Source organism: Drosophila albomicans, chromosome 2R (assembly GCF_009650485.2).
Source record: "Drosophila albomicans strain 15112-1751.03 chromosome 2R, ASM965048v2, whole genome shotgun sequence".
NCBI classification, from domain to species: Eukaryota; Metazoa; Arthropoda; class Insecta; order Diptera; family Drosophilidae; genus Drosophila; species Drosophila albomicans.
The window spans coordinates 10,153,578-10,594,805 of record NC_047631.2 but is presented as its reverse complement, the minus strand read 5'-3'; the positions used below and the strand labels follow the sequence as shown (position 1 = coordinate 10,594,805).

The 441,228-nt window shown below is 38.7% G+C and overlaps 47 protein-coding genes and 3 long non-coding RNA genes across 62 annotated transcripts; 29 read left to right on the top strand and 21 right to left on the bottom strand.

Moving 5' to 3' along the window:
• The first annotated feature begins 17,305 nt into the window (after positions 1-17,305).
• Positions 17,306-19,311, top strand: LOC117574074 (succinate-semialdehyde dehydrogenase [NADP(+)] GabD). The gene is made up of 3 exons (XM_034257707.2): positions 17,306-17,456; positions 17,564-17,872; positions 17,927-19,311. Exons 2-3 carry the CDS (start codon positions 17,603-17,605, stop codon positions 19,160-19,162), a joined length of 1,506 nt encoding a protein of 501 aa, XP_034113598.1. The 5' UTR covers positions 17,306-17,456; positions 17,564-17,602; the 3' UTR covers positions 19,163-19,311.
• Positions 19,312-19,973: 662 nt separating this feature from the next.
• On the top strand, positions 19,974-24,129 carry LOC117574073 (nuclear protein localization protein 4 homolog). Of its 3 annotated transcripts, none has more exons than XM_034257704.2 (8): positions 19,974-20,126; positions 20,996-21,229; positions 21,292-21,458; positions 21,515-22,043; positions 22,114-22,312; positions 22,388-22,548; positions 23,253-23,668; positions 23,727-24,129. In XM_034257704.2, exons 1-8 carry the CDS (start codon positions 20,112-20,114, stop codon positions 23,881-23,883), a joined length of 1,878 nt encoding a protein of 625 aa, XP_034113595.1. In that variant the 5' UTR covers positions 19,974-20,111; the 3' UTR covers positions 23,884-24,129. The 3 variants fall into 3 exon arrangements, with proteins under 3 accessions (XP_034113595.1, XP_034113596.1, XP_034113594.1); XM_034257705.2 differs by lacking the exon at positions 19,974-20,126 and adding an exon at positions 20,169-20,293 and having other exon boundaries at positions 23,727-24,128; XM_034257703.2 differs by lacking the exon at positions 19,974-20,126 and adding an exon at positions 20,690-20,925.
• Positions 24,130-27,534: 3,405 nt separating this feature from the next.
• LOC117575463 (adenosylhomocysteinase-like 2) lies at positions 27,535-31,741 on the top strand. Of its 2 annotated transcripts, none has more exons than XM_034259677.2 (8): positions 27,535-28,042; positions 28,137-28,210; positions 29,222-29,291; positions 29,355-29,902; positions 30,423-30,529; positions 30,607-31,169; positions 31,236-31,356; positions 31,575-31,741. In XM_034259677.2, the coding sequence occupies exons 2-8, from the start codon at positions 28,160-28,162 to the stop codon at positions 31,579-31,581; spliced, it is 1,467 nt and encodes a 488-aa protein (XP_034115568.1). In that variant the 5' UTR covers positions 27,535-28,042; positions 28,137-28,159; the 3' UTR covers positions 31,582-31,741. The 2 variants fall into 2 exon arrangements, with proteins under 2 accessions (XP_034115568.1, XP_034115566.1); XM_034259675.2 differs by having other exon boundaries at positions 27,536-28,042; positions 29,343-29,902; positions 31,575-31,740.
• A 344-nt stretch (positions 31,742-32,085) lies between these two features.
• LOC117574899 (V-type proton ATPase subunit e) lies at positions 32,086-32,965 on the bottom strand. The gene has a single exon (XM_034258937.2). It carries the CDS (start codon positions 32,853-32,855, stop codon positions 32,586-32,588), a length of 270 nt encoding a protein of 89 aa, XP_034114828.1. The 5' UTR covers positions 32,856-32,965; the 3' UTR covers positions 32,086-32,585.
• Positions 32,966-88,865: 55,900 nt separating this feature from the next.
• LOC117575625 (homeobox protein abdominal-B) lies at positions 88,866-95,343 on the top strand. The gene is made up of 5 exons (XM_034259901.2): positions 88,866-91,095; positions 91,856-92,052; positions 92,221-92,428; positions 93,471-93,685; positions 93,748-95,343. Exons 1-5 carry the CDS (start codon positions 90,204-90,206, stop codon positions 93,937-93,939), a joined length of 1,704 nt encoding a protein of 567 aa, XP_034115792.2. The 5' UTR covers positions 88,866-90,203; the 3' UTR covers positions 93,940-95,343.
• A 7,018-nt stretch (positions 95,344-102,361) lies between these two features.
• LOC117575663 (uncharacterized) lies at positions 102,362-215,203 on the top strand. The gene is made up of 7 exons (XR_007955276.1): positions 102,362-103,453; positions 131,699-132,202; positions 142,960-143,025; positions 179,268-179,306; positions 193,409-193,491; positions 212,343-212,401; positions 214,050-215,203. It is a non-coding gene; the product is annotated as an uncharacterized LOC117575663 (long non-coding RNA).
• Positions 193,840-194,811, bottom strand: LOC127565881 (uncharacterized). Its single transcript, XM_052006705.1, has 2 exons — positions 194,714-194,811; positions 193,840-194,590 (listed from the first exon to the last, which is right to left on the bottom strand). Exons 1-2 carry the CDS (start codon positions 194,744-194,746, stop codon positions 194,321-194,323), a joined length of 303 nt encoding a protein of 100 aa, XP_051862665.1. The 5' UTR covers positions 194,747-194,811; the 3' UTR covers positions 193,840-194,320.
• A 2,593-nt stretch (positions 215,204-217,796) lies between the features above and the next one.
• LOC117575226 (homeobox protein abdominal-A) lies at positions 217,797-242,709 on the top strand. The gene is made up of 6 exons (XM_034259354.2): positions 217,797-219,458; positions 220,474-221,401; positions 222,629-222,879; positions 225,830-225,877; positions 240,368-240,591; positions 240,730-242,709. The coding sequence occupies exons 2-6, from the start codon at positions 220,671-220,673 to the stop codon at positions 241,120-241,122; spliced, it is 1,647 nt and encodes a 548-aa protein (XP_034115245.1). The 5' UTR covers positions 217,797-219,458; positions 220,474-220,670; the 3' UTR covers positions 241,123-242,709.
• A 12,129-nt stretch (positions 242,710-254,838) lies between these two features.
• On the bottom strand, positions 254,839-257,948 carry LOC117575568 (uncharacterized). Of its 2 annotated transcripts, XR_007955293.1 has the most exons (8): positions 257,934-257,948; positions 257,454-257,695; positions 256,898-257,393; positions 256,538-256,670; positions 256,352-256,450; positions 255,378-256,293; positions 255,181-255,293; positions 254,839-255,122 (listed from the first exon to the last, which is right to left on the bottom strand). It is a non-coding gene; the product is annotated as an uncharacterized LOC117575568 (long non-coding RNA). The 2 variants fall into 2 exon arrangements; XR_007955294.1 differs by lacking the exons at positions 255,378-256,293; positions 256,352-256,450.
• A 1,151-nt stretch (positions 257,949-259,099) lies between these two features.
• On the bottom strand, positions 259,100-260,033 carry LOC117575569 (uncharacterized). Its single transcript, XR_004572883.2, has 4 exons — positions 259,917-260,033; positions 259,729-259,837; positions 259,174-259,676; positions 259,100-259,114 (listed from the first exon to the last, which is right to left on the bottom strand). It is a non-coding gene; the product is annotated as an uncharacterized LOC117575569 (long non-coding RNA).
• Positions 260,034-260,236: 203 nt separating this feature from the next.
• Positions 260,237-261,304, top strand: LOC117573336 (putative tRNA (cytidine(32)/guanosine(34)-2'-O)-methyltransferase 2). The gene is made up of 2 exons (XM_034256445.2): positions 260,237-261,079; positions 261,137-261,304. Exons 1-2 carry the CDS (start codon positions 260,303-260,305, stop codon positions 261,302-261,304), a joined length of 945 nt encoding a protein of 314 aa, XP_034112336.1. The 5' UTR covers positions 260,237-260,302.
• LOC117573334 (transcription termination factor 5, mitochondrial) lies at positions 261,305-263,353 on the bottom strand. Its single transcript, XM_034256443.2, has 4 exons — positions 263,076-263,353; positions 262,030-263,014; positions 261,750-261,974; positions 261,305-261,693 (listed from the first exon to the last, which is right to left on the bottom strand). Exons 1-4 carry the CDS (start codon positions 263,248-263,250, stop codon positions 261,405-261,407), a joined length of 1,674 nt encoding a protein of 557 aa, XP_034112334.1. The 5' UTR covers positions 263,251-263,353; the 3' UTR covers positions 261,305-261,404.
• A 31-nt stretch (positions 263,354-263,384) lies between these two features.
• Positions 263,385-264,680, top strand: LOC117573337 (ribosome production factor 2 homolog). The gene is made up of 3 exons (XM_034256446.2): positions 263,385-263,550; positions 263,610-263,825; positions 263,884-264,680. The coding sequence occupies exons 1-3, from the start codon at positions 263,531-263,533 to the stop codon at positions 264,587-264,589; spliced, it is 942 nt and encodes a 313-aa protein (XP_034112337.1). The 5' UTR covers positions 263,385-263,530; the 3' UTR covers positions 264,590-264,680.
• Positions 264,681-264,722: 42 nt separating this feature from the next.
• LOC117573338 (uncharacterized) lies at positions 264,723-265,660 on the bottom strand. The gene has a single exon (XM_034256448.2). It carries the CDS (start codon positions 265,407-265,409, stop codon positions 264,723-264,725), a length of 687 nt encoding a protein of 228 aa, XP_034112339.1. The 5' UTR covers positions 265,410-265,660.
• A 72-nt stretch (positions 265,661-265,732) lies between these two features.
• On the top strand, positions 265,733-268,169 carry LOC117573333 (ralA-binding protein 1). 2 transcript variants are annotated; one of them, XM_034256442.2, is made up of 4 exons: positions 265,733-265,911; positions 266,015-266,150; positions 266,209-267,099; positions 267,297-268,169. In XM_034256442.2, exons 1-4 carry the CDS (start codon positions 265,815-265,817, stop codon positions 268,072-268,074), a joined length of 1,902 nt encoding a protein of 633 aa, XP_034112333.1. In that variant the 5' UTR covers positions 265,733-265,814; the 3' UTR covers positions 268,075-268,169. The 2 variants fall into 2 exon arrangements, with proteins under 2 accessions (XP_034112333.1, XP_034112332.1); XM_034256441.2 differs by having other exon boundaries at positions 266,206-267,099.
• Positions 268,170-268,305: 136 nt separating this feature from the next.
• Positions 268,306-270,931, top strand: LOC117573335 (malate dehydrogenase, mitochondrial). The gene is made up of 4 exons (XM_034256444.2): positions 268,306-268,472; positions 268,674-268,881; positions 269,878-270,074; positions 270,132-270,931. The coding sequence occupies exons 1-4, from the start codon at positions 268,407-268,409 to the stop codon at positions 270,669-270,671; spliced, it is 1,011 nt and encodes a 336-aa protein (XP_034112335.1). The 5' UTR covers positions 268,306-268,406; the 3' UTR covers positions 270,672-270,931.
• An 8,606-nt stretch (positions 270,932-279,537) lies between these two features.
• Positions 279,538-283,298, top strand: LOC117574683 (uncharacterized). The gene is made up of 2 exons (XM_034258589.2): positions 279,538-280,853; positions 281,751-283,298. Exons 1-2 carry the CDS (start codon positions 279,874-279,876, stop codon positions 282,883-282,885), a joined length of 2,115 nt encoding a protein of 704 aa, XP_034114480.1. The 5' UTR covers positions 279,538-279,873; the 3' UTR covers positions 282,886-283,298.
• Positions 283,299-283,368: 70 nt separating this feature from the next.
• LOC117574684 (ribosomal protein S6 kinase delta-1) lies at positions 283,369-286,347 on the bottom strand. The gene is made up of 4 exons (XM_034258590.1): positions 286,237-286,347; positions 286,022-286,177; positions 284,305-285,960; positions 283,369-283,967 (listed from the first exon to the last, which is right to left on the bottom strand). The coding sequence occupies exons 2-4, from the start codon at positions 286,115-286,117 to the stop codon at positions 283,746-283,748; spliced, it is 1,974 nt and encodes a 657-aa protein (XP_034114481.1). The 5' UTR covers positions 286,118-286,177; positions 286,237-286,347; the 3' UTR covers positions 283,369-283,745.
• A 672-nt stretch (positions 286,348-287,019) lies between these two features.
• LOC117574756 (14-3-3 protein epsilon) lies at positions 287,020-294,234 on the top strand. Its single transcript, XM_034258699.2, has 5 exons — positions 287,020-287,147; positions 287,361-287,666; positions 291,500-291,969; positions 292,037-292,217; positions 292,285-294,234. Exons 2-5 carry the CDS (start codon positions 287,603-287,605, stop codon positions 292,350-292,352), a joined length of 783 nt encoding a protein of 260 aa, XP_034114590.1. The 5' UTR covers positions 287,020-287,147; positions 287,361-287,602; the 3' UTR covers positions 292,353-294,234.
• A 1,745-nt stretch (positions 294,235-295,979) lies between these two features.
• Positions 295,980-296,364, top strand: LOC117575221 (uncharacterized). Its single transcript, XM_034259348.2, has 2 exons — positions 295,980-296,114; positions 296,172-296,364. Exons 1-2 carry the CDS (start codon positions 295,980-295,982, stop codon positions 296,304-296,306), a joined length of 270 nt encoding a protein of 89 aa, XP_034115239.1. The 3' UTR covers positions 296,307-296,364.
• On the bottom strand, positions 296,189-297,700 carry LOC117575220 (protein AAR2 homolog). The gene is made up of 2 exons (XM_034259346.2): positions 296,387-297,700; positions 296,189-296,323 (listed from the first exon to the last, which is right to left on the bottom strand). The coding sequence occupies exon 1, from the start codon at positions 297,515-297,517 to the stop codon at positions 296,387-296,389; it is 1,131 nt and encodes a 376-aa protein (XP_034115237.1). The 5' UTR covers positions 297,518-297,700; the 3' UTR covers positions 296,189-296,323.
• A 510-nt stretch (positions 297,701-298,210) lies between these two features.
• Positions 298,211-300,825, bottom strand: LOC117575711 (DNA-directed RNA polymerase II subunit Rpb4). Of its 2 annotated transcripts, XM_034260041.2 has the most exons (5): positions 300,596-300,825; positions 299,643-300,459; positions 299,111-299,571; positions 298,784-299,048; positions 298,616-298,710 (listed from the first exon to the last, which is right to left on the bottom strand). In XM_034260041.2, the coding sequence occupies exons 1-4, from the start codon at positions 300,657-300,659 to the stop codon at positions 298,813-298,815; spliced, it is 1,578 nt and encodes a 525-aa protein (XP_034115932.1). In that variant the 5' UTR covers positions 300,660-300,825; the 3' UTR covers positions 298,616-298,710; positions 298,784-298,812. The 2 variants fall into 2 exon arrangements, with proteins under 2 accessions (XP_034115934.1, XP_034115932.1); XM_034260043.2 differs by lacking the exons at positions 298,784-299,048; positions 299,111-299,571; positions 299,643-300,459 and adding an exon at positions 298,211-298,470 and having other exon boundaries at positions 298,530-298,710; positions 300,596-300,787.
• A 271-nt stretch (positions 300,826-301,096) lies between these two features.
• LOC117575312 (uncharacterized) lies at positions 301,097-301,810 on the top strand. Its single transcript, XM_034259466.2, has 2 exons — positions 301,097-301,413; positions 301,471-301,810. Exons 1-2 carry the CDS (start codon positions 301,202-301,204, stop codon positions 301,808-301,810), a joined length of 552 nt encoding a protein of 183 aa, XP_034115357.1. The 5' UTR covers positions 301,097-301,201.
• A 5-nt stretch (positions 301,811-301,815) lies between these two features.
• On the top strand, positions 301,816-303,596 carry LOC117575310 (trimethylguanosine synthase). Its single transcript, XM_034259464.2, has one exon. The coding sequence runs from the start codon at positions 301,816-301,818 to the stop codon at positions 303,193-303,195; it is 1,380 nt and encodes a 459-aa protein (XP_034115355.1). The 3' UTR covers positions 303,196-303,596.
• Positions 303,597-303,663: 67 nt separating this feature from the next.
• On the top strand, positions 303,664-304,740 carry LOC117575311 (trimethylguanosine synthase-like). Of its 2 annotated transcripts, none has more exons than XM_052007891.1 (2): positions 303,664-303,796; positions 303,863-304,740. In XM_052007891.1, exon 2 carries the CDS (start codon positions 303,911-303,913, stop codon positions 304,625-304,627), a length of 717 nt encoding a protein of 238 aa, XP_051863851.1. In that variant the 5' UTR covers positions 303,664-303,796; positions 303,863-303,910; the 3' UTR covers positions 304,628-304,740. The 2 variants fall into 2 exon arrangements, with proteins under 2 accessions (XP_051863851.1, XP_034115356.1); XM_034259465.2 differs by having other exon boundaries at positions 303,666-303,796; positions 303,903-304,740.
• Positions 304,741-317,904: 13,164 nt separating this feature from the next.
• On the top strand, positions 317,905-320,773 carry LOC117575215 (homeobox protein B-H2). The gene is made up of 2 exons (XM_034259341.2): positions 317,905-318,796; positions 320,183-320,773. The coding sequence occupies exons 1-2, from the start codon at positions 317,905-317,907 to the stop codon at positions 320,692-320,694; spliced, it is 1,404 nt and encodes a 467-aa protein (XP_034115232.1). The 3' UTR covers positions 320,695-320,773.
• Positions 320,738-324,023, bottom strand: LOC117575214 (vam6/Vps39-like protein). The gene is made up of 7 exons (XM_034259340.2): positions 323,803-324,023; positions 323,261-323,733; positions 322,979-323,204; positions 322,672-322,919; positions 321,734-322,614; positions 321,267-321,666; positions 320,738-321,188 (listed from the first exon to the last, which is right to left on the bottom strand). Exons 1-7 carry the CDS (start codon positions 323,870-323,872, stop codon positions 320,889-320,891), a joined length of 2,598 nt encoding a protein of 865 aa, XP_034115231.1. The 5' UTR covers positions 323,873-324,023; the 3' UTR covers positions 320,738-320,888.
• Positions 324,024-324,129: 106 nt separating this feature from the next.
• Positions 324,130-326,949, top strand: LOC117576744 (probable arginine--tRNA ligase, mitochondrial). Its single transcript, XM_034261777.2, has 4 exons — positions 324,130-324,287; positions 324,340-325,498; positions 325,560-325,926; positions 325,988-326,949. Exons 1-4 carry the CDS (start codon positions 324,252-324,254, stop codon positions 326,139-326,141), a joined length of 1,716 nt encoding a protein of 571 aa, XP_034117668.1. The 5' UTR covers positions 324,130-324,251; the 3' UTR covers positions 326,142-326,949.
• LOC117576745 (28S ribosomal protein S9, mitochondrial) lies at positions 326,170-339,370 on the bottom strand. The gene is made up of 7 exons (XM_034261778.2): positions 339,227-339,370; positions 338,918-339,136; positions 338,689-338,862; positions 338,539-338,624; positions 338,124-338,484; positions 326,402-326,564; positions 326,170-326,317 (listed from the first exon to the last, which is right to left on the bottom strand). Exons 1-7 carry the CDS (start codon positions 339,320-339,322, stop codon positions 326,226-326,228), a joined length of 1,191 nt encoding a protein of 396 aa, XP_034117669.1. The 5' UTR covers positions 339,323-339,370; the 3' UTR covers positions 326,170-326,225.
• Positions 328,724-338,041, top strand: LOC117576740 (transient receptor potential channel pyrexia). Of its 2 annotated transcripts, XM_034261771.2 has the most exons (4): positions 328,724-328,890; positions 331,543-331,971; positions 334,638-335,982; positions 336,051-338,041. In XM_034261771.2, the coding sequence occupies exons 2-4, from the start codon at positions 331,853-331,855 to the stop codon at positions 337,548-337,550; spliced, it is 2,964 nt and encodes a 987-aa protein (XP_034117662.1). In that variant the 5' UTR covers positions 328,724-328,890; positions 331,543-331,852; the 3' UTR covers positions 337,551-338,041. The 2 variants fall into 2 exon arrangements, with proteins under 2 accessions (XP_034117662.1, XP_034117663.1); XM_034261772.2 differs by lacking the exons at positions 328,724-328,890; positions 331,543-331,971 and adding an exon at positions 332,712-333,134.
• Positions 339,371-339,658: 288 nt separating the features above from the next.
• LOC117576742 (ER membrane protein complex subunit 1) lies at positions 339,659-343,688 on the bottom strand. Of its 2 annotated transcripts, XM_034261774.2 has the most exons (13): positions 343,425-343,688; positions 342,721-343,363; positions 342,513-342,659; positions 342,138-342,450; positions 342,044-342,064; positions 341,489-341,823; positions 341,222-341,416; positions 341,088-341,165; positions 340,830-341,031; positions 340,607-340,759; positions 340,373-340,543; positions 340,081-340,314; positions 339,659-340,016 (listed from the first exon to the last, which is right to left on the bottom strand). In XM_034261774.2, the coding sequence occupies exons 1-13, from the start codon at positions 343,529-343,531 to the stop codon at positions 339,856-339,858; spliced, it is 2,760 nt and encodes a 919-aa protein (XP_034117665.1). In that variant the 5' UTR covers positions 343,532-343,688; the 3' UTR covers positions 339,659-339,855. The 2 variants fall into 2 exon arrangements, with proteins under 2 accessions (XP_034117665.1, XP_034117666.1); XM_034261775.2 differs by lacking the exon at positions 342,044-342,064 and having other exon boundaries at positions 343,425-343,687.
• Positions 343,689-343,987: 299 nt separating this feature from the next.
• LOC117575460 (amidophosphoribosyltransferase) lies at positions 343,988-346,484 on the bottom strand. The gene is made up of 2 exons (XM_034259669.2): positions 346,374-346,484; positions 343,988-346,307 (listed from the first exon to the last, which is right to left on the bottom strand). Exon 2 carries the CDS (start codon positions 346,282-346,284, stop codon positions 344,641-344,643), a length of 1,644 nt encoding a protein of 547 aa, XP_034115560.1. The 5' UTR covers positions 346,285-346,307; positions 346,374-346,484; the 3' UTR covers positions 343,988-344,640.
• A 599-nt stretch (positions 346,485-347,083) lies between these two features.
• On the bottom strand, positions 347,084-348,133 carry LOC117575641 (putative riboflavin kinase). Of its 2 annotated transcripts, XM_034259920.2 has the most exons (3): positions 348,033-348,133; positions 347,730-347,965; positions 347,084-347,620 (listed from the first exon to the last, which is right to left on the bottom strand). In XM_034259920.2, exons 1-3 carry the CDS (start codon positions 348,044-348,046, stop codon positions 347,247-347,249), a joined length of 624 nt encoding a protein of 207 aa, XP_034115811.1. In that variant the 5' UTR covers positions 348,047-348,133; the 3' UTR covers positions 347,084-347,246. The 2 variants fall into 2 exon arrangements, with proteins under 2 accessions (XP_034115811.1, XP_034115812.1); XM_034259921.2 differs by having other exon boundaries at positions 347,730-348,086.
• A 97-nt stretch (positions 348,134-348,230) lies between these two features.
• Positions 348,231-350,018, top strand: LOC117575640 (zinc finger protein 235). The gene is made up of 3 exons (XM_034259919.2): positions 348,231-349,062; positions 349,128-349,634; positions 349,703-350,018. Exons 1-3 carry the CDS (start codon positions 348,485-348,487, stop codon positions 349,989-349,991), a joined length of 1,374 nt encoding a protein of 457 aa, XP_034115810.1. The 5' UTR covers positions 348,231-348,484; the 3' UTR covers positions 349,992-350,018.
• A 367-nt stretch (positions 350,019-350,385) lies between these two features.
• On the top strand, positions 350,386-351,517 carry LOC117575428 (39S ribosomal protein L19, mitochondrial). Its single transcript, XM_034259632.2, has 2 exons — positions 350,386-350,537; positions 350,595-351,517. The coding sequence occupies exons 1-2, from the start codon at positions 350,474-350,476 to the stop codon at positions 351,449-351,451; spliced, it is 921 nt and encodes a 306-aa protein (XP_034115523.1). The 5' UTR covers positions 350,386-350,473; the 3' UTR covers positions 351,452-351,517.
• LOC117575429 (protein unc-50 homolog) lies at positions 351,506-352,677 on the bottom strand. Its single transcript, XM_034259633.2, has 3 exons — positions 352,263-352,677; positions 351,843-352,202; positions 351,506-351,785 (listed from the first exon to the last, which is right to left on the bottom strand). Exons 1-3 carry the CDS (start codon positions 352,591-352,593, stop codon positions 351,649-351,651), a joined length of 828 nt encoding a protein of 275 aa, XP_034115524.1. The 5' UTR covers positions 352,594-352,677; the 3' UTR covers positions 351,506-351,648.
• A 15,545-nt stretch (positions 352,678-368,222) lies between these two features.
• LOC117575325 (protein hunchback) lies at positions 368,223-376,078 on the bottom strand. Its single transcript, XM_034259480.2, is given in 3 exon segments — positions 368,223-369,430; positions 369,433-371,333; positions 375,492-376,078. Coding segments are annotated over 2 exon segments (2,490 nt in total). The 5' UTR covers positions 371,309-371,333; positions 375,492-376,078; the 3' UTR covers positions 368,223-368,816.
• A 12,852-nt stretch (positions 376,079-388,930) lies between these two features.
• On the top strand, positions 388,931-390,928 carry LOC117574248 (sterol O-acyltransferase 1). The gene is given in 4 exon segments (XM_034257975.2): positions 388,931-389,721; positions 389,781-390,664; positions 390,666-390,693; positions 390,696-390,928. Coding segments are annotated over 4 exon segments (1,725 nt in total). The 5' UTR covers positions 388,931-389,033; the 3' UTR covers positions 390,821-390,928.
• On the bottom strand, positions 390,873-394,802 carry LOC117574251 (cyclin-dependent kinases regulatory subunit). The gene is made up of 3 exons (XM_034257980.2): positions 394,710-394,802; positions 391,353-391,588; positions 390,873-391,291 (listed from the first exon to the last, which is right to left on the bottom strand). The coding sequence occupies exons 2-3, from the start codon at positions 391,409-391,411 to the stop codon at positions 391,063-391,065; spliced, it is 288 nt and encodes a 95-aa protein (XP_034113871.1). The 5' UTR covers positions 391,412-391,588; positions 394,710-394,802; the 3' UTR covers positions 390,873-391,062.
• On the top strand, positions 391,922-396,171 carry LOC117574250 (uncharacterized). The gene is made up of 3 exons (XM_034257979.2): positions 391,922-392,986; positions 394,016-394,643; positions 396,023-396,171. Exons 1-2 carry the CDS (start codon positions 392,770-392,772, stop codon positions 394,207-394,209), a joined length of 411 nt encoding a protein of 136 aa, XP_034113870.1. The 5' UTR covers positions 391,922-392,769; the 3' UTR covers positions 394,210-394,643; positions 396,023-396,171.
• LOC117574249 (transmembrane protein 216) lies at positions 395,114-397,310 on the top strand. The gene is made up of 2 exons (XM_034257978.2): positions 395,114-395,900; positions 396,023-397,310. Exons 1-2 carry the CDS (start codon positions 395,645-395,647, stop codon positions 396,214-396,216), a joined length of 450 nt encoding a protein of 149 aa, XP_034113869.1. The 5' UTR covers positions 395,114-395,644; the 3' UTR covers positions 396,217-397,310.
• A 73-nt stretch (positions 397,311-397,383) lies between these two features.
• LOC117574049 (uncharacterized) lies at positions 397,384-398,654 on the top strand. Its single transcript, XM_034257650.2, has 2 exons — positions 397,384-397,549; positions 397,605-398,654. Exons 1-2 carry the CDS (start codon positions 397,528-397,530, stop codon positions 398,525-398,527), a joined length of 945 nt encoding a protein of 314 aa, XP_034113541.1. The 5' UTR covers positions 397,384-397,527; the 3' UTR covers positions 398,528-398,654.
• A 101-nt stretch (positions 398,655-398,755) lies between these two features.
• LOC127566192 (transcription factor Ouib) lies at positions 398,756-400,611 on the top strand. Of its 2 annotated transcripts, none has more exons than XM_052008064.1 (4): positions 398,756-398,955; positions 399,465-399,601; positions 399,682-399,927; positions 399,983-400,611. In XM_052008064.1, the coding sequence occupies exons 1-4, from the start codon at positions 398,836-398,838 to the stop codon at positions 400,095-400,097; spliced, it is 618 nt and encodes a 205-aa protein (XP_051864024.1). In that variant the 5' UTR covers positions 398,756-398,835; the 3' UTR covers positions 400,098-400,611. The 2 variants fall into 2 exon arrangements, with proteins under 2 accessions (XP_051864024.1, XP_051864023.1); XM_052008063.1 differs by having other exon boundaries at positions 399,012-399,601.
• A 146-nt stretch (positions 400,612-400,757) lies between these two features.
• LOC117573291 (transcription factor Ouib) lies at positions 400,758-402,259 on the top strand. The gene is made up of 4 exons (XM_034256394.2): positions 400,758-400,946; positions 401,002-401,546; positions 401,605-401,850; positions 401,912-402,259. Exons 1-4 carry the CDS (start codon positions 400,833-400,835, stop codon positions 402,123-402,125), a joined length of 1,119 nt encoding a protein of 372 aa, XP_034112285.2. The 5' UTR covers positions 400,758-400,832; the 3' UTR covers positions 402,126-402,259.
• Positions 402,254-404,019, bottom strand: LOC117573290 (transcription factor Ouib-like). The gene is made up of 4 exons (XM_034256392.2): positions 403,820-404,019; positions 403,050-403,765; positions 402,746-402,991; positions 402,254-402,689 (listed from the first exon to the last, which is right to left on the bottom strand). The coding sequence occupies exons 1-4, from the start codon at positions 403,931-403,933 to the stop codon at positions 402,578-402,580; spliced, it is 1,188 nt and encodes a 395-aa protein (XP_034112283.1). The 5' UTR covers positions 403,934-404,019; the 3' UTR covers positions 402,254-402,577.
• A 170-nt stretch (positions 404,020-404,189) lies between these two features.
• On the bottom strand, positions 404,190-406,364 carry LOC117574048 (transcription factor Ouib). 2 transcript variants are annotated; one of them, XM_034257649.2, is made up of 4 exons: positions 406,116-406,363; positions 405,283-406,025; positions 404,976-405,221; positions 404,190-404,465 (listed from the first exon to the last, which is right to left on the bottom strand). In XM_034257649.2, the coding sequence occupies exons 1-4, from the start codon at positions 406,254-406,256 to the stop codon at positions 404,291-404,293; spliced, it is 1,305 nt and encodes a 434-aa protein (XP_034113540.1). In that variant the 5' UTR covers positions 406,257-406,363; the 3' UTR covers positions 404,190-404,290. The 2 variants fall into 2 exon arrangements, with proteins under 2 accessions (XP_034113540.1, XP_051864022.1); XM_052008062.1 differs by having other exon boundaries at positions 404,411-404,499; positions 406,116-406,364.
• Positions 406,365-406,574: 210 nt separating this feature from the next.
• On the top strand, positions 406,575-410,497 carry LOC117573875 (VPS35 endosomal protein sorting factor-like). The gene is made up of 12 exons (XM_034257352.2): positions 406,575-406,657; positions 406,719-406,815; positions 406,875-406,997; positions 407,061-407,223; positions 407,280-407,935; positions 407,989-408,155; positions 408,218-408,500; positions 408,721-409,031; positions 409,097-409,440; positions 409,500-409,808; positions 409,867-410,135; positions 410,195-410,497. Exons 1-12 carry the CDS (start codon positions 406,641-406,643, stop codon positions 410,300-410,302), a joined length of 2,847 nt encoding a protein of 948 aa, XP_034113243.1. The 5' UTR covers positions 406,575-406,640; the 3' UTR covers positions 410,303-410,497.
• Positions 410,498-410,536: 39 nt separating this feature from the next.
• Positions 410,537-424,602, bottom strand: LOC117573876 (PP2C-like domain-containing protein CG9801). Its single transcript, XM_034257353.2, has 4 exons — positions 424,216-424,602; positions 413,235-413,531; positions 412,316-413,175; positions 410,537-412,255 (listed from the first exon to the last, which is right to left on the bottom strand). The coding sequence occupies exons 2-4, from the start codon at positions 413,372-413,374 to the stop codon at positions 410,997-410,999; spliced, it is 2,259 nt and encodes a 752-aa protein (XP_034113244.1). The 5' UTR covers positions 413,375-413,531; positions 424,216-424,602; the 3' UTR covers positions 410,537-410,996.
• A 497-nt stretch (positions 424,603-425,099) lies between these two features.
• LOC117574237 (protein NASP homolog) lies at positions 425,100-430,895 on the top strand. The gene is made up of 5 exons (XM_034257951.2): positions 425,100-425,264; positions 428,828-429,161; positions 429,228-429,841; positions 429,903-430,180; positions 430,238-430,895. The coding sequence occupies exons 2-5, from the start codon at positions 428,851-428,853 to the stop codon at positions 430,535-430,537; spliced, it is 1,503 nt and encodes a 500-aa protein (XP_034113842.1). The 5' UTR covers positions 425,100-425,264; positions 428,828-428,850; the 3' UTR covers positions 430,538-430,895.
• LOC117573278 (uncharacterized) lies at positions 426,231-432,959 on the bottom strand (the record flags this gene model as incomplete). The annotated part of the gene is made up of 4 exons (XM_034256365.2): positions 426,231-427,439; positions 427,496-427,633; positions 430,992-431,234; positions 431,609-432,959. Coding segments are annotated over 4 exons (2,013 nt in total), but the record flags the coding sequence as incomplete, so codon positions are not given.
• Positions 432,960-441,228: the final 8,269 nt, after the last annotated feature.

Genomic DNA, 441,228 nt, shown 5'->3' with positions numbered 1-441,228 from the left:
ATTCGATAGGCGTTGACGTGCTGCACTCGTTGTTGTCTACGCTTTTGTTTTTTTGTCTTCTAAGCCTGTTGCCTGTTGCTGCGTCTCTGCTGTGCTTTGCTGAGCCATAATTAAAGGGTTACGTCCATGGATGGCCAAGAGATGCCAATGCCAATCGGCATGAGAGAGCGAACTGCCAGTTTGCCAGTTGTTGTGAGTCGATATGCTACATCTGGATCTGGATGTGGATAGTGTGTGAGTGTGTGGCTGATATGCATAACGGTGTTTTAATATTAGTTGCTGCAAATAAGTGGGCAACTCTCCTGCCTGCAATGCGCACAAAACCATTTCCCATTCCCATATGCTGCACGTTCCCCTCTCTCGTCTGCACTGCATGGTCATTTCGATGATATTGTTATGGCATAATATACGAGCAATGCTCCAGCAAACAGACATTGTATATGCATCCATATATGTTCTGACTGGACATTGCAGTTTGAAATGCACTGGGCGTCAGTTTGGCAATTGTGTTGCTTGCAATCAATGCAAATGGCCAGCGATTAGAGAGTTGCCTGTTTTTATTGGCCTTGGCATCTGCTTCGTCTTCTTTCATATTCTTCTCTCTATTCCAAATTGGGCATACAATACCTAAACGCTGCAGCTAGAGAGCTTTGCGTGTGGGTTGCTTCAACTACATGAATTATATGATTTAAGCGATACCGTTTTAGAAATTAAAATTTCGCAATTGCTTGCCGTATTAATAATGCATCTGGTTTGTGTTAAGTTTAAACATTTGGAAGTCATTTCCTGTTACTTTTCGGTCTTGATAAGGAAAATGGAAAAGCCGACATTGAAAGCTTTGAGTTTTGAGGCAAAAGCTCACTAATTCTTGTACATACAACAAATTGAACTTGGTAACATTTCTGTAAAGTTCACAAAAAAAGAAAGTACACAGAAATTCTTAGATATTTGCATTTGAATTGTAACTGCAGGCAATTGCAACAAGTGCAACAAGCCTCGTTAGCAATAAAATTACTCAAAGATTGCAACGAGAACTCTTCGCAGGAGGGGGGCACAACTAAATGGCTAACAACTCAATTACTAGAGCCTGCTGAGACTCTAAAAAGTCAAGCAGCTTTGCTTAAAATGCAATTAATAGGCCTTCACACACAGACACACACACACACACACGGACGACACACACACACACATACTTGTTGCCAAGTCAGTAAGCAAATCATTAGCGGCAAAATTTGCGCCCAGTTATAATCCCGCAAGATACTCGTAGAATCCAAGTTCTCACACAAATTTCAGCCCGACAGATTTTTAAAAGAGATTCTTCTCTGATTCTGCTGCTGCTCGAGGCTTCTACAAAACGTGGCGTTAAATGTGTTCCAATTATGCTGTCTAAGTGTGTATGTGTGTGTGTGAGTGGAAGCTTTGGATGAAAAGATCTTTGAGGAATTTAAGCCTCAAATTTCGCGCAGGCGAAGAACAACAAATTTCAAAGAGCTAAGCAAATTTGGTGTGCGACGCTTATTATTAAGAAGGCTGCCCCATAGTTATGTGGGGCATTGTTGAGTCTGCACGTGTGTGTGTGTGTGTCTGTGTGTAGTGTTCGATAGCGCCAATTTGATATGCGGCTAAGGAGCAGCACCACAAATTAAGTTTCATAGGAAGCGGCAATGGAAAAAATGAAAGATGCGAAGCAAAAAAAAAAAGAAGCCAAGCTTTGCGTCTAAACTACCTGGGAAGCTGTTTTTGTTGTAGCTACCTCTTCCTACTGTCTTCCCTCTGCACTTCGCTCTACTGCGTCTGTTCTCTCCTCGCATTCAATTTGTGTGTTTTATGTGAGTGACGATCGTAAAGATAAAATTGGTTAAAACCATGCACGAAGAAAGTTCGTCAAGCCAATAAAAATACACCAAAATTTTATGAACCGAGAATGGAGAAGAACGGACAACAAGCACATTGTGGAAGTATCTGTAAATTACAATTTTACAAAACTGCAAAAGTGGAAAGCGCCAAATGCTTTTCGGTAGAGGAGAATCCCATATCATGCATATATATTGTATATAGAGAAACTGCTGAGGCTAAGCATATCTGAGAGAGTCGAGACCCGAACAAGCGAAATCAATATCCAATCATTAATCGTTAACTAATTCCATGAATTTTGGCAGACGGCCGGCACTCGGCGCTGGGCTGCTTCAAAAACAGCTTGGTTTCGTTCGGCTCCTTGTCAAGCACGGAGCCCCTTTTTGGCCCATTTACCAAGTTCCAAAAACGCAACCAGACATGCCACACTAAAGACATATATTTATGCTCCGAAAGCAACTCTTGGCGTATTTAGAACGGGCAAAAAAATACAACACCAACAACAACACGAAAAATATCAAGATAAAAATATTTTTCGACTGCCCTTTTTGGCGATCTTGCGGCAGCTGCTCTGCTCTGGACAGTGGCTCCTAAACCAGCGTGTGTATTTGTTGTTATCGGCACGACGTCTGCAGAGAGAAACAGAGAGAAGTAGCTCCAACTTCAACTTCAATTCCAAGATCGAGTCAAGTCCTCTATGGTCCTGGGGTTTCAATTCGATTCCAAGCTGCGTTTCGTTTTCGATTTCGTTGCCAACGACGACGGCGACGACGACCATGAAACAATTTTATATTTTTGCCCAGAAGATCAATAAAATTTTACCGACAACTGTATTTGGTTGGGTATGGCAGCCCCAAAATTAGTGGCCAAATTGTCGTGCAGAACGAGTTTCGGGTCACATTTTTGGTTACACACAGTAAGCGGAAAAAAGGGCAGCTCAACAAAATACAATAAAAAAAAATAAAAGGAAAAAATAATTTGAACTTCATAAATTCTTGGCTCGTCGCAAGGCGAAAAGTGTTGAAGTTGTGTCTAATTTATGTGAGACAGACAGCGATCTATATAAGCAATGGATCTGGATCACGTGGCCTGCCTAATAGAGATAGATGTGCGATAAGACGCACACAGCTCCAGTAGTTGTGGTTGGAAAACAAAATCTGTTTGGGGTTCTGTTTCAGTTTTCAGCTTAAAGTAGATAAGCTGTAGAGATATAGTTTGTCAAGCAACTGAGAAAGGGTTACAACGAAATCTGTAACGAAGACTGTGACAAATTCGTTTTGTAATTCTACAATGAATTTCGTTACAAAGGGTTTAACTGATCTTGGTGCATATATTTGGCAAGATATCGGTGCTATCTTTCGATATCCCATAATTAAGATTAGGTTATTAAAGCAACACTTGGCAACACTTTAAAGAAAGCCTCAAAGACAATTCCAGAGAAAAGCAAGAAGAACAAGAACTTAATGGTAACGCCGTGTGAGTTCCTCCTGGCGAACTCTTGCCGGTCTGTAACAAAGGTGCGCTGCAGAATTCTTGGAACTGTGAACCCAAAAAACAAAAACAAAATACAAAAACGCAACAAAAAGCTGTGTGGGTCCAATGGATGTTGAGTGGATGTGTGAGGTGGGGAAATGGGAATTGGAATAGTAGGAGGAGGCAAGCAGTCAGTCAGTCAGTCAGTTCCTTAACGGCGTCGTTGTTGCAATCACCATTGGCACTGCGGCACTAATGAATTTGTATGCAAACCACAGACATTTCATGTTTCCCTCATGTTTCAGTATTTGTGGCAATGATTTGGCACAAAAACAAAAGCGAACCTCAAAGAGGAACAACAACATCAACAATAAAGAAAAAAAATCAGTAACGGAAATGCGCGCAACACATAAAAAAAAGGATCAGCAACAACATTTTGTGAAATTAGTGCAAGCTTCCAAAAAGGTTTAATGCGAATATAAAAAGTGTATACATATACACTCTTATGTATTATGTGTGTTTCTTGATTTATTCAAAAGCAATAAAAATTATAATAATGAAGGCGCTGACATGGGAGCTCAGAAGCTGCGACGCAGAGCAAAACTGAGTGAAGTTGGCAACACACGTGATATGAGTGATGCTCTTTTTCTTTCTCGTTCTCTCTATTTTCTGGGCTGCCCTTTTGTTGCTTTGATTCTTGTTCATTTTTGCCTTGGCGCGCAAACCAACGCGTATAGCAATGTTGGGGGTGAGGATGAGTCACAATCCTCAAAAATACTTAAGCACAATGAACTACTCTTTGTACTTTTCGCTCAAATGAAATAAATGGTTGGCAACAGCCGACTGAACGCGACCCCTTCACCAACATTTCCCCATAGCAATAAGCTTTTTTGCGTCGTTAAAACTTCGCCCAGGGGTATTTTTCATACTCAGTGTCCCCCCTCCTACGTCATTTATTTATTGCGTCATAAGCTGCAAAATACAAAGCTTTCTGTGTCTATGAATGTCAAACTGCAAGCGTCAGTTGGCTGATGGTTGATGTGATGGTCAAACATAACATACGGAATTTGGACTTTGTACAGACTGCTGTAAAACGAATAACGTAAAGCGTTGAGAGAGACTCTCTCTCTCTCTCTCTAAGGCTAAGGCTGAGTTGGAGTTGCTGCTGCACCCAAACGTCAAACGGTTAAACATAAAAACTAACGGCAGTTTTATAACTCTAGCATAAGATTACCTTTTGAGTGCATAGTGTCTCTTCGTCTCCAACATCTCCTTTGCTTCTACGTTGTTCTTCATCACCGAAAAAAGAACTAACGAAACATAGCAACAACTTAGGAGCGACCGAAAAGCATTTCGGCGACGAAAATTTAACGGACGAGTGGGCGAAGAGTGTGCAGGCAAAAGACGAAGTCGTCGCAGGCGAAGGCGTTTTGCCAAGATCCCCGAAGATGATACACAAGCAATCAAAAGAAATGCAATGGCTGCTGCTGCTGCGTCGTCGTTTTTTCCTCCTCTTTTCCTTGTCGTGCTGCTGCACTTGCTGTTCGCTGGAGATTTGGCCTCGGCCTCAACGTGAGTTCAAGATCAAGAACAACAACAACGACGAGAGGCACATTTGCCGCACCCACCGGAATCGTAAACTGCAAGCTGCCTTTTTCGTAGCTGTAAACTTTGCACCAACTGCAACTGCAGTTGAGCCGACTCGAAATGTTGTTTTTGGCATATTTTTTGCATGTCTCTTTGCACTTAACACACAATTAGTTTTTGTATTTTTTTTTTTTTCGTCTTTACGTTCAGCGCACTTTGTCTTTGTCGCCTTACATTAAAAACGAGTGTAACACGAACACAAACAAACACAAAACACAAAGTCACACATAACTTCACAAACCTTAAAAGAGATAAAGTCGCGTTCGTTTCCAAAGTCAAACACGAGAGATCATTTTAAACCGCTAGGGCCGCGATGTGAGACAGAATTCCTTAAGAGTTCTTTTGCCACAACCGTCCTCGCTGATGGTGCGCGCGCAATTGATTCCTGCTTCAGCGACAACGTCGCTCGAAAGCGTCAGCCACAGTCTAACAAGAAGAAGAACTTCTGCTGCTTCTCTGCCTGCCTGCTTCTGCTGCTACTTCGAGCAGGCGGCAGCGACGCAAGCAGCAGGCTGGCTGCCAGGCGAAGGCAAAGATGCGACTACAAAAGCAGCGATAGCGATGGGCGCAAGCCGATGTGTCTTGACACGACGAAAAACGAGCACGAAGGCATGATGAAGCGAGGCTCAAATGCTTATTATGTGCTTGCTTATGAACGAAAGTCTTCATAAATTGTAATATTCATTTGTCGTTAACTAATTAAGTTCACGAAAACATGCGTGAATAACGATGCTGCTAAAGTTAGTCATGTATCGGCACGCTGTCATCTCTACTACAATGCATAATAACGGACATTTTTTTGTTGCTTTGCTTGCGCTCAGCGACAAAAGGCAGCAGGCATCAGCAGCAGAAGCAGCATTCGCTACAAACTACAAAGAGGAGCTCATCGATCTTGCGTTAGGAGTTTGCTTATAGCGCATGCGCCGAACTGAATATGCCCTACAATTGAGAGACGTTTTAAATAGAAGGTTGTAGAAAATTGTAGAAATCCCAGAAAAAAACAAGAACTACAGAGTAGTACATTTACAGTACATTAAAATACGTATTTATAACAGATGATGAAATTGCTGTTCCGATCACAGCGAAACCCTCAAATAAGCATTCCAACAGCAGACTGATCATTTTGGGTAAAAGTCTTGCCGCTTTTGTAGCTTTATAATGGCACCTCCGAGATTCCTTGAGTTGTCCCTAATGAATGACAAAGACATGCCCCCTTTCATATATTGCCCATGGCATTTGCGGTTCGTCCACAGCTCCAAAGAGCTGCAATCGGGGGGCATTTATTAGAGTTTTAAATAAAATATGAAAATAATTAGGTAAAATTTTAGTTATTAATGCGATGTAGCCTGCGGCAGAAAAAGTTGAAAAGTCGCAAAAGATGAACAAATACCAAGTGCCGTCGAATGGCAAAACCCGAATCCCGAAACCTGTGAGCGAATCCCCGAATCTGCCCTAAAGCCCGCAAGACAACTCCATTAGAGCGGCCCACATTTTGCGCTGAATTTGAGTTGAGCTGATGATGTTGGCAGGTGCTTTCCCAAGGCGCAGTTGCAACATCGATCGGTGGTCGGTGATCAGTACTCAAGGGTGCTGAATGAGGACGGAACTGCATGGCAAAAAAAAAAGGTAAAAATCATGTGGAAAGTTTTATTCCGATCAACAGGGCGCGTGGCTAGAAAGAGACACAGACAGAGGAGACAGCCCGCAGATCGCATACAACATGCAGGACAATCGATGACGCGTCGCACGAGGCAGAGGCAGTGGCAAGCGTCTGTGGCATAGTGGCAGCGACATGTGCCACCGCGTGGATTGCAGCGAACAGTGGATCGCTGGGGCAGTCAGAGCTGCAATTTAGCATAACTGCGCGAATGGCACAGGCATCATTAAACACATTAACAGACACAAACAAACATACACACAAGCAGACACATGGCTAAGAGCCGGGCGATGTCGATGGCAGGTGATGGCCAAGAGGCCGACAAACAGTTGCAGACCGAGCAACTGTGTGCAGGTTGACTGCATGCTTGACAAACTGACCAATTGACTGGCTGTCTGACTGCCTTGCTGACTAAATGACTGACTGACTGACTGATTTGTGCCACAGAGTCCCGGGCCATCATTCGGGCCAGGCGATCAGCTTGCGTTTGGCAACTGTACGCAGACGAACAGCCGGCGTTGGCTTTAATGAGTTTAACCCGTGCCTGCGGCTTTGTCTCTACTCCTCTACTCAGGGTTTGCTGCTTACGTGGCTGCCCCCATCTCCACTCCAGTTGACTGTGGCTGTTAATTGCAAAAGGATGCGCCACAGGATAACAGCTGCTACGAGTGGCACGACACGAAAATGCCAATTGATTTCGTGCCGCAAAGCTCAAAGTTGAAAGAAGCAACGCAGCTGTACCCTTTGTCTGATCCTGCCAATGCCCTACGACTGTGAGAGTGTGAGTGTGCCTCTGCATTTCTAATGAACCTCATTGTCTCGCTCAAAGAAAGCACAAGACACAGAGGAGAGGGACACACAAAGGTAAAGCAAAGCAAATGGAAAGAAGCGATCCCGCTGTGAAACTAGTTTGCCTCCTCTTTGAAAACCGGTAAGAGTTCTTTCTGCACCCATCGCCGGGGTTCAAGGCTTTCCCTTTGCCCCTGTTGCAGATTCATTGAAGCGTTGGAAATTATGTTTTGATTTTCCATATGCCATCAACGACCCAACAACCAACGACGACGAACAGCCCAAAGTCCTAACGAACCATGGCAAATTGTCTAATCTGCAAACTGTCTTCACACCTTTGACGAAGTAGCTGTAGCTCAACCAATTCCCTTCTTTGATGGGCTGCGTCTAAGGTTTTTTGCTTATCGGGTCTTTGAGCATGGGTAGCTATTACATTGTCGTTTACAAGCCACCACCCCATATCCTGCACCCATCAAATTGGCCATTACATGCCACACTAACAGTGCAAAGTACACACACCCAAACTGTTTTATTAATTGTTTGTAATTTGTTTATGTTTTCCAAGCAATTTATTTAGCTCACCCGAACAATTTTGAGGGTTAAATTCAAGACTTGAACATTTCGTGTAGAATGTGCTGGATGATGTGAGCAGATCAGTCAACTGGTGACCGAGGAAATATCAGAAAACCCTAGAAGTGCTCTTGTCGGACGATCTTGTTAAGCATTAGACTTCAATCAGAAAAACATTATTTGAATTCAATATGTTTATATATTCTAGGATTTCGAATATGGTTCTATAAAGGCAAATATAAATGTATCTTGACTCAATAAATATTTGATATTTGCGTATTGATCGTGACAAAATTTAATTATTATAATTATTAGGATTATGCAATAAAATTTGGATGATCACTACATACTTGAAGGATATTATAACTTAGTGCCTCTATGAAACGTACGAATCCGGCAGATGGAGGCATGCTCGAGGCCATAAAGTATATATATTATTGATCAGGGTCATGTCATGTCCGTCCGTCTGATCTCAGACTATAAGAAATATAGATATATTGTTTACGTTTGTTTTAAATTTTTGTCACGCCAACTTCCGCTTCTACAAATTGACAAATATCGAGTAACAAGCGTGATTTTGAAGTTAGAGGCGCTATTTTTGGCACATACAACTAGTTATTATTATTTTTATGATCTCTGATAATGTTGAGTTTAAATAACAACTGTAGAAATTATTTGAGAAACACTTTTTTTTGGGCAAAAACGCCAACTTACTAGGGGTTTTAGTTGCTTTGGCTGACAATCTGGTATATTCTGCACTCTATGGTATATTTTTAATTTTTCAATATACTCAAAATAACCTTGGATATAATTTTAGTATTTTTGCGATATATTAATCTGGTATATTTTAAAGTAAATACCGCACAATATTGCTCAAGCACACTCGACTGTAGCTTTTTTACTTGTTGGAATCGGGTTCAATCTGTCAATTGAACTGCGAGCAGTAGTTTGACCGATCTTGAACCGATCACAGCATCCCCGTCATACGTTCATATTTTTAATAAAGTTATAAATTTGATAAAAAAAAAAAAGCATAAACATGACATTGATCTACAGCGCCGTGGTGAATCAGACCGATCGTCAAGACCTTTTGTTTCTCACACAGCCACGAAGAGAGGGAAACGTACTTTCCGCACTCTGAGACAGTTTGCGTAAATTTCGGCAATTTTATAAACGAAAAAGCTACTTAAAGTGATCAGGGCAAGTTTATGATCACAAAAAAACATATCAAAACAAACAGAATCAGACAAGAACAACATGTGAACGATTGCAAATTACAAGCACAGATCCTCATTGAACGCAAGTCCAAAGCTGCACTTCGCTCTGCTTATTCACAGTCTTCCTGTCTGTTAGTATCTGACAATCAGTAGGACCTCACAGTCCACGTTTCTTTTATTTTTTGTATACTCTAACTAAGAGTGTTATTATAACAGCACGTATTTTATAATAATCAAAAGCAGTTCTACGAATTTGAGAAGGTAAATGAAAATATTTATTCGAATTAACAAAATATAAGAGGTTAAGAAAGGGTTTTATAAGCCATACTTAAGATTATTTACTAAAAGTATAAAAATAATGTTGTCTGTACAATAATGGTTTAATTGTTCTGTAGGACGAATTTCATATGCAGGTTTCTGGTAGTCAGAACAAACTCAACTAAATTATATCCATATAATCTTATCCAAACGATTATAAGATGAAGTGAATAATTTGGATGGTATAAAACCAATTCAAGATCATATACTAAAAGAGCTTAGTTGAAAACAAAAGTATAATCAAGAAGATCTAATGGTTACTTAAATGTTATCCGACGATCGCATGAACTGAATTAAATCTCAGATTATCCTTCTATATGGCTGAGTTGGCGTAATATATCAGCAAGGGTATCAGATCTTTGGGGCACCTCGTGAATGGTTGTAGTACTTGTTTTTGGGTCTCTTTTGCCCTGATGCTGGCAGCTGCTTCTTTTTGGTTTGTCGTCATTACGAAAAGGAAGCTAAAGACAAACGGATATGCGCTGCACATCAAGCAACTGTTTTTTGTTGTTTTTATTTTTTTGGTGGTTTTTGCTTTTGGGCTTTTCACTTCTTGGCGTAAAATAAATTGTGCGACAGGTGCGACGATGTCGACAACTGACTCTGACTCTGAAAATAAGTAAAAAAAAAACCTAAGGAAAGAAAAAAGTAAAGAAACAATAAGGTTGAGCAGAGAATCTGGAGAAGCACCAAAGCTTTGGGCCTTTATGTGTGGGAGCGAAGCTTTCAATCCTTTTCGATCTTTGATCTTACAGCTGCGCATAATTGCCAAGTCGCAAAGAGACTCACAGACTTTTGTCTCAGACCGTCGTGAATGCATTTACAAGACGCAGCTGTTACTTCCGCCTCAATGAGTTTTCGGCAACGTCTTTGGTTTTGGTTCAGTTCAGGAATTGATGATGTTGCTGCTGCTGCTGCTGCTGTTGTGGATGTGAATGTGGCTTACAATAAGCTGGCTACTTACAGGCAAGGCTCGTTGCTTGATCCTTTTCCCTTGATATATGTTCGTATTCGTGTCTGCTTATTTTTGTTCTAATGCTAATCCTGCAGACAGGAAAATCGGTTGTCTACCTGCGCTTGGACTCTGTTCTCGATCGATCGAGTTGAGTCGGCTGAGTGAGTTTCTCCTCTTTGAATTAATGTGCCGCATTAGCAGCCAACAGGTTTCTCTTTCTTCAGCAGATATCCTTTTTTTCTCGGGAAAACCCACACGCAGAGCAACGATCACGATTCATGCTTAGATGCTAGGGTTATATTCCATCGCGAGCTGCGCACGTAGTGAACCTAATATTGTCGAAATAACAGGTGTCGACTGATTAGTTTCGAGAGTTCTTTATGGGTATTACATTATTTGGTAGCAGACACGTATCAAATCGATGACGAATATTCGTTTACACGAACTGTGGATAGCACCTGTAAAACGATACCCATATCTTTAGTACAGTCAGAACAAGAACTGAACTAAACTGAACTCAACTGAACTGGACAGAAGATCAGAGGCAGATGTTTGCATATCGTACTGAGATCGCCACACAATTCTCTTTTAAAAGCAAATACACACTGGACGCACGATGGCCCCGCACCTGGTACACCGAACTGTCCTTCATATTTTGCATTTCGAAATGCAAACAGCAAAGACAGTAAACGGCAACTAAACGAAACCCAAACGAAACGAATCGAAGCGAAAGCAAAACAACATTTTCGGCACAATAGAATTTGTGGCAGGGACACAAAAGGCAGCAGCAGGATGCTACAAGGACTATGCAACGTTAGTTGAAAGTCCTGTGCCACACACACAAGAAATTACATGGCACAAAAACGTTTCCGTTGATTTATTATAATGCACAGTCTTTTGCTTGCAAATGATTGATCTCAAGCGCAGCGCAAATTTGCTTGCGGCTTAGCCTAAAAACAAAGACAAAGCAGCAAACCCAAGATGCAGCATGCGAAAAGATAGTATTCAGTACCAGTATTCAGGCACCGATTTATCTCGTTCATGTGATCTTGTGCCAGAGGATTATACAATCCATTTGCTTTGGACACTAGACTCTAAGATCGATTGCTCGATCTATCGATCCATCAGCTGCAAAGCGAATAAATTTGTTAGAATTCGGGGGGTGCAAATTGGGATGATAATGGTAATGGCTCTATTCGGATGAGAAAAAAAAATATTTAGAAAGAAACGGAGAGAGATAATCAAAGCTTCATTGATACTGCTTAAAACTTGATAGCGCATTAAATCGTCTGAAAGATAATTAAAAGTTTGGTTGAGCTCAATAAGACGCTGAAGCTAAGCTTAACTAGTTATTATTACGATAAGCGATGCCAGGGAGAGGGAAAGGCTTGGAAGTTCACTTGCAGTATTATGCAGAACAAATAATCTAAAGAATTTCTGAATATGCTCATCTTATATACTACTACGGCTTTTACTATTACAAAAGTCTAACTTAAGATTTTCAAAGTTTACTTATTCATTATTAGGAAACATTTCAAAATACAAACTCTAAAGATAAAATTCTCCTAAAATTTCCATTTAGGAAATCATTGTAATAATGTACAAGATCAGGTCTGTTTATAATCATTAACCAGTTACAACTTAAACTGGTGTGTTAATATCTCCGAGGGCGTCAATGAACTTGCGCAATGTAGATTCTTTCCACAATCTGAAGAACTGTACGAAGATCGCCGATCGACGTGTTGATCTTCGATAGCTGATCGAAAGATTGCCGATCACTGCCTGTTTGCACTGCGATCCCATGTTTGCTCAATAAAAACAAAAAGCTGCGAGAAATGTAACTGAAATTGTGTTTGCACTGACCTGCAGGCAAATCAAGCGAGGCGAAGTCGCTTTTTCAAGTTCAGGCAATGATCATGGCGAGGCGAAGCAGCATCCTCAAGGGCAGAACGGCAGAGGTTGCAGCAATGCACCAACAAAATAATAATAATAATAATAATACTCCAACAAAAAGGAAATGAGCAAAAAAATAATGCAAAAGAAATATTTGAAAGGCAACCAAAAATTAAGCAGACTGCGATTCGCTGCGATGCTGAAGCGAGGCTTTTGTTTTTGATTTAAAAACTTCCGGTTTTTATGTGCTTCTTCTTGCGATCGTAATTTGATATGTTTATGCGTTAAGAAATCGCATAAAGATTGCGAAAAAATTAAGACAAGAGGCAACAGCTGCCGATTTGGGCTTAATGATGATCCCAAGATTGCTTTCGACTTCGACTCTTTCTCTACTCCTCGATCAACTCGGAATCGGTTACACGTGTAAAACTTGTCTCCAGGCACCGTTACGATCGAACAATTAAACGGAAATGTCACAGGATCAGTCTCTTTGTTGCAATTGTATTGCCATTCATATGAGAAAAAATTAAAAATTATAATATGAATGCACTTTCGCCTAGGACTCAAATCACACACACATCACACATAATTATCATGGAGTTTCTGCGTCGTCTTCCCATCTCTCGCCTCTCAGGAAACCAGCGAGACACAAAGGCGCAATGCAAGTATGGTAAGTAAGCAAAGAAAAGGCCTACCCAAATCAAAAACCGACAATAACAAGGGCAAGAACAGCAAATGGCAAGAACATCGGCAAGGACCAACCAATAACAACAGAAAGAAGAAGAAGTTGACGACGATGAAGAAGCTGCGCACAAAATGCGAAAAACATATCGCAAGCAGCGTGAGAATCTCCGACGGCGCAATACCGAATTCCAACCCGAAACTAAACCTCGGCCCCTTTCCCATGGTATCCAAAATCCTTAGCATCCTTGACATCCCATGCCAAAAAACCAGGAGCCACCCCAATGCCATATGCGTTGTGCGAGATGAACCCAAATAAAATCTTTCCATTGGGGTTGCATAAATTATACATGCAAGTACTAGGAGTGTAATATTTAATCCAATGCGTAGTTCTCCCTGTTCTTTTTGCCTTGATTGCTTTTCAAAGAGTTTTACGCGCTTTTGAGCGATTTGGGTACAGTTTTTTATTGTATGTTTTTATTGGGAAAACTCAAGAAGTACACTGCAGTCACAGACCGAAAACAAATTATAATTTGTAGAAATAACTGTCGATAGTTTGGAGTTGCTTAAGATTAAATTTGCTGAGAGAGTGCCGAGAAATTATGACAAATATACTGTAACTTAGAGATGGGAAAATCTGTGAAATTGGAGCAAAGTTAAACTAAGATAAAATTTCAGCTTTAAACAGCTACTGGGATCTCTCAAGTGAAGTTAATAACATGCTTTATATTGAAACAGATTATTTTAATTTTTTTTCTCTAGATTTCAATTTCAAATGAATTTTAAAATCTATTAGATTTTATGCGTTTTATATTTTCAAAGTATTGTTATTTTGTCGACTGTAGTTTTATACATATTAAACGATTTAAGAAAATGAATCGTTAATTTATGCAAGAAACGAAATGATTAATGACAATATCAATAATTTAACCCTCTTATAAGAATTATCACAGCTCTTAAAAAATGATATTTTGTTCAGTGTACATAATTCGACTGTAGGACAATAAAACAACCCCACATCGAGCCCAGTTTAGAGATGAGTTACGCACTACAAACAATGCCGAACATGGCACAATAATTGTACCAAATTTCGACTTTGAAAGCGAATGCGCAGTTTTGGATTTCCGATTTCAATGGCAAAGATTATGCGTAGCAGAGATGAAAAAAAGGAAAAAATCAGAGCTAAAGAAGATGATAATCGGAAAGGAAACTCATATATACGCGGAGTATTGCTTGGCATGTGTGTGAGTGCGTAATTATTATTTTTTGTATTTGGTATTATTATGTATTTTCAATTGGGGTTGCGCGGTTTCAAACAACGGATACGCATCGTTATAACATAGGGTTGGACCTGGGCCAAGCTCAAGGACAACAAGAATAAGGAACCGTGGATAAGGAAAAGGGGCGACTGCATGCCAGAACATGTCGGGCAGGCACATCGAAAGTAGATCACAAACAATTGAAACTGCTTAGGGGAGGTTACAGAGGGAAGCGAGGGTATCCAGGGCAGGCCTAGATTATGAAATAATAATCAAGTTGGGTATACAAAAATAATAATAATGCCATAACCTTGAGGCAAGGTAAATAATAATTAAGCTAGCCAAACGATCCTCATACACACACACAGCCACACATACACACGTGTTGCTCGTCCTGGTAATCAACCTGGTTGGCAGGACCCGAAACGGGATAGTCGAAAATTCAGAGTCAGAGTCAAAGCAGCTGCATCTTGAGCAGCTGCTGCTGCCAGCAGCCTGCTAAGAAGCTCACCACGTGCCAAGGTGACTCAACAGACCTCTCAAAAAGAAGATTGGCGTTGGCAAAGCTATTATCCTGCGGCCGCTCCTGTCCGCCATTTTGTGCCTGTTGCTGCGGCGCTAAGCTTTGGCAGCTGCCAGCTACGATCACGCTACAATCTTGTTGCTGTTGATATTGTTGTTGTCATTTATCTGTGTTTAAAGCAGACAACCAGTTTTTGCGCCCTAAGCTTGCAGCAAGTCCTGCTGCCATTGTCCTTAAGAAAGCTACTCCACAATAACAACAGATGTTTCTCTTTTCTTTCTGTGCACTGGAGGAACGTGTTCCCAAACATGATTTATGGTTGATCTGTTGCCGCTGCTCTTACAGCTCCTTAGAGCATTGTTTGTCCATTGACCAGCTGCTGTCTGTTTTGGCCTGAACCCAAGTGAGTCTACTCTCTGAGTTTCCTCTCGAACCGGTCTCATGTCTCCTGCTTTGTGTCGTTTTTATGGCGTGTTATGATTTCGTATTACAATTAGCTAAACAAAAGGCGCATGCTGCCTTCTTTTTTCCTTTTCTTCATTTTTGTCGAGATCATTGTCTCTATCTCTATCTATAAAGACGACCCCATAAATTCCATGTGGCACATTAAAGTTGTCACAATTGTGCAGTTAAGTTGACAGTAAAATCTAACGAAATTGTGCACTGAGAACTTCATTAGTACGTGCTCTCTTTCTATCATTTACTGTCCCCTCTCCCTGATCTAGCTATCTTACTATTTATCTGGCATTTCGGCCATAATCATAAAAGTCATGCCAACATGCTTGGTGTATGGCTCGTACAACGCCTCCCGGCAGCACTTAAGACAAATAACTTACACACCTATCGACAGGCCAAGTCCAAGTACGAAGAGAGCCTCTGGCCAACCAGCAACCAGCTAGCAAACAACCTGCTACCAACAACTGCAACACAACTAACAAGAGGCAGGCAGCCTGCGAAGCGAGTCTTGTTGCTCCTTGTTTAGTTGACGCATTTTCAATTAGTTTTAAATCAGAACTAATTGAATTCATTTTTGCCCTCATCGCATCGCATAGCATCGCATCTAGGCAATCTTATCTTAACAGTTATGATGTCCAGTGCGCTCGCGCACTTGTTTTGGCATTCTCAGCCAAAATTTATTGACAAAAATTTGCAACACAGATTGCACAGGGAACGACAGAAAGGCAGAACACCTGAAGCTGCATGACCAGTAGCCTCCTCAACTAACTTAAAATAGAAATAAAAAGAAAATAGGAGATACCAAGTAGTCAGAACCTGCCATCGGCATATGTGAAATCTATGACCATACCATGTGCATAATAAATGGAGCACTTGGCGGCGGCGCATGCAAAAGCGACAGCTAAATGGCACACAAAAAGGTTAGCCAACAAAAAAATAACAACAATCCAAAGGCAGCGAAAGGCAGCAGCAGGCTTGCTGACCAGCTAATGCTAGTCAAGTTTTTTGTGCATGTGCGGAGTAAATGTGGCAGCAAGTGGCGCTGTCTACAAAACAACAAACAAAAATAATTTCCAACATGCTACTTTCTTTTGTTTCTTATAGTATTCAAACATCAACGGTCTATGGTGTTCACGTGACAGGAGCTGGCTGCTACAAGCCGTATGTAACGTTGAGTAGTCAAACTATAAAATTGGTAGCATTGGATAACAGATATATAACAGATATGGCGGTTAACAGTTATATTCGCTGTTACACTGTTAATTTACTTGCACAGGGCTGCGGTTAGTCACCATGAAAAATGCCGTTATTCCGTGCTATTCAATTTTTAAGAGAAATACGAGTTTTCGCAAATGTCTGATAAGAAGATGGAACACATTCGAATACAAAATACTTAATTATAATTATTGACAAACGCGAAAATAAACTGTTTAAAACGAGGCTCAGTTGCTCCCGCGTTTTTGAAAATACACAAGTTTTTAACTAAAGAGTGACCAGAGGACGCTTGTTCGGATTTCTTTATTTTGGTATGTACTCGGCGGTAAAACTAATGGTAACACCACGACACAGGTGTTAAATAAAAGACTTCCTAGTTAAGACAGCTCTTTATATTATGAGTCTGTTTTAATTAAAAATAATAATAATTTTAAATGTTAAATAAAAACTAAAAATTATTAAATCAAAACATTGATGTTGGCCATGAGAATTTAAAAAATCAATCTTATCTGCTACATATCTTGCAGAGCTATGAATAGCGCAGGTCAGCGGCGAGAGCGTCAAACCCGATGACGTCACAAACTGTTTTTGAAAAAACTTTTTATTTTTAAATTGTATCCTACAATTCTTCTGGGTAGTTTTGTTTTAGTTTTATACATAAATTGAAGCCATAATGTATGTGTAATTATATATTTTAAACATATTACACATTACCTATATATCAAGTAGTGACGTTACGGGCGTAGAGAGCAGGATGTGAAGTGCCTCTTTTTCTAACATCCCTTATTTATGTTATACTAGTTATACTGTTCGCTAATCAAAATCAATTGAATCCAATAAGAATACAACTTGCAGAGTTCATAACATTGCTGGAATGCTTGTTGTGGACAGCGCAACAGATAAGAATCGTTAAAGCTCTCCAGAAAAACATCTACTGTCAGTTAAGAAGGTAAGTGATAAAGATAATGCTATGATAAGACCGGCAGAAAATCACTCAACACTCTAATTTTACCGGCACAACAAAAAAATAATTGATTTGTTGCCAACTAAAAACAGGTTATTGGCGAGCAGCTGACCGCAAAATTAGAGTGCAAAATGTTTCGAAGGCTCAGTGTGTTACGAGTTAGCAAAATGCGCAGTATTTCAACGCTGCTGCAGTCGAAGGCTTTGGTCAACGGCAGCTGGATTGAGGCCAGCAGCAAAGACACATTTGCAGTATGTAATCCTGCTAATGGCGAAGTAATAGGCAAGGTACCCAACATGGGCGTGGAGGATGCACAACTGGCCATAAATGCGGCCAAACAGGCCTACGAGTCCAAGGAGTGGCGGTCCTTGACAGCCAAAGATCGTTCCAATCTCTTGAAGGTAAATATAAATAAGAAAGAATCCTGACGTTCACTTATTGCTAATCCTCTGCAGAAATGGCACAAGCTCATCGAGGCTAATACCCAAGAGATCGCAGAGATTATGACAGCCGAGTCCGGAAAACCCATTAACGAATCAAAAGGCGAAGTGCTTTATGGCAACGCCTTTGTCGAATGGTTCGCCGAGGAGGCACGTCGCATCTATGGAGAAGTGGTGCCCAGTGGAACTGCAAATCGCGAAGTGATTGTGATGAAACAACCCATTGGCGTGGCTGCCTTGATAACACCATGGAATTTCCCGCTGGCCATGATAACACGCAAAGCAGGTGCCGCCCTAGCCGCAGGCTGCACTGTCGTCGTCAAGCCATCCGAAGACACGCCATTGACTGCGTTGGCTGTGGCCAAGTTGGCCGAGGATGCTGGCATTCCAAAGGGTGTCATCAATGTGATTACTACTAACAAGGCGGCGCCAATTGGCGCACTCTTCTGTCAGAGTCCCGATGTGCGAGGCATTTCCTTCACTGGCTCCACGCAAGTAGGCAAGTTGTTGTTCAGGGACTCGGCACAAGGCATTAAACGTGTCTGCTTGGAGCTAGGTGGCAATGCGCCATTTATTGTCTTCGATTCGGCCAATGTGGAGAAGGCGGTGGATGGCGCTATGGCGTCCAAGTTTCGAAATTGCGGCCAGACTTGTGTCTCTGCGAATCGCTTCTTCGTGCAGGAAGGTGTCTATGACAAATTTGTGACGCTGTTGAAGCAGCGTGTGGAAGCGTTGAAGATTGGCGATGGCAAAAGCTGTGATGTGCAAATCGGACCATTAATTAACCAGATGCAGTTCGACAAGGTCAGCGGCTTTGTAGAAGATGCACGCACCAAGAAGGCCAACATCATTGTGGGCGGCAAGGGACTCTCGGATCTGGGTTCGTTATTCTATGCGCCCACCATTGTCACCGATGTGCCAGCCACGGCTCAACTGTACACCGAAGAAGTCTTTGGCCCCGTGGTGTCCATCATCAAGTTCAAGGACGAGGCAGAGGCGGTGCATAAAGCCAACGATACCCAACGTGGACTGGCGGGCTATTTCTACAGCGAGAATCTGCAGCAAGTTTTCCGTGTAGCAAAGCGTTTGGAAGTCGGCATGGTGGGTGTTAATGAGGGCATCATTTCGGCGCCAGAGGCACCGTTCGGCGGTGTCAAGGAGTCAGGTGTAGGACGCGAAGGATCGCATCATGGCATAGACGATTACGTGGACATCAAGTACATTTGCATGGGAAATCTAAAATACGATTGAATCTTATGAATTCCGAAACGTCAGGACAAGGCGTTGCTTTACTTCGCAGTCTTCCACTAGAGAAATGCTTGTTTGTTGTTTAAATCACGCGAGCCACAACTTTAAATGTATAAATTAATAAATGTGCACAAATTATAAATAGATAACAATGACAGATTGGTTTGTTTAATCGATGCTTGGTGCTGTAATCGAACGATTGTTAAAATGGGTTAACAGCGCTTGCATGTAGAAGCTAATAACATTGATATATTTATCTTAACGGACACTGACACTGGCGTTAAATAATTAAAAATAACTATTTTTTTTTTTAAAGGTATTCATTCATTTAAAACTAAAATTATTCAATATTTAAATAATAGTAAAATAACGAAGCTTGAAAATATATGTAACGATTGCAATTGCATTGAGCATAAGTGAGACCGTAACAGAGCAATAAATATACTTTTGGTAAACCGCACCATTTAACAATTTTCGCTTCATTTCCATTGGTATGCAAAAAATGGATTCGATTTTTAGCAGAAATTTGAAGAGGGAATGGCCTAAAAATGTTCTATATGAAGCCGGATTTTTTAAAAATAGAAAAACAGTTTAAAATAACGCGCTTTCTTATTTGTACAATCTTAATGGAAGTGTTACCAGGCTGCACGTACATTGGTATATTTTTAGATGAATTTCCTAAGTATATTTTAAGAAATGTTGCTTGTTATGGTCACACTTCCTCACAGTTGTTAAATAAAACAGAATTCGTTTTTAAGAAACAATAATTTAGAGTTCATCTGAAAGCAAAATTTAGTTTCTAATAATTTTATTAATATTATTCATTTGGCAGCTGAAAAAAACACCGATGTATTCCATCAGAAATCGATGATTTAAAAAATTATAAAAACATCGATAGTACCATCGATGTTTCTCCACCACCGCTGCTTCCTAGTGCAATTTTTTTGAAGCAATGTCTGATAAAATTGTAAGTTTTACCATTTTTTGGTTGTTAAATTAAAACAAATGAGTTGATTGTTACTTCAGTGTGTATTGTACATTTTGGCACAGTTTGTGTGATGTGTGATAGCTTGTTGCAGTTGCATTGATGATTGTGATAGTTTAAAACACCGGCATATAAAATTTTTTGCAATGGTTTGTTGTTGTTGCTGCCGCTACGGCAAAGTGATTTTTTTTGTTTTTAATACATATATTTTGTGTAACGTTATGTTTGTGATGAAAACTAAAGTGCATGGCCAATATTGGCTGCCATTTGATTTTTGTATCGTTGCCACAACGACGATAGAGGAGTGGAGAGAGAGCACAGACGACCCGAGAGACAGACAGACATACAAACAAAGGTACAATGACTTGTAGATTTTGCTGGTGACTGTTGTTTGAATGAATAAGGAGGAGGGTGGGGTGACGGCAACCATGAAGCGAATGATAGGAAGAGGGAAATGTGAGGGGGATATTCTGCTCTTTTGGCAAACGCCTAAGATGCATTTTTTTGCGAATTGCCAAAAAATGCTATTTCTCAGTTTGTTAGTCAAATGCTCGCCTGCATGGTGCACAGTTGGAAGAATCGCTCATCTCTTCAAGCCTTTTGGGCTACACCAAGTAGCTTCTAAAGCTACGCCTGCAACATCATCAGCAGCATCAATTAATATATAGACAACATCAACATGGCTTGTGCACCTTTATTGCTGGAAAACTTTATCTACAAGAAGCGCAACTTTGTGTACGCTTTTGTGCGCCATCGTCTCTTTGTGTTATGTAAACAATCGGTTGTGATCGATGCCAGTTTTGCAAACAACAATGCAGATCGCTAATTTGAATCTATTTCCTGTTTTTCAGTTAATACGCGTGCAGTCTGCAGAGGGCATCAAGCGAGTCGAGATCTCGCCAAAGTCAAATCTAAAGCAGTTCTATGATAGCGTTCAGAACGCGCTCAAAGTTGATGGATTTGGCCTTTTCTTGGAGCGCAATTTTGCTACAGAGCTGCAGGCCAGTGGCTCACAGCTGGTGGGCAGCACGCTCAAGCATGGCGACATGGTTTACTTAAAACAAATAGCGGGCACGTCATCACGAGTAAGTGAATCAACTGCCATTTTTATAAACCATTGACTAACTCTGTAAAATTCGTATTCTAGCGTGCTAGCACAACTGCAATGGAGACTGTGACTTTCAATGCAGCTGCCAAGCAGTCTATCGAAAAGATCAGTAATATTCGTCCCTCCAGCAATGTCATTGAAGATGAAGTCGATCAGCAGCTGTTCAAATCTGATGGCACCATCAAGCGTGATCGCGACACAAAGCTGTGAGAGTTATAAAGCATATAATATATAAGAGAGATAATAATATTTCCCCTTGCAGTTGTCATCACAATGCCAATGGGCGGTGTGTTCATTGCTCGCCACTGGAACCATACGATGAGAACTATCTAAAGGAGCACAATATCAAGCACTTGTCGTTTCACTCGTATCTGCGCAAGCAAACCTCTGGCATGGATCATGGCAAGTACTTTGTCTTCGACGACATCAATTGCCGCATCAAGCCTGGCTGTCGTGAGCATCCGCCGTGGCCCAAGGGCATTTGTTCCAAGTGTCAACCATCGGCTATCACACTAAATCGTCAGACTTATCGCCATGTGGACAACGTCATGTTTGAGAATACCAAAATCGTGGAGCGCTTCTTAAACTATTGGCGCACCACGGGCCATCAGCGTATGGGCTATTTATATGGCACCTATGAACAGCATACGGATGTCCCACTTGGCATTCGCGCCAAGGTGGCGGCTATTTATGAACCACCCCAAGAATCATCACGTGACTCGATTAATATATGTCCCGATGAGGGTGCCGATGATGTGGAGGCTGTCGCCAGCGCTTTGGGACTTAAAAAAGTAATTATTTGCTTACTAATACTTAGAGTTTACTTTTTACGCTTTAATATGCACATTTTATTGTACTCAGATTGGTTGGATATTTACTGATTTGATTACGAAAGATGCTACCGCTGGAACTGTGAAGCAGATTCGCGGCATTGAGACGCACTTCCTGACTGCCCAGGAGTGCATAACTGCGGGAGAACTGCAGAACCGACATCCCAACCCATGCAAATATGCCACAAATGGCAATTTTGGCTCCAAGTTTGTCACCATTTGTGTGACAGGTAAATACTACTGAACCGCCAACAGGCTAATCGACTAACAAGCTAAATGCATTGCTAATCTTCGTTTATTTTAAGGTGATTCTACCCATCAGGTGCACATGGAGGGTTATGCTGTGTCCGCACAATGTATGGCTTTGGTGCGGGATAATTGTCTGATACCTACGAAAGATGCTCCAGAATTGGGCTATGTACGTGAATCGACTGATAAACAATACGTGCCGGATGTATTTTACAAGGTAAGTTACTCATTCTTTTATATAATACACTATTAAATTTGTTTTGAATTCTAGACAGTATCTGATTTTAGGGACTTTCGAATTAGGTTTACTTATATTTCTGTTTTATATTTTAGATCATAAACAGATTATAAATAATTGAATCCAGTTATACTATACTATACTTGGGGCATTCCTAGTTTTAAGTATGATTGTATCTTTTCCAAGTAGTGATAATACCAATCCAAAATGTCACAATGTTGATTGTGTTCATTCATAGCCATTGCAAATATTTGAATCTGTAGTTGCAAAATATTATGCAGTTAATACTTTAATCACTTTTGGCTAATCTACTAACTAACTAATCTGCAAACGTACAATTCAATTCTAAAGATTATATAAAAATAATATTAATTTAGTTGTACATTTTGAGTATGTCTACAAGTGAATTAACAGATAGGCATTTGTCGCACCTTAGATGTACTTATTGGGCAAGCCAATTTGGTACTATCTCATTGAAATATTGACAGCTGATGGACTTTGTTGTAGTTTATAGTGTAGTCGTACAAAAGTTAGGTTACTGCAAAGATGAAAATCGATATGATGATATACAATTATCTACCAAACTAGTGCTTAAAATGTTCTATCCTGTGGTAAAGCCTAAAAGCGACAGGAAATATGAATTTGCATGTTTAAATTATTTATTTACTTATTCAAATTTGCAGGAGAAGGATCAATATGGTAATGAAGTTCAACGTTTGGCGCGTCCATTGCCGGTGGAATATTTGTTAGTGGATGTGCCAGCATCGACACCGTTGCAACCGCAATACACATTCACGGAGTACGACAAGCGCCAGGCATTCCCTATTGAGAATCGTTATATTGATGGACACCTGCAGGATTTCAATGCGCTGAGTAGTTATCTGTCAGCCTGGGCCAACGAGGAGTTTCTTGAGGCCATTTCAGACTTTCACTTGTTGATCTATCTGTATAAAATGGACATGCTACCATTGCGTCAACACATGGGACCCTTGCTGGAGGCTGTGCGCTCAAAGAATCCCAACAAGGCGGCCGATTTCAAAGGCGATGAAGTATGGAAATTGCTCGAATCACTTGTCCAAGCTAGCTCCAGTGGTAGTGGGTAAGTTGACAATATTATCTTGTGCATCTCGTTTTATTGACTAAAGATTGATTCACAGCGGAACGACCAGTTATCCAAGTGGCGCTGCGGCCAATGCTGGAAGTGCAGGTGCTGATCCCATGGATCTGGATGCCAACACCTGGACTTGCAATCACTGCACGTTCATCAATCGCGGCGAGTTGACCTCCTGCGAAATATGCTCGCTACCTAGATAAGGATAAATATTTTGTGCATGCATAGAAGTCAGAGCAACACTATGAAATTCTGGTGTTAATGAAACTAAAGATTCAATCATACTAACTATAGCAGGAGGCAGGAAGATATGGCGTGGCAACACAACTTCGTAGCATGCCGCGCGTTCTCTATAAATGTAACATTGTATAAGAGTTTTATAAAAAAAATTTAATTTATTTTTAAATAAATTTAAATTGTTGAGTATACTTCAAAACCGCAATTTGTAGTACGCTTTTTTTTACTTGTTTGCTTTCAGATTATAAAATTCCAATAAAACCGTCAAAATAGTATCCAACTTTTATTTATAGAGTTTGTATTAATACCAACTAAAGAATTGGTGTAGGATAAACAGGTCATATTCTTATAAGCGAAAAAACCATTGGGATGTAGGCTATTGGTATTTCTTATTAACATTTTAATAGAAAAATGTGCGCATTGTGGAAACTTTGCCGCAAAACCTTTATAGAAGACTAGTGTCGAACATAGGATGGAGTATTTGGTAATACCCTGTTGATTGATACCCTTACTACGCACTTACTTAATATATTTCAATTTTCAACTGTCCAAACTGACTGAAAAGAGAAATATGATGTTATAATTAGTCATACTCGACACTCTTGCATAGAAGAATTAATGTATAAATTATAGGGACACAAAATTCGATACAAAGCTAAACTACACTAAGAAAGATCAACTTGGTGACAGTTTAGCATAAACAAAAAACAAAACACAAAAATTTATTCAATTTACTCTGCATTAATATTAATAAAATTAAAAATGTATTTATTTTTAATCAGAAATCAAATTATTGTTATGAAATTTACAGTCGGTATTTTAGTCGATTATCTTATTTTTTGCCTATAGCTTTTATTGGACTTGTTAAAAACACCATTCAACTGGCTTCATTTGGAAAAGCTCATAAGTTTAAAAACCGGGAAAGTACCGAATATCAAATATAGATAAGCGAGGGCCAAATACAATTTGTATATATCAAATAATTAATCAATAGGTCAAATTTTACCTCTAATAATTCTCGACGCATTTAATTTGATTTTTAAATCAATGAAACATGATATCGATTTGAAGCTATTCAACAGATTAAAAGCACATGACGATATCTCAATTATGTCGAATTTTGGTTTTACCTTTTCGCAATATCTATTGCGGCTAATCTGGCGCGTCCCGAGACCCGGGTAGCATTCGTACGTTTCATTGATAAAATTAAAACATTTTTAGGTATTAAAAAGATGTAATCAATATTTTCATAGAGTGAGTTAAGTTTACTTTTGAATGACAAAAAAAAATTTCTTTCGAGTTACCTTTTTTAAAAGATTTGTTTATGTCTTCAAGCGTTTGTTTTTAAAGTTTATTTGTAATTTATGCGAACTAGGATGCAGAAGTAACATAATTATAGTTAGAAGTTACAGTTCAAGAAGTTTATTTCTTTTTAGGTAACGCCTTGAAATACATATGTAAATATTGAGATAAGATTTGAAATGTTAATGTATATTCTTCGCCCTTTTCGTGCAAAAGTAGAAGAAGGAACACGCAGTATAATTTTAATTAATATAAAACAATAAGTATCAATAAAAACAAGATAAATTCTAGTTTATTCGAGTAAGTTGAAATAAATGATAGATACTGTATAATTACATATGTTTAAAATTTAGTTTTAATTTATTTTTTATTATAGCGACCTTTTTCTGCGATACGCCGTATGTACTTTATACATTTTTACCAATGTTGTGCTTTCGTCTAGGAAAACATACTTAGAATTTCTTAATTTCATGTTTAATTTCTAAGTTTTTAAAAGCAAGGTGAAATGATGATTGCGTAACCTCACACTTAAGATGAACACTCCGCGAGACTTGCGATACTGAGGGATGAAAGCCAACAACGTTTACTACGTGTCGTTCCGCCATTTTAGCCAACAATGCCCAATGAATTTACTGCACAAAATTTAATTAGATGCCCATGTCCCTTTTAGCGTGTCCATAAAATGGAGGAAATTCAATAAAGAGCTCGAAATGAATCATCCACCAACAAGCAAAAGTCGGGGATGCTGTGCAGAGATTAAAAGACTGACACCAGCTCTGTGAGGGTTGAGGGCGTTGCAAAATGGAAATTTAAGGATGAGTCTCTTTATTGTTAAGCTGCCATGATTCAGTCTCTAATCATTTAATAACTCTTTATTGTGCACAATTCCAAGTAGCTAACTCAACTGTGTGGTACAACTCAGCATTAAACGTGATAAATGTTTATTATGCAGACTTCTGTTCGTATTTATATATTTAATGATTCTAGGAAAAAAAGATTAAATTCTTAGTTTAAAATTATAATTGTGTTTAGGGTTTACTGTAAGTTACTCGATTTAATGTTAATTGTATTTACAATTATTTTATATTCATATAATATATTGAACAATAAGTTTCATTTAAAGTCTAAAAATATTATACTTTTTTAATGTTAACTATAGGTTGTATTTACAATTATTTTATTATTTATATTCATATGTTAAACGATAAGTTTCACTTAAAATAATAAATATTAAAAAAATAATAAATAATTAAAAATCCAAGAAATTATTTGTTTTCGAGTATTTTAATCCAAAAGGATATTTTAAAATTATTTAAAACTATAATATCCGAGATGTAGATCAAAGCCTTGGTTATTAAAACTTTTGAATCAAATAATTGTTAATATTTAACTTGATAATCGTCAGACCTTTTGTAGTATATTTTCAAACTACATCCTTCCTAACATGATATACATTTTTTTCAATTAAGTTTAAGTTTTGTTTATGGAAAGGAAATGATATATTTGAATTGTTTAATAATATATCAAATCTGTTGGTTTTAAATGTTCTTTTCGTTTTCTAAAAAATCTCGTGTAATGATTAAAAAATTATGCAATTTTCACAATGAGCTAAAACAATAATATCATGACTAACAATAGGCTCTTGACATTTAAGCAATATATATTCTCAGTTAATTTCGTAGAGTTGATTGTATTTATAGGTAGTATCATCAGTTTATCATCATTTGATTCTACGTCAAACTGCCAATTCAATCTGAACAGTGCCCAGAGAGCCTTGATAAGCAGTTAGTTCGCAGTTTGCCGTTCGTTCGTTTTGCGATTTGCAGTTGTTGTTAACTATTTGCCATGTGGGTAACGCGGGTGGAAATGACTGTGGATTCGGTTTTAAAACTGAGAGCAATACGAGTAATACTTACTATGTGAATGACGTGAGAGAGAGATAAGAGTTCGCTCCAAATAAGATAAGGTGTCTTTTGCTGTTGCTGTTTTTACACTCGTACATCACGTGTGTGCAGTTTTAATACCATATATTTTTGGCTAATGGGTTGCTTTATACTAATAGATCTGATTTATTTTTTAATTAAGCTTAATAGATAAATTTGATGAAAATTAAATTTAAAATTACTTTCAGGTTAATGATAGACTGTTTTGTAATTAGCAGACTGTGGAATTATTTGCATTGCTAATTACAGATTTATTGTTTATAGGGTATGTTTTCGTCCAACATCCAATACAATATCGTTCTTTGTTTTATTCTTTATTTTTAAACGATCGCTGGCCTCTCCATAAACATAACCAGTACAACAAATTTGATGCGAATCAGTTCGTTGCTTGCGCCAGTCGAGAGCGCATCGAAGGCATCGGTCTCCACTCCAATATATTTCATTTCATTCCAAACTCGATCCGAAAAAGCAGAACAAGAACACAATAAAATAAGGTGACGCAGGCGGAGAAACGGAGACGTAAACGTAAGCGTAAAAGTTGTCGGAGACGGAGTGAAGTGCATTGAGAGCGGGCGAATAAAACAGCGAACTCAATTGAAAAAGCGACGCGTGAATATTTAGTGTTGGCTCGACTAAGCTTTAAGATCTAGTCAACAATCTGATCTCCGCTGAAACTGACGCGGTTCGAGCAAATCTCCAATCCGTTGAGCCGGTCTCATTGGTGCATAAAACTCAACACAATAAAAAAAACACAACAGAAAAAACGAAAACAAAAACAAAAGACAGCGAAACATATAAATAAATAAATACATTTACGAAGGTGATTGTTGACACACTTGAAACATTTGAAGCATAGAACCAGTTTTGATATTGTCGAAATGTGAGTCCCCCAAACAGCGAAGGTCGTTCTATGCAGCGATGTAAACTCGTATCACAGAGAATATAGTATTATTGATATTTCTCTTTTTAAATAGAACTTTTAGTGCCTGCCTTCATCATGGCTAAAATGCCAGAGACTACTTTTGCCGACCTGAGCTTGGCTGATAAGGTAAGAAATGTTTGACGACTTTTCAATGAGCAGGTGCATTTGTTCAAAAAAGGTGAACAAACTAATAAAAATATTTAAATTATTAACAGTAACAAGAGATTCAACACAAACACGATACAGAATACAATTTCTGACTTTGTATAATTCAATGCAAAATCTCTCTATGTCAAGTTCAAATTGTGTGGCAAAAAAAAAGTTAACAGTCGACTCAGCGATACCCTTATAAGTTATTTTTAACAACTGGGTTATTGTAATAAAACTCGTTATCATCTGTTGTACTGAGTATTTGCTTTCAAAAAAATATGTTACTGCTTGTAATTATTCATTTCGACAGCAAAACAAAATGATTTAATGTGGATATGATGACGTTACAAGCGTTGGCATAAAGTTCAAAGACTCTGTTTAGGGAATACATACAACTTGTCTTAGCGAATTGTCTATATAAACATTGAGCACGTGACGTCTTGGTATTCAGTAAAACAAAAAAACAAAACACAACAAAACAAAACAAAGTAAAGCAAACTTGCGAATCGATATAAAGCAGCAGTAGCTCTGCCAATTTACATACGACTTGACTATACATATGTACATATATAATATTATATGTTCATATATTGAACGTATTTGTATGCGAATGTTTATTGAAAAGTACACAATAGTTAGCAGATGGGTCAATGTGATACGCGATACAAATGCATAAAATACACATTTGCGGAATTCATTAATTTGCCCAGTTTACTTAGGTACAACATGCGCATGTGATTCTATCACAACGATCAGCGATCTACGATTTTCGATCCGTACTTGTTTTCTTTCTATTGTTGCCTTTGGCGTCAATTGGTTTGGCGAATTATCGCCGGTCCTCTAAACGATGTCAATTACCAGCTACAAGTCTCTTTGACCGATTGAAACTGGTGCAATCTGTATGAATAATTGAAATTGTAAATAATTTTCGAAATATTCTAGTTTAATAATATCACACATGTGTGTTTTGTTCTTTTGTTTGTGCAGACTTCTGTGAAGAAATCAAACTTAGAGGCGCGCCGATTCTCTGACGTTTCCACTTGTTCGTTTAGTTCGGGTGAGTCGTAATAATCTATAAATATTATTTGTGTACTAAATGCTTTTGCAGCTTGCTTCACAGGCAGTTCCGATGAGGACGAGGCTTCACCCAAAGATATCACACAGCGAAACTCCAATGGCAGCTCCGATTTTTGTGTCAAGAATATTGGAAAGGCCGGATTTGGTCGTCGAGAAATCGAAATCGCCGAACAGGAGATGCCGGGTATTATGACGTTGCGTAAACGCGCCATGGAGGATAAGCCGCTCAAGAATGCCAATATCGTGGGCTGCACCCACGTCAATGCTCAGACGGCGGTGCTCATTGAGACACTGCAGAAACTTGGCGCATCTGTGCGTTGGGCGGCATGCAACATCTACTCGACGCAGAACGCTGTGGCCGCTGCTCTTGCCGAGGCCGGAGTACCGATCTATGCGTGGCGTGGCGAGACTGAGGAAGAATTCTGGTGGTGCCTGGACAAGTGCATACACTCCGAGGGCTGGCAGCCAAACATGATCTTGGATGATGGCGGAGATGCAACACATTTGATGCTGAAAAAGTATCCAGACTACTTCAAGTCCATCAAGGGCATTGTCGAGGAGAGTTTAACAGGAGTACACAGGCTGTACCAGGTGAGTGATCCTTATTAATTTGCATATAACTTGTACAGAAATATTTATTTCTGTCATAACAAAATCAATCAATTATTTGAAAGCAAGATATGATTATAAAAATGGGTATGGCATTATAAAAAAAGGATATTTTTTAAGAAATCCAGGTTTTTAGTTTGAAAATGTGATTAGGATTATTTTTCAGGTGTATTCGTTACTCTCATATTACAATTCTTTTAATTCATAATTCTATTTATTCTAACACAAATTTTTATTAAATAGAATTTAATTTTTTTGAGGAAAAAATTACTTCTTCGAAATAATCCTTAATATTAATTTGTTTATATGCGACAAGCTGCATTCAGTTAGAATTTATTCAATAATAATCGATAGCTGATTATTATTTTTGTGCCGAAAAGATTGTTGTTTAATTTAACAACTGCTCAGTTAATCTGTATTGATCATTAACAATTTATAAAAATAAAACAAGATGATTACAATCTTGGTCATAAACTTATCGCAATATATTTTTACCTTTCAGATGTCCAAGGCGGGCAAACTTACCGTCCCGGCAATAAATGTGAATGACTCGGTGACCAAAAATAAATTTGACACCTACTACACTTGTCGCGACTCCATTCTAGACAGGTGAGAACCGACAAAGGAAATATTTATCTCGTAATATTCCGACTAATCTTTGTATTTTATACTTTCACTCTCAACAGCTTGAAGCGCACAACCGATATTATGTTTGGAGGTAAGCAGGTGGTCGTCTGCGGATATGGAGATGTTGGCAAGGGCTGTGCCCAAGCTCTGCGAGGACAGGGTTGCATTGTATACATCACCGAGGTGGATCCTATCTGTGCTCTGCAGGCGGCCATGGACGGTTATCGAGTGGTGCGATTGCCTGAAGTGATACGAAATGTCGATGTTGTGGTCACCGCCACGGGTAACAAGAATGTTGTCACTCGTGATCACATGAATCGCATGAAGAATGGCTGCATTGTTTGCAACATGGGACATTCGTGCTCCGAGATTGATGTGAGCAGTTTGCATACGCCTGAGTTGATTTGGGAGCGAGTGCGATCGCAGGTTGATCACATCATTTGGCCCGATGGCAAGATGATCATTCTGCTGGCAGAGGGACGATTGGTGAATCTCTCCTGTTCGACCATCTCATCATTTGTTGTCTCTGTCGCCTCGTCCACTCAGGCATTGGCTCTTATCGAACTGTATTCAGCGCCGGGTCGCTACAAGTCAGATGTTTACCTGCTGCCAAAGAAGATGGGTAAGTTTGCTACCACAACTGCTATAACGTGATTTTTATAGTAATGCTAATTTCAAATATAAATAGATGAATATGTTGCCAGTCTTCATCTGGCCACGTTTGATGCCCATCTCACAGAACTAACCGATGCCCAGGCCAAGTTCCTGGGCTTAAGCAAGGCTGGGCCTTTCAAAGCTAACTATTACAGGTAAGCTTTGTCTTTTGCTTCTGAAATATTTTTGCAAGTAAATTCAAACAGTTTTCATCATAAAAATTAATTTAGAAATCATTAAATTAAACAAAACAATATAATAATATATTACATTTTTTATTTATTAACATTAATTTAAATATAAATCTTCACATAATGTACAATAGTTTAATATGATTTTGTTTAACCATGCCTTTATCAATTGATTTTTACAGATATTAAACGGTATTGGAGCAATCGAACATCAATCTGGTGTGAAATTAAAATATTTATGTTTATTACATACACCTTTATTATTATGTCATTTATTTATACATGTTGTATTACCTTTTTATTGTGTTGCTTTTAATAAATATTTGAAAATAAAACTGCTCGAGAAACATCGATCGCATTACGAAAATATTACTTAAAAAAATAAACGAATTTTTACAGTAAAATACAATATGTTTGTTTATAAATAAAATTTAAAAGAAATTTAAGAAAATCTTTATGTTATCAATTTATTCGTTTTAATAAAACTGTGAATATTTATATATATCTTTCTAATATACGATTGTCGCGCCATAGAAAATAACCAGTTTCATAGCAGACAGCTAGTGACAAAAATAGATTGCAAATTCGGTTGGTGTCTCCGCTCGGCATAAATATATATGTTCGTACAATGACACATAGATGGCGCCAGTTTTCCACCCGTGATTCGAGTGAGTGCGAAAAACAATTGCCATAGCAATAAATTCAATTTAATGTTTGGCATTGATAATATAGTGTATAAAATAAAAACGTACAATTAACCATGCATTTACATTCATTAGTAATCGACATTTAACGAACAGGTTAATGTATTTCTCAAGCTGTTCTTCCGATAAACATTATTCGTTAATATATTGCTTAGGAATAAAAGTTATCTCTTTTATTGTTTATTGGCCAGATCCAGAGTGGAATACTATTGTGACAAGTTGCAATTAGCAGGAAGTATTCATATTTCACTCGAGTTCTTCCGTCGGAGACTAGAAACCATGCCTTAATTATTTGAAGCCTTTATATTCCACATTTCCTATATTATATTTTAATTTTTACTGGAGATTTTAAAAGTATAGAGACCATATAGACAATTGAACAATATGTCAAAGTCAAGTAGAGCTAAAATTATTTCAACAAAGCATTGTATTCCATTTTAAATAGATCTCAGCGATGGAGAATAATGACGACGTTTTCGGTCCATGGAGTTACTTATCTTCGTCGTCATTTATCACATAGGAATTCTCCCAGTAAGACATCATTCCGAAAATGATCCTTTGATCAACCCGTGGTCCAATGAGCGGATTCAACTGCATAAGGAACGTGGATACCCAGAGTAGCCAGCAGCAGACGGCGGTAAGAATAACACAACATCTGATGACACCTCGCTCCTTGCAACGTTTTGCAACCAAGCAACCAACTAAAGCGACAATGATCCAGAATGCGGTGAGCACTAAAAATGTTATCAGGGTTTTCATTTTCCTTTGAAAGCGAATTCAGTTTGGATCACCGCTTCAATTGAAAGTTTGACAGAGTACGCCATGTTCAAAAAAATATTATTATAGAAATCCAAAATCAAACTTTACTGGACAACAAACTCAATGGTTTTTTTTGGTTTTTGTTCTTAAACATATATATTTTTTTGGGGGGGTGCTTGAGCTCATAAAGTTTTATGATTACGCGAACATTTGCTCATTTTATTGCAGCCAGCGGAGGCTGCAGACGCACGAAGCGCACTGGAGCGCAAAGGTTATAAAAATGGAAATTGTATACATTTTGCCGAGTGCCAGGCATCAATAAAACTGCTGCCAATACGCGAGTGCTGGGAATGGGGTGGGGAAGGGAATTGCTATCACCCTGCTTTCGCATCCTGACTAAGCGCAAAAAATCCGTTTCCTGCTCTACGGGATCTAGAGCAGGACAAGGACCAGGACCCGTGCCATGTGGTGGCTGGAGTCCCCTGATGATGATGCCATAAGTGCCCAGGCGCGGGTCGTAAAATGGCGGCTGCGAATTTGGCATTGGGGTCGGAGAAGGAGAAGAGTCGGCTGTAATCGAGTTTTTCCAAAGTAGCAATAAATGTTTATGGCAACATCGAATTTTCCATTTTCTCGCCATAAGTATCAAGACGGCCGGTGCCGCTAAAACGCCTCAGTCCACCGTCCTTCCTCCCATTTGCCGATTTTCCACCCCCAGGCAAAAGGCAAAGGCAAAGGCATTGGCATTAGCCATTTCACGCTGGTCGAGTGCTTGCCGCGGCCATTTTGAATGCCATTTTGGATCTGTTCTCAACGGAAACTCATGAAAAATCCTTGCATGCAGTAGCTCGATCTGTTTGTTGGAGCTGACTGTAGTTCTAGTTACTCTATTTATGAGTACTATGTTGTGGCACCTCTTGGGTGTGGGATCGATATAGCATAGCCATAAATCACAGTTCTCATGGTCGAGCGACGTATGTATGCAATGTCTCATATACGAATGCGACTTCGAATGCGAGTATTGAACATGTTCGTTCGTCTCGCAAGCAAATGCAAATCAGGCGTAAAGTGTGATTTCGGCTTCAAAAAATGTTGCCGTTTGGCGTTTGCTGTCGTTGTTGTTGTTGTTGTCGGCGGCAAGAAAAGACAAAGACAACGCTCCCGATTCTAGGGCAACTCGACAGCTTGGTACCCAAGTCACTGGTGTATTTCCACATTTGTTTGGCATCGTTGAGTCAAAATATTTGTCTGTCAGAGACTGATTGATTTGTGGTAACCTGCAGACGGTGCGTGACTGACATTTGGCCAAATGCGACGTTTATTTGCCTTCGCAGGAAGTTGTCTGAAGAAGTCAACTGGCGGATGTTTGAAAGGATTCCAATTTGGGTTTTAGTATCATAAATGATAGAAGAAGGCAGTTGTCCTATCAACTGTAGATTGTAAGTTGTAATCACATTTAATCAATTGTCATCTTTCATATTACGATTATAAATAATATTTTAAACAAAATTATGTATACATTATTTAAAGTATAATGCTTCCAATTAAATGTGGTTGAGACTTATATTAATAGTGTAGATGATTAAAGAGGTTCTAAAAATAATATCCCTGTATAGATAAGTCTTTTAGAAATTTTCTCGTTGGCAATAAGTGTTTCAGTCAACATACATCTTAACTTAATAAATAAAATTTTACTTAAAAAAAAAGTCTTCTTTAATTAAAATATTCATAAAATGGTTCAATTAAATTTTGCTCCAAATACTTATACGTAAAAAATATATATGAGAAGTAAATATATAACAAAAAATGAGTTCTTTTCGGCACAATAAAACAATGGAATATTTGTAAGCTTATTTAAAACATAATACTGAAATGTTAAAGTCGGATATATATAAACTATATAAATAAAAATGTATATAGTACCAATGTTCCATATAGTTGATCAGCTGATATTGACTTTGACTGAGCTTCTTCCTGTTTTTTTTCGGCAGTCCTTGTTCTTTAGAGACCATAAACTCATTATATACTCTAAAGTTTATTCTAATGCCTCTAGAAAGCAATGGTATATTTATCCTACCAAAAAATATTAATTGAATATATTTTAGGTGCTATAACATATCAGTATAGAACTTCTACTTCTTAAGAATATTTTTACCAAATTTACAAAATAGGTCGAGATGTGCAAACCGACGGAAAAATAGAATTGCCGAAAGAAACTTCTAATAAATCAAATATTTGACAATAATAATTGGACATAAGATAATTTATAAAAATAAAAACAATTAAACAATGACAGTTTATATTATTTTTTGAGATTATATATTAATGAAAGTCGCAGTTGTTCTGACAAACACTCTCTAATCCTCAAAAATTCAGATTAGTGCTAAGACTTTGAGCCAGCACGCGTTGTTTGTTCCGTCAATTAGCGTTTTTAACACCATTCAAGGAAGTTCTCGGCGCGGCAACAACTTGGGCTACAACAACACAGTGCTTGCCACAGATATCGCGGGTAAACAGCGGTCCAGTCGTCGTTTTGGCTTTGTCATTGGCGCCCTCGCAACAACTCCAACCAGGTGCTGATCGGGTATGTAAGGCACAGACTGCATAGACTGAGGCTCCAGCGGAGCACTTGCTTGATGTTGGATGCAAACATCAACTCGACTGGCACCCGGCCTTTGTTGGTACATGGCAGGTCATGCTCATTGAAGCATCCCAAAGCGTGGCAGTCGAAGAACTAGTTAACAATTTGCTTCTGACACCAATGGCCTATTTATGTGTTAGAGTTTTAAACAGCTTTTGTTGTTGAAACTTCAAATTGAGGCAAGCACAAGTGATAATGTTAATGTTCCTTTTAATTGATTTAATATATTAAATTTGTTACAAACATTTACATTAAAATTAAGATAAAGTGTAGAAGGCATTCTAACCTTGTGCCTTTAGCAAATGTATGTAACAGGCAGAAGAAGTCATGTCCGACCCCATAAGATGTATATTCTTGATCAGTGTCAACAACCAGTGTTGCCAGAGTCGCTTTTTTTCCCGTCAAAACTGGCTTTTTTTCAAATGCCATTTGCTAGAAAAAAATTGCAAACAGCGGGCAGCGGGAATTCTGGCTTTTTTTTTTACTTTAATGCTTTTTTTTAGATTTTTTTTCTATTTGCCCAAAATTATGGAACAATATTTACTATAGCTGTTCTGTCAATGCTTGCCAACATTTTTAGTGACAAATCGATTGTATAGTGTTGTAAAGCAATCTCAAAGAACACGCCAATTTAAGAATTGGCGATAAGTCATAGCGTCTCTAAAGACAAAAGTGAATTGATCTTCAGTTCACTGTGTTTTGATTGTTTTAAAAAAACTGTCAAAAGACTTTAAACAAAAATAGCGGGACGACACGGGTGACAGTTACTGCAAATCTACAATCACCGCAAAACTCTCTGATTTGCGCGCCCATGCTTTGACCAAAAATCATAAAAGTGCCAAGTGCGGGTTAATGCAAACAAACCAAATAAATTTTGTAGCTTTGACGGTCAAGACAATGGAGCAAGAAGCAGTGCTATGTCTTTTTGTGGCCGAGCATACATTGTTGGCTCATTTGGATCATTTAGGAAACCTAGTTGTTAAATACTTTGAAGACGACAGCGCTATTCGTTTTTCTACTCGTTGTTTTCTACTTAAAATGAAAATACATTTTATTCTAAATCATGTATTTACAGTTATGGCTTGCGCAGACTTGAGAAATGCTGCTATAGATATAACCTTCCTAATAAATTCCTAAAAATTATGGGAACTGGATGAAAATATGACAATAAAAATGAGGAGAATCAGGATAGTTTTAATAAAATTCTCCAAATATGTACAGCTGCTGTACAAATTCTATACATATGTTTCAATATAACCGATTTCGTGCGCTCACCTTGTGACTATCAGAAAAAACATAGAGAATCCACTGAATTGAAAAATCAGCTTTTTTTACAGCTTTTTTTTCTAATTTTTCAGCTTTTGTGCATCGTTTCTTCCGTCAAAAACAGCTTGTCTTTCTCAACAAACTTTGGCAACACTGTCAACAACCGAGACGATAGAGCCTTATGTCAATTTGTCTGTATGAAACACTGGATCACACAGACTATAAGAGACAGAGTTATTATTTTTTTCTGGACGGCAATTGTAACTTTTGCACGCAGTTCATGTTTGTTTTATATTTTTGCCACGCCGACTTTCGCCACCGCAAATCAAAAAAAAAGCATATAGTAAGCGTAAATTTGAAGCTTACGATTTTTGGTATATTTGAGCATAACTATAGTATTTATTTATAATTTTCTGAGTTGTTTGCTATTAGATAAAAATTGTAGAAGTTATTTTAGTTTTTTTGTTGTTGACATTCTTGTATATTCCGTATTATATGGTATATTTTGAACGTAATAGTATATGGATTTACTAAATATAGACCTTACTTGTTTTCATTATTTGAGTTATAATTTCATTTGTTTAATATTTTCATCTATCTACCCGTAGGGTAGAAGTGTATTATAATTTTGTGCCTGCAGGTAACAGACAGAATGAGGCTTCTAAGACCAAATAAAGTTTATAGATCCTTGAGCTGACATTTCCTTATGTCCGTATGAACACCTAGATCTCAGAGACTATACGAAATATAAACAAAAATCGAATAACAAGCGTTATCTTGAAGCAAATGCGATTTTTGGTACAATAATAACAATAATAGTGTTTAAGATGTCTGAATTTTTGTTTGCACCAGACAAAAATGTTCGAAGTTATTGAAGAAACACTTTTGTATGGGAAAATTTGCCCACTTACTAGGAGCCTTAGTTCCTTTGCCTGACAATCTGGTATATTTTGCACTTTATGGCATATTTTGAGTGTAGTACTATACCAATACACCAAATATATCATTTGGCATATTTTTAGAATTTTGCGGTATATTATTTTGGTATATTTTAAGAATAATGACGAGCTGTTTTGCTTTCAATCACATCGACCCTCATTAACAATATTTAATTACATTGTCTTCAATATAAATTTGAATTGTAATAAAAAAAGTATAACATTAGTTTTCAAATTTCAATACTCCATGAAAATAAAATCAAAGATCATGGTAATTGTACAAATTACTTTCAGATGCGATGTACATAAGACTTTGAATTGAACGAAAATGTATTCAATGAAGTTGCATTATTATTTATTTATTTTTAACTACTCAAAAGTGAGTAAGTTGGAAAGAAATATCATGAAAATTTTGTTGATATATCTTAATACAAATTTGTATGAAATATTTCTTTCCATTCACTAGACCAAATCTGCCAATTTGCTTCACTGTTCCTTTTAAAGGTTAAAATGTTGCCAATTTCATGTCTTTTATTTCTCACTGTTATAATCAAATTGAAGTTAAAAATAGTGTGTTGAGTTGCATTCGAATCCAAAATTTCATAGCTCAACTACAACTTTCATTTTCATAGCTGCTGACCTCCAGCTGGATACAATTTGCACAGCGTAAATGGCAAGGAACTTGGGGATGTGAGTGTGTATAAGGATACGAAGACTGAGTTTGCGCACAATGCAAGGCAAATTGCGAATTGATTTTTGACGCAACCACCAAAGATAGAAAGGGCAAGGGAGTTGAAGCGAGACAAAGAAATAAGATATAGTATATATAGTCGGTGGTTGATATTTGCGACGTCGCGTGGGCGAATAAATTAATGTATCTGGAGCGAGTGAGCAACCCCCAAAATATTCAATACATCGAACTCAACGGCGATATCGACTTTGTCGGATGCCTTTCAGAGGTTCTGTGTCTGTGTATGTGTGTGTGTGTGTGTGTGGGTGTGAGGGTAAACAAGTTGGCGGGCATGCAAAAGATATATAGTCCCGGCCATATATCTAGGCTGTGTGCCCGCTTGTCCCCTACCCATTTATTTATTTATTTGTTTATCTGGTATTTACGAGCCCGTGTGCAATGTCTGGTGGAGCTCTAGCTTCGTCTTTGGCTTTGACTCTTGCTGCTCTGCCTGGGCTTGGTCCCTTGCCAATATACGCTCTCTGCTCTCGAATAGCAACTGCCAACTGTCGGCTAGTCGGTTCGTTACGGTCGCTTTGTTGCTGTTACTTATTGGTATTGGTTTGTGGCAATGTGGTAATGCTATTGGTATCACTTTTGCTCTAACTGTGACTCTGACTCTTGCCGTCTTTGCTGGCGTTGGCGTTGGCGTTGTCGTCGACATTGGAGTCGTCGTCGTCGTTGTCGTCGCAGTTGTCGGCGTCGGCGTCGTTTGGTTGCGCTTTGTTGGTGGTGTGGATGTGATTCGATTCCTGGAATCTAACAGCTATTCACACCCAGCAGAAAACTCGCACATCGCATTCACTGTTTGAGCGTTTTCCGATGACGTTCCGTTCCGTTCCGCACAGCGCTTAGCTCCAAGTCCAATTGCAAGTCCAACTGGAATTGGCCGATGCCGACGGAGTGCTCTTGCTTGAAAGTGTTAAAATAATAAACCAATATAGCAGTAACAATAACATCAATTATAATAACAATAAAAGCGACAACAACGCCAAAGCAAAAGCGAAATAAAATCAATAAAATAAAGACAAGTTTAACGTTCAACTCTCATAAATATTTAGCGCCAGTTTTCAAGCCCTTTCTCAACGCAACTCGGAAGCCGCTTTAAATTATAACCATCATAATAAACGAATACTTAAACGAATGCAAACACTAACACGAATACAAATACGAATACGCATTCGAGTGTTGTGAATATCGATGGCCACGCTAGCAGTTATCGCGTTGACATTTAACGCCTCGATTTCTGTAGCATTTGTTTATGGCCAATTGGTTAGTGGCGAATAGCCAATTACCAACAAACTGGCTACTGCCATTACGTTCAACCTGTAACCAATTCAATATTGCCGACGGCAAGTGACTTTAAAAAATAAAAATAAATAAATATGCTATTCTGTTAAGTGCTGCCTGTTTCTTCAATTGCCAATCGGATTGTCCACATTATTAATATTCCCAACTGGTAAGTTATGCCTTGCAATTTAAGCGATCTATTTATTACTTATCTGTAGCAGAAGATATTCCATTAATTTCTATCTGAAGCGCCTTAGTTTTCATGTGTCTAATTGACTACTTAACGTATCCTAAAACATCAAAAAGACCAGCAATTATAAGTAGTTAATAAATAATTATAGTTGACTTTGTCGCATTAAATTGTTTTCTGAGTTTTACAACAGAGAATTTCGTAAATTCTTTCAATTCAACTTAAGTTGCTATATAGAAAAATATCTGTGAAGAATAAAAAACAATGTATTGCGTTTAAAACTTAAAGACATGCTTTGCCTAATCTCTTAAGCTGTAAACCTAAAATTGTAGCTGATGAAATTGGAATATATTTTCAATTTTCCAGGTGCTCGTAAATTTCGAAATTTATTTAACTAGTAATAAAGCTACAGATGAATGGGCTTCACTGAATAATATCCTCTACCGATTTTCATTAAAACCATATTCTACAAATATACCGACAAATACTGCAATAAGCCGCAGGCTATTTTTGGTATATTGATGTAGTACGATATTTAAAATACACGATACATTACAAAAATATAACAGATTGTCAGCCAAAGTAATTAAGATCCGATTTTAGTAGACCTTTTCTACCATGCAAAAATATTTCTTAAATAAGTACACTACAAGTTATGCGATCGCAACAAATTAGGAAATTTTAGGAATTATAAATACTGTAATAATTATTGTATATACCACACATCATGCTTTTAAATTAAGTTTGTTATTCGATTCTTTTCGATTAAAGGTGGCGGTAGGGGCTTTATCTTGTATAGTCTTAGCAGTTCATGCGAATAGACAGAAGATATAATACCCCTTCTACCTTATGGGTAGCAGGTATAAAAATAAAATAAATTCAAAGAGTTACAGACTGTCATTTAAATTTCTGATAGATTTTTGCATTCTAGATTTCTGGATTGTCGAAGAGTCAATATGTAGACAAATTAAAGTAGGAGAATTTTAATTTATGGCAAACTCTGAAAATAATTGAGGTTTAAAATCTAAACATCTCACCGGAATTCGTTTGATTGTAATAAATGTAGAATTGAATACTACATTAAATTATTATTATTATTATATTATAACTTGATAATGCCATATGTGTATTGCTCCATATAAATTGATTAAGTCTGTATATATAAATTCACTATTTATTATATTTGAATACAGCTAATTTCTATGAACATTTTAACAAATTATATATTTTATATAACATATTTGTAATGATTTTAAAATGTTTATTTACATTGTTAGATTTGAAATTTAATTAACGAGCTGAAAATAAGTTTTATTCAGTTAATTTAAGCAGCTTTACTGGGTTACTAATAATTAACAAATTTGATGCTAGAGAACATCCGAATAGGCAAATAAAACTTTTCGATTTATTTATTCACTACAGTTGATTAAATGACGTAGTAATGATTTTTCAACTTTTCAATCAAACAATAAATTAGGATTTTTAAACAGAAACATTGGGCTTTCCCAAGACTTTAAGACTTAAAAAAAAAACATAGTTGAAGGCCGCAAGCTCATCTGCTCCATATGCGGACGTTAAATAGTTCCATTAAAAACACAATGTTATCTTTTGCAGTGGTTTATCGCTTTTTAAGTCGATGGCACTATTTGGACGTGCGTGATCCAATCCCAAGCAATCCTTCTGCTCTTCCCCAGCAAAGGGGAAAAACAACATTTCCTGTCTCCATTTCTACTTTATGCTTTATGGCCAGCGATAAAGTAGCGGGCGCGTTGTGCATTTTAAATGTTCCCACGGCATCATTCAGAGGGAAACAATTTAAGAGATCACGCACGGCCGTAATCATACACAACACAAACACACGCATACGCACACACTGATACAGATAATGGCAATGGCGGCACTTAAGGGCTGCTGTTGCCTAATCCGGTTCTGCAAAATGGAACCATGAGCTGGCAACCCTCATACTCATGCCCATTTATTCAGTTACACGCACACATACACATATATGCTATTAAAACAGTGTCTCCATCCACCATTCATAGTAAGCGAAATACATTCGCCGTTACAATGTTGTCGCTCACAGATAAGAGCATACGCAGGCCAGACCGGATGAGTGTTTGTGGGCGTGACTTGTGAGCACTGCAATGGCGCCGCAGGGTTGCCAGACAGTTTAAGTTTCTATGTGTTGAAGACCAAAGAAACATTGGAATTAATTGGCAGTCATAGCAGTGTTTTCGTTATCATTTTACAAATTTTCTATTAAGATTTTTTATTATTTAATTTTATAAGAAAAAACTTATTTAATATGCAGTTATTTAACACCTTTGACGGAGTGGGTCTGCCTAAAAAATATACCTAAATAAATACGTGGCTGGTTACACTTCATTTAGCATTTTGGTATATTTTAATATGCGTGTAAGAACGCGCGTCATTTAAGGCTGCGTATAACTTTCGTTTTTAATAAAATTTAGGCGATGTATAATTACTTTATTTTGACTTTCAAGAGCAATCCGCATACTGATCTGGCTAAAATAAAACCTTTCTTATACGTGGAATATTCTTAGTCTACTGAACATATTTCGAAACGCGGTTATTTATATAATCTCTTTAATCTGCAAAAAATTAATACTTATGTCTTAAATGTGTTTAAGTATGGATTCATAAAACACATACTCACGCAACATTTTTCTAGTGCAGAAATAAATAAATAGTATTTTATTACGATACTAAATCAGCATTGCCTTCTGTTAAACAGAAACTAACCCATTTAACATTGCTCGGTGCTAATGAACACTAGATGTCGCTGTTAATGCATAGAAAGCATGGCTTCCTTAACGATTTTCTACATTCGTCAAACGACGAAGGAGCTCCCGTAATGAATTGTTTTTGTACTTTTAAATGTGAACGACTTCGTTAAGTGTGGAGCAATTTTGGTTACATGAGGAGTAAAACTGTTATCTCAAGCGCGCTCTTCTGTTGCGAGCATTTTGCGCAGAGAGTATTTTATAAGAGCACTCTTATACACGCAATGCTCGTATAAGAAGGCGGAGCCTATTTCTGTAATGGCCGCCAGAAATCATAAATACGTACGTGCACTGAAAGAAATATAATTCATAGTTTTATATATTCCCTGACATAGAACGAATCTTTTCAAATCTTGAAATTAAATAATAATAAAAAAGATAATTTATAATTTTTTTAATAATATCCATATAAATTTATTTATAAATATTCTCTTCATTTTGAGGAATCAAATTTTCTGTATTTTTTGTTTGTTTGTTGATTTGTAATATGTGTGTAATACGTTTATGATTATCTAAATAGTATTCTGTTTATTTACAGTAGTGCGTGTTTTGACCATTTAATGATACTAAATTTCCAGTCCGTAATTTATCACAAATTAAATAACAATAACAATGCAATAATCATATATTACAAAACCAATTGTGGTGTCTGTGAATTTTATTTCGATCGGTTAATAAAAACCGAAATTGTAAAATAAACATTTCTCCGTTTCCTAGACTTGGGGCAACTCGATGATTATCATAAGCCAAATGTTTAGATTGATTTCTAACACTTCCAAAATGTTCTGTGTATAATGAACATATAAAATTTCGTAATAATTAAAAAAAATATTACTTAAAACTATGTTAAGTATGTATTTAGTTCATACTTTCCAAAAAGTCGCTTCAGAACTATGTTATGTGAAAAATCGTAAAAATTATTTCACACATTTCTTGGGAACACTCGAAAAAGTCTTTAAACATTTTGCTCGTCTGTGGAGAGGACTATTAGCTGATCTCAAAAATAGATGACTACAGATCATTTAGTGGCGACCTTGGCACACATATTGAGTTTCTCATCTGGACAGATGATACGCATTAAGTATGTGCGTGCAACATTGCGTCAGAAAGGATTTCGATATGGCAGAACAATTCTCGGCCGTCATCAGGTGCGTTACCTGTCCTTGAGCTATGTGTGCGGGGCGATTTCTAAACCCATTTGCGTATGTGAAAAGAGTTGAGTGTGGCCTCTGGAAGATTGCAATGTAAAAAGAGCCGTCGGTTCAAGGTCAGCGAGAGCGTTGCGTGATGGGTCAAGGCTCGATGAATCTGAATCGCCTACAGATCTCGGGATGCAAATCAGTGCGGTTTTTTGAGTTGAACTCAACATGTGCGTCCAGCAGATCGGTTAATCATTAAAAATGCAACTTCGACGAGCAGCTGTTAAATGCATTCGAATGGCAGTTTCAAGTTTAAGAAGCATTCCAAAAAGGACACTTCTCACAAATGCCGACGGTAATAAAAAGCACGGCGCGTGTGTTTGGCATTTAAGTGTCCAGTTTCTGCTCTGTCGATTGCAAAATCTAAGCGAAATTAGAGCGTCATCGTTGTCGTAAATCCAAATCGCCAGTTTGGCGGGGACCAGTCCTCTGTCTACGTGAATCCATAAAAGGACAAAGGCTAAGGCGAAGGTTTTGGCCACTGTTCCAAACTAAAAGAAGTGACGAGGACGGGGCAAAATGTCTAAGATTGTTTCTTACAATGTTGGAGCTGTCTTTTGTTCGCGAGTGCCAAAGAAATGCGTAGAAATAAAACAAAACAACGGACAACGAAGACTGAAAACAAAATGCGAATGCGAATGTGAATGGGAATGCGAAAACGACATCAACAACGGCAACGAAAAGAAGAGAATTTATTGCCAACGGAGTTTCCGAAAATGTCAATTTCATTTTTATGACATCAAATGTTTGGGAAGCTTATACGGATTGCTGTCACAAAGTGGATTTCGAGACTGTTCACTCATCCTGCTTACTTTGTCAAAGGTTTTTAAATAGCTCACCCAGATACGAAGCAGAAGCAGGGAAGAAAACATTCTTTTGATTAAATTGTTGTGAAAATTAAAGAAATTCCTTTTATTTTCGAGCAGTCAAATCAATTGCTCGACTGCAAGTTGTATGATAAGCTTACTTGTAAAAGACATTATAATAGCTTAAAGCAAAGTTGATACACCACTATAACTGAAACAGAAAAATATTTATAACTTGACGAGAATTTTGTAATATATTTCTTTCCTTAAAATTACGGTCGACTATGGACGTTAAAGGTTCGAAAAAATTGTTTGATTTTAATTAAAATTAATGGAAATTACTATGGCAGTAATTGCAAGTAAAATTCAATGTGTCAATTAGTAAATATTCAATATATTTCAGCCTGCCTTTCAATTATTTTTATCAACTTAAAATTCGTCTTTAACTTCATCTGCTTCTGAGTTGGTTAACAGTATTAGCGTCTTTTTTTGTTAGTTGAAAAATAATTAAATAATTTGAGGTCATATTTTTGTTCAGTATTACAATAAGCATTGTATTCTTACTCTTAAAATTTCAGACTTGAGTCCTAATATTTTAATTTCTAATCTTGAAAATTGAAATCATTTAAAAAGCATATGCATTTGTTGAGAATCAATCATTTCTCCTTTTAAGTGTATCATATTTAATTATATTTTAAAACGTTAAAGATCTAAAGAGATCTTTAGAATTCGAAACTAGTACATTATTTTTAGTACTCCAATAAGCAACTGCTAATAATAGACTTGCAAATTACTTAAGAAAATACCATAGCGATCAAATCCATGTATATTTTTAGTTTATGTTTTAACATCTTTATTCATTTTTGGAAATATTTGCATTTGCATGACTATTTCGTAAGTCTTAGTTGATTTCCTTAACTTGCCTTAAGTGCATTAAGTTAATCGAAAGCTTTATATGATGAGTAATTACTAGTTTATAGACGATGATAAAAGTAACACTTTGCGCTAGACCACGTTTGCTGCTCTAACAATCATCATCTGCGAGTTGAACTACATGCGAGTAACTTATATCGACATGCAAATGCAGTTCCACATGTTGCTCAGTCAAACTAACGAGTGAAGTAGTCGAAGGTGGCAGAGATCATAAAAAGTGACTAGATATCGTGCTGGGTCTTCTCTTTTGTTTGCTAAGCTGCCCCATTCCCATTCCCCCTTGGCCATTTACGGACTACATTTTAATGGCGGATCAATGGGATTTGTATAATGAGCCCGGGGTGGACGCCATAAAACGATGCCATACGCCATTTTCTTTTATCTCGACTTAAATGAGCCGAACTAAAGCCAAAAAAAGAGAAGAGCAGAGAAGAAACAAAAAAAACCTAACCCAAGTCCAAACCAAAAGTAAACCCAACCAAAACGAAACGATACACAAAAATGAAAAGAAATCTGATATCATTCAGAGTCCGTAAAAAAAGGGAACCCGCGTCTTTTATGTGCGACGCGGCAAGATTGTGAAGCAGATTTTACCCATTTTGGATACAGTTTTTTTTCTGTATATATTCTATTCTCTTGGTTGAGGTCCCAGGTTCCAGTCTCTGACTCAGTTGCAATCGCCATCCCAAAAAGGCAGAGCCCGGGACGCAGAAGACAGCCTCTGACCACCGAGAGGTTGCTGGCCTTTTGTTGCTGTACATTTTAACAAGTTTTATGGGATGTCATGTGTCAAATGGAAATGGGAATTTATGTGTTTGTAATTGAACGCGAGACGCGAGCTCTGCAGAGAGGCCAGCTTCAGAGACCGACAACAAATCTCAAATTCAAGTGCTGTCATGGCGGCCATTTTGGAGCCACAGAACACGAAGATATGCTGGTGGGAGTTTTAACATGAAATATTCTGTGTATACCTAATATGTTTCCATGTTCAGTGTTATTCTAGTTCATATGCAAATACTGTTTAATAAAGTAAGTAATTTGATTCACTTACTGTGCCACCTGTTTATGTAAATCGAAGTTCTCGTGCTGTTTGGCATTGATTTAAACGCTTTATGGCGTCTTTATGAAGTCAGTCATCAAGTAGAAGTTTATGTCTCAATTAGTAGGAACTGTCAATCATAAATTGCCCTGGCTGAATAGTCAGCACTGAACAGTCAGGCAAGCGAGGAGGCAACAATTTGGTTACATTCAAGGTTCATTCAGGTACCATAATAAAACTTGCAACCGAAACCCAAACGAAAGCTTGCGGCCCATTTGCCTAGTAGGGGTAATAAAAGGGCGCAGTCGAGGGGTGTCAATTGCCATTTGGCTGACGATGAGGAATGGAATGGAATATAACACCAGAACCAATGGGAGCAGTAGCAACTGGCTCGTTCGCGTTGACTGCGGCGACGATAAATGAGTCGACAACTTCTGCCGTTCAATAGTAAAAATTGTTATAGGCAATTAAACAAAATAATAAAAGTTTGCGGCGCTTCCAAAACTGTTTCAGCATCTTTTAAGCTGCTATTGATTTGTTTACCTTTATCATATTCACATCAATATCTTTGGCATTCACATGGCGTATACTCAATTTTTTGAAAGAAGAAGCGAATATTTGTGGGCGCTCCTTCCTTCCTTTTGGGCCGTCGCGACACGTCTTGGCCGCTTCCGCATCGTTGGGCATCGTCATTGTTGCCAGTCTCAATTTTTACGCTGATGAAGCCGATGAAGTTGTGCATCATTTTAATGGCCCTTGTGGCAAAAATGTCGTCGACGGAAATTACATTTTTCGGCAACATTAAAATGGGGCGCAGACAGCTGATGTCAAATGCATCCATCGACTTTGAGTTTCAGTTGAAGAATTTCTGCGCCATGCTCTCCAAAAACAAATTATAATAAAATCTTTGGCATTTTATGGGTTCTTTTCAACAACACAAAAAAAATATCATTTGCATACAAGATTTTATGATTTGTTGCATTAGAGAACAGGACAAAACAAAAAAAAAAAACACAAATGGATTCGTTTACAATTCTTGACTTTATTTAGAATTCACACGTTATACTGATTGCAAATTTATACAGTAAAGAGAAGCAAAGAATTGGGTCATTTATATATTTTTAAATTACATTTGAGCGACAAAAATATGCTTTAAATTTAAAAAGGTAATTTTAGTTTCAGTCCGAAATTTTTTAAGTTCTTTTCGACATTTCTTCAAAAACAATTAACTCAGCTTTATTCCATTTTTTGTATTCATTGACAGAAAAATCTTAATAATGCATTCGAATATTTAAAATTTTTCTTGATTCAGAGTTTGTAATATAATATTCTTTTAAATTTTTTTTTTATGTTTTCTAAATTTGCGCAAGATATTTTTGTTGATGAATTCGTTTTATGTACAAAATTCTACAATTGGATCAGAATGTTATATTTTGAAATATTGTTGAATGTTATATACATAAATTTCGACTCAAAACTTTTTAGTTAACTTATTATTTAAAATTAATTATAGCTTCCAAATTTCTCAGAAGCAATACCCGATTTTAATTTTAAACCTTGAGGCTGCTTTTAACTCTTAAATTGTTAGTTTAGTTTTCCAATTTGCCCAAGGGATACCAAATAAGTAAATATTTGTAACATTTCCTGTTCCAAATGCAAAGCTGTGGGACACACTTACCTAGTGCCACGAAGTAATGAATCAGTCCGTTAAGTGGAATGCAGTCAGGAATAGTGAAAGACAAAAGCCATGGATGAAATGCTGTCACTTGAACCGAGAAGTTCAAGGAAATTGCATTTGGAGTGCGGCGAAGGCAAAAGCTGCTTAATGGGCTGCGGTTGCGCTTCAAGTGGAGCGTTAAGCCATGATGTGCAGCAACGAGTGGAAGGTGGAGATGGAGATGGAGTCAGAGTTGGAGGTTTTTGTGGGATTTCAAATGCACTCAGCATTATTTGCAGATGTCCTTGTGTTGCGTGTTGGTTTAGCCAATTTGGCAGTTGAGTTGCGACTTCTCCGCACAGCACATGTGGTTACCACATTCTGTGTGTGTGTGTGTGAGTGTGTGTATCTGGGTGTGCACATAAATAAACACAAATGGCAAGCGAAGAAAATGAGAACCAAGCCTTGTGGCTGATTCGGCTTCGGCTTCTGCTGCTGCCAGCGCCAGCAGAGGCCATAAATTGCGGCTGTCACTGTCTTAATGGGGCGGCTGTCCTAAATTTATGCCACAATCAGCAGCAAGCAGCAAGCAGCAATGGCCAGTCTCTCTGGCCTCTATAGTCCACACCCTTCTGGGTGTCCTGACTGGCAGTTTGGCAGGCTGGCGCAACTAAAAGAAAAACAACGATAATTTATAAGTCGTAAAATGTTGGCCAGCTTCTAAGACGACGCGGCGCGGCACGGCGCATTGGGCGATGAAAATGCCACGATGAAAATGGAATGCGAAAATGTGTAGGACAATTTCCTAAATGTATCGCATTTGCCATGCGATTAGCAATCGACGTTTTGGTAGTCCAAGCACGAAACAGTAGCAGCAACGAAACCTTCCCTTCTAACCTCCACCCGAGGGAAAATGTCCGTTCAAGATGGCCGACTTGGCTGCGTCTCAAGGGTGGGAAGGAATGAAGGAGGTTTGTTTGCTCGCCGAGAAAAACAGCGAAATAATTGGCAACGACAATTTCGCCAAATTGCAAAATATTTTCAAGCTCACTGAATCGAATCGTAAATTATTGGCTCGTAATTCAATTCCGACAAGTCAAATCAAATGCAAACGTTTAACTATAACAACAAAAAAACACAAGCAATTATTTCTTCAGTAGAGCAAAATGTATTACGTATAAGCATTTTATTATTTTAATGAATGAACAACTATTTTTTTGAGTTGAATCATTGATTATGACTTTTGGTAATTATATTTAGAAAGGATAAACACAAGGTTGCTTATATTATGGTTGGAGCTTTAGCTTAAATTTGTACAATCTATATAGCAAAAATGTAAAATCTCTGCATATTTTGTTTTTACTGATTTATTTATGGTAAAATAACTTGTTTGTTAAATAAGCAAGTACTTCTTACTGTTTTTAAATCATCAAGAATTGCTCTTCTAATCTAGCATTTTTTGAAATTATCAAATCAAAAGTGTTCATAAATTGATTGCATATAAAATTTCAAAATTATTATTGACTTTTTTAACTTTTGTAATAATTTCAATTTAGATAAGAACAAAACTGTGGAAATTTTTAAATAATGTAAAACCAAATTATTGATAATATAAAATCACATACATAGTTTTAAAATACAATCAAATTATAAACAAAATTATGTATTAAACAATTAAGAAATTCATCGGAATATTAAATATTGTGTACACAAATTTGATAATCAGGATTATCTTAGTATAGTACTTTTCCCTTCTCAAGTATTTTATAACAATTTTAAAATCATTTACTTATTAGATATGTAAAGGCATTGCCTATTAGGCAAGTAAAAATCAAATATAATCAATATAACTATAATATAATAAAGTACCACATACGTTTGAAATTAATAGTAAAGCCACTCAAATTTGTTAAACATAAAAATTGTAAGTCAGTTGAGGACCTTTTCATTCTCAAATATTTTGGTACACTTGTCAAATAATTTCTACAATAGTTACCAATACATATAATTAAGTATTCTAAAATAAGTTTTAAATTATTCATTCACTTGACATTAGTTTCAAATGCACATAAATCAATATATTTATAAGAAAATTTTTGATGTTGTGCATTTAATATATTATATTTTAGTTATAAATGAATGTTTGCCGCGTTCTATGTTTGAATAGCTGCCTATATTTAAGCTACTCAATTCAAGCACATATTTCTGAGAGTTAAGTAATGATAAACTTTTGGGGGGTCGGTGGGGTCAGACGATGTCACGCGGGGTATTGATGAGTAGGGTCGTTGCACGTACACGCACAAAGCGTCCGCTTATCTTCATGGTGAATGCAACCTCAGACGAATTCGAATATTCATTTTTGTTTTGTCCGATGGACAAACGCTGCGGGCCTTCCAATGAATAGGGGCTGACAGAAAGAAAGAAAGAGAAAGAGTGAGAGAGGGAGCAAGAGGAGCAGGGAACAGACTCTGCTGTCGTTGTCGTTGACGTTAGCACAGGAAATCACGAACGAGAAGCGAACTGAGCGAGAGCGAGAGGCGAACGAACCGAAAGCCAAGAGATTTCAACTCGCAAAGTGGTGATTTCGAATTTGGCTTACACATACCAATGCACTCGCTGTTCTCTGCATGTGTGAGTGTGCGCGTCTCTGTATGTGTGTGTGTGTGTATGTGTCTATACCTCTTTAATGTTGTTGTTCTGGTTTTGGCGCTTGGCGTTTTTTACGGTGCGCCGCCCGAGTATTTACCACTTTACAATGGAGTTTTAGTACCCGCGAGTCGTCATTGTCGTCGTCATCATCGCCGCATAAAGTCGAAATTAAAACCGCGGAGTGTCAGCCATAAACCGATAGAATCTCAACTCAATCTTAGCCCAGATATAATCAGCAGCAGCAATCGCAGTTTACCGATTCCACCAATTCAATAATTTAATTGTTCGCATAATCCAAAAACCGAGCATTAAAAACCAATCAAACCACAGATATCCAGATATCCAGGAGGCACGCCAACAGTGCAACACTTTGTGTATTACGTGCAACACTTATGACTGAGGTGCAGTGCCAAAAGTGTGTTATTATTATCCACAATTAAATACTTTAATAAAATGAAGAAATTCCGTTGGCGAAATTCAGGTGTCTCACTTTAAGGAAACAACTTAAAACATTCCCCGAGGTATGTAACACACTCAAATAAAAATAGATTTTATGTTCTAATATAAATATATACAATAATTAAAATTGAGAAATACATACATTATTTTTTTAGGATTGTTATTTGATCAATTATTTCTTGTAATAACGTCAGTTATATTTCTTTAAATACGTTGGCTGTAAAGTGTATTTTGCAAGCTATTTAACATTCGTGATATAGTTAAATATAATATTATATATAGTTTATGTGTGAACAGTCTAATGGATGTTAGCCAGGCAACTGCTAAGTTAAAGTATTTTTGTATTTTTATTTTCATTTTTTTAAGCAAAAAATTCGTATAGAGTTTGTTAGTTTAATAAGCAGCACATATTGACTTATTTATGCGGATATAATTTAATGTGTTTTGTTAATACTCATTTCCGAGAAATCAATAAAGGTACATATTGTCTTAAAACTGGATATTTTTTAAAACAAGTTTCATTTTTTATGTGCTCAGACTAATTAAAAATAAAATTCTGCAGAAGTTAAACTGAAATACACATTTAAGGGAGTTTAAAAATAATTTGATTTTAAGTTATGAAAATTTAAAGAAGCGCTAACATTCTGAGCAATAACAAATTACAATTATTTTACTTATTACAATAGATTCTTTTTAACACGTTTGATTAATTTTAAATTTCTAATTTGCGACATTATGAAAATGATGACTTTACTAGAGATTTATACATCGTTTGTAGTTCAGAATATAAATGATTTGAATTTCTGTTTAACCCGCTACCCATAGGGTAAAAGGGTATTATGACATTTATTCCAGGCAGAAGTTATTTAAGAAAAACTTCTCTGCTTTGGATGACAATCTGGTATATTTTGTACTCTATGATGGCACTATATATATACATAAAGTATAACAAGTACACTCTTTGGAATATATTTTTAAATTTTTCGGTATCTTAATTTGTAGATCTATGTATGGGTCGCGAGTATTTCACAGTTAAGCACACTCGACTGCAGATTTGTTACTTGTTAGTCTTTGTCGTTATATTCATAATTAAATATGTAACACTGATTAAAAAAAAACTATTATATCGCAGGAAATTAAATTTTTATTAATAACTTGATATATAATCTACATGTCAGACATAAATAAGAAATAATTAACATTTTCTTCCAATTAACTAAAAAATGATTGTTTTGCCGTTCTAACATTTATAATTTGGAGGCCATGAGCACTCTAAACATTCAAAAAGCATGGCTAGCCTACAACAAAAACATTAGACAATGTTTAATATAAAATACACGAATATTTTTATGTGATTTATATTTGTTAATATATATACATACACATAAATATTTATTTACAAATTTATATTCCCTTTCGTTAAGAAAACATTTTTAGTTGATGAGAATTTGTTTTATATTTTAATCGTCAGCTTGTTCAATTTATTTATGGCTACTTTTATAGCTCTTACAATATTTTGTAGCAGTAGTTTCAAAGTTAAAATGATTTTAAATTTTAACTTTGAAACTACTGCTACTACAATTTAAATTGAAATTATGATTATTCTAAAAATAATTGATGCTAAATATAGTTTTGCTGCTGCTTGAACATTCACTACTCATTAAAATTTTCTATTGTTTTTGTTTATACTCAAATAAGAAAATGTTCAGCTATTTGATGACTTATTCAGTAGATATTTCAATGGATATTTTGGGTAGAACACATTTATTTATTGCTACGACAAAATTAGCATTTTAACCCCTTTAAAATACTATTTCTGGATGGTCAACGATCATTTTGTTGTAAACAATGTTGCACGCTGTTGTTTTAGTTCTTTTTATGGGCGCAATAATTCGTTGAATGTAATTTAATTTATCGGCAAACACATTGCAAGAGTGTGGAAATGATGGCAATAATAAATACAATAATTTTGATTGCCCCAAACGTTTGATCAATTACTGCCACACGCCGTTGTTATGTCTGCTAATTAGGCAGGACAAACGGCGTTTGGCTAATTACAATTGGGCCCAATTGGCCGAACTGGCTTTCTGGCTCTCTGGCTGTTGCCGACCGATCTGTTGGGCTCGCACCATTTACGACTATCTCAATGAAATTAATGCATAATTACAGCAATAAAACAATAAAATTATGAAGCTCTGGCCACCGTCGACTGAAAAAGACAGACAACAGCCAGAAAGAGACACAGAGAGCGAGAGAATGAGAGGGCAGACAGGCAATGGCCATAAATATTTACAGCCAAGCAAACACTTGCTCAAATTAAGTACTCGTTAAATGGAAATTGAATAGCGGGCGGCTGCCGGAGCAAGCATGACCGGACTGTCGGATAGCCGGACACTCAACCACGGGGAGCTCGCAAATTGATAAAAAGATAAATTGAATCATAAAGCGGGTCGTGGATATGGTTGCATATCGCAGACATAATGGAGTCCAGCGACTGACCATCCGGAAGCTTTTAATTGGCATGGAAATAATGTAAACTGATTCGCAGTTGGACATCGATTGTTTCTATGCTAAGCTTCAGTTCTCTGGTTATTTGATTGTCCGGCATTCTGTTTGCTTATTTAATGGAAATTATCAAGCATTGAAAAGGCAGCAGCCTGTCTCAGAGTTTGGCAGCAGCTGTGACTACGTTTTATGGCTCGAAAACATGAGCCGCAATGCGCAGTTTCCTTGCCCGGCCAAAAATCCCCGATCCGAAGAAGCTCTGACGTCCCTGCTCGGGCGCAGTCATTTCGTATGATTAACTTTCGGATTTTGTAAAATTATAATGGGTCTCTGATGTCGGACGAGATGCGGATGCGAGTGTGTAGAGAGTCCGGGATGTGGTGGATAAGCATGCCTTTTGCTTTTGCAAATGGCGTCGTTCATCCCCCCGGGCTCCACTTGCAAAAAGAATTAAGCTCTTAAAATATCCAACACACAAATGCAATGCAAGCTTCTCCCTCCCCCTCTTTCTCTCTCCCTTTGGGGACTTCTGAGCTGAGGCTGATGCTTCCGTTCTTGCCTGGGCTTCCGTGTTGGGTCGTGTCGTTTGCCAGCAGAAGGGAAGCTCGTAAAAAGGGGGAAATATCCATTAAATTTGCAACCCCCAAAAATGCTCTGGCAACAACACACAAAAACCATCTACACAATTCATGTGGGGAAGGCGGACCAGAGAATCTGCATTAGCATGCTATGAGAATTAAGTTGCCCATCAGCGCAGACACACGTGTGTTTTATATGTGTGCGTTTCTAAGGTGTGTATACCGCTGTGAATACATGTTATTTATAAGGCAAACGACACCCAGACTCATCCATCCCCAAAATTCCTATGAATGGCGTCTGAACTGTCAGGTTATCAGCATGAATTTCCATTGAAATGGTTCGTTGTTTGCTCTCTTCATTTAATTAAATGAACTTTGTGCTGTCTTTTGTAGATATGCATTATTTCCGAATTTAATAATTTATGTGCTTACAGCAGCGATAGACACAATAGCATCTTCTGTTGCTCCATATAATGACTATGAAATGTGCAAATATTGAAGATAAACCTCTATGAATAAAACTAGCATTACATAGAAACTTTCACTCATCAAATTTTCTTTAGGTCCTTCACCTTATTTTATATACATTTTTTCAGAAGGTTTGCGAAATCGATAAAATATATAATAATTCAGTTTTTCTAATATTATTAATAATGATATTAAGAGTTTTTAAATGTAACTAAGCTTCACCTTTCTATAAATTAAAAGTTTATTGTCTATTAATGTGAATATTACCTCATCAATTTTATGCTTATGTTTGTGGAAGCTTTCTAATTGGCAATATCGTTATTAAACTTGATAGTGTCTCAAAGAAGTATTGAGCTCATTTCAAAGGTATAAAGAAGAGAATATATCTTCTCTTTGTATGATATTTTAAAATATTTCTTAATGAGAATTTTAAAGAACTTGAATTCGAATCATGTATTCAAATTTGTGCTGATAAAAGTACTTATGAATCAGAAAAGTTGTTCATAAAGAACTAAAACAACGAAGACTTGTCGAATGGTGTGATGTTTGAAAGTAATATGTGTAATTGTTAGCAATTATAATGATTTTTATTATTCTATTAATTGTAAAGCGCTAATTATATTAATTGTAATAATGGCAAATGGCAATCTGTAGATTGACTTTGATGGAAATTAATTTTAAAGCTGCATTTAATGTGCACTTCGCAAGCAAACTGATTAGAGATTTGCTGCAAGAGCGAGTGAAAGGAAATATTCGTAGTGCATAAGCGAATAAACAGAAAATGGATACGGGACAAACATGAAGCAAGGCGAGGAAAGGCAAGAAAAGGCACAAAACAACACAAAACGAGGGAGCAATAAAATGGCTGCGAATGAGAATGGAAGACAAGGGAGAGCAGCAGGCGAGTGGCGAGCGCAGGGGCAGTTTTTTTTTTCTTATTTTCTTCTCTTGCTTTTGTTGTGATACCCAGAAGCAGGAGATAGCGATGCCAAGCGCAACAACAGATACAGACAAACATATACACAGAGTTTGTGGTATGTGTTGGTGGCGAGAGAGAGCGAAGGTAGAGACGCGAGCGAGATGGCAGCCTGCGGGAGAGTGAGCGAGCCAGCGAGAGGGGCGGTCAGAGTGCCGAAAATGAATTGACGACGACGACGACGACGACCGCAAAGAGCCAACCGAGGCAGCGACAACGACAACGGCAGCGACAAAAGCAACAACGAGAACGAGAACGACAACAGCGGCAGCAGCAGCGAAAGACGAAACTAAGACACAGACAGAGAACGATATAGCGTCATAGAGAGAGAGAAGAAAAGAGCGCGATAGAAAAAGAGAGAGAGAGAGCCACATGAGTGAGAGAGCGAGAGCGGCAAAATGAAACGGAGGCGCAGCAGCAAACGGAAAACACATTTTCCAGCCTCGTCGACTTTTTACAACGAATTTTATGGCATTTGGTCATAAACTTCTTGTTAGTGTAGAGCGGATCGCAGCGCGTGAGAACCGAGTGAGCGAGCACACCAGAAATCGAATGCAACCAACAACAATAATAAAAATCACAACAATAAGAACAAGACTAGGACTAAGCGCAAAAATACGCCAACACCATTTTTGCGTTCCGATTCTATACGATACGATAACTTATAGGCCATATCAAATACATCATTAATTAATACGAGTATCAGTGCCGGGAAAGTGTTCTATCAAGTGCCTCGACGCGACGTGAAAATGCATGAAAATTGTTGCCGGGACAAGCGAAATGCTCCAACGTGGGCAGCTTCCCGCATTCTTTAACCGCAAACTGCGCAACCACACATAAAGTTCGCACAACTTTAACTTCGATTCAGCTGCTGCTGCTGTGACGTCACGTAGGTAAGCTTAAATCTTTGCAAAGTGCTGCAATTGCAATTGACGTTAATTGGCAATTATGAATGAGCCAGCCAGCGATGTGTCCAATTGGCCAATTTGAATCATTAAGCGAACGATGTGTCCTCGCCCGGGTCCTTGGTCTGTCTTGGCTTATGGCTTGTTGGTTAGGCAAGGTTACCTACAGCGAAGCGATGCTGCCGCTTTAGGTGCTAACTTTAACGCTTCAAGGTTGCTGCTATTTAATGGGTTCACGTCGCAGCCATTTGCCATTTACCATTTGCCACTCGCTGTTGGCATTGCCCGTTGCCATTCCATTACAACCATTACGACAATATTCCAACAATCCGAGCAGACGTATGCATGACTGCTATTATGCAATTGCCGTGGCTGCAGCTGCGACTGCCTTTGACTTCAAATGAAACACATTTAACTCAATGATCTAGGAGAAGAAAATTAATGTGTTCCTAATAAGCAAACTATTCAACTGCTTTAAAGCAAAGATTTTGAGAACACATTTTCTTAACAATTTTGTGAACACTTACTAATTAATAATATTTTAATGCAATATAGTTTTAAAATACTAAATTGCTACTTTTTACATTTGTGAATAATGTTTAATGTGTTCTTAAAAGGGAAACTATTTGGTCACACATTTTCTTAGCTATTATATAAATATTTACTAAACTTATGTCTCTTTTGGGTAATATAGTTTTCATAAAAGCCATTCCTTCAAATTTTAGAAGAGTATTTTTTATGGATATTCATTTTAAGGTATAGAAAGTAATCTAACCTTCAGTAATTTGTGATTGTGTAATCTTTTCAGTTATAAAAGCTTTACTTCTTTGAAGATTAAATGGATTTAAACGCTCACACCGCCATTATATTTTAAAACCTTGAGGATTTTTAGTGAATCGTTAAACAAAGTCTTTTTGCTCAAAATTTAATGAAAATTATTTTATTTTATTTTGTAATGCAATTTTTTTTTCTGAAAATTTATTTATTTTATTTACCATTTATGATACTGATCATTTATATAGTGACTTTTAAATTTGTAATGGTAATTTACAAATGAGAAATGTTAGATTTGTTCTTGAGATTTGCTTACAATCGCATTTAAAACATTAATTTTAAATCCCCATGAAGTGTTTTTTTCGGGTAATATTTGAAAACAGAAATTTAAATCACATTTAAAGCAGTTGAGATTAATTCTTGTAAAACTTCTTAGTCAGATTTCGATCTAAGTTTAAGCAATTAGCCTAGATAATTTTCATATCATACAATCGCTTCATTGAATTTATTTTCTTGAAAGCCATTTAACCATCTTGACAAACTCATGCAGCAGAATGTTATATGAGGTCAATATACTCGCACTCACACACTTTACACACACACCTTAGCATCGTGCACACTTCGTTACCGATCAGGTGTTAATTGCACAACGTCGCGCCAAGGACTCTGTCCTTTTTCCTGTGTCCGTTTTATGATGGAATCTCCTCAATTGAGCGTTGATGGCGCACTTAATGGCACGAGCACTCGATGAAGGAAGAGCTTGCTCTGTTTGTGCGCTTGAATGGATTTATTAGCGGCACTAAAGTCATTAGCGCCAGTCATCGACATCCAGAACAGGAGCAGGACTGGGACATCTATGTAGTATGTATGTCGTCATCAATGCATTGCGTGCCTTGGCTGGGAGCTCGCACTTCGCACCTCGCACTTGCTCCAGCTCCAGCTCCATCTGCAGCTCACAGTCCTGTGTAATTGCGGCTATAATTTCATAAATTCACTCGCGGTTGGTTTACGGTCTAGCTATAGCAAGAGCGTTGAAGTGGGAGCTGAGGCTGGCCACAATAAATTCTGATTGCAGTTGCATGAGTTCATTAACGCGCACTCAAGCTCTAAAGTTGCTTTTTTCTTTTCTCCATCACCTGCTGCATGGCTCAGTCAATGGGCAGGGCTTGTGCTCTGCTCAGCGCTGCTCTGCTGTGTTGTGTGTGTATCTTTTTTCATGCGACATGCGTACTGCCATCATTCGCCGACGGTGGTGGTTGGCCAATGCCACGAGGCGGCGGCCATTATGCCTTCGGCAGCCATTGCGTCTGTGCGTGTGTACACTGTGAGAAATTTTATTCAACACATTTACTTATTGTATCTATTCAATAAATTCTTTTGTACTCATGGATTTAGAATATACATTTATGTTTATTTTAAAACATATTAAATAATTTAAACTAAAGAAAAATTCACATCACTTTCACTAAATAAATTTAACACAAATCTACAACAATATGCTCAATTTCAACTGAACAACTAATCATAAAATTCCTAAACGAAAAGTCCAGGTAGCAAAGTAGTTTTGTGTCAAACCTCGCTCGTTAGCAACGCTGGTTATAAAAGACAGTTATTTAGTTCGCTTCTTCCCCGCTAGGCACGACGACAGTTTGACAGTTTGGGTTTGTGTACAGGCTGTCGCTGTAGTGCTTAGTGCGCAAACTCGACGACAGAGCGCGCTTTAAAATATACGTAAACAGCACAGCAACGGCAGCCAAAAGCGACACATAAAACTGGGTTTATTTCATTACTTGAACAATCGGCAAATGTAAAATGAAGAAGGTGAATGAAAAATGAACGGATATACAGTTTGAAATGTATATATGAATATATGTACATCCTTTTGTGCATAAATGTCGTACAGTAATGAATGCGACATTTTTGCTTTACTGTTTGCTTGTATTATAAAACACATCAATTTTATTTAGAGCACTTGTCGGATCGCCGACTATAATTAATTTGCCCATATATATCAAATCAAATCGCTTATATTATTTTATGTAGATCCGTTAGTACCGATAGATGTCGTTTTGCAGATTAAAAATAATTTTATTGCGTCATTAGCATTGTTGTGGCAACAGTTAATAATAGTGAACGAATTTATTGTATTAAATGTTTATCATCAGCTCTTTTCATTCATAGTGCGCCAGATTTAAGGCATTTGAATTAGGCGAGAGAATAATGGCTGGGATTATCTGCATTTTTGGTTATTTTTGAACTGAAACTAAATGACTTTTTAAGAGTAGTTTTAGTGTGGGAAGATATTGATAGATTTTAAATTTCTAGATTGTTATTTTAATTTGTTGAAGTAGAGTTGGCATGAAACATTGTTGGCAATAACTGTATATTAAGTAGAAGCTATACCAAAAAGAAATATAAATGGAAAATGTTCAAAATTTTGTCTAGAGACAACCCTGTTGTCTATGTTATATTCCGGCTGCCATAATTTTCCCCTTTTCTCTCTCCTCTCTTGCTGTTGCTTTTGTCTACAAATAAGTTCAACTGCAATTGCTAGCGAGTTCCCATTTCTCAGTTCAGTTCTCAGGGGACATCTCTTTGAAATTGTATTTGTATCTGATTCATTTTCTGTGCCGAGTTGGACTTCTGCTGTCGCTGCTGTTGCTCTTGTCGTTGTTATTGTGTTACTAACGCTGACTCCACAGCGGTTTCCACAGATGTCTGCGCCATTGCCCAAAGGAAGGAAGCCAGAAATTACTCAAGCATGTGCAAGTCGAACAGAAGGCAGAGTCTCGGAACAGAGCTTGCCAAGGGCAAACGCGCGTTGAGCACATGAAAAGTTCTTCCGAGAACAAACGAGTAGAATCAGCAGTAGCAGCAGCAGCAGCAGCGTTGCGAACATTTTCATTTCATTTCCATTTCCCGCAAATTGAATTCTTAGAGGAACAAACAAAAAATATGCCATCTCAAGTTGCCCTGTTGCCATGTTGCTGTTCAAGCTGAAGTTGCTACAACTTGTCCGCCGGCTGTTTCGTGGAATCGCCGATTGCTGATTGCTCCACATTTGGCCAGCAGTTGTCTGACTTCCGCTGTGTCTACATATGGAATCATATCTCAGCTGCTTTCCATTTCTAGCTCCAGCTCCATCTGCGCTTCGAAGGCGACACACCTCTCATTTCCTTAAGTACTTATTGACAGCCGCAGCTGTTGGCTATAGCTTCTAATAAATATTAAATTCAAGCAGAGTCACACTTGCATTGACGCTTGATTGATAAAAGTATATTTAATATCTCACAACTTCGTGTTTATAAATTATAAATGAGCTAGTTACATATTACATTTTTTAAAGCTAGTTTTTATTTTATTAATTAAATGGAAAAGGATTCTGACTTAGATTATTATTATTATTCATTCCGTTTAATTGAAAATAAATTATTATTACGTCGCATCATTATAGTTATATAGTTACATTATATAGCAAATAGTAAATGTTAAATTGACTAAAGTTTTCTTCAATGGCCACAGTTGCTAGCACTCCCCTCTTTTAGTTATTATATTATTTTGTATAATAATTAACATATAAATAAATAAATAATTCACTTATTTTTAAAATTGTTCCAGTTTATGCTTTTATTATAAATATTCCGTCAGAGAATTACCCATATATGTATTTCGAAATTAAATTTGAAAGTTGAAAGCAAAATAACTGTGACATTTGAAATCGATTTTTAAGCTCAATCTCTTCAACTTATTATACTAAAAAACTTATGTAATATATCGGCAAGCTTATACATATGAATGTATGTATGTATACATTTTTATATACGTTTCGTGTATATAGAGTGGCAAAGTTGTTACTGCGATTTTCAACTTGGCATCTTGATCTCAATGGCGCCCACAAAAATACAAAAAAAAAAAAAAAACAAAAATGAAGCAAACAACAAACTTTACTTTGCTTAGCTTCTACCCCAGCGAATAGAAACGCCAAAGCGAAGTTGTAGATAAAGATGAGGAGGCAAGACAAAACAAACTTATGGAGAAGCGTCTCCAAACACATTCCACGTGCACGCTGGGATTAGTTGGGAGCCAATTTATTTTATGTCCTGAGGCACAAACATAATCATGTCTAATTTTGTTTACTTTCAAAAATGTGCGTGCGTGAGTGTATCCATGTGACGAGCAAAGGGACTGAGAGATAGCCAGGGGAAGGGGAGTGGAAGTGGGGGAAATGGTGTGTCTACACGCGTGGGTGACTTGTATGTGAACGCTCTTTGTTCTTGTACTGACAACGACAACAGCAACAGCAACAGCAACAGCAACAGCAACAACAACGACGACGACGTCGACAACGTTCATTAACTAAATTTAGAGTGCGACGGCTGTTTTGCGGCCATGGAAGGCGGCAAAGGCGGCAATGAGCAGCCCAGCACCCCAGCAGGAAATTACATATTTACATGGCGGCAGAGGAATAAGGGGAAGAAGGGGGAGGGAGGATGACAGCAGGCAACAAGTTACGCAATCGAATGAGGCAGCGCGAAATCACAAATGGCAAAAACGGTGGAATGGCGACGAATCGAGGTTGAAATCGGGGTGAGAAGGTCCTCTTTGGTCCTTGGGCCATTTCGCACTTTAACCCACTCCCACTCCCACTTCCACTTCCTCCCCCTTTGGTTGAGGGTGCGGCAGCAGCTGCGCAGGGTGGCAAGCTGCGGGGGTGGCGCGTGAGGCTTGTTGTTATTTTAAAATTGCGTGCTGTTGGGCTTTAAAGGTTGCCTCCTTTAGTTGCGTGCTGAAGTGATTACGAGGCTGGGGATGTGGCCAACGAAATGTAGGGAAAGGAGTGGGGGGATGCGATGCTTTGTGTCCCAGTTTGCTTTGCGTTGGTTGGCAACCCTTTTTGGGAGGCCGCATTCTTGAGCAGTGGCAAAATGAAAATGAAATTGTATTTCGTTGAAATAGGAATGCAATAATTTTTGGGAAACAAAAGTTGTTGTCGTCGTCCTCCTCATGCTGCTGCTGCTGATGCTGCTCACAAAATGGCGGCAATTAAAATGTTTAATGAAATTTGGCAAAACGCCGTTTTGTTGCGGAATGTTCCAAAAGGCTTTGAGATATTTTAATTATCTTGGCGTTTGTTTTACGGCCACTCTCCGGCAACTACAAGTATGCCAGCCTGCTGTCGTGTTTGTCTTTCTGTCTCTCCGTTTGTTGCGCTGTCTATCGATCTGTCTGTTGGGCAATTGCATTGGGAGGTCTCTGAGACTTCAAATACGCAATCATGGCCTCATTCATATGCATGCAACCACAAGATTCGCAAGCCTAGAGCTGCTGCTGCTGTTGCTGCCTCCAGCTGGGGCAGGTTGGCACTGCGGTTTCGTTTTTGTTGATGCCAGGCTGCGATGGCAATTGTAGTCGTGAAATCGGATTGCGTGTAGCAATAAATCTGTGATTTTAATGCGCGTTATTAAACTGCAAGCAGTTGCACTCCCCAGTCTCCCCTTCCCTCTACCCATCCCTCTCTTTGTCCCTCCACCCTAGCCAGAGAGCGAGGCCAATAAAATGCAATTAATATGTTCCAGCAACCTGCAACAAAGTTTGAAGCCGCCGCGAAATGAGTTTCGCAGTTTTCGAAGCTCGCACAAACCACGGCACGCCAACGAGGAGCTACCAATAACAACAGCGTACCACGACGACCACGATTGTCATCATCATCAGCTCCGTCTCAGACTTAAGCCGTGAGCTGGTGCAGCGGCGACCCTTTGTCTTCGCGACTCCATTTTGCACAGTTCGATTAAAGCCCGAGCTCGGAATTTGCATTGTAAATTTTGTGATATTATGCCCGATAATGGACGCGATGGACGCTTACCGCTGACCGCTTCTTACCTGTTCCCCCCCTTTCCGTTTCCCCACACTCCACACAACACACCCTGTAAATTGAGAAGCCTTGCGGCTTGGCTTAGAGCAACTTGTGGTTCGTTATCGTTTGGCGCAAACAAGTCACGTCGCCTAATTTATGCGACGGCGACTGCAAAAAAAAGAAAACAAAAAAAATGTTAAAATATTCGAAAAACGTGTCTTTCGATTTTTAATGGCACCGCATAAATTTGAGCATTAAGTCTCGTAATAACTTCATTACACGAACTATAATTTTTGCGCGCGGAAAACAAAGCCACGAAATGTCAACTTTGCATTCGAGTTTGCCAAAAATAAAAGCGACACAAAAGAAACGACACGAACATGGATATAGTTCATTCATAGAATTATTCCTATTCATTGAAATGCTGATAGAACGAAGAGACAGAAAGAGTTTGCTTTCAACAGTTTGGTATAGAGATTTTATTTCGAATTCTTATTCACATCTAAAACACTGATTTATTGGCCATCTAACAAACAAATTATTCAATTTAAACTTTTCGTTAAAATAGAAAAATATTTGCGACTAGTGATTAGGAGTTCATTCATCGAGATATCATAGATATTTTAACAAAATATTTAGTAAATGTGCTTTGAAAAATATTCATTATATTATTAATGGCATATTATAACAAATTATGAAAAGATTAAGCAAGACCATTTTGAATTATACTAATGCAATGCAACACAAATATTCTTAAAACTAAGGGAGTGTTTTGTCCATAAATAATCAAAATAAATTTAATTGTATGCACAAATATCAAAATAGAAAATGGTTTCTAATTTAGTTGAAACGCCGACGGCTTCCATTTTGAAAATAAATTACTACCATATCATTTGCCACACAATCTTTGTATTTATTTTGCTCTAATTTAATTTGCATAATGTATTTGGCTTTGATTTGCATAATGTTATAAAACTGTCACAGTAACAAGCGACCTAAAATATGTGTGCTTTGGATTTTGCATTTACATTGTATAAAATTGACTTATCGATCTACTTGGACATGATTCTAATTAAGACCAGTTGGCAATATCATTTGAGTGCTCAAGGGTAAATCTTATTAATGAAGGTTTTTTTCTTTGGTAGCCTATTTAAAAATAGGCAAATATACTTCACGTGGGCTGAGTGTGATTTGCTATTGAAAATTGTTGAAAATAGTGTGAATAAATGTAGTACGAAATTAATATAAAATTCGTAATTTTCTCATGTGCAAATGTTGTAAGGGTGTGTAATAGTTTAAAGAAAATTAATCAACTTATAAATTACTTTTAAAGAAACCGCAACTCAAGTTTTGCTACAGTCAAATTTGGAAAAATTTTAAAAACGGAAAATGTAGTGAGAAATTAATAAAAAATTCGATTTTTTTTTTCAATCAATATATAGCAATAGTTTTCCAAAAAAAAACCTTCATCTTATAAATTCCATTTTGATAAACAATTGCAACAAATGTAATTTAATATTTGTTTGCTAAGGATATATCAAGTAAATGTGTTTATGCACTTTCATAAATAAATAAAGCTTCTTGTACAAATATAAATTTAATATTTATAAATAGCTGAGTACAGTTGTGAGTTAACTAAACTCACACTCGCTTTGGAACGAAATAGTAATTTCCTCTACCTAATCCAACTGCTGCCATTTTCCCCGCCTGCCTCTCTGTGTGCCCCTTTCGTCATTCTACATAAATCCTGGCTCAGCGGTTGCCACAAATCTCATTTCGTATGCAACATCAGCCGCTGCATGGGGCATGAGGCAAGCGAGCGTTGCGGAGCGAAGGAGGCGGGGTTATGCTTCTCTTGCTCTTACTGTTTCTGTTTCAGTTTCTGGATTCGGTTTCTGGTTCTGGTTCTCGGCGGCAGCTGGGGCCTTTTGGGGTCGACACAACGGCGACAATACCGAGGTGTTGATAGAATAACACAGGGCGTGAATTTTTAGTCGAAATATTACCAACACACTCGCATACATACGTGAATGTGTGTGAATGTGGCACGTATCCAAGTCGAGGCTTATACATATTTAAGCCCCATAAAGAAAATATCAAATGGCTGCATCCCTTTCGCTCGCTTAAGCTTTTGCAGGGTGGAGAGAACGCCACTGAGATAAATGCACATATTAAATTTGAAACGTATTTGGAATTTTTGATCAGGTCGCGCCGAAGCGAGCAAAGCAACTTTAGCCTGATTCATTGTTGGAATCGACTTCGACTTTGAGTTCGAGTTTGTGTTTGTGTTTGGTTTGGTGGTTGGAACACGTCACTGGCGGCATATGGTGGCCATGTCCATGATGTCGCTTGTCTGCTGTCTGTTGTCCATTGTGCATGGGGTTAAATTGCTCGAACCGAAAGCCATTTTTCATGTGCGGCCAGAGTACTCGTAATTCTGCCAGAGTTGCCATTCTCGCTGCCATTGCCGACGGCATTGCTCACGATTGTCGCTGTGCTCGTTTCTGTTTCTGTTTTTGTGTTTTTCTGCTTGCTTTTTGGGATTTTTTTGGGGCGGGCAGCTCACGTCTTGGCAGCTTCTCGATTCGTTTTGCTGGCTCTGCGCCTTGATTGCCCAGCTCCCGATCTCCCCTTTGTTCTCCGTCCCCTTGTAGCGGGCAGCAGCAGCAGCAGCAGCTCTCAACCCACTCAAAGGCAATCGACATCGCCGCTGGAACTTCAACTCATCTCAAATGCGCGCCTCTTATCCGATCCATTATTTCGATGGATTTATAGGCATGAAGGTTGGCTTCTTCTTCTCCTTCTTCTTCTTCATTCACTTCTCCCCCGTTCCCCATCTCCTGCCACTCCTCCTGCTGTTTCTACACGTATTCTTCGTCTGCTTCTACCTATCTTTTTTGTTATTTTTTCTTTCGGTTCGCTCAATTTTTATGCCTTTCATGTGAGTTGTTTTTTTTTTATATTTTTTGTTATCTTTTCTTAGTTAGACCTCTTATTCTATGCGTGTGTGTGTGTATGTGAGAGCATTTCAACTTTGCCTCTGGTATGGTTTCCATTTGCTGTTCAAATTATGGCTAACAGCATTCCGAGGATCAGTGGCTTTTAAATCGAACTGTTCTTCAACGAGCTTCGAGCAATGCATTTCAATTGAGAGAGCTTCTCCTTTCACCGTTACAGGCAATCCAGTTGCAATCTCTTTTATGATAGCTATAATACAAGTATGTGAAAATCAAATCAATTTTCAAACTTGCACAAAGAAGGTATTTCAGCGCATCATTAGTATAGTTAGTATAAATTTTTCACAATTAACAAATGAATTTCTTGATATTTAATGCAATACAACATTTTTGCAGATATAGAGAAAACTATTAAAAATCTGTTAATTAAATGTGATGTCGAATTTCTGGTGTAAGCGAAAGTATTTCAAGGATTTAGAAAGCATAGACAATTTATTAAATGCTAATGGAATTGAAAACTATAAACCGAATTCCCCACTCACAAATTAGACAAAATGATTGCGAATTAATAACCTATTTTTATCAATGTCAAGAATAACTCGCAGAAAACAGAAGAAAGACATTCCTCTATGAATATTACGCATCTATGTATAAATATTTTTGTTTGAAACATTTAGAAAGGCAATTAAAAATATTTAAAATTTTGGAATTATTCCATTAAATCTAGAAGAAGCCATGTAAGTTTTACATAGGAAGATTCGATGCTATGAACTTATTTAATTCTTGGTAAAAAGTACAAATGAATTATATGTTATATATATATTATGCGTATGATGTTTAGAATATTGTAGAATATTAATTAATGTTTTGATTTCTAACTTCTTTAAATTTTGATTTCATCGTTAAATTAGTCTGACAACAAACCAACAATATTTTAGAGAATTCGCTTTTACTTTGTGTGTTTAAGCATAGTAAATTGTGCATTATGCACCTTGAGTTTGTGAATATATATTAAGATTTCACACTTGCTTTCTCATTCTCAGACACGTTCCAACTCATATCAGGCTGAGGGTTGTAGAAAGTTGTTATATTTTTCGGTTGAAAATGAGTTGAAGCAAAAGGCAGAACGGGCATATTTTTAGAAAGTTACATAAGCGAACCGAAAACACAAACAATCCTTTTGTATATATGTATGTACACAAAATATAACTCGTAGTTGAAGACTCAACCCTCGTCGGGCAGTTGTGACAGACTGGCAATAGCAATTCCCAATCCCAATTCCAATCTATGCCACCCTCAATGCGTTTGCTCTAATTTCATTGTTCACGGTCTCTTCGTCCTTTGTTTGAGTTTTGAATACGCCGCTTTCCATATTTCGAGGCAAGAGACAGGAGGCAAGAGGCATAGGCAACAGACGAAAGGGTTTTGTGTCCATAAATCAGTTGGGCATCGGTATCGGCAACGGCATCTCGACATCGACATCGTCATTGGCATCGCAATATGCGTAAATGCAATAAAATCATAAAATGAATTGTGTAAGGCAGAAAAGGATGACGGATGAAGAAGCAGCAGCGGCAGCAGCGGGAGAAGGCAAAACGGATGCTAAATGGAAAATTTGAATCTCGCCTCGAGCAACAAGCAAAAGGGACAAGACGGGTGACGGGTGCGGGAGACGGGAGCAGGATGGCGATTTCAGGCTATACGGCCGACTGGCTTTTATGGCCCCGTCGCGTTAACTGGACGCAAATAGAGCTCGACAGGAGCTGTGACTGGAACTGAGCTAAGGAGCAATGGGAGTGTGACATTCTTGTTTGTTATTTGTATTTTGTACATATTTTGATTTGAAGCGCGTGCAGGTCATGCTCTAATTTAAATGCTACAGCCAGAGATACTCGATACAGATACAGATACAACTGCAGCTACAGATACATTTACAGATACATCTGGATGTTACAGAGTTGTGCTTGCAACAGCCAAAGAATCATAAAATGTGTTTTTTTTTTAAATTCCAGACTTTGCTCTCTTCGTCTCTTCTCAACTGTTAATGGATGCTGGTACAGCCATAAGATTGGTGTTTAGGTCTTTAGATGCATATGTAAATTGAACGTATGCAAATGCGCATTAGCTTCCAGCCAGTGCTGTTTTTTCTTCTTTCTTTTTTGGGCTCGTCCATGGAGTCAGATCGACCCGCAGCGCATTCCAAGTGCCCTATAAAAGTGTCACATTTTATATGGCCCGCTCGATGTTTTCGATGTCGTTGCTGGACAATGATGCCAGGCCCCTGATTAGGCCACGAAATCGTGGAGAAATAACCTAATGAGCATACAAAATAATCCATACTTCGTATTGTAAATTTGAAAATGATTTTTGAATGCAGTCGACGCAATTGTGAGGTGAACAAACTGCTGGAAAATATGTGGAAGAAAACGTTTACAATAAAATTCCTTTTGGCTCATTCGCATCGTTTCGCTTTCGCATTGATTGTTTATTTTTTCAACAACTTTGCCATAAACAAATGCGCCGCATTATTTACAAATGCTGAGCTTTCTGTTGATGCAGTTCCTGCTCTTATTTTTGGCAATACGCAGAGCATTTCCCTCTTTTTTTACTGCATTCGCAGTTCATCAGATGTGTATCAGCCTCAACTAGATGTGTAAATAAATTGTAATCGAGTTGAACTTGAGAGCAGAATCTGCATGTTTAAATGCTTTCGATAATACAGGGTGCTTCGATCGGTCGCCGTTTTGCTGCTGTTGCTGCTGCTGCCACTGAGCGCAATAAATCCAGAAACCATAATCGGGATTTATGGATGTTGTTGTTGCTGATGTTCATAATGTTGTTGGGCTGGTGTCGGCGGTGCTTCAAACATTTTTATGATGTCTCTGCAGCATTTATGAGCGCTATATGCCAGGAAAGGGAAAGAGAAAGAGAAAGAGAGAACGGGACGCGTGTTTGCTCGAGGTAGAACAGCCACCGATATTACGCGCCGGGCATAAAATCGGAATAATTTGCAACAGGTGATAATTGTTTTACAATATGTTTGTTGCCCCGTCTACCAGTGCTTGAGATTGAGAAATGAGTGTAAGAGGCAAACAACGAGTTTCATTGATATGAATATGTTTGAATCCTCATCATTTTGATATGAACAAGTGTGGAATGTGAAAGCAGCACAGCAGCAATTGAACACCAATAATTATGTTATGTAAAAATAGCATTTGTATAATGTGGGAAAAGTTTGTCTTTTGATAGATTGCCGATTGATTGACTGAATGATTGATGTTTTGTTGCGTTTATTTTTACCTTAAAGGCGGCCGCAACTGGCAGCTGGCAGGCAATTAAAATAAAAACTTTTTATGATTTGTTGTGATTTTTGCAATTGGCATTTTTACGAGAGCTTGTGAGCTACCTGGCATTGTGGCCACAATGGAGAACGATTGGAACGGGAGAGACGCTCATTGCTATGCAATATTAGTGCGGATTTTATTGTTTTCAAATTAATTTTACTATTGTTAATAGTTCTCTTTGCCGTTTGTCGTCGATGGAAGGTGTCATAACTCACGTAATAAACGCCACCCAGTTTTCTCGGCTTTTGTCACACAAAGTTCTTCGAGTACGACTACGACTTCGACTTTGGCCGTTGGCTTACTGTGCGTCTGTCCCATAAACCACACCGCAACGGCAACTGAGGAACAAGAACAAGAAGAAGAATGAGAACGACAGCGGGCGTTGCTATCTTGGGCCTGTCCCATAATTCACTCGCTCAAACACACTTGAATGGCCTGGCACTCGTAAAAACGGGCGAGCGAGAAAAGAGTTTTACAATCGTTTAAAAACTCGTCAAAAAATTAGGCCTTAAAATATTGTACGATTTGCGTTTTGGCGTTTGCCGTTTGCTGTCGACGAGCTAGCCACATCACAGTGGCATCAGTGGCTGCGGCACTGGGACTGCATCAATATACATTCATCGCCCACACGCACACCGCAGGACCCACACACACACACCCGTACGCACTCCCACACACCCGCACCAATAAAGACTGCCGCGTCCCCGCTTGGCTCCCAGTTCGCTGCTCCAGTGTCTGTGTAGTCGCTTTTATGAGCCTACAAAATATTTTTATATTAGCAATAATTTCACTAGACACACGGATGGCATCGACTCTCGAGCAAAGAAGGGGCGGTGGGGGCGACTGCTGGCTAGGCCTGCACGGCACTTAATGTGCACAAACAAAAGCAACAGCAACAAAAGTGACTTTGATTTGTTGAACATTTTAAGCGTCGTTTGCGCGTTGCTTTGTTTTGGCCGTGTTGCCGTTGCTTTGACATTTTATTAGTGATTCATCGCCGGCATCAACAAAAGCATGCCAAACAATTAAAAAGCGCTTATTTTTATTATCTATTTCTATAATTTCGCACAGTGCTCATGCATTCCTTACACTTGTTTTTTTTTTTTTGGGTTTTTTTTGGTTTTTTGTTTTTATTTCCTCAGTCATTTCACTCAGTTTCAGAGTTTTTGTTTTTTTTTTTTTTTTGCTGCTGCTGCTTCTTATTCTTCTACCTCCATTTGAAGTGGGCAGTTCCATGCTGCTGAGTCGGTCGGCCATTGGTCTTGCGTCTCGCTCTCGCCAATGGCGTCTGGCACATAGCAGTGCGATCATGCGATCGTTGCCTCGCTCTCACACATGTCCCTCAGCGGCAACAGAGCAGAGCAGCAACACAGCAAACAGCATGCTGCTGCTCTGCGTGTTTGTCGACTGTGGTGAGTTTCGTTTGGTTATGTGTTGAGTTTTGTGTCACTGCGCTAACAGAGCGACGCCAACAGCGGTGCAGCCATTGTATGATATTTTTTGTTGTTTTCATGCAGCAGCTGCACTTTTCACATATGTACTACGTGCATCGAATGCACTAATTTATGAAAACACAAAGAACATGTTATTGTTAATATATGCATTTTTGGAAATTCAACATGCCTTTTGAGGTACTGAGAAGAAGAAAACGATAATGATGTCGAGCAACACATCACTTTGATGCTATTGATAGGATATGTAGCAACACTTGTTCGACGCTGTTTTAATGTTTCAATATTTTACCTTTTGTGCCGCTTTATAGAGCCTCCGACTGAGTCACTTAGCCAGAGCCTGATAGCTATCGTCTGAGGTGCGGTTTAATGACGTTGCGCTTTTAGCAGCTCAATGCACAATTTTGCTGGCGCCTTAATCGCCACACAATTAAATTTATTAGCTCGTTTGAAATTAAATGCAAAAGCTCAGCATGACATCTGAGCGTTCGAGTCAAAAGAAAAAAATAATTAAAATAATATTAACAATTAAGACAATTACAATTACTCGGCAGTAGCAAGAGCAATAGCAATAGCAATAGCAGCAGCATCAACAGAGCAGAAAGCATTTGCCAAATCCAACTTCACTTTAGTGCTTACCCTCACTTTAACCTTTACCCCGCACACAGACAAACGCACACAGACTCAAACTTATATGGCAAGTCGAGGCTAGCAAAGTGAACAAAAACAACATCAAGCGTTTTTCAACTGTTTTTGCTTGAAGTTTTTTTTTTTTTTTGTTGGTTGCAAATCTCACATAGCTTTCGAAATGACAGTCGCACACAGACACACACACACAGTCGTAGCGCATGTGGAACTGGTGTCGAGGCCGCCTAGATGTCGGCGTCTCTGCTGGCTGCGTGGCAAGCAGCGCGTTCCCGTTCAACGTGCTGCGGCTGCTGCTGCTGCTTTTGCTTTTGCTGCTCCTCGCTCCGCAAAAAGTTAATGGACCGTGCATGTTTTTCCCTCAGCCGTGGCGCTTAACATTATTTATGATGGATGGAAAATTACTATTTTTCTTTCTTCATTTCAACTTCCTTTTGCAGCGCGCTTTCAGTTCACCGCCATTGGCCGCCGTCGCAGTTGCTGTTGCCGCCTTTGTTGCCATTGTTGCTACAGTTGCATATTTCAAATATTTTCTCAAGTTCTGCTCGCATTCTTGTTCCCTTCCCCATTCCACAGCTGATGCAGTCACATTTCAGTTCTTTCAGCTGTCTGTTTGTTTAACCATTTTGTAATTTAGTCGGCCATTAAATGTGACAGCTTCATCGCCATTTCAGTCGATAACTGCATTTGTCTAATTGCCGTTCATTGTCAGCAGCCATGCGACATGACTTTCCGCTAATCTTGCGGCTTAATTAATCAATCAACCAATAGCCAATGGACAATGAACAGCCACAACACTTGCAGCAATTTAGCAGTTGCGATTGTGAGGGAAGCGAAATTCACTTTGGGGTTGCTCTGGAGTTACATTATTGATTTTATCAGTATTTGAAGTACGATCGTCATTCTCTTTTTCGCTTTCTCTACTTTATTTGTATATTCTTGTTTTATTATTTTTAATCAACTTTAAATGACAAAGGGTTTGCTATATTGACGTTTGTTGTTTTAAAGTCGAATTTGTTAGATGAGGTCATCATTAAGATGCAAACAAAAATTTCGCTTGTCCAGGTAAATTGTTTAACAAAAATTTTAAATTTATACATCTACAAGCATAAATACATTTATCATAAAGAGGAGAAATACTTTGATTTTGTTAGCCTTAAGAAACGAAGTACAAGAAGGCAAGAAAAATAATTAAATAATTTATCTTTTCTCTATAACTTTAACTCGAAACCTTGTTTTTTTATCTGTGAATGGAAGAATATATTTTCTTAGTCACTTCAAGACAATCTTGTCAATATATACACATTTTTTGGGTAGAAGAGAAGAAATATATTCTATTGGTATCTTTTTATTAAAAACTTTTCTCTGGTTTATAGCTCTTGAAATTAGAATAGATCTTATTTAATGTACTTTAAATTTATACTTCGTTATTCAACTTTAAATAAGGATCATATTATCATAGCTATATATATATATAAGTTCAGATTCCATAAAAACATAAGAAGCAAAAAATATTTTGTTTTTCTCAGGTATATTTCTCTTTAAGTTGCAAATTCATTGAATGCTGTTTTGAGTTTTTTTCAGAATAGAAGAAATATAATTAGGCCACTTTCAAATTTGTATTTTGTGCGTCTGCTTCAATTCAAGACTAAGGTTTTTATATACTCGGATCTGAAGAGGAGGAATATATTTTGCTTCCATTTTGAACTTCAACTTCATTTGAAGCTCGTCTAAGTTCTTTGAGCTTGAACGTGATTTGCCAGTCGAGGTAATTTGGCCAACAGCCAACTACTTACCAGCAAGTTGTGTGGCAATTGTTAAACTACTGTCTGGTTTTTGTTTTTTAGAAGGGGGGGAGGAAGCCCCTCCGAGTGTGACCAGTTCTAATGAAATCTGCAGAGAGAAGAGAAGAGCTGAGAGAGGAAAAGGGGAAGACGAGGGCAAGGGTCGACTGCTACTGTGTGTATGCTGTGCGTGTGTGTGTGTGCTGTTCAGTTTTTGCTGTTTCTTTAATAAAAATAATTACTCGCATTTTTTGTTGTTGCTGCTGCCGTTGCTTCTTTGCTTTTGCTTTGTTTGCCGCTGAAAGCCGCAAATTTGAAGCGTTTTATGGCCGCGTTTCGTTTCGTGTTTGTACATTTGCCCGCGAGCCACACTCCCCCCTTCCAACACCCCCCTTTGGTCGCTGTTGTCGGCCATTTTCGAGTCGAGCGCTTTTCCCACTCGCCATTTGGCCATTCGACGAGTGGCCAGCAAACGCGGTCGCCGCTCGTTTCGCCGGCTTGGCCGCCAGATTGCAATCTAAATAGCGTTTTTTCTTTCTTTTTTCCAACGTTTTCATAACTTTTGCCGCCGCCGCGGCAGTTTTCAATTTATGAAACACGCTTATTACTCGACCCCCCTCCGCCGCCCCCTTTTTTTTGTGAAGTTGGCAGCCCGCTCGAGTTGCGTCGCTTGCGTCAGTCAGGTAACAAAGCAGCCGCAATCAGCCCCAAGGCCGTGCTCCGAGGATCAGCAGCAGCGGCAGCGGGAGGGGCGGGGTTCAGTGCTTAGTGCTCAGTGCTCAGTGTTAATCCACGTATGTTCGAGTACGAATACAACTACGAATGCGACTACGAATATTCGTTTATTCGCTGGTTCGTTCATGGCCAGCCAGAGTCGTAGCTATAGACAGTCAGTTAGTGCCTCTCTCTCTCTCTAGCGCTCGGTCTTCCCTTTCTCGCTACCCAAATTACATACACAACACTTTGGCAAGATTTTTCTAAACATTATTATTTTTTTTTCTCTCGCCTCGGCTGTTGTTAATTGCACAGGTTGTTGCTGTTGCTGCTGGCGGGGTTTTTAATTGTGTTTTCCAGGTTTTTAATTAAAGCTTAACTTGATTTTCAGTTAAGTTGCAATTTTAGAGCTGCTTTTTTTGCACTTGACTCGCAAACAGGGTTTGATTGGCAACCTCAGCGCTGCTGTCAGTCCAAACGAGTTTGCAAACAAATAAGGATGCCAACAACAACGACAACAACAACAACAGCCACAGCAACAATTGCTCACTTTTAACGATTTCTGTCGAGATTCATGTTGTGCCACAGCGACGACTTGAAAACTGGCTGAGCAGATAGCGAAACTACCTATTCCTATTTCCATTTATGTTAGATATCTCGCCGGCCTTCTAAAGCCGTGACTTACTTCCACATGAACATTAAACAAAAAGCAAAAAAAGACTAAAAACATAACCTAGGCAGTTCACACACTCAATCAGCAAAATGGCGAAATTAAAATTGTTCTTATGACAGCCATTAAACTTGTTAAAAGATTCTGATATGCAATGCATTTATTTTAAATGAAAAATACTTGTAATTTATTTATTTAAAATTTAAATTCATAGTATTTATCTTGTACATTTGAAGCTGCCTTTCGACAACATCTATGTGAACACTTGTCTTTCAATCAGTTACAACATACGAACTAAGTTAAAAAACTGCCATTAATTTTTTTTAAATGTGTTTTTTTAAATGAAAACCATATTTACTAAATTATTAAATAACTAACCAATTCTCAAATAATTATTTACTTAATTAGTGAGAATGTTTTGCTAGTTGGCCCCACAACTGCTGCTCAATACGAAAGTTAAGCAGAAAAAGATGTTTTCACATTAATTTGTACCTCGTTTATAAAAAATAATACAAATTTTCGAAATTTTATATTCTTAATCTTGATGTCGAAATTTGTATTATTTGTGTTCCTTAACAAATTATTATAATTATTATAGTGTATTTGTTTCCATCATTTCTCTTTACATTTCAATTGAAATATTTTAATTACTTTATTGTATTTTACATTATTTGTAAGCTACAATTTTAATAGAATATTTGCCATATAAAAGAGCTCGACATAAGCTATAGAATTGTAACTTTCAATAGGATATCTGTCTTCGAGCAGTCTGTACAATGCATTCTTTTAGTTGTGACCCAGAATGTTGGCAATTTCAAGCAACGTCTGCTGCCATTTGTGACAATGATGCTGGCTGAAAAGGGGCCAAGGAAGCAAAGGAAAAACAGCGAAAAATTTAACGAATTCTCGAACTTTTTTGTACATAAAATGTGATATATATGTATATAGTAAACTGAGTGTATATGGCCCTAAGTGAGTGTGCTGAGTAAATGCGTATTTATTTTTGACTGCGAAATACATTTCAAAAAGTATGTTCTAATTAAAATAAGATAAAAGGAAACACAAAAATATGTACTATATATTTATGAACTTTGTCGGCGTGCTTTAGACAAAGTTGAGATGAACCGCATTTCCATTTCCATTCGCATTCTTCCATTTCCATTTCCATTGCGACTTCCATTTCCACTCCGCCTTCGCATTGCCAAGATCGCGAGATCGCGAAGATCGTGCGCTCGTATTTGAATCTACACTTGTTCGCTCTCTGCCAAATGCCCTGTCTCTGTCCCTGGCCCTCCTCTCTGGCCCTCTGCATGACTCTGTCTCAGTCTCTGCCTCGACCCTCCTTGCCCCCTCTGGTTGCTCCCTCTTTGCTGGCCGTCCATCAGTTGGGGGTAATAAAAACCAAAATAATACTATGTAAAAATGTTTTGTGTGTTTCTCCGCCTGTTGTTGGTCCCCCTCGCTCCCCCCTTTGTTGTCCCTCTTCTATCTGCTTGGATCGCTCATGAGATCTTTGCCAGAAGTTGACGTGAGAGCTGAGCTGGCTCCGTTGCTGCCTCTCTGGTCTTTGGCTCGTTGTGTGTCGTTGCTCTCTCTCTGTCTTTCTCTGTGTCTCTCTCTCTCTCGCTCTTGCTCTCTGGGTCTGTCGTTCGCGGCATTCGCGTTCGCATTCGGTTCGCCAGTTTTCGGTTTTCGTTTCGTTTCAGTTCAGTTTTTGTCTAAACAACAAAATATTGAATTTAATTTTTTTAGTGTTAGTTGCTCTCTAACAATTTCGGAGTCGTTATCTCGCATGCGCGTCGCGGATTTTGATTTGATTTTCCATTCCATTTTGGAATTCATTTTGTTTCGGCCCCTGCCTAGGCGCCAGTGAACCACTGTGCGAGTGTATGTGTGTGCTTTGTGTGTGTATCTGTGTTAATCCCTCATCGGATATCAATCTTGAATCTGCAAACTTCAACTCGATCGCATTCGCGATCCACAATTGCCAGTTCCAGCTGCGAGGACGACGCCCTCAACGTGCGCGGGGAGAGAAGGGGAAAATCGATCGCGTGCATCCATAAATTATGTCGGACAATTTAATATCGATAGACGGAGGAATTATTATCGCGTGGCCGGGTCACTTTGACCGCTGCTGATGGCAATAAAAAAAGTATTCTGAATTTCAAATTTTAAGTTGTTTAAAAGTTCATCAAACGATACAACAACAATACAATACTACTTAATAAAAATAATAATAATAATCGTAATACAGCCTCAAGAATATTTACGACGCCTAAAATCGGGCTTATTTGTGTTCTCTCTCTCTCTGTGTGTGTGTGTGTTTTCTTTTCAAAATTTTAACGAGTGCCTCGCATTTTAATAAACATTTCTCAGGCAGCTCGTAATTTGTATTGATTTGTTCATAATTATCGAGCCACATTATCAGCGCCATCGACTTTTGTGACTCGGTGAGTGCCATTTAGATGGGAAACTTCTATTCCAAATGATAATTAATCGTATACGTATTATATAAGCAAAGACATTCATCATTTTTGTGGTTATGTGATGGCCACAAACACACATAAATAAATACATATATTATGTGTTATTTGTGCTTATCTATTTCCAATCTGAAGTGCGACACTCAAAAGATTCCTCTTCTCGCTGTTGCGTAACGGTTTCATATTTAATTTCTAAGAAGTAAATAAATTATGCATTTCAGAAATAAGTTGCATTTTTCGCAAAGAAATATAATTATATACATATATGACAACTAAATTGATATACTTTACTTTAAAATAATAAATTGCATTGTAATTATACTTTATTGCACACTTTAAAATGTATTATTCATACTCGACTATATTTTTTTACTACTTAATACATTATTAATCTAATCTTTACTATTGCATTTACTTAGCGTTTATGCCGCTTTTTATGTTTTATATAACACTCAATAAACATTAAAACTGATTTAATAATTCAAACATTTTTTTGATATGAAATATTCATGAATAGTTTTAATGCTTAGTGTTCTAAACAGCTTAATCATATTAAAAACACAGCTGGCGGTGTTTATGCATTTGCAAAATTAAAAGTAGCATAGATTTTTATTTTTAATAATAATAATAATTTAGTTATCCCACAAAAGCGAAATTGGGATAACACGTTAAGCCGTTTTTTCATCGAAAAAGTTTTTAATGCAGCTGTAATTGAATTTATTTATTCATTATTCATTAACTTTAAAATTGTCTTCAATCTACACAAATTAATGAATTCAAATTTCTCTTTCCTTGCAGTTCACTTAAATTAAAAGAAGCGCAATAACTTTGAGGACAAATTCGACAACTTTTAGGTAAGTTTTACTACAAAATGTAGTTGTCATTTTGGCAATTGTTCCATATGGAAATGATGAGCGCATTTGAATTGCTAAAATCCCTTAAGCAGTAGCACTAAGTAGGCGGAAAAAAGGATGGGAGAGTCCGGTTAAGGACATGGCTGGCTGGCAGTCGAGCTACTCGAATTACCTTTTTGATTTTTATGGCCAAAACAATTCGATTGCAAGCAGCAGCAGCAGTCAGTGTCGAGGGAACATTATTGTAACATAAAGTGGCCGCCAGCTCTCTGCTTGTTTGTGCCTCCTTCATGCCCCCAAGAACCGTTATAGCTACAGCAACAACAACAGCAACAGCAGCAACAACAGCGTGCAGGGTGTTAAAATGTCCGGCCGGCGAGTCGGGGCGGTATTAAAAATGGCAATAAATAAAGTAAAGTACGGCGAGTACATGATTTCCCTGTTAAGATGCCACACACATACACACACACACATACATACAGTGTAAGGACGCGAGTGAGAATGACATTGGAGGGGGCGTGGCGTGGCTGGTTGGGGGCAGTGTCCAAGCGGGCCAATTGTGGTAAATCGGAAGTTAAAGACGGCAATAAAATGACGCAATAAAAATCTATGAATGACACATTAAATCAATTGCCAAAAATCACAAAAGCGCTCGACACAAAAAAACAACAACAACAGCAACAACAACGAGAAGTGAGTAGATTTTCCTGAGGGGTGCAAGCTCCTTTCCTTGCCTCCTGCCCCCTTGATTGATATGCCACTTGGGTGGCAGTCAATCATGAATTCATTTCAAAAAGTTTAAGTGAATTTTTATGGCCATGAGAAATTGAACAAACTGGGCTAATTGCCAATCCGGTCGCTAGCCTCAAATGATTTCTTTTTGGTCCAAAAGTGATCGGAGCCGATACCAAAACAGATGGCACTGTCAGGTGCATCATCATCATCATCAGTTTGGTCAGCGATTAAGCGATGCATTTCAAAATCTTGACATTTACAACTATATTCCCATTGTGTGATGCCGACTTGTTTCCACGCTCGCCGACATCAGAGGACAGTGGATAGACGGGACTGGGACGGGGATGGGAAGAGAGCACAACCTGCCCGCGGGCTTGTAGCTTGTAGTTGTCGAAAATGTTTACGACTTTCGCCAGAACAAAGGGAAAATCGTGCGCGACAAGAGGCAAAAAAAAAAACACGAAAAAGAAAAGCAGCCAAGTTCCACTTATGAAGCCATAAAAATGGACGACACACACTCACAAAAACTAAAAAAAAAACAGGCAGCCACTTGGCCAACTATAGTTGTTAGCCGTTTTCTTATCGCTTGCCTTTAATCGAGGCCAGGAATCGTCATTGCCTAGTTGCTCCTGCGGGCAGCCATCGCAGCTGACGATCGTCAGATCAGCAGCAGCAGCAGCAGTAACAACAACAACAACTGTATAGGGGCAGGACTTGCTTAACTGCTGACCTCTGACCCCTGACAGCAGCAGGTGAGAGCCGCTTTCACTAGGAAACGAAGGGAGGCCATTTTTGATGACTTCATTCGTTTCTTTTTCGGTTGTTGTTTTTTTTCAGTTTCCTTTACCTTTCTCTCCAGCAAGTGGAATGCGATGCCCGCCTGTCTCTCTCCGTCCGTCCCTCTGTCTGTCTGAAGCATGTGCATCCGTCAGATACAACACGAATCCGCTGGCCCCGGACTGTGTGTATAAAACTCGTAAAATATGTGCACGTCAACGCGCTTCGTGCTGCCTTTTGTGCAGCCATTATTAAATTTCTGATTGTGGCTTTCTACTCGCATGTCTCCAACGGACCGTCAGACAGACAGATGGACAGACAGACAGACGGACGGACAGACAGACAGACCGGTTGGACTTGTTATCTCGAGCCCGCCTCGTCGCTGAGCTAATCGAGTTCGCTGCGACTTGGAATTCTTCTCAGTCTAACAATCTACAGTGGTTGCATGTGCATTTGACAGTATTAACAAGTAAGACTGCGGTATTTTCATTTAAATATACTAAGTTTATACACCGAAAAAATTCAGAAATATACCGAAATGCATATCTAATCTTTTGATATAACAATTTTGTCACAAATTTTAGCTCTCTACCTCTTATAATCTATGAGATCTCGGACAGACGGTAGGGCAAGCCTTCTTCTATCTGTTACATGCACTTCCCTATTGGGATATACGGGTATACAAATATATTATAGTGCATTTTAAGTGTAATTTGTTCCACTGTACTTCATTATCAACATGCACCCTAATGAAAATTAGCTTGAGGTCCTCCATTACCAGCTTACTCAGCTGAAATTCCACGAATCGACTGGAATAAGAACGAAGAGGGGAAAAGTCGTGTCGGGAGACGATTCCAGGCATATCACGTAGCGCATTGCACATGCAGAAGATGTGGCATGTTTGGAGACATCATAATAAAATGTTAAATTTATAATTCAATTAATAATGTCAACGTCTCGATGGTTTTTAATCGAAAATGGAAATCACGCAGGAATGCTGCAAAGTATCGATACGAAATTCACTTAAATTGTGAAAAGTTTTGTGGCGTGTATCTAACATATAGATACGAAATCTATACACAAGCAGAGAGTCACGGGTGTGCCCAATGGGGCGAGGGGGTACCAGGGGGAAGCACAGAGTAAATTGAGAACTCATTGAGCGCAGGCAACGACCCAAGAGGGATCGATATTATACCAACAACAAGCACAAGAACAGCCAGCAAAACAGGCAAAAACAGTCAGTTCTTCAGTCACTCAGTCTGTCTTTCAGTCAGTCAGTTCTGCACCCCGCAGCCATGTTGGGGTTGTGCCTGTGTGTGTATGTATGTGTGTGTGTATCTATGTCGTAGCGACAACGTCAGCAAAAGTGTTTGCCGAATACCGTCGGCTGGCTGCTCGGCGAAAACAGCTCGACAGCTTTTTGCTGGGGTTGCTTCAGAGTTGGCTATGCCATGTTTTTCTTCATTTTTTTTTGTTCGTTTTTCCCCCCACATTTTCCATTTTACTGAAATCTTTGAATGCTTTTGACTTTGCTTATCGCGACTGCCGTTCGCTCGCTCGCTTGCTTGCTTGCTCGCTCATTGGGGGTTGCTACTCGTATCCAGCAGCGTCGCCGTCGTCGTTGTTGGCGTCATCAGCAGTGGCAGGGAAAAGGGGGAGGCAGGGGACGATGACGAGGGTTGCCAATGGCCTCAGCGAAACTGAAATTAACCTTTAGGGAGACGGTCACGGAGAGCAGAGCAGGAGCAAAGGGGGGAAAATACGTTGGATGGATGGATGGAGATGGGACACACGCTATTTGAATAAATATTTTGCTGACTTTGGCTGTTGTTGTGGCAGCCATGTTGCCACTGCGTGTATGTGTGGGTGTCTAACTTGGCCCCGTTGTGCAAGTGTGTGTGTGTGTGAGTTTGCTATTTGGCTATGTAACTACTCTATGTGTAAATTATGCTTATGTAAATGAGGCATTCGCTTTGTGCTTGCCTCTTTAAGAGGCAGGCCAAGTCCCCCAGGGTTTCAGCTCACCAGAACCGTCCAGAACAAAGTAAAAGCAACAAAGTTTCCATCCCCCCTGCTGTGCAAGATAACAGAATGCCAAGAAAGTTGAGATGCCAAGAAAGAGAGAGAATGAGAGAGAGAGAGAGAGAGAGAGAGAGCAAGACTAGAGCTAACAACAAAATGGGAAAATAGAAAACAAAATAGAGGCAAAAAAAAAAACAAAATTGATGATTTCACTTATTTTTTTTTGCTTTTGGCAAAATGAGTTTTATATCTGCCACCAGCTTAGCGGATTGAAGGCTTTACATGAGAAAAACTTTAAACTTTAAAAATGAAATAGCAGAGAATTTCACTAAAATAAACTGTGGATATACTGATTAATTTGCCAATAAGAAATTCATCTTAAACCGCTTCAACTCACTTTTATCGCTCAAAGATATAGATGAGACCATCTGACTAACGACTTCATAACTCACTGCAGCTCGAAATGAAACTGGTGGCCAATTTAATGCCCATAAATGTGGAATTAACACCTTGTTGGTCGCTCTGTCTGAAGCAGAGCAATTAACACCTTGGCGCAATGGTCATAAAGCGCAAACCAAATATCAACATGGAAATTGTAAATCAAATAGCCAAAAAAAAGCAGAAACACATTACATAAATCATTTGATTGCTCATTAAGGCTGCTTGCAGTTATCGATAACAATACTATCGATAGTAGTATACTAATATTGTAAGCGTAGTGTGTGGGAATTGAAAAACTGCAAAACCAAAAAATCGATTATCAATAACTGCGTGAGAACCTTCAGTATTTGTTGTTGTGGCTTCTGTTGTTGTTGTTGATAGCGATTTGTATGCCAATAGATGCTAAAAGAGCTGCCCATAAAAGTGACTCGCGGCAGCGACTCGCATGTGTTTCAAGTTCAACAGACCTCGGCATATTTATGACTCTCCATTTGGCCAATTGGCCAGAGAGACAAAGAGCCAGTGCACAGAATATGAATAGAACACACAGAGCACAACACCGAGAAGACCGAGAACATTGGCCAACCCGATGTGACTACAAATGTGTCAATTTTTATGGCCGCGACTGTTGTCTGTTCCTTTCCCTTCCCCCTCCCCCCTTCCACTTCTTCGCTTCTCAGCTCCAAAACGACGTCCTCGACTGTCTGTCGACGTGTGGCGTATAATGAAATATTTAATATGGCCGAAGGTCGTTGGAGATCATTGCGAAAGATGAATGATTCGCTGAACGATTAAACCTCTCGGATTACCATACTGCATTATATATAAAGTAGTGTTAATTTGAATTGTTAAATGATTTAAGTATCGTAAAAGTGGACGAAAAGTGTTGCTTTCATTTAAGGGCTGTTTACTTTTATTTTCATTCTCATTCCTGGTTTTATTGCAATATATAATAAAATCTACATACAATTAGAACTTGCCACATGCAACTCGCAACTGGCAACACACTCATACATGCACACGGGGGCACAATTCGAAAGAGTTGTTCTCTGTCATCGCACCCTGACGTTGCCTTTTGAGGCACCCTGTTTGCGTCTGTTTGCTTGTCGTAAAACGCTTTGCTGGCAATAAAAGCAGTTAACTAGCTAGATTTATTGTACTAAAATATTGTTTAAGTACACAGTAAACAAGAGAGCAGCAGCTACAACAACAATTACAAACAGATAGAGAGACAGAGCGAGAGAGAGAGAGAAACACGGCACTTTCTCAGGTGCTTTAACAGGGTCTCTAATTGCCCAATTGAGGCGCTTACTGTCTGTCCAGCAGTATTAAAAAGAATCATCAACAAGTTTTATTGTAACACATCGTAAAGAATATTTCCATATCATTATAAATAAGTTTATATAACTTTACAGTTTATTGGCCAAGCGTTTAACGAACGCACTAATCACTATTTGATTGTTCCACATTTCACTTTCGCTACTATAATAACATATGTAGTATTATTTTTATTGGCATTTTATATGAATTATTTCGCGAGTGCATAAACTGCAATATACTCATTAGTTTACAAGTGTGTTAGTGTAAAGTAATTGAGCTGAAATCTTCTGCAATTTAAATTCAATTTAGATCTTTCTTAGATGGAATAATATAATATTCTATATAATACAAAAATCTTTGTTACTTTGTTGAGTTAGAAATCAAGTAGTTTATTTGGTTATCAGCAACAAAATAAATGATGAACCCTAATCGTTAAAATGTTGCTATTTATAAATATATAAATAGGAAAATAACTGCTGATGATATATAAAAAATTTTGCTTCAATCTTGAAAAATTCTTCTAACAATTATTCTTTTAAAATTGTCAAAAATTTCAAATATATTATTACTTGAAGCTGCCAAAAATTTCTTACTGGCCATTAAACAACCCGCATATCGAATATTTGTAGTTTGCTATCTGAATTGAGGCATCGACAGCGATTACATGTTGTTGCAACAATTACAATGCCACACTCAAATACGAGTATTTAGTGCATTGTGTTTGAGCATCATAAATTTGTCCAGGAGACAAGTCAACAATACAGAAAAGGAGGAAACTGAAATTGAGACTGAGAATCGTTGAATTGTTTCAAGGGGCTGTGTTCATGTTCAGACAGTCTGACAAATATGCGACTTCTGAGAGACAGCAACACATGCTCCAGAAATGCATCCCAATGATGACGACGATGATTCCAATTTCAATGGATTTCTCCTTCTACGAGTTCCACAAAATGTCTTGCATCGATATTCCATATTTGTCTGCTTTTCTCTCTCTGCCATGTTCTCTTTCAATTCTGTCATCCCTGGTTGCGCAGTCTGTTCTCATTCTTCTCTTCTTCTTGTTCTAAATATGGACTGCATGTGTGTGTGTATGAGTACAGACTATATAAGAGTCTCTATTATAGCAGAGTTTCTTTTGGCTGTTTTTTCTTACGAATAGCCATGTTTGAGAGGCCCGTTTCGAACACGTTTTCATTTTAATAAAAAAACAGGAATGAAGAAACTTGTTCGATCTTGATGTGGCGGCTCCTTAAGACCGGATCACGAACAGAAGAAAAACCACAAGATTTTTCATCCACGCCAATGAAATGCGATGAGTTTCCGTGCTTAGTTGGAATCTCCCTTTTGAGCTCATATCTCGATTCTTCTTCTCTTTACATGGAAAACAATTTAAGCCAAAAGGGTTCTGGGAATAAAGAAATTCAAGGCAATTAAAAGTTCTCAGCAACAGCCAGAGCAATGTCATTTGGCTCTGGGACAGAAAGACAAACAAAACAGACTGTGAGCCGTCTCATAATTAGCTGGGAGAAAGATCGTTAAATTAAAGGGACCACAAGAGAGGAGGGAGTGAGGGATGGATGCTGAGGTGGAGCCAGGCGAGGTGCGGCAATGAGTTGTGCTGTGTCTAATTGGATAACACAAAATTTAATTTAATTCGTTCGCAGCATCGCAAAGACTTCCAGTCGTAGACCACCAAAAAAAAAACCCGATTTCTGTGCTTGTATTTTATTTTTTTTATGGATGGCCGAGAGCCAATGAACTTTTCTCTCACCATAGATAACTGTCTACGGGAATTCTTGTGGTTTGTCTGCTGCCGTTTCTGTTTGTAGCTGCTTCTTCTTCATATTGCATGTGAATTTATTTCAAATGATCATACTCGTTTCTGTTTATAGTTGTCTGAGTTTTTTAGTCGGACTGGGTCCACACACATAATGAAGCCATAAGACGCCATTGCGGCAATAAACCCATTTGAATATTAATTTTGTTAATTAACTTATTCAAATTTGAGCATCGTTAAATATGGAAGAAACTCTTTTTCAATGGCCCCTCTGTCTTCATTCTGTTTCTTCTCATTTTTTGTTCGTTTCCATATTTTGTTCCCCCTCAAATAGTGAAGTGAAGGGATCGGGAATGAGAGGTTTCATTGTTTGTTGACAAATAATTACACGTTCACAGTTGAAACTGAGTGAAAAATGTGCGTTTTAAGTTTGCAGGATATCTTGAAAAGTTTTCTATATTATTACAAGACAGAAAGAATAAATACTAATATGATTTATTATATAAAAGAATGTTATTTCGTGGGATTTAAAGTAAAAAGACATGAAGAAAGTGTAAATGAACAAAATCCATTATGATTCTTTAAGATTTTTAAACATAAAACGTTCCTAACTTAAGGTATCATGACTTCATTTCAAAATGAAAATTATCATATTTATCGATTTTAATTGATCTCCTAAGACTATTTCGAATTTTACTGAAGTTTCCCCTAATCACTGAGAACAAATTTCATTGAAGACTTGTTGTTAATTTTCAAGTAAAATTATTACTTAATTTGAAAAATATTTGAAGTATTAGTCGATAAATTAAATTGATCGCTGCATTTTAAATTTCATTTCCTCAGTGTGACATATTTAAATAAAGCCATTTGCATACATTTTAAAGGAGGCAAATGGTCGAATGGTTTTTATGAGGCAATCGGAACTGGGAATGGCGTTGAAAATGTCTTCAACTAGCGATCGTGGCATGCTTGAGTAGATTTATGTCTGAGTGTGTGTGAAAGTACAAATAGATTTGACTTTGACCCTGACACCGCCAAAGGCAATGTCAAAGGCAAACTCAGAGTCGGAGTCAGAGTCATAGTCGGAGTTGAAGTCAGAGGGAACCGGGAAGTGGAATTGGAAGTTGAAGTTGAAGTGTGAGCCAGAGCTATTGCACAATGCAAATGCGAAACGAGGAAACTAATTTTACGACGTGTTTGACGGCTGTCTTACTGGCTGTTTCCCAGTCATCCATCCGTCCCTCCGTCTTTCTGTCTGCCCGTCACTCACTTGGTATTTGCCTAGCGCGGCGCTCACTTCCGCACTCCGGGGCATCTCTACAACCACATTGCACACTTCACACACTGCACCCTGTAAACGCGGCGCTCTGCTCTCTGCACCCTGGTTGGCTGTCTGGGCCGAATGCATTATTACCTGCGCGGTGTCAAATGCAAACAAGACGTTTGCGCCAGCCATAAACTCACAAGATGACTTCTCCTTTTGGACGGCTCGTCTCAGCTCTCAGGTCGGGCAAGGACGGATGATGCCGCCTTAACCCTTAAGTGTGCGCTGTCCAAAATGGCCATAATGCGGCGCCTTGGCATTTATCACCTATGTATTTCTCAACTCTAAACTTTCTTTTACAGCCCAAAGACACATTGAACTCGAGGATCTTGAGTTTCGGCATCAATTGAAGCTGAGCCAACGGCAACTACACAAATCTCAGCAGTGGCGTCCAGCCAAACCCAAATCGTTGCGCCGATAGCGGCGAATATATCTCCCTCCAGCATCAGTTCCCAGCCACCAGGTAAGTTCTCTCTTTCTCTTTCTCTTCAAGATTAGTAGAATAACTTGTACATAAAATAGAAATATAAATACGTAGTATGAATAAGATTAAGTTATGTTAATGCTTAGCACCCTTCTTGAAAAGGGTTGTGTGGGAAATTCGTTTGCTCTTTTATGATTTGTCAACATTTTCTGCCATCTTGTAATGGGAAAATTGTCGTAAAACGATCATAATTGCCCGTTGCAGCGTTAAATTCGACATTCTGCAGCGAATGGAACAAAATGAGACCCGCAGACCTTTCTCCTAGACGTTGAGTAAGGGTAGCTGAGGCACTGAGACACACTGAAAGGCAATTTCCGAATTGTCTCAATTTGTCTACTATCATTATGATTATTATTACTTATTTCTTATTGTGTGTGTGTGTGTAGTTGTATTTGTTTAGCTCATTCTGATTAATTAACGCCTGGAAAGGGGTCAATTTAATATGCTTTTTCGCGCTGCGTGTGCGACTTGAAGTCGCCCCAAATGAATTTAATATTGTTTCTCGTTGGGAAGGGTGGCCCACAAGTAGCAAACTGTAATTCGGTAAAAGAAAGAAACAAAAACATCGCATGCCGCCAACGACAATGTCGTAGCAACCTCCCAAGTCCCTTTCCAAACAAAATCTCGGCCATAGATGGCGCTGCGGTGCGCGAGAGTTAAATACATATTCAAATCAGCCCCAAACAAACAGCAAACGTCTAGAAACGAACTTTGTTGTTGCTGTCAATGCACACAGACGACTGTACGTGTGAGCACGAGCACAGTAGTGGGAGCCAGGGAGAGAGCGAGAGCGTGTAGTTGAAAAGAGCGAACAAAGGCTAAGCACATATACACTGTGTAAGTGTCGCGTGTATGTGTGTGTGTATACGTGTGCTGGCATGCATTCGTCCCTTGGTCCGTGCACCTGCTAAATCTCTACCAACTGATTAATATCGAAATTGTTTTACTCTCTCTACGTACAAAGGAAAAATATGTAAAAAAAAATTGTTGGCAGGGTCTTTTTAGTAAGTGGACTTTAGTGCTCTCTGGCTCTCTTTCTCTTTAAGCTCTACAGGCCATGGGGATACACGTACACGCTGTGTGTGTACACATATACGTATTGACTGCGTCTCCACATGCAGACACACACGCACACTGTGCGTGTGCATAACGCGCGCCGCAAAGAGAGAGCGCACAAGCAACAACACAAGAACAACAACCACCACCACGAACAGAACAGAATAACAGCTACTCTCAGCAGGCGCATGCGCGAGCGAGGCTCTCTTTCGTTGGGCGCACACGGATAGAAGGCGCCGCGCTGTCAGGCACACGTATTGAATGCCTTTTGTTCACATCTTGACTTCGACTGACTCTTGCCGTCGTCTGTCGCCTGTCCACGATGTCGTCTTGTTTGTGTGAGAGTGAGAGTCGAAAACAAGACTCCACCGCTTTTGCTGCTGCCTCTGCTGCTGCTGCTGTTGTTGCTGCTGTCGCTGTCGCTGCTGCTGCTGTTGGTGCTGTTGGTGCTGCCTCTGGTTGTCGCCGTTTTTGCTTGCTGGCGTTGTCAGTGTAGATTTGTGCTTCGCTCAGTACGGTTGGAAGGCGTGCGGGCGTCCGTCTGTCTCTCAATATCAACGGCAAACAACAAAAACGACTAACAGAGTATCGCAAGCAGCAGCAGCAACTGCAACATCGACGAACGTAAATGAGAACAAGAACTTTAGTTTGACTTAAACGGATTCGTTTTCCATTCTGCTTGGAGTATTGTGTCCGTGCAGTTCGATATTATATTATTGGCAACTTTATAAAAACAAGACTAAAATAATTATTTGCAATATAATAATAATTATTCGCGGTGAACAAAAATCAAAGAATATGTGAATATGCCTGAGGAATGGCAACATTTTGTTAACTGTTGCGGGCGACGAGTTTAATTGTTTGTTTTGATCGTAAAATCAAATTTTATGACCAGCAAACATAAAAAGCAAAAAAAAAAAAAAAAAAAAACAGCAGCGGCAGCAACAACAGCAGCGACGAAAATAATAATAATAAAAATCTACAACAACAGCAACAATAACTCGCTCTCACGCACTGAAAATTTCACGCGCCATTTGTGCCGGCATTAAACTATAAATATAATAATAACAAATATTAAAAATTACAAATGAAAAATAAATGCAATAAAATAGTGCAAGTTCTCAAAACTGAAATCATCTGATTTTTTGAACATCTGAAACACCGTAATCACCCTGTGCTCGTGTCTCTTTGACTGACTGTTGATCAAAAGCATTGGCCCCATCAACTACATCGAACAAACTGTGGGTGGCATTTAATTCGCGCTCTCTTCGTCCCATTCTTCAACCTCTTCGACAACGGACAGTGCTCTCTGTCGCTCTCTCTCACCCTCGAACGAGCTCTGTACGTGTGTGCGTGCATGTGTGAGTGCCAGTCAGCTTGTGTACGTGCGTGCGTGTTTACGTACGTGTGTGTGTGTGCGTGAGCTAACCATCGACTGGTTGAATAATAAAAAAAATAAAAATAAAAAAAAACGTTTTCATATGACTGCAAATAAAAATCAAACTAAAGCGCAGCAGCAAACGGCAGTAAACATTGCAATATAATTGACTCGAATTAAGTGCAATTAACATTAATCAGTTGACTGCAACTGAGTGAGCACAAAAAAAAGGAACCGGAGAAGGAGAAAGTTAAAAGGAGCCAACTGGGATTGTGGACTTGGACCGCTTCCCTGCTTGGTGTGTGCTCTCCTCAGAGTGCACAAGTGTGTGTTGGAATTGGTGTGTGTGGCGCGCAGTGTGCCTTTCGTTCCCGCCGTTTGACTGAAAGGCATTCAAAATAACCGTAAATATTCCACCCCTTCCCCAAACCCCAACCATCCCGCTGGCGTGCGCTCTCTACGACCCCCACGATGTCTCGGCAGTCGGGTCGCACGCCGCTGCCGGGGCTTGGTGGGGGCCACATCACACACATCCCCATCCCCATCCCCACCCACACCCCCACCCACATCCCACCTCGACGAGCAGTGCGGCGGCGGCGGCTCTGCAGCAACACCACCAGCAGCAGCAGCAGCAACAGCAACAGCAGCTGCAACAACAGCAGCAGCAGCAACAGCAACAACAACTGCAGCAACAGTCCGCTCAGCAACTGCAACAACAGTCCGCTCAGCAACTGCAACAACAGTCCGCGCAGCATCTGCAGCAACTGCATCATCATCCGCACCACCATCACCACCTGCCTCAGCCTCAGCCACTGCATCATCACCTGCAACACACGGTCGTCTCATCCGCCTCAGTTGCGTTGTCCACGCCAACATCGGTGTTGCAGCAGCAGCAGCAACAGCAACAACAGCAGCAGCAACAGACGACGCCCACAACACATTCCACACCCACACATGCGGTCATGTATGAGGATCCCCCACCTGTGCCAATTGTGCCCGTGCAGCAGCAACAGACGTCACTCCAGCATCTGCCCCCGCCACAGCAGCAGCAGCAACAACAACAACAACAGCAGCAGCAGCAACAACAACAGCTGGCAACAGCGCCAGTTGGCGGAGCCCTTAGTCCCACAGACTCCAACTGGACCCGCCACACAGCAGCCCCAGCATCTCACGTCCCCTCATCATCAGCAGCAGCAACAGCAACAGCAGCAGCAACAGACGCCCAACAGCGTCTCGAGTGGCGCCTCCTCAAATCTCCAACAACAGCAGCAACAAAATTCGGTGGTTTCGTCTGGCCAAAGTCAAATTGTGGCGCCGACAACGGCGAGTGTTTCTCCCTCCAGTGTCAGTTCTCAGCAAGCAGGTGAGCAATGGCTTCATTCTTGGTTTCCAATTGGAACAGTCCCTGTCTGCAACACGTGATCCTGCTGAAGACTCTTATTGTTCCCTTGAATAAGCAATAAGATTACTCTTTCGCAATGCGTTTCAATAGTTTCGATAGTTTTAAAAATAATTTCGTGGGGAAATATTTCTAAATATATACTTTCAATATTTTGATAATGCTTTTAAGTATAAGAAATATTTTATTATAAATATTTAAAATACAAAAATGTATTTATTCTTAATAACCAGATTAAAGTAAAAAAGTAATTTAAAATAAAAAAAATGCGTTAAATAATTAAATCAAATAAGGTACAAAATATCGTAGTATATTTAAACTATAATAAGATTTTTATTTATATTTTTTGTCATAGTTTGCAAAATGTTTATTTCTAGCATCAGAAATATTTCATTCAATAAATTACCATGCTAATTAGTAAATTACTTTTAAAAAAATATAATTAATTTTTTGGAGTATTATTTAATTATTTAACTTTTTATGAAATAGTTTAGTATCTATAATATCTTAAATAACTTAGAAGTATTTTATTTATTTAAGATTCCTTAATGTTGGATGTAGTTTAGTATAATAAGATACTATCTTAATTAATTTTCCCTTAAATCAGATTATATGAATAAGCTCAGATTACTTTTAGAAGATAATTACTTTAGATAGACTCAAATTATACAGCGCAACCTCAATACCTTAACTCAACCTTTTTTTAATTTGATTCCACCCCCAGACATGTCCATCTCATTAGCGCCAATACATATACCCGCGATCAGGCCCGGCTTCGAGGCGGATGCCACGACGCCAGTTAAGCGACATGCGCATCCGTGGCCATATGAAAACGAGTTCAACCAGTACCATGCCTCGCCATACTATCTCGACCGGGATCGCAAGCCCATGTTCTACGGCTACCCAGAGACCCAGTTTCAGGTGAGTGTGCGAGGCCAACACAACAACAACAACGAAAACAACAACGAAAACAACAACGTTGCCTCCGTCTCAAATTGCGAGTCAGGCGTCTCGTAAACAACTCAATGTCAACCCTCAACTTACCCCTCTCTCTCTTTTTCGCTCTGTCTCTCCTCTTGTACTCTACAGCCAGCATATTGGCCCAACTACCGTGATCAGCCGAGCTCCGCAGCAGCGGCGGCCTACATGAGCGCCACCGACGAGCGCCATGCATCAGTCAGCGCAGCAGCAGCGGCGCGACAATCGGTGGAGGGCACCTCGCAGTCCAGTTATGAGACGCCCACCTACTCCTCCCCAGGCGGACTGCGCGCCTTCCCCGAGCCCTACTCGAGCACAGGTAAATATTCTAGGCATATCTAACAACTAGTATGTTATTTTGTATTTGTAAACACAGTTAGCTGGCAACTCGAAATGCAAATTGCAAATTTGCGACAGTTGTTGTTGCGACGTCAAGTTTGCCGTTTAATTAGCGTATTGCCAAATGCCTCATAAATTCACAACGGCGACATTTGACCGAGGTTATGCTCCTTCCTGTCAACGAGGGAGTGTCCTCCTCCACGACGACAACAATTTAAATCTGTTCAAAGTTATTATTACTATCAGTTGAAAATTTAATTTTAAACTTGCAATCACATGACAGTCTTGGGTTGAGTAAAATGTTAAAAAATTGATGCTTAGCATAAACAAAATATAATTAGACAGCATAAAGTTAGGTTAAAATACACAACATGAGATGCTCTTTATTTGATTTTATCTTATTTCATATTGAGTTGTTCAGTTGTGATTTATTCATTTAGGCTTGAGTTAATTTTATCTTCATTAAACAGCTTAGTTATATAATTTTTACTATTTTATGACAAACAACGAGTATAGCAGAAATATTTACAATTTAGATTACATACTAATATAAACTATTAAATACGTACTTGATGGATTTCTCAATTTAGAATGAAGTCATGTTTAATTATTGTGATCTCAGAAATGACATTAATGCTAAGAAGGTTATGTCTATATATTCAGTATTATAATATAATATTATTTGATTATATTATATAAGGAAGAAAGCATATAAAGTGCGGACACATTAATATCTAACTATTAAATAGCATTATGTTTAAAATCGTTTAAAGTGTGGTGTATTTTTATAGTAGTTCAAATACATGGGACAGACCTACGAAAAAAGTGTACTGGCGCCATCTAGAGTTCATATTATATGTGCATATGTTTTGAGTTTCGCCATGAAGTATGAAGTATGAAGGCTAAGGCATTTATTCTTTGGTGTTTAATTTAAATTTGTTATGTTGATCAGGGTCCTTCATTAAATTTTTTACAAATTTTCTAAATTCTAATTCCTTAAATTATTATTGATTTTTGTGTAGGAACTTCAGGAGGTCTGTCGGTTGGGGCCGTAGGACCGATGACACCGACGAATGCGATGCACGAATGGACCGGACAGGTGTCGGTGCGAAAAAAGCGCAAGCCGTATTCCAAGTTCCAGACCCTTGAGCTGGAGAAGGAGTTTCTATTTAATGCGTATGTGTCCAAACAGAAGCGCTGGGAGTTGGCCCGCAATCTGCAGTTGACAGAGCGTCAGGTAAGTGGACCAAAGATAAATGTTTGGGCAATGAGTTAACCATAAAGTACATTTATGTGCAGGTTAAGATCTGGTTTCAAAATCGTCGCATGAAGAACAAGAAGAACTCACAGCGACAGGCCACACAGCAGAACAACAACAACAACTCCAGCAGCAATCACAACCACGCCCAGGCGGCACAGCAGCATCACAACAACCATCACCTGAACTTGGGTCTTAGCATGGGTCATCATGCCACCAAAATGCACCAGTGACCTTTGGACAACAGCAGCGCCGGCGCCATGGGCTTTGCTACCTACTAGCAGTTAGCCAACCCCAATCCCAATTCCAATGCGAATCCCAATCCCAATCCAAATCAGAATTCAATAAAAAACGAAATGATTATGGACTTTCCATGCTAGTTGCGAGATCGATCAATTGAGTACGGACAGAGTACAAAATCCAGATGTGTACTATATGTTATAACCCAGCGGATTGGTTGGGAGATTGGGAATTCGATATGGAAGTGGATGGGGATGGAAAAAAAACTAAAGGAAATTGCGTTGGCGTCGCTGTTTTCAAAGCTAAATTCGTTGGCAGATCATGCCGAACAAGGGGAGTTGAAGTCTACGTTTAATGAAATGCAGTTAATTAATAAGCCAGTTCTTAAAATATCTATAAACAATTACAAATGTAAATCGCCCAGTTAAATTGATGCTTGGCAAATGGCAAATGGCATAAGGCAAATGATCAGAGAATCCCAAAATTACAAAATGAGAAAGATGAAAAAATAAATAAGAAAATTGAAAATATGAATGAAATGAGACGCAGAATGAATATAGTATATGTATGTATTTGTATTTGTATTTCTCTCAACGCTCTAATAATTAAATACGCATTAATTAATAATAACAATTTCAACTATGAATAATATATGCATATACAAAATACATTGTACTACCCCTAATAATAATAACAATACAACAACAACAACAACAGCAACAACAATTCGAGTAGTAGATTCTAATTGTAAGTGCAGTTCGTACATCAAATGCAATTGTAGGCCACAACAGACAACAACAAATTGTTTAACAATTTCCACACACAGACACACACACACTCAAACACTTTTACACTTAACAGAGACACAGCGCCGCACTTTTAGCATAAATTTTGTCAAATATTGTTCGTTGTGTCGTGTTTTTAGATAAATTTTAAGTTCCTGTATATAAACTAAGACGTAAAATCGGAAAAAGAAGAGAAAAACGTAATTAAACACAATTAGCGAAACCGTCTGAAACTTATTTTGGTTTTGTGAACATAAACAAAATTAATATAATCGAAATCGAAAAACTAAATACTAAAAAGAAAGAAAAAACAAATCGAATAACATATGAGAATACAAAAATTAGAAATGCGAAATGTCAAATTCGATCTTATAAAATGTAAGTTTTTTGATGTGTGTGCATGTTTACTCCATAGTTAAAGGCGCTTTCGATCTAAACAAAAAAACAAAAACAAAAATTGAAACATAAATAATTAATGAATAATTATGAATAATTGCACGTAAATTAAAACTAAAGGGAACGCTAAAGAAAAATGGGGAATACATTGCAATTGAAATATGAATAAGAAACAAAAAAAAAAACAGAAAACAGAATTGAACATTGAGAGAAGAAGTTGAGCGAGAAGTTATTTACGATACATACCTTAAAGCTACTTACATCACTTATATATAGCATATATATGTATATATATGGTATACATATATACAATACACGTACATATGCATACACATATTGCCCATGTGTGTCTGACTCTGCTTAATCCTGATATTACATCTAAGTTCAGTTATGTTGTGTAATTATCGAATTTTTGTTGATGTTTTGCTTCATACATTATACTTGTACACAAATACTATACCTACCTATACACACACACTTACATATTATTAATATTATGATTATTATTTAGATTATGATTACCATTAATATTATGAATTATGAAATGATTTCGCCAATTGCTTTATCCTAGTTCTTGTATTATTATTATTTCACACCATTTTCATAAGTTGTAGTCTAAAGTCGGTTATGTTTATGCTTATGTTCAATTATATGCATATATATATCTATATATGTATATATACATAGATTGTTTAGTAAATTTTTATGTAGCATTAGCAATTCTCTTTTTTAAAAAGTTAATTATTGTGAATAAAATATATGAAATTTGCAAAAAATATGTGCAAAAACTATACACAATTCAAATCAAGTAACGAGTTACTCTCCCTTCTCCTTCTCCTCCTCCACCCAACTTTTGTTACTCATTTGCTCATTTATCCAATCTACACATGTATTCATAATATACAAAAAATATCCACATTATACTCACGTAGTAGATTTCATTCATTTCAATTATTTAATTAACTATTTCTTCCGTTCGATTTATTTATTGAGTTCGATTTTGTTTGGTAAGTACCGTCGCGTTGCGGGGATTCCCCGCAGAGGCAACCTGAGGGACCTCTCAGCATCGAATTTATTCATAGACATCCATAGAGAGTATGAATATTCATAGTGTTTATTGGCACACACAAAAACACACACACACATACTTACACATCACATATGTATTCGCAATCACATTCAAAAAGTAATAATAAAAAAACGTATGAAACTTATCGAAATCAGATTATCGGAAATTAGTTCGGTTTACAATTTTAATCAATAATTTGTTACGCTATCTCTGAGTTGTTCTTATAAACTAATTTGGCTTTTTATTGTAATGTAATACAGTGCTTAAAACAAATTAAAACTAGATTAAAATAGTCCTGTTTTCGAATATGTCATAAGGTTAAATAAATTATTATGTAACTGTGATGTCTTCGAGTTTCATTCACACCAAATTCACTTTAGGGCACATCAAAATATATCTCTAGTCATTAAAGAAAATTTAAATGAATGTAAGTAGATTGTTGTTTGATCACTGGTAATGTATTGTTCGATGGGATAATAATGATTGACTTAGATTAAGTAAGTATTTACGTGAACACAGATTCGTAACCAAGCTGATTTTACCCTTTTTTCTGTAGGTAGGGACTTCTGAGTCCTTCCGCGTGATTCTGAAGATCGATATTAAACCTCAAATATTGCAGTTCCATACTGATACAGCCTTCACTGTCTGTCTAACTGCCTGTCAGTTCATATGAGTAAAAACTACTGTATATATGATCAGGGCCAGATTTACATTTAATTACGAATAGTTATCAATTAACATATGTATATATACGGTTGCAATTTTTTAGGCGCCTTTTATTTGTATCTAATGAGACGTTGAGAAAGCGCATTTCGGTAAATATATTAAATATATATTGAAAATATAATATTATTGGGCTGTAACTGAAAGGTATCATCAACTTTCGGAACCTCTGAATTTCTTTCGATATCCCTTGTTGTCATAAACAATGGGGCATTAGATTTTTTTTTAAATCTTACTTTGCGCTACACGGATCTTAACATTTTTAAATGGCTTTTCGTCGTGACCTCATACACTTGCAATGTGTACTTTCAGCTCGGACTTAGTTACATTGTAAATAGCGACTTTGTTCTGCAAGGATGCGGCAATATCCACGATATCTTAAGCTGAAAATCTTGTTGTTGTTTTGCAGTCGGTTCTTGGTTACTTTGATTACTCAATATACCAGCCTTGGGTATATTTTAGTATAATTATTTAGTATATTTTAAAAATACTATTGCAGAGGTACTATTGCAGAGGAGTGCATTCATCTGTATTGACAATGGTAGAGGTGTATTAACTTTGCGACTCTCATATCAAGAGTGCGATTCATCACTGTATTGTTTATTATTTCGCCTGCCTTCTATTGATATATATAAAGTTTCATCCTGAAACTGTAACTGTAAATGACAATTTAAATAAAACAAAAAATTAATTATTTAGTCTTTGACACGATATTCTGGAGTCGTTGTTTTCAATATTTTAAAAATATCAACATTGTTGTCCAAGTCAGCATATCCAGGAAGATTAATCAAAAGCTGCCCCTTAATATTCAAATTCTTTAGAGTCGTATTATTTACATAATATAATCCTGCTAGCTTCACGCACTTCCAATTCAAGCAAATTCATAATTCGTTTGTACCTAAAGGATGGTGAGTATAAAGTCTAAATCCTCCATTTAAAAACTTACTAACAAATAATGCTAAAATAGAGGACTCTCTTTTTCTCTCTTTCTTGAGAAAAACTCCATTTTATTTCATGTGTTGTAAGAAAAGTAATATAGTACACATAAAGACAAAATGTTCTGTGACCAGTCGAAAGTTATTGTGAGTTATTTGGCGTAAGACACAACAGAAATAATAAGCTAGCGCAATTTTATTGCCACGTATTTAACGTATTGTTGTTTTCGCTGAAACTTTGACACAAATTCTATATACTCAAATTTTTTCGAAAAAAGTTTTTTTTTATTTAAAACAAATTTCAATGCGCTTAAATTAATTTTGTATGCTGTATCGATGATTTTTGTATTGAGATGGCAATGAATGACTATTGAAGACAATCCAATTCAAAATTATAATTGATTGATACTATGTACCGTATAACTTCATTTTGTAAATTAATTGTTCTAGATATTAAACCTACTACCAATATAATAAAATTCAACTGTAATTTAAAATTACAATACATGTCCGTGACCGTCTGTCCGTCCGTCCGTATGAATCACTGGATCTCAGAGACTATAAGAGATAGAGCTATAAAGCTTCGACAGCATTTGTTATGTTTGCACGCAGATCAAGTTTGTTTCAAATTTTTGCCACGCCCACTTCCGCCCCCGCAAATCAAATAATCGAATAATAAGCGTAATTTTAAAGCTAAAGTTGCGAATTTTGGTATATACAATAATTACTATAGTAGTTATGACTCCTGATTTAATTGCGATCAGATAAAAATTGTCGAAGTTATTAAAGAAATACTTTTCTATGGGCAAAAACGCCTACTTACTAGGGGTCTTAGTTGCTTTGGCTGACAATCTGGTATATTGAGCCGTCTATGGTATATTTTGAATGGTGTACTATATCGATATACCAAACATACCATTTGGTATATTTTAGTATTTCCGGTATATTTTGAAAATAATACCGCAATATTTTGCCTTTATTAAAATTGGGTAGAGGGTAACTTTTCTTTCGACTGTAACTTTCTTACTTGTTTTTTTTTTAATTTTGGATATATAATGTAAAAATCGAGTCAATAGGGTTGCAAACTTAATTTCACGACGTATGCAGACGTCGTGTTTATAAATATATGTAAATATTTAACATTTTGCATCGACCCGATATTTATGTAAGTACATATGTACATGACTACATACCCGCATGTAGTTGAAGCTTTTCGTCTGGTCGTCGTCTCCACTGAACTCATTCGATACTCTCATATAACGAATTGAGACGGGGCTGGAAAATGCGCGCAGAAAAGGCAAATGTTATAAAATGCACCCTGCTATGTAAACATTGGCATTTCCCCTCTGCGAAAGGTTCAAAGATTGTGAGGTAAAGTGTTTCGCTTTGGCCTGGCTTAATGCGTTTTTTATGTTATGTACAAGAGAGGAACGCTTTCATCCATCGAACGATGCGTCGCTTTGGTTCATTTCGTTGGGTTGAAACTGTTGGGTTGCTTCGACTTTCGAGCCCAATGATATTTACAACCACGATTCGGTAAAAAGTTTAAACTATCACTAAACGATGGCGCAATTTCTATAAGCACATGTGCGATAAATTTTTTCTTAGTTTTAAAAGCATCCCAAAACAGTTTAATTGAAACCAAATATAAATGGAGAACCCTTTTTTCTAAAGTATCTTTTGGATCGTCAAAATTGCCATTGTAGATCTTTTTTTTTGCACAGTGTCTTTTTATTTACATCCCTTAGCTGCAGTGATTGCCAAATCGATATTGTAGACTTTAATTAAAAAAGGTTGGAATAGACGCAATCGAGTTCAAAAGTGGTTGAGTATATTTTTGGTTAAATCGCATAGCCTTATGAGAGTTTTGAATAACTATTTCTTTAAGTCGTTCTCTTGGCTTTCACTTTAGATACTATTTAATTTAAAGTGAATAATACGAAAAACTTGTTGGCAATATAATTTGTCGCCGCAAACATTTTAATCTTTTGACCATTTAAATGAAACTTATATTTACTTTACCTCATTTCAAACTATATGATGCTTTAGCAATTACTTCCATTTATTCATGTAAACAATTCCAAATTAAAATTTTTATTCAGTATTTTTTTAAAACCGTTACAATGTAACTCAAAAAAAATATACATTCGTAAAATCCAATTTGGAATCCTTGAATATGATAAGCTATAGTTTCTCAAAAGTATGAATTTTCCTTCATGAAAGTGGCATTAATTTTAATTTTCTTTGAATAGGTATTTAACACAAAAGCAATCTGTCAATATATTTTATTTATTTGTTATTCTTTATGTCGAATTAAAAAAGTTTGTAAAAAAAGCTGCAAAGCTTACAACATTTTTTTTCTAAAGCTTAAAAGAAATCTAGTTTTTCTTTATCTTTCCAAATATTTTATACAAATAAATACTTTGTTTTTAATTTTGTTGTATTATGTAATAGTTCTTTCCAAATAATTTATTCAAATCAATATTATGTTTATGCATCAAATTTTGTATAAAGTTTTATTCAAATCAATATTTTTACAAAATTAATATAAGAAAATAATTTTGAAAAATGAAATATATTTAAAAAAAAAATAAATGGAATATTCTAAACTCCTAATTGATTTTTTAATTTTATTAAGTTAACCACGACCCGGATTGAAATATATTTGTTATATTGAAAAATCTTTGTTGAATCGAAATAGTTTTATTTTTTTTTTAATTTTAATAAAACTTTTTCGTACGGCTTTTTTGACTGATTTGCTCGTATGAAAAAGTAATCTTATAAAATGTATAAAATCTAATATTAAAATTTAAAATTTATATTAGAGGTTTCAATATTATCAACTAAAAACATTACTAAAATACGAAGAATATTTCTTATTAGATAGACGCTTATCCGCCTGAGTAAAAATAAACTATTGTTGTTTGTTGTCTGTCGCTATCCTCATTCAAAGAGCGAGTATCTTGCTAATTATCATAGGACATAAGTTAGTTCCCCACTCTTTCAGAATAAGTACGAAAAAGGTCGCAAAGTGGTTTTCATTTGTCTGTTGCTGATAAGATTACTTTCAAAGAAACAATATGGGAGCGGGGCAAAGGCAGAGCAGAGGGGCTGTTGTAATGAAAGTAACAAATGCAGAGAAATATGTAGCTAATTCAATACAATTCGACGTGGTAATCAAATGATAAACGTGTGATAGATGCTGGCAGGCAGTCACGAGCTGAACCCCAAAATGCCATCTAAAAACAACATGTAAGATTTCCCTTTTCGGTGGTTGTAGTGGATGCGGTGGTGGTGGTGGTGATGATGGTGGAGATGGTGAGGATGGTGAATACGGACAGATTGCTGGCTAGCGAAGGCTTGGCTCTGAACAGAATGCAGAAAGAATAACAATCAAATGATTATAGCAACACGAACAACAACAACAACCACTGAGATGCGAAACTGGAATTCAAAATTGACTCGTCGCTGATGCCGATGCCAAAGTTGATGTCGATGTCGTCAGCGTCAGCATCAGCATCAGACACAGATATACATATGTATTTATGTATGTGTGTGTGTCAAGTATACAGAGAGCTGTGTGGTGGAAGTTGACGCGACGCCGCGTGGACTTGTTTCGCACATAAAGATACAAATGTATCTACGGCAGACAGCAAATGGCGTATATAAAATGATTGGACATGTGTCTGCGTATGCGTGTGTATGTGTGTGTATTCGTGCATGGCTGGCAATGGCTGTGAGAGCACACTTCGGTGGTTGTTTTGTTATCTCTGCGTGTGTGCGCAAGCGAGAGCGAGAGCAAGAGCAAGTAAGAGAGAGAAGACTGCAGGTTTTTATTGCCAGTCGCCTTGCCTTTTCTGCTGCTGCCGTAGCTGTTGTTGTTGTTGTTGTTGCTGCTTGTGCTCCTCTGGCTTTTCATCTTTTCACTGGGCCTGGTGCTGGTGCCATGTGTTTTGGCTCCCAGCTCATGTTCAGTCGCATTCACATTCACATTCCCAGTCTCGTTCTCATTCTCATTTTCATTTCGTTTGCGTTCTCCAACTCGCTACGCGTCTTCTCTCTGCTCTGTCCTTTTTGGCGTTCTCGCAAGCGTAAGTGTTGCTGCGGGTTTATGACCTTTTTTTTGTGCTGTTGTTGTCAGGCGTTCTCCTTGTCATCGTCATCGCACATCTCGCACACACACACACTCATACACTCACAGAGACAGCGGCATGTAAAACATACAGGCTCTCAACCACCGCCGCCAAAGCGACACCTTTTTCCCCTGCGCGGAACGCGTCCGTTCCTCTGTCTGTATCTGATTGCCGTTGCCGTTGCTGCTGCTGCTCTTGCTTTTGCTTTTCGCTGTTGGTGTTACTGTAACTGCTGCCTCTGCCGTTGCTGCTGCCTGGCAATATTCTCACTCTCATTCAACGTCTCTGTTGCTTTTCGCTTCTTGTCGTTCTTTCGTGCGCCGACCGCGCTGCCGTCGCTGCTGCTGTTGCCTCTGCCTCTGCCTCTGCATCGGTCTCTGTCTCTTTTCGTTCTCGGTCTCGGTCTCTGTATCGGCCTCAGCTTCGTTCTCGTTCTCGGCCTCGGTCTCGGTCTCCGTCTCGGCAGCCGCCACTGACTTGTGTCAAACTGAACAGCAAATATTATTTTTTGGACACTTTGCTATCAGGTCGACGTCGCGTCAACCAGACGTCCTGCTCCATTCGCCATCCAGCGATTGATATCGTCTCAGCATACAACCGGGCGGTCTCCCAGACGGACACTGGCTCAAAGGAAAGATGCACAAACTACAAACTGCAGCTGTGGGTTTTTGGTTATCCATTGTTCCACACTGATGTGTCGCATTTGAAGTCCGACAACTGCGAGACACAGAGGCCAGAGAGATCCGCCATTGTCTCCGTTCAACTGGCGAGTGATTCCAATTGTGAATAATTGAAATTGGCCGAAAGAAAGGCAAAGAAACGACAAAATAACAAAAATAAATGAACAAAGCAAAACAAAATGCCGAGCAAAGATGAAGAAGGAACTGGCTGTAAATCAACTGGAGCCGGTTCGTGTGCTGCCCAAAATAACAGAATTAATTATAATAATGACAAAGCAAGAACAACAACTGCGAACAAGGAGCCACCGCTCCATTGCCTCTCTCCCTTCGGTCTGTCTCTCCCAACCAATTGTGAATACTCATGTGAACATGAATGTGAATGTAAATGTGAATATGAATTACATTTTCGCGTGTGCTTTTCGGGCCTACAACATTTGTGTGTGCTTCGTGTGCTGTGCGTTGTGCTTTTCGCTTTGTGGTCTGTGGTCTGTGGCCCGCGGTCGCCGCTGGTCTCTCTTCGATGGCCAACGCGGGACCCCGGATGGGAGCCCGGTATCCGGGGACCATCTTGTCCACTTTTGCCGGTTTCGCGGTTCGTTCGTTGCTCGTCGCTTCCTCTCTGCTTGGCTGGGCGTAAATTCAATTAAAGTGATTTGTTGCCACAATTTTTGACATTCGGGACATAAATAGTGGCTCTGATTAATGGCACAAAACTTCTCGTGTAAACAAAGTCAAAGTCTGAGTCTGAGACGTCACAACGAACGCGGTTCGAAAACACTCTTATTGGTGAGTAGAAAAAACAGCCGACGGCTAAATATTCATCAGAAAGTGTTTAGCACATTTTTTGATTAGATTTAAGTTTTAAAATAATAAATTCTTAGAATCAAATGAATTTCCTTACATTTTAAAATTTATAAATTTAATTTGAATTACAAATTATTAACAATTTGGGCTTATATATCACGTATACGCATCAGTTGAAGTATTGGCATTATCCAAATTATTTTATTTAACATTCTATAATGATGCTGTTCAAGTCATATAATATAATTTAGTATTCAAAAGGCAACGCCTCCGATACATATATTGCCTGTATTTTTGACAGTTGAGTTGGCGCCACGCCAATTGAAACATCATTAGCAAATCACTGTGGGAAATAAAGCTGTTTTGTGATTTTCAAGTTTTATAATTTACAATATGTTAACTAAAATCAAATGATTATATTCGACATGATTTGCAGGGTTTTTTCTCATTCTTTGTACCATTAAGTTAATTGTGATTTTATGCTTTAAAATTTCGCTTAACGATTAGGAAAGTTGCTGGTGAATGTGCTAAATAGTTCGAGCTTTATTTGAGGCACCGTTTTAAAAGTTTACTTAGAACAAAAATCAAATTTTTCAATGTCGTCGAAATTTAAATTTCAAGGAAGTTAGATAAATAGATGACAAAAATATATAAAATACATTTGATAAATAAGCACTTGATTGATTTGGACTGAACTATAATATAAATACACTAGTATTTATGGGAATATTTCGTTTTGGACGTTGTTTAGTAGACGACGTATTAATTAATTAGTTTTTCATTATTGTAAAGAAAACGCAAATAATACAATAACATTTCTATATGCGTTTCTCAAAAACCGAATCAGTTATCAATCTGCTGCGTGCTTTACGAAAACATATGTATGTATATGTTATAATACTATATAAAATATCAGACGTAGCTCGTTGTTCCGAATAAGATAATTTACACTTGAGTTAACTAATCTAGATCAAATAACAAGTTTGTAAAATAAAACTCTTTTTACTGGAATTGTTAATATTCCTGAGAATCAGATTGAAACAATTAGATGCCATATTAAACGAGCACAATTTTGAAATCAGCATGAACATGAGAGAGGCAACCGGTTTTTCTCTGCAACTAGCAAGAAAGCAGAGTTTCGTATCGATACAGAATGCAAAATGCATTTCCGACTACTTTCCATAACAAAAGAATAAAGCAAAACAAACTGTGAATGTCGAGCAGGTACGACTGACCAGACACTGAGCAAAAGGGTTACACACTCTTAAGATTTATGGCACTGCGAACTGAGTGACGACCTTTGCAAGTGACGCAAAACGCGGTCGGTTTTCAGGTCTTCTGCAGTTTTCGGCCTAATGAGGGTCCAGTTTCGGTCTGAAAACGGATTGAGATCCGGCGAAAGCGTGAAGACGAGAGCATTTATGACCACATCATAAAGTCTACACACGGCAGCCAGAGAGAGTCTCAAAATATTTTGATTGGAACAAAGGAGTAGACAAGACAAAACAAGACCACAGCGAACACCCACAGCTGGAGATCCAATTTACGCAAAAGCGAAAAGAAAAGAAGGGCTAACAAATGCTAAAATTCATCCCGCTTGATGGAATTATGTAACATATGTGTAGTACATCTGTTTCCATACTCGGCAAATTGAACACCCAATGAATACAGAAAGAGCTAATTGATGACGTGTGGAACTGCATGTCTGTGTCACAGTTTAATTGGCTCTCCACCCACTAGTGTTTTCCCCCATTTTCCCCTCTTCTTACTGCCGCAGCAAATGGCGACAAATGTCAATGGGCGAGAACATAAGTATGAAATGTATTTATATCCACATAAGAGAATGTGTATACATAACATACATAAGTATGCCCAGACATATTACGAGTTAGAGTATCATGACGACTACAGACAAGTGTCGTAGCCACCGCCGCCAACATTCATTGAAATTCAAAGCCAGCTCACCCACGCACGGTCGAGTATCAGTTCCAGGGAACAGAGCAGAGGAGCGGCTTAAAAATAATGTAATTTATTCTGACACTTTCATAAAAAGAATCCAAAACTCTGGGCAACAAAGCAAGACATTATCGCCGCATAATTAATGCCACATGTTGCAGTGTAACGCCATAGAGTCGAGACTTGACTCGGCTCGACTCGACTCGAGTTAACTAAAAGGAAAATGGCTGGGGAAATGAGGAGCGCCCTGAACGCGACAGTGGGACATTAAAATTTCCAGGCGTCTTCGACTCGATGTCTTGGAGTTGCTGTCGCCTGTCGTCTGTCGTCTGCCGTTGTCGGCACCGAGAAATATCATAAAGCCATTCGAATTTTAATTGCCTTGCTAGAGCGTCGGCCCCAGGAGTCATTTCCATATTGAGCGCTTCTCATTTGAATAAATTTATCAAAATGGTAATCAGCGACGGAAAACGCGCGCTCTCGACCCAACCCATTTACAATACAATCTCATTCCCCCCAGCTTCAGCTTCAGCTTTACCTTCAACTCCAACTTCAATTCCAACGTCAATTTCATTCCATCCCCATGCGATTCGATTACCAACCCATTCCATACTCTGCTTCACTTCCACGATGTCTTTTTTGTCTTTCTTGCTTTGTCTTCCACATTCGCCGGCATGGCGCATGCGTCGCTCTGACTGCGCGACGGCAGAGGCCATTATAAAATGGGCGGAGCTAAGGTTGTCGCAGTCAAGGGTTCAACTCACAAGCTGGTGTGGTGAGTTTCGTTTCCCCGACCACAGCGACTCCTGCGCTGTCTCAAACGAGGTGAATATTATCCGCTCGCACATACAGAATTTGTTTAGAGGTGCAGAGTGCGTGTAACACAGTCGAATTTGTTCGCATTAATGTTTTTACTTGTAATCTAGACAGTTAATAGACATTTAGGTGGAAGGAATATATCTCCCCATATTACTAAATCATTAAATTTGCTTCATCATTTGAGGATAAATTTCAATTGATTTAAGTTATTTTAATTAATTAATTTTTAATATATATTTGGTTAGAAACTATGAACACAATCGGAAAATTCATAAATATGCGAATTATAGTTTTATCGTGATATGTTTCTTGTGCACTTACTTTGGTTATTCTACTTGTATATTCCTGATACGTAGAAAATAATTTCTGTATTGTTTTATTCTGGAGTAGCTGAAGATTTAAAATACTTAAATTATTATATTTACAATTTCAATACACTTACTTATGTTGTTATAAATTCTTAAATGCATAATAAATTAAAGAAATTTCAAACATATTCACTAATTAGCTAGCTGTTTTGTATAACATTTTACCATTTAAAAATATTAAAAAGCATTTCGAAATTTCAAAAATGTTACAAAACGGATATTATTTCTGCGATGACAGTAATACTCCATTAAGTAATGAAAGTCAATATTTAAAATGCATCTCACAAATAATAGTCATTAGATTTAAATTTGATAATATATTTTTTACTTTTTTAAAACTAATATTCAAAAATGATAGTAAAGTAGAAAGTAAAAAGTGGTATGAAGTTAAAACAACAAAACTAAATAATTTTTCTAAATTATATTTAAGGTAACTACCGTTTGCGACAAGAGTCTGTAAAATTAATATTATACATCTGTAATTTAATTGTTAATGAAAGTAAAATTGAGTTGTATAATTTTTAAGTATTAACTTTCTGAATAACTTAAAAATGAACACTCATCAAAATAGTTATAATTGTAAAATATGTCGGATAGAAGTTCTACATAGATTCCTTCCTTACCAATCATATAGTTTAACTTGTTTTATTCCGAACTTCTTCTTCAAAATTTACGTAAATAGGAATAATTCATAAAATGTATATTGGTGAACCAACAGAAAAGAATATAGCTGAGTCACAATTACAGATTTACCTTTTTAGAGGGATGTTATGAACCTAAGCACAGATCGTTTTTTACAAAACAGATAAATTCAACCCTGGTAGATGTTTATGAGAAAAATATCGATACATTTAATTTATCGTCTATTGATTTTTAACACTGAAAAGAATTTTTAGGAAACCGATATAAATTTATATTCGATCAATATTTTCGACCAATCTTAAGACAGCCTAATAACAATTTAACAAATTCAATAATAATTTTCGATTATTGTCTGCAAGTTCAAGCGTACAAATCTTTTCAATAACAACTGTAAAATGAAAACTGGTCGGATAAATGAGAGCAAAGATTAAAAATACAGATCAAGTAATAGGAAAATTAACTAAAATTATTAAACATATTCAGAGTTTTCAGAATTAGGAATCATTCTATGATTTAGGCAAGTTCAGCACAATTCTAGCCGGTTCACACACCCCCACTTGCAGCGACCTCTGGTGTTGCAGGTTTCGTCGTAGATTGCGCTCATTGAATTGTAGATGGCGCCGCAATCATGTGAACCAACACAAACGCAAGCAGAAACTCGCTCAGTTCTCGCTCTCTTCACTCTCTGCTGCTCTTCGCTCGCACCAACACAGACGCAACCATTGAGAATTGCGCTTGTATTAGTGCTTCTGATTTGAATGTATTGGTGTTGCTAGCTGGTGTTGCCGTCGTCGCGTCGACTGCGGCGTGTGCGTGGGATTCTGAATGGAACCATTTTATCGGTTGGAATTAGAATTCCGAGACAGTTCAAAATGTATTTCAGATATGTATTTTGGCTAAAGTGGATTCTGGATTTAGAATGGCCTAAAGACAACATATAGTATACATGCTATACATTCGAATGCGTGTACAGAGCATGTTCGAACATGTTTGTGGAATGGGCTTTGAACTGTGTTAAGATTAGAAAAGCGTGTATTTAATTAGCCTTTCTTTCAACTTGACATAATTTATCGAAACGAAATCCATTTTATGAATTCGTATATGTTCCAAGTTGATTTATGGCCAGCATAAAAAGAAAACTAATAGGAAAATGGGAAAATTAATGTGTGTGCTTCATGAAAAAGCGAGCACGTGCGTTGAACTAACGAATGGAAACTAAAATCAAAATGAAATATGTTCGATGTCAGGAAGTCGAAATGATTAACCAAGTTGTCAACTGTCGCATAAAACAAAAAAAAATTAAATTCATATAAAATACAAAAGATGCAACAGATTCCATACTCTAAAGAAGACATCAGGCCCAGCCCAAAAGTCAAGTACTTCATAAATTTCAACAGCAACGAGTCTAGAATATTTAAACAAAAACCAAAAAAGAAAAAAAAAACGAACCCAACTGATTAAAAATACAAATGCTCGATGGGTCTCAAGTACTACACTTGGCACTTGGCTGCAATTGAAAATTCGAAATGGAAAACAGAAAACGAAAGAAATTGAATTGAAAATCTAAAATGGTATCCAAGTACGCCATGTTGCGTTGCATGTGTGGCATGGCATAATCATATTCGATCAATGCGATACAAATGGCTGCAAGTACTCAAGTGCAAGGGATTTCATAAGGACCCTCGTCAGGGTGCCTGTCAAAATAATCGAGGGGGGAAGTCGTAAATTGCAGCACAAACTAATTGCACAAACTATAAAAATAATTGAATACCATCAGATTGATATTTTCAATTGTCAAAATATATGTACATATATTTATTGAACTGGAACCGATCAGTCGCTTCTCCATTTTGGGCAGAAGTGCCAAATGTGCGGTCGTTATGAATTTACGCTGCTCCAAACAAAAGCTGATTCGCTAATTAAGACACTCTAAAATCATTAACTTATGGAATCAAAGTAACAGTGGAGCAGAAACTTGATGAAAAGTAGTAGAAATTTATTCGGAAAGAATATAAAATAAATGTGAAATATTTTTTTACCAGTTTCACTTTATTTAAATTCATTTAAACTACAACTAATTTTTGCTATTTTTAATTCATTTAATTTCGATTTATATAAGTTGCTACCATCGAATTTATCATAGAGCATAATGAACTTGTTCCACAGTGTTTGGTTTTTGGTACTGTGTCCGGCAAAAGGGCAAAACTTGTTTTGGAACATAAATTAACGTTGATTTACACACATTTTATCAGCGCGAGTTGAATGACAGCTAAATGTATTTCTTACACAAATTATTGAAGACATTAAAATCGAGAGAGAGAGAGATAGAGATTGAGACAGCAAGAGAGAGACATGTGCGATGGCTACTAGGATGATCCTGCAGCTGTTAATCGCAATCGTATTTTATTGGCCGTCGCTATGCGTTGCTTTTGTTGTTGCTGTTGCTGTGATTCGCATTATGGGACTGCTGACCTGAAAGCCATTACGCATTAACTGTCCCACATCCGGCGAAGAAGTCGTCCCATCATCGGAGTGCTTTCAACCTAATAACACCAATAAAAGCAGCTTCCAAACAACAAGGGCTACCCCATCACAAACATCACCCATCATCAGCCCATCGCAATTCGGCAGCGAAGAAGAAGACACTGCAAATGACTTTTTGTGCAAAAATTATATATTTGAGAGCTTGACTGGCGCCCGGCGAATATGATTTTATTGCCATGCGACGGTCATTGCTCCAGGGGCAAATCGGGGTTGCCATCGAGGTCAGGGCGTGGCAAGAGGCAAGTGGCAAGTGCCAAGTAGCAAGTAGCAAGTCACGCCCCATTCCACTTCATTACAATTCATTTTGCAAATGTAAAAAAGTTGAAATAAGCTAAAAGCTGAATTGCGTACTGAGCAAAAAGCAGAAAAAAAAAACAGAAACTAGATATCTTCGAAATGATTGTATGAATGTAACATATGACCCTCGAGCAGTCAGTGCTCTAAAGCTCTCTCTCTCTCTCTCTCTCTATCTAGAGTGGGTGCTGCTCCAAGTGGCGCCTTGCCCACGTCCTCTTCTACTTCTTGGCACTTGTGCCACGTCGCCGCCTCTTACAATAGTTCGCTTTGCCTCAAATTGCCCCCCGGCCTCCATGGCGGACAGAGCCAAGTAATGGCATGAAATGGCCTTTTTCCATTATCCAAATGGAAAACTTACACAAACAGCGAAGACAAATGGAAACAAGCCGTGGAAAATAAAGAAACCGAAAAGGAAATTTACTCGTGCGCGTCATTGCCATTTGCCATTGCCATCGCCATCGCCATTGCCATCGCCATCGTCGTTGCCATTGCTTTATCAGCCAGAAATTTCGCACAAATCGAGGCGCACTAAAAGCCAACGAGCCACAAGCTGCTTCTTACCTCGCTCTCTTTCATTCCCTCCTCTGAGGACAACGCAATTGCTAAGAAAATTAAATGCTTCAATTTCCTTAACTTATTAATTAGAACTAGTGCAGGCCAAGAGCCGGAAAATAAAATGTTTTTATGACTCGATTTCCTTTTCCGCACAAAACTCACGACCTTTTTCTAAGTATTATTAATGTTAGTTACGTTTTGTCTGCGGAACGTACAATTATCATAATTATCATGTCAACTTACTTGTTAACTAATGAGAAAGTTCAAGGCAATCAACTTCAAGTTTCAATTTCGTTACAATATTCGTTAATATATTTAATGCAATTTGCAAATGCATATTTTGTGATTAATTTAAATACAACTTCGTAAATATGTTTGTATTTGTATTCTTTAGCATAGCAAAAACAAAAAGTTTTTTCAATTTACTAGTTATTTATTATTATAAGAACATTTAAAAATGATGTTATATCATATTTATTCATTAAATGAAAAGAAGAATATAATCTTAAATTATATTTGTAGTAATGTTCTTTGATATTTAGATCATATGAAGCTCATATTGTATATCTGAGCAATATACAAATCTTGTATTAATTGCCGAAATCTTTGTATATAAATATGCGCTCATAAAATATTTATTACTTAAGTGAGAACCTCTTTAAAACAGTCACTCAATTAAATTTCACATCAATTTCTAGACATTTTATACACAATTTAAGGTGTTAACTTTCAATTAATTTTGCCAAGCATTAAAAAATACAGTCATGTCAACTGTTATTCAACAGTGAATCAAACTGCAAAATACGACAAAAAAAGGCTTCGGCATTAGTTGAGTCGGACTTAAAAGGAATGCACAGCCGATTGAAGAAGGCGACGCACAATAAAAACGTGTGTAAATAAAAGAAATGCAAAAGAAAGCGAATGTCTTGTTTGTTGCTCAAAAATGGGAACGCTCGAACACTGTGTGGCTGTGGCCTAATGGTTCAAGGTCGTCGAGACAACAATAATGATGATTTAATGGCATCATAAATAATTTTATGGCTTTTAACTCGCAGCAAACGAAACGCACCAAACGGAATCCGATGCGAATCGAGCACACAACAATGATCGAGCCCTCGCTTTGACCATTTTGGTCAGCAAAAGTTTAAATTTTTAATCTATAATACTTATAATATATTTATATAGAGGTCTTATAAAAGAGATCCCCTCTGAAGTTGAAGTAGAAGTTGTTGTCGCTGATCGTCTCATAAGTTAGCGTTCTTTATGGCTCATTCAAGGGGAATGGCAACGAGAGAGGGAAAAGGGAACCGATAAGGTGACCAATGCCAATGGGAATAGCAATCGCATTGCCATTGGCATTGGCATTGGGAATAGCAATCGGAGAGGAGCGACGACGTTGGTTGAAATTAAATTCAAAGTTTATCTGAGAAACTTGTTAATTTCAAAATGGCATTAACAAACATGTTGACAGTATCTTTCGGATATGCGTGTGTGGGTAGCTTTATGGCATGCCACATGTCACATGCCACATGGGCCGCAAAGGGTTCACATTGTGTCGTCGCCAACAAAAGCTGACGAGGCACACACACAATTATGGGGGGTCGCTGAGCAAACAGAGATTATTCAAACAATGGAATCAGCAAAAAAAAAATAACGAAAAAGAATTCTAGTCAAGTCTTTGCCAGATGGGGCGTGGCAATGTGGCAATGCGGCAACGCTGCTAACTGCGCCAACTGCGGCAGCAGCGACGACTTAATTAAATCGAGAGAAGCGCGGCACCAGCTCGGGGAGGAGTGAGAAGGGGGACAGTCAAGGGGTTGCTGTGTGCTGTGTGTGTGTTAATCGCTGTCATTAAAAGAATATTGTCAGGCGCTGAAAACAAAAAGCTGCCTCGAGCTCTCGAGCACCTGTCGACCCAATGCGCAAATGACAGGCTTCTCAGCTTCGGGTTTGTCATCGCCGGTAGGAGATGTCAATGAATATTTAATAAGGCCTGAGCTTCACTTTTCAGCTCAACTTTGAGAATTTCCAAATTAAGCGCACCCCGTTTAGCTGTACAGTGGATGAAAATTGCAAAGGCAGCAGGCAGATTGTGACGTATGTATGTATAATTAAATGCAGTTGTTTGTAAAGATATTAACTGTTTTTTTGTTTTTTTCTTTATTTTTTTTTTAAATTCATCAGCTCACATACAATTAAAATCATACGATTATTTTCAATTTTGAAGTTATAAATAATTTAGTATTTATTTTTATTTCAATTACACCATTTGAAATATCATAATATATATTATATTCGCAATAAATTCAATGCTTGTTGACAAATGTTAATATAAATCTTACTAACATTTGTTATACATATTTATGTTGTACCGACAACATAACAAAATAATTTCACACCATAATACATATGTGATGTGAACTAGAATTGAATAACGAAAACGTTTTACTGTATTTTATTTATTCTATTTTCTATTCTAAATTTTTTACATTTTTAAGTATTTATATTTAAATAAGTATTTATTTTAAAGATTTATATTAAATAATTCTTAATTTTTTTTTACTGCTATTTTTCTTCTTATTTTGAACATTTATTGCTATATTGATATTTAATATTTGTTATGTGTGTAAATTTAAATGTATTATAATCTTTAAAAAAAAACAGAAAATTTGTATTTATATTTGGCATATTTAAAAAGATCCCATCGTCTAGTTAAACTGCAATGGATGTACATACATACCTCATTGCGACCTTTATATGATATTTAAGGTTTTATTATTGCTGTCCCGAGCCTTGTCATTTTGCGCTGTGACAGACTCACACACACACACTAATGTGTGCATATGAATATAGATGTATGTACATTTATTCATATGCAGCATTACCATTCGGGCTTGTGGACACTTTCACCTGCCCCGTCAGCAAATCCCACACGCATGCAGCATTGCGGCTGACGAAGTGGAGACGACTCATGAAACTTTGTTAGAAGCCGTCGCCGGTGGCGCGTTTACGACTTATTAAGTTGGATAAACGTTTACGATATGAAAATGAGTAGAAATCTTGTGTGGTTAATTAAAAAAGAAAACAGAGAAAGAAGAAGCAGCCAACAGAATCAGAATCAGAGGAATGAGGAGTTGACATGCCGCGTGCCCTGATGCCAATTTGGCCTTAAAGTATCGTAACCAAAAACCAAAAACTCCGTCTACCAACTGTATTAATAAAATGCTGTGAAATGTAACACACACAAGTCATACGACAGAGATGGCAAGACAAAGAGAGAAAGAGAGAGGGAGAGAATTAAGCTGCGAGTGGGAAAAAAGTGCAGCGATTTATGTGGCACGAGTTTGGGCTTGTTAATTGTTTTATGATGCGACCATAAATCTGAGCGCACACCTACGCACACAATGCCACACAAAACTGAGGCGCAACATACGGCGGGCTGGTCGTAAATTACGCCGGGACACGCATTACGGCAAATAGGCAAATGCGCCTCAAGGCCCCCGTTGTACATCATTCAGCAATTTGTGTGCTCCTTCGCTCTCCTTCGTTCATCCACACAGTCAACTCCCCCCCTTCCTCTCTCTTGCCGCACAATCAACATGCCACATCTTTGGATTTGTATAAAATTAGAATTAGATCGTCGAACTATATATGCTATGCTGGCATCCTGCATCAATCGTCGCTGCACACCTCCAGCTTTTCTAGACTCCAAGAGCCACGCCCTAGACACACACACACGTACACAGTCCTCGCATGCGTTGTGCAACTGAGCTGGCTGTGTATCTATCCAATATCCATCAGATACACCGACGGCAAAGAACAGCTCGCCTTCGCATGGCCGCTGCTTTGGCTCGGCAGCCATCAATGCCTCAGTTCAGGGGAGGGAGAACGGAGAGTGGAGAGATACAACAACAACAACAACAAGCAAAGCAGTCGCACCACCAAATTTAGCTCTACTTTTAGTTACAGATGCGAGTCAGCTGCTGCTTTAGGGGTGGGTTTCTGCAGCTACGAAATACACTGAAAAAGGTTTATTATAAAATTTTGAAATTAAGCTCTAAATTGAGAAATAAATATTTTTAGCTTGAAATTAATATTTTTAGCTTGAATTATTAAATGAACATTATCATCTGAAATATATTTACTATGTTATATATGTATTACAAATGGAGTATCTCTATATTTTTGATAATTAAATATTTTTCTCTCAAATTTTTAAGTAAATATTTATTTTTTAATAATGTATTAAGTCTCAATAGATTTTACTCATTCGATCTGTCTTCCTCTCTCATTAATCAATTGTTTTGCACATACTCCAATTACATAAAACAAATACAACTTAAATGTTTAGTTTCGTTTACGTTAGATCAAGTTATTTTCAGCAAATAATAGATCCCATAACATATATAAATTCTTAAGATCAAATTCATACTCAACTTTCGTTCTCGCAGTGTTTTGTTCTCAACGTTATTTATTTGACAGAACACATAAAATGTGAAAATTAGTCTAATAATATAATCATCTTTATAGGCAAATCAATCAATCTATAAGCGAGAAACATGCATAAATGGTTTCCAATTTAGTTGCGACTTGTTTCTAATATCAATTCATTTGATTTTAAGTTTTAGCTTTGCAATTATGCACGCGGATTTAACTAAAATAAATGCGCAGGTTGCTCTTCTAATTTTTGGGAATTTGCTAGCTGAATCGGGATGATTTTAGACGGGGCAACTTTGGGAATTACTTACGGTTAATAAACGCGCACTTTTAGTTACGGCCGGAATGCTGTCGGTCCAAACTTTTCTCATTTAACTTTTAGCCCAAAAATAACCACAACGAAGTATCTGCTCTGTTTTTTTTGTTCTTCTTTTTTTTTGTATTTTTTATGTACTGCTGATGGGCATTAGAGGAGCTGGGGGAGGGGATGCGGACTAGACCCATCGGAGCAGACAACTATGTGCCTGAAAGTATCTTTCAGCTGCCAGTTTGCGCTTTGGTTCTTCGTCTTTGGGATCTGTTTAATTTGGTTGCTTTCGTTGTCGTTGTTGTTGTTCGTCTTCATCTTCTTCTTTATGATGTTGTTGTTGCTGATGTTGGTATTGTATGTCATGAATATTTCATGAAATTCGCATAACACGATGTTGCCCGAGTCAATGCCGCATTCAAGCGAATAGAAGGTCTTATGCTCTACTCACTTGGCAGCGACGTTAACATGGATTGAAGCGGAGCACGTTTTATTATTTTATAAATTTGTGGTTATTTTGTTAAATAATTTCTTCTACCTTTTAAATTTAAATATGTATTTTTTAACTTTTATTAAATAACATATAGTAATTTCACTTTTATAATTTGCAAACATTTAAAATTATTTTTTGATACAACATTTATTTATATTTCTTTGTATTTATATTAATTTGTATAATTTTAGATGCATAGTATACCATTCATTGCAAATAATTTTATAAACCCAATTCAAAGTAATATATTTAAAAAATTTAGATAATTCTTAAACGTTTCTTTATCGAACAACTTTTACACAAACCAAAATTATAGTGTATTCAGAATACTACGTTCCCAACTGACTAAAATATATTTGAAAATTGGCACTTTGCTTGAGTTTTCTTGACTTGCTTCGGGCCTTTGGGCTTTTGCTGAGTCCTGCCTTCTGTGTGTGCGGGTTTTCCCATTGAATTTTTTTTTATTTATAAAAGTTTTTTCTTGTAGCTGAATTTTTGATGAGCATTGTTATCAAAGTAACTTTTTGTAGTCTGTCCTTGTTGTTTTCGCGTTCGCATTGTACCAGCAAAAAGGCAAAAAGCAAAAAAAGAAAACAGAAAAGAAACAGCGAAAAATGTTCAATTTGGACCCAAGGCGGGGCACATGCCGAGTGGCCATATTATACTGACTAAATGAGATTACCTGCTGCCTGCTGGTTTCGCCCGCTGTAAATCCTATGGACTTAATTTTTGCGTTCGCACCTATGCCTTCGTCATTTGAACTCTGTTCTCTGGCCTCCGCCCTCTGTACGCTGTCATTTTTCAACTGGCTAGAATATTTTAAACTTTACACTTTGTCTGGCACGACATTTCAATTAAGTTGGCCCCCGACTTTGCCTTCCTTCTTTCCTGTCTCCGTTTCAGTCTCCGGGGCATAAAGCGAGAGCTAAATTTGCTCACGTCGCAGCTTCGTTGAATTTTTATGCTTGGACTTTTGGCTTTGATTCCAAAATGGTCGCTCGCCTGCTGCAGCCATCGCATCGCATCTAATCTTGCATCTAATAAGCATTTTCAATCAACTTTTATGCTTGCGTTGTAAAACGTAATCGACCTTAGAGCTCCTCCTCGCTCCTCCCCGACTCCTTTCTCGTTCAGTCTAGCGTGGCAGCTAAACCTCATGCATACGTCGCACAATAACTTAATCCGTAAATTTTATTTTAAAAAATCCGTAAAATCGTTCACAGGATTTCACGTGCGCCACTGCATCATAAATTGAAACCCAACCCCAAGTCCCTTTCCATTCCATCTCGAACAAACTCACACACTAGTCACTTGTGTGCTGCGAGTACCTTGAACTGGAGTAGGACTATGATTGCTGGAATAAGGAGTAGGTAGAAGTTGAAGCTGTATGAAGTATGTGGCTCTTTGAACAGCCATTCGCCGGTAAATGAAGCCGGCATGAGGTCGACTTTTGTTCCGCCCAATCAATGGGCGTGCATTCTGAGTGAAATTCCTTCAATTTTCGACGCACATTGGGCCACAAGCAGTTAGCACGATTACGCATTTCCCATACGTTAACGAACATTTTAGAACTTTAATAAACTATTAAATGAATATTAATTTTCCTGCGAATTTTCAGATTACGTTATTTGGTAAATGATTTACAATATGTTTAAAGAAACATTTCCTCAAAATTTCCATCAATTTGATTTTAAATCTTATAAAATAATCAGCTTTATTGCTCTGCATTATATTTGCTCAAACAATTTGATATCGTCATTCAGATTGCTTTTTAGGATTGCAGTAAGTAGTCCGAGTAGTTGGCGAGCTTCACTTTACAAAATATACATTATAAGATGATAATTTAAACTAAAAATAATAATTTTTTTATTATTTCAAATCTAACATAAACCTATATCACAATAGTTTATCTTAAAGTTTTACTTATTTTCTATTGATTTAATTTCTCTAATATCAAACTTTTCTTTTGCTTCGAATATTTTTTCACTTTGCTACATTTTGATAGATTCTTAAAATGAAATTCTTATTTAATTTTGTTAATTTTGCGTTTTCGTTAACTCTGTTCCACTGTGCCACTTGGCGTTAAGATTTAAAATTTATTGAATTACCATTGGCAGCCACAAATTTACTGCTCGAGCAACCTGAGCTGTTCGTCAGGGTTTCGGCAATACTGATTATGCTGATATGCCACGCCCCCGCCCACGTGCACGCCCAAATTCCCAGGCTCCCTTTTGCCCCTGGAGGCCAGCCAAAAAGGGCAAAAATGCGCTGCGTCAACAGAAAAGCAGACTGGGAGCTGTGAGCGAGCTACACGTACGAGTATTTTTAAAAATCGCCACAGCCATTTTGTTGCCTTTTATCCCTTTCACGAATTTGATGCGTTTCATTTGATTATTTGCGTGCGTGCTGGGAGCGAGTGAAAGGCGACGGCATCGGCGACGGAGAAAACAAAATCCATTTTCCCTGGCTGGCTCCAAGGCAGCGAAGCATCACAGCATCATCATCGAGGCAGTCCATCCACTTGAGAGAGAGAAATAGCTGTTGCTGCTCCGCTTCGCATCGTTGCTCGTAATAACACGCTTTGATAACTTTCATGGGCCTGCCATGGGCCGCCTACCGAATTGCTCCTGATCCCCCATTTCCCGTTCCCGTTCTCGTTCCCACTCGTTGTGAATGCTTCTGTGTGGCTCCATCAAAATGCTGCGTCTCGTCTGGGTCTCATCGAGAAGGCTGGCGGATTGGCTTCGTTAAACTTTATTTTGAATTTATACTCTGGTAGATTTTGTGCGTCAACTTCAATTTGAAATTCTAGGTTGTCGTCTGCTTATCCTTTCACCCAAAATCCATTTTGCTTGGTTAATGGACATGAAAATTAAACCCCCCACTCTCTGAACACCTCCATTTTGTTATTGTAAGAGTCTGCAGATTTAAGATGAAGTCTGATTGCCAAATAATGAGACCGAGCGAGAGTGGCATAAATATTTATTAAAATTCAAATTGCAATCGAGTTGCGCATTCAATTTGCCATTTGCAGCTGTGCCAAATGCAAATTCTTCCTCCGAGGGCGGTCGAATTCGCCAAAAAGGAGCTGCCAACTAAAACCGAACACAACCATTTTTGCCGGGGGAACTAAACGAGCATACAATTACCATATAATCGGATATTTATTAGCACTGCATGCGACAATTGTGCCTTTCCCCCCTCGTCTGCGGCCCCTTTCAGCCTCCAGATGCCACAACTTGCCTCAGTTGCGGTTTATGGCCGCGCTTTTGCGATTTTTATGGTTTTATAATGCACGCCGCTGATTATCGCGCATGATATGCGAATTAAATTTTTACAATTTGCCAAATGCAAACACACACATACATATATACAGAGACAGCAGTGTGTGTGAGTAGGGAGCGAGCTCATTGGCGCTGAGTGCTGTTCGACCTGTCGCCTTAACTGCCTTTAGCTATCCATTTTGATGAGGTTGTCGAGTCGGTGAATCGAGTCAGAGTTCTCATTCTCTCTCTCTCTCTTTCTCTCTTCTGCTAAATGAATTTCAATAATGATTCAATTTTAATTTGAATGCTCGACTGCATTCGGCAGCTCCGATCCGATCCGAGTCGTCCCCTCTTAATGGAGCTTAAATGCAATCGGCAAAGCGATTGCGCATAAGCGCTCTATTACGAAGTCATTCGGTTATTTGGTTGCCTTTTTCGTTAATTACATGGCTTCGTCACACGAACTGAATATCTCTATAAGAATTGGAGTATTCGATTCTAATTTCAATTTATTCAAAAGTTATTAATAAATTATATGAAATTTAATCGGGTAAATATAATATTCACATTTTATTTGGAATTAATTAAGAATTTCTTAAGGATTTATTTGAAATTGACTTTAAATTTGTTCCGAATTTATTATGTATATATTTGGAAATCGTTGACGTAATAATCACAAATATTAATATATAAAATTATTTGAGAAATTATGAAGAGTAAGTTAAGTCGAAGAATTTGTGTAAAATTCATTACAGATTTAATTCAAATTATTTTTTTTTTATATGAAATAAATTTAAATTAATTTTCGGAGTTTTCTAAAGTTGTTAATAATTTCGTGAGAATATTATAAGAATTTATATAATAACCTTGGAATTTATTGATCGTTTATTCAGAAATTATAAAGAAATTTTTTTATAATATATATTTAACAAGTTATTTGAAAATATTTGAGAATTTTCAAAAGAGTTTATTAAGAATTTATTGGGAACTTCTTTAAAATTTAATTAAAGGTGTTATCGATTTATTTGAAAAATTGAATAAGTTAAAAGTTTATCAAGGAAATATTTAAAGATTAATTGCAATTAAGTGGTCATTTATGTAGAGTTCATTAAGGATTTATTTTTAATTTATTAAAATTTGGTAAGAATTTTTTAAGAATTCCTTTTAAGCTGTTCAAAGTTAAAGCCGTGTTTTAGAATACTTTAATTTCCGGTGGCAGCTGGCCATAAGGGCGCCTTGATGGCCAATTATGAGGGACAAGACAAAGGAAACTTTACAACCTTTGATGGTCGCGTCTCGCGGCATCACATTGCCACATCCGACTATAATAATGTTTGTTCTGTTATGGGATATGTTATAGATATATACTTGTATGACGAATTCCATATTCAGCGCACACAGCACAGCACCAGAGTTTTCAATATGTGTGTGCGGACTTTTTGCTGTTTTTCAATTTCAATCGAAGTGGAAGGAAGCATCGCACTGCGAACGTGTCCCGTGCATTTTATTGATGGGAAACAGAATCCAAGTGGAAGTTATGGCTATGTGGCTATGGCTGTGCCTAGCTGGGGGGGAGGCGGGCGTGATCCCAGCCGGAATCGGACTGCCTGCCACTCACATGTGTATAACGAATGCGAATGCGCATTCATACTTATGTATGTATATACCAAGTATCTACATAAATTTAAAATTCTGTTTTCAGTTCTCAGTTGGCAGTTCCCAGTTCGCAAGTCTGCGTCTGGGAGAAATACATTTGCCACCGCTTTCCTCCTTTATTCCGACGCAATGCAAATGGCGAAGCGTAAAAACAGAAATAAATGAGCAAATCGAAAGAATAAGCAGAAGCAAAAGCAGAAGCAGTGTCAGTGCTGAAAATATTGTTATTGCTCATGCGACATGCATAAGAAGTAAGCAAAAACTGAACAGAACACACTCGAGACCCGAAACTGAACCAAACCCAAACAAGACGAACCGAACTAAAACAAGTGAGAACTCTAAGAAAGAGTGTGCTCGACTGTGAGATACTCGCTACACACATTGAATAAAAGCAAAATAAGACGGTTATAGTTTGAAATAAACCAAATTAATATACTGCAAAATGCTAAATAATATACCAAAAGCTATTTTTGGTATATCGTTGCAGTGTATATACCATAGAGTACAAATTATACCAGATTGACAGCTAAAGCTTCCAAAACCCTTAGAAAGTAGGCGTTTTCCACATTACATTTTTTATCTGATTGCAACCAAACTTTCAGGAATCATATTGAATATACTATAGTTATTATTTTATGTACCAAATTATTTTAATTTACACTTGTTATTCGGCTTTTGGCAAATTGGGAGGCGGAAACTTAACAAGTGCTGTCGAAAAAGATTTTATCTCTATCTCTAATAGTATCTGAGATCTAGGTGTATAGTACTTTCAAAGTTCGGACAGACGGACATGGCTATATCGTTTCGGGTGTTGACGCTGATCAAGAATATATATACTTTTTAGGTTCGGATGTGCCTTCTTCTGCATGCTACATACATTTCCTACCGGCACAAAATTATAATACCATTCTACACTATGGGTAGCGGGTATAAAAAATGCTCGAAACTGCGAGAGATGCGTGCAAGGATTATCTGTTTCATCACTCTTACAGTGGTGCTGAAATAATGCCAATTTAGATCATACGAGTATGCATCGCATAATATTATATTTGGAAGCAATTTATATTCTTTGCAATGAGCAAAATTTTAATTGAACATTTAATGAATGAAAATAATATGAAATTCTAATTCTTTTATTATGGAATTTCGGGATTGGAAATGTAAAGTATTTTGACAACACTTCGAAGCTATTTCGGGATAATTATTCCGGATAAATTTACTTTAATTTTGCTCAACTTTATTTATATACTCTTCATCTAATTATAGTGCTACTTTCATAATGGCTTCGACTTTAATTTGGCAACTTGCAATAAACTAAACACAAATATAATTAGTTTCAAGTTATATCTGGCTGAAACGTAATGAAAAATCGTATGTTAATTGGTAAATGCTTGATGCTCTTCATATGCTACCTAAGCAAATAGGTTTGGGGCAACGGTGCGCGTGGTGGCTGGAACCACCTGGAACTGAGCTGAGCTAGGGGAATGAATGGCTGCTATGAGCATTTTGAGAGTTCGTCACATGCAAACAACGACAATAACATGCTGGCCCCGTGGTGTGGGTGGTTTTTGCTGGATTGGTGTATGACTGGATTGGGATTCTGTCTGGACTGTGGATGGGGCACGTCCAACAGCGACGACAGCAGCCTCATGTCAACAGCAACAACCACAGCAACAACAACCAGAGCAACGACAACAACAACGATAGCGTCAGCGTCTTTCTGGTCGTTGGCAAATGTTGGAAAAACAAATTTTTATACTTGTTTTTGCCCGGGTTTATATTTGTGTTTTATTTTTCGTAGCGCTGCAAAATATGCGACTCTGTGTGGGATGTGGGATGTCGTTGCCGTTGTCGTTGTCGTTCTCGCACTGTGGACAGTGGTAGAGACATGGGAGGGGCGGGGCTGATAGTGCGGCTGTCGAGCGATGCTGTCGTTTGGCATGCTCGGAGATATTCCGAGATATTAGTCATAAAACGAGCACACACAAATATATAAATTCATTTGAGCGTGCAGCTTCCCATCCCCAACCTCTTCGCTGCCAAACAACCACCCAACCATTGCCCTCCTCCATTCCCGGCACACACCTCAGTTGCAGAGTTATGAAGATGGCGGCCAGGTCGTGCCGTTTTTATATGAGCTCCACACAGCGTCCGTCTCTCGTCCGTATCCTCATCCTCAGCCGCATCCTCATCCTCATCCACATCCGCGACCATGAAACTGGAAACCTAATTTTCTAGGGTAATCCCTGGCAGCAAAAGCTGAGGCACTCCAGCAGGGGATGAGGATTGGTCCGCCACATGCAAACATAAATTATGCAGATCCTGCAAACGTGCTTAGATGACATTTTTCCAGAGGTGATGCGACCATAAAGGTAATACTTCTCCGCCCCCTCTCTAAAAATATATGAGAGCAGGTTGTTGAGGTTGTGAGGCACGATAAAGATGCCACCACATATGATGTATCTACGTGGCAGCATGTAAAATTGTTGCTGCCCGTTTATGTAACTCCACCACGATTACAAACATGCCAAAAACATCCCAACTTGGCCAGCAACTGCATAAAAAGTTTCTGGCTGAAATAGCAAAATGGCTAAGATCCAATCCCAGTCCAGTCGCCAGTTGCCAGTTTCCAGTTGGCAGCTCTAGCTTTGTCGTCCAGCGTCGTGCAGCGTCAACGTCGTGTCCAGCCATTTGGCTTATCCTTGATGAAACTAATCCCAACTTCGCCATTTTTATATGCATGTACTTCTGTGCACAGCACACAAAAACTTTTGGCCAATCTTTTTACGACTTCATTTGCCAGTTGCCAGTTGGTAGTTGACAGTCCAACAGCATGAGATGGAGATGGAGATGGATCTGGATGTGGTTGGGGATGGAGGAGAAGCACGAAAAGTAATAAGTCACCAAGTCACGACAATGCCACGTTCTCAACGTCATCTAAGTCCCTCAAACCCTCCGCTCTTTTTCTCTCTCCCTTTTTCTCGCTCACTCCCTTTCTCTATGTTGCTTTCACTCTACTTCCATCTCTCTCTTTCATTCGTGTTTCCTATCTCTGCAAGGCATTTGCTGCGTCCTGTTTGCCTTTTGCTTGCACTGTGCAGCAATAGAAAGAACTGAAATGAAACAGAAAATATGAATTTATAATTCACAAATATTAACAAGAAGTAGAAGAAAAAACATTTCCAATATTTACAGGGATTGCGCAAATTTCTTTATTAATATAATTTGCGAACTCTTGAAATTGCAAATAATAAAAAAACCAGGAAACCTTAACCATTCTCCTTTATATAATACTGAAATATGATTTTTGATCTGTTTTGTTTTTACGTGTATAATTAAAGCTATTATTGCTTCTTTACTAACAATTTTAAATTCTAAAGTGTCGTAAAGTATTAGAAGACAATATAGATTAATTAAATAAAATCACGAATTTAATGAGTAATAAAATATATTGAAATAATTCTTAATTTGAGGAAATTACTTGATTATGAATTGAGCCAATAAAAGTTCATATTATAATTGTTCAAAATAATATGAAAGGGATAATAATTGGTTATTACCAATGTATTTCGGCAATTTCTTTAATAAACTCCGATAACCCATTAACATTAATCTTTTAAATGATATTCTAAAGATTGATACGGAAACGCGACTTCTTATGTTGTGCAGTGTTGGAAGCCAAGTTTCTCGGTTGCAGCGGCAAAATGATTTCATTCGAGCTCCACCTTAATTTAACTAAACTTTTTTATATGCGCTTAGCCAACTGGCGCCTCCAGCCCTCAGTTGCAACCCCAGTTGCAGTCACAGTCCCCAACAACCAGGTCCAACAACAGCGACAACTGCAACAACAACTTCTAGAGCTACAGTCATGGCTCCTGCTACAGTTGCAATTTCGCGCTGGTTGCATTTCAAGTTTTGTAGCCGCGGCGTTTAAGGCGAGGACAACGACAAGGGGCAGGACAAGAGGGAGGAGGTAAACTGAAACTGGAGGAGTGGCAGCCATCGTAAAATAACAAAGATCGCTGTCCGCGCTGCTGGAGCCAAACGAAATTTTGCTTCGTTTCGCGTTATTGGGCAAAGCCATTCCAAGTGCCAAGGAAGCGTAGCGAAATGCTAGCCAAAAAAAAAAAGTCAAGGAACTTTAAGGCTGAGTGCACTGCAAAAAAATAATGCAAGCTTGACTCGTGTGTAATTCTTTATATACATTAAATATCTAAAGCACAGTCGAGGGAATGCGAGAATCGTAGAGAGAGAGATCTTGTGGTGGCAAAAATGTGTCGTAATTTCTGATTAAATTGTCAGCAACTTTTGTCGGCAATCATAAAATGAGTGAGCCGGAAAAGTTTTGTGTTTTTGTTAGCGTGAAGCATTTAAGAGTTCTTTAATTGATGTTCCCTCGACCCACACCCAAACCCACACACACATTTGGCTCTGTGTATTTACATACTCTTCGGCGCTCTTTGGCCTTTTTGGCACTCGTATCGTAAAGTTTTCTTATGTGAGTTTCTAGTTTTGGCGAAACATCAAGGATCCTTCGAGATGAGATGAAATGAAAACCAACAAAAAAGTTCCCAAAAACTATTTGGCAATAAAACGAACCTGCCCAACAGAGCGAAATGATTGCAGCAAGTGTCCCAGATAAAGCTTAGCCAACATCCATCTTCAGGTTCAGGTTCAGACAATAATTAAGCCTACTACTCGACTAGAAGCCCAGAAGTACAGGCTGTTGCAAATGTCGAGGTGCGAGACAATTGTCATGACAGCAGCTGGCGCTTCTTGCAATTGAATGTGTTTTTGCATAAATTGTAAATGGAAATCTTGTCAAAGTATTTGAAATGGAAATGCCAAGCGAACGATTTCCTTTTCTAATTGAACTCGCTTACTCAATAGGGTTGGATGTGGATGCCATAAAAACGTTGCTCCATGTTGTTATTGGCCGCATAGCATCGCATCACATCGCATCGCACAAACAACAAAATCCCCCAGCGCGTGGTGTGCAGTAAATAAATTGAAACGAATTCAATTGGCAGCGGAATGTTTACAAGCCCAGAAAGCAATGGGCATGGAATGAGGAACGCGAGCCAAAGACAAGCGAAAAACACACACAAATAAAATAAACAGACAGCCAAAGACAACACGAGTTGTGGCCATGGAAGGAGCAGGCTTGGAGCAAGCTATTGACAAACGAAAGATAAACAAATTGAAAAAGTCATGGCATCCATCCATCAACCTTCCACTCGTCCAGCAACTTCTTCAGTTATCAATGACCGTCATTGGCGCCCTGGCCACACTCTTCCTCTCGCCCTCTCTCCCTCCTCGACCTTCTCCTCCTCCACTGTGTCCTCGCAACTGTCATTGGCGTAATAAGCTGTTTGTTTTAACGGCGCTCGACTCTCAACGAACTCGCTCGCTTCGACGCATAAACAAAAATAATGACAACCTCCGTCTGTCCGCCTGTCTTTAACGGACATTCGGACAGCGGACTCAGCACAGCAAACAGCACAACAGCACAACATCATAACCGTCGACTTCATAAATTCGACTTGCGTATTTATTTATAATAATTTATTTCAATAACAACGCCAGCCATTCATCTCCAGCTCCAGCTCCATCTGTGGCCCCCTCTTCACTCTATTTATTGCTGTTGCTGTTCTTGTTGTTGTTTTCTCGTTTTTCCACTGTGACTTCATCTTACATTTCAAATATTTGTACAGTTTTCGTTGTTGTCGCTGAGGGACTGCATAAATAGTCGAATATCAATTTATGCGTTTCTGTATTGGGAAATGGGAAAATTCGAGTATCTGGGGCCCGGCATAATTTAACATTTTTTTCGGTTTTGCTGCGGAATGTCTTTTCTTTTTGTTAAGGGGAAAGTGTTTTTCTGACTTTTGTTTGGTTCGTCTAACAACGGCACTTCAATACAGAAAACTCTACTAAGTGGTTTGAAAGAGCTAAGCACACCTAAAAGTGCCACACTATCATATAATGGAATAACTATAATTTATGTATTATAGCTAAAATTAGCATTTGATTCTGATTTTTAAGAATTACTAAAATAGATTCGAATATTTTGTATTGCAAAGTTTCCTTCGTTTTAAATAATTATTAACGTTTATCTGAAATCTAGTAAAATTTCATATTTACATGTAAGAATTAGTAAATGCGACTAGATAAAAGACATAAGATGAAACAAGTTAATAAAATTATTATTAAATATATCTTCTGTTCATATATCATTGAATTTAACTTAATTTTATTCTATGTAAATAATATCGAAATGTAAAATTGAGTTAGACTCAAACCTGGGCAATATGTCATTGAATATTTTATACATTTTCATACTCAGTCGAATAAATATTTCGCATGCTTCTCCCTGAATGTCTAGAATCTGCGTAAATTTCTAAAAATTTTAAATAAAATTGCAGTTAATTCTGAACAATTTATTATTGAATGTTTCAAACATTTTCTTAGTAAGCGAATAAATATAGTCCTTGTTTCTGATGCTCTCTGATAATCTAAAATCTTGATGGTGATACAAACTCGTGTGTATTAACTGAAGTGCATGTCGTTAATGGGATTTAGTTGAGTAGAAATATTCAGAAATTCCACCACAATAAGGCAGACTGAGAACAACAAAGTTGTTTTCATGGCGAATTTGCAAACAGTTCCCAGGCCTTTGGGGAAACCTTTTTGGCTTCCAGCTTTTTAGCTCATGCAATTTTTTCATTTCAAACGCGAAATGAAAATGAAAATTCTTGCAGAATAGCTGGAAGAAGAAGCAACCCTACCCACACAGATTTTGCCCTTTTCCCCAAACTTAACGTTGCTTCGTGTTTTTGTGCAAGTCATTTACAGAATAGAATTCTTGATTAAATTGGAGTACATTTCGTGTTTCCTCACCCATCCCCTGGCAATGGCGATGGCAATGGCAACGGCAGCTTACGAGCACGACGACGACGGCTTTGCTCTGCCAACTTCTCATTTACCTAGCAGCGCGATGGCTTCTCAGGTGGGCGGGTCTCGAATCGAGCATATAAAACTGAGAACGGCGAAACGTTGGAGGCGAGGCGAGGGATGCGGCAAGGCGTTTGAAGAATATTTGCTGCATATTCAAGCGGCCTCCACTCCCCCTCCTCACTTCACTCGCAGCTTTGCCTTTCCCTTCACTGCTCAGAAAACTCGTCAGCGAAATCCAGGAGCGAACCTTTTCCTACCTGAATTTGCTGAAACATGCGAAACTTATTTTGCAAGTTTTATGTCGACGAGCAGCAAGTAGCAGCAGCAGCTTTTATTTTTTCCTTGTACATTTTCCTCCTTATTCGTTGCTGTTTTTTTCAGTTTTCACATTTTGCTCTTTGGCTTAAATTACACTTACACTGAGCGAAAGAACTAAGCTGCTTATATAGAAAACGTAGAAAATTCGCTGCAATTGTTTTCACTCTGCTATTTAAATATATTAATACATTACTTAACTCTCTAGGATGTAACTTTAATTCGGTTTCAATGGGATTTCGCTCAGTGTAGACGCGTGCATAAAATCGCCAGCATGAAAACTTAGAAAGCTCTCGCGTTCCTTTCACAGCAGAGAAATCCACGCCTTTGGCTTGTAGCTCTTCGTACACAGGTTGCATGGCAAGATGCCATCGCCATTTGGTTGACTGGCAAACCGTCGAGTGACGACGTCGTGGATGTTTTTGGGGATATGGATGTGAATGTGTATGGAGTTGGGGATTGGGATGGGGATGGGGATGGGGGTGAGGTTGAGGTGATGGCAAGTCGAGTATAAAATAGTATTTCTAACCATCCTTGGAGCATATAACGGGCGTGGCAACGACAGAGACACAGCGACGGAGCAACTGACGGCTTAGCGCATTCCAATTCTCATTTCATGGATTAGTTGAAGGCTTAAGTCGAAGGCGCGAAAGCGAAGCAATGCCGGAGAAACGGGTTTATCAGCCTGACAACAGTGCACATAACTCAACGGCGTTATGACAACGCAGATACAGATTCATTTGCAGCTACAGATTCAGATACATTTCGAGTTCACTTACAGATACAGATGCATTCAGAGATAGGCTGGCAACTGTGTAAAACAAACACTCAATGCCGACAATAAAAAGCAGGACTAATAATGGCTTCGAGCGAGTTACGCGGCTGGAGGACTGCGCACCAAATACGCAGCGGGAATGACCTCGATGCGTGGCAGGAGGCAAGAGGCAGACAGCTAAAGGCAGCCACAGAGGCAGCGTCACAATGCCCGTTTGTTCTGGTCATTAATAGTTTTATTGACCGCAGTCGGCGAGCAATCCTTTTTCTGAGACATTAGAGGTCGCTCCAGTTATGGATATGAACATGAAATATTATATTTGAATCACATACTCATACACAATCAGTCGAAGGTCATTTGACGGCACTCAATTTTTATCAGACTGCTCTCGTTTTCATGTGAAACATGCCCTTGTTTATTGTGTGTTGTGTTTTTTATGAAAGCCTTGAGAGCAATCTGAAATATAATTGCCGTCACAACATTTAATAGTTTCGAATGCATAGCGAAGCGTCTACGAAATTCAAACTCTTTCGTTGTAATGTCCTTGTCAAGATTGGCCACAGCAGCTGGAATGCTTCGTGCCCAGGCGTAGGCGTTTTTATGCTGAACATGCTTGAACTTCGAACTCATCATCATAAAACAAGGCAGCGACAACTACTCACGCGCCCTCCCAAAAGCGATGGAGCATGGAGTTGGAGGGGGCCAACTAAATTAGTGCAATTCAACACGAGCCTAACCCCATCCATTTCGTCTACCGATAATGCATAGCAATGAAGTAGAAAATCCCGAAAAGCTCTCTGAGGCAAAGTCATCACTTACTGTTGCCGTAGATGGGGAGAGAGAAAGAGACTGAATGACATACGAAGATGGGCACGGATTAATGGCCGGCAACTGAGATGCCAACGAAACGGAAAACTAATTCCGTCGTTTGTGAGTTAAATGGCAAAAGCACAGCCGATTCATGGCTGGAGGTGACCCCAAACAATAACACTTGACAGTGGGAACATGCAAGAAAATATAAATGATTATTTTAAACACATTCAAATTATTTATAGAAAAGTTTATATATAAGATTACGTTCTCTAAGTAATACAACAAATTTTAACATTATATAACTTCAATATTAGTTCCATTCTCATATATTTGTACCACTGTGCAACTGAGCGTTGACTGTGGACACGTTCTTGCTACTGGGACGGCCATTTGACGCTAAGATAAACGATTTCCAATAAAAATACGGCAGTGCCCCGTGCGCCGGAAATTCTATGCCTCCTGCTTTTGCCAGGCTTTGTTTGGATTTCTATGAATCCAGCCATTGCCATTGCTGATGCCGATCCCGTTCTCGTTCTTGTTCTCGTTTTTGTTGTTGTTCTAGTTGCTGTTGGACAACAGCGGGGCCGCGATGTTATCAGGTTCAATTGTTGCCATACCGCTTCACATCCTGGCTCGCAATCGGTTTGGAGCCCCAAACATTGACGAATGGATACATGGATGGATGCTTGGAAGGCGGATGGCAGAGGTGGCGCTCGATGGGGCATTAAATTGTATTAAAATGCGCAACGCAACATACACAACGCACGCACGCCTCCATCCATCCTCCATCCCTTAGACTTAGAGTGCTCCCAGGCGGCTGCTGAGCCTTGACTGCTTTGACTTTGCCTAAACGACGGAATTTATTTGTAGCCGCTCCTCCACCGGTGTGTGCTATGTGCCTTGTGCCTTGTGCCGAGGCTCTATCGTAGGTGGTATCCCAGCCCCAAATGGTATTTTATTTATTTTTATTGGCAAATGTCAACGAGGCGTTTCTGCTTTTGTTCAACAGCATCAAAAGAAACAGCAAAAGCAAAAGCAACAGCAAACGCAGATATCTCGGAAAATGAGTTTGTTTTTGGGGGATTGTGTTAGTATATCAAATGTAAATCGAATTGGAAGTTTTTCATTGGTTTCAAATTTATGGTCATTTCACGGAAATAGTTTACTTAATGCGACGATGTTGTGTTTTATTATAAATTCGATTTCTGAATTCTAAATTAAAACGCATATTTCAGTATTTTTTGTTGTTGGTGGACAAAGTGGTTTACTTACAGTTGAGAATAAATCTTATAAAATATCGTAAAATAAAGCCACATAGAACTTAAGAAAATGTTGAACTTGAACCGATATTACATGCTTAAGCAAAAGTATGAAAATGTCGTGGTTTTTCTTCTATTCAGTAATTGTTTATCACAAGCTGGGCATATTTAAGAAATTAATGTAGATATTAAGCAAGTAGATATTAAGACAGTTAAAACAATCGCGATGGGCTTATAATAATTTAATACATAACGAAGTTAGTCAAACTCAACTACTAAGCTGTAATTTATAAGGCGATTCATTTTTATCGCAACTCAAAAATATGTTAAGCTGCTTTGCGATTTATTTAAAATCATGCAAATTGCAATATGCTCTGAAATATTGCCACCTTGAACGAATTTAATGTGGAATTCGTTGAAATCCGACGCAAAAACTGAATTTCTCGATATAAAGAAACCAAATATTGTTGTTGATGGCAAAACTAAATCAAATATTTAAATACATAAAATAGATGCATAGCATAACTATATCGAAAGTTAAGCAATATATTAAACTATATTTTTTCATTTAAAAGTACATATTACCAAAATAAATTTCATTTACATATATAAATATTTTCTTGTGAAGAATATTTACAATTTTAAACGGACTTTTAATAATTTTTATAAACTCTAAAAAGTAAAAAACTATTATGATTAATTACATTATATAAATTGAATAGTTTCAATAGTTTTTAGTAATATCAAGTAAATATATTTCATTTGCAGCTATACAAAATGCCGTCGGCTGAAACCAATGGCAGACAACCAGAAAACCTCCATGCGGAATATGTATGTGAGCAAATGCGTGCTGTGAATGAGAGAGCGCCGACGCTAACAAATGGAATGGAATGACAGAAGAGAGCGCGTTGTCATGGCAACGGCAGCGGCAGCCATCTTGGATGTGAGAGAGAGCGGCCATGCTGCGGCCATGCTGCTGGCGTGCTACCGACACTCACCTGCGACGGCGGCTGTTGTGAAGTTCTGTGACGTGACTGAAATATCGGAACAAAGAGCCGCAGCAGCAAACAGGCCAACGTTGTTTGTGCTTGTGCGGCAATTTTCTGCCTGCTTGCCAGCCTGTCAGCAATGCCGCAGTAACGGCGGTCACGGCGACCGTTGAACGAGTGCGCCTGCGTTGTGCCCGGACCGCGACCTCGACTGGCGCAGGGATGGAATGGATTGAAGCAGAGCTAGCAGCAGCAGCAGAGGCAGCGAAGCGACGTCGTCGAGGTAAGTGAAGGAATGCCACTGCTTTGGGGTTGAAATTAATATTGAGAGGCAGAAGGAGATAGCAAATCCTAGCACTGAGGGTGGATAGCGAATACTCGAACCACTTTGTTCTTGTCCTGGCTAAGTTCCAAGTAGAAAACACTTCAACGCCAATAAGATTTATAATTTATTTCGCCACTTAGCAGCAAAAACAACGACAATTAAAAATACATCTTCTTCTATATACATAGCACATTTAACATTCATTCATTTATTAAAAATTTACAAAATTAATATTTCTTTGCAAAATCGAAAACATGTATTTTTGAAACGCACAACTCGAAATTGTTTAAATCTGAACGCGTTGCTGTCAATTCGAGAGTGCTCTCACCAATACATTCACAGCGGTGACCTCTGCGTTAGTATTAGTGCCGCGCTCTTCGCAGTCTTATTGTCAATGTGTGCGTGAGCGCTCTCTTAAGTTGCTTGCTCTTAAGAGAGTCAACTTGCATTAGTATTGGTGTCTCGCTCTTTGCCGGCTCTCTCATTGCGCGTTCTCTCTTGTTGTCGCTCTTTGAATTGCGCTCTTTACCCAGATTGCACCTGTTCAAGTTCATGGGACTCTCTTAGCAACACGCTGTTTGTTTGTTTGGCTCATTTTTGATAGCGTCGCATTGTTTTGGTTTTCATGCGCTCGCTCTTCGCCCTCCTCTGCTCTGCGGCCTGTGCTCTGCGCTCTTGTGTGTGGCAGCTGCTGCCATTTGCTTATTGGACGTACTTAGATGGTCTGACTAAGGGCATTTCTCACACCACCACTCGATGCCGACAGCCAATGCAACTTCTATTCCCAATGAGAAAACCGTGGCGCAGCTTGAAATCTTGTTAGAATTTATGAGAATCTCAAAGTCCTGCGCAAGTTCCTGAGCTTTGGGTTGATGCAATTTCCTTTTTTTACGATTTGCTCGCATTCATTGCATTCTTTTCGGTTCGGTTCGCTTCGCTTTCACAACTTTTTGCCATCGCCAGCATCCCTCCCCGTCTCGAAGGGACTTTTGTTGCGATGGAAAATATAATGCGCTTTTCCTTTTTCCACTTGGCAACAATGTTGGCCACCCGATGCAATTTTTGCAATGCTGCTGCTGTGTGGGCGATTGGGTGTACAGCAGCAACAATGCCCCAATGGCTGCTGGCAATGCTGATAAGAATGATTGGTGCAATTGCAAGCACAACAACAACAACAATAACAGAAACAGCAACAACGTCGACGAAGACGACGACGACAACGATAGCAACATTGCTGGCAGCAATAAGCAAAGAGCATCCGCTTTACTATTCCAACGGTAACCGAATCTAATTGGATTCTGGCTTACAATGGTTTGAGTCTTCACTAGGGTTCATATCTAGTAAAACCTTTTGAGTTATCAACTTCTAGCTGCGATCCGCAACGAAACACAAAGAGAAGGGTCTGCTCTCAATTATAACTGATAAGTTGCCCTTACTCTTCTCTATCATCTCTCTGCTCATTCGTCGCAGCTTCACCTTCGCGTGCCACAGCATAAAATCTGAATACTTGCGAGGTTTACACATGTTTATATGTAAATTTATACACCTACATACATATATATATTTAGTTTGTTATTGAAACAAAAATCAGCGTTTAGAGTTTCGAATTTGGTTTCTTTGTTTATTGTTTACTTTTGCTCATCTGAATATTTGAATCCATTCATAAGTTACACTTACGCCTGTTTAACTGGAATATTGCCTTAAGATTGCTTAATAAATAATTAAACATTTTTATTTAATTTGATTATTATTCTCTTTATTTTTAATATTGTCGATTTGAGTAAATGCCTAAATACACTTAAAAGTCGTTTAACAATCGTCGAGTGGGCCATAAAACATGGCCAGGAAAGGGAAAAAGTTAAGTATGTGCAAAATGCGATAAATAAACACAAGACAAGAAGAACTTAAGACTAAAATCAAACTGTAAATTGGCGCAAAATATTGCGAGTAAAGACATAAATCCCGACAGTGCTAAGCTACCGTAAGAACAGCAGCGGATGACTTCTATATTCACTTCCCGAGGACTGGCCAGGCAGTCAGCAAGCAGGCTGGCTGGGATTTGAATCTCAACTGAACGGACGTCATAATCGTTTCAGTGACAAAGCATAAAATTTGAGTTTTACGATTTAACTGGGCCATAAAGCTGCCAATTAGTGTCAGTGGCCAAGACGTACACGAAGACGCAGAAGGACAAAACGGGCGAAAAGCATTGCCCATTGGTTGCTGGCTGTTGGCCATTGCATTCAGATTTCAGATTGAGAATGGAAATGGAAATGTGGCTTAGGCAGTCCAAAAACCAAAAAAATCAACATAAAGTGGCATGAGTGAGAAGTGCATTTAATTGTTTTATGATAATTTTGACAGGTCATTAAATGTATTGAGGCCCACAAACGAAAATTCCAGTAGCCATCGCTCAACTTGGGCTCGTTATGACTTGACATTGCGTTTTCCGTTCACCATTCACCGTTCTCCATTCTCCGTTCTCAGTTCAAGTGACTTTTTAAGGAGCTGCCTAATATACGACTTTTCCGACACACGCAATCAGCACGAGCCCCAAACATGACCCATTCCATTCCAATACGCTGACTCAATCCCCATCCTCGTCCCCATCTCCAGTCGCAGTCGCAGTTCAAGTCCAACAGCAGCGAGTCATAAAACTGATGACAATTTCGTTTTATTTTTTTATGACAAAACGTCGACGGCTTCGCCTGCGGTCTTCACTGTACAGGTGCGTCCGCATTCGCGTCCGGGCGGGGCTAGCGTTGAGGGGAGGGGCGGGCGGACAAGCAAATATGTCTGCTGCTGTTCTTGAATAATTTTTATTGTTGTAAATCACAATGTCAATTGCTGCACAGTGGGCTTAGATATCAAAAAAAGCATGCAAAATATATTGCGATTAAAAAGCAATTTATTCAAAGGAAAAAAATTATCTTCATAAATAACTTGCGATTAATACATTCAAAATGAAATTAGTTGCTTGAATTCGCTATCTTGCGTTTGGTATGCAAAACTTAATTGGCCTTCACTGCCTATCAAGGTGCTTGGCCAACTCCAATTGCCATTTGCATGGCTAATTGAATTGCAATTGCAATCGATTGAACACGCCGACTATGCGACTACGCGACTTCGCGATTTTGCAAGTTATCGTCTTGGCTTCCATCGAATCGATTTGAGCCGTGGCCAATTGGCATTGGCATTGGCCAAGCTAATGGGTAGGCACAGTTAGTTGCAGTTCCACAATGTTTATTTGAGAACGTATCTTGATCAGAGTTGTGTGTGTGCTTCAGCCACTTGAGCTGCAACTTCAACTTCAATCGCAACGACGACTTTGACTGGCAACTCGTGCGCTGTTGGAATAAATAAAATGGCCAGCAAAGGAAGGCATCGATGTGACTGAGCAGCAACAATTCATTCCAAAACAAACAAACAAAACGCAACAAACAGAAGCCCAACAATGGCTTCAAGCCCAAAGCCCAAAGGTGAAGCAGAGTCTCCAAGTGAAGTGAAGTGAAGTGAGTAAACAAAAATGAAGAATGTCCGCTGATTGATATTATCCACTCCCCGACAACAACAAAAACAACAACAACACAACCACAACACACACACAACTCACGCACTGACTGCAGACAGGCAGAATGGGAATCGAGAATGGATTTCCATTTAGCATTTCCGTTGCGGCCATATTTCATTTGCGCTGTCAACATGACTTACTCCGAGTCCCCACTGAGATCTGAGACTTTAAAACTGACAGCGGAGATCCGAGTAGATATTTATCATGATCCGCAGAAGTATATATTTATTCAGTCAGATAGTTGCAACTTACCACAAGAAAAACAATTATTAATTGGTTTATAAAGTATGTAAATGAAACGCTTATTCAGTTGATTAAGCTAGAAGTAAAAGCAGTCGATTTCACTTAGATAATATAATACTAAGCTTTCTTTCTTTCAAATAATTAAGAGTATTCACTCGAATTTATAAAATATAATTCTGATACAATAATATTTTGTATTTTATAAACAGATAAGTTTGATTTAATTTAATTCTCACTTAATATTATATTAGTCTTATTAAATTTTATAATATTGAATTCTAATACATTTAAATTTGTATTATTATATATGCTCACTTTATAGTCATTGAATTTTCTTCACTCTTACTTTCAAGAGTACCTATCTATCTAGCAGTTGTATTTATTGCTTTACTTATTGAGGCCACCTACTTAAGTTGACTTTATAATAGTCTATTAATATACTTAATTGATTTTACACAAATTTGTTCTTATTAGTTTCTACTTCTTTATAGAAGTGACGCATATTTTATTTTATATATTTTTGTGTCAGACTTGCATTTAATATTTAAAGTTTTCATATTCAACTCAGATCTAACTACAGGATGTCTGCCAGACCCATTTAATATTATTCTTCCTGCACTTCCATGTAAAAGCAATATCAATTTATTTTATTTGCACATTACAAATACGCAATCTTTACCAATATACCCGCCGTCAGTTTGGTTTTCTACAGAGTATGCACTGCATTGGCTATGATGAGCTCTGCATTTTATAGCTTGGCAACTGCCAGTTCATCTTCTGCTTCTTGCTTCTTACCCGTTGTTCTGCGACTGTCTCCTTGCTCCTTTTACCGTTGTCAACTGCAGCAGCAGCAGCGCCTGCAATTTGCTAAATAATTCGCTTTTCTCTCTTGAATTTTTCCCATTTTCAAACTGAAATGAAAAGAAAACAGCAGCAGCAGCAGCAGTTGAAGAAGATGAAAAGAGCAAATGGGAAAAAGCAAATTATTTAATTTAGTTGAAAGCTTTTGAAGTTCGCCGTATCTTTTGGCTGTTTCTCGCTGCATTCTCTGAGATAAAATTAAATATTTTCACAAAAATGAAGAAGAAAACAACGAGACGGCGGAACGAAAAAATGGGCAACTTGAAATATATGTGACGCGACCCGCAGACATTATGTATATCTATCTTTCTACTATATATGTATGCATGTGTATCTATGGAGGAATGTGGAATGTGTGTATGTGTATGTGTGTAGAGAAATGTCTAAAAGCGATTTACTTTAGTTTCCATTTCGGTTTCTGGCTTTTTGCCTCATTCGGTGCCTTGTTGTTATTGTAGTTGTAGCTGTTGTTGTTGGTTTTCCTTTTCGGATTTTTATTTTCGTTGATTTCGTCGAGTTTCCATTTCGCTCATTGCCAGCCAGCAGCAGAAACACAACAAAAGCGAAGCAAAGCTATCATCACCATTCCATTATCATCATGGGCATGTTCCATTGTTGTTTCCTTGTTGTTTTTGCCAATTTCAGCCATCCAGCCCTTCCTCTCTGTCTCCCACAATTCTCAGCTGTATGTATGTATTGAGGCACGTACTTGAGCATATATAGTATGCACATACATAGCCATAGTATACCCTATAAGTTGATACTACGAGCAACTTCTCATTCATTCTTGGCTCGTACTTGACTCGTTCGCATTTTCGTTTCGCATCATAATTTTACGCACAACAACAATAGCAACAACGACACCGAAAATCACGTTCCTTGAATTCCACTTGTCGCAAATACTGTAGCACAAAACTGAAAGTCACAGCACAAGATTCCTTGTGAGTGCCAATCACTTCAGCTTCAGTTTCAGCTTCGACGTGCGAACATCGAACCCAACCACCCAGAACGCCCCACACATTGAGTCCAACAAAACAGTCTATAGTCGCTCTTAAGTTGCGCACTTTTCAAATGCTCAAATGTACTGTAAACAAAGCACGCGCCACAATAATGACACAAGGGAGATAATGGTCCACCTGGCACCTGGCAGATTTCTCTACGGTTTTCACATCAGCTGCTTACGGCTGAAAAGTAACTGCAGTTATCTTTGCTTGAAACTTGTACGAATCGTATTCAAAATAAGTTTTGTTTGGCAACTATTGAGTAATAAAAATTATTATTCCCAGTATTGATATTAATAATTGCTAAAATTAATCATAAACCACTAAATAAAGCCATATCAATGAGCGTCTGGTGTCTAATGCTCAGACGCTATAAAGTTAGTGCTATATGACTACACTCTTTGAATGCTAAATAAAGCCCTTCCATATACTCATATGTATAATATGCCTTTTAAATGCCCATATCAATTATTCATTGCTGTTATTCAACGTACCAGGTATTCTGCAGTCGTGCAAACTCAATTCTAATCAAGTAGTGCTTACCGATTGATAATGTTCTAATAATTGTTTTATTAAGCAATTACTTCCCATCCGGATTAGCAGGTGTATCTAATACTTACCCTTAATCGACGGCATTTAAATGACCATAAACCATATGAATGTTTATTTATGTTATGTTTATAGTGCCGAGTAAAGGCTTCCCCAGTGTCAGTCTCGTGCCTCACTGTGTGTTGCTGTTTTTGCTGATGTTGTTGTTGGCAATAAATGCGGCAATAAAATGTGAATCAAAAGCGCGCATTCATTAATCGACATAGTAAATATTTTGACAAATTGGAGTGTGACGAGAGTAATGAATTTAAAGTGACATAAAGCTGCCATAACCAAAACAACAACAAACGCAACAACAAGAAATGCGAGCAATAAAGCTGCTTTATTATCTGTTGATGTCTGTTGTGCTGATAACATGGCCAAGACTGCCATGACGTTAACTGTTTTCTGTCAGATATTTGCATTAGTCTCTATTTCCCATATGAGCAGACTACTCGTGTTTGCAAGTGCAAACCAACTGATTTGAGACGCAAAGTTAAATCGAGAGAAAGTTATGACTGCCACGGCTAACTCTATAGGATAGAGCGGGAGAGCACGATTCAGTCAAATTAAAGCCGATGCTCAGCTGCTGAGGCCTGAACTGCTGCTTATCGCAGTGCATAAAAGCAAGTGAGGCAGCAATAACATTCACCCAAGTCTAGGATGCAGTTCAATGCAGTTGTCTCGCTCACACACACGTTAACACATTCCAGAGCTGCACTTAGATTTATTCTCATATTGGCAGCCATCACACAAACACGCACACACACACGCATACACATGCAGTTGCTGCGTTTGTTTTTGTTCACATTCAGATGCAAGGATCTAAGTTGCAATCTCATTTTTAACCTTTAAACGAGCACATGTGTGTACTCCAATATTCTAAAATACAGAATACTCGCACATGCGCACTTCCATTGTAAATAATAGTTGTATAGTAGTTTGCCTAGCTAACGGGGTGGCAGAAAGGAATGACACTCTCTCATTTTCTCTCTCTATCTCTTTAAGCCCAATTGCTGTTTGAGTAAATGTCCCTTGACCTGAAATTCAATTGCAGTTAGAGCACTTGCGTTTAAGATTAAAATTATTCCGAAACTAACATTAATTTACATAGCTTCATTAAGCAAAATATGTCCTGTAAATTAGTCGTTTGGAAATCATTTTATCCGCTCCATAATGTCATTATTCAGAGACGCAATTTGAGTAAAATCCCTACTTTAGTGTCTTAAGTTGCCGCATTTAAATAAAGTATTTATATTTCAGACGATAGAAGGCGAGGCACTGCGCTGCAATGCGAAACCCGTTTGCCTCGATGGGTCGCTTAAGCCGCTTTGCGAAAGTTGCAATTTATTTATGCATTTTAATATTATTGGCGAACTGCACCCAGCGGTGAGCCATTGCCTTATGCTTGCCAGTGAGCCAGTGAGACGCCATTGTTGTCTCCATCGTTGAGCTTTTGCAGTTTTATTTCGAATTAAATAATAAGGAATATCAAAAATATAAAAAAACGTTTGCGCGTTACAGCTAAAATGCATCCGCATTGGCCGACTACGATCTCCATCGACATCTGGTGCGTTGATCCGTCGCATTGAGTATCTATAAGTTTTACGATTGCAAAACTATTAGCTGGATCCAATCGCAGTGGATTGGGTCCATTCGTATAAAGACCATTTGGCAGACAGACGGTAGTCCATTTCACAAAACAAAGCGCAGAGACACGATGGCAGCTGGCGTTGGCAAATATTTGTGGTGTCGAGCAGCATGTGGCCCACAGACAGACGAAATACAGATCACAGATCACAGACATACTCGCTCTCTATTCCTTTCTCTGTTTAACCCGTTGCCTCGATGGCAAATTTCAGTTAGAACATTACACTTTTTATGGCTGTCACAAACGGCGGCTCCGCGCTCTTGTCACTTTCACTTTTCCCATTGCGACGTCAGCGAAACAGAAATGTTGTGGTTCTCGGAAAATTAGAGACGCTTCACATTTTTTTTGACAAAATTCTGTGTAGTTTTCTTCGTTTTGGTAATTGAATTTAGAGCGCAACAGACGCAAAAAGTAAACTCAAAGCCGTATCGAAATCTGAACCCTTTCCAAACCGCTGTGCGCCGCCAGAGTTTTACAAGGAGCAGTTCTACTTCCACAGCGGGTGACGATTTCAGGGCAGCAGGTACAAGATCTTAGAGAATCTTCACTACAGCACTTTCCATTTCTCATACGGATCGAAAACTGAGCTGTGACCCTCGTGCATTCATAAATAAGTCTATAAGGCAGAGTAAATACAACAAATCAACGCCAAGAGACCACAAGAAGTGGGGGATATTGGGAAACTTTTTCGTTGGCTGCTAATCTTCTGAAAATGGAAATTATTAATGGGAAAAAGTTTAGTGGTCTGGGGCAGCAAAGAACTTTTATGGCATTTCCATATCAGCAGATACACATCGAAGCAGATATAGCTACAGATACGATGGGGCAAAGATGAAATAAGTTCGACTCGTTGTCATGCTCGACGCTTTGCTCATTATGAAAATGTAACCAATTTGGCAGACAGACACAGACGCGAATGTGCTAAGTGCTCGAAGCAGGAGCAGAAGCTGAAGCAGGAGCAAGGAGCAGGGGTAGATAGTAGAGAGACTCAATCATGTACAGCTAGCTAGTGCGTGGAGTAGTGCGAGAGGAAAAGTGCTCCCTGGGCCGGTCTGGGGAATGCTTAACTAGAATTTATGCACACGAGCATATTCCATTGGGGAATTCGAGGCGACGGCGGCGGCCAGTACAATGAGGTTCTCTGTTTGTCTAATAAACAACAAGAGCAACACGAAGAACAACACAACTAAAAAGTTTGCCAAAAAGCAGCCGGAAAAAAGATACATATGGGAAAAAATGATGACGTCGTTGAATGTGTGCGGATGAATGTGGATGGTTGAATGTTTGGCTGGTTGGATGGTTGCTAGATGGATGCTGCTGGCAGCCTTGTACGCCGGGTGGGTGGTTGGACGACTGATAAACAAACAAATAGACAAACAAGCGACCACTCGACGACGACGACGACGACTACTGTATGCGAACGGGTGAGGAGTGAAAGTGGGGAGAAGGCGTTGGCAGTGACACTGAGGCAGGAGATGGAACTAGAGATGGAGTTGGAGGTGGACCTCGAGATGCGAAAGGGACAACATATGACCTATAAAAGTAACGCACAAGCAGTGTGCGAAGAGTGAAGTGAGCGGGGAGTTGGGGGAATTGTGGCAACGACGGAACGCGCATCGCGGCGACATAATCGAATGAACGGCAAGTAATGGACCGTACACATTGAGGCGGTAGACAACTGGACCCAATGGAATATGAATGCATCAGCGACGCACTCTGCCACATCCCACATAAATACTATACATATACGCCATGTATATTTACTCGCATATTTTGCCATGTTGTGCACGATCCCAGACCAACGAACAACTATAAATTTATTGTATTTTCGTTTTGCGCAAACAAGAAAGCGCACTTTTCGCTACAGCATTTTGTACAAAATTGAAATAAAATGATAAGCGTGAAATAATAATGAGGAGCGTGTTCCGGCATAAATCGGTTGGGATCTCTTCTCACATAGATTCAAATTCAATGGCGATTCTGGCGTCGGCCATGCGAGGTAATTGAATAAAGGGGTCCATTGTCGACTATACGCACATACATATATATTATGGTATGTGTGTGATACAAGGATTGGGCAAAGCAATTTGTGCCTTTCATTTAACTGTCTGTGACAAGTATCTCACATGCTCGACTCGGATGTCCATGCGAACAATAATATACATGTCCCTGGCAAATGATGCGAGAGATTCACTCTCGTAAACGCTTGTTAAATGGTTTGTTTTTCTTTTCTTTGCAAAAGAGTGACCATTGAAAAACATACAATTAAAGTTTTCAACGTAATACAATAAATAAATATTTAACTATCCATCAAAATTTTAGACTGCAAAATTCTATATAATTAAAAATTCAAGTCTTTATTTCAACATTTTAATGCGCTAAACTTAAAATGCACTAAATTTAAGCAAAAATTACTAATTCTTTTGTTTGAGATGTTCCAATCAAAACTAAAGAGAATTTCGACAAAATAAATTAAAAAATGCCAAAGAAACGTCTTATTTCCATGTTATTAATTTTTTAATGAGATACCTATAACAATTTGCAACGTCTTTTCATTCAAATATTTATATATAATATTAAACAAAAATTGACAGCTTTTTTATTATATTCTGTGATAATTTTCTTTTGAACTGTTACAATTTTACCGCATATGTAATTGAAGACATTTATTTAAAATAAATAATTAACATTTTACGAGTAATAAATTTAACAAATTATTGTAAGATGCTGTGGAAACAAGAACAGGAACACGAACAAGATTTTTAATTAATTTTTGTGTTTTCTCTTGCTTCGATTTCAGTTGGATTATTTTGGATTTTACAGTGACCCCCCGAAGTGAGATCTGAATGGTTGGCAGCTGTTGCAGGTGAGCGCTACATATATAAATATATAAGTTTTTGAGATGCGCATTTATATAAAACAATAAATGCGCCACATGTCAACTATCAATTTAAAAAAAAGCGACGCAGGTGCAACTCGAAACGAATCAGAAGCAGAGTTTTTTGTCCAGGTCGGGCTAAAAGTGGCCCTTAATACGGAGCACAATTCTCTTATGACGTTTACCATTTTTATTTGCCAACATGATTTTTGCTAAATTGCAATCCCGAGAACGCAATGGGAATGCGTGTGGCATATGAAATAGTTGCTTGGGTCCCCCAAATGTTGCCTTTTCTTTTTTTTGTTTGTACCTTTTGCCATTTATTTTTCATCCCGACCGAAATGCCGAATGTCGAATGCGGCTTCGATATGAAAAAGGCAAAAGTTGATCAAATAAATGGCGAAATTTCCATATTCCGGCGATAAGCGTCGAAACGTGCACTCGTATGTAGCTCAGGCTCAAAGATTTTCATCAATCGGGGATAGCCAACCGTCGACCTTTCTCATGCAGCCCCCATCCACTCTCTCTCTCCCTCTCTCTCCATCCGCAGCACAAGTAACAAGTTGTGCGAATCTCCCACTTGGGGTGGGTGCTCTACTCTAGGTTTGTACTCACGGCATGCTATTGCAGTGCCTAGAGAAACGAAGAGGGGGAAATAACTATGGCGGCAGGTACAACCCCCATCGCTTAGCTAAGTAAATGGGTTGGCTGACGAACGTGACTCGCAGTTGCCTCTGGTTCGATAACACGGGGCCCACGTCTCCGTCTCCGACTCCAACTCCAACTCCGACACTAACTCGAATTCCATGTCTGTGACTTTGGCTACGAATTGAAGCAATTGAACAATGGCAACCGTTTGGGTTCTGGGAGAGCAAATTGTTTGTTTCCTTAACTCTAGGCAGACAAATAAATATGATAATAAAGAAAATTGAAGAGCAAATAAATATTCGTCTTAAAAATTGGTCGAAAACATTTTTAAATTTTCTCAAAAATATATAAAATTTTAAAACTATTTAATTCTTGGTTGGATGAAACCATTTGAATAATGTCAACCGCTTGAGCTCTTGTCAAGTAAACTGTTTTCTTATCGTTTGAAATAAATATTTAAAAATATATAAATATCGTAGAAAGAATTGGTTTTTTATTCACAGATATTTTGAATGTCTATTTTTTATTGCGTATATATAATTTTTAATTTTTTTATGAAATGCATTTATTAATTTCAAAAATTTTGTATATCCATCTCATGGAAAACATTATTTTTTAAAATTTATTTTCTCTACCTCTTGAAAATGAATAATTTACGAAAATCGTTTTTAAATTCTAGTTTTAAATACTGTAATTCAAACGTATACCATATTTTATTCCCTTTCATTTTACTCACCTTCCAATTTGCTCCATTGTACCATTCTTTTTCGCCATTGAATTGCTGCCAAAGCCCGTCACGATTCCGAACTGGAGCAACTAATGAGGAATACATGTAATTACATGTGGTTACGCAATAACAGCACACACTGACTCGGCCCCGCTCATTGCTATTGGCATTGGCAATGCCATTGTCACACTGCTCTTCATCTCCATCTCCATCTTTGGCTCCAGCTCTTGCTCCAACTAAAGCTGAATCAATGCCCGGAGACAACCCCAGAAATTTAATAAACACGCAAGTGCACGGAAGTAAATTATCCCGTCAGTCAATTATGTATGTTGCCCCTTCTCCCCTTTGCTTCCCCCCTCACCCTTCGCCCACTCAAAGTTAGACGACTTGAGCTTTAGCTTCGACTTTGGCCTCCAGCCATCTCTCCCCTCTCATACCATATGTCTGACTGACGTCTTTGGAAGCCACATAAATACCTCGTTTATTTGCCTGCCAAGGCTTGCGTGTGTTTTGCACTACGAGTTCTTTCCTGCTCTTGTTGTTGTTTTCATTAAGCGTTTTCCACACCCGCTTCAATTGTTTGCTTTATTTGTGGTCGCAATTTGCCAGTATTTTTGCTTTTAATTAAACGTTCCCTCTTTGCCAGCAGACTTCAACTAAATTGAAATATGTCACACAAACTTCATAGTGCATATTGTTACCTGATAGTTAAATTAATGTCTCGGCTGAACATAACAATTAATTTAACTCAAGACAAACCAGTTCCATTTCAATTTAATTTATCTTAAAGTGGAATTTCTATTTTTTAATAAAAAATGTGATGATTTGAATTTAATTTAAAATGTTTTCGTTTCTGGGATAAATGGGTGATCAATGTGAGATCTAGTAAGTATTTTTTTTTACTGATAGCAATTGATTGTTACTATGTCTTATGCATTCACTTTTCTACTTTTTTTTATTTACATTTGTGGTCTAGTATACTGGTAAAATATACAATTCATTTCGCTTTCTTTGCCGTCTTCTATTTTTGGGTATTCCTTAGTTTTTTTGTTGCAATTTTTCAGTTCAAAGTAACCCGAAATTACTTGAAACAATTTTTGTTTACAATTTCATAATAATTTTTGTTTAAACGAATCGCAGAAAATGTTTCCGAATTTCGATCTGGAATCATCTGAGTATGTACAAACAAATATATGTATATATGTATATTCATATGTTCGAGTATCTTTAGCATCAGCCGGAGTCGAATGTGGGCGCGTAGATTGCTTATATGTTGCAGGGGGCGTGACGCAGGGGGAAGGTAGCTTCTGGCTTGCCACGTTGAATATCTGTTGAATAAATAACGAAATGACGTCTGGCTGAATACATGTGCATGCACATTGTATACTCTACGAGACTGTATAATACCTACATCATTCACTTGGCTAATCTACAAATTTAATACAGCAAATTATGTGGAAAGCATGAAAATGTTTGGGATATTCTTAGCAAAGTTATTAAGATTTTAAAAGTGATAATAGAATAAAATAAAACTTGTATAATTTTAATATTTTTTTTTTTATATTTTATTTAATGCTTTCAAATTTTTTCTTTAAAAATTATAGCTTAAGCGAATTTGTTATGTTCATGAGTATTTTTTTCTACCCACTCAGTGAGAATTTTAATCAGCTCCTCAAGCTGCCATTTGCGTAGCGAAGTTGAATTAATTTCACTAATTTCGCAGCGAAATTGGCATGAGCCGCTGCTGGCCCCACCTCCCGGGGGCACTTGAAGCGGCTAAATTACATTAGAGATGCGCAGTTAGAGGGCCGAGTTGGGCAGTTTCATCAGAGTTAGACAGACAATGAGAAGGGTTGCTCCCTCGTCCAAAAAACGGACTAAAGTTCATTAAGCGGCTGAAGGTGCTGCCGGCGATTGGCACACCTCAGTCAATCCTCCATGCCTCGAGCAGCTAATTTGCATAGCAAGTGGTCGAATTCGTGGATTTGTGAGGGAGTTGTTGTTAAAATGAAATATTAATTGCTTAAGGAAAATGGCAGGAAAACAAACAAAACAACACAGCTGTCTACAAATTTGTCTGCTCAACGCTGCAATTTGATTTATTTACATCTGAGTTTTGAAGGACGCGCTAATTAAAAATATAAGCCACAACAACAAAACAACTAAACAACAAAAACAAAACTGGAAACTCGAGCCTTGTGCTATCGTTAACGAAACTTGCGAGGGCCATAAACAGCTGTGCTGGGAAAAGAAACGGTCAGCAGTTAGTTTGGTCCTAGTGCTGACCTGGCTGGCGATGCCCATGACAATGTAACAACATCTAGATGCTAGACACAAAAATTGAATTTCAAATTCTAAGTGAAGCATCAACAACAACAACCACTGTGAACCACTGTATAAAGGTTCACGCTCTCTGTCTCTGTCTCTATTCCTTGCACGGGCAAAGAGGCGAGTGCACACTGTGCATCCTTTTCGCTCTTACGTGGAACACAACTCTCGTGCGCCGCGGCAAGCGGCGGCCATTGAAAGAGGCGACCAAACGGCATTTACCCCGCCTCCTGTCTTTGCCAGTGTCTCAACGAGCACAACACAACACAAAGCACACACCACCCCCCTCCCAGGCAGCCAGAATAGCTTTTGGTTTGGGGGACAGAGGTTCAAAAATCTGTTCATGCTTCTTGTTATTGTACCATATTCTGTTGCTGATGTTGTGGAATTTAATTTATATTCTAGGCCGAAAACACTGCGGCCGCCTGAGAATAAAACGAAATATTTCTCTCAGCTTGTGTGTGAGTACGGGAGTGTGCGTGTGTGTGTGCAACTGACTCACCATAGGGCACAAAACAAAAAACAACACAACACACAAAAAACAACAATAACAACAACAAAGTTATGGGTGTGTGTCGGCACATTTATTTACATTTTTTAATGCACACACAGAATATATAAACAAGTTCTATTTTATTTTTGAAAGCAAGTTATTATGTATTTTTAGGTGGGCAAAAACTTAAATTGAAACGCAAATTGAAACTGTTTTCATTTCTTAAATAATACTTTACCTTACTTTGCACAAAACAAGGCAGCGGTTAATCTTTCCCTGCCAAAAGATAAACACGCATAATCAAGTTTAACTTTAGAACTTACCTCGACGTCATCAAATATGAATGATGACCCTTGTTAAGGGTCCAATTAACTGGCATCGCTGCCATCTCATAATGTCTGGCCAAAAAAAAAAAAAAAAAAAACAGAGGGCAGATTCCAGATTGTGCATTCTGTTGAAAACAGAGGTCGTGCATTGAACCCAGTTTCGCGAATGGTCTGAAAGTCAAATGAGATGCACCCAATTGGCATAGGAATGGCCAATTGTAGAATATGGCGAAAACTTCGTGGCTCGTGAGGGCAGCGTAATAATTTTAAAAAATTTATACCAAGTACACTAGTCGTATCTCTCTAGTTGAGGACAGCAACTATTCACCCACACTCCGCCAACGAATAAGTAGAGATATCCTGACGCGCCCGTCCTGGCGTAACTCAAAATTGCGTGGCTTAGTGCGCACCACGAACTTTGGGGAGCAATCGTGGGTTTTATCATGGGGGATTTATGCCAAATGATGGCAGATTGCCAAGCTGCAACTACTACAAACTACAGTCGGGGGATGCGAATAGCTAGAAGAAGACAGACAGGCAGAGAGGAAGAGGCGCAAATGGGTGGGCGGGACAGACAAACAAGATATTCCTATTTTTTGTTTGTTTTATTTTTCTCATTTTTTCCGTTTGTTTCTTTTTTTTACAATTTGTTGTCAAGTAGAACGGCTAGAAAAAAGTTGAGCCAAGCATGAGAAAGATTGCACAGTGGAACAGAAAAAATTCTTATACTGCCTTGAATATATTTTCTGCATCATACGAACTATAATGCATTTGTAACCATTTCTGTAGTTTCAAACTTGTTTTGATTGTAATTAAATTTTAATTTTCGTGTATTCCACAATTTAATGCAAATACAATATTTTAGTATTGACATTAAAATATTAATTTATTCAACACTACGTAGAACAAATTTCGTTGAAATATTTAAAATATTTCGCTTGGTAAATATTAATTATATTTTATTCATATAATAAAATACCTGAAGTTCTATTTTCTGCTCTTGCGCCACTGTGATGGGCATAGGACCTGATGCTACCGTAAAGCCAATTTGCTGCGGTTCATCAATATGCCACGCCACACACACAGAGACACACACAAACACACATCGACATGCACATTCGGTTGGCTAACCAACTAAATGGCCAACCAGCCAGAGACAGAGTCAGAGTCGCGAACAGAGTCAGAGTCAGAGGAAGCAACTGAAGCTATTGGAGGCGCCTGTAGTTGGGCTTGCTTGCAGATTTACTTCAGTCGTTTGGGGTATATTTGGGATGCCGCCTCGGGCGGGCGGAAATGCGAAGGAACCAAGAGGCGACGAGGAGCTTAAGTGGCTACACGTACTTGCAAGTTCGACAGCCAGCGACTGCCTGACTGCTGCTGTTTGGAATGGAAAAAAAAAAATATGTGCATAAATTTAAAGAATCTCAATTTACTTGGTTCGTGTTCATTGGCGCGCCGGCTGCTTCAGCTCTCAATCCGCACTCCACATGCGACTCCAACTGTTCCGTCTCCTGCTCCGCGTCCTGTGATTTGTGAGCTCAATTATTGTACATTTTCTTCTTGGTTCTTCTTGGGGGCCGCGTCGCCTTCAGCAGTCTTCAGACTTCAGGCTTCATATCACCGGAGCGCGGTTGTTTTTTGTGGTTGTCACTTTGTTATTTATTCAGCGCCATGGCCCGCCCATTGACCGAGCTGTCAATTGTGGGCAAGGCTGCCTCAGCAACTGGGGCTGTTAATGAGTTCGTTCTCGTTCTCGGTCTCGCTCTCATTCCAGTTTCTTCGACTCAGTCTCATTCTCATTCTCAATCTCGTTCGCGTTTCCATTCGTGTCGTCTTCGTCGAGTTCGACTTCGAGTTGGCGGTCTCCGCATTTGGATGCTAATGAGTGCATGGCATCCAATAAATTTAGTTTGCCGGGCTTTGCTTTTATCGCACCACTTGCATAATTCACTCGCTGCAGGGCTGGAGAGTGGAGATGGAGCTGTAGCTGTAGCTGGCAACTGGGGTGTCGAAGATGGCTGAACCAACTGAAAGTCTTAAGAGCGCACAGAGGTCAATAGAAATTTATGGGTCGCCTTGTTAACACCACTGATTACAAATTGTTTGCGTCGCTGTCGCCTTGGAACTGCGCAATGGTCTTCCACCAAGGACATGAACCCAAAAACCGTGTCTCCATTAGTTGGCTCTAGTGTCTCGTGTCGGAAATAGCTCTAATGAGAGCTTGTTAGTTGTACACGTTTGTCTACTATTATGCAAATCGAAGAGTAGCTAGAGAATAGACTATTTACGAGTATGTTCAATTGAAGCGTGTTCTTTTTATTACTTTACCTTACTTTGGATAAGCTATCTCCTAGATTTAATGCTCATTAAAACTATTTCCAAGTTCCATGTTCTTGTCCTTTTATGGCAATTAATTGTGTTTCTTTATTAATAAAAAATACTTATACTTAGGATTGTAATTTAATGAAGTACAATATGTCTCAGCAATGGAATTTATATAGTTGATTACGTTGCTTACTTTACCTTTAACAAAGTAAAAATATTGAAACAAAATATACACATATTTTAAGGCAGCAATTTTAACAGTTTCTAATAATTTGATATACTCATGCTTGTTAAATGAGAATTAATGACCTTATGCAAATATAATTAATTTAGGCCTAAAAGAAAGCTGTCGGTAAGCAGGTGTTTATGTCTCAAATAGGGAGCCACTTAAGAATCCATTAAAAGTTTGATATAGTCCGACGATGAGTTTAGTTAATTGGATGACTCATTCATAATGAATAGTAAATGAGTGTTAATCACATGTATTTATCTAGTGAGAAATTGAAGTTCTTTTCATTAAGACATCGAAATTCATTCAGTGTTAACTTTTGAACTGAAAATAAATAATGGCTCAGTTCAATAGTGACTGCAATTATTTATTGAAGATCATAATGGAAACCAGTTGCAGTAGAACTGGTCGCAATCATTATAATGATAATAATGATATGTGTTTTACAGTCAGCGCTGCGCAAGCTGAAGCTGTTTGCTGCATTAGAGACAAGATTGTCGTCAGATAATTCTAACCAGATTATTCCACGCCGCTTGCCAATGAGATAATTGCACAAGCGAAGCCTAGCGGCAAAAATGGGAAACACAAGCTGTCAACCACGATGGCCTCTGAGCTGAGAGCTGTGTGCGTTGTGCATCCTTCCACTTCCATTTGCCTAGAGTCTAGACTCTTTGCAGATAAAAATGCTCTAGCAGTAGCTGCTGCATATATGCCCGCTAGATGTCGCCAGCTGCCGTCAGGGGCGAGCCGCTAATCGAAATTATCTGACATGGCAGGCGGCCATGTTGTATTTATCTGACTATCTACATGGCCGACACACACGCAGCGCCGCGCTGTGCGTCCTTTTCCCGCACATGCGCGCGACTCGCTTCGACTTCAGGCGTGGCAAAAACTCACCCGGCCAGCCAGTCTGCGCTGACGGCGCGACGTCGACGCCGACAGCGCTGACGACGTTGCTTGCACGCACACCATCGCACGCACCAATACACACACAAATGCCAAACGTTGAAGCAGCAGAAGCAGAACCAGCTCTGTTCTGCCAGCCCCCCTCCATGCCTCTTTTTCCATGGCCCCTGTGCAGCTGGCACGGCCATTGACCAAAGCGCGTGACTTCCATTATTTGTGGTTTCGTTGCCATGGAAACGATGCAAAGTCTGGGGCCCGGGAACGCTGCTCAGGCAGGCGCCCGGTTCACTGCATCATTCTCAATCTCGCTGCTCATGCACGCTGCGCACAAACAACGCAAATCTATCGCTGTTTGCGGATTAGACTTTGCTTCAACTATTTTCAACTGCAAAAAATATCGAAAACAATCAATAAAAAAATCAAATTACTATTTCAGACTATTGATTTAATAAGCCAGCAAGAGAGAGAAAGAGAGAAAGAGAGAAAGAGAGAGAGCTTCTTTTTCTCAGAGCGTTCTTTGCTTCAGCTCTAATCCAGCAATCAGTTCAGTTGCCGCCGGCACTTGGAGCCACTCACAATTATTAGAGAACGTCGCCTTCTTATGCGCGGCCCGAGTAGTCAGCGACATTTAAATAAATGGCCAATTAGTGGCCAAGCGCTAATTGCAAACTTGCTGTGGGGTCTTTCAGCTTTGGGCAGCCGCGAAACGCGAAACGGGAACCGAGACACTCTCATTTGAATTGATGTTGAGTCAATGTTGAGTCAATGACAACGAGTACCTCGGCTAATTGAGGCGACAATTGCTGGAACTCATGAATATGCTGCGAGTCTGTTATGTTGTCCCGGACTCAATGAATTATTCATTCATCTAAAATCGATCAAGAGTTCAAATACTATGTGTAGTATAATTAGCAGAAATTTCTAATTTGTTTTATTTAAATTGAAATGAATTTCTTCAGCACATATACTGTAAAAAATAGTCAATTGTTGTATTGTGTTCGTATAAATTGAACTGTGTTGCATGAATACTAATTGATATCGAAGGAAATATATATTTATTATTATCCTATACTTTGAATCCAATTTAATACTTCTACAATCAGATAAATTTCTTAGTTTTTGTTAATCTTTTAGTTCCGCCGAATTAAAATATATATTGTGGGTAAGACCAACTCATAATTTGGGATAAGAGTCGACTTAATTTGCATAAGTACTTATTTTAGTATTTAATTTAGTCATTGCATAAACTTGGCTTCTTTATATGCATGCGCACTTGCCATTTATCAACGGCCAACGGATATACGAGTGAGTGTGAATGTGAATATGTATTCGCATTCGTACTCGAAGAACTGCAATTCGTTGACAATTTATGCAAATACTCGTATTGCGACTCAACGAGTCCTGTAGGCTAAGATGAATATTTTAGTCACGTTAATTCATTTCACGTTTAATTCAGATATAAAGTTCCTAACTTATATCGCGCTCATAATGCACGCAAATTTATTGAGAAGTCAACCAGATGCGACTGAATCAGCCAGCAGCTCTCTTTCTCTCTCTTTAGAGCTCGGCGGGCAGGTGAGTCCATTAAGTGTTCGATTTATATTGATACGGTCGTGGTCGGTTCGCCCAGAGGTTGCTTTCGCATTCCGCCCGCTGATTTATGAACGTCCCATGGCGGGTGCGATTGGTGTCCCCTCATTTCGTTGCCATGATCCCTTCCTCCCCTCCTGCCTTCCCTCTGCATTTCCTGACACAGCGTGCAATGCGAGGGTATGCTGAGCTTGAGATTTACGGCCTGATAAATCAAAGTTTTGTCCTCGCCCATGTGCCACAGCTGCCACACACGGCGCCCCAGCTCCAACTGCGGCTCCAACTTCGACAGGCGGAAGCAATTAAGCGAGTGGCGTGGCAATGGATTTGGCCAGAAAGTTTTGTCAGGCGAAGCACAAGAAGTTGACGCAATATAAGACACGCAAATGACGGCGAGAAGAAGGTGGCAAATTTCATTAGATGTCGTCCTGCTGCACAAGCACTGACAACGGCACAAATCTGTTGGGGCCATAAAACAGAACTTTGCCAAAAATATTGGCCAACACTTTTGGCACCCGAAATTAAAAAGAGATCTCAAGCAGGCTGAGTCTGAAGACTGAGTAAACTTGTCGGCTTTAAAGCAAGCTTTAAGATGTACAACTTTGTTGTTGTTGACTGGGACCTTATTTTTGGCCGTTTCCATGCCATTACCCGGCCCCAAAGCAATTTGTAGTTTGTTTTTTTTTTTTTTTTGGCTGCGGGACAATCATCAAAATATGAAAGCAAACAGACAACAAAACAGGCCGTGCCAAATAGAATCATATTCGCTCTTGACTGGGCTTACTTGGAATTGTTTGCCTTCATTTCGTGTGTACATCAAGGTGTGTTGTGGCTTCACTTCCGCCTTCTCTACGTCTTCGAATTGCCAACTACACCGTGCTGCTTCTGTTGTGTGCCACATGCAACGATTGGCGTGGCATTTACCACGGCCAAAACATGTCAACAAGCGCTGGGGATTGAAATGCTTATTCTAACGAGCAGTCTTACCTTTTACCTTCTACCTCTTGCCTTCTACGAAATTGTAGTTTTAGTCTTGGCATTTTATTCTACACTGCGCCGAAAAATCAAGCTAATGCAGTCTACGTTATTCCACACAAGGCAAGCTTATTTCTCTAAGTGTGTTTTGCACTTGGAGTAAATGCAACGCTTGGCACTCAGAAGGAGGGTAGCAAAATACCATCCAGAGATTTGTAGAACCAACCCAGAGCCTCCGTAAAGCGGAACGTGGCCATTCTTCCGCATCGTTGCCTTATGCAGAAATAAACAAAAAAGTCAGAAGCTGGTCGTGGGTGTTTGTTTGGCTTAGTTGGCTTGTTGCAACTGCTGTGCAAATAATGGCAAAGAAAACGTTTTCCATGCGCCCAGACAGGAGGCAACGCTGCTTCACTCCATCTTGACTGGACACCTATGCTTGCTGCTGGAGCACGTCCACGGGGAGCTGTAAGCTGGGAGAGAGGGAACTTTAGAAGGCTGAAGGCAGCCAATTCGTCGACTGACTGCCACTTGAAACAGATTTACTTTTGGCAACTTATGGCTGCTGCCTTGGCAAGCTTTATGGCCAGAGCTTCAGGTCTGGCTGAGGTTCTAGTTCTGGCGAGGAATGTGGCCAACCCGACACGTTTGGTGCAGGCAAAAGTTTTCTCATTTTGACAGGATGCTCGCTCGTAACGAAAATTGTCGAGTTCGCCAAGCGCCGCTGGGACACGAGAACAGCAAATGGAAAAGGAAAATCGACAACAACAAAATGCTGCGAGAGAAAATTGGAACCGCATGCACTATGCGACATTTCTCATTAAAAGTTTTGGCGTTTGCTGTTGTTGTCGACCCAACAAGCGTTCTTATCGGCAGACAAAAGCCATCTTAATAATAGAACCCAAGCGGGTGGCGTAGAATCTGAAATTATATATAATAGCTGACGTCTTCCTTCTGACAAAGATTTTGTGAAACGCAGCAGCAGCAAACAGGTGTCAATGCACTTGCAAGCGCAATCTTCATAATTATAAACGTTCATTGGCGAAATGAATTTTTAATTTGCAGAAATGATTTAAATGCATAATAGAATGTTACGAACTTTAAATATAACTATATCAACATGCGTAAGTTAATATGCTTTATAAAAGTATGAGTTTATTTTAATTACATGAAATGCTTTTGAATTGATATTTTATACTTAAGCAGAAATGAAATACATGTATTTTTTATTTATATTCTAGCAGATTAAGCATAGCTGCTATAATATATAAATATAAATTTGGATATCCTTTGACTTGTAAAAACAATTGAAGATAAATTTTAATTGAACCAAATAATTCGTAAAACATTTTGTTAAAAATACAAGAATTTTTGGCCTGTTTTAACTTATCTGAGTATCCTTTGAAGCAAAAGCATACATTTTGCTAAAAGTGCGCGAAATAATTTAAGATATGTTTTAAATTTTCAGTACTTCATTAGCTTTCCTAAAATGTATATTATTTTAGCTCATTTAGCTCGGATGTTAAACATGCCTGTTCGTTAGCTAAGAAATTACTTTCTACAATTACAATTCAACTCTTCGTTAGCCTTGGCTCACAAATACGAAGACCCGGCACCTTGTCTGTAATTATTTACACTTTCCAAAAGCTAATTATGGGAATGTTCTCTGAGTTGGCAAGGAAATATGACTTAAAGTGCGAGTGTGAGTGTAAGAGTCGGAGAATATTAATGGGTTTCCAAGTCGTTGCAAAAAACAGCAGACCTTGAAAGCAAATTAGGCGCAACTTGCGAGCAATTATCGTTAGTTTTCCTCGATGTATTGCAAAGGGTTGAAAACGCAAGTCAAGAAGAAAGGCAAGGGTTGATGTTCCTCCTAACGTTGTTGTTTTTGTTAGAATGGATGAGCTCAATGTCAGTCAGCGGCCATCATAAAACAATAAAATGGCAAGCAACATAGGAGAAGGCACAAAAAAACCATAAGGAAGAAACTGCGAGGCTATCGAAAGAAAAGTGAAAACGAGGCAGGGCAAGCGGAAGGATTTGAGCTAAGACAACAACAATGAGACATACATACAACACACTTTCGCTTATCGTACATGTGACCATGGTGAGCTGGTCCGAGTTTAAGTCTACGCATTATGGCCGCACAGTGGGCCTATTGACAATTTGCGGCCAGCGGCCGATCACCAAAATGAGCCAGGGCTCGCATCATATACGAGAATATAACATACATACACACATACATATGTCTCTGGTCTGTCTGAAACTCTGGCTCTCGCTGGTGGACTGCTTTCCTTCCTCTTTATGATGCCGCTTTCCAGTTCGAAATTTTACGGTCTACGAGAGTTGGCAGTTGGCAGTAAAAAGTGAGAGTCATTAAAAATTTTTACTGCTTCTCAAGGTCGTCTGCGTGAGTTTTATGCTACTTTTTATGGCGCAGTCGTCGCTTCCACGTCACGAGGCCATTCAGCCATTCAGGCTGCGACTCTCGTTGACATCTGCCGGCTGCCTTTATCGTCAAGCATTGACTGACCCAATTTGTCTACTAGATACAACACCTAGATGGATGTAAGTAGTCATTAATAAGCTCATTCGAGTTTCTTGAACTTCACTTCCTATATCTATATCTATATCTATATCTATATCTATATCTATATCTATATCTATATCTATATCTATATCTATATCTATATCTATATCTATATCTATATCTATATCTATATCTATATCTATATCTATATCTATATCTATATCTATATCTATATCTATATCTATATCTATATCTATATCTATATCTATATATATCTATATCTATATCTATATCTATATCTATATCTATATCTATATCTATATCTATATCTATATCTATATCTATATCTATATCTATATCTATATCTATATCTATATCTATATCTATATCTATATCTATATCTATATCTATATCTATATCTATATCTATATCTATACTACTACTATGTATATCTCTACTTGCATTTTCACAATATGTATTGATAGTTTTCTCAGCGTATTTGGTAATTTTGTGCACGCTTCGGCAGCTGAGAATATTTTGATAAAAGTATCAAAGATATACGACAAAAATGCTTAGTAGCAAGTGCCGAAACAAGTAAATCCAATAACTACATGCTGAAACATTCATGAGCTCAAATTGAACACGTTCCAGCTTCACCAGTCGAGTTGAGCTCTAGCTTCGGGTGCAGTCTCAGCTCGATGCCGGCGAATTAAGTTCAATTGAGCTTACTGGCTGCTGCTGCTGCTGCTGCTACTGTTGAGAGAGGGAAAATGATGCTGGGGACCGGGTTGCAGTTATGGTCTGCTCCTTTGGGTCCTCTGTGTGTCCAAGAACGATGGTGAAGCGAGGCCAACGCACTTTGGCTGAGCTTCAATCACACACATCGCAATGCAAGCTTGAAAATTATCCACACCTTCTGCTGCTTACAGCAAATGGAGAACCGTCAAAGCATTTTGATTACAAGTATTTTAGTTTGCAGACGTTTTGTTCAGTTTCCCAACACGAAAAAACAACCAAAATTATATAAATGAAATACCAAGAAAGGGGGCAGCAAAAAGGGAGCGAAAAGTAACAAATTCCTCTGCCAATTTCACGTATTTGCAGATTGTGAAGGTATCAAGGGGAAGTGGAAAGAGGGCATTGGGAAACTTTGAAGTATGGAGAGAAAATGCTGCTGTCTGGATTTCCACAACTTGTGCATTTTGAATTCGTTCTTTTCGCATTTTGCACATTGCAAACCATTCAGAATAATTGAATCGAAAAATTGGTTCGCATCATAAAACCAACTCGTAGCTCAACATGCAACTGAATAACCAGAGGAGAGAGCTAACAAAATCTAATTTGATTTAAGTCACATTTGACCCTAAACAAAGCACAAATCTATCAACGAAACATAGTTCAAGTAGAGTTCATAAATATCATGATTAGATGTGCATTTAGCAACAAAGAATAAAACAATAAATAGTTTCAGATTTGTGGCAAGTGGCATGTAACACATAAACATACAATCGCAGCTGATTATAAAATATTAACATTACCCCAAAGTGTATATTACCATGTTTTAATTAAACATTTGAAATTGAAAATATTTCTTTATATTGTAATTATTCACAATATAATCGAATATTTTGAGACTTTCAACTATTGTAGACAATGATAAATTGTGTATAATATGAATTTAATAACAGCTTTCAAGTTATTATATTTTGTTTGTAAAATGTACAGTAAGATTTATAGTGTCTCTGCTCGATGGCCAGATCAATAATATTTTCTAATCTATTAAGTATAATATTTAAAATATTTTAATAATTAAGAGAAGGCAATAAGAAAACCATTTAAATAAGGAAGTTATAGGAAGGATAGTTTACCTTATAACACATGTGTAGGAATAGTAGTTCCGCTCTCAATGAGCAAAGAGACACAATGCCCACCCCAACTCGACCAGTTTTCAAGAGAAAAACGCCAGAAAGAGAGAAATGACACGCTCTTTGCTTCATTTTCGGCATGGAGCAGTGGCACAGGGTGACTCGTGTCGCCCAAAAGCAGCTGGTTTTGTTGTGTTTATTTTGGTTCGTTCAACTGGCAAATATCTATGGAAACAATATAGTCGAAATACCTGAATATATATTCATAGTTGTTGTCAGTCGTCTCTGGTGATGACGTCGAAGAATTAAATAAAAATCAATGGAATTAAATCAGTTTTAATTAGCAATTGGAAACCGTGTGCAGCTCATTTGCAATACACTTGAATCAGCTGGAAACGTTGACAAGCAATAAATTTTGGCTGGCGATGAGTTTATTAGCCAACAGTAACAGTGGCTGTGTCCTCCCCTCCCTCGCTCCCGTTCCCGTTCCCGCTGAGCGATGTCATGTCAGATTGGCTCATAAATAAGCAGCACATTGAGAAAAGACTAAAGGACTGACTGGAATATTGGCTGCTGCTGATGCTGTTGAATGTCTGATGGGCGACAAGCACTTAAGTCCCCATCTAGATTCGTCCATTTCTATGCTATTCTCGCTTATCGATGACGATGCCGATAACGCTGATGACGCGTCACTGATGCCAAAGCGATTATTACTTAGCGGCAAATTTCGTATGCAACCGATGGGCTGCTTCTACTTCTGTGTGTGTGTGTGTGTGTGTGTGTGTGTGTGTGTGTGTGTGTGAAGCCAGTGTGTGGGATGAAGCCAGAAGGTAAAAGGAGCCAAAACTAATGGAAGATTCGCGAGGATGTCACGAGCACGAGTTATGGTTAAGTGCACTTTTTTGGTGTTTTCCCCTCACGTCTTCGTTTTAGCTTCTAAATGCAAATTTTGTGTAATGAGCATCACAGTTGGGCGGGAGTTGGGCGCTTTCATTTTAGCCTAAAACTTGGCTAATGCCATCAGCCGACACCTTCCCCCTTCCCACTACCTTACTGCTGTTGCTGTTGCTGTTCTCGATGCGCTTCGTGAGGTTTGTGCAGAAAATTTAAATATCGTTTCGCTAGCATCTACTTATTTTCGGCAAAGCAACCACCCAAAAACCCAACTGGGAATCATGCAAACATCTACGAGTGTGTGAGTGTGAGTGTGTTGGTCGCTCTGTATAGTATGTGTATGTTTGTGGTACTTTTATTGGTGGTGGAAACGATTGCAACCACCAAAAGCAAGGCAACGCAAGGCAAGCTCGTCAGCCAAGCAGCCAGCACACGTTGCCCATCGTCGTTATTTGCACTTTGCCCTGCATCCACCTAGACGAGTCTCAAACTCTTTTCCCTCCCCTCTTGGCAAAGCGCCTTGCTGCGCCATTTGTTCAAATTTGAAGCGTTGCCCGTGGAGCTGCGTCTGAGCTTTGCGTCTGTTATTAATTTTGGCAGAACTCCACATCTCCTCGCTTCGTTTGGGGCCGTTTAGCTCCAATTGCGTCTTTGCATCGCTGTCTCTTTGTTGCTGGATTTTGGTTTGAGATGCGCTTCATTAATTAACTCAAATGGCCTCGACGAGCTTTGCACGTTACAACAATGAATTATTTATATAAAATTCGTCTGGCATTTTTTTTCCAACTAGCATTTTTTTCTATTTTCTTTGCTTTTTTCTGTTGTTTTTCATTCTCATCTTTGTTGCCACTGCTTCAATTTTAGTCATTTCGGGTGTCTGCGTGCTCGCAAATTTGTTGTCATTCTCATTCTCTACTTGCTTCACACTCTTGGACACTTTATTTGCTTGTCTGGCTGCCGGCCTCATTAGAAGGTGAAATGAAGTGCATTACGTTTAAACATTATTGGCCAGATTGTTATAGCGTATGTGATCCAGACGAAAATCTGGCTGAAACTGAACTCGATTTGACATGCAACGTATTGAGCGAGAAAATTGATGTAATTTCACACTTATACTTGTAAAGAAGTGGTTAAAGTAGCATTCATCTCGATTTCTATATTGTTATTATTAATTGAAGTTTCATAATTTGCAACTCAGCTAAGCAAATGAATTAAAAAATAAAAGCAAAAATATTTACATTTCCCTTAAAAAAAATCAACTGCAACTCAACCAAGCAAATTTAATAAGCAGAAATAAATGATTTGATTAAATGAGGCGATGGGTAAACTGCGTGACTGAAACCATTTTGCATTTTTCCTTCTTATATCTAGACTCAAGACTCTAGAGCTCATAATGGAAATGCATTATGAAATATGCATGCAAACTGTAAATTAAATTATATAATGGCTATCTTGTACCATTTTTTCTGAGACTCCTTCGTTCAGTACTCCGCCGTTTAATTCCCCCTTCCAAGTAATCTTTTTTTTCTACAAATTTGATGCGGACTTAAAATCTCAACTAGAACGAATTTCATGTAATTTTCCTATTTTCTTTTCTGCGGAAAATGTAAATATTTAAATGATGCTTTTTGTGAAAAAAATGTAGAAAGGGGTGGGTTGAAGGATAAGACTAATGGACTTATTGAGTCAAGCACCAGCTGCATTTGCATTTGTTAATGACAATGTCATTAACCAGCCTTATTATGAGGGAAAGCCAAAAGCGGAAACTGCCAAGCACAGAATGGGAATCCGTCCAGATCGTCTAATTGAATGTGTAGCTTATTTAACACTAAAAGTAAGGTAAATAATAAACAAGGACCCATGAATTTTATTTAGTGTGTTTATGAAAATTGCCAACAATCAGACAGAAACCATAATCGAGGAATGCAATTGAAGACGGCAGCTTTTACATAATGTCGACTGCTCCAAGCACACAGGCAAAAACACATACACAGCCATAAAATAAAATACACCCTATCAATATAAATGGCAATAACAACAAGACACAAAAGAAAACAACAGCAACAACAAAAAACAATGGCCAAAACACTCGTATGAATCACGTTTCGAGTCGAGTTGTTGTTGTAGCTCAGGAGCGGACAAGTTCCCGATTCAAAAGCGAGAGCCAAGAACGCAGAGCCACGAACAACAAAGGCAACGACTCGACTCAACGCGACATGTAAGAAAAATGTGTGTACAAATAATGCAGCCATTTTTGGATAACAATGGAAGTTAACAAAGCACACGGCAACAACAACAAATGTCAAAGTCAGGCAGGAATAAAAACAGAACAAACATGAGACCCAGCAAAGGTAGAGAATTCGTATTCGAATCCAAATCCAAATCGATTTAAACGTTCACTGACAGTGCCTCTACAGTGCCTCTGCCCCCCGCGCCCCTCATTCCTTCGGTTCAAGCAGCTTTGCGACATTTGTCAAAGGCCCAAAAATACCAGCACAAAACACACACACAAAAAACAACCAAAACGAAAACGAAAAGAAAGAAAAAAATGTCACATTCGAATTGAATTTAAATGAGTTTTGCGCTTGACTTTGCCCAAGAAGACACGCACACGATAGTGGGGCAACCCAGAGAGGCCTGAGGCCCAAGGCCTGGGGGACTGAGGACTGAGGACGGAGGACAGAATACAGAGGTCTGACGGCGGAACGAACAGAAACTAAAAACCCGAACTGAACTAGTACCATTAGAGAGACCTGCGATAAAACCCTCGAGATTGTGACGCAATGGAAAAGGCAAATTGGACCGAACCTCTACATACATCTGTATATAAATGTATATGCACGTCTGTATATATATTTGTTTTTTTTTTTTTAATATAAAGGCTATCGTACTATGGGAACAAGGCTCTGATTATTACGCAATTATTTTTGAATATTATTTTAAAAGTCATAGAAATTGTAATTTATATATTTTCAATCATCGAAAACTATAGTTTTGATTTAATATCTACAACTTTGATTTCATAAACAATGCTACAATACTCATCACTAGCTTAATTGTAGGCATATTATTAACTTTTAAGAATCATTCATTTTTTATCAACATGAGCGGGAACTTTTTAAAGGATCAAGCCATTTATTTTTATAGATTATAGTGACGATAACAAATGACACTACTAGCTTTGCAAAATAGTAAATCGAGTAATTAAATCAATATAATAATCTCCACATGCTGTCAAGGAAAGGGTAATATACCTTTATATTTCCTTACAAATTGAAATATTTTATTAGTAGCAATTATATGGGATTTAAATAGTAGTAGAGTAAGGTTGAGCTCATCGAATATGGCAGAACAGTTATAAAACCATTTATGACAATTTACATTGTTATTAAATTTCTAGTTTACAATTCAATTATTTAAATAAAATCTATGTGTAAGCAATTATTTTTCACATTGACTGACATCGATGAGAGTAAATCATTTGATTTGCTTTTGTTGCCCACTGTACGGTAGCATCAGGTTGGCAATCATATATTGTGAACTGCAAGTGTGTATTCTAGATTAGCATTTTAATCGATCGAATGACATGATCATTATAGCGACTTGTTTTTGGGATAGCCTTTCAGTGCGCTCTTCAACTCTTCGTTTCTCTCTCTCTCTTATTGACTTGTTTCTCTCTGTGTGTGTGGATGACACAGATCGTTTTAATTTAGTCCAATCAGTGCCAATAGAATTAATTACGAAACTTAGACGAACATTTCGACGACGCAATTATATTTCTCTGTTCAGCTTCATAAACAACTTGACACATACAACGTACTATATACGATATACAAAAGCTACACATGTACCATATATATTTATTTACATGTATTTATCCACATGGGTAGTCGCATATGGAGCGCAAGTAGGTCACGGACTTCGAGACGGACTGAGAGAATCAGTTTGCTGGCTCAATGCCTCCATTGGGGCGATGGAAGGTAGGCGGAGAGTGGGAGTGGAAAACTAGACTGGGGGCAGTAGGACAGTTGGACAAGTTATGCGTCGGCTCATTCCCAATGACACATCGCCGGGCACATTACGGACAAGATACTTATAAATAGCAAAGCATTCTCGTTGCCTCTCGTTGTGTGTATCTCTTGCACGGATGTGACTTCATTTATGGAATCCATACACAAATGGCCACATTCAAACTTCCTGATGACAGTGTCCTTCTCGTTGTCTCTGCTATGCCTTTGGAATACTTAAGCCTGGCCCTTTGGCCAATATGAACACAATCACAATGTCCCTTCCCATGTGTACCCGTATGTGCAGCGTATGCGAAAGTCGTTTAATTTCTCGCTACAGCAGCAAATGAGATCAAACGGGGGCAGCATTCAGATTTCACATTGTCCATAAAGTCTCCGCTGGGACTCATCTCCCAGCAGCTCAGATAAACGTAACAAATACATGCACACACGCAAATATGAATACCCTGTGCTCCGAAGTGCTCTAAAAGGGAGCGTATTGATTATTAGTTTATTTAATATTATTAAAGATTAGGGTTAGATCAAATTTATTCATTCTTCATTTTTATCAAAATATGGTAAACATTATTGCAAGAACTTTCTTTCTAACAAACAATTCATTTTATAATTTTAAATTGCTTTTAAAAGTTGGATTAACAACTACTTATTTTTGAGTCCAAGCATTTAAGAATCTTTAGCTTAAAAAGAGTACCTTCAACTCGACTATTTAACATAAATAATATCATGATTCACTTGACAAGATATTTAAAAATTGTTGCCAATGCTTATTAAAAATTAGTTAATAAATAAAGAATGTTATCGTAAAGTATCCAAATGAATATATTTTCAACTTTTAACTCAAAATCATTTAAGTTAGACAATATTTATTCATAATTCATAATTTTATTTTAATCATAATTCAATAAGTGCCCAAATTATATATTAATTTGAATTTTAAAATCTGATTAACAGCATACATAAAACTGAATTCAAACAATAGAGGAAACTTTATCTTCAACTAAGATGTAGGGACAATAAAGGGTATCTTTGACGCGACTATTTAAAATGAAGTGATGACTCACTTGATGAGATATTTCAAAATTTATTGACAATGTTTATGGCATATTATCTAATGATTATTTCCAAAGCAGTTACTTATAAAGTTGCCAAACGATTCTATACTCGATTCCTTAATTTTAAAAAACAGTTAGAAATGGAATTTAGTGTGCAATGTATCAATAATTAGTTCTTTGCAAATGTGCGCACGTTTTTTGCATTGAAATGGCAAACAGTTTGTGCTCCATCAATTATAAGTATGCAAAATGTATTGCTGTGAATGTTAAGGGGCAGGAGTGGAGGGAGGGACAGTTTTGTAGTGCGGCAAATGCGGTGGCAACACCTAAAATGAGCTAATAGCCGCCTTTATTGCCAAACGGCTATAATAAACAATTTGTTGAGCATTTAACGAATTTTACTGCTGCCAGCAGCAGGAATAACAAAGCTCAGGACGGTGAAGAGACGGAGGGGAGGGGAATGGAGAGCAACCATAAAAATGTTTATGATGGATTATGCTCACTCTGCCCCCAGAACAGAAGCGCGCACTCTCTCAGCCACTTGGTGTGTTTTATGGCACTTTCGATGTGGGACACGTTGAGGCAGGTTACGGCTTGTTGTACTTGTGGTTGAGTGGTTAAGTGGCTCAGCGGTTGGGGTTGTGGATGTGAATGTGAATGTGGTTGCGGCTGCGGTTGCGACTGTGATGGGGGCTGGTCATTGAGGCTGACGCCACAGTCAAATTGTCAATGTCAAGGTGAAAAGTGTAGCACATAAAATGGCCATAAAGGTGTTGCAGATTGCCAAGGCAATTGATTTGACTTTCGTGTTGAGAGCGGGGCAAGAGGAACAAGAGGAGCACGCACCGTAACGAGGGGATATTAAAATTTTACGGTCAACGGCAGACGCTCGCCAGACAGTCGAGAGATAGAGAAGGAGAGATGGAGACGGCAAGAAACCCACATGCGCTAGTAAAATAAAGCATTATTATGGCAACCATTAAGCGACGACCGGCACCCGGCAGCTGGCGACGACGTTAAGTGCCGCTCAAGACGTTGACGGAAGCTGACGGAAGCGGCCATAGACTCAGCTCACAACTGGGCTGTCCAAGTCAGACTTTCCGTTTGTCTGTCTGTTTCTTGTCAGTCGTAAAAGCGAAGCGCGCGAGTGACACGCGAGTCAAGTACACAACGTTACCCACTCACCCGCCATTGCCGCTTCCCCTCTTCCTGTCCCATTGTCAACATACATTCACTTAATAGAAGAGCAAAGTCTCTCTGCAACATTCTGCGGCTGCGTTTTTATGAATGAAAATGCGAATGTGTATGCGAATGCGAATGCGAATACGAATGCCTTTGGCATTGTTGTTGATTTCTTTTTTAGTAGCATTTTATTGGCTTTAATGTGAACATTATGCGCTACGCGAGACAACAAGAGTCAGCAGCAGAGTGTGCCAATGTTTATGCTTCCACTGATCAGTTGTGCTTAAAGTTTTCGACTTTCTGCTGCAGCAAAAAATGCGAAGAGCTGTGCCACATTAGATTGACAACTGATCTGTCTCTGGCTGGCCGTGCGACGTTGCCAACGGCCATTGTCATGGCGAATGATACAAAATGAGCTACCATAGTTGTTGGACTGCCATGTTTGGGGGTTTGTTGTCGCTGGCGATTAATAATTTATGCGGAAACACGTTTCCAGCGACCGCTTATCTGGTCTGTCGCTGTGCGTAGCGGGATGGTGTTGCTGTTGGGCTTATTAATTTGCATATTGGCCACGGTTAGTGTGGCTAGGCTAGAGACGGGTTAACCTGACTCGGCTCTGTCTTGGCTTGGATATCAGGGGCGTTTATATAAATATGAGTGATTTATTTGACAATTTTCGACAGCATTTATGCGGACGTGTCACGCATCCGAGATGAAGTCGTTTGCCTAGACCAACACCTAAACAAAGACCCAGGCTTTAATGAGATGTCGCATTCGTATCTCCCAAATTCGCTGTACAGTCAGCCACTTGCCAAGTTGGCGAGACTAGAAGTTGCAGCTAATCCTCTGGCAGACTGAGGAACTTTGGATTTGCGCCAGCTTATCTGCATAATGCCAGGCTCTCTAGCGTGTTTTGCATTTGCATTTCAAGTTTGCAGCCAAGTTTTAACTGCAGTTGAATAAACCCCTTGCAAAAGAAAGAATACAAAAATACATAAGAGCTGCTAAACGTAGTATAAGCAGCTGCTGCCAAATGGTTGCGACGCCAAAGTCAACGCCGACGGCAACCGCAACGGCGACGACGACAACGTCGACGCATTTCTATGCGCATGTGTCTAACATGCAAAGGGGGGATGAAACGCACACGCACACATGCACGCTTTCATATTACCGGCGTAAGATAAATGCGCCCATCAAACACACACACACATGCAAAGGCAGCTCGCCCATAATGGTTTGCGTGCGGCAGCCATGCTGGATTCGTGCGCAGTGTTGTCATCTCTTTTCTCCTGGCGTTTCACTCGCACTCTTGCACTAACACATGCATAACTTCGCCCTGCACATGTGTGCGTGCCCAATCCACACACACAATGCGACCTCTGTCGGCCGAGCAGGGAAGCTGTATGTGCGTTCGTCGTACGCCAGAGGGCGCTCATTGAAATGGTTTGGGTCTTAACTAAAATAACAGACTTCTGCAGAATTGGGCATTTTTCTCAAACGTTCGCTGCTCATAAATTATAGATATTAAAGCAAATACAAAAAAAATTGTATTTAAAGCAATCATACAAATGGTTATGTAATTTTAAATAAATTGTTTTTTGGGTTCATAGCATTTATGAAAAGTGTAAATATATTGGAGGAAATTCCTCTTTTCGACATTTAAATGGTTCCAGACGGCTTTTTGTTTTATTTCGAAAAAATTCAAACGCAGAGCTTTGTATTTTGGGCGTCGTTTATGTACACGAAGCTTTTGTCTGCTTTTGTATTTGTACATATGGCCGAACAACAGCAAAGGCAGCAATAACAAGAACAACAGCTGCCTTGGTTATATAAAACTCTTGGGGCTTGGTCCTGGCAAATTCAACATCCCTTGTGTGTTGCCGGCAAGATAAAAATCAATAGAAATTCTCGTATATAATGAAAAGAGCTGGCATATACAATATATACACGCTTATACATATATTTACCAGGCAGTTACATGGAATACACACCCACACACAAACACACATACACGTACATACTTAATGAGCAAATTTATGCGTTTTGCAAAGGATTATGGTGCAGAAAATTTCATTAATTTCATTTAATATTCGCAATAAAACGAGCGGCCCAATTTGCATATCAACTGCGTAACTTGAAATTAGCCTACGGCCAGAACAGAACTTTTAACTTTAAATCAATTTAAGTTTGTGGCTGTAAAGTAACTTGGCCGTGTTTGCCCAGCCTCGCCCAGAGTGTTTGTAACGCGTATTATGTTATATAAATAAATGTGATCTTAACGTTTTCAATTTTCTCATAAATTTCACACTTTACGCTCCATGGCTGTCAGGCGATTGCGATGGAGATGGCGTCGCAACGTCGTCGTCGGCCAGGTGAATCGGGGAGGAGCAATGACTTCAAGTGCCTTTTAATGGCTGCACTTTGGCTTATCGTACACTCCGCAAAAGGACAATTTCGCATTAGTTTCTTCATTTTGTACGTTGCGTTATCGCACTGAATGTATTTTTGTTCCTGAGTCAGACCATAAATTGACAGCTTATTTGTTATTCGTTAAGCTCAACAAATTAGCTAATTATATTTCATAAACATTACGCTTCGTTGTCTGTCTGACTTCGTGCGTTCAAAGTGTTCAATAAATTCTTTTAATTTGTACTTTCCCATACTTAAAAGTTGCCATTAAAATGCTTTAATTTGCGCTTTTGTCGCTTTTACAATGTGAAGTTCATTTGGTTCAAGTGTGTCGTTTATTTATTATAAATATGCATAAGCGTTCATATTGTAACAAAGTACAGACATTAACATTAAAGATGAGTAAAAATGTGCATAAAAAAGAGAATATTATTGGATAATATACATATATTTTTCTAAATATGTGTTCATATTTGTAAATAACTGGAATCATTAAATAAATTAATCGTATTTTTAACTACTTTATCTTATAATGCAAATTAAATTTCTATAACAGTAATAAAACTCTTGTATATTAAATTTAAACTGATGTATATTTAAATATTTATGTTAAATTTATTAAATACAACAGTATTTGAAAAATGTATAAGACTAAATTGATTTACTAAAAACCATAATTTAAACTATATTTACAACTTTTGTTGTGCTCAATAAAACACATGACAATTATATTCCTCGAATAATAATATTGATTTGATAATAACCACAACCTACAAGTTTTAACTTATATATTACATTTAATTTAAAATCATATTATTCAATTTAAATTCATTAATGCAATTAGTTAAAATCCGTTGCACAAATAGTAAAAAAGCCAATGAGAAAATTTTTGTCAATGCACATTTTATTATAAAATTAAACTTTAATCGGATTTAAAGGCAACTCTGGGAACGGAAACTAAACTCTAAAAATGTAAAATAAGAGGGAGTCGAAGATAAGCCTCTTCCCAGAGCAAAGACCCACTGAAATATCCATCGCATTCAAAATGAAACAAAAACAAATCGTTCAAGTTTTTATGGCTTAAAACTTTACGACTTTTCTATTGGCCAAACAATGCTTTTATTTTTGTCAACAAATCTCTGAGAACACATTCATCTATGACTATAGATTTTTATTTGGTTCTGATATAAACTAGCAATAGGTAAATTAATAGAAATATCTTAATAAATTCGCTGTCTGTATTTTGAATTTTATATTTTGCCGACGCCATTTGGTGATGTTTCGCCAGAAATTTTGTGTTCTCGAGTTGAATGAATTCGCCTCGTTGAGTCAGTTGAAGAAAAAAAAGATGTTCAAGTAAAGTGAATGCTTTAAGAATTTTAATTGGGTTGCCCACTTTTGCATCTTGAGAACGAAAAACAGACATTTTGTCTGCTGTTGAGATTCGAGTAAGCTGCGTCTTTGGGGCCTCAATTAAAGCATTTTAAAAATCACCAGGCATATTTTCATGGCCTGTCGAAGAAACGCATTAAAATGGGCGACGCGCCCTCCATTTCCACTCTCCGTTCCCCGTTCGCCGTTCTCAGTCCACTATTCTCCATTCTCAAACCCCTTTCCACATCTGATATCCATGTGCCCATCTTCTATGGCCCCAGCACTTGACTCTTGTTATAAGTACATCGGAGAACGATGTGGGACTCGACGTTTGTCTCTCGGCACCCATTGCCCGATTCCCAGTTCCCAGTTCTCAGTTCCCGATTGCCCGATCCCGATGGTGTTGTGGCCGCCATTGAAATTCAATGCGCAAACTTGCTGCATTTATCAGTTTCGGGCAGTTTCCTTGGATCGACAGGCATTATGGATGGTCGTATGTCTTTGCTGATACGCGTACTTGTATATGCCGCTCATATAGCACCATTTTTCATTTTCTCAATGTTTTCCGAAACAGTTTTATGTCTGTTTTTCATTCTCCTTCCCGAAAGACACTTCAAAATGAGCGATGTCTCTGATCTAATTGCAATTGCGCACACCAAACACCAAACACAAAACTTAAACCTAAACCCAAATCACAATTCAGACCTTGGCACTCGAGACTGAGACTCAAGTGCTATGGAACCTGAAAAGACAATTTCGATGGAAAACAAGTTTTCAATATTTGGAAATGCATTTCATGTCATGTCTCGAGCTGTTTTCATATTTTCAGCTCGTATATTATCAACCAAATTCCACATCAGTCACCATTGTAGTCCATGGTGACTTGACCCATGTCTTATCTTGCTTATTTCTTCACAACTCCAACCAAAAAAGGGCATTGGACATTGGGAAAACTCGAAATAAGTAAATAAATTACATGTTATACTCGAATGTCTGGTTGGTTGCTGCACCGCATCAGCCTTTTGTTTGGTGTTTTGTTTTATTTTTAATTTGGAATGCGGTAAATATTTATTCCATTTTCCCCGGGCGTCTTGGTTTTTTTCTTTTCGAGACTGCTCTCCACTCGTTTCTTATAATACAGTTTTTTACGATCCTGTATTAACACATGTTCCGTTAACGTTAACGCCTCCCCAGCTATGCGATCTTGTCTGCTCTATTGAGATCAGTCTTCTTTCCATATTAAATTATGCATTGCTTTTTAATTTTTTACCAGGCACTTTGCTTTGTTTCTCTCGATATATTCCCATCTTATCGAAGCATTTCGCTTATCGAGCGGCACTTTGGTCGTTATAGTAAATCAATCAAGGATTGCTAGAAGTGTCCAAATGAGAGACAATCTCAGAGTCGTAAAATTCACTTCATTTGGTATTCAAATGAGAGGGGAGAATTGTTCCACACAAAAAAGTTGTAGACTCGAGTTGAAGATTTTGTCTGGAAATTTTGTATAAATTTCAAATAAATATATAATAAATTAATGAATTATTATTAGTTAACTTTTGGATACAAAAAACAATTCACTGAGGTGAAATATATTTAATTTTTGTTCATTTCAATTAAAATTTATTTACTATGCTAACATCTAAATAAACGGCTTAGTATGGTTAGACAATACAATAAATACAAATTTCAGTTCTAGCATGGTTGACACACGTACGAAAAAATTGTTTTATTTTTATTTGATGATCTAAAATTTCACTTTCAAAATAATATGATTACTTATGCACTTTTGATAACTATATGAATAATAATTAAATGAATTTATTACATAATAATAATTATATTCTTGAAAAATTTCCTCTGATATAAATGTTGATGTTGATTATGCAAAACATAAAAATTGTAATATGTACACATTAGCTACAAAAAAGTCTATAGATGTTATTATTACAAATTTGATTTTCAATTTTAAAACAATTTAAACCAATCGTACAGCAAGAGTAACAACAGTATCATATATATATATATTACAATATTATTATATTACAATATTCATTATTGTATTAGTAAAGTAAGTTTGTATAGTATAGCATCGATATTCAATGTACTAACAATTTTGAAATTGATAAAAAGCAGTCATTAAAATTGTACAAATTTTATTTATAGTGTTTGGGTAATATAAAATTCAATTTCAAACCTAAGAAGAGGGCAGTTTCGGTTAAAATATCATAAATATTTTAATTTTATTATTTGTATATTCTTTTGTACTCTGGGAATTTTATTTGGTTCCCGCCCTCAGCTAAATAATTATAAGAACTTCCAAACAGATTTTGTCCTTTTGAAGAAAACGACAATAAAAAAATGTCAAAATAAATTATGTAGCGTCATTAAATGTCATGAAAATAAGAAAATAATACACAATTTGTGAATAGGTAAGCGGATAAAAAGAAGGGGAAGAGAAACTCCATTGCTATTGTTGCTTCAGTTGCGGTTTATTCGCAGAAAGCAGGAAAAGTAGAAAAATGAAATGCGGCAGGCTAAAGAAGGAGGAGCTGGGCAATTTCCATGGGAGTTACAACAAATGTGGCCATAACATGGATTAAATGGAACATTTACATGCCAGGAAGAGCAGAAGCGACCGCGACCCCAGAGCAAGACAAAAGCAACCCTTGACACAGCCCCATTGGAAACTGCGCACCTGAGAAGCAAGATGGAAAAACGGGTAGAGGGGAAGAGGGGTGGCTACTTGCAATTTTCAATATGGCTGCTGAGGAGAATTCAAATGGAATATTTTCAAATGGAATAAATACAACTATAAGCTAGAGTTTGGCAATAGAGTTTTGCCTTTCACCTTTTAACTTTCACTTTTCCATCGAACGGGGTTTTGATTTACGGTCATGCCCTTTGCAGGCACTTCACGGCCCAAAACGCTGTCAGTGTCTTCTCTTTTTATGATGCTGTCCCATGGAATTGCAACAATTGTCAACCCTTTGTGCCTGCAACCTGACCAACGACGAGGAAGAGACGATGTCGCCGTTTCAATTCCATTGAAAACGCAATAACCACGGAAAGGTTTCAGACGCGCTGAGCAGACAATGCGCCTCAGCTGCCTGTTTGGCAGCAGTTTAAAATCCATTTATGCCGCATATCATAAAAAAGACAAGCGGAGAGATATGCGCATCTTTTTTTTAGCAACAACAGCAGCAGCAGCAGCGTGAAATTTTTGTGTGTGTTTTGCGACAAGAATTTTACGCTCGAAAGGATTCTAGTAACCCGTTCCTCTTCCCGCTCCAACTCTCGCTCTCAGCTGGACACCTGCTGCTGTCCGAAAGAATCCTTTTTTGCTTGCCATACAGGTAAAACCCTCAACGACTTTCGCTTCAGCAAACTGATAGCAAAACCCGCAGCACTAGCAAAATGTAGCAAACTTTATTCGCTGGACAATTTACGATTCGTAATTAGATGTGCGGGCGTTCGAAGCGTGGTTCAATTGATGATGCCCTTCCAATTTAGCGCCAATGGGCAATTAGAGCGACCCTGTCACCGCGGAGGGCGACTCACTCTCTCTCTTTCTAATTACATTAAGTTTGCCCATACACGACTCTCCTGCTGACTTCCGAATGATTGCTATCACTAATACATAAGCGTTATGAGCCTTCGATTTTGTGGCCCAATCAACCATCTGCATATGCCACCAAACGAGCGGGGAGGGGGAGGCAACAGGCAAATTGATCAATTGGGTAACATTAAGCAGGCACTCTCACTCCATTTCCATATCCATCAAAGTTCACTCCTCCGTCTCCATCTCCATCTCCAGCGTTGCGACACAACTTGGGAGTTTCGTGTCAACTTGTAGTTGATTTCATCAATAAATAAGCCAGAGCAGGGACACGTTCTAACTAAAGTGCTGCTGTTGGCTCTGCAACTTCCGCACAGCGTTGCCAGATTGTCTAAATTGGGGACAGCCTAACTAGCTAAACTATAAAATTATCTTCGATTTAAAGATTTTTGCTACCTTTACATTTAAACCGACCACTCGGATATTACCCGATTAGACAAGCTATAAAACCACCTTGAATTTTAGTTGGGCATTATTTTAAAGTTCTCTGTTAAAAGTTAACTAAATTAAATTTATAAGTAACAACTTTTTCATTCGTTCTTTTTTATAGATTTCATACTTTTCCATTCTTTCATTAGATTGAAATCTTTTATTCCTTTTTTAAGGCAATTATTCTGTTCTTCAATTAGTTCTTAAGTAATCCTAACTAGTAAACTAACTTATAGTTACTTCGGCTGTATATTGACTAAGTTTAATTTGGAACATTTAACTGTTTAATTCTTTTTTCTTCTGGCAATATAAATGTTCTTTTTTTAATTAGAGTTTAAGCTTACGCTCTCTTACTTAACATATTTGAATAAATATGAATTTTGCTTTGTAAATAATAGAAATACAATTTCTTAGCTTTCTGCAATGCACGATTCGTAATTTTTAAAACATCAGGGATCGGCTTCAATATATTATTATTATTATTATATATTTAGTACTTTAGATATTCCTAAGCAACTTTTTTAAGACTTTAGCCGAAAACAGACAAATTGTAATTTAAAACTGAAAACTAATTATTTTGTTCTTTTCGTTAATTAGTTCTTAAGCTTTCACTCTCTCCAACTTCAATTTGCTTCACTTGGCCTTCAATCTGGCAACGCTTTTCTCTCCGCCCTTCCACTGGCAATAGTTGTCTCGTTTTGCTATCGTTGCTATCTGCCATCATCGTAAATTACACGAAAAGTATCTATCTTTAGTTGGGAATTGTGCAATTTTATTAAAATTCCAAAACCAACAGCAAAGCAGCAGTAACAAGAAACTTCATCCCAACTTCGACATGAATATACGATACGATAGATATATGTACTCTATATATATAGTTGTCTGTGTTTGTGTGTGGACATCCCCTGCTAGCGCCATATTGCACAAATTGTAGGTGTGTGTATGTTGAGGGGGTGTGTGGTTGTAGTTTCTGCTCGTCGTCGTCGTCGTCGTCATCGTCGTTGCTTTTATATAAACATGAGGCAAGATTAGATACAAATTACACCACAGCTTTCAAGGTGGGCGTCCTCTTCGTCCTGGCAATTTGCGCACCTTGCTCTGCTGCCGTGTTGCTGATGCTGCTACTACGTATCCATAAGAGACAAGCCCAAAAGTATCTGTAGTCCAACGGCAGCAAATGCAATAACAGCAAAAACTTTTTGCCCTGTGTCGGAGACAGGCAAATAGCATTGCTCTCGAGGCAGAGGCTTAAGGAACTCTTGTGTGGTGGCGCCTTGTGGTGGCATGCCTAATGGCGGCACAGCTCCCCAAAGTTGCAAGCGTATTTTATTTATTTATTTATTTCATAAATTTCCGTCAGCGATTATAAAATGTGCAGAGCGCAAGAGCGCAAAAAAAAAAAAAAAGAAACGCTGAAAAACTATGGCGAGGCCGTGGGGAATAACTCGCAGTTCCATCGTCCTCATCACCTCTTGCCCCATGTGGCGCTACTGGCAATTTCAACAAATAATTTATGTTTGCCAAATTCAAACTTTACTTATTTTCGCAAAGAGAGAAAAAAAAGTTTTGACGTTGCCCTTTCCTCGTGATTTGCCGCAAAGGGGCGCAAACTCAGGCGGAAAATTCCATTGGGCGGATGCGGATGCGGTTGTCCTCTGATGTCCTCTCCCCCACCCGCTCTCTCTCCCCCTCTCTCTCATTCTCGCTGCCCCCTCTATCGAGACTCATTCGGTGGCACGTTTGCAAAATGGCCCGATGCGTGTCTGGAATACATTTTCATATTTGCCAAAAAGAAATGAGAGCTAAGCAAAACTTTTTGGGCACGGCCTCCTCCTGTCAGCCTGTCAGCCCGTCAGCCTGACTGCTTGACTGCCGCCTGCCTCAACCACCTTGCCCCTGGACTCCCTTTGGTGCATTTGTACATATTGTCGGTGGTATTTTGACGCAAATTTATGTGAAATTGCTTGCCACAGCCACACAACGAAAGCGGCATTTTGTGTTTTCTAAAATTTAATGTAACTCTCTGTTTTGTTAGTTCTGTGTGTGAGTTGTGTGTGTGTTTGCTTACACCACCAAGCTCAAAATTAGCACACATACGAGCACAAGCACACTCCCCTTCCTCTCCCTCCCCCCTCTGCTCCTGTTTCCATTTCATTTGCTGGGTCAGCCCTCGTGAAGGGTTTAATGTTAATTGCGGCCTTTGTTTGGTTTTCAATTCGATTAAGTTAATGCCACAACGCCGTGTGGCAGCCACGCTTTCCGACCTGTCCAGCTCCAACTCGCATCCCAGCTCACCAGCTGCTCTCAATGTACTCGATGGCAATATTTAAATTCCTCTTTAACATTTGCGCAGTGTTAGATTTCACCTGTGATTGGAGCGGGGGAATCTTGCATATAAATGTTCTATTTATCTGTAAATACTGATATTAGATTGCACGCTTTTCATTCTCGATTTGCTTCAGGATATTCAATTTACTCTGATTATCAGAAGTCTGTTTTGAGTAGATCGAAGCTTGTTTAAAAACTGTTACCTAATACTCACAAAATTGTATTTTTTTCTTATTGGGGAACGAATATATTTTCTCTTTTATATATGCAAAAAGTTAGCAGTTTCGAAGATGTCTTGAAGTGATTCAAAATATGAAAATATTTCATTAAATTACATTAATTATATTCAACATGTATAGAATAATGGTGTATATTTTGTTAATATTAATTCTCTGTGTATAATATTTTATATATATTATTTTATATTAAAAATGTTGTTATGCTACACCACATTGTATGTCTTTTTAACTGGCGAGTAAAGACATTCATTCTTTTATATAGAAAACTACCACATATGGTTTCAATAGAAGAAATAAATGCCATATTTATATATACATATTTAGTATTTCAATGTTAAAATGATTAAAAATAAATTATATATCTGAGAATATTTCAAATTATTAAACTCATTATATTTAAAAATGATCTCGTATATTTTGTGATTAGTACATTGTTCTTGTTGCTTATTTATTTTTTTACCTATAAAAATTAGTTTCTTTTCTTTATTAAAAAAAATTGCATAGATTTAATAGAACAAATAAATGCTAAGGAAAGAAATTTAAAACCTGAGAATATTAAAATTTTAAAGTAGTTCCATTTATTGCATCCATTGATATTGCATCGACGAAATGTTTATTGTTATTCTAATAACTTTGTTAGAAAATGAAGACATAAGATTATATGTTAGAAACATTCACATATGTATATTTTGTATTGTTTAGCGATAAAGAGTTCGTTGAAATATTGAACTGTATTTCTAGCTTTGAATACATAAATAAATATAATATTGTTGACTGACATGCTTGAATATTTTTGGTGATTCAACTCTCAAATTAATATTTATAAAATCGCGTGGCTGCAAGCTGAAGGCAACTACTCAAGCTTTATACAATTTAATTCTTCTAACGTAACAATAATAAGATATAAATACAAATAGTGTATATAAAACACATTTGCATACTTTTTCTGTTGCTGTAACTTGAGTTTGTTTTCATTTGTTTCTTTCGAGCAACATAAACTGAAAAACAGTATTTAATTAAGGCAAAATCGAATTTCTCAGAGTGGAATAATATATGTTATATGTTAGAAATAAATACAAATTGAAAACGAGTTGATGGCTGCCATGCGGCAGGTAAAACAAGCGACAGGGCTCAACAAGAGCAGCAAGCAAGCAAGTAGGCAGCAACTAAAACAGAAAACTGTCAAATTAAGGATCGTAAAACGTCGATTGTATTGGCAATAATTTTGCGCATTAAACACACAAAGTTAATGCGGCTAAAGTTTTAGCTGCGCCTGACAGAAAAAACACAGAAACTTGGATGCAAGACAAGGTGGACGTTGTCAGCTGGCAAGGAGCAAGAGCAAAAACAAGAGAACTCCCAGCCGGCGCTCCTTAATGGAAGACTGTGAATGCTCGTAAACGCCACAAGTTGGATAAGGGCAGCGGGAACTCGAACAACTGGAGGGGGGAAAGGAGTGAGGAGCAGCGAGTGGCCAACGAGTGCACCGCTGAGCACTTAAATGATGCTATTTGTTTGTTTTTCTTTGTGCCACAATTGCCGTCTCAGTTGCACCAATGCTCCACAGCAAGCTCGATCTCGGCATGAGCTTGAGCATGTGCATCTGGCACACTTACCGCGCAATTAATGGCGCAATTAAATGTTTACTTTAGACGCTTTCAGTCGGCGCACACTAAATGGGGGAAAGAACTCGCTTCAAGCGAGGAATGGAGGGGGAATTGAAGATGGAGACTTGGCTCGACTCGCTTATCAATTGATGCCGTCGCTGCAGTTAAGCTCGTGTTGCAGTTGCCATTGCCTTTGCCGTTGCACTTGTTGCCAGCCATCTTGGCGTTGATCGAGACCGGCTCGAAAGTCGCACCCAAAAATATAAAAAAAAAATACTCAAGTTTCGAGCTAAGCGCCTTTGCGTAAATCATTCGTCAATTTGCATTAAAGTCCCGCGTTTTTAGGCCTTTTACATGCAAATCTAAAATGAAATGAATTTAATTTTGATCACAACTCCATTACCATTTCTTCACTGTGGTCCACATTGTTCACACTTCAGCCAAAGCGATCATTATCTAAAATTAGTTGGCGCACTACAAAGTTATTTCCAGATAAGAATCATATTTCTAGCATTTGAATTCTCAGTTTCTTGTTTGACAGGAATAACCAGTTAAACAGTTGGTCACAAAAGCAGGCTTATAATCGTTATTTAATCAGTTCATATAACATTTATTATTAATTAAACTCACTTCATAAAGCAAAAGTATTGCTTGCTCTGCTGCTTTGCTTTTCAATATTTCCTGCTTTTAAAATAGCTTCGATCGTTAAACAATTTGTTGCAATATTTAGCAAAGAGCCAGAAAATTGTGCGCTCATTAAAATATATTAATCCTTCCGCTTGCAACTGCAACTGCAACTTCAACTTCAACTACTCGTTACACATGTTTTTCTAACCATCTCGGAGTTGCAGGCGAGTGATGTATGCGGAACTCTCGCTTTCGCTTTAAGAGATCATAAAGCAGTTTTAATGACCGTTTCGCTCTGCTCGTCGCTGTTGTTATTTGCCTGTCCCGCAAATAGAGTGAAAATCTAAAATACTAAAAACAAACGTGGAAACGTGAAAAAAATTGCCCTGGGCGCTGTCGTCTGGCATAATTCATTACTGTGTTGCAGACTTTGCTTGCGGCGCTCGTCAAAGAGTTGCAATTATATACATTTTAATTGCTGGCGAAATGTTCAAGGAAAAAACGAAAGTGGTTGTGTCCCTGGCAAAAGAAGAGTTGACTTAATGGCCCTTAAAGAACCATTAAAGGTTGAATTATGATTTCGAGGTCGTCGAGGCCGAAAAGCGAGGCACTCTCGATTTTATATCCCACAACATGACGTGCGTCAAAGTGAAATGCTCTTCAAAATGTTACCCATATGTGGTGACCTGGGTGTAACTACTATGTATCTATCTGCCATATATGTATATATACATACATATATATATATAGAAGATATATTTGTCTGTGTCCATCATATATCATTCATGACACATCTACATCGAGCTGATGTCGTGTGTGACAGTCGCTCGTCAGCAGGAATTCAAAATGACGCCTGTCACTGGGCCCCTTATTTATTGCACTTGCATGAGTGAGACTCCGTCTCCGTCGCCGACTTTGAGTCTGACCACTCGCTTGTCGCCCTCAGGTCCACATTCCTCATTCACAGTCGGCAGGCAAATGCATTTAAATATTCAATTCCAATGTACTTTCTGTATGCGGACAATCGCAATCCAGGCTCTGTCTCTGTCTCTGTCTCAGGCTCAGACGTCTTCCCCAATCTTTTGTCTTCCATGCTAACGGCGCGTTTAGCATTTATGCATATATATCTTTCTCGACTTCGTGTTTCGTTTTTCTTTTTTTGTTTTGTTTAAATGAATTAACACGAGAGACAGAACAAAGAATGCATAAATTACTCCAACAGACTTGAGTGCCATGATTTTGGCTTCCACAGCAACGCCCTCACAACTCCCCCTGCCTCTTCTCTTTCGACTGCTTGTCTCAGATCGAATTCACTAAGAACAAAAATCAGTGTCTTTGAGTCATTGAAATTGAAGGCCTTTTTCTGCTCAATTGACTCGTCGTGCTCCTCCAATTTAGGAGTTCAATGCGCCTCAACTGCTGTCTCGACTTCAAATCAGACAGAGGATTTTACCAAATTGCTAATAAATATGTCTGACGATATGTTTTTCATTTCTCTCTTTGCAGATCCTCGAAATACTTTGTGCATGGATACCTTTTACAATTGTAAGTTACTGTAATCCGATATCTGCTATAAAATATTAATTTAATTATTCTATCACATTCGCCTTATCACTGCCAATCAAACAGAATATTTTGATCTGCATATATTATTACATCGTCTGTGTTGATCATTCATAAACTCATGCATTTTATTGAGATCGCTTCAAAGTGTGTAAGGCAGTGAACTTGAAATTTTCTAGGAACTCTGTTTGTTTATTTGTTGCCTAATATGCAAATCAGGCTCTTAAGTGAACAGTCGCTACATTGTTGTCGAATACTTGAGCCCAGAAATAATAAATATGCGCCCTCTGATACCCTAACACTTGGGTTGCGTGTTAAAGTTTATTTTTCTCGTAATGTATGTATTATTAAATCAGTAAGAGGGTATACACAAAGTGTTATCTCTGTGATAAAACTTTTGATATTTTCAAATTGTTGGCAAGGCATTTCAATATTAATTTGAAAAGATCAATATTTGAAGACTCTAATTGTCTAAATTGTACATTTAAAACAATCGAACGGATGAAAATATATGAATTTTCCTTAAATAATAATTCATAAAAACGCTAGAATGAAGAATTTTTGTTAGAAAACAAAAATTCTTTCGTGTCCTTCATGAATAAAAAAGTATCTCTGACTGTCAACTGTCAGTCTTTGGCAATTATCGCTGCGAATTTATAGTTGATTCTAAAAATATTTCTCTTTCCAATCGCGTGGTAAAGCAATTAATCATTATTTGCACAAATTACCCCAAGGGTCCAAGCTATGTAGGCAGCACTTAAAGGCTTTAGTGCTGTGAGGACCCAACCCATAGCGAATCTATTTTACGGGTCTGTGTTTCGACGAATCATGATTTTATTGCGGCAATCGTAAATCGTTGATTTTATAGTAAATCGATGGCCATTTAGGCGCATAAACGTCCCCTGCATATTAAATATATATTTAGGTGAGTGGAGCGCTTATACGCTATATATTTTTGGTGTATCTCCGATCTCCAATGGGAGACAGACAATGCCGAAGGTGATTTATTTGTTTTTAAAGACGTGTTTAGCGCACAGTTTCTTAATTGCCGGAATCGTAAAACTGACTACAGATCATCGTAAAAGCCATCTCAGCAATGTTGTGTCACTTTTTTCTGTTGCTACTCAGCTCTGGCTGCTGTCGAAGTTGGAGCATTTTGTGGAGAGCAGAGATTACATCGAAAGTTATTAGAAAATTTCTATTTATGTGTAGATACTTGGGTCTGAATAAAGACACTTTTGGGCTCAATGTCAATAATGGAATATGGAAAATAGATACGAAATGCCAAACACAATGTCCGGAGCAGACGCACAACACAGAGCATAGCAGAAGAGAAACCACCCCGGCGAAGCAGCAGCGAAACGAGAGCAACCAGCAAGAGCGAGAGCGAGAGCGAGCAGGAAACCAAAACTAGAATGCGTTGAATGGGCCTGAGGGAGTGAGAGAGGGAGAGAAAGAAGCAATGACAGCAGCAACAACAAGAATTTCAGCATTTCCAAAATCAAATATGGCCGAATTAAATGTTCTTGCTCTGCTCTTTGTGCGCTCCTTCGTCGACAGCCATTGTTGCCATGACAACCGGTTGCATGCTGCCGTCGACAAGGGGAAAAGGGACAGACAACAACGTAAATGCGAGAGACGAGACCGAAGCGTCGCATGTTCATAAATTCATTCGGCGTTGCTATTGTCGATGCTCTTCTTCTTCTCGTGGTTGTTTTGTTGCTGTTGTTGTCGTTGTCAAGTGAGTTTTTCGTTTCATTTCGTTATCTCTGGTCGCTGCTTTTGCCTGTTTCTCTTCCTCTCCGGCTACATGTAAAATGCGTTGATTGCTCCTCGCTTGCTCCCCTTCTTCCCATTTCAACATTTCCAATGCCAGCTGAGGTTCAATGGCTTCTCGACAACCGGCAAGATCGGAAAAACTGTCGCTTCACTTGTCGGTCGTCGTTATTTAGAGTTAATCATCTAAAAATGTAGCAAGCTACACCACGTGTCTTTAGTTAATGCCTATTTATAGTAAAACTTTGCCAGACAAACAAACTTTTGCTTAAATATTTATTACTATTAATATAAAATAAACAAATACTTATTTGTCTAGTCAATTATCAACTCTCAGTTTCTTGGCTATTAGTAATACTCGCATTTTATGTGCTGCGATTCTGATTAGAATGGAATTCCAACCCTTATCGTCGCATGTCAGATTGTGCGCAGTCCATCGAAGCAAACACATTGAACTGAAGTTGTGTCTCTTACGCAACAGATGGCGCTCGCCATGTTGCGACAACTGTCGCTTGAAGCGCTGCACATAACGAATTTCAAGCTATCAACTTACTATTGAACAATTATTTCTGTCTATTATATTACAATATATATTTATTTTTTAATACATTTTTATTAAAATTGTAAACCATAACGCTCGAGTTATTGTTTGCTTATATACCTTTTTCTTGTAGTTTCATATTGCAGTAAAACAAAATTAAAATTAAAATAAAAGGACCGGAATTTAGTATTTGAATCATAACCTGCACAGCACATGCGATAATAAATCTTTTCTATCAAGTAAAGAAAGTATTGAGCTTGAAGTCTCTACAAATTTTAAAACGATATTATTTACTTATTTTTTATGCGTATAAAAATACATTTCATGAAATAGTTTTGTCCATACGTTTAGCTAATATTGCCAGATGCTTTATAACCAACATAAAATGGCCATTTTCCATATTTAATAACTCCCCAAGCATGCTTTGCATGCAATGTTAATTAACTGGCACATCTTAAATAAAGGCAATTGACTTTTGGAATTAAATAAATTCCGCTTTAAGACAATAGAATAGCGCCTCTTCAAGTTTTTAATCTTTCTTTAATTTAAAACATCTCCAACAACTCATAATATATTCCAAAATATTTTAAATATTTTAAAATAAATCAAAAACATTCTGGCTTCAAATGATTTTTATATGCGTTTTATTTATTTTTATTTTTCTGTTTTGTATGAAATCAAAGTATCAGTTATCCACATCCACATATTAATCATCAGAGTGCGCATTGACATGCTCCAAGCAACTCAAATCAGCTGTTCGACCAAGCTCTTCATGTTCGGTTGTAACTCAACGTTTCCCCAGTCAGCGGGGCGTCCATCAAAAATGTCGCAGTGCAACAAGTGGCAAGTGACAGTGGCTGAAAAGTTTTTGTTCCCCAAAACAAATGAAATGAAGACACAAATATTTTTGAATTTTGTTTAACTTTTAATGCGAACGAGTTTATTTATTCAAAGTGAAACGGTTTACAGCAGATATGTATTAAAGTGTGTTAATGAAAGTGAACTCGTAAGTGCAGTGTAGTAATCAATTGTTTTTTTTTTATATATACATATATATTTTGACACATCCCGCGTTGATGGTGTTTCCTCGTGTTACGTATACTGAAGGTATACCGGATAGGATACACTCAGGATACATTCAGTATACGTATACGAAGTTGCACAGGTTCTACAACAGCTACAAACAAATCGTGAAGTGAAGATAATAAATATACCGTATCCTTAGCGAAAAACAAACACTGTGTGCTGCGGTGCGCGTGTGGACAGCTGCCGTTGTTGACCCGACGATTGCACGGCCGCAACTGAGTCGCCGGCAGGAAAAACTAACCGGCGACTACCCGTAATTGTCGTTTCCTTCTTCGTACCGGCTCGTGTCCGTGTCGTATCGTGCCGTGTCGTGTCGTGTTGTGCGTGAGAGACAAGAGACATAAGGCAACGCAACGAGAACGCAACGCTTCCGCCTTTTGCTCTGCCTGCCAGCCGGATGTCCTTTAATGCAGTTGGTGGTTGCTGACAGTAGCTCGACATTTACTGTGCCAAGAATCTAGCCAAAAAGATTTAGATAAACTCTGGCACTTGTCGCACAGCGAACGTGCTTCGCCTGCTCAGCATAACGGGGACTACGTCTTCTTGAAGTCATCTACAGGCGACATCCTAGTAACAGGTGAAAGAGAAGAGAGCAAAAGATTAACAATAATAAATTTACCAAGTTACTGCCTGACTACAGCTTTGCCTCTTGGTCGCTCCTTGGCTGCCAAGTTAGACGCAAACTAATGCTGCAACTATTTCGCCAATCGCGATAATCACCCTTTGTTGGCAGCAGGATAAAACAGCCGAGGGAGCCGCCTCACTCCTTGCCCCATCCCACACCAACTACGGCTCGGGTGCACGTCCTTCCATTTAATCCAAGAAGGCAAACACACACATACACACACACAAGCTGAGGAGCAAGTCCCTGGCTGGCAAACAAACAGCCAGCCAACCAGCCAAACTCTCTGGCAATCTAATGCCTAAGATAAAATTCAAAATTTATAATATTGCACAGTTTGCCCGATATAAAACGTAAACTTATGGCTCTCGAAGAGTACGTGCCATATTTTTCTATGTATATGTATGTGCCACACTCAGCTACTTCCACAATTGTATGTGTGTATGTGTGTGTGCGTGTCTCTCCATGTGTGTGTGTGTGTGCTTGTTTGGCTGTGCCCAACCCTTGCACGACAAAGAGTCACGAGCTCGTTATGCTTGTGAGATTTCATTTGTGTGTGCAGCCAGAAGGTCCAACCCCCAGGCACAATGGGTAAATCCCGTTAAAAACTGCTAACATTTCAGAGAAAAACCAATATCTATACCTATCTTTATCTATTAATGGTATTTAAGTAAAACTAATTTAAAAATGTTTTTATTTTATAAATTAAATGTATCTTTTTAATATTGAAACTACCTAAAATTTAGTTATAATTTTTTTAGTAATATATTTTTCTTAATAATAAATTCATTTCAGCATTGCTTAGAAATTCGAATTTTTAGCATTATTCAAAGTTTCGGCTTAGTTAATTATCTCCAAAGAAGAAAAAGATAAAATATTTGAAATTTGAAAATGTAGAAATGACCTCAAGAAAAATTAGAAATGCTTTAAGTATAATATATTGAGTGTTATAAAAGAACTGAACTTAGAAAAAATGTAATTAGCATTTGATTTAACAATAAATATATTTGATTATCTAAAACTATTTTGTTTTAATTTGAACAAAAGTCAAGTTACTTTTTCTATAATAAAGCAACAGCTGCCACTTGTAATATTGAGCAACGTTAAACATTTGTTTTGCCCCACTGTTTGTGGGCCTAGCCATGATTGTATTTTGCAAAGCGCACCACCGAACGCCACGTGGGTTAGACAATCTATTGGGGGTTGAGGGTTCGCTCTCTATGCTATGTGTGTGTGTGTGTGCGTCGCGAAAGTAGATGAGAAGGGACTCAAATGGAAGGGAAGGGGACAACACACAAAACGGCCGTTACAACCATAAATATCATTTTTTTATTGGCACAACCCTAAATGGCGGCATTTGGCAAAGCAAATTCCAATGCAAAACGCTCCTCCGGCAACGTGGAGTGAGAAAGGGGAGGCAGGAGATGAGGGGAAGTAACGACACGCGGACAAACGGACTGGCAAAATGGACATAGAGACAGCGACAAGACAGCGGCCGCATAACGAGCGCCAAGGGCGGTTTCATCCTGATCATGGGATTGGGATTGAGAATGCGAATGCGAATGGGATGGTGGAAAGGGGGCCGAGTGACGGACGGGCGGGTTGTCGTTGCCCACCTTTAAGAATGTGCGACAATTTGCAAACGCAACGATCCGTGTGGAGCAGTCAGTAAAATAACCAAATGGTAGACGATGGTTTGGGGATAGGAATGGGACGTAGAAGATGGAAAGATGGAATCCGAAAAATCTCTAGATGCTCAGAAATCGCATTGTACATTGAACGCAGAATACGTGACTTTATGGTGAATCGTTGCTCGGCCCAAGGTGCTAAATGCTGCTCATGAGTTGAGTTGAGTAGTTGATGCTGCAACATCGTTTGATATTTGCACGCTTCGTTTGCTAGCCCCATAGAGTAGAGCACAATTGAACTGAACTCAACTGAGCTAAAGTGAGCTGAAAAGGCGGGACTCGCAGACAGACAAAGACGTCATAAACGAAGGGAAACAATTGCTTGAAATTACAGACGCCATTGCGCCATTGTTGGCAGCAGACGCATAGCAAATCCCCCAGCTCTAGTTCCAGTTTCAACCCCAACCCCAAACCTTAGCTGGAGTTTCCCCAACCCTTAGCCCAGTTATATCTATACTCTCGCACTTTCTACATTCCCACCTGACTGTCTGTCTGTTCTGGACTCACTGAGCTGACGGCCTGCGCTTTCAGTTGATTGTTTCCTCGTGCCATAGCGGGGAAGGAGGAGGAAACAGCTCAACCGCAGCCACACCCAGAACACCCCACCCACCCATCACGCCCCCTCACACTTCTCCTTTAAACAGACCCACGCAGCAATTGTAAAATATCCCACACTTGATTCTGCATTTGTTACCTCAGTTCCTCTGTCTTTGGGGCGTAGTTTTCAAATGAGTTTTTCACTTTTTTTTTCTTTTTTTTTCTCTCTACTTTTGGCTTCTCAATTATTTTCAGCATCGAGACAACGCGCTCGCTTTTTTCGCTTTTTTTTCTTGTTATCACCCATTGGGGATTATGTCTCGAAAATTGAAGTTTAATTTAGTTTTTAAATTAGTTTCACCTTAAACTGACTTTGACTGCAAACAAAAAAGTTCACGCAAACAAATCGAATTTAAAAGTTCAGAAAAACTATAGCAAATTTTCGTTTGAATTTCCCTCGCTCTCCCTCAATGCTGACCCTAACTAATTTAGCATAATGAATAGCATTCATATCTAGATACGAGTGTCGCATTCGTATTCGTTTTCGTATTCAACCCGATAGCAAAAACTATTTGATATCAAGTGTAATTTAAATTTTAGAGCAAACGCAATGTGCTTGTGGTTCTAAGAAGCAAGAAGGATGGGGCAGAGAGGTGGCAGACGCTGGGCAATATTGCGTCAACGACTTGCAAACAAAATTAGAAAAGAAAACCCTAGCGGTGGGTAGCATATGCTGCTGAGTGCGCGCCGGCATCAAAATGACTACACAAACTTTTCAAATTAGATTTCACACCCAAAACTAAACACAAGACGGTGGTGGAGACGACAGCGTGAGATTGGAGTTGAGGATGAGGATGAGGCAACAGTCCAAGTGGCAGTCATGACACTTGCGCACAGAGTTTGCAATTGGGATTGGGATTGGGTTGGTTTCACTTCGGTGTCGGTGGCGTATGAGCAACATGCGACAGCTGTGCTAAACCTTCAAGTGGAAGCAACTACGAAATGGACACAATTAGTGTGCAATTTATGCGCCAAGGAGCAGCAGCAGAAGCTTCAACAGCAGCAGCAGCGGGTAGCAACAGCAGACAATGTGATTGTCTCTTGTCTGCGTTGCAATTTGAATGACCAAATTAGACGCCCCGTTTATGGGAGTCTCATACGTTTATGGGAGTCTCATAGCCACGCCTTCCATCGTCGCCTGCCCCATACCTGTTTCTCTTGCCGTCTGCGAGCAATTTTCCCATTTAGAGCAGAGCTGAGCTGAGCAGAGCGATGTGTGGGCAGCGGACACACAATTTGACAATACCCAAGGCAAGCTTTGAATATTGTCTGTCTGTCGCCTCTTTGTGCTTCGTGAAGCGCGTGGCATTAAATTTAATGCGCTGTGTGGTAGGCATGCATATGTGGCATTTGAGGCAGCAACAACCGCAGCAGCCACTGTCGCCCATAAATGTAAATTCTGCGGGACCTTCTTACAGCTTCATTATGGTGAAGCAACCACCACAAAAGCAGCATCGGCAGCAGCTACAGCACCACACACACATAAATCAATATGAACCTCGCTGTCGTTTGATAATTTGCGAATAATGCGAGACAGTCAGACAACCATATTGTGCACCAATCCATGCTCTATATATACACGTACATATATATATCACATATGTGTGATATGTGAGACTGACACTTCACGCCTGCATCTGCCACATAATGCGAATAAAATGGCAAATGTTAAATGTCCGAAGCGGCCCAACGTGTGAACGTCCCTCGAATTCGCCCCTGTGTTCTCCGTTCTCTGTTTCTGTTTCTGTCTCTTTCTCTTTTTGTTCGTTCGTCGTAGGTGCGAGAGTGCGTAATTATGCGTTCGCAGTCGTAAAACTTAACTTTACGACTGCACATCATGATTGGGCTGCTCCCTTCTCCTTCTACCCTCCATTCAGTGCTGTCTGCTGCCATTTGATTGATTTATACGTGTGTGAAAATCAAGTGAGGCCAGACTGCAGCTCGTAAAGCAAAACTAACTGCGTGTCTTAGAATTGCAATTGACTTGGCTTCGTTTCTATTGCCTTGGCTGCATAATATACAATACATATATATTCAAGAGTCGTACAAGAGTTGCGAGCAGCAGTTTTGCGCACTTTTAATGCGCATACGCCCCATTGGCCGTGTGAAAACTTGAAATGGGGGAGCGTATTCAATATGCAAAAGGTAATTCTATTTCAAGTCGGTGATTACAATAAAGTCAGGGAAAGTGGAATATAATAATATTGAAATATTAGTGTAAATTTCTAATTATTAATTATTTATTAATTATTTAATAGTTTAATTAGAAGAGTTGTAGAAAATTTACGTATTCTAATTAATATTTTCATTTCTGTGAGTTTTCCTTTTGTCTCATAAGAATATTCAATTGCATTATTACTAAAATGTTTATATAGATTATGTAGTAGCTTACCCAAATGTTATCGCATCATGGATTCTGCTAAAGAGAGTGAGAAATAAAATTCATAACAGCAAAGCATGCAAACAATGCATAGGAAAAATAACCTGCCTCAATAACAAATTTAAGCTGAAAAGCAAGCGGAAAACAAAATAGCAAAAGTCTAGGCTCGATAAGGAATACAGTGTAAATCAAATGAAAGCAGAAAAGAAATGTGCGAAAGTGGCGAAATGGCAAATGACGAATAATTGGCGTAATCATTGCTCAGTGTTCTTACAGCACTTTTGGAGCCGCAGACATTCATCGTAGCTTAGTGTTTATTGTTGTTGCCTTCGTTGCGGGTTTCCTGCACGCCCCGTTCGTTCGTTTGTCTGGCAGTCCGTCAATCACTCAGTCGCTCAGTCAGTCATTCAAAGCTCGTTGCCCGAAGTGCTTACTTATCATCCCAGACAGATGATGATGTCGCTCTTGCTTACTCAGTCACTCAAGTCTCTCCACAAACTGACGCTATCTCTGTCGCACCTCACGTAGGCTGTTTTTGGGGGCTCTTTTGTGCGTGCATTCGTATGCGAGTTTGTGTGTGTGACGTCGTTGCTAGCGAATTGGCGGTCGAAAGCAAAACAAACCATAAACGTGCGTAGCAAACGCGAAAGCGAAGCAAAGGCGAAAATGAAAACGAAAACAAGCGACGAAACGAAACGAAACGAGACACATACAGCAAAAATGTCAGGCAACATTTTTCGTCAAAGGGTCGACCTCGAACCCAGCCCCCCAATTGCCCCCTTTGCCCACAAGAGAGCCATAAGTCAATGTCAATGGCACGCAGACAGACAAACGAGGGAGCGAGAGTGAGAGAGCAGTAAGTCTGTGGGACTGTGCTTTGAAAGTGTTTCCATGTTTAATAAGACCTTGACATGCGACAGTCAACTGTCAACTGAAAATGAGCACAAATTTGTTATTTGGTGTTTATGGGCGGCGTTTAAAATAGACTTAGGAAAGGAGGGGTAGAGAGACCAAACGGATGCAGCTGAAAGAGAAGAAGAGGTAAAATTATTATATTTACGTTTCGTGAAAGTTTCAAATTAATTTTAATATTTTCGATATTCTTATCAGCTGTAGGTTGAAACAAGTTTCCAAGCAAGCACACACACACATACATACTCACACGCACACTGACACACTCTGCTGCAGTCACAAAATGCAAACCTGTTTTTCCTCTGCCACAGCGCATTTTTAGCGGTAAACAAAAAGCACGCCAAACTATAAATTTCGATAATTCACATTAAGATTGACACATAAAAATTTAAGAACTTAAGAACTCAAAATGTTTTAATTTAAATCCTCACACACACACGCACTTAATATGTATTGTTATCGATAACATTTTAATATAGTTTTTCTGTGTTTTATTTTTTTTTTTTTTGGTTGTAAAGTGAAGTACTTGAAGTTTATTTTTAGAATGCCGCAAAATATATTGTTGGGACGTTTATTTTTTTGGCGGATGTTTGCTTTTCAACGTTTTGCGTTCATTTGAAGCCGTCGCCCGACGATTTCTTGTGCGACGCTTGCTGCCGCTGCCTCTGCCGACGCGAACGACGCCACACCGACGTCGACAGCAGTTTTTGTGACTGCGACGCAAAGCGCACGCGGCGGCCTCTGTTTCTGTATCTGTGCGTATCTCATAGATATCGCCCCATGGCGTACACAGTCGAGAGTATCTGTGTGCCCTGTTCGCGTATCTGTGAGACATGCGAGTGTGTGTGTGTGTGTGTGTTTATACACACACATACTCTGACTATGCTAACAGCTCAACAAATGTCCCATGTGCGCTTGCTGCTGGTACTTTTTCTTTTGGGGCCTCAGCTGGCTGGGCAGTTACACTAACAGCCGTTTACAGTTACTACTTGGGTAATTTACTTGCATTGCAAATTCGAAATTGGGAAATTTCACACAAACTGGCGTTGTGTGTCGGCAGCGCAGTCGACGTATGGCTCGCCTCGCACACTGTTAAATTTCCCAACCACGTGCTTCGTTCGCATTGTTATTGCTTTTTCGCTTTTCGCTTTTGACTTTGTTTTGCTTTTGTTATTGTGCTTTCTGAGCAAAAAGAGCTTTTAGCTTTGCATTTTGCTTGCTATTCTCTAGTACATAACCTCGCCATTTACATTGCTTTTACTGTTGTTGTTGTTATTGTTGCTGTTTTTTTTTGCTTTGTTTTGTGCCAATCGCCGGCGCGTCTTCAATTCATTTATGAGGCTCTTTTAGGGCTGTCTGCGACCCATTTTGAGTTTGGTTTCTCTTGTTTGGTCTCGACCCCTGCTCCCCTTCCTCCCCCTTTCGTCATGCCTACATCTCGTTCTTATTGTTGTTGTTGCAATTAATGACCATTTGAATTATATTTGCGCTCGTAAAATTTACAAGAATTGTTTGCTGGCATTTCGTTTGCAGCCATCCTCTCAACGGCTTCTCCTTCTTCCTCCTCCTCCTCCTCTTCCTCCATTCTCCAACCTACACGAAATCCAGTTTCCCATTCATTTCGTACGTAGACAGCAGAAATTTTTACGACTTTTCTGCACAATGCGCAAATACTTCGACAATGGACCAACGCCCCAAACCTCCTCGCACTCCTCACCGACCCTCCACTCCTCGACTATCAACATTCCCAGGACCCAGGGACCAAAGCGACATTGGCACGGAACTGGTCAGGACGTGGCACCATTTACCGTCGCCCGCATGGGACATTTTATTGCAGGTCTCCTTTTTTGCCTTTGCTTTGCTTTTGCTTCATTCATTTAATAAATCGTTTGTTGATCATAAATTTTCGTATTCGACTTTTATTAAAATTTTGGAAAATAGTTTAGCTTTCTCTCGAAGTACAAAATATTTAATTATATAATTCATTAGTTAACAAGTCGAGTGCAAAAGTCTGACATAATAATAATGTTTAAGATAATATTTAATTCTATAAAGTGCAAAAGAGCATCATAAGTCTGCCAAATAATCTCCGCATTTTAGAAAATGTATTCAATGAATTTTTCTGAAATTTGAATGTTATTAATTTCATCATTCAAGATTGCTTTTATTGCATATATGGTATATGTATGTTGTCATTAAACAAATAAATAAAAATAAATTGAGCATACATTAAAAATACACTCTGTATTTCTATTATGCAAGCCAATGGTATAAAAAAGACTAGATAATATTATTATACTCAGATAATATTATATTCGTACTGAAATGTTTTATGACTAATCCTGCGCAAAAACATATCTATAGAACTGCATTTTTTGCAGTCTAACTAAATGATTTTCACATAAAGCGAAGGAAATTTACTTCGCTTGAATTTCTCTGTATGTGTGAGTGTGTGTGTGTTTGTGTGTGGCACCCCTCACCTGGTTGCACAGATAATGAACAACCCTTAGCTGCCTGCTTGCACCACCCTAACAAAACCAAGCCATTAACAAGCGCAACTGCAACTACGTGTGTGTGTGTGTGTGTTTGTGTTTGTGTTTGTGCATTATCTTCTTGGCTGTAAGTGTGAGTGTGTGTAGCTCGCTGCGCTTACCCCTAATTGCAATGCCATAAAAAACTGTAATTCAAACGAAGGACAACCACTGTGGCAAGCAGGAAAAGGGATGAGGAAAACTGCAGTCTCTAAATGATAGACTCTTGGCAATTGCCAGTTGCCAGTTGCCAGTTGTGGCCCGTTGCCATTGCATTCAGCAATGATTGCGATTACAGCGTGGCATTGTCGTTAGTCCAGACACTCTGCAGTCTCCCCCTATTCCCTATTCCACAGTTACTAGAAGACAACGAGCTTTGGCTATTAGCAGCAGCAACAGCAGCAGAAGAAACAGCATCAAATTATGCGAAAATACATTTTCACTTTTGGCATTCGGAGACATGCAGCAGGACATTTGCAGCAAGAGTGGAGTGAAGTGGATAGAAGGAATATGAATGCTTTGCTTGGATGCGTGTCGAGTGGATGCCAATGGAAATGGCAATGGGATTCGCAATGGGAATGACAGCAGCAGCTGCTTGCTGCAGTTATGTGCACATGCAATATGCATCCTGGGTCCTGGGTCCTCTGCATCCTGTGCTGACAGAGAGGATGCAAATTTCTTTGCACACGATATCGAAAATCTCAAGAAGTGCAGCCAATCAACTGGAAATTGGCAAGCGTCGAGTTAAGTGCCAACAGCAGCAGCATCTGGGCATCTACTCCCAACGCACCAAACGCTGAATTGATAACAGATACAGCAACAGCAACAGCAACAACAACAGCAAGAAAAAGCGACGGGCGATAAGCGTCGCAAGCAGCGCAAGCGGCCCGCGGCCTCGCGACTCTCGACTGCGTTGCTTTTGCTTTTGGAGCTGTGGCTGCCGGTGGGACAACAACGAAGCGTGGGCGTGCCCGGTTGGCGCTGTATTTCGAGTGTGCACTATAGTGCACCCTGTTGCGCCAACGGCATCGGCAACGTCGACAAAACTCAGCTAGTTGTACCGCAAAACGCACAAGCGACGAGCGAGACGGGGCGAGGCGACGGCGTGTGTGAGCAAACGAAACGAATGCCGAATGCTCGCAGCGGCCATTTTGGTGGGAGCGAGTGCGACATAGTCGCTGAGCACAGACAACAACAATACAACGAAGATGACGCTAACGCAAACGCCGACAGCCGACAGCAACAAAACGAAGTCGACGTCGGCAGCAGCTGCGACGCTGGCGGCGGCAGCCAACGCAACTGCAGCTGGTCAGCGGCCCTGTTCTTGGAGACTTTGCTTACTCCGGGATCCAGAATTTGTTTGTATGTGTGTGTGTGCTGGAATTTGACGGCTCTTGAGACTCTTGAGAATATGCCGCAGTTGTGCGGTATTTGCTATTTGCAAAGCTTGAGCGTAAAACTCTTGAGTGATGAGAAATTTCACTCATGCTTCGAGTCGAGTTGGAACTTCCCAAAAAAAACTTAAAGTCAACTGCAATCATATTACTAAAATTTTCGGACTGAAATTGAGGTTTCCCAGTTCCCACTCTTTTTTTTTGTAGTTGTGTATTATTAAAAATATCAACAACGAAATTGTGCGGCATTATCGTTTCAGCCACCTGACGACTTGGCAAATGGCATTCTCAATGGCTTGAAATGCCAACCAAATGCTGTGGCAGGCAAATTTACTTTAAACGCTTGTGGCAACATTAATTAAGAAAAGGGTTTAACGCAATTTGAACTATTAAATAAATAACAATTATTAAAGTGTCGGATGTGAAGATTAAAAACACACACTCGCACAATAATAATTTATGATCGAATTATATTATACAAACTATAATACTCTTTTATGCACAATTTGATAAGACAATGAACCTAATAAATGTTTTCAACTCTCTTCTCGTTTCAGCTTTTTTTAAACATTTTTTGTTCGTTTTCTAATGTGGATTTAGTCCATAAAAAATAGAAAAAAACACTTCAGCACGTCAAAGGGTTGGTATACAATTTCATATATATTTGTTTTTTTTTATTAACATTTGTATTAACATAAAAAATTTGTGACAACAACAGCAATGCGCATAAATCAAGAGGCATTTAAAATAAATTTGGTTTATGGGCGTTAAAAAAAAATACACGAATACAAGCGACCATCAAAACCATCAAAATCTGTTGTCTATTCAAATAAAAATCAGCATAAAATATAATTGCATAATGATTTAATCCCGGCCGACGGGTTTTGCGCATGAATCGATCATAATTTTACGACTCTCTGACACCGACAATTTGGTTTTTTGGTTATTTTTTGGTGGGCTTTCGTGAGTTCTCAAATGATTTCCCGCTTAATCGCTTTAAAAACCGATTAACATGGCCATAAAACATACGCCGTGCCGCATGGCAAATGGCCGAAAAGCTGCTCCGACGGCTCTTGGTTGGTTCTTGGCTCTCGGATTACTCTGACGTCTCCAATTCGCGGCAATTTCGAATTTTGTTTCCATTTTCGAGCTCCATTAAAAAAACGAATTCTTCAAAATTCATGCACACAAAATTTATGATCGAACGAATTTGAACTTGTTTTGCAGTTGCGACCATTTCTAATCCAATTAAAAAATGACCATCGCCTCCATTTTCAGTCGAGAGCGGGCGATCTTTAGACCATTTGTGTGATTCAGTGGGCTGTTATTAATTTACCGTCAAATTAATAAGTATTTGTTTTTGTTTTTTTTTCTGTTTCTGTTTTTTTCCTGCCACACAGAAATTGCACGATTTGTGTAATTCTCGGTGTGTTTTTGATTGTGTCGCAGCAGCAGCATTATGGATGGGACTATAAAATGCATTCATTATTGCCATTAGTCGACCGTAAATTGGCAAATGAATGTGACACGATATCGACCGCCACTCCGCTCCCTTTGGGACCCAAGTCTCCAACACGACACAAAAATTGGCGCGTCATTGGCGGAGCCGCGTGCATCGTCAAAGATCTGCGGTAACTGCCCCTTCGCCACGCCTGGTTGGCCAAGAACATTCTGACAGAGACGTTATTCCAGTTTTTAATCGACTCATTCCATTGCATGCAAAGGGAAGCGGTGCGACTCTGGTAGGAGAGGGGGGGCAAGGTGAGGTCACTTTAAACGCAATCTGATGGCGGGTAATTAATATATTGCATTAAATGCTCATAATAATGCCTGTTTTATTGCCAGAGAACAAGAGAACAAACCATATCTTTAACAGCTTTACTTCCATCCACCATTTTTGAGCAACACACAACAGATTGATTATCTATTGCTATGTTGAGGTTCAGTCAAACTCAATATATTTTCCTAGTTTGCTCTGAATTTGTTGTTGAAAATAAAAAAAGGTTTTAAATAACAAATAATTTGATAAATTAAAAAATACTTTAAATTTCAAATGTAATTTCTTATATCTCGAAGTATTTGGTAACTTAAAAATTTAACTTGCATCCTTTATTTTAAGCAATAGTTAGCAGATTGATTCACTATAAAAAGTGCCAGTCAGATACAATAACTTTACAACATAGACCAGCACAAAAAATAATGATTTCATTATATTATTCGGCTAGAGGTACATTTACTTGTCAGCTTAGGGAAAGTCGTTTAACATTCAAGGAAAGATTTCAAGCAACAAATTGTAACGTTACTTGTATTCTCTAATTTTTATTAACATCCAACATATTGATTATAACAAATTATCTTTTTTTTATGTTTGATAAACTTAATTAGTTTCTTTAAGATTTTGCATGCTGCAACACCCACATTAGATGCATTATCTTTCTAATGCTACAATTTCTTGAATTGCAAAATAAATGGTTTACTTACATACATATATCCTGCATTTTTGATTGCCAGTCACTATCAGTAGTTCAGCCAGATACCATATCAATTGCCTGCAAAAATAAATCAAATACAAATATACATACAAATATTTTTTGTGTACAAACATCAATAAAGAAGTAATATATTGTCCACAAATGCTCTAAAATTTCTTAACATAAAAAATGTACATTCTAATATTTAAATGGTCTAAAGTTTCAATAAGCTTCTTTTCAATAATTTACAGTACAACTCAATTGTTTAACAAGTTTGATTTAGCAGTGTATTAAAAATAGAATTATTCTCATTCTGACGTATTTAACCTGATATTTGGGAATTCAACCGCTCAGGAATGAAACCTGTTTGCTTTTTATACCCTTCAAATCAGAAATATAATGATATAGTACGCCATTCAACACTTGAGAGAAAAACGCGGCAAACAGTTGCCACTGCTTGCAGACTGTATGTTTTTTCCTCACTTTTTTTTAATTAAATTTAATGAATAATTTATTCGTACAAGTGTGATGACTATTGTTGACATGTCGCGCTCGCAGCTCGTGTAATCTTCGTGTATTCGCAATGGCCGCTTATCGTGAAATATAATGTGCTTTATTGTCACTTAAATACAGATTTAAATTATTTAATGACTTCATTTATTGCGGACCAGCTTCAAGCACTGGGGACACCTTGTGTTCCACATCATGTGCCGAGAGGGGGCAATTCAGCGACTGTCCAGCAGACTTGACAGCGACTGAAGCAATGATGCTGTGTGGTTTGTCTGCCTATCTCGGGCTCGGGGCCCCAGTTTCAATAACAATAACAATTTTAATAATAACAATAACTTATCAATGGCATTTGGCCCCCGCTCGTTGTTTATTAGGCGCAGTAATTACCAAACGATCGTCGATTATTGCGGAACTCAGAGTCGACCCTCGATTTAATGCTTAGAATCAAAAACCATGAATAGTCAAATTATGCGGGCGACAAAGTGTTTCATTAAAGCTTATATAAACATTATTTAATTAGATTTAAATTTTGAATTATTATAAAAAGTCTTTCGGAGGTCATTGACAGATTAAAACCCATTCTATCTGAATAGCTACAAAGTTAGGTAAATACTGAGATAATTATATTAGAATATACACGTTGCAATAGCATAAGCATAAGCAAATGTTTCAATGAACACAAAAATATTATTATCATTAGAAAATTTTCCAAAGCAATAAATTATATTCATAAATTAACTTCAAGGTTGCTAAAAATGAAAACTTTTCCATATGTTGTTTTATATTCTAGTGCTCAATTTTATTACAAATTAATCAAAAAAGATTAAATATATATAAAATCGGGCATTATCCATTTAAAATATAAAAAATGTTATATAGATAAAGAGTAGTCGATTTATATAATATTAATAGAGCTGAACACATTTTATATTGTTTTATATTTTAACATTAGCATTAGAAATACAAAATGAGAATAAATTGAATTAAATTTATTAACGAATGTAATTTTAGATTAATATTTTGTTGGTAGCAAAGCAATATTAAATTATTGAAGCATTTCTAATAATCGAATTTCCTATAATATAGTTTATCATTTGCTCGACATTTTGGGGCAGCATACATAAACATGATATTGTAAATAAACTCGCGATTCCCAAGTTCTTTAACAAATTTATTTAGCTGTCGTTTGAGTATGATATTTTCATATACTAATCGTCATCGTTAAGGGAAATTAATTAATTGGCGGAAAATAGACGATGCAATAATAAGTACGCAATTATCAACGAGAAGTGGGTGAAAGGGAATAACAATCTAACTGGGGGCTGATATTCTTTCTCTCTCTCACTCTCTATCTCTCTGACTTTCGTTCCCTTGCCCTACTTGAGAGCCCTCGAGTTGTGGAGCATTCGATGGATGACGATGATGACTGCCGCATGGCAGGCAAGTCTCATAAATTGCGCGCAAAACACGAACTTAGCTAGAAAATTGTTAGTTGAAGTGCGACAGAAATCGACAATTAAATAAATCGAAAGATGTCACAACGACAACAGCAGCAATAACAACGATAACGACTCGACTTGGTAACGACAACAACTTTGTATGAGGACATGAACATGCATTCGCATTCACATTTTGCATTTCGCTGTTTCGACTTTGGCTGTGTTTTTGCATTTGGAGTTGCGAGCCAGCTCTCTGCCAGCTTGATATGCACAACATTCATTTTGGACGACAGCCAATGTGGCAAGTGGCAAGTGGTAAGAGGCATGCAGGCATGCAGGCAGGATTCGGAAGGCAACTCCAAGGAAAAGGTCTGGTTGAGGGGGCGTTGGCGACTTGCGACTTAGTTTGTTAGCATTTCGCACGCATTCAACATAAATTAGCGAGATTTATGGCACAGTCGCTGTGCTTAGATTCGCTAGAAAAAGTCAAACTGGAAAGCGGGACTGGAAGAGGGGAATCGGGTGTGGAGGAGTAGCACAATGATATGGACATGATATGGCAAATCGATAATAAATTAGACTCTTTGGCGACACATTTCCTCCGCGCCTGCAGACACACCCAGAAAAGCGTTCGCTCTTTCTCTCATGAGAACTCTGTGTCTATATCTCTAACGCTCTCCCTCCCTCTCTCCCTCTCTTTGTCTCTCTCTCGCTCACACACTCAGTTAACTGTCTCGCTCGCTCACTGATTATGCGCGCGCTCATTTTGTAGTCGAAAAATCGATGGAATATGCAAAATATTGTTTGGGTATTTAGCTCCAGTTTCAGTTTCAGCTTCAGCTTCTGCCCAGCATCAACGTTAGCTAGAAATTTTTGGGATCCGCCTAAGTCAACAGACGACAATGCCAGATTGCCAGAAAGAGTAACAACAACAAAAACAACAATGACAACGATAGCAGCACCCCCCAAGGGTCCAACTCTTTGCCTTGCTTGGGGGACACAGCCAAGTGAATGTTAATTTCGAGTCAACTTTTTCTTTGTCTTTCGTTGCCGTTGCTGTTGCTGTTGCTGTTACTGTTTGTTCACTGGAATGAAATGCAAACGCTGAAGGGGCCAACAAGTTTTTCGTTTTTCGCTTTTTGTTTTTCCCATTGCCGTTCGAAGCAAACATAGCTGCGCTATCTGTATCTGAAAGATACAAAATAAAACAAAAACAAACTCTACACAAAAATCGAGGCTCCAACTTTCGGGTTTTCGTTTTCTGGTCTCGCGCTTGGCCTTAGTCAGATTTTAATCGCTGGAATTTGTTTCGGCCATCGACATTTATTTGACAGCCCAAACTCTGAGTGTGACACTTTAAAAAATGTTTATAAAATATATTATAAAATGAATATGCGATGGCCAGCCAGCCATCGTTTTCGTATCTAGTTCTTCGTTAACTGTATTTTGAGTGCTGCGTGTGGAAATCCAAAGCATAAACTTGTTTCTTTTTTTTACTTAAAAATAGCATTTCCAGCAGTCCAGTTTATCGCCTCGAATTAATATTACTTTAACTCTTTGCCTCGTCTTTAGCCTCGCCTCTTGAGGCAACAGAGATTTGCCAACGCATTGCCCCAAGTGGAACTGGCATTAAAGTATTGTATAGTTTTTGGCAGAACATTCGCTGTTCCATGCACTTGAGTCGCTTTTACGGGGTGCGCTCAGGCAAAGAAAGAAACCAATTGAATGCCATAAAACAAAATGTTTATATTGTATTTCTTTTGAAAGAGTCAAAAGTCAAATAGGAATCGGTTAAAGATCAACCTCCGTCTTCCTCCAGTGCCTGCAATTGGCAGTTGAGGGACGCTTCAAGCTGAGGGCAACTCTCTCAGCACTTGGTCTTAATTGAAATTTGAAATATGGTATTATGTGCGCGCCGTTCCAGCACACACAGTTCATAATCGATCCCCACAACTCGATTGTTGTTTATTGAAATAATTATTCAGCCGAGTGTAATGAGCAACTGGCTCAAGTGCCTCATTCCCCAAATGCGCCACACAAGGTAGTCGAGTTCACGTTCTCATGTGTGGCAGCCACATTGTATTTATTATTATCACAACTTCCATTAGTTAGTCTCAGCTTAACATCTATTCAAGTCGCATTTATAGTGGCGGCAATTAAATTGAGTATAAAACACGCCGTAAATAATAAGCATTCATTATGCATATACACCAAACATTAATTATGGAATTTCAATTAACTTTCTTTGACTCAAATAATTAAGACACACATTCCACTCAGCAAGGGGTCAAAACCTCACTTTCTTCTTTGACTTTGTATCTTCGAAAATTGTCTCGTAAAATTGCAGAATGAATTTTGTTGAACAAAAACTTAGTCATAAGTTTATCAGAGTCCCCGGAAATCGTTTGTATGTCAACATCTAATCTTTTACAGAATTGCTAATTAAATAAACACATTTGAAAGTCTGGCAAATGTCAAAAACATTCGAGTGCCAAAACAATTTTGTTGTGCATTTCACAATTAATGTGCGCAATTAGTTTTACAGTAAACTATATGTTTATATTTAGTGCACATTTAATGTTTTTAACATATGCACATTTCAATAAAAATCGCAGCTAATTTCATGGCATAGCAAAAAAAGTAATTGCTGTGACTTAAGCAACTGCCCGAACTATTCAAATAAATAAATTCGAAATGGAATGGAATATTTTAAAATAATTACGCTTTTATTTTTGTTGTTTTTTGAGCAACAAGTTGAATGTTAATTTAATTGTGTTTTTATTGATAGTAAAAGCATTTTATGCCGCATTCAAAGTGAATTATGAATGAATTGGCATGTGAGAGGACGCAGACATCGTCATAATCCATTTATAATGTCGTGGGCTTCATTATCATTATTATTAAAATTGTTGTTCTGCAGCCCGCTTTTTTTTTTTGGCCACACTCGACGTAGCACAGTGGGACAAGATAAACAGCCAGTAAACTTAATGGCAATCCAACTAGTAAAGTTGTAAGAATTCATCACGTATTAGTTGTCAACTACAGAACTAGAATTTTTTAATTTAATTATTATTTCATTACTGGCATTCTTCGTTTTATTTTTGAATATTTTCATTTATTTACTATATGGGCAATTCTCTGATGTCGAATGCGACATTTGTACGCATTCAAACTGAAAAAAAACATGGGCCAAGACATTATTTTAATTTTCTAAAAATGAAACTTATAGCTCTTGGTTAGCACTATAATTGGTGCTAAAATGGATTTTGGGCAATTGTTCGTTTTCAAGAAAATTGCAAAAATGTTGCTCATTCGCACGCGACAAAAACAGAAGTTACTTTTTCAAAATCCAGTTCAAGCGCCGATTTCAGCGAAACGTGATGAATGATTTTAATGCAATTAATTTTAATGCATTATGCATATATTTATCTAAATAGTGTATTTGGTTTGACTTAAAAATTAAGTTGTTTTTTTTTAAATTTAAATTTTAATCACTGTCGCACGCGCGACATGTCGCACGCGACATTTTTTCCATCATACTTTTTATGCTGTTTTTTTTTACTTTTTAAGTTCACTTGAAGCGCATATGAAGCATTTTCATAGTTTTTTAATATATTCAATATATATTTTATTTTCAACTGAAATTTCATACTTTAAAAAATAACTTTAATAAAGGTAAACAAAACGTAATATATTCATATCATGCACATTAGAAACATAATTACCTATCTTAAATTACATCATTAATGTCAAAACATTTTTTTTTATGAATATACTGTTCTAGTAGATTTCGTTTGTTGGCCATTTCAGCCAAACAAATTCATTTGGCTTATACCCGGTATACTGTGCACATTCATTCTATCATTGTTTATAATGACAAAGTCTCAATTGGCGCTTATGACATGAAATTTATATTGTTTTTTGCACATAAAAAGAGTATGCATCATCTACATTAAAAAAAAAAATAATTTAACGAAAAAAAAAAAAAAAAAATTTTTTTGTCATGTCGCACGCGACAAACTTTCAAAAATTCTTAAAAATTAAGTTGTGCTTATATTCATCCAAATTTTATTTTTTTATATTTTGGTAACAAAATATGTGTTTGGACACAATTTTGCATGCTCAATGGACAAAAACTTTAGATGCACTCATAACAAATGCTGTTTTTCACTGTCGCACGCGACAAAAATAGAAGCTGATTAGCTGAAAAGAAATTTACCGTTATTAGCTATTGCATAATTTCTTTTATATATTTGTATATTCCTTGGATATTAAACAAGATATTAAACTAAGGGTATCAATGCATACTGACTCCTTTTAAGGAAAGGAATCAAAACAAAACTTGCTGTAGAAATGTTCAAAACAGAACTTTTGCTCATCTTCGACTTTGCATTGAAATTTTTCAAAATGTGTTATGAGTAAATGGAAAAATCGTTTATATTAGTTAAATGTAATATTTTCCCTATAAACAAATGTGAAGAAAACATGCTTTTATAGAGTTTGAATTTTTTGGCGCCGGTTGCACTTTCTAGAGAATTGCCCATATTATAATACTACATTTTACATATTATAATATTACTTTATTTTTTTTAATATTATTACATTAACTATTCCATTACATTATTTAATTACTTTACTTTTCTGTTACTTTTTCCGTCAATTACCTAAAAATAATTAAATAAATAAATCATTTTACAAATTCTGCACCACTGTACAGCAGAATAAGAGGCCATAAAAATTTCACTTGACATTAATTGAATAACTATTCATTTTCTGTTTTGATTATCGCCCGTTTCGGAATGCGAATTACCAAAATTGCTAAATATGTAAATATTTTATATATACAAATTTATATTATTCAAATATGCAAATAAAAAACCTTCCATTTTTTGGAACAAATCGCATGTGATATATTACAAAAAAAATTCCAAATTTTATTGCAAAAAAAACAATAAATATTTGTGTTAAACTAACACTGTTAAGATCGTAAAACATAAAAACAACAATGAACTGAACATAAATATATTTAGCCATAAAATAATATGGAAATTATCGTATAAATTTCTGAAGATTTTTTGGTTTAGTTGGTTTCAAAATCTCTTTTAGAAAGGCACTAGATAAATAATGATGGAAATTTTAAAACTTTGTATTTCCTTAAATTTCTGCAAATTCGCATCGCAGTGCGAATGTTGCGCCTTGTTAAGGCTCAAGGACAACGACAGGATCTCGGAGAGGGGTAACAATAAGGGTTATGACTAAGCATTCACAGACAGTCACAGCATTAGCGTCAGGTCCTGTTGCGCTGCAAAGAGAGTGAGTCCTTGAGAGTTGCGTAATTATTACGCCGAAATGTGTTTTTTACGCCAGCTGCGCGAAAACTACCTGTTGGCCATTTAGCCTTTCACCTTTCATTAGATTTCGCAAGTTACCGGGAATATCCTTTCTTTACTAGTTTGCTAAACGATGTCCTTGAGAAGATTGTCGCATGACTAAATGGCCAAGATCAAGGTAAACTTGTTGCAGTCTGCGTGAAGACTGCAAATCGATAAATTAAAAAACTGTTAACTTGCCCAAGCATGCATTCGCCTCTTTCGACATTCGACATTCGCCATTTGGCATTCGACATTTAGCATTCAGCATTCAGCATTTGGCAGTTGGCAGACTCAAGGCGCAGCTTGTCAACGAAAGTGAAGCAGTTAAAGGCAGGAGTTGGCAAATGGCAAACGGGTGAAAGGAGAACACAGGAGTGAGCCCCGGTTGGCCATAAACTCGTCGAACAAAAGGTGAGCGGCGGTCGTAAAACGCGGCAACATGGTGTGACATTTTCCAGATACTACAACCACACACACACACACACTCACACCTATACTTCTACATACGTGCTGCATGTTGTTGCCACATCGCTGTCGGAGTCATTGCATCCATATTTTTGGTCTTGCGATAGTCGTGGGTAAAAGGGGTGTGAGTCGAGTGTCGAGCCAAAACAGAACCTCGCCGCGACTTTTGTTTTGCGATTTTATTGTTACGCCAAAGGATTTCCAAAACATTTTAGAAAAAAGCAAAAAAAAAATAGAATCCTACATTTTATGGCTCTGGGCAGTTTAACCCTTCAATGGACGTGATGGCGTGAAAACTGACAACTGAAACTGGAAACTGACATTGCTTGGACACATTTCGTGGTCCTGTTTTTGTCTGATTGTGATTTATGAGCACAAAAGTAGAAAAACCGGAACGCAAAAGTCGCAAAATGTCGTCACAACTCTTTTGGCCGTGTGAATTTTAAGCCAATAGAAATCTGTTGCGTCTTCACTTTGCAATTACTTGAATTTAACTCGCAGTTAAAGCATTAAGATTTGCATCTTAAAAAGCGCAAACAAGGCGCATATTAACACTGAGAGAAAAATGAAGTACTTTTATTCTTAAATCAAGAATTTGCAGTGTCAAAACTTTAACGCGACTGAAAATAAACAAGTGCGAAATTCCTAGTTTAAGAACATTCTTTAAATTGATTATTAAAATACGTTAAAATAATTTGAAATGCATTTTTTAAAACATATTCTTTAATTAAGAACTTTTATGCTTTAATTATATTTTAAAAAATTCTTAAATTTTATATAAGTTACAAGCTTTTTGGTTTGATTAATATTGATTGAATTTGATAATTTTGATTACAGCGCTTTGCTTTAGATACACATTATAGATAAGTCAAGAAAATGTATAACAATACTATTTAAATTCAAACAGAATATTTATTTGTGAGATAACTCAAAAAAGTCATTATGTCTGACTATCAATACTTTAATCTATAATTTCACATTTAGACCATTCAATATAAACTTTCAATGTATGACTATTATGTAGTCTAAATTTCAAAGTAAAATAAGTGTGAATAACACTTTCAAGATATTTATGTTTTAAACTAAGTGCCATTTTTCTTTTACTGCCCTTTTTCCGAGTGTAGTTTAGATGCGCTTAATCATTCTATTGATGTCTGCGTGTAATCTCATTGCATCGCCGCCACTCACGTTGTGTGTTTTTGTGTTGTGGCACGCGAAGTCGCGAGCAACAACAGACTGTGGTGGCAACTTTGGCACACTGCGACTTGGCCACTGTGCAATTTATTTTGTTATGTTAATCCCCCGCATAATTATGCTAAGAATTGGTGCACCGACTGTCTGAGTGCTCATCCTACGCCTCTCTGCCTTCTCCTCCGCTGTCTAGGCAGCCCGCTGTGCTTGTTGGCACTCGCATTCACTTTCGAAGAACTCGTAAATATTACTCAGCCGTGGTCGCAGTTCCGCCTCGCAGTTCAGCCTCGGCCAATGCCCGCTACTAGCCTGGACACTCAGACATTCAGACAGACTAAAAGACGGACACGCAATGTCCGACTGTGCGCATAATTGTTGTACATTCGCTTTTTAAAGTCGACCACGTCTTTCCCCCGCGGGGGCACTAAAACCCATTTTTAATGGCCACCGGCGATGTGATAAGGCCGCCAAGTTTATGGCTCCAGATAGCAAGTGTCAGCTCCATGTCACGTTAATTCGCCAGCATCGTCAGCCAAATTGTGTAACTCCCAAGCACAGTCAATGCCCAATCGAGCAATGAACCAATCGGCAATCGCCAGTCGCATCAAAGACTTTGATGCCATCTAAACTCCATTTGCTATTGCCATTAGTGGATCTTAAGCATGTTTTATGATTTCTTACAAAATATCAAGAGTAAGAGTCTTATTCAAGTTGCACACTTTGCTTTGTATATTATTCAATAAAATGCAGATCTATATTGACTTTGCTTCTTTAAAACGTTGCAGATGCTTAGACAAATTGACTGTAAATATGTAAATAAGAACAGATTTTTGTAAATATTAGATTAGATTAGATTTATAGAAAAGTGACCCGTAGTATACTTTTATCATATTTTACAAAATGTTAATTAAAATCCTCCAAAGAGATGCAACAGTCTTATTTCTGTAGTCCCTTATTTATGACAGATTTTTAGATTAAACGTGTTTTTTGATTTATCGTTTTTTTCCATGTAAAGCCATTTTAATATAAAATTCTTCTACCGGTAAAATAAACGATTTATTTAAACTGTTTCAGATTAAATATTTAAAAGAAACTTGAGCATTTACAAGTTTTATAGCAGGTTTAATAATAAGTATTAGCCATTAGTTTGTACTTAGCTGCTGCTAATATATAACTATTCCATTCCTTAACCTTTATGAAATACTAGAAAGTAAATGGCTTCAGATGGAATAAACTACTCTATTATAGAACTGTTATTAGTAAGCTCTCTCACGTTAAATAATGGTTTTGCTTAATCCCAAATTTGTTGCGTTAATCATTTCGAAAGAATGAATTAATCCCAATTAAATTGCTTTATAATTTATGATGACTTGTGAACCTTGAGAATATCGAGCTGAGAATTGAATTCAATGCGCGTTCCTTGAATTTTGTTCCCCAACAAACAATAATTCAGTCAATCGATAAATACATAAATCCTACACTGGGCCTTAATCCTACACTTGACATCAAAAACAAGGCATTAACTCTGAATGGCAGCCAAAAAAAAAAAAAAGGAAAAAGAGTTTTGCCCCTGGATGACCACACGATGAGTCAATGGCTCGAATCGAGTTGAGCCAAGCCTGGCCATTGCCCCATCTCCAGAGCTATTGAGATAGACACAAGGAAAACTAAAAAGGGAGCAGAGGAATGTGAGAGGTGAGAGGACAGATAGAGAGAGAGAGAGAGTGAAAGATGTGCGCACTATGAGAAAGAGGGATGAAATTTTGTTTGGCCAACTCTCGTTTGAATCTATTTATGAACACTGAGAGTGCTATGCGGCTGTTTTCCTATGCGGTTTTCTGTTATCACAGCCATTTCGTATCGCTTCTCTCGTTGAGGCCATTGTTGAAGCAATGCCGCCATGCGAAGCGATTCCATGCCATGCCATGCGATGCGATGCCGGCGCATTCAAAGTGGTTGATCCGGTTTACGGGCCCCTGGTTGGTGACTTGTTCACTGCTCTGCGCATCGCTTAATGCTCGACAAACTGCACGTTTGGGTGTCTTTTGGATGCCTCACTAGTTGCTCTTGACTTTAGCGTTGGCGTTTTCAGAAAAGTTCAGAGCTGAGAGTGCGAAAGGTCAAGCAAAGAGCTCACCTGAAGTTCCAACCGTCAATCGAGCATTGCATAACAAATGAAATGAAATCGAATTGCCCAAGCTGGACATCGTCTGATTATGCATGCGCACTCAGTTCAATCGAATTGATAACATTAAACCCAAAATGGGCCATACAATTTGTCAGCATGCAAATTAATTTCAACTCAGAATTTCAATTAACTCACATTTAACTCGACAATTAGACTGACAACACACTCAATTCAATTCTTTTATAATCTGTAGAAGACAGCAGACGCAGCACATCACCATAAAATGATTCTATGAGAAATGAAGAATCAGACAATTGCCCATTAATTGTGAATGTCTCTATTATAGTTTGCCCCGCCAACATTGGAAAATAGAATTTCAAAGATATAAATACTATGGCTAATAATAGTTAGAGGACATAAGTAAAAGTATTTGACATTTTGTTCTTTTCAACCATTTGATTGAATTGCAACATATTAGAAGAGATACGAAACCAATTAAAATTGATTTTTAAAGATGAAGCTAATAAAACTTACTAGCAAGGTGTCATTTTTAAATTTTAAGAGTAATTAAATTTCCACATAACAAATTTTTAAATACTAAATGAAAGGAAAATTAATGACTTTTATTTAAAGATATAAATATCAGAAAAGTATTAATAATCATCACAACAATATGCGAATTAAGATTTAAAAAAAAAATGCAATCAGATATAATGACTGTTATTTGTTAACTCGTATTTCTGTTAATGAATTTCGAATTCTTTTCTTTCCATCCATATTGAATAATTTATATTTAAAAATACTTATTGTGTGTATTAAATTATTGTAAAAAAAAGTTACAAATAATGTAGGGGTTTCATTGGCTTTATCTTCACATAGCCTTTAAACTAAATTCCGTGATTAATTTAATTCGTTGCAATTCAATCAAACAGTTTTAAAAAACAAAAACCATTATAACATTTTCTTCATTATGTGAGATTAACTCAAAGAATTGATTACATAAAGTTCCCTTCACATACATAAATGCAAATATATTCTACAAATGTAAATATTAGTTTGCTCTAATCATTTTCAATGTTTAACAATTAAAATACCAGTGCAGTGGAATTTCAAAGAAACAAAAATGTGGTAAATTGTTGAGGTTTGAATTGCAATTCAAGTTGCACCAATTAGAACTTCTCACATGTTAGATGTGGGAACAGCGTGTCGATCTCGGATTCCACCCACAAAATTGTCCCCCACAACAAGAAGAAGCGCCGGCGTGTGCGCATCTCAACTTGCCATGCCACACGAGGCAGCAAGCCAAACATGTTGCAAACTGATGCCGCGGCAAACGCCAGCAACTTGAGTTGTGCCATCCCCAGAGCAAGACGCGGTTTATGAGCCCATCAAATTGCGCCAGAGCAACAACAACAACTACAACAACGAATACTCACAAGTTTGCATCTAAGAAATTTTGTGTGATTCTCGCGGATTGGCCGCGTTGCTATGTGCTAGGGAGCTGTTGCTATTCGAGCTGGCGTTTGGCTTCAATGGGGCAGCGAGAAAATCTTTAAATTGTTGCAAATTGTATTTGATTGCTGGAAGCCAGCGAACACCGGACGTGCTATTTCAGAAGATGCGCGCCGCTCGTCTCAACTGTCGGAGAGCTGTCGGGGAACTTGGGGAGAAGACACACAAATCTTGAACGCAGTCGTGCCGCTGCATATGGGAATTAGTATCTGGGCATTCGTCCATTATATCGTTCGACACTTTAACGAGTTCAAATACAAATTACTCACGAGTGGCTTCGTCTACAGTCCGGGTCATTCAATGGACCTGCTTGTGTGCTTGTGAATGTTACGCAAACCATAATTAACAAACACTCGTCGAATCGTTGGCGAATTTTGTTTTACGAGCTGCGAGACTGAGCTTTGATTTATTTGCCCAAGTGGAATAGAGCTGCCAACTACCTTCGAGATGAACTCAGGTCAAGTCTGGCCAGGCACGTTTAGCTGTATTGAACGCGAGGCGGAGTCTCTCCCAGTGGAAAGTCGAAAGTCAGCGATAACTTAAACTTACTTACATGCTAACTATTGGGAAATGCTGACAGAATTATAGGAAATCCTTTCGACAAGTCACATAACTCCGGTCAGTCGTTAGTCGGACACATTGGCTGATATATGTCCGCGTCTAATGAAGTCGTCAGGTCGTTGTCACCAGACATATGCCATTTGTCCAGGTTGAAAACTATCGTTCTACGTGACTTCACTTACAAATTGCACCCAATGAGCACTGCACCCGTTCCGATCCGATCGACCACACTCACCCACCACACAACACTTCTAAGTCCGAATTCAGTCTGTGCACCTTGTCCACAATTGGCTTCCCAAAGGAATGCATTCAATGCTGCTGTTAAGGTGTTAATTGTGGGACTGCCGACCGAGCTGCTGAATCAATAATGTCGATGGCCACAAGTCCATAACTAAACAGCCATTTGGGGGGCCATAATAAGTATGCCTTCCACACATAACACAGGTTTATTTTTGACTCTTATTATACTAGTTCTAAGGCAAGCTGAATACCCATGTAACAAATGTTTAACGAAATCTATGTATCTTGAGAAAGATAAAGCTAACAATTTATTGCAGTTTTAGAAACTTTTCGAATTTCTATATATGCTTTCAATGATGTATTATTTATAATGTTTTAGTTAGCTAATTTGGCATAGAGTTTTGTTGCTTACAATTCCCTCCAAAGTTAAAATCACAATTACAATCTCATCTTACACATGATAAAACCAAATTTTTTAATTCTTATCCTATAATTTAGTCATGTTGTCTTATTGTTTTAGAGTTATACATCGTGGAGCAACAATACTAACAACAAAATATATAATGAGTATATCCGCAGAAAGTTGTTCAAAGGTTTAATTTTTCCTGAATTTGTATTTGATTAAAATGCGAAACTTCACTCATAATGTAAGCATCTGCTGAACATTTCGATTAACTTCTTCAATTTATACAATTTCAGTAAACAAATTTAGATTCATTTAGAATAACTTAATTTTGAGAGTTTTGAAATTAATTTGAATCAGTTTTAATTAAATGTAAAGTTTATACGACTAAAAGAAATGGTGCACGAACTTTAACCTCTTGACACAGACATAAGAGCGGATAATAAGATGTGAGATCAGCAGAATAATTTAATTATAACATCACAATTATTTTCCAACAGTGTTCTTTATTTTTAATGATTACAAAAACTTATAAATTGATTAGGATCTAAAATGAATAAAATTCTATTGATTACTCACAATAAATTGCGGATCGCTTCCGCTGTTGCGATCGTGTGCACACTCTATTAAAACTGACAGTTTGATCCTTCTGGCGATAGAGTCACACCTCCTTTGGCAACAACAACGGCAAATAAGTACATGTAACGCGCAATTCACACCAATGAAAAGTACAAAGGCCACTCCCATAAACCGGCAAAAACTACAACAACAGCAATAACGGAGATCGCAATTTATTGTCGTCTCTTTCCTATCGGGATATCGTTTATGATTTCGCAACGATGAGAAAGTCGTTTAATGGAAGTAGTGTGACTCCCTCACTTAGCAAGGACGCAGATGCCCTGCTTGACCACGCACTGCTTGTTTTGCGTGTAAAGAGCGTAGGGCAAAAACAAGTTAGCTGCATGTTGCGGCACTTGGTTCATAGATGGCGCTTCTCTCATCGACAAGCTGCTAATTGAAAAGCAACTGCAGGACATGACTTTTCTCTTTGTTGTTGGGTTAAAAAACAAAAACATAGGTATGCAAAATGGAGGTTTTTATTTCGTAATGATATCCGCTGCACTTATGCGGCCCATCCACATCATTATCGTCAGCATCATCCATGGATGGGAAACGTGTTAGCTATCAGCTATAGCATTAGAGGGACACAGCGAACGGGTCCGGATCCGGGTCCAGATCCAACTTCAACTGAATTGGGAGTGCGTGTATCCCCCCCTCGACACCACTTGGCCATATTTTACCGCTTTTAAGCAGCGCGTAAATACTCACGCTTACTGCAAGAGTCCATTAAACGCTCGTAAAAACTTTACGATTCCCAATATGAGATTCTCTTAATACGATTTTTTATGATATTGAAATCTCCTTTCTCCAGCCAGCCAGCGAGTCAACCAGCCCATCATCATTGCTGGCGTCTTGAGCAAGCAGCAAAACATCTGGGACCCAACAGCTTTTGAGTTTTTCGGCTGAGTTCGCCATGCACTTTGCTTAAATTCGCTTTTCCCAGCTGCTGAGGAAAAACTGAAAACCGCTTCAGGTATACTGTCCACCCTTGGCACATGCTGCAAAAGGGGGGGAAGAGTGGGGCGTGGCGTGCGTGTTTTAATGTCTTGTCGAGGCCTATAAAACACGCTCGTCACCGCGATGCGCAAATGATGTTTATGTCGAAAACGAAAACGAAACCGAAGCGGAAACAGCAACCATAGCCCAAACTCATATCGAGGATGGCCCACATGGGGCGTTTCTCTCAGTCCTCCGTCCTCCACCCACCTCTGCCCATTGCCCAGACATCGTGACGGCATTGAGCGAGAGCATTTCGAAGAAATTTCAACAATTTTAGCGTTTGTTGTTCTTGTGTGTGACCTTACAAGATCAAATGCGCTGTGCATTGTTTGGCGATAACCAATTCGGATAAATATCTTTCTCCACGATTTATATATGGGTCAGATAGTCAATACGCGCATTGGGGATAAAGATAGAGGCATCAAATGGGCTGTAAAATCTATTTCAACTATGTTAAATAAACAAAATGATTCATCTTTAAAGTTGCTAACAAAGTTCTTGACGACTACAAGTTGCCCTACAGACTAATCTGAAATACATTCATGCAATCGCTTGCACATCTAAACGTGTTGCAATTGAAATGCGCCAGATGGCGCCACTGCATAGCTGGGTTTAGTTTGCATTTAACTCAATTGGGTTTAAGGAATTCGTAAGTTTCGTCGTAAATCTACATAAAGTCGGCATACTTAGTACCATTATTTAAAAGAATAGTGTATATTTAATGCAATGTATACGTCATTGATTTATGTAGTTATTTGTTTATTACTCTAAGCGAAGCTAAAAATATAGCTTCATTCTGAAATTTAACAGGCTGCAGCAGCAATAATCGACTTAGAAATCTATGCAGAAGTGATGTTAATATATAATTATACATGCAAATGTTGATAATTATGTATCATATAATAAATTGGTTGTCAATATAAAGTAAAAGCAAATTGTCATATATAAAATTAAATTTATATTTAAATTAACTTATTAAATAATATGAAGAAAAATTAATGGTATATTTTTCTTATTATTTATAAAATATGTTTCCATAAAGATATGTATTTTTATCAGTGATGGGCCAATTAAAAATTTTAAATGTTCCGGATATTTAGAAAGAGAAGTACAATGCATAGCTTGCAAGGTGCAACTGTTTTTTTGCGGATTTTCTTATTACTTGCATTGTTTACTTGTCTTCTTCAAAAATGACTGAGAGTGAAAAGTAAATAAAATAAAAAGTAAAAATAACGAAATAATTAAATTGCATATTAATATAGAGATTTGACATAACATTTCATATAATTTTATATTATAACTATTTATGTTTATATATTTATTAAAATGTAGATTTTACTCTTTAACATATTACAGAACACTGTAGAAAAAGAGTTTAGGGTTGTCTATAAATTCACACACTTCTGTAGTACCTACCGTCTATCGTATTGGCTTGAGCATATCCTTAACTCAAGGACCAAATGCAGCATTGAGGGCGTTAATGATCAAATAAAACATATGAATAATAAACAAAAGAAAAGTGCGCGTTATACAGATGATATCTATCTATATGTCTGTGAATATCTATTTCTATTTACAGATGAATAACAAAAATCATTGGAAATTGAATTTGAAATGCGTCTGTCTATGTGTTGTGTGGTAAGTGGGTTTGTTAAGTACTCGGCATGCTCTTGAGTTTTACGACTGTTCTCTTACGCTTTTAATTAGATTTGTGATTTATAATTTTCATTTGCGTAATTTACAAAACGGTACATCATTAGTGCAATTAAAATGCAATAAACATGGCCGAGTCAAGGCAAGAACAGAGAGCGAAGAGATGAAAGAAGACGAGCAAACACTTTGCTGAATCGTACTCGTATAAATTTTATTAAGTCGTTTTGAGGAATGCGTCGAGTCGAGTGCACGCTTTCCGGGTAGAAAAGGCTGACACACAAACCCACATTTCCACCCAGCTGCTAGTCTCAGAGTAGAAGAGAGCGAGAGCGAGAGGGAGGGATGGGGAAATGGAAATGGGAATCATAAAACACAGCCATGTGCGACAACGTCGAAGGATTAAAAAATGATTGCGTGACAAGGCATTTTATAATCGTCAACCGAATCACTTAAAAACATTCATCCTGTCGATGCCAGAGTCGGAGACCGAGACGGCGTCGCTGGCGTTACCGAAGTGTGATCCGGATTGGGCTTAGGCGAACCGCAAGGGCCAAACAAGCCATAAACTGGCGCAATAAAAGTGTATCAAATTAAGGAATGAATTTCATGTGCAACAACAGAAGCGTCCGTTTGATGTCTTTTCTGTTTTTTTACAACTCTGACACGGTCAAAGAGTGTTTTTTAAATCTCATGCATTGCTGAGTGAAAGTGCTGCTCACTTCCACTCAATTGAGTCCGATTGCCAGTGCTGCCAATCGATGTTTGCACTCGAGTCGAGTCGAAATACTTTATGTTCCCTTTTACGACTCCGCACACAGCTTACTATCGCGTTTAACGATTCAACTCTCACTCAAATCTGAGTTATGTGCTTGCAAATAATAAGTGCATGACTTACTCGGTGCTGTAAAGTCAAAGACGCGACGTGTCTTTGTCTAGGTAATTTTTTCAGCAGTTAATCCAATTCCTTGCAACGTGATTAATCAGATGGGTATTATTATAATTTAAGAATGTGTGAAGCATATTAAATAGTTATAAAGAAATTAGTTTTGTTGAGAATTGCGTTTAGGTCCGTCTAGATGGAGTCTTATTTTGAACTTCTTCAATAATTTCAAACGTAAATTATGTTGATAGAGGTTTCTATGTCGTTATTTACTGGGTATTATAGCTATATCTTATAAACACAATACTTGATATGACTTTTGATTTGCTGCCAAGAAAATTTAATACTAGACGGGACTGACAAGTTTATACATAAGCGATATACTTAAATTTAATTTGTTTATTTATGTTACTGAGAAGCTTTTCCAGTGACTAAAATTTTAATTGAAACCTTTTTGAAATATAAAGAGTATTTTATATTCTCAAGGTATTTAATGCTTAAATACTCTATTTTAAAATGATTCAATGTTTCTCACAATATTACTATATTACTAATATTGTCTTGACTCTTTTTGAGCGGGCTGCTAAAATGTTCGACACAACAATTCCTTTGCTTATAAGTGAAGAAGTTTAATAGTTTTCATGTATATCGAAGATACTAAATTATTTTATTACTGTTCTCTTTGTTAATATTAATATAATTTCATTGCATGCTCCGCCTCAATCTTTTTGTTTCTGTTCTGTTTGCTTTTAGATGCAACCTGTCGCAGTCAACGCGGAGTTCGAGTGTCGAAGTCACTTTGCAGTCAGTTTAATGACTTTTATGTATTGTTCTGCGATTTGCCGTCATTACCAACACCTACACATGCACACAAAAACCGAGACACTCATGCACACTCATTCACACACACTCACTCACACACACGATTTACGATAGCAGACTTCTCTACATCTCCCGGACTTCAGGATCCCGTTCGAGTTCCAGCTGATGCCTCCGAATAGTGTTTTATTGTGATTTTGTTCATTTTTATTATTATTTGCTCATCTTCCCCTCTCCTTGTTCCCACTCTGTGTGTGTGTCTCTTTCTCGCACTCACCCAGTTTCAATTTTATTAGTTTATTACGGTTATTATCTTTTAATGACGCTCGCGAGCGCCGCCACCGACATTGCTCCAATCGCATTGTTGTTGTTTTGCTTTGTTGTTGTTTTATATCGCACTCGAGTAGTTGTGGCTGTTGTTGTTGTTGTTGCTCAGTTGTTCAGCAACAATAACGTGTGAAGTTGTTTTATTATTTGTTTTGATTATCAAAATGGCCGGTTTGCATTTTCCGGTCGTTGGTTGCTGCCCCTTCGCCCCTCCTGAATGGCCACCACTCTCATTCCCATTCCCATTCCCTGCAGGTGCCGTAAATCACAGCATGCCGGCAGTGCTCTGCACCCAAAGTGGCACTCATTCACAGCACTCACTTGCTACTCGTATACGAGTATGAACCATAAACGCAAACCAAAGTGTGGCAAAATGTTTAATTTGGAATTTATGAGCAATTAATTTTAAATACTTGCCAAAGGCAACCCCCTCTCTATCCCCCCTCCCAATCCTCCCAACCCCTCTCCACCGCTCCACTGCCATCAGGAACGTCGTAAAAAGGTGACTTGGCAGCGCGTTAAATTAATAGCTTATCGCTACATGATTGATCAATTATTCAATTTCTCAACAACAGCAAAAACAACAACAATATGCAATCATTTCGCAATTTCCTTTGAGATATTTATCGTACTGTTTATTGCATTTGTTTATACTTAATTTTTAGTTAATTAAGTTAACTCTGTGATTTAGCAATTAATTCAACACTTTCGCATATTTTGTAAACATTAAAATAACATTAAATTATACAAACATACTATGTATATACTTTTAAGATGGAAATTTATTTCAGCTATTACGAATTAAATTTGTTTAATTTTAATGTTGCAAATTAATTTTCTTTAAAATGTATGTGTTTGTGGAATATATGTAAATAAAGTCGGCTAAGGACATAAACATTTCAAAATCTCTTGAAATAAATTGAAAATTATTATTAATATAAATGTTTTACGTTTATTATTTGAAACTTGTGTAATTCAAGGTTCAAGGTGCCCTGTTCCTGAAGATTTACTGAAGAAGATCATTTAATACATTCAAATTTATGCGGCTTGAGCATCTATAACACAAGGAGTTATAATTAGAATTTTCTGAAATTAAGAGTATACTGAAAATATAAAAATTTGATATTTATAATAATTAGCAAAACAATAATAGACAAAAATGTTTGTTAGACATTTAGGAATTCAATGTGTCATATAAATATACACATTTCAAATGTATTATATATTCCTTTTAAACACAAATATTTTCTTCTTCAAATCAGAACTTATATTGGGCCAAATTATATAAAAGACAACGACTTTAGGACTTCACAATAAATTAGACAAAATTATAGTACCAAAAAAAAAGAAGAAAGAGTAAAACCTTCAAATATGTTTCGAAGTGTAACTATGCAATCTATTTAAAATCTATACCAATCTTTAAAATTCTTAAAATCTTTTATATCGATCAATAAATTATATCTATGAATATATCAACCTTTAACAAGTGTTTCATACATATGCTTCAGAAAACAGATAGTAAAAGTAAAAACCAAGTTCAAAGCACAATTTAGTTATTATCTTAGACAGTTTGGAAGTCAAAACTACAAACAAAAAAATGTATGGAGTAATTTCAAAACATTTTAAAGGAGATAGTGAATTTGAAGTAAAGTTTTCTGTAAAAGAAGCCATATTTATTTATCTAAAGTCAGCAAAATATCCAAAAGCTGAACCATATTTCGGGATTTATGTGTATAGTTGAGCTGAGTGGCAAGTTGTCGCATTGGGAGGCGATTAGGCTTTGTTCCCTTTGCCCACCATCTCCCGGCTGACAAACAATAGGCAAGTGGACAAGTTAAGCGATTGCGAATTCGTTACAATTCCGCATAAATTCTATGCAAACAAAAAAGTTCTCATCGAAAAAATGTCTTCTTGTTGTCCAATCGTAAATTTCAAATTTTTCATAAAAATGTCATAACAGCAATTCCAGCGACAACGGCAGAATACAGAACAGAAACAGCAACAACAGTGCCAACAATAGCAACAACATCGAAATGAACTGACTTTGACTGTGTCGGCGTTTTTCATCTCTCGAATTTATGGATTTTTCGTAATTTCGCTTAGGGGTAAAAACAACACTCTCAATACTTTCGAGGGTAAATCCGAAAAGAAGACACAAAGAGAGAGAGAGAGTGAGTTCGAAAGAGAAAAGGAGTGGGAGTGTAAATGGCACAGCCTTGTATAAATTGTAAGCTGGAAGGCTTGCGAATTTTTTTTATGTAGACAATAAAAAAGGGCGATAAAAATTTGTAGTGTCTAAATTTTGGACTAATTTGAATTAGAAAACATAGAAAGAAATATAAATCAAAACAATGACACCAATGGGCGCTCAAAGTGTCCAAAATTAGCTATATCAAAAAAAACCCACAAAAGTTTTACTTTATCACTTTTCTTGTCTTTTTTGGCGCGCTTTTGTCGCATGTGATAGAATAAGAATGTGTGAGTGAGAGAGTAAAGCGAGCACACCGCGCACAAGAAATACTTGGATATGTACGATATGTACATGAATAATACAAAATAATTTAAGCAACAATAACATTTTGCCAAACAAAGCATAAAACACTTAAAAAGGCGTTTCGCTCGCTCGTTCTCTCACTTTGCTCACTCTCTCATACACACTCACTCGCACGCGAAGAGTCAAAGCACTTGCACTCAAAGCGATAGTTTCGCTCATCTTCTTGTTGTTGCAGCAATTGCCGTAGCTATGTGTGTGTTGGTTAGTGTGGGCGCTTGGCGCATACGCATTCGCATTCTCACGTTATAAACATCAAAATTAAGCATCCATTGGGCGCGCACTAAAAAACCAGAAATCGTATAAGAAAATGCCACACACACAAAATTCACTCAAAAATAAAACGCACTCAAAGCGCGACGCGCTCTTGCACTCAGTTGCGCTCAGTTTGCTTTGCTATCTTCTCTGACTCAAAATGAACGGCCATCATGCCTCAGCACACAAACACACACACGTATACAGCCATGCTTACGCACACAAACAAAAAGAAGCAAGCAAGAGCAACTGCTGCTGCTGCAGACTGCTGCTGTTAACGTTTTATTGCGATCTAGTGAGTGCGAGCGAGACAAATAGCTGTGAGCTCCATGTTTCTTATTGCCATCGCTGCGCCGTCGACGTCGACAGAGACATGAGAATATTGACTGCATATTTGCGTGTGAATTCGCTCGTATGTGTGTGTGTGTGTGTGTGTGTTTGTGAGAGACTAAGCGTAGGGCTTGAAATGAATTGCTGACTGGGCGACGACGGCGGCGACACTGTCTCTGCGTGGCCAAAGCTGCGGCCTCAGCCTCGCATGGCTTTTGTATTGCGCCATAAACGTTTCGCTGCTCGTAACGCCACAACGGCCGACGCGGACACAACGCCAGCCATCACGCCAGCAGCAGCAACATACACAGACCCGCACCCACTCGCAGCCCGGCATCGAGACGGCGGCATCGAAAAACATTGGAGACACAACGATCCCAGCCCCAGCTCGCTAGTCAGCTAGTGAAAACCATCCAGCAGACAGACGAACAGAAATTGAGACCCAAACTCTCCACAAAACAACAAAAAAAAAACCTCGCAGTCGCCAACAAACGCTGCGCTGCGCTTCGATACGTCGCGCTGCTGCTCGCGCCGCTGCCAACGTCGGCAGCAAAAATTACCAATTACACGAAATTTTTATACTCTTTTAAAAATTTCGTTTTATTATAATATTTATTATCGTGGCGCGCAGTAGTGTCTGCGGAACAGCGCTCGCTCAGTTTAGCTCAGTTCAGCTTCACTTGACTTGTCTCTGCCGATCTCCGATTCGATTCGATACGATACGTTACGTTGCGTTGCGTTACGATTACGTTACTCGCCTCGCATTCACACTCGCAGTCGCGTTGAGAAATTCGCGTTCGCATTCGCTCTGTTTATTATTTTGTTGCATTCTTATTGTCGTTTAACTGTTGCCGCTTATTACGGGCTTTATAGTGCGGTTTATAGTGGCACGAAGCGCTCATAAAAATCGCCGTCAGCAGCCACCAAAAAAATCATCATAAGTATATTTACCACACACAAAACTTACACACACTCGACCAACAATCAAAATAGCAATCAATCAAGCAAAACTTCACACTAAAACTCCAGTAAAAAACAGTAAAAACACTAAAAACAGTTATCGCAGATCGTTAAAAAAGTGTGTGCGTGAACTGAGAAACCGACGACAAAACTAAGATAAACAATTACAAAACTGTCACAACAAATGAGTGCATATAAAAACACAAAAATTAGACAAGAGAAATTACGAATTAAAAAGCCATTAAATTAACGCACAATTCGATAGTTCACAGTTCTGCATTCTGAATTTGATGTGTTCTGTGTTTACCTGTGTGACTTCAGCTTTATAGCATTTAAAACAAAGTAATTAAAACCAATTCTCAGTGCAACAACACAACAACCAAAAAAACACACAGACAACTTGCCACACGCACTCGAAAGGTCGTAAAAGTCGGACAGAAAAAAACAAGAGAAGAAGACGTCGTGCGCCGGGACTTTCTACTAGAGAACGCCCACGCTTCTCGAGTTGTGAATCATCGCTAAGGAAATCCAAGGCAATAAAAATACATAACGCCCCAGTTGACCCGAGCTCGCAACTCGCAACTCGCATCCCGCCAAGTGGCAAAAGAGAGGCAAGTGCCAAGTGCCGTCGAAGCTATTAAAAATCGAGCGCCTATAAATCAAGCGACGGCAGTTCAACCGCGCCTCGTGCATTTTCCGTGTAATTGATGGCCGCAGTTTAATTACTTTTACAACAAATAAACGTCGCACTCAGCACACACAACAACAACAACAAGCCAAACCACACACATACACACACACATAAGGCAGCTGCAAAGTGCAACTTTTAACAAATTTCGTTGTGAATTCAAATTGCAAAACTTTCAACAAAACGCTTCACAACAGTTTCCATGTCAGCGATAAAATTCTAGGCTAAAAAGGTAAAAAACCGTTAACAATTTTAACGTTCAAATTTCAACAAAATATCTTGCATTATTCCCTTTATCGAATTGCACAAACATTTTAAAAGGGGATGGATACGTGGCACTCTCTCTTTATACTCTCTATCATAGTCTTTCTATGCTGCTAACACTCACTCTCCAATTTTGAACTATACTAACAATTTGCAATATAAAACTAATCCACATTCTTGTGCCCCGCCTATTTCTTATAGTATTTTACTAACCTTCATTTTTGGCATTGTGCAAAACATTTTCGATGCGTTCAGAATTATTTCCACGATTGTGAATATACCAGCGACAGCGTATTCTTTGTTTTCTAGACTTGTTTGTCTAGCTTCTATATCCCGAAAAAATAAGATTTATATCGCAATCGCATATATCCATTTGGATAATGTTCTTTTTATGAGTATTTTGAAAAATATTCGAAAATATTTGCCAACATATCCCACAGAGCTTACGACTGTCAGTGTTTTGTGTTCTCTTATTTGTGAGTGCATTTTAATTTGATTAATTCGAATATAATTTATTTAGTGAGAAAACGAAATTAGTTTCGACTGAAATTGCTAGAGACATTTGATTTATATATAAAGCATTTTATATGTGAAAATAAATGATAGAGAAAATACTTTCAGTTCAGCCGAACTCATTTAGAAATACACTCAAGTATGAGTCAGTCCTTTGTCGACCTTTGATGACCTGCTGATAATTGTGAATGCCCCTCCCATAAAGGTGTTCCAAGTCAGCTGACAGTCTGAGCAATCCTGCTAGGTAAACCAGAAACTGCAAGTTTGAGGAAGGAAAGAGAAAGCAGAAGGCATCAGAGAAAGATTGTTATCTTGTTGGCCATATGCTTATCTCACTCTAACCAACTGAACAGGCAATCCTACTCAGGATCATATTGAAATGATCGAGTGAATTCGAACCAAATTTGTTAAAGGGCAAAATCAAAAAAACACACATTGAAATTATCAAAGTCTTATCCAAAACAATTCAGATAAACGAGCTGCCACATCGCCAACCAAATTGAAATTAAAATCGAAATCGAACTCGACATCAGTATCGTCATCGACATCAAATTGAGCCAAGCATCATCTGCATCCATTTAAGAATAACCCACAAAAAAAAAGAAACATCAAATTCAATCAAAAACAGACTCCAAGGCAAATTCTCGGCTAGAGAAAAATATGTGCAATGTCAAAATTTGTTTTCGATAGTATGCTGCCAAAGTACCCACAGTTTCAGCCATTTATCAGTTCGCACTTAACCTCAACCTCCCCAAATTCGTCATCAGCAGCAGTTGCCGCCGCACTTGCCGCCGCCGCCGCCTCAGCATCCAACGCCGTCTCGTCGCCTGTGATCCATCCGGGCAACAGTGCCAACAGCAGTCTCAGCAGCCACAGCGGCCATCTGCAATCCTCGTCGCTGTCGCCAAGCTCCAGTGCACTGCAACTGGGCAGCCAATTGAGCCAACAGCACTTGAGTCAATCCTCCAACTCACCGGTCTCCTCCTCATCGCCCTCATCATCCACACAACATCAACAGCAGCAGCAACAGCAACAGCAGCAACAGCAGCAGCAACAGCAATCACAGTACTCATCACTATCCGCCGCACTGCATCTGCAGCAGCAGCAGCACATCAATAAGTTAGCCGCCGCCGCAGCTGCGGTCAGCTCGCAAGGATCCGTCTCTGGCCTTGGTGGTCATCAATCCCTGGGCCACGCCCATCAGCAGTTGCTGCTAACGCCTCCATCGGCGGGCAACTCACAGACCGGCGACAGCAGTAGCTCGCCTTCACCAGCGGCCAGTTCCCCATTTGCCATACCCACCAGCAAGATGTATCCATACGTGTCAAATCACCCCACCAGCCACGGTGGCCTCTCCGGCATGCCCGGCTTCTCAGGCCTCGAAGACAAATCCTGCAGGTGAGCATCATTTTATACTCATTCATTTTCTTATTCCGAAGTTGGGACTTTTGTGATTATTTACTACAATCAAAATTAGGTGGCAAAAAGAAATTTCTTAAAATTTTCTTTCAAATCACAAAATCAAATTTTATAAAAATAAACATAAAATCATAATAAAATATAATGCTTGAAATTGACATAAAATATAAATAAATATTCTCTAAAATTTATTGAATTGAACATAATAAAATATATTGCAAGTTTAAAATCAATCAAAATCAATTTCTAATGAGAACAAGTTAAATTAATATTCAGATTTTAATCCAATTAAATCCTTGAACTTTTCCTAATACTTCTTCAAAAAATAATTGATTTTCAATTTCAAATATAACATTATAGTATGCATTGAAATAAATATTGGACGTCGAACTTCAAATAGAAAGTAATTATATTAAAAGAGACTTGATTAAATTTGAATTATAAATTCAAAGTATATAATATATGATGTTAATATAATTACGTGCCAAATAAATACGAAGAATTTAGAAATATATATATTTCAAATTAAAAGTAATTTTAATACTACCACCTAAAAAAAATTCCGATTTAAAATTCAAAAATTTAATATTACTTTAATTGCATTCCAAATTTATTCAAATTATTTAAAATAATATTTAAACTTACAATTTGAAGTAATCAAAAAATAGAAAACATCACTCGTTAGGAAAGATTTTAATTTGAAAATAATCGCTGCAAAATTTAAAAATAATACAAAAATATAAGTAGGAACCGTACTTACATCATTATTCCTTCATTCAAAGCCCAAGAATGGCCATTGGTCAACCACAAATCCATGGGCAATGTGCTCTAATTATCGTTTCGGCCATTGGCCATTCATAGAGTGGCCATTAAGGTTTTTGTCCACTGAACAAATTAGGGCAGCGCTGCGGTGTTGCTGATGTTGCCAGCTGGGCAATTTGTTCATGCTGACCACAAGATTCGCACGCACATTAACCTTCCGCTGTGGCCATATGCAAATGGCTTCAACACACACAAACACACACAAAAACTAAAAGTCGCCGCGGGCGTAACGTGTATGGAATTAGTGCGCAATTAGAGGCAACAACTACTCGTTTACAACTGTGACTTGAGTCGCGCTCTGTGTGTGGCTCATTAGCATCTTTGACTTTGACTGTATGCTAATCGTCTCTCTCTCTCTCTCTCTCTCTCTCTTTCTTTCATCAGCAGGTACACAGACACCGTGATGAACAGCTATCAGTCGATGAGCGTACCTGCCTCGGCATCCGCCAGCTTTGCCCAATTCTATCAGCATGCGGCTGCCGCCTCGGCGGTATCGGCGGCCAGCGCAGGAGCCATTGGCGTCGACTCACTGGGCAATGCCTGCACACAGCCCGCATCCGGCGTGGTGCCCGGAGCCGGAGGTGCCGGCCAAGGTATTGCGGATCTGCCGCGCTATCCCTGGATGACGCTCACAGGTGAGTGAAGAGAGCAGCAGAAGATCGAATGGTTGTTGAATGGTTTTTAATGCTGCAATGCTGAGGCTAGCACATAAAAATTACTATTAAATTCTGCATAAATCAACGCCCGGCACAGCATGAGAGCCGCATCAGCGTGAGCATGAGCAGAAGAATGGCGGGGCAGCTATTTAATTTATACCTTTATGGCCATTCGGGCGTATAAACAATAGATAAACGCGCTCGTTCTGGGCCAATTCAAAATTCATAATGAACACTTTGTGGGGCATTTCCAAGTCGTTCGATTCGCATAAGTCTTCTGCCAAATACGAACTACAAGATTGTTTCTTTTGACGGCGACAGACAGACAGACGGACAGACAGCGAAGCAGACGAATGAATAGATGAACAGCTCGCTAAAAAGTGGCAACAGTAAATAAAAAAATGAAAATAGTTGAAAAATGTTTCTTCGTTTTGTTTCGTTTCGTTTTCTTCTTTTTGGTTTTCGTTTTGTTGAAGCGGCGCGTCGATTTGTAATTTAAATAGCTTCAAGGTTGCCACACACATCCAAACACACTGGCACACACACACACACTCGCACACTCTCAGAGCTACTTAGATGTGCCCCCGCGCATATTAAAAAAAAACTGACAATCACTCAGCGTCAGATACTCGCGGCCAAAGATACAGATACATTTTTTGGGTCTCTTTTTTGTTGGCTGACTTTTTTAAGTGTTGTGTTATTTTGTCAGTGGTTTTGTGGTGCTTCAGCTGATGTCTTCTTTTTTTTTTTACTTTAGTACAAACGTAGTACAATGCGAGTATGAGAATATAGCGAAATATTCGCCCACAAATTTATGTGGGTCAGTTTAATTTACGCGAACCTCGTTCTGCCAACGTCAACGCGCATTTTGCCTTGCCCCAAGCAGCTGATTTATTTGTTCATTTATTTATCGGTCTGCACTCGATTTTCCTTATAATATTGTGCGACTTTTCCAGGGGTTGAATGCCTTATGAATAATGACAATCATCAAATAAATAGATAGCAAATTCAAATGAGTTATCAACTCTTGAAGAAACGCAGCTGATTAAGGTGCAAATGCATTGCTAAATTATAGAAACGATAATTTTAAAAATAAGAAAGCTAATAAAGCATTTTACTGCAGATCAGATAGGCTACTTTAATCTTTTGTATAATCTTTTCATATTAAATATGCAAAAGAGTGTTAGAAGCTATGGATAAAGCAGACATTCTTTTGTTAGCTTATCTTATCTTGTATTTTAATTATGTTAGATTTCATAGCTGTTTAAGTTTTAGTAGGATTGAAAATTCGCAAAAGCAGACAAACGGTATTCGGGACAATGAAGTATTTTGCATATCTCTCGCTCGCAGCACAAGAGAACGATAAACTTGTCAACGAGATCATAGACGACGACTGGCTGCGATGAAAGTAAATATGAGCATGACGCCATTATGGCAGCCAAGTGCGCGACACATTGCCGCAGTCTTCCCTCCTTACCTTCCACCAACAATGCAAGTTGCGGGAGAGAAAGAGAGAGAGGGCAAGAGAGAGAGGAGTGCTGCTCGCTTGTGGCAATGTTGTTTGGGCCAGAATCGACGCGACGTCAAGACATGTTGCCTTGCTCCCCCTGCTCCCTCACCGCCTCCTGCCTCACTGCACTGCACTCAGCTCTGGCTTTCTCTCTGTCGCTCCTGTGTTGGCCAACTGCAGCCAGACACGTCAAGACCGAGTCAGAGACTGAGTCGAAGCCAAACCCGGACACGGCAACGGCAACGGCAACAGCAACGCTTTACAGCTGAATGCTTGCCAAATGCAATTTAACTAATGAATTTTAATATTTTACGCCAAGGCGTCTGAATGAATTTTCATTTTCACATCGTTGCACCAACATTGTGGCAACAACAGCAACAACAACAATGTGTGTTTTTTGGAGGGGCTGCCAGTTCTGTGCCTGATTATGCTGATAAGAAAGCGAAGAGGTTAAGTTTTCTTAATTATGTGGAAAAGCGAAGCAAAAGCAGCAAAAACTAAGAAATGCAGCAGGAAAATTGCAATTTGTAAACGCTGCACGTGCAACAGAGAGAGATGCATATAATTGAGAGTGAGTGAGGGAGATGGAAATGGTTGCATATACATATAAATTCAGCAATCATCAATGCGACAAAGTGTATACGCTTAGTTACTATATAACATTAACCCTAAAGCCGCGACTCTTCCCAGCGAATTTCTACATATTAGAGATTGTCTCTCAGTCCATCCGTCTGTCTGTCTGTCCCTCTGTCTGACTGTCTGCTCGTCTGTCCCATAAAATGCCAACAGCGACAGGGGCAAAATGCACAGAAATTTGTGTATTTTAATTAAAAACGCGCCGGAGCTAGAAACCGAGAAGCTTCATCTGCTTATTAATTAGGCGTCGCTTTGTCGCAGTCACAGTCGCAGTCGCAGCCATCGTTGTGGTCGTGGTCCACTTTGCTCCACTCTGTGTTCCAACTGTGGGCACTGGTCATTGGCCACTTTGTTGGTGGTCTCGTCTGAGCCTTGGAATTGAAGTTGAAGTCACAGTCAGAGTTGGAGTTGGAATTGTAACTGCAGTCGCTTCGCTCTTTTTTATGCATGGCGCTGACAACTAAGTCGCAAACGACTTGATTGAGTGGTTTGCACAAAGAAGCGCACAGAGACAAAGACAGCATCAAAGATAGAGACAGAGATAGCGAGCGAGCATTGAGTGAATGTTGAGGGTTATGCAAGCAGACATCAGTAAAAAAAAGAATGTCAATTAGCTGCTTGAGGAATGCAAAAATGGAAAGGAAATTAACCAAGTAATGTGTCATCCATGTGTAGTTAGCGTTCTTCCATCATGCTCAAGGCTAACTCCTTTATGGCCTGCACATTAAAAATTACAAAAAAAAAGTATTTATAAAAAACTAACGTTATTCTTTTCGCTTTCAGATTGGATGGGAAGTCCCTTTGAGCGTGTCGTTTGTGGCGATTTCAATGGTAAGTACCATTAAAGAACCCTTGAAGTTAATCACTCGAATGGCATTGGACAAATGGAAAATGGGAAATGGGTTATCCGGCAAATATGAAATTATGAAATGTGGCCAGACGTTTTTCATCATTTTTTTTTTACGCTGAAATGTCCTTGAACAGCATTTACCTGCTGCGACTTTCGCCAGCAGCTGAACCCTTGACATTCGTCACATGGCTCGCTCCTGCTGACTCTGGACTCGGACCTGTCATAAATTCTGCCTACAATTCATATTCTCTCCTTTCTTTGATTTGAGTCCTGTGACTTTTGGCTATCCGGCCAAAGACAATGGCCAACATCCGGCACAACTGGCAAGCCAGCCAACAATCAATTCGTGAAAGTTGCTTGGCAGCAAATCAAACTGAAATTTCGAGTCCATATGGCATGCGAGTCAAGTGTCGGGCAAGATCGTAAATCACTTTGATAGACTACCCGGCGCTCTCAGCGTATTTCAATTGCATGCAAAGCCCCCCTCAACAAAAATGTATCTGTATCTGTTTCTGTATCTATGTGTGCTGCCCATAACAAGCAAATGGCCGAAATGGAATTAAGCACGTAGCCAAATGCTCACTCGAGGCGCCAAATTTGTTGACCATAATCGTGAGTCGAGCTCAATTCGATTCGCTTTGCTTCGCTTCGCTTCACTTCGATTCGATTTGATTCCGATTGATCAATTCGATTGTCAGCTTTTGATCGCGAATCGTGGATCGTGTATCGTTCTCGTTTGTTATTATTGTTGTTGTCATCGTCGTTAAATTGCTTTTACGAGCGTTTTATGATCTATTTACGATTTTACGGATGGTCTTGCGCCTCGCATAACGATGGTCATCATTCCACTTCGACTACTGACTAGCGATCACCACCGCAACGATCGCTGTTTTATATGCCCGATAATGGCGTGTTGCTTATGCTCCCACCGATTGTTTCCAAACTCATTCTCTGCCCCAATGCTGACTGTTGACTGTTGACTGCTATGCAATTTCCCCCTTAATTACTTAGTTCAACGATTCATTGTCCATAAAAATGTAAGTAACTTAAGACCGTAGAACACACAGTGAACAACACAGAGCCATCAACAAACACGGGTAGCACCAGACAGAGCAACAGCTCCTCACGATCGCGCACAATGGGAATGGGAATGGGAATGGGAGTCATAAAAAGATTAACGACTGCGTTCGCCATTCGATTCGGTTAATGGGCGACACGTAACAATTTTGTTGCCTCGATTGCTTCAATTAGTTGAAATTAGTGTAACACTGCACTACACAAACAGTAAACAGCAAACCAAACCCGAAAACTATTTCAAATACTCATTTCGCGAATGCCAACCTATATTCGCAGCTGCCCTAAAAAAAATAATGACAAAAAACACATTTTTCTCAATATATATTAACTTAAAACAATCATTTCATAAAATGAATTGAAATATTTAAAAAAAAATAGAAAGTCTTCTCTTTTATTTTTTTGATAATTGAATTGGTAACATAATATTGGAACTTAACATTTTTAAATGTGATTTCAACTATTTAAACTAAATCAAATAAATAGATATCCCTAAATTTTTAAAATTAAATTTATAGATAATATATTTTAGCAACTTCTTAAATACATTTTTCTAAACGAATATTTACTTCTGTTAAAAAAGCATTTAATAAACTGTATTTAAATTTCAATTTAAATAATACATTACATTCATATGTATGTATATTCCAACAACTTTAAACCACTGTGCGACAATCGTAAATACTGCTGCTGCTGCTGTTTGTTGTTGTATGCTCTGGACGTCAACAGTTTCGCCCAGTGGTGCCATTAATTGGAATTAAATGCGCCTTAGACACATTCGACTTATGGCTTGGGCAGACGCCCACATTGCGCATACGCACCGTGTAGCCAAGCTCCTCTCACACACTCGGTGCTGATTGCAGCCCCTAGTCGTCTGTTGGCTGTGCCATGTAATTGCGAGCCGTTTAATTGGCGCTGCACAAACAAATCTGACCAGCTTCAGTTTGGCCCTTGGCTGGAATTGGAGTCGCCCCCGAAGTGAGTCGGAGTTAGGCTCTCATGAAAGTTGAGGGCCAAAGCCCCCGTTGCTTTTGGCTCTGTGTACGTGCCATGACTGTGATTTTTGCTTCACAGATCGTTTGACATGCGAGTTGGCAAAACTCTGCAACCACAGCTTCGCAGAGATCGTTGTGTTTGCTTTGTAAATAAATCATGCCACATCGAAGAGTTAGTTGGAGTCATTTTGCGCAATTTACAACACTCAGAGTCGCTGTTTGACAAGCAATTAACTCGCTGTTCTTGCATTCTCTAATTGAAATGGCAATCGTGTCGTAAATATGTAGAGTACAACGAGCTCAGACAGACAGAAATAAAATAAAATCAATTGACAAATATTCGAAAATTATTAAAGAAATAGTTTTAGCTACTTGCTTGCCTCAAATAGTTTTCACCTCACATCAATCAATTGTCAATATTATAGACTGGAATGCAAATTACTTGATCTTAATTAAACTTGTTACAAACACATTCCTCAGATCATATTAAAAGCTGATGTTCAATAGAATATGTCTGTTTCACTTAGTCAACCATCTCGTCTATCTTCAAACCTTGTTAATAGTTCGTTCTGTGCTGAACTTCGACCTTCAAGCATCAGACACTTTTGTTGATTCATTTGGGTTTGGCTTTTCACCTTCGTGGCAGCGATAGCGCTCGAATAGCGATGCGCTAAACAATAATATTCATTATTTTTATTAATTTAACATGCCATTATCATAACTCATGATAAGCGATCGAAGCATTGAATTAAACTGACAACAGTCACAATTCCATTTTTAGTCTATCTCAATCCGCGTCTCAGTTTCTCAGTTGCAGTCACAATGAGTTCGATTCAATTTCCAATTCAATTTCAATATCAATTTCAATTACTGTCGATCGCATGCACAATGTCATTGACAGCAGACGCGTCTCCGGGTCTGCAGCAGATGCAGTCTCGGATCTAGTTGGCGCAGCAGATAAACGCGGCCTCTGCGACCCCGGCAACCACTTAACGCCCAGTCCGGGTCGCCATCTCCCTCTCACTCTCTATCTGCTATCTCTCTCTCCGGTCTGTGCGGACGCTGCAAGGGTTAATTTATGAGGCGCGATAAGCGAATTCCATTTCGTTTTGGTTTTGTTTAATTTCCGATTTTCTGTTGTTATTTTCTTGTATTTACATTTGACTACCTCGCGCTCTCTCTATCTCTCTCTTTCTCTGCATTGCTATCTCCCTCTAGCTTGCCCCGTTGAGGGCGTGTCGTGGTGGAGAGCGGGGCGGGGTAAATGTGCGACACCGTGTTATCGGCACGTTTCGTGGCATATAGACTCTTTTTTTTTTTGTTGCCTTCTCCACGGCAACGGAAAATTCGAAATGACACGTTTGCGAGTTGCGATTGCAACACCAACGGGAATGATACCCCGTCCCCCTTGCCTGTGTCGCATCCGAGCCGAGCGGAGTTTTTAACTACCCTGTGTGTGGCTGTTAATCTGCGGTTTTAATGCCCAACTGGCGCAAATTGGCGAAAGGGTTTCGAACGCAGAACGCAGTGCACGGCTCGACAACAATTTTTCTCCCTCTCTCTCTTTTTTTGTGCGTCTCTCTATCTGTGAGTCTCTGCCTGAGGGGTCAAAGTGGCAGACAGACTGACTGGCGGGAGACTGGCGCTATACTCCATGCTCAATTCCAGCCCCATCGCCATGACAGACATGTAAATTTTGCAGACGAAATCAAATTAAAAGCGCACACGTTTCGCAGACAATCGTTCGCCCCTCTTTTGCTGCCTCTCTTTCTCACAACTCTCAGTAAAGTTTATTCCTTTTGCCGTGCCACAAAATCCTACACGTGAACTTTTGCGTTTTCATTAATTTTAATTTAGCAAAATTCGCATTTAACTTTTATTTCAACTTAGTTGTATTTAAGCAAATTGTTGTTAATGTCGTTCTCGTTGTTTTAGTTTCCATTTTGTGTGTTTGTGTTGAGCCGTTTTTCACGCCTCGCGTGCTACGCTGCATTTCCCAGTCATTTTCCGCATTCCGCACTCTGCGTGACTGTCTCCATTTCGTTTGTGGCTTTGTTTCTCTTCTTATTGTTGGTGTTGTTTTTGTTGTTGTTGTTGCTGTCATTAATTAGTGCAAGTAGTCGTTAATATTAATTTCATTGCGGAATTATACACGGCGGTTAATGCACTCTGCAATTGTTTTAGTTATACTACATATATTTAACATTAATCTGAAAAGATAAACTTTTATTATGTGTGCCCGAGCTGCGATTACGCCCATTATTCGCATTATCGTCATCGTTATCGTTAGCTATATGAGCCATTATACCTATTGTATTGTATGGTTGGATATATATGCGCATATGAACATTAATGAAAGAGCTCTTAATGGATTATTATAGTAGTAACTAATTGATCACAGCAGACGGCAAGCAGCGTATTCTCGCATTTAATAAGTGTGGCCACTTGAGAAAGCCATTTTAATTGGATCTTATTAAAAATTTGAAGAATTTTCTGAAGCTCATTCAATAAACAAAATCAAAGCAAATGACTTGCGACAGTAACAATAAAAACTTTTGCTTCCAACTAAATGATTTGTAAAATGTATTATTCTAATAATATTCATAAAATTGTTGCCAAGTAAACGATTTTTTTATTTAAAATTTAAAGAATTTTTTCAAACTCTTTAATAAACAAAATCATTGCAGAGGATTTGCGATAGAATTTATTGAATTGCTGTCAAATGAAAGATTTTTAAAGATTTAAAAATCTGTTTTGTATTTAATTATAATATACCGAAAAAAACGTTTGCTTGCAAGGGAAGTTAAATGAAAAACTATTTCTAAACGAAAAATATTATATAACTTATTTCAAGTATTTTTTTTTTTTTTCAAATTAAGTGCAGACAAATCGCTTCCAAGTCAAAGTTTTTTTCATTTAATCTTATTAAATGTATTAGAAATATTTTAAAATTCATACAAATAACATCGAAGAAACTATCTTTTATTTTTCTGCGTCACAAACTGGTTCGTTTAACCGGTTTATTCTTCATTGTTTATTCTTTTATTTTGTTTGTAATTGAAACTCGTTATTCCCATTTATTCTCACACACTTTCAATGGTGAAAATCTTTTGTCACTGCCAAGAACTGCTGCAACTTTCTTCTCGTCTTTAATGAAGCCATTCACATTATTTTTGACAGCACTGTCATAAATTAAATGCAGGATGTGAGCTTAAGGATCAGAGCACACAAAACCTGTCGCAGACACCATTTTATTAAATGGCTGCCCAACAATGGAATGAATGCAACATTCGGAATAGTCATTAATCAAATTGTGTCAGCTATAGAAAATGAGAAAATGGTTAAATTATCCAGACTGGAGTTCCAGCGTTGCTTGTGGTCTGCGGTTGAAGTCGAAGTCGGAGTCAAAGTCGAAGTCAAAATCAACTAGGCAACCAATCAGCCAGCTATCAATTGAGTGTATGTGTGCTTGTGTGGGTGAGTGTGCCTCAGGAGCACACAGGACCACACCTTAAACCCAATGTTAGACAGGAAAGACGCTGGCAATATGAAATTACGAGTATTGTGTGCGCCGCGGGAAGTCAGACCCTGAATATTGAAATTTCTATGCGGAGAGTGGAGAGTGGGGAATAAGAATGGGAATGGGAATGAGAATGGAGGCTAAGCATGAGTTATGTGCACGGCTAGGTAAATATAGAACCCGCAGCAAATGCGTCGATCGATCGATGCTTTTTATACGAATTTAAATGTCACGTTTGCCTAGTGACTCGACTCGATTTGACTCGACTACGACTCCGACTGTGTTGTGTCTCGCTCTCTCATGGAATGGCATTTTAATACGTCATCGTTTCGAAGCGAGGCCCACGCAACTTAAATTATGGCCGACATCTGCTCAAGTTGCTCGACGAAATAGAAATTCGAAATTCGTGTTTGTTTTTACCAAATGCCAAATGGAAGCAAACGACTGTTGACTCTCGATTTGAGACTCTCTTCACTGGAGGAGGAGGAGGGGTTAGAGTGTGTGTGTGTGTGTGTGCAGTGAGCGTATAACGCATTGGGGAAACAACAACTCGACAATCGAGTCTCAGTGCTCAGCTCTCAGTTCTCACTTGGCGCAATTTATATGTGTTTTCAATAAAAGTCGATATAATGTTGCCAAGGTTCATAGAACGCACCAAATGAACTTGGCAACACCAACAACAACGACAACGACAATGAAGGCAATCAATTTCAATTCAGTTTCTTCGCCTTTGCCGAAAGCCAATGAGGCGTCTAAAAGGGCAAGACGAGGCCAATTGCAGTTTTGATGCTGAACCTTTTTCTGCTTCTGTTTCTGTTTCTGCTTTTGGTTTTTCTCTTTTCTTTTTTCTGATTCTCATTGTAGCCAGACAAAAGCGCCAAAAAGTGTTGATGACCCGACCCGACCAAGCACACACACAACCAAATACACACACACAATCACACACGCACACAAAGAGCAAGACCACTTCATTGTCATCATTGAATTGCCGTTGAATTGTCGCGTCGATTCGCAGCGATTTTAATCGCAACTGGCGCGCATTAAACGCCTTTCATTTGCAATTAAATTGAGGCAAAAACACACACACAAACACACACAATCACACACAAATTCGCACACTCAACGAGTGATAGAGAGAGGGAAGGGGAACTGCGGTCAGTTTGGCGACGCGTGCCCCGGAAGCTGTGGCCAAAACGACGACAGCTGTCAAGCGCAGGCAAAAATCTTGCGGATTACCAATTCTAGACGCCTAATGCCATTTATAGGCCATCGTTACAAATGTTCCAGCTGCCCGAATCGCATCCGCTTGCCACTAACCCCACCTTCCCACATTCGCTCTCTCTCTCTCTGTCTGTTGCCTGCCCCAAATTAGTTCGCACTCCTCACTCCCTTTCATTCTCTCCTTCTCACTCTTCCAACGCCGCAACAAATTTATCGAAACTTTCAGAGCAACGTCGAGTCGCCCTCTGATTTTGCTTTGCCTCCTTCTTTCCTTTTTTCTTTTGCTCTTTCTCTGCGTTTTCTTCCGTTTTCCCTTTTAACTTCTGGCCATATATTTTTCACATTTATGGCGGGTATTTTGTCTTATCACACCCTCGTGTTTGCAGTGCGTGCAAAAAATTCCGACCTCGTCCTCGGCCACGTCTGTAACTCTCCTGCCTCCCACTCCCACTCCCCCTTGCTTCTTGTCCTGGCAGCGTCTGTGGCTCATTGCTGGCACTGAAAACATGAGACTCGCAACTAAATGGGAATGTGGTTGTGAGTGGGCATGTGGGTGGTGCCGGAGGCAGCCAAGCCACCCACGAGATTAAAAATGCCATAAAGACAGTAAGGGTGAATGGCTCTAATGGCTGCCATTGCGCTGCTCCTCTTGTTCTTGCTGCTGTTGTTGCCGTTTCTGTTGTCGTTATGCGTTGTTATCCTCTCTCTCTTTCACACTCTTGCTGTTGCCATGTTACTTCACTCACACACTCGCATACACACTGAAACACGTATTAGTGGCATTTTTCGGGCAATATTAGAAGCCGGAAAACAGCAGCAGCCCAACGAAGTGGAGGCATAGGTGATCATATCTGTATCATCGTGTAATGATAGTCCACCAACATATGCAGACAATTGCGATACTACGAAACACAACAGATAAATAGCAGACGAGATTTAGGTCCTCATAAAGCACATACATAAATAAAGTACATACTGCCATAGAACTCTCCAGTAATAAGATTTGCGATAGCATGATTTATTTATTTGGATATTTCAATATGATGAAAAGATTTTTTAAATATTAAATTTAATTTGCCACAATTTTAAATTTAATAACATAGTTGCATTATATTTTTATATAATATATTACAAATTATTATATACCTGTAGCTTGTTCTAATTTGTATTCTATTTTATACTACTACTGAACTAAATTGCTTCAAATTAAGAAAAAAGAAGAATTTAAAATCAATCAACAAAAGATTTAAAATGTAATAATATAGTTAAATATTATTATTAAATAAAATAAATTAATTAATACAGCTTTGTATATATTAGATTTTGTATAGATTTAGATTTTTAACATAATGAGATATCACTGTATAGAATTTTGATAGCTAGATGCGACTGTACAAAAAAAGAAAGTAGGTTTATTTTAGAATCAAATAAATGAACAAACAAAAATTTAAACTCAAAAGTAAAGTCAACGCAATCTGTTATTTGTTTAGTATTCTTTTCTTTATTTTAGTAATTTTAACATTCTAAAGCAAGCTAGTTAAAAAGAGCATTATTCTTAAATTTAGTATCTTAACTTCTTCTAATTTTTGAGTCAGTCTTACCATAAGCCCTGCTGCGAGTTCATAATCAACTAAAGAGGCTACCAGCAATTCTTTTCATATTCAAATTCCCTAACAACTACTTCCCTTTCGATAACTGCCCAAATACAAAGTTCAATTACCATTTCTGGACTCCATTTTGATGAACCAAACATTCTATAAAGAAAACTTCAATGGCACCCTTTACATTTAATGCTACACTTAATTCAAAGTGTACTTGGCTGAAATTAGACTGCAATGTCTTTGTCTCGACTAAATTTTCAATTTAATTTGTGTTTACATTAACTTAAGCTCTGCCCCTAATCCTAATCCCTTTCTACTGCCGCAATATCATGCTCAAAAAGAGCTCAAAGTGCCAGTTGAATGGGGCAAAAGCAACTGTAACAGGGAGCAATTCCAATAATGGCGCGAAATATTTGATGAGAATATATTAATCCCCCGAGGAACGAAAAACGAGGAACAAGGAACCGGCGCATAGTGCTGGAAAATATTTGCGGAAAAGCGGCAAAATCCAAATGCCGAACACACAGAACAGCAAGCAAAAAGATAGCGACGCCCTGCCATATATTTTCCAAGATTAAGCACACAATTAGCAATTTATGCTGCTGCCGTTGCTGTTGCTGTTGCTGGCACTTTGTTGGAATTGGGGCTGGAGTTGGAAATCGAGTGTGGGAGAGGGAAAGAGCGAGAGAGGGGGGCGTGGTTGGGCAGATAGCATTGCTAACGCAAAACAACAACATTGGCAACGCATTGCACATAAATTGCACAAAAAGCATCCCCGTCTCTGCGCCGCCTGTCGTTGCCAGGTTGTGCCAGGCACATCTTATAGCAATCACCCCTCGAACAGGCAGAAGAACAGCACAGTACCCCACAGCACACCTCCGCATCCTCCCTCTCTAGCTCTGTTTGTATCCTGGCGCAGTGAAAACAAAATGCCGCGCGCGTCTGATTAAATTTAAATAAATTTAATAAACATAAATTATTTGCAGTAGCTCTTTGCTACTGCCTCCTTCCCCTTCATTCTCATGTCATCCCCCAACACCCTCAACGCTTGTGCTTGGCAATTTAATGGCGGCGCTTAGCTACCTGCCCAGCACCACCAAAAACACATCCTTGCGTCGTCTGGCTTGAGTCCTCGCAGTCTGCTAAAAGCCGCACAAAAGGCGCCAGATGTTACCCAGAAGCGAGAACAACAACAACAACGACAACAACAAATGCCGGCAACTTGTCAGCCAGACTCGTAGCGGCTTTTCTTTGAAAGTTTAATTAGTCCTGGCGCGATGCTGCCTAGCTGCCAATGCCTCGCATTTGCATGTTTTGGATGTGAACGGATATGGATGTTCCCCAGGGAAGCCATTTTGTGTCGTGCATTCCACCAAAAGAACACTGCAATTTGCGCTAAATGCGCAAAAGATCGTCCCCACAACTCGACAAAACAATGCTAGAACACAGAGCACACACAGAGTTAGAGCACGAGGGAGCCAACTTGGAGCCATCTTGGAACCAAGGCGAATTGTTGAGGCATTCATATTTGTTTTTCTTTTCTTTTTTTTTTTGTCTGAACATTGTTCATTTTGTGCTTGTTGTCTAGTTGTGAGCATGTTAAATGCCTGCTGTTTGTTTATATATCTTTCAACATGCCATCCGGGAAGTTCGTTTCGAAATACTTATAAACAAATCAGCATAAAACATACGATAACCCGCCGCAGATACATTGCAGAGTGAAATTTCCAAAAAAAAAAGAAGAAAAAAACGAGAGAAAGGGAAGTAAAGGAAAGTGCAGACAAGTCCAAGTGAGAGACTAACATTCACAATGGTGGAAAACCCTTAACCACAAACAACATATTCTAACAATATCGTAGAAGACTCAAAAGGCGCCAGCTCAGCAAAATTTATATTCATAGGCGGCATGCCAAAGAAACTCTTCAAAAGTTAATTCCATAAACACACTTACTTTAAAACATTTTTCAATATTTTTCAATATTTTTCAAGTTTATTCAGACCAAATAAATCAGCAAACTTATGGGTAGACCCTAAACAAAATTAAGTAAAATGCAAAAGCAAATCACCCATAATTTATTTGAACTATTGTATCTCAACTTAAATCATCAGAGAGTAGAATCATTTTTAAATGATAAAAATGTAAATAATTCGAAATTACGAAAATTATGTAATTGAGCAAACCAAATTAGAAAGTTACTTAAATTAAATTTCCTCGAACTTGTCTATAAAATCAAATCATAAACAATCACTGAAGTTTAGGAATATTGCTATAATTAAAATGAAATAAATCATGTGTTTTAATTAAGACCAGAAAGCTTATTCACTAGAATGAAGTGTTACTAATTGCGCTTTCAATTGAAATATCGATGCAATCATCTCTGTAAATAATTATTGGAAAATTGTATTTCCCAGAGTCAATAGCATCATCTAGTAATTGTGTGAGTTATTTGCCTGGCAACACATGAGCACAGAAAAAAATTTCAACTTTGCCAAAAAGACAACAATTGGGCAATTATCGGGAATCCAGCTGCAAGGCGACAACGAAATCCAAATTTATGTGCGCCCAAACATGCAAATGCTTTGAATTAATTACAACAAGCAGAGCAAGCCACAAAGCAACAAAAGTAATAATGAAAAAATAAACAACAGTTAAAGCGACTTTAACACAATGAACAATGTTTCAAAGTTTGTGTCAAATGATATGTAAATTTGTTTATTATTTATCGAAACAAATAGCAAAAAAACGAAAATAATAGAAACAAAATGTTTGTTTATTGTACAACAATTTTGTGTCGCTCGATAAACAAACGAAACAGTTGATGTCGCCGTCCCCACGGACAACACTTTCAAATGCACAAGCAGACAAACAAACTCATAGATACATATACACATTTATGTGTGTGTATATAGATACAGATACTATTAGTAGTTACACAGAGGAACAACAACACTTTCAGCCATATGAAAACTATGACGCTTTTTTGTGTATGGCAAGCCTCGCTATTCCGTCGGTCTGTCTGCCCAGTCTACTCAAGTATCTGTGTGTTATTGTGTGTGTGTGTGTGTATCTTTATTGTACGCTTTGAATTGTTTTTATGATTTTAATGTCATCATAAGTTTCAGTCAGCTTTTTGTTCATATATGATTGAGGCTTGTTTATACGCGTCGCTGTTTATTGAACAATTACGTTTATTATTATGAATATTTTTAATTGTTAATTGTTAATTGTTAATGTCATTGTTATATAGTAGAACGACCCATTCAGAATGCTGACAGCGTCGTCTTGGGATACCTCTCCATACAAATTTTACCGCCTCTCTCTCCCTCTGTCTCTGCCAGTCTCTGCACCTTGGCCAATTGCTGTTTGGCCAACGCCAAGGCGTCTGGAATCGTTGCGTCTGTTTTGGCCACATTTGTTTACTCGCCGCATATTGGTTATTGGGTATTTGCCATTGGGCTGTGAACTGTGGCGCAGTGGGGCGCTGCATACATGTTAGTACTATAAGTCATTTCAGACGCCCCACTGGACCATGAATCACACATGGCACAACGTTTCGGTTGCTGTTCGGGCCAAGAACAGACGCGTCGTCAGTCAATTGCAACGGCAGTTTATGGTGCGCTAATTGATTTTTAATTGGAAAAATGAAAATTGATTTTGCACGGAATTGTGCAATGAACCGGTTTGTGAATCGAGCGGTTTAACTTGATTTCTAGTTACCACTAATTAAATGCACAATAAATTCGTTGCATTTTATCTGCGAAACGGGGATGTAACTCAGTCGAAGACACTGATTAAATGAAAATCAATTGCAAATTGATTTCAAAATTGCCAGAGAAGCGTGAGAAACACATATTGAGGAAATGCAACGATTTCAATAATTGCATAATGTAAATTTCATTATTATTGAAATCATTTCACATTAATAACAACTGTTGCAATTGCAATAACTATTGAATAAGAGAAGCAATAAATTTACAGCAAAATATATTTTAGTAGAGATCATTGACCCACAGATTTTCTCTAATAATACATATTACTACGCATCCTACTTTAGTTATACGCTTAAACTAAATGCTCTGGCGGGCACTCAATTCGATCGTTCAACTGCATTGAGTGCATTCGAGGGAGACGGTGACGTGTCGTCCATTGACGGCCATTACAGAAATCTGCCATCGAATAGAATGAAAAATCAATAAGTCTCGCACATTTCCAAGAGATTCACAGCTCAACGTTTGCTTGCCATTTGGCTCAAAGCATTTCGGTCTCTCTCTCACTCTCTGAAATTCCGGTTTCGCTTGACTTGCTCACCTCTGCGCCGACTCACCACACAGCACTCACCACCAAAACGGCAATGGCAACGGCGGCGTCGACGTCGACAGCGGACTCTCCCGAGTTTTGAGAGTTTTTTCGTCGTTGCCATGACAACGCTCCCGCTCCGTGCGTGTGAGAGTGAGTGAGTGCGATTGCGATTGAGAGACGAGTGTGAGTATGTCTACCTGTCGGACACAGTTTGCTGCGGCGGCCATATTGGATTCCAGCACTCCTGTGTGCGCAGTGTGGCTATCTCGCTTGCTCTCGTGCACTGTCATTGCGAGGCTCGTAAATCTCTTTTAGGGGCGCGTGTGTCCTGGGAGTCGTGATTTATGGGACGAATTGTAGCTGCTCATTGTAGCGTGTAAATAATTTAGATTAGTTTGGCATTTCTGGGTCCTGTCTGCTGCAGCTCCATTCCTTGCTGGGGGTTGATTAGAATTCAAGTCGTTGCGTCGTGGACAAAAGTTCCTCCACTCGAGAAACTTGAATGTTTTTTATGTCAATTTGTTGCCATACTATATGTATGTATGTACTACAAACAATCGAGCGATGCTACATAGACGATAAAATAATCGTTATATCATAAAAACTATTTAGCGAACAAAGTAACTAGAAGTTGTATCTGCTAAAAAGTTTGAAGAGCCGTAAAAAATAGCCGACGATGATTTACAACTGCAATGGAAATGCATTTAAATGCACCTTTCAAAATATTACGCAAAAATTGGTCCCTTGTTTTGTTGTCGGCAACTTGCAACTTGTCAAACCATAAAAAATGTACCTTTACCATCGAGAAAAAGTGGCAAACAGAAAAAAAAACGAAAGGTACTGTCATAAAACAGCGAGTGGGAAAAGTGAGGTCCGCCTTGTTTGGGTCTGCACAATTTGCAGATAGCAAAATTTTTGATTTCCGAAACATAAACACGAAGCGCATTCCCATTTCAACTAAGCGACACCGTCGCGCAAAAAATTTGCACAGGTAGCGTTGAAAATTGCTAAAAAAAAGAAAGAAGCGCACAAAAATATGAGAAATGAAAACAACAAAAAGTGAGACAGAAATGCACACCCCAGCGGGTGCTGCTGCTGCTGTTGATTTTGCTGCTGTCGGCCGCTGCTTCACCCTTTACATGCCGTGCAATCGCTATAGAAATCGGAATCAGTGTCCGGCCAGCCGGCGGTAGACCCCCAGGGAGCTGATGTCCTGCCGCGATTCGCCTCGCACTGTGTGGCGCTGTTTGCTCAACTTGCTTTTGGCTGTTGTTGTTGACGTCAGAGCGTTCGCCCGGTTAGACGGCAACTGTTTGTTTTGCTCATAATTTGCAACAGACATTTGGCATAGAGAGTGCATTCACATTCGCATTTGTACTCCCCCTTCCTTTTGTCAGCACCCTTTTTTGAGATTCACTTGGAGTTGTTGCTGTGCTCCTGGTTGGCGCACAATTAAACAATTGCCATGCCAGCAAAATTATTGTTGATGCTGTTGTCTCTGGTTAATGGCAGAACACAAATCAAGCGCCTTAACGCACACTCGGGTGGCTCCACAAAGATGCCGATGCCGATGCAGTCGATTCACATGTGTCGAGGCCATAAGGCGAGCCAAAAATTTCCATTTCTGTCTGTCTGACAGCATCTTCACAGCTCGTTAAGAGTTGCCAAAAACGGAACAACAACAACACGAAAAAAACTCTCCAATCTGTATGCGTGACAATCGTGACTAATGTCGGTATTCTTTCTCGTTTTTTTCGCAGGCCCCAATGGATGTCCGCGTCGTCGCGGTCGACAGACTTACACCCGCTTCCAGACACTGGAGCTGGAGAAGGAGTTCCACTTCAACCATTATTTGACGCGACGGCGGCGCATTGAAATCGCGCACGCACTATGTTTAACCGAACGCCAGATCAAGATCTGGTTCCAGAATCGACGCATGAAATTGAAGAAGGAACTGCGTGCGGTTAAAGAGATCAACGAGCAGGTAAGTTAAGGGGACTCCATCAATCCCATTTGCATATCGGATCGATTTGCATCTCAAATTATAAATTTAAAAAAAAACTTTTATTTGAACACTTTCTTAATGTGCCTTTCCTTTGTTTCGTTATCTCTAACGCTACAGGCGCGACGTGATCGTGAGGAGCAGGAGAAAATGAAGGCCCAGGAGACGATGAAATCCGCCCAGCAGAACAAGCAAGTGCAGCAGCAACAGCAGCAGCAGCAACAGCAACAACAGCAACAACAACAGCAGCAACAGCAGCACCAACAGCAGCAGCAACAACAACAGGATCATCATTCGATCATTGCACACAATCCGGGCCATTTGCATCACTCCGTTGTCGGTCAGAATGATCTCAAGCTTGGCCTGGGCATGGGAGCCGGTGTCGGCGTTGGCATTGGCTCCGGCATTGGCCCTGGGCTGGGCGCTGGTCTTGGTGGAAACCTGGGCATGATGAGTGCTCTCGATAAGAGCAATCATGATCTGCTCAAGGCGGTCAGTAAGGTCAATTCCTAAATTACCCAGTGGAAGCGTCCCTTAGCTATCATAATAATCATCACCGTCGCCATCGTCATCACCATCAAAAAATAAACAAATCACACAAAAATACAACCAGAACAACGCCACCACCAACCACCATCCACCAACCACCGTCGTCGTCGTAAACGTAAACGTAAACGTTATCGTAATCGCAAGCGCAATTGTAATCGTAATCGCAATTGCAATTGTAATCGTCATCGTCATCGTCGTCGCTTGATGCCTTGAGTTTGGCGTTTTTTCGTCTCTTCTGTGTAATGCAAAAAACAAAGCAAAACAAAACAAAAACAAAACAAAAGTTGATAACTTAAATACGTAAAGTTTTACATAGTAAATAGTTGTTTAAGTCTATTTCTAACATACACACACACACACACACACACATGCAAGATCAATAACTGTGCACAGTGGAACACAAGCGATTTGTTTGATCGAATTGTCGAACTGCAAGGCTTTAATTAACTTTATATTCTCATTCACTTAACTTTTCTTTAAGTTTTCCCCATTGCATTTCGATATTGAGCTAGAGTCTATTTGATAGACTCCACATTTGCCCCACTGTGCACAGCATAATAAATGATAAATAATGAATCTCTTGATCTACACACACACATACATATACATATAGAGAGTATAGCTATAATTGCTTAAGTAGTGCTATCGAGAGCCAAAATAGCTGAGTGGAAATAAGCGATATTTGATAGTCAAATAGTCGAAGAATAGTCAGATAGTCAGAGATAAACCCCGTGACTTTGCACACGCCCAGTGACAAATGGCAACGGAGTAAAATTGAAAAACAATTGAAACACAGAAAACTATTTGCGACTGCTGTAGGATTACTTACTTATATAGTATATATAGTATGAGTAGTATGGTATAGATACACGTTTAACTATGTTTACGATTATTATGGATATATATATATATACAAATATATACAGATATGATACCCATCTTATACTTATAGAGATATAGATCGTACATTGTACTCACATATTTATTGGAAATTTTTGTTTATGTTTTCAATCTCGAAAAAACTCTTCCAATGTTTTTGTTTACGATATATTGTGTTGTATGTTTTGCTGTCATTTGTTGTATGCCAATGCTTTTGAAATTTTTGCTTAGACGAATTATAAATTACAATAGTTCCGTCAATGCCATATTAATATTAACTTTAATACCAATTAAATGTAAATGCAAAAAAAAAACGAAAAAAGCGCAAAAAAATAAATAAATAATTGAAAAGAAAAAACCGAAAACATTTCCCTAATTAAAAGTTTAAGTGTAATGTAATATGAATATTGAATGGTATGCAACATACCCAAAAGCATAATCACGATTTCAAATACGTAATAATAATAATAATCTACAAATAATAATGATAACAACAATAACGTAAATGCAAACAGTTACAAAACAAAGGTCGTTTTGCCAGTGACTAAATTAAAAAGAAAGAATGGAAAAAAGAGGAATCCGCATTTGAGTGTGGATGAGGTGTTAATTGCTACAAAAATTGTAAACTGCGAAATACGTATTAGTTTAAGGTTGCAACAACAACAACAACAACAAACAACAAATAAAAACAAAAGCTGTTAAAATTACAACAGACAAGATAATAGAATAATGAATAAAGTAAAGAGATGAGTAACGACAAGAACCCCATATACGTAGAGTTTTATCTTCCCAAAATCGAAAGGATAAGAAAAAAAAAATGAAAAAAAGAAAATCAAATCAAATTTACATACTTAGCGTAAACAATGAGAGATGAGAATAACAAGTTGATTTAAACTAATGAACATAAAATAAAGTACATATATTTATTTATTATAAATGTAAATCGAAGCAAAGCAAAACTTACACACGCATATTTACAACTACAAAAGAAAAAAATTAAGTAAAAATCAAAATGAGAAAATACAAACGTAAACGATTAACGACAAATATATTGAATATTAAGCATATACAACTATGAAATTTTACAAATATTTATATATATATGTATATGTACGTGTATATGTATATATATAAATATGCATATGTGTATGTAGGTAACATTAAAAACAGAATCTCACATTTTGCTGTCTTTTGTCTGTCTCCAGTTGAAAATCGTCCTTGTTTCGAAGTAATATTTTTAATCGTCCCCTCATTGGTTTACGTGATATTATTAAATTAAATGCTTTACATTTCTTTTTGAATTTTGTTACTGTCAAACACTTTGCCTTTTGTTTTGTTTCTAAATCGATATCATTAATGTGTTTTGCGCAAATTACAATTATTGTTTCAGTTGAATGCAAAAGAAAAAAGTAAAATAATTTCTGTTAATTTTAGTTTAAGTTTAGTTTGTGACAAATTGTGTATTATATAATTTTATGCGATTTTCAAATGAATGCGAAAATAATTAAAAACAAAACCTTGAGTTTCATTTGTTTTATTTATTTGACGAATAATGCTGACATCAACATACACATAAACAAATAGTATAACACAAAGCCCATCCATGACATTGAGGGACCTGCAAGGGTCACAAAATCTATAACAAGAATTGATTAACAAAAGTTATATACGTAGAAGACAAGAACCTATTTACTAACAAGTACATAAAGTACACATACATACAAATATAAAATATATTCGATAAACAAAACGATAGAAACGATAGAAAAACAAACAAATGTCTTCACACCGACATATACGTAATTGAATGATATTCAAATCTTTATGAACGACTTACACTGAGAGAAATTTAAAGAGAGGCAGAGATAAAACGAGAGGTGGCGGGAGAGAGAGAGAGAGTGAAATGTGAAATGTGCAGCAACTCTTTGCCCCCCCAAATATTTGTAAATAAAATATGCAGTGGATTGCATCCCAGTTATAAGACGAAATAAAGCATTAACAATAAATATATAAAAACAACAATTACACATTAAAATGGTTCGCTGTGCAACATTTGATTGGACTTTTCCACGCATGAAAAGTGTCTGAACATTCGGAATGTGCCAGCAATTGAAGTGTGGATCTATATAACTATGGATCGATAGCATGCATTATGAGAAACCTAATCTTAAGCCAACAACAATGAAAATTAATAAATATATTAAAAAACTAAAAAATTGTATTCATAAATTTCATAATTTCGCAACGTCCGATTTTTCGCGTATTTACATCGAGACCACATATTTGTCGACCTTCATTTAAAACTTAACTGAATTCGATAGCAATGTTTTTTCTTTCCTAATTTAAAAGGTTATTTACTCTCTTCTGGGGATATTCTACTTTTACTATATGTTATTCATTTTATTTAAACGTTAATTTATTTATAATAATATCTCACAAAACTACTCTCAAAAGTAAAAAGACAATATAGCATTTTCTTTAAATGTTGAGGGTGAATAGAAAAATAGCTAATTCACATAAATCGATAAGCATATCTCTTTTGTTCAATTTTATTTAAAATCTATTACGGAACAAATCAATACAATTGGTTAATTTGATCATATAACTATTTACTATTTCATATTTGTAGATAAAACAATATTTATGGCTTTGAAATAAATAAGTTAGAATTCCTCTGATAAAAATTGACAATTTGGTTTCCAAAACCAATAAAGACTGGCTGAGCACAGTAATATGACTGGATGACTCTGCGTAGTATTTTCTCAACATCATCCCAATGATTGAATTTGAGTCGGGCAGCAATCTCGTAATGGCGCATAAATTAACACTGCCTAATGCAGATGTTGCGGATATTAATTAAGGGATATAGATTCCAATGGCGCGCAAGACACATGGGGTCGAGATGGCAAGGGGGAGAAAAGGAAAGGAGGTATTGCCAGATTTGCAATTTGCAACGTTTGCCACGTACAGACGAAATGTTGCAAAACGCCTTTAATTAAATTTAATTAATGCGGCAACAACTCAACGGATTATGATAATAAGAGCACACATAACGACGCCCTTTATGGGAGACACATGTGCACAACAAGCCGAGCAGCAGCAGCAGCAGCAGCAGCCAAGGACTCCCAATCGAGGACGAAAGGAGACAAGGAGGCAATAGAGACACAGGCTGAGGCTGAGGCTGGGGCTGAGGCTAGTCGCTGTCCCGTTTTTGGAGCAACGACAGCATAATGGCTGTGTCAACGAGCTGCTGTCGTTGCTGTTGTCGCTGCTGCGATGAACAGAAATGGAAGCGGAAACGGAAACGGAAGCACAAGCACGCAAATGGCTCATGTATGCAATAAAAGAAACTTTCGAAAACGTCAAAATGGCGTTCCGAAGATTGCCCCATTGATGATGAGCGGGCTGTCGAATGTGTGTTGGGCTGAACTTGCAAAGTGAAGTGGAATAGAGTAGAGTGAAGGGGGCACGAAGCGGAGGAGTCGAATCGAGGTAGTCGCTTGTCCTGTGCTGGGCGTGGACATTGTCATGCGAGGCACGTAGCTTGGCATAAGTTCACATTTGGATGCTGTTATTAGAAAAGTTTGTGCGATAAACTGGCCCCGAAGACGATCATCGATGCTATAAGGCAGCGTTTCAAATATTTTTTATATCACTACTACGTATAGTAAGTACAGACACACGATATGCATCAAACATTCATATGCATTCACTTTATTTATATATTTAAAAATTCATCTAGCAACTTAAAAACATTGGGTGTGGCAATAATATTAGCTGTGGATTTATTTCTACAAATCAATATAATTGTGGAACAATTTGCATAGAAATGAATTAATACATTATTTAACTATTTATTTCTTTAATAACAAATGAAATAAAATAAACACGTTTTCTATTAAATTAGAATAGATAGATAGATATGTAATACACTTAAGACAAATGTTTAAATTTTAGGCTAGAAATTTTTAGGAAATATAATCAACATTTTTAGGAATTCATTTATATTTTATTATTATTTAAATTGGCTCAGTTTTAGAAACAACCTGTTTATCTTAACATTATGAAAAGTACTTCCTCATTTTTTGACATTACTTTTACTTACTATTGGACTAATCTGACACAGTTATAAAATTATTTGCTACATTAATAATATAAATTGCATTTAAAAATCGAGTGGAGTCTTAGATAACTTATAAATTGTAATGCCAATTAAAAAGTTTGTGCATTTTGCAAAGCCATCACTTGATATATTTTAGTTCTATTTTTTTATATATTCGATATAACAGTAGAAACAAAAACAAGGACTAGAAGCCTTTTTTAAATCTTTTAATTTTGTTGGTTATACTATAGATTACTTATAATTGGTAAAGCAAATAAAAAAGTCTGCTCACATTTTTGTGCATTTTACAAGCACCCGATCATTGAGAATTCATTTGTTGGTCCTTCTCGATGCGCTGTTGGATGAATGTGCTGCATTGGATCAGCGTTAGTCAGCCGTGTAATTCTGATGCCAAATCGCACATAAACTATGACATTTTATGGCATTCAAATTAGTTCGCGGGTTGCGCTCAGCAACGAAAAAAAACAAGAATTACAATATTTTGACTTGCAAAGGGCACAAACAAAAGCCGCAAACGCGATGCGCTGATCCTACTTTAAATTCAGCTGATGTTTAGACTTTGCCTTCGCTGCCATTGCCGCTGCTGTTGCTGCTGTGGCATATGCGCGGTCTAATTACAACGCCGCACAGCTGTTGCCCTTGCCACGAATACTCCATCTCTCCTCGCTCCTGGTTGCGAGGAGCTGTATCCTTGGCTGGCAACAGCGTGGCAAAATGGTCGCGATGCTGGGCGAATGTAATATCTGGCAATTACAGAGCGCGTTTCGTTTAATTGAAACATAATTTTGCATAAATAAAACAAGGCATAAAACACCCTCTTCCAATGGTGCTCTCTCCCCCTCTCTCTTTCTCGCTCAGACACAGTCGCATCCCCCTCAACCTGGGCCGCCATTAATGCACAAAGGGTGTTTTAAACAATACACAGAAAAAAATGCAAACAAACACGCCTCATTCCAGTCTCTCTCTCCCTGTGCAATATGTGCGAATTAAGGGTCCCAATTGCAAACCTTGTCGCAGTTACCCATTTTCAGCAAATGACAACCTGTGCCCATGCCCATTGTTGTTGTCGTTGTCGTTGTTGATGCGTCGTGTGTATCTCACAGCTCATTGCGAATGCACAGGTTGATTTTATCCCCTGGCACTTTTTCATGTTTCCCTCACTCACATGTGTGTGTGTGCAGTCATAGACCTCTCTAGTCCAGAGTTCTTGCTCTCTTCTTTTTTTTTTTTTTGCACATGCCGCGCAACTACATCATAATTTATTAACAAAATGAAATGAGTTTTGCCTTTTTTCTCAGTTGGCCTGCGTAATATTTACTTCAAAGCCCATGGCGCACATTTTTCACATTTTCCACTTTTCAATATGTTTGAATGAAAAATGAAAAATTTGTAAAACAAATGAGAAATTATGAGCGCTTCGGTTCGACAACCCGATCGACTGGCATTAGTTTAATACTCAATTCCATTGCGCCCCCCTTTCGGGTCTTCGGACTGACATTAGCACTAAATTTCAACTAAGCGATCTTCAATATTATAATAATCCAGCTGGATGCCAACCGACAAATGTGCACCGCATTCAAATGAAACACAATCTTTTTAATATCCACAAGCCATTCCCCCACACAATCCCCATGCCATATCACGATTCCTGTCTCGCCTCAGTGAAAACCATTCGCCCACGTTTGACTTTGGCTACTTAGAAAACAAACCCACCCCTCAATCCGCCATAATCAAGGGGCGTAAAAGGGGGCGGTTAAACAGGAGCACAAGCAGGCGTTTAGGGCTGAAAAGACGCTGCGAAGGCAACATTGCAAATTTTTGTTGATTTAATAAAATTGCACCCATGAGACTAATTTATATGGAATGTTGGTAGTCGAAAAAGGCGCCGAATTGGTTTCAGCATCAGGTACAACGCTGCCTTCCTTGTTAGGCCTTGCACAGTGCTACGAATATTGCAAACATTACTTCGCTGACAATGGGAGAAGTATAGAAAAGAACACAACTTTCTGATAAATTATAGCTTATTATTAAAACTAGCCGAAATTAATATATACATATAATTCATATCAATGTCAATTATTTTTAATATCTGTACTATCAATGTACTGAATATTTTTAAGACAAGTATATTTCAGTTTCACAACTGGGCTCTAGTTTGGTTCATCGGGTAAAAGCTTTGTATTACGAGTAATATACTACTTTATTCGTTAAAGTCAGCTATCTTTCTTTTTAAATCAAAGTTTTCCAGATAAATTGTTGAATAAATATAGTTTGCTTTATTTGTTTTATATTTTATATATATAAATCTACGAAGAAACTTATAAGCGATTCTGACTATTTAAATTAAACAAATACAAATTATTCAAGTCAGTTCACGAACTTAAGAAGCATTGCTTTAATATACATTTTTTAAACTTGCAAGTATAAAATACAAATTAATATCATTTGAATAAATATAAAAAAATTAAATTTTAAGAATTTTTTATTGAAAACATAAGCATTTGATGCAAATCAAATTTAATATATTAAAATTTGAAAAAGGAAAGTATTTGTAATATTATTATTTTTTTTATTCTATTTGTTTTTGAGTAGTAAATTTAAGAAATATCTACTTTTATCGATAAAAAAGTTAAATATATTTTTTTCCTTATCAAAAATATTGTGAGCAGAAATTAAAATCATAAAATAAAATCTTAAAAATTTAAGATTATTTAAAATATATGTTTATGTGCAACTATAAGTTTCTTTTCTTTGAGATGCGAGTAAGCAAAACGTATAATATGTAAGTTTTTCCCAATCATGTTTTTGTATGCCACACCACTGTAAAAACAAAGGAAAAGGGAATACGAGTAGCACGAATTCGAAGGAAACGTTGGTTTGTCACTCGCAAGGCAGTTTCACGGTCGCCAGTTACAGTTTCGGAACTTCTGTTATCATTTCGAATTAAATTTGGCAACTTGAACATTGGCTTTGGAAGACTGAGGACCCTTGCACATGGCTGCTGGCAAACTCATCCCCAAAAATACAGCTCAGCACACGGCACCCTCCTAGTAGCTATCTCTGTGTGTTTGTGTATGTGAATGTGTGTTTCTGTTGAGCCCATTTGCTGATTTATATTGCATAATAACGTCGAGCTGAAAATTGCCTCGACTACGACTGCGACGATATCGCCATCTTGGCAATGTACCGAGGAGGTCGCAGTTCCTTGAAGGAGGTGCGCCATGTGAGGTGATTCAGGTCGGCGTATACTATTTGCCAGCCAATAAACATGATGAAGGCAATGCACCGACTTCTCCGTCTACGTCTACTGTACAACTGCCACTTGAGTCCGCCTTCCTTGTCAGACTTCGTCCAGTGCCAATTGTTTTGATCTGTGACAATTTACGAGGTTCCTTTCGGCGATTTCGGGCGAAAGTTGATGCCACATCTAATCGACAAGAGATGCTCGATAACCATTTGCTGATATATGCCTTTTGAGCACAGCCGCCTTCTACTTCTATGATGGCTGCCACTTGAACAGATGTCAGCGCGCAAATATTGTCGACTTTCGCACAATACAATAATATTTAATAAGGCATTCTTCACTGCTGCTCACACACAAAAACAGAGGAGAAATATACAAATATCTGAGACTTCGTCTGCTTCGACTGCGACTTCGGCTGCGATGCGTCTGTGGCCGTGACGTATCTGTCAGATTAAGGAAAGGTCATAAAGTGTGGTGAGCAGGGATGACACCCGGTCAAAGGGAAATAGAGAGAGAGCCACAGACAGAGCCAACTAACGTTGAGATACGGCCATTGTTTTGCCCTTTATGTAAGCATAGCAGTTGGCCATGCCCTTTGCCTTTGCTTTTGCCTTTTCCTTTACCTTTCCCTTACCCCCAACCACTTTGAATTTCTCTGTGCGCTGTCCTGCACAACCCGGTTATAATTTTAATCGTTTGTCTGTAGGCACTTTTCATTTTTGTACTCTTATTGTACTCTGATAAACTCTAGTCACATCTATTGCTTTCTGGCTTGTATTTCTGCCTTGGGCTACATCTCGATTTCATTTTGCAATTGAACAACATTTACGACTGTAAACAGACATAAAACTGTCTCCCTCTCTCTCGCTTTCCTTTTTCTCATTCTCATTTTCCCGTGTGGCGTTGACTATTCCAAGTGCAGCACTTTGAATTTGATCCTGCTGCCGCTGCAGCTTCTGTGCCCGATCATCTCTCAGCACCTTCGACAATTTCCGCTAGCCCAACGCTATTGCCATTACCATTGCCATTGCCATCGTCATCGTCGTCATCGCCAGCGACAGTTATGACTACGGACGGCACATAAAAGTGACTTTAACGGCAGTAAACAGTTCATAAAAACTTGCAACCACATGCTCCTAGAGGCCAAACGCTGCTGACGCGCGTCTCGTTTGCACTCAACTCTCATATTTGCCAAATGCCGCTATGGCGAAGGTTAGCTGTCCAAATTACTCTTTGTTAGAATTCGTCATCAATTGGTCCCAGTCTCATAAACACGTTTCGATTAGCCTTTAATTTACTATTGACTATTTCTTCATTTCTCTATTAGTAAGCGCATAATTGATGCTCAATTTGATTGCATTTTATTTCTATGGCAAACTAATGAAATTTGTTGTTTAGTTTTTGCTTGTTTATACCTCTAAGCAGACCCCAGAAAAAATAATTACTCACATGTTGAATGTAACTCCATTAAACTATGGGAATTGCCTTAAATAAATTTAATTCAATTATTAAACTAGAACCAAATGTACATAGCTGACAATTAAATTAAATTTTATGTATTTATAAAGAGCTGACTTACTAATTATAAAACTATAAACTTCAACCTGTGTCAGATGCGGCCTTCAAGAATAAAACTTAAAAATATGAAAAATCAAAATCAATTTAATATTTTAATTTTTATTTTTTTAAATGAAATACATACAAATATTTTTAGTCTGTTAACCCTTATGTGTAAATATGTCGATTATATACAAATACAACCAAAATATTATAATATGATATTAATATTTGTTCATTTCATTCACATTAGAAAACCGTAATTTAATATTATATAATATGTTTTCTACTACTAATAATGAGTAATCTACGGCATGTCGAAACTGAAATTATTTTTTTTACAAATATGAATAAAAGCTAGGCTATAAATTAAAGGACATCGATGGGATCTCTCTGAACACCTCCTCAACTGTTTATAAATATACATATAGTACGATATTCTCATACATAAATACTTCTCATAATTCCTCATAAAACTATCCGCGCTGTAAGTGAATTTGAAGCGCATTCCAAAAATTCCTCGCGATGAAAAAAATTCATTTTGTGAGATTGAGTTTCTTAAAAATTAATTTAAGTTTTTACGCAACAATAACTCAATCAAAGACAAATGCTTTTTATAGTAAGTTCCCCACGCATTTGCTGATAGAGTTAAATATTATTATTTTGGGGAATTGAAGACGACAGCGCACAAAGAAATAGCGTCAGCGGCAGGTGTCATATTAGTTGGAATATCAAGTCGATTAATCGCAGTGCATATTATTAAGATTGGAAAACAATCGCAGCTCTTTCTTATCGACACATTTCATGGCTAGCTCAGATTACTTAACCAAAAAAAAGTTTCAGAGAAAACGCTTTGCAATTTGAAAGACAATCGGCCCGCAGTAAAGTCTCTCTCTCTTCCACTCACTATCTTTTTGACTTGTAATCTTTCTCTCTCGCTCTTTTTCAACTGTCTTTGGGCAGCGGCCATTATGTGCACATTTTTATGTATCTGTGGGAAGGCACGCGGCTCAGTTCCATCTCCATCTGCATCTGCATCTCTCAGTTGGAGCTACGCTACCTGCGACTGCGTGCGTGTGATCCCAAAGATGCAATTTATCTTTTTTGTTGCCCGCTTTATGGGCCATAGCGTTCTTTGTGTTATTCTTATTAGCAATAACAACAACAATATCGAATGGGTATTCGATTTCCTTGTTGCATTCATTTTGTTCTCTTCGTTCGTTCTTTCTGGTTTCTGGTTCTGACTCCACGCGTTTTCCTCTTTTGGGGTTTTAATTTAAAATGGAATTGTGTGATTCTGAAGATACGAGACCGAGCAACTAAGCCCAAGCTGTCAGCCTGCGGCCTGTGACTGTGACTGTGGTTGGAACTGTGGCTTTGCCTTTGCCTTTGAAAAAACACAACTCCAACCACTCCAAAACTCTGCCTTCAGTCCACTCCAACGCTCTCCTGCTTGGCTTCGTCATGCAGCCGCGTTTCGCTCGAAATGGAACGAATGACTTTGTCTGTGATAATTTATGGCCGCAGCCCAAAACCAAAAACTTGCACCACAACTGAAACTCGAACCCAACTTTGCCTGTGTCTGCGGTCTCTTCCACGTCTCGCTCTATCTCTCTTTCTCTCTCTCTCTCCGTCTTTCCGTTTCTTTCTCTGTTTGAGCATTGAAACTTTTTTGCCATCATACCCCGCTCAACCCTAAAAGCAACATCCTGATGCTGCTGGTGCCATCATGACGTCCGTGCCTTTGTGGTCTCATATTACCACTGCCCCTTTGAGCCCGACTCTGGCTGACAATTGTCCCATCTTTCTCTTTCGCTTTTTGGCCAACTTGGAATTGTTCATGCTTTGGAATTCTGTTGTCAACTGTTTCCAGTGCACGTTACTCGGATTAATTAAAATTTTAAATCGCTTCGGTGTAACTGTTCTTTAGCCAGAACACAAATGAAACGGATCTACAAATAAACAGAAAGAATAAAGCGAACACAGTTCAGATTAAATTCAATTCAATTCCATATGCAAATGCCTGACATGTTAGCTTGATTATGTGTTAATCTCATTGGGGCCCCGTTTCCTCAGTCAGTGTCAGGCAGTGGCGAGGGGGGGAAAGAGACAGCGGTTTTATCGACCAAAACATGTCGTAGGCCCGACTTTATCGAAGCCATTAATTGCAACATAAATTTGTTTTATTTTAACATTTCGCATCGCCGTCTTTATCGAAGGCGCATTTAACTTATAAGTCGACGTTTAAAGAGAAACTGCCGAGAATCGGAGACAGCGCAAAACTTGTTTTTTGGAGACGCCCAGCTCCAGCAATAATACTAAATATATGTACTTACTTAGCCGCAATAACAGCAACAACAACAACAAGAACGCCAACGACAACAACATGAACAACCGTTGACGGCTTTTATTTCAGTCAAACCGCCAATTGAATCATTTTTATGAAGCCCATTCGAATCATTGAAATACTCACCCTACATCCAAAACTGTCATCTTGATTGGCCGTTTCTAACTTGGCTCACACAAACACACACACTTGCATACTTTTATAGAAAATTCGAAAAGCAAGCGGAAAATGAGACAAAATGTCGGTAGGCTCATTAGTTTTATCACGCCTGATAGGTTTAGGCCATAACATTGAGTAATGCGTTTCAATTTAAATGGCCAACTCAGCCACTTAATGGCCAACATTTGGTTACAACCCAAAGCGCAGGTCGCGACTAATGAGTCATATCTATGTACCCATATATAATCTTTCTTATGCAATATGTGGTCACTTGACCTCTATATAAAAATCAATATTCTCTGTTTCGGTCTCATTAAAGGCATTATACTAGGATGGCTAAAATCAAATAATAGTATTTAGAATTAAACATAAATTTGCTAAATATAACTACATACATTCCATATCCTTATTTACAATTTCTCTTTGTATAAAATTTAATTTAATTTAAAAGTGTTCAAGTAATTAAGAAACATTAATTTAAAAATCATAATATAAATTAAAATAATAAAAATGTTCATGAGCTTAACTCATGTTAAGTTTTGTTCTTTTGGGGTTGAACATTGGCTTCGGAAGACTAAGGCAAACTCATCCTCATCACAGCTCGGTACACAGCATCCTCCCAGTAGCTGTCTCTGTGTGTTTGGTTACCAATTATAAAGAATATATGTATAAGAATATAGTAAGTTTAATATTTTGCAGGTAAGTGTTGTTAGTTGACCAATAATGAAGAATATCGTAATCACATATTTCAGAGTAAGTTAACTTAAGGAAAGAATATCTGAAGGTGATCCAAATATTGACCCCAAATACTCAAATGACCTTGTTAAAGTAAAATCGGATCTGATATTCGCACTCTGACCATATTTGTATACAACTGGGGAAAGAAATCAATGGAAACGAGTTTAAGCTGAAACAAAGACAATTCAAAAATTTTTGTCGCCGACAGCAACTCAGTTAATGAGATTTTTTAATGAATATTAAATTAAATAAAATTATTGTCAACATCAAATTAAGTTGCAAATGTTGTGTATCTCATTTATATTTTACTCGTTTACAAAATTGTATTTAATTTATTTATGCAAATATTTATGGAAGTATACTTTGTTCATTAAATTATTCAATTAAAACTTGTCTATAGCACTGATCAATGGAGTTATTGCCGGTTTAAATGACGTATTAAGATTTCACAGATTAAATTGCGATCGTATTCTACAAACTTCTTACTTTACATTTCACAAATTTTAAAGTATACATTGATTCTCTTCCTAGGTGATGAAACAAAATTAAGATGAGCATTTTCGAATATTCCAATTCGACTATTTTTCATTCATTCACATTAAAATGTACATGAAAAAGCTACAATGCATAAAATGAGTTTTAAGATATTCCATTTAATTATACATTTATTAATTTACATAGGGGTTTTTTTCTTTGTAATACTAAATGTGGGATACCTAGATTTCGTTCTGAAGATATTAACAGCAAGGTCCACATCCCCCGCAGTACGGTCCGCAACCCCCATAGCATCCACCACAGGGACCACAATATGGTCCACAGCCGCCACAAGGCCCGTAACATGGTGAACAGCAAGATCCGCAGGGTCCGCAAGATCCACAGCACGAATAGCATGGATAACACATCTTGAATAAAGTGGACTATAAAATAGTTATGGTTAAAATCAAAATTATTAATTTTGTCTCATATTTACTTCACCTTTTGATTCTTCACAGAAATAGGTACTATTTGGGATCGTTCGCTTGTCTTTACTTCAAATTATCTCCCAATTTAACGTATGAATGTTATTTTGTTACAAAAAACAAATAAACCTAATGACGTTTCAGAAAATAATTAAAGTTATATTTTATAATACAATTTATGATTTTTTTCTTTCAATAAAGAAAAAACCTTACATTTGAGAGAAACCCCACAAAAAGTTCACAAAAAGGTTCAGATGTTTACTGGACAAGCCTTAAAATTGGAATGGACATTATTTGTATTTCTTCCAGCATCGTAGCTAAGTTTTATGAATTTTAATTTCATGGACTACTAAGATGCTTAGTTTTATTTTTTAACATTTAAATGCGTTTTTGATGAACATCACACCAGGAAGCAATGTTCTTTTACTGCTTAAAAAACTCAGTATTATTTCCTACATCACTCTAGTTAATCTGATAAGAACCGAGGAAAATCACGCAGACTATGTGCAGACCTACCTAAGTTAAATTTTATTGCTATTAGCTATTTTGTTATTTGTTTTGTAACGATTGAGTCTCCAAATTGTAGAGTACTCATCACTGGGTCCAAGCTTAAACCAACACTTAATTAGAGCAAAACACCTATCTGAATAACTATTACATATTGAAGTTTATATTCCATTTATTTTGACACTTTAAAATGTACTTTCTAAATAAACTCTTATGAACCAGGGAAAACCGCGCTCATATTTTATTGCTCTGGTATAATACACTCATATGCAGCCTATATGCAAATCTAACATACGTACGCTATATTTTATTGTTCTTAGCTAATATGATCACGGGGCCTAAAGTCAAACCATTTATTTTGACACTTTAAAATTTTATTTATATTGTTTTTGCGATACTAATTGAGGGACACCTAGATTTCGTTCTGAAGATACTAACAGCAAGGTCCACAGCCCCCGCAGCACGGTCCGCAACCCCCATAGCAAGGTCCACATCCACCACAGGGACCACAATATGGTCCACAGCCGCCACAAGGCCCGCAACATGGTGAAAAGCAAGATCCGCAGGGTCCGCAAGATCCACAGCACGAATAGCATGGATAACACATTTTGAATAAAGTGGACTATAAAATTGTTATGGTTAAGATCAAAATTATTAATTTTGTTTCATATTTACTTCACCTTGTGATTCTTCACAGAAATAGGTACTATTTGTCTTTACTTCAAATTATCTCCCAATTTAACTTATGAATGTTACTTTGTTACAAAAAACAAATAAACCTGATAAGATTCAAAAGATAATAAGAATTATATTTTATATTTTAAAATTAAATTTATGCTTTAAATTTAATGAAGAAAAAAACTTACATTTGAGAGAAGTCCCACAAAAAGTTCACAAAAAGGTTCAGATGTTTACTGGACAAGCCTAAAAATTGGAATGGACATTATTTGTATATCTTCCAGCATCGTAGCCCAGTTTTATGAATTTCAATTTCATAGACTACTAAGATGTTAAGTTTTATTTTTAAACATTTAAATGCGTTTTAGAAGAATTTCACACCAGGAAGCAATGTTCTTTTACTGCATAGAATTTGATATTAAGTGTATTTTCTACATCACTCTAACTGATCTAATGTAATACACTCCCATACGAACTCACTATGCAGATCTACATACGTTGCTCTGGTATAATACACTCATGTGCAGCCTATATGCAAATCTACGTACGTTATATTTTATTGTTCTTAGCAAATATGATCACGGGGTTCAAAGTCAAACCAATATTTAATTAGAGTTTATATTCCATTTATTTTGGCACTTTAAAATTTTATTTTTGTTTTTGCGATACTAATTGTGGGACACCTAGATTTCGTTCTGAAGATACTAACAGCAAGGTCCACAGCCCCCGCAGCACGGTCCGCAACCCCCATAGCAAGGGCCACAACCACCACAGGGACCACAATATGGTCCACAGCCGCCACAAGGTCCGCAACATGGTGAACAGCAAGATCCGCAGGGTCCGCAAGATCCACAGCACGAATAGCATGGATAACACATCTTGAAAGATTTCAACTGCAAAAGCAGTTATTATGAAAATAAAAAAGCTTGTACTTGACTTATAGTATCTCCACGGAAATAGGCACAATTTTGGATCGTTCGTCAATCTTATTTAAAAATAATTCTCAAATGAAATTTTCACTTTGTTACAAGAAAACAAATTAACCTGTAATTATTTCACAAATTAACAAGTTATATTTTATGCTTTTCAAAAAACAAGACTCACAATCGAGAGAAGTCCCACAAAAAGTTCACAAAAAGGTTCAGATGTTTACTGGACAAGTCTAAAAATTGGAATGAACATTATTTGTCCTAATTCTGACTTCGTAGCTATGTTTGAGAAATTTCAATTTCTTTGGCTACTGTGATTATTATAAATATGGCTGAGAAATGCGAGTACTTATGACATGCCAAAGCGTTTTGATTCACAAAGAATTAAAGAATTCACCAAAAGAGTCCGGCAGCTTGCTGTAAGTATGTATTATTATATATTATGTAAGCATATCATAAGTAGTGCAATCATAATAATAACGCTACAATCGTCAATAGCAAAAGTGAATAAATAAATAAAAAAAAAAATACTGAAGGTCATATATAGTAGATACTATTGCATTTACATGGAGTACAACCCCAAACTGGAAATACAAGTAATAACTTCTAAATTTTCTATCTGATCGCACCAACATTTTCACAAATTTGTATATACCAAAATTTAAGATTTTATCAATATGCGGCAAAAATTTAAAACAAAAGTTATATCATGTATAAGGAGGCATCTCCGACCCTATAAGGCATATACATATATTCTTGATCAGCCATAACAGCCAAGACGATTCAGCCATGTCCATCTCTTCGTCTGTCCATGTGAGATCTCAGAGTATATAAGAGATAGAGCTATAGCTATGTCTCGACAGCATTTGTTATGTTTGCACGCAGAGCAAGTGTGTTTCAAATATTTGCCACGCCCACTTCCGCTCCCGGAAATCGACGAAATCGAACAACAAGCGTATTTTAAAGGTAGAGTCGCGAAATTTTGGTATATAAAATAATAACTACACAATATAACTATTTGTGATTCCTGAAAATTTGGCTGCAATTAGATAAAAATTGTCGAAGAATACTTTTGTATGGACAAAAACGCCTACTTACTAGGGATTCTAGATGCTTTGGCTGACAATCTGGTATATGTTGCACTCTATATATAGTATATCTTAATTGTAATATCATACCAATATTGGTATACATATGTATATACTATTTAATACATTTCTTTAGTACAATATTTTTTATGGTATATTTTGGCATATTTTGAGAATAATACCGCAATTGCTTTCTTAATTATTTTTTATATACCGAGGCTATATATGTACTATATTTGTTTGTTATAGTTTACATTCAAAATACACCATAGAGTGCAAAATTTGTTTTTTGCCATAACATACAATTATTTCTATTTCCACTATACATATGTCTAGCGGGCGTAAAAAGTGGCAATTGTTTTAAGACCATTCCATTTAAATTTACAATTTAAAATTAACCATTTTATTTGCTGACTTATTATGGGAAATCCTAGATTTCGTTCTGAAGATTCTAACAGAAATTTCCACAGCCCCCCTAGCATGATCCTCACCCACCAACGTACAGTCCGCAGCCTCCACAAGGTCCGCAGTATGGTCCATAGCCTCCACAATATGGACCAGAGCATCCACGGGGTTCACAAGATCAACAGGACGAATAGCACATAATAAACTAATGACTTGCTTGAAAAAAATTACGAATTACTCTACTTTAAGTTTCTTCACGGAAATAGGTACAAGTGTTCGGAGCAGATTTAAAATCGTTTCCCAATAAAATATTCGTTATTTTGTTACTTAAAAACTAAAGAACCTGTCGCAAATCAAACAATCAAAATTATATTTTAATATTTTTATTTTTTAAATACTCACATTTAAGAGAAATCCCACAAAAAGTGGACAAGCTTTAGAATTCGACATCTTATTTGGCTCAAACGAAATTTTAATAATAATTTTGTTTATGTGAAGAAGCAATTATTTTAAAGTTATAAACGAATTATGAAACATAGATGGCGCTTCTACAACTATTTAGATTTTCATCAGTCTGCAAAGAGCCACCTATTGCTTATTGGAAAAAACAACAACAACAACTATTCAAGGCTTGTCCCATTTTATTGACATTTTGTAAATTCTACATAAATTAATTTAATGAAATAATTAATGTGGTGTACCTAAAATTCGTTCTGAAGATGCTAACAGCAAGGTCCACAGCCACCACAGCAAGGTCCACAACCACCACAGCAGGATCCACAGTAGGGACCACATCCACTGCGACAGGGACCACAATAAGATCCACAGCAAGATCCACAGGGTCCGCAAGGTCCACAGGATCCACAGCAGGAATAGCACGGATAGCACATTTTGATTGAAATGGACTGAAAAAAAAAATATTTTAGATTTGAAACAAAAAATATTTGCAGAATTTACTTTACTCTCAGTTTCTTCACAGAAATAGGTACAATTTGGGTTTGTTTATGCTTTGAATATAAGTTCCCGAAATATACTTGAAAATAGTTACATAGAAACTTCCTTAAACCTTTTTAACCATGAAAAATATATAAAAGAAAAAAATACATTATTAATAATTTTTATAAAAAAAAAAATTAACTACTTACATTCCCAAAAAATTCCACAAAAAGTACACCAAAAAATAAAGAGTTGTTTCCAGGACAAGCCTTTTAATATGAATGTCTAAAGCTAGTACTGTGGCTTCGTAATCACACAATATACTTTCAATTGCAAGTTCAATGTTTACTATGTTACGTTTTAAGTTGATTTCTTGGGTTTCAATAGCTTCTAAACGAATCATGATACAAGTTGTTTAAAATAACGCACCTTTTATGAGGATTCAAAAATATACCAATATTCTAGAAGAAATGTAGAAAGTCATGCGAGATCCATAATTTAGTATATTCGGCGTTAAACCGTACGAAGACATACGGTCACACGGGTTAACCGCACATGTGTAAACAAATAAACAAAAACACCAAACACCAAAAAAATGGGAAAGTCCTCAAAGGATAAACGTGATATTTTTTATCGTTTGGCCAAGGAGCAGGGCTGGCGAGCCCGAAGTGCCTTTAAACTGTTACAAGCCGACGAAACATTTAACTTACTCGATGGCGTTACGCGCGCCGTGGACTTGTGCGCTGCACCCGGAGGCTGGTCACAAGTGCTATCCAAAAAAATGTATGAGCCGCGAACAGCCGAGGAGCGTCAGCATGTCAAGATCATTGCAGTTGATATGCAGGGCATGGCACCCATTGATGGCGTTACTGAATTGCGTGCAGATATCACCAAAGAATCCACTGCCAATGCCATTATTGAGTTCTTTGGTGGACAAAAGGCGCAACTGGTGGTTAGTGATGGAGCACCCGACATTACAGGCAATCATGACTGGGATGGCTATATGCAGGCACAATTGCTGCTGTCTGCTCTCAGCATTTCAACCTACATCCTCGAAGAGGGTGGCTCATTCATGGGGAAAGTGTATCGAGCAGCAAATACTAGCGAAGTTTATCGGCAGTTAAAGCGCTTCTTTAAGGAGGCCTGTGTGTTTAAACCTTCGGCGTCACGTAACTCAAGCATTGAGGCGTTTGTGGTGTGCCGTCAATTCAAAATGCCCAAAGATCATGTGCCCTGCAATCTAATCACAGAATGGTACATAAGGCCGGAGCAAGCGTTAAAAGATATTACGGGCTTGAAGTATGGTCCAGTCGAGCATTTGCCATTTGTTGCTCATCAGTGTGAATATGATGCGGATCTCAGCTACGATTTGGTAAATATACGAATTACTATTAATGGTTATTTAGTATTATAAATATTTGTATTTTAGAATGAGAACTATGAGCATCATGAGGCTGTACAGAAACCTTTGACTGCAGCGTATCAGGCTGTTATAGAAAAAACACGCAACATGAGCATGAAGTACAATTCATATGTCGTGCGCCATGATGGTGAACCGTCTGCAGAACAGGAGAAAAACGATAAGAAGACCACGTAATTCAATGTTAATGGTAATTGTATATACATTCTTCTACTAATAAATTTCAAAATATCTAGAATATATTCAACAATTTAAGAAACTTATTGCTACTATTAGTTCATAGGTGAAACATGGACGCCTTCTCTGACGGTTTAACCCCATATTTATACACTTTGTTAAGACTTTCAGGAAAGTCGGGTAGCAGATTATTGAAATTCTCCACATGATGCGTATGTTGCTCTGTCCAAATTCCATCGCCGGTGAAATGAAACTCAGATTCAATTAAATACAAAATGAGTGTTAAAATCTCATTATTGTTCATTGCATGCATGTTGACGATTGGCAGATGCAGCTCCTCCAAAGCCTCTTTAACTTGTAGCAGCAACAATTTCTCCTCAATACGTTTGCTACAATATGGAAAATTAGATTGCTTTATCAGATAAGTTTCCCAAATGCAACTCACATGGGATATAGCAGCAGGTGTATGTTTTGAAAGATATCATCCAGACCGAATTTCTTGCTTTGCAAATATTCCAGGCATTGCTTCACTTGCAGCACAGGGATGTGACACCAGTTGGGATGACGCGACAACAGATTGCGCAGCAACTGCTCGTCTTTCTGCATAATGTTTCCCAAATATACGACAATATCACGTCCCTTGGTGCGATCTGAACCATCGCGAGCAAATCTACAAAAAAAGGAATCTTTAAGCAAAGTAACATTATAATGCTGAATTTACTTACTTGGCAAAGGCATCCGATCCGCAGGAAAGTATGTGCAATGAGGCGCATCGCACCTTAAGCTGATTCAAATAGTCCAAACGAAGACGCGCCTTGTTCTGATAGTGCACCAGCCGCATTATACGTGGATTGCTGCCCAAAACTTCAAACTGTTCGATTTGATTGATATCGCGTAGTCGCTCCAGCACTGTATCGGGTCCAAGTGTTAGCACTTCTAGACAACGCAGTACTGCATCCTCAGTGATACCAAACGCACGCACATGGTCCAAAGTTTGTTTAAGACTATCACAATTGGACATAAGGATCTTGGGACGACGATAACCAATGTCGCGTATATCAAGCCCATTGATTGTGGGTATCTCCTTTAAAATGCGACGTACATTGTCCGCATCCGCGTGTAAAAGAAAAGCATTCTTGCGAATCCGTTCGGCGGGAAATTTTAATACCGTGGTCAGCAACTCAATGGTATCCTGCACGGAATGGAAACTCTTGTGCCGCACACGGGAATAGACTCGCCACATTTTTTGCAGTTCTGTCTCATCCATTTGCATTCGTGCCTGCAAATATGTGTTGAGCAGTGATTGTCGCAGCTCCTTCAACGTGATGTTCTCACCAAAGTTAAGTGACATCTGGAAGTTAGTTGGCAGTCGGGCATCTGTAAAGCTGTCAGCTAGGCGCTGTGGCACATTCAAATCGTAGGGTAGCAAGCCATGTGCTTTCAGGAAACCGATGGACTTGTTAATGACTGTGATATATTTGAATAGTGTTTGAATAGTGATGTTGTGAAAACCGCATTCGTTAAGCACATTATGGCGATTAGACAATGTCGAGGCGCCATAGTAAATGATCATGGGTTTCATGACAATATCATCTACTGTGTATTTTAAGTATTTCAATGCATCGTATGAATTAAGTAGATCTTTTCGCTTAACTGTTTTCAGTTCAGGATGCTTTTCAAGCGCAGCTGCCCAAGTTCGATATGTGCTGCCTAAAAAGATGTGCATCGCCAATATTTACAACATTAATTTATATATATCTATATTGCTTACCCAATGTTCGCGCCAAGTAACTGGGATTTAAAGATTCTTCTACGGGCAGCTCCAATCCTTTTGACTTTGCTGGTTGTGCATTTTCTGGTTTCTTATTGTTTGGCTGCTTAACTGCTGCACAACTACGCGTAAATTGCACAAGGCGTTGCGCTTGGTTTTTACTATTTCGCAGCATAATTGTGTAAATGCAATAAATCGAACTTAATTCACATTTCTTAAAAACAAAAAATGAACATGCAACAGTTAATTAACACAAAATCGATTATTATTATAAACAGCTGTTATGCGGCTGTAATCGATTTATTTTGACAACAGCTGATGCAGACAACATTAAAGAAGCGCTGCCAACCTAAGCCAAGGCAGCGGCGGCATTTTAGCAGCAGTTGGCAGCATTGCTACGACGCTACACGTGCATTTTGAATAGCTGTGAAAACTAGAAAAATACATTTTTAAAAATGTCGCTTTTACGCATAAGGTAAATTATTATTATATATTATTTACTATGGATTTGATTTGACTCCTATTTATTCATAGAAAACCCAAAACTCGCAAAGGAAAGAAAGTTCTGCTGGCCCGCGAGCCACAGCTGATTGAAGCCGCACGCAGCATGTTGTTTGTGGATGGCCGCAAATGCGGTGGCAACGTCAGACTCTGCATGAAGGATCTGCAACAGCTAAAGAAACCACTTGTTAAGGTCTTGCACCGCAAGAACGATATCACTCCGTTCGACGATCCCTCTTCTCTGGAATTGTAAGTCAATAATTTTAAGTCATCTATAAGGATACCATAAAGTTCTCAAATCTTTTAGCTTGACAATGAAAAACGACACAGCGCTCTTCACCTTTGGTTCCACGTCTAAAAAACGCCCAGATAATATACTCATTGGACGGATCTTTGAGAACGAAGTGCTAGACATGTTCGAGCTGGGCATTAAGCGTTATCAAGCCATAGCCGAGTTCAAAAACGAAAAGATTGGCTCCTGTGTTAAGCCGTGCCTGGTGTTCAATGGTCCCAAATGGGCACAAACCGAGGAGTTGCGTCGCCTGCGCAATCTGTTCATCGACATGTTCCAACGCGAAAAGGTCGACTCCATTCGCCTGCAGGGCGTGGAGCATGTGCTCAGTTTCACCGTCACCGATGATATGAATGTGCTAATGCGTTCGTATAAGATCTTGTTGAAAAAATCGGGTCAAAAGACGCCACGCATTGAATTGGAAGAGATTGGACCATCTGCTGACTTCTCTATCCGTCGCACCAAGATTGCCTCAGAGGATTTGTACAAATTGTCACGCAAGCAGCCGAAGCAACTGAAGGTTACCAAAAAGAAGAACATCAGCACCGATGCTCTGGGCAACACGAAGGGTCGTGTGCATCTGGGCAAGCAGCAGACGGGTTCGATTCAGACGCGTCGCGTCAAAGCGCTGAAGAAGACGCCCGAAGAGAAGCGCAGTGATCGCCAAAAGAAGAAGGTGGCACTCAAAGCGGCTGCAGCTGAAGCTTTGGCAGCCGAGTAAAGAGAACAATAACAACTATAGATTTCTAGTTTAGTTTGATAGTTTGTAATAAATTGGTCCAGCTTAAAATACATAATATACATTTAGTTAAGATCTTGACTTAGCAAACTAGTTTAGCTTTAAATTATTATACTTAATGTATGGCGTCTACAATGTTTCGAATGCGACGTGACTTTGACTCGGCCAAGGCATCCTCCAGCGATCTGATCATGTGTAGCAAGCTGCTGACATCCGTCTGCACCAACAGATCCTTACGATGCCGCCGTTCATCTTCCTGCATGGCACTTAGCTCCCGCTCGCTACGTTCCGTCGTGTCGATCTCTAGCAGCTCTCGATTCTCGTTTTTTGGCTCCGTGTGCAAATACAGCTTCATGGTTATTACCACATTTGACTGCTGCAGCAGGCAACGGGATGCTGTACGCACCTCGAGGCGCCACTCTAGATTAACCAGGCGATAGGCTCGTATGTTGGCCGACTTAATAGAACCCTCCACAAAGCTGCGTTTGCTGTTCACAAACTGCTCGAGCACCTCCTGGACGTCCTCACCCAGTTCAGGCAATAGTTGGCGTATATTTGAGTGTTCGTTCGTATTTGTTGTTACATGAATTAGCAGTGAGATCAATGCCTCCACCGCATGTTGAACTGTGGCGCTCTCCACGCTGCCGGAACACTTTTTGGCCAGCAACTCGTAGCGCTCCAAGTTGGGTCCATTCACCAGATAATCGAATGCTGATTTACATAGTTCGACGACTTCGCTGGCCGGACGCTGCAGTAACGCCAAATGATCGCGTTCCTCTTGGCTAAGGCGCAACGTGGACATCTTAAACACAAATCCTTTTATTTAACGTAAATTATGAAAAACTCGATTCTTCTCACAACATGTAAACAAATCGGTTTTCTCCAGTTTTAAATTTGGTATGCAGCTCACGAGCAAAATGCAAATTGTAAATAATTATAAGGCTGTACTGTCTGTTGTCTTTCTTGCAAATATATTTAAATACTTTTGCCTTATTAATTGCATATTGAGCTCAATTCAGTCAGTTAATTATTTTATTCAGTTATTGCAGAGTACGATTTAGCTGCCCTCGATAGTATCGATATGATACGATTCGACAAGTAATAATCGATTGCAGCTCAGTTTTTTTTGCTTTGTTTATTGATTGTTGGGCGTGTAAACACATTGATTAGAATTATTTATTTATTGTAACAAGCTGCCGCGAACAGTATGGATTTCGATAGTCCAGAAGAAAAGGAATTTCCCGGTCTATACGCATCCGAAGCAGTCGACGCCAAGTCCAAAAAGAGCAAGGAGGAAAGTGATTGTAAGTTCTACAAAAACAAAATGTGGAATGCGTACAAACAAAATAAATACGCCGTAAACAAACGTAAATAAAATTATGTGTTGTTTGTCTTATACTTCGGTAGATAGCGAAGGCGATCACGAGAAACACAGCAAGAAGGATCTCATTGGACGACGAAAGGACAAGAAGGAGAAAGGCAAAGATCGCGGCTATGCGGCGCTAGAAGGTGAAAGTTCACCCGAAGAGGAGCTTGACACCAAGTGAGCAGAAATTAATTCCACAATTACGTCATTTTCTAATTTTTCATTAACTTAGAAGTCCCTCCAAGTCAAAGAAGTCCAAGACTTTCAAATTCACCAGCTCTAAAAGCAAAGAGAAACGTGAAAAGTCACGTGACAAGGAAAAGGAACCAAAAGCAACCGAGGATGAGCCGGTCCAGAAAGTAAAAGACAAGGATAAGGATAAAGACAAAGATAAGGAGAGACAGCACGAAGAGAAAGAGCACAAAAAGAAGGACAAGGAGCGTAAGGAGAAGGACAAAAAGGATAAGTCCGACAAGAAAGACAAAAAGGACAAGAAGAGCAAGCAAACACAACTCGAGGATGCCGCTGGTGTCGAAGAAGTTCTTGCCTTGGGGTATCCTATCTTCGGTGTCTCCGTCAGCTTGGCCACCGAACGCTCACGCTGTCACGATGGCATCGATCTGCCGCTTGTGGTGCGTGACTGCATCGATTTTCTGCAACAGAAGCAATCGTTGAAGTGTGAGCAAATCTACAAAGTAGAGCCCATCAAGACGCGTCTGCTGCACTACAAACGTCTGTACAATAATCGCGAGCACGATGCCACTGTGGATGAACTCAACATACCCACCGCCTGCAGTCTGCTGAAGTTGTTCTTCCGTGAACTGCCAGAGCCAGTATTGACCACCGATCTGGTGGCTCGCTTCGAGGAGGTTGCTTCGCATCCTAAAGTCACGGAGCAGCAGGCAGAGCTGCAGCAACTGCTGGAGCAACTGCCAAAATGCAATCGCACGCTCTTAGCCTGGATGATGCTGCACTTTGATGCGGTAATACAGCAGGAGCGTTACAACAAGCTAAATGCGCAATCGTTGGCCATGTTGCTCAGTCCGACACTGCAGATGTCGCATCGCTTAATGGTGGCTCTCTTGTGCCACTGTACGAATCTCTTTCCAGACGTCAAGCTGATAAAGTGAGTAAACAGCGGCAATGATTAGATTAAAACACTGCTTGTCACTTCAGTTTAAATCAGATCAAGTCGACAACATGAGTTTGGTGCCGCATAATCGTAAACGCTTCCCAAAATTTGTTCGCTTTCTACTCAGGCAACAATTACACCCCAATTGGATGTTGAATTTGTAGACTAAAGATTTACTTTTTCCCCAACAGATATGTACCTCCATTGACATCCACCAGTCCTGGGTTGCCGGACAAGCCCGAGGACATTCAGTTGGAGCTGCGCAAGCAAGACAGTCTTCTCTCTCAAATCCACAGCGAAATGAATGCGGGTTTCATTAGCAAGAAGCGCGAGGAACAGCTATGGGAGGTACAACGCATCATCACACAGTTAAAACGTAAACTGCGAAGCTGCGAAAAGAAACAGGAAAGGTCCATTGATGAACTGGATAGCAGCACCTCGGCACAAACGCCCGCTCAACCTGCACCCCCACCACAAATAGACACTGTTAGCGAGGATACCACCGACTCCAAGCCAGCACCGCCAACGCACATTACGCCCGCCGAAGAGCAGCTCGAGGAGCCTAGCTTCTCGGAATCGTCAGAGATTGACTATACAATCGACAAGCAGACAGGTTATTTGCTGCTGCCCAAGACAAGTGCACAACGGGATGAGCTGCTGCGACTGCAAATCGAATACGATGAGTTAATGAATTGGCAAAACGAGCTCAAAACTCGAATTTTAGCAGAACGCAACGAGGTCTTTCGCTTGAAACAGTTGTGTGAGCAGGAAATGCTTAAGCCATCAGTTGTAGGGGCCACAAGTCAGGAGCAGATGCCAGGTGATGGCGACTATGAACGTATCATTGAGCATTATACGCGAGAGAATGCGCTGCTCGAGCATAAAAAGCAAATGCTTGGCATGGAGCTAAAAGAGGAGCGACGTGCCTGCATTGCACTACAGGTTGAGCTACGTATGCAACAGTTTTAATTTATGCACTTTTCTCTATATTATAGTTATCTCTGTCTGTATGTCAAACGAACAAAATGAGTAAGAATTCCAAATATATAAGATATAAAGCTTCATTTCAAATGAAAACAAATGAACGCGCTTATCTGCGGTATACAAACGAGTTGGCAGCTCCGGTCACTGCTGCGAACAGCTGTTCGCGCAAAGCTTTTCACATTTAACCTTGCGTCAGGTTGGACGAGCGACAGAAAGCTTTTTGGCGATTTAGAGCTATTGGGATTTTGCAAGCTGCGCGGCCGCTTATTGTTTAGCGTATATCCATTTTTTAACCAAATTTATTAAAAATCAAAACAATGTTGAAGCAAGTGACCAAACAATTGGCGCTGCAGGGCGTGCGCAGCTTTTCGGTTGGCCAACAGGTAAGTTGTCAAGCACAAGAAACAAACAAAACCAATGCAATTTTCTAGCCGTCAAACAACTAGAAGTGTTTACGTAATGAGACAGCATTTGATTTCCCACTAATCAAATACTAAATGCAATTATAAGTTCCGAAATGAACTGCTATGCATTACTGTATTATAGCAATTTAATATATTAATTTATTTCTTTTTGCTTGACAGAACAACTACAAGGTGACCGTTTGCGGCGCCGCTGGTGGCATTGGACAGCCGCTGTCGCTGCTGCTCAAGCAGAATCCCTTGGTCACCGACCTCTCGCTCTACGATATTGTGCACACACCCGGCGTCGCTGCCGATTTGTCGCACATCGATACCAAGAGCAAGACTGCTGGTTTCATTGGCGCTGACCAGTTGGGCGATTCGCTCAAGGGTAAGTTCGCTAACCGGGAGGGGAAGAACCAGAAAGGGCTTTGCGAAGTGAGGTTAGGTTCGCTATCTAATGGAAAATTTCGAAAAACTTGTGCTCCGAAATAAATTAGAGAGTTTTGCATGTGATTTGCATAATATGATATGAGAAAATCTAATGTTAATTTTTAGCATATGTAGATTCCTTGTGCATTCTCATACATATATTATGTAGTAAAGCTGATAAGAATTTCTTTGCTTTAATGGGTATTTATGGGCTCATATAACTTACTTATAATCAGTGCAGCAAGTCTTATCATCAAGTAGCTGCTTCTGGGAGCATAATACAAAAGATCAAAGTCTTACGTCGACAAAGTCAACCGATAAGTATTATGCATCTTATTACGTTAATAATACCCGGCTAGTGGGGTATTATAAGCAAATGTTAGATGAAGAAACAAGTATCTCCAAATCTATGTATGTATGTACTTTGTTCTAAATTGTACGGTCTCGCTTGTTCTTGACCTTGCCCGCCTATGTTGTTCGACCTTCTATATGAATAACTATATCTCATATACTATCTATGGTAGAGCTTCCAAATTTTGAGATAATGCTGATAATTTACAAACGCAGTTGAAGTTAGTTTCAATGTTAAGCAAAACTTATTTCACTTTAGAATAAACAATATCAGTTCCTCTCTATCCACTCTCCACTTAATGGCTTTAAATGTCCCAAAAATGAAAATCGGGTATATCATAGCCGAGTCACCAAACTATTACTTTATTATTTGTTTTCTAATGAGCAATTAAATTCAGTAAGAATGGGAATCCAAAATAATTTGTTTATCTTAATAAATTGAAATGCATCCCAACTGTGGATAAATTCATATGAAAAAGATGATTATTAAAGATTGATTAAAGATATTGTACTCTAAGAAATTAATTTAAAGAAAAAGTTTATATATTAAAAAAGATACCAATAATCTTCGATTAATTGACTTATTATATTGTGTCTGCCACAGGCTCCGATGTCGTTGTCATCCCCGCCGGTGTGCCACGTAAACCTGGCATGACCCGTGATGATCTGTTCAATGTCAATGCTGGCATCATCAAGGACATTTCCAACTCCATTGCCAAGAACTGCCCCAAGGCTTTGGTGGCCATCATCACGAATCCCGTCAACACCTGTGTGCCCATTGCTGCCGAGGTTTTGAAGAAGGTAAGCCTACTTTTTAATAACCATAAATAAGACAACACACTAATTGTTAACTTATAGGCTGGCGTGTACGATCCCAAGCGTCTGTTTGGTGTTTCCACCTTGGATGTGGTGCGTGCTCGTGCTTTCATTGGTCATGCTCTTGGTGTCGATCCCCAGAGCGTGCAGATTCCCGTGATTGGCGGTCACTCCGGTGTCACCATTCTGCCAGTGCTGTCCCAGAGCCAGCCTCAGTTCAAGGGCAACCAGGAGACCATTGAGAAGCTGACCGTGCGAATTCAGGAAGCCGGCACTGAGGTCGTCAAGGCCAAGGCTGGCGCTGGTTCCGCCACTTTGTCGATGGCTTATGCTGGCGCCCGTTTCGCTGGCTCCCTGCTGAAGGGTCTCAACGGCGAAACGAACGTCATTGAGTGCTCTTATGTGCAGTCCAGCATTACTGAGGCTACCTTCTTCTCCACACCCTTGTTGTTGGGCAAGAATGGTCTGCAGGAGAACTTGGGTCTGCCCAAGCTGAACGACTACGAGAAGAAGCTGTTGGAGGCTGCCATTCCTGAGCTCAAGAAAAACATCCAGAAGGGCATCGATTTTGCCAACGCTTAAGCTGTATGAGATCACAGCTCTTCACTAGCCAAGTCAAGTCAACTCCTTCCCAAAAATTATAAGAAACCTGTTTCCATCATTAGACATCATCTTTCAGTTTTCATCACACCCAACATATTTCTATTGGTTGTTTACTTAGAAGAATCGTTCGTTTTAAGTTTAAAAGTGTACAATATTCGTCTGCCCAAAGATAATGCAGCCGGTAATGGAACCAGTTGATACTTAAAAACTAATAAATTACCAAATTAATACGAATATAATGTTGGCAAATGCATATTATTACGGAATAAAGTCGGGGAATATAAAGATTGTAATATCTCATACCTATTAAACGTATTAGAATCTTATCTAACACGTGTATTGCAAGGATAGCGGTTCATCTGCTTAATGCAGATTTTCAAATACACTGTGCAAAATTTTAAGCTGCTTGTCAGCTTTATATAAAACCGTTTGCATAAGAACTATGAAATGTTCTTTCGCAGTGTAGCCGGCACACAGTCATGGGGTTTGCTCTGACTGTGTGAGTGTGAGTTTTTTTTCCTGACGCTCATGTACACACTCATACATGTGCAATCAATTAAGCTTCGTTAAGATCAATTGAAAAACTTGCCCGCATGTCATCCATGCCGCCCGCTCTCTGTCTCTGCCTCCTCCTTGGGCACTATGTCTTTTTCGTTCATATGCACAAACTGTGCCTAGTGCGTACACATTTTGGAATTTCGAATCGTGTGCATATTCATGTTTATATACATACGTACTATATGACTTGTTTGTAGTTTTATGACTGACATGAGCAAAAGTCATCTAACAAATTTCTTTAAAATTAACTGAAGTATTTCCAAAGTATATTCTTTTTATGATACTTTCTTGTCTTCCATTTAGTGTATACCGTATACCTTTTTTAATATCTCTATATATCTGCCTTATACGTCTTCATTGTATTGCGTGTCGATCATGCATTTAGTTTGTTGATATGATCTATTAATACTAGCTTGATCGTTTTCAGTATTTGTTCGCACCTTCTTATGAAGTGAGCAAGTAAATATGAATATATGTTGCTAAGAAGTTATAATAATTCAATTTGGATGTTATCAAATTGGTTTTGAAGAACTTGAAATAGTTTTATTTGGTTGAAAAAGTGTTAATGAAGAAGATGTAAAAATTATTTTAATCACTAAAAATAGTTGATTCGGAGTTTTTTGAAAAATTATTTATTTCCATATTGTGGAAAAAATCAGAGAATTTATAGAAACTTAAGAAATCATAGTTAACTCATGAGGCTACTTAGCTTTACGAAATAATTGAAAATATTTTCAGCGAACTTAATTGCACTGTATCTCTGTTTACATTATCAAAAGGTTGTCTCTTAATTACAATATGTACATTATAATTATGCATACGTATCCTTTTGTGAACAAATATTATGCACTTAAGAAATGCGTTGTCACAGAATTTTGTGTGCGGAATGAAAGTTTTGGTTGTAAAATTTTGTAAGTTTTGATGTGGGTATTTTCATCTATAGAAAACAACAGTCAACAACAATGGTCTCATATTTTTAAAGATGTTTATATAGTTGATAAATTAATTCTGGTTTGATTTAAATTCAATTTTAAGGCAAGATAGGGATTTACAAATTTTCTGTATCTATTTTTCTTAAAAAGTGCATAACAGAAAAAAAAATTGTACGATTTCATTAAAATATTTATTTACAAAAAATGTTGTTTGTTGTTTTTTTAAATATAGTTTTTTAAATAAACTGTGCCACTAAAAAGCATCTTGTCAACATTATTCATATTATAAAGTAATGTTAAATGTGTTTCTCTATAGATTTTCTGAATGGACTTACGCAAAATTACCCAAAGAAATATTAATTTTTATTATTATTTTATTTATTGAAAAAAATCGAGAAAATTAAAAACGAAGAAATGCAAAAGTTAGTTTTGCAACTATCTGTTAAGACCATAATAAATTGTGAACTATTTAGCAGTAAATCGAGTGTTTCAAAGAATTCGAAATTGGAATTGAATTGCCAGGCGATGGCTTCAATCAAATCAATTAGATTACTATTAGACAATTTGATTTGTTCATTAAGCCACTGCCGGCGATTGACCCACTCCCAATAACTCGCTTCTATTTAGCCAGCAGCCCAAGCGGACAGACAAAATACTCGTACACACCCCCAACTTAATTATCGACGATCAAAAGGCAACGATAACAGCACCAAAACAATCAATTGATACAATTTCATTCATAAAATCTGATCAAAATGCAAGCAAAAATCACAGAGCAGAGCGAACGTGATGACGACGGCAACGACAACAACGCCGATGGCATCCATCTCTCTGTCTCCATCTCTGAGTGAACTGGGGACTGGTCAATTGCTGAGAGCGTTTTTAATGAAATAATGAGCAGGAGGAATCAATTTTCAAAAGCATACTACACAATCGGCTTGTGTACACAAAACAAATTCAATTTTTATTTTGCCGGCCGGCCGGCACATTTACAGTGTATTTATTTTGCTACTACAAGTAGTATTCGTATATTAAAACAAATTGGAATCCATGGATTTTGCAGCCCATGCTCCCAATGCCAGAGAAAGAGAGAGACTGTTTGTAAGCGACCTTGTACAATTTTATTTAATTACAAACAATTAAGCTTCACACAACGGACACAACGGGCCTGCCAAAAACAATGAGTGACGCCCACAAGAGCGAACGCGACTCGGAGCAAAAACAACAATTATTGAGTAATATCAGACAACAAAGATGATCGATTTATTACATTAAACAAAGTGCGTCTTACCTGTAATTTGTAATGATATACATATGTATGTTTGTTTCTTACCATAAATTTATAGTAAATCGTAGTTACAAAAAACACCTCAATATATAGTCTGATAACTATTGTCGTTGACACGTTAGATGAAATTATATTTTTTCTCAAAGATTGCTAGCGATGCAGTTTGCAATGTATATATATGAAAATATGAATTATTTTATAAAATGCAGTTTGCAATGTATATACAAGTATATTAAAATATTAATGATTGTTTAATAAACATACAATTATGTATGCATTTCGGAAAAATTTACACAGCGAAATGCTTGCAATGATCTTATTAAAAAAAGTTGTAGCAAATTCTTGTTTTTCGTATAAAATAAATGTTACATTAGTTTTACATTATTTGATTCAAGATAAGGTAAGGTGTAAAGGGCCAACGTCTTTTTGTCATTATTCTAATAAAGTTTTCTAATGATATATAATCTATCAAGTTCTGTTATCTAGCTTCGCATTTTGTTCGTCACGCACACTCGGCTTTAAATCCCGAAACCTTTTGACTTTATTATCTTGGCGATGATCGCGCCGTTTAAGTTATTAGCGACAGGGGTAAGCTCGATGCTCGAGGTTTTGTGCCCCGTGTCCATGTCCACGTTGGGCCGCATTAAATGGCGCCTTTGACTTAAATAAGTCACAATTGTCGGCAATTAATTTGAATTACGCGCGCTGTGTTGCGATTTTTGCGAATCGACAAGACTCCCAACACAACCAATTACAAGGGCCAGGCCCCAAAGCATCAAGCCAAGCAAAGTGGTTGTCATCTTCATATGTAGACTATATAGTAGAGCTATAGCCGCACTTGGTTCATGGTCTCTCTCTCTCTCTCTCTCTCTCTCTCTCTCTCTCACTCTGTATGTGCGACATTATAGTGATTGTGATTGGCTTTAATTTATTGGCGTGTTCTCACTTTCACTTTGATTGCATTAAGTTTTATCTCGTTTCATTTTGTTTTGTGATGACATCGAGATAGATTTGAAGACAACTCTATTCAATATATGTTAATTGCAATGGATTCCACTCGAATTTAAAAAATAAATCATTGATTATAATAGATGCTTCAGTAATATTAATTAAATTGTTACAAAATGTTGAATATTTTAAAATGGTTATGAAACGGTAAGATAAAGTATCAATTACATTATATATTAAAATATTTAGATCAAAAATTTTGCAATTGTTAAAAAAAGAGATCCTAAAAATTCAGTATATCCTACTATGTTTTTAGATATTTTTATTTTCTTACAATTAATTATGTAATTATCTATTTAAAAGATTTGCTTAAATACTTCCTCCAATTATTATTTTATTTTTGTAATAAAATTACAAATTATATAATTTTGGAAAAAAATTTATAAAATTAAACCTATATAATGACATTGAACGAATACCAAAATAATATACAAAATTTGCTTAAGAAATCTATATATTCCACATAAATAGTAATTATTTATTATATTCACGAAATTAAAAACTACTATTACTACGTAATAATTATAATCGAAAATGAATCAAAAGTTAAAAGCTAGGGCCCTACTAATATTATACTATCAAATTACCAATCGATGTTTATTAAATTGGTTCTCTCTCGAGCAAATCGGTTCAATCCCCAGAATCACAAGAAATCTTTCTGTGATGTGGAGGAAAGCAAAGTCAAGTGAAAGACTGTTGCCAAGACTGTTGCTTGGAAGGGGAGCACTGGCTTCGTTAATGAAAGTTTGGGTCAGAAGTCAGCTACACGTCGGCGCACATCCGTTTGCTATCGAGTACTTCTATATGGTAGTATGCCTAGTGTCTCATCATCATTATTATCATCATCATGTAAAGGGGGTAACAAGTGGTCAGTGGATGGCGGGCAGAAGCACAACTGGAACCCCAAAGTGCCATAGAGAATTAACGAAATATGAAAAACTATACATCTTTGTCATGTCAGGTCGCTGGAGGTCTGTGGGATATGGAGCGTGTGCTGGGGGGAGCGGGAAAGTGTCTGTGTCTGTGGATCTGCGATCTACGGAATACGGAATATGTACGTTCTACGATCTGTGCTCTGTGGTGACTTGGAGACATTGTCTCGTTCCGTGGGCTGTGGATTTCGAAATGTTTTTTTTTTTTGTTTTTTTGCTGTTGTTGCGAGCGGAGCGACGTGGTCGACAACAAATAGCGACAGCAGAAATGAAACTAAAGTACAAAAACTATTTGATATTTTATGCGGGATTTTAAATTGATCTTAACGAAGCTTAATTGAATGCAACTGTATTGGTGAACTGTTTTGCTCGACTCTGGACTCTGACACTACACAGTGTGTACTGGTGTGTGCGTGTGTGTGTGAGTGTGTGTACGCCATATTGGAATTTCGTTGTCACAGATCACAATCGCAAAGCGACGTCAAGTATGTGTATGGCTTTGTGTATGTACGTAGCGAAATGCATAACACAGTCAACTGTGTTTGTGTGTGTTTGTCTGTTTGTAAGTATCGTAATACAATGTGATAATATTCCACTGACGACTGAGAATGTTGAATACTGAATACTGAATACTGAATGCTGAATGATGATGCTGTGGAGTGACTGTCATTGAGTTCAAAACAAATGTGAACAAGTGCCACGATATTCACATGTTTTTGTCCCTCTCTCTCTCTCTGTCACTACACGCATATATACATATGTAGTATGTGTATACTTCTTAATGGTTATGGAAAAAAAATATGAAAGATACTCGCGATCGCAGTTGGCAGTCAACAAAAGCTTAGGAAGCCCACTTTGCTTTTTGTGTGACAAACTGTACCAAGTTTCGGTTCGCTTGAAGTACACACATCTAACAGACATGTCTACATACTAATATCGAATTGTAACATACTATATATACATATGTATATCAGCATCATTATTAGCGCTTGAATCTAAGAAAATCTACAATTTTAACAATTTTTATACCATATAACATATTTGTTATAGTTCATATCAAAATTTAAAAAATACGTAAATATGAATTTAATCCCTCCCATTATCTAGAGTATTTAATTTTATATATGCCATTATGGTTTTAACCTTTAAGTTGCTATATCAAAAATGTAAACTTAAAGTTTAATGAGTCAAATCCTTTTGATTGTGATCCTTAGCGAGTCCTCCGCTGCCTTCATTTTGTTAAGTAAAGAAATCCAGAGTGTGTTCTGTTTCATTAAAATAATCTATTTATGAAAAATTTATATTTTAGATGTCCTTTTCATTTCAATCAAGCAAAATTATAATATTTTTTATAAAGTAAACTCAAGTATATACTTTTAAGAAAATTTTAAAATCTTTTCTAAATTATTATTAAAATTATTTTAATTAGGTGATGTTTGAAGGTAATTCTAATTTCTAAATAAGTCAAAATTACTGTACAATTTTTGGTTAAATGTAAAAAGTTAGCAGTTAGCTGCGAGTCGATCCGCCAAGCAAATATATATTTCAATATATACCCAGAATTTTCGCCTACCGTGTAACGCCTAGCACAGATTTACCATATAAAAACCCTGCCTTTATTGTAAGTGCGTTGAGTTATGAGTTAATTAAGATTTAATCAGATATCTTAAGGTAGCAACACAGAATTGGCAAGGTCTTGTTCCAACATTGACTTCGTCCCCTTTTGCTCCTCACGACCGTAATTGACTCTTGATCTTTCTCAGATGGGTATCATATTTGACTTTTCTTAACCCACGAGGCAGCAGGACATTCCAGTCTGTCGTCTCTCAAATTCAATTTCATTTCCCATACAAGGATGGCCCCGCACCATAAGTGAAACAGTGCCCACATAATTGGCGCAATCGCAATGCAAAACGCTGTCTGATTATTCACACGCAACCCAAAAGAGTCGCGACTCGGGTCGATGGGTAGCATCATCATCATCACCATCATCAGCTCTATCGGGTAATATACGCGATGAATACTCGGTTTTTAGTTTTTATTTTTTTTTTTTTGGGGGGGTGCGTTCTTCACTCAACGCCGATCGCGTGCACATTTTCCATTCGCGTTTTCAATTCCGATTCCGTTTGTGTTTCTGTTTCCGTTGCCCGCATTTCGAGACCTGCAAAGACAATCGACATTGCCACATAGCGAGTCCAAAAGTATCAAATGGTTTGTGTGAGATTTTCATGCAGTTTGTGTGAAATTTGATGGGTTTTCTCTTGGTGCCGAAGCAATGGGAATTATTACTACTGATCCTTAAGAGTGATGCGAGTATCCTGGGAAGTTCAGGTTGAAGGTCAATGCGGGTTCAAAAGTAAGAATTGGGTGGTGTTGATGAATGGGCAAATATATATCTTGTGGGAATTTTGTTGAAGAAGTATAAAGCTGCGCTTGATGGCAACAATTTAAAGTCATGATCTTAAATTGACATCTTATTTTTCCTAATTTGAATATTATATGGAAAACTAAATGAAAGTCGGGTGAGGTCAAACACTTAATGACAGGTGGATCAAGTACAGCACAGATCGTAACTTATACAATATAATAATAAAAGTGTATACATTTATTGCTGACTTTTACTTTTTTATTATTATTTCACTGTCACTATTCAAATTCCATGTATAAAATCTTACGTAGAATCCGAACCCAACGATCCATAGCTTTGCACTAACAACTCTTAAGTGTCGAAGCTAATACCAGCATTTGGCCAAAAGGTCGCACACGCAAACGAGCGCGCGCCAATCCTTAGAGGGTGAAACTCAGATCCAGAGTGAGGGTGACACGCGCGCAACAAGAGAGGAACCCTCGAAGAAAAAGAAAAAGGTCGCGTGAACGTGCGCCGCGATCCTTGAAGTCGACTAATATTTTTTGTTTTAGTGGTGGGAAATTCCAATGTTCGCATTCGGACCCCTATTCGATCGTCTGACGTGTGATATTTCCAATTGGACTGGTGTTTATTATAAGGGATTCCATCTGACCAAAGCAAATCGACAGCGAAACATTTGTGGACATGCAGGCAGGTGACCGAAAACAATTGGACAATTAAAATAATAGAGTGCAAACGAGCTGACAAAATGCAGAACTGTTTTGTTTATGTAATAAATTTTGACCATAGTGCATTTGCAGAACAAATTTTCTTATTTGACTAAATGTTTTGGCAATATTATATTTATTAATATGTTCTGAATACTAATATTGCAGAAATAGTTCCAAATTAACTTTAGACACACACTGCTACAAAAAAAAACTTTTTTGTGAATTAATGCTTTTATTTTTTACTTTGAGAAATTAAAATGGTTATTTTTATACATATTTTTAATAATGACATTTAAGAGATAAATTTGTTATTCAGATCTTAGCAAATATGTTTGTTTGTTTATTTTTGCATTCTGCAGCTATACTGAGTGTATTCCATATTGTAAAGTATGTATAGAAATCAAAACATTTTCATAGTCTTCAATTATGTTAGCCAAACTGTATTTTAAATAAACTTTCCTACATTTAAAAATAATTATTGTTATCAATATTGGTGGAATTAAAATTTCTAAGTTTATCAGAGTTCAATTTCTGCAGGATATTTTATTTCGTTGAGAATATTGCACTTTTCCCAGGATATGCACAATATGCTGCTGTCTGTGGATCTGCTGGCAGCATTTGAGGCGGCATAAATTTACTAAGAGTGCCCGCTGCAGCGACGCTGTCAACAGCGAGGAGGCGATCAGATTCTCAGGGCAAAACAAAAACCACACCCCACTGCTGTGAAGGCACAAACGCAAGCAAAGACAAACCCAAAGGCAAAGGCAAAAACCAAAAACAAAAAGTCACACGCGCCAGCATAAAAACGAATACAAGTAAAGCAAACAAGCACATACACACACATACAAGAGCACAGAAGCAGTGTCGATGCATATGTCGTTGCCGTTTACTCATACAATCCTCGCTCTCGCTTCAACACAGCTTTGCTGCCGGTGGCAGCCATAGCTCAACGCTGATTGGTCGAAACGGGGCTGCGCGGCGTCGCTGCCAGCAAATTGGTATAAAAGGGCAATCATCGGCAGTTGTGGGCTCAATTAAGGCCACAGCCACAGACTCGAACGGTTCTACGCAGAGTGTTTGTGCAGCGAGCAGTGAGTTTTGCATAGTGAGTGTTGTGGTGCAGTCAACGATCAACAGGAGGAGCAGAGCGACAAACAAAAAATAATCAACGGCAAATGCTTTTGCGCGTGCGCCAAAAACTAAATGCAATTATCTCATTTACAACAATTAGTGCAAAAGCGACAATTGATTTTGATTTTGATTTCGGCATTTTGTGCGCACTTTGATTAAAATCAAACTAAATGGATTAACATAGAACCAAACAAATACGTGTAAAGTAAATTAATTCAAGTGTAAATATTGCGGAAGTGTTTTTGAGTGAAAAAATGGAACACGCAAGTTTCGATGATCAAATCTTTGGCGACTTTGGCAGTGGTCCTCTGAGTCCACTGGGCGCCAGCAAACCATTGCTGCCAACATCTACGTCAACTTTGACGCATAGCAGCCTGCATCCTGTGATGCTCGGTAGCGTTGTCCACGAACTCTGCAGCCAGCAACAGCAGCAGCAACGTTTGCCCGACTGCAACACCATTCTGCCCAATGGCGGCGGCTCAGGATCACCGAATTATGCACAAAAAATGGACTTTGGCAACAAGATGGGATGTTTCTCGCCCAGCCAAAAGTACGAGTACATAACAACGCCTCAAAAACTGGTCGATCAACAGCAGCAGCAGCATCATCAGCACTATGCGGTAACGCCGCCGCCTTCACATTCCCATGCCCACAACCACAATGGCATGTTGCAACACCACAAGCCACAGCAGCAACAGCAGCAGCAGCAGCTGGTGGGGATTATGAGTGACTATCATACGCTCAACGGCAAGCTGGACTATTCGCCCAAGGATCAATATGAGCCACAGCAGCAACAACAGCAGCAACAACAACATGTGCAGCTGCAACATCTTTACGGCGGCAGTCCGCATCATAGTCATGGCCATGCCCATGTGTTGTCCCACGAAGATGCCAGCAATGGCAATGGACTACTGGAAGCGACACCTTTGCTGCTCTCAAATAGCGCCACTGCCGCAGGAGGCAAGCATAAAAAACCCGATGAGTTGTGCGCCCAAATGGAGAATCCAAGTGCTGCAACAAATGGCATCGTCAATGGCAATAATTCCACCAATAATGGCAGCAACAGCAGCAACAATAGCAGTGCTAGCAATTCAACTACCACGGGCAACACTGTGGCAGGAGCAGCGGGCACAGGGGCAGCAGCTGCTGGTGGCATCGCAGGGACAGCGGCCAAGAAGGACAACAGCAACAAGAAGAAGGGAGATCCGAATGGCATTAAAAAGAAAAAAACGAGGTGAGCCATCATCATAATTTTATGCAATTAACTTAACGACGGGAAATCAATGAAATTATCTCACAATTTATATCCGCGCAACGGGGCGTATGTGTAATGCGCGCATATTAAAACCACAGGCGGTTTCATATGACAAAGCAGTGAAATTTACCCTTATTTGAAGTGGATTCATTGAGCAACAACTAAACTGAGTTTAGTTACTAAAGTGATCCAGTTATAGATCGTCCTGTCAAAAGAAACTTAACCTAATAAGAAATGTAAAGAAATATATCGAAATGCTTAAACAATTATTAGTTTCAAATTGCAATCATTAATTCCTTAATCTCATAAATTAATTTCAATCAATAAGAGATAAAAATAAATAAAATAGAAAAATCAGGTATAAAAATAAAATAAAATCAGATCGAAATGCGTAAGACAAATTACAGACTTTACTTTAATTGTTGAACAAAAGTTTAGAAAATCAGAAAATGTTGTATTTCCTTTTTTAAATACCTTATTATTAATAAAATAAATTTAAAATATTTAATCGAATGACAAAAAATAATGTATATTAATTAAATGAAAATTATGGTTGCAATCGTCTCAAATTTTAAATAATAATAATAAAATTTAAAATTATTGAAAAATAAAATTTATAAAGAAGTAGACATTTTTTTTAAATTACACAATTTAAACATAAAATTTATCGAACTTTTAAAAGGAATTTGAAAATGATTTAAAATTTTTTTAATTATCAATTTGAGAAGTCTATGAATTAAAACAGTTAATATTTAACATATTTACCTGAACATTGGTTTAATTTAATTTTAAGACCTAATACTTTATTCATTTGTATTACGAAGTATGATAAACATTTTTTGCTAACTTGCTCTTTTTATTTTTCTTCCCTTCCAGAACGACATTCACTGCTTATCAACTGGAGGAACTGGAGCGCGCTTTTGAGCGTGCTCCTTATCCAGATGTGTTTGCACGCGAAGAGCTGGCCATCAAGTTGAATCTGAGTGAATCCCGGGTGCAAGTTTGGTTCCAAAATCGTCGAGCCAAGTGGCGCAAGCACGAGCCACCTCGGAAGACGGGTTACATCAAGACGAACACTCCGCCAACAGCGGCATTGAACAGCACGCTGGCGCCACCTTTCGCCAGTTTTCCGCAGACGACAACAGTAACACCGCCGGGCAGCATGGACAGCTGGACCTCGTATCAGACGCCCTACGAGTTGAGTCCGCAGTTCGGACTTTTGTCGCCGGCCCCAAGTCCATATGGCACCTACTCTGGCCAATATGGCACCTATGTCCACGAGACGCAGCTCTTCTCGATGCGCCACTTTGACTACGGCAGTCCGCCACGCATTGAGATGAATGGCGGCGGCGGTGGTGCAGCGGGTGGCAGTGGAGGAGATGGCGGTGAGGCAACGGGCAATGGCTATCAGACAACGGATCTGCAGCAACTCGATGGCACTACAAGCACGCAGCAGCAGCTAGCCGATGGCACCATGGTTACAGTGCATCATCAACAGCTTAACAATGGTGGTAAATATCTCAGTGCCGAAGAGGCTAAATATGTGCAAGTGCAATGCCAACCGCCGACGGGACTCGATAACAATAATGCTGCTGCCGCTTGCCACATGGAGACGCATCATTACGTTAGCGCAGCGTCAGCCGCAGCAGCGGCAGCGAATGCATCGACATCGGGCAGCAGCGATGACAATGACAGTGGCATGCATACTGTGATTAAGAGCGAGGACACGGTGCAGCAGCAACAGCAACAACAACAGCAGCAGGCGCAAAATTATGTTCTGCCTCCTTTTTGCCCTAAGAGAAATGCTCACTCACCGTCGCCAGCAGCAGCAGCGACGCTCTGCCACAGTACGCTTCAAGCGGCCATTTTGAATAATTGCGTGCTGTGTGTGTGTGTGCGAGCATTTCAAACTGTCCTAAACTGTCTAGCAAATGTAGAGCAATTATCGATAACAACACAATCGGAATATACTCATCAGTGTGGCCATTCAACATTTATCGTTATTTTTTAAATCACTTGGCGCTTGCGCCTAGAACATTATATTTTTATTTATTGTTACATTTTGTTATCTGATCAGAATTGGTAAAGCCCGTTGGAGCGGCTTGAAAATATTTTTAAACAGTCTATAATAGTTATTTTTTATTTGTAATTCGAGTTTTCTGCCACGCTGATGCGCTTTGTTGCCGTGGGTTCCTTTTAGTTTTAATGCATTTTAGTTAAGTTAACCAACCAACCAACCAGAAGCAACAAAATCGACAAGTCTTGCCAAAACTTAACATCTTTAATTATTATAGTTTTTAATTATTATTTTTAATTATAACGTTGATAAAATATCGCAACGCCAAGAATGCATTCCAAATGTGCCTTACAAGCGACGTGATCAGAAATCGAGAGATAAATCATTTCGCATTTACTTTGTTTCTGGCACCCTAATATTAAATATAATCTTGCCTAATATTAAATACCCACTAGAATAAGAAATACTGTTGTGTAGTTAGACAATAACATGGTTATATATTTGTATAATTGGCGCATTGGCTATACAAAATGTTAATACTTAGCTGCTCCTCTTTTACAAAATTCCTTAGAATTTAACTCAAATACTATAGTTATTCGCAATGTACAGACGTATAAATAAACAAAATAACAATATATATATGGAAATTAAAGAATAAAGTAACATATTTTGTACCACTTTGGAATCCTTTTGAATAACAACAGAAAAAAAACTAAAACAAACAAAAATAGTAATCATAATTGAGTCTCGTACTTCAGTACATTATATTCCTTAGCTAACTTATAGCATATATATAATTGTGTGTATGTCTTTAATCCCTTAATACGAAAATTGAAATTCATTTCGTCAGCTGCCTATTGAAGAGCAGCACGACCCGTCTCCACAACTGCCTGCCAATCAAGGCCCTCGAAAAAGGGATGAGCCTGTAGTTGATCGTAGTCCAGACGCTGCTCTGGTGTCAGTTGCAGTAGTAGCTCAAGCAAATCACGTGCAGTGTCCGATATTTCTGCAGCATCCGAGGGATATTGCACACAGCCATAAAGCTCCAAGTGACCGGGATGTGTAGATTTGTACGACTACAAGAAATGATCGAATTTTAATTTATAAATTTATTGGCCACGTAAAAATAATATTAAAATGCTTAGCGTTGTGTTTTAAATAATGTTAAAATGCGTTTGAAAGTTAATACCAGCTTGTGTCTTCGATAAGCACTGGTTGAAATATATGTTTGGGTCTAAGCTGAATTTCATGAAGTTATTTTTATAATTAGTTAAATCAGTTATCTTAGAAACCTTACACAATTAAAAATCTTAAGCTATTGTGTTAATTGCAGCCTCTTTGCTCTTGCGTTGATAGTTCAGTCATAAAGACAATAAGCTAAGTTACATATAGCACATAATTCAACAAACTCACCACACCCAACAGTAGCTGATAGAGCACCACACCATAGCTCCACCAATCAGAGCGGAAACTCAGCGGTCGCTCCGGCGCTACAAAATGATTGTCCAAGGCCACCAAGCTCAGAGCCTTGTGCACATAGTTATCGTCGGAGCTTAAACCTTCGTTTTGATAGAAATACGTGAGCATCAATTGCCCAGCATTGCCCAACAGAATGTTCTCCATATGCAGATCACGCAATATCACGCCTTTGCCATGCAAACTATGGATAGCCAAAGCCAACTCACAAGCCCATTGTCGTAAACATGCCTCGGGCAGACGCTTCACCTGAGTGAGCTGCCTGCGGGGAGTTAAGGCTCCAGCTTGCAAGGAGCTCAACGTATGGGAGACAGATTTGAGAAGCTGCTGTGATTTGTGGACCAAATCGCTTACATCGCTGTCTGTCGTCAGAGCTTGCTGCTCCTCCTCAGGGAATAAATTCGCGTAATCGCCACACTTGCTCGATGTCTTCGGCTCATAGCTTTGTATGTAGTCGTAAAGGCTTCCGCCCTCTGCCTGCTTGAGTAGCAAAAATATCTTTTGCTCCGACTGGAAGTATGCCAGCAATTGTGTCATGTAGGGAACACGTTGGGGCAGAAAGATGCTTTGTGTGGGCGAATTGCTGGCCGGTTTCTCGATGCCCTTCATCACGACTGTGGGCTGTGATTGCGGCTGTGTTATGCACTGCACCTGCATCACACGTTGGCCCAACACCTTAAGAACCTTGTACTTGGCCAACTGATTCCAAGCACATTCCAAATGCTTCACATTCTCCACCTCGTCCAGTGACAATTGAAATTGCAGCTTGCGATTGCTGTTTCTGCCACCACCACCGCTGGAGTTGCGCAAGAAATTCGCATGTATTTCATCCGCTCTGGCCAAATACTTGGCTATCTTGGCCTTGGCAATGAACTTGCGATCCTCGTTGGCATCATGCTTTGCGCCTTCAAGCAACAACTCCACGCCATGCTTGTACAGCTTGTGTGCCTCCTCATACTCAAGATTAACCTCCGCCTGCACAGCATGACTGAACTCTAAAGCGGCTTCATATATGTAATCGCTGTCGTCGCTCTCCACTGAAGCCATTGGTGTCAAGAGACGGGAATAGTCACATCGCGTTTCCTGGTCCTCCACAGCTTCACCGAGCGGCACTTCCTGTGCTACCTTTGCTTGCTGCTCTTCATCGTCCGCTTCTGACTTGTCCCAACGTGAATCCCTCGACTGTATGCCATTTGGATCATGTGGATCGTAGGGCACATCGAGCTTGTCACAGATCTCAGCTATGGCGCCGCTGCCCGGTGCTTTCAGCGAGCGTTCCACATACAATTTGCGCAAGGGAGACGCATTTGGTGATTGCGCCTCGCTGAAGAATTGGGTGAATGTATTGCATTTGTATAAAACTGGATGCTGTGCGGCAAAGTCGAGTAGCTTTAATATGTATTCCTTGCGTCGCTGGATGACCTGAACATCGAAGCGCTTAAAGTAACTGCTATCCGTCGGCTCTGGTAGCTTGCCAGGCAGCTGCATGCTTTTATGTCGACGACTTAACTCGCGATGCAATCGCTTGATCTCATGAAACCGCTTCCACACCACAAGACAGGTTAATGCTTGTGGCACTGACCGTGGAAAAACCTAAGAAATCGGGGGTGTGTGCATTAATTAATTGTTGGAAAACAATTTACACAATACTTACAATCGAGGTAATCTTGTAAATCGTGTAGCCGCCCTTATGTTGTTGGGTATCGGTTACAGTGAAACTATGAATCCAGCCTCCCAAATTGAGGCTCATCGTGAAAACTGATTTGCCCCAGCTGTCTGATGTCGTTAAGCAAATATCATCCTGTCAATTCTGTAACATAGCATGCAAATATTACCTTGCAAAACAAACGTATTTTTAGAGCTTCTCACATTTTTGACGACAATATTGTCGTCGTTCCCCTCACAACTTGTTTTTCATTTAGAGGGGTAACAATACCAATAACAGAGCAATTACATACGTAAAATAACAGTGGTAATGCATTACTGTTAATGCGCATTAAGAAATATCTACAGATTGATTAAACTAAATAATTTTACTTTCGTCTGCATTTTATATATTTAGATTTATTAAGTCTTCGATATCTGTAATACCCTAATCAGTAATTTAATTTGTATTTAACACTAGCCCTAAATGTTGAAGACTTGTTCGTTATGAGGAGCAATACATAAGTTAAAAGAGGAGCAAAATCAAAATGTATATTGTGTTTATGTTATTTGTGCATTTGCATTAATAATAAGCCGAATTTAATCATTTTATAAAAACAAAAAATGACTATTGAAAAAAAAACTTTAAAGAAAAAACTAAAAACATTTTAAGCATGTGTATCTGCTTTTTGAAATTAGTTAGTGCATACCAAATTAAATATATGCTGTAATATTGTTCTGGGTTTTCTATGCAAGTGGTATATTTTGTAAGTAAATAAAGGGGGTCTGATCTTTTTGTAGAGCATCAGTATCCGATTCGTTTTAAAAATTTTTTATTTAATTTTGTTAAAAGTTAGGATAAGTGAAAAAATTAAAAATTTTTGAATGTGTACAAGTTTTGCTTTTATTTCAAAAATTTTTAGCAGGTGCTGTTAATCAAGTTAGTAGAATATGGTATTTTTAGACATATTTTCAATGATTCTGATTTCGGTCACACTAGCTTTAAGACTTCCTCTCTTTTCTAGTACCCTCTCTCTCTCTCTCTCTACGTCTCTCTTTTTCTCTCGGGGTCTGTTACACTCTCCTTTTGTCCTCTCATTCTCAGAGACCGATTGTTACAGCAAACGTCGAGCAAAGTAAGTAAGCATTTGAAAATCAATCAAATAATTCTTACATTAACATAGTTTAGTGTCTGTGTGAGTGCGAAAAGACAGTTAACATTAAAAATAGTTTTTTTTTGTCAAACCCAACCGCTTTTATACGGCGCACACTCCCGCTCTCGCAACAACTGTGTACTATAAAGTTATTCATTTTACCCCCAAAAACGTCGTTCTTTACTGTACTCGCAGATTCGTATAGAGCAGCCAGCAGCAGCGTCCACGACGACGACATTGAAAAATTGAACGGCAGCCGACGAAGCGAGCAGCGAGCGTGCGAGTGAGCTAAGCAGAGCGCTTGTCAACTCGAAAAGCAGTAGAGAAAAAGAAGGCGACGAAGACAGCAGCAGCAGAATATCGACGCCGCACGTACCGGGAGCATTTAAAATAATTTTTTCTGTGGATTAATTTTACTAAAAAGGATTTAAAACACAATGACTGAACGTGAGAACAACGTCTACAAGGCTAAATTGGCCGAACAGGCTGAGCGCTACGATGGTAAGTCCAAGAAACAAAAGAAAATCTCCAAAAATTAAAAAACGGGCGAGAAGAAAAAATTTTCTAGCCAGCGGAGCGCCAACTTTGGGGAGGGGTCCAGCGTTTTTTTTTTTTTTTTTTTTTTTTTGCCGTCGCGTGGCCTGCGCTTCATCGACAATTTTGTGCTGAAAATGTGCACATTTTATACAATGGTGTAGAAAAAATATTAGACTTCAAATCTGAATTTTTGCAGACATTTAAATTATTTTGTGTGTAGGTGCGCCTCGCTGCCAAAGTAAATGTTCGACAAGACGACGACGCTGAAGCGTCGCGTCGGCGTCGCAGTCAACGATGAGTAGTGTTTCTTCGAAAAGACCGAATAGCAAATGAAAAAGAAGATGACAAGGAGGCGAGGCAGCACTGTAGAAAATGGCAAAGAAAGACAACTGCAAAAGAGAAAAATGTGAAACAAACCTGATTTTTACCGGCAAAAATTCGCGTGGTTTTTGCTTTGGCTTTTGCAAAAAGAAGAAAAAAGGCAACTTTGTTGCGCATTAAATTTTTGTTCTTTTATATAGTAGTTTCGACTAAAGAAAAGTATTGCTGGACGGAAGAGAGTGGAGAGGGGCAAATTGAAATTTTGTGTATTTAGCGTTCGTTGATAGGCGCAAGAGGGCTGCGCGACGTCGACGGGCGAATGACATCGTTGCTAAGGGCTGTTTTGTAGTAATTTTTGTGTGTGCGTGCGTGTATGAGTGTTGCCAAGGCAGAGACAGAGTTGTGAAGAAAATCCTTAACAGTGCAGGAGGCAGGCGCAACATAATTTGTTAGATATTTAAATATGCTAACGGGTGGTTTAAATCGATGAGAGAAAGAGAAGTGGGAAAACTTTTCGTCGACATTCTCTCTCTTTGTCTAGTTTCTTTCGCTGCCCAAAATGTGCTTTGTGCTGCGCAGCAGCAGAAAGGCGGCGACGTCGTCGTCATCGTACTGCGAAAAATCGATGAATGAATCGATTGTGGCTGTGGCGCAAATTTGTCCCTCTACTGTCGACGAACTTCAGCATCTTGTCGGTCAAAGATCAAAATGTCTTAATATCTTTTTTTTTAGCATAGTCTGTTACTCATTAATTTTTAAGATACATTCTCCCTGCTACTTGGCAACTCTGATGAATTTTGCAGAAAGAAAAGAAAAAATTGCACTAGCATTACTCATGTTTCTGCGCGCATGTGTATGTGTGTGTCGGAGAAACACACGCATGCACGCATACTTGCACAATCGTTAACTACTCACACCAATGTAGTGTAGTCGACGCTTTTATATTGTTGCTGCCCTGCTTATTTAATTAAAAATACTTCAATTAATTAAAATACTCAGTGGCTACTCAAAATGCAAAGCTAACCAGCGTTGTTTTCGGCGTTTGGCTAAAAAAGCGCGCGAGCTCGACAACACATCACTTAAATGCGTCGCTCTGTGCGTTAAAACGAGATAACTAGTGTGTTTTGCTCGCCTCTGCTGCCTCAACACCATACAACAGTGTGCACAGTGGCGTTTAAAAGTCTGCGCTAATGTCCGTTGTATTTGTACAAGAAAAATGAGTATTGTAATTACAGCCATGCAATTCTGCTACAATTGGCAAGAAAACTGACAACATTAACACATAGGCGGTGTTCTTAACTTCATTTTCCTCTTATTGTTGCTGTTATTGTTGGTTCGTTTGGTTTAAAGAAGTCAATCAACTATTCGTAGCCACTGCTGCCACACACATACAGACGGGAGCACTAAAGTCTGTATCACATGTTTTTCTTCTTATTTTCGCCTGCGTGTGCTTCAAGCTGCCATAGCCTGTGTGTGTATTTGTGTGAACACTTGGCGTTGGCCTTGTCGCACTTGGGCAGTTTCAGTCATGCTGGAGAGACTAATACAAATGCATTCCAGGCAGGCAGCCGGCAACGTCTGTCTGGCTCTCTTAGCGTCTCTCTCTCCTCTCTCCACCACGTCCTATGCGGCGCCCCCATAACGTCAACTCTTCGAAAACCCCCCTCCTGCCCTCCCTTTTATATACATTAACGTCAGTGGCGGCGGCACCAACGTTTTTTTTTTTTTTTTTTCCTTTGAGTGTACTTTCAGGTGCTGGCTGCTCCCGCTTATTCTAGCTGTTATATTTTTTTCGAGGTCGCCGCCGCGTACTTTTTATTTTTTTTTTTTTGTTGACGCCGCTCCTCTTCTCACCTCAATGTCGTTAATGAAGGCGGAAAAATGGCAGTCTACTCTACAAATGTTAGAATAACATTTCCAGATTTGACTGACTTTGACTTCTGTTGTTTCTTTGTGTAAAAACGCATGCCAAGTAGGATACAAAGACTTACTGGCAGATTCCTATGTATGGATGAATGAATGCCAATGTATAACCCTTTATGTAGTAGTATGTTTGACACACCCATTGCAGAAGGATCGAGAGCGACAACTACTCCTGTCCCACAATTGCGATCCCGTCTTTGTGTGCGTGTGTCTTACTAATACATGCGTATTGTAAGGTATGTATTTCAACGTGACGCGCCTTGATTTGCTATGGGTGTGTGTTTTGTTGGGGTTTGTGGAGGGGGGCTGGTTGGGTGGGTGGTTGGTTTAATTCAGAACGCGACGGTTGTTGACTTTGGCTTTGTGCCGAACATATTTGGTTGGCATATCATATCTTTTTTTCTTTTTCAATTTCGTTGGTTCATTTGCGTGGGAATTTGATTTGATTAACATTTTATTAATAGTTTTTGTGGTTATCGATTTTCTACGCATATTTAAATTGAGCTTCAACTGAACCCCCTATAAAATTATGACATTTGCCTCAATTAATCGTCTGTGTGAAGAGAATTGCATCGTTGTGGCAACCTTATGTCTCACGTTCAGTGTTGTAAAGCGCATTTGCAATATTTTGTGCCATTGCCAAACAACAATTTGAAGTTCACACCAGAAAAACAACATTATTTGTACTGAATTGAACAGCATGAATCACACACAGCCCCAACTTTATTTCAATTTTCACAGCTACGTGCTATAGCAAGAAGAACAGCAACAACGAGCGAATAACAAAGCTCCTGCTGCTATACAAGTATTAGAGAGGGAGGCTGGGGGCGTAGTAGTCAGCAGCAGCTGACTGTGAAGAGAGCGAGAGAGGGAGAAAAATGAATTGCAGGCAAAAGCAGAAATGCTACAATTACTCTATTTAGCGCTGATTTGCTTCAATGTGTGTGTGTGCATTGGCTGACATGTGTGCGTGTTTGTGTATGTGTGTGTTATCAGCACGCAAACCGAAGCGACGCCGTCGACTTTGAGTTGCAGCTGCCACTCGATCACAGTCACAGTAACTGCGAATGATTGTGATTCATGACGCGATGTTGGTGACGCTGCCGACGCAGCAACAACAATTATAGCTGTTGCTTAGCTTGATGAAATGGAGAAATGTGCAACAATGTCTATCTTTCTCTTCTCCGACGGTTCTTATCAAGCGCAATGACAAAATCGGTCTATAAAGGGCACGAATACTCAGCTACAGGAAACCGTTCGTTCTGTGTGTTATGCATAGGTAGGCATGACTATGTATGATGAGTTATGTCATTATTATTATAGATTGGGCGTGTGTATATGTATGCGTACGATAGATAATAATAGATATATGTATGTATATCTCCATAATTATGTAGGTGTGTGCAAATAGAGATAGGATAAATGTATATCGAAAAAGGTAAAAACAGTTTGCATTATCTATAAAATTTCAAAGTTTCGATCATGAATTTCTATGCAAAAATGTAGCAACTTATTCTAATCTTCCAATTCGATTTGATCTTTCTCGTTTCCAGAAATGGTCGAGGCCATGAAAAAGGTCGCCTCCATGGACGTTGAGCTGACCGTTGAGGAGCGCAACTTGCTCTCGGTTGCCTACAAGAATGTGATTGGAGCACGACGCGCTTCATGGCGCATTATCACCTCCATTGAACAGAAGGAGGAGAACAAGGGTGCCGAGGAGAAGTTGGAGATGATCAAAACCTATCGCGGTCAGGTCGAGAAGGAGTTGCGCGACATCTGCTCGGATATATTAAATGTGCTCGAGAAACATCTCATTCCATGCGCCACATCCGGCGAAAGCAAAGTATTCTACTATAAGATGAAGGGCGATTACCATCGCTATTTGGCCGAATTTGCCACCGGCTCGGATCGCAAGGATGCTGCAGAGAATTCATTGATTGCCTATAAGGCAGCAAGTGATATTGCCATGAACGATCTGCCCCCAACACATCCAATCCGTTTGGGCCTGGCATTGAACTTCTCGGTTAGTTAATTGTAAAGTGAATTGATTTATCACATATTAATTTATTTATTTGGCATTGTTTCAATAGGTGTTTTACTATGAGATACTCAATTCGCCGGATCGCGCTTGCCGCTTGGCGAAAGCCGCATTTGATGATGCCATCGCAGAGTTGGATACGCTAAGCGAAGAGAGCTACAAAGACTCGACCCTGATTATGCAGCTGCTGCGGGACAACCTCACATTATGGACATCTGATATGCAGGCAGATGGTAAGTAACCTCATCTTGTTATCACTGAACATTTGACTAACAAGCAAATACATCTTTGTTTTTCTAGACTCCACAACAGGGGACGGTGAGCCCAAACCGGAAATTCAGGATGTTGAGGATCAGGATGTGTCGTAATTTAAGTAAACCCCCGCCCTTCCATTAAAAAAAAAAAAAACAAAAAACAAAAAAAAAACATATACCTTCTAAAGTAAATATAATACATATAATATATATGCATACAATAAAAACAACACGCAACCGGGTAGTAAACAGCAACAACAACAGCAGCAGCAAAAAGCAACAAGAAGAAGCAGCAGCAACACAACAACGATACGCGACTTCTCTGTGGGACAACCACAGATTTGCAGCAACATGTAAACAAGAATAAACAGCAACAGCAAATAGCCAAGGTAGCAACAACCAGCAGGAAAAGCATGCAAAGATGAAAACTACACACAAAATACAATACTAATACTAAAACGAACAGCAATCAAGAAGAATGTATTACAACAAGAGCAACATAAAACTGAGGGTGGTCGTGAGCGTAGGCATGACTGTTGTGGGAGCATGTTATATGGAGGTGTGCAGCCGTCGTCGCAGTCTTCGTTGTGTTATGCGATGTTTTTGGCCCTGGCTTCCCCCAAAAATAAAAGCTACAACAGCAGCAGCAACAACAGCAGCAGCAGCAACTACTACATTTGAAATTTTTTGCATTCAAGAAACAAAAGCATTATATTATATTTAAATAAATATTATATTTAATTCTGAGAAGCGAAAACAAAATAAACTTCATTTCAAAAACACTACAACACACACCAACAACAACAATACACACAAACAACGTACGCATGAAAAAGTTGGCATATTATATTTACAATTTATCAACAAGATGAGCAACACCACATAAGATACACACAACTTCAACTTTAATTTTAAGCCAGTCATAAAGTAATTAAACAAAAACTAAAATAAAAGGTAATAACATTCGAAAACAACACGATAAAAGCAAATTTAATAACCGCAAATTGAATTAAAAACAAAGAATGAAGCGAAACGAAAACAACAAAATATGTAAGATGCAAATGCAGAAACAAAAAAAACAGCAGCAATTAATTTAAATTTAATACGAAGTAAAAATAAAACAAAAGCAAAATGTGAAGTGAGAACGAAATGAGCAAAACAAAAAGTCAAGCAACAAAACTAAAAACGAAGTAAAATAAAGAATGAAAAAAAAAAACAATGAATGTTAGTTAAAGCGAAATTTGAAAGAGTAAAAGTAAAACGAAATCTTAAGCTTAAATTTGTATGTAATGTTAGTGTATTGTTCACCAAAAACACAACACACTCCACTACAGAGATAGCACACAGCAAACGAAACAAACACACACCAACAACATACAAACAACACTAATGCAAATGAAAAGTAATTCATTTTCGTTTTACTCTTGTATTCCTTTCCGATCATCATTGTCTTTGTCTCTTTCTCTTGCTCTCACAAACAAATCACAAACGAAAGAAAAAACAAAAATGCAATTTAAGCGCAGATTACGTTCGTGTTTTACATTTTATACATTGTATGTACAAGAGTTTGTTTAAAAAGTTTTAAAATTCACTTCTCGCCACAAAACATTTCATATATATACATATATATATATAAATATAAATATTAAAAGGAAAAAAGTATTTGTAGTTGCTAAACAACAAATGGTACACATATATATAAATATATATTGTATACATCTTAGTATATATACATATACATTCGTATATACACTTGTATATTTTCTATGCCTACCACTTATGTAATTTGTAGATTTCGAATTTTTCCAAGTGAAAATCCAACTCCCTCCCTCAACCCCCAAACAAAACAAAAACAAAAAACAATAACAAAACGGCGACAAATATGTTTGCATTTAACACACTCGACAAAACAACAAGGCAGTAAAAATATCATTTAATTTATTTAGCTAAAAAAAAAAACAACTAAACATGAAAACGTTTCGAGTTTTTCCTTAATTCTTGCTGCGTTGCCGCCGAGCAATTGATTTGCCCAACAACAAGAAAACAATCGAATTAAATCAAAGAGCAAAACTGTTTCGGCAATTTGCGAGTTAGGCAAAAGAGTAATAGAAAAATAAATAGAGAAATGCCAATCGAACCGAGCAGACAACAGAATATTGAATTGGTTGAGAGGCATATTTAGGGGCAGCAACAGCAGCAGCAGAAGCATAATTAATAACGAAAAACAACAAAAAGCAGAAAGAAACAAGCTAAACTGACATTCGTATTCATTTCAAATAAAAATAATAAAAACAAGAAAAATGCGCACGAATTTATTTATTAAATTTATGAGCGACTCATCGATAGAACAACAACGTCGAGAATCTCATGGAAACTTTTTCGCTCAACAACATTTGAAGTGGGTGGGGAACGGAACACAACTGTAATGGAAATCCACAAATAAAAGGTGGGCCGACTTTTGCCTGCGTATACGCAATATATTTGTATGTATGCATATCGTAAATAATTATGTATGTATTTGTGTGTACAAATATTACAAATTTCCTTGTATGTTTGATTGGATGGTTTTAGGTTTTCATCATTATTAGTTGAGTGTGTGTGAGAGGCTCGAACAATGTATTCGAAATGTACTGACGAATGATGTACTTTACTTCTTACCACATATTGCGTATATCCAATTCTTGCATATGTTAGTTTTGGTACTTCCCCAAAAGCTAAGAAAAACTATTTGCAAATGCCGTTCTAAATTTATATTTATTGTTCACCGAATTTACATAGTACTAAAACACAATAAACACGCAATTTAGAGCCATCTGGGAGGTTTGTGTTTGTATGCTATGTACATATTTAGGTATGCTAAATTCTTCCATGAAATAAAGAACTCTGTAAAGTAACAAACTTTACTAGCATGTTCAACATTATGACCAATTCCTCCTTTTAATGTATATTAAAACAACCATATTTTTAGTTCTTTTTATTTCGTATTTACATATTTCAAAATTATGTAATCAAAAAAGGATTACTTAAGTCACTTCCCTGTTTTCACAATAATTAATGTCGGTTATTTAACATTCTGAAGTTAGTAAAAATGTTTAAAGTCCAAACTTAGATGATGTATTCTAGCTGACAAATTATTAATTACATTTTATGACTTTTCGCTTTATTATACATCTTTTTAAAATTATTAAAAAAAAAACTTACAAAGATATAGCGCTTTTTAGTATTTATTGTAGTTTAATCTAAAATTGTTTCACCTTTTACATGCAATCTACTCAGTATTCCGATTCATATTGCTCAGATGGAATACGTTTATCAGGCTCACCTGTGCTGTTACTCGAAGGGTCTCCAGCAAGTGGATAGCAATCGTAGAGCCCAGCTGCAATGCAGATAGAAGCACCAAATAAAAGTGTCAATGTCCACTTGAGCTCAATGCCAAAGTCGGTGAGTGGCATTGAATATGAATGTCACTTTTGTTGTCTTGGCAGCAACAGCAGTGAGTAAACTAGGTCTAGTGGCCATTGTTTTGTCTGGGCAATACCCACCCCAGACCCATTACAAAAGACGTGTGCCACATGTGGCACATCTATATGTATGTATAAATGCCTTATATATCTATATTTGCAAATCTATGCAAATTGGCAGAGAGCAGAAAAAGAGCAGACTGCACAAAGTGAACGAACCAAAAGGTCTAACGATTTATTTGTTAAACGTTGCTGAGCTGGAGACGACACCGAAAAAGAAATGGCGCTGCAGCTGCAAATTGAGAAGCTCAAGGGGCTGGACAACTACAAGGCATGGTCGATGACAGTGCGTGCCTATTTGGAGTCCGAAGATCTGTGGAGCGTTGTCGAGAGCGGACCGGAGAATAACGAAGAGGTAAATCTATGCCACCAATTTCAGTGATTGCCATTGAGTTCAGTGCATGCTTTGCAGTCGATGCTTAAGGATAAACGCGCCAAGTTCATCATACTGTGTCTGATTGAGACGAAACTGTGCCAATTCATGGTCAGCATACGCACCGCTCGAGATTTGTGGAACTATTTGCGTACACAGCATTCGCTACGCTGAAAACAAAGACGACAGCCCTACATAAAAAAGAGACCAATAAATAAATGCTAGCAATGAATTGGATTGTTTAATTCGCATACTTATATTTCAATAACCACCGGCTGATCCTCGGGATCCTCATCCAGCAGACCCTCAAAATGCCAGCCCATCTGTTTGCCTAGTCGCTTCATCAGCCGCTCCGCACTCACCATCAAACCCCCAGCATACAGATTGACGAGCAACTCGCGCACATCTTTGTACACCGTGTTGTGTGGACTGGGTGTCATCAATTCCTCTGGCAGATGAGGCAGCTGATGGGCAAGTACTTCACTGTACTTCATGTAGGCCAGCTTGTGCTTGCTGACTGCCGTCTCGGAATGTGCCAGCAGTGCAAGCAATTTGCGCCAATGATCCAAAGATTCAACCGAGTAGCCAACCAGGAAAAATACAAATGCCAGCTGCAGTTCCTCAATGAGCCCATCGGGGTTCTCATTCGTGAAGCTATCGAACAGTTTATTCACCGCTGCAATGCAATCGATGGCATGTCGTGAGATATCTGCTGGTGGTGCATCCTGGGGAACACGTGCTGGTACCGCACAAAAGCGTGGAGCTGTGCCATCCACAGGCTTCAAATTGGGGAGCATTTCACTTTCGTCTAGTAACAATTTGGCAGCTGCCTGACGTTTGCTGATGCCGCTTGCACTGCCGCGTGGTCGCTCTGCATCGGGGCAGGACTGTAGCTCAATGTTGGTGCGTATGGTGCCTCGCTTTGGACGACAGCGGGCAACGCAAGATTCACTAACGCTACCCGTCAGATCCTTCCATTTGCAAACGTATCTGTAGTCGTAGGGCGCCAGTACGCGCTCCAGCTGTGTCAGATTCTTGCGAATGCGTTCACGTTCCAGCTCTGGCTCAGCTGTTTGCCGTGGACGCAGCTCCTCCAGTTCATTGTCCCATTCGCGTACCAGAATCTCGTTTTGATGAAAGTAGTGCACGAAGCCCACACGAGGCGCAGTGTCGCCATACGGTCCACGGGAGGCACACCACACGTAATGTACGCCCGGTGGTATCATCTTGATTCCCCGGAAATCGGGACCAATTGTGTAGGCACATAAATCTACGCCAAATTCGGTACCCACGGGAACGCCAGCTATGACGAGAACAGCACCATCTGCAAGCAGCCGCAGCGCCAAATCAGGATCCATTTGCATGCTTGAGTTGTCCTTATTCATGTTGAATACTTTGTTAGATTATGAGTGGAATTTATTGAATTGGTAAAAGTAAGCAACGGGTACTTATTATTGTAATCACAATGCAACTAAAATATTTACAGCCTTTATTGCTACCCTGGTTTTTACAAGCATGATGCAGCTGATCATTGTTGTGCAGCCCTTGCGAAACCATGCTAAATGACGGTCATTTGTATGCTTAATTTTGATTGCTTTTCATGTCTATTAAAATCTATTAAAAATTTCCATTTAATAAAATTCTCTTTTTATATTAATTTATTATATATTTGCTTAATTCCGTAGCTCAGCACTTAACAAAGCATTTACAGCCCTTGTTGCTGCCCTGGCATACATACATATGGGAACATGCCACAGCTGATTAGTGTTGTGCAGCCCTTTGTTGCGCGCTATTTAAACAATATGTATGTTTGACTACAAAATGTGGTTTTAGTTCGCATCCAAAAGAAATGTTTATCTAAACAATGTTAGTTAGTAAACTAAGTTTAGTGTTTGTTACATTACAAAAGACATGAGACTCATCTATAAATACATATGTATGTGCATAGCCCTGTTATTCGTAGCCCTTTCGAGATAACGCAATTTTTGAAAAACCAGTTCCTACGACTACAAAGTATGATTGTTTTATTTAGCGAGAATTGGCACCCACGAAAATGTCAAAGAATAATGCACATTATTTACTGTTTTTTACTTTTTTATGTATAGTAAATCTTAGTTTATAGTTATAAGTATTCGTAACTGGCTCAATGATAATATAGGTTACTTAGTACTGCAAGCTTCGTTTAGTGCCGATATCGTCAAGTATTTGACGGAGCTCTTCATCCTCGAAACGACCTTCCAGTGATGGGATTAATGCCTTGGCTTCCTCCGGCGCCTCCGGGCACAAATTGCCCAGCGCGGCCAGCTCAAATTTGTGCAGTTTCTTTTGCATTAAAAGACTAACAAGAAAAAACATATTTCAATACATCTTATTATAATAGAATCTTTTTAATATTACCTGCGCACAGACATGATGGTTTCTTTGTTCTTGAACTTGCGGAAACTATCAGTATAGGCATATGTTTTCATAAAGACTTCTGAAAACTCCTGCTCCTCATCGGCAGATTCATTTTGTCGCTTGCGATGATCGAGCAGCATGTGTACCTCCGATATCAGCAATGTTTCAGCATTTTCGAACTCTGAAAGATAATTAAATAATGTATATAAGCAAACATGGTGATTTAAGTATTTAATTATCCTTGTGCAATTTACAAGTGAAATGTAAATAATTCGTAACGATTTTAGTTGTAAGAATGCGTTCGAATGTGGCCATTTTCAACCAAGAAATCGTAAATTTGTCGCGTTTTATTCACGTCAATCTTTATGAGCCGACGTGCGTCTCCCAATCGCAGATTGCCTAGCTTCGCATACTCGGCAATTAGTTGGTTCTTGTACTCCAAATAGGCTTGGGGTATCAAGCGGGCAACGCTACAAAGCGTGCGTTCTCCAGCATCTAGCTTGGAGTAACCGGGCAGATCTGCAAGTAAAAGATAAATTGTATTATTCTGATCGAAAGTTACTCTTTCCAACATGACTCACCCGAAATATCCATGGGACTGGCCTTACGTCGCGGGTACATCGTGTAGACCCTGGAGCTGCTGCCCTGTGGCGCCTGCTCCACATGCTGATTTTGCTCGTAATGATGTACCAACTGTTGCCAGTCCAAAGCATCGTTTTGTCGCTGCCGCACGTATTCCCTTTGTGCATGCTGCCGCTGCTTATGCAGTCGCGAGTAAAGTGCCCCACCACGAAGAGTGCGTACTCCATGCTGCCGCAGATCGTGTAGCCAATGAATGCGACTTTGTAGCTGGCGATAGTAGCGCAGTGATTCCACCAGTAGATCAAACTCAATGGGATCCGAGATTTGCATTAGGGCAAGAAAACGCATACAACTGGCATCGTTGCGAAAGACATTCACATATTTTGTTATCCAACTGACGGTGCGATTCGGCATGATGAGACCATGTTTTTGCATAATATTATAGCGCCGATGGCGTTCTCTATATAATCATGAAAATAGTCTTATTAGTAACTTGGAGAAAATATAGAATTTTATATGTTGTGAGCCTACCTTAAGCGATTGTTATAGGCACGTGCAAGAGCAAACTGCAGTTCCTCGACCAGTTCTCGATCGGGCAGCTCAATATCATCGTCGTTAGTTTTCTGTTCATTCATAATTGTCAGCAGGCCTTCGGCAGACGCATCGTAGGGTGTATCAAAGTCGCCACGTGCACAACGATACCCAGCATTAATCTTAAACGGCACGGATGAAATATCATCATGACGAGGCGGCTCCAACGATCGCATTTTAAACACATACGGCATGCGTTCAGGCATGTAACAAAGTCGGGCATGTTGCAAGCCCACTAAGCGTTCAAATATGCCACCAAAGAAGCAGTCATGATAGTGCCGCTGTATTTCCTTAGCCGAGTGTCGTCTACCAAGAGCATTTTCAATAGCATCCCAATTGCCATAGCCATGTGTTCGCAGTGCCTGGAGCAGCGTTCGTTCATCGCGGGAAGTCCAACCACATTCGTTGGCAAATACCTGTATATCGTCACGTATTACAATATAGGCATGATTGTTTCGATGTGGGCCCGTCTCGCGGCCACGTGCAAAACACGGTGGACAAAGCTGGATGTCCAGACATTCGGAGCACTTTATATAGGGTTCAGTGAGATTGGAACGACACGTGGCACATGCTAAATTAGATGTCTGACCGCTTGTCAGCATGCGACTATTGTCGATAGCAATAAGCTCCTCCATTTGATTGTGAAATGCTTGAGCATTGTAGAATACTGTGGAACAGATTGTCGCATCATCATTGCGAGCTCGTGAAAACTTTATTGGGCTCAACTGTTGCTGCACCTGACTTGTTTTCAATTTCACTGCAAATAGGTAATTCAGTATGTTATGCTAAAAAGTTGTCGTCGGGCAACCACCCGAGGCACTCTATTTGCTTTTCACTTGTAAATTGCATTTGCAAAACTAAACAATTTGTATTATTGATGTTGCTGTTGTTACCTTTGGGGAATTGCAAGTCTGCGGCATCCTCGTCCACCATATCAACTGGATTCATAAACGACATGATTGGGCTTCACAAAATTGCTGCACTTTGATATAATTTTAACGAATTCTGTTTTAATTATAAATGCAACTAAATTGTTTTCTTCTACGATGCCGCCTCTTTAGTTAATTTGTGATAAATAATAGAGATAGAGAAACATCGACGGCCTATCGATATATCGATGGAAATTCGGTATAAATAGTGTGTTCAGCGTCAAAATACTTAAAAATATACTAAAATCTTCTATGCACTTTTCAAAATTATAATGCTAATAATGTGTGATACACATCAATTTATTTTAATGCTATCGAATAAATAATTAGAATATTTATATTATTATTTGAATAAAATTGATATAACGATGAAATTTAGCATACCAAAAAATGGTCAGTTTAGTGTTGCAAAAGATTTGATGTCATGGTTCACAATAGTATCATGGTACTATTGAATACTTCTGACAACTCTGTTTTTATAAAAGCGGCATGGCGGCTTGTACATTTGGCTACATTAAATTCCAAATATAAGCTTCTCATATCAAACTTTACGTCAAATCGCACAAAGTAATGATTGCCAATCATATAGAACAGCCGATCGTCGACCTTGCAGAGAAACTTCCAAAATACTGCAATTACTACAAGCATTTACTAGTCGAGGAATTGGTGCTTGAAGCAGATTTTAGGCAATTGCATTATGGAAAGTGCGCGGTTATAGGACGATTGTGTGCCATTCCAGATCACTTTAAGTTGGAGAACGTAACAGTGCCGCACTTGCCAAGGTAGGTTAACAGATCTCAGTTTTAAACGCTCAGTTGCTTATTTGTTGCCGCACTTAGTGACTGCAAATTGCCCACCGGAGCGGTATCCGTGTTACTGTTGAACTTCAACTACGACGCTGCTGGCGACACAAGTCTGGCACATGGAAATTACTGCGTTGTCCGTGGAGAGGTTGTACTGTGTAATGTGGAGCAGCCCAACAGTGAACTTTTAACCATAAGAGGCTTGTATGAACATTTATTGTTGCTGGGCGACGACAACAAAGGACGTTACGCATTTCTTGAAGCTATACAAAGGACTCATAAGCCAGCACTTAATGTGTGGCATGCAGGACGCATAGATCTGGCCGAAGAGTTGCTACAAAGTCGCCTAGAGGTGCGAGTGCTGTGCCATAGCTGAGTGAGATGAATGGTCATTACGTGAGTACATCACGAAGCAACCCTCTCTTTTACATATTCGCTCAGCTGTTCAATCAAACTGGGAGCATTGACAGCTGCGTGCAGCAAGCGCATTTGGAGCAGTCTAAAGACGCCGCTTGGCTGGAGTTTTGGCAACGTGAGGGACACGAGCTGCTTGAACAAAAGTGGCACAAAACTCATCCAGATTACAAGAAGGAGATCGAGGAAGCCACTAATGAGCAGCGGGAGAACTGGGAGACGTTGTGGCAGCAACATGCAAGCCAGATGAGCGCACATTTCTGGCATATATTTACTTGTGCTTTTGAAAATTATGCAAACGATCTGTCGAATGGATTGCGAAATATTGACGAAGTCCTGGACAACGTGGATGAATACTTTACTGATTTAAATATTCATCAAGATCCATACAGTGCAAATAGTTCGGAAAGTGACGAGGAAGAGGATGAATCATATTTGACTGCTAATGACGATCCCGATATTTGTGACGAGCAACAGCAATTAAAGCTGCTGGGATTACCTACATCCTTTGGCACTAAAGTAACCCAAAAGAAGCGCAGAATAAAGCCAAAATTTAAAAGTGATTCTGACAGTGAAAGCGATTCAAATCAATTGGAAATGTCTAAGGATGGAGATAAGGAACTGCACGCGGTGCAATCTCGCAACATTAAGAAAAAGAAACGCAAAAGGGAAAGTAAAATCCCAGAAAGCCTAAGAAATAACAATACCATGTTAAAATATTGGTTTAAACGTTTTTCACTGTTTTCACTTTTCGATCGAGGCATACGTTTGGATGATGAGAGCTGGTTCTCTGTCACCCCTGAGAAGATTGCCAAGCAGATTGCTCAACGACTTGCTAGCGACATTGTGGTGGATGCATTTTGTGGCTGTGGTGGCAATGCGATACAATTCGCCAAAACCTGTCGACGTGTGATTGCCATTGATATTGATGCCAATAAATTGGAGATGGCTAAGCATAATGCAGCAATTTACGGAGTGGCCGATAAAATAGAATTTATACACGCTGATTTTCTGCATTTTGCTAGCAGCACTCGCTTGCGTGCCGATGTTGTATTCCTGAGTCCGCCTTGGGGAGGGCCGAATTATCAAAAGAGCGTATTCAACATTGAGGAGCATCTGCTGCCGGTCGGCGCCTCACAATTGATGCAATACGCCAAACGTCTTTCGGATAACATTGGCATTTACTTGCCTCGCAGCTCGAACATTAAACAAGTGGTTGCTCTCTCGAATGTGGGACAACAGTGCGAAGTGGAGCACAGTTATTTGGATACTCGTTTGGTGGCCATAACTGCCTACTTTGGCAATGTGATAAAGACTGAGCCACAGCACAGTAAACAAGAAGAGTGACTATCACATATTTTGTATCACTAGATACAAATGATAGCAGTGAATATTATTTTTTCTAATTTTCACATAATATGAATAAAAACGTATGTATGTATTTAGGTGTAACTAAAAAATATTTGTTAAGTTGTAACTCATTAAATACTTGTTATTTACTTATTTGTAATGGGTGACAACTCTGTTAGCTAAAACGTACTTATTATAAATCTTATCTTAGAGGTGGAACAATTTCAATGTTTATTTAATGTAAACTTTTCTAAGATAGATCGATTAATTTCGAAATTTAAATAATTGTCTAAAATAAGTATCTTTATCCCTAGTCTCTCTGGCTCTGGCTCATCTCAATTGAGAATTGTTTTCATTATTACAATGAAATAATTATAATAATAATAAATATCTTTATCGATCAATTTACGTTGATTCATTAACTTTGGTTTCGATCAAACTTAATGCATTGTCACCACTAATTTAAATTTCATTGGGTGACGAAATTAATTATTATTGCGCAGCCGGTCGACGAGAAGTTTGGAAAACTTTAAGCTCTGATATTTTCAATTTTTATTTAACTACATAGTGGAAATTGCTTACCAGAAGAGTACATTTGGTAGGTCTTGAGTCTTGGTTATGCATATTAAGCTGAAGATCGATGAAGTTTCTACAGAGCATTCAGTTTACGCAAAGGATGTGTTTTTTGTTTTGTCTGATTTAAGCTTTGACCATGCCAAAAACGGATCAAGTATTGCACACCTTGCAATCGCGAGGAATTACCAAAAAGAAAGACCAACCTAAGAGCAATATCCCAAAATACTTGGAAAATAACCCGAAAATGATGAGGTTCTGGTATAAGCGCTATAAACTGTTTTCACGATATGATCAAGGAATTGAATTGGATGCCGAGAGCTGGTACTCAGTGACACCTGAGGGGGTTGCTGAGGAGATTGCTCAGCGACTCGCCTGCGACATTGTGGTGGATGCATTTTGTGGCTGTGGTGGCAATGCGATACAATTCGCCAAAACCTGTCGACGTGTGATTGCCATTGATATTGATGCCAATAAATTGGAGATGGCTAAGCATAATGCAGCCATTTACGAAGTGGCCGATAAAATAGAATTTATACACGCTGATTTTCTGCAATTTGCAAGCAGCACTCGCTTGCGTGCCGATGCCGTTTTCCTCAGCCCACCTTGGGGAGGAACAAATTATTCAAGAGAGGGATACGATATTGAAAAGCAACTACTGCCGGTGGGTGCCACAAAAATGATGCAATATGCCAGGCGCATTTCGGAGAATGTCGGAATCTATTTGCCTCGCAGTTCGATTATTAAACAGGTGGTTGCTCTTGCAAAGGAGAAACAACATCGCGAAGTAGATATGAATTTTTTGGGTTCTAGTTGGGTAGCCATAACAGCTTACTTTTGGGATTTTAAGTTTTAATGTTCGTTTCTCTGTGCCATATTATTCAAAATAATATATTTTCATTAATATTCATACATATAGACATTTAGAATAAGAAACTATTACAAATGTAATTGAAATACAAATAAATATGCATATCTTTTTTTCAAATTGAATATTTTATTTGTGTTCTTTAAGAATGCATCCAATATGAATCTACTACCTATAGAATTTAAGAAAAAATATGGACATATATGTAGTACATATTATGTACATAGATGGATGAATTATCACAAATGTAATTGAAATATAACTAAATATGGATTTATCAAATTCTATATTTGTTGTATGTACTTTAAGAATGGATTATAGACTCACATTAATTTGCTTAAAATATGTATAAAAAAGGAAGCTACCAGTTATGGTTTATTTTTAGCAACTTTTAACGAAGTTGCTTACACATTGATAACAAGTTGACTAATAAACAAAGTCTGTCCTTAATACTTAATCTCTATCGCTGCACTGTTCTGTGCTGTTGCTTCATTGGCCATGCACAAGAGTTGCCAAGACAGCAGCCAAAGCGGAAGCACTTTATCCAATTTAGAGAGCTTAAAATGCTATGGGAGTGTGTGTGGTCCATCTATAGTCTGTGGTGAGTTGGCACTGACCGATGGTCATAACCAGAATGCTTCCCAGGCTGCTTCTCCAACCCCTTACCCCTTGCATGCTGCTGTCGGCCACATTGCGACATTTAATTAAAAAGCAAACGAAACAAAACGGAACGCACGCCAATTTTAAGAACTTTGTAAAACAACTCTAAGCTTTTGGTTACCAAGCGGAGGGCAATTAACATGTCCATGTCACAAAAGTTACCCATAAATTCCAGCGTAGACGTGATAACAGCAAAACACTGCGAAACGACAGCAGCAACCCTTTTTGTTGTTAACAACATACTTAGGCAAGTCTGTTGAATGGGTTCTCTGCTGCGAGGGGTGTGCGGGATGTAGGAGGGGGTTGGCGTTGTGGAAGAGGTGTGTATTTACGGAATTTCTAACTGGCTGCTAACAGGCGAATGGCATCTCGTTTTGCCTGTTCTTGTTGCTGTTGATGTCTTTCGGTATTTTGTGTGTTTTGATAGCAAGTATTTTTAGAAAAAGTGTCTAATTAGTTTGATTAACTTGTTACTTTTAAATGGGGGTTGTCGAGAAACTAAAATCGTTGAAATTTTATATGCTTTTCATTCAGCTCTGATTTTTGGGAGGGATTGCTAGTTAGGGTTCCTTTTATTATAAAATTGCATAATTCTTTAAATGGAAATTTTATTGTTATATCACTTTTCTCGCGGACAATTCTGAATTGCAATAATGATAGCTTAATGTGTTCTGTTGGAAATAAAAATTAATTAATATAAAAAAGGCTATAGGGTAAATTAAATGAAACATGATTATTATTTACTGAAAATAAAATACTAGTGTTGTGGATTTCTTATATTACGTTACATCTCATACTGAATCGATTCGAAGGAGCAGAGGCAAAGGATGCTAGGACAACCGCATTAATCAGATTAATTTTCAGCATTTCGATGTTGCTGCGATTTATCTATTAGGGATTATGGAGAAGGAGAGATAGGTCGTTGCTCTGATCGTAAGTTAAGGGGTTTGTGGATGGAGTTCTCGCCGATACCTTTTCCTTGTCTCACTGGCTGTGTGTAAGTTAAGAGCCGGAACTTATTTTATCTTCTGTTCTCGTTATAACAACAACCCGAACAAATCATGAAGCATCTGTGGAATAGGTCTAAAATCTGTCTCCGCGTACTTGCCAATTGTCATTGCCATCGTTAATAGATGTCAAGGTTGGCGTCTACGATATTCTAGGCACAGGGTATTGGTAAATGAAAAAGTTCATTTTTGAATCTAATAAATAGAGAAATTTCTTTGAGAAATAGTAGTATTATACAAAGAACTAAAATGAATCATAAATTCTTAATCTAACATTATATATTGTCAATATTGAACCCATAAGGTAAATTCTTTAATCAAGATCATGATTATACAATAATCCTAAATTGTTCTTACTTGAAACTCATGAATATTTGGAGAATGCAAAAATGGCATAATTGAGCCTATTTCTTAAAATATTAATTACAATTTAACACGTACTCATATACATATATTGGAACCAACTAGATATTACATGCGCCATCGCTACTTAGATAACAGCAACAACACTAGAAATTAAATTCTAGTATTAGTGGAAGCGATTTAGAGCAGTCGCATGGCCAAGATCTAAATTATTTGGTTTAAGAAACACAATTCATGAAATTAAGAGCTTTTCAATCTTAAAAAAAATATATAAAATAAAAAATAAAATTCGTATTGCGTTTTTATAAATTATCAAAAAATTTAATAATTGCTAAAATACTGGAGTATTACTATTTCATATAGCTGCATATTTCTTGCTTATGATTTTTAGTCCATTCACATATTGTATTAAATTAATTGCTTGTATAAATTTAATTTTAATTTCTGAGATAGTTGGGAAAACTAAGATTTAAAAAAAATATTAAAAAACTTTCATTAATTAATTAATTTGCATTGCTAAAATATTTATTCTTTTTATACTCCAAAAAATCTATAAACATAGTTTTCTTGAAAATAAATATTTATCAATATTTATATTATATACAAGAGTTATACTTTTTTGTAAAGTTGGTTTTTAGTATGTCAAAAAAACATTACCTCTACTTATTATTTATTGAGAATTTTCTGTTCATTAATTTGATATCCAATTAAGAAAGAAGGTTTTGTTTTTTCGAGATAATAATATGTTTACCTAACTTAAATAAATGAACTTAAAAGTTATAAGTTTCTAAGAGTTACTTTCATGTTGATGCATCATAAATCAGCTCTGCCCGATTGTCATTGTTTGTTCCGGCTGCTCATCACGCTTAATTAGCTTCGCCTGGGAACTAAACTGCACCTGCACAATCGCATTTTAGACTTCCTCCCGGCTGGCTTCACGGCTTCAAGTAATCGCATTTGGTATTGTCAAAACTTGTAGGACAAATAAACCACCCCAGTGTTTAGGTTTGGGCAATGGCTTAACCATCCTCCGTCATCGTCATCGTAGTCGACGTAGTCGTTGTTGTCATCGTCAAGTGGCACAAATTACAGATCAAACATGCAGTCAATGTTGCAGTTGTGGGGTGACCATTTGTCAAGAACGTTGACAATATTACGTTAAAATTAAATAGCGTAATAAAAGGGTGACTTAATTTGTTTTTGCCCCGACAGACGCCACCACTCACGATTACGATTACGATACGATTACGGCCGAGATGAGCTGTGAACACGTGCTTCCTTTCTAATAAAATACGCGAACTCTCATATCTGGTTATTGTAGACAGAGACCCAAAACATCATCCGTCGTAAGTCGCCACTTTTTATGAAGCGTCCTTCCTTGTTATTGAAATTTGTTGTCAACCCCTCAGCAATATGCGGCGGCTGTAAAACGGCAATTACGCGTGTCTAATAATGGGACCAGGGCCCTATACGCAAATACTGCAAAGATTTAAGTAGCCGATAATTCCAGTACTGACGCGTGACACAATTTGTTTGTCTTTTAATAACAATTTTCACAGAATATACTTTTCATCACAACCGGATACTGAAAACATGTGCCATAGAAACCAATTAGTGGAGTATGCTATAGAAAGCTATTAAGTCGTTATCATGTTAATGTTATTTAAGGTCTTTGGAGAATCTCTTTATAAATATACCATAGCAATAAATAAATTTATTTGCCACCAGAGAAGCTGTTATAAAATATAAAGTCTTTAGAATTAATTATTCCTTAATTCAATTAACGAGGAGATTATTTATTCATTGTTTACAATTAGCAATAATACAATAAAATAATGTAATATGGGGAATATAATTATAAAAAACCATGATCTAAATTATTGTTAATTTGAATATTGAATTGGAAGCACCTCCTAAGTATTAAGAAGAAGAAGTTTCAATGAAAACTAATTATGATGTATTAAAATAAACTTGAATATAACAACATTATTTTGTCGAACGTTAAGCTAAAAAGTTTTAGAACGCTTTGAAAAAGTTATTGATGTTTGTGGCAATGCAAGTACTTAAATGATATGAACGCTAAAGAAAAGTTTTATTTTATGCTAATATTAGATTGGAAGCAGAGCAGTGAGGAGAAATGTTGTCATACTTGGGATAATTTAATAGGCAGTTAGTTAAATAAAAATCCTGTATGCTCTGTGTTGCACAAGACAATAATTGAAAAGAAGTTTTGCTTTTATAATATATACAAATATGAATTGGGTTCGGGGTCTATTAAAACAATTATTGTATAATTATAGTGATATTTTTATTGGAAAGGTTTCTCACGGAAGTAATTAACTTATTGATAATTTCTGCTTATTACGATATACAATATATAGTTTGACTTCTAGTAGTACTTCCTAGGAAAGGTGCACACGAAGAGAACTTACCGAGAGAAATAAGTAGCTCAGTTATTGTGACCACAATCAAAGGTGGACACACATTTGGCTTATTGATTAAGGATTATTCATGGCCGTGGCATTAAAATTAATAAATGTTGCCAATGTCAGAGCGGAATCACATCAGGAACAAGAGCAGGAATAACAACCAGTTACTGCCACTTGTGCGTACATACATACATATACATACATATGTATGTAAGGATTTCTGCACACACATACTTACACCAGCAATAACAACCACAACCACAATAATAACAATAACAATAACAACTTTGTCCCTGGGCAATAAAAAATGCCAAGTATCGCACAAAATAAGAGCAATAATATTTAATAAATGTGCACACACACACACAGACACACTCAGATGCGATACGAGGAGTATGTGTGCATATAGAGCATACAATATGTTTTTATTTTGGTGGTTGAATGCGAAAAACCATAAATAAATATACACAGCCACAGAGACACACACACACACACACACACACACACACACACACACACACACACACACACACACACACACACACACACACACACACACACACACACACACACACACACACACACACACACACAAAAACTCTCATACAGAAAAGCGCATAAAAAGATTAAAACGTGTCGGCATCTCCGTCTCCCTGTATAGGTAGGCAGGATTTCTGTATACGCGCTTCTATGTGTGGGTATATGTATATGTGTGTGTGTGTGCCATGCCTTTTTGGTTGAATGCTTGAGCAAGGCGGGCTGGCTGGCTGGGTGTCTCGGGCAAGAGGATGAGCTGCTGGGTGGCCAGCTAACTTCACCATCCCCTTCGCAGGCGCCCATTCCAACCCTCGGGGCGCTCCGACATCATCATTCTTCATGGCATTTCGGTGAAAAAGAATGCTTTTGATCTTCACAAGCGAATGATTTTTAATATGACTTTTTGCTGATGATGATGACGTCGAGCGGGCGACGGGCGGGCGTGCTGCTGCTGTTGCTTTTAGCTTCAAAAAATATGTTTACAATATACTACATGTATATACGCATATGTAGCATATACAAAATACATGTAAGCGCATACATGAAGTAATCGGACAGTCAATCAGTTCATTTTACTGCAGGTGACGCACAAAAGTATGCTACGTTTCTTGTTTGCTTCACTGCAACATAAAAAACGATACTAATTAAGCTTAATTAAACGTCAATGTAATGCAGTTTACAACAGCCGCACATATATACGAACTCAACGCACACATTCTCACACGCACACACTCATACAGCTGTGAATCGCAGCGCCTAAAATTAGGCTAACTCAAAGCTGCCTCATTTGCGCTTCGAGGCATTAGACGAGCTTCATTGGGTGCTGTGGAGTGGTGGTTGCTTGGATAGTTGGGTGCTTGGGTGGTTGGGTGGTCGACGTCACCGCACTGGCATAATGATGGTAATTTGTTGGTTTGGCCAAAAGAGCAAACGGCATGCTTGGAATTTCAATTAATTTCCATAATTTCCAACGCTTTATGAACGAACAAAAGCAAAGCAAATGCGTCGCGATAACGAGGGTGTTTTTTGTTGAGCCGACAAGGAAAAACTCAAGACAGAGCGCGAGACCGAGACTGAGCCCGAGAACAACAATGCGAACAAGAAAGAGACCGAATCCGACCCGGATACAAAATGCTATGCCAAAGTCTTTCGGTTTGTCCATCTGTCTGTTTGTTTGTCTATGGCTATTCACATTCCTTAAGACCGTGGCCTGATTAGCTCAAAAGGTAAATGGTTTTATTTACAAATTATTGCTGAAATAGTAATATATTTATGTATTTTCAGAATAGGTTTACTAAATTGTTGTTGGAGCTAAACATTTTCTCGTTAAATTATTGTATTGCAAATATATTTTTGTACAATAGTAAAAATATGTTAATAAATTAAGCATTTATACAAAAGATATTTAAGCCTTCAAGGCTTAATTTATTGTGTTTTCATATTAAATGTTATATTCTGTTTAAAGGACAGAATATAATATATAATATTACAACACTAAAAGAATAACTTTGAATGAAAGTTTGTAACAGTTTTCTGGGCAAATTTTAACAGAATTTTAAGTTTAATTTTGGGATTATATATTGTAGTATGTACATATATAGAAGAATAACATTCAGAAAGTTTGCCAAAGCATTGAAACTCTTAAATATGTTAGAAATGAAAAGCTCCTAATAGAATTCTTTGTATTTATTTGGTACTTTTTCTATTATTATTTTCTAATTATTTTATGTTGCTTCCTCTTCGCATTCCATGCATATTTGCATTTAGTTTTACAACTTAAATAAAGCTTTATTTTTTCTTGCATTTTTCTATGTTTTGTTTAAAATGTTGATAAAGTATATACATAACTAAAAAAATTGTTTATAAATGAAAAATAATTCGCCTAAAAATAAAAATTATTTGTAGTTTTATAATTTGGGAACATGCTGCTGAGAAAGATATTTTGTTTGTCAGGGTACATTTGGATGCCATTGATGTCATATCTATTGTCGTGTTGGAGAATGTGGACTTTCTAATATCCTTAATAGGACAAATAATAGTTACTTCAGAAAAATTTTTTTTTCATATTTATAAAAGTTTGTGTTTAAACATAATAAAATTTTTAAAAGTTTGTCAGTAAGAGTACCGTAATGCATAAGCTATAATTTAATTACTTTAAGCTATTACTTTAATGGAAGAAAAAGATAAAAACGAATATGTTTTAATTCACAGCAGCTCTCTAAATAAATAGTTACTTCAGAAAAAATATGTTTATTTTCATTTCTTAATTATAATAGATTGTGTTTTAATGAGCTAATATTTTTAGGAGTTTGGCAGTTACAATTTCGTAATATAGTATATGCTATAATTTATTGTTAATATAACTATATAAATTATATAATACAAAATCTGAACATTTATTATATTGTAGTTAGAGAATGTAGTTTAAAATTAAAATAAAAGCTATTGCTTGACTTAAGGAACATTATTTATTGCAATACAACTAAAAATATAATAATATTATATGAAGCAGTTAGCAAGGTTCATATGATTCAATTTTTATTTGTTAAAGCATAACATATTTGAAATGTGCTTTGCTGTCATCTCCGACTTTTCCGTCAAGCATTTGCAGTTTGTTGTTGCAATTAAAACGTTGATGCGCAACGTAAAAGGCAATAGAAAATTTTAATTAAATATGGCGCACAATATGCAATTAAAAACGCAGTTATTAGTGGCTAAAAACCAAATAAATTTCTAATTACAACGACCAGTTGCAGTCGGCGGCAAGAACTTTGCAAATCGGAAATTTGGTAATTTGGGTAAAATTAATTTTTCACTTGCGCAGCATTTTGGGCAGCCAATTGGCCTAGGTACCAAAAACTCATTTCGACAATGGCCACAGTTGCAAATTGGAGTGGTTTTGGCCACTAACAACAGCAACAACAATAACTGCACTACTAATGGCAATAATAACAGTGGCTGCATTGGCCAAAAACACGATTTAATTAAAAAGTCAAAATGGGCGCCGAGTATCTGCTTTGTTTGTATCGCATTGCGTTGTTGTGTTGTGTATTTTGGCGAATTGAGAAATTTCTAAATTGCGCTCATTATGCTGGTTTTGATTTTTGAGTGCCCGATGAGATGAGATGCGATGCGATGAGATACTAATTAATTTTTCGGCTAGGCATTTATTGAAAAATGCGCACATAAAACATAGCAGACTAAATGCTTTGTCAGCCATAAAATAAAATGTTTGCCGTACTCGTAATTGGCCATAGGGAAATGACCGAAATAAAAACAGATTTAACGGCATTTATTTCGTCCCAAAAAGCCATAAAAGGCATTCTATAAAAATTCATGCAAACAGCAAAAAAAACAATAACAACACGAACAACAAAAAAAAACATCAACATTATAAACAACATTATTAAAAACATGCCGCAAATGTTTTGCTGCGCTCAAATTTTTGAGTCCATTTTGTGTTGTCGGCGTCCAGTGGGTTGTGTTGGTGGTGGGTGGATGGTGTTCAACGGACGTTGGAGGGTGGTTCATGTGCATTGCCGGAGCTTTACTAAGGACATTATGATGTTCAGTTTGGCAAATGAATATCGCTGTCTCGCTTGCCCATCAACAGGCTAATGAAATTTAATGCTGCTTTGACTGAGAGCAAGAGAGAAAGAGAGTGTTGAAAATGGGTGTAAGTATGTGTGTGTGTGTGTGTATGGGAGCTGCGTCTATTAACATTGTGTGTGCGTGTGTGCTAGAGGACTGCGTGGCATGCAACAACACAGTGCAGCTCAATAATAATAAAAATATTTTCATTAAATAAGGAGCCCTCTTTGAAGTTTCAGCACCGCGACAAGCTTTATCTATCTATTTACTACCTATTGAGAACATTATGAAATGAAATGCCAGATTTTAATAGTTGTAATTAATATAATATTTTTAATCTGAAGACAGAAATAATTTTCTTTTTTAATTTCCATTTAAATTTGAAAAGTTTCACAGCTGCCCCAATAAGTAGGCAATACTTTATGAATTGTAATATTTTATTGGCTCCTTAATGAAACCCGCGATGCAACCCTGGTCATAATAAGGGCAATTTAATTTGTGTACGTAAAGTCTTCTCCCACTCCAGAGTTTTACGGCTTTTACGTAATAATTCATAATGAAAAAACTTTTGCCTTGCTTGAAAGTTTGTTTGCCCTTTTTTGCATTTATTCATTTTGTATATGTTTATTTTTATTCAAGATAAATAAATATTATGGCTCGCACAGCGGCAGCAAGAAGAACATCATTATCGTCATTATGATGAGCCACCGCTTTTCCCCTGTCCTGCCATCCGCCTTCGTCTTCGTCTCTGTCGCCGTCTTCATCTCCAGCTCCATTGCTGCAAGCTGCGAAGTTTATCAAAAGGCCAAGCAACAATGGCGACGGCAGCGACTGCGGCTGCGACGCCTTCTCATTCCAGCAGATGCACGGACACATGCGCAGAAGCTAGCTCACACACACACACCGCACAGACACACACACACACATGGGCCACTTGTAACGTGTGGAATTTTTTTTTTACCCTTAAACAAAAAATATTAAAATTGTGGTAAATAAACAAAATTTGTGATAATATACATGCACATACCTATATACAAAATACATGCACCATTTACTACACACACAGACACATACACATACACATGCAAGTATGCATGTATTTGTATTAAGCTCTCGTGTCTCTCGCTCTCGTTCTTGCTCCGCTGCGGCAGCGACGGCAGCCGAAATTTTTCTCTCTCCCTCGGCTTTCGGTGCCATTTTGCCCATTTTGCCACTTTGCTCCATGCCAGGCGTCTGCCCAATTCTTGTGGGTACATTAGCACTAATGATGATTGAAACGACAAACGTGTCGCCTCATCCTTATTCTCATTCTCATCTTCTCAGTTCCCCAGTTTCAGACTCAAGAGAGAAAGAGAGAGATAGCCGAGAAAGACGGAATACGAACGCATTCTTCGTTTCGGCAAAATGCCTGACTTTGATTTAAAATGTATCTCGTGGCGGATTTAAAGTTCATCGCATGGTCTCGTCTCAGCCACGTCTCACCAAGCACTTGGTATTTCATTTTCCATTTTTCTTGTTCGTGCCGTTTCCTGTTTTCTGTTTTCCTTTTTGCTTTTTCCTTTTGCTGTGCATTGATTCACTTTGATGGGCGCTAATTGGGGTTTCTCTCGTGATAATGATCGTTGGTATTTCGAGTAGTTTATCAAGTGGTAAATTTAAGGCGACTTTGGCTTTAAGAAAGAGTTGCAAAGCAACAGTGTGAGGAGCTTATAAATGAAATATATAGTATTCTGAGACTCTAGTTTTTACGTTTAGTGATTCTCTCATAAAATTGATATATTATAAAAGATAATGCGTTCATCCATCATCTTTAGAATCGCAGTCATAAATGTTTCAGTAATTTTCTTGCCATAGAATATTGCTTAATTAATTAGTTGCCTTTCCGTTGTTTTTTTTTTGCCCCCACAAAGTACTATAAATAACGCTGCGCCATATTGTTTTTGCCTGCGTTATCCTGGCACCGCCCTCTCGACGTATCCAGCGAACCATCCTTCCACCCACCCAACCATCTATCCACTCACTCACCCAGCAACCAGCCAATTATCCATTTATTTAATAATTTCAATAACTTTTCATACACTCGCGTCGAATGCGGCACAAATGAGCACAACGTGCCACAAGGAGGCAAAAGGGGCAAACGGGGATGGATGGTGGGGGAGTGGTTGCTGCGATAGGTGGGCGGTTTGTTGGCAGGGTGCTTGCGTTTTTATGTAACTGCTGGTGGTTGCTCCTGACAATCTGAATGATGATGATGTTACGCAGCAGCAACTGCTGCTGTTGCTGTTGCTACTGCAGTCGCAGTCGCTGTCGCCGTCACAGTCGCTGCCTCTGTCGACGCTGTGTAAATCCCGGAAAAAAGCAGACACATGAAGAGAACCGCATCCCACAAGAGCAAGAGAAAAATCACAGCACCAATTCAACACACACACAACCATTCACAGAGGCAGAGACAAAGCTGCGCTGCTGCGACGTCGACGCTTGATTGTTGCTGCTGTCGTTGCTGCTGCTGCTGCAGATATTGTAAAAATTTTACTGCCACCAACTTTTGAATTCAGTTGAGTTTGCAACACGTTCACGTTCGCATGCAACCAGCCAAACGAGGCCCACATTTTCCGATTATCCGAATATATTCATCCGCATTTCATCCGACATCAATTGCAATTCTCAAAACGCGCGCAATTGTAGGCAACAGTTCATTTGCCGTCGGCTAATTTGAGACATATTAAATCGCAGTTTAAAGTGCCCAAGTGAAATATTGCAATACTTACGAAAAGATCTGAAAGATATTAATGTTACATTATATGGGAGCTATCCTATTGCTTGGATTATATCATCGCATTCCATAATTAACATATCTATTGAGATACTTAAAGGTTTGTGGTCTATGTATATGGTTTAACTTTTTCAAATTTCGATACAACGGATATAAGACAGATTTCGAAATCAATAAGAAAATGTTCAATTAGAAAAAGGAGAGGAAATAAGTTTTAATTAAAGCTATACATTTCTTACTTAATTACTTTTTGGGTTTTTATATTACGGCAACATATTTTTAAATATTCCAAATTTTATAGGAAATACTTTAACAAAAGAATCTGTATTTTCCAATCCTCTAAATTTAAAAAAATTTAGCAAATATTTCTTTACAAAGAATCCCTTTTTTTTTTAATTATCCATTATATACGTTAAAAATTAATAATGTTATTAAAGAAATATTAAATGAGACTTACTTTATCCTTTTTTATTGACTTTAATGGCTGGAATATGGTTGTCACTGCATAGTATAAAATTAGGAATACAATTTGAAATAAAATAAAGAACAACTTCTCATTTAGCATCAAGAAAATATTTTTAATTCCCAATAGGAATGATTCTTGCTAGTACTTTTTGAAACAAAATTAAATTTCAAATAACTAAGTGAAATAAAATATATACAGTTTACTAACATTAAAAAACTAAGCATACTTGACAGGCATATTGTAATGAAGAATGAAGTATTGTAATAGGAGTACAAGGATTCTGCATTTCTGAATTATAGATAGAGTAAACTTATACAGCTAAACTTGCATAGGGAATACTATTGAAATTGTAATTGCTTCTCAAAAGCTTTTACAGACATATTAGACAATTTTTTAAAATCTATACGTAATTCAGTCAATTTTCTTAGTAAAAGGAATCATATATTTAATATAACATGCCTTGAATAATGCATAATTTAGTTGTAAACCAAGAAGATTGTATTTAAACCTGTCTGAGCATAATTTCAACAATTTCCAAATGATTCCCTTAGCATTCATTTAATTGTGATAATTTATGTTGCAAGGGGATAACAGTTATTTGTGGACATGGCCACAAGTCAGTAATCTTAATGAACCTAATTTATTTAATGTCAAGCTCTAAGCACACACAACTTGGCCGCATTTACAATCACTTGCATATATATTATAGTATAGCATATATCAGACATTGTGTGCCTATCAAATGGATATTTTACGCACCTGAGGACAACAGCAAGAGACGTGGTAGTAACAACAATGAGACAAAGTCTCAATTAGGCTATCAAATTGCCAGTGACAACCACAGCAGCAACAGAGCAGGACAGATAGCCCACAAGAGAGAAAGAGGCAGTTAGTAAGAGACAGAGACAGAGACAGAGACAGAGACAGAGAGGGGACTTAAGAAAAGCTTTGCAATTAAGTGCATAAATGAATGCACTCACTCACCATGCGAATGCATGTCTCCAATGTGTGGCACAGTCTGCGGTCACTTGCAGCAGCAACTGCCTCAACCTGTTGGTGTTGGCCACCATTCATCATGCGATTGCAGGGTCAATTGTTTAACCAAGCCACACACACACACACTTTACTTCCATATATGTATGTAGTGTTTATAGTATAGAGAGGCTTGGCTCATTTGGAGCAATTTACAATTGGGATTCGGCTTAAGAGGTTCTCGGATTACACGCGTTGTTGCCGCCACGGCTGGTCAAGTGCCACTTAATTGTGGGCATAATCAGAGAGTCGTTGACACCTGGAACTGGATGTGGCTTGGCACTCGGAGACAATTAAACATTTCGCTTTGCATTTTTCAGGCGAGCGAGCGACCAACAAGTGGACTAAGAGTCGTCGAGGCAGCGTGCATCGTGCAGCTTGAATTGTGCTTGTGCCAAATACTAAGCATGTTGCAAAATCCTTCCAAATATCACGCAAATCCTTTGTCACACTTTCTGGCATTGCATAACACACAAGCCAACGGTGTTGCACACACACACGCACACACACTGGGCCACCATCATGCAGGAGGACATGGACATGGACAGTTGCAACCGCATCATTCACTGCCCACGGCTGCCTTGGCTGCGGCGGCAGCAGCAGCTGCAGTGACGGCGGCGGGTCAAAGTTCATACCAAATGGAGCAGCAGCAGCAGCAACTTCCCATTGGCCTCCCACCAGCAACAGCACCCACACAAACGCAAGCACAGTCTCAGACACACACACAATCGCACACACACCCCCAGCAGCAGCAGCAGCAGAGGGAGCAACTGGCGACTGCGACGTCGCACGCGCAGCTCATTGAGGCGGCCGCGGCGCATACCTCCCTCGATGTGGGCAAATCGTTTACAATAGCCGCCATTTTGGGTCTTCAGCAACAGCAGCAGCAGCAACAGAGCAAGGACTATAATAATGCCATTAATTTGTCTCTCAATGGCGGCAGCTCGGCAGACGCCGCTGACCACGACAACAACAACAGCAAGTGCTACAACAATAACAACACAAGCAGCAATAACAACAACAGCAGCAGCAACAACAACTATGGCAACAACAATAGCCAAAGTGTAAATAACTTCAATTGTGATAGCAACGGCAGTCGTTACCTGCCCACAGTGCAGCATCCTCATCCACATTCCCATTCTCACTCCCAACAACGAGCCAATTTCGCTGCTGCTGCCGCCGTCGCGGCTGCTGCTGTTGTGGGTGGTGGTCCGTCGGCGCTGCAGAGTCTCCAGCAATTGCACCAGCATCACGCACAGCAGGCGTCGCTAAGTTTTCAACGGGACAAGCTCAAGTCGGGTAAGTGGCTAATCAAGTCGATTAATTAAAATGATGCAAATTTTCTTATTTTTGTATATCACTGGTTGCATTTAAAAATCATTGAATTTCTCAATTATTTATGAGTAAATAAATATAATAAATAATATATTTGAATAGTATTTTAAACCTTTAAAACAAGTAAGAAAGCTAGAGTCGAGTGTGCTCGACTGTGAGATACCCGCTACGCATTTTGAATAAGTGTTCATTTTAAAATATACCAAATTGATACACCACAAAAATACTAAAGAATATACCAGTATTCAGAACTATATTGAAAATATAAGACTGAGTGCAAAGAAGCTAAGACCCCTAACTAAGTAGGCGTTTTCCCCATACAAAAAAATTATAAAGACAATAAATTATTGAATGTATCAAAATTCTAGCGATAATTCTGCCTGTCGAAAAAAAATATATCTTGAACCCTTATATGTAGTCTCTGAGATCTACATATGTAGGTGTTCATACGGACAGACGGACTTGACTATATCGCCTCGGCTGATCAAAAATATAGTATATACTTTATAGGGTCAAAGTTGCCTACATACAATTCCTACCCTATGGGATATACAAATTCGTTCTTTTATGAAGAAAACACGACCTCTACTTTAACTGGTTAAAGAAAATACATGGAATATTATATATCAAAGTTTATTTCATGTAAAAATAGGTAAAAGATGAAATTTAATATAAAAATAATTCAAACTGTTTTTACAAATTGTGTTCCGATAATCGAAATTGATATGTGCAGAAACAGATACATATGTACATACATATGTACGAACACATTAATGCCTTATTTCCACTGCACCAAAAAACCTTCTTCGGTTCTTTTCCGTTCAGGTCGAATGTTACGTTCCCTCATGTAAAAACTGAGTAGCAGTGGAAATGGGGCATAAGGTGAATCAGCATCAAGAGCTGACGCGATATAAACTAGATTAAAAGTTATTTATTGTACAATAAATATAAAAATAATAATAACAAAAATTAAAAGAAAAGCGGTCTTAACTTTTAATCTAGTATAAATAAAATATATAATATTTATATGTACATATGTACATACATATACATAGATATGAATGACGCTTCAATTCTTGTTAACTTTAATTGCAAAAAAGTTTCGGAATAGTCTTGAGCAGTAAACAATTGTCAAACTTCTGCAGACTGTAATTAAGAATGCAAGCATATTATCATATTATATTTTCTTTCATTTTAAATGAAACCGTGAAAAACTGTAAAATATTTAATTTAAAATAAGTCAACAGGAATCTTCAGTAAAATAATTGATTTATTTTTATTTAGTTACCATATCAAACATTATTGGAAAACACAAGCATCATCTGAACTTGATTATTTTGTCTCCCATAGATTCACACAAGAAGAGCGCGCTGAAAAACAAACGCGTACGCACAATCTTCACGCCGGAGCAGCTGGAATGCCTAGAAGCCGAATTCGAGCGACAGCAGTACATGGTCGGACCGGAGCGTCTTTATCTGGCGCACACACTCAAGCTGACAGAAGCACAAGTGAAGGTCTGGTTTCAGAATCGACGCATTAAATGGCGTAAGCATCACCTGGAACTAACGCAACAGCGTTTGGCATTGATTAGGCAAACTCAGTTGCCCGCAGGATCAGCAGCTGCAGCAGCTGTCGCGGCCGCTGCATCATCAACATCCACATCCGCCGAGCTGCCATTAAATGCTGCATGCAGCACTGCATCCCCCAGTCTGCTGGAGGATGACAATGATGATAGCAAGCACTCGCTTTTGCTGCCAACGCGTCCTTTGAGTCGTGCTGCCTCCGAGTCAGATTTATCCATATGCAACGATTCGCTTGACCTGGACGGCGACAGTCTGATGGATGGCAGTGAAGAGGCATAAGCCATTTAATGATGATGATGCCACAAAATTCTTGTAAATATAGTCCAATAAATATGTATATTATTCTAATCGTAAACTCTTGGAGATCGATGTACAATATAAGAATGGCATGATTTACTTTAATGCTTAGCGTTACAAAATTAGATAGCTAAACTACATGGATACTAATAGTGATTATCACATACACTGAACATTTACGGCTGGTTGGATGCTATTGATCTGTCGTAGCAGGACAGATGCACCATTTGGCCGTTGGGATAGCGCACAAACGCAGTCTGATTCGCGAAGCGTTTCTTGCATTCGGGACACACTGTGGACTCGTTTAGTATGAAACTCTTATTCATCTCCTTATCTACGGCGGTCTTAAGTCGTGCTGCCTCAGCTCGTAAAAGTCCAATCATGATTTGACGCTCATGCTGCTCTGCCATTTGAGTGCGTATCACCGTTTCTAAATAATACTTCACCTCACTTGAGTCCATATCATCCGGCAGAGACTCGAATAAAAAGATATTTTGATAAAGAATATGTTATAATTAATGTACATACTACAAATTATGCATGCTTTAGCTTACTTCCAATGTCTTGATTGGATCAATTTTCACAGTATAGGTGTTGAGCAACTCCACAGCCACTTTTAAATTTGGCGTCACATAATCGGGATGCATGGGTACATCCTCGAATGGTTGTTGCATGGGCTTCAGTATGATTTCTAGTAGGATATCGAAGACGTCTTTGTTCTGGTCATAGTTAGCTTCTGCATAAGCTTTAGCCTTTGACATATCGCCTAGCACTAGAACATATATAGCTAGCACCTTGTCGTGCATTTTAAGGCGACCCAGAATCAATGCTCGTTCTTCCAGTAGCACCTTGGTGGGAAAGTCTTGCAGTACACTATCTGGAGAATAGTGTTGAGAATCTTCTAGCATTTTGAACAGCTTCGCACGCAAAGCAGGAAGCTCTGGGGTTTCTTCTCTGAAAAGAAGTCAATAATAGGTTATAAAAATGACATTACAGACATAGATAATGACGATTAACTTACCCCTTAGCCTGCTGGGCTAGCAGTTGTTGCACTTGCTTGATATACTCCTTGAGCAAAGCATTGTGGCGTAGTGTATTCGTGTCCTTCCATTCGTCTATGATATGCTCCAAATAGGGCACAACCAGTGCCTTATGTTTGCTAACTAGAAAGTCAAGTACTTTGGCTCGAGGTAGCTCTTCAACATCAATCAACTCATCTGTGAATATTTTTAGGCCTTCGTGCGGATCCTCAGTTAAAACCCAGTCGGCGAATTCAAAAATCAACGGGAGATTATCAGCACCCAGTGCTTGCAGATAACTTATGGTACGATTTAGGCCTTGCAACACAGATCCTTCCACATTTGCCTGCTCCTTTAAAAGTGTGAGCGCTTTCTTGTGTTTGCCTTTGCCGTCATAAAGTATGATCAACTCCGAGAGCTTATTGTATCTCTTAAGCATTTTTTCCGACTCTTCGAAATGGCATTGATTCAATCGCAACAGTGGAGCGACATATACATCATTTATTTGCAAGTAACACTTCAACAACGTAGTATCAATTATCTCCAACAATAACTTATAACTGTTTTTGTTATCTAGTAGCTTGACAACCTCACGCTGTCGAGCCTGCACCAGAAATACAATCAAAGCCTTATAGGCATTTTCCAGATCATGATCCTCTAGTTTAGGCACTCTTGGTGTAGGCACGGCATCGTCAACTGTATGTTGAGGTTCTGGTACAAGGTTAGGAAAAAGCTTGATTACTTCGTAAGGATCGATGGCGGCCTTTTCGAACTCCTCCATTGCTTCCGAGAATTCTTTATTGGTGAATAGTTCGTTGGCATAAAGCCGATGTATCTCACGTATCGTCTGCGCTTTATCATTACCTTTTTCCTCGGAGATATCCTGAAACCGCCTTTATTGTAATTGAAAATCGTAAGATTATCGTCTGGTTTATCTTACCGTCAGTTCGATTGCTAATTGAAATTTCTTTTGTTGCAACAATTCCTTGCGCTGCTTTGGAATGTCCACCATGCGAATGCACCACAACTCAGACGAGGCGGCGGCAAAAATGGTACCCTTGTCTGAGCGAACTAGGAATCTGGTGTTCTTTAGCTCTGGCAGAGATTGCACTAACGTCTCCTTCCCTACCAAATTGCGAATCTCAACAGCGTTTTTAGTACGGGCAATGACAAACGGCTCATCCCAAACTTCAAAGGGTGAAAGTTATTGTATGTTATGTGCTCAGCCAGAGAATTTGTAAACTTACCTAATCCCAAAAGTGGGTGTGTCCACATGATCGCCGTTGTCTTGTTGTTCATGCTACCTTCAACGCTGCCTTCCTTTGCTTGATATTGACTTGGATCAATAAGCATTAGATAGTTGTCTTTGGATATACCCAGCATATTGCTGCGAATCAGGCAAATGTTGGGCTCCTGACTAATGGTTGAGGAGGTCAAAATCAGCTTATGCATCTTTGGTGGAGTGCACGATATCTAAAAATAATCTTAAGTAAATAAAATGATTCTATTGGTATTCTTTCCTTACTGACATTGTAAATTACGTATTCATCCTTGTAACCCACGCAAACGGTTTGATTCACCCAACAAATAGCTCTGGGCAGATCGAGCAATTCAATTGTCAACTCCAATGAAGCGAGTTTATCCACTTTCCAAAAGAAGAACACAATACGTCGTTTGATGGCACAACCGATTCTTATAAATGTTGCCAATTCGCCAGTGGTTGATTTGCGGCTGTCTACATCCATAGTAAACAAGGTGCATCCTTTCGTATCTGGTGAACTGTGCACGAATTCGAAATTATTCTCAAGTCGACTCATATCGCACACATGAATCATGCTGTCGGTTAACACAAAGAGGAGGTTTTCAGCCGCCACCACCTCCATCTGAGTAATTGGTTTTTTACTGAAATTTTTGTTAAACATTTGCATGTCCACGCCCTTATCTTTATCCACCGAGTACATAATAAGCTGACCGCTTCTGGTGCCCAAAATGACATGATTTCCTAGTGGACAAGTGTACGGGTAATGTAAAGTTAATTTGAGGATATTACATTATATTTGTAACAACTTACCATAAGCAGCAATTGCTTCAATTTGTACGCCCTGTGTTAGGATTGACTGCACACAATAAGCCTTATGCATTTTGTTCCATTTACATAAAGATTTGCCAACTAAAATTCACAAATTAAGATTGCGAGTTGTTTACAGAAAAAACACTAACAAGCCCAACCCAGCTTAATAAAAACAGCTGATTTGAAGTCCACACACTGCATAACCTGCAAGCAGGTGTTGGAAATTATAACAATTATTAGACAATTATTACAATTATTCAGAGAAATAAATTTAATGAAATAAATAAATATAGAAACATATGAATAATAAGTAATAATAATAAGCATAAGTAAAGAAATATTGGTAAAAAATTTAATTATTGACAATTGACAATAACAAGTTGAATTTCGGCTGAAAACGTTGACATTTTGCAACACTATCAAGGAGTTACCACCCTGTTCAAAATAACATGACTAGCCGCATACGGCGCGCGATTTGTGAGCAAGTAAATCAATTAAAACTAATATAATTCGTGTCATTATATTGTTACTTCACAGTTGCCACAACTAGAAAACATCTATCATGCGTTGGAGGTGCCCGCTAAGAAGCAGCTCTCTGCTGCATCACGTCCATTGTTGCAATGGACATTGCCGGCAACGGTTGCACAACACGAAAACGAATTGTTGGAATCGGTGAAAAGTCAGCAATTTGATGCCACTTATATTGAGCAAGTGCGTGTGGTGCCCAGTGCAGGACGTACTGCAGCTAAAGTCGAGTTCCAGCTACAGCCAGACGCCTTTGCAACGCATCTATTGCAGGCAGGGGAGGCAACCACAGTTTCGCCATCTTACGCCGACAAGCATGTTGTTATTGAGTTTAGCTCACCAAACATTGCAAAACCCTTCCATGTGGGACACCTGCGCTCTACCATCATTGGCAATGTGTTGGCCAATCTTTACCAGCATTTGGGTTATCGCACTACGCGTCTCAACTATCTAGGTGATTGGGGCACACAATTTGGCTTATTGGCTTTGGGTGTGCAACTGAAGCAAGTTTCTGATGCTGAAATGCGAACTGCTCCAATTGAAACCCTTTATAACGCATACGTTGAGGCCAATAAAGCCGCCACGGAGAATCCAGCTCTGGCTCAACGAGCACGAGAATTGTTTAGTGCGCTGGAGGCGGGCACCGATGATGCCATGACCACCCAGTGGCAACAGTATCGTCATTATACCATAGATGAGCTGACTGCTGTTTACGAACGACTTGGCGTCCAATTTGATAGCTACGAATGGGAGTCCCAGTACTCGCAGAGTGAAATCACTGAAGTGCTGACTAAACTACGCACAGCTGGGATGCTGCAAGGGGAGCACGATGGACGTGAAGTTGTTATTGTGGGTCAACGCCGAGTTCCTGTTATCAAAAGCGATGGCTCCACTTTATATTTGGCTCGAGACATTGCGGCGCTGTTAAAACGCCAGAGACAGCTTCAGTTCTCACGCATGCTGTATGTTGTGGATAATGGTCAGGCAGATCATTTTAATGCTCTCTTCCAAACAGTTACGGCCTTAGACAACAGCTTGAATAATAAACTACAACATGTGAAATTTGGACGGATTCATGGTATGAGCACCCGCCAGGGCAAGGCGATCTTCCTGCGCGATGTGCTCGACGAAGCCCGTGAGGTGATGCGTGAAAAGCGAAGTAACAGTGCAAGTGAGCGTCAAACTAATTTACATTCAATGAAACACTGATTGATTAGAATTTTCATTTACAGCCACTAAAGAAAATAGAAGTATGAATGATGAACTCGTTTGCGATGTTCTGGGCGTGTCTGCTGTCCTGGTCAACGTATTAAAGCAGCGAAGGCAGCGAGATCATGAGTTCAGCTGGGATCAAGCACTACAAGTGAACGGGGATACGGGCATCAAGCTGCAGTATACACATTGTCGTTTACACAGCTTGCTGGATAATTTTAAACACATCCAGCTGGCAGAGATTAAGCCTAGCTGGCAGCATTTAACCCAAGAGCCGTCAGATGCACTGGATGTGCTTTACGAGCTGGCACGCTTCGAGCAATTCGTGTGGCAATCCAAGGAGCAGCTGGAGGCTTGTGTGCTGGTCAACTATCTGTTTGGCTTGTGGTATGTAGAGTCCCATCCTCACATGAGGTTTTAAACTAACTTCTGTGTTATTCTGTTATAGCAATGCAACTAGCCGAGCATTAAAGCGGTTGCCTGTGAAGCAGGAGCGATGCCTAGAGAAACAATCGCAACGTTTGCTGCTCTTCCATGCGGCTAAGCGCACGTTGCACCGTGGCATGCAGCTTCTGGGTCTTAAGCCGCTAAACCAAATGTAGTTCACGCTCTTTACTTAATATATCATAGTTTTTTTATTGAACATTTGAACAGTAGAAATGCAAGGCCGCTTTGTTCTTTGCCGCTTAGCGCTTCTTCCACGTGTACTTGCGACGTGCGCCTTCCTGTCCGAACTTCTTGCGTTCTCGTCTGCGATAGTCACGTGTCAGCAGACCGGCTGTAAAAAATATATCGATGTGAAAGTAATTAGTGACAATGATGAGTTTCGGTTTGTAATCGAGAAACAACTAGATAAACTTACCCAAGCGCATGGACTCAATCATCTCTTGATCAACGAAGCTGCGCAAACTCATTGCAATTCCCCAACGAATGGCACCCGCTTGACCGGATGGACCACCGCCCTCCACATTGGCCTCCACGTCAACTTTGCCCAACATATCGCTAAAGTTCAGGGGGAAAAGTAACTGCAAAAATACAAGTGCACAATCGTTATGTTATCGTGTGTTTGATGTCAAGTTCAGAGCGCTCGAGGCGGCCATTGTCTCTACAACCATACATACATATATACAAATATATGTATATAGATACTTAAGTTGATCAATGCATTGTATTTTCCCGTATATAATGCAAAATTAAACTGCGGGAGTATTTCCTGCGCTACAATAACAATAATAGATGTATAGAAATAAAGACAAAATCGTTAGCTAAATTAAATGCCATGTTAGCCACCGCTAGATGCAACATTTTGTTGCATACCAACGACGCAATTAAATGTCTACGCTATTACCTGGTGTGATGTAAATTCTATTCATAATAACAAAATAAAAAATGTAAGAAAATGTCTATTAATCAGATACTGACGAACTTTACTGCAGGTGAAACTAAATTAAGAAGCTTTTTCAAACAATTGGCATGCCTAAGGCAAGCTTATTATTAGCTCAGAACAAGGCGATAATTGCGGGCCACAAACCAAACTGTGATTTGTTAATAGTAATAACATCACGTTTCCGGCACACGAAATATTTTTGTTATCTCACTACTAACGGTTTCTTATATTTTGATTGGTGTGCGGCAAAAATTTAAAGTAATCGACCAAAATTGAAAACTGGATAAAGCGGGTTTAAAATATATGGTTAAGGAAGAGAAATTTCACTTGTTACCGACTGGTTTTATATAACGGTGTTTAACTGTTATTTAAAGTAATTAATTCATATCTAAAACTGACATACTTTATGCAAATGCAATCGTAACTCTGACGAGACAGTATCAAAGTCCACGTTGAGAGGGAATTCCCAATAAGACAAGATATTCTATATAACACCCTTCTAAAAGGCAATAACTGTTACAAACCCCAATTTGTAACACGTGAGCTAATTATATTCCAAATTATTGTTATCATAATACTGGCATGTAAATAAATAATGGAATAATACCAAGCAACAATTTACGATATTGATAGTACCATCAATTTACGAAACAAAAAACTTTAGTTCGTTAGATTAGCATGTGGAATAATATGTTCGCTAGAGTATATAATGATCGACATCCACAAAAATAATTTCGGGGTTTGTTTATACCAACCACATTTTGTTTATTTTATTTTTTTAACAATTCGGCAAATGCGTGGGAAATCAAGTCGACGAGCTTGCAAATCGTATACGAGTCTTTAAACAATATGGTCTACGGCACACAATAAACGTTATGATTAAAAACGAATAAACAATAAAAAAAAAATACATAATAAAAGGCGCGCAAACAATGGAAAAAAACAGAAACTACAAATTTGGCAAAAATAAAGGCTAACACACAAACCAGCTGCAGATTGACAATAGCAAGCATCGACAAATAAAAGAGAAGAACAATTAATCATTGCAAATCTGACAAAATTATTTTGATTCGTTTGTATGTGTAATTTGTTAAACAATTTGTTAGATGACTTCACGCAACAGCAAATAGCGAACATGATTTTTAAATTAATGTACTGGCGAGTAAATAAAGCAAAAGACAAAAATAACCACACGCTAGTAAATTTACGAGAATGGATGGGATAGGAGAGATATTTTTACGATATGGGGATTACGAATATATATATATATACTTATATATGCATACAGGTTGTCAAAACTGTACACAATCTACAAGGGATTAGTGTAAACATCGCTAATGCTAAAACGCTAAATGACCGGCGAAACGTCGTCTTCGAGATCGGCATCGGCATCGTTAACTGTCACCGTCTCTCGTAAAGAACTCTTCGAGCCGGCGCTTGAACGCTTCAAGTGTCGCGTCAGATTTTATTATGATTTAAATGAATTTGATAGCCGATTCTCTGGAGCGTTCCAAAACCTTCTTTCGCTTTCCTCGCACTTTTCCTCCATCAGCACTTACATGAGTGTCCACATACGAATATCTATAAGAGCGGCGATGATGATGATAATACACACACTATAGTGATGATAGCATGTGGAGGGCATATAGTATAGTATTATACTAAGTGTACATTCAACCTCATTGGCGCGCGCTCACTTGGCTTAAGTTGGGGATCTGTTCATCCACCTCCCACATTCGCATCCACATTGAAACTTGTGGTGTACATTATCATTTCGGCGCAGTTCTTTTTATCAGTCAATCGACGTTGTTGTCGCGCTTCATATCGCGGACAAATTCACACCGAGAATCTATCTATCGCTCCTTCAGTTTGAATTCCTTTCAAGTATCGGGCTAATGCAAATCCATAGTGAATAATGTCGCGACCTTCGCAGAAACACCGGCATTGTCCAAAACAATTCTAAAGTAAATCTCAGCCGCAAGTGTAGAATTAAGATATGGTCTAATCTACATAGTATATATGCATGTATACGTTACAAAATAATAATGTTGTGTCTATAAATAAACAGTACATAAACTCAAACAACCTTCACATCATTCATAAATCAAAATTGATAATTCTCAACTCTTCTTTGTATTTTATAATAAATTGTCGAGCTATTTTGATGGAATTCTTTTTAATATTTGGCAACATCATTAGTATGATTAATTGAATACTCAAATATTCCAAATAAACAAAATTGTATTCAATTAGCATTCCTGGAATTATTCGATGCAGCTCGAAAGTGCATGCCATAAACAATATGATGCTCACATATCAAGCAACATTCTTCGGTTGTATTATCCTTTAATTTGAGAGAAAGATTCAATTACAGTTATGCAGTAAAACGACTCTGATACAGACTCTTCAGGTTCAAGGGCATTCTGGAAGCAATGCAACCAAATATATGTAGACAAAATACAAAACTCTCGTCGTCTCGCAAATTCTTTGCCTTTTCTTTCCTATGGTTTCTCGACATCTCACATAATACCCATCCATATACACATATACAATACATGATGTCCGTAGAAATTCAAATTAGTTTCAATTATAATTGAATCAACGCGAACCGAAGAAACGAACGAACCAAACGAAGGAACGAGTAAACTAAGAAAACGAAACAAAATTATAACACGAAGCGCGGCCCAAGTCGAAAAGGGGGAGGCGAGGCATTTTTCAAAATGACGTCGCATGTAAACGGTAAATTGCAAATGGCGCTTCCGGCTCGGCTTTCGCTTTGTGAAAAGAGCAAATAGAATATATACTATACTTAAACATTCAAAACATTCTTTCCATTTGGCTTCATTACATTTCCCAAAGCGATTCGTAATTCAATCAAGCAAAAGCGTGCAGTTCTTAAAGTAGCGTCTTTCCATTTCGAAAAAAAATAATAATAACAATATTTGAATATTTCCGTATATACGCAACAATCGATTTTGAGGACATTTGGGAAGCTAAGGCCGAGATCATATAATTGGTAACGTACCATGATGATGGCAAACATTTGTTCATTGCGTTAGAAACTTTCAACTGGCTAAATTGACTGGAATTTAAAAACTGCAAACTGGTTTTTCAACTTCGCGGTGAGATGGCCTCTCCGAGAATTTAATTAATTTGTGCGCATAATAAGATAACAGCTTTTTGTCGAGATTCGTTTCGTTGTCTATGTCTGATTGACCACAGAATTAGCTAATAAGTCAACTCTTTAAGAAAGTTTTGTTTACTAGTATTAAAAGCAATCTGAGCCTTGTTTCCAAGCAGAGTACTCAATAATTGGCCAGTTTTTTATACGTTTTAATTCCCTAACAGGTTTCCTAAATTCCCCAGAAAGCGTCGCAACAAAAAATAAAGTTAATAATTCACAAATTTTGCCAAATAATTGACAACAATGACATATTGTTATTATTTTGTTATTGTGTCGACAATTACAACAAAAAAGCTAAATAGAATAACAACTTTACGTAATGCTCTTTAACTTATTTTTACATCAACAATGAACTGATTATGCACTGGTAATTGTGCTGGCAATCTATAGATAAAACAATTAAAGTAAGCTGCTAACTAAATAATTGTAGTGCCAATTAAAAGAACATAAAAATATACTCAAGTGCACACTTTGTATATACACCCAATACAGATATCGTTAAAGTTAACAGATCTTCCAGCATTGATTGTGACTGGCTTTGTGTCTACTATTTTAAACGCTAACTTTGTCTGGCTCGGGCTGATACCAAAAATTTACTTAACAAATGAATGAATCTACTAACCAGCACTTCGACCGAAGCGCTGACGTTGACACAAATTGTAAATAATGTGGGCAAACAAAAATTTGGCCAGAAATACTCAAAGATGTGTGTTTCACAGTTATGGGCAGTTTTATAGGGAAGAGGAATAATTTAATGTGTACAACTTGAGGAATGATAAAAAAGAGAAGCAGCAAAAATTTTATATAAGTCTGTCTTATAATGTAAATGAATGAACCTAATGTGAACTAAATTTACAAATTTAAAAATTGTTAACAATTATTGTGTTTAAAAAGAAATGAATTGCTATCAAAAGAAAATCTCAATGAATATTTAATTTTGCTGTCTTTTGTATATAAATAATTGCTTAAATAATTAAAATATTGTGCCCCTCAAAGAGACGCAGCCTCTGCGCAGCGAGTTCATATAACTGCCTGACAGTAGCACTTTCAGATAAATCCCCACAATTATGATAATACTGAAGTAGCTGTTTATATTATGATCGCTTTATCGCTGCGTCAAATGGGATGAGAATGAGAATTAGATAACTTCGACTCAAGATTGCCGCATTCGGCGTGCGCAGAGATCTGAACAACACAGGTTGACAAAAGAAAAACGCCAGGGAAAGTCAGCGAACAGCGAATAGTGACATAAGTGACGCTAAAGTTAATATTTAGTTAATATAATTTGCATTTTTTTGTCGGCGAAAGTAATCACAAATTAGTTAATTTAGTTGTGGTCCAAACACGCACTGGACCACACCTAATTTCCTCACTTAAAAAGAAGAAAAGTCACTTGGTTAACCATTCAAAATTGAATCATTTATCATTGCAGCTGAGAGTGCGAAATCGAAGCGAAAAGTTTATCGCCCGTAAATGTCAAAGAGTTTCCCCCGAAAACTGGTCTATAAATTGTGTTTAGCTGATATTGGAAAGTTTTTGGTTGGTTTATTTGCATAGCTAGTGCAGCCAATCGACTTGAGTTGAATTTAAGCGCATATTTGCGCGTTTTAAATACCAACAACAATAGTGACTATAACTGCAACAGCAGCAGCAACAACAACAACAACATCAGCAACTGCAACAACAAGTGGAACTAGTACGCAGCAAGGTCTGTGCGTCGCCTTCGTCGTGGTGTCGTCGTCATGGAGAATCTTGGCTACAAGGAGGGCAGCACGAAGCCCCGCCGCATGACACGTTCCATCAGCGTCGTTACCAAAACCGAAGTGGAGCAGCCGCTCACTGACAACAATGCGAATAACCGGTAAGTGCCAGTTGCGTTGTGTTATAGCCAATGCAATGCAATTGCAGCTGAGACGAACCCTCAACACAAAAAATACGAAAAAAAAAAACAAAAACAAGTGACTTTCATGCGAAAGCGCGAAGATACTTGAAATGCGCAATGCAAAATTTGGGCTGTCGATTTTTTGTTTTTGGGGCGGGGCTGATCAATCAGGGGGTCGTCGATTACGAGGTGTGAAAACAGGTTTATAGTAGTAGTTAAATACCGTGGATTGCGGAAAACCATAGAGTTAGCTCCACAACTAGCACTTTATTAGTTTTGTTGTTTGTCTAGTAGTTATAGATCATTAGCGTGGCATTTACTCCCACGCGATTGTTACTACAAATCACAACTAATTTCAAATTATTATCATAACGGATTCAAGGTTTCGCTTTTGTTATCACTCGTTGGCAGCTGTTTCAACCGATACTCCTATTATTTGGTCAACAATTTAGAACAGATTCCAAATAGTTTTCCTTCAATTTTCAGTTTTTTGTCTGTGGTCCAAGTCTGCACAACAAGTCTACAACCGATTGCAACTCCCACTCACCAAGTTTCTCTCTCAATGTTTTTTTTTTTTGGCAAATACTCTCACACTTCAGCTTAAACGAACTCAGTCTCTCTCTCTCTCTCCGTCGCTGTATCTCTCTTTTTGTGTCTGGCGCTGGCGCTTCAAGCTCGATTGGATGAGGCTAATACTGAGCGTAGCTTACGGTTTTGCCATCAGTCGGAATTGAAACAACAATGCAGGCGGACGCGTTAGTCGCTGGCTAATAAAAAAACACACCGAACATACCGAATTCTAGCACAAAATATTCGTTAGAACGCGCGTTCGCAGTTCGTAGTAAATCGCAGCAACAACAAAACGGAAGTGAAAAATTCGCGTTTTTCACACAACATTTTTGCATTTTCCGCCCGTTAGGCACAATTGTTGAGCAGCCACAAAAGGCGTCCATTGTAAGCCACTTGTCTGTCCGTTCGTCTGTCTTTCTCTCTGTGGCATCGTATCTCGCCTAGGTCTGTAGATGGGTCACTCAGTCAATCGACTGTTCGGACTCTCGTCGTCGTATTTTGGAAATGAAATTAGAAATTGAAAATAGCCCATTAGCGAATTGGCATCATCCGTGGATATGGCTGCAAACGGTGTACGTAATCACACATCTACTCACAACACACACATATGTATTTACTTCCACTAAGTGCAGAACAAAGAGGAGAGTGATTAGAAAACAGTCCCTGACTGGGATTATGCAAAAGGCTGCAGTGGAAAATATAATGATCAAGTTCGCCAAAGTCGGCGGCGGCAATGGTAGTCGACATTACTCGTAAGACGCATTCCGCCGGCATTTGCAGCAGCAGCTGCGGCACTGCTCGGCTATACGTTATAGTCGACCGATCTTATTCTGAATCAACAACTGCAACTGCGACTACAACTGTGTAAAAAATAACTACAAGAGTAACTCGCTTTTGCATAACTTAACTTAACATATTCTGTCGGCTTGATCAACTACGTTTTTCTTTCCCGCATCTTAATTATGCATGCTTCAAAGTCAGCAACTAGATACGAGTTCCATGAGCTACGAGCTTTCAGTGTCACTTAAACAATATAACTATATACGAAATAAAAAAAAACTAAAAGCAACAGCAAAAAGAGAGAACACATAGTTACAGCGAGCGAAAAAGACACTAAAAACAAACAACACAGAAAATAATAAAATCGTATGACTTATGCATACAGATAGTATGTGATTCCGAAGAAAATCTTAAGCCCTCTACTAATTCACGTGATCTACCACCGGCAATTGTTGTAAATAATCTCAGAAAGTGCATATAATAAATTATGGCAATAGTAATCAAATAAAATAAATTGCAAACATTGTGATAAATAGTACAACTTCTAAAAATACGAAAATCAGAGCAATGTGCGAAATTTGTTAAAAATAAATTGCTTTTAAAAGAAGTTAGTGTGTCATGGGCTCATAAGAAGTACTTATTTTTTGGATTATTTATCAATCACCTTCTTGTGAAATATTATGCACGGATATAATAAGTTTGTGATAGTCAAAGTATCTTTAATAAATTAAAGAAGGTGCGAAATTGCGAAACTTAAGATAAATTCTACAGCTCCAAATTTTGTTCGAAGGTGTTTAAGTTTGAGAAATTCATGTTATTTTATATTAAACCCTTCTCAACTTTTTGTATTTGTGGATTTGTATGTTTAGTAGACGGTTCATGGGTTTCAATTTTATGCAATTAAATTATCTAAGAGATAAATATTAAAGCAGATTTTCAGATTTGACTCTTAGACAAGATCTAAGAGCCTTAAAAGATGATATATTTTGTTTGTTTCAATTGAACCTACAGCATCTAATTCTATCATATTGTTTTCGTTTCTTAAGAAATTCTAAACAAGGCAATATATTAGCTATCTTTTGTACTGCAATATTCTTATGGTAATTGATTTATAGCAAAGATGTTTCCAGGAAATCTTTAACACAAACATTATCTAACGAATGCAAAATTGACCAGTTATTGGATTTCAGAGAAAGGCATTAAAAATAGATTTAATTAAATATTTAAACTGATATCAATGAAATAACAAAGTAATAAGGTGACTAATAAGAACTTTGTGTGCTCTCGAAAAACAGTTTCAAATCGATTCCACCCAATCTGATGGTGCGATGGCGCAACAACACTGACGCCATGATCGAAGCCCAGTACCCGACAGCTGGTGAATTCGAATACATGGAGTGTGGACCATCGCCGCCGGCGGAGAGTGCGCCGAGCATGTACGACAGCTTTGAGGAGCCGACCAGTGAGCTGAGCGTTCAGATCTGCAATGATACGCTTAGGATTAGCCTTATAGACCAAATGAAGAGTGCCGCCGGCCGTGTCCGCTTGCTGGAGGACATTGAGCAGGGCAACGTGGTGGCCGAGGGCCTTGCCACACACTTTGAGACCGCCTCAAAGCTGGAGAAGAATCTCAGCTACTTGTGGGCTGCGTTTCTCAAGCGCTGGGATTTGCTGGAGGGGTTGCTAAACGCTGGTGCCGATCTGCACTTTTGCGACCAGAACGGTATTTCAGCCTTGCATTTGGGTGCCTTCAGTGGCTGCCTGGCCACCTTGGATCTGCTGGTGACCAAGGGCATCAATGTGAATCTACAGCCCAAGTGCTACACACCATTACACTGTGCCGCCTTTGGCAATGCCGCCGATGCGGCCAAGTTCCTCATCAATAGTGGCGCTCTCATCACCAAAGACACCACCAAACCCAACTGCGAGGAGAGTCTACTGCACTGTGCCGTGCGCTCAAATGCACTCGAGTGTCTGCAGCTCTTCATTGGTGAGGGCGCAGACGTGAACTCGCTGAAGCCCAATGGCACCAATGCCATACACTTGGCTGCCGATCTGGGGCATCTGCAGTGCTTGGAGGCGCTGTTGAACGCCCCCAATGCCGATGCCAATGTGCGCATCTGCATACGCGAAAAAGAGTCCACGGCTCTGCATCTGGCGGCCGATGAGGGCAACGTTGAGTGCGTGGATCTATTGCTGGCCAAAGGTGCAGACGCAAAGCTGAAGAATCATCGTGGCTTCACGCCACTTCATCTCGCTGCACGCACCTCCAGCTTGGAGTGCGTCGAGTCGCTACTGCGTAATGGAAATGCTGATGCCAATGCCGAGGACTTTGATCATCGCACGCCGTTGCATGCGGCCGTGGGGAAATCAGAGAATGCCTATGACATCATGGAGACACTGATACAGTGGGGCGCCAATGTGAATCACAAGGATATCTATGGCTTCACAGCACTCCATTTGGCTGCTCTCGATGGTCTGGTGCAGTGCGTGGAGATGCTCATTTTCCACGGCGCCGATGTCACCACCAAGTCGAAGAAGGGCACATCGGCACTAAATGTGATCACTCGTAAGACGCCCGCTTCGGTGGCCATGATACGCCAGAAACTGGACGCGGCCATCACATTGCATCACTCCCAGGTGAGATAGTTAATCACTTTTTACTTAATCCACTACAGCTTTTAATGCCCATTGTTGTTTCTACTTAGGATCCTGTCAATCGCGAGGTGGAGCTCGAGCTGGACTTTCGCCAGCTACTGCAGCATTGCCATCCACGCGAGATCAGCTATCTGAACACGTTCGTGGATGAGGGTCAGAAGGAGATACTCGAGCATCCGCTGTGCTCGTCGTTTCTGTACATCAAGTGGGGCAAAATACGCAAGTATTACATTGGTCGCCTCATCTTCTGCTTCAGCTTTGTGCTTTTCCTGACGCTCTACGTGCTGACCGCACTAGCGCACAATTGTTACAACGGCAGCAAGGATGACAATACCACCATTCAAGCGCAGGAGTTGTGCCAAAAGCAATCCATTTTGGGCGACATGCTGCGCAATAATCCGTTTGTCATGGAAATGCAATGGTGGGTGCTGGTGGCCATCACCATAGTGGAGATATTCCGCAAACTTTACGGCATCACGGGCTACTCCTCGTTTCGACATTATGTGACGCAGGTGGAGAACATTATGGAATGGTTTGTCATCACCAGCGTCTTTGTCATCTCGTACATTTACACCAAGCAGACGTACACGTTCCAGAATCATATTGGTGCCTTTGCCGTCCTGCTCGGCTGGACGAATCTTATGCTAATGATTGGCCAGCTGCCCGTTTTCGATGTCTATGTGGCGATGTATACGCGGGTGCAGGGCGAGTTTGCCAAACTGTTTATGGCATATTCGTGTATGCTGATTGGTTTTACCATCAGCTTTTGTGTCATCTTTCCCTCGTCGTCGTCTTTTGCCAATCCCTTTATGGGTTTCATCACAGTGCTCGTTATGATGATTGGTGAACAGGATTTATCGCTGCTGATCAACGATCCCGATGGCAAAGATCCGCCATTTTTGCTGGAGGTTAGTGCACAGATCACCTTCGTGCTGTTTCTGCTGTTCGTCACCATCATACTGATGAATCTTCTCGTCGGCATCGCTGTGCACGATATCCAGGGCTTGAAGAAAACCGCCGGACTCTCGAAACTAGTGCGACAAACCAAGCTCATTAGCTACATTGAGTCTGCGCTCTTTAACGGCTATTTGCCCACCTGGTTGCGCAATCTGTTGCACTACACTGCGTTAGTTTCTCCACAGGCATATCGGGTGGTGCTGTGCGTCAAGCCATTGAATCCCAGCGAGAAACGGCTACCGCGGGACATTCTCATGAAGGCCTACGAGGTGGGCAAGATGCGCAAGCACTTTGGCCACACCATATCATCGAAGAATCCGGCCGAAAACTATTTGTCGTACAAGAACAAGTACAACAATAACAATGGCTGTGTGTCCACTGCATATTCGTTACCAGATGCGGATCCGGATTCCACACAATTCACCACACTGACTAGTAAAATCGATGACAATGCGGATCGCATTGAGTTTCTCACACAGGAGATTCAGGAGCTGAAGCAGGCGCTGATATCGCAGCAGCAGCAAGCCAGCAAAGTGATTGATAAGCTGCTCATCGTCATATCCAATCAACAGAAGCAAAATCTGCGCAAATAGCAGATAGATTCTCCCATTGCCATCTAAACTACATTACTGATATTATCAATAACTATTACGTATAATCAAACTATCATCTTGAAATCACCACAAATGCTACACAAATTAGTTCTTCAAATTCTTTAGCCCTTAGACTTGACTTGTGTTGTGTACGATATATTAATGTTGCTTCCAAGTACCCAGAAAATTGTTGATATTATGTTCTAGTTAACGTATTTGATATCGAAGCGCTTGGCGCACCCAACGTATTTATGCAATAACTATACAAGCATATATATGCTATATAAATATAATAAACTAGTTGATAGGTTATACTCTAGAGAGGCGAGAAGCTGGCAGGTTTGTTTGTGTCTGGCTTTAGGCTGTGTCTTGTTGTTTGGCGTTGTCGTCGTACGAGAAGCGTTTAAATGATAATTAAATATGCAAGTTATACCTATGTTTAATAATAAACTATGTCTATACACCTATTTGTTATATACATACATATATATACACAGCACGTCTTTGATTTCTTTCAATACTTTGGCAGCCTCTTCCACATTTTCCCATTTTTGGTTTAAACTTCTCACTCACCTGTTCTTTGCTCTGCTCCATGCTGAAGTAGGAAATGTCCTGGCCATTAATGGTTATCTTGCCTGTGCCTGGCAGTCGCACTGTGACATCAGCACGCGCCGTCTTGCGAAGGCACTCATAGGTTGTCACAAATTGACGACCCTGTTCATCGATTTTGGGCTTGGGCACTTCCAGTTGCTTCGATTGATCCATTAACGGCTTCAGAAAGCGCTCGATAAATGCCTTACTTTTGTAGGCGTATGGTGAGGCAATCAAACGGTCCATGCTGCTGCAGAAGTTCTGGTATTCAATGTCCGCAATCTGCTCCACCAGCAAACGTTCCAATTGTTCTTTTGGCAGGAGCTGAAAACCAGCTGTTTCTCTATAAATAAATACTAGTTATTAAGAGTTTTATAATCGGTTACGTAATACATACAATCTTTGATTATCGTCAGGTTTGTTTCCACGTCGCAACATGCGTTCTTCCAAATCGTTTAGGTTGTTGGTTTCTGCTACAATGTCCTGCGGAGGTATTGATTGCTTAAATTTGGCAAAAACTCAGAGAAATTGTAAAGCACAAACTCACGTGCAGCAGCTGGAAGAAGTTGGGCTTGCCTGTGTAGAACATGCTGTGAAAGGGACGACCCGTCTCATCGAATTCTGCAGCCTTGCGTGCTGGAAACACTTCGTCGGGTGACCGCATTGCAGGACGGGCACGTTTATCGTATAGACCAGATGGAAACAAGTAGGCAATAGCTTGCTGTAATTGTTCTTAGATATAGTTGCGTACTAACCAAATGGATCAACGCACTCACATCAATATCTTCTTGCGTAAATGTCTCAGCGTCCGCGCCCATCATGTTGGCTAAGTGTCGCTTGCCAATTTGAAAATCCAGATGCTGCGTTTTCATGAATTCATCGTGTTCGCTGGCTCGCTTCAAATATGCCTTCATGGCCTTGCTAACCTTCTGTTTTTGCACTGCTGCCGGTGTCGCCTCCACAGTCACCTGTGTGGCATACGAAGCCCCTGCCACCTGAAATGTTATGCAAACGAATGTAACATAAACATGGGCTAAGCAAAACTAATGCATTGAGTTCAATTTTAATGTCTGACTTTAACTTACAGCTTGCACACTGTTTACTCCATTGATTTTGGCCGCATTTTGCAATAGATTTCTGTTAGTTTTTATTAAATTTAAACCAAAAACACGGAGAGCCATCGTTGCGAGTGTTTTGAGCACGATGGAACACACAGAGGAAGACACGAATCAGCTGTTTGCCGGTTGCAGTGTTGTACAATGACTTAAAAGCAAGGTGGCAACGCCAACGTGTCCCGCCAGATCTGAAGATGTCTTATTTGAATTTAAATCAAACAATTTCATAATAAAAGTTTCATTTATTTGCTAATTTAATGGAAACTATTTAATTTACCTTAGTCATCCTTTACAATTGTTTTTTATTGACTAAATTTCAAAAACACAATTTCAATGCTGATATAGTATAGTATGGGAAATAAACAGAACATAAAATGCAATGAAAACCTTTTCAACAGCTAATTACTTGTTTACGCTATATATTTTATTATAAATAATTGCCTAAGCTTAGAGAAAAAAACTGTTATCAATTGCATTATTGGTTAAAATGCAGCTACTACAATTCATTCTCTCACGTGTACACCACTTTTTCTCTTCATAATTTTTTTTGGTCGTAGTACAATTTTATAAAGCAATTAAATATGTTATAATAATGTCGCCTATTTCCACGCCTGTTTGAGCAATTTACGCGACGCTAAATGCCTAACAATCAAAGAGCCCGAGGTGAGCACGACTAGCACTATGGATATTAATATATAATCGAAATCCTCTTTTAGTATATCAAACGTTTTCGAAGGCGCAACGCGTGTAACGAACAAATCTGAAGAAAAAACATTACTATTAATAGTATGTTATTATTTACATAGATAAATAGATAATCTTACCTAAGCCTGTGGCCACGACTAGACAGGTACTCTCCAGACCGCTGGGAGCTGTATAAATATTACGCAAACGCGCAATGGTCTGGTTGTAATTTATATGATTCTCTGTGGGCAAAGGTAACTCTGGTATATAAGGAATAGCACCCTCCTCGCGTCCCTGCGTTGTGGATGATATTGGACGCCGAGGATCCAGCAAATGCCAGGACATTTCCACGATTCCTCCGCTGGCTGTGCCAACTGCAAAATTGATTAAATTTAGTCATCATAGCAATTAATTCTATATACGCAATCTTACTTAGAACATGTTTGTTGGTAATGCCACGTTCAGTGATAGTTTCACGTAAGGCCTCCACAATGGTAGGTATTATGTAAGATTGTCGCTCCACAAGTGGCATAGAAGGCGCTTGCAGAGAGCTCCAAACACTGTTGTTGGCCTGCGCATTACCCTCGTATAGTTCAATAGTTGCTGTTTTGAAATGAAACCAATTGAGTTAAGCATATCAGATTGCATATGTACCTTTTCACTTACTGATCTCAGTGCGTCGCACTTTATCGTTGAAGTAAGAGTAAGCTAACCAATTCTCGGAGTGCACAATGTGCAGTGGAGGTCGAACCTTGCGATGCGTCATGGAGAAAATCACGGAGCCGGAGACAACATCAATTAAATATAAATTGAGCACAGCTGCATTTTAAATAAAATAAATGAAAGCACTTTAGCATTGAGTGCAAGAGTAGTATATGGCTTCATTTACATTTGTGCGTAGCATCTGGCGCCTGGGTCACGAAAGCCACGAGATTAGGATTGATGTATTTGTAGAGCACAGAACGATCGCCCAAAACACGTCCCTGCGAATGCACGTGCTCAATAGGATTCTTGCTGGCAACACCAATAATGTGCTGTTCCGAATTGTGTCCACCGAGGCGTACATTCCAAATAGGTGTACACGTCAAATCCTGTAGATACAAAGGTTCAAGAACGGCTATGCAATGTGAATTATTTTATAACTTACGTTTCCCGCATGTTTTACATAAAAGCCCTCGAGCTCAGCAGTCTTCACATTAGCAGTATACAAGTACATGCCATCCGCCTGTGAATAAAATCGTTGTATCAGAACTATTTCAATTGAATAATTACGTTGTTTACCAATGGAGTTGCGTGCTTGGGTTGCACATGTACTTTATTTGTGGCATCTAACATGAGAATGCCCTTTACAAAGTCTTTCTCTGTTTCTGGCAAAAGCGCAATCTGTTTAATCTGGAAATCGAGCTGTAGCAATCCACCTTCAGCAGCACGGCCAGTTATTGGATTGAAGCGAAACAGAACTCCATTTCCGCTAGACTGTGAAAAAAATATATGAATTTGATTTAAGTAAATTTCATATAAATACCAATGTAAATTTACTGGACTTACTGGAAACTTTGCTACAATTGCGCACAGGGGTTGTAGAGGAAAATGTTTCGAGCTTCGTTGTACAATCAGACGCATTTCTTCAGCATTTTCGAAGCCCGACACATTGGGCAGGTAGAGTTTCCAATGATGTTTGCCAGCGATGTTGTCAATGCCAAAAATCTTACCAGTACGTGTTAACAATACTAACATTTTGTGTAAGCCAAAGGAATCGCGCACAAGCCCAGCACGTTGAGTATCAGTTGGTGGAGGACCCAATCCAATGACATGCAGGAACAGACTCTTGATTTGCAGAGCTTGGGTAGTGATGCGGCGCATAAATGCGCTGACAATGTCGCCTGGATTAAGATTAAGATAAAATTAAGTCAAAAGCACAAAGTATCTTTGACGTAATAAAACTGATAAAGAACATATAAGATATACAGATACTCAAGAAAAGAATAAAGTTAAGAGATCTCCAAATATACGCTTTAAATAAAAGAAAGTACACACAAATCAAATTGTATACTACAGAAACATATAATTTTGGGCCGTAGACTGTTAGAACTCTCAACTTACGCTTCAAATTGTTGGCATCCACTTCAAAAAGCATTTTGGTAGAAAAGAAATTTATTTTTGTGCTAAATGGATAAATAAGTTAGTATTAACTCACCCGCTTTTCCTTTCATTTCATTCTCGAGAGTACCTTCCGTATCCGCGAGTGGTAAATCTATAAACTGTGTATCAATAACATTGGCCAATGACTCCTCACGTGCCCAACGGACTCGTCCTTGCTGCACAGCTACAATCGACTCGGCACTGGTGCCAAACAGAAACAGACAACTTTTGCCATCGCCATTGCGCTTCAGTTTGCAGTCGAAAGACCGCAAGCTAGGTGTTCCATAATGCTCGGCGAATGCCAAGCTCATTTGGAGCTCAGGAACCGGCGAGCAGTTGTCCAAGTACACAGCATTAATTTTCAGATTCTAAAAATACATATCATGTTTAATACATATTCCTTGCATCACAGCAAATTCTTAATACTCACGCCATCTGCCAAATCAGCATAGGCCACAACTTTACGGTAATTAAAGCTTCCCAGCACATAGCTGGCACTGCTGAGCTCAGGACACACGGCTTGATCCTTGTTGACACTGACGAGCTTCTTGTTGGCAATGAGTACTCCATTCAGACCCTAATGAAACAAAGTTATAGCATTAACAAGCTGTTGAACAGTTAAATGAATTATTAGTTACCGCTAGTGCCTCGATTTTATCAGTGGGCTCCGCCTCAAGAGACGTGGCAATAACCTGTGTGCTCTTGGCCAGCAAATCCAAACTAATAAGTTGCTTGCCATCCTGGCAAACAAAATAGGTACCGCTGAGTAAACAGCTATCGGTCTTGATCCAAGCTGCCATTATCTTGCTGGTGGTACCAGTTGTGTGCCCAGAGGTGGCAAAGTAAGCAGTTACCTCAAGATGACTGCGCCAAACAGGTACCACATGATATAGCACAGAATTGCTGTAAAACCATAGCGCATCCTGTGCCCGTTCTGTATTCAAAGGTATTATAGACCACTCCCATTCAATGGTACCAATGTTGGTATTCCAGCCACGCACCAAAGCCGGCGCATGACCCTGTATGGTCAACATGTCAAAGCCTAGACGCGAGCCCACAGGAGCGGCTGCAGTATCACTGCTATCATCGGAGAACCCGCTTACTTGCAGCAACTTGATGTCGCCCCTGGCCTTTTGCTCCAATACCTGTCGCCAAACAATCTCTCCCGACTTGGGACATAATGAGGCGACCACTTGCTCATGTGTACTAAGTAGGACACGCGGTTGAAAATGATTGAGGTCGACGTGGACTTGCTTTACGGCGCCCACATGTGTACTACGCCTGTTAAAGAATTGTTAATTAATGATTAATATCCAAGTGTTGTTGTTGTTGCTCTACTTACCAGTCGAATTTCCTAATCTGGTCTTCGTAAAGTGCAGAGCAGGTGCTCAGCAGCAGCAACAACGATAGAGAGATCAGGCCACCGGCTATATGCAGTGGACGATGCATTTTGTTGTGGTTCACTGCGAAACCTCTTTTAAACTATCTTAGGCACAAATTTTGCGGTAACCGGTACGTTTTTATGTTATAAATTAATGAAAACGTCAGTAATTTGTGTTTTCCGTCATAGTAGAAAAGGGGGATGAGATGACAATTTAAGCAGGGTTGTAGCTGTTCAAAAGCAAAAGTGTGATCGCAACTCAATTGGAAAATATACCAATGAACATTGAAATTTCCCAAAAGTACCAGTTGTATATGAAGGTAACACTGTAACAGGTATGGGAATATTTTTAAAAGCGCGCAACTTTTGAATTCTCTCCGTTAATCTAAAATTGATAGTTTTTTATTATAAACTGACTTACTAAAAAATATTTTATACATTTTCTATATATATAAAACAGATTTTCCTGTTTATAAAATAAAACAATGAATCCTATTTATTTATTACTGTAATCATTTTTTTAAATGACGATTTTGAGGTTGTACTTTATTATCAATAAACAGTAAAGCAATGAAATCTAATATGGTTAGCTGAATTATTCAATGTGCAACAAATTGAACTCATTTTCCCGATATCATATTCTCGAATTTCACAACTGGTTTTCGTTTTCAACTCTGCTGAACTAGATGTGAGCTTGGGCATGCGAATTGCAGAGCACCTTGGCCTGAGCCCACCTAGTGTTGATATTGATATTGAAATGAATGTGCTAAATGTCATTTATTATTGGCAATCATGAATTTTAAAGCTAAACAATAAATGATAACAATTGTATAATTATTAATCATTCGGTGGAAATATTGAAGACTATTTATGTTATGTCTTTTTAGGAAAAGAAACCGCTTTTCACTGAAGAGCTACTTAATCTTAATATAAAGTGTATAATTTGAACTTAAGAATTATTGTATACGCTTTAGAAGAGAGTTCAAAATGGAAATGGATTCAAAATGCTCCTCAAGAAGGTGTTAAATGCAAAAGTGCAGATACATACATAGTTGTGAACATATAGTATAGTATTTTGTGACAGTAATTTCGAGCACTCATTGGCATGATACTGTAGTTTACGATATCTATATGCTTCGGGAGGTATATATTTATATATTAATAAAGACTTGGCTGTCTACCAGCTTAGTTCGTCGGGCAGACCACCAGGATATTCACCCGTCAAGCAAGCAGTGCAGTGGCCAGTTGGCTTCGTAGATGCAATATGCTTGCGCTGTACTGTTTGCACCAAGCCGGCGACACTCAGATAGGCCAGACTGTCGGCACCCACGTGACGCGCCAACTGCTGGGCGTTCATCTGGTTGGCGATCAATTCCTCGCGCGTGGGTATATTGATGCCCATGTAGCAGGCATATTGCAGCGGTGGACTCGCAATACGAATGTGCACCTCTCGTGCTCCAGCATCACGCAGAAGCTTAATGATGGGTCCAATCGTGTTGCCACGCACAATAGAATCGTCGATGAGAACCAAACGCTTGCCAGTCACATTTTCCGACAGTGCGCCAAACTTTTTGGCCACGCCCAGTTGTCGCAGACGCGTCGAGGGCTGAATAAAGGTACGTCCGACATAGCGGTTGCGGCACAATACCTCGGCAAACTCCAGATTTGACTCTCTGGCATAACCATGTGCTGCTGCTGTGCCCGATTCGGGCACTGAACTCACAATGTCAGCTTCGACAGGTGCCTCACGCCACAGCTGGCGGCCACACTCCAGGCGCACCGAGTACACCATCTGACCCTCGAAGATGCTGTCGCCACGCGCAAAGTAAACATACTCGAAGATGCAGAAAGCCATACGCTTAAAATCGGGTCGCTCCACAATGTCCACTGTGCGATAGCCGTTGCGTGTCAGCTCAACAATCTCGCCAGGCTCCACTTCGCGTTCGTAGCGTGCGCCAATCGAAAGAAAGCCGCAGCTCTCACTGGACACCACCCATCCATCGGCAGGAGTCTCTGTGCTGTTGCTCGTGTGTCCCGAATTAATTGGGACAATTTTGCCAATGCATAAGGGTCGATTTCCATAGGTGTCGCGGACTCCATAGATCTTGTCCTTAAGCATGATGACCAGCGAATAGGATAAAGGTGCCAGCGTCATAAAGTGACGAATGCGTGCCGGCCAATTGGGTCCGTTGTGTTCCGAGACTCCTTCGGGAGCACAGCACAGCGATTGAGCAATCAATTCACTGTCGCTGTGCGTGGACAGTCCAACGCCACGACCCAAGACTTCGCGGCGCAGAGATTCATTGTTGACCAGCTCGCCGTTGTGGGCCAATGCCATTGTTCCATGCGCTGTGTGCACCACAAACGGCTGGCAATTAACTGACTCTGAGCCACCAGCCGTGGAGTACCGGGTATGACCAATGCCCAGGTTGCCACGCAGCTTCTTTATTGAGTCGTCGTTGAAGAGCGTGCTGATCATGCCCATACCCTTGTGCACATTGAAGTTCTTAGAGCTCTTGCCCTCGCTAGTCACAATGCCCGCCGACTCCTGGCCGCGATGCTGCAACGCAACCAGTCCCAAGCAAATCACGTGCGCAATATCGATCTGTGTAGGCCAATCGCCACAGGCAATGGCTCCGAAGACTCCGCATTCGTGTGTCAAACCGGTTAATTCCTTGCTCTCGCTAATGGATAATGTCGTCGTCGCTGTCGACGTCAACGTGGGCGCATCGTCAGCCTCCACCTGTTGCTGCTGCGAGCAGCAGTTTTCAGCAGCAATGCGCACATGGCACGACTGAGATACATTCTTGGTGCTTGACATCTTGTTGTGACTGTCGTGGATCGCTGGGTGAATTGTGATATTTTGTTGTTAGTCCAGTTCAGCTAATGCAACGTTTTCATCTGATTTACCTGACGATTTATGCAACGATTTATATACACAAACCTTCGCTTAGCACACGCAGAAAAACTAACAGCGATCATTGGCAAGTGCCGATGTCGATAGTACATCGATAACAAGCATTCGCGCAGTATCGATATTATTGCAGGTGTAACCGAATAAACGGCAATTATTTTTAAACTGTTGAATTGAATTCGCAGCCTTTTGATATTTGATATCATATTTGCTTTTAAAAATGTTTTGTAAATACCTTTAAAACTATAATAGTTATTTACAATAATACAATATATGCTTATATCTTCAATAAAAAGCAGAACTCACCGAATTATCGCAGGTCATTTAAAAACAATTACGAATTTCGATGTTACTTCTATTATAAAAATACCTCAAGTATAGCCGCTATTAATTAGATGCTATTGAATCTAAGATTTGTGGTAATTCATATTAAATTAACAATTATGGTCTTTTAACTGTAATTAACAGCATACATTAGAAATTAAAAATAAAAAGTATATCATAATAAATAATAAGGTATTATTTAATTGTAAATGAGCTTAATAATATTAATTGGAAGTTTTCAAAAGTTTTTCAAGATCACCATATATATTATTTTGTTTAATTAATAGTATTCATAGATATCACATATTTAAAACAAAGTTTCAGAGCGAAGGGTGAATACATTATCTAAAAATAAACCAAAGCATACACTCCAAAATAATCAATCAATCAATCGATTTACGTGATGAAAATAATTGCATTTAATTCCAAGATAAAAATATATCTTAAGTACTTGCTACATTTTGTCACATACGTGAATCTGTACAAAAATATTCAACGTACTTACAGATAACAATTAAGTACAGACTATCTTTTAATGGTAATATTTAAGATTTTTCAATAGTTTCTTTAAAAAAAGAGTTTTCTTTAAATTGCTTACTATCAACAGAGTCCAGAAGAGTTTTCGCTTGATCGATATCCGAATTAATAGTCTCAATTAAAGCCTCTAAGGAATCAAAGTTTTGCTCAGGTCGCAAATAGCCTACAATGCATATTTTTAAGGTTCTGCCGTATAAATCACATTTGAATTCATGCAATATATGTGTTTCCACGCTCTTCTCTTTGTTATTATAAAAAGGATTCCATCCTATGCTTAACACCATTTTATGGACATCGCTGTCATTAACCTTTGCCCAACCATAGTAGACTCCAGTTTGCAGAGAATCAGGCAGCGCTTTTACCGCTTCCAGAGACATGTTTGCTGTCAATTGTAAAAATAGAAAAACGAAACCAATTGTATTAGGTTTTAATTATCAGCTGTGGTTATGACATTGAAACATAGAAACAAACACAGACACACACACACTCACCTGTTGGTATGCCCAGTTCTTTGGAGCCTCGTCCAAATCCCCGGACAATTTCACCGCATGCATAAATTGGCAATTGCTTTTGCATTTTGGAAATATTTTTGAGATACTCGCCGTTGTTGTTGCTGTTAGAGTAAAATTTTACGTTTGCTTTGCGGTTTAATGGATTACGATGATTACAGCTTATGAAGCTTTGCGGAATAGCCTTGATCAAATTACTCGACAATTTTCTGGAAAAACTTTAAATTATGCATAATTATTGCTGCTTGTTATGGCAACAACGCCGGCGCAAAACTGTTGAATTACCCATTGACTATCATATTTATAGTTAAAAAACCACAGCAAAACTCAGCTGATGACGTTAAGCGTGACCGTGTAAGCTAAATTTGAGAAGATATGTTTTGTACCTAAAAAATAACATAGCAAAATATACTTAGGTAAATAATTAAGTGCCAATTTTATTGAAAGAATTATGAAAATCTTGTTGGTTATTTGTTTTTATTTTAGAAATTTGTAAAATCGCTATATTTGACTAATTTGTTCAATTTGAGAAAAGCTTACCATATTTATTTTAATACCAAGAATTATCATGAGCGGTCACATTAGAATGGTTTGTAGTCGACCAAATTGTTTAACTCACACATACACATCCACGAACATGCATATGTGTGTATACACTAATTTGTAAAGCCAACGAGTGTAAATATTTTATTGAATGGTTTGTAGACGTTCTGGCATAGTGTCCAACAAATTTCAAAATGGACCGAATTTGCCGGGTTTGCATGGACAGTTCAGTTACGTTGGTGGACATATTCGCCCAACGTCAGCAGCCATCGCAAAAAGAGCCCGACCTGGCTGAAATGCTAAATGTATTTTGCACTGTGAAACCGAATGATTTGCTGCCCCAGCAGATTTGTTTATCATGTGTGCTTGCCACCCAGAATGCCTACAAATTCAAATGCACTTGTGAGGAGAGCAATCGACAACTTTTGCAACTGCTCACAATAAAGAAACAACAGCAACAAGAACAAATTCAACATCAACAAGAAAACATCCCCACACAGTACATAGTTCCCTGCGACGATGCTGTTTATCATATCGCGGAGTTGCCCGTGAACTTAAATTGTGTCAAGAAGGAGCCAGTATCCCGCGATGATGAAGCACCTAGCTCTACATTCCGACAACATCCGCCATTATTTGTAAAGTCTAAGGAAACACCCTTAAGAAAACGCAGAAATAAGTATAAAGTAAAGAGCAAAAAACTGGGCTTGGATGCCAAGTGCCGATACTGTGACAAAGCTTTCTCCAGCTCTTATGCAAAGCGATTACATGAGAAGTGAGTTCTACGCTCATATAATAATGTAATTGTAGAATTCACGAACTTTCTCTTTCATCCCCTAGACGACATACGGGCGAGAGATCACATATATGTAATTCTTGCGGCAAAGGTTTCATACGTAGTCACGATCTCAAGATACACAATAAACGTCTTCATACTGACGAACGGCCATTTCAATGTCAGCTTTGTCCACGATCCTTCATTGCCAATCATCTACTTAGAACCCATATGAAGCAACACAAATATCGCTGTGATCTCTGTCCCTCTTACTTTAAACTACAATCTAAGCTACGAATACATATGGCAGCGTCACATGGTACAAATGATGAGATTACTAATCAAAGGATTCGCAAATGTATTGTGCAGCCCAAATCTAAAGGACTTCCAGCCTTGGAACGAGGATTACGTGATAGATTAGCGCCTGTTTCATACGAGGAACTAGATATGGACTGTGAATTGAATGAGATAGACACGCCTTTGAATTACAACGAATTGAAGTGTGACGATCGCGATAATCTCTCCGATATTTCCGACGATAAGCCTAAAACCTTTGTGAAACGCATAGACAAGTAAGTAGTAACTTATTAAATTATATATACTTATTTGTCATTGTCATTTATATGTATTAATTCATTAGATATTTTTGTGACATCTGTGGAAAGGGATTTCCCCGAAAATACGCGTTGACCCAACACTACCGATGCCACACAGGCGAACGTCCCTACAAATGCAGCATGTGTCCTATGGCATTTACCCAAGGACATTCGCGAAAGCGCCACATGCACAGGAAACACAGCAATTATATTAATAAGGAATTACAGATTCCGCCTTTGAAACGAGTTGTCGTTCGAGTTGCTCGCTTGCAATTGTCACATTTACTCGCTCTCAAATGCATCCACATGACTGAAGAAAACGCTATCAAATAGATTGTTTCAGAATTGAACACCATTGAATTCAATTGTTGCAATTATTTTAAATATTATTTTGTTTGTATTATTTTGTTATTTAGTATTTTCTATTATTTATTATAAAACTATTCTCGACCATTTAATTACGAATGTAGCAAAACAAATAATTATTTTTAATATAAACAAAAATTAAATTTTTTCTTGAGTATTTGAAAATTAATAAAAATATGAATTGCAATTTGGAAATGAAGTCAACGCAATTATCTTTTATTTGCAATCATTTATAAATATGTAATAACTCGTATAACTGCCGCCTAAATATAAAACTTATGGATTGGGGATTCAAAATTTGCGCGTACTTTTGCAAAAGTATCCCATCACTAATAAAGTGTATATATTTTGGTATTTTTACCAAAGCCCATTAGTACATTTCGAAATTGAATTTGCGGTCACGCTGCATTGAGTGTGATTATCTAAACATTTATTTTTTTTAAGTAAAAATGAATGTAAATGCGAGATTTCTGACAAACAGAATAGCTCAACAATGTGCATACAAGCGTATTGGTAAGAAATGATATTGTCAAGTGATGAAAACCAATCTACCTTCAATGTTCGTTTCAGTCACATTTTCTACTAAGCCGACAGAGCAGTCGGCGGCAGCAGCTGTGCCCCAACAACAACAACAGCAGCAGCATGATGCAGTTGCGCCGCCAGTTCGAAAGCCAATTGTGCCGGCACATTACCGATTCGTTTACCCTGAGTTTTTACCCGATCCCAAAGTCGAATGGCGAAATTCAATTCGTGAGAAACTCGAACGTTTGGATATGTTAAATCGCCGTCGTCAAATCGAACTTCCCGAATTCTATGTGGGTTCCATTCTGGCCGTGACTAGTTCGGATCCCCATGCTGCCGGTAAGACGAGTCGTTTCGTGGGCATTTGTATTCATAGAGAGCGCTGCGGATTGCGTGCACGTTTTATATTGCGCAACGTTATCGATCACCAGGGGATTGAAATTGTTTATGAGCTGTACGATCCAACCATACAGAAAGTTGAGGTATTGCGTCTAGAGAAGCGTTTGGACGATAGTCTCTTTTATCTTCGCGATGCATTACCCGAGTTTAGCACTTTCGATGAGCATATGGAGGCAGAAACTCTGGAAGAGGGAACGCCAGTGCCTATTAATGAACTGAAGGTTGTGTTGCGTCCACGTCCCTGGCTAGAGCGCTGGGAACGTCAAAACTTGCGTGGAGTGGCCAATATTGATCAATATCTGAAGGATAAGCATCGCAAGTCGTCAGAGAAGGTACAAAAGCCTTGGGAGAAGTACGATCTGATGAAGCAATACCGTGCCACTATTCCCGAGGAGGAGCAAAAGGAGATATTTGCTGAGGTTCATACAGAACTTCACACATTGGAACTGCAACGCAAGCGTAACAAGCGGAAACGCACCTTTGTCAAACCTAAGCATCTGGCTTAAATATTGATAAGCTATGGCATTTGTTATCCCTATTTGTACTATAATAAAAAACGATTCTTCTGTGAAGTTAAACTTGTATGTATGATTAACATGGATTACACTACAGTATTAGATTATTAGTCATTATAATGTAGGGATCGCCTAGAAGCTAAGAAGCAAAATAATTTACAATCCACATCACTTATTGCTTAGTGCTCTCAATATACGCGATATTTGTAAAAGTTTACAAATGAAATTGTTGCATTCCAGCCAATGATTGTGACGACAAGATATAGTAGGAAGATAATGGGGAGCGCAATGAGTATAAGACGTGTGTTCTTTAAGTGAGGAATACCTGTAAAAGGAATGGAAGCATTAGCCAAATGTCAAATGTCACGTAAGCGGTACTCACAGTTATATCCAAGGAAAGTGATGTAGACATAATAGCTCATGGCCATCAGCCAAAACGAGTTGCCAAGGAAACGGGAAATGAACCAAGTCTGGCTAATCAGCCAATTGTAGAAGAACAACTGTATGAAATGCAGCAGCATTAATGGCGGAAAGAATGCATTCAAATGCACATCGAATGCATAGCCCCATTCAATATCTGGCTCCAGATTGTTGGTGCGCAAATAGCGATTCGTCACCGCCCAAAAGAATGATGCAATTATGATGCCCACAAATATGCAATCGACGAATACTACATAGAAAATGAAAGAGATGCTCTGCCAAATGGATAGTCCAAGAACATATGCAAATCCCAATGAGGTTACTGTAAAATCAAATAAGAATAATAGTGCAGATTCCAATTTGGACAGTAACTCCAACTTACCACATAGACAAATAACGAGGAGAACCAGAAATGCGGGATCATCGCGCGCAAACTGAGATTTGGTTTGTTTCCTGTAATTAAAATTTCTATACACTTTTTGTGGCGCTATAAACAAATAGATCATTTGCCAAAGTGCAAACTCAAAATCCATTTGATTGAATTTTAGCAGTCGTCGCAGATATTTGTAACTTTTTGATGTCGCCGAGAGGCAATCCTTGCGATAGCCAACTGGAGGTGGCAATGGCGATTGCAGACGAGATGCACTTGAATATCCAGACACCACTGAGGGCGTTGGAGATGTGGTGTATTTAACATGGCTGTATTGGCTCATTTTACGCAAATTTTATAAACTAAATATGTAAACGTAAACGTCTTTCATTTTATGTCTGCGCGAACAGCTGATTAGTGGTGGTAAAGGTGGTGAGAAACATTGGTTATAATGTATCGATGTATCGATATTCTACAACATTTAAAAAAATCGATTGTTTATGGATGGCATCGATATCTTTTAAGGCCAATATATATTATTAGGGTTGTTAAGTGGTGAGTAAAATGAATTTAGTCAATATTTTATTTTGTTTTATTCGCACCATTTGAGTCTTATTAGCAGATCGAGATAGAGATTTTCTTGATATCAAAAGATTATTCTGAGACATGCAAAATCGAAAAAGATATAACGCAGCATTTTGAAGCTCGTAATATAACGAACACACTGTTTACGGTAACACTATGTGACCAGCTTATTTGAGCTGCCGCCACTAAAAATATTCAAATTTATGATAACGACAAAGTCGTAATTTTTGGAAACCAGTTCTGTACAATTGTACATTAGAAGCGAATGTAGGAGCAGATAAAACGAGAAGCCAATAGAAAAAACACAGAAGCAAAAATAAAGTCCGTAGCAAGACAGAGGCAAAATCATTGAATCAGGAAACATCAAAGTTTCCAATATTCTGTTAATTTAAATGTGACTAGTCATAAGTTTATACCTCTCCCATATTCACCTTTCCAAGGAGTTGAACACAAAAATATTTTTCAGAATTACCTCACATACATGTTTAAGACCCTTTCCTTTCATTCTTCACCAAGGTTTAAGTAAACTGTACAATTGTGTCACTTGAAATTAAGATAAGTATAGCTCGTCTGATTTTCCTAATAATCAAATTGCAAATTGAAATGTTTGATTGGAAATTTATAGTAGTTAGTTATCAATAGAGATAGTGAGAAAAAACGAAAAGTGAAAAGTTATTATCAATTGTAACAATAAGCAAAAGGTAAAAGTAATCGTATAAGTAAGTAAAGTATAATTGAAGCTATAGTTACTGATAATAGTAAGCAATTACTACAGTAAAAATTATCAATACTAACAGTAAGCCAAACAATTTTTTTGCGATAATATATACATACTTTACAAGTGATTCACGTTGCTTGCGAAAAATATTGATACTAAAGGTGGCAGAGAATTACATGTGTAAGACTCTAAGAAACTGACCATAAATTGTCCCCCCACACTGTCGTTAAACAGACCCAAAACTCCCACAAACTGCAATCCCGACATTTAGGCAGTTCAATGGAAAAGCAGAGATTCAGCTGCTGATGCTGCCAATGCGCCACAATTAAGGCATCATTGAATACATTTTTCAACGCTGTGCGACATCAACGGAGCGGTCAACGGTCAACCTGGAAGGGTCACAGACGATCAGCTGGCTAGGGCCAAATTTATGGCACAAACTCTTAGCAATTGGACGGAAAGACAATAAGCAATCTTTATCACATTTATTGCAATGCCCTTTGGCATTGACAACAGGCGAAGATCTGAAACGCAAAGGGCCAGGACAAAAGGAAAGCGGGTGCCAAAGGGCGAAGAAGGAGAAGGTCAAAACAATGGCCGACGGTTGCACAAAAGGAGCAGCAAGCAAGCGCTCGCGCGTCTCAGACAGACACCTTTTTGAGGTCGTCTTAGAGGTCAACGGGGGACTTACTTCACCCAAGGGAACGATCTTGAGTTTGCACTCAAACCATTTAGTTCTCTCCTGGTACATTGAGTGTTTTCTAATGGAACAGGGGATGAATTTTCCTCTAGCATACTCGTAAGTTCCCTCTCTCTCTCTTCCTCTGTCTGTTGTGCATTTCAGCTGAGTGACTTCAGTTTGCCACTTGGGCGATCCATCTTGTCCAGGCAGCACAACACAGGACACTTCCGGATTGCATACAATTGTCATGCGGCAACAATTGCGCTTTTCATAATACACACATATATTTCTTTAATGTTTGTTTCTTCCGATTGTTTGTCACCTTTCAGTTTGCTTCATTCTTTGCTGCAAATGGTTATTGGTTTTTTAGATCATGTTTCGTTTTTTGTTTGTCCAACACATAAGAAGGATCCATGTCAGTCAAATCTTGGCTACAAGACAAACGGCTAACTTGGGCAACAGTAGTCGACAAGACAAGAAGGGGAAGAAGGATGAGGTAAAGGAGCAGCCGCCATTTCTTGGCGCCCATAAAAATTAAACGAAAATTAAGCGTAAACATGAGAATTCTGTCACATAAATATTCCCCCGAGAAAAAAAGGGAGCATAGCGATCACTGCACCTTGCCAGCAACTATTTTTAGTCCTTTCGGCATCAGTCTCAGTATCAGAGCTGCAGCTGTTGACTCGTTCTCCTCTCGTATTTACATCTGCACAGTCTGCTGGCTACAGTTGACTTATGCGCTGCTGAGGTTGCTACTTGATTAACACATGTCCTGCCGCCATGCGGGCGTATCCCTGACATGCACATTGTACATAATTCTCGACGCGTTCGAGTTCGAGTTTACGGGAGTCGCAACAGCTTCGACAATATGTTAATGCTTAGTTTGTTGATGCTCTTAACTCATTCATTATGAATTGGAGGTGCTAAGTGTGCCACATGTGTGGCGCACTGCAAACTTACAACGCTGCACAGCGCACTGCATACGAATATACATATACATACATATATTCCCTATAAATGGTATTCATCAACTTACTTATCCAAATAGCTCTTTATGTAACTTTCAGACATACATATACAGCTTAGATGTTGGAAAGTGGATCGCATCAAACTAATGGGACTTATGATTTTTATGGCTTTCATCATGAATAATGATTAATGTTGAGTAGTTTTATAAAAATATAGTAATCATTTTTTTGCAACTTATTTTTAAACAGTACAAAATCTGCAGTATCGTCAAAAATGCTGGATTTTGCCATATACTATAAAATTGTAACTTCTAATCGCATATAACAAAGTTATTATAACTCAGCGTATAACAGCTACAAAAATATATAAAGTGTTCAATAAACAATTTACAATGTTTATAATGTAAAACTATTGAATCCATATGAATACTCTTATCTAAGCTCCATGCAATTTTTGTGTCTTATCTAATCTATAAAAATAGCTGAGAGCATTCAGAGTTGTAAATTAGAAATATTCTTAGTAAGAATATCACGTAAAATCGAAAAAATCCAGATCCAACTCATCGGTTTTGTCATCAACGCACTCATCATAGTGATAAAGCACGATTTGTAATTAAAATAATTTTTTAGTTTCACAATCGCTAAAACCACAGAGTTTTCCATGCTCTATAGAGAATGCCACAAGATTGTGATCCATGGATATGAATGATCGTTAAAATACAATAAATACAAAGCATATAAAGCATACAATCAATCATAAGACGCTGAAGTAGACACGCAAATCCTTAAGGAAATCAAACAATGACGCCACGAGCGCACGAGGGAAGAATCTTGAACTGAGCTGAGCTGAGGTTAAGACGACGATTTGCCAGGGTGAGGCAATGTTGCGCGTGCTCAGCACACGCTCCCATTAAATGTTTACGCTATTACGCCAGCCAAGCATTCAGGCAGAGAGTCGGGACAGAGAAAGGGACCCAAGGATCACTCCGGAAATACACAAATCTTGCGCGCCAATGTCGCGACCCTTGATGGCATTTGGCTGCTGCTGTTGTTGTTTCGGTGCACGCGTCTTCTTCTGATTGTAGCCTGACCCCGGGGTGAAGTTCAAAAATTAGAGAGTTTGCTTCACAAATGATTTTCTTATTCTTGGTCCTTTGGGGGTTTGTTTGTTTTTCCACAGAAGTGAGAGAAGATTCAAATGAGTGCGGGGTTAAGTTGAACCTATGCAATATGTGTAGATCTTTGGCGCGACCTTTAGCAACTTGACATCTGCCCGTTATGGAGCTCTACACTAATTTCTGGTAGTTTTTCATAATGTTCCAGACATTAAAATTTGTTCCCTTTTTGTTTAAAGCGATGTCTTAACAAACTGTCTGTGTGTGTGTTCTTTAATGGTAAAGCAGAGAACATAGAACAATTTAGGCATGAATTGGCGTTACAGATTTTTGCCAAAAATCGCTGTCAGCTTGAATTTAACGCCAATTGCACAGCTCACAAAAAACGACTATAGATCGAGAGGGGATTGCGATTTCATGGCTATCGGCCATGTCACGATCGCACCAATTAGAGTCCGGCACAAAGGACATCTCGAAGGAGGCACAATCAAAAAGAAAGGAATTCACTTCAACTAATCCCGTCAGCGTGTGATTGGCATGCTGTAGCTCAGCTAGGCTCAGATCAACTTGGAGATTTCAATCAATGAATGAAAATGCAACTCGAATTCCGATTTAGATTTAGATCGCCAACAATATGAAAATGTCACGCTTATCTCTGGCTGGAGTCCAGACCGTTTGATGGCAGTTGCCTTTTCCTGTGCCCTTGGCTTATGTTGTGGTTTTAGCTCAAAAGGATGTCAAGACCGGGGACCAGTTTCAGTTACAGTTTCTTTTCTGTAGCCTGCGCCTGTTGTTGTTTTTGTAGCCCACGCCGCCGCACGTTGATGTCACACCGGGCAGCGGGCATATGAAACCGGATGAAACATGAAAATAATAACAATATGAGTGCGTATCCTGTGCACGGATATTGGCGCGCTGCCACATTGAAATCGTATTTTCATGACAACAACGAAACAGATTTGCCCCGAAATGAGATGCAGGCGTTGTTGCCATTGCCACAGCCACCGCTGCTTGTGTCCCGTGGTTCTTATTCTCCTACTCTTCTCTGTCTCTGTCTCTATCTCTATCTCGGTCTCAGTCTCGTCCACGGACTCCTCCTCGTTCTGGCCGCGTGCCCGTCCATTTTGGCACTGTCATTGTGCTGACGACCGTTATTTGAATGACATTTAAATTTGTGCAGAGACCTGAACTCAGCTCACAATTCAGCAGGCTGCCACTTCATTGTTTCGGCAGCATTGGGCGTCAATTTGTTGTTGCATCGAGGCACGAATTACGAGTGCATACTCTTATTATGCGATGACTCACTCCACTGTGCACTCCGAGTAGGAGCACCGACAGATGTCGGCGAACAATAAGGATCTTAGCTGCTGAAATTCATTGCGATTCATTTAAAATAGTTCGGCATGCATATGTAATGATTTTCTTTAAATCTCACGATTATATTCTCAACAGATCAAGACTTATTTATTACCAAATTTATCAAATTTAATTTAAAACAGTTTAGATTATTACAAAAATCAATTATAATAAATATATTAATTTAATAAGTTAATACTTAACATATATGTAATATATAGTTGATTATGAGTCAAATAAAATGGTCATAGATTTAAATAAATGTTTAAATGCTCATTATATTATAGAGTATTTAATTATAAATAATATAATTTTAATTTAATATATATAAGTTTTATCCTTATATACCGATCATTTCAAAATCCGGAATATTCCTAAAGGATATTTTATCATCTACCTCAATTGAATCCTCACATTGATGTTGGTGTTGCTCATAAAAAAAAACGATCAGTTCCAAACCACGCCCAATTTGAACACCCCTAAAAAAACTAAACGGAAATCATTCCACTTCAAAGGTTAATCACATAATGAGACCTCACATGGATCACGATATCTACACCAATTACCATGTCAATTGCATCGTGTGTATAAAAAAACACACCCTATAAAAAATGCGCGATAAGTGGCGCTAAGAATCACATTAGGGGTGCGTATGTGACTCCTCGATTACAGCATAATTTAAAAAACGGGGCGAGGGGAAAGCAACAGGCGCCGCGTAACAAAGGGCAAGGGATCAGGGAAAATGAAACAAAAAAAAAACGGAAGTTGTTTTTTTTTCTTTTTATGAAGTGCTGCCTTTTTATTGGTGGTTAATTTGAGTGTGCACTCAATGTGATGAGGGTAGCTCAATGCCGATGTTGATGATGATGCAACAAGTATGTGGCACGGGCCACGGTAAAAAGAGCAACAGTGAAAGGATAAGAATAGAAGGGTTCCCTCTTCGTTTAGGCTATTTATATAAACGTGAGACAAGGGAAGGGTTTATCTCGATGTATTTCTTTTGATTGCCTAATGTGTTGAAAAGTAAAGTAGCTCTGCCGCACGTTTCGGGCACACATTTTCAAGTTCAATGCCAGGGATCTTGTGGTGCCACGCGTCCAAAAATGCCGACACTTCTGTGTAATCCCCTCGCGTTGATTGGCCCGCCATTATGGCGTGTCTATTCTTACGTGATCTGAAACAATACGAGGAGCTCTCTATAAATAAAAGCAAACACTTTAAACTCTTTTTCGGCACTCGTCGGGCACATTTCATTTTGTTTTTATTGCCTTCCGTTAATTTGGAGTTCTCCGTCCCCTCGATGGTGACATGGAGTGTGCGCAAAGGGATTATTGAGGGGGGCTTACACGAAGTAGGGGAGATGGATATATGTAGGGACTCTAATGTGGTTCGGGTGATGGAGTGAAGATTTTAATGGTTGAGGGTTGGGTTTCATGGCGACAACAAGAAAATGGCGATTCATAGAAAATATCAAAGAGTTTTCCATTCCCAATACTTATTAATACTATAAAATTAACTAAAATAGAAATTTAATGCAATTTAGAAAGTTTATTATTTAAAAATAGTGCTACACTAATAGTAATACACTAAATCGAATTAATTAATTGAAGCACCTATAAAAGCTAAATGTTTTAAAGGAATACCAAGTACAAAACAAAAAAAAAACGCCTAGAGTCTAGGCTTAAAAATACTATTCTTAAAATAAAAAAAATGATGTAACGAAAAACTGCAAAAATAGATCAAAGGTATTTGGTATATAGATATACTACATACTACATTCAAAATATACCGTAGAGTACAAATTATATCAGATTTTCAGCAACTAAGATCGGACAGATTATTTCTTAAATTACTTTTATGATGTGTATTTATTATAAATTAAAAACGCTGCAGCTATTATTGAACGCACTCTCGCTTTAAAATGAATTACGATTTATATTCTGTTTCTAATGTAAAACAAACTTAATCTGTGTGTAATAAGAACAGCAAAAAAGTATAACTTTTATAGTCTCTAAGATTTGGAATATAACTTGTCGGCTGTTGACGCAGATCAAGAATATAATCATATACCTTATGTGGTCGCCTAAGATCCTTCTGCCTGTCACATGTGAACATATTCAGTACGCCCACAAAGTGACGAAGTAGCGTTGTTGAGTATATGGTAGATTCAACAACGCTACTTCGTTATCAAATTATAATTTTATAATCTCGGCGAATGGAAACATAATAAACTTCGCAAGTGATCTAATATATACTCAACTTCGTTATCAAATTATTATTTTACAATCACGGCGGTTGCAAGCACATTTCAAGCAGCTAAGCTCCTTCTGTATGTTGCATATATACATATGTATGTACATAATACACTCATATATAATCAACTTCGTTATCAAATTATTATTTCACAATCACGGCGAGTGCAAGCTGATTTTAAGCAGCTGTTACAATTGCAAAAAATTGGAATGAAAAATCACCACTTCGTTCGATGTGTTGTTAGAAGAAAGAACATAAATGAAAAAGGGTTAGAAATCATCAAAGTAACACCTTTATTTAAGGGGTTTTCCGCTGTGCTACGCAAAATGTTTGTATTTTTGGATGAAAAGCAAGAGAATTGTCGTTGCACTGCGCTGATGATATTGCTGATGCTGATGTGGCAAAAATCAATGTGCCGCATGTATATGTGGCAATGGAAATGGCAAAAACTACGTCCTCTCCCCTTTCGATCGGCAGCAGTTGAATTGAATTGATGACCAGCTGGAAAATGTGCTTAGCCCTAAACAATTGAATCAATAAGCAAAGAAAATATGTGCAACATAATGGATGCACTTCACGTTGAACACATAAATAGACGACAGCTCGGCCCTGATGGATGCGGTGGCAGTCAATATAATCACCTGCCTACCACCAAAATGGAAAGGATTGTGTGTTTGCAAGGACAGCTGATGATTTCCATATTGAATGTAGACTGCGATATTCCAGCATGCTTCGCTGGCAGTTAACGGAAATTCGAGACCAATATCCGCCCATCCTTGATATGTGAGTCGGAATGACAACTTTACTCGTATCTCTCGAGATATCATTTGACACCTGTGTAAGTTGTTTTGGACTAATAATAATGATACCTGGTCGGAGCATCTCTAATTGCTCACATTACATAGAATTTCCAGCTGACATTTGCACTTCTGGCCTCACAAAGACCAATAAGTCGAACCATTTTGCGACCAGATACCAAATCTATTCATCAGCAACATGTGTTCCTTAAGAAAAAAAGTATCTGTTACCGAAAGATACAAAATAAAAAACAACAAAGGCAACTACCTGTTTATAATTCACATGCCAACAAAAAACAAGAAGAGAAAAAACCAAAAAAATAAAGAAGTGCAAAAAAAATCGATTCATTGAGCATTGTCGACTAGTTGCTGTGGATATTACAACCCTCCTCTGAGGGGTGGTTTTCCCTTACCCACCCTATTGTAAGGCATATGCATTTTTCGCATCGCATTTCGAAACATTTTTTGCTTGCATTTTGGGTTGTTTTTTGAGCGTTTTTTTCTATTTTTTTTTTTTTTTGGTGTGTTGCATTTTTTTTCTATATTTTGATTGGTGGTAATCTCATTTTTTATGTGCGAAGCGTTAAATTGTTGGGGGTTTTTGATGTCGTAATAGGCGTTACATGACTTTTTAGCTTGTGCTGCAAACATTTTGATTGGTTCACAAATTAAGGGACAAATTGCATAAATTGAATTGATTGTTGGTGCTTTAAGAGTGTTCTTAAAGTGTTTCAGGCTTTTTAGCTTCTTTATTGGATGAGCTCCCAGGCATCTACGATTACTCTGTTGACCCGGGGACATCTGCGTCGCCGTCACAGCGCAAATAGAATGAAAGGCTGTGGAACCAAAAAAAAAAAAAATAAATAAAAATAACAAAGTAGGAAAATAGGAAAATGTGTAGGAAGGGGGGGAAATCGAATTCAATCGTGAGTAACCCACACAATTTTTATTGTTTGTGCGCGGCAAATGTAGCAAACTGTCCAAACGAAGGAATATAGTGAACGGTCAAACGAATCCACGAGACTCGCCACTAAGCGTCTGTCCGCCAGTTCATCTGTCCAGTGCAAATAGTCGAGGACGCAAAAGGATGGGCTGACTAGGACGCGTGTGCAACCCCCACACTCACACACTCACACTGGCACACACACACACAGTTGGCAGGCACACGCTGCTGTCGTTTATTTCGACTTCCTTTTTCTCTATAGCGGATGCTGGACATTATCGATGGCATAGCAACGACAACGACAACAACAACAGTCAAAAACAACAACAATGAGATTTTTTTTTTGTTTCCATGCTGCATGCATACGAGTATATGCCCATGTTTGTGTGTGTGCATACATATATATATGTATATTTTTAACCATTGTTATTTTACGTTAACTAAAGTGCCATCAGGGGCAGATGTTTTTTTCTCTTCTATCTCTCAGTGCTCGTCATGTAGGCGATTCTAGTTCTCCATCTCCGTTTCTCCCTCCCTTTCTGCCAACAGATTTGAATGAGAGTGGACATTGACGAAATCTACAAATTTTTTTGTTGTGTAAGGAGACAAACAAACGATTATAAGTCCACTCTCTTTTACTGATTTTATTACACATTTCTTATCACGACTCATAGTAATTGGCTAAGTAAAATCGAGTTCGATTATCGTATCTATACGAGTAGCTTAACAAAAGCACAGTAAATTAATTGGAAAAAAATTTTAAAATTTAGAATTTTTTATTTTGTATTCTGAATCTTTAACTTAATGCCTTTGCTCAACCAATTAAACATTTTTTTAGAATTTCATGAATAAAGTCCTGATTGTTGTTTATTACCTTTCTCCTCAATTTTTGTTATATTTTTGTAAATACCATAAGCCGAATCTTTTTAAATTTGAAGAGCTACCTTTTTCCCACATCTAAGCAATTGAACATCGTAAAGTAAAAATGTTAAGTTGGAGTATTTTTTAAATATAAAATGTATATTTTTATTTTTTATTTAAAAATACAAATTTTTATAATATGTATAATTTAAAAATATTTACATATATTTAAATAATATTAAATAATATTAAATCCACTGTACAATTTATTTAATATTATTTTTATAGAGTTTTTAAGTCATCGAATTTATTAAGTCAATTGTTAATAAATTCGATTGTAGGAATTTCGTTATTTTGGTTTCTTTGTCGAGTTTTTGTTTCTTTTTAAAGATTTTTTAGGTGAGACATTTCAGTTGCTAAGAAATTCGTTTTTAAGAATTTCTTTATTTCGGTTGCTTTGTCGAGTATTTGTTTCGTTTTTAAGATTTTTGTTTATGTCAAGTTTTTTGTTCGAAATTGTTAATGACGAGCTTTTATATATGATTGAACCCAATTTGCGAAAGCGACTATAAGACAAAATATTAAAGCAAAAAGAAGCACCCCCATCAATCCATGTTGGCGATGAGTTTGACGTCCATTAGTTTTTAACAGCATGTCGCATTTTGATGTTAAGGTTTCGAAGATGTCTTTTTTGTCATGCAAATAACAATGCACCGATGCTTTTTGAGTCTGTAAATATAGTTGCGACTTTTGCAAATTTACCTCAATTGAAATTAAATTGTAGTATCTACAAACCTTTGTATGCTCAAAAAGCTGATGAAGATCTGGGTCGTTGCAATTGCAGTCAAATGGATTATGATTAATTCCAAGTTGCAAATCCTGACTTATTCCAAATATTTCCTTTGGATTGGTCAAGGAATTATAGTTGAAGTTGATTGTATGCAAGCTCTTGAAAGACTCCGTTAAATTGTCAGGCAAATGTTCAATTAGGTTGCGCGAAAAATCAAGTAGCCGAGTTTCGTTAAAATTATACTGATATATTTCGAATGGCATCATTGAGTAATTATTGTTTTGTAATAATATTGAATACGGACGAGATTCCGATAAACATTTAAAGTTTATATTGGTACGATTCGAACAGTTAGCCAGAACTTTTGATGTGCCGACTAGATCACACCCACAATCCTGATGTATGACAACACTTTTCACATTAATTATGCTTAAGAACAAATAAAATAATGGAGGCTTCATTTTGATGAACAAGCGAATAAATAACACGACAACTTCTTTTGAACAGGTCTGCTTGCCGTGAAACCTTGAGAAATAATAGCGACACAAAATTGTCGAACTGTTAAAAGCTTTCTTATCTAAAAGCCACTGTCTAAATAAAAAAAAAAGGCTATGACTACGATTGGTTATCGAACTGCAGTCTAGTGCAATGTATATGCACAATACATTCAAATAAATGACGGAAAACCTCGGTTCTTTTCTATTCTGGTCGAATGTTACGTTCGCCCCATGTACAAAACCCATAAGAAAAAAAGTTGGTTCGAAACGTAAAAGAACTGAGTGGCAGAGGAAAAAGGCTATAAGAAGCGTTTTTTACAGTTCAATCTGAAAGTGAATTTAATTAATTTCTTAATGTCAATTAATTGAATATTGTAATTGAAAAAAGTTTATGCATATAATAATATGCGTGGAGGACGTTGCGGGTTAAACTGTTGACTTATTACATCAGAAGCTGCGATTATTGGGTTTTTTAATTTCAACCTTTAACTTTAAATACAACTGACTGTTGGTTGACTTCTATAGATGTATTAAGCTCGTTGAACAAATAATTTAACATTTTTTTTGTGACTCATATTTGTTTTCATTTTTGTTGACTTTGATAAGAGTTGAATTGGACTATATGCACGTATAAATTGTGAAAGTCATGCCAAGTTCCGCAACCGAGGAAGGAAGGTTTGCAAACCAGGAAGGTTTGCAACCCAGGAAAAATAAGTGTTCACTGATAACCTATTGAATTATACGTTAATAATATATTAACCATTTAAGTTTTGAAGTAGAGTAAGTAATAGTAATTATGCATTTTAAATATTTAAATTATGAAGAAAGTGTTAATTATAATATTACTCTCGGATATCTGAAATATTTTACTTTTTATTTGTCATCACTTGTAGATTATAAGCACTACCATCATTAAAACTAAACTGAAACCATCAATCACTCGAATCCTATTGATATGTCACACAATTTTCTGATTTTATACAGTTTAGCATATCTCTCATTAAACATGTTTGCAATTGGTTGCGGCTTCCGCAATTGCAAAGAACGAAAGCAATTGTATGTGATGAAACTGTTTATGGAGGTAGTTTTTGGTGGAGAACCGTTTTTGTATAATTAAGGTTATTATTTAATGTAAGTTGCAAAAATATTTGGAGTAAAGAGCATTTTACTTTTCAAGGAATAGAAATTCTGATTTAAAAAAAATCATAAATTTTTTAACTTAAGATCTATAGGATATTTAATATAATAAATAATCTTTCGACGATAATATGGCTGAGCTGCGAAAGAAATGCGATAATTTAGATGATGCCAAAACAATCACTTGGTTGAGAAGCAGTTTATCTTTTGTTGTCTTGCTTGTTAGCAGCGCCTACTTAAAAATTTGTTCCACCTACCACATAGGAGTGCTCAACCAGCGGACCTTGGTCAGCTGTTGGGACTGGTCGAGGAAAGGAAAAGTTGTTGGCGGCAGGCGGGCGAGCGTGCGCAATTCCAGTGAAAATTGTTTACAGAAATAAATTATCGGCTATTCAGCAAATCCTTCGACGCGTGTGAGGGTGAGGACGTAACTCAGAGAGGATGAAAATGGCCATCTTAGGTGCCGACATGACGTCACGCTCGGGATCAGCAGCAAGGTCTATAATTGGCCACAGATGCTGGTTCATGGTGCAGTTTTTGGTAATGATTATGCGTAAAACTGAACAATTTATTCGTGTGGCAGTTCCTAATGTGGGCGCCAAAGACAGAGAGAAAAAGAGAGAAATAGCAATCAACAGCTCATCGACATCAGACAACAACTGTTTGATAAGGATAAGGGCATCGTGTTCAGCACGCAGGGTAAGAGTAGCGCCTCATGGTCTATGGTCAAGAATAGTTATGAGTATGTGTGCAAGTGTGTGTGTGTGAGTGCGTATCGATGGCTTTTTACGGCACCCTTGCGTGTATCAATCAACTAAACACCCACACACTATGCACTCACAGTCAGTCTACTATATATCTCTCCCACCCCTCAACTCCTGTACATTATTAACCCCCTTTTTTCGTCGCAGCCCATGCAGCGCATTGCCAGTTTTGGCATAGTGAAAAACCTTGTAACACTTTTCGAACCAACTTCGAACAGCCTCGAATTATTTTGGAATTGCTACTTGGCTTATTTTTAGACGGACAGCGTCTAAAAATGGCTACTCACATCCCAACCGAACACCAAAGCAGCCCAACTTTAACTCCAACTCCAACTCCCACTCTTACTTCAATTCTAACGGCAACTCAATACATGTGTGTACATATATGTATGTATGTGTGCATTCAATATGGCGTGTACACTGCTGATTTTTTGTAGCCTTCAATGTTGTTGATAGTTCTGGGGGTGGTTCTATTGTAAATACCTATTTTATGTTCAGCCCTGTGGGAGATTTTTCCGTGGCATTAATAATACTTTCATGTTTACCATTGTGTGCTGGCTGCTGCGGTTCTTATGTAGATTGTCGGATAAGCCAAACGAAATAAGCATGAAGGGTAACTACAAAATGGATGCATTCCACACACACACACACACACACACACATACAAACAACTGCACACAACATTTTGGTGTGGGGTAGATGACAAACTCACTTAGTCTAGTGTTCAAATATAGCTAGAAAACAACTTATTACTTTCCTATTTCTTTGAGTTGCTAAACAAGCTCTAAATGTCTCTATAAGAGTGATTTATATATATATATATACTACATAACTTTCATTAACATAATACTTATAAGTAATGCTACTTAAAATTCCATATATAATTAAATACTCTTACTCGTAACTTTAACTTTGATCTCTGAAATAAGCTTTAAAAAAATCACACAAAAATAATAGAATAGGACCAAAAGGTGCAAAATGAGCAACAGCTGTCAAGAGAATAAGGGGAGACGAGAAGAAAACAAAAAACTGAACTCATGGCATAGATGAGAAACCCAAATTACACCTTTCAAATGGTCAGCAGACAGTCGAACAAGCATTTCAAACAGTTGGATATCCTGAATGACCCCGGCTAGTTCCATTTAACAAACCAGATTCTTTACTTCTTTGTGAGCGCAGAGTTTTTTGTCTGTGGCTCGAACAAAGGGCCGCAAGGATGGCAGAACAAGACCACAAGCCGAGATAAGAGACGATTGCAAGGATCTTTAGGTAGCACAATAAGGTTAGGGTCCTGCTTGGCCAGATAAACATCTTGAAAGTCGCTTGTGTGTGCCACAAGCCAAAATGATGAAAGTCCATTGAGTTATTAGCTATTTAAGTGCGGTCAAATGATCAGGAGTCTGCTCTTGACTTCGACTAAAAGGATATGCAAAATCGAATATCAGATGCGATCTTAAGCTTTAACTGTATTACTCAAGACCACCATCAATGTGTAGTCCCCTAATTTCCAGTGTCTCATAAATATCAATTATGCTTTGGCTGCATAATTTTTAATGAGGAAAAACGGTATTTCTTTCGAATGAAAATTGAAAATTTTTTAATGAACAAATATTCGAAATATTCATTTGTCCCCACTCCAAAAATGCTGCAGCCAATGGCAAAGAAGCTGAAAAACCTATTTATAAAATGCTCAAAAACTCAGCAAGAAAACTGCGTTTAAGGGACGGAAAAAGAAAATGTAGTTTCCACTCAAGAGCACGCGACAGTTGTTGTTGACTTCGTCGATCCGAAGTGCGCGTGACGAACTCCCCGAACAATCCTCGATCCTCAATACTCGATCGATCCCTCTCTACTTCATGTATAAGGCGTTTGCCCATGCGCGTGCTTATGCGTTTTTCATTATTATATCATTTTCTTTTCTTTCCGTTTTCACGCAAAATACCAGTAATCGATCAATAGAAATTCCTAGACCTTTGTGAGATCTGCAGAGTCTCTCGTTGGTACAATTTGCTTTGGCTAGCCCGCACTTAATAGTTTGATCGTTTAGCAGATGATGGAGCAGTTTTCCCATTCTCCTAAAGCCGGCATTTTGTGACTGAATCATTAATCATATTTCATATAGAATAATAATTTGTATATTATATCATAAGTATATTGTTCTTTATTATATGTTCTAAATATATATTACATAAAAACATTTAGGAACTAATCTATACAATTGTTTTCAATAAATGGGATTCCTCGCACTGGGATTTTACTTAAATTTATCGAAACTAATGTAATTTTGATCCTTTCGCTCAGATTGCGTTAATTTCTTCTTTTTTTTTTGTAAATATTTGTTATTAGTATGCTATAATTAAATGTAATAAAATTGTTGTGGGCTTGGTATAAAATCTCTAGATTTGTACTTCCTTTTGATCTATTCAACATCGAAAATATTGTCATTATGCCAGAAAGAATTGCAGAGTTAAAATAGAAGAAAAATAAAATAATATAAAAAATAAAAATTTTGTTTCTTGTTTGTAATTGTGTGCGTTTATTTATTCGATTATTGTTAAACTTAAAAGAGAAATTATACTAACAAAATACTGAGAATACCAAAGGAAATAGCGCTGAGGTGTCGTTGTTTGTTTTTGTTTTAAGACTAAACTTTTTTTTTTGTTTTTTTTTTTTTTCGTACAAAATTAAATAATACACTAATCTTTGCTTTAGAATTCGATTTTGGACTTTGGACTCTTTGCTGACTTGGCTTGACTTAAGAACTGAGAGCTTAAAGTAAGGCTTATATGCATGAGAATTTTTTTAACCTTTTTCAGGGTTATTTGTTCGGTTCGCGACATTCGTTTGGTTGATCAACTAAATAATACGGAAATTTAGAAATAAGATTGAGGAAAGAAGTGAGAATTGGGGTTAGTTAGAGATTACACATTGAGTTGTGATTAGGGCTTATGTCTAGTGTTAGCTTGCTGTATGGGTTTTTAGGCGTTATTTACAATTCTTGACAACAAAATCAAACTAAAATTACGAATATTTACAATTCTGGGCAACGAAATAGGTTAATAATAATAAGAATAACAATTGTGTGTCATGGGCCTCTGCTTTAGGAGTGGGCATTGCGAGCCATGTGCACGAAGAGTCCGACGGGTCCGTCGCATTTCTCGCCGCACATGTTGCACTTGAAGACATCGTCGCAGCTGTGGTAGCCCATGTGGATGGTGTAGAGCACAGCGTCCTTGAAGTAAATATCACAATACTTGCATTCATAGATGGCCGGCGAGCTGTTGCTGTTGCTGCTGATGGCGCTGCTGCTGCCTGTGGATGAGGATGAGCTGGAGACGGAGACGGAGGCTGTGGCTGTGGCAGTGGCGGCAACAACAGACGCTGAGCTCGACACGGAGACGGAGGCAGTGGCTGGAGGTGCTGCATTGCTGCTGGCATTGGAGCTGTTGCCCGAACTGGATGCTGTTGAGCTGGCACTGGTGTTTGCCTGTGGCACATGGCTGGTTTCCATCGACTCATCAGCCGAACTGGCACCCGAGCATGGATCATCGGCCAGCTGCTTGACGGCGCTGCTGCCGGCAATGGGTGACGAGGCAGTGGGCAGCTTTAAAGGCTGTTCCGGTGATGACATGGCGGCAGACTTGAGGTGCAACAGTGTGTCGAGCTTCAGCACGCGTCCTTTGCGGCGCGACGCTGTGCTGCTGCTGATCAATGTGTATCCTCGTCCTTGATCTTCAGATTCATGGCCATGTGATTCATGTGGCTGCTGTGTGGCAGCATCTCCTCCTTGATGGGTGTGCCTTGGGACAGATCCATTGCCGAATCCACTGACTTGCGCTCAAAATCATCGTCCTGGTCGTCGTCCTCTTCGTTATCGCTCTGTGCGGTTTGCTCGTGTTGTTGGTGCAGATATTGCTGCTGCTGTTGCTGGTGCTGCTGTTGGAATTGATCGTGCATCCGTGGCGACAATTGAGCCAGAACAGCGGCCTGCTGCTGGGCGGCAAGCATCTGCAGATTGAGATTCCAGTAGGGGAAAAAGGCCATGTTGTGGTTCTGTTGCAGCAAACTGGCCAAAGGCGGCAGCAAAGCACTAGGTAGACTGGGGGGCTGTTCGCGCTCCTGGCTGGCTACGCTCTTGGCCGGCGATGGTGGAGAAATAGCTGCCGCAGGTGTGGCTGCAGCTGTTGGGACTGCTGCTGCTGCTGGAGGCGGTGGAGCAACTGTTGTTGTGGATGGCAAGGGGAATCCTTGAAGTGCTGCCGAAAGCTGTGATGTTGCTGCTGTCACGGGAACAACCACGGACTGCTGCTGCTGCTGCTGCTGCTGCTGCTGCTGTTGAGCAACTGCGGCGGCATTGCTGCTGCGCTTGCTGGATCCGCTGCAGCTGGAGCTGCTTCCCGAGATGGACTTGCTCTTGGGTCCTCGGCGAGTGCCGTAGACATCGATAACAAGCGAGGGATTCGGTGTGCCATCCTCATCCAGAACCATGCCGGGCTTGTGACCATATTTGCGCAAATGCAACTTGAAGCTGTGGCAGTATTTGGTGGCATAATCGCAGTCGGCGCAGCGATACTGATACACCGAACTGTGCGACTTGCGATGCGAGTTGAGCATGGATTTGTTGACACATGTGTAGCTGCATTTGTCGCACTGGAAGGGCTTTTGGTTCTTGTGCTTGCGAATGTGATACTCCAGATGATGCTTGAACTCGGTGACAAACGGACACTTGGCACACTGCAGAATCTTGTCCGGTTTCATGTGGGTGCGTGTGTGTGCCCAAAAGTCTACCTTGGTGATGGCAACAACTCCGCATGTCTTGCACTTGTAGTTCTTCATCTTGCCATGCGAATTGTAGATGGGCATGCGGATGTTGGTATCATCATCCTCGGACTCGGCCATGTACTTCATGTCCTCGCTGGAATTGGACATCAAATCATGTTCCTTTTCCGGCTCGGCACCATTCGATTGCTGGGACTTGGCCGGTGATTTTGGTGGTGTCACATCCATGGGAGGTGTGAGCGCCTGCAATTTGTCCCCAGTTTGCAGTGTGGCTGCAACACCAGCTGATGTTGCCGCTGTTGCTGTAGGTGTTGGCTGTGGACTGGGACGCATGTTGCTGGCGTAATAGTGCTGCATGGGATTGGGCAATCCTGGCGGGGTTAGCGGATTGAAGCCGCCTAATCCAAGATGATGATGTTGCTGCTGCTGCTGGTGTTGGGCGGCTTGGAAGTGTTGCTGGTATTGCTGCTGCTGCAACAGTTGCTGATGCAGTGTGATATCAAAGTGTTGCAGACTGTTCTGATCGTTGTTGCTGGGCGATGGCGTCATTGCCGCTGCACACAGCGTATCCATGGGCTGCTGCTGCTGTTGTTGTTGCTGCTGTTGCTGTTTCAGATATTGCTCCAGTTGAGTGCTGGGCAGATGTGGCGATTGCCTTGGACTGCTGGCATTGCTGTTGTTGCTCTCGTGTTGTGGCTGCTGTTGATGGTGCGACATGGGCTCCTGCTTGATGTTGGCGGCAAACATGCTGCTGTACCAGGCATTGTGTTGCTCATAGTTGGCCGACGCCGTGCTCGTCTCCCAGTTCTGCATCTTGGGCTGCTGTTAATGCTCACGGCTGCAATCAAGAGAGAGGGAGAACAAATCGTTATTAACTGCGCCTGCGTCAGGTTTTTTTGGTGTTATATCTGCGTTTTTTTTTTAGCGTTTTTCTTTTTGCTTCTATTTTTATTTTTGCCACCCCTACGCGTGCCACTGCCACCGCCACCCTACTCCAACCGTAAGGGATGAGGCGTTTAGTGAGTGTTTTTGCCGAGGCTCAACAAAATGGCTAATATAGCACTGAACGTGGAAATTGTATATTTCGTATCCTGGAGTGCTCACCTATTCGATACTCGTGCTGATTTTGATACTATATATATTCCAAATGTTATGTGGATGATCTAAACTGGTGATGATGATGATGATGGTGTTGCTTGAATGCGTCTGCACGCTGTAGAAACAAACTTGCGACTGACTGATGATTGCAAAATACTTTTGGCTTATATGCACATTGCAGCGTTGCATGCGTTGCATGTGTGTGGCTCAGGTAGACGACGCACGCGTCAAGGGATTAGACGGGGAAAAAAAGGTGAGCCGAAAGTCAGGTATCGCGAGGTCGCGAGCTCGCGACTTCGCTCCTTGATCCCATTCAAGCTGGATTAGAGAACGCGACCAATAACAAAAGCCAGACCAAAAAGTAGGAAAGAAAAATTACGCACATTTGAATATGCGGATTTGGATTGATCCGGGCACAGAGAGCTTAAGCTATGCAGATTAGAACGCGAACACGCGAAATGCTACGAAATTTTCCCCTCGCACTGGATTAAAGTTAATCAGCGTGGATCAAAGTGCCCAGAAGACGGGATTTAGGCGGGAAGGCGCAGTCCTTAGACCTGTAAATCCACAAAGCCGTCTTCTTCACGGTAGACGCGTTTCGCGTTTAATAATAAAAAGCAAAAGGATTTAAGTTAATTGTCGGCAACAGGATCAGTGCTTAATCTATCTACCTTTCCCCTTTCTTTCGAGCGGGACGCAACATTTGCGCTAATGTCGTCTGTATTTTGTTAAAAGAATGACCAACAGCTGCACTATCAATTCTATTTTCTTTGGACATTACACGTTTAATAGTAACTTAATATTTTTACATATGCTCAGCGATTTATTTTGTGCATTCCAAAAATTTAACCGCGCCATCATCGCGCACAAATAGACGATGAGCAGTCTTAAACAATCTTAAAATCGTATACAAAATAGTTTTTTATTTCGTTTTTTTTTTTAATTTCGAGCAATTAAAAATTCCAATAGTACTCAAAAATGTGTTACGTTTTTTAAAATGATATTTTTTAAGTTAATTGTCGAACAATAAAAAATGGTTTACTTTTATTTTTCATATGGTTTCTTTAAACATCATCTAATGAGGAAAATTATTTTCAATGCCCTTGCTATATTTCGCATGAAACTCATTTTAATTTCAATTTAAACATTTCAAATTAATTTGCATTGAGATTTGTGCAAATTTTCAAATGCATTTTTAAAGAGTTCTCCAATTACTGAACAGCTTGCCATTGCCTTTCTTCCCCTTGCCATCCTTTCTCCTACGCGATTTGCGTAGTTTTCAAATAAAGCTATTATTATTCTATATTTTTTTTGCGATTCCTTTTTTTGTTTTTGTTTTTGCCTATTGCAAATTTCACTGCAGTTGGCGCATTTTTGGCCAATTGTTTGTGCTTTTAAGTAAATATTATTAAAAACGCAAAACGTCAGCAGAGTGCTATAGAACAAGAGTGTGTGTGTGTGTGGGGCGGGTAGGGGGGAGGGGGGTTTAGCGTTGCCTGGTAGCCGAAATATCTATAATAATCATAGCCGTACTTATGCATAATTGATGGTACAGGAAATTTGCGCTGCACAAGTTTTCCTCTCAATACGAGAGCAGTAAAAGCAACAAAAACAAAACAAAATAATAAGTATATTGTATAATGTGCTTAGCATATTTATTTAATTTAGCTAGTGATATTTTTAAGAACCCAAATTAATTGGCTTGTCAGTGCCGTGCAGCAGCAACAAAGAGTGCAGCGCTTGCAACTTGTCTGCTTTTTTGCACACCCAACAACAACAGCAACAAGAACAACAAAGGCAAAAACTAAAGGCCAAGTGTAAAATTAATATTACGCCGGCTACATGCCACTCTGTGGATGAAAGAGGCAGTCGGATAAGGGGGACAGGAGCAGTCGAGAGGTGGGCGCGAGGGGGAGGCATGCTGCAGGGGGATATGGGAAACGAGTGTGAATGCAACGCAACCGAAACTGCAAACTGCAAAGTAAACTAAACATGTGCTAGTCGTTTGGCCAACCAAGCAACCAACCCCCCAGCAGCCCACTCGCCACCCCCTTTGTAAAAATATCATGAAAATGGCAAAAATGGAAAATTCAGACGCAGAAAATGCGCCACAAAAAATGTTTTTGTTGTAAAATGGCAACGGCATCAGCAGCGGTTTTTGCGGAGCGCAGAGATGCGGGATGCACAAACTGCACTAGATGAATGTGCATTATAAAAAATTATTTATATTTAGTTATTGTTGTTGTTCTTCGTGTTGTTGCTAGAACATCTTTTTGTTTATAGGATATGCATGTGTATATAGAGTACAATATGTGTGTTTGCATGTTTTTAAAGAACGCCGCATGGAATCTGTGCTAGGGTGAGAGAGGAGCTTTCAATGCCAACGAGCACATTTAAAGATGCCTTCAGATATTTCGGATATGCTCGTCATACTTAAATCGTAACTCATCCATTCGATTTGTGCCACGTTCTATTGTCAGCGAACATTAAACGTGTACTAAAACAGCTGACAATCATTTTAGCATTTGTTGCCAACAAAAAAAAAAAACGATTTCGAAAAAAATATAATAAATTTAACAGAATTGCTCGACTAGTAATTATCCTAATTATAAAATACATTTTTAAATTAATCTGATTTTAATTCATTAAAAAATTTTAATTATATCCTAAAAGAATTTTGAACAAACTTTAAAATAAATAAATAGCTGTCTATATTCGATTTTTAATATCATATAAAATTAATATCATTATCTATTGGGATTTTTTAAAATACACTAAAAATTTAATATAGTATTTTTTTTGTATTTATAATTCAGTTTACAAAAGAGTTCTCAAGAGCATATCGTTATTCGACAAAGAGGACAAAGAACAACACGTAAAATTTGGCAGGCGAAAAGAGAAAAGCGAACAACGAGACAGGCATTAAAAAATTGCAACGTTGACTTTGAATTATAGTTGCATGTCTAAAATTAAAATATTAAAAAAGAAATTCAAAAGAAATTGCTAAAAAGTCTGAGACGAGGCGGCGAGTAAGAAAGGCGGGCAAAAAATACAACAAGCAGTCGTCGGACATGTAAACAAATAAAATTAGCTGCCAGGCAACGGCAACGGCAACGACGAGTGAATTGAACAGGGGCGGACTGGGGTCGTTCTTGGACAGGGACACAGCGGGCTGGGGGGAGGCGTGCCTGTTGCGGCGGGATCTAGCAAACTGCACGGGCAAAAAACAAGTTCGCTAGATCGGCTAAAAGCCAGACAGATTTTGAAATATTGTTTAAGAATTTTTGCCGTTGCATTTTCAGCAAATTATCTATGTGTGTGTTTGTGTGTATGTGTGTGTGTGTGCAATAGTGAGTGTGTCTCTAAGGTTAGACGCAAAAAGAAGCAAACGACAACAAAAAGAGGAACACCATCAACTAGGGAATAGCAGAGACAGCAAAAAAATAATAAGAAGGGTCATTCTGCTAATGCTAAAGTCTACTTATATATAAATACTAGAGCTGTTGACGGTAATTAACATAGCAAAAACAATAATTGTTATTAAATAATTTTCGAAGTAAAATAGTTTTCAATTCATCTGGATTGTGTACATAAATATTTGAAATGCCCACAGAGAACAATTAAAACAGGATTTATGATTTTTGTTATGCCTCAACATTTTGTTATTTGCGGTATTCTCTCGAAATTCGCACTATTTTGAAGCTTTAGCAAATTACAAATTTTGTTTATTTGTTTATGTGAAGCACAGCTGGCGAGCCTCGAAAGGGCAAACAACAAGCGAATAGTAAATCTATTACCATATATTTCGCTCATTATTTACTAAAGTTGCAATTAGCTAAATAACAACAACATGCGTAGATTTTATAATTAATCAGAGTAAAGCGTATTATTTACATACCTTGGGCGAAAGCACTGCAGATAAATCTCCAAAATTTTCGGGATTCGGTAATCGGGAACCGGAGGCTCTCGCGCTCTCTTCTACACTTGACCGCGGCACCGTTAAACTCAACAAAACGACGATAAATGTGCGTGCGAAACAAAAAACACACGCACTCACACACTCACGCACACGCGCACGCAGTTGGGAGGTGGTGTGTTAGTGTGTTGGTGTGTTGGTGGCTGCTCCTTTTTTGTCGTTTTTATCTATTTTTTTGGCTTTTGCTTTTTAGTTTGTTGTTTTTTTCGTTTTTTTGTATGCCAAGTTCGCGCATGTGCGAAATACCCGATTAAAGGCTGTTTTCTAATTTTCAAATCCTGCGCTATTGTTTAATTATTATTATTGAGCATTTAACACATTCACTAGTTCATTAGTTCATTTGCTTGTGTTGGATTTTAAGCTTATTTTTTTAAGAGCAATTTGTTGTTTTTGGTTTCGTTTTCGTTTCACTAGTCGTCCTTTTTGTGATTTTTGTGATACGGTTGTTTTGCGGATGCTGCTGTGACTGCTCCTAAGCAACGTTCGGCTTATGCGAGGCACTGAGCACGACTGACACGAATTCCTACTCAACTGGCAATAGTCATAGCTAAAAATCTCCGCATAGTGCAGAAGAGCTCAAAATGCAAAGAAACAAATGTGAAAAGTGCATGCACAAAAGCAAAAACACACAACAAAACGAACACAAAACACTCACGCGCACACACAAAAACGCACTCATACTCACTCAGAGCAAAAACGCACGCACAGCAGCCGCCAGCAGCCGAGTTGGATGTATTGTGACCGAGAGCGTGAGGGGATGCGCTCATTTCGCTCAATTACAACGGTAAAAACAATTCACTCAAAACGGGACTGTAATACACTCAACAACATTCGAGTGAAATATGCCCCAACCCCAAAAACAGCCTATGGCGACTGGTCGCTGCCTCCACAAGTCCTCGCTTTCGCTCTCTGTCTCTCTCTCTCGCTCGTCGCTTGCTCTCTTTGTCCTGGAGTTGAGTCTCTAATGTGCATCCTTTTTGGCCACGCGCTGTATTTGTTGCAGTTTAGACTCGCAGCTGCCGCAGTTGTCCGCTCATTTATTTTTTGCCAAATATTCCCTTCATTATTGATTATTGATTTTTGGTCTTATGCGTCTGTTGCTCTCTGGCTCCATCGCATCCCTCTAGGCTCCATCCTTTGGCTCCATGGTGCATTGCCACTGCACCTTTGTTGAGTGGGATGTGGCGCCCACAAATATTTTGGGCATTGACGCCTTCGGGCTGTGTCGGCAGTTAAGCAACTTAAAGCTGGCGTTCATTATGAAGTTGTGTGTGAACTGCAACTGATGAAAGTAACACGAAGCATGCAACATGCGCTGCATAAACTGTTAGCTACAAAGTTCTAGATGCCTTAAAGACTTTTATAACTCTTGTGCTTTCGCTTTCAAATGTTTTGCTCTTTTATGTGGCAGAAATCACTTAATTTATATTGAGGTTGTGGTTTCTGAGTAAATACTCCGTATCGTGTTAAAGGCATTAGTGTACTTAATTTAAAAAGTGTATTAAAAAATTCCAAAATTCTTGAAAAGTGTCTATTTGTAAGGTTCATATTTTATGCAACTTATAAATTATTAAATGAGTAGTATTGTAGTATTATATTTTATTTTAAACTTAGCGCATTTCATGAAATTGAAGTGTTTATAAAAAAAAAAAAATTAATCAGTTTTTTTCTAAATATTGTTTAGAATAAAATTCTACATGTACTATAATTTTGTTACATTATGCTGATAACACATAGTTTAAAATTATAGAAAATCCTCTATGAGGCACTCTAAAGGTTTTGGGAAAATATAATTACTTTGCAGACAAATAATAATAATAATAACGATAACTAAAATATATAAATATATTAAAAAGAATCCTTAAAATTCGGGATGAATTGTAACAATTTCAAATTCTATAATATAATATTACGAATTTATCTATAACAAGTACATGTGATATTGGGAAAATGTGCATGTGGTTGTAGAGTATGATGACTTTTAATGTGCCGAAATATGAGTATGAACAAGATAAATAAGTTTGGCTGTCAAATGAAATTTGTTGGCAATATTTACAAAACAAACGATTGCCCAAAATGCAAACAAAACGCTGACAATATGCAAATAAATATAGGAGGATGTGCGAGGACATTCTGCGTGCTCTACATATGCAAGGCAGATTATCTTTGCTTGTGTGGGTGTGTGTGTGGCTGTGCAAAGAGACAGGTAGCCGAGGCAGGACTATGAACATGCCGGGCAAAGTGCGCATCATTGACGTCGTCAACCGGATTAGCGGTGCAGACCGGACTTTGCAGTGGATTTGCGAGGCACTGAAGAAAAAGGCTTAAGGGACTAGCTACCTGACCGCGGACTTTGCCACGGACCGCGTTCATTAATCCTGCATCCGAAGATCCGCCACGACTGCTGGGAAACTAGAGCAACAAAACAGAGCCTAGATTTAAAAGCGATTTAGATGTTGACCGGACGACGGCATAATCCAACATTACGCGAGGAGGATCAGGATCAACCTCTGTGATCCTGATCCAGTCTTGATCATGTGATTAACGCTGCTTAAGGCGGGCGCGGGTGTGTGTGGAGCCGCTGATCCTCGGAATGTGTTATGTAAAATTGTCGCAAATCCATAACAAATGTTTCTTAATCCGCTGCCTTTCCAATCCCTATCCTAACGTCTTGACGAACCAACCTTTCGCATCGCAAGTTTGCACATGTTTAGCGATGACACGCTTGACCTTTTAATTGATTATCGCCTTGATAACGATCGTCTAATTGCTGAGGGTTCTATATGCAAATGATATGCTGGCTTTTCAATAACCTTTGTCCAGCCGATGTCAACAGTTCCTTAAGCCCGGCACGCTTTCTTCTCCCAAAGGCAATGGTGGTGGTTAAGATATTGCATTCTCGTATGCAAATGCGAATCTTGCGGTTGAAAGAATCTCAATTCAAATCCCTACTCCAAGATGAGACCTCATTAGTTTTGTTTGCCTTTAGCGCACTTTTACCCCCGAGCTGAGCTGACCTCACCTTGAGTTTTTAAGCTGATTTCATGCCATGGATGATTTGCCAGTTTCATTCCCTTTTCAACCATTTGTTTTTTGTCTGTGTGGTTTCTTTGGTCTTTGATCTTTGATCTTGAGTGCAAATTGGTTTCTTCGGCTACTGCACAACCTAATTGAGATCTGATGCTATTAGCTCTTACAAAAACTGAGTCTGCATAATTTGTAGTTTGAAAATAAGGAAGAACAATTTGGTTCATTGAATTTGTTCTGAATTTTGGAATGTTGAAAAACTAGGGAATTGTTTACTTTATATCATCATTAAATCTTATTTTGAAATAATGTTATTGCTGCATATTTGTATTCCTTATATTATCACTTAATTTTCCATGCATATATTAATGTTTAGGAATATTGTTTTCGTTTCACTTTAGTGTAAACACTAATAAATCAAGTTCGCGCAAGGATACGCCCACTTGGCTAAGAAAGCAAGAGAGAGACAGGATTCGCAGAAACATTATGCTAAACAGCCAGCTACATCCGTAAATCCTTTTTTAACATGAAAAACCGAAGGATTAAAAAAGGAAACTAGAGCAGCAGACCAACAGACACACGAATACAAATACAAGAGAAACAGAAAAGATACAGAGTACAGCAAAGATACATGGGCATAGCGAAATATGTAGTTGCTCTAATTTTGATTGTTTGTCGTAATGGTTACGCAGTAAAAGTAGCTGAAAAGTAACAAAAGCGTGAAGGACAACGCACATAAAGGCAGGACAATTGCTCAGCTTGGTCGACCGGTGGATTGGTGTACTGTTTTATGAGATACTCTCTGTATTTGGTTGCCCGTGTATTTTCATGGCTAACAGTCCAAAAGGCATCAGGTAATGAGGTTAAGCGTTGGCTTAACAATGAAAATCACTGGAAAATCACGAGAAAGTTCCTTAGCTAAACATGACGAAGACGTCTCCGACGATACAAATACAGCTACAGTCGCAGATACAGATAGAACTATATGAAGATACAGATACATCATGCATATCTTACCGTACTCATTAGACTGCTTGCTCTAGTTATGATTGTTCAAGGACTCGGACTCGGACTCGGGCAAGGCGACAAACACGGAGAAATTACTTCCGTGTAAAGCAGTTTTTTAGAGCTGCGCAAAAACCATAAAACATTTAGTTTTTTATGGCCACGGTTGGCGGCGATAAGCAGCAGGTAGATTATTGGTTTATCGGTTTCTGCACTGTTGGCTGCCGTTTTTTGTTCCGCACTCTTAACCCTTTCATCCATTAAGAAAAAACTGCATACGATTTGTTCGTCCTGTTGCTTTCTCTTTTCCTGTGTGTGTATGTCCTTGTCGAGTTCCAGTGAAACTCGACTTTTTTGTTTCCAACTAATGTTGCACGCTTTGTCTTCTTTATGATCTTACGGTTGTGTTTTTTATGATGCCCATTGTTTCTCGCCTTACTTCTAATACATCCACTGCTATTTATTTCCTTAACCCTTTAAGCGAAAGTTTTTGCATTCCATGCTCGAACGGGTTAAATTAAACTCTGTGCACTTTTTATTAGGCTTTCGATCCTAAAAGGGTCTTCTCTTAATTCCGGGAATGCCGGATCTGTCTCTCTTTCTATCTCTAGGTTTTTGTTCGAGTAAGTTTTCTCGATTTATAAGCACTGGGAAAATGCGTAGAAAAAGGGTTAAACTGCAACGTGAAAGACTGATTTATGGTTAAGTAAGTGTATTTGAAAAATTGTTCAAATTACTGACAAGAATAAAACACTTAAAATATTCGAATATAAAAGACATCGAATTTTGTAAAACTTAAAAATTAATAAAAGAATTCCATTTTTTTTATAATACCAAAAATTTCAAATTATTTGGTACCAAATGAATGAAATCAAACAAAATAATATCTAAAAAAATTGTTTTGGCAACTTAAAAACTTATTTTCTTTTAACTCTTATGGACTTATAAAATAACGTAACTTTTAAAAAATTGTCTGCTCAACAAAATTTATTAAGATATTGAAATTTTATTAATATTATATTACAAAATGTGTATAATAACAAAAATTTATACTTCAAAATTCTTAGGCATTATATTATCTTTAATATGTGTGTTAACCATATTTAAATTGAACGTATTTTAAATGATACCAACAACTTATAAAATAGACTAAGAACTGTAATATGGATATACTCTATATGCAGATATAATTATAGTTTTTGCATTTAATAATATTTATATTAAATTATTTTCTATTCAAGTATAAAACTTTCCAAAGTAGAACCGCTGGATTAGTTTTCTTTAATGGTTTCGGGCGTTACTTTGCAAGTTAACAGATGATACAAATCATTTTCATATGACACCCCAACTCCTCGTCTGACCATCGAGTTACATTTGTAATGCGCCTGAAATTAACGCCACAAAGTCGCTGTCGAGGTTTCTGGCAATGGAAATGGAAATGCATTTCAACAATGGCAGATTCAATACTAAAATTCCGAATTCTGAATCGGAATCCAGAATCCAGAATTCATTGTATGATACCCCTAGGATGCGGCTGCATTAAATCCCAAGCTTAGGCAATTGGCAATTTGAAATGAGCGCCAAAAATGCCAAGCACGTTGCCCAACCCCGAATGTCAACTGGAAAACTCGGCCATCTAATCAGTCTGTCCGGCAGTAACACATTTTCACACTTTCCTGACCCCTGCGGTGCCGCCAACACACTCTACCCGAGGGTAGGAGAGGGAATCAACGGTCATTGGTTGAAAAGTAGAGCGTTGCCGGCGCCGAGAGCTGTGAGCTGACCCCTTGTCAACGTTGTCCTGCATTGGGATCGGCAGAGGTTAAAATTAATGCGAAAATTGTGATTGTGTCACGGAAATTGCGTGAATACGAATTTCGGGGTCACGCATAAGACGCAGGCTCAAGAAGGCAGCAGTTCATAGGGGTGGCAAGGGTCAGGATCACATACATAGTACAACATATCGGCAGCAGGGACTGCAATTTTCAAATTTATTGCTGCACAAACAGAGAGAAAAATGCTCGAAAATTGTAACGATTTCGATTCGCACACGAGACACAAGTAAAAAAGGATTTCCATTTCCATTGTTTTGCATGCTGAGAATTGGTTTCACAATTGAAATCGAAATGCGAATATGGACTGGACTTCAACTGGGTTGCAATTGACCATTCAAATCGCCGGCTGTGGCTGACCCCTCGCCCCGGCTTGACCTTTTTCCGTCTTGATGCCAGCACGCAAAATAGGTGACACATTTAAATAATTTTTCATTACCAATGCACAATGGTCATCAAGCGTTTTTGCAGTGTTCATTGCAAATGGCATTTAATTGTTGACCCCTGAATGAGCATTGTGTACTTTTATGACCGAAAATGTAACGGATTTACTCAAAATCCAAAAACCTAATCAAAAATTGTAGCAGAAATTGCAGCTGTCCCATTAAAACGAGGGAAAAGTTTCCTATGCATATAGTGTCTCTTGCAGTCGGACGAGCTTTTATACACTTTTCCATTATAGCTTAACAGGGATTTCCCCACATGCTGATGATCAAAAAGATTACCTAAATAGCTAGCTCCCAGTTCCTGCTATAACAATATGTCGCTAATGGACAGTGTCGTCAGCCATTTTGTGTACTGCCGACTAAGCCGGAAAACGTAGCGCAAATGCGAATAAAAAATTGAACTGATTACGAAAAGTATATGAGCCTATTAGATGCAGAGACCGAGCCCCAAAAGTCTATGCGTATGCCAAAAGTTGAATTAGTTATGCCATCCAGGTTGATACCCCAACAGCACAAGACACAATGCTGCGACACAAAATGTAAGCAAAGAGAATGGGAGCAGAAGGCAGCATATTTTATTTTCTAATGTAGGCTGTGAAATGACAGATTTAAGATACTTACGACCTACGACAGCTACAGAGCCACAGTGGCTGAGGAATACTCTATGTTTAAATGAACAATTTCCTAATATGAAAGGTCTTAAATCTGAGTCAAAGTGGTCGAGGTTTCTCTAAAATATAACACAGTTAAGTTAACTTGAGTTAAAAAAGTCAACAATTTTTATAAATTTCACTTTTTCTTTAATACATCAAGTATGTAATTGTATTCTTGCTTTTACTATTTGAGACAATTTTTTAATTTTAAAATAAACAACAACTTTCAAAGTTTCATTATTGTAGTAATTATATTACAAGATTAAAACCAACCAAAAACTTTCATTGAATATATAAAGGTTGTGAACTCGTTAATAATATTCAATAACAGTCTAGTCATTTTTAAATAAAAGTACGGTAATTCCTCTTAAAATTCCTGATTTGCAGTTCAACATTCTTAGTCCACTATGCTCTAGCTTCGAACTTGCCACTTGCCACTTCCTCATCCATCTTTAGTTCAGTCGCCAGTCGAATATCACCCGCTGCTTTTGGATACATAGGGATGCAGGAGTCGGTCGGATCTCACCGTTCACTATGAGTATAAACACCAGTGTCATTTATTTTCGTATTATCATAATGAGTACTCGTATATTTTTATGTGTATTTCTTGCTTTTTGCACCAAGCCATTCTCCTGCCACGCCCCATTGCTGTATGTGTCATGAATGTGAACGTGTATGTGTGTGTGTGGGTGGGTGTGTGTGTGTATGTAGTGTGTAAAAAAGAAGAAAGACGAAAGTAAGTAAAACACCAAACAAAAACAGCATTCGCATTCACATTCGCATTCGTTTGTTGTTAAATTATCACCCAAGACAGAAGCCACCCTCTCAGTCCAGGACTCTGGCTATTTATGCGTCCAGCGCAACTCCTTGCCCACCACTACAACACTGCGAAATACTCACCCACACACACCCACACCTTGGACACACACACACACAAACATACGCATTGGATTTGTTGGCAGCACATTTGTTTTTTTCCAATAGTCTGTTATGGTTCGCATTCTGGGAACGGGGAGTGAGGTGAAGTAAGAATTGCTTTTTGTCTGCTTTGGGGTTTACGAGTGGGAGAATTTCGTATACTAAAGCCGAATTCATTAAACACATTAATAACGTTATGGCCTATATAGAATTTTATGTGAACTTGTCTCAGATTACTTTAAATTCTTGTTGCTGATCTTTGTTGTACTCTGTACTCTTTCTTTCTTTCTTTGTCATGGCTTATCTAAACTCAAAGCGTTGACTCGAAAGCAATTCAGCAAATATTTACTCAGAGATTTATTAAAAAATATTTGAGTTTCCCTAATTTCCAGCTGATAAAAATAACGATTTTTGTTTGCAACCTTTGCGGTCATTGTACTTACTTTTTGTGCTAGTCATGGAAATTTTAGTGTAAATAGTGGCGAAATGAACGACAAACACTGATGATTTCTTAAGGGTAAATAGAAAATATTTTTATTATATTAATATTTCTATTTATTTGCTTATATTTATATTTTAATTTTTTTATTAGTCATTGTTGATTGAATTCGTTGATAATATTCGTCAAAACATCATGGATTGTGTTTTTACGTATCAAGTTTAGATTAAAAATTTTTATTTCAATAAACAAATCGTTATGTACAGTTGAATACTTAAATAAATCACCTCTTTTTTAAATTTTTATTAATTAATTGTTCTTGTAACCAATCTCATATAAAATTTAATATACAAAATTAGAATTTCTTTTAATATAATAAAAGTGAAATTCGCATGATATATTTAGATGTTATTTTTCATGAAATATGTAAATATTAGAGAAAAACAGTAATAAAAGCGTATTTGAAATTTTCATTTTCTATAAGTTAAAAAAGTTTTATTAGCTTTGAATGACAATGTTATTTCATTATTTTAGTACTTGTGGGACATTATTATTATTAGTTTATCTTCCTCCAGAACCATTCGTAATCAAAAATTAAAGAAAACCTAAAGTTTAAATTTACTTTTTAAGAGTTACATTACAGTTTGATTAATTTTTAGACAGCCAGCAATAGTATATTGAAATACGTTCTTTATAGAATATAGAATTTTTTTGTGTTAGTTCAATAATAATGTAATTCACATTAATTTTAATCGATTTTATAAGATTTCTTCTTTTATACATTAACTTATTCATATTCAAAGATATGACATATACATTACATTCTCTCTATTTTGAAATAACTTAATTTTCAATGGCTTTCATTGCAGCAAATAATGTAGTGATTTTTCAGCTCTTTATGTATAACTGCTTTAGTGTGCATGGGATGAGTGTTATGGAGGCTCATCAAAACCCATCAACCATTCCATGCTCTCACATTTACTAACAGCAGCCAATAACATTTTATGGCGTACGCCATTTCTATCTGCCACACACTCAAATACTCAAACATACTCACAGAAAAACACAAAAACGCACACACACACACACACTCATACAGAGTGCGGCGATCAACGAGTGCAAAAAAGAGAAAATCCAACAGAAAAACTAATTCCACATAATGGCCAATCTACATAAAAAAATCGCTCGACATGAAAACCGAAAATCGATGAGCGGAACGGGAGAGGAGGAGATGAGGAACAACAACAACAAACAACTGACTCACAATATTGCCACCCCGCATAAATTTGCAAATAATGAAAATGGTAAAAAAAAATCAACACAAACAAAACTCACACCAATGCATATACATACATATATGCGCTCACACACACAGACACATTCATGCTGTTCTCGCTAAGGGGCGACTGGCGAATAAAGTTCCAAATCATGAAGCATACAAAATGAAAATCCACCCTCAAAAAAAGTTGCCACATTTTTTTCTTTTTGCAGCCAAAAAAAGAACGCAAAAAGTCTCTCTCTGTGTGTGTGTGTGTGTGTGTGTGCAAGTAAATGTGTGTGTGTATTAGTGTTCGTGCGGGTGGTTGGTTGTTTCGCTTTCGCCTTGTTTGCAAAACAATCAAAAGCGAACGAGTCGTCGTCTTCGCCACTCACTCTCTGCTCCTCGCTCCACTTCGCAGAGTCGTCGTCGTCGTCGTCTTCGTCACCGCCTCTGCTTTGCTTATAAGCTTCTGCTCTGTCTTCAACTCCTGCTCAGTGGAGCGTGGTCCATGGAGCACATGGCCTGCGCCTGCCGCGACATATCCCGTTCTTGATGTCGCTGATGACATTAAATGTTACTAAGAGTTTTGTTTTATATACCCTGTACGCTGAGTAAAAGGTTCGCTTGAGCATATTTAATTCGTTGGCATAATCACAAATTTTTGCACCTTGTTCTTCTTTAATTTTCATTCATAATATCTGTCTAAAGGGTATCACATAGCCGAGTACTCGCACTTATCTCTTGACTGCTTTTTGCTGCTATTTCGTTTGTTTTCTTCACATGGCAAACCAATTTCAAGCATATTTTTATGAGCCCACTGTGCAGCACTGCGACGCTGTTGTCGACGGCGAGACATTCTTGGATCTTGGCTAGGGTTCGAGTTCGAGGATAACGGGGGCGAGTTAGAGGCTGGGGGCGAAGGTTTGGTTGGCAGGCGCAGCAGCTTTATTTTATTTTTCAAACGTGCGCTGGGACACGCCCTTTACGCCCCCCAGTCAGCGCCGCTGAGTTGGCCATGTGTTAGACGCTAATAACGTTTGCCAAAATGGAACACAGCGAATCCTGGTGGCCCCTTTGCAAAACACTGCTTAGAACGTGCCAACTGTGAATCCATACGCTGAGAGAAATTGCAATTAGCGAGACTTTATGATATAAATTTAGACAATAAAACTAAATGAAACTTTAAACTACATTAAAATTTCTGTCAAAATGAACTCCAAATGCACTTTTTTTAGCATACTTTTGTGGCAAATAATATTAAAAATTTTATGGTACAACATTTTTTTGAAATCTTTATCATTAAAACAGTAAGTAGCTTTATGAATAGCGAAATTACTTTTCGAATCAACAACATTTAATGAGTGTCGAGAGTTATTCAAAATTTCCCTCAATTTCCCTAATTTGTGTTACCTACTTTTAGGAGCGCAACCTATTTGTTATTACAGTCATCTTTGTAAATTTCTAACTCATTTTAAATGCTGTGTTTAAAGCAGAAAATTTTTGTTTTAAGCCTAATAAATTTATTTTCTAACGCATTACATTTTGCTAACAGTGCACAGACTTGTAATGGACGCACATTATTTGTGGCTTATGTACATTTCGCTGGCTTTGCGACTGCTTTTTATGTGCCTTTTTAGCAAATTACAAAACTGCGCCATTTTTTCTCTTCTCCTTTCCGCAACACAACACAACGCTGTGCGCCTATAAAACAACAAAAGCTCACCATGAAAGTGGCACATACACTTGTACACACATACAACCTTACTCACACACATGCAGACAGCTATGGGACAATTTTCTATGTTGCCGCCTGAAAATATGCAACACTTTTTATATGTTTCTGCTTCACAAAGTTTTGCGTCATAAAATTTTTTCTGCTGCGGCTGTCACTTTTGCTCCCAAGTTGCTGTTGTTGTTGTTGGTGTTGCTGTTGCTGTTCTTGTTGTTGGTCTGTGGTCAGGCTTTTATACTTTCCTCACAATGTGTGTGTGTGCATGCTTTTTATGACCCAATATGGCCGCCAAGCGCGGCGTACGTGTTTGTTCCTGCTTTTGTCGTTGTGTTTGTGTGTGGGTTTATGAATTATATAGATTTTTATGCGGTCGCATATTATTTTTGTTGCTATTTTTTTCTCCCGTTTCTCTTTTAGTTTTTGTTTTTGCTGTTCGTTGTCCTGCTTTCACTGTCTTTCTTTTTTGGGGGCAATAAAAATGCCTTTTTATATGTGGTGATATCTGGCAGATCTCCCTGCATAATGTTAGCTCGTTTTTGCTGCTCTTTATGAATATTTCGCTGGGCCTGAGTTTGACTTTTATGTTTTGCTGTAGTTGAGCTAGCGGCATTCATTATTCCCATATTCATATAGAACGTACATACATATATACAATACATATAGGCTCTTTATTTTGGGCTCTCTCTTTTGAGCGCTGCTTTTGTCATTTTTGCATTAATTTCATATTTTGTGTGCTCTGCTACCGCTGGCTGTTTATTCCGCATAAATAATAAATATTTTTGGTTATTGCGTCTGCACAGCATTAATAATATTTTCCACACAACCACATACAAAACGCTCTCGCACACGCACACACTCACACGCACGCATCGCATAGACAAATACACACTCACATTAACATGCATCCTGCGAGGACGTTTTAGCCATGAGCTTTAATTTTAGCTCATTTTTCGTTATCAAAACATTTGGTTTATGTGTGCGTATTTGTTTTTTTTTTATATGTGTGCATACATAAATATTTGCAATTAAATATGGCACACATACTCGCACACACACAAATAAACAGAACGATAAGTCCTGCAACATTTTGGCTCAAATTCTGTGCGGCACAAAATATCAATTTTTGGTAATTTATTTTTTTTACGAAACTTTCGAATTTTCGACATTTTAGTGGTCGTTGGAAAATTGGAGTTACCGCAAATTAGCTATCCAGAAAAAATATTTTTTTTGTTTGGCTCTGCAGCATTCTTGAATAAAAACACGAATTCCATTTTACGTAAATTCCACAAAAAATATGTGTAATACATTTTAAAATGAAATGCATTTGCGATTATAGCATTTTAATGATGAAAGCGCTATAACGTATTACGCATTAATTATAGTCTACGCGGGTTTATGAATCGCTGAGGAAATCACCCACTTATTTATTGACATACTGTAGTGTGGTTGTGAAACATTCCCTTCCCACTTGCAGAAAGTAGTACTACGTAGTAACCTTGTGTTCACTGAGAAAATGTTCCCGCCAAATGACACATACCTACTCATACACATAAGTATAACATTGTACTTGTTCACATGCATATTTATGTATGTAATGCTGAGAAGGCGAGTGCAAGTGTACCCGCTTACATCGGGGCCAATGAACAACAATAAATGCTTATCAGTACCATAGGCATAGGAACATGTGCGAGTCGCATTGATTAAGACTCAAGTGCCGTTGACAGCTAATCGGATCCGATTAAGGCGCGAGCAGGCAGTATAATTTGTTCTACAATTGTAATGTACTTAAAGCTAAACTATTTCGCCAGCAACAACAACAACTGCGGCAACGACGACGCACTTTGCACGACGACGACACCAAGAGAGCCAGAGAGCCAAGAGAGCACGCGTTGAAGAGAGCGCTTTTTGGCAAAGGACAGAGGCGTAGTTGACAAGCAATGCGCTAAGCAGTATTGTTGTGTCCCCTACATCTGCGCCTCTGACCCCGAGAGCCGTTATCATCTCGTGCAGTCGCCTACAGAGGCAACAACAGACAGCAGCAAAGTGCACTGCTTACATTGTTGATTTGCACGTCGGTCGAGCAGCTGGTCAAGCACAATTAGAAATTAATAGTCGCTATATAAAGATAAAGTGTCGTACAAAGTCGCGGCCATGGCGAAGGAAGAGTCAAGCGCAAGGCGAGAGTCCTGCACCGAGCAATTGCAATTTGTGCGCGACAAACTGCAAATATTTCAATCGAAAATGCTGGCTGAATTTGATCAGCGGATCTCGTGCATGATTGAGGATGTGCTGCAGGACATGCGACAGCAGGAGTTGCGGGCCCACGAATTTCGTCACTTTGACAAGCACAAGGAGAGAGGGAACAATGCGACATCCACTTGGCACAATCGCAAACTCCAAGTCACAACAAACCCTGACGTCACTGATAATCAAAATTGGCCAGCGGATGTCCAAAATGAGAAAACGACGCCAGCGCAACAGCAACCAAAACAACAGCCCCAACAACAACAAAGTGAGCAACCAAAACAAAGACGACGTCAATTGCCGGATAAAGTGTTTGTGGCGCGCGAATCGTATTTAACGGCGCTGCTACAGGTGGAACACATGCGCACCATCTATCACATCTTCTACATTATTCTGGTCATGTTTCTGCTGAACGTTGTGTTCTACGACTACTTTGTGGAGGGTCGCATCAACTTGGGCCTGGGCACTTTTCGTGGTGGCCTTAAGCGTCTGCATTGGGTGATGGGTGTCTGGCTGCTGGAGCATGTCTTTGTCCTGGCGCTCTACTTTGCATTCCAAGGCTGGGCGCTTGTGCGTGCTAAGCTGCAAGCACACGGTAAACATTTTAAAGAATCACCTTTATCCATTACTAATCTTTGCTCTTTCCTTGAACAGCTTCACTGCAACGCTTCTGGTCCCATAGCTGCCTCATCATGTACATCAGCGCCCAGCTGGTCTTTGGCTATGTCTCCACATCGCTCTGCTTGAAGTTTCGGCTGCCCTTTGTCAGCGCCTGCGTCTTACTCCTCGAGAGCACGCGTCTGCTAATGAAGATGCACGCTTTCGTACGCTTCAATGCCGAACGCGTACTGCGGGGCAAGCAAAAGTTGGATGACGAAAGCGACACAGCGCAGACAGCGGGAAGTGGTCGCCCCTATGTTCCGCCTCTGCATTGCTATGTCTACTTCCTGTTCGCACCCACGCTTATCTATCGCGATAGTTATCCACGTACTGCTCACATACGCTGGAAGTTTGCGGTGAGCCGTCTCCTCGAGATTGTGGCTGTGGCCTTTCTCTATGCCTTCATCCATGAGCGGCATATTCACGAGCATTTCGGACAGTTTGGCAAGGAAACACTGGGTGCGTCCCAATTGATTGTCAAGCTTTTTGGCATGATGCTGCCTAGTGCCGTAATCTTCCTCTGTGGCTTCTATATGATACTGCATTCGTGGCTAAACTTTACGTCCGAACTGTTGCGCTTCGGCGATCGCATGTTCTACAAGGATTGGTGGACTTCGCACACATACGACGGCTACTATCGCAACTGGAATGTGGTTGTGCACGATTGGCTCTACGAATATGTTTACCGCGATGTTTATACCCACATCTTTAAGGGCTCCAAGGTTGCTGCCTCGCTGCTGGTGTTCATGATCTCGGCGTTGGTCCACGAACAAGTTTTGGGATTTGCTCTACAAGTCTTCTTCCCCGTTATGTTTGTGTTCTTCGGCGTTGTGGGCGTGGCGCTGGTGTTTCTTATGCGCAGTGCACCAAAAACACTGGGGTAATATATTCCTGTGGTTCTCGCTCATATTGGCAACGGCATGTTGATCTCACTGTACGCCATGGAGTATTATGCGAAAAAGAACTGTGACCATCTGCGCTACGAGAGTTGGTCAGATCATCTAACGCCAGCGATATGGCGTTGTTACCATTAGCCAATTTGGCTGAGCCAACGAATTTGTTAGTCTATGCTTTTAATCTGTACACTTTGGCGTACATATGTTTTACATTTATTTTAAGGTAATAAAACATTATGAGAACTATTTTAAATGCAAGTGCTAAGGGCTACCAATATATCATCATATATGTTAGTGTAAATCTATTTTACATCAAGGTAACTGATGGCTAAATCTCAATCTTATCAAATACTGTCTATAACGAACTGTTTTTGTTTGAACTAAGCGCATACGTTAACATTGTTTGTAGTGCTGGTCGTTTGCAACGTTGGTGTTTCCTCCTCATCCTGACGCTTGCGGCGAAATAGGATAACGTGTGGCTCTGGGGCATGCATCATGTAGTGCACCCAACCGGGACTTTGCTGGACACCCAAATTGCGCCATTCGGTCTCCGTCATCAGGTGGGACTTGGGTACGTGTTTGGCCAAATCGGGCGGTAGGATAACATGCCTTCAAATGTAAAATACAGAATTAATCAATTGCCCATCGTGCAACAGATGATTAACTTTACCTGTACTCAAATTTGTCATCGAAATACTTCTCAGAATATTGAATTTGATCGGCGGGCATGTTTCTTTTCTATTTATTTTGTTTTTTCGCAAATTATCGATAGTGGTGAGGCGGTTGACCGATAATTCCAGTGTTGAAAAATACAAAGACAAGCGAAACTGCTCCTCATGCTGTCCTCTAATAACATGAAGCACAAACGCGGTAATGTATTCGATCGCAAAAGCGTCAGACTAATAGCTGAAAACAAATAATAAATATAATTGAAAATATTACGTAAAATATTAATAAAGGTTAAGTTAATTTAAATGCATAATTCAAATGCTGATTTGGACAAGAAAAAATATTATCGAAATACTCCAAAAATACTCCATACAGAATATCGACAATCGAACTGTTTAAAATTATTAAACTTTTTACTTAAACAAACAGTAATTAACGCTACTTTTGCTTAACAATTTACTTTGATCGACAATATCCAATTTAGTGGATAACTCGACTTTGCAAAATACGTTAACGATAACAAGCAACTGACATTTCCAGGGCTACATAACAGTTTTGGTGTCAGTGTTATGCTGTCCAGGGCAGCAGTAACAGCTATACAGCTGTATAGCCACACTCCACATGTGCAGCCCCTTTTGGTACAACATAGTACCGTAAAAGCCAAAAATTTGTAATTTATTTACGTGAAAACCCAAATAGGGTCCCATAGCGAGACTGTAATGTGTGTATGAAGTGTCAATTCGTTTCGAAGTAGTTGTGTTCTTTGTGTGAGTCAAAAAGTTACGCGGCAATGTTGTTGTGATGTGTGTGTGTGCTAGAATGAGAAAGAGCGAAGTAGCAGCAAATAGTAATTTGGAATTTATATAAGCGCCATCGTTATTTTTCAACAATATCCACGCATATATTTAATGCAAACGTACATACGCACGCATACAGGCAAATATATAGACATTTAGTCATTGTATTGCCACCACAACAAGAAGAAAGGAGACTCCCATGACAACGGCAGACGAGTAACCACAACAACAAGAAGAACAATAATAGCAACAACAACAGCAGCAGCAGCGATAAAGTAAATATACATATGGGCAGACATAATTAAAAATACACCAAGAGCTGAGCGCCATTAACGTAAGGCAAGAGCAACCCCAACCCTGCTCACCCTCAAATACAAATACATTGACACAAGCGTACAAATAGATGCAAGCATGTATGGGCGTGTGTGTGTGAGCCACCTGCTGCTGCCTGAAGAAGAACTTTAAAAGCGAACAACGCTCCAATAGAGCGGTGCTGCTGCTTCAAGCTGCCGCTGCGGTGACAACAAATCAACGTAGGGCACACAAGCTGCCCTAACTTGAGACAGCAGTAACACCAACAACAACAACAGTAAAAGGAACAGCAACAACAACACAAGCAACATGAACGCCAGCCTTATATATGAGATACTCATGTATTTGAACTCATTCTATTTTGGCATGTACGCCGCCTTTGAAGTGGGAGTCGGGGTGCTAAAGGCAATCAATCTGAATTACGGCGAAAACGTTCTGTCACGTGAGGCAACCATTTTGCTCTCGCTGTGCATCATCGAAACGCTGCGCATTGTCTTTGGTCGCAAAAGCAGCCTCAGCGATCGAGGTGAGTAAAGCGAATAAAAAGAAAGACCCACGCATATATGAATACTTTTAAGCATATGTGGCCACTATTTTGTATTTGTTTACTTAATGAGCTGTAAGCCATAGGAGCAAACAAACTCAACAGTTGAGTGTTGAGTAGAGGCTGCTTTGATTGTTCTCTTCTGTTCTGTTGGAGGTGGATGAGGCTGCTATGATGACATCCTCGAATTATTTGCCGCGGTCTCCATGGCGCGACAATGTCGTCGTCATTGTTGGTATCAGCATGCCTCCCTCCCTCACCCTCATAGTCCGTAACCTCGCCCATTCTAAAAACGCTTTCACTATCAACATGGCGTATGCGTAATTTTCGCTTGCATATGTATCTTGCATATGTTTGTGTGCTTCTATACATATTCATTATGTGTTGAATTCTGACCGAACATCTTCATCACTTAAATGAAAGCAAAAATATTGCTATTCAATTGAATCATTTAATTGCAGCAGATGAAATAACTCAAGTTCAATTTTTTATTACACACATCAATTAATTTCTTTCAAAGTAAAAACAGATATGATATTTAATGTTGAATCTTATCTTTCATGGATATGTATAGATTATTTTGATATTTGTTCTAATACATTTTATGGTCAAAAGTTACAGGTCTCAAAAATTTAAAAAATTATGAAACTAACTTTCGTTTATAGAGAATCTCATGTTTTTTAAATTAAAAAATTGTAAATACCGCAAAACAAAGTATGTAATTCTAATTTGCAAAAAAAAAAAATATTAATTGTTTGCTCTTCATAAAATTCATTATGAAAACAAAGACAATTGTAGAAATAACACATTTAATTGGGCTGAATCATTCAACTGAACAATTAAATCATTAATGTATACAATGTCATAAAGGTGGACGATATGAAATCTTGCTGGTTTTTATTTAGAAATTAGTTGGGATAGGGCCAATATTAAGTAGACATTCTCTTGGCATATACATATATAGATACTAATTAATGTCTCATTTCTCTCGATTTCTTCTTTCACGCACAGGCTGGCAAGCGACCGCATCCGTAATATTAACACTGCCCAGTCTCGCTATTGTTATCTATTTGTGTTGTTTTCAAACTTTTGTTCTCAAACTCGAAATTCTTCTGAGTGCCTTAATGATCATCCTCCAAGGTACTGAACTAGTCTACGCCAGCATATTCATTTGTACAATGTGTCGACCCGTAACATACACCTAGCAGTTGATCAACGTTGCCACGTCGTTGCCCAAGTCGAAGATGCCAACAGCAGCAGCGGCAGCATTACTTCAACCAGGAGCTGTCGTCGCTGTAGCTGAACCCGAAGTTGCATCTGAGGCTGTAATAATACGACGACGACAACGCAACTTTTGGCATAACTATGTCAAGCAGTTTTCATTCAAATTGAGCGACTTTGACGTTGGCTAAGCCAAATGGAATCATTCACATAAACCCACGTAAAATACACACTTAACTTGAAGGATAGATGCGAATCGATATATTAGATGAACAACCAAACAATACGCTGGCGTATTCCTGCAGTCAGTCCACCACAAAATAAACACCACAACAACCCGAAGGAAATATCCAAAACACCAAAGAGGAAAACAACAAAAAATCCACAAAGAAACCGTAAAAAACGCTTTTCTAACGAGGTTGGTAAAGACGTCAAACTTTTTAGATTTTATAGATATCTATTTTATATAAGTTGTATATATTACACGATTACACTGCACAACACAAGCGCGCAATTTAATGCGCTGCGATGCGATCCGACGCGACTCGTCCGTTTCGATTAAAAGCGGCATTTGATTTGAATTCAGAGCGCATTCTTTTGTCCGAGCCATCGCTACTCGGACTCGCTCGTTGTTGGTGTATTTTTATACGCCTATAATGATCTAAAATTATATGCACATACAACTGCAACTACAACCACACTTGCCGCATAAGTAGTCTGTCTATGTGCAGCAACCTCAGCAGCATCGGTTGGCATCGTTGTCGCTGCTCATCAACGGTGCAATGTACACTTCTAATTCAAGTGTAATATATACGGGACCAACGGCTACTTTGATTAGGCCAGCTAGACGTAGAATACCAAGAGCAATATTTTAAAATATGCTGCATGTAATGTTTAAATTAAACCGCTTCTTGTCAAAACTTTCGAGAACTGCGTCCATGATGAATTGTTATACTGTGTACAAATGGCATGCTCGTAGTTTCTTCCATCCAGATACAGTTCCATTCCAGACGATAGTTCCATCTGTTTGTCAGTCAGTCATGCAAGGACTTAATTAGTAGTGTATTCCATATAGTTTTCGGCAGGTCATTCGTTAGGCATCCCTGACCAAATGAATTGAGCTACACGGCTGGCGGCTGTGAAAGAGATTTTAAGCACCGAAAGGCGGCAACGACCAACAGCACATAATTCAATTTAAACGAAATGCAACAACAAATGAGCAACAACGACTGAGGCAATGGCCAACACAGCAGGTCTACATTATTATTATGGTCGTCAGTCTGAAAATATAGCGCCCAACGTAAGCAACGATCGCATTGCGCATTGTGCGATCATTGCCGGGATCCACAGAGTGATGATGATACTACACTGAGTTCGCAAATCAGATCGCGAGTTAGTTACAAGTAAAACCTAGTTAAAATGCCTCCAAAACGTCCGCCGCCGCTTGTGCCAAAGAAGCCAAATCCCAGTATGAACTACGAGGTGTTAATCTACCTGAATAGCTTCTACTTTGGCATGTTTGCCTGCTGTGAAATGGCGATGGGCTTGCTGAAAGCGATCAATCTCAGCTATACTGGCCACTCGCTAGCCCAGGACTCGGCCGTCATGATAAGTTTTATTGTGCTAGAAACGTTGCGTTTGATAATGGGACGCAAGGGAACGCTGGCCGAGCGAGGTAGACAGATATATCTAATTATAGTTGTTATCAATATCAATGTTGTGTATTTCTATATTCATTAAATAATCTCTCATTCTCTTCTCTCTTTCTCTCTCTCTATTTTGTTTCGATGCATATAGGTTGGACTGCCATACTGTCGGTCTTTTTGACCGCCCCCTGCTTTCTGGGCGTGTCGTATCTGCTGCTCTTGCAGACCTACAAGCTGCGTCTAGAATATTGTCTTGGCACGCTGCAGATCGCGCTCTATTTGACCGAGGTGTGGTATGCCATTGTCTTCGTTTTCTCACTGTGTCGTCCAGTAACTTATGATTAGTAACATACAAGCAAAAACTGCAAGACGAGACATTTATACATTAACTACTTACTTAACTAAAAGAAAAAACCAAAACAGAGATTAGCAATATAATAAAATAAAAAATAAAAACTTTAAACAATTGAATAATGAGAATTGAGATATGAAATGGTCCCCAAAGCCAAATATATATAGATATATAGTATATACATTAATATATGCATCTCTACTTGTGTATAGTAAATGTATACTTCTAACGGTTTTATATTAAAGAAATTTGTTAACATCTAAGCATCAATTGGAACCAATATAACAAGACAACTACAACAACAACAAGGAGAACAACAACAAAAATTATGAACTTGAATAATTTTCACATTTGTAAGACAATTTTTTTGTATAAAATGCATAAAATTATATACATGTCCAAGTGAAATCAAAACAAAACACAAATTATCTTCATTCCTTGGACAGATTAAAAAATATTAATGTAAAAAGCAAATATTAAGCAAAGTAAAGAAAACAAATAAAACAATAGTTACAATTTTAATGTTCAAACGAAAGCAGTTAAAAAGAAATATTTCATGAAATTTCAAAAGGCAATGTGTGTACTTTAATGAAATGTACTTTATATAAATCTAGCATAAAACCAAATAGAAAATGTAAGCCAAATAGAACAAACCCGAAAGTAAAACACACTATTCTTAGACACTATGTAAAGCAAATCCAATGCTATTTCAATGCAATTCAAATCCAATGCTAGTCAAAATGCAACATTGGGGATACCAATTCAGGCTTTCTCTTTCATTTCAACCTCTAGTCAGAAGGAAAATCTCATGCTATCATCCTCCTCTCATCCAATTATCAATTAGGTGTAGTGCAAGCGAACCCATTAAAACTACAAAGAACTAACCTTATGTTGACAACTTTAATTGTATAATATTTATATAAATTTTCTGTTGAAATGCAAAATGTTAACATACATTTTTAAAATGCGCTAGTCGAAAGTCGAATAACCAAAAAATGTAACACAATTTAGTTATAACAAACCAAAAATAAGATTTTACGACAAATTATATACACTTGATGAAAAATACCAATTAAAGAACAAAAAAAAAATTAAGCCATGACTTTTTCTCTCTAAATAGCATTGCAGTAGGCTTCGCTATTATAGTATACAATCTTATAGGGTAAATAGTTTTGTTACATTTAATAAAGAAAAAACAGGGAAAAAATACACGACACACACATTTGTTGCTTTAGATTTCCATTGGCTTCATTTTGAACATTCAACACCAAGAAGATCTCACGCATCTGCATCATTATTTTGCAATGGAGAAGAAACAAATGTCTGGTAAGTTTTAATTATTTGAGAGCGTGACTTCACTCAACTTAATATCCATTTGCAGTGCATAATGTTTTGGAATCGCAATCGAGCAGCAGTCGTCGCGTGATGTGGAAAGTGGGCGAGGAAGAGGAGGAAGTCTTTGATTCGGTTGTCAACTATCGTCTCCTATTGCCAGACAATTTGGAGCACGAACAGGCCAGTCAAAGTAAAGCTTCAACTGATGACAAGAAAGCTATAAATGAAACGAGCGATGTGGCATCCAAGCGAAGAGCTCGTGTATTGGGCTACTGGCATCGTTTGTTCGATCGGCTACGCATTCAGGCCTCACCCAGTTTAGCACTGCGCTACAAGCCATCAGACGGGTCGCTCAAGGATCAACACAGCAGTAAGGAAGCGTCTAAAGATCGCGCTGGCGATATCAAATTGGAGACGTGCTTTTTTCCACCTTATCAAACAGCTGTGGTGCGTGAAGTGGCGCCCACGTTTGCCCATCGCTTATGCATGCCGGATGACAGCGACTCGTGTTGTTCTGGATCGATCGAGTTGCGTATTCCTCTATTGAAAACCTCGAGGATCGGCAGAATGTCCAAAGCCAGAGTTGTGCACGAAAGCACTTCGACATATAGTCAACCAGAAACAGCAGCAGCGACGACAACTGACAATGCAAAGTTTAAGCGTCGCAATAAAAAGACAGTGGGATCTTCGATTGCTGGTGCTGGTGGCAATAGCTCCAGGGTTAATAACAGCAACAAGTCAGCATCCAATGGAAGTGCCAACTGCGTTTTGCCAACATTGCGACAGCGACAACTGGAACTTCATCGTTATCGTGTGCTCATTGAGAAGCGGCGTCTGGAACTACTGGATCTAAAGATCGTGCGCGAACGGGCGGATTCATTACGTCATGAGATACTGTTCCACAAGGATTTGCAGCTAAAACACAATCAGATCAAGGCATATGAGGACAACAACAGCTCCCAGGCATAGAATATAATGATCTTCGCCATCTGTTCAATTCTCAAAATCATCAAGCAGTAGTATTAACAACAAATCTCCCAAAACAAAATATACAGTGCAATAAAATTATTGGTTATTTAAATACCCCAAACAACCATTTACTCGTTTTTGAATTTTGAATAAGCGTTAAAAAAAGCTTAGCGGGCAAATTCTGTGCGTGGGCGTGTTGCCGCTTTTGTGTGACTGTCAGCGCAGCTGTTTCGACGACAATTTTACATGCAAATGCATTTTGATGAGTTTCAAATTACAATATTGTGCGGCGTGTTCAGTTTAGAGATATGCTGCTGAGAATGTGTCGCATCTGCGGAAAAAGCAATGTTTGTGATAAAAGTAAAAATCTATTTGAACCGAGCAACAGGAAGTTACTGGGACACATTCAAATGCTAACTGGATTGCGGGTAATTATTAACGGAAGTGAAAGTTACAAACACAAATTTTTTAATATAACTACTAGTTGAGTGCTTTAGAAAATGCTCCCATCTCCATTTGCTTTTGCTGTCAAGCTGACCTTAAGTTGTCCATGGCTTTTCGGCGGCTTTGCATCAAAACGCAAAAGAAATGGCATCCATCAATTGAAGTCAATGAGGATTCGTCCTTAAGTGAGCAGGAGAGTTTAAGAAAAAGCCCTGTACCAAAAATCCCTCAGAAATGCAATGAGCTATACTTAGACAGCGATTCAGATGAGGAACCACAGCAAACCGTGCAAGTTTTAATTAGAGAAACGAGAATACACAAACATTTGATCAATGATGAAACAGCTCAGGAGCACGATCATCTCGACTTGAATTGGATGCAAGTACATAAAGATATCGAGACCTACGACATAGACGACAACGAAGACATTGAAGACGACGATAGTGATGAAAAACATATTCCTAACCAACAAAATATCGAACATTCCACGCAGCCTCACCAGAAACTCCTAAAAGCGAATCAGGAGACTGCTATCTACATTTGCGAGCTGTGCGGAACACACGTGAAAACAAAAGCCTCTTTTGAGCGCCACATACGCAAACATACCGGAGAACGTCCCTTTGGCTGCGAGTAAGATTACATTTACATTTAATTGTAGATGCACATAAATTACACTCGATCTAATGGAATATCGAAATACATTTGCGTAGGAAATGCGAGGCCCGTTTCTTGACGGCAGCTGAACTGCGATCACATGGTCTCACCCACACTGGTGACCGACCGTATCCATGTCGATATTGTGATCGCCGATATGTCAGCTATATGGGCCGACTGAAGCACGAAAGACTTCACACCAATGAGCGTCCATTTGTGTGTACGGAATGCGGAAAGGCTTTCACCAATGCCTACATTCTCAAGAACCATATGCTGGTGCACACGGGTGAACGTCTTTTCAGGCAAGTAATATTATTTAATTGATTTTCTGAGTATAAGCTTCATTTTGACTTCCAGATGCGAGCTTTGTGATCGTTCCTTTCAGCGTAAAACTCATCTTACCACTCATTTTCGTTCCAACACGCACAAGCTGAACGTCGATAAGCGTCAAGATGCATTAGAAATATCTTAGATTGCATACATAATGTTAAAATACTATATACAGATAGATGTATAAATCAATTTAAATTATTTTATTTTCTTTCAATTTTAACGCACTTTTTATATCATTCAGCTTTTGTCAAGCAATAACTGTTCAATACAAAGAATCATTCAGCTTTTGTCAAGCAATAACTGTTCAATACAAAGAAATCATTCAGCTTATGTCAAGCTGTTCAGTTCAGTTTTGATTGAAGGGAACAGTTTGTTCAATTTTGTTCAATCTTCAGATTGCAAAAGGTGTTCCCATTAAGAAGTAACACTTTCTTGTAAAAACGAAACTGCGAAAATTAATTAATAGGTATATTTTGTATATATTTATTTGTATTGGACGTATTAATTTTTAAGTTTTTTTTTTTATTTTTTTGTATTTACATAGAAAATATAATAGTTGATAGAAAATAGAAATAGTTATACATTTTCGTTTAACAAATTGTATTCCTAATGCGCAAGTTTGTATATTAAAATGAATTAATTATATGCCCACAATAAAACTAACTAACTGTCTTTTGGTATTTGAGAAACAAATTTTTTTCTTTTTGATTGAATGCAACTGGGAACAGTTTGTTCAATTTTTGAGCCAGTGTTGAACTGCGGCAACAACCTGTTGGCGTCTCTGGGTGAATGCCAGGCGCTTCAGTGAGAGGGTGATAGCTGTTTTGTTTACAGTTAAAGATTGCATTTATCTAAAAGATATTTTGTGCACACAATGCTACAAAACATATGTCGCATCTGTGCTATTGACACTAATGAAGTAACCAAACTCTTTGAGAAGAGTGCACGAAAATTGGTGCGCCAAATAAAACTTCTTACCGGTGTTTTTGTAAGTCAATGAAAATTATAATGATGTATTAATTAATGAATTAATTTAACGACAGCTGGAGTCCAAACCCGACTTGCCCGATGTGATTTGCAATAGCTGCTTAGAGGATTTGCACTGTGCCATAGAGTTTCGTCGCCGCTGCTTGCTTAACCACAAACGATGGAAGCCCACAAAGTTAATGGAATCCGAGTCTGGAGCATCCACAAGGGTTATTTGTATGCGCCGCAGCACGAGAAGTCGGATGCAATATGTGGAAGATGAAGCGCCATTAAGTCCTGTTGAAGTGCTAATTAAAGTAGAGCAACCAAAATGTAATGCAATTGACGACGACATCGATCATTTGGAGCCCCCAAACCAGACCGAAAATGATAACAGACTTGACCTTACTGTGTCGGAGGAGGAGGAGCTCTATGTGCCACCCACAAAGGGAAAATTACGATCACGCTCACGTCTAATGAAAGCGACAATCTTAAAGCAGCCCCGCACTAAGCAAAAGCTGCCAGTTTTCTTCTGTGATCAGTGTGGAAACAACGTGACGGGAAAATCTGCCTTTGATCGCCATCTGCGCAAACACAGCGGCATTCGACCCTTTAAATGCGAGTAAGCTGAAGTATTGAATAAAAAGCTTTACTATTTATTAATATTCTTCATCTTTTAGGCAGTGTCCTGCACGTTTTTTCTCAGCCGGCGAGCTTAAAGGTCATCTAGTGATGCACACGGGGGATCGCAACTTTCCCTGTCGTTACTGCGAACGCACCTACGTCAACTATAGTGGTCGACTGCGTCACGAACGAACCCATACCAATGAGCGGCCATTTGCATGTGACCAATGTGGCAAGACTTTCACCAACTCCTACATACTCAAAAACCATATGCTGGTTCATACTGGAGAACGGATGTTTAGGCATGTACAATAACTATATCTCATATAAAGATTACTTAAAGCTATTTTGTCCGTTTTACAGATGCGATTTGTGCGATCGCGCATTCTCGCGTCCAACGCACTTAAAAACACATTATCGCTCGAATACCCACAAGCATAATTTGGAGAAATCCAGTGCTGAGCAACTGCAGCCGTTTAAGACGAATGAACTACAAACGACAGCTGATATTGTCTCACTTTATGATTCTAACGAAGATCCACAGGTTCAATTAATAGCTACTGTTGACGTAACTTAAGAACAACAACATTATTGTGCAATTTTTAGTCTTTAAGTATTTTGGTGTCAGACACAACTCGATGCCTAAGAATAAATAAATAAAGTGTTTTTAGGAGGCATCTATATATATGTATGTTCAGATATCGGTTCTATGACACAAGAAGAAAGTTAATTTATATTACACGTTGTCTTGATATCATATACTATCACTGGACTATTCTTTGACTTTTTTTTTGGAAATATTGCCTAAATTCCGCAAAAATTAGATACACGCAATCGACAAACATTTAAAAAATTAAAAATACTTATAAAATGAGAGTCGAGAGTAGCTACAGCTACAAGACACAAACAAAAAATACATATTCTGGTTTGCTAGCTTTATATCTTAGATGCAATTCACAACAGCTAAACGAAATACCACAAAAAGTCCATATTTAATACAACAGATTCCATGCCCTATCTACAATGTAATCAACTTTTAAATTCCTGCTGCTGACGCTCCATGTTTCGCTTATGCGCGCTGGACCTATAATGCGTAACCAGATGCGTTTGGCGAATAAATGTTTTGTTGCACAACTCGCAGCTGCAATGGAAAAAAGTTAGAATAAGCTTACAAATCAGTTGACAAACAGAGCTTACCTAAAGGCTCGCTCGCCGGAATGTATTAGCATGTGGTTCTTGAGAATATAGGCGGTGGTGAAGGCCTTGCCACAACTTTGGCATCCATACGGTCGCTCATTGGTGTGCGTGCGCTCGTGCTTGACTCTGGTGCTATAATCTGTGAAACAACGCTCGCAATACTGGCAGGCAAAGGGACGCTCTCCCGTATGTCTTCGCATGTGGCGCTTCAGCTCCGAGTTGGTACAAAAGCGATCGCGACAAATGCTAAAGAAGATTTAACATGAAGTACTTCAATTGCATTAAAGAGCGTTTATCAACTCACTCGCATTCAAATTGCTTGTCTCCACGATGTCGCCGGCAATGCAGATCGAAGGCCATTCGTCCAGTTATATGATTGCCACACTCGTCGCAAATGAAGATCAGGCTGCCGACACGCTTTCGTCCTGGTTTTTTCTTAACTGCATTTACATGCTGTGTGTCTGCAATCTCGTCGCTTAGCACTCGGTCTAGCATCGCACAATCCTCGTCCGATTCTCTATCGGGCAAAATATAATTCACATTTTCCTGATCTCTGCCCTCTTCTTGAACAACAATTGTAAATGGTTGTTCCTCCTCTATTATTTCCACGTGTTGATCATCTTCTACTGTTGATGCGGCTGCTATCTCCTCCTTGACTAGTTCATCGTCTATGACAATGTTGTACTCCATTAAATCATCCTGTTTTAAATTCTCGTTTTCTTCAAATGTTTCCTCCTCTTTGTGATCCGCTTCAGTGATGAAGTCTACTTGCTCCCCTTGCATATCAATAATCTTAGATGCGGATTCTACATCCGAGTCATCATTATTTGTTTCTCTTTGGCTGAACTCCAATATGGCTTCTTTGTATTCCGCGGGTATTTGTTCCAACTGCTCCTCTGTTAATCCAGCCAGCAGCTCATGTTGTGCTCCAAAGACTCGGTTACGAAATCGGATTGCTTCACGTAACTCCGTTTGACAGCAAATACATATAAGGTCCGGTAAACATTCCACATTTTCTAACTGGATAAATTATTTTTAATGACCTTACAAAACTGTAAAAAATTGATTACTTACAATGATGCCTGTGAGAACTTGCAGCTTCCAAAGTATATTTGGGTTATCAAAGATGCGTATGGATCTCTTGTACGCTGCGTATCTGCCACACACTCGGCACATATTTTTAAGCATTTTGAGATTTTTAGAAATAAACAAGTATTTAGTCCGATAATTTGTTTTTTTTTTCTTGTTTTAACTCCAGCTGTGTTTTCAGTGTGTACCATTCACACGTTGACGTTGACAAGCTACACATTCCAGTGTTGTAAAACACAAAATGCTTACTGTAAGCATATTTGTAATTTTTCGTATTATAAATCATTTCTCGCCCCTTTATTTCTTCTATATATACAAATTCTCTAAATAAATGTATATACCCAATTAAAGTGTTTTAATAATTTTTATTTTTATCTATATGTCGTATAGTAAGTATGCTCCAATATCTTAAATGATAAGTGTACAATTTCAGTAGAAACGTACGTTTTTTAGCTTTTAATCTTGAATGTGCAAGCTTTCTTCGTCCATTTCCAATTTAAGCTGATGAGCCGGATCGTGTTGCATTTGCTGCTTCAATTGATACTTCTCCACAGTTCGCTTATGGACACCGGTGCGCATATGTGTGCTTAAATGGGTCGGCAGCATAAACGACTTGTCGCACAGATCACATCTACAAAAAAGAACGATAAAAACCAGATACAAATCTACAAGCAATGTTTGCTTCAATCGAGAGTGCTCAACTGTCAAACACCCAGCCAACAATTCAGTGTGACCATAACAACTGTACTTTCTTATCACATTTTTGTTGAATAATTTTATGATCCAATTAACCGTTTTAATATCCAAATTATCATAACTCGCCTATATATTGTGCTCTTCTATTTAAAAAATATATATACAATATACACGAGACAATCAATAGTCTCTAAGATCTAGTAGATCATACGGACGGGTGTGGGGGCAAACAGAACGATTTAGTGTGACCATTCCAACTGTACTTTCTTATCGCTCCACAGAATGTGTGTATAGTATGTATATAATTAATCTCTTATAATCTGATCTAGTTGTTTGAAGGACGGAACCTCTTGGAATATCTCATTTTTCCGCCCGTTATATATTATCCTTGTTACGCAGTTTTAATACCCTTTTAAAGGTATATTTCTAAAATTTAAATACTCACCTATATGATCGCAAGCCGGAATGTGTTAGCATGTGGTTCTTGAGGATATACCCGGTAGTGAAGGCCTTGCCACAAGTGCCACACGCGTAAGGCCGCTCGTTGGTGTGCGTGCGCTCGTGCTTCACTCGGGTTGTGTAGTCGGAGAAGCAGCGTCCACAATACTGGCAGGCAAAGGGACGCTCTCCAGTGTGCTTGCGCATGTGGCGCTTCAACTCTGACGTAGTGCAAAAGCATTTGTCACAGATTCTAGGAAAAAGAAGTCGAATCAATTACTATGATTCTTTAGTAAAAAGCAGAGCAAACTTACTCGCACTGGAAATCCTTTTCACCACGATGACGACGACAGTGCAACTCGAATGCCATGCGTCCCTTGATGTGATTGCCGCACTGATCGCAAATATAGACGCCTCCGGCGCCACGACGACGTGGATCATCAGCTTTGATCTTTGGCTTTGGTGGCAGACTCGATTTCTTAACAACCGTTTCGTGCTCATACTCATCGTCCAATACATTATCCAGCACAGCCACCTCGTCATCCGAGTCGTACAGATAGACTTCTGTGGGGTCGGGGACAATCAACTGATCAGCCATGCCCTCAATCTTCACCACATTGCCATCATCGTCGGCCATTAGACATTCGTATTGTGCATCCTCCTCGACTATCGTGTCATCCTCATCGCCGTCATGTTCAATGATGTCCGCTATGTCCTGATCTATCTCATATTTGATTTTACCAATTGAACCACTTTCTTCCGGGGCATATTTGATGAACTCCTCCTCCGCTTGGCTGCCATCTGGATTGACTTCGCCTTCGGCATCCGACTCGGGGTCGACAGCATGACGTCCACGACGCGTTTGCGATGGCAATGCATCGGCGCCCATGATGAGTGCTTTGTATCGCTCTGGTATGTCATTCAACTGCTGTTTGCTCATTCCATCAAGCAGATCACGTTGTGCACTGATACAACGGTCGCGGAATCTGATGGCCGTTGTCAATTCTATGTTGCAGCACTCGCACATTAGTTCCGGGAGCCCAATGAAGCTTTCCAACTGCAAAAATTTAACGAAGGAAACACTCATTTTTAATAAGCGTCAAACAATACTTTCGTGTGAGCGCATTTTTTTTTTCTTGTAATTTACCCGCAGTCCCGTCAGCGTCTCTAAGTTGCCAAGAATTTTTTTGTTGGCCTTGTCGAAGATTTTAAACGATTTTTTAAAGCTCGCGTATTTGCCGCACACCCGGCATGTGTTTTTCAGCAGTTTATTTGTCGTTTTTGACATCGTTAATGAAGAAAAACACAATTTTTATATCAAGAAATAATTAAGGGAAAAAAAGATGCGCGGACGTCTCGCGTTGCCAACTTTTCGTTTTGTACAGTGTTGTTTTGTCATTCACTGCGAACGATAACACATTGAACATTTGAATTGCTGTCTTTGTGTTGCAAATAAAATAATTTAAACAATGCACTCATTTAAAAGAAAAGGGCTCTGAATTTATTTAAGAAAACAGGTTTTGCAATTATAAATTAATTTTATTTGTAATTATAATAATGAATTTAATTTATAAATAGATGAACAAAAACATCGATATTTGTTATAGGAAATTTAAGTTCAGAAGTGTAATCGATGTTTCGATAGTGTAATCGATGTTTTTCCACCGCTATCATGTCGTCGCTGGAATGGTAAGTTTCGTCTAGAAAATATAAACAAATAATTGTCTATAATCAAGCTGTTATTGAGCAGGGCTTGTGCACCGCGCTGCTATCAAGTAACAAAAAACCATCTACGTAGACATGCAACGCAGGAACATCCGCTTAAGCAGCTGGCTGCAAGTGTTGCGGTAAGGGAATAAATCCCAATTAACGAGTGATTAATAAGTGATTAAAAAATGTTTATCAGGTTTTGGAAAACAACAATCCGCTGAGCTTGGCCTTGGCACTCGAGGGCACCGATCCTTTGTCTAAGTTTGCGCGCCAGGAGCAAGAGCTCAACGATCCATTGACCCAAATGGCCAGTGAATATGTAAGCACAAATTGAATATTTTTTCTTTTGATTGCAGTAAAATGATCATTCTTAATATTTTAGACACTCAAATCCAAACGCAGTAATGCAGTTGATCCTGAGGATAACACGCTGAACTGGAGTACGCGTCGCCTGGGAATTTTAAATCGTTTCACCACTAATGAGAAGCTATCGCTCTCCACAAGTTTTCTATGCACCAGTAGCTCGGAAGGCGGCGGCGAGAACTGTAAGTTTACTGAATACGCATTGTTAAGTATGGAGTTAACAAGTCTTTCGCTACAGTCAAAGCGCAAACAGTCGTTGCTGACAAGGTCAAGTATCGTCTGGAGCAGCTGGATCACTTCGATGATGGCAGTATGCGTCACATGATGGATCTAACGCAGCAGGAGTATATACAACGGTTCGATCAGCTGAAGCAGGAGCTTATACAGTCCTGGCACAGTGATCAGCGAGTCAAGGCCCTCAAGATAGCCATACAATGTGCTAAAATGCTGTCGGACACGAGCGTCTTGCACTTCTATCCCAGTCAATATGTTCTCATCACCGACATCTTAGATGTCTTTGGCAAGCTCGTCTACGAGCGACTACGTGCCAAGGCAGCAGGTGCACCGGGAGCATCGGCTGTGACACTGCAGCGAGAACGCGAAGCAGCACGCGATACTTGTCAGAATTGGTTCTATAAGATAGCCTCGATTCGAGAGCTGTTGCCGCGGCTTTATCTCGAAATGGCCATATTTAAATGCTATGAGTTTCTAACATCATCGCAACAAGAAACTGAACAACTGCTACTCCGGCTGACGAGTCAATTGCGTGGCATTGCAGATCCTTTGGTCTCCAGCTATGTGCGTTGCTACTTGGTACGCGTCGGAGCTCCTGTTACACCCAGCAAACTTTACATACGAGACAACTTCAACGACTTCTTTATCATGTATCCACAGGTACGTCTATCAACTCTACTTTTTGACAACTTTCTAATTCTTTTCTTTTACAGATTTTCCGCTTAGTGGCCCGCTACAACTTGCATCCAGAGATAATCACGGCCACCGCCTATTTACAACTTTATGCGCCTGCCCTGGACTTCATGCTGCAGTGTCTCATGCACAAGAGCGAAGTGTATGCCGAAGAAATGCTTAGCGAGTGTAAACAGCTTAAGAACAAGTAAGTTTATTTATTTACGTTGCAACTAGCTAGTTTATTCTTGCATTTCTTGAACATTTTAGCGGTGCTGTACTTTTATCCATACTCAACTCTTCCAAAGGCGAGTTCATTGCCTCGCATGCTCATGAGTTTTTGGAGCTTATCAATAACTGCGACACACCCGGCATTTCAAAATCTCAGTTGCTGCGACCGCTGGGCAGTTGTGTCAGTAGCTGTGCTCCGTTGCAGGAGCAGCGTGTTCCCTTTCTAAATGCCGCATTTCAAACCATCAACACGCTCACGGATCCCAATGAGTACATTAATTGTGTGGAGACGTGGACACCCTTTGTAGCGCAGTGTTTTACGGTAAGTGCTAAGCAGTACGGAAGGGCTTAAACTCAAATACGCCCCTTAGAAAATTAATGCTGTTTATAGTGTTTTTGGTAAATTTGTATCATCGAACCAAACCATTTATAGAATAGAAAATCAAAAGTCTTTCTTGTTGATTATCCTCAAACTCACAATCCAAACCTAGGCTTTGCCTAAATGAGATTATATTATTTATTTTCTTATTCATAATTTGCAGATACACGAGGTGAATCGTTTGCTAGGTGAACTGAACACCCGCATGTGCCTCGGCAAGGCCTATGAGAAGCACTATGGTCAGCTGCAGAGTATCTTGACGAGAATCATGCAAAACTATCGTAGCATCGAGTTGCTGCTTATACAACCGCATTTTTTGCCCTACTTAGATCTATTCCATAAGGAATCGGTGCGCGTGGAAGTCTGTAAATCCATACTGAGTTACTATCGTCAAAATAGCGAAGAACAAACTTGCGATGCTGTTGTTACCAATGCGCTGATGTATCTGGGAAAGATACTAAACGACTCCGTCAAGTTAGTAAAGACAGATCAACTTTTATTGATACAATTAATACATTTATGTTTGTATTTCATTCTAGTGCTCTCACAGTCGAGGATGAACGGCGACAAATCTCGCAGCTCATTAATGGTTTCATCAACAAAGTGCACTTTGGTCGAGATTTGGAGCAGCAGCTCAGCTTCTATGTGGAGGCACGCGGCACATTTAGCAACTTGGATGCGGTCTATATAACCCTTGTGCATGCCGCCTGTAAGCTAACCATGCGTTCTTCCAATCGGCAATTGTCAAAATCGTTGGGTTTCATCAAAGCCTGCATTGCTTACTGCTTCATTACCATTCCTAGTATTACTGCTGTTCAGCAGAAAATGGATTTGTATCTGCTCTGTGGTCAGCTAGCGCTGCGGCATCTCTGCTTAGGCCAAGGTATGATTTCTGACTTAGCTGAGTATTGAATGCGTAACTAGATTACTTTATTCTTGCAGCTGATGCCTGTTTTGAAGCTGCACTTCAACTGGTCAACGAGTTGCCCACGGTCGCTGTCGATTTTGAGGGCAAACCGCGTTGCCTAGAACGCTATCTGGTCGCATATTTATGCAATATGCTCGCCACATTGATTGTAGTGCCCGACAGTCCTGAGCAGGGCGTCCTATATTTTCTGCGCCTGCTGCTGGAGATCGTAGGTAGGCGATCCTTTAAAGCGAACAGCACAGCGCCCACTATCATATATTTGCATGCTCTGGACATGCTGTATGTACAAAGTCTGGAACAGTTTCCCTACCACATCGACGGCGGTAAGCATTTGCTATGCCAATCAATTACTTGTACATCTACTAATGACTTTTTATTTAGTGGTTTCCAATGATGCACTTTACGGTCATGATCCCAAGTTCCTAGTGGAGGTGAATAATCTGTGTGGTCAAGTGGTGGATGCCATTCTACTGCAACTGAAATCTTTGGGCGCTGCCCAACAGCTGCGCACACAAGCACAGCTATCCATGGAGTTATTTATGCGCATTGTGCGATACGCAGATCTTGATAAAGAACCTCTTTGCCAGCTGGCAATAAAACTCTGGCTGTTGGCCAACAAATCGCAGGCTGAACTAGATTCCGAAACAATAGTGCGTATATATAACCTATTTATAATGCAAGTAATGCCATTGTTAACTTATTGTTGCAGCCACAAACGTTGTGCAGTGTGGAGCACTTTTACAAATTGGTAAAGGATGCGTCACCGTCGAGAGCTCAGACCATTGCCAAGCTGTTGCTGCGTATGCGGGATAGTTGAAACTGAGAATCTATAGTCATACTATATAATCTATATATAAGTTGTGGCTAATCAAGCGTAGATAGCGGCTTGGTTACCATGATAACTACTTGAATTTCGTTGTGCAATCAAATGGCTGAATTAAGACTTACAATATTTATATAATGAATTAATCTTATGACTTACTTGGAACATATTAAATGTAATCAAACACCATAAACAATTGATTGTATTATTAAATGCGCAGTTTTTGATGCGTTTATTCAAATGTTGATTGCTTTGCGCCCGCTAAGACACAGCCGCCATAGGAATCTAAGCTGTGCGTTTACGACGTTTATACGCATCGCCTTATCGTTAATTCGCAACTGCTTTTCGCGATAAGTCGTTGTGTGTAAGGACTATATACGAAGGTGTAAAAATATGAATTACATTTGCTCTTTATCATTTTTGTGTATAGTTTAAAACATTTGAGGCAATTTGTCCGTTTTTTGTTTTTTTTTTTTTGCGTGTGCATTTCAAAAATGGCTAAATCTATGGCTGACGAACTCGCAAGGATCACATATATGACATATGACGTCTGACTGAACTTAAGAAGAAGCTACACGAATGGAATACCAATTAAATAATATATGTATGTATGCATGTATATTAAACTACACCGTTATGATTACTTGTTTATGTATATTTATGAATGTTGTGAATACGCGTTGAGTGATTAGAAATTGGTCTCTTTGAATTCCTTAGACTGTAGCACAGGTGCCACGTTGCCATTGCCACCGCCACCTCCTCCTCCACCTTTCGTAGTATTATCATCGATGGCATCCGCTGATGTTCCACCCACAGTATAAGCGAGCACCGTGGCATGATCCAGTTTGCCAGGTAATGCAGAGAAGGCGCTACTGTCGACGACACGTTTACGTGCCGCACGATGCTGCATGCGATTCAGCTGCACCTCGCGCTTAACGCCATCGGGACCAGTGGATAGCTTGAAGAAGAGTTCGCGCTGTTCGAGCGTCTTCCGACGCGCCGAGGTGATCATGCGCACGAAATCGATCAGCAGATGGCACAGACGACGCGCTGACGAACAAGGCGAAAAGGTGCCGTTGATGCCATAGCTGAGCAGATCCTCCAGGCGATAAAGCGTCAAGGCGTGCCGCTGCGGACCCGTGACCAAGGGCAGACCCATTGCTGACTTTGGTATGCGTTGCACTGGTTGCGCTGGCGCATTGGCAGGCGCTGCAGTTGTGACACCGTGACGCGCATCGATTAGCGTCTGGGAGCGCATATACTTGGGTCGACTAGGCGCATTGCTGGGCGGACTGCCGGCTTTTGGTTGGCGCGTTCTCGCTGGCGGCGTGGCCGATGACGAATGCAGTCGCGCGTAGATCGCTGAAGCACTTTTATTCTGACGCTTGGACGCCAGATTGCCGCCAGTTTCTAGATGTTGCATCTTCACATCTGGTGTCCAAGCCTCGGCGAATTTGCCCACCACTGGATCGAAGTTATCGCTGATGCCGTCTGATGTGAGAAATACTATATCGCCGCGTTCCAAACAGCTCATTGAGAAGGTGAGATTACTCAACTCAGGTTTGTTGCCATCAGCGGGTCCCAAAGCACCGAGCGCATCACGCATATCCCGCATTGAGCTAATGTCGTGAGAGCCTTGTGTCAGTTCACGTACGCCATGCTTCTTAGAGTACACATAACCCAGCGAATCACCAACGTTGCAGGAGCACACAACATACTTGCCGGGCGCACCGTCCAACGGCAAAACCACCGCAATTGTCAGTGTGGAGAGCGCGCCACCAACCTCAAGTATGCAGCCATGTCCCTCCCACAGACTGCGCAGCAGACTGACAAACAGTTCCTGCGTGGTGGTCGCCAAACATTCCTGCGATTGCCCAAAAACTGCGCGATCCAAGTAGTCCAGACAGCCATGCACCGCGGAGCGAGCAGCCAACCGAGCTCCATCGCCTATAGATGAGTTAAAGAGAGAGTGAGTTGGAGCAATAGGAAATAATATCAACGGCTTACCCCAGTTAACGCCATCGGCCATTGCCATAGCGGCGGCTTCGCCACGCACCACACAGCCATAACAGTCCGCAATGGGATTGCCCATGGGCTCTTTGGTTAACATATTGTTTTCATACAGCGACACCGAGATGCCATAGGCAAAGTCACAGTCCATCTGCCAGTTGTCCACACCAGCAACTGGAGTACTCAGTGTGCTGTTACCGCTGCTGTTGTTGGATGTCGTTGTGCCGCCCTGATTACTAACTGCCTCACGCAGCAGACGCTCACGTTCCGAGTTCCCATCTCCCGCGGCTCGAGTGGCCTCAGTCTTCGCATTCAATAGATTCTTATTGTTCTGATCCTGGGCAGGACTGCTATTGCTAACCATGCTCACTAAAATTGTGGTGGCCTTGCCGCCTGCTTCGCTTGGAGCAGCCGAAGCAGCTGGCACGGCATTAAGGCTGTGCTTTGAGTTCTTTCGCGAGCGCATGCCAGCAGCATTTGAAGTTGTCGTGGAGCCCGTTCCCGTCGCCGGCTGATCCGCATTACTCTGTCGCCTAGAGCCTGTCGGTCTGGCGAACTTATTGCTCAGACGTGTTGAGGAGTTGAGCGCCGAGACTGGCGGCGTGCTCTTGCGCACGCCATAGGCATCGTCATTCTCCTGCTGTGTGTCGATGAAGTCAATATCATCCGCGTAGCTAGCGCTTAAATGCAATTTGGAGCGCTTGATGCCCGTGAGTCCCTCGTCGGGTCCCGTGCAGGCGGCAGTGATAGAGTCCGAGCCGCTGGCATAGCGACCCAGCTTCAACACCGGCATCTCTGTGGGATTCTGTCCGTTGTAGATCTCTGGACCGCCGGGCAAAAACTCGCGTTGCATGCGACTGCAAGAAAAGGGAAATGAAACAAGCCTCTATAGTTCGAGACAGGATGCGTGACTTACCCCTCGAGATATTTGGTGATGAAGCTGCCATCGTCCTCGTTCTCCACGTTGCCGTTGACCCGCCGGCGGCCATCGCGCGGTTCCGCAATGAAGCTCAATTGTCGAAAGTACGTGGTGACCTTTTGGCGCAGGGACGGCATCTTGATGCCAGTGAACTCGTCCAATTAGAGATGAGTCTTAATTACACACTGTGTGCGGTATGCGGGCGGTGGTTATAACTGGGGTGGGGGGATTCACCGCCTCCAATTATGGTGCATTCACCTCATCGGCGGCAATTGTTGTGAGAGAAGTCGTTGCCTAAAGAAGATGAGATGACGAGAGAAGTTGGAGAGTTTAATTATCAATAAATTATGCAATTAAATGCGGCATCATCTCTTGCCAGGATGTGCACTTAGTCGCCACGGGGCATGCGAAGGCAGACAAAAAGCTAAAAAGGATGATTACCCTTACTTCTAATCCTAAAACAGTTTCTCCTCCTCCCGCCGTCTATTCATTTAGAATGAGGAAATGCCTCAAAGGCAGCTCATTTTGGATGCAGAACGAGAGTTGTGATGAAGGGGAAACGGAATGAGGAAGAGACGACGTCACTTTTGAGTTGAAAATGACGTAAGTTCTGTGGGATTCGCATGATTAATGAACTGCTTAATGGTCGGGCTCGTTGCCTTGCGAAAGATTTCAGACGCTGATTATCCCAGAGAACAATTGTTTAAAGATGCCCGCTTAAATTGCAACTACTTGGCATTCAGTTGCATTGCGATTAGCAGCAATTGTGTTATCTTAACAATATAGCCGCAAACAGTTTCTACGGGCAAAAATAAAGTACGATTGAAACTTATCTCGCATACAATATATAGTAGTTAAAACAGACGGGAATAAGATGAATTTTCGCACAAGCGATTTATATAAGTAATCAACAGAGACGTAACATGATCGAGATGTGGTGATCGGCTAGCTGATACTCTACGAAAGATTTCTACAAACAAACTTAGTGCAATTTTTATAACCAAGCGAATTCATTTTATGCGGTTGTTTATTAACTTAAAAATTAATAAATGTTTATTTATGGCATGTAGTTTCTTTATTTATTATATAATATTTAGACAATTTGAGAAACCCAGTCTTTTTGCAAGGTAAAACATTGTAAACAAAGTTATATTTCAGCCTCCTAGCACTTACAGCTTGTTGTGTGCCTCGTCTCGATAGTTTAGTTAGGCAGTAGAGAAGCTATTGGTCCTAAGATGGTAAGACTTACAATTATTTAACTTACAATTATTTAACCGGACTGTGATACTTTACGTAGGATGGAAAATAACATCTTTGCCATAAAGCAAGTTGACATAACAGTTTGTTAAGAAACGGCTCAAATTTTACCACACCCTTGGTCTAGCACAGTCGAACAAGCTTGCTTAGTTTGTTTACTTGTTTGCGTATGGAAATTAGATGCAACCAATTAGATTCGCTTGACGACCAGTCAACCATATATGTAGACTCACTTTTACATATCATATAAAATATTAGGCATACCGCATTTATACTATTTTACACAGTACAATTAATCAGCCACAATAACAGCTGTCAACTGTTGATGTTTGTTTTTCTAATTGAAATTTATCGCACTTCAAAAGCATGCTTGACTTGGGATATAGAAATTTCATATTACAAACTTCCAGTTGGCGCCTTTCTATGCGATTCTCCTCAGATGTTGTTTACTTACATAATGGCACCTTGACAATAAAGTCAAGACAAGTCGACCTTAGGCCAATCTTTTTCCATTTGAGTAGACAATAAAATGCGATACAAAGACTCGCACTCGGGTTATTTGAGACCCATTGTGGCTATTCAATTGTCCATTAGACACGTGCCTCTGTGTGACGAATGGTCATTTACAACAGAGTTGCCAACATGTTGTGCAGATTGTACTTGTTTTTCTTTTTTTTACTGCTTTTAAACTTGTTAGTGTTAATATGTACAACATGTAAAATTTAATTAATGTCGCAAGCAATTTACAAGATAGGGTTGCCATGGTGGATGTTAATTTACTCACAGATGACAACTCTGTGCTGGCATAATTATGAATGAAGAATAGTTTCATGAGTCTTTTGTATGCAGATGCAGATGCAGAGACGAAGTTGATGTTTGTCGTTCCTCGTGCTGCTTTTGATTGACAGCGGCAAGAGCAAGAGACAGAGAAGAAGGTTGTCTACCAGGTGGCGCTGTAAAGTGGAGCACAGCACATGAATGGAAAAATATAAATAAATGGGAATTATGTAAATTGTTTGGGCCGCTGAGGCGGATGCTGTGGGTGCGGCAAATCTCTCTTTGAGATTAATGTTGTTGTTGCTGTTATTGTTGCAGCTAAATTGAATTGTTTGCGGCGCTGAAGTGCAACATTTCAATCAGTCTGATTGATTGTGGCGAGTATGCGCTTTGATGCGCTTCAATGCATCGATTGCAACGTACATCGTGCAACGTGCTGCATGCCACATGCAACAGGCCAACGACAAGGGGGAATTGGTTAATTTCATTCGAATGGCATCGCAATGCTTGTGGCAATTACTATTCTAGCAGAGCACTCTTCGCTTGATGCCTCTGCTGCGGTCTCAGTTGCCTTGGCTATATAATTAAATTACTTTCCTTGATATTTTGCAATGATTGATGCGTGATCTGCCAAGGGGGAAGTTCAATTCAATTCAATTCAACAACCTTCGACATGCGACTGAGCTGCAAACTTGTTGGTTTGTTGGCTTTGGCATTGAACAAAGTGATTATTGCTTTAACACGATTGAGTTTCGCAGAAGAACTAAAGAGAGATAGAGATAGGCAAATAAAGACAGATAGAGGCAAGAGTGTAAGACTCTTTACTAAAAAGTAGAAAAGGAGGCAAATAATTTTCTTTGTTTAAATTAAAGTCAATCTCCTCATCAACCTTTTATTTTTACTCTTGGTACTTATTGCAAATGGAAACAAGATTAACTAAGGAGTAGTTAGTAGACAATCCTATATTCTTTATCAGTATTAACACCACATTTTATTTACCATTTTCATTATATTAAGCGTCATCTATATTCTTTATAAATTCTAGTAGCCCATTCTCTTTTAATCAATTTGTTCGACGGTTGGAATGCGGCTTGCTTATAGAGAATATAAACTACGAATTTTAAAATTGTTAATACGCGGTTTGGTTGCCAAACACTTTTCAAGTTTATCTTTCATTTTACGCAGAATGTGAGTTAGCAAATTTAAAAACAAATGCAATTGTACACGTATTGCCTCAAAGTCATATAAATTCCGATTTCCAATGTCACCAAAGCTTCACAATGATTGTTCAATAAACACCAAACTTATTTCAGAAACAATTAAGTTTAAATAAAAGAGATTCGTCTGGCATTCTGCTTATATGACTCTGTGAGACTCTTCGTAAATATGTCGCAACTTTAACGTTTATAGGCTTGGCTCAGAGTATTTCGTAGTCTACTATTCTTGCTTGTTTATCAATGCTCTGGCATTCTGCTGTCCGCCCCGATATGTGTTCCATCATGATAGCGCTTTAATCAACAGCCGATCCCCACGATCTCCACGTTCCCCACATTCATGTATTTATGTGCTGCCTGTATATGTAAATGTTCTGCCAGTCGTGTGCCACATTTAATCGACACTTTCAGCGGGCTGTTCATATTCAAGTCATCAACATTTTCAACACTCTCGGCTAATCAGGCGTGAAAATAGACCCAAATCGCAGCCAACAATTGCGTAAGAATCCATTGGAAAAGGGGGAAATGGGAAGCGTGTAGGAGACAGTGATCCGAAAGGGGTGTTGAAATCAATGTACATAAATATTGAACACATTTAGTAGAATTTTAAATGCGAGCAAAAACAAAGACACTGCGTTCACCGCACTTTCCTCTGGCCCGCCAACTATAAATAATTAAATGATCGTATTTATAGCAACGCTGCCAGATGGCAGATGGCACAAAATGTACACAAAAACCAAACCCAATCAACAATGCTATGACCTGAACCCAACCCAGTTGGATCTGTCTGTCTGGTTGTCTTGCGTTTAATTTGTTTCTAAATTCGCAAATTCGCTTGAAAGATTTATTTTTTGTTTGTTTACGCGTTCTAGTTGTGTGTGTGTGTTTGTTGTTGTTGTTGTTCTTGTATTATTTCCGCTAAATGCGTATAAATAATTGATTGAGTGAACCCATTGAAAGAGTTTTCCCTGGCACCGTTAATTGTATTTGCACTTGCATCTCATCAAATTAGAGAGACAAGGTACAAGGGCAACTTGCAGCTTGCATCGGCTTGCAACTAGTGGCAGGACTCGTGCAACATTTTCTAAAGAGCTGCATAGAGACCGTGTGTGTGGCAGGTTCTTTTGTGCGTGGCTGCTGAATAGTTGTTGATTTAATGCTCAACCAAGTGGGAAACATGCAGCAGAAAAGTCAACAAACAAGTTAGCATAGACAGTTAATGGCTAAAAGGAAGGGAGGGAGGGAGACGGAGCGACAGCGACACAGTTAATAGCCGTCGGCTGCTAAAAAGCCACAATGACAAATGCGTCGACGACGCGCTGAAAGATGATGATGTCGACGATGTGCGCTCAGCGACTTAGGCATCTCAAGGTGGCTGCTGCATTCATTCGGGGGTCTTGCCATAAGTCAAGTGCATTGCTAGACGAAAAGCCATTCAACATAAAGCAACACACACACACACACGCACACACTCGCGGAAAAGAAAGTGAATGTTTTTTGCGCTTTGATTCATTGTTAGTTTCAGCCAAGTTTGAGCTATGTTTTTTGACCCAAAACGAAAGCTGAAGGCCATCAATTCATAACTTTGTTAACTGCCAACACAAGTCATGCATTATAATGGCTTAGTTTTCGTTGCTTGTTTTAAGAGAACTTAAGAGCATAATTTCTTAAACAACACACTATCATACGGGCAGCTTAACTAAAGAAGTAACTTAACAGATGAGACTACAAATAGCTTATGAAACAAATGAATATTATAATAAACAATAAAATTGTAGCAATTAATTAACGATTTGATTTAAAATCTATACGATCTTCCAGACGAACTTATACCTGTTATAATATATATCATTTAATGATAAATTATATATAATTTAACTTATGAAATATGGAGTCAAATCTTTCTAAGTTAAATAAAAGTAAAGCTAAACGAGGAAGTTTTACTTTAAATACAAAGGAATTATGTGTTACATATGGTTAATTCTCTGGTAGAATTTGTCGCATGCGACACTTTTTAAAGAGAAAAAAAAAAAATAAACTGAAACAATTTTAGAAATAATCACTATATTTAGAACTTAGATTGATTTTAGGAACTTTTTCTGTTTTACGACAAAATATATAAATAAATTTTCAAAATAGAAAAATAATTTCAAAATCATTCTTAGCTCAAATTAAATATTCATCTAAACGATATAGAATTTTATTGAATATTTTTTCATTTATATTGAAATTAGATTGAAATTGCTAAATTAAGATACTTAGATAAAACTTTATAGCATTTTCCACTTAAATTTTTATTGATCTCACCCCAAAATGAACTCATTAATGCGACTTTTGATTTTTTCTTTTATAATTTTGTTTATCGATCCACAAAATTTTGCTTCTCTCTACTCCTAACACTTTACGTCAAAAATAAACATAAATTACTATATCTTGTGTTTCAAAGCCAAAATAAAAAAAAGGCTTTCACATTTATTTCAGCGCATCTCTGTAGGGGAATTTAAAATGCATCATGCCCCGAATTTTCTCTACATTTTTCTAAATTCTTAGCATATGTGTAAATGGTAGGTAGTTCCCCACATCTAAATATAGCATCGGACCGACAGAGTCTAGGTCTATTTCGGTTCTATTCAGGCGCAGTAGAATGTGTAATCAGGTGTAAAGACGCCGAAATGAATCATGAAAGACGTCAGCAGACTCCCAGAGTCCAGGCACATCCCAGAATGCAGGCAGACTGTTGGCCTGTTGTTTGCTGCTATTTGCAGAGTCCAGCCACCGCTTGGGGCTCCATTAAAATCCGTCTAATTAAAATTGCATGTGATGAAAATGGCATACACAAACAACGTAGCACACAATGCAGTTCCTTCACCTCGTCGTTAAGTCGAGGAGTGGGCGAAGAAGTGTCGTGTTGTCGTTTGGGGTGCTGCATGGAGTTCGCCCCTATTCATGCCACATGCTGCATGCTACATGCCACATTGCCACATTGGTGCCAGTACCAGTCTCGGGATTAGGCTGGGGCATTGCTTAAATTGCCAGCTAATTGGCTTTGGAGTGGTTGTTGCGTGGTGCGTTCATTTCCTGCAACAAGCTGCACGCCGAAAACAATTTGCATTAATGGCTAGCGTTGGAGGCAAGTTCCATTTTCCACCTTCCCCATTCCCCGCTCTACAATCATCATTATTTCCAGCTTCAAGCATTAATGCAACACTCGAACGTGCCGAAACTGAAAGTGTGAAATAAAATCCATAAACGGAAAAGTTGCCTACAATTTCGCTATAAATTTGTATTGCATTCTGTTTGATTCCATTGATGCCATTGTTAGGGGTAGCTGGGAGGTATTGCGGGCGATGCCATTTGATGGCATCTTACTGTGTCAAAAATGCACTTTCACATGCAATGCTTTGACGTCGAAGTCGATGACGATGACGATACTTGGGGCCCACCGCCTGTGTTTTATCGCCTGCCATAATGACGCATTACTTTTTACCCCCTTGAAAGGGGTTGCGCACCACCCCCTAGAAAATGTGTCAGCGAGTGAGTGTGAGTGTATGTGTGAATTCCATTCTCTTATCGCCCATTTTCGTTGCATGTTTCAACCATGTGCTTTTGGGGTCGCGCCTCTTGGCCCCGTTTCTCGATGGGGACCCCAAAAACTTGAACGAACTTCCTAAGTCTAAGTAAGTAAATACTTGAGGCAAGTACAATATGAGTGAGACTTCGTTCGACTCGAGTAAATAGGGCGAACGGGGCTCTTTCTCGCCTTTTGTTTTATGGCTAAGTCGACAAACTGTAATTACCAGTTTCAGCTACTAGCAGATGACTAAATGAGCGGGGTTTTTCCCTACAGCTGCAGCAAATATAAAGACCATTTTTTTTTAGAGAACATGTATCAAAGGAAAAGTTGAGGAAAGTAGACATTAAGCTCATAAGTAAGACAACAACAGTTTTGCTTGACTTCTAAATAACGTTCTATTTTCATAGAATAATGAGTTGTATCAGATTTTCATTTAATAAAGTGCTTGTTAAAGCTTCTTGTGTCTATTTAATATCTATTAATATTATTACAATCCAATATATTATCCCTAATAATAAATGACTTAATTAATGAATTACTCAATTAATAAATGACTTAATAATCGTCATACTTATTGCCCTAAGATTGTAAATAAAAAACAAATCTAAAAAGAAAATTCCACCTTGCATAATTTTTTATTATTATCTAAGCGCTTTGCCATAATTAGCTATAAACCTATGCAAAATTTGTTGTCATTCAAGGCATTTCCTTGTTCTTTTATAAGCTAAGTTGGCGTTTGTTGTTCAATGGATACATGACAGGCAGTAGCTCTAGCTCCATGTAGGACTTATGATTGCAGTGCACGGCACAACACAGCACATGAATAAATTAGCCTATGGGCACGGCCGCAGAGTAAAAGGCACGGCTTCAGTTTCAGTTTCAACGTCAGCTTCGGCTTCGGCTGAATGACAGGCTTGTCTGTCAGGCATACTAATAAGTTTAATAAGTTGCCGCAATTGAAAAATCAACTGTGAAACTCCCCAACGCAAATGCCAAATGCAATGCGAGTGGGAGATCTGGAAAGCTAAAAAGGAGAAATACAAAAAAGCAACACTGAACTGAGTTGCAAGACAAAGAATCAAATACTAAGTAGAAAATGTAAATGAAATCTAAATGGTTTGGGTATCAAATGCAAAGAAGTCAAGGCCCGGCCAAAGAACTGTGCGAAACAAAAGACCCCGCAACATCAACATCAACAACAACAACATCAACAACAGTAACAAGGGCAACAACTGCTTCCCCTTCTCAGTTGTCTGCTGTCTGGTGTCAAATGTCTGCCCACTGACGTCGCCAGCGTTTGGTCAATTTAGCTGTGCCAGGTGCCATTGCCATTGCCTGATACCCACGCTCTCCTAGATATCGAGTAGTAGCTTTAATTTGAGTTTCATTGGCCGGATTAGTCATCGTTATAAACTGGACACGACGCGTGCTTAGAGCGAAAAACAAATAGCTAAAGAATTCAATGAACTATTGCCAAAGCTTTGAGCTAATTGTTTTCGATGATCTTGATGAGCGTGAATCATTTTCGAAAAGCAATTCTACAAGTTTAAAAGTTTGGCAAATTTATCGACTCTCACATCGTTAAATTATTGCTAAAGAATGAAGCTCTAGAGTTCTATCGAACTCTTTAACCAGTTAATGCTTTGGGAATAAAAACGAGCCAAACTATATGTATATATCATAAAATGCCACTGAGACAACAAAGGAGAAGCCAATTCAATGGCTGGTTGGGTGATTGGGTGGTTGCTTGCTGTCTGGCCACCGAGCTTGGGACCGCGCCAGCTGTGGCGGGAGTTAGACAGACTGGGGCGCAACTTTATGCAGCATCCCTCGTTTGGGCCAACAGCAGTTGGCCTGAACAAACAACCCCAAAAAGTGACTTCCCCCCTCCGTACCAAAACAGAAGCATGTGGAGTGCATAGTTCACTGCCAGCTGCTGAAACAACAAAAACACCAGCAACAAAATTCTTTTTGCCTGCTGGCGAAAGTGATTGAATTCCAACAAGATTCGTGGCGCCACAAGAATTAAGTGCTGGAAAAACTTTCTCGCATGAAATTAAGGCTGCATTGAATCAGCTGGAAATCTTTTTGACACGAGCATGCGAGATTTAAGACGTAAAGAATTGAATTGAAAAAAGGCCATGAAAGTTGTAAAATGCAAATGCAAAGAGAGAAATATACGAATAGAAATTTGTTTAGCGGCTCGAAAGTTAAATGAAATTCCGATATTGCAGAAAACTATCAAAATATTTAAGGTTTATACATATTATACGGTTGTAAAGCTGAGATAAATATAAAATTATAATTCTTATTAACTTAAAAATATATAAATACTTATGTAATATAAATGTAAATACTTTTCAATAATGAATTTTGGTTGTTATTCTAATTGGGCTTTTTTCTCTAATCAAATATGTCATAAATAATGAATCATGTTTATAACCAAAAACCCCTTTTTGAAAGATTTTTGATATTCTTTCCATTTTTAAAGCTTTTTAAATAAATTATTATTGTTTACATGGTTGTAATTCAATTCTTTGTGGAGACTGCAAACGAAACTAACAAATTGTGCAATTGCTTTTTTTTGTAAATTAAACATAATCTTTTACATATATTTTTGTTTCCCCGTTTTATTTGTCATTTACGTAACCCTTAAGCCTTTCTGTACGATTTTCCACACACTAAGCGGCCAACATATTGTGGCTGGACAAGAGACAGAGAATTTAGAATTCATTTCCTGTTATTTTCCGCTTTCCGCTTTTGCCACAGTTTACACAGCGAACCAGGCGCTTAGGAAGCAACCTCCAACACATACGCCCAAGGTATCTTCCCCCAATCAATTTGTGGCATGCCGTGCACTATGTTATCCTTGGCAAGTGTGCAGGCTTAAGGCACCCGCAACGTCATCATAGCCCTCGTCATCATCATCATCATCATCATACTCGACCATCGAATCGAGCCGTGTCATGTGCCGCTTTGACGTTGCCCCGGTGGTTGCATGTAGTGAATAGCCTGCTGCATTTGGAAATTGCCAAATGTTCTTTCGGTTTTTGCGCAGTAAAAATAACTTAACTGACGACAGGAAACGGGACACAAGTGATGCGGGGAACTTGCGACGTCAAATTTAGCAAAGTTTATAAAAACGAGGAAGCTTTATTTATTCCGAACTGACAGATGCCCTGCATTTTTTAGATCTTGCGAATGATTTACGTTGTAAAATTAAGTATACGTAATTTTCCAAAGTTCAAGAAAAATAAATATTTTAGAAACTGAGCATTGCTCTTAATATCTGTCAATCTGGGAGGGTTTTAGATTTGTAATATTTAAAGTCAACCAAATCAGTTTTGCATTTGTAATTTTTAAAAATATTTATCGAACAATTGTTTAAAATTACATGTATCCTTTTACCGTTAAAAACCTACATGACATCTGAGCTCCTGTCTAAGCGCCAGTGTTGCGAAAGAAAGTGGGGAAAATGACAAGTGGCACGGGAATAGTAAATTAAATGATTTACAGCTGCAGTAGCAAATTAACTGCAGTTAACACAATTTGACACTAGAGCCTCTTTTAGTTAGACCAATTTCACGCCATATTCAGATGAACAATTGAACAAGTTATCACAAACTTCATAACGAAATAAGAAACCGGTTATTGCAGCAACAACAACAGCAGCAGTTGTGCGAAAGCTTTTACGCAGTTATTGTTGTTGTTTTTGTGGTTGTAGTATGATGACGGCGGCGTCGCAGCAGCTGAGATTTTGCAGCTGTCTGCGAAGTGCAGAGCAGGTGAATCAGAGGAATCCTCCCCACAAACACAAACACACACACGCACACACATCGACATCAGCAGGCAGTCAACGAAGCAGCATAAGCATCAGTAAAAACAATGAAGACATCGGCCAAGTTGAATGACAAAAGCAACAAAAAATTAAAAAACAAACACGTACACATACACGCTAGCATACCAATACATTCTCGCACTCACTTTCGACAACAAAGTGGAGCAAGGCACAAAACAAAATAAGACAAAAACAAAGAGTCAAAGTTGATGGCGAAGCGTCATACGACTAAAAATCAATAGAAGTGGGAAGCTAACTAAAGGACAACAAAACAAAGAGCAACAGCATAAAAACTAATAAATACAAACATATACTTACAATAATTGTTATGGTCGGTCGTTCTTATCGGGTGCGACTACTACGATGGATGCTTTTACATATGTTGTTGGTTGGCGCCACACACGCACGGGCTGTTCTTGGTTGCGGGTGGTGCAGGGTGGAGGCGGGTGGTGCAGGGTGGAGGCGGGCGGCAATGTAAATGGCTGTTTCTTGGTGGTGGTGTTTGTCAAAATTTAACCACTAAGGGTAACTTATTATTTCAATGTTTTAGTTATGAAGCGCACTATTAAAATTTGGAGCAGTATGTAAACAAATTTATGTCGTATTGCCGTTTGTTTATTCAAATGTCAACTTCGCCCGTAATTAAATAAAATTTCGAAAGCACGACTTGCACATCCATTCACAATGACTTCTGAAATGTAACTATTGCCGTTGAGAAATGGCAGCGTGACCACAAGTTTAATTTCGAAATGTGCTTTTGGGGTCAGCAAATATGCCTAAAATATTGTGGCTGGTAACACTTGAAAACGGATATTGGTATATTAAAAAGATTTGCGTATTTTTTTTAAATACATTGTTTCTTCAATACTCCACTACAAAACGAAACACTGTCTTGAAGATTTTTTTCTAGCATGTAGATCTCACGTAAAGAAGTTCTGAAAATTGTATTCTTAATGAAGCGAAAATCCAATAACTGAATCATTGCTGTTTTTTTTTAAGATTAGCACTGTTTTTCAGCATTTTAATACCAAAAAAATTGCATATGTTCGTAATGGTCGAACAGCTGATTAATTTGAAATTGAACTGCCAACTTGTTTGAACTGCCGATTGCTCAATGGCTGGCAGACCTATCGACACGCGCAAATATGTGAGTTCAACCGATATCTGTATATGCGAAGGTGGTAACACAGTGTGACCATTTTCATGTTCTCGTACATATCGATAGACTCGCGATAATTCCTCTGTCTTCTTTTGCATTTGGCGGCGCTCGCTCGCATAATTTTCGCAAATAAACGTAATTTAATTGTTGTGTATCGTTAAAAAGCAGCAGCACAATTTTTTTGGATAACTACACTCATAATTTAAAGGTAAGATTTTGTACATTGATGAGAGAAATGCCAACGCTATAGTACTTAAAATTCGCAACACACATATACGAACACACACTGGTGCATGCAGCCAAATACACTCAGACATGAGATTTTTGCGAATCTCGTGTGTCCAAATGCTGTTCATTGTCATTATTTTATACAAGTGCAAATATGTGAACTGCTACGTAGTTATTGTGTTAAAGCATTTAGGCCCAATTGCGATGCCGGTGTGTTTCTTTTGCGCGGGCGGCAGCGGTAAGCGGCGAATGGCGGGTTCACACACACACACGTACCTAGCGACGCGCGCACATACACTCACACATGCATAGGCACGCACTCACACAGGTGAATGAACTTTTTTGCGTTGTTTTGTAATCTTGATTTTTTGCAGTCATACATGCATACATATGCATGTATGTGTGTACAAGTGTTCATACATATTTAATTGTTTTGAGTGCGTGCTAATAAAAAACACTTTATCTTAACATGGCTTTTTTCTGCTAAGCTCTTCGCTCCTGAGGCAAAGCAAAGCTGACGACGATCCTCGTCGATTCGTCCCGAGTTCGTTTTTGTTCGCTCATTTGGCAGCTGCATCTTTTTTTTGCCCATTTATTGATATTGGCTTGGCGCTCTTTTTTGAGTTTGTTTGTTTCATTGTGGCGAAAATGTCGCAGACGTTTTCTTTACTTTTCCTTCATACGGCGAGTTCATTTGCATATTTGCTTAATTTGTTTCAACAGCAGCAGCGACAGCAGCTTGCTCAATGTTAATGAACCTGCGGTCGCATTTCGCCCGATATTTGTACAATACAAAATTTCATAAATTTCGCACAATTTTCTGTTTTGACGCTTTGCACGCGTTATAAATGATTATTTATAGATCACGGCCGTGTCTTCCCCCCTTTTTTCTCTTTCCAGAAAAGCAAAAAGAAATTTGACAAGTTGTCGCTTAAAGAAATCGCAATATTTTCATATTTTATTTTTATTTTTTATTAATATTTAATTTTAATTTTTATAATTTTAATTTATTTTTTGGTTTTTGGTTTTTCTCTATTTAAGGCAAAGCGTTTGCATAAAAATACACTTGTTGGTTTAGTTTCAAGAAGTTTTGTAAACCATAGTTTAAACTTTAAAGCACTCTATGTATATTATATGGTTTTTTGATGTTGGTTTGTTTCCCGGAACTACTTTTTGCATATTTGCATAGGCCCCACTAACTTGACATTGGTAATGCTCTAGAGGCAAGCGAAATTGTTACTATATTAAAGCGGCATCAAAAGCAAAAAGCCCCGTTTGGGAATTTGTAAATAAACCCCGAACATTTCAAGTTCTACTTTGTATCGATAGTTGTTGTGTATAGAGAGTTTTCATTTGTTTTTCTTTTTTTGGGTTCTTTTTGACATATTTCTTTTTGATTCGTGTAGAATAGCTAACAGTAAATATATATATATAATGTATACAAAAATTTTATGTGAGAGAGTTGTAAATTTGATTTACAATAAGATTAAGACATAATTGCAATAAGTACAAGTATAAGGTATAATTTATACGTATTAATATAAGAACAAGGCAATTGATTTTTTGTTGCGGGTATTTGTAGGTTTTCTTTGTTTTTTTTTTTTTGGGTTTTGGTACATTTTTCAACCAAAGATGAGAAGGGAAAAATACAGGATTAATTATGTAGAAGAATAGAAGGGAAATTTGGGGGAAGCTCAGAGTATGTATTTGCCCTTGCCCCGATGCTCCGCTTGCCGCGTCGACGATGTGGCACCCACACCCAACAAATAGCTGGCACTGGCGCCGCTGCTGCTGCCACTGCTGCTGTTGGTGGTGCTGCCATAGCTGCCATAGCTATCGTAGCTGCCATAGCCGCCGAGCGGCAGGGCGTTTAGCTAAATCATCAAGGCCGAGAATGGGTTGTAGCGCATGATCTTCGACAGCAGAATCCATAGCACCGATGTGATCGCACACAACACTACACCGCCCCATCCCAGATCGAGGCTCCACGAGGTGAGGAACACGCGGGCACCCAGCAGCGGCTTAGCCACAATGGCCACGCCACCGGGACGCGCCACAATGCCGTCGACGGTGCCATCGTAATCGCTGTCCAGCATGGGGCGCCCTTGCTGCCGTTTAAAGTGGATGATCATGAGCGTAAACAGCGCAAAGAGAGCTAGGAAAGAGAGTAGAGTTTGTAATTGAAGATTAAATCCTACTGCAGTTACTCACCTGCCAGCAGATACATGACTCCCGTGATGAGAATGGCACTGATTTGACGCTGACAAACGCCAAAGGCGCCTACCAAAGCAGCGCTGCCCAGAATGATGAGGCAGACCAGTGAACAGGATATGGACAGGTTTTGCATTCCTTCAGACGCAGACAAGAGATTATTTAATTAATCTTAATCAAACATATATTTTCATAGTGGGAACGTTAAATTACAAGGGATGGGGAAACGCATAAAATTCACATTGCAAAAGCCAAGCTTAAAGCGTTCGAAACATGAATGATGGATTGTATAATGCATCCAGCTGGAAAGTCAATAACTTTAGCCCGCTTAAGCCCGCCTAGCAATCTCGTATTAAATATATAATACCTTCAATCAGAACAAGAGTTAAACCAATTACCCAATTGAGTGCACAGACTGCGTCAATGAAATCGAGCGCAAAACAAACTGACCAAAAACCAAAATGGCCAATGCGATTTACAACGTTTTGTAGCTCTTGTCCAAGTGCTAACCACAGTATGACCTATATTTAGAGCAGCTTAGAGTGGTAGGAAGAGGTGGAGCACACGTGTCTATCGACAATGGTTTGGTGGCCAACAGAGTTAGTGACTGCTGGGGTAATTACTATATGTATTTCATGTCGTTATCTGCGACAAACACAGACACACACTCATTCATTTATTATGTCCTCGACTCTGTGTGGTGGCTACTGCATAATGTAGTCCTCTTTCGAATTCTTTCCTCTGGGGGATTTGTGTTAATGACTTGTGAAATGTGCGGGCAGAAGAGCAGGTCGAACGATTTAAGCCTGTGTGTGATTGTGGGATGACCTGATCCAGAAAAATGTACAAAATGTGTATGTGTGCAAATGAATGCTGTGCGTTGTGCGGTGTTCTGGTCTTGGCGAAAAGCAGAATAAAATGCAAGATATACAAGTAAAGATTTTTGTTTTTGTTGATTTTCATTGCCGGTCTCTCTACATACATCTAAGGTGACGTCTAGGGCACAACCTCTACAAGTTTTTGTTTTTGTTGGGTGGGAGAAAGGAATTTATGTGTGGAGTCAACGGATGAAGTGCCAATTGAGGTGGCAATCAAGAACGTAAATAAAAAAAATTCGACAAATCAATGGAAACCAAAAGGGAAAAGCCAAATGGCTTTGGAAATGATTGACGCAGTTAATACTCTGCTCATTTCATAGGTGTTAATGATTTATTTAATACTATGTAAAAAAAAAAGCTGTCCATAAATCTGTATCAGCTATAATTCCATTTAAACAGTACCATATTTGCATCAACTGATATTAACTGAATTTCTATAATCTTCCATTTGCAGTTCACTTGCCAAAAAACGCTGAAATGTCCGCTGAAGCTGAAGCAATTGTCACAACGGCTGCTGCCGACGATGTTGCAGCACCAGAGAAGACAGCCGTCGAACCCGTTGCCGCAGATACTACTCCTGATAAGAAGGCTGTCGTGGAGGACAGCGTCAAACCAGAGCAAGATCGTGAGGAGAAAATACTGAAGGGCAAGGAATTGTTCAGTCAGGGATCTCGCAACTTTCTGGTTAAGAGCTACGACGAGGCAGCCGATGAGCTTAGTCAGGTCTGTCAGATATACGAGGAGGTCTACGGCGAGTTGGCCGACGAACTGGGACAGCCACTGTTGCTGTAAGTATTCTGAAGTAATCAATGTTTGACAGAAGCAGTTAAATTGATTATTGTTTTCCTTGGCAGCTATGCAAAATCGCTGATTGCGATGGCGTTGGATGAGAACAAAGTAATTGATGTACCCGACGAGGCGGCCGACGATGAGGACGAGGATGTCGATGAGGACGATGACAATGAGGACGGTGAGCCCAATGAAGACAAAAAGTCAGCCAAGGCTAATGGAGCAACAAATGGTAAAAAATTGGACAGCATCAAGGAAGGCAGTCCCTCCGATGAGGCCGATTCCACTGGCGATGCCGAAAGCTCGAAGGCTGACAAGGAAGAGGGCGGCGCCAAGCCGCCAACAGGAGTTGACGAAGTGAGCAGCAGCAATGGAAACGTTGCTGGTGGAACTAACAATGACGATGAGCGTCCCAGCACCTCGAATGGTAATGGAGATGTCACAGCTAGCACCAGCAATGGCGCAACAGCTAGCATGGATGTAGACCAAGAGGAGGATAATGAGGAGGGCGAGGGTGTCAGCGGCAGTTTGCAGCTGGCCTGGGAGATACTCGAAGCAGCTGCCAAGATATTCTCACGCCAGGGACTCAGTGGATTGCCCTACTTGGCCGATGTGCAGACAGAACTGGCCAATATTGAATTTGAGAATGGCATTCTGGATGCAGCACGCGAAGATTATGGTAAAATAACTTGGGCATAATTTTTTGTCGATTAGCTACTAAATTTTGCTTTTATCTGCAGAGAAAGCGCTGAAGATACATGCTGAACTGCCTAATAAGAATCGTCGAGCTCTCGCCGAGTTGCACTACAAGATCGGACTCACATATCTGATGCAACAGCTGAACAAAGAAGGCGCCGCCGCTTTGCGCAATTCTAGTGTGCTGATCGAAGAGGAGATCAGCGAGAGCAAGGCCAAGGAGAATCTCACGGAGCGTGAGAAGAGCAACATGCTCGATTTGGAGGAGACCAGACAGGAGATTCTGGTCAAGATACAGGAAATCGAAGAGACACAGGCTCAGGTAAGCTCAGCAATACTTCATGAATCAAACAGAAAGCTAATCTTGTTTAATTTATAGACCATCGCAGAGGTGCGCGCTGCCTTGGACAGTTATATTAAGCCCATGAGCAGCAGCAATGCTGGCGCAGGAGCTGGATCTGAAGATGCAGCCGCCTCGTCATCGACAGCAGCTACTGCGGCTAATGGGGCTGCGTCCAGCTCGTCGTCATCGACAACATCGGCTGCCTCTTCGTCGGCCATCAGCAGCAGCTCGGCCAAGCCAACAGATATCACGCATCTGATCAAACGCAAGAAGCCCGAGGAGCCCAGTTCGGAGGCCGAGGCTGTATGCTCGCCAGCCAAGCGTGCTGCGGTCTAGAATTCGGTTCCATGACTGCACATTCCAGTTAGACATCTACTCACATTCACATCCACAACACACAACAAAAACACATGTCACATTCTCACACATCAGCTACTTAAAAAACACACCCACTCACTACTACTCCTCCCTCTTCCTTTATTCTCCTAATTAAGTGTAAACTTTTTGTTTGCTGTTTTGAACTACAAATCATCCACTATAAGTCTGTAAGATTACAATCACAATTAGTGCTAAGTGCGTTCATAAAATAATGTTTTTATATTAAAAAAAGAAGAGAAACTAAAAAACGAAACGAAATGGGAAACGAGTGCGAGTACGACGAGAACGAATAATAAAGGGAACAATTGCCTCGAAAAAATGAAATCAAAAGGAAATGGAATGTAACGAGGAAAGGGTCTTCTATATGTGAGTCAGAAGTTTATTCAGGGCTGGATTGCGCCACAATACGTACTCAGATGCGGCTGCAGTGTGATGACCTGTGACTCACTGTGCTGCCAATCGTTGCGCTGCTCCTCGCCACGCGCGTTCTCCATGGACCCAGCCAGATAGTTGACACACGGTGGCGCACCGCGTGGAAATTTTGGATTGCGCCGCAGTTCCTGTAGCTGCTGCATGGGCAGATCAATGCACAATGTCCAAATGCCGCCGTGCATCGGTACCAGAAACACTGAATCCCGTCGAAAGCGATGATCGGCTGTAATTAAGAATTGCAATTATACAAGGCAGCATAACTGGTTAACATAATTGAACCGATAAAGTGGGGTATTTTAATGAGCGGACGGATGCTTAGTCCAACCTTTTTGTCTTGCATGTACTAGTATTATTATATTATTTAAAGATATGAGGTTTATTATGACGAAAAGACTTATTGCTGGTAATGCAAATATCAGTAGGGAATAGTTTTGAGAAATGAAGTAAGACTTCACCAACATCTTTTCATAGTATGCAAAATGTGATTTGTAAATTAAACTTTAGCTTTCGGTTTTCATTCTTAAACTCTGCTTTGTCTCGTCTAAAGAGAATAGTTGCCGCTAAACGAGGACAATTTCGTAAAGATTGTTAACTTACCCCTTTTATCCGGTTTGAGCACAGCGACCTTTTCATCGAGCAGCCACTCCAGATGCAGCCCAGAACGATTGGAGTAACGATCCAGACTGTTGCGATCCCACGTCACGTGCTCCCAGTGATCAGTCATGATAGCAGCACACAGCATCGCCGTGGCGCTGGTTGTCATCAGGAGTGTGACAAAGAGGAACAACACTGGCGGCGGTCCCATGCAGCAGCTGGAGCAACAGGCACTGGCGCCTGTTCCGCTGCCCATGCCGAGACCGTCCATGTGCGAACTGAGCGATGTGGATGTGTCCAATCCACCAACACCACCTCCAGCACTGCCGCTCCCCCGACGCTGTATGACCTTGGCGCAACTGTTCTGCCGCAGTAAAATGCTGTTGCTGCGTCTCAGACTCTCAACGGCAGCAGCCGCTGCCGCTGTGGTTGCTGCGTTGCCAGCGGCGTCAAATTGCAAGGAGCCGCCAACGACGGACGAGGGATGCTCATAAATGCTATTGTGCCGACTGGGCGCAAAATAGTAGCAAGTAGTTTGACGTGGCGTCAAATCGGTTAACTCTGGTCCCGCACCACCGGGCAGCTCCTCATTGCTGCTGGAGTAGACGATCGATTGCTTGAACTGATTGGAGTAACAGTTCTGCTTGAAGGATTGCGAAGATGGTTGCTGTTGCGCTGATGCTGGAGGCTGTTGCACGTACAGCGCCTCGTAGTCGCAGTGATGCGGATTGCGATAGATCACCGGCCACGAGCGTGTCGTCTTCGAGTTGTGGCTGTAGCTGTTGGTCGTTGTGGTGCCCGTGGTGCTGTGTGTGGTGGCGGCGGTGGCAGCGGCGCAATGTTCCTCCACCAGCGGTGTTAGCTCGTTGGGTGCCTCAATGTCGCCTCCAATTGATTGCAATTGCTGCTGCTCCTGATCCTCTTGTTGCTGCTGTTGCTGTTGCTGCTGCTGCTGCTGCTCGTCCAGTTGCGTCGTGGTTGCCAGCTGTCGCTGCAAGACGTTCTTGGCAGCGCCGCTGCCACTGGCCGACCAATTGCCAGGCTCGGCGGTCAGCAAACTAAAGTCCTCCTCCTCGACCAGAGTGGCGTTGCCCACGGCTATGCCTAAGCCTGGCGAGAAAATGCTGTTAGACGTCGGCTGTGAGCGGCTGCGCAGCAGCGTAATGTGTTTGTTCGGTGCATCATGTTGCAGCTGTTGTTGCTGATGCAGCTGTTGCTGACCGGCGATGGTCGGCGATGTGATGCTCACCTCCGGCACACATCGTGCCGTCACCTTGTACCGACTGCCGCTGCCAACGCTGACGCCGACGCCAACGCCAACGCCGGCCGCGGCAGCGCCCTTGGCACGCACCAGTCATAAGTCAGAGCTCTCGCGTTTTTTGATCTTGTTCAAGCTCATGTGGTTCGTGGTGTATTTGGTGGTTGTGGTGGCTTTGGTGGTGACGTTGGTGGTTGCTTGTATGCTCAGGATGAGGGTGTTGTTGTTGTTGTTACTGTTATTGTTTCTGTTACTGTTGAGTTTGATTTGCTTTTGTTACTAGAAATTGTGTGCGGCGCCTAAAAGTCTACTATGCCAAATTGTAACTTTGCTTGTGCCACAAAAGAAAACTACTAGCGGCGTTTGGTTTTTCTTTTGTTTTTGTAGTTTTTTTTAGTTTTTGTTGTAGTTGTTGTTGTTGTTCTTGTTTGTTACTTGTTGTTTTTGCAACAGGTTGAAGTTCTTGTTGCTTTTGCTTGTTTACGTATGTACCAATTTACAGTTATGTTTCTTTATTTTTTTTTTGGGTTATGTTTTCGCTTTTTACTACGAATTGCAAATTTGTTTTGTCTTAGCTTGAAGCTATATAAAAAGAAAAGGAATAGAGAAAACAAATGTACAACATGAGTTTTGAAAGAAGTTGAAAGGGTCGAAGATTGACTTTAAGACAAATATTAGCATAGAATAGTGGCAATAACATATAAACTACATAGACACATACATAGACAATGATAACATTATATAGGTAAAGTGCGAGACAACTATATGAACTACGTGCCCTAAAGGCAAGCGTGCGACAGAGATGACAATAGTTTCGGGTGTAAGGTGTAAGGAGTAAATAATTCAAATGAAAATTCTTAAGCAGATGCTATTGAAGTAACTGCATTTATCTGTTTGATGAATACCATTCAATTTAATTACATTTGCAATTCCAAGCACAATGACTCTAATTCAATTTGATTGTGCCCAAAAATTCGTTCGCGAACCTCACGTAATTTTGTTTTCAAATTCAATTGTGCACTCAAAGGCCCAACTGAACTGACCTGACCTCACCTGCCCTGTCTTGTGCCTCTTGCTATCCGCATGCCCAGAGCCAAATGTGTGCTGCATTTTGCATGAGAATCCCACAACCTCAACGCTCAGCGGAAATCCGCTGCCATGTCCGTCCGTACGTCCGCCTGGTTACCCGGACTGTTACCTCCTGCTATTCGCTACTTGCCTGAGAGCTGGGTTACCATCATCCGCGTTTACTGCTTGCTTCTGCTTTGCAAATTAAATTCTCAGCAGATGCGCGTAGTATTATAGGGGTCAGATTTTCTTTTTGTTGTCAGGTGCATATGCGACCCCAACTATCCATCATAGTTATGCCAAGTATTACGTGTATCTAAATAGAAATGGCGAATATACAGACTACTTATAGTAGTATGCATACAATTAGCTTACAATCCATGCTAGCATCTGGCAGACACATTCGTATTCTCTTAATGAAATTAAATAATTCACAAATTTGCCCAAAACGCAAATTGCTCTGGTTTCTACACTTTGTGCAAACAGCGCAATTATCTTGGGTACGTTTGAAAGAAAAGCTGCTTAGTATTCATTTGGTCTAATTGGGGCAGTTAATTATGCAACTGCGCTTCCTTTTTGTAAACAGTTGCAGTTGGGCAATTGTTACACTTACATAATATATGTAGCAAACATAGTGTTTTCATTTAAAAACAAATTTTTTTTTTAATATTTCTACCATTTTCAATAGGTAATTATCAGACACGCAAATAATATTTTAGCTCACATATACATACATATATATTTTTGTAAAAGTATACAAGAAAAAAAATGTACATTTTTAAAATACCAAATATTGTGCAACAACTATTCCCATTCTGTGATTATTAAAATTAAAGCTCAGCTAATTTGATTCTCAATCAAGAAAAGCATTATAAAACAATCTTAAGACTAGTCAAAAAACTTTTCCCTGAATGATCACTTATAATTATAATAAAATTATTTTTTATAATTAAAAAAATAATTAAGCAAACTATTTCAGTTAAAATGAAGAGAAACATGTGAGAAAGCTACAATCGAGTGTATATATTGAACAATCAAAACATTGCGGTATTAGATTTAAAATATACCAAATTTATAATCCACACTATACTAAAAATATACCAAAGGCTTTACTATGTATATTTACTTCATTTATTTACTACATTCATAACATACTCTAGAATGCAAAATATACCAAATCGTCAGCCAAAGTATTTAAGACCCTTAGTAAGAAAGCGTTTTTGGCCATAAAAAATTTCTTTAATAACTTCACAAAGACTATAGTTATTATTGTATATGCCAAATTTTATGACCCTAGCTTAAAAATTACACTTGTTATTTGAGTTTTGTCAATTTGCGTGGGCGAAAGTTGGCGTTGCAAAAATGTGAAACAAATTTGATCTGAAAACTTTAGCTCTATCTCTTATAGTCTCTAAGATCTAGGTGTCACAGTATACATATATAATAATTCCACATAAGAATAATAATAATTCCCACAAAATACTGAAAATCAACAATCGATATTAGATATGACTTCTAAAAAAGAATAGATTTGCAGACAAATGTATATTCTAAACGATACATCAGTTGTCCGTCAAATATTTGTTTTAAAGTTTTAAAACTATGTATCATATTTAATCCTTTCATGGCCAGTGTGAAATATCTCCGTTCAATAGACTGCTGCAAGTTTAATTCGCAAGTCATGTGTGAACTGTGTGTGCCGGGGTATCGACATCCCAAGTCAGCTAGTTACAGAGTACGTGACACTCAGCTACATACTTACATAACATAGGTGTTGAGCACCTGCTGACAAAAGTTTACAGAAAATGTAATAAAGTGGCAGGAAAATCTGTTGCTTGTTTGCATAATTGATGACATTAATATGTTTGGAGTGTGTACAGAGAAAGATACAAACAACCCTTTGTCATTATTATCTACTCACTCGATCAACTAGCAGCTGGAAAACAGTGGTTTGATAATTAACTCATACGTTGTTGGGTGCAATACACAAAAATAATGCACTTTTATTGCTACCTCGTTGCCAGGGGGCATAACATAAATTATGTTACGTAGCCATTTTCACTCTCTGCACCATTTGGCAGTCAACTCACTCGACGATGGGGACAATTCCAATTTTGTTCCAATGTCAGAGGCTTACGCAATGCATTTGTGGGGCGTGTGCCAACTCGTTGCAGACACTTTCGCACACTGCTGGGAGCTGATGCACATCTATTCTATACGTGAGTGGCTTGCAAAAGTTTGTTGCAGCAGCACGCTCTTAAAACGAGCCACCAGAACTTTGCCCTCTTCCTGTTTTGCTGTTTCAACAGACGAGCACAATTTCTACGATTTACACTTCTAATGGGAAAAATGCGAAGAAAGTTTTGCAATAAACGCAGCCATAGATGCTCTCTTGAAGTCTGAAGCTAGCCAAATGGATTAAAAGTAGCATAATTGTTATTGTTTCAACGTATTTATTATGTGTAGTCTGCGTTCAACGCGTTAAAAGGGCTTAATTCGTACTATCTTCTTCGTCATAAAGTAACGCTCTACTGATTCGCTGAACACACTATTAAAAGTTGGCCATGAAATTTACAAACATTGTATTGATCAATATGAAAGAGTTAACAGCACGAATTCAAAAAATATGGTAGCAGCTTTTATTAAGTCTGGCAATTTAAATAGTAAGCTCATAAATAAAAATCTTGTTCATAGCATGTATGAATTGAAAGGGCTTTATTCATATTAATTTCCTTGCAATAAGGGCGACGCTGTATTGATTCACTGACTACCCTAATGAAAATTGGCAACAAGGCCATGAAATTTACCAACACTGTACTGATGAATAAGATAGAGTTGGCAGCACGTCATTGAAAACTGGCAGTTTCCATTAAGTTGCATAGTGCAAGTTGATGAAAGAAAAACTTGCCCATATTGCATTGAAAGTGTTTAATTTGTATTCCTTTCTATGCATATTGATTCGCTGACTACAGTAATGAAAGTTGGCTACAAGGCTATGAAATTTGACAGCACTGTATTGATTAAATTGAAAGAGTTGGCAGCACGAATTTAACATACCCAAAACTGGCAGCGGTCATTTTAAATTTTCAATTGATGTATGAAAATCTTGTCCAAAAGCTGCTATAAATTGCAAGAGTGGGAACTAGTTTTCCAGATTCTTGAGAGTATACAAAAGCAGCTGTTTTTTGTGCTCTTACAACATGTGCAACAATTGCCGGCAGACTTGTGGAGTGACTATTTTTTCAGCTTTTCCAAGTGCTGCGGCATTTTATGCATGTAATTAAAGTGGCACTTTATTACACTCACATACAGAAATATACACACACGCGTGGCACTCTACACACACATACACTGACACTCACAAGCATGCAAGTGACAGGCAAGTTGATTGCGCATTTTGGTTTGGCTGTTGTTGTTGCCTTGGAAACGCTTCGTTCGCCGTTGTTGCCTTGACAATTAACGGCGGCCCAACAGTTTTTTTCTTCGTTTTTTTTCGTTACCTGCCCCGCCACACACCCAGAAAAGGGGTCAGCATGAATTAGCCATGGCAGACAAAGTCACTAGTTAAGGCTCACATTGTCACAGCGTCGAATGCCGAACTCTCCCTTGGTATGTGTGTGTGTGTTTCGCAAAGTGCAAATGACGCAATGCAAATGGCAAATGGTAAATGGTGAATGCTAAATGGCAAATAAGGCGAGCACACTTTGCGCTGCGAAATGCGAAAATTCCACTGCCATGAAAAAGTTACTATCAAAGTTTTCTTTATGCGCTTCCTTGCACTTTCAATTTTAGCTTTTCCGAGACTCGTTTCAGTTGCAAGACTACGTGCAACGCACAACTTGCCACAGCCTTGCCATGATGCAACCGAAACCATTTATTAGAGCATATTCCAAATTTCCATTTCACATCAGTTTCACAAAAATGCGTTTTGCAATTTTAAGCTCTTAAACAACTCCCAAAAGTATGCAACACATAATTCACTTAAAATGTTTTGAGAACAGACTTTGGGCACGAGTATTTTGCCTTTTGGACGCTTTGTAAGCGGAAAATTTTGTGGCTCAGGCTAATTAAAACTTTTTGCTGCATGTTAATTAAAGGCTTAAGTCAGCGTCAGAGCGTAGTGAAATAATATATGAAATTGTGTTTTATTTAGATGTGTTGCAATTGCTACTAAAAGTTTTCCAATATCTTTGAATAGACTGTAGAAAAGTTTTTTCTATCAAATGTGTTTTCTAACAATTTTACAAGTGAGTTAAAAATGTATGTGAACTTGAAATTAAATGGACACGTTAGCCGAGCTATGGCTTAAAGCCGCCCAATTGTCCATAAGAAAAACGCTGACGTCTTGGCTTTTCCCCAATTTTCCCCAATTAATTATTCAGGATCTAGCTGAAAATAAACACATGACTCAGAAGCAGCGAATCGATTATATGTATGGTAAATAAATAGATTAACGTATATATGCAATGTAATCTAGCTAGGAATATTATAATTAAATAGATAGGATATTTGGTGAATGAGACATTTGGTCAAATTACACTAAAGCGCATTTAATACACTTGGCCTAAATAAATACTTGTGTGTCAAGCCAACTTGACAAACACGCACAGAAATGTTCGCATTCATGCGAACGCCTTTCATATGAGTGGAGTGTTTTTATTGCTATTACATAAATGATTCACTAAGCGATACCCTTTAAATTGGTATTCAGAGAGGAAAATAGCAACCTAAATTAACATTAAAATCTATACAAACTTATCTATAGGAATTTACTAATTTCATTTCTAAATAAATATGTATCAATAAATAAATACAAAAGAAATTTTACAAATCCAAATAAAAAATAGTATAATCTCGTACGTTTACTTAAAATCAAAATAGATTTCAAGTTTTTAACTTTGGGAAAAATAATAATAATAAGAAATAATATACTTTTGTAATACTACTTCAAACCAAAAAAATTCTAGATCTTCATTTCATTTTTAAGAAAAAATATAAAATATATACTTTTGTTGTAATTCTAATTAAAATATAAATACATTATTATTTGCAATTTCTTAGTCTACCAAATATTATTCGTAACTCCTAGCCAATGAGTTTGAAAAGTCCTACTTGAACTGCAGTAGATTAAAAATTTACTTTTATGGCTCCATTTCTGCATCATATTGACACTAACTTTTAAGATTAAAGTGCTCTACTAAATCGTATATTTAAGTATTTATATAAACAAAAATTCAATTTTCTATTTATTTATTTTTATTTATATTAAATGTGAGAAAAGAACAAAGAAATAACGTCCAATTTTAATTCCGACTACACAGCATTTGTAGCGCCATTAAATTGAGTCTCCAAAGTTTAATTTTTTAGAAACTCTAAACTTTTAAATTTCGCACAGTTTAACGCTTAAAGCTTTATTTATAAATTAATTTCACTCTACTCTACTTTTTCAAACATAAAAAGAGAAATAAGTAAAAATAGGAATGTGCACCTCTTTTTATTTTGTTTTCATAAATTTTTAAATTTCATTAGAGAACATAGATAGATGCTGCCACTTTTATTGTTTTATTTAGTGCTTCTTTATAAGCACTTCCAACTGTTGAATTTGAAGTGTTATATCGTTCAGCTGCGCACTTAAACACCTTGAAACATTAAGCTTCTAAATGTAGGGTATTCAAAGCAGATAAAAGCAGTTAATTTTACGCTCACGCAAATGCACATTCTGTCTCTTCCTCTTGCTGCTAGACGATAAGCAATATTTTCATTGGTGTGTCTAGTGAGTCGTGCCAAAGCGCTTAGTCTTAGTCAAGGAAGGAGGAAATAGAGAAAGAGGAGAGAGAGGACATTAGATTTAAGTGGTCATTGGCTGGAGCGCTGTGACAATGCAAATTGCGAACTAATTGCTGGCTTAGAAAGTGATGCGAATCTCGGCTGCAGCAATTGTCGATTAGTTGCTGCAACTTTCGCTCACATTGCCCCAGTTTGTGGCACGTGGCATTTGCCTTGTCACAACTTGGCTTTGTGCCCAGTTCGCTAGTCCATTTCTACAGCTGTCAAACCTAACTCCGCCTCGGGATTTCAGTGGATTTTCAGTGGCGCTGGCGTTGGCAAACGCATCGACAACAAGAAATTAAATGAGAATTTGTTGTTGGGGATCTTCTCGTTTCTCGTTTTTGCCAAAAATAAACGCGTTCAAGGGCGCCGTTTGTGCACTTACTTTGGTTATTTATAACTTTCGGTCGCCCCACATAACAATTTATGCGATTTTTAACTATGGGCGCCTAGCTTACGTCTGCTTCCGTATCCGTATCCGTGTCCGTCTTACGTCTCCGTCTCCGGATATGGAGCACTGGAGCCTCAACCTTACGACCTTCCAAGGCCAAAGGCCAGAGTGAAAGTCGTAAAGTTTGCCAGAATTTTTGCTTAATGCGCAGACTGCATGAGTTAACTGGGCGTTGGGCGTGGGGAAAAACATATGATAGCAACTTGGCTTATAAACGAGGTTAAGCTTATGCCATAAACTCAATGTTGATAAGGCTGCCAGTTGCAGCTCATTAGGGCAACTTTGTGGTGGCAATGCCGATGGAAAATGCACCTGCTGTGATGCAAAATAAAACGAAAAAAAGAAAACAAAACTATAGAAGAAGGTAGTGTCATGTGGGCGACGATGTCTGGCGATGATGTCAAAGGCAACTGCTATGCGGGTCAATTTGAAAAATGTATGAGGCAATCGTCCAGACATGCCAAGGCAGTCGCAATTTTCAAGTGCCGTCGGCACTGAAAGCATTGTCAGCATTGCCCCCAGACGGCGATGCCGTGACGCCTTCCGTTTCGTGACGAGAACTCCTGCTACACGATTCTTCACTTTCTCGCTCTCACTCTCTCTCTCTCTCTCTCTTGCACACACACACTACAAGACTCTGGTTTTTGTTGCGCGTCGTGGGCAAGATTAGGCTTAGCAGCTCTCGCAGCTGCTTTGCTTGCATTTGCAATTTAAGTGCCCAAGGCCACTAAATGTCAAATTGAATATAAATATTTAAGCTCATTCCCGAATGATGCAGCAAAATGTTGCTGTTGGCCTTCGCTAGGTTTGTTAGCCAGTTGCTACAGCTTTTGCTGTTGCTGCTGCTGTTGTTGTGACTTTATCGACCAATCGAGGGCAAAGGCAATTTTGCAGTTGACTTAGGACGTAATGCCATAAAATATGAATCACATTATACACTCATACACGCACACACACACACACAGACAGGCAGACAGATATAATTGGCACGGTCAGGCAATCAGTTTTCAGTTCCCA

Coding starts and splice junctions, on each gene's coding strand:
- LOC117574074 (XM_034257707.2), top strand. CDS start 17,603: ATGTTTCGAAGGCTCAGTGTGTTACGAGTTAGCAAAATGCGCAGTATT. Junction 17,873..17,926: donor ATCGTTCCAATCTCTTGAAG/GTAAATATAAAT, acceptor AATCCTCTGCAG/AAATGGCACAAGCTCATCGA.
- LOC117575429 (XM_034259633.2), bottom strand. CDS start 352,593: ATGAGCCAATACAGCCATGTTAAATACACCACATCTCCAACGCCCTCA. Junction 352,203..352,262: donor CCTCGTTATTTGTCTATGTG/GTAAGTTGGAGT, acceptor TTGATTTTACAG/TAACCTCATTGGGATTTGCA. Junction 351,786..351,842: donor CACTTTCCTTGGATATAACT/GTGAGTACCGCT, acceptor TTCCTTTTACAG/GTATTCCTCACTTAAAGAAC.
- LOC117575625 (XM_034259901.2), top strand. CDS start 90,204: ATGTCTCGGCAGTCGGGTCGCACGCCGCTGCCGGGGCTTGGTGGGGGC. Junction 91,096..91,855: donor TGTCAGTTCTCAGCAAGCAG/GTGAGCAATGGC, acceptor TTCCACCCCCAG/ACATGTCCATCTCATTAGCG. Junction 92,053..92,220: donor ACCCAGAGACCCAGTTTCAG/GTGAGTGTGCGA, acceptor TGTACTCTACAG/CCAGCATATTGGCCCAACTA.
- LOC117574249 (XM_034257978.2), top strand. CDS start 395,645: ATGCCTCCAAAACGTCCGCCGCCGCTTGTGCCAAAGAAGCCAAATCCC. Junction 395,901..396,022: donor GGGAACGCTGGCCGAGCGAG/GTAGACAGATAT, acceptor CGATGCATATAG/GTTGGACTGCCATACTGTCG.
- LOC127565881 (XM_052006705.1), bottom strand. CDS start 194,746: ATGGTGGATGGAAGTAAAGCTGTTAAAGATATG. Junction 194,591..194,713: donor GTAAAGCTGTTAAAGATATG/GTTTGTTCTCTT, acceptor CTCTCCTACCAG/AGTCGCACCGCTTCCCTTTG.
- LOC117575460 (XM_034259669.2), bottom strand. CDS start 346,284: ATGTCAAGCACCAAGAATGTATCTCAGTCGTGCCATGTGCGCATTGCT.
- LOC117575226 (XM_034259354.2), top strand. CDS start 220,671: ATGTCAAAATTTGTTTTCGATAGTATGCTGCCAAAGTACCCACAGTTT. Junction 221,402..222,628: donor CTCGAAGACAAATCCTGCAG/GTGAGCATCATT, acceptor TTCTTTCATCAG/CAGGTACACAGACACCGTGA. Junction 240,592..240,729: donor TTAAAGAGATCAACGAGCAG/GTAAGTTAAGGG, acceptor CTAACGCTACAG/GCGCGACGTGATCGTGAGGA.
- LOC117576740 (XM_034261771.2), top strand. CDS start 331,853: ATGGAGAATCTTGGCTACAAGGAGGGCAGCACGAAGCCCCGCCGCATG. Junction 331,972..334,637: donor GACAACAATGCGAATAACCG/GTAAGTGCCAGT, acceptor CTCGAAAAACAG/TTTCAAATCGATTCCACCCA. Junction 335,983..336,050: donor TCACATTGCATCACTCCCAG/GTGAGATAGTTA, acceptor GTTTCTACTTAG/GATCCTGTCAATCGCGAGGT.
- LOC117575428 (XM_034259632.2), top strand. CDS start 350,474: ATGAATGTAAATGCGAGATTTCTGACAAACAGAATAGCTCAACAATGT. Junction 350,538..350,594: donor ATGTGCATACAAGCGTATTG/GTAAGAAATGAT, acceptor TGTTCGTTTCAG/TCACATTTTCTACTAAGCCG.
- LOC117575312 (XM_034259466.2), top strand. CDS start 301,202: ATGATTGCCAATCATATAGAACAGCCGATCGTCGACCTTGCAGAGAAA. Junction 301,414..301,470: donor ACAGTGCCGCACTTGCCAAG/GTAGGTTAACAG, acceptor TGCCGCACTTAG/TGACTGCAAATTGCCCACCG.
- LOC117573875 (XM_034257352.2), top strand. Junction 406,998..407,060: donor CCCAAATGGCCAGTGAATAT/GTAAGCACAAAT, acceptor TTAATATTTTAG/ACACTCAAATCCAAACGCAG. Junction 408,156..408,217: donor TGTAAACAGCTTAAGAACAA/GTAAGTTTATTT, acceptor TGAACATTTTAG/CGGTGCTGTACTTTTATCCA.
- LOC127566192 (XM_052008063.1), top strand. CDS start 398,836: ATGCTGCTGAGAATGTGTCGCATCTGCGGAAAAAGCAATGTTTGTGAT. Junction 398,956..399,011: donor AAATGCTAACTGGATTGCGG/GTAATTATTAAC, acceptor TATAACTACTAG/TTGAGTGCTTTAGAAAATGC. Junction 399,928..399,982: donor ACGGGTGAACGTCTTTTCAG/GCAAGTAATATT, acceptor TTTGACTTCCAG/ATGCGAGCTTTGTGATCGTT.
- LOC117573335 (XM_034256444.2), top strand. CDS start 268,407: ATGTTGAAGCAAGTGACCAAACAATTGGCGCTGCAGGGCGTGCGCAGC. Junction 268,473..268,673: donor GCTTTTCGGTTGGCCAACAG/GTAAGTTGTCAA, acceptor TTTGCTTGACAG/AACAACTACAAGGTGACCGT. Junction 270,075..270,131: donor CTGCCGAGGTTTTGAAGAAG/GTAAGCCTACTT, acceptor GTTAACTTATAG/GCTGGCGTGTACGATCCCAA.
- LOC117574049 (XM_034257650.2), top strand. CDS start 397,528: ATGGAGAAGAAACAAATGTCTG. Junction 397,550..397,604: donor GGAGAAGAAACAAATGTCTG/GTAAGTTTTAAT, acceptor ATCCATTTGCAG/TGCATAATGTTTTGGAATCG.
- LOC117576745 (XM_034261778.2), bottom strand. CDS start 339,322: ATGGCTCTCCGTGTTTTTGGTTTAAATTTAATAAAAACTAACAGAAAT. Junction 338,485..338,538: donor CCTGACGATAATCAAAGATT/GTATGTATTACG, acceptor ATTTATTTATAG/AGAAACAGCTGGTTTTCAGC. Junction 326,565..338,123: donor TGGAGCAGAGCAAAGAACAG/GTGAGTGAGAAG, acceptor GTATTTTTGCAG/TTACTTTTCCCCCTGAACTT.
- LOC117575220 (XM_034259346.2), bottom strand. CDS start 297,517: ATGAATAAGGACAACTCAAGCATGCAAATGGATCCTGATTTGGCGCTG.
- LOC117576744 (XM_034261777.2), top strand. CDS start 324,252: ATGACTAGCCGCATACGGCGCGCGATTTGTGAGCAA. Junction 325,499..325,559: donor AAAGCGAAGTAACAGTGCAA/GTGAGCGTCAAA, acceptor TTTCATTTACAG/CCACTAAAGAAAATAGAAGT. Junction 325,927..325,987: donor AACTATCTGTTTGGCTTGTG/GTATGTAGAGTC, acceptor ATTCTGTTATAG/CAATGCAACTAGCCGAGCAT.
- LOC117575463 (XM_034259675.2), top strand. CDS start 28,160: ATGGCTAAAATGCCAGAGACTACTTTTGCCGACCTGAGCTTGGCTGAT. Junction 29,903..30,422: donor GAGTACACAGGCTGTACCAG/GTGAGTGATCCT, acceptor TTTACCTTTCAG/ATGTCCAAGGCGGGCAAACT. Junction 30,530..30,606: donor CGCGACTCCATTCTAGACAG/GTGAGAACCGAC, acceptor CACTCTCAACAG/CTTGAAGCGCACAACCGATA.
- LOC117575311 (XM_052007891.1), top strand. CDS start 303,911: ATGCCAAAAACGGATCAAGTATTGCACACCTTGCAATCGCGAGGAATT.
- LOC117576742 (XM_034261774.2), bottom strand. CDS start 343,531: ATGCATCGTCCACTGCATATAGCCGGTGGCCTGATCTCTCTATCGTTG. Junction 341,824..342,043: donor GGATGCCAACAATTTGAAGC/GTAAGTTGAGAG, acceptor ATCTTAATCCAG/GCGACATTGTCAGCGCATTT. Junction 340,760..340,829: donor GCCAGATGCTACGCACAAAT/GTAAATGAAGCC, acceptor TTTAAAATGCAG/CTGTGCTCAATTTATATTTA.
- LOC117573334 (XM_034256443.2), bottom strand. CDS start 263,250: ATGCTGCGAAATAGTAAAAACCAAGCGCAACGCCTTGTGCAATTTACG. Junction 261,975..262,029: donor GGATCGGATGCCTTTGCCAA/GTAAGTAAATTC, acceptor CTTTTTTTGTAG/ATTTGCTCGCGATGGTTCAG. Junction 261,694..261,749: donor CACCTGCTGCTATATCCCAT/GTGAGTTGCATT, acceptor TCCATATTGTAG/CAAACGTATTGAGGAGAAAT.
- LOC117574073 (XM_034257703.2), top strand. CDS start 20,824: ATGGCTTGTGCACCTTTATTGCTGGAAAACTTTATCTACAAGAAGCGC. Junction 20,926..20,995: donor TTGTGTTATGTAAACAATCG/GTTGTGATCGAT, acceptor CCTGTTTTTCAG/TTAATACGCGTGCAGTCTGC. Junction 22,549..23,252: donor TGCCGGATGTATTTTACAAG/GTAAGTTACTCA, acceptor TCAAATTTGCAG/GAGAAGGATCAATATGGTAA.
- LOC117573291 (XM_034256394.2), top strand. CDS start 400,833: ATGCTACAAAACATATGTCGCATCTGTGCTATTGACACTAATGAAGTA. Junction 401,547..401,604: donor ATTCGACCCTTTAAATGCGA/GTAAGCTGAAGT, acceptor TTCATCTTTTAG/GCAGTGTCCTGCACGTTTTT. Junction 401,851..401,911: donor ACTGGAGAACGGATGTTTAG/GCATGTACAATA, acceptor TCCGTTTTACAG/ATGCGATTTGTGCGATCGCG.
- LOC117575215 (XM_034259341.2), top strand. CDS start 317,905: ATGTTGCAAAATCCTTCCAAATATCACGCAAATCCTTTGTCACACTTT. Junction 318,797..320,182: donor ACGGGACAAGCTCAAGTCGG/GTAAGTGGCTAA, acceptor TGTCTCCCATAG/ATTCACACAAGAAGAGCGCG.
- LOC117574048 (XM_034257649.2), bottom strand. CDS start 406,256: ATGTCAAAAACGACAAATAAACTGCTGAAAAACACATGCCGGGTGTGC. Junction 406,026..406,115: donor AGACGCTGACGGGACTGCGG/GTAAATTACAAG, acceptor AAATTTTTGCAG/TTGGAAAGCTTCATTGGGCT. Junction 404,466..404,975: donor TCCGGCTTGCGATCATATAG/GTGAGTATTTAA, acceptor TCTTTTTTGTAG/ATGTGATCTGTGCGACAAGT.
- LOC117574899 (XM_034258937.2), bottom strand. CDS start 32,855: ATGAAAACCCTGATAACATTTTTAGTGCTCACCGCATTCTGGATCATT.
- LOC117575640 (XM_034259919.2), top strand. CDS start 348,485: ATGGACCGAATTTGCCGGGTTTGCATGGACAGTTCAGTTACGTTGGTG. Junction 349,063..349,127: donor GCAAAGCGATTACATGAGAA/GTGAGTTCTACG, acceptor TTCATCCCCTAG/ACGACATACGGGCGAGAGAT. Junction 349,635..349,702: donor TTTGTGAAACGCATAGACAA/GTAAGTAGTAAC, acceptor TTAATTCATTAG/ATATTTTTGTGACATCTGTG.
- LOC117575711 (XM_034260041.2), bottom strand. CDS start 300,659: ATGTCGTTTATGAATCCAGTTGATATGGTGGACGAGGATGCCGCAGAC. Junction 299,572..299,642: donor GCCTATAACAATCGCTTAAG/GTAGGCTCACAA, acceptor ATGATTATATAG/AGAACGCCATCGGCGCTATA. Junction 299,049..299,110: donor CAGTCCCATGGATATTTCGG/GTGAGTCATGTT, acceptor TTTTACTTGCAG/ATCTGCCCGGTTACTCCAAG.
- LOC117574237 (XM_034257951.2), top strand. CDS start 428,851: ATGTCCGCTGAAGCTGAAGCAATTGTCACAACGGCTGCTGCCGACGAT. Junction 429,162..429,227: donor CTGGGACAGCCACTGTTGCT/GTAAGTATTCTG, acceptor TTTCCTTGGCAG/CTATGCAAAATCGCTGATTG. Junction 429,842..429,902: donor TGCAGCACGCGAAGATTATG/GTAAAATAACTT, acceptor TTTTATCTGCAG/AGAAAGCGCTGAAGATACAT.
- LOC117575641 (XM_034259920.2), bottom strand. Junction 347,621..347,729: donor AGAACTGGGCATACCAACAG/GTGAGTGTGTGT, acceptor TACAATTGACAG/CAAACATGTCTCTGGAAGCG.
- LOC117575310 (XM_034259464.2), top strand. CDS start 301,816: ATGAATGGTCATTACGTGAGTACATCACGAAGCAACCCTCTCTTTTAC.
- LOC117573876 (XM_034257353.2), bottom strand. CDS start 413,374: ATGCCGTCCCTGCGCCAAAAGGTCACCACGTACTTTCGACAATTGAGC. Junction 413,176..413,234: donor ATCACCAAATATCTCGAGGG/GTAAGTCACGCA, acceptor CTTTTCTTGCAG/TCGCATGCAACGCGAGTTTT. Junction 412,256..412,315: donor GGCCGATGGCGTTAACTGGG/GTAAGCCGTTGA, acceptor ACTCATCTATAG/GCGATGGAGCTCGGTTGGCT.
- LOC117574250 (XM_034257979.2), top strand. CDS start 392,770: ATGAACGCCAGCCTTATATATGAGATACTCATGTATTTGAACTCATTC. Junction 392,987..394,015: donor AAGCAGCCTCAGCGATCGAG/GTGAGTAAAGCG, acceptor TTTCACGCACAG/GCTGGCAAGCGACCGCATCC.
- LOC117574251 (XM_034257980.2), bottom strand. CDS start 391,411: ATGCCCGCCGATCAAATTCAATATTCTGAGAAGTATTTCGATGACAAA. Junction 391,292..391,352: donor GATGACAAATTTGAGTACAG/GTAAAGTTAATC, acceptor TTACATTTGAAG/GCATGTTATCCTACCGCCCG.
- LOC117575214 (XM_034259340.2), bottom strand. CDS start 323,872: ATGCATAAGGCTTATTGTGTGCAGTCAATCCTAACACAGGGCGTACAA. Junction 321,667..321,733: donor CTAGCCCAGCAGGCTAAGGG/GTAAGTTAATCG, acceptor ACTTCTTTTCAG/AGAAGAAACCCCAGAGCTTC. Junction 321,189..321,266: donor ATCCAATCAAGACATTGGAA/GTAAGCTAAAGC, acceptor TTTTTATTCGAG/TCTCTGCCGGATGATATGGA.
- LOC117574683 (XM_034258589.2), top strand. CDS start 279,874: ATGGAACACGCAAGTTTCGATGATCAAATCTTTGGCGACTTTGGCAGT. Junction 280,854..281,750: donor ATTAAAAAGAAAAAAACGAG/GTGAGCCATCAT, acceptor CTTCCCTTCCAG/AACGACATTCACTGCTTATC.
- LOC117574756 (XM_034258699.2), top strand. CDS start 287,603: ATGACTGAACGTGAGAACAACGTCTACAAGGCTAAATTGGCCGAACAG. Junction 287,667..291,499: donor ACAGGCTGAGCGCTACGATG/GTAAGTCCAAGA, acceptor TCTCGTTTCCAG/AAATGGTCGAGGCCATGAAA. Junction 292,218..292,284: donor ATCTGATATGCAGGCAGATG/GTAAGTAACCTC, acceptor TTGTTTTTCTAG/ACTCCACAACAGGGGACGGT.
- LOC117573336 (XM_034256445.2), top strand. CDS start 260,303: ATGGGAAAGTCCTCAAAGGATAAACGTGATATTTTTTATCGTTTGGCC. Junction 261,080..261,136: donor CGGATCTCAGCTACGATTTG/GTAAATATACGA, acceptor TTTGTATTTTAG/AATGAGAACTATGAGCATCA.
- LOC117573333 (XM_034256441.2), top strand. CDS start 265,815: ATGGATTTCGATAGTCCAGAAGAAAAGGAATTTCCCGGTCTATACGCA. Junction 265,912..266,014: donor GAGCAAGGAGGAAAGTGATT/GTAAGTTCTACA, acceptor ATACTTCGGTAG/ATAGCGAAGGCGATCACGAG. Junction 266,151..266,205: donor GAAGAGGAGCTTGACACCAA/GTGAGCAGAAAT, acceptor TCATTAACTTAG/AAGTCCCTCCAAGTCAAAGA.
- LOC117575221 (XM_034259348.2), top strand. CDS start 295,980: ATGGCGCTGCAGCTGCAAATTGAGAAGCTCAAGGGGCTGGACAACTAC. Junction 296,115..296,171: donor GACCGGAGAATAACGAAGAG/GTAAATCTATGC, acceptor CATGCTTTGCAG/TCGATGCTTAAGGATAAACG.
- LOC117574684 (XM_034258590.1), bottom strand. CDS start 286,117: ATGAGCCTCAATTTGGGAGGCTGGATTCATAGTTTCACTGTAACCGAT. Junction 285,961..286,021: donor TTTACAAGATTACCTCGATT/GTAAGTATTGTG, acceptor CCGATTTCTTAG/GTTTTTCCACGGTCAGTGCC. Junction 283,968..284,304: donor ATCAGCTACTGTTGGGTGTG/GTGAGTTTGTTG, acceptor CATTTCTTGTAG/TCGTACAAATCTACACATCC.
- LOC117573337 (XM_034256446.2), top strand. CDS start 263,531: ATGTCGCTTTTACGCATAAG. Junction 263,551..263,609: donor ATGTCGCTTTTACGCATAAG/GTAAATTATTAT, acceptor ATTTATTCATAG/AAAACCCAAAACTCGCAAAG. Junction 263,826..263,883: donor GATCCCTCTTCTCTGGAATT/GTAAGTCAATAA, acceptor CAAATCTTTTAG/CTTGACAATGAAAAACGACA.
- LOC117573338 (XM_034256448.2), bottom strand. CDS start 265,409: ATGTCCACGTTGCGCCTTAGCCAAGAGGAACGCGATCATTTGGCGTTA.
- LOC117573290 (XM_034256392.2), bottom strand. CDS start 403,933: ATGCTTAAAAATATGTGCCGAGTGTGTGGCAGATACGCAGCGTACAAG. Junction 402,992..403,049: donor GACAAGCAATTTGAATGCGA/GTGAGTTGATAA, acceptor AATCTTCTTTAG/CATTTGTCGCGATCGCTTTT. Junction 402,690..402,745: donor TCCGGCGAGCGAGCCTTTAG/GTAAGCTCTGTT, acceptor TTTCCATTGCAG/CTGCGAGTTGTGCAACAAAA.